General features: G+C 45.4%; 5 protein-coding genes and 2 long non-coding RNA genes across 16 annotated transcripts; 5 read left to right on the plus strand and 2 right to left on the minus strand.

Moving 5' to 3' along the window:
- Positions 1–9,398: 9,398 nt before the first annotated feature.
- On the plus strand, positions 9,399–279,395 carry SH3PXD2A (SH3 and PX domains 2A). 7 transcript variants are annotated; one of them, XM_075757988.1, is made up of 15 exons: positions 9,566–9,770; positions 55,162–55,242; positions 87,415–87,490; positions 119,440–119,516; positions 129,091–129,182; positions 180,509–180,537; positions 195,052–195,099; positions 204,143–204,274; positions 239,506–239,619; positions 244,098–244,181; positions 256,353–256,470; positions 261,980–262,314; positions 263,188–263,237; positions 265,373–265,492; positions 265,625–279,395. In XM_075757988.1, the coding sequence occupies exons 1-15, from the start codon at positions 9,699–9,701 to the stop codon at positions 267,518–267,520; spliced, it is 3,324 nt and encodes a 1,107-aa protein (XP_075614103.1). In that variant the 5' UTR covers positions 9,566–9,698; the 3' UTR covers positions 267,521–279,395. The 7 variants fall into 7 exon arrangements, with proteins under 7 accessions (XP_075614105.1, XP_075614106.1, XP_075614103.1 ...); XM_075757990.1 differs by lacking the exon at positions 244,098–244,181 and having other exon boundaries at positions 9,399–9,770; XM_075757989.1 differs by lacking the exon at positions 195,052–195,099 and having other exon boundaries at positions 9,568–9,770.
- LOC142602581 (uncharacterized) lies at positions 173,774–179,858 on the minus strand. The gene is made up of 3 exons (XR_012836324.1): positions 179,366–179,858; positions 175,460–176,883; positions 173,774–174,466 (listed from the first exon to the last, which is right to left on the minus strand). It is a non-coding gene; the product is annotated as an uncharacterized LOC142602581 (long non-coding RNA).
- A 3,303-nt stretch (positions 279,396–282,698) lies between the features above and the next one.
- On the minus strand, positions 282,699–444,386 carry NEURL1 (neuralized E3 ubiquitin protein ligase 1). Of its 4 annotated transcripts, none has more exons than XM_075757997.1 (6): positions 444,083–444,386; positions 347,778–348,019; positions 342,798–343,119; positions 300,474–301,154; positions 287,125–287,271; positions 282,699–285,685 (listed from the first exon to the last, which is right to left on the minus strand). In XM_075757997.1, exons 1-6 carry the CDS (start codon positions 444,165–444,167, stop codon positions 285,444–285,446), a joined length of 1,719 nt encoding a protein of 572 aa, XP_075614112.1. In that variant the 5' UTR covers positions 444,168–444,386; the 3' UTR covers positions 282,699–285,443. The 4 variants fall into 4 exon arrangements, with proteins under 4 accessions (XP_075614112.1, XP_075614115.1, XP_075614114.1 ...); XM_075758000.1 differs by lacking the exon at positions 444,083–444,386 and adding an exon at positions 415,122–415,220; XM_075757999.1 differs by lacking the exon at positions 444,083–444,386 and adding an exon at positions 385,619–385,673.
- Positions 444,387–463,444: 19,058 nt separating this feature from the next.
- On the plus strand, positions 463,445–467,845 carry CALHM3 (calcium homeostasis modulator 3). Its single transcript, XM_010309485.2, has 3 exons — positions 463,445–464,156; positions 465,068–465,323; positions 466,300–467,845. The coding sequence occupies exons 1-3, from the start codon at positions 463,870–463,872 to the stop codon at positions 466,759–466,761; spliced, it is 1,005 nt and encodes a 334-aa protein (XP_010307787.2). The 5' UTR covers positions 463,445–463,869; the 3' UTR covers positions 466,762–467,845.
- Positions 467,846–472,223: 4,378 nt separating this feature from the next.
- CALHM1 (calcium homeostasis modulator 1) lies at positions 472,224–474,770 on the plus strand. The gene is made up of 2 exons (XM_010309487.2): positions 472,224–472,890; positions 474,303–474,770. The coding sequence occupies exons 1-2, from the start codon at positions 472,342–472,344 to the stop codon at positions 474,768–474,770; spliced, it is 1,017 nt and encodes a 338-aa protein (XP_010307789.2). The 5' UTR covers positions 472,224–472,341.
- Positions 474,771–477,971: 3,201 nt separating this feature from the next.
- LOC142602582 (uncharacterized) lies at positions 477,972–480,232 on the plus strand. The gene is made up of 3 exons (XR_012836325.1): positions 477,972–478,109; positions 479,983–480,021; positions 480,091–480,232. It is a non-coding gene; the product is annotated as an uncharacterized LOC142602582 (long non-coding RNA).
- Positions 480,233–480,281: 49 nt separating this feature from the next.
- Positions 480,282–481,604, plus strand: CALHM2 (calcium homeostasis modulator family member 2). The gene is made up of 2 exons (XM_010309483.2): positions 480,282–480,968; positions 481,052–481,604. The coding sequence occupies exons 1-2, from the start codon at positions 480,426–480,428 to the stop codon at positions 481,466–481,468; spliced, it is 960 nt and encodes a 319-aa protein (XP_010307785.2). The 5' UTR covers positions 480,282–480,425; the 3' UTR covers positions 481,469–481,604.
- The last annotated feature ends 4,150 nt before the right edge of the window (positions 481,605–485,754 follow it).

Here is a 485,754-nt window from a genome sequence, read left to right on the forward strand (position 1 = left end):
ACCTGAATTTTGATACTTCCTGTCAGTGTGGCGCTATGTTCTTTATTGCCATCTTTCAGCGTAGTCTCCAGCCCTCCTGCCCCAACCCTACTGGCTAGCAACAAACAAAAGTTCAGCCGCAAAGATAAAGAATAGTTATAATAATTGGTTACCATCCTCCATGAGCCCCAGCATTACAGACACATTTTTGTGGATGGTTTTGGCAGCAGGGAAATGCTGAGCCAGGGATCTTGGGTTTCATTCCCGCAATATGCCCTATCAGGCACAGAGGCTTTTCCCCCTAATTTTTTCATCTATTTCTGCTCTTCACTGTCTCCTCTAACTGCAATTTCTCAGGCCCTTCACTTCATTCACAGTCTCATGGTTCATCTCTGCACACAGATCCTGGTCAAACCTCCTTCCTCTCTACTTTGTTCCCTTTTTCTTTCCTAACTCAAATATCCATGTCAGCATCTGGCAATTGGAAGTTTTAGTATAACCCCCTTGCCTAACTGACCTGGCCTGTTCACAGCCCATTCCATTCCAGCAGGCTGTGCTTTGCTCCTTTTCTAGGCACCAGAAGAGGCAGATATCATCCTCTTAGCTCTTGAGCTTTCTTCCCATGTAGTTTGCAGCAGGAAAGAGCTGCAATTTCAGGAAAACAACACTTTTCCACCCCACCCTCCCAAAGGACCCAGTGGCACCCTTAAAGATTCTAGTGGTGGTTTTCTTGCAGGTGTTCACTACAAATAAATGTAATTAAAAAAATAAAACACTTCTGTCTTGCCCAAACCTGAGCAAGCCCAAGTCATGCCCTTGACAGAAGCTATCTGCCTCTCCCTGCTGCTTTCACATCCTTGTAGATTTCATTGCAGACATGATCTGTAAAGTTGATGTGAACTTTTAGTTTGTGTGTCTACTGGCTAGTGTGTCTCCTTTTAGCCTGTTTTTTCTGAGAAAGTGTGATTATACTCTGATGTGAATATACTGTGTGTCTGGGCATTTGTCAGCTTCTGACTTTGGCTAGTTAAGAGGGGTGAAGGACCCTGAGCTGTTACGGTCTTACATGTTTTTAGAAAATGGATGCACTGATAGAAGAGGGAAGCCCAAATTAGTGCCTCCATTAAGGGGAAGGAAGAAACTCAGTCATACAACACTAGAGAAACCACACATGAGACAGTCCCAAGGAACCCGTTTTTCTAACTTGAGCTGCCACAAAAAGTACTTGTTCTGGAATGCTCTTTTAAGAAATGACTGGACTGTTTTTCCTGAAGTTTCCTTGTAGAGATCACCCCAAGGCAGACATTTGTGATGGGAAACTGCAAATCAAAGCGTTGAAATCTGGTAAAGTTACAGCATCTACATCAGGGTACAAAGTTGAGTAACTGTTAGGGATGCCACCAGCCCATTCCCACCAGTATCTTTTAAATGTGCAATGGAGGCTATACTAATCTAGTCACAGTAATTTACAAGTTGAAACCAGCCCAGATTAACAAGACTGCCTGAGCATAACATAACCAGGGATTTGCCAGTGAAAGAAATAACCTAAAGGAACAATTTTCAGCAAGTGTTGAACCACTGAACAGTGCGGTGCCAATTAACCTGGCACAACATGTTTTACAGTTCTTGTTTTAGCTTGCTTTTTGTTATTGATTGGAAGAATGAACACTCCTTCCCTACCAGCTAGAACTGGAGCTGTCTGCCACCTTAGCCCATGATGAACAATCTGTGAATCTACAAGCGTGTAAAGGCCAAAACATCTGCTCGTTTTGCTTGAAAATTGGAGGAGAGGCTGCAGCTAAGCCACTACTTTCATAGGAGATTTAGACTGAGACACCTAGTTTGTTCTTCTTTTGAATTTCCCCAAGTTAAAAGTAAAGCAGACACGAAAGTCATCCCACCTCTGCTGTGAACAAGGTAAGAGAAATCGCAAACGTGCATTGTTGCGTAACAGCCAATGTGATTAAATGAAGCATGTGCCAAGTCTGCTACTGACCAGGAAAGTTCATGGTTCCTCCCAGGAGTGCAGACCTCATCCAAATATTACAGAAATATTTGAAAATTGGAGGGAGGAATCCATTCCCACAAATGTCTTCCCCAACAATAGAGTCGTGCGAGCCCTGCAGGCCTACCTGATTCTAACGTGTGCTTTTCTTGGCCAGGTATGAAGGTGGTAGGGAAATGAAAAAGGTGCTTGGAGTTGGGTTTTTCTCCTATTGCCAAAATTTAAATCATGCATTGAGAGCGTAGGAGTTGTCTTTGTCTGCAGGTAAAACTGTTCTTTGCTGTAACGTCCACAAAAAGCCCCAGAGCTGTAACAAGCCAGCTGGTGTTCTGAAACTACTGCCTACACTGCCGACTAATACTGTCTCATTGTTTTCCTCCCTCACCTTGCCTTTTTTCCCCCCAATGAAATCTCTTGAACTTAATTCCTGGTTCAAAGTGCTTATAGTCTCTTTGTCCTTCTGTGAGTACAGTGATCCAGGACAAACATAACAGGAGCAAACTGATACAGAGAGGAGTTTTTGTTGGAACTTTGAACGTAGGAAAGGATGAGAAATACAGAGGAAGCTGAGGGAGGAGGATTTAGCAGTAGGATGTTTGAAATTAGTCCCACTGAAAAAGGCTAAAGAAATAATTGCCTAATGATGCTTTAGACATCTGTTTCAGGACAGGCAGCAGGTGTTGCATGTAATGAAAGCAAGGACTTGTACTATTTTATTTTCTGCAATTAGAAAGCAGGGGAGGAAATGAGTGCAGGAAAAAATGGAGTAAGAGAACATTTATCATAAACAGCTGGACAAATTTATATAGAGCACAGTAATATTTATATGGTCTTCCTCTGCCTTCCTTGTACCACCCTTTAACAGTTCCTCTGTTCTGCAGGTATTTTGTCCTTTCTAAAAGACCAATGCCTTGGCTGCTCAAAGTGAGATGCTAAAGTAAGAGCTGGACACCAAAATGCCTTTGAGGATCAAAATGTTCAGGACAATGTAATGGTCACTTACACAGATGCTGCTGCTAACTGATGGAAGCTGCCCTTCTCATAGGTGGTCTCTGGGTGCCTCAGTCACTAGACTGGTGGCTGAAAAAGACTCCTGTTAGTGAAATCGTCTTTAGGGTTGCATCCCTGGTGCTGCATGGCCATAGTTTTACGCATGCCTGGATCCAGATAGATGCCTGGAATTATGTGGATGGTGTGTCCACTGCTCCAAATTGAGAAGCACACCTACACCAGGCCCTGAACTAAAGAAACTATAGCTCCACTTTCCACAAGATATTTGCTGGTTTGGGATGATATCATTCCTTGTTGCCAAGCAATAAACATTCTACAGGGCATTTGGTTTTCCAAGCATCTCTACGAGTGCCATACAAAGTCTAACCTGGGAATGACTGGGGGGAAGAAAATACTGTTTATATCTACCCATGGGCTGATGTTGCTGCTAAGGAGGTCCAAAAGTATTCTTCCTAAAGAAGTCTCTCTACTGGGAAAACCACTTCACTTTTGCATGAAGGTAACTTAAAAAAAAATCAATGCACTCCACTGCTGAATGGTAGAGGTTGCATGTTACAAGTTTCTCCTTACAGTGTCAAGCTTGTGCTATTATCATCTATGATCTAACTGCAGTTCCATGACTAACTTTTTGTAAGGTTTTATTGATACATTTGTATAATTCACAGTCCATCAGTCAAATGTTTTCTGGTTTGGATACTGGCAGACAAACTCTTCTACTTTCTCTAGGGGATGTTTGGCTACATAAAATTAGGGTTTGTTTCAGAAGAGGTTGAGTGAGTAAAAATAGTGAACAAGGAAATGCAAGTTTTAAAAGGGCTTGGTGGAAATCTTAAATCTGTTAATATAGAGGACTTGGTGTCCATGTACATGGGAAGAAAATGCGAAGAAAGACTACTTCTTAGACTGACTTTATTTGTAACAAGCCTGCATTTTCAATAATGGATTGTCAAGTTTTTTTGCAGAGGATGAAGCAGAAGCCAGTCTCAAAATGTGCTATTTTGAGAACAGCAAGAGCCACTGGAGTCAGGGATAGCATCCAGGAAGAAACCTGGGGAATCCCAATCCAAACCTGTGATCAGTTTGATAGATTTCAGCTGTCTCAAATGTAAGCCTGACATGTATATAATACATCAAGAAAAATGTGGTTTGGGCTTGCTTTATTTTTTTTAACCATGTCAACAGATATCTATAAAGCCTTCATAACAATGGAAAAGTACAAGGTGTATGTGGATGAAAAACATTCTGCAATTTGCTCCTACTACCCTAAGCAGACTGTGCAATGCATATATTGCCGTTGGAAATCCTTCATCCACAACTGCTAAGAGAGGACTGAAAAATAATGTTAGTCATGAAAGGGTTAAATTGTAAGATAGCTGCTTCAAGAAAAGGATAATCTATAATTTAAGTCAAGATGGTAAAGCAGCTCTTTCATAATGTAAGTAAAAGCTGTTATGCCGTTGGGAAAGCATGTACACAGCTAGCAGGGGGAATGATTATTTTGTTTTTTCCAGTATACTAGATTGCATGCAGGGGCTGATAAAGTAGCACTCTGGTGAGGAGGCTGGGAGGGGAAGGGGCACACTACTGTGCTCGGGGGGCTGCTCTGCCAGGACTGCAGCTGGTTTCTTTGGCTCCCTTCTACCACATTAGCTGGGCCTATTAAACTCCAGAGTGAATTTCATTTAAAGAGCAGTAATCTCCCAAGAAGATGAAATGCAATTGGCTTTTAAAAATTAGGGAAAAAAAATCGCATTGTGCTTTGTGTTTCAGAGTTTGAGATTTGAATGCCAGACAGGCTCTACTATTCTTGTCGCTCCTGTCAAAAGATGTGTATGTTGAAACCCTGAAGTGGAAGGACTGCATGGAAAGCAACCCTTTTAAGAAGCTGAGGTTTTGTAAGTACAGAAGCTGAGATGGGAGTGTAACAAAGGCTCTGTGTTGTGCTGTTGCACATCAGAGCCAAATAAAACCCTGAGGGGCACGTCTCTTGTACCATGTCTAGCAGATTATGCATGCAACTCTAGTTGCCAGTAATGAGTTGTGTGGCTAATCTGTCATGCACAGCAGTGCAATTCTCCCCTTCCCCCAAGGGGCTGACCTCACAGGGTGCTTTGCTTCCCTCCAGGGACCTGAGCCCCCTGAGAGCCTCCCCTAGTTAGTGGGACAGGAAAACACTGTTCGACCTGGCTGCCCAGCCAGAAAACAGAAAAGCAAAATCAAGAGGGAAAAGTTGCCTTTAACAACAACTCCAGCCACAACAGACAGGGCTGTTAGAGCATAGTATGGTTAATATTTCAGAGGGGTGTACTTATCTATGGTGATATGCCATGAATTAATGAGGCATTAGAAATGGCCCTAATGGAGCACAGAAAAGCCTGTCCCTTGTTTTATTTTCTCACTGATTTCACGATCCAAGTGTTTTCAATTTACAACTCAAATGCTTACTTACAAAAAACTTGTGAGCATGACAAAATCGTCTTGAAATATGAAATACGAAAACTCAAGTCATGCTCCAGCTCTGAGACCATCACACACACGTTCTGTCACGCGTCAGCTTTTGCTGTAATTGGAGCAGAGTCTAGGTTGCCAGGCTGTAGCTGTATTAGATCTGAGGCTAACATGATTACCTGTTTGCTCAAAAAAATAATAAAAAAAAATCTTTGCCCAAATACCCACCTAGCAAATGAGTAGAAAAAAGCTTTTAAAATAGCTCATTTATCTCAGTCTTCAGAAGTCTGAATTTCCCAGGGCATTCCTCAGGTGAATTTTATTGGAAGCATGAGTCTGTAAAGGTGAATTATTAAATCAACTGTTGATATTATTAATATGTGTATTAAAATTGTTGATAATAGCAATATTCCCATGTAATGGTAGGACTTCAGTAATGGAGACTTTAAGAAAAAAATATAAACACTAGGAGATTTAGAATTCAAATCTCTAGAGTTAGTTATTATTTCCCTACAACTTCGCCGTGCCTCAGAATGTATATTCACGGTCCTAGGCTCTTTAGCACGTGGGGCTGGTCATCCAATGAACCTGCCGTGCTCTTCGCTGCATACACAGTCTTTCTCTTGTTCAGTTGCAGCAGCCAGAGCCTGGCTCTCCAGCACAACGCTGGGAAGTGCAGTCAACTTCATTTTCTCAGCTGCTGCCTAAGAGAGGAGCAGATTTTCCCAAGCCTGCAGCATAATAAGGGGTTTCAGTATTCTGCCAGTCTTGCAATAGCCTGGGATCGGACTCCCACTAGACTGGGTGTTGTACATATTTTAAAAGAACAATCCATGCCCCTAGCAACATGTATTTTTCCTATGTAGATGGAGGGATGCAGCAAAGAAACAAGGAGAGCAGAAGGTGGCGGTGAACACAAAAGCAGCAGACAGAGGAGGGGAGCCAGATCTGTACAAGGGCTGGGCAGGCTTTGCAGCTGGAGAAGGTTGTCGACAGTGGTGGAGAATCAAGTTGTCTTGCATAGAGGAAAGGTGAATGGTGGACCAGATGCCATGAAAGTATGGGGTAGACACCAAGGGAGCACAAACCTCAAAGCACCATTCTCAGGTTGGACCAAAAATAGCAGCTCCTTCCTTACAAGTGCAGATGAGAAGAATACCAGTAAAAAGATGCCAGTTAGTAAGAATGTCAGGAAGGATGGGGCAGAATGTTTGGAGAATGATGTATTTTGTCTCTTTGCCTCACAATGAAATGTTTTGAAAGCTGATTTAAAACAAATCCTGAGTGTTTTTAACAATGGGGGTGACCTTTCAATATTTTTTTCATATAATCACAGAACGGTTTGGGTTGGGAGGGACCTTAAAGACCATCTAGTTCCAAACCCCTGCCATGGGCAGGGACACCCTCTGCTGGACCAGGTTGCCCAAAGCCCCATCCAACCTGGCCTTGAACACTTCCAGGGACGGGGCACCCACAGCTTCTCTGGGCAACCTCTTTCAGTGCCTCACCACCCTTGTAGAGAAGAATTTCTTAATGAGGTTCGCACAGGCCCACCTCTCAATCCTGTCAAGGACCCTCTGGATGGCATACCTTGCCTCCAGCATGTCGACCGCACCACGCAGCTCGGTGTCGTCAGCAAACTTGCTGACCATGCACTCAATCCCACTGTCCATGTCACTGACAAAGATGTTAAGCAGCACCAGTCCCAATACCAACCCCTGAGGAACGCCACTCCTCACTGATCTCCACTTGGACATCGAGCCAATGACCATAACTCTTTGAGTGCGATCATCCAGCCAGTTCCTTATCCACGAAGTGGTCCATCCATCAAATCCATGTCTCTCTAATTTAGAGACAGGGATGTGCAGGACAGTATCAAATGCTTTGCACAAGTCCCAGGAGGTGGTATCAGTTGCTCCTCCCTTAACTGCCAGCGCTGTAACCCCATCATAGAAGGCCATCAAATTTGTTAGGCACGATTTGCCCTTGGTGAAGTCATGTTGGCTGTCAGTGATAACCTCCTTAATTTCCATGTGCCTGAGCATAGTTTCCAGGAGGATCTGCTCCATGATCTTGCCAGGCACCGAGGTGAGACTGTCCGGCCTGTAGTTCCCTGGGTCTTTCTTTTTTTTCCCTTTTTAAAAATGGGCATTATGTTTCCCTTTTTCCAGTCAGTGGGAACTTCACTCGACTGTCATGACTTCTCACATATGATGGACAATGGCTTTTGGACAGGGTGAAATGTGTGATATATATTGATAATGGCCCACAGGAAAGAGGCATCCAAGACCCAAAAGATTGGCTGTGCCAGGCATATTTTTATCAATGGGTTATTTGAGTATTTACATTTTCAGGGAAGAATTTTCTTTGTTTGCTCTGCACACCAGGGACTTCTTGGCCAGTCTAAACAGTAAAGGTTTCTAATGTAAATAATTGCTCTGCTGCCTTGTGTCATGTGTGAGGATTAGAGGTGGGAAGTCCTTCAAAGAAGAGGAGGGAAGAGGGTGCACTGGAGGAGAAAAGACAAGCCTGAAAAATGACAACAGAGCTAGGCACAACTTTTCATCTCCATCACCCTCCTTGTTACCAAAAGCTGGTCTCACGTATGCCTGCACACACCCTCAGGTGGGACACCAGGATTTTAGCATTTTAGGTCAGTTGGCTAGTTTTGGTAAGATGTGTAGTAGCCTAGGAGGGAGGAGAAGGCTGGCTCAGAGCATACTTCCCTGGCATTATGCAGCAGATACCACCTGGCAGCAGTTGGTAGCTGTGTGCTGCTCCTGGTTTTCCTTCTTTTTTTAAGCTGCTCGTGGAAACCAGCTATGGTTTGAAACCAACCACTTTCAAACATCAGCCTTCAGGCTCAACTATCTATGGCTTTGTGACTCTGGTTTCTCTCTCATGATCATTGTTGCAGGGCTAAGAACGCTTTTAAAAGTTGTGATTCAGAAACTGTGCCTATAGCGCGTATAATGAAATCACGTTGAGATTGACCATCTCACTGTAAATATGGGGCTTTTTTGCCAGGAGCTGGGACCTTTCTGCGCTCCTACGCTTGCAGGTCTGGAGATGTCAGTGACGCTCTGGAAGCTTACTGGAAAATCTGCATGGGCTTCTGTTGAAGAGGCTTCAGAGGAATGAGAGATCTTAGTGACTTAATTTGGTGAACAGCTAATGAATGTCATGAAACAAGCTGAGGGTTGGAAGATCACACATCAGTTCCCATTTCTGATGTAAGTTGCAAATAATCATATGCAAAGTAATGATGCATTACTGAAAAAAAAAAAAACCACCACTGCCACCCAAACCTGAAATTTCTAGGGCAAAGTCTTCTTGAAGTGTGACAGGGGGAGATGATGCTCATTTATCTCTGTATGTATATACAAAGAGCTGAAATGGGTTTATTGCTCTAAAAGCCCGGATGACAAAGAGTATGTGCAGCCTTCCTCCAGCTTTGATCCTCCTGCGGCCCTGCAGGCCGGGGCAGTGTGGACCTCCTGAAGCGGTGGCCGGCCTTGAGCTGCCAGCTGGAGGCGGGTAGGCTGCAGGCTCGGCCCCGCTTGCTGGAGGGTTTCTGGTGTGACCTTCGCCGGCCGCTCCGGGAGGATGTTGCGGACACTTTATGCAGGGATGGAAGCCCCCGAAGGCATGCCGCCCTTCCTCTGCCCCGGGACGGTAGGGCAACCTCCCTTCCCCCAGGGTCTCCTCGAGTCCGGGCCGCTCTCAGCAACCCCGGACCGAGGCGAAGGGTGAGGACCCCGCCAGGGTCGGGTGCGGCTCCGGGAGGGAGAGGGCCCCCGCCAAGGCCTTCGCCCCCACCCGCGCGGGGTGTAAGGGGGCACCCAGAGAGAGGTGGCGAGCGGCCGCCATCTCAAGGCAGGCCGCGCCCCCCGCCACACGGGGGCGGTGGCTCCCGGTCCCCTCCCGTCCCGTTCCGCCGGCGCCCCCCGGGGCCGTCCGGGGGCGGGGCCGGCGGCTGGGCCCTGCCCCTCCTGCCGCAGCCGCTGCACTGGCCGTGCAGCCTGAGGCAGCGGGCAGGGCGCGGAGTCGGGCTGCCGCCGCCGCGAAGGGGTGAGCCGCTGCCGCGGCACGGGGCGGAGCCGACACCGGGGCATCCTCCCTCCCTCCCTCCCTCCCGCTCGCTCGCCCTCCCCGTTCGCCGCGCCGGCCGGCATCGCCGCGGCGGGTGCTGCCAGCGCCGGGTGCTGCCAGCGCCGGGAGGGAGCGGCGGAGCCCCGCCGCGGCGTGCGCGAAGATGCTGTCCTACAGCGTGCTGGACGCCAACGTGGTGGACGTGGAGAAGCGGAGGAACCCCTCGAAGCACTACGTGAGTGGCGGTGGAGCCCGGCCGAGCCCTCAGTCCGCTGCCGGGTGGGCTGCTTGCCCGCGGGGGGCGGCGCACGTGTGCGGGCGGCGGGACGGGACGGGGCCCGGAGCGGTGCCCGAAGCGCGCCCCGCCGGAGCCGGCGGCGCTGCCTCGGGGAGCCGTCCCCCGGCTGACCTTGGGCAAGGCACCCGCCCCCGGGCAGCCCTGGCTGCCGGCGCGCCCTCCCCGTTTGCCCTGAGGGACGCAGGTGAGGAGCCCGCGAGGCTGCGGGCGGCCGGGGGCACCGCGGACCCGCTCGGCGTACGGAAAGGTAGCTTGCAATGGAAACGCAGCTCTTCTTTCTCACCCTTTCTCATCCCTTTTTTCTACTGGCTTTTTTTTAATGTTATCATTTTGAAGTTTCCTTCCCTTCCAAAGGTGGATCTTCCTTTCTTTCCCGGCAAGATCCAGGACAGGATGGGACGGATCTCTCGGCTCCTCGGTTTGTTTCCATACTGACCGTGGCACTACAGAGTACCCAGTGGGGAGCTCAGCAAGCCTCTGCTGCTTGTAGGGTCAGTGAGCCAGAGGTGCTGAATGCATCTTTACTAGTTTTCTCCCCTAAGTTACATTATGACTTTTTTTGAGGGGGTAGCTGGTTTGCGTGGTTATCAAGGCAGACTCAGCAGTTGGGATCTCTTTCATCTCTCTTTTGCCTTCCTCCTTTCACACCTTACTGCCAAAAGAGCAGCATCAGAGGAGATTTTTAACAGCCTTCCCAGACTTCAGTATTGCAGGGTGTTATGTAGAAGCGTCTTTGCCTGCAGGAGTTTGCAGCATACAGTGGAGTAGCTTTTGCCCATCCACATAAGTAGAAAAGACATCTTTTCGTCCCTCTCTGGCTGTTTCTGGCTTTTAGTTGCAACAAATCCTTTAACTCTTTCCTCAGAATACAACCTGTATTTTAATACACAAGAGGTTGATTTTGTATATAGAGAAGGTAAATCATCCAGCTTTGGTAAGGAAAAGCCTGAGGGGGTGTTGTGTCTGGTGTGAAATCACTCTGAGTATACTGTGTTTCCTGGCACTGCATGTCTGCTGGATTTCTTCAGAGCTGGTCAACATTTGAATGGGTTGCCTGAAACGTAAGGCCAAGGGTTGGACATGAACCTTTGTGATAGTATTTCATATTGACGAGCTTTTTTCTCTAAGGCTTAAACCATAACCCAGCTTAAAGCTAGAGGGCACTATGTTGCTGAGAGATGCTGATTTGTAGATGTAAAGCTGAAGCTCTCATCTACTATGGTATTAAGCATCTTGTGCCCAATTTATAGGAGTGGAAGTTTTAGGTCTCGTGTCCTCTCAGGTTGCCAGTTGGACCTGTGTATTCAGTCTATTAGTCATTCACAGCTTCCAGGCGGGAAAGGCTTCTTTAGCTTTTGCAAGCTGCTGCTGTGAATTGTGGCTGACACAGCTGCAGGCTGTTACATCACCTGAAAGGTGGCGGCAATTCAGCATCAGAGAAGTACATCTGCCACATACAAAGATATACAAAAGATCTACCTTCCTGATTGCCAAGAGAAATTGACATTGTTAATTTCTTATTTGTTAGAAAATAACCAGAAAACAAGGATTTAAATCCTGTATTTAGTTTTGAAAGAAAATATTTCCTGTGTTTTCCTGCAGAAACATACATCTGTATTTCCTTGATGATCATTGCCATTGCATTTTAATAATAGTAACCTAAACTGTTCCAAGAAGTTCTCTTTAATGCTTCTAGTGGTAAATCTATTTCTTCCCCTTCGTCCTTCTCTCCATACACCTTTTCTAATATTGTCCTCTGCACAACAGTTCCATGTCCCTGTGTGTCCAGTTTTTGGCCAAAAAAAAAAATCACAAACTAAATGGTTTGTTGGGTGACTAATGTTGTGTCTGCCTTTTGTCCACTTAATCTCTGCCTGTACAGTATTCAGCATAATAGGGTCTTGGTTCACAAACAAGCATTGGAGTAATTCAGTTAACAATAGTAGCCACCCATTTTAGCCCACAGGTCCAAAAGTCTTGGACTCTTCTTCATTTCCTAAATTGCAGTTTGCTGCAGATGCATGTGCTGCAGCCTTTCATCTGGCTTTGGCTGGAGTGAACCCACACTGTCAAAGAATTTAATTCCCTGGGTCTGATCCATTGATCGCTTGTTAGTTTGGTTCTGTGCTCTTTTTTTCAACATGAAACAACTATTTTCTTCTGAAATGAATATAAACGTGACTTGGGATTTAGCTTTCTCCGTTGCTTGTGAATAGTTTAGAGAGTACAAAGCTTGGTGCTCTCTGCCTTACGTGGCTCTGTAATATTAAAAAGCCTTTCTACCTCTAACATCCCTAAACACCTTCAGACCATGCCTTAAGGCCATATGACATGTACCTTGGCATCGTATTAATGATGTGTTTCTCTGGTGGATGGTGACACAGGTATTGCAGGCATTTTAACGTGTATCCTTTTCCTTTTAATTGTGATTTTTCAGGGCCACGGTGGAGCCTGGAGAGATGAAGGCAAGTCTTAGGCATTGTGGGCATGTGGAGAGGGCTAAATGTGAGTAGCACATAAGCCCTCGCACTGCTTGGCCTAGATGCTAGGAATCATTCCCTGGAGCTGATGTCTTTCATGATATGAGCATAGCTTTTGTGGCCCTGACTCAACAAAGTACAAGAAAGAACGCAGCTTTGCATATCCTCCTATGATCCCTATGTGTGAAACGTCTGAAGAGATTAATACCTCACTGGAAGATTTGTAGGGCTCTGCACTTGGGAAGAGATTAAAATCTTGGATCCAGTGCTATTTGATAGGAACCCAGCCAGCTCTGTCCTCCCCTTGGAAATCGCTACTAGGGAAGGAATCTGCAGTGCATCCTTATCAGCCACTGGGCAGTGCAACACCACCCAGTTGACTGGGGGCCCTGGGTGGCAGCATGTGAAAGGATAAATAAAAGGTTGAATCAATAATCACATGCCCCTTGTATGTTATATCCCTGATAAAAGCTAAAGCTGCTCTTACAGCTTCTGACTTTCCAAATTAATTTCCTATTCTTTCTCGATACTGATGGTCTTTTAAAAATTGATCTGCGCTTGATAATACTTCAAAAATGTTAAATCTCCTTGCTTTCCCCCTTCCCTTTTCTTTTCAAAAGAACAACATCAGGAAGGTCAAGTCTGGGTTTGTTGGAAACACCCTTGATGCAACAGGGGTCACACATTGGCTGAGCAGTGCTGTGGTGAGGCTGGGTGGATTAGGACATTGCAGTTAATGGTTGAAGGTGTCAGTTAATCATTCTGAAGAGAAAAAGCTGGTAACAAAATCCAAATCCCTTTTCTGGCCCCTGCTAAGTTTTAAACAGTCTGAAAGTCTCAGTTGTTGAAGTTTAATCTGTTTATGGGGTAGCTTCTCTGGCTTTTAGTCTGAAATTGCGATTGAATTAAACATGAAATGATCCCAAACCAGAAATGCATTCTCTATTTAAAAAGACCCACTGTTGATGCTTACCTGTTTTAACCATCCATCGAGGAGCTTAAACAAGACATCCTCCCCTCTCCCTGTTTCCGGGTTATCTTTAGGCAGATAGCTTACCCAAATGTCTGACTCCTTGAGAAGCCCTGCAGGGAGCCTCTGCCTACCAGATGTGCTTGATCCTGCTCTCAGAGAGGAGAGAGGAGATTAGCACCTTCACCTGTTCACAGCTTTGCAGGACCTGGGTGATGGCAAACATTCATTAGAAGCCAAATGAATGGGATCCCCCACCCCCCTCCCTTACTACTTGCTCTTCCGCAGACGACTGATTAGTTACTGATGTGCATTGTCTCACTAGACCTTTATATGCTTGAGGTAATTTCTGAGGTCTCTAAGTGTGCCTGTGTTATCCCAAGGACAGGGATAGATACATCAGTAGAGATTTCCTCTCCCAGCAGTACTCTACTCCTGTTGCAGTTGGTCTTTGTGTGTTTTTCAGCTTTGTACAGCTTGGAGGGAAGGTAAAATGTTTTTGCTTTACAAGTGGCTGCCCTGTCTCTTTCCATTTAGTGTGAGGTGCATTACTGATTTTAGTCATCTGAGATGAAATCTGCATAATGTCCTGATTCCTCCTTGGGGTAATTATGTCTTAATGCCATCTCTGAATGTGTCAAGATTGCTCTTGTAGGAACCTCTCTGTTGCATGGATGTGGTTGCTAACCTCTTCAGAGCACTGGCATTGCTGATTTGTAAGGGATTGAGTCCTGCTGGGTTGGGTTTCAGCACTGCTCCCAGGGGACTGTGAGTGTGCTTGTCACAAGTGACCTGTTATAAAAAGTCAGCATGCTTTGAAGAAAATACTTGTACTGCTAGGGTCAAGCTCTCTTCCTTGTGTCTTAGCTGCTCCTGCTTACTCAAGAGCAACTCAGATGCGATCAGGCATCTTCATGGCTTTATTTCTCTTTGTTGCAAGCTGCTGGTTATACAAAGGCTGGCTCTGATGAGGAGGGTCTGGACGTGTCATGGGTATAGTGGCAAGGATCTTTGTTCCTGTGTTGGTCCCTCATTGCTACCATAGGAGAAGCAGCTGGATTTCCCCTGCTTGGGTCATCAGTGTGGCCCTGCCTGCAGGTCTGCATTGAGGTGCTCCATGTGCCACTCGTGCTAGGAGTACCAGCAGCTCATGGGTAAGAAAGGCTCAGCCTGGCTTTTTTTTTTTTTTTTTTGACCCTTTTAATTAGCAGATCTGGAGATTGTGAGCCAGATGTCATCCAGAGCAAACAGGATGTGAAATACCTGGAGCTCACGTGGCTGGTGGCCTGCAGGTAGAGCGCAGTGAGCCACTTGATGTGAATCAGAAGGCAGTCAGTGTTAGATGAGTAGATGGAGTACCTATTTAGGACTTAGGATCCATTTTCTGCTCTCCCCATCAAGACACTCCATGTGGCCATACTTCCAGGGGTCATGATGCAGCTTGACTCACTGGTCTGAATTATTATTATTACTATTATATTTGCCTGGGGTGCCAGGAGAGAGCCAGAAAATTAGCAGGTAGCTCCGTGACTTCATCTTTCCTCAGAACTGAACTTCCATGCATTGGCAAGGGCTATGTCAAAGGTGGCTGTGATCCCCTGTGTGCAGAGTAGAGGAGAGCTCAGGAGAAAGCAAACTGGGGTAAAACATTGTCTCTTCTGTGCAGTGGCTTTCTCTGCAAGTAGACCACCACCCTGCTGGGGTAAACGTATGTCTGTTAAGGATCATTTCCACTGTTCTGCCTGTTGTAGTTGCAGATCTTACGATTTTTGCAGGCTACAAAATTTTGATTGTTTTCTAGTGTCTGATGAAACGTGACAGGAAGTAGTCAGTATTTCCAGATATTTTAGAAATACCTAGAAATATTTAAAGCTGTGGATAGACAGTTCTCTGCAGGTTGGTTCAACCAAATGGCCAGAGGAGCAGGGATAGCAGGAGAGAGAGATCAAACCTTGCTGGTCCAAAGCTGTATGTACCCACTAGTGCTCAGAGGGCTTCTCTCTTCCTTATTACTGCAACTAGTTGTTGATGGAAGTGAAATTCTTCCGTAACAGCAGAGGGTTTAGTTTCCATGTCCTGTTGTTTTTTTTTACTTCTTAGGCACCATTGTTTTATGAGGCCAATGTAATGTACAGGTTTTTCTTATTCACTGCCTTGAAAGATTCACTAATTTCCTTTTCTCAGCATCCTCTTAGCCTTCACGTGCCATACCTGTGTGTAATTGTCTTTCTTGGAGGTCTTTTCTATATTACCTTATCTTACAAAGTGCCCACATGAGGCACAGTCCTTTGAGCTTGTTCAGAGGAGGATGGCTCAGATGCTTTTGTCATCTACCTGCTTTTCATCATGCACTGTCTGGCAGTTATTGCCTCTATAATTCAAGGCTTCTTCAGCATGCAGTAGGGTAGCCCAGCAGATCAAGGAGCACTCACAGTCCCTTCTTCCAGCAGAGCTGTCTGTTGGTAACATTCAGCCAAGAGACGGTAGTATCTAAATTCAGCAGTTTGCAAAGTAAATGGCTGTCCCCAGCCTTAGGAATAGATTAAAAACCAATAGAGAGACAAGGTAATTGTCCTAATTTGTTGTGGTCAGGGCAGAATGAAATAACACAGGAGGCGGTAAATCCCAACAGGCTGCCTGTCCTGGCTGTCCTGTGGTTGAGCCTGCAGCATCCTGGGCGGGCAGCCAAAGGGAAGCTCAGAGAAAAAGCTTTTAGCAAGCCCATGAGCTGGGGGCAAGAGCTCCAAAAGCCTCCAAGTTACATTTTAGAAGTGACTGAGATGCCACTACTGGCTTTCACTGGGACTTGTTTACCAGGGAGATGTTGACCTAAGAGACAGCACAAATGCTTTCAGCTGCTGCAAGCTGCAGGTGACCTCTGGCTTCATGAGAGAGACCTCTGAGTAGTGCATTGATGGGTGCTGCACCCCACTTGTGCAACACAGCTTGATGGGTTATAGTCAAAATTATGCCAGCTCGCTGCTTTGAGCTAAGAGAGAGAGGAATGGAGAGACCAAATCATGCCCTTTTCCCAGAAGGGGTGACTGGAGAGATGAACAGGCATCCTAAGGAAGCAAGTAGTGGTATAGGAAATGGAGCCCAGACTTCCTGCATCCCAGAGCAGCCCATCTGTTCCTCCCACATGCTCACCCAGCCCTCAGAGAGATGGGCAGCTCAAAGGTATTGCCCTCCTCCCATCCCTACAAGATAGGGTGTATGCCAGTATCCTCACTGGGAAGATGAGGCAAGGAGAGGTTAAGTGGTTGGCCCAAGGCCACCCATGAAGCGTATGGCAGCTTTTTCTATTCTTTTTTTTTGGCTTCCAAAGCAGTCTTGAATTTATCTAATAAAAGTACACAGCCTGAAAAAATACTACCCTCATATTCTGTCATTGTCTTCCTCAAAACCCATTTCCCATTTTATATGGATTAAACAGGAAGAGGGATTCAATGTGACCCTACCTGAGGCAGGAGGTGACGTACATGCACTCTAATTTAGTCATTTGGGAGGAAACAGCTGGACCTTCTAATGTGAGATTTTTTTAATCTTCCTTTTTCATGCTGTGTCCTCTTAATCCATGCTGGCTCGCGCGGAGGGAACTGATCCCCAGTAACCACAGAGAAGAGCAGGATCATTAGAAGGGGCTGTCAGCGCCGTATGTTGTTTGGTATTGTGAAGCTGAATGCTTTCTTGTAGCTAGAGCTGACACCTTCTCGCCTGGAGCGTGCTGTGTAAATATTGTATGAAGAAGGCAGAGAGCTGCACAGTAGCATACTGTTTGGAATTGGTGGTGTCTGCTGCTTAATCAGGTAGTGTCAAACCAAATACAGTCGAGTCAACGGAAAAAAACCTCCTAGTAGCTTCCCTAGGCCTTGGCTCACACCTTTAAAGAGAGGCTTTATTGAAAGTTTTAAGGAGAACCTTGTAATTACTATGGTTTTTAATGTAGTAGATCTCCCTTTGTCTTTACTATAAAAACAAAATATATTCTCCAGGATCTCTTTGTTATCCTCTTCTAGGCAGGGACATCACCACATTGGGGACTGGGGGCGCACAAGAGAACTAGGTGAATTTCTTTGCCTGAAAGGATTTTAGAGTGGAAAATCTCACAACCTAGTTAGAACTTTCTCACTTTAGCTTGCTCACTTTTTGCACCACCTTCTAGGTGAATATATAATAATAATCTAGTCAGTCTTTCAAATGTGCATTCACTAAATGCCAGTAATACAGTATACTTATTGTATGTATTTATAAATATGGGGGGTTTTGGAATGCATAAGAGCCTTTATTACAAAGCAAGGATGCTTTTGCACTAAAACTTGTGCAGACAGACCTGAAAGATGGTCTCTGTGCTGGGCTATTAAGACAAGTGATGACACACAGATACAGGCAGGTGGGGGCAGTGAGACAACATCAACTAGCTAAGCAGGTAATCCTCTCAACATAAGAGTAACCCAAGCTACTGTCTGGCATCATTTAGTCATCATTGCAAAGAACGGGCATGAAGAAGGATAACATAACGCTTTAAATTGCCCTGGGATGAAGGTAGACCAGAGATATATTCTATTCATTGTAGTACCTGTAAGTGCTTGAACGTGGTGGTGTCAACTGGTGCTCTCATGCTTAGGGTGGCCGTTGTGACAGTCATAAAGATTCTTCTCTTGATTTTATTAAGCATTGACTTTGGCAAAGCTACTCTTTATTCCAGTTTTTGGAAGAGGAACTCAATGTGTAGGTAATGAACCAAGGCCTTAGACTGGGAGCATTCTGCTTCTGTGGGCAGAATATATCCCCAAATCTGTCTTCATCACATATTGCACTACTACGCTGCAGTGTATTCTTAATTGGTCTTAATAGTCCTGACTGCTCTAGCCCATGATCTGGGTGTACCATGGCTCCACAATAAGGCTGTAATGCTGGATAGTAACATTCATTATTATAATGCAACTTCTTTAGTTTGTGATGGTTGACTCGTTGGATGGAATAAAATATTCATAGGCTTTAAGTGTCCATAAATATGTGTGTGATCCCATATGTATTGTGTTTGAAACCTAACTAGCAATAATTATGTTTTGATATGTTGCTGGCACTGTTTCTCTGACCAATAGGGTGTGTTTTATTTTTCCTATAAACCATGCTAACTAAATGCAGTGATGCACTAGGCTGCTATGCTCTCAGCAGTCAGTAGCATGATTTTTATAGGCTTGATGCAAACTTGTTCGCAAGGAAAACATCCCTATCTGCTTTCATCAGGAGAAACATGCCAAACCACTGCTAACCATAGCTGTGTTTAAAGAAGAACTCCACACTGCCATTCTGTCTCCTTTACAGAAGTCTTCCATAGCTGCCCCTGAAATACTGGAAACATGGTTTTCCACTGTCCAGGACATTCCTATAAGTGCAGACTTTAATGTATAAAGTTCACAAATCATCCAGAAAGGTTTGAACTAATGTCCAGTGTGATACACTCAAGACATTGTGCAGTGTTGTAGAAGAGCTTGCATGTCCTCTTTACTGGTGGTATGGCCTTGGATTGTTTGTTTAACCGCTCTGGATCTCAGTGTGCTCTGCTGCAAAGCTAACAGGATTTACGTACCTTTTATTGAGTGAAAAGATGTGTGTATTACCTAAGGGCTGACTGCTAGCACAGGCTTTGCAACCCCTGAGTTTGGGTCCTATTCCTCTACCATCAAGTACACCCCTGGGAGCAGCGATTGCAGAATGGCAAGGTCGTGTCGTTATCCGGAAATGGGAATCAGACTGTTGCTTCCCTAACAGCATTCAGCAGACAACAGTAATGAATGGGATGATATAAAAGCTACGTTCCCCTCTGAGGAAATGTACGTTTAGGATGCCAGCCATGCTTGCTGGCTGTAAACCTCTTCCTCTAGGGCATTCCTTCCCATCTTGGAGTCCCAGGGTCTGTGGAGGTATTCAACGTGAAGCATGGAGTATGGTCTTTCTTGTAGCAAGGCCGTGGCTGTAGGCTACTAGCTGCTGCTGTCAGATATCTCTGGTGTCTCTGTATTCCCTGTCAGGAAAGCTCACTGTCGGAGGCGAAATCTTCTTGCCAGGCTTTTGTGCACCCTCGGGGGGTTGATGCAACAGAGAGCATCTGAATTACCATTTTCTCTGTGAAGATGAGATTTCTAATTGCCCCCTTGGCATGCCCAGAGATTTTCCTACTCTGGCTCAAGCTGTTCTGTTATTGTTTATAAGTTAACCCACACATGTATTTTTTGTGGGTAGGTTATTCCTGATTTTCCCCTGTGCAGCAGGTGCAAGCTGACACTAGACCCTTGTGACTCCAAGCAAAATACTCTGAAAATCAGTTTAAAATGTTTTTTCCATTCCCCTGCCCTGCTAGTGCTTTGCTGCACTGTCTCTAAGCTCAGTATATTTCCTTTGCCTGAAAATTTGGCACTCTGACACCTGCTTCATCTCGAGTAGCCTGAACTGAGGGACAGTTATTTGTGGGATAGATTCTACAAGAGGCAGCAGAGCTCCTGGTCTTCAGCAGAAGCAGGGCAGCTGGCACAGCCCCTGCTAGCGTGGAAGTGGGAAGCTTGCAGTTTCCCAGGGCTGTCACTCCAGCAACTTTTACCAGTATTAAAACCACTTAGAATTTAAAAACAAACAAATAAGGATATGTGAAGTATTTTCCTGGAAGAAAGCCACGGAGAGCAGATTAAGTGCATCTCCCTCCTCCCATCTCCCAAGCATGTCACAGGAAGAAAGACTGGAGTTCAGCATTTTCCTAAGTGGGATTAAAACAGGCTCTGGAGCTGGCTTCTGGGATGGGACAGAGGAAAGCCAGGAGTAGGAGGAAAGCTCTGTGCATACGTGTGTGTGTTTTATGTATCAGGTGAAACTGTCAGAATCCCTGAACCAGCATTGTGGTAATATCCCTTTATTAACAAAGGGCTGCTTATTTTCTGTTAATAATAAGATATTAGAGCTGTTGGCTGAAGTAGAGAATAAAAAGTGACTGATTCTAGAGGAACTTCCATGCTGGTTTTCCACGTACCAAGGGGTAACAGTCCTGTATCTTCTGCATTTTACAAACCTTGGACGTCCTTAACAAGTTCTTTCTCTTCCCTGAATCCAGGCAAGTTTTCCCTCAAATGCTTCAGCAGAAGGTGTCTTACAAAGACAACACAGGATGCTTTACTCAAAATCAATCTAGTGCAGTAGCCAGCCTCTGAAATACTCTCACTTGAGGCATACAGAGGAGTCTTCTGGCTGTTACTGCTCAAGAGATTTTCTGTTTAATCTTTTGCTGCTGTATTTGTGATTGTAACAGTCTGTGTCAAAACTCTGAACTGTTTTGGGGAAGCAGCTTTCCACCTGTTTCTGAGCTGGGCAGCTGTAACTTGCATTTCTTCCTTTAATACAGACATACCTGATTTGTAAAGATAAGTATAAATATTTCAGTTTAAAAATATTTTAAATGAATTTGTCATGGCTAACAACTCTGGGAGAGTGCAGTAGTCATGATCTGGGCAGGAGAGTCCGTCAGTCTGTCTTTAAACCTCCATCTGTCCTCTTGGCGTAAGGACCAGTGGCTTTTTGTACAGCGGTGGCAATTTGGTAGTGGTGCCGGAGAGCGATGGTGTGTACTGGTGTGCAAGAGGCACCACCATCTTGGAGGAGTCTCCTTTTTCTGAAAGAACTGAGGCTCCGGCCCAAGTGAGCAGGATCTGAGGATGTACAGCCTGGGGATGGGAGCAAGGCATTGGTGCTCAGACCGTTGGCGCTCAGACCGTTGGCATCACCGCTGAAGGTGTTGGTTGAATTGCTTGGCTGTGGCAGTGTTGGGTCTTCTACTGGTCCTTCCAGCTGTGAGTAACACTGTATATCTGTGTGCCCTGTTGTTGGCCAGGATGAACATTGGGATTGCTGTTTTACATAATTCTTCTCTTGTATTTGTGGTAGGAATTAGAGTTTTGATGTGACACTTTGTGTGTGCATGTGTTTTGCTTCTGTTTTAACTTCTGTGCTGCTCTGTGTTTAAGCAAGAAGAGGGCATGGTTAAGGAAATGGAATGGAAAGCAGAGGTTTGCAAAGGTCGCATTGGAGCTGATTTCACAGTCCTGGCCAGACCCTCAGAATACTCTTTTATTCTTTCATTTTTCCCCCTTCTTCTGAAAAGCTATAATCTTGCCCACAGCATGGGGTTATTTCCCATTGTCCTAATTCTGGAGTTCTAGGTGACCTTCCAAGTATGGTAGGGCTGGACTGAAGAATATCTTGTGGACAAGCACCAGTGCCTTCCATTAGGTTTTGAGGGTCTGTAGAAGGACTGAGAGTATAGCACTGATGTGCTTACTGCAGCCTTTGTGCCTGAGGAGAGGTGACAGAGAGCTTTCCCTGTGTGCTGAGGGCTTTGTGGGGCTCTGCTCACCACATTATCATATAGTGTTGCTAAGCCATCAGGGCTGTAGCTTATCTGGTGAGTAGAGCAAGACTGTTCTCTACCAGGTGTTTGCATTTATGGGAGTCCAGGTGTCCTTGTGTTGGGATCTTGTTGGTGAGGAGCTGAAACCTCTTGGCCATTGTCTTGCTGCATGTGAGAGGTGTTGGCTTGGTTATGATGACGACCTTAACTTGGACCAAGTCGAGGGTGCAACTGGCACGTGATTTGGATCGCAGGGGACTTGAAAACATCCTAAGGAGTCAAATGAGGAAATGATGTATGCGGTTTCTGTTTGTAGAAAGGTAGAGACTGTAGTTAGTACTAACACAGGACTGACAGTCCAAACCTGATTGAATATGCATTTTATCTGCCAGCACCACATCCTGCCTGGTCCTTTATCAATCTTCTGCATCTGGTTAATGTGAGCTGTAGCAGTTCTGAGTCAAACCCCTATTGCCGAAAGGCCAACGTGTTGTCTTTACTGCATGTCATGACAGAAAGGGTTAAACAGAAGGTGATGGTGGCTAATAGCTTGCTTTAGGCAGTAATGCAGCAGTGAATGCTGAAATGACATGGGAACGCTCTTTAGCTGACGTCCTTGTGAGCCTCTTGGTGACATCAAACTCCTGGACCTTTTCCAGCTGAGTTTGGCCTTGCCCCAGTGACAATAGATGTTAATCTGTTGGCTTGTCAAAAAACTGTGTTAGTGGTTTTTTTACAGACCCATTTCCAACCCTCATATTTCCCCGCTAGTAAACAGCATTATGTCATTGTTTTACTAGGAGCCAAGCACGAAAGCCAACTTTACAGTGCTGTCGTCAGCAAAGGTCCATTCACTTTGGGTCTTTATCTGAGTTCCCAGGCTCTTTCTTCCCACTGTTGCCTGTGTTCTGGTCTCTGTGTCCGTCAAAAGCCTACAGATGCTTTATGGGAAACATGTAGGGTCTAGCAGTTGCGGCTAACACTTTCCAACCTATTTGTCTTAGATGTCCTGTATCTGTTTAGCAAAGATGTCTTGGTTTGTAAAGCTTCATCTTAAGGTGACTTTAGCCAAGACAAACTCTTGGATTCATGAGTTCCTGCATGCAAAACAAGGTAAAGGGATTTGCAGCCCAGCCTTGTTCCTAATTGATAAAATAATAGTCAAGTCATAGCCAGGGGCAATACCCCGCCCATGCTAGCTCCTGTTTGTTTCAAAACACAATAGCTGAGTTCCTATTAAAAAAAACTAGTTGTCAAATTGCTAACGTTATAAACTAACTTCCTTAGCTTTCAGACACAACACTCACCACAGATGAAATAAAGCCATTTATAACATTCTTGTAACTATTGTTCCTTGTTTTGCTTCTAGACTTATTTCCAGCTGTCTGTGTGAAGGATATGAAAGTAAAGATTTATAAAGTTACCTTCAGTGGATGGGAGCTAATCTGCTTAAAACAAACAAACCTCCCATCCCTAATCTCTAGATGGTCTTTCTGAGTCTGGCAACAGTCCAATTCTTCTCATACTAAGACCTGTCTGAAATGATATCCCAAATCAGCTGAAGTAGTCTAAAAGCAGAGGAAAGAGGAGAGATGCTCATTTGAATGCAGATCCTGAGTTGTTCTGCTACAGGTACAGATAGATGATGGAGAGGAATGGGTTCAGCCTTTTGGCAGTGGTGCAGGAATGACAACATTCTTGGGTACGAGGTGGAATAAAATTAAATGTTTTTCTCCACTGTGTAATTAAGCTGTGCAACACCTTGCTGAAAAGTGATATGAAGCATGAAAGTACAAGTGGTTCAAAAAATTAATTGGCAAATTTCTGGGGACAAGACTGACTGCTACTAAACACTGCAGTCAAGGCAAGTGATTGGGTCAGAAAGTCTGTAATCTACCGATTGCTAAAGACTAAGCACACTGTGTTCTCTATGTTGCTATTAAGCATTTACCAACCAGCTTCATTAAAAACAGTGCGCTGAGCTTTGATGGAACTTGATTTTGGCTCAGCCTGGGTCTTCTGATGGTCTCCCACAACTCCCTTAACAGTATGGCACTAGCTCAGGCTTCTGAGGCTTGTGGCATATTGCTAATATTAGTGAGAGCTGTTGAGTCTTGACCAGATGAAGTTAGGAAGCACAGTGCATGCCGTGAGGAAGTGAGCCTCCTGTCATCACTTCCAGCTCCCTCCTCTGCTCTGTATGCTTTTTTTTTTTTTTTTGATCCCATCACGTATTTATGGGTTAGTGTCATGCACCTGGGCTTTGGCAGATTGCTTTCTGCTTCTCAGCCTGAGGTCAAGTAGCAATTTATTTTTGTGGACATATCATGTGTGGTATTACTAGTAATATATTCAGGCTTTGTACTTATCTAATGCCTTTCATCCAAGGATCCCCCAATATTCTGTGCATCAGCACCTCTTCACAAGGTAGGCAGATCAGACAGGGAGAGCATTGTGTTTGCAGCAATGTATCTCCTGGCAGAAGTGCCTTCTCAGAGCTGTCACAAGACTAGCAGATAATTTGGGCTGATGGAAAAAAGTATTTGCATTTATGACTAAAAGTACTGTGAGTGGGTCGTGGGACTGTAGAACATAGACCTGGGACAGACCTAGGTCATTAATAGTGTGAAAGCATATTGCATTCCCACATATGAACCTTCAGGGTGGTTGGGTTGGCTTGATTGGAAACTTCAGACTTCTGATGGTTATTGACTTCCAGTGTACACTTTTTTTTATTCACAAGCATCTTGTTTGTTCTCGCACCAGTATTGTCCTTTTGCATAAATAGGTCTCTTCACTCTCAGTTTGGTTTGACCTCCTGTCCCACTTCTATTTTGTGGAGAGTGATGGTGTCCCTTCTTAGCCTTCATTCTGCTGAGCTGCTCTAGCCTCCTCTTGTAGAAAAGGCTACCCTCAAAGGTGCGTAGCAGACAAGTTTCTCTGCCCCACATTTCTCACAGTTGTTGCAGACTGAGTACAAGCGAGCTGCTTAGCTCAGACACTGACAATAATTTGGTCTAGGCAACTTCAGGCATATCAGGGGTTAATTTGCACTGCTGGGTACAGCCTTGTCCATGTTGGCAGGGACTGGATGCAGCCACCTGGGAATAAGTTTGACCTCAATGGGGTGATTTGCCAGATGTAGTCAGATGTGATTTGGAGACAGGCTCCTGGGTCTGTCCTGTGCCTGAGCTGTGCGCTGTGTCAGCACAAGGAGGGTGCTTGTTGGAGAGTAACTTGTGGTTCTTCCACGGTTTCATTTTCTTCCCTTCAGGGAGTTTCAGAGCTAGTCCCAAAACCTTGCAAGTGACACTCCACTTGCAAAAGCAGAGAAGAGAAAATATGGTTGATTAAGTTCCCATGTTAGCTTTAATGAGGGTAATTTTAAGCAGATGGTGTCTATTTAATGTTCTGGAAACAGAGATAAACTAGTTTTCAGCAGGTCTCGGGAGCAGAGCAGAAGAGATGAAGAGTGTTGTTTCAGCGGGCAGCAACTTGCCCAATGAGATGCTTGGCAGGGTTGATAGAGCACTTGGGTGAAGCCCTCTCGTTTGGGCAACCTCTGCTTGTCCCTCTTGGGTGAGAGGAGAGGTGGCCTGTGGTTTCTGTCTGAGCTTCAACAACAGTAAATAATTCCAGATTGATGTTGTGGAAGCATGCTGTTTTTGTGAAGGGAGAACAAGAGGGGAGCCAAACATAACAAGAGTTTCTCAGAGCTTGGGGAAGAGAGCCAGGGTCACATTTGGAGCTTGTAGTGTTGGCAGGCACAGAAATGACGTGCCACATCACACGTGTGTAAGTGGAGATAGCTGGGGTGATTATCAGCAAGCTTCTTTGTAGGTTGGTTTGTGATGCTGATGATCCGAAACTGATGCTGGGATGTTTCTGACAAACACTCACTCTTTTCAGCTTCCATATCTGCACTTTTAAAATGTTTTTGGCATTTGTCTTTGGGGTAAGGAAAAGGCCATTACAACCCCTGGGATTTCAGTCCCCATGAGTCCAAGTTGTGCGGTTATAGATCTGCTGCCATTAAAATCACCATCGCTTGAAGTTGTCCCCTTTACAAAGCTGGGTGCTGACTCTGCTCCAAAGTACTGAGTTCCTTGTCCAAAGCCATCCTTGACCCTGGCTGTTTGGCCAGCTATCCTCCTGGCTGGTGTCTCTCTATCTCCCTTTGCTGGGGAACATTTCCAGGACCTGACATGAAGATTGTTCAGTGTGTTCACTAGCATGCTCAGTGCCAGTTTTTACACATCTTGTAGGATTAATTTGTTATCAATGAACTTGGAAGGCTTTGGGATGGCCACAGCTTACTTCATCAAAGTGCTCTGAGACTTGTTTGCCCTTCAGATGCTTAAGTCCGTCTTAGAGGCTGATTTCTTTGGGAGATCCAAGAGGGGAGCAACGCAGTGCCTTATGTTTCAAGGCAGTAGTTTTCACACTGAGACTTGTGGCCTGTTTTAGAAGTGCTGGTAAAAGTAACAACTGGCAGTAGGTTTGCCTTTCTTAGGCTTAAATTTCCTGTTCAGTGAATGAAAAATGTGCAGACACCACTTCTCCACAAGTGTCAGTGAAACTACAGAAGCATCTTGGAGCATGTACGTACCCTGAAAATGTCAGCAGTAGGTAGCAGGGTGTGACATCATGAGGCACATCCTTACAAGTCTTTATTGTAATTTGCTAAAGCTAAAACCAGAAGGTTGCAAGCCATCTTTCTGGAGGGAGCAAGACATTTGTGCTGGGATAGTGATGGTTGTTCAGTGGCAGCTCCTTTGTAAAGCTTCCATGTAAAGGGTTCACGTGTAGAGAGGCTAAAAGATGTGTGGCGGGGAGGAACCAGGGCTGGCTACTAGTGAGAACACAGGGATGCTTTGTGCTTCCAGCTCACTGCTTCTCCGAGGCTCCTGAGAACCTCATACACAGCTGGTGAAACCTCTGTGCAGCCCTGCAGGGAAAGTGGTACAGATCTGTCATAGCGGTTTTTTTGCCTGCAAGATGGGTGACCTGGTACGATGTGTCTGTTGTCACTAAGCAGATGAGTGGTGAAATTAGGAAAGAGTGGCCCTGAGAAAGTGGATTTGGGGTTGGTTTGTTTTCTTGGGAGGTGGTGAGTATTTGTGTGTTGGAAACTGGACTGTTCCTGGGATATTTTGAGCTGCCCACCCTGACATCCCTTTTGCTAGTCTTGGGCAGTATCAGGTGTGACCCTGGTTATCCACCCTTGCTCTAACTGCCCAAATAGGTTATTGCTGAACACATTAAGGAGCACATCATTTTAGCTGCTAGCCTATGGGACTGGGGTCAGCACTCTTGACTGACCATCAGGAGACAAGACAAGACATCTCCTGGGCAGTTGCATGGTTGGGACCTTGCAGTGTAAAATGAGCTGTGTGAAATCAGATGCGATAACAAGCACCTGGGTCAACTGATGCCTGGCTCCCTCTCCAGCCACCCAGAGATGTTGTGCCCATGGAGGCATGGAAACAGTGTAAAGTGCTAAGGCAGGACAGCATTAATGATCACGTGCCCGAGATACTGGGCCCATTTCCTGAGGCCATGTTAACCCGCTGGCAGATGGGGATTAGCAGGAGGAGCTGGGTTGGAGGGATTGCCAACAGCTGTCACTTACTTTAGAAAAAGAGAGGCTAACATTCAGCAGTGTAACTGGCTATAAAATACTTTCTAGGCTTGTTGTTACTGTAATACTTAAAGATTATACAAAGGGGATTAAGCTCAAGAACATTTATTGCAAAACTGTTCCCTCTGCAGTCTTTGGCTCCCAGGTGATTTTTCAATAATTGGTTAGTTGAAGTTGAATAATTGGAGTGCACAGCTGAGGAAAAAACTTGATTGACTATCGCCAATTAACTCTGTTGCAGCTGGATTCCTGCTTGTGTCCATGGGGGTTTGCTGGGCAGAGGAATTGAGGTTCCTCATGCTAGAGCAGTGAGCTGTAACAGTGACTTTGACTCCACACGATCAGGACTGATCTTGCAAAGAGATGCTATTGCCAAAATTACAGGGGCTGGATTTGGTCTCCCTTTGATCTCAGTTTAAATTGCACAGGCAATTTACTGCAATTTAATAAGTAACAGTGCATGAGTAGTGGGGCGCTAACTCTGCCTGCAAACTCATAGTCTGCTTGAATCCATGGTATAGTGAACTTGCTAAACTGAGTCAAATTGTCTTGCAATGCAAATCAAGGTTTATGCAAAGTTGCCATGAATTAACTAATGCATGTAATACAGTAAATCATAGCACTTTGGTAATGTGGCTGATCAATCTGTTGCATGATTTGGTGAGCTGTCTGAAATGGCTTCAGGGATTGGGAGCTTCTGGTTGCATTTCTTCAGTGTGGTTTGGTGGTTGTTCAACATGAAATGATTCATGTGGCGAATTGAGAGTGAATCAAAGGTCTCTTTTGCAACTCCCACTGCTTCACTGGGTTTCCTTGGGAAGATCTTTCAAATCTGTGCCCTGGTTTAATTGATCTTTGTAAAGAAACATGCTAATGATGATTCTGGCCATGGAGTGCTATGGATTTGCCAGCAGAAAGAGTTTGTTATCACAACTTGAGATGCCTCCCTCTCTCAAATTACAGCTCCTAATTTGATGTATTTTGAGCATGTTTGTATTTCAACAATGAGTGATTTTATTATCCTGTGCTTATTGCTGTCCTCTTAGACTGTAAGAGCTTTCCTTCATGCTGGAAGAAGGAGGAACAGGATATAAATACTGTTATCATTACTGTTGCTGAAAATCAGCCAAATTTCCAATGCACCAAGTGTCTCTTTCAGTTTTATTTAGAGATATAGTAATTGTAACATTGGATGCCCTAAAACTCCTCTTTCTAGTGAAATATATTGTCAGCTCACTAGGAATGTATTTTTCTAATAAACATGATTTTTTAAATAGAATTCAGCTGCATGCTTAGCATTGCCCAGGTAGCACAAACTGATGCTGATAAAAATGACATGGGCTGTCCAGAGCTGGGGGAGAGATGTACGTGTAAGGGGTGAGAAACTTAAGTCGTTGGAGGAACTGTTCCACAAGATTTTGCAGAATGCACTGGCTCGGTTTCTCCCAGGCTCTCAGCTGGTCTTGCAGCTGCGATGGCTCCTTTGGCACATCCCGGCTCCTTGGCAACTCAGCTGTCAGGGGACAGCACCGAGGCAGAGAAAAGCCCCTTGCTGGCTCTGTGAGTGTTAGGGGGCTGTCCCAGCACCTAAAATTCAGTCTATTTTTATTTTTGGAAGCTGGCTGGATAGAGTTCTGCTAAATTAGAGGATGAAATTGTGGCTGAGGGGCATGTGTGTCTGTCTCTTCTGCTCCCTGTGAGGAAGACTGCAGAGGGTGGTGGCCTTTCCTTCCCACCGTTCCTCTATGGACAGGATGAGTGTTGCTTACACCCAGGCAGTACCTTTCCCTGCCTCCCGCAGGCTCAGCTGGCATGTGTTTATGCTGGTCCCAGCCTTTGTCCACTCTTTGTTGCTCACTGGAGAAGGGATGAGTAGAGCATGGGGAGGCTGGTGTCACCAGAGCAGGTGGCTTTTGGGCTGCCCCCAGTCTGGGTCTGTCTCTGCAGCATCCTTAAGTGGGATAGAAAAGGTTTTTTTGAAGATTAAAGCAAGCAAGTTTTGGAAGCTGCTCTGCAGTGAGGCAAATAGCAGGGCAGGGAAGAAGGTATCAAATGAATGTGGGTAGAAATGGGGCTAAAATTCTGCTGGGGGGTGCTACAGACAGCTACAGTCTTAGCCATCTTTAGTCATGTCCAAAGCTTGCTGGTTGCTAACAGAGCTCAGGTCGGCTGGTGGACAGAGTGCAGGAGAGAGGATCTTGGTGTGAGCTGCAAAGCCATGTCAGCCCTGCCCCTCTGTAGGGCAGTAATGCACCCAGCAAGGGCTGTGAAGGACCTCCTTTGCAGTTTCATGGGTGTTGGGGGCAGTTTCCTTTGTCTCTCTCTTCCCTGACTTGTTTCAGACATGTCTCTGATCTGGGGAGGATTGCTTCAAGGGTCCTGACTCTAGCTGCGTTGCTGCTGATGCACGTTGACCTCTTAATTTTGTTGTTCTAGTTCAATCTCAATTAAACTTAGATCTCTTGAGAGCAGGGGTGCTTGTGAGGGTGTATGTCCCTGTCCTTTCACATGTGTTGCTGGTATGAGTGGCTTCAGGTTGTTGCAGTGTATCTAGGAGCACGGTATATGTCCCTTTTCTGATATCCCATGCAGCTCCTGCCAGAGGACCAGGCAGGTCCCAGAGCCAGTTAGGCTCCTGCTATCTAGCATGACAGTGCCGCTGAGCCAGGAGTAGCTGCCACTGAAAGCAGCCCTGGTCGTCTTCCCTGCAGCCGCTTTGTCTTGGCATTTCTCTGAGACTGTGGTTGGCCAATGCAGGGAGAAAAAAAAGCCCCAAATTATTTCCTTTTTTGGAAGAGAAGCTTTTCTGTCCGTCAGTGGAAGCCTGGGGCTGTGCTCAGGGATGCTGTCCTGTGCTGGGGTAAAGTGTCATCGCTTCCAGCTACTCCTGGCCAGAGGTCACATCCTCCTGCAGATCCGATCCCCGGTGCTCTCCCTTCTCCCAAATCAGCAGGGATTAACTACAGCCCGTTTCCTAGTAGGATTTTTCTCATCTAGATTTTCAAGGGACGGCACACCTGGTCCTTCTGGCAGATGTGAGGTGGTGGTAACTGCTGGAGGGAAGGGGCAGCGATGGGCGGTGGTGAGCGGTGGCCAGCTGCCTCCTACATCTGCTCAGCTGCAGCTCTAAGCATGTCTGACCTCAGCTGGGCAGCGGTTGCTCCCCTGACTCGCCAGTCTCCATGACACACACGATGTTCAAAGAGCCTTTGCATATAGGAAGTAGTTTAATCATGGTTTTGTTCCCTGTTTCAGCAAATCCAAGCAGAGTCTGCATTGTTAAGTGTAAATGTCACACACCCCAATATAATAACATCTGGTTTAAAGTGAAAAGAGTGAGGAAATGGGTGTTATAGTTAAAATAAAGTCTGCATCCTGAAGTCACTCCTCTGCAGCTAGGTTTTGTTTAGATAGACTCAATGTAACCTGTAATATCAAAACTCAGCTTGTATGTGGAGAACTGGAGTGTTGGCCACAGCCCTAAACTTTGTGCCTAGGCCATAAACATTTTGGAGACATTTTTCCTGTCTCTGAACATCCTTTTAGCAAGTTCTCCTCCACAATTCTCTACCCCTTACTCTGGTGCACAGCCTGATGGGGATATCCTCATTGACTTCAGATTACAATTTACACTGTTCTGATAAATTGCATTGCAGCCCATCTTGAATGGGACCCGTTTATCAAGAAAAGAGCTCCTAACTGCAGGCAGCTGTAGAGAGCTGCCATTCCAGCATGCCTGGCCAGCTGCCTCCCCAGGAATTTGGTGCTGTGTACGTGTAGCTGGGTTGCCCTCCTGCTGTTCCTGTTACTGTAGCGTAGTGCAAAGGGGCATACAAGTACATTTTCTATAGATTGCTGCAATTCTCACAAAACCCAATTCTGTTATTGGCAGCTTTCAAAGCTGTGTGCTTGCTCCAGATTTTTGGCCGTCCCTGGTGTCTGTGGGAAGTGGAGAGAGTTTTTCATTTTGTATGTTGTACAACAGTAGATCTGTTGTGCTGTGCAAAGGTTTAACAATTTTCATACGGCCTAGAAATTTTAACTTTTAAAACTAAAATGGGAAACAAGTGAACTTCCTTTTTATGCCTTTAGGATAAGCAAGTTTTGAGTGCTTGTATCTTTCTTATTAGAAACCTTTTGATATCACTTTAAAGGATGCCAGACACATACACTGGTTGCATATTTATCATTTAGATAGAAGTCTTGCACTACCCTGCAGGCCTCCTTTAAGCTCAGAGTTAGCTTGAAAACACAATATATGAAGCCCTATCAAGGCAACCTATCAGGATAACTAAATATTATGCATGGAGCAAAATATTTCCCTTTCATTATGAAAATAAGTCTTCTCCGTAGTGTTAAGCTTCAAGCGTGTTGTTCAAAAGATACGATCAAGACATCAAAGAGAGAAAAATTAAGATGATAGGAACTGAACCAGCTGACTTTCCTTTGGTAATTAAGACAATCTCATGCATTGCGCTGCTGAAAGTGCAAACTTTCTTTTTTTTCCCCTGAGAGCTGTGTTCTGAAGTGGGAGTCATTTTACCACTTTTTAAATAACCTGTTTAATTTTACAGTCATAATAAGACTTAGCAAGAGGCAATAGTCAACTTCATCACTGCGCTGTGGCGCAGTGGCTCGTTAGTCCTCAGAACAATGTAAAGGGTCAATACTATTTTCTCATCTGTTTTGGATAGGAGAAGGCGACAAGTTGATGGATGTCCTTGGTCTGTCTGACCTGGCTGAGGTGTGCACATTGGATAGTCTGAGGGAAGGTTTCCCTAGTGCCAAAAATATGATTGCAGATCTTGGAATCTTTAAGGTTGGAAAAGACCTCTAAGATCATCAAGTCCAACCGTCAATCTTACACGGGCATCCTCGCAAGCTCCCTGGTTGGGAGAGGCGACAGCAGTCAGAGGCTCTGGCCTGTTCCATGGTGGTGCTCAGCATAGAGTGCAAAGGTGTCTGTCCAGGAGCCACTGGTTTATAAATTGGCATCTTCTGAGTTGCTCCTGCTATGTGCTCTAGAGCCACGGTCCAAGAGATGAGATGGGAAAGTAAACGCAAGCCCTGCATGGGCAGTAATTCAGTGCATCTCTCAAATTTGAGGGACCCTGCCTTGGCACACCTCTGGGCTGACCTGAAGCAGCTCTTTAGACTCTCTCTCACACATCTGACTTCACAAATGCTGAGCATTAAAAACCATCACTGACTTCTGAGAAAAGACCAACAGCTTTCATCTTTGTTCTCGCAAATAAAGCGGCTCTTGGCTGTGACAGCACTTTGTGTAGGTGTGTCTGAGCTAGCTGTAGCCCTGGGTTTGTGTAGCTGAGACTGCACAGACCTTGGTTTATTTATTTTATATCTCACCTGGATGTTGTGGTTTGCACTGAGTATCTACTCTGCCCTTTTGAGGCCAGCTTGGGCCTGTCTCTGAGCTGTGCCAGGGCTGCCTATCCCCATGCTATGCCATTAAGATGTTATGGTCCTCCTGTCTCTGGGATTCAGAGGGTAGTTCACAGAAGCAAACTTCTGTGCTGAAAGCCTGTAGTTGGACAGGTAACCCAAAATACATTGGCTTTTCCTTTTCCAGTGTTTGATCTGCCATGGGCACATGCAACTGGCTCAAAACCAGTCTCTTTGGTTTGTTAATGTCACCTTTTAAGATAGAAGCAGTGCCATCTCCTCCAGGCAGCAAGAACAACAACCTAAGGATGAGTTTGCACTGAAGGGTTCATCTCCTTTGAAATTTCATCCCCTTGAAGTGAGGGATATTTGAACTGGGGCTTCAATGAGAGCAGTTTCTGAGGGGAAAACGCTATGGTGAAACATCTCTCATAGTGACTCGGGTGTAAGGAGGCATGGCTTCTGTCCTCATCCTTGCCGCAGACTGCCGTGTGACTGTTGGCAAATCACTCGTGGTCTGATTTTTTTTTCTTTCTTTTCTTTTTTTTTTGCTGCTTTCTTTTTCTTTTTTTTCTACTTTCTTTGTTAAATCAGAGTTGCAAAGTTACCTTAACGAAGGCCATAGTGACCACTGGTGTTCATTAGCTTGATACAAGCTACTGCCTTTTCCATGTCTTCTCCTTCAGTTTTGGGGGATATGGTGGTGTTTTTCCATTTTTGTCAGATGCTTTCAGTTTAGTGAACGGAAGATGCCTTCATAGAGTTGTACGAGTGATGTGTGCAGTCACAAGGAGACAGTACTTGTGGGTTTAGATTTGATCCCTGCCCAACTGTCCTTGACTGGGGATGTAACAGCAGTGAGACTGGGTTTCTGGACCCACGTGTTACAGCAGCCTTGGGATTTACTAGATATAAAGTATATTCTGAGGGAAGGCTACACCTCCTCTTTGCAGTGTGGTCAGACCTGTGCTCTTCCTGCTGATGTCAGCTGAAGTTTCAAATAAGGGAAAAAATCAAAACTACCCTGTAAAAACTACTTTTTTTTAATTGCTTCATCAGACAAGCTGTAGCTGGAAACAGAGACACTATTGCATATGTTGTTTGTGGCAGGTTGTTAATTTATTCCTGGAAAAGTTCCTCTTTATGTTTTCTTCCCCAAAATTGCTTTCTGCATTTATGCATAGGCACAGTCTGGCCCCATCATCTCTCACAGAGACACATTACATCAGAGGTGGCATAATATTGTATGATGTGCTTCAAGTCTAGCCCCGGCCAAGCCCTGTGGGTCAGGTGATGTCAGGAAGGTGAGAAGATGACACTGTTAGCTGTTTAAAAATCTGACTAAGGGGGACGGATCAAAAAAAAAAATTCAAGTGGGAGCTCCTTGGGGGAACTAGAAATTTTGCTTCTTTAATCAAAATTACAGCTTGCTCCGGGCAGAGTCTAGAAGTGAGGTTTGGTGCCATCTCACTGTGTTTTTGGGGCTGAGCTGCAGCCTCAAATCCACCAAGCCTTGATGATGGAGAGAGCTGTGTGGGAGTGGAGTGTGCTCAGCACTTTGAAGGATGAAAGCTCTTTGGCAGCTTGTGTGAAATAAGGTCAGAGCTTAGAGACGTGAGTGATGGGTGGTGGACAGCTTGAACAAGGGGGACAAAGCTCTTCTCTTTCTGTTCACAGCCATTCCCTCCCTCAGTGCCTTTTTCCAATTGTAATTTTGTTGTTACGTGCAAACAGGTCACAGTGGCATCTACTTATCAAAAGCCTCCATTGTGCCTAACATAGTCCCCAAACTGTCCTTAATTCCTGTTGTGAGAATTCCTGTCTGCAGTTAAAACCACCGTGGCTAAAAAAATGTGCATTTTTAACTTTTTTTTAGTGAAATAACACAAACTGAAGAATTATCATTGCAGTTCATGTTCAATGAATGCTAATACCTTAAAAAAGGACATTTTTCCTGCTGAAAGATAGGTGGAAAAAGGCTTTTATTTGAATTTACATCATCTGGAATAAAACACTGCATCTTGTGCAGAAACTTAAAGCACTGTTGAAAAATACTGAATGCAACAAATAAGTCATTTTATTTAGTTAAAAAATATTTTGGAAGGAAATCACTCCCAGTTTTGATCAGCCTTGCCATAGAAAAGAAGAAATTCTCTCTATATGTAACATAAAAGGGAGCTTAACCAATGGCCAAAATAACCAAGCCAAGGGAACATCCAGTGTTTAAAACAAACAACCGGAGCTTTAAGCTTCTCTCTGTTCTCTTCCATTAAAATTCACTCTTGGACACTATTCGATAGGGAAGCCTCCTGTCTCCTTGGATAAAAGAGAAATTTAGCTGAAAGTAAGGTTTGTGTTGGACGCCCTGGCTCTGCGGCCATGAGAAGGGGACTGCAATGGCAGGAGGTGGCACCGTGTCCTGCCAGGCTGCAGGGGACACGCCACCACCCACTAGTGTCCCCATCCCTCTCCCCAGCTCGCGTGCCTGTCATTGCTGCCTCCTGCCTTGTAAGCACGAAGGCGACAGAGGCACAAAGTGCTGATACCCACAGAGTGAGAAGGTGTCTCTGATGGTTTCTAATTCCAGGCGTTTCAGCTTGGAGCAGCTGCAAACCTTTTGTGCTCTGGGCTGCAGCAGTGGCAGCAAGTCCCAGTTGTGTAACCACCTAGTAACCCTGCAGTGAGCATGCTGGCTTTTGGGAAACCAGCCACAGTCTGAGCAGGGCTCCCAAGTGGCTCGCTCAGGGTGTCTCCACTGCCAGCGGTCACTGAGGCAGTTTCTGTGGGCGATGCTGGGGTTGGGATCTCCTGTCTGCAATGGATGCCCTTTCTCAACAGTTTCTGAAGTAGCATGAAATGACCCCTTGGTTTTTCTTAATCTGTGATGATGCTGCATCTGCTAAATTCCTTGGCACAAGCTGGCTGATTCCTTATACCGAATAAATTAAAAATAGCTGCCTCTAGCCCTCTTGGTAAGAACCTGAAGTCTACTCAGAAGGGAACCCTTCTCTTCTGGTGCTTGCAGGCTCCAACCTGCAAACTTGTCATACCCTGGATACTGCCTAAAGCAGGGAAATACTCTGCTGTGGGGAGCAGCCCTGGCAGGGGCAGCGTCTGCAGTAGGGGACTGAAATAATGACGAGGGAAGGGTTTGGACAGTGTGCTCCTTGGGGTGATGTACGTGACTTGAGACAGCTGCAGACTCTGTGGAGAGGGTTTAGAGATTTTGCACAAAGCCCTCCCCACCTGAATGGGCAGAAGGAGGAATCTGGCACACGGATTTCAGGCGTGACTGCTGTCTGTGTTAAAAAAAAACAACAAACAAATGTGTTTTAGTGCCTGTGATCAGAGGATCCTGTTCAGACCTGGTATCATGCTATTCACTTCAGCCTGGTTGCTAATCCTGGCACTGAGTTTGACCCTTAAGCTTTTTGTTTTTATCATGTGCTTTGATACGGTCATAAAAATACTGACTGGCTGGCAGAGCTCCAGGGCTTGGCTTTATATTCTAGCAACTGCGAAACGAGTGTGCTTAAAGTGGTTTTATGCTTCAGGATATTGGCCTTTTTTCCCCCCAGAAGATTATTTTAAAGCTCACGTTCCCTGTTCTGGGGACATCTCTGTTGTCCTCTGCACGTTGTGCAGAGCGGGTTTGTCCCAGGATTGCCTTTGCCCTGGGCCTCAAACCTGGGCATATGGAATCACAGGACTTTACTGGAAATACTGCCTTAGGCTCCATGGGAGAGGAGATGGAGCAGGAGGTGGGTCAGCATGTAGGAGGCCATCTTTCCCCTGCAATGCTGAAGCCTGTGCTGCTCTCCCCCTCAGACGTGACTAGCGTTTGAACTTTCTGAAGCATTTGATACTGGGATATCTCATCCCCGCTGGGCTGGGAGACTGTGTGTGTCTGTATGCCTGCACACAGAGGAAGATGAGAAGTGTTTTAAGAGGAGATCCCTGTGCAAGGTTGAGTTGCTGTGCCCCCCTGCCAGGCAACTCAATGGGCTTTTTATATCCCATAGGATTTGGGTGTGCCACAAAGAGGCTCCATTGAGTTTCTTCTGCTGCTTGGAGGGGCAGCTTTGGTTGAGTGGGGGGCACTGCTATGCTGCAGCTGCATTTCAGCAACATGCCCTCTCAATATTGATCTGTATTAGTTTTATTTCAGTGTTATCTGAAAGGTAGTTAGTTTAAGTATAAATGTACCATTGATACTTGCTTCACAAAGCTGTTCATCCTTCATTTTTGTGAATAACTGTCCTCTGACTGCTGAATTTCAATTTCTGCTCTAAGGCATCTCTAGAATGGGTTTTATCTGGGTTTAACTAGACCTAGCCTTATGGTGCTGCTTCCATAACGGCTGGCGAGCAGTTCAGTCTCCTGGATACTGCATCCAGATTATGCCTCCAGTTGCTGCTAGAGAAATGCAGGAAACGTACTTTCTGTTTGCTTTGTATAGGTGAAATTACAGCTACTGCTCTGCCTTATTGCTGCCAAAGGGCAACTTCTTCATTGCACCCCGTAAGAGCATACTTGCTTATGTTGAAGTGAGTAGACAGGACTTGCTGCTCTTTGAAGGCAAGTACCCAAGGAGAACATCTTTTCTAGGCCAAGGTAGGACATAGAAGTTGAGTCAGATGTTATTAACCTTGGGAATGCATCGTGCCCTAGAGCAGGCAGCTCCCCAGCATGCTTCCAGTAGTCTTCTGCTTGTTCTGCTGCCCAGCCTCAGCACAAGGAGCTGAGCTGGAGACCTCAGTCATTGTCCTTCACAGGACGGTATAAACAGCTGCTGGGCAGGGACCGAACCCTGTTGGATTCTGCCTGTGGTTTCTAATTTATTCCAAGTGCTGCTAATTATTAGGCAAATAAAATGATTAGTTAGAAGAGGAATTCAGTTTATTGGGAGCGTGTTCCAGGAGGGTTTTAGAGCTCTGAAATAGTATCTTGCCAATCAAGTAAATACTGCAGAGCGAAGAGGAACACAGTAGCCAGCTTGGCAGTCAGTAGGAGAGCACTGCCTGCAGCCCAAGGCTGAAAATAAACTTGATAGGAAAATGCACTGTTTTATAGCCATGTTGCACCCTTTTCCTGAAAAAAAAAAAAAAAAATGTTGCCTCCAAAACATTTTTTCTTCTGTTTTGTGCCTAGCACTATCAAGTTTACCTGTCCCAGCTGTGTGTGCTGATGCTGGTGTTCCTGAGGGATGTTTGCTTGTGAATTCCCTCTGCATTTCACCTCCTTGTTTCATAGGTCTTTAAGACCTAAGCGCAAACTTTTCCTACAGTGGTTTTTCTTCCCTTCTTGGAAAAGCCTCTCCCACCCTCCTCACCTCCAGATGCCATCCCCTTGGCTTTGAGCCAGTCACATGGTTGTATTGGTTCTTGGAGTGGAGCTTCCAAATGTGTTTGGAGCAGTGACTCCGTTTCAGTGGTGTAGCTTCAATTCAGTTTTTCTCTGGAAATGCTATGGTTCTCTTTAAGGCCATGTTCTCATGTTTAGGAAAGAACTCTGTAATGTTTCACCGTTATAGTTCAGATTGGGCTTCTCAGGGTTTCCATCTTCACACCCATCCCACTGGCATCAATGGCCCTTGACCCTGTGCTCACTTGAAGGTAGGAGTTAAAGTCTAGATGCTGTTTGGGTTGGTCTGAGTCCTACCTGGTTTTGCGGTGAGGAATTTGGTAAGGTTGCTGGAGCTGTCATAGATATCCAAGCCTATTTCCACAGTTCCTTCTGGGGAAGAGATGGTTTCTTAGCAGCTGGAAAAATCACAAGAACACAAAGTTGGAAGAGAATTTCAGCTTGTGTCAACCTGAAAACCGGGATTGGTGCTTTACTGGCGTGGTCTTGAAATTGCATTTCTAAAGGGGTCACGAAGGTACATGCAAGAACATGGACATGGAGGAAGCTGTGCTTGAGCTGGATTTAGAAACAGGTCTACAGACTATTTCCATAGCTAGATGTGTCCAGACTGAGACACTTGTTCCTGGAGAGTTCTTGTATGTGAGGTGAGAGAGATGCCTTTACCTTTCTAAAGGAGGTCGTGGGTGCACTGCAGTCTGCCACTGTCAGCTGCTAATTTTGGAGCAGCAGTGACAGGAATGACATTTCCTTCCCTTCCCAGCTACAGGCTGATTGTAGCAACTGTATTTCTCCATGGGAGAGAGGAGAAGAGAAGGGGATGGGAGTCCAGCTGGTTGGAAAAATGTTAGGAGCCATGCATGAACAGAGACCCTTGGAAAATGTTGCTGCTGGTTTCCCTGGGATGAGGGAAAACCCAAGCGTTGCATGCCAGATGTCCTTTCAAGGGGAAAAAGAATAAAGTGACATGGTTGAGATATTATTTGGATTGTTTTTTAATGTCACACCTCAATGGAGTCTGAGGTTATTAACTGGGGGATTGACTCTCAATACTGTGGCCAGATGCAGGAGTTGGCTGAGCTCCCTAGCTTCAGAGCTCACTTTTAAATCATGCTTCAATAATTTACCCTGCCAAGGAGATTTGCAGTTCAGTGTTGTTCTGGAGTCAGTTTTTGAGCTAAGGAGGGCTCCCATGTCAGCAAGAAGGCAGTTGTGTCTCCAGTCGGCCTGGCAGGTGTTTCCAAGTGGACTGGTGGACCTGTTGAGTGGCCAGGTCTGCAGATGGGAATTGGTGCCCCTCTCCCATAGATGGGATTTCATTGAACTCCTGAAAAAAACCTTCAGCCTCTTTCTCCTATCCCACTCCTTAAATCCATGGGACAGAAATGGGGCTAGTCAGCTAGAAGAGGTGTGACGTTTTTCTGTTTTCTGTATCTTTGTATGTGTGATTTCTCACTGTGATAGTAATTTGCTGACTTGGAGAGTTGGTGACGTGCTTGCTGGCTGTGGCTCTTTCTGGTTGCAAGTCAAGAGGTAGTGCGGTTGACAGACCAAAGCCACGTGGCAGCTTCTCCAAGGAGTTCTGGTTGCTGAGTGACTGCAGTCATGACCTGGCTTTTTTGTCACTGTGGAGGGGCTGCTTCAGAGCCCTCCCCAGGCTGAATGACTGGCAGTGCGGCATCCACAGCTAGGGTGGTTTAGCAATGGTTGGAAATGTGTGTGGAGTGCTGCAGCTGTGGCAAGAAGTGAACCAATCTGGAGAGGATTCAGTCATTTCCAGATGAAAGTTGGAAGGATGTGCGAAATGAGGGTATTGGAGCAATTAATGTGTGCTGCAGTTGGGGAGATGTTGGGCTGGAGGGTTCCTACTAAACTGTGCAAGACTGGAAGAGCATCATCATACTTGGTCAAGGTTGTAGACTGACTGCATGGGCCTGTTTTTGGGAAAGCCCAAAATTATGGTGGAAGGATGGATAGTCACCAAGAGTTAGGATTTTCAACAGAGCCTACAAATCAACAGTTGTACAAGTCCAGGGGCTGTAATTTGTCACTACTTTGGGCAAAGTGGCAAAGAGGAAGACCTTGACAGTAGCAGGCTGCAAGTCAACAAGAGTTAAGCATAGGCTTAAATCTCATTGAAATCTTGGGAATTTAGGCCCTTTCTTGAAGTGTAGCATATTCTTCAGTGCCTTGGCAAGCTGACCCTCCAAGGGATCACTGTTGTGATCTCTGCAGACTGTTTAGTCTCTGCCCTATACTTTTCAGGCAGATTTCCCCTCCTGAGGAGATGACATTTTTCCACGGGACCAAAGCAAAACACTCATCATCTCAGTGTTTAGAAAAAGGGAGATCTTTTTTGTGACCATGAAGAACTGGAAACATCAGGTCGCCATCTCACCATCAGGTGAGACTTGCCTCTGTGTTGACAAGCCATGAGGAACTTTTCAGCTGTCTTTGTGTTACTGGTGCAGAAATCGCTTTTCTCTGGAGCACAGACAACGTGGATCCCAGGCGTGCAGGCCCAGGTTTTGGTCTTGCCTATCCCATCCAGGGCAGTCCTGGGCTTGCTGAGACACTCCTGGAGAATGCTGATGGGAGCAGTGGTTTTGCCCTGTGGTCAGCTGTGTCTCAGGGCTGGTGGTTATCCCCCATTAAAACTACTGGTCAGTTCTCCAACTGGCCTCCTTCACTTATCCTCAAGAGCAATTTGGATGGTTAACACAGAGGAGAGACTGTGGGAGCCTAATAATGTGTCTTTGGCACCCGAGCCTGTGGTTTTCTCATCTGGAAGAGCTGCCTTCACTTTGTCTGACTTTGTCCTCAAATGAGAGTAGCCATGGTGGCTGCGTCAGACAGGGTTTGGTGTGTCTTGTGGGAGACTTCCTCCCTACTTGCTGCTTCCAGTGGGATTTGGTTGACCCGGGAGCAGATATTTTATTTTTTTAACCTTGGAAGCTATCCTGCTGGCCTCCAGAGTGATGAATCGCCCCATATCGCCCCATCACTGTGCCCAGGGAATATCCAGGATGTCCATTCCTTCTACCTGAGGCACACCAGTGCAAATCTTGGAGCCATGGGCCTGGTGGCATTGCTGAGGGCAACCCCTCTCATTTAACAGTCTGCATCTGCTGGTGCATGATCAAGGGTTTATTTTTACCTGAGGACCTCCTGGTGGAGAGCCAGCTCCCATCAGTGGGCTGCAAACAGAGTTGGGCACACGGAGTTTGTGGGGCTAGAACCTGGAGATCTTCCTTTGCATCTCGCCTCAATTTACCTGGCAGCCCACCTGCTCCTGGTGCAGAGCAGTGCATGGAGGTGGATGGAAAGGGAAGCACTCTTCTAGAGCACGGGGTGCTGTGGCATTTACCAGAGGCTGCTGATAGCACTTGTCTGTGGATTGGGTGATTTTGCATCTGTCTTTGTGTTATTCCAAGGCAACGAGTGGTTGATATTTGAATAGTATTAATTTAATGTTATTGAAGCCTTAAGAAAAGGCACAGTGGGCCAAGCCCTGCTAGTTTTGCTCACGTTTCACAGGGCTGAGGAGGGTGAGATTTGATCCTCTTTGGATGTATCTCTACCCAAAGGGTGGTTGCGGGGGAGAGAAAAGAGGCAGGGGAATTACAGCACTCAAAAAAAATTCTAGCTCTGCCCTGAGCTGTTTTGCAATAAGACACTTCAGGGCGTGAATTATGATGCTGTAATTCACACCTCATACATTTTGTGGCATTCAGCCGACTGCTTCGTGCCCCGCACATGTAGCGTGAATGATTTCTGCTCAGCTTGCCCTCTGGCCAGCTCAGCCCTGAAGCAGAGATGGCTGCAGGGCTTGGCTCTCCCTCTGCGGCTTTTTATTCCATCTTTCCCTTTGGCAGCCAAGGCTGTGGCTGTTTGGGGCAGGCCTTGCATCTCCTAATCCAAGCTGACTTTGGTGTATCCTTACCTGTAAGCAGATCCCCGGTCATAGCAAAAAAACCAAGGACACACGAGGTACTATAGAAGCTGCATTTCGCTCTGTTGTGTCTGCTCTTGTTACCTGCTGGAAACATTTGGGGCACTAAGCGTTGGTGCCTGGGAGCAGCAAGCAAAGTTTGAAATCTGAAACAGGTCATGAAGTTGTTGAGCACATCCATCTTTATCTCAGTCTTCTGCTTCAACTCCGCTCTGTAAGAGCGAACACTTAGGGAAAGGATTTTCAAATCAGATCATTATTAACAAAAGGCTTGGCAGGAGATGCATTCATTCTGCAGCTCACTTCAGGGATGGAGTAACCTATTTGCTGCCCATGGATGGGATAAAAGTTGTTGCTTGTCTGTCTCTCAAGTCACCTGTGGGGTGGCAGAACATTTCTGTGCCCTTTGGCCAAACTGACTGTCCAACCCATCAGCCTTATCTATCATACACCTGTTTCTGGGGGTGTATTGACAAAGTAGCTGCACATTGAGAGCGCTGCTCTGAAACTGGCAGCCAAGCCAAATCAAAGAGGAAGCATCCCCTAAAAAATGCCTGCCCTCTTCCCAGGCTCCACAAGCCCAAGTTGCTGCCTGGCCATGGTCACTAAATGCACGAGCTGACTTTGGTCCATGCTGTGCCTGCGTGGGCCATTGGTGCGCTGGCCTGCTGTCAGGATTATTATCTTTGCATATCTACTTCATCGTAAATTATAGTGGTGCCTCCAGTTCCTTCCTGTGTTAGCACTTCATAAATTGGAATTTAAAATCACTCTGGGGACCCAGGTTAAAAACTTTGAATCCTCTGAGTGAGGATTGGAGTCAAATACTCATTTTTAAAAGGATCTGGCACTTGGAAGCATTACATTGCTAGCAGTTGGACCCAGTGGCTATGGCTGAGGTGTGCAGTGGGGCTGGTTCAGAGGTTCCATCAAGCAGAGCAGCCGCATCCCAGTGATGTGCTGGGGCTACCGTGCCTTGCTAAGATGTGGGGCTGTTGAGTGTGAGTGGGACTGACCCAGCCACGCTGCTTCGTGGACCACTATGAACTGGCGGTACTGCATTGTGGAGGAGACACAGGTGAGTGTCGATTTGAGCATCTCTGCACCATGTATACTTTTCCTTACTGTACATCTACCTTAACTTCAGCCTCATAGACATTAGATGTCTGTTTAATATAGGATCCCTCTGCAGACAGAGGAAGAGTCAACTCCAGATTTGGATGTCTACCCTAGCCACATACCTAGAGAAGGATCTGAGATGAGTAGCTTTGACTAGTTTGAGGTCCCAATTTTGGGATGCATAAAACTAGGACTTCTTCCCAAAATCCTGCCTAGTGAATTCCTGCTGTCTCCAGATGCTGTATGTGTCGAGTGCAGCTGTATTAGTTCTTGAAAGCCTGCTGTTACAGACAGTAATTTTGCTGGACTTTGGGTGGTCACTTAAGCAGATTTAATAGAGTTTCTCTGTGGAACATTAATAATTCCCTTTAAGTGGCTATGAATGGGAGAATATTCAGGCTTGGGGATTTAAAGGAAGAGGTTTGTTTATTGTTCCAAGGCACTGTAAACCCTGAATTTGACAGAAATGTAAATGCATACAGTCATTTTGCTGATTCATCTTTTATTACTGGTTTTGATAGAACACATAATATAGGCATGGCCCTAAAAGGCTTATTTCTAAGGTGACACATGCTGACTTGCAGCTGCATGCTCTCCTTCCAAAAATGAGTAACTCCCGGGGTATGTGTGGCTTGTGGCTGGGTTGTGATAGGTAAATGAGAAGGAATTAGTGTGGTCGCCATCACTGCCACCCCTGGCAGCTCTGACAGAAAGCGCATTACCAAATGGCAGCATGTGTCTCCAGAGGAGACGTGGAATGTGTTCTGGAGAGAAGCTGTGTGAGTAACAAAGCCCAGGCCAGGGTGACTGAAAATCCCTTGGGGATGATGTTCTCCCCTGCACTGAAAGGGTCCAGGCTTATGGCAGGGAGCTAAGGTGATGGCTTGTGCCAGCGGCAGTGGCAGTGAAGGAGCCACGCTTGGGGGCTGATTTGGTGATCGCATCCTTTGGCAGTATGGTTACAACTACTGAGGATACCCACATCCCCGAATTTAACATCCTTTTAGAGGCCTGTTTCCTTTGCACCTTCTGTGTAGGGTCTGGGGAGAAGCAGGCTGGTTTGGGGACTTTCTCCTCTGGCTGCAGTACAGTCTGGAGACTCATCTCCCAAGTCCTCAGCTGGGGACACAAAGTTAGACAGTGTCCCTGTCTTGTGCAGCAGCTATCCCTGTGCCCAGCAGTTAAATATATTTTCCTACTGTAGGATCCTTGTATTTGCGGGCTTTAAAGGGGGAGCAATGTTTTAGGCAGAAATACACAAAGCACAGTATTGCTCTAGGCTGCAAAAGCATCTCTTCTGTATCACTGTATCCCAGGAAGGCAGAGCAAAGCTCGCCCATCTGCAGAACCGGCAGCCTGGTGTGCCAAATAAATGCGATCTGGAAACCGGTGAGGATGGCTGCATGTGCCTCTGCCTGTGTGTGGCCCAGGCTGCAAATTGCAGAGTTGGAGAAGGGTGGGTTTATGCTGTCCATGATAGTCCTGCGTGTCCAGGGTGGGAGAGGGTGTTCATGCAAGTGGAAAGGCAGGAAGCCAAGCGTGGGAAAAGGAGGATGATTGTGAGAAGAGTGGGAGGGAAGGAAAGGGCAGAGACAATAGTTCAACTTAGCAAAGAGGCAGTGATTGAGGGTGCAAAGATTTGGCAAAGTATCTTCCTGAAAACCCTGAAGTTCCACAGGAAGAAGGTAATTTTGTGTTTAACTCAGTGCTGTGCCGTGACAGGGAAAAATCTGTCCCGCACAGGACTCTTGCATCAGTTTTCCTGTCTTGGCCAGAAGCACTGGGGAGAATAAGGAGGGCTCTCCAGGTTTGCCGCCTCTTTGGCATTTCGCAGTGAAATTCAGGCGTTCTTTGCAAGACTAAGACAAAAAAAACATTTTCTACTTTCACTCTTCTCCCCACAAGAAACTTGGATTTCTCCTAAGCCTGAAATCAAAGGTCACTTCAGTGAAAGACATTTTTCCAGTGACTTCAGCATTGCATCTTTCTGGGGTTGTGGAGGTTTGTTCCCTTCTTTCCTAAAGTTGGTTTCACATTGTTAGTATTGTCCTGTAGAGAACAAGTACATTCAGTTTTATGTATGTATGGTCATGCAGACAGTATAATCAAAGATCTGCATGCATTGCATGCTTGTTGAACAGTGTTTACACTTTGAGGATAAGTCCATTTTTCAGTCAGTCTTCTAGAATTTTGCAATTAAAATGCAAATACTCATCTGTCAGCATGCTATGCTGGCAGTTCTGTGATGCTTTGCTGGTTGATTCAGTTGATATCACCTCAAGTTTTATCCTTCAGTCGTGCACGAAAAATGTATTTAAACAAACTTTATAGATATTAGAAGAGGTTTTGAGTGGTCTTCTTTTGTAAGGGATTGTAGATCACACAAAGACTGTACCCCTCAGATCTGGCTTTGTGAATCAGAGAGTCTCTTGGTTTACACAAACTTTTTGTTTCCCTCACTCGAGAAGGAAAAAAAATAATCCCACCATTCTATGGCAAAATCCCAGGAGAATTTCCATTATTTGGACTAGGAGTGTCCCAGAGCTTTGTCATTGTTCTGGAAAGGCCTGGAGGAGTTTTGCTCCTTTTCCCAGGCCCTTGCTTTGCTTTTCCAACACTGCATCTGGGGGTCATATGTAAGGTTACAAATCAAAGCTGGTTGCATGCTAATATAAACTACATGCAAGTGTTGGTGCAGAGCTGGAATCCCTAACATGAGAAGCTGAAAGGGAGGTTGGGTTTTACAATGCCTCTTTGCAATTATGAGGCAGGCTGCGCAGGGAGTTTTTGTCATTTCTGTAAGTAAAGCTATGTACCTACAGAATGCAATAATCTGCTTTGTGCCCGTACATAAAACAGGGTCAGCAATGCCACGGTGTGCTCTGTCTTTGCGTGGCCACAGGCTGTGTGTGCTCTAAGCCCTGTATACGTGCCCCATAGCTGGGAAAACACGTTGCTACAGCCGACGGGCCCTCGTTCTCAGAGCAGAAAGGTACTTGGAGAGTTCTTCCCCAGGCATAAATAACTGCAAAGATGTGTGAGATTTGGTGTTAACTGCAAAACAGCGATTTCCAGGTCATATTTTCTCTCCCTATGTCTTGTCAATCTTGATGCATTTAACACAGTAGCAAGCAGGTTCTTGTTAGTTCTCATTTGACCTAGCTATCCCTGTATCCCTGGCCCCCGGGCACTCGATGGCAAACATCCCTTTGCCTTAAATATGAGCAGAGCTCTACTCATCCTATTTTGAACATCCCCCACATCAATTCCTCTTGTGCCAGAATCAGTTCAGATGCTTCTCTCTTAAGTGTCTCTGATTTGGCAGCATCCTTCTGATATTTTAGCAATTACACTTTCGTGTGAGGTTTAATCCAGCACTGTGAAGGGAATGAAACTCTTCTTATTGGCTTCCATGGATCTGATGACTCCGTAATGGCAGTCAAAACCAGATGCGGGTTGCACCCATTTGGACCGGGGCTGGATTTAATTCACAGATATTGCTCTCATCTGAGTGGTGCCAGCACTGGCCGAACAGCAGACTGATCTCTTATAGCTGAAGCCAGAAAAATGTATTATAAACTAAGGAGAGATTTTAAAGGAGCTCATAGCTGGCCTCAACACTTTCCTATTAAAATTAATTTCAGTGGAAGCAGGATGAAGCCAGTTTTGAGTCAGTTTTTAAGATCTGTTCCTGTGAAGAGAATGTGGGCAGGGGAATGAAATTATCTTCATTTGCAAAAATAATATTTAAAAAGTGACATTTCTGCTTTGTGTCTGTCCTTTACCCTGCAGCCAACACAATGGCTGTAAGAGATGTGTGACATCCACCTCACCTCCACATCAAGCGCTGGCACTGGGGACTTCTGTGTTGAGCTGTACCCTTGCGGGGCGATACCTTTCTTTTCAGAACAACTACAAATCAGTTTCTAAAACCAATTTAGTGAAATTGATGGAATTTTCCTATTAAATCTTTCAGTGAAACTTAATTGAAGGACTTGAAATTCAAATATGAGAGGGCCTATTTTGTCTGTTGATTGTTGCTTTTCCCCGTCCTTTCCTGTTTTTGAAAGGAGCTTCTCTTCTTTCACGAGGACGTTCTCATATTTTGAGGTCTTTATGAAACACCAACCATTTGCTGGGGAGAAAGACACAAGCACTGAGTTAAAATAGTTTATAATTCAGGTGGGATCCAGGTTTAAGAGGCAATAAGATGAAAACTTTTTACCTTCAAGTGCAGCTGGATTATTTTCATTTGCTTGCCATAGACAACCTCTTTCAGACCCAGGTGGGGCATATGAGAAGGCCATGAGGGAGCCAGGTTTCACAGAGAGCCTGTATGTTCTTACTTCCATTTTACATTTGTCACTCTGCTATTCTAATACTCTGTGGGCTTAGATGATGTGTTTTCTAATCGTCTGTCAGCTCTTAAATGGCAGAAATTCAGTCATGTAGTTATTCTGCTTCACAAATAGTTTCATCACACATGGAAAGTAAATGCAGGTGGATAGGAACAGATTGGAAACTGAAATACAAGTCCACGATGTACTCTACAGAGATGCTTTCCCTCTCGTGTACACATGTAAATCTAATGGGTAGATGTTGTCCGCTTCCCTTGTCTGCTCTTTCTTTGCAGGGAGGCTGCTATTCTGCTTCCTGAAGAAGGGAGGCAGTAGCAGGGAAGCGACCAGTCTTTACTAGTCCTGTTTCTTTTTTTTTTCTGTGAGCTCCAGTTATTGGATATGTTGGAGATAAGATAGGAGCCTTGACAAGTCTTTGACACGACCCAGGGTATCAGTTTAAAAACAAACAAAGCCCTGCTAATGCAACACAGATATTGCATGTCTGCAAGAGTTAGACACGTCGTATTCTGCTCGCACACCCCTAAGAATGAAGTTAAATGAAGTAATCAAACAAGCCCGGCAAGAGGCTTGGAAGCAGTTTGTAACCAAGCTGCAGGGCTCCCAGCCGTTCCAGTTCTGCAGCTCTCTCAAGTTACTGTCACAAATCATGGGTGCAAACTCCACTTTTTACCTTTTTATGCCTCTCATGGCCATGCAAATGGCCATGCAAAAAAAAAAGCAGCGAAGAGGTTTTTCCCTTTTGGCTTATTGCTCTGATTGTGTGGGACTTGTTAGCATCTTTTTAGCAGGAAGGTGCTGCAAGGGCCTGAAGTCAGTACTTAAAAACTCAAGTTGGCAAACGCCAAAAGCCTTGAGGGGTGAAGATGAGACTAAATAGAAATTTGAACCATGGACTTTGAAACCTCATCAATGTATGAGAAAAATATGGGAGGCTAAGTATTGTCTTACTCTGCCTGTGTAAGCACAATGAGCTGGATTAGTCATTCAGACGCAACCCTGTTACTTGTCTGGTCTGTATCCCTGAAGCTAGGAAACCAGCAAAAACCTCTAGCCAGGTGCCTCCATACTCAAATGAGCTCCTCTTCCTGTGTTCCCAGGGATGTCTGCTGGCTGGCTCGAGGTAGTTGTTTGCTATCCTCATTATTAGGATTGAGGAAAGAGAAATGGATTTTATCCTGGCTAGTTCTCCACTGGGAGGAAGGTCTGTGCCCGTATAAGATGCAGTAGTGGTGAGATTCTCTAAACTAGAAAGGACTCAGCTTGAGTCCTTGAGTATAACTTGGTTCAGAGCTAGACATGGGTTTATTTTTCTTCTACACAGAACAGATTTGATGTGATGTGGCTGAAGAGAGAAGCAGTATTAATCTAGCATTAATCCTCTTGCATTGCCATTCAGAGGTGAAACAAGATCCACAAAAGAAAACAAGGAAGGAAGGAAGGAAGGAAAACTCACCTATCCTTTTCTTTTTCCTCCCCTCTCTCTGTATGTTTCGCTAGACTGTAAACTAGCTTGCAAATTGTGACGCAAACTGGGATTGCTGTGTCCTGCTTAAATTGCCTGTGTGGTGGCTGCTCACAGATGAGAACTGGCAAATGCTGGGGCTGTCCAATTCGTTCCCTCCCAGCATACTGTAACTCTGCTTTGCTTCCAAAACTGAGATACATGCAACGTTGGTCCATGAGACCTGTGCAATGCTTTGGCTTTTTCTCAGTTACATTTCCCCCATTGGTAATGGAAATGCAAGCCGGGTAGAGGGAAGTCTGTGAAACCACATCTGCTTCATGAAAAAGCCAGATATTCCACACCTTTGTGCAGCCTGTGTCAGCCCCTGTGCTCAGGACCCTGCCATAACAGCAGCCACCCTGTGAGAAGCTCTCCTGTCTGGGGCTGCTTGGGTTTCATGTTTCTTCCCAACCTCATCCCTGTTTCTCAGCTCAGATTCTTGGGGCGACAACAGCTCTGGACTGGGGTTGAAAATAGCTCTTCCTTGGCCCTGCCCTGGCTGAGTTGTGGTCCCTTCGAGGCCGTCGTGCTGAAAAGTGATATCATTACATGGCACTGGTGGTGGACTCGCCACGGGCTTGGGGCTGAGGGTCTGACTTCATGGCTGTAGGAACTTCCCAGGTCTCACAGTGCTTTTCAGGGCCTTTTGGATGCTGGTGAGCTGGGCAAGGAGCCCACGCTGCGCTCTTTGGATCCAGAGTCGAATGCAAACTTTCCGAAAGTCTGAATGCGATCCAAGGCAAGGGAAGGCACAGGTGATGTGTGCGTGAAGAGGGGTTGCATTCTTTGTGCTTATTCCTGGGGCATTTTATTCTCCCTGCTGCCATGCTGGCGCTTATGTATAAGGTGGGAATTGAGGACACCAGGGGCTCTCACCCCACATATCCAGGTGGGGAAACCCTGGCTACTGGTGCCAGTGTCTTGTGGGGTGCAAGAAGGTACCTAAAAATCAACCATGCTACTTCTGAAAGGTGAGCAGCTTTGCTGCTTCAGCCTCATGGATACTGAAAGTGCTGTCCCTAGGGTGTTATCACTCTAAATCTGGGTCTGGGCCAGCACTGATTTGTACTCATCAGAGCATCTGTGACATTAAAGCATTATGCAAACAGTAAGTTGGTACAGCGCCTGTACTCCAGTAATTTAGGACATGGATGTATGTTGACGTTGTGGAGGGCTGCTGCAGTTTGAGCTGTTTTAATGTAAACTCAGCTAAATGAACCAGCTGAAATTGCTGGAAGCCTTGCGGGATTCGGGCTGACTTTGCAGGGAAGCAGACCAGGGAGCGTTTGCATGCTGAGCTGTGCTGGTGGAAAGTTCCCAGCTCACAGGCAGTGACAGCATCTGAATATGGGGAAAAGGAGTGTCTTTTCCAACTCAGTCGTGATTCACTGGAGGACAAACATCCAACACTTTAATACAAGACTTTGAAGAAGCTGACATTTTCCAGGATAAAATGGGCTATCGTGATGGTACCTGAATACAAATTGCACCATAGTGTTGTTTTTTGCGTTCATAAAACTTTCCTAGTAGCTGGTATTTACTGTAATTACTTATTAAAGGTTAACAGCACTCTCTCTCATGTGTGCAGGGATATTTCTAGTGTCTACTTTTCAATCTTGTCTTTGCCAATAGCTCATGTATTTGTGAATGTTCTTATCTTGGTCTCATCAAACTGCTTGTTTCAGGCATTTATCTTCCACTCCAGCTCATCTGGCCATAGAAAAGAAAACATTAGGCTCTAAAAAGCCAGTTGAAAAATCAGTCATATGAGAATAACCTCAATTCTTTACCTCTGGGTTTTGTGCCAGCTGGAACTGGGTATTTTGCATTGAAAACAAGAGGTTCAATGACAAAGTCATGCCCATTGGAGTGAATGCTTTTTGTAGTAGGAAGTCATCTCTCCTCATCACTTGGTGTAGGCAGTAAAGGGAGAGCAATAACTACAGTTTGCAATACATTTTACATTTTCTGCTCTGTGATGGGTAAAATGGAAGTTTCCCAGCTAGAATTAAACAATAATTAGCAGCTGATAAAATCCCCCTGACATTCTGCACCTTCTTTTATGCAGCATGAATATTAAGAGCTGCTTATCAAGCTCAGTTCCTGATTAATATTCTTCAGTTTGTACAGACCTGCTTCTTGTTTCTCTGAAGAAGGATTTACTTTAAAAATGCACAGTAGACTAAAAAAAGACTGGATTTGTGAAATTAAATATTGAACATTCTTAGTGGCTGGAGTATCCAGTGATTGTGCACTAAGTTGTTTGTAATTGGTACTTCAATTATTATTTATTGTGAAGAACTTTTTTTGTTAAGGATTTTTAAGGTGAGGCATTTGCAGCTGCATTTTGACTTCTGTAAGGTCATAAACGTAGCAGATACGTAAAGCAGGTCTTTTAACCTTCATTAATTATTGTAGTAATTAGTAATTTGCAGTCATGATTAAAGTTTAGTTCTGTGCATGTAGGGACTGTAGTAAAACACTGTACTTACATAGAAGAGCTTGTTCCAAGACATGTCAGATGCTTTGATTTTATCTTCTTTTATCAAGCAGCAGCGTGCTGCAGGCCTGGGACTCTCCCATGGGCAGGACCAGCTGTGTGCTGGAGTGGTGGCTTGCATGGCTCGGTTTTGGGGAGCCATCAGGTGCCACAGAAAGCCCTCCCTTGGCTCTGCAAGCAGCTCGTGAGGGTGATGCTGGGCCTGCCGGGCATTTGAGCGTGGGACTGCTCTCCATATTTATCTGACATTTCCTGCTGCCTCCTTGTCCTGTTGCGTTTGCGTGACCTCGGGCACCCCCAGGACTGCTTTTCTCATTCTCCCCAGGGATATTGTTGATCGCTTTCACAGCGACCTGTTTTAAGATCTGAGCAAAAAAAAATGATGAGGTAAGCTGATGTAATGTTTGCTGCTCATGAAAAGGATATGGGTCCAGCTAAGGCAGCAGAAGCGAATAATCACCAAACTCTGATCTCTGAGGGAGAGAAATGTGATATTTAAGGCTTTTGAAACCTCTAAACCTTGCTTTTAAAATCTGGTATTTTACAGATCTTTTCTGAGTTCAAGCAAACAGTTATTCCCCATTATATTAAATGGTGGCCTTCAAGAAGCAATTTGATTTACACAAATAAGCAAAGAAAATCAATAGCCATTTCAGATTTTGCACCTGCGTCCCACCACACAGATTTTGATCCCATTTGTTTCTCGCTTCACAGAGCTCCAGGTTATGACTGAAGGCTTTTCTGGCTCCTGCTATGATCTTCCCATGAAATAGAAGTCAGTGCATCTGCACACTGCCCGATTCATCGCTTGCTGAGCTTGAAGAGACCTAAGGCTCAGAAAGATTTAATTGCTGTTTTAAATGCGCAGCAAAACCCTGGCTTGACTGAAGTCAGTGGCAGGGTCATTCTGCAGAGCCAGGATTTCAGACATGGGACCGTATCCGCACCATGCAGTGGGGTCCTGCTCCTACACCCGTTCCCTGCACCAAACACATCCAACCTCTTGCCCAGAATATCTCTTCACACCCAGCTCAGCCCCATCTCGTGTGATGGGGGTGTTGTGCCACTTACTGCACCACTGAACAGAGCAGCGTTACCTCCTGTCTGGACTGGATTTCAATCAAGCAGACTTGCAGGCTGTTAAAAATTTCAGGGACACGCAGTTTTTGTGGGTTCTGAAGAGAAACATGGGGAAGCCTGAAGTGCCATGAAATTCAAAAAGCCTGGATGTCTGCGGCATATGTATTTTCTTCTAGTTTATGGAGAAAAGATGCATAATTAAAGAAAAACTATAATCTTTATTTGCACGTACAATATGTTTCTCCTATTCCTGTCTCATCCCCTTTGTGAGAACCCAGGGCCAGAATTACAGTATCTGAAGTTGCTTTTGGATCCCAATCAGCTCCCATCTGTCATGATCTGTTTTTAATTGAATGGGTTTTCCATCTGAAAGTAGCTGTTGGATAGAGAATGAGTAGAAATATTTGTGTTGTGAATTAGCTCAGAGTGAAGCTACAAACTTCCCCCCCCCCCCCCCCCAAACACATGGAAAAATATTCTTCAGTGTAGCGTGGCTGGCCTGAAAATTTGCAACAGCAGCTTCCTTCCCAGCCTCTGACTTCTCTGGCTTGTTTGCATGGCTAAGATCTTTAAAGGGGACATGAAATCTTCATGTTATGCAGTCTTATCCCCCCTTCATGAGGCAGGGCAGTGCTCGTGTCACCCTTGTGCTTATGGGTACTGCAGGAGGGAGGTTGCGTGGCTTGATTTTCCAGGAGAGATAGAGGAATAACTCAACAGAGGAATAACCTGGACTTGCTGAGACTCGTGCTCTCGTCCCTGGACAGTCTTTCCTTTGCCAGCCGCGATGATCTCTGCTCCCGTGGGAGCAGCAGATAGGTTTAATACAGTAACTGAGTCAAATTCAGGCTCTTGGTCCTTGCCCTCAGTGTTCTAGGAAAGGCCCCAGATCTCCTTAACAGTCTGTGCTCAGTGTGCCTAGTTCTCAAATACCATGAAACTGGGCTGCAGGAGACAGGGAGAAAACTGCCTTGGGGACTGAACAAGGTCATAACAAGCAGAAAGGAAAATGAGGCCACAGGACGTCCATGGTTTTCAGGACATCAGATGACACCTCTCTCCTACCAGGAAAGAAGGGAAAAATCCTTTAGTAGTCTTTGGAGAAGCATTGTTGACTGTTCTTCAACGTCCCTCCAGGGGTTTTCATGCAGTACCTTTTATCATTAAAAACACAGAAGCAACTACCCTGCATCAGCACCTTAGAAGATGGGCTAGTGTCCTGGGGGAGGTGGGGAAGAGGGTGATGTTTATCTGTCCCCCATCACTGCAGACAGTGAGCTTCACTTCTGCATCCATGGCAAAAGGGAAAGCTCCTGCTGCAGCACTGGGGCTGAGGGAGGAGGGATGCTTTCCTGTTTCCTCTGCCAGATCCTTATCTCACTCCATATGTGAAGCCTGGAAATTGCTTTAAAGGCCCAGGAGCTGGTCTCGCTGTGATTTCCATTACATTGGCATTGCGTAGTCACCCTCAGTGGTCGTCCTTGATGGCTCCAGCCTGTGTTTGCTGAAGTCTTGTTGTGTATCTGTCAAAGCAGCAGAACCAACATTTGGCTTGAAGGCTAGTGTATGAGGGAGCAGAATCTGGTTTGTTTTTTCATTTAAAAAAAAAAAAATGTTTTGGAGGTAGTAGGGTCAAAAGGAAACATTTGTGTGTTAGATGTAAGTGTGTGCATGCATGTGTGAATCTTTTTTTTTTTTTTTTTTTTTAATTGCAACTTCCGGCAAAACAGCGTTTCTGTAAAATGGTTGTTTTGTGGCTGGACTAGGGCTGAACAAGGGAAATCCTGGGCTTGTTCTGGGCTTGTGTTGCTGTTTCCACCACTGTAAGAAAACAGCGTCACTCTTGCTGACCTGCTTTACATCACCTTTGAATGAGTTCAATAGGTGCCAGAGGTGCTGAGTGGCATGGCGTGACTCAGCAAGGGCTGCATGCTGTAGGGTTGAGCTGTTGTCATGCAGGTAGGGCTGTGTGTAAGTAGCTGTGTTGCACGGCTGTAATCCTACAACCCCCCTGGAGCTGAGTTCCTTTTGAATTTCCTTTTTGAACTAGAGCCACATCTCACCTGGGAAGGGCCACAGTCACAGCTCTATGTACAAGGAAAACCTGGAGCATGGGGTTGGAGCAGCCAACCATGGGGTTGATCAGCAGCCCACGATGGGCTGTTGTTTCAGGGGTGGAATAGGTCTCCCAGCTGTGCCTGCAACAGGCCCTGGGACCCTCTGAACAGGCAGAAGTAGAAGGCAAAGTGTACTACCATGGACCACAAAATGCACCATCATTTGATTAAAGTTCTCATCCCAGGGAGAGCAAAATCAGTAGGAGCTGGTGATGGGGATGGGTGGGAGAACACTGGGTGCTCTCCTGAGACCTCTGCTAAAGGCTGCAATGGGGTAGTGGCTTTAATTTAGGCTAGTCCTGCACCCAGGGTTATATTCCTCACTGTGAGCAAGAGCGGCCAGTGAGATGTGGAATTTACCTGTACTGGCTGTTCAGCCTGTAGAGATACCCTGTGCTTCAGAGCCCACCTTAATTTGTGTTTTCTTTTCCCTGATCAGGTCTATATCATCAACGTAACGTGGTCCGACCTGACTTCCCAGATCATCTACCGGAGATACAGCAAGTTCTTTGACCTGCAGGTAAGTCTATCTTGTCTAACACAAAATATTATTTCTACTCACACTTCTAGTCATGTTCCTAGCTGGGTTAATCGTACCTTTAAATAGGTCTTTGTGCTTGTTTGGTCTGTTACATGTCATGATCTTGAAACTTTTCAGACTCTGTCCTTGTAGGGTATAAGATAAGTGGGTGGTATGCTCACAGTGAGTAATTTGCACTGTAAAGACATTTAAAGCTGACATTTTCATGAATGGGTCCTATTGAGGAAGGGATCTAATTTTAAATACTTCAGATGCACTTAGAACAGAGAGCAAGCTACGTTTTGGGTCCCCAGAAACTACTTACCCAAATAACTGAAAACAACAGAGCTTTTGCACACTCCTACAGCAGTTCAGTAATGGAGATGGTAGTGGAAACCTTCCAGTCCCTTCTCCTAACCATCTACCCAGCCAGCCAGTGTCCTGGCTCCTGTTGTATTTAGATTTCATCGAAAGCTTTCTTGCTGGCTGAAGTTTGAAGCCAGGAAACTAGAAATGTTCAAATTACAAAGTTTCAGCGTGGCCATCAGCTACTTCATTTCTGGTGCTGCTCCATGGCACCTGCGTGGGTAGGGAGAGCTTTCTGGCTCTTATCCTATTTATCAATAATCCAGATTCATTAATACCTTTGTATCCGTGTACCTTTGTAGACAGCAAAACTGTAATTGCTTGGGGCTTTGAAATCTCTGTTTGGAGACAGGTGAAAACAAAAGCTGTGCTTTGGACTCCTGAACTTTGGGGGAAGTGTCGATTTTGAGGTGGAGCTTGTGGTTGGAGCTGGGCTGTAGTTAGAATGTCAAATGAGTCCTCATAGCCAGTGTTAAGGGTGTACACATCTGGCTGAGCTGTGTCCTGGGAAATAACACTGAACCTTTTGTCATGATAAATTAGGAAGAAAAAAAAAAAAAAGGTTCCTTCTGCGGGTACCCGATCTGAGATACCTTGGAGAGTCCTGGTTTCATCATTGCTCCCCCTTTATGTGTCATTTCTGATACTTGGACATCTGAAGTCTCTAGCCTGTTTTGCAAGCTGTTATCAATTATGGCCTCCTACCTTTTCTGGTGGAAGACCATTTCTGTGGCCATCCTGATTTCTGATTTCTGAGTTTGCTGTGCAGCTGGAGACAAAAGGGATGTTCTTAAGCATCCTCTTGTGCCCTTCTCCACTTCTTATTGGTCTGAAGCAGCAGGCCTGCCAGTCCCACTGCTGTGAAGAGTATGTCAGTGGTTTCTTTGTGTCTGATGTACCTGCTAAAGATGCACAGCTCCGTAATCACAAACATTTGTTGTCAGCGTGCAGACTGTGGCCCAAAATGGTTTCTTTCTCTCTCTGTCCTTTTTTTTTTTTTTTTTTTTTTTGCCCCAGTTCTGTTTTCGTGTATGTGTTCTTCTGGGTCTCCTGGCCTTTCCTGGTAGGTTTGAAAAGTTCCCATCAAGTGTGGAGTTATCAATGGGGTTAGTGTGTTGGACAGGAAATGATGTCTCAATCAGGGAGTGAGTCCTGAAAGGTCCCATTGATAAGTGCAAGGGGGCCTAGCGCCAGTGGAAAACTCCTGCTTGCACAACGCTTCTCCCCCCACGAGAAAATACGACAAGAAAGTAACAAAATTCCCTTCCTTAACCCTTTTCCCTCCCAGGAATCTCTGTCAGGGCCACCACAGCGTGAGCAGTGACAGCCCTCTGCAACAGCCTCTTTAGCTCTTGTAGCATGAGGTGTACAGTTACCGAAACTGAGGTCTTCGCTGGTGTTTCCACGATCTTGTCATGTCTCTGTAAGCATGTCACTGTGGCGATCTGTGCCTCAGTTTCCAAGCTGTAAGATGGAGACAAGGCCCTGCGTGTTCAGGCATGTCATAAGGTGTTTTTAGACTCCCAGAGGTGATTCTTTTTGGGGGGTTTTTTGCTATTATTTTTTTCTGGGCTCTTGATGCTGCCAGAGCATCTCCTTGATGAGCCAGGGGAAATAGGCTTTCTGTCTTGAATTGCAGCTTGTACTTGCAACTAATGAAGCTAGCAAAGGGAGCTGGAAAAGCAACTGAAAGGTTTAGGGCACTTTGGGAAACCCTTGTGTTTTAGGAAACTTATGGTTTGACATGCAGTGATTCTTGCTCACCAGCAAATGCTGGTTTACCACAGCACGTGGGTAAGCAGGCATGGAAAGCTTCATGTAGAAGCTCTGCAGCCCCTTTTCCATCTGCTTGCAATTGCTCAGTCATAATACTTGGTTAATAGCTCCCTGTATCTGGTGGACCTGCTTTTAATATCTCTAGCTTCAGGCATCTGCAACAAGGAGACCTTCGTAGCATTTATAGGAAAATACAACTATTGTAAAGCAGCTGTTTCAGGGTTTAGCAGTGGAGGATTCCCCATGTTTGCTGTCTGAACCATGACTGGCCTGTAATGGGGCTCTCGGCTGCACTGTATCTTGCCTTGCAGACAGCAATTCCCAGTCATGTTAAGATTTCCTGAATGGAAGAGTGATGTTTCCAATGGAAAGCCCAGAGCAGAGCCTTTCGTGGTGAAAGTTGGAGAGCAACATGGGGGTGCCAGTCCACATTCCCCAAACCCTTGAAGGGCTGAACCTGGCTTTTGGTTGTGTACCACACAGCAGGTGTTGGGGGTGCCATCTGCTTGTTGAGGATCAAGGTCTTCTCCTTAGATCCTCCTCGCTTTGCTTCAGATAAGATGATGACCTGTGGTTTCCAAATTTGTGGTGGAAGCTCGAACTTCTGAGCTAGCACTGGTTGGACCTGCATTTTGCAACCTGATACCGTGCATGGTGGCCTTAGCTTAATCAATATACTTTGGTAATGTCCCTGCTTGTCCCATGTGGCCCTTCCAGCAGATAATCAAGCAAATGCTCAGTGAGTAAAGCTCACTGATTTGTGGGCACCGCTCCTGTCCAAAACAGCTGGAGTCTGCAGGTCTCTGACAGCTCCACTCATCCTACTGTGTCCACAACAGAGCTGTGCTTTCGGGCTTGCTAAGCCTGCGTGTGTCTCCTTTGCCTTTGACTGGAAGTGGGGGAACAAGGGCTGACTTGTAATGACTTAAGCAGGGCTGCAATGCCTGTTTTTGACAGTGACACCGGATAGGACCCATGGAGAAACCTGGGGAGCTGCCTAGGGGCAAGGAGGGAGTCATACAGATAATGAATTTCACTACTGCAATTTCAAGTTTCTTTAAAAAAAGAGCCCATCCTTCCTTGAATGGCTGTCTCTGTGGGACATGGCTCAGTGGTTTTGAGAGTCTGTGCGTTACTAGATACTGGGATTTTTGAAACACTTCCTAGCAAATCCTCTTACGCACTGCAGGCAGTAAGAGGCTGCTCCGTCCCAAGGATTCAAACCCTAGAAGTGTTTGGTCATGCTATTTCAGCAGCGCATATGCTTGAATTGGGAGTCAGGCTGTTTTCAAGATGAGTAATAGGGCAGCGAGACTGGACATACCATGGGATTTGGAAGCTGGAGTTTGCCTCTTGAAGGTGTGAGAAGTAAGGCAAACAAAACCCAATGCAACAAGCCAAGCGTTAGCCTTGTGCTGCTTCATTAAGGGCTAGAGAGCTGCAAATGTGGGCTTAAATTAAATCAGGGTGTTGCTGCATCATTTAATTGTGCAACCAAGTCACACCTGCTGCTGAGCGTGGTCAAATGATGGTAGCAGAATACATGTGGGTGCCAACATTTCAGTAAATAGGATTGAAAGTATTGAATTAACTCTGCATAGATGAAAGCATTAGGATAAATTGCTTGTCAAGTCCAATTATCTGTTGTCTTTCAACCTGGGGAGGCATTTGCACCTGAGCACCACATGGGGTCAAAGCCACCTCCTAATGTAATATTTGAAGTGCTGCTTTCTCATGCACTCTGCACGTGGGTGCTTGGCTCTTGTCTGCAATGCAGAATGGGGGAGCATGAGGTGCCCATCACTGGGAGAGATGGTGATGTGAACATCGCTTGTAGCTAGCGCTGACCCTCACAGCAGGCTGGTGGCTTATTCAGGTACCTTCCCTGGATACTGTTCATGCTCTCCCACTATCGCTGATGGATTTGCTAGTGGTGGTAGCAGAAGCCTCTCCTGAGTTGGTAGTTCAGGCTGGCAATGCTCCTGTTGTCCCCAAAGATGCTGAGAAAGGACACTGTTTTATTGGGATAGCAGGGATAACTCCTGGCATTTCCACTGTGCAGTAAAAGACATCTACAGATGTAAGACTCATGTTTTTCTTGCTGGAAGGTGCTTTTGGAGTCTGTTAGCAGGATGGGGATTTGCAGCTGAGTGTGTGCATAAGTAATTACCCAAAGCATAAGGTGAAGCGTAGGGATGCAGCCAGCTTACCCTCCCAGTCACCATGCTGGGCTGGGAAGCAACGACAGTGTTTGCAGCTGGCAAGTACGAAGGATGGTTCTTACCCCACTCCCCACCTCACCCTGCCAGTTGCTTAGTACCACCTTGGGCTTTTTATAGATGTTATGACCCCAGTTGGGTCATAACCCCCTCCCCAGCAAAGCGAGCAGGGAAAATGTGACCATGCTTCAGTGCCTGGTATCTTAGCTTCAGTCACCAGCAGCTCATATTCTTCATTTTATCCAGTGACTCCAAATGTTCTAGTCTGATTTCATACCTGTCTTACTCGGTGCCTGGAGTCAGAGTATGAACAGGACCAGAGCCTCGGCAGAGGGATCAAACCCTATGTTCAGGTAGTGGCCTCTCCATTGCTCCCGTGAGGACAGCTGGGTCTCCGTGCGCGGAACATCCTTTCTCACAATAGCAAAATGCAGCTTTCTCCAAGGCAAAACACAGCAGCTGGCTTTAGCGGCATGCCAGAATCCCAAGTTGTGTTTCTGGCTGTGTGAGAGGCGAGCAATGTCCTCACTGGAGCTGCGGCAGGAATGTTAGGTAGGCAGATCGCCGTCTCTCCACACAATGACCCACACAGATGTTTTGGCTGCAAGGAGACATCTGAAATGTCACAATTTTGAAAAGGCAAATAAACAAGGCTCTGTTCAAGCATTGGCTTTGTGTATCAGTTAGCAAAAAATTATCTGCCTGATGCGGTCTGCTGATCTAAGCAGGTTTTCTTCAAAGTGGCACAGAAAGAGGAACTCACTAGCAGCCAATTAGAACATTAAAAAAATAAAGAATATCAAGAATTTTATTAGGGAGCGGAAAGAGATATAAGTTGTTTCCAGGCTGACGATAAAACATCAAGAGCTTCATTTGTTATTGCTAGGGTCATCCTGATTGTTTATAGTGCTGTAATGGAGTAACTGAGCATTGAAGAGCACATTAAACAAAAATGGTACTATAAAAAAAACAGTAATTGCTTTTCTTACTTGGGCTGGAGTTCATCCGAATACTGTTGCTATTGATCGTTCTTCCATTACGTGCTCTTCTGTACAGACTTCCCTTTCTCTGTTACCCCAAGCTGTATCAAACGTTGTAATATCCACTCTTGTTTCCAGCTTGGTGTTTGTAACTGTGCCACATGCCTGAGCACCCTGCGTTTCACCAGGTTACTGTGACTGAAAACAGGACCCGTCAGCTTTGGGGTGCAGGCTTTCTGGGGCAGAGCAAAGGGAGAGTCGGTGCAGGGTAATGACTGTTTTTGATGGACCTATGATCTTTCGTATTGTAACGTTCATGCTTTTAGCTCTGCAGGAGCGGTGAATGGACAAGCTCAAGCATGTGCTAAATTTATTAGTGTTGAAGAGCATAGGTAAGAATACAGTGGGTCAAGTGTGTTCCTGCTTTTGCAGATGCTGACTCCTAACCCTCAACCTGTTGGGCCTTTGTAGCAGGATGAGTAGAGTCACCCACCTGGTCTTCTCAGCCATCCACAACAGCAGGGTCACTCTGCAATGAGTGATGCTCTGTTCCATAGGTGCCACCCTGCACATAGCTCCTGGCAGCGTGGGAAGGGAAGGAGGGCTGTTGATGTGGCTCTGCGCATGATGCAGCTTGCCCCTCTCGCAGCGTGGGAGGTTTGCGTTAAAAAGATTCCCAGCCTCTGACGAGCTTGGGGAGTGTTTCTGTTGGGCTACGTGTGTGCGTCTGAGGGTGCGTATGGAAACAGGCAGGAAAGCTGGAGGAGAAGGTGGGGTCGAATAGGGCAGGGGAGGAGGTGGGGAAGAACAGCATGGCAGAGGGTTATTGCATCAGTGTGGTGCAAGTACACAGTGAAACATAAGGCAAAGAGAGAGAAGGGGAAGATTTTACTTGCTGGCATTGCTCCCGCTGTGCTGTGTTGACAGTAGGGGATCTGGGCTCTGCAGTCAATGCATGTGCCTTCCTCTGCTCTGGGCTATGCTGGCCAGGATGGTCTGGATTGCAAGGATCAAATTTCTCCTGCTCCCGTTCCCTTGGTGTGGGATGCTGGCCCTCAGCATCCTGGCCCTGCTGCAGACATTGAGAGCTGCTGCGAAATCCTCCTCCAGACCAGGGGATGGCTTCACGGCCATCCCTGATAGTCACGGGGCTGTGGGGATGGAGTTACTCCAGCAGTTGGGATGTAGGGTTTGGTTTGAAAACAGCTTCCTTAAGAGCAGGATTGAAACTGAAACAAGCCTGGGAAAATTCAGAGGAAATCTGAACGTGGCTCTGTCAACATGTCTGTTCCCAAAGGTCAGCACCAGCTCCTTGGGGAGAAATGGCATGTCCTTTCTTTCAAGTAAACACGGGCCAGTTTGCTGCTGCTGCTATCCCGGACAGTGTGTGGAGAGGCCAACAGTGGCAAGGTTTGCAGGTGATGCAGAAAACCAAATTTCCAGGAGGAGCCCTGGGCTGCTGACTGTGCCTGCTGCATTTTGGCAGCTGTGCTGGAGCTCCCGGTGCAGCCACGCTTGCAAGACTTGGCTCTTAGCAGCGGCAACCCCCTGATACCTGCCCTCAGGAAAATAGCCCAGCAGAATGCTTGCCAGTAACAGGGCTTGCTGGGGGAATTGAGGTGCCCCTGGAAAAAAATGAATAGCTGATATAGTTATTGAGCTGGGAATGGTTGTCTCAGCTGATTTAAAGGCTATTTAAATACCATTTTTCCTTCTAGTGCTCAGTCAGTGCCTTAGGATACCAGCTGGCTTGCGGGGCAGTATCTTTGTCTTCAATGAATAAATGGAATTGTTTATAATTCTTATTTCCATCATTATTTAAATGTTTGCTTGGCAAAACAATCTGTTCAGCTTCCAGTATTTGTTTCTAAAGAAACTTTACACGTCAAACAAAGACGAGGGCTCTGATGGGGAAATGGCAAAGTGCCTGCCAAGCTACAATAGAGGCCATGTTCAATGTCCACTGCGAATAACCTGCAGTTGAGAAAGTGACCCAACCTATGGGAGCCTTCCCCTTCATACTTCTGCACTTGGGTGCTGTTGAGGCATAGACCTGACGCTTGAATATTGCCCGTACACTGCACTGTAGGAATCTTCTACATGACGGCTATGGAGCAATATTTGCTGCTCATCACCAATTTAATATACTCCCCTGCCTGCCACATGCACAGGTGTGGCCAGGAGAATGGGTGAGCTTAGAAAGTGAGGTGGTGGCTTAGCCAGCTCCTCAGGGTGTGATGGCAGCAAGGCAAGACCAGAGGTGATACCCACACTACCCTGTCTGAGTTGTCAGTAGCGATGCCCCTCTATAATGACAGGGAATGGATTTTGCTATCAAAGGATTAAGGCTTTCATTTTGTCTGGGGGCTTCCGTGGGTCAGAGGTGAGTATCCCAATGGTGCCATCTGAACCTCTCACTGTGCACAAAAGGTATTGCAATACCAGGAATCATAGAATCATAAATGGTTTGGGTTGGAAGGGACCTCAAAGATCATCTAGTTCCAACCCACCTTGCCACGGGCAGGGACACCCTCCACTAGACCAGGTTGCCCAAAGCCTCATCCAACCTGGTCTTAAACACTTCCAGGCATGGGGCATCCACAAACACCCACAGGAGTCTTATACCTTCTGGACAAGGTGGCAGTGAGGTTTTGGGGCTTTGGTTGGGTGGTTGTCCTGACCCCACTGTCGGACGGGAATCTCTGGAAGCTGCATCTCTGAAAGTTTTGTCCTCAATTCCCTCGTTGCACAAGACCAGGGTCCTTAGCATCAGTGACTGCGATGGATGCTGTTTGGGGTCATTGCACCATGTGAACATTGTTCCATACAATGCTGATATTCTCCTGGATGTTGACAAGTCCTTATTCCCTGGTGTTCATGTCCTTTGTGTGGAGTCAGTAGTATTGAAACATTTCATCACACCATCAAGAAGCTTTCACCTTATCTGACCCAGATTAAATGCTAATTAACTTCTAAGGTCTTACAGGAGCATGACATCAAGTGGCAGGCTGCTCTGAAAATTAGTTTTTCCCCATCTATCCTTGCGATCTCTTCGTGTGCTGTGACAACCTAAGCTGCTCCAGAGGGGCTGTGCAATTAGTGATCTGCTCTGATTACTGAAGGAAATTCACTGTCGCTGCTCATTTCCTGTCTTTTGCAGCCTCTGAGTTCAACACTGGCAGATCTTTGTTAACATTCAATTTGTAGCTCTTCTTTAGGCATGATCCTGATGCTAGAAGTAGAACAAAGTTTAATTCGGCTACAGGCTCTATATGTAGTTAGATAAATGAGTAGGGTTTTTTTGAAAGATTGGCAGTGTCACAAAGAGGTTGTTGACTTCTTTGCTGTATCCTTTTAACTATACATGGTCTCCTACTGCTGTTCCTCAACCTTCTTAGAAAGCATCTTCCATCATCACTCTAGGGAGAGTGTGTGTGTATGTATGCACACAGACTTATCCCTGATCCCTGCTGGAATAAATCAGAATTGCTCAACTGTGTGCTTTTGGCCAGCAGATAAATTTTATTTGGCAAGAGAAGAGCCTGTGCCCCTGGGGCCAAGGGGACTGTGATGTGTGATCTGAGGTGGGTAATGCTTTGGAAATTGCTGCCTCTGACGATGCTACGGTTTGGGTTTTGCTCCGCATGATTTCACGAGACCTGGATGCATTGAGTGCCCTGTTAATCTCATCAGCCAGGAGAGAGTGTGAAGTCCATCTTTGAGGTGTGTGGTCATGCTGGCATGGCGATGACTGCCAGCTCTGCTTCATGGAGGAAGGCCTTGGGGGGATTCAGAGGGGAGTGTGGAGTTACAAAGTGGCTCCGATTTCAGCTGGAGAGTGAGAGCTCATAAAATAGAGTTCCCCCAGAGACCCGATCTCTGGAATAGCAGCTATGGGAAGTGTCCTGGTTAGGAGGTCCAGCAAGAGTGCTGAGCCCAAGCAGCTGGACCAGAGCTTCCCCTGGCTGCAGAGTTACAGGTACAGTCAGGGAAATCTTAGAAATTAAATGAGTGGCAGAGCTCAGCAGTGATGGATTGTCACTGCTTAAGAGCCCACTGGGGTGGGCTTTTTAGAGCGTGTGTGGACCTTGAGTATGAGAGAGAAGCCTGCACTGAAGGCTCTTGACCTAAAGCTGTGTAAGCTTTGGGAGAGATTTGGGAAAGTTTAGCTGTGATGCCAGTTTCTGGTTCAGCTTCTCTCTCCAGTTCAGATCTGACAGATGTGAAATAATGCCACATTACCAGATGCTCACATATTCATGGGATAGTATTTTTAGAACAGGACAAAGACTGGAAAAGTGTCTGTGGATATTACTTGGAACCTATCAACAAATTGCTTTACCTGCTTTTTGTGTGCGTGCATTTTTTATGAATTATCTAGAAATAGTTTAACTCAAGCAGGTTTGTCCAAGCCAAGAATCTCAAGGGAGCGCTGCAGAACTGTTATGGATAGCAGATTTCCCAGTGGATTAATTCACATTGTCTGGAGTGGGAACCCGACTTATAAAGGATTAAAGCCACTCTGCTGGGGAACAGGAAGGTGGGTTTACATCGTACTGTCAGATAACTCTGCATCCACCATTTGAACCACACAAGTTTGTTACCTCCAAAGATCCTTCAAGGAATACCTGAAGAATATCAAACTCCACTTATGGGCCTGTAGCAAGCACAGAAAGCAGTGAAATTAGTCAAAAGAGTTATTTGATGGGAATTATTCCCTTGCTTTCTAGAGGTTTGGTTTGCGTAAGTTGTTCTTGCTATCAGTACCTGCATCCACACCTATAGCTGACTGTGAGGATGGTGGAAACCCTTGAATGTGGGAAGGGCTCTCCTGGATACAGCCATAGAGGAAGAGCAGCAAGTTCTCCTAAATGAACTGGGTTGACTTAGATCAGCTGAGGAGGATTCAGACCTATTTCATAGCCATTCGTTGCTTTTCATGTTAAAAAAATCAAATGCAGCAGGATGCATGAGTCCCTGCGAAGTTTAGAAAAACATGCCTGAAATTGCCAAAAATTCTGAACCATGATGGAACACTTTGGTATTGGGCCCGTGCCTCCTGGTTTTGTTCCTGGATGATATGTTGTACAAGGGATTATGCAGAATCGTGGTAAACTGGGCTGAAAGTCTTTCTTCAGCAGAGCATGTCAAGGCTTAGTGTATACCTCCCACGTTATCCTACCTCCATCTCCATTATTCTGGTGTTGGAAGGTCTCGTCATAGCCCATTAGGTCTCCACAGCAGGATTTTGGGAGGAACCCACTTGTTTGTTAACCTTGTTCCAGGTTTTGTTTGCTGGAACAATAAAACACAGGAGAGCAGTTCGGCTGTGGGACCAGCCCCAGCCGAAGCTACAACTCTGGGGCTGCTCTCACAGAGGCAGTGAATTCTCCGAGTACCGCGTTATTAGCGTATTTCCTCTTTTACCACAGATCAAGATCAGCCTTTTTTTTTTTTTTTTTTTCCCTGGAATCTCTGTGTGAAAATTAAATTCCTCTGCAGGATTTTTTCTGTGGCCTTTCTTCCCTGGAGTACCCAAGCCCAGAAAGTTCAGGCATGACAATTCCACCCCCTCCACCACTTCGCGGCTCTCCCCTAATCGTACTCAACTTTCAATTATTTATACTGCCGGAAAATCGCGCCGAGTTCACACCCCCAGCCCTGAAACACAATTCCGCTTTTGTGCAGGGAATACAATCCTTCACTTTCATTAAGTGTGCGGAGACCGAGATGAGAAGTGCCTGTTGTGTTCGCATCCCTTGGCTCGCGATGAGAGGAGCTGGTTGTTTTTGCAAACGTCCTAAATAGCCCTGTAAGGGTTACGGCGAGTTTATTTACATTATTACATTTAAGTGCAAATAGAAAATTGCCCAGCCATAATGGAAAGGTTATGCAGGGCTCTGTCAGGGCTCTTTTCCCTGCCACCTCACCCCTCCCAGCTTTCTGCTCTTACAGGCTCAGACATGGGAAGGCTGTGTCTGGAAGGAGCTGTAGCTCTTGGTCCTGTAACACCAGAGTTTGCTTACCAGACAAACAAAAGTGTCAACTGGCGTTTCTTCCACTGCAGACTGCATGTAGTCCTGCCTGCCATAGGAAAGGCTCCTGATCAGACTCACCCCAGCCTGATTTATGAGCGTTGGGTGCTATTTACTTCTTCCCCGTAGCACCTGAATAACTGACCTTTTCTGCAGAAGCAGGCTATAGAGTATGAAGTTGGGAGTATGTTTTCTGCCTTATTCCCTTCCTGCTTGCCTAGAGTCATGCCGTGCTTCTCCTTTTCTGCAGCCAGAGCAGTTTCATGTCTCGTGCAAACACAAGTATTCCCACTGCAGAACTGTCTTTTGCAATTTCCTCTTTCCCTCCTTCAGGGGAAGCATTGATGAGTCTCCAGTGGAGTGAGCAGTCATGGCAGCAAAACCCACAGAGAAGCCACACTGCTGAGCAGATGATGCAAAGTCATGCAGAAAGCAAGAGTCCTCCTGCTCTGGGACAGCAGCTTTGTGCACCCTCCTTCCTGGGTGCCCTGTTTGAACAACACCCAGCCAAGCTGGGGGCTTTGCTCTCCACCTTTTGCTTTTCATTTAAAAGGAGAGATCTGGTCTATAGGATCCATGGAGGAAAGGGAGGACTTGAGCTCTTACAGCATGTCAGATCCTTTCGCACTGCCTGTAGTTTTCTGAAGCTACACCATTTAACTGTTGGGTTAGCATTCGCTCTTCCATGCCCAGGAGAAGCACGCTGGGTATATGTGGAAGATGAAGGTGTCCTAGGAGCATGCCAAGGGTGTGTTACTGATCCATGGCATTCCCAGGTCCAAACCCTGAGAGCTTAATTCTGGGTGGGATCTGCAGGTCTGTAGCAGCGGGTCACACTGTTCAGGCCTGCAGCTGCAGCAGGGCTGGCGTGAGCTGCAGCTGTCCCTAACGGTGTGCGGGTCCTTGCACATGGGACTCATTTGAGCACAGCTGGGACCCTTTGAGGGTGCAAAGCCAGCAGAGCAGAGTGGGGAGTTGCAGTCCAGGAAGGAGGTCCACGCTTTGGAGCAGAGTGAGTTGCTGACAAATTCTTGATCGGCAGATATGAACAAGCTCACAAAGAACTAAGCAGAGACTCCTAAAAGCATCTCTGTGTTTAAGATAATTTCTAAACCTGCAGTGCAAGCAGGGCTCTGTACTGAAGCTGTTGGTGAGGCATCAGTGTCGATGCAGAGATCTTTCTGATTCACCAGGCGCAGTCAAGGGCAGATCCTAATCAATTTAGCACGTTTTTGCAAACTGAGTTAACATTGGAGCCATGTGCCTGGATCTTGATGCATTTGGGTTTTTTAAGGGTGTGTTAAGAAAACCAGTGGGACTTGCTGACCTACTATCTTCAGCCAGGTGTTTTGAGAGAGGTGAAGGATGACCACGGAAACACTGTGTGAGGGAGAGAGAGAGGAAAATGCCAAATGGGAAAGAATTAGAAAGTGAACCAGAAAAGGACGAAGTAAAATGACAACAGGGAAAAAATTCCACTGGAGGACTAAGGTGAGTTTAACGATTGAAGTTTTGTCTTATAGTATAGAGTATATCTTATCCATCTGGAGCAAAAATGATTTCACAGGCTTTTCTTTTTATCTGACTAATCTCTGGCTTTTGGCAGCCCAATGAGGTGGGACATTTTGGCCTCTCGGTGGTCTGGGGAGCTTTGAAATCCAAATCTAGGCTTGTCCTGATCACTACAGTGATGTGCTGCAGCTGCCTGAGCAAAACTGGTTTGTGTGTCTTCCTGGTGAGGAAAATATATTGTGGGATGGTATGTGGTGAACACCTGCGTCCCTGTACCAAGTCCAGATTGTCTTGTAGTTTTTGGTGTGTTGGTGGCTTAGCAAAAACCTGTGTAGTTGTCTGTGATGCCTGTGTGTTACCGTGCTGAAGGTTAGAGGGTGCCGATTCTGACCCATCTCACTTGTACATAAGGGTAGGATTTAGTATTTGGTGTTTCAGGAGGTGGCAGAGATTCAATTACCATTGGGATCTGGGAATAAGGCAGATGGAGAAGTAAAGGGTGGTGTGCTCCACAAAGGTGGTCCCTGGCTATCCTTAAGCAAAAGGAGAAGTTTGCAAAAAACATTCCCAAGGTGGAGAGAAGCCCTGCAAAGCTTTGGGTTTGTTCTGGCTGTGGGACAGCCCTGGATTACACGGCTGGGCAGGGGTGTGCTGTGGGCTGCAGGAGCAATAGGACTGTAGGTTCCTGCCTGTTGCTGTTAAGAAACCTCATGTCGAATCCTGTTCCGCTCTTAGGTCAAAATATATTTCATCGCCTTAGTTTTTTATGTAATTAGGAGCCAGGAGTCTGTGGTGTGGAACAAGGAGTGGGGAACTGCTGGTGTGGCAGGAAGGTTATCTGGAAATATCCACCCATAAAAAGGGGGCTATAATCAGCCCTCCTGGAGAAAGTTTATTCATTAATGTTTGTAAAATGCTTTGAAGTCTTCGGCTGGGAGTCTTTTTAACAGAGCCAAATGTTAGTTGTATTACAGTAGCTAAGCCAGACCTTAATGACCATGTTCTCTCTCCTCTTCCCGAGCCCCCAGCCATTTCTAACAGGTTTTGGTGAAGAAGTGAAATGTCAGCAGAGTGACCAGAGAGAAGAGAACTGCTCAGGAGAAATGTGAATAGTGCTTTTCTTTCTTGTGATTATATCCTAGTCCCATGGACTTTTGCTGCCAGGAGTGGAATTTATAGAAGGGATGAGTTTATTTCCAGGCTTGTACCATGTTATCCCAGTTGGTAACTGGTTTAGGGTCCCATTGCATTAGTATTCACCGGTGGCCTTTGGGCGATTAAAGTCATCCCAGCTTGTCTTGGTGGGAAGTCACTGTAGCAAAGCTGGCACGCTGGGATGGGAGGGAACCATGGCTGTCGATGGGGTGCATGGTGAGCAGGCAAAAGACTTGGCTGGGGTGAAACAAGGAGGCCCCAGGGCAGGATGCAGGGGAAAGCTGGTTTGATGGGGTTCTCAGCTCTGGCTGCCCATAAGTGCCCTGCCTCCATGCCTATCCGTTTCCTACAGCATTGCCTATTTCCTATCCGTAACAGAATAGTATTTGCTTTTTGATTTGCTTGATTTCTGGTGGCAGGAGGTGGGGCTTGGTGATGCCATTGGTGGCAGCAAGGGCCATTTTCTGTCATATGAAGGAAATGGGGTGGGTTCAGTCCATGCTGTGTTCCCAGAGTACCTGTGGATGGGGTCACAGCATGGAGGTGAGCAGGTAACCGGGTGCACCAGGACACATCCCAAAGAGTGAGCTGCTGTTACAAAACTAATCTCTGGACTTGCACCCATTTGCTCTGGGTGGCAACCAGGAACATCTCCTTAGTGTGGCCTGATGTGTCATGTGTTCAGACATGGCCAATAACCTTCCCGGCCAGCTCTGATACCCCGGTTCATTGTGCATCAGTTCCCTGGCCTTGCCCAGGGTTAGGCTGGGATGGCTCCTGCCTCGAGGACTGCGTTTGCTGATCATTGCCTGAAGATTTGAGTTGCCTACACATGCCTTGGTGTGGGTAAGGCTGCTTTGCGTTGGGATGATGGGTCTCAACTGGGTGAGAAAGGAGATGTCTCCAGCCCAAAGGCAGACCACGCTATGTGCCATGCACCCCATAGCAAGGATGCTGGAAAGGTGCCTTGGAAAAACAGAGAGGACCTAGCGTCTTCCCCAGAAACCTGACATTTCTAGTGACCCTTCCTTTGAAATCACCCTCTGATCATGGAGCTCGCAGCCAAAGACCGACCCAGCCCTTGCCTCTAATCTCATCTTTCCTCTTCGAGTCCCGTCCCTGGAAAGATGCAGCTCTCCAAGAAGACATTCCAGGGGGGTTTAATCACTGTTGCTCACTGCAGCCCTGCTGTGCTTGTGGTCTAAGCACCTGCTGTTTCATTTAATTAGCAACAAATGGGAGGCGTGGGTTGGGGGGAACAGAGAGCAGCACCCTGGTGAAGTATTTGCTGCAATGTGATGTATTTTATTTTGGGTTCGGAACGGAGGCCATGAGGAACATTTTCCAGAGGGCTCCATAAACCACCTCCGTTCACAGAGTGATTATTTGAGGAGGGAGGGGGGTGTGGATTTAAATCGGTGCCGCTAATTTCTGCAAACAACCACATTATTTTTAATTCATACTCCAGGCTCCCTCCACCCATGGCTTGATGTTAGGAGCTGTGAATTTTCCACGTCATAACAAAGTCCCTCTATAAAAGAGAGCCCTTTAAATATATTTTTAAAAATTGATTTCAGATACGTCAGGCGCTCAAGTCAGTTTTCAGAATGGAAAAATAACTCTTTCCTTCCCTCGTGGTGACCTGTTAATTTATTTGTATTTCAGTAGCGCATACCAGCTCTGAGCAGAGGTAGGTCTCTCTGGTGTTAGAGGCTGGAAAATGCATGAGAAGCCACAAGCCCTGATGAATATTTTGAAAGAAATAATCCCTTTGTTCTCCATGATTAGTTAAGCTCGGGAGCTCTCTGTTAAGATAAAAGCATTACACTGCTAGCAGCGTTTTACCAATATAGGCAAAGGAGATGGGGACAACTGGGGTGAGACTTCGGGATAGAGCCACTTGTACTGGACATCGACTGTGCCCCTGTCCTCAGGAGATCAGCAGCCAGAGCTTTGTGCAGTGCAGCTTCCATGTGCCCACCAGCACTAGGGGCTGTTTTTCTCCATGGGGGTGGCAAGTTTAATGGTGGTCTCTCATACTTTTGGTGCAAACCAGAATTCATAATATAAATACATATAAAGTGTATGGCCTTCTGTCTTCCTTTCTTAGGATGATTAAAGCACCACAAGGCCTGCAAGGAAGAACACTGTACTTTTTCTTTTTTTTTTTTTCCTTCCCCTGCCCTTTTTGCCCTCAGCAGAAAAGTTGAGTTTAAGAGATCTGGCTTTTGGTTTCTCCATTCTGTAAAAGCTTTCATCTCCCATGGATTTTGAGAAGATAAGTTCATTCATGGCCATCAAGTGCCTAGATACAGCGGTGACTGGGGTTGTGATGAAAATTTGGACTGATCATTTTGTTCACGTGCAGAGTTTTAAACTTAGTCCCGAATATTGGGTTCTGGTCCAATGACATTAAAAGTTCACAGAAAATTCTCATTTTGTGAGATTGTCATCATCTTCAACACCAGAAATACGGAAATCCTTGCTCTGTGTCCATCCTACAGGCCTTCAGTATTAGAATAGAATAGACTATTTCAGTTGGAAGGGACCTACAGTGATTATCTAGTCCAACTGCCTGACCACTTCAGGGCTGACCAAAAGTGAAAGCATGTTATTAAGGACATTGTCCAAATGCCTCTTAAGCACTGACAGGCTTGGGGCATTGACCACCTCTCTAGGAAGCCTATTCCAGTGTTTGACCACCCTCTTCGTAAAGAATATAAGCCAGTTTGTAGTTATCCATTGCCAACACAATCAGTGGCACCGTAATAGCCCTGGAGACTTTGCAGCTGGGAAGGCAAATGTAAGAGAGGTTTCCCTGGGAAGAGAATTTGGTGGTACCTGAAAATCCAGTGGCGTCGTGGAAGGAAGAATCACCTTTGCATGATGTGCCTTAAGCATGGAAAAGTGGTCCTTCTTCAACCTAGAAATCATTGATTTTGCAGAAATCAGCTCTTCCTCTTGCTTTTCTGAGTAGGTTCATTGTTTTTTCATCTGCTTGCAAACATGCAGCGCTTATCTCCTGGGCCTGGCGACTCCTACGAGTCAGCATTATGCAGAGAATCAACTCCATAACCCCCTGGCACTACCTCTTCCTCCTCTTAGTTTTTCCTCCTTTCTCCATATTCCTCTCTGATGTTAGAAATAGGTTCTTTCAGTGTGGATCAGATCTGGAAGCAATACCTTGAGGGACACATTCAGATTCGGGATATAAAGTTTGGAGTTCTTTTTCCACCTTCTTTGACATTTGAGAGATGCTTTTAAGTAGACGAGATACTATTACAGTGTCAGCCTGTCTGTCATTGGTAGCATTGATGTTTGAATCATGTTCTGCTCGGTTTTAACAGAAATGCAAGAGAAGCTGTCTGGCTGTTTCCCTTGTTGCAAATTTGTTTCTGTTTTCAAGCCTCTGTTGTATCTGTGCTGGTCAGTGCTGGTCAGTCCTGCATCCAGGCAGAGGATTGCCTGCCCAGGCTGCTCTTGCTGCCTGTAATGGAGAACAGCCCCTTTGCTTGCCCCTTCACCTGCTGGTGCTTGCTTTCGAAACATGAGAATCTTCCTCCAGCTTCAAATCCTTCTCCACGTTGATACTAATCTGCAAGGTTCAAAGCAGGGGTGAGATTTCAAAGCTTCCTTAACCATGTTAGATCTGCAGTTTGACACTCAGGCCGTGTTGAAAGCCCTGGTCTGAAGCACTTATAATCACATCTCTGCACCTGTTGGAGCAGGGAAAATTTCTTCTGAGTTTTGTTTCTGTTTTTCTTAAGTTGCTCTCAGATTTTCCTCCGTTCCTGGCCAGTGTGACGTTCTCTGGCATCTGACCTCATGGAGAGACGTGCACCAGCCTCAGATGAAGGACTAGAAACAATTGTCTGCACCTGGCTGAGCAAAATAGGTTATTTGTGTGTATGCGTGTGTGTCTGGTAGTGTAATTTATTTGTTCAGTTACTTTAGCCAAGGTTTCCCCCCCAAGGAAGCCCTAATTAAGCGAGATAACTTTGCATCTGGGTTGCTGGCAAAGAGCAGGTTGCTGCGCTCGCCTGTGTGCTGGCCACAGGTGTGTAGTTCCTGCCCTCCTGTGCCCTTTTCTATCCCTGTTTGATAATGAAGGGAGGTTAGCAATAGCTGGGAATGGATGAGGCTGTTGTCTTGCTTTCTGATGGAAAACAGGACATTCTGTGCTCCAAAATAGCATATCTTACCCTCAGCAGGGTACATACGTGGAATCTAATTTTCGAAGTTGCTTGTGTTCTGGTAGAAAGCAGTTGGTGTGTCATTTCTCTTCCCACCTCCTCCCTGCTCTACTTCTTTTTTGGGATCCTTTTTTTAAAGAAAATTGAAGTTTTAGGGCTAGGTTCTGCAGATGGCTGAAGAGGCAGTTCCCTCGAGAAGCTGTACCCTGATCTGTTACAGCCATAATGCTGAGGTACTAAAGGCTGACCAAATAAATACCCTATGGAGCACACAAGGATCACACGGGCTCACAGCTTCAGCAGCCAGGTCTAGATACCGCAGTGCCGTCATACAGCTTGGCTGTATTACAGGGAATTACAGGGCCTGGACGTGGCCAGAATCTCACTGATGCAAATTAACTGTGTCCCTGGATACTTTCTGTGACAAAGCATCATCAAGGCTGAGCCAGGGCCTGGGGCAGCAGAGACGTGTATGGTACCTGCAGCTTGTTGGTTAGACTTGGACTTTCCAACACATCTGTGGGGATATTTCCACAGTTTTGGCATCCTTCTGATGTCTCTTTATTGTGGATTTGTGTGATGGGGAGGAGGACAGGATAGACGAGTGCAAACCCACAGGGAGGATGAGAAATATCCCTGGATGCCTGCACAGTGCCCAGCAGGGTCAATGCAAGATGACTGTTATGCTCATCTGGCCTGCCTGTCTGTCCTGTCCAGCTTCTAAAGCTGGTCACACAATGTGGAAAGGCATAGAAATCTGCATCCTCACTGGTCTTGTCCTGGTTGGACGTCAGCCTAGCCACCAAAGCAACCCATAGGTCACCACCTTCCCTTCAGAAAGCTCCTCAGAAATGTTTGGGAAGGAGCTGCTGGATGGGATGAGTTGTGAGCTGCCTATTCCTGGCATCTTGGTCTCCCCAGGACCCTTTCCTTGCATCACCCAAGCATAATTAGTGTATCCTTCACCTGGGCAGAGTGGATTGCATGTGTGACCAGACAGGCTGGACACAGCTCTGGCTTTCAAGGCAGTGCTGTGCTGCCCGCAGCAGATAGCAGCATACTGGGTACCTGCTGCGCCTGGTCCTGCTGGCCACGGTCCCACCACTGGGTCTCACAAAGCTACCAGGGAGGGATACAGTCTGGAAACCTCCTGATGGGAGGATGGAGCTGGAAGCAGTCCCTCTCCTCCCGGATGCAGGCACCAGCCTCTGTGTGCAGTTTGTCCCTCACAACTTGTAACAGTTTTATCATCTGCAAATTTGGAAAAGTCACAGCCCTGACAGTATTTCTTGACGATATGCCTGCACCACTTAAAAGCTACTGAGACTAAAAAAGACCAAAGAAACCCTCACCGTTGTCAAAGACCTCCATCGGTGCTTTTAATACCCTGCCAAATATTACATGTGATTAATTGGTATAATACACAGAATGCCATCTGGTCTGCAAGTGGCGCGCCCGGGGATGGATGATGATTATCTGAATGAAAATCCTGGAGTACCACGCGAGGCCCTGTAAACACTTGCTGTGCCCACCCTGCTCCGAGCCATGCACACGCAGCCACCGTGGCTGCCGTCCAAGCCCATCTACTTTCCCAGGGTTTGCTTTCATTCTTAATTAAATTAACAAACCTCCTCAGGCAGACTTGTACTTACAAAAATAAGGGTTAAGGCCCAGCCTCCCTTCTCAGGGGGCTGGGTCAGATTTATCCTGCGGGATGTGTTGTCACTCCTTCCAGTGCAGTATTGTGTCACGGTCTGGTCCATCTGCAAGGTCCTTCGGGATGGCTGCGCAGGTCCCCTGGCATCCTCCTTCTTGGCGTGGGCTTTAAGGACTCAGTTGTTACCCAAATCCCTCAGAGAGAGAAGAGTGTCTATGCTGTGCATTGGGGCAGCAATTGGAAGGAGCTGGTATGGGTTTGAGTGTCCAGCTAAGGTGCCGGTGTTGTGCAGTTGTGCTAGCAATGGGAGGTCTTTTTGAAACAGCTTTTCTGATACCTGTGGACTTTGTCTCCCCTGCCCAGAAGTAAATCTGCAGAGAAACCCATCCATGAGATGCCATTGCAACAGGCACTGGTAAGAAGGACAGACTTGTAAGCCAAGGTTTGTTCTTGTATTCCAGCCCCTAAATTCTTCCCTCCCTCCACTGCAACCCCAAGCGGGAAACCCCAGCTTGAAGTCTGTCCTTCCTGTGCATGGGACACCTTCGCTGTCCCTACGTGCCAGATAAGCACCCTGGGGAGATGCCAGCACCCGGGCCAGGCAGTGCCCGAGCTTGAAGGGTCCACGCTGGGACTGGGAGCGTAAAGGCTGGCAGCTGGCTCTGAACTGTTCGAAACCGCCTGTCCTGCTGGCTGCTTGCTTACCTCCCTCGAGGCCCGGAGCAAGGTATCTGTTACACGTGCAGCTCCGTTTGCCTGCATAGGCGATGGGATTTGTTGTCTGTTCTCCTTTCTAAATCCCCCCAAAGATGGGAGACACATGTGTTTGGAACCAGATACGCAGGCAAAACATCTTGGGGTTCAGAGGTAAGGAGAGGGGAGAAAAGACGACAAAGGAGTTTCTTCCCAGCGTGGAGTTAAAACCTGTGGTTATGTTTTGCTTGGCACGGTTTCTTCATTGTACTGAGCTGGGCGGTCGCTCTCCCCCGTCTCCCCAGAGCTACAAGTAGTGTCCTATGGAGATGAGTAGATACTATTTCAGATGGAGTTTCTGAAGTAAAATGTGCCATTGTGTTCAGAGCTATTGTTTCTGTTTTCAATATTGAAGTTACTTGTGGTTTCCAAGGGACAATATATTAAGCAGAGCTAACAGGCTGTAGAGAAGATGTAGATTATGAAAACAGAGGGATTAAGTTTCATACATTTGGAGCTAAAGTCTCATCTCTCTCATAGTAGCATAAGTAGGGGAGTAGTCTTGCAGGCTCACAGAACTCTACCAATTTAACTAAGGGTGTGTTTTAAAGTAGGTTTAGTTAAAACCGTGGCCACCACTGTGTGAGCAGCAGAAGTCTCTGTAACGATGGATTCTGTGGGTGAAAGATCAATGACCATCCAATGTATAAATCAGGTTTCAGAGCATTCCTGCGCCTGGCTTTGCACCGGTTCAAACAAAATCGGTTTGCAGACATGGAGTGGGTAGGCTGGGTAGCTCCTGCATAAAACACTGATGAAATCAGCAGTTATACCTGTATGACAGAGGGGTAAGGAAGGGTAGAAGAGGGCATTGCTTACCAGATGTGATTCTCCAGCCCCTGACACCCGTAGTGCTTTGGGGGACCAGCTGGACCTAGGAGGGCATGTGAGGGGGCCCTTAAATGAAGAACCAGCCCCCCGCCCCTGCAAGATGCCATCCTAAATCTGTGACCTTGCAGAGCAGGCCAGCAGTTTTGTTCTCTGGATAATCTGACAGTGCTGGACAAAACCCAATCAGCCTGCAAATCTTGCTGACCTTAATATTTGGTGTGTGATTTGTGCTAACAGCAAGTATGTAATTAATAGCAGTGTTCTGCTGATGGCTCTGCATTGCTTTTAGGATGCGCCCTCCAGAACCTTGCTTGCAGCTGCAATGCAGCATTAGCCAGTGCTGCCAGGGGTTTCCCAAGGACTAGAGGGCTTGAAGCCCTGCAGCCTCCCACCGACCTGTCCAGCCTTTGCACTGGGCAGAGCTGCTCCTGCCTGCACAAACAGGCTCTCCTGGGCAGGATTTAGGCACTTGCATTTTTTACATTGTGAGGTCTTTGGAGTGGATCAGTAAGGTTGATGCACCAATAAACCCATAAAGCTCAGTGGGACTATGCTGTATTTCAGTGGTTGGCTTGAAAGGCTTGAAATTTAAAGAAGGATGGTAGGCAAATATTTTTTTAAATTCCCAGGTGATGTAGGAAGCAGTGATTAATGGAGGTGACCTGGGTGCTTTGCCTCCTTTCAGTGAAGCTCTTAGAGTTGCCATCGTATTTAAAAAATGGGACCTTTGCTCTGACAGTGCTGTCAGATGTAGTTCTGCTGCTGCCTGGAGGCCAATGTTATGGAAGAGCTTGGTCCTGCTCCCCTCAATGTCCAAGGGCAATTGTCACCATTGCTATAGTGTCTGTCACCGGAGCACGTTGGTCTCTTGCCACTTATGTGCAGTCTGAAGGGACGCTTCAAGGCCTGTGATTTTTGTAAGGGTAAAAAGTTGCAGGAGGTGAGGAAGGATGCTCTAGAGTTGAGGTCAGCTCTTCTCCCCAGCCAGGATTTTCACTGTGACCTGCAGTGAGCCTTTTAGGATGTGCCCAGGTTGAACAGCCTGAGTACCTGGGCTGGCTCTGGATATGCTACGTCCAGGAAAAATGCAAAACGCTTGCACCCCCTCCCAACATTATGAGCCTTCCTCAGAAGCTTGGCTAATTGATCTGATGGGGCATGGCATCGGTGTGGCTCTGACATCTCTGCACGACCCTGCTGTGCCACATAACTGCAGCATTCATCTCTCCACACCTCTCTCAAACAGGCATTATTGTATGGCCTTATTTTCCGGGATGCTGTTGGGACAAATCCACTGTAGATACCGGAGTAACAAGGGATGTATAATCATCACAGAGAGATGGAAAAGTATGAAGTAGCCTTTGTCCAAGCATCTTCCAGTGTGGTTAAGTCAGATGAGGCCAGTCTAATTTAGCACTGGGGAAAGAAAATGCTTCTGGCAGCAGACATCAATAGCTGCTCTGTGAAAGGACAGTGTGGGCTTTCTGAGCTCTTCAGAGATGCACCAAGTGCCTCTGTCATCCCAAACCAGCACCTCTGAATATTTTGCCAGTCTGCGTTAACCACAAACACTGGGCTTGTTTTGCGGAGCCTTTAGAGAAAGCTGCATTTCTGTATGAAAAATACCAAATGTCTCAGCTGGGAAACAGCATTCCCTCTTTTGATGGATCGTGTTGGGGAAAGACCCCCAGTCTCTGCTCCCCTCCTTCTCCTCTCCTGGCTGTTTTAGTTGGATACTGAGAGGTTTGTAAGATTTCCAAGATTTCTTGTGGAAATTTTCAGACCTGAGAGAGGCATTTTCCCTTTGGGGATTATACCATGCAGTAAATGTCTGTTCTCTTTATTTTATATGCGTTTTCCTGCTTTTGTTTGACTTTCTCACGAATTGCACTATATTTAATTCAGAACATATCCTATAATGCTGTAATTGTCAGGCATGTCAGCCTGTTGTTCGGATGGTTTTTGTTTCAGGGTTTTTTTTTTCTTTCAAAATAAAAGGAAATCCAGTTGCTGCTGCTTCTCAGGGATTGAATTAGTGCACTTCTCTTGCATGCTGCGGCATCATGTAACACCAGGAGAGAGCCAGTGTCACTGGCTGCCTGATAGAATTATTCCTGCCGCACTGTGGAACCGGTTACTGCTTTAGGAAGAGATGGAGTTTCACCTCCTTCTGCTGCATAAGATGTCAGTTATACATGTGAGCAGCTGACAAATGGGCTGTGCTGTGCTCAGTCTGTTTCATGTTCTCACCCAGAGATTTCCAAATCTTTTGCAAACTTTTGCTAATTGATATTATTCTCGTGAACAGCTCTGTTTTGGCTAATTTGAAGGGTTGGGAGTTAGGCAGGCCTCCTGCTGTCTGTGCAAGCAAACTGGTTTGTTGTTCCTGTGAGAGGGTGAAGCAGAGGAGGAATAAAAAAGAAGCTCAATGCAACCCACATCCAGGGGAAATCCTCCAACAGCTGTATCCTGCAAGAGGGATCTGCCCTAAGGGCAGCGGTTTTGTTCCCCATTGTGCATGAGCTTCTGTCATTGGTCTCAGCAGGTACAGTCCTGGGCCGGAGTAAATCAGGTCCTTCCATAAGTCAGTGTCCACTTATGTCATGGACACTCTGCTGATTAGCTGTAGCAGCAAATCTGTTCTGAAATCAAACCATTGAGGAAGTGATCTTCTCTGAACAGACATATAAAAGGTGAATCTGTAGAGACAGGCCGTCATGTTCTCTACTCTCTTGCTTGTTCTCATCTCCTGGCATTTAAATGCTGATGTGTTACCTAATAGCATGAGATCTGTTTGCTGGAAATGGTGGCTGACCATCTTCCTTAAGTGAAAGACCCCCTTGGATGCTCTGGTTAACCAGGATTTGGAATATGGTACGTTCGACAAGCCCACAAATGGGAGGATAAGTATATCTGAAACCCACCGAAAATACTTTTCCATTTGCTTCTGTCCTGCTGATTTTAGAAGAGTACAGTTCCTCTGGCTTCTGCTCGGCAGCATAAGGCTTGGAGCGTTTGTTGGCTTTTGATAAAATCTCATGCCACCTTCCTGAGATCTGTCTTGCATCTTGCAGATGCAAAAGCAGAGACAAGGCCAGAGAGGATTATCCATGGGGAAGCTCTGGCAGGCGACAGAATTCAATCTGATTCCAGCATTTTCCTTTCTTGCAGATCACACCATTTATAACTCAAAATATAGTTGATGATGTTGTAACCATCAGTCATGTCAGTGAGTAGCACAGCTGGTTTTCAGATTCAAAATGAAAGGAAGTTGCTGCTGCTCGTCAGGGTTTTAATTAATAACCCTTCTTCTATTCTGGTATCTTACCTCCCCTTCTCATCTAAGGTTTCGTTATCTACATCAGGGACTTTCAATCTTTTCTGATTTGCAGATGCCATGAACCCTTCCTGCTGAGGGTGTGAGTTCCATCATCACCAGTTTCAGATCCCTGGTAGCACCTTTGCTTTTCTTCCACTTTCTTCGGCAGCCCTCTCTTATTAGAAGTGTGTACACAACCACGTACACGTACAGATGTCTCCTCTCCTCTGCCCCACTTCTTTGGCTGCTCACGGCTTGGATGGGCGTACGCTTTGCTGGGTAAAAAACTGGCTGGATGGCTGGGCCCAAAGAGTTGTGGTGAATGGAGTTAAATCCAGTTAGCAGCCAGTCACAAGTGGTGTTCCCCAGGGCTCAGTACTGGAGCCAGTTCTCTTTAATATCTTCATCAATTATCTGGACAAGGGGATCGAGTGCACCCTCAGTTTGCAGACAACACCAAATTGGGCAGGAGTGTTGATCTGCTTGAGGGTAGGAAGGCTTTACAGAGGGATCTGGACAGGCTGGATCCATGGACAGAGGCCAATTGTATGAGATTCAACAAGGCTCAGTGCCGGGTCCTGCACTTGGGTCACAACAACCCCATGCAACACTACAGGCTTAGGGAAGAGTGGCTGGAAAGCTGCCCAGCAGAAAAGGACCTGGAGGCACTGGTTGACAGCTGGCTGAACATGAGCCAGCAATGTGCCCAGGTGGCCAAGAAGGCCAACAGCATCCTGGCTTGTATCAGAAATAGTGTGGCCAGCAGGACTAGGGAAGCGATCATCCCCCTGTACTCAGCACTGGTGAGGCTGCACCTCGAGTACTGTGTTCAGTTTTGGGCCCCTCACTGCCATAAAGACACTGAGGTGCTGGAGCATGTCCAAAGAAGGGCAACAAAGCTGGTGAAGGGTCTAGAGCACAAGTCCTGTGAGGAGCAGCAGAGGGAACTGGGGTTGCTTAGCCTGGAGAAAAGGAGGCTGAGGGGAGACCTTATAGCTCTCTACAACTACCTGAAAGGAGGTTGTAGCCAGGTGGGTGTCGGTCTCTTCTCCCACGCAACAAGTGATAGGACAAAAGGAAACAGCCTCAAGTTGCACCAGAGGAGGTTTAGATTGGATATTAGGAAAAATTTCTTCACAGAAAAGGTTGTCAATGATTGGAACAGTCTGCCCAGGGAAGTGGTTGAGTCACCGTCCCTGCAGGTATTTAGAAGATGTGTAGATGTGGTGCTTATGGATGTGGTTTAGTGGTGGACTTGGCAGTGCTAGGTTAACAGTTGGACTTGATGATCTTAAAGGTCCTTTCCAACCTAAATGATTCTATGATTCAGTTGGCTGTAGTCTCTTTCCACCTTGGGACTCTGGGCTCAGATCAGCCTCATGAGAAGGGATCACTGAGAGCTGGGATCACCATGTGCCTGGTGCCTAACTGTCCTCATGTACTTTACCTTTCAAGTCCAGCAGTGGCTAAATTAAAGTTATTGTTGGCTTGCCTCATTTTTAATGAAAAATCCATTTTCTAATGAGCACTTGGAAAATGAGAAGCTAATATGCCTCTTGGCATTCGTGTAGGAAGAGTTGTAGCCTTGGGACCACTTGAGTGACCAAGAGTAAGGTGGCAAACTCGGTGGGGTTTTTGGGGGCACCTTGCCAAAAATCTGCTGCTCATGGTCTCTTGGTCGTGGTTTGATTTTCATCCAGTATTTCTCTGGGACAGAAGTAAATTAGACGCCCTGTGGAGGGGGAGCAAGGCCCCATCTGTCTCTGTAAAAGGTCGGAGTCCGGTGTCCCTTTGCAGCCGTGGATGTTGTTTCGCTTGCCAAAGTAAGGGGTTTAAATGAAAGTCATCCTCAGGGTCTTTGTGTATTAAAATAAATCTCCCATGATTGTAGTGCTGACCTCCTGCTGGGCTTTGATTTTATCTGTGCACTTGGCAAACCTACATCCATTTGAAAAGGAACCAGCAAGATATGCATGCTGATAAGAGATTATGTGAGTGTCCTAATTTGCTCATTTTAAGGGGTGTGGAGAACTTCACTCTTCTGACTGGGGGAGAGTTAAAACTGCTGCAAGGAAGGAAGAGGAGGAATTAACAGCCCAGCTGGAAACTCCAGCTAGGGTCTGGTGTGAGGCATAAGTGGAGGTCAGGTAACTGTCTTAGTGGATTAATTTCAGGGAGTTAGATTTGGTTACAGACTTCCAAAATCTCGAGACCAAATCAGGAGCAAAGTTCCCACTGGCAAATGCCACAGGATCAGGCCATTGAACAGTTTCATGTCTCTTGCTGAGTAAAAGCCTCTCTTGCAAAAGTCACTCCTTAGTCTCATGTGCTGTAAGTCCTTATATCTACAACAGAAAGAAATGTTGGTTTATGAAAGTCTAACTAAGATAAATAAAATGTAGTAAGTAAATAATTATCAGGAAGATGCTTGGCTTCTTGTCCTCAGACATGCTACTTGTAACATCTTAAGCGGCACTTGTTTTCCTTTGTTAAGATTTTTATTCAGGTGGTACCATTGCAAGACAGACAGGGCCTGAATCTTATTTTCACAGCAGAACTCATGTGAAGTGACCACACATGCCATCAGCTGGTGATTGCTGAGCCCGTATGGTCCTTGTGTGCAGGAACATCTCTCTTCACAGCATATTCGACTTCTTAGGTAAAGGTGGCCTGAAGCAGAAGAGATGAGAAGTAACAGCTTAGCTGTAAGTGAGGACACTGGCTACACCTGTTATTTCTCATTTACGTGTGTGAGCAGCTTCCAGAGCTCCCTATTTTAGATCAAAAGCGTGCAGACTAAGTTATTTGCCTTTCAGTTTCTGGACATTTAATGATGAATTTGGGCCATGTTTGCAAATTTATGCTTTGCACCTTAAATTCTAGAGTAGTTTTCATTTAGTTGGTTCTCACAGTGAATGCTAATTCTCAGACAGTTGCTCGCTTCCAGGAGCTGGGACTTCAACAAAAAGGCCAGTTATGAGAACGAATATCACTGAAATCTTCCTATTCCATTCTTGCAAGTCAGGTGATTTTGTGGTTATATGCAAGTAGTAAGGAATGGACCAGTGCTCTGAGCCTGCTCTCATTTTAATGAGCAGCAACTCACATGAGTAATTCCCTTGATTATTAATGGGATAAATTGCATGGTTATTTGCTGACCACTATAAGAAAGTCATAATCTGGACCACAGGGTTTATAGCAGATCTTCTAAATGAGTTTAGCACAGAAGCAAGAAGGAAGCTGCTCGGAGCGGAAGGCAGAACTCCATGTAGGACTTATGTAGGAAATCTGTTGGCAAACCCAGAGCAGTTTGGAGAGAAGAGCCTGGTGTGTTGAGTTATTTGTAGATATGCATCTGTTGTGCCAAAAGCAGGAGGAGGATGTGTTTGTTCAGCCTGACCCCAGATGCACTGCCCAAATGGGTGGGAAGCTCACTTTCCAACTTCCATATACCCTCCCTGTTTCCAAACAGATCCCCCACCCTGTGACACAGTGACAGGCTAACAGATTTCTTTCTGCTCATCAAACTGGTCGTCCAGTTGGAGGCTCCCCCATGGTAGGATTCATGTACTACCACTTGTAAGCAGATGAACTGAGTATGGGCTACTCTAGGTTTGCCAAAATGCATTGCCCACTTGTGTTTTCTTATCTGCCCAAAGATTCCATCCTTTGGGACTCCTCATCCAGCCTGCTCTTCTTTTCCCACATGTTGGGATGATTTTACTCCAGGTGACAGGGAATGACTGTCATTCAGCAAATCTTGTCCCTAAATTAAATGTCATCTATCAAAGATGAGAGTGGCAATTTGTGGAGACCGTCCATGTCTGAGCAGAATAACTGGGGCATTAAGTGAAGGATTTTTATGCCCCAGCATATGTATATTTGCAATAACAACAATAAATGTTTCTCCATGAAAGGAAATTATTATTACAGACTAAAGAGTTTTCAACTTTCAGATGCACTGTAGACATCTGATTAAGTAAACTGAAAATCTGTGTATTTGTCTTTGGCTGTTAATCATCTGCATGGGGAAAGTGCTGTGACTACCAGGAGGAGTTTCTGTGGTGCAGCCCTTAGCTCCCTCTGTTCCCAGCTGCTCCATTTATCTCCACAGTTAGTGCCTCCTCTTACCACAGCCAGGCTGAGCCAGGGTGTTAGGCATTGACTCAGGGTATCCCATCCCCTCTGGGAAATTTGGGATGTTTCATTCAGGCCCATTGCTGTTTTTTTTCCCCCTGCATACGTCTCTTCCTCATTTTCTGCTTTGCCCCCTTCTCTGTGGGTGAGAGGATACAGGATCCTGCTTTTCTAGGATTTTAGATCTAACTTGTGCTGTCTTTGAATGGCATAACTGGGTGCAGGGAAGTGCCAAGGAAGGCTCCATGCTTCTGCTCATCTTTGTTTGGCTTTAACATCCTGAAGGGTTTCCTGTGTGGCAGAGCTGAACAGCAGTCATTACCTTCCACTCTGTGTTGCAGGTTCTCCCATTAATACTCATCCGTACAGACATAGTCATTCTGGAAGTGCTTTTTTAGGCATAAATGAGAATAGCCGGGCATAGTGGCAGGGGCATAGCTGCTGGGCTGCAGTTATGTGCTTGCTTAGATCCTTTTTAGGTGTGCTGGGTTTCCCATGTTATCTTGAGATTCAGCCAGTAGTTTCCTCCTGAACCTCCTGTATAGCTGCCCAGCACCAGCCTGTCTCTATTGCTGGGACAGCACAAATGCCGGACCCAACTTGTTGGTCCAGGGGCCAATGCACAAGTCAGTGGCAAATATCTTCTGGGGTCAGGGCTTGGAGAGGGACTGTTACACTCCTCCGTAGGTGCCCAACCTTGTACAGCCTCTTGAGAAGCAGCAACTACACTCCTTGTCTTCAGTTTCACACAAACGTGTGCATGTTGCCCATTGGGATTTTGTATCATATATCAAAGGTGAGAAATCTTCCATGTTTCCTGGAGAGTTTGCACTGGGACAGGCTGTGTCCCCATGAATTGCATCGATGGCCTCCCGAGTGCCTCTGCCTCCCTGCAGCTCCCTGCCATCCAGACCCTCCCAGCAGAGGCGAGAGCCGTGGCAGAAAGTGTAGTCTAGGAAATCTTAGCCAAACTCTTCTAGCTGCAGTTTATTGTATCTATTTTGCCGATATCCACCCCTTAGATAAATAGCATTAAGTTATACACGTTGTGACTCTCTTGATGTGGTTAAAAAGGCTTGTATTAGCCAAGCTAATCTAACTCCAAGAATAACCATGGGAATTTGACTGTATCGCTTCCAGCTTGAATCAGTCACTGTGTAGTAAAGTAAGAATCGCATTCCTGGCTAAAAGTGTAGCAACAGGAAAACTTCAAGTCAATCAGTGGGGATTCCCCCCCCCTCTTTTTTTTTTTTCTTTGAACAAAACTCCTGCCCATGGCTGACCTCAGAGCTCTACCTACAAGAAAACAAAATTTACCATTTTCAATAAAAAACATGTCTCCTTAGGCAGAAAAGTGAGTTAGCTAACAATCTGCAAAGCTATGGTGTATTTATTTACCAGGCTGACTCCCTGATGGGGAAACATGTGGGATCTTTTAACTTTTTCTCCTGCACAGATGTTCCTTCTACTCCTAGGTTTCCTCTTGATCTTTGGTTTGCCGTACCATATGGTGAAAATGCTGGAGATGTTTGATGCGGTGGAAGAGGAGAAGGATTCCATGTGCTGAAAACAAAACCAGCAAAAAATTATTTTTTTCCCCATGTTAGCAAAACAAAAAATTAAATTTTAAAGAAAGTCTTGTTGAGCTAGCAAAACTGCTAACTCACACACCCTCACTGTCAGACACATAGCATTGATGAGATTAAATGCTGATTGATGAGCCTCCCCCCTGCAGCTTTTGCTGCCACTTTAGGTATTTGTATTGAGCTGTAGATACAGTTCAGGTGAGGAGGTAATGGTATGCAAGGTCAAGTAACAGGACTGCTTGCTTTCCTTCCTTACCTTCCTCAGAGGCCACAGGTCCTGTGAACTGTGGGTTGAGACACATCTCTCTTGGTCTGTTGGAAACGAGTCACTGGGCTAGCAGGAGCTTTGGTGTTCCCACAGCCCAAGGGAGCTGAGGCTTCTGTGTAGGATCAACAGGGAAATAGAGCATTGCATTGTACATCTGAAACATGGGAAGAAATTAAATAGAATATGAAGATTTGGGTATTTATCTTGATAGCACCACGGGCTGAATGACAGCGAAAGGGTGCAGAGAGGGTGAGTGGGAGGGGTGAGAGACTCTGGCAGTTTTCAGGGCTGGGGACAGTCTCTCTTGGGCAGGTCCATGAAGGTGCCACTGGAGCAGGTGCTTCTTGCCTTTCTGGCTGAGGTTGTGCATGGCCAGTGTTCATCTTCAGTGGCACTGGTCCATCCAGGCTCATCACCCAAAGAGAAATTGTAGGGCTCATTCAGGAACATCAGGTCAATGTACTGCTTTCTTAGGCTTGCTTCCATAGAAAGTCACTGGTGGTCAGCAGTCTGCTCCACCATGCAAGCTGGTCATAGCGATCAATACCCCTTTGAGCTCCGCAGGTTGAAGGCTGGTCAGCCCTTAGGGGTGTGTTAGAAACAGGTGGTTGTGGTGGGCAGGGTTTAGGAGCTGGTGGGGCAAGATCTTAGCTGACATGGGTGAAACTCTAGCTCAGGTGATCCATAACCATGTGCTAAAGATTGCTTGTTAAGGGCTGAGAGCACACCTACTACGAGCTGTGCCTTCTGGCCATTTGTGGTGGTGATGTCCTCTGGGATGCTCTGCTCTCTGAGGCCTCTGTCCCTGCTGCCCTTTCTTTGCTGCTGCCCTCCATGTAGGGACTGCAGTGGAAGATATTCCCCCCAAACCCATCTCTCCCTCCCTGGGAAAGCATGAGTGCTCTCACTGCACCTGGGCAGTGGGCCATGCCTTGCCAGCAAGAAGGCAGAGTGGGTGTTTTATTAAATAACTTTTAATCCGGTTGCTTGAACAGCATTTTTAGCCAGGTGGGTGGCCTGTCGCAGGGATAGGTAAAACCTGTGTCTCCACCAACATAGCAGGTTGTGGATTAGGGCCGAAGCGTGTATTTTGTAACCAAGGATGAGAGCCTAATTTTAGAACGGTGGCAAGGCCAGGCTCAGAATTCTGCCTGGGCCTCGTCCCAGCTCCTCTGCGCTGCCAGAAACTTGCCCTCCCTTTCTTGGAGTGAACTGTATCATACCTTTTTATGCACAGACTCCCCTGCAACAAGGCGGAGGGGTTCCTGCAGTTGCTTTGCTTTGCTAATCCTCTTTTAAACCACACGCAGACCAAGAGATCCCCTGGTCTCTGTGCAGCCAGTCCATGTTTTTCCCCTAAGGCGTTTGTTCTGTTTCCTTTGCAGATGCAGCTTCTGGACAAATTCCCTATTGAAGGAGGCCAGAAAGACCCCAAGCAAAGAATCATCCCTTTTCTACCAGGTAATGCAGTGGGGAAAGCCCAGAATAAGACGGTTAAGAGCAGTTGAGGACTTCAGTTCCCCAGCCACCCTTTCTAGTACTTTTTGTGACCTGTCTTAACAAATGCCATTTCCCTGGGAGCTCGTGCATGCAGCCTTGTGATACCAGACCTCCACCTCCTCCTAAAATAACTGGCATGGTGTTTAGGGCTCCCAGGGGATCCTGCATCAGCTGTTCAGGTTCAGGTTGGCTCGTGCCCTGCTGCACAAAGGAATTTGATGGCTTCTGTGGGGTGCAACCAGACAGCCTGAGCTTGGGCCGCCAAGTAAGGGGCCACCAGAGGCCAGAGACACTGTTTTCTCCATTTGTGGATGCCGTTGCTCTGCAAACACTGTTACTGTACAATAAGGAATGAATAATTAGAGTTGCTACTGAGATATAAAGGAAACTGAAAGAAGGTTAAAAGCAAAAAGGGATTTCTGCAAGGCTAGCCAAAAAGATAAGTAAATATCTCTTTGGCCTCAGCCACTGTCCCTCTGACAGCTTTCAGAGAGGGGCTGGACGTGATGGATATCCTCTTCTCAAGGTAACGGCACACGCTTTCACACAGCTTCTCCCAGCAGCAACTGCAGGGATGGCAAGGAGAGATGAGCCAGACCGCAGCATGCTCTTGGAAATGCACGCTTGGGCCAGCTCTCTATTGTCTGACTGCATGATTCTGGCTGTGGGTTTAAAGTTTGGCTCGCTGCACTGCCTGCCAGGATAAATGGAGTGTTTTCAGCCTGTTAAAAGGTCCATTCTGTCTTTAACTATAAAAAGGAGATCCCAGATCTTCCCCAAAGGTCTGTAAAGAAAAGTTGGGTTGGGAGCACGCTGCGGTCCCCAACACTGTATGCAGGCAGAGCCGCTGCTCCAGATGTGTGGTGAGCACAGCTCCAGGGCAAGTGGGGAAGCAGGGACTTGGAAACCAGCAGTGCAAATATCTGACACAGGCATCAGAGCTGCAGCAGGGCAGCACGGCAGCCTCCGTGGGCCTTCTGGAAGGCAGCCCCAGGATTGGACTTTGCTCTCTGCAGTGCTCTGTGCTGCATCCAGCCCCTCTGCAGCCAGGGGGAGGTGGTGTTGCCTTCCATTTCCAACCTGGGATGAGGACAGGAGTCCAAATGTGGGCTCTGTTTCCAGCTGTGCCACCAACAAACTCATAGACAAGTCACTTTGTGAAACTTCTGTACAATGAGGATGGATACTGCTGGCCTGCCTTTCTTGCTGGAAAGCATTGTGAGATCCTTGAAAAGCACTGTACAGGAGTGCAAATGGCTTTAGGTGAGGTGCTGTAGGAAAATCTGTCTGCAGGTAACAGTTGTTCCTCCTGTATTGACCATCACTGACCCATTTCTTTTACTTTGTCCTAGAAAAATATTGGCCAAATGCAGGTGACTGATGCTCAGCCTGTGTGTGGTTCTTAGGGATGGATGTCCCGATACATGAGTGGGTGATACTGGCGGAGGATGAGATGCATCCCATGTGCCCACTTCCTACCCTTCCCACTGTCCAAGAACATGATGGAGATGGTACTGCTGCATGTCCTTGAGGGGAAGAGTTATATCTGGAAAACATTTGGGTTGACTTAGTGTCCCAAAGAGAGAAGGTGCCAGAATAGAATAGACCTCAGCTGTATTTAATTTAAAATTTCTATGATATATGTTCTACTTTTGATATTGAATCTCTGCCTCTTTCTTGTTGAACTGCTGAAAAGCCCCTGTTGCTTTACCCGGGAACAAGGTGACTCAGCTAAACGTCAAACAATGTCAAACTCTGTTAAATAAACTAGCTGCCGTAATTAGAATACGCATGGCATTTCTGCAGCTGGAGAATGCTCAGCTATAAACTGTCTTAATGAAAAAACAGCAGGGCAGATGTTTGTACTTAAATCCTACTTTTATGAAGATGTTGTGATCTTGTTTGCTTATTATGGACCTGATTCAGCCGAGCTGGAATGACTCTGTGTGCTGGGTTCTGAGTGCCCTGGGTTTGCCCATGCTGCTTGCAGGCTTGGGTGACTTCCCTCCCCTCCATCATGTCCAGTTTAGAAAGTCAATGTGTGCCAGCCTGTGACGCCCGCTTCAGCAATGCTGTAGCGCTCTCCTGAAATAAAAGCATGATCTGAGCCTGGGAATTGAGGAGCCACCTTTGCAGGCTGCTTTGCCAGGGCAGAGAGTGCATCCAGGACTGGCTGGCAGGTCACCCGTAGCATGGTGGAGCCACAGCAGCTGCCCATGCAGCCACTGATCCATAGGCAGAAGTGGGTGATGGTGGTACCTGAATCTCCTGCTGCAGCCAAGGGCTGGAAGGGAAGAACTGAGGGATGGGCACAGCAGGTTGGGCCAAAGGGCCCCCCAGCCCTGGTGGTGGCCTGTTGTGGGTCCTGAAGGAATGTAACGTCTCCCTTTCTACACCCCAACTGTTCAGCAGTCGCAGCAGGGGTTGGGGGATCCAGGACACTGGGTCTGTTTCTGGCATGAAGAGGGAGAAGAGATGTCTAAACCAAGAGATGAATGGCCTTTGGGACACCCTCCTGGTCTATTTGTGATCATTTGGATGCCAGATAGCGCATGCAGAGGGTCTCATTGGGTGAAAGCAAGCTCCTGCATCTCCTTCCCACAGGGAAGTATGTGGACTAGTATGTGCTCAGCTGTCACCCCGGTCGGATCAGGAGCACCGGTTGGCTATGCATCTGGAGCAAGAGGCTGGATAGTACAGGTCCTGTTGCTTGGACATAGTCATGCTATGTCTCAGCTTACCCCACACAAAGCACGGATGGTGGTGCATGATCCGATTTATGAGGAAAGCAAAAGGTATCTACTGCCCTGTTCAGGTCCCAGCTGTACGTCTCTCTCCCTTGCACTGTCTGCATAGATTGCAAATTCCCTGGGTACTAGAAAGAGTTGCGCTGCAGGTTTCATCCCCACCTGAGTGCAGATGGCCACTGCTTTGCTAACCTGTTATGTGTTGGCTGTGATTTTTTGCTTTACCACGGATGATAGCCCCCTCTGCACTCACCGCTGCTAGTTTGGGGTGGTTATATGGTTGCAAATTACTGAGCAAGGTGCCTCCCTGTTGGGGCCATCAAACTTTAGCATTTGACTATGCTGGAAGCCTTTTACTTGTAAAACCCCAGGAAAGTGTGAGAGAGTTCAGAGCCTTTCCCTCCAAGGAGAGACCATACTGGGTTCAACAGCAGGAAAGTGCAGTTTTTCTTTCCTCTAGACACCTTTATTGTATTTTTATCAATTTCTTTCTTCATATATATTTTTTCCCTACTTCCCTCTTACACAAGTAAGGACACTGTGGCTTTCAGTGCCATGAAGAGGAGCAAGGAAATAATAAGCAGTGTCAGGTAGTCCTGTAAAAAGATGTTCTGTGGATAATTTTGTAGTTTTGTTTTACTTTTTGAGAGTCACTCCCCTGCCTTCATACCTTTTTACTGTTGGAAAAGTCTGCATCAGGGGAGGTGAGGCAGAAGAAAACCACATAAGAAACCCTGCTTCTGGGGTGGCCAGAGAGCATTTTTGTAGTTGGTGGTATGAAATTTTTGTTTGGGAGGGACAGAGGGAAACTGTTGAAGAGTTAGAATAAAATTTGCTGTAAAATCCCCTTTCTAGACCAAAGATGGTTTGTCACTCTAAGAAGACACAGATGAAAAGTGTGGTTTGGCTGTACCAGTGTGGCTGTTGGTTGAACCCATTTGCAGTGCACTGATTACTCCATCACCTCTCCTGCTGCATGTCTGAAGAGCGATCTTTGGAGTGTGGACTCAAAGCTTTGCTTGCTCCCTCCCTCTCAGATACTTTTATATCTGCATCAGCAGAGAGAAGAGGTTGTGGATTTGGGCTCCCTTATTTCAGGGATCTTGAGGTAATTAATAAAGGAACTTCAGCTGGAAGGTGAAGACTGGTCTGCTGAGCTTCTGGAGAACACAGTGGCAAATACAAATGGCAGAGAAGGGGCAATGCAACTCTGGGATTAACAGTTTTGCAGTGGTTGACCCAAGACTCCAGAGCTTGCATTGGTTTTTGTTTCTCTTGGCACTAAGTTGAAGAGCCATCTGGAGACAAAGCTGAAGTTAGAGGGATGTCAGCTCCTCTTGCTCCACCATGTCTTCCAAAGTGTGGTCTTGAGGAAAACGTACTGCATGGCATGAAATCATCCCATCATGCTGGCTACTGGGCTGCAGATCCATGCCGTGGAGAGAGGCTTGGGCTTTCCACGGCACAGAGATCTGGGCACTGACGTTGGCAGCCCCTTGCACTTTCTGCCCAGATTCCAGCTTGGTCCCTGCCTGGACTTAAAACCAGTTTTGAGCTCTGCTGAAAAAAACAGCATTTTTTTGCATAGGCTGTGCTGGAAAGGGAAAATCCTCATGGGGTGCCTGCTCTGCAGCTTCCTTGCTGCCTGGAGAGGGAGACATCCCACTCCAGGAGACTGCTTTATGTGCCTGATTTTCCTTACCCTTGGCAAGCCAGGTCCTATCCCAGGGGACCAGGGGGGTCGGTGCAGGCTGCCCTACCAGCTCAGTCAGAGAGCTGAGGAAGCAACGTAAGGGTCTGGCTCCAGTCCCTGCTTCCAGCACTTGAGAGCCTCTGCCAGAGAGGCACCTTCTCTCTTCCATTCTTTCCTACTCGGATTTTCCTCCTGCCTTGATTAGGGCAAGGAAAGAGGAAACCAACCTTTTTGGGGTGTGTGCTGCCAGCAGAGCTTGATGGCTACGTTCTGGGGCACCAGGAGGGACGCCGGCATGGTGGATGAGATGTTGCCACCCATCATTTGGCCCTGCTATGCACTGATGACCTGCTTCCCCCCAAGAAACACCACAGCACTATCTCAAAGGGGTCTCTGGGGCTTTTTCCTTCCTCAGTCCCAAGGCAGCGGGAGCACGCAGTGTGCCTGCTGAGCCATTTTAAGGAGAGGCAGCAAATACAGTGCGGCAGGAAGATCCCTGCAGGTAGTGCAGGTTTGGCCCCATTTTTTTTTGCTTCTGAGCTGCAATGTGTGGCTCATGCCAGCGATTGAGGGTGGGGAGCAAGGTGAGCTGCTCCGCATCAGGAGGGCTTTGCCCAACTGCTTAATCTCTGGGCAAGGCTCCCAATTCCCCTGAGGAACCCCAGAGCCTCTCCTCCTCCGGGTTTGCTGGGGGCCATTCCCCAAGCAAAGTGGGAGCTGGAGGCATGAGCCCAGCCCCACGCATGAGTCAGGAGGGCTGTGGGAAGGGAGAGGTGCAGTCGCACAAAGCGCAGGAGGCCATCCCAGCACCGCCCAGATACCTGGGGCTGGCGAGGGGTGCCGGCAGGCGGGGAGCACGGGCGGGAGCCTCCCCATTTTGCACAATGCAGGAGGACGGGGAATAACCACTCGCCAACGCTGGCTGGGACCTTTTCGCCTCTGTTTCTGCCGCTCGTGGGCTGCAGTGGGGAAGGAGATCTCCTGCCGATGAACTGCATCCCAGGTGGATATATCTGCTTTTCAGTTTCGGTTTGGTTCGTTGGGTTGGGTTTTTTTTCACCTCCCTTTTCCAATGCTGCCTTTGGGGAAGAGGAAGCCAAGGAGAAAGGCTCGAACAGGTTTGCAGCAGCAGGATTTCATCTGTGGCAATGACAGCAGCTTTTTTCCCTCTCAATTATGTATATGTATTCCAGCTTTGCTCCTTTTGTTTTTCTCCGGACTGGAGGAGAAGCAACATTTTTTCAGCAACCTTGGGTGGTTATTCTTGTTCTGAAGCAGAGATGATGGGCTCATCCTAACAATCCTAACTGCAGTCACCTTTGGTTCATGTCCTACCTGTGTAAATCGAGATGAGGACCAGTGAATTTAGGATGTGGCCATGTGTAACTTTGCATTTCAGTGGTGGTCAGTGCGTACGAGGCATTTTCAACGTTTATTTTGCCCACCTCAGTAGGCAGAGGGCACGGTGACTGTGGGGAGCACACTGCCTGCACAGTACCCATAGAAATCTCAGATATTCTTATCAGAGGCTCTTTACTCCTTTGGAGAGGTGGTTGCTAGGTGGAAATTTAAAAGGAAATACATTCCTTGTCCTAATACTTACTCGGATTTTGTGAGCAGAAATATATTAATTTGATTTCAGGTTTGTTTTCTGTTTTTTATTATCTTCTCCTGGAGAGCTCTGGGCTCCAAAGGCACCTGGGCAACAAGGTGCTAGTAAGTGATTTTAACTTTTCTTTGGACTCATTTTGAGTTCCTTACCTGCATGGAAAGGTGTTGCAGCAGTGCAGAGCTAGTCAAAAAGTAGCATAAAGGTTACAAGAAGAAGAGAGGAGAGATCAGATAAAATTCTCTTTATCTTAGACCTAGTCGTATCTTACTTTTTAGCTTAAAATATGAATTAAATCATCTTGAATGGTGTTTCTTTAATACACAGGGGGTGGTCTCTGCAGGCGTGATAGGCACACACAGAGAAGAGTCTCAGACGTCTGGTTTGCTGAGCCTTACCTGCTTAACACAAATAACTGAGATATTCTGCCATGCTCTCCTGCGTATGAGGCAGCAAACTTTTTCTGATGGAGAAAGAGGGGCTCTGGCCCCTCCACCCCCTCCCACCCACCTGCAGTAACTCAGCATCGCAGTCCCCTGCCAGGGAGCTGCCAGGGGCTGGGGAGGTGACCCACGGAGCTGCAGCGTGGGATGCGGGGGGCTTGAGCGAATATGGGAGAGCCTTTTGGGGCTGCTCCATAATGCAATATAATTTCCTTTTAATATATGTATTTTCAGTTTTCCTGCCTGTTCTTTGAAAGGGGAGAGTGCCTCCAGGTTTAAGATGAACTTATATTTGATGCAGGGTAGTGTGTTAGCAAGACAGCTAACAGGTCCTTGGCTTGTTTCCACTCCAGCTTTTTTAGGACTTGGGTGATGCCGAGCTTCTGGTGAGCTGCTCTTCAGGAGCTCCTATTGTTTGGGAAAGTGGTTTCTATTGTTTCTTTCTATTTTCTGCCTTGCTAGGAGAGCTATTGCGGAAAATTCATCTCCTGTCTCTCACAAGAGGAGAATGGATATCCTGTCGGCTCTGGGCTTGAAGGGAAAGCAGGGGCTGCCGGGAGGAAGCGGCTGTTCCTCAGCCGGGCGGCGGGAGGATTGATGATTTTGAGGGGGGCAGGCAGGCGTATTATTTTCTTCAGTCTCTGTGGAGATATTTTTAGGGTTTAAGTCTTTTCTGGTTGGAAGACGGACTCGTCAAGTGTGTGGTCATAGGATGCCCTCAGGCTGCTTCCTATTGAAGAAGCTGTGGAAAAGGCAACGGCCAGCTACCACCAGCTTTCAGAGCTGCCTGACAAGGAAGGGGCTGTATGAGCCCCACGTAATGGAGTGCAGGGGGGGCTTTTCCCTTTGCATGCTGAGCCTTGTTTCACAGGCGTTGTCAGACCTTCTGGAAGTCTGTGGGCATTAATAGGGCTTGAATCAAAGGCCTGGTTTTATTAAAAAAGAAAGAAAAGGGAAAAAAAGAAAAAGAAGCTGGCATCTGCCCAAGTACCTGGTGCTCTTTCGTCTCTCAGTCTCTTCTGAGTCCTTTCTCAGTGTACAGATCCAAAATTCACTGGATGGCAGCTGAAATGAGGGATTGGAATAGGAAAAAGCTACAGATATTTTTCTGGGGCTTGTACCTGTTCCTCTCACACAGGTTAAGAGCCAGTATTTTGCTCAACCAGAAACCACCTCTGGGCAGAAATCAGCATATGCAGAACATGATGTGCTGCTCATTAGACCATTTGAGTCTCCTGATGAGAGTTTTGTAATGATCAAGCCACAGTTTCAAGGGAAAACAAAGAATGGAAAGGGATTTTGGCTTGAGTTTGCTTGAAGCCAGAGCTAATGGGAATTATTTATATTTTTTTTTAAGCTGGATGCTAGACCAAAAAGGCCAGGGCAGGCTTTCAGTGCAGTATAGCTGCTTGGACTCCTTGGGGAAATATATAGACGTTTTTACTCAGAAATTAGTTGGATTTTGATTCTTGTTTTTAAAGGCAATAAATAAACACGATTATAAACTTGAAAAGCAGTTTGAGCTGCACTGGGCTCGTCGTTTCCTCAGGCAGCCGTTCCAGATGAGTGTGCCCTCTACTACTACTATAATTACTTTTTAAAAATAACTCTGCAAGTCTGTAATCTAAAGTGGGTGGTATGTAGCAAGTCTGAGAGCATTCTGCATTCAACCCACAGGCTGGGGAGAGGGTGGATTTATATAAGGGTTTGCTTGTCTTCATCTCTGGGTTGAAATCTGACTTTTTCCCACAATCCGTCAACAAATGGCCCATATAATGAAAGTGCTTTTTAACATGGGAGTCAGGCTTGCCAGGGACTCAGATGGCTTTGCAGCCCCACAGGCTCTAGATATTCCCTCTGGATGTTACTTTTCTGCCTGATCTTGTCTCTGTTGTATTCAGATTTAAGCCGCCTGGGCAATAGAGGAGAGCAGAGCCCAGCTGAGATTCACAGCTAAGTAATAGTCTAGGCCTCTGAATCTGGTTTCAGCCTACTTTGCCTTTTGGCTGGGCCAGCTGATTTATTTATATACTTACATGCTTAAAATAGGTTGTGATTATTTTTTTCCTGTGGACTGGAAACAATGAACCTGGGAATTTTCTGCTTGATCACAAGTGATTTCTCCTACTTTATTTTCTCTATCTATTAAGCTTTTTGGGTGCTGATGTTCTTAAGTGTGGTGTGTTTGCAGACCTCCCTGATCCACAATGCAGCTATTTTCAGGCTCTCGTGAACACACTTGTCCTTACTCATAAGAGGATCTTTATACTCCTGAACAGAGTGAGGGGATACTGCGGGCAGGGATTTGCCAAACTGAATCTCTTTCCACTATAATGAAATAACCCATGCCAGTGTGTGCCCCCCCTGTGATTTACTATTTTTTTTAGAGTTGTAGTCCTGCTTAATGGGAAAGCTGAGGTGAAGGGAGGGAAATAACGTGGGAATTAGTAAGAGGAAACCAAGGGTAGGTAGATGAGGAAAAGAAAGTAAGTCCTAGAAGTGGGAAATCAATCCTCTTGAGCTTCTCCCATTCAGAGAAGTGCTAATACAAGCCCCAGGCTTGTACTCAGGATGGAGGTAATTAATGTTTGCTCTCAAATTTCCTTGGGTCTGAAGTTAAGCACTTTCACCATATCATTTTCTATCAGGGTCTTGCCACCTCTAAATAAAGAGCAGAAAATTATATTCCTTCTGCTTTTACATCCTAAGCATCAGCAAGTTCAGACTTGCAGGTTCCCTCTCATTTTCAGGGCTCTGAACAGCACAGCGTTGACCCGGAATAAGCAAAGCATTTGCAATCTGCTTTGGCCCTTGATGGAGTTTTATTGGAGATGTTTGGGCTGGTGGGCAGACTTAACTTTTTCACTGAGTGCACTTTAGATGTGGTTCCCACCAAATTCTTCCAACTCTTTTTCCAACTCTTCCTACCAAACACAGGATAGCTTGATACCGTCTCAGGCAAGCAGTAAAACCATCAGACCGGAGTACGGGATAAAGGCGCTTCTGCCTATTCCCACTAGGCAATGCCGTCACCAATAGTCTATTTAAATCAGTAGATGCGGAGAACAGAAGGGAAAATATTTGTGTCTTAATCCCAGCTCCTACGAAACAGAGCAAATGCAGAATTGTGTGTTTAGCAGATTTCCTCTTGGGAAGAGAAGTCTCCTATAGATAATAATCCTTTTAGCAACATCTCCAGTGAACGAGGCTTTGTCCAAAGAACAAAGAAAAGGTCGCAAGCTTGAAATATGCCTGAATTTCCTGAGTGTGCTTGCCGCTGTGTGCAGGCAGGAAGCTGTGTTAGTCTGGTTTGGATGTTTGCTCTGAAGTGGCATAAACAGAGTGTCGGGTCTCCCGGGATCCTGATCTGACCTGTGGACCAGGGGATAGGGGTTCCTCTAAGCTGCAGCTACGAGAAGGACTGCCATAGTCATGCAGCTCTGTGCCTGTGTCCCTGACTGTCTCGTCTCCCCTCTGGCCAAATCCACCCTCTGAAGATCCCAGGTGGATGCAGGAGCCAGCAGCAGAGATGAGTGGTGCAGCCACAGTAGACCCAGCCCAGGCGGGTGTTAAGCTGCCAGCCAGCAGGGAACTCATTTCCTGCACAATTATGAAAACAGCTGATCTGTGACATTTTAAGAAGGGGGAGAAAATACAGGGCAGGGGAAGGAAGGCCCTGGCTACATAAATATTTATTTTTGCACAATGTCCCAGCCACCCCCTTCTCCTACGAGCTGGGAGAAGAAGGGGTTGCTTGCTGCTGGCTCTGGTACATGGTGACAGGGGACAGGAGAGCCACCAGTAGGCTGTCCACAGCTGGAAGGAGCACACTCTCTGCCAAGCAGAAGCTGCTCTGCTGGAGTGTGATACTGCCCTGCATGACCACCCCCCCCACACTCCGTGCTGCATCTCGAAGCCAGGGATGTGCTGCTGGACCACCAAGAGCTTGCTTGAACCACCTGCCTGGGCCTCTCTTCCTGTTCCTTGGTCTTGCTCTAACAAAGCCAAGTTGGTGAGGTATCCCTGCTAGTGAGGTATATCCCTGCTCCTTCCCAGACAGCAGCCTTGGGAAGGGGGTTGGGGAAATGAAGGCACAAAGCTTTCAGGGTAGTGCTGCTGCAGGCAGATGAGGTGTCCAGGATCTGGGGACTACAGCATCTCGTGTGATGCCACCATCACATCACATGCCCACTGCCAGCCCGGTCTGGAGCAGACGTGAGCAATGTTGTGTGCAGAGGAAGCACTTGCTAGACCTGATTGAAAAAGACCCTCAGACACAGGTCAGAAAAAGACCCTCAGAGATGAGGAAAAGATTTTCTTTTGATCATGGCATTGTTCAACTTGATATAATCATGGTTTTCAATTTCTTTCCTTCACTCTAGACAAAAATGTTATTTTTTTCCAGCCTTGTCAAAAAGAGAGTGAATTGACACTGTCTGGTCTATAAATGCTGCTAAGTTGTCCTTTCATTAGCCCTCCTCGACTGGGATGGCTGGTGCAGTGCCATACAGATTTGACACAGTAGCTGACCACCGGGGCAGCTCCAAAGTCCCTCCCGTGTGTACTCAGTGGGTGGAGGGAAGGCTATAGCGTGCTTTGCCTGAGGTCCAATTAGTCTGTGTTTGTAGCCAGGCTTGCACCATCTAAGCCACGTTTCTGCAGTATGGTAGGCTGTGATGGTTGTGTCAACGTGGCAGGGACGTGTAAGTAAGGAGATTCAGTGAGTCCCAGTAATAGTGACACCGATCTACTGGTGGGTCTTGGTGTATTCTGCTCTCCCAGTGGTGTCTATGAAACCAGAAGAGTTGGAATAGGTGGGATTCAGGGATTTGTTTCATGGAAGTGGTTGATGTGGTAACAGAGGTACCTCCAGCCTGTTCCCCTCCACCCCTTTCATCAAGGAAATATTAGCTAAGCTCACTCCCCAGGATACATACCATCACTCAGTGAATAAACACAAGGGATTTGTGTTGTGGGTTAATTCTGCTGCTGGACGTCAAACCCCATCCATGGTCAGATGACATCTTTTTTCTTGGAAAGGGACCAAGGTTAAGAAGACAAGGAAGGCAGGTTAGTTAAAATATGTCAAAGTCTCTTGGGTGTAAGTAAAGACTATAAATAAAAGCCTTTTAACTTGGAAAAGAACTTTAGAGTGATATGATCAGGTTCAATTTAGTCCAAATATTGCTTTATGCCATTAAGCTGTTATCAAGTTTTGGTTCAATTGCAATGGTTTTATGGCTTCGGTGCAGTGGGAACAGTTGTAGCCTTTATGCAAGTAAAGCGTTTCCCCTGAAACATTTGCAGTGAAGACTGCTGTATTGTGCAGGAACCTGGAAGGGAGACTGCCTGGAAACGAATAGCTGGGGAGGTGACCTTCTCTAGCTCTTTTCTTTCTCCATTCCAGAGTAACTACACAATCTAAGGATTTATATCATGAACAATGAAGGGATTTAAATGAGGTTTAGTTTTACATTCTCGTTAATGAATCCTCAAACTTAGTAATAAAAGCGAAACATTTTTCTCTGTTTCCTCTTAAGCTGCAAGCATGTCTGATTCAGCAATGTCTTGAGATGATTTGTCAGGATGAGAAAATAAGTCACATCCCTCTTCCTCTTGGGATTAATAGGGAACTAGAATAATCCTGTACCCATAATATTATTTCAGTTGGGTTTGCATAATAGCCTGGAAACAGTTATACTCGATGCAAAGCTTTGTAATGATGATGTTTCATCCTTTGAAGTTAGATTAATTCATGTCACAGAGTCAGATCCGCACAAATAATAAAACACTTTTTTTTTTTTTTTTCCAGTTTTTCTTAACTAGCCCTCATTTTCTGATCCAAGTTTTACTGTGGTCAATTAGAAGTGAGTGGATTTTAATGCTGTTTCTGCAGATATCCAGCACCATCACAGGCAGGAAAGTCCCTTCTCACATTTGGTGTATTTACATGTCAGTGTGGCTGTGGGTTTAGGAAGATCCTGGTCTTCCTAAGGAGTCTTGCTGCGTGCATGCCTGTGCTCTGCAGAGCAGGAGTAATTCCACCAAAATCACTGTAGCTGACCCTCTCTGTGAGCCAAGGTTTTCCACACGCATCTGGACCGTTATTCCTGGCTTACATTAGAGAAAGTGAGAGAAATCAGGCCCCCCATAATTACTTACAAGCTGTGAGCTAGGCACATATGTAAATATTTTCAGGGTCACAACTTAGTTCTTTATTTTTAATATACTTTGTTATTAGTAATCATTTTTGAAGAAATTGAAAATCCCACCCGTAAGTTTCTATAGCATCAAGCCTACTCAGCTTTGACCTCTGCTCCCGGTGGTATCATTGGATTTACTGTTGACTTCAGCAGGAGCAGTCGCAGCGAGTCTGAGTGCTTTTGAAAACCCTTTCCCTGTGTTTTTCTGTATAAAGCCCATTGCTGTAGCTGCCAGATCATATGACACTAGGGTTTAAATCAACTTAAGAATGAAATCAAACTGATAAGAAGGGTAAGATGTAATAAAGCTAAGCAAAGTAAATTTGCTTTAGTTCTAAGACAAAGTGACTTTCACAAGGTTTTAATTTTCTCTAGCCCAAGTGGAAAAACAATCAGGTTTGGTTCATTCTGTGCGTGCACGCTGGGCATGTGTCAATTCTGGTTCTGTGAAGCCCCTGAGATGTCATCCCACGCCCATCACCACGCGTGGGCTCACCCTGGGCATGTGAGAGCAGGTGAGGATGGCTGGTGGGGCTGGAGCCCACTGCGGGGGCTTGGTTTCAGTTTCTCTTTGCCCCCAACCATAGAGTATGATCTTGGGAATCATCAATTAAGCCTACGCTTAGTCATTAATTCCACCCAAGACTTGTCCCTAGTCTCCCACTGCCAGAGGTGCTTTACAAATAGGAAACAGAAGATCTGGGGACTCATGTGGGATATAGGGGGTTCCGATCTATGTCTGTGCTTCTTTTATTGGGGGAAAAAAAGAGACAAACTAGAATTACCATATCTCCCCGTGGTGTTAAAAGAATAAATCCATGAAGCATTGTGTAGCACTCAAATACTGCAGCACTGAAGTCCCTCTGTAATTACCTATACCCAACTGGTGCCTTTCTTGCTGTGTTTAAGGCCTCCGTGCTCGCATCTGTTTGCAGATGTCCTCTAGAGCAGGGTGGTCTCTTGCTGTAACAGTGATGATGCATACTTTGCTCTTATGGATTAGATTATTCTTCACCAAGTTGTTCTCTGTTTCACTGGAGGTCAGCTATACTCATCATCTGTTAGGATTTTTCTCCCCGTAGGCCCCCCCCCCCCCTTTTTTTTTTTTTGAAATTAAACCAGATCTTTTGTTCTGCGGTGTCAGCAGATAGAAGTGTTCCTCCAGGCAGTCATGAAGACAAAAACGTGCGGGCAAGGGTGTTGCCTCTCTCTGTGGCTTTCTGCTCCTCTTCTCCCAGCGCCAGCTCCCTGCTCTTGACACTCGCTCCGAGAGGTGGTTCTGTCCTCTCCATACCGTCCACTCCCCAGTTCATCTCCCCTTGAAAAAAGAGTCCAGATGTTATAATCCTCTGGTAAACCCTAAAACTAGCAGGGTTTTTGCATTTGTTTCCCTCCTCCTGTTTTATTTTCATAAGCCTATAGATTGACTTTATTTCTCTTAAAGGTTTCTAGGCTAGGAAACTGCTATTCATCCGCCTTTAATTAAAGCAATATAGGGAATTAGGACTTTCACAGGGGTGGTTCTGGTGATGGCTATGAGTGTTTTTGTTAGTTTTCCTCCATTCTGAGCAAATGCTTGGAAGTGTGAGTTGGAGCTTAAGCTTTTTAATTACTGGGGAGTAAATTTACTACATTATGGTGAAGTGGTTTCTTTGCAAAGGAAAAAAATGGTTCTCGGCTGCTGCTGTGTGTGATAGCATAACTAAGAGAGGACAGTTCACCACTGCATCCTCAGAGGACAGGAGGGTGGCGGGTGCAAGGAAAGAATATGAATTTGGGCATCAAAGGGCTGAGGCAGTTGGTGGAGTGAGGGATGCAGGGTGGTCTGTGGCTTTTGCAGTATGGTATGAAGGAGGGGAGATGGTGGGAGCCTGGTCCCTCCTCCTGGCAGTGCCTGAGTGTTTCCAGCAAGAACCTGCTTTAGATTAGGCTGCCCAAAGCACAGTTTCTCTTGACATTGGTACCGCAACTGAAAGAGCATGGGTATAGGCTGAGAGCAGCACCAGAGAGTGAAGTACTGCTCTTCCCAGGTGATTTACAATCTCACTCCCATTTTGTTGTCCTTCAAAGCAGTGCTGTCAGACTCATAAAACACAGCCTTGTGGAAACAGAGGCTGGTACAGACAGGGTATAGGATCCTCCCATTGGCATATGGGGATCACAAACTGGGCTTTTTCTAGGTATTGGGGAAGGCAGTGAAAGCCTCCTTCCCAAGAATGTGATTATTTTGGGTGAGCAAACGAAGGATCTCAAGAGCAGGTCTCAGGCTGACTTAGGGAAGCAGCTGGCTTTTCCTTCTGGAGCGTTCAAATTATTTCAGGATAGTTCTACAGTGTGACAGGCTCCAGCAGGAAATTTTCAGAAGAGTCCAAGTGTCATCTGACCCCAGCTCCTGTTTTCTAAAGTGTCGGTGTGTTCCCGGTGTGTGTGTGTGTGTTTTTGGAAATTTGACTTCTGTTTGAAATGGGTTAGCTATTTTAATACAATGGAAGGAAAGCTATTACCCTGAGTGTCAAGAGCATCAGTATGCTTGCAGGAAAACCTGTATTTACCCGTGAGTCCTTGGGGAGAGGGGATAATCCTTTTCAGTCTCATTAACTGCTGTCTCTTGCTTCTGTCCTTCTTGCACGTTGCTTGTTTCCGGCACAAGGATGCAGCTTCTCTTGGCTTCCTCAGCCCCATGAGCCACACGCAGTTCCTAGAGGTTCTGCAGAGTAGCTACCATGGGTGTTTGTGTCCCTTTCTGAAGTCCTTTTGGTCCATCTCAATGCCAGCACGTGATGAAGGGGCTGTCCCCCATGCACTCCTCGCTTTTCTTCTCTCATCCGTAGCCTGGAATGGTTTGCTGTCCCCCAGGGGCTCACTGATGCTGCATATGTTTCTAATCTTGTGGCTTAGCCGGGCTCGGTTCTCACTCATAGCAATGATATGTCAGCTCTGATGTCACTCAGTTTGGTTCTGATCGGTGCTAGTCCTGGGGCCAGACTCAGCTCTCATTAATGGCTTTTTCATTCGGAAATGCGCTCTTCCTTTTCTGCAGCGTTTCCCTATTGCAATGCCTAGAAAGGGCCAAGAAAGAGTTTTTCTTTTCAGTATTTGTGATGCCTGGGATTCCTCCGGGGCTCTGGGTTTATTCTGTGGTTTGTTACTAATGCAGATTTCCTGGGGGTTATAAGATGATCTAAAGCAACCTGACTTGTTGAGCTGACTCAGAAGTGACCCTCCTGAATCACTCCCAGGCAGCTGAGCTATCTGAAGAGTTGACTGCAGGAGACTGATCTGCTTGTCATTAAAAACAAAGTGTTCCGTATGCCTTCAAAAATATCAGAAATAAGTTAGATTCTTTGTTTAGTGAATATTTTCAAGAAGGTCATTTCAGTGCCCTCTTTTTCAAGTAATAGTTATTTAATTAAACTCCAATGCAATATCTGAAATGCACCTGTCTTGCTCTCTTGGCACATGAACAAAAATTAATAAAATGGCAGTTAAAATAAACAATGTGGAAAACAGTGTCATCCAAAGAAAAACTAAAAAAACCCAAAACCCAAACAACTGTTGAGCTACAAAAGAAACGCCTGTGAAAAAGACTCATCTGGTACTTTTTCTGGGTAAATAACATGTAAAAGAAGGTACTTTAAACAGGATTTTTGTATTGACTCAGAGTGATTTAAGGGCCTGCTTGGGATTCAGGTGGCTCTCCTTTCAGAGAAGGGAAAATAAGATGACTGGAAAGTGCATACTTGAGAAAATGCTCAAGATGTGTGTGCAAGCTAAGGCTTGACACAGCCTCAGTAAGTGAATGGAAAAAGTCCTTTATATTCCCCTGCGCTCTGGATAAGGTCTTTAACAAGTGATCAGGCTCATTCTGCATAGTTCTTTGCCCCCTGTTGGTGTTCTCCTCATTGTGTCCCTTCCTTATCATGTCAGGTTCACCTTGGAGATCAAACTCATTGGAAGTGGTCATTACTTGAGTGTGTGCTAAGGCATATTTACTGAAACCATGGGCTTAGACCAGGCTAAAGGGGGAAACACAGTGCTGGATCAGACAAACTTTTATTCGTGTCCTAAAATTACAGTGTGTGCATCCTCCTTACTTCTTGTAGTGCGTTGGGGGCATGATTTTGGATTTGGACTGCCAAGAGGAGATGAAGAGTGTCTGTCTTTGGAGGTCTAGAAGTACAAGATAAACAGACTTCTTCAGTAGTGCCTTAAGTAGAGTTGATTGTGCCATAAATCAGGGTAATGGATTTGCTGGTCTCTTGAGCTGCCTTTCAGTGTTGTATTTCTTTGATTTGGTTATTTGGAGCCACACTGTGAAAAGATTGTGATGAAGATTAATTCAGAGTGTGTAGCATTTGGACACGAAGTGTCAGTAGTTTGTGGTTGTAAGATCTTGGCCTCAAAAAGAATTTTAGTATACCCAGTAGTAGAAACTTCTCAAGATCTGATGTTTTCCTAAACTACTCCAGGTTTTTAATCCAAATGCTATGATTTCTGGACAACATCCCTCTGATTTGTAAGTGGCACTAGTATAATTCTTGTCACCACAACACCAGTCCCTCAGTTAAATGTGCTCTTTGAAGTGTACACATATGAATATTGCATTCAGAAGGTCTCATGTCACAGAGCATTCATTGTAGTAGTTAGAAGAAATACTTTTTTATTTCGTCCTCCTTCTCTTCTCTGTCTATAAGGAAAAAGCCCAATCTTTCAAATCCATTTGCAACAACATAGGTTTACGCAACACAACAGGTAATACTCTTGCACATCTTGCAAACGAGTGCAGTGGAAGGCTCTGCTGCGTGGTGTGGGCTGTTGGGTGGCTGATGAATTTCTCTGCTGGGCTCCACTGATCCCGCTTCCCTTCTCTCCCCATCCCTCCACACACTGGATCTTACTAATAGCTGAGTCTTACCCAGTGTTGCTGTGGCAAGTGCAGCATCACCAAGCTGCTGGACAGGCAGCCTTTAATGCTGTGTATTTCTTGCAGTCGAGTAGTTTTGAGGTATGGCCTGGATTTTGTTTTGCACAGGTGTCCAGTGTTAATTCAGGTGCTCAGCACCTCTCTGCTATGTATTAACTTGTTCAAAAGCCACAGTGGAAATGAGCATTTTGATTGTGAACAAATTAATCTCAGGAACTGTCTTGTGTTTGTACAATCTCTGGGATGGTGGGTGGGTTTCTGCTCTGGGAATATATTTTTTGGAAAATATCTTTAGGTTACTTGCAGAAGGACCACTCTTCTCCACCCATCTCCCCCTGCCCCACTGGTTGGGAAGAGACATTTCCATTGTGCTGATCCCAAGAAGGGACCCACTCTTATCCTGCCCAGGGAAAAAGTGAGGGCTCGTTCTGCTCAAATCAGCATGGAAAAATGTTGTGCGGGGTGAGGCTGAATTCCGTCCAAACATAAATAGAGTAGCATGCCCCAGAATATCTTTTCGGTCTAAATCCCGCTCAGCAGTCGAAAGTCCCAAGTACCAATAAAGTCACTGACTAATGAACATTACTCAGTTCCTTTGGGTGCTTGGCTAAGGGGCACTCATAGTTTCCAGTCATACGATTACTCCTTTTTACTTTAAGCCATCCTGTTTTCCTTTAGTCTTTCAGCCTTAAAGAAACATTGAGTAACTTTGTGTTCTGCTTCTTAATGGCAAAGTCAAGGGATCCCAGAGACATGGATCTTTTTGGCTTCCTTTCCTGCTACCTGGAAACACCATTTTTATCTCTGGTGCCAGCTGAAGTGTTAGTTTTCTGGTTTATTTTCCCTCACCCTTTCTGAGTCTCTTTTTTCTTGCCCCTTTTCCAGTGGAACTGAAAACAAGAATCAGGATTTTCCAAGCAGAAGTGTGTCTCTGAGATACACAGTGGAGATGAATCGGCACCAGGACATTTGCTCTGCACACTGGGTATTTGATGGGGAGAGAGGAAAGGATTACAATCTGAACCTGATCTGAAATTTTGCAAATTTATCTCAGTAAAAACCTTAGGGAAGGTCAGCTCCAATTTCTGGATAGTTTAGTCTTGAGTGGCCGTGGAGATAGAAAGAACATCCAGGTTCCAAATGAGTCACTAGCCTGGCACATGGAGGACCCCGTATTAAATTCCTTGTGATGTTCTGCAGGAGTTTACCTGTAGGAAACATCTATGTTGTACACCTGAATGAGACCTGTAAGTCCTTGAGCTGTCATTGATACCTTGTCCTGTGTCATTCAGAACTGCAGTATGGCCCCAGTGTTTAGTGACCTTCAGTATCCAGTCGCGTCTCCGGGGACCTCATCCCAGCTGGTGCACCTCTGGATGGGTAGCAGCTCTGCTGATAGGTCTTGCGCTCCTGTACCAAGTAGAGCTGCTGGTGGTGTGATTTCAACTATGCAACCCATTGCCTTAGCTAAATTTACTCCTGTTGTACCACTGAGATACAGGTACACATCAAATGGAGGACCATGGATGTTTTAGGTCGTTGTGCAATCCATAACTTGTTTTGCACCTTCAAATCAGAAGGCGGGTCCATGAAATGGTGGCGTGAGCTGTTTCACCCAGTGTGGTCCCGAGCAAAGCCAGATCAGCCATTTCATCCAAATCCGGCTGCAGGAGATCTGCATAGGTGCACTGGCAGGGAGACATGTTATGGTGCCAGCTTCCTAACTCTGGCCTGAGTATTTCTTTTTCACAGAAGTAACATCAAAATACTCTTGGACTATACAGAGTCTGTAAATGAAATTTACTGGGAGGGAGTTTCTGCAATAAATATCTACAATACTTGACGTGTGCCACAATCCAATTTTGTGGCTATGCCATGCTGGTATATTTGACCCATGCTGGTATATTTGACTTATTTCATTGTGGGCATTGCATAAAAGTATCACCCATCAGTGAAATATCTCCATCTTTGGAGTGTAACACAGTGAATTTTGGATGGCAACACTATACCTCAGATTATAAGTAGGGATAAAGAAGAATCCCACATCCAATTGACCATGGCAAATCCAATTCAAACTGCAAGGGGATATTTTTCCTCCCATTAGGCAGAATGTGATTAATTTCCCATGTGGAAAATTGTTCAAGACAGACGTGCTCGTAAATTATGGCATAAGAGATCCTATTACTACAAGCTCCATCGAAATCTACTGTGCCTCCCAAAATAGCAATAACAAGATAATTATATTAACAGCCTTTCGTCTTATTTGATGTATGATTGACATAGGCCGTAAACTTATTTTCTGCCAGATTGGAGCCTTCATTTAAGAATGGATGCTTTGGCATTTGTGGACATTAACGGTAATACTTGGCTTCTGACATTTGAAATTAAAAATGTTACAGGAAAGTTTTAAAAATAGGGGATTGAAAGCCAATAGGTACAAATGAGCCCACAATTTGAAATGATGCATCCTCTGGGGATGAAGACTTAAAAACTTCATATCCAAAAAAGACACATGGTTTTACCATCAAGGATTCTTGAAAGATCTGTTGTAAGATCTGTGTTGTTCAACCCAGAATCTGCAAAAAGAGGGTGTTAGTGATATAACCAACTTAGCTGATCATTAAATTACTTAGGATATTCAAATTTGGAGCTGACTGCAAAAAGTTGGAGGAGGATCGTGATATCGATGATAAAAAGGCAGTTCAGTGTTGGTAAGTACAAAGCAGCACTATGGAAGGAACAAAGGATCATTGCAATCCAGGAAGGATATTTCAGTAGTTCTGAGGATGTTTCCATGAAAAGTACAGCTCAGCAGTCAGCAGCAGTCAGAAAGCCAAAGGTGGTGTTAGAAAGAATTAGGCAAAGAATGGGGAACAAAACCCAGAGCTTCAGCTGCGGAAATCCATCTTTTCCCCACATCGTGAATACCACGTGCAGTCCTGGTCATTGCCTCTCAAAAAGGGTGTAATAAAGTAAGGTGCTGAGAAAGATGACAAAGGTGATTTCAGAGGTGAATTGGTTTCTGTGTGAGGAGAATAAATAGACTAAAAGTCTTCAGTCTGGAACAGAGGTGATGGGTGGAATAGAGAAGTTTGCGAAATCATGAAGAATTTGAGAGTGAGGAGGACGTGATTATTTTTATTTCTCAGAATGCAAAAACCAGGTGCAGCCTGTGAAATTTGGAAAGCAAACTTGAAGTGAACAAAAGGAAGTATGTAATCACATGCTGTGTGATTAAATTATGAAATTCATTTCCAGAGGACTCTATAGGGACCACAATATCTGTGGGTTCAAAAATGTACTAGAACAATTTCTGTAGGATGGAGCCAACACTGGTTGTTAAAAATTATTTTCTAGTTCAGAAAAAAAATCTAACCACTGATGTGCAGGAATGTAGAGTTTCTATCAGGAGAAGGATCCTATTACACATGTCCTGTTCCTTGAATTTCTTCCTTATCTTTTACTGGCCACTCTTGTAGACAGGGAGCTGGACTCCAGCGAGCTTTGACCCAATGGAATGCAGCACTCTTACATTGCTGCAACAAAGCGGACTACATTTTCTGTCCTTTGTCAGTATAACTACCAGTGAAGCTGCTTTCTTGTATTGTAGCAGCTAAACACATGGATGGTGATTCTCCATCTAGAAATGGAGGAGATGGCATCTGTCCATTCTTGACCTTCTTGGAGACCACAAGTCTGCAGGCTGGACCACCTCACAGGGGTTATCTGAGGTATCCAATAGTGGGACTTTGTACATCTGGCCAGCCCTGTGTAGCACTGCACACCAGGACACAAAGGCAAACAGCATTTGGGGAGCTGCCATTCCATGTGGTGGCAGAGGGAGAGAAAGACCAGTTTGTTTGGTGGTGTGGATTTTGTTAGCAGCCCATCCCTTTTGGCTGCTCAGTGTCTCTAGGGCTTCAAATGCCATTAATCAGGGACCAAAAGGGTAATTATCAGCTCACATTGCTAATTCAGATTTCTGTGCCTATTCGTGTTACTGTTTTTTCTTAAATTTAGCAGTAAAGTTGGGGTATTTTTTATGGTTTATGCTGCTGGCCCAGTGATCCTTATTAAAAACAAAAAGTAACAAAACATTAGTTTCCAGTCCACCTCTTTTCCTTCTCCCTGGGAAATGTAAAGGCCATATTAACCGTGAAAGGGAAACAAAAGCGTGCGTAGTCCTAGGGTCCTGCTGTCACCTTGGCTGAAGGCATTTTTAAGGGGCAAGTAATTGCCTAGAGCATTAATCCCTGAAAGAGGCTTTTTATTCTGCAGTGGGCGAAGCTGTTGACATCCGACAGTGCCGTTTCCTCCTCCACCCAGGAGAAGATGTCCCTAGAAAGCCGGGGATGCGCAGCACCCTCCACCCTGAGCAGCAGCTCTGTCCTCTGGGTTGGTCTTGCACCTTTAACGCTGTGTTTACTCACACGTGGAGGAGCCGAGAGGAGTTTTTCAGGGAGATTGTCCTCAGCTGTTTTCTGGTGTCAGCTGGCACTGCTGATGCCAAGTCACACGTGAGTGTAGTTTGAATTAAGTGGCCTGAGCTGGAAATGGCTAAAGTGCTCACACACGGAGGAGCCAGGTGTGAAGGAGGCTGGTTATCTGATAAATAATTATAAAATCATTTCCCTGTTCCTGTGCATTGACTGAGCCACGGTAATTGTTGGGGTGAGTGCTTTTAGTCATGCTCCAATGTGGAGCAATCTGACTGAGCTTTGCTGTCCCTGAGATTCTGGGTGACTGGACGCTTGCTTGTGTTGGTGCAGGCTACATGTGCCCACATGGATCACCATGTCCACTGCCTACCAGAGGAGCGGGCTAGCTGTCTATCCATCAGCTGGGAAAGGGCAATAAGGTGGCTTCATGGTCAAGAGTTAAAGAGGAGGTGCTACTGGGTGGCCTGGCCACAGATGTGACCCAAAGGCTGTTTTGTTAGATGTGGCCAAATCATGTGTCCCAGCTGCAGGCTCAGAGGAGGTGGGGGCAGGGGTACAGGTCTGGCTTCAGAGTCAGTGCTGGGAGGTGCAGGCGGACTGCACTCATGAGCTTTTGAAATCAACAGTAGCTTTACCAGGGATCAGAGCAGGCAGAGAGGAAATCCCTTACAGAGATTGTTATAAAGACACAAAAAGATAAGACATACTAAAAAGACGTGTCTGGAACCAAACCTGTGGTTTGAGATGGTGTCCTTGTCAGCAGATGAGCTTCCTGTCTTGGAGACCAGCCAGCTTTGGTCTGGTTTTTATTCAACGGCTTGCTCCTGGGCCTGTTGTTGTCTACTGAAAATTCAGCTTAAAACTAGTCAGAGGTTTTGCTTGGAGGACTCCAGGAGAGCGCTTCCATTTGGAAAAAGAGAACGGTGCTCTGTTTTGCAAAGCACAGGGGATTTAATTTCTGAATACTGCGCTCTCAAACCCTGGCTGGTGAGTTCCAGCCTCTGACAAGCACAGAGTTATGTTTGCTGCCACGTTGTTTGTTTGTTTAATTTCTGTGTTAATTGGTGCCTTCCAAATACCACAGCTGCTCTGAGGAGCGCTGTCCCTGCCAATCTGACTGCTGAATTTCACCTCCTGTAATGTGGGACGTTGTACCTGGCAGCTGACTTAATCAAGGTCTTCCACTGGACAGAATTTTGCCTTATTTGTGGCAGAAATCAAGGATTTGTTTTTGATTAGAATAAATGTTTGAACAGAAAGATTTTCTGGCCCCAGATGCCAAGGTAGACCTATTTTCATTCTGCATACTATCAGCAGAGGGATCTAGGGACTAGCTTTATTGCTTTCATTAGTGTGTGCTCATGTTGTGACCTTGGGAAGCCACCTTCGCATCTCTACCCCTCAATTTCTCCCTGCAATGTTCCTGTAAGAGTATATGCTGTAGCACCGCGTTATTGTGTGACCTACCTCCTCGTAATAATAACTTTGATCTACGTGGTGTGAGTGCAAATATTATTTTATTCACAGCTCCAGTTCTCAACCAGCTTAAGGGTGGAGTCTTCCAAGCAGTGTTATTGTCAGTCACACCAAAGGATGTGGCTAGGACCTTACTGAGCTTTTCCAGTGTAGTTTGGCAAGGATGCGGTGCAAATCCATCTCCCTCCAGTGACCTTGCTACAAGGTCTTCAACCCCAGTGGATGTAGCTCAAAGGCTGCCTGTTGGCGAGGCTGGCGCTGGCCCAGTGTCTGTGAGGTAGTGTCTTGGGCTTAGTGTCACACCAGCACATGCAGTAATGATAAGTCTCATAAGACCTTATAAGACAGTGCAAATGTTTTAATAGGTTCAGTGTGTTAAGGCTTCTGCTTTAAAAGATTGAGGTGGACCATATGGTCCTTCCCTGATGGTCCATACCACTGAGTGTCAGTAGAGACTCCTATTGACTTCAGCAGACCCCAGTGAGCAAGGTTGATTTTTTTTTTTTTTTTTTTTGAAAGAGCAGAGGTGGAGTTTAGTTAGTGTAGCTACAGGGACATGGTCTTGCCCTCCACAAAGAACGTTTTTCATGGTTAAGGTGAGGCATTTGAGAGACTCTTGCCTTTTCCCACTCTGGGGTCAGGAGCTGCAGTAGTTCAGATGATACGAGCACGTTCACCTGCAAATACGTAATACGAACAGAGGCTGCTGGTTACCAAACTTGTTGGATCAACATACAGTGATCCACGTCATTCCCACGCTGTCCAGGGAGTGAAAGTTACTTTTGAATATAGTTCTGCAGACTGTCCGTAGACCCCCCCATGATTCGGAGATCACAGGTTAGGAGCCACTAACTACCTGGGTGAAAGCAGGATGCTGGCATCAGCTGATACAGGGGATAAACTGAGTGCTTCAGCGCAAGCAATGAGATGTAGTGGTTGGTATTTCTCTGATAAGTTTGGGATAGCGTCTAGATAGTTTGATTGTTGTTAAGCTCTGATGTTTCTGCATGTTAGATTACTTGGTCCGGGAAATTTGGAAACGGACCTTTTTAGAGGATGTTCAACAAAACTCTGGGTGCAGTGGATGTATAAGCATGCAGATTCTTATCTCAGGGGAGAAGTATGTATAGGCAGGGGACATGCTTTAGATCTGCATAGGCTTTCCTGTTTTTCTGTGCCTTTTGCTCCCAGTGCAGCAAAGACTCTATGCAAAGAGGGAGACACTCCTGCATGCTCAGTGTGAGGAAGCCGTGCTGTTTCCTAAGGCAGTGTTTCTCGGATGTTTTGAAAATGTGACCCTCTTTTGGCTTCTTGTCTCTGTGGGATTCATAATTTTCATCAGGTCAGTTCCTCTGGGTGAGGGTGTGCCAGCTGCCGGTGTTGCTTGCTGCAGGTATAAATACCATTTTCCCTCTCCCCTCAGACAAACTGACTGCTATCTGCAATTGAAAGCAGTTGGCTGTTTGCTGGCTAATCTAACACTTGCAACCAGTAATTACAAACGAGTTCACTTTCCACCTGGGGGAAGCTGAGCTGTGTAGTTTGAGGAGGCACTGATTTCACTGCAGAAATTGAAGATTTTACTCACCAAATCAACACTCCCAACATTTTTCAAACACACACTGGGAAGTTCAATTTTAAGGGATCTGGGGACTTATGCTCAAGCTACCATCCTCTTGTGTGTGATAGATGCTTAACTTGGATGTACTCTGGCAGTAAAGTTGGTTTAAGCAAGGTGATGGATCTCCTTGGATTTGCGGGTGCATACAGACCAATGCACAGAGAGCCGCCCCACAGTAAGAAACTTGAAAGGATAACTTTGTACCACTTTTGTCTGCCCATTCCAGACCAAAGGCTGCATAATTTGACTGCACCATGATTCCTGCCTTGCTTTGGAGAGGTGGGAGATTTGCAGCTGGGGCAGCTGAAAAGGAGGTTACAGGAGCAGTGGGTTGTTTGGGTGATAGCAGCAGGACACAGAGCAACATGAAGTAGCTCTTGGCTTATGCAAAACACTGTACAAACAGTAACAGAGCTGTTAGCTTGAGATTTGCACCCCGTGGCCCCCATCTGTCACTCCTGAATTCAGCATCAGTGCTCATGGCTTTTCTCCTTCTTCCAGCTGTGCCTGGTGCTTGAAGTTCCCAATTCTGTACTAGTAAAGCTGTTCTAGAGCTGATGCTGTTGTCCCTGGAGGATTGTAGCCACCCCTACAGACAGTGGAAAGCAGCCAGGTTCAGAGGCAGGACATCTTTGCAGGTGGGGAATCCAGCCCCACCTCTTGCCTGTCTTTGGTTTGCCCTTGTAATTATTCGCACAAGGACATATTCTGCCGTATCACTTCTAATGGAGGAAGATTTCTCTTTCTGGCAATATTATTTTATAATAAAGCCATGTAATTTCCCATGCTTTATTGCTTCTCCGTGATTTTCTTTAACATTGCAGCTTGTGCATATTAAAAACAGGATCCAAGTGCAGAAGGACACCCTCCCCACAATCCCCCGTATCTCAGGGCAATATTGTTATTGCTTGTGTTGGCTTTCCTGGCTGCCCCATCTGTCTCCATCACCTCTTGTCACCTTCCATAGTAATTCCTGCTGATTAGCAAAGGCCTTTATCAACTGAGGCTCTTTGGCAGCCAAGTTCAGCCAGCAGTTCTGACTCTGTCACGAGTTTCTACTTATTAAAAAAGTCCTTCCCCCTCCCACTGATGGAAACTGTATGAATCATTTCCCTCCCCTTTCTTTGTCAGGAGCAAATGCCATCAATGTTAGGACCCTGGCACTGGCTTTCTGACTTCAGGAAATCATGGATGAAACAATCCATGGAAACTGAGATCCCCATGTAAAATTAAGACATTATTTTGTAAGGAACACAACTCTTTTTTTGGCCATTATCAGATTACCATCTGTTGACAATCACACATCCTCCATGAGAAACATAAAATTAATCTGTCCCGTAGTGCTGTGCTGTTGAGTTATATATTTTACATTGCAAGGTGGCAGTGCGTATTTAAATGCTCCATTTAGGACTTACATTGTGTGACAGGTGCCTGAGAGTTTTCTTGCAGGACCCTGGGCTGGATGTCACAGCTTAAACGGATTGAGGGAAATTTGTGTCATATCTGATTGCAAATCTGTGCTTCTTCAGCATATAAAAATAACAGCAGCTATGTGTAAGGAGTAGAAGCCATCATAAAAATACTTGAGGACCAAAATGGTTTTAGTTACACTAAAGCTGCTTAGCCCAAAAGGAGAACCTCTAACTGCGTGAGGGCTAAATTCTTTAGTCTTTTCTACTGATGCAACCCCAGTATAATTGTAAAAAGAGTCTGACCTCGTCTCATAAGCAGATGCTGTCTCTGAGAAGTTGATCTTAGGTTGAACACATTGCTTAGTAATATATATACAGACCTGGTACTTCCCAGGTTCTCGGGTAAAAAGAGGAGAGAACCAACAGCACAGTAACAGGAACAACGTGAAGAGGCAAAAACAGGAGCTCTTCCCTGCTCCTTGGAGACAGCTGACTGACAGAGTCTCCACAGCTGGAGCTTCTGTAGTCAGAGGCAGCACATGTCTCTTTTAAACATAAATCAGATGAGATGTTACAGTATTTTTAGTGTGCCTATTAGTATTCAGGCTGTCTGCTGTTGAATATTTATCCTATGGCTTGCTGCATGTACTGCCCTCTGAAGTGTGGTGACAGTACTTGAAGTAGAAGATTAAATGTGAATATGCATTAGTCCATCGTCTCTTTGACAGTGCGTTTGGGCTCTTCCTAACCTCTGACAGAGGCGCTCCTTGTATGAAACAACCGGTGTCCTTAGATTAATCCATCACCCAGATGTCCCTTGAAAGGATACTCAAGCTCGGCGATTGGAGAGTAAGAGCAAGAGATGGATCTGATCTCTGGTAGATTTGGAAAGGAGCTAAACAGCAATTTCCCTGCCTCTCTGTTGCCCCTGCCACAGCTCCCAACAGCAGCAAAGCTGGCAGAGCTGCCTCTCCTTGGCAGTGAAAGGTGTGATTAGGAGATTTTTTTTTAGAGGCTGTCTTAGAGCTTACGAATCAACCAGTCTATGACAATAGCTGCTATGACAGCTGGCATCTGCTGTGATTGTAGGGGCTGTATAGCATATGTCCCCCTCTCTTGAAGAGGAAAGACTGGATTCTCCTGCTCAGCATCCCTTTGGGGATTTCTAGTGCTTCTCTGCCTAGTGATGCCTGGTGCTGTCCTGCCTCCAGACCGTGCTCCACAGTGTCGACAGGCCCACCAGGAGCTGGGCTTTTTCCCTGCACAAACCACATCTGTGACCATCACAAAGCATTAGGCTACGGACCCCTGTGGTGTGTTCAGCACAGACCTGTAGGCTAATGGGAGGACCCAAGCGCTGGGATGCTTTTTAAGCCTGTTTGTTCTTGGGGTCCATCGTACTTGTTAAAATCTGTGCTACTCAAAGTATGAGGTTGTGCAGGAATAAAGTGATATTCAGAGGATACCTTTAAGCTTAAGAATCAGCAGCTGCCAGATAGACAGTCCCCTGCATAGCTTTATTCTTCCCACTTTGTGCACCCGCTGTGTATACAGGAGGAAACTGAGGTCTTGTGGGAGAAGAGGTGTGTGGTCGCAGAATTAAAGACTACATCTATATATATACAGAGAGATGAAGGGATGACTTAAGATGTCCCCTACAATGCTAAACCTGATACTTTGCCTCTTATCCACATTAATTTCCTAGGAATAATATTTTCTTTAAGGAAAAAAGGATAAAAATAAATATTGTTATCCTGCATTAGCAGCAGGGCTGGAGCCCTGTGTCTTCCCCACATCTCTCTTTCCCAGTGCTGCAGTCCTCGGAGTCTTTCCCAACATGTGCCAGACCTCCTAACGTGTGCACGAGGCAGCGCCGTGCCACCTAGCCTATAGCTTCCCATCTGAGTCTGAGACTGACTTCCCGTTCACTACCTAGCTGGGCACAGCATGGTTGAAGTGTCGCTCGTCCTTCTATAAAATGGGGGTGTGGTGCCTGAGGAGGCTTAAAAGAGCTGCAGTAAAATTCAGGAGAGAGGAAGCAGCGCTGTATGTACTCGCCTAGAAGTAGATGTGGAAGCTACCCAGAGGAAAAGCGAAGCGGCACGTAAACCACTACTCCACCCTCTCAAGGAAATTGCCTGGGCTGTTCTGCATTTGCCAGCCACCCCAGGACTTCCCCATTTCACGTAAGCGCTGCGTGAAATGTTCCTTTCCACTGCCGTCCTGAGGGCTCCTTGCTGGCTCTTACGTGTGCCCCCACTGCTCGGCTGTCTGCCTACTCTTTGGCTCTTTATGACGACCCTAATGGGGTCTGTGTCCAGTGCACCCACCTGGAGAGCGTAAAGAGCCTACAGCGTGGGTGTCTCAGGTTAGCTTCCTTTTCCAGCCCCATGGGACCTCCCCTGCTTTCAGAGGAAGATCAGTAGAAATGGGGGAGCTGGAGAAAGCAGTAGTAACTTGTACCAGGTCTGCAGTGGTTCCTGTTAGTTGATTGTGGAAGATTCATATGAGGTTCTGTCAGTACAGTCTGTCTTCCCAGAAAAGGGGAGAAGCTGGGAATTTGGGAAGTTATCCTTCCTTAGAGGTGCTTCAGTACCCCTGGAAATGAGGCTTCTCTGCCTGAGGACCCCCAGGATTTGGGAGGTCAGGGTTCCTCCTTGCTGCCCACCAGAACTGGATGTGGTTGCAGAGCATCCTCCTTTTAATTCTTGTTTTTTTCCTTGTTGACTGCTACTCCGTGGTGCTCTAAATTACTTGACCTTCTCCAGATCTCAGTTTTGAATATCCTACTGGACTGGGCAGCCAGAGATCTTCCCCACAGCCCTCACTGAGCCTTTTCCAGCTTCCAACAGCAGAGTGAAAATCTTCCTTTTTCTGAAGGGATAAAAATGGAAGCACCTTCTGGGCTTTGCTTCATCCTAACACCACAGTGATCCTGATATTTTCCATCTCCATTTAAGGACTGAATTAAGACTCATCATATCCTGGGGTCTTTTTTGTACTCTGTGTTTAATATAACGTTCTCTATTATATTTATCTTGTTTCTTATGTTTGAGTCTTTCATTTATTACATTACTTTGAAGACTGGGCCTCCCTGTAAACTGTCTGTTTAGGAAAGCTGAATTGCATTTACAGGAGATCTTTAATGTGTTTAAGTCTTGGGTTCCTTTATGTTTTTTATGTGGTCACCACTTTGACTTTTGACACGTGGCTTGAACTGAAAACAGGAAAGCCAGAAAGTGATAATGTTTCCAAAATGTTGCTTTCTCTTTGCAGTATATTTATAAAAGTTGCAAAGAAATGCCAAGATCTCCCATACCAGCATTGCTGGAGCACTGAGAAAGGAACCAGTCTTTTCTCTACAGCTACCCCCACACCTCTGTCCCCTAAAAAAGTGGCTTACTGCAGCTGTGCAGTACAAATACTATGTGATCCAGGAGGCTATCGGAAATAATAAAAAATATTTTGGAAGTGCAGGTAGTTCTCCCCATTTACTGGGCAGAGAAGCAGGAAAGCAGTAAGGTTTTGGTGTGTCCAAAGTTGGTCGGTGCAGGAAGATGGAAGTGCCACCTTCCTTCTTCAGCAGTCTTTGCCTAAATCCCTCAAGCTCCAACAAACACCTCGGACACCTATTGAAGATTTCCCCTGTGCTCTGTGACCACGTGGCATCACATCCTACAGGAATGGCTCACCTTTGTAATGAGATAACCACAGGGAACCCAGAGAGATAAATTTATGGCACTAGGAAATGGCTTTACCTCACAAGGACAAACTGTTTTGCTGACAGAATTGGGGACAGAGATAAACCACTTTCTCCTGTCTGAAGCAAAAGACTGTAACGCCTTCCAGATTAGCAGCTACGGAGGAAAAGGCAACCAAAAGGAGCTGAGTCTGGGAGGGTTTAGAGCCTCTGCTACTGGCCTGTTAAAGGCTGTCATTTCATTAACCTCTCAGCTTGTGTAATCATGACAAAATCAAAGCCATACACTCAGATTTTGGATCTGATTTCATTTCCGAGTCCATTTTCTTATCCCATGATCTATGGATGAGTGTCTTACTTGCCTATTGGCAGAAGTTTGGAGCAGGGGGTGGTATGTCTGTCAGTGGGTTTTTTACGTAGACATTTCGTGACCTAAATAATGCTGGCAGATACTGTTTTCTTCCACCACAAGGAGAACATATAATTTATTCTTGTCTCATTACATTAAAAGAAATACAGCACAAAAGAAAAAGGGAGGAAAACCACCAAAAAAGGATATGAAGATATAATCCCTTCTAGCCAAAAAAATACCAACTCTATGACATCCTTGTCTGTGGGGAAACTCAGCTCCTAGATTATTTTGATAAACTTTGTTACAATCAGTTTCACACAAAACCCAGCAGTTTATTTAATCTTAACTGCTTGCAGAAATGTCATCCAATAAGGACACTGAGGTTGTTATTTTTCTTTCAAAAAAAGAAAGTTTGTTTATTTTTCTTCTATTATTTGGTTTCCTTCTGTAGATTTATAAGGGCTCTGTCACCAACAGCCTCGTATTTGCTCGTGAGCTGGCTGTGTGGTTTGTCTGCCTGCAAGGGCAGGAGCATCTGCAGTGGGAAGCAGCTGAGTGGGCAGGCATGAGGTGTAGTTGGAGCTCACATCCCACCCCAGTGATGCTCCCTGTGCTGCCAGCACGGACGTGCCAATGCAGTCCCAAAGTAAAAGGGAGTCATAACACAGTGTTGGTCCATTCCACGATAATGCAATCGCTAAAAGGGAACCAAAACCCTTTGTGTTATCTACAGGATGATATCAGAAAAACTCCCTCAGCCCTGCGAGTCACTGTGGTTCCCTTCCAGCGGCTTACGCAAGCAGGACTTCAGTGGTAATTGACAGGGTTTCACAGAGCTGCTGTGCCTGTGGTAGTTGTTGGTCATGTCCTGCATCTCCTGTGCAAACTTAAGACCAGCATCGTCTAGCTGTGAGAGGTGCTGTGCGTGCTCCTGTAATAGCTATTGCCCCAGATCCCTCCATTGCCTGCCCCGCAGTGTGTTTCTGTGCGGTTTGCTCCGAGGGCAGGAGCGGATCTGCGGCTCACACCTCCTCCGAGTGTGCCATCTTGTAGTGACGGGGGGGCCGCAGTCACACAAAGCTGCTGCTTTGCGAACCACACCAGGAGTACCGGGACTCCTCCGTCACAGGGCGTAACGAGGTTGCAGAGCTCAGCCACCGGCACTGCCGATGGCCATGGTTGGAGCCAGGGATGAAACCCCATCTGCTGACCTTTCTCCTCGGTGCTGTTGCACTATTCCACATGGCAGGCGATGTCCCTAACCCTCCCCTTTCATCTGTTCTCTCCGTAGGTAAGATCCTGTTCCGGAGGAGCCATGTCCGAGACGTAGCTGTGAAGAGGCTGAAGCCCATCGACGAGTACTGCAGGGTAAGAGCTCCGGGGGGGGCGTCTGGCAGCTCTGCCAGGTGGGGGCTCACGGCCACCACCAGCGCTGGGCTTTCCCTGCTGGATACTGCTAGGAACCTCATCTGTGTCGAGTCCATCACAAGGAAGGGTGGTCCTTCCCAAACGCCACCAGGACTAACAGGGCAGGTTCAAACAGAGGCCACTGTTTGCTCCCAGGGTCCTCATAGCATTTGCCCCTACAAACTTTATGCACCAGGTTAGCGCCTCATTTACTCAGTAAAGGCCGTAAGCCTCATCTGCCCTAAACAGGGATTTTATTTCTACTTCACTCCGTGAGTGCAGGAGTTGAGCAGGCAGAGAGGCACAACTAAGATGGTGTTTTCTTCTGTTCCCTGCCCGTCTGTCCCCCAGTGCCACGTGAGGGACGGTGCTGGCTGGCACAGCACTGGGGGTGGACCAGCAGCTTCCAGGAGTGCTTCTCCTGATGAGTGAAAGCCTGGAAATTTATTGCAGGGCAGAAAAGCATGGCTGTGTTGAGAAGAAGGTTAAGTCACCTAATCTTTCCTCTCTAGCTTAGAGTTTATGATTTGATGATAATTAATCCTCTGACAGTAGATTAAAAGTCATCCCTAAGTAAGGCGGATACCCAGTTTTTGTAGAGGTATTGAGTGTGTCAGCACATAATTTAAACCCCAGACTTCCTCTCTTATTTCCCGTGGGGTTTTCTTTCTGTTTTTAGAAAGCTAGAGGAGCAGGTGGAGGGGAAAAAATACATTCCCAAGAACTTCTCCAGTCAGACATTTGCTCATCCCAAATTAGGAGCAGATCGCCGAAGTGCCTGAGGCGTGCTGGAGGGGGGCAGTGAAACCCATGCCATCTGCACCCCCCGGGCGAGGAAGCTGCGATTAAAGCCTTATCTCATGAGATCAGGCTTTCTTGTGTGACAATTAGCGCACTGTCTTCCTGCCTGCGGCTGAACGGCTCTCTTTAAAATATGTTGGGTCTTACTGCATCCCCAGCTGCCCTCCTTCAGACAGGAACTGCCCGCGACAGGAGTGGTGAGGGCTGATGTCAGGGTTCACCCAGCAGATGCATGGTGGGGAAAGCAGTGACTTACGCCGGGGGGCAGCTGCTTCTCTGGGACCCCATTGTCTACGCCCCAGACAGACCCGACCTGACCCAGCCAGGCCCGCTGGCGCCCCGCTGGTCTCGACCAAGGGATATGTTGTGGCGTCGACCGCTGGCACGTTCGTTGACACCGCGGCGCTGTGATTGCTGCCATCCTCCTCACTTCCTTTTTTCTCCTGGAGAAGTCTGGCTCAGTTTGCTCTGGTTCAGATGATACCGTGCAGATCTGCTGCTGCTGCCCAGCTTGGAGACATGGCCGGATGCTTCCCCAAAGCCGAGCTGTTTACTTAACCTACTTATTAATAGGTGCTGCTTTTATGAGCGTAGTCCCAGCCGTGTTGGATTAGCCCAGTTTCACCCCGCTCAGTGCTTCCCGTCTCCAGCAGCAGCCATAGAGGTGCCCAGCAATGAGTATGACAAACTTTCTCCAGAATATTATCCCAGCATCCAGTGATCTCTGGCTCAGAAGTTTCTTGTGCCTCATGTGGTGTCTTTTTATTTCATTTGCAGTATTCTGTAATTTGTATTTAATTTGCCTCAGTAGATGATGTTTAAATCTGGATGTCATTGGAGAGCAAGGCTTGTAGTCACTGAATAACTTGAGCAGGCGTTGCATCTCATGTCTGTGTGAGCTTCAAGATGGCTGCATCCTCCATAGTGTCTTTCTGCATGGGGTGTCAGGCCTTTAAGGAAAGAAGGCCTTGGCTAACTCATCCACCCCCCTGGGATGTATCTTGTTGGAGCATCTATGACTGTGGTTGTCCCTGAACAGTCTGGGCTGCAGGTAGGTGGGAGTTTCGGCGAGTGCTGGGAAGTAAAGCAATGCCAAGCTTTTTTTTTTCCATCCCCTGCATTTGACTACAAACCCATGCCCAGACATTAATTTGTGTCCAGCGTGGATGGTAGACAAGCTTGTGCCCACTCTTTGAAAACAGTAAAGAAGAAACTAGGATGTCCTGCCTGTGATCAGATCCAGTTATGGGCTGATTTCTTCACCTTCTGCTACAGCTTCCTCCTAATTACAGAGAGTAAATGAAGATGGTAGTTGGTCACGCCATTGCCCTGGCACAGGACGTACCCAGTCATTCTTAAATCCCACAGCAGACAGTTGGCAACCTGTGTAAATAAACAGAGGGACCTGAGTTGCAACTCATACCTCTCCCAGTCTTTCTAAGTCTGCACATTTTATGAGAGTAAGTTTTTGTTTTGAACATTTATGGTTCATCCAATTTACATTTATTCAAAGAATGATTGTTCTGTGTTATTGCTGTTCCAAACCTGGTCCAGCACATGAAAGTCCACAAGACTGAAAATAATGATGAAAATCAGGCACTGAACTTCAAAGGTACAAAAAATTTAGGGAAACAGCGTATAAGAGAGCTTCTTAGTACAGTGAAGTCAGTGGTAGTTCTGTTACTGACCTTCAGCAGGAACAGGACTTCATCTCTGCAGCTTATCAGAGGCTTAAAATTCAGAAATGCTTTCTTGCTACCTTCACTGAAGGTCACCACTTAGAAGGTTTCTGGGAACATGACCTTCATAACCTTATTATAATCTTTCCATCTCAATATGAAGTTAACAGGAATGACAGAAAGCTGTGAACTGGGAAGAGAAAATTAAGTGATGAGTCTGAACCAGAGTGGCCTCACTTCACCAGCCTAAACCAGACACAGGGTCTCTCTCCATTAAGCTGTAATTACAGAGTGGCTCACTTAGCTCTGATGCTAACTTGTAGAAAGATGAAGTGAAATGCAATGAATCCCCTCTTGGTGTAAAAAGGGAAATTTTTTTTATTTTTAAATTTTTTTTGCTGATATAATAATATTACTCACTACTGCTTCTTACCCTGTAGTAGCTACTGGTGCATGTGCGTGACTTGAGAGTGGGATCATGCCCACCTTTTTGGAAGTGTTAGCTGCTTCTGCATTTCTTCCCCTGTCCAGTGGATGTTTTGACTCTTTAGAGAATTGTATGGAACTGTAGAGCAAGAGCATCATTTTGACAAGCTCAGCCCTGCTTCTACAAAAGAAGAGTGCAAAGCTTATGGCCCATGCTAGTCCTAAAATGGGTAGGCAGACAACATGCTTTATTTTGAAAAATGTAGAGAATTATGCTGGAATGATGTGGGTGAAGTTGATGGAGAAAATCTGACATGGAATAATTAAATGAATAAATGAGACAATAGACCTTTGTCTGCTGGAATCTGTGAGGAAGCAGAGGAGGGAGGCAGGTTCAGATGCAAAGTTGGTGGTAATTTTTTTGCCAGATGAGGGTTCTCCATCCATTTCACTTGCCCTGGAAAGTTGAAGCACAGATGGGCCCTGGCAAATGAGCAGTGCAAATGTTTGACCATTTGTTGTTTTGTTTTTTCAGACTGTCTCTGACAGAGTGTGGTGATTTGCATGGCTGAGAAGCAGGTCTGACTTCTGCTGTTTGGATGTGTTGTGATTCCTGTGCCAAGCACAGGGGCAGTGACAGTCCGGCAGAGGCTGTCTGAGAGTTTGTGGGGAGACTTGGCAGTAAGGGGAGGTCTGCAAAATGTTCTGTATCGGGGCATGAGCCCTCTGCACCCTACAGCCATAGGCTTCCTGACCCCTCATGTCTGGGCGATTCTTCATTGAGTTATACCAGCTTAGAGAAATGCCATCACAGAGATAACAGGGCAGTGTTTTTGCTAAGGATGCAAGAAGCTTTGCAGTTGCAATGAAAAACAGAGGAGTGGGACACACAGGGGAAGATATCCAGGAGTTTTCTCATCTGGAAACATGAAAGTGCAGGGTCTGGATGTCCTTACTGGTAACCTGAGTTACCAGACAAATAGTGTTTTGCCAGTAAATGTGTGCTGCCCACTGGAATTGGTATCTCTGGATGATTTCCCTCTTAACTGTAGGCTTGGAATTAATTTAGTGTGATTTAAGGTCTTTTGGGCTTATTGGGCCTGGTTTTTCTTAATTTGTTTAGGAGTTTTTGCCAATGTGAAAGAAAGAGCAACTTCATAGCCTTGCCTTGCCAGGGGCATTTTATTTATTAAGCTTTTGATCTCCCAAACACACCTCTGGTGTGTGCTTGTCCAGTATGAACCACCCTGTGTTCAGAAAGGACCTCTCGGGTCAGCGTTTCACAAAACCACCTCTCTATCCTTACAGAGTCCTCTGGGAAGACTTGGGCAAGCATTTGCAGACTTGCATCTTTGTGCGTCTTCGTCCTAATTGAGGGAAACGTCTTTGTGCAGGGGAGCTCTTAAGATTTGAATAATGTGTCATTGTCATAAACACTTACCTGAATTTGTCATACACCTTCATGTTATCCCAACTGGAGGTGGATTTAAGTAGAAGCTTGTGGGCTTTTCTATAGTAAGGCTTGAGTACCCAAATGCATGGCACATAAATAAAAATTATATGAGCAAGTCATGTCAGTGCCAGGACTATTGGTCATTCTTTTATTAATATTAACAATTTGAGAGACAATACTTCAAAACCATAATTACCTCCCTCTTGGTCTCTCAGTCCTGCCTCTCTTTCAAGGTTTAATCCTTGAACCTGTCAAGACAGATACACAGACGTTTCTGTCTCTATCCATTGTACAACTACGTGCTGATTGAAGATGGAATAATAGTTCATCCTGGTCAAAAATGAAAGAGTTTAAGTGAGAAACTTTCAAACTTTATCTGTCATTTTTAAATCTACTTTTCAGAACCCTGATGCGTTTAGACCAGCTGCAGTAATGAGTTAATTATTTGTGACATTTCTCTGAGCACCTGGAGTAGACCCTCGCTTTCCATTGCCTTATGGTCCTCCCATGCCAGAGGCCCAGAACTATGTCCCAGTTACTTCCAAAACTCTGCACCCTCTTTTCCTCTTTCCCACAACCTTTTATTTATTCTTACATCTACCCCCCTGGTCCAGTCTGAGTCACTACCATGCACTCTTCATCCACCTCTCCGTCTGAGCATCAGCATTTGCCGTCATCCAACCTCCACACTTCAGTGCTTTGGGTGCAAGCTTGGAGTTACTTGAGGCTCTCAACAAAACAGAAACAGAAAGTGTTTTCATGGAGGTGAAACAATTTATTTCTCTGTTCTGAGAAATGAACTGGTTTACTTGCACCTTCCCCTCTTGCTGAACTCAGGGCCATTCCCAAACATCTGGCACTAATGATTAACGATAATTAAAGGATACTTAATATGAAAAGTCAAGGAGTCATAACCATGTGGTACAGCTGGCTCTTTGTATTTGTGTGCAGAGCTGGGATTGACCCCACTGAACATTAGGGATCTAGAAGCTATGTATCTGAACTGCCTCAACGGGCTGCAGGGAGAGACAGTCAATGATTCACCCCACCCAGAGCTAGATGTCCATGATGAGTTAGACAGAACAGCCCCTGAAGGTCCTGGTCTTTCTCTAGCGATGATACAAGTTGATAGACAAGTGCAACCAGTCTCCCATTTTAGACATATAAATTTCAGTGGGGTGAATATCATTCTGTGCATATATACGCACATGCCTACACAAGCGCTGTATATCTCTACGTATACGTGTCTGCACGTGGGTTTTTTATAAATATATCTGCATAAATGCAACACACAGCACTCTGCATCCTTACAAGTACCTGCATGGTTTTACACCCATGCACATGTATTTTGTGAAACCTTCTAGCTGTAACATAGTCCCACAGAGCTGTTTGCAGTTCACATAACCTTAAGTGATGAATCCCTGCCTGTGCCTGGTGCCCTGCTCTGCTTCAAATGCCATGTGCGGCGTGCAGCAGCCTGCCTGCAGATGAGCTGGCGCTCTGTGGAGAGCCGGCCATCCCCAGCACCAAGGGCTCCTTGCTCAACGCCCTGCCTGGCGCTACAGCTTTTCAATAGCCTTTCGGATCATCCACTCTGCGAGACTGTCTGCAACCTGTAATATAGAGAGGCAGACATCGTTAAAGGCTAAAATAACACACAAAAGCCTATCTCCTAAGGAGCATGTGAAGCCTAGCAGTGCACGTCCGCCTTTGCATGCCAAGCAAAGGAAACATGCTATTACTGATAATACTCAGTGATTGTGCAAGGCTGAATTCTGCTCGCTGGCACTTTTTATCTCTCACTTTTCCTGTGCAAATTCCTTACTGTTTCTGGATACTTCCTAGTTGGAGCTGTGTGCATTTACCTCTGGTTTCCACATCCCAGGAAGAATGTCACTTCCCTGTCCTTTCCATCCTTTCACCATCTGTTTTTCTCTTTTTCTTTACCCTTCTTTCCTTGACCCCACAGTGCTTCCTTCAGGCTGTTGCAGCTCTGCCTTGGAACTGTCTTTCTGGAAATCCCAGAAACTTGCATTTTCTGCTTGCAGAGCGACAGCAGTGTCCCTCATCTCCTCAATGCACTTTTTGTTCGCTCACTGGAATTGCGTTGGACTTGGCTTGCTCCCAGGTGGATGTTGTATGTTTGCTGAAGAGACGTTTGTTTCTCAAAACAGCATTGCTGCTCCCTGCCACTGTCCAAAATCAATAGACCAACTCTGCCCGGTTTTACACCCTCGTTTGCACTTCCTTGCCCTTTATTAGTGTTTCTTATGGCTTCTTAGGGTTTTGTTCCTTAACAAAAACAAGTAAAAATTGACTGGCTGCAGACTTTATACCCGAGCTCAACGATGAACGTGCAATGGCAAGTTACTACCGGGTGGATTTCATTCCACCTCTATGCACAGAGCTGAAAATTGCAGCACTTTGGGAGGTGAGTCAGAAGCAGGAGAGCCAGCCCTGCCCCAGAGCTGCCATGTCCGTGGGGCGGGAATGTGGATGGCTGGGTGCGGAAATGGCTTCGGCTGATTTTTATCCACTGCCTGTGAAATCCTGGAGTCACTGAGGTGCTTTTCAATTATCCCCCTTTGGCCCGGCAGGACCACAGTGCTCCTAGAGATTTCCAGGCAGGGGACCACTGATTCAGGGGGGTCAGATTTCCTAAAGCGTCCTGTGAGTTAGAAACACAAATCTCCATGGCAACTTGGTAGGGTTTGTGCTCCTCCATCATTGAAAACCCACTCTGTGCTCCAGCTCAGTATTGACATCTGTAGCCTGGTTTTTGGGAAGGGTGAACACCGGTGACCTGTAAGGAAGTGGTGACTCTTTGAGAAGGTGTCTGATGTCCAGGACCCCCTGCAATATGTATAACTTGGGTATTTGTGTTTCTCTAGTAATGATACGTATCATTTGCAGTGCTTGCTCTTGCCCCATTGACTGCACAAGATCAAGCCCTTTGAGATTTCAAACCACACTGTAGATATTAAATATCTGAGCCTCATAACCTTTCTGCAGATTAGGTAAGTGTTATTGCTCGGCATTTCAAATGGGTAACTGAAGATATATCCCTGCTGAATTTGATGGAAAGAGGTTAAGTATCCTGCCCGAACCAAGAAGGGTGTTAGTAATAGAGCCATCACTAAATCTCAGCCCCATCCACTGTTGGTTAGACAGCATTGCTCCTCTGCATAAGTCTGTCTCCTGCTTGAGGTGCAAGTGAATAAAACATGCTTTAATGTTGTCTGTGTCCTTGTTAGCCTGTGCTGGCAAGGCATTTCTCTTTCAACATGCCATAATTATTACTGTTCCTGGGCAGTTTCTGACTTCCCCGTGTTAGTCTTGATTTACCAGCTGGATGCATTCATTTATACACACTAGGAATAAGGGCAGAGAGCTCGCACCTTTGTTACTTTTTAGGCAAGATGGCAAGATTGAGTGGATAGTGGTGGGGACTAGGGCATCATTCATTCAAATTAAAGCACTTGAGTTTTCTTCCTGCATTGATGCAGCAACCAGCAGCGCTCTGTATGCATGCCCCGGCACTTGGATCCACCAGGCTGTTGCCAGGCTTCGGTATCTGATGCTGCTTCTTACTGCAAGGTCTTTTTCTGGTCTATAGTGCAGATGATGGGCCAGTGCCTCATTCTTCACAGGCCTGCTGAGATCCCGTGGATATTCCTTGTGCTTTTGTAACATCCCTCAAACAGAGAAAGGAGAGCTATAGGTCTGAAAACACTTGGCTTTGAATTTCAGGCCACCTCAAAACAAGACCCCATCATCTAATACTGGAGACCTGCAGTTTCAGAGCAGGATTTTTTCATTTTTCATCTGTTTTCCTTCACATCCCCAAGCAGGAGTAGTCTTGGAAACAAATCTGGCCACTTCTAAAGCGCAGTTAAAAACAGCCATGAAGGGTAACCAACTGCCCTGTCCTGCCTTTGTGCTTTGGCTGGGCTTTCTGGTTTGTCTGACCAAGATCAATCAGATGTCTCATGGGTTAGTATAACCAGTTTACCCTAATACACTTTCGTTTAGCTCTGGTGCAGTTTTTCATCTGTCTTTCAACATTGTTTGTCCTACTTTCAACTACCAGAAGAGCCAGACCATCTCATTTTGTGAAACAGGTTTACAGCACCTCTAAGAAGCTTGGTCTATATTTAACTTGTAGCTTATTCTCAGTGTTACTTAGCACAGGAGGAGGTGAACTCCAGCCTCTTTTCTGTTCCTGCTGGTCATTTCTAGAGGCGATTTCAGAGTTGTGTCAGTTGGAGCTGCTCTCCCATCTCTGTGGACTGGGGACGGATCTTTGGCCTCTTTTGGCACCATCAAGCTCAAGAGTCTGAACAGCGAATTCATAGCACTTTTCTGCCTTGCATGCTTGTCTTATTGATTTGAAGTCTTGCTTTCCAGTACACTTCAACATTATGTGGTTGCTTCCCAAATTGTATTGTGTAGTTCCCAAACTATTGCTGAATGCAACAAGCGCTGTGTGCCTGTGCCTTGCAGAGTGCATGGATGTTGTTACCCAGGATGTGCTGCAAAGCCTTCTTCATGCAGAAACAGCCTCTCTGCCTTTTTTTTTTTTTTTTCCAGAAAGTTAATCAAACTTCCTTTCCTGTTCATTTAGGAGTAAATTGTTGTTTGGTTTGTTGGGTTTGGTTTTTTTTAGCAAACTCTGCTTTTGCTATTGACAGTGCTTAATGGAAAGCTTTATGGAGCACATTAATCTGTTGTATTAGTGGATGTTGAGTCTGTAGATTTTCACTGCTTGAACTTGTGTGCATTGACATAGAGCCCACAAGCCCTAACTGCATTGTTTGAGGTGCTGTGCAAACACGTCACGGAGACTGTCCCAGCCACAGAGCACTTATCTTCTCAGCCTTATGGTTTTACACACATGGACCAAATTCTGCTCTTGTACACATGGCAAAAAAATTACATTGGCTGACTCTAAGAACCATTGCTTGTCTCAATTCACTGCATTCTACTTACATTTGCAGTCAAGATATGCTATTTCCTTTCTTCTCAGGTAAGTAGCCAGGCACGATGCTTTCCATTTGTATTCCCTTCTCCCTGCCAGGACTGTTTTGCCTGCTCTTGCTTGGTAGTTTAGACGTTTGAAGCCATGTTTTGAACTTGACTTTTCTAAGTGCTTCCCCCTCCCTGTTTTGTTTTGCAGGCACTGGTTCGGCTTCCTCCTCACATTTCACAGTGTGATGAAGTCTTCAGGTTCTTCGAGGCTCGCCCAGAAGACCTTAACCCTCCGAAAGAGTAAGTGCTGTGATGACTTTCCAGTGCCGCTTGGTTCTTTTTGATTAGCTGGAAGGAAAAGGTCATTTGGTTTTATTACTGCCGTAGGTGTGGGAACAAATTTTGTACCTTTCAAGCACTACTTAGAAAATGCCCAGCAATTTATGTACAACCAAGTCTGATGTGCATAGGACAAGGGAGTCAAGCAACCCTCACACACAATTTTCAGCCATCCTCCGCCCACCTTTGCATTGTTTCTTGCTGATGGTTCTAATGAGGGAACCTCCCGTGGCTTGTGGGTTTTACCTGATAATTATCACCAAAGAGTCATTTAGCTCCCAAAAGCATTGGCTCAGCAGCAAGGGGAAATCCTGCCAGTAAGCACTTGGCTCATAATTACCAGCTGCTTCTTTAAATGTACTCCTGCTCAGAGATACTTAGTTATCTGAAGGGAGCAAGATTGTGGTCTAGATCCAAAATTGTCTCTGGAGAGTCTATTCTTTCTAAACAGGAAGCCAAGAAAAGGTTGGGAAAAGAGTTCCCATTGAACACGAAACAGAATGGTAGCCTTTACCTTGGAGCCGACAGGCTGATTCATGCTGATGCCGTCAGGGTTCAGAGGACTAATTTATCCAGGGAAAGCATTGGCAGGAGGGTATTTACAAGCAGTTGTGCTGCCTTGCCTGATATTTCCTTTTCTCCTTCATACCAAACAGGATATATTTTATTATGCTCCACAATAAGATTTTGACTTGGTCCCATTGTGTTTTGTGCTGCTTTGTTGCATGATTTGAAACTTGATTGCGGGTTGTGTTACTGTAATTTGCTTTCTACAGTGTTCGTGCAGCCCATTGGGTAAGGGGAAATGGATATAAAGCTTTTGGGGTTTGGGCACTTCAGCACATGCAAACCTGTAGTTAGCAGAAAGATTTGTATCGTATTGGCCTCAGCTGTCTGTTCCCATGCTGGTGTAGAGGAGAGGACCTTTGCAGTTTGATTTCCCAAACTTCATCTCTTGCACATACGTGGTTTTAGACAAGGGGACAAACTAACATTTTCTTCTAAAGAAAACGCTGCTAGTGTAGCTGAGAATTAAGTCTTTTTTGTTTTTGGAATGAGAAAAAGAGCAGTTTTGAAATCAAAGGTCTGGAAGAAGAACTTGGGGCTTTTTTGCCTTTTTTTTTTTTTTCCCCTAGCCAACCTTTTTGTTTGGGGGTGAATACATACAGTTGCATGTTCATTGTTAAACACATATTGCAAAGTTAGAACCCATTGCGGCAGGATATGCCTGCACTCTGAGACCTGCTGACCAGTTTACACTCAAGGCCTGAAGAAGGTTTGCAAAGGTTGCTTGATCCCACAAGATCCCCCTGATGCAAGGAGACATCCCCATGTCCCAGGCAGAAACAGACACTCAGAAGAGGAGTGAGGTCCCCAGGGTTTTAGAAGAGTTCACCTGGAGTATTTGAAATGGACCTCAGCAGTCTGCTTTAAATGCTGTTTAACACTCCTGCCTGCTTTCTGTACAGATACGGAGCATACAGCATTAGGCCTGAGTAAAACAGAGTCAGGATTGTACCTCCACAAGGCAGGGAATGGGAACTGAGGTCCACTTCTGGGCTTCTAGCCATTATGGCTTGCTTTCTCTTTTCCCTCCTACAAATTGTTGGGGGCCTTTTGCTGAGCTCCCTGTTCAACAGCCTGCAACAATTTTCAAGTTACTGTTTGTTCCCCCCAGGAAAAACAAAAAGGATGAAATTTTCTCAGCCCAAGCCTTGCATCTTATTCCAACCTAGTAATAAGTGTGGTTTATTTCCCTGGAAAATGTAGAGCAATAACCTGATTAAATCTCACTTCACTAATGTCTGCAAGACATTAATCTAGCTGGGTTTAAACAAATCCTACCTCGTCTTCTGTAATCAAACAGATCTCAGGGAAGGTGTCTAAAGTTTCTGCTGGGAGCGCTTCACAAAAGATGTATTGTTGAACCTGAAGATTAGTCTCTACAAAAAGATGATGTAAAAGCCAACGGAAACATCTTAGTGTTTTTCTTCTGTGAACTGGGGGGGAAGGGAGGACGTCTGGCACTTGCTGGACCACTGTGTAGGGTCTGGGGGAGGGACACCTCCAGGGCAATTCTCAGCCGCAGCAGTCACTGCAGGAAGGAGCATGATCAGCCAGAGAAATCCTTTATTTAGTCCCTTGTTTTGCTACTCTGCCAAGCCCCTCCAGAAACAGTGAGCCAGTGGTATACAACTCTATGAATTCAGTCTTCCCTGGACCTCGTGGTCCATCATCCATCTCAATGGAGGTGGCAGGAAGGTAGCCTGGGGGCAGCATCTAGACTACACTAATTATTTTCTTTATTTCTTCAGCTACTTCTTTTAGCCTTCAGTGCAGAGGTGATTCGTATATTGATTCATCAGCATAGACATGGCATTCAACTGGCTCGGTTAAAGAGCAAATATTGCTGAGTGAAGGACTCAGCCAAGGGGTGGCAGAATGGAGTTGCTTGTGCCACCTTCATGTCTTCTCTCTGTGCACGAGGCGGTATTTAGTTTCATGATCACCTGCTCTATTTTTTCTGCAGCAGCTCAGCCTCATAAGACAAAGCTTGACCTAGAGTTTAACTAACTAATTTTCAGGAGTGTAGCCTTAATCCCATGGGCATTCGGTTTATTGACCCAGAGAGTCCATTGAGTTATTGCACGTCCGCAGATCAGCGATGAGCATGTGCTCCTTGCCAGAAAAATGTGGAAGCTTAAACTTCAAGGGAGGAGGCACAAAAAAGCCTGGTTTACCTCACAGCTGGAATGTGCAGAGAGGTATCCGTGCCCTTAATTGCTCAGCTATGACTCACGATGATGCACATGCAGTAATTTATGTATTACTGCAGTAATTCAGCTGCAAAGCTGTGTCCTTCACTTCTGTTCCTATTGTCCTAAAAGAAACCAACATTTCCCTGTAGTCCCTTAGGCACTTTTACAAATGTGTTCCCGGCTTCTTCCTTGTAACTCTTCATCTGCCCTACCCTTGCCTCCTCCCTACTTCTGCATACTGTCCTCTCTGGGTTATGCTGTGTTTGGCTTGCAGGCTGCTCCCCACAGGGTCATTTCCTACTGCTGCTGTGCTCCAATTGCCCGCAGTGCTGAGCAGCACGCAGTCCAGCTACAATAAAAGATGGGCTTTCCCAACACTGTAATAATCTGGCCAATTTGTTCGGTTGGATTCACAGCTTAGATTTTGTTTCCTGTTTTGGTGATGGTCCAGGCTTTTGAGTCCTCTGACAATAGGCAGAAGGTATTCCATTCAGGCCCATTAAACCTCTTCCGTATACAGCAGCTTACAGGCAGATAGCTGGAGAGATGTCACAAGAAATCACAGCGTTTGAACCGTCTGTCAGCCTCCTCTGAGTCTGCTCCTGCCAGTGGAGCTAGCTTCAGGTCAGATAGCTCCCAACAGCAGGTTTCCTTCATGCTGCATGGAACAGACCGTGGGAGGACACTAAATCCCTCCATGGGATAGTGAGGGAGCTCTCTTGGACCCTTTCACATGGTGAAAGCATGTCCTTTGTCAGGGAGCCGGCACGCATTGTGAACACTAATGTGCAAGAAGGGTTTGGAGCTCCAGTACCCCTGTTCCCAGGGCAGCCGCTTCTGCTGCTCTCGCTCTGCTCCACTGATTAGCTGCGGAGAAGGCAAGCTTCAAACCATCAACTCTGGTACAGGAGGAGCAGTTTTCAACTGCTTAGGCTTGTAATATGTGGAATTTCAGTGTCTGAGCAAATGCATATGTTTACAGGCAAATGGCTGGGCTTGTGTCTTGTACCATGCCCATGTAAGGACCAGATCCTGCATTGCTATGGGAAAAGATACTGTAAAGTAAGAAGGAAGTGCATTTTTATTTATCCATTACTTTAAGTTAAAATATCATGTCACTGAAAGCCATTCATTTACTGGATACTTGTGTTAATAATTACAATTACTGATAACTAAGCCAGCAGTAGATTAATTTCAGACTTCTACTGGGGATTTGAATTCCAGGCTGAGGTCAGGCCAGGGCTCATAGTCAACAAACAAAATCTCAGAAACCATTTTTTAATGATTCTTTTTTACTAGAAATAACAGAAATACCCAAAGAGTAGGATTAATCAATTAGACATTGCATATGGTCCACTGCTTCTAGGGCTTTTTTTGTAGTTTCGTTCAAAGTATCACAGCCAGACCGTTCATGTGAGAGTTCACTTTTTCTTTCTGAGTCTGGATCTAGTCTAAAAACTAGACCAAGAGCCAAGGATTCAGTTCTCCAATACCCCCCCTGCAGAAATGCATGCAGGCTTAAATGAGATTTCTATTTAAACCACCACTAACAATATTAACAACTGAATTTAAAGCAATTTTCAGTATCTGAGAATATTTTTCCTGTAAGAATCATAAAGTGATTTTCAAACAATATGCCAATCCAGGAAAACTAGGGAATTTATTAGGTATATGACATAATATTATGAGGACTGGTACAGAAAATGGACTTAATGCTGAAGTTGCCTTTACGGAAGAACAGAAATGCTTTATTGTGGTCTGTAGCCATGAGCTTTACTGATCATATCTCTATCACGTAAGTATTGATGTAACACTCCAATACCTGGATGCCAGGCAGTCACTGTAAAATGCAACCTGGATTCTCCCTTTATTCTTCACGTATTACAAATTTCTGATGAGGAATCTGGAAGGAAGTTGCTAGGGTAATGCAGTGGCCATGTAAAGAACGCATGTTTTATTTTGTCTACCAGTGCTAAGCACAGTTCTCTGATACACTTTTTTCTATCCATAAACATGATTGTGTTTACATACGATTACTTCTGTTTACCAAATGTACTCTGATTCACCCTGTAATAGCAATTCAATTATTTATTGGTAAAGGAGAGAAGTTTTTAATCTGTAAAATATCTATCTTTATTTTGATTTGATACTATGCAAATATTTGTTCTTCTGTTTCATCCCTTATATTTCATCCCTTTAGAATTGTGTTTCCCAACACATTTGATAGTCAAATCTGTGAGCAGATGTGGTATGAGGAAAGCTGTCATTCTTTGTTTGTGGTTGCTCCTTCTTACAGGACAGATAATTTTCACATCGTTTAGGAATGTAGTCAACACCATTTTATGACAATCGGTGTTACAGTCTGCACTTGGCAGTGGTATTGTGACTGCTCGATGCACAGGTTTTATTAGGGAAATTAATTCCACTTGAGAGATGCAGAATGGAAATTAATTTCCCTAAGAAATGCAAAATCAGAAAAAGATGGAAGTTTTATTTTTAAATTATTTATCAGCTAGGAAGTGAATTGTAATATAAAGAGCAGGAAAAGCTCTCATAAAAGATGGTGGCAGGATAAGGCAGTGAAGACCCACTGTTCTGAAGGGAAGAAAAAGCTAATATTTTCAAAAAATTACTTAATCACCTTCACTGAGATTTAGGTAGCTAAGGATGCAATGACCTGGTAGGACTGAGTTTGCCAAGAGCCTTCCTTGGCTACTCCTAATTAGTCATCCAGCTCTCACTGATTTCAGTGGGAATTAGGTACCACAACTCTTTAGGCATCCAAGCACCTGTGTTTAGTTTTTCAACGTGCCTGTTTTAGGACTGTATTTACTAGAAATATTTGGCCTCAGCACCTAAATTTGTCGTGAAAATGTTTTTTCAGCTTCTAAATCTCAGAAGTGGTTTCCAGCATCCTGCCCATAGTGTGGGACCATAATAAATCTGTTGCCGGGAGGTCAGGCAGCCTTGTGACCCAGAAATACAGGAGTGAAGTGTGGCTGATTCCCAGTTGTGCCCCCTTGGACCTGGGGAGCAGGAGCTCAGTTTCTGGAACCCGGCCGTTGTCAAAAGGGGCCCTAGATACGCTGAGTGTGTACGCTGCCTTTCATCAGTGCGTGTCACTGTGATCGTTGGGAAGGTCTCACTTGGAGATTGTTATCTTAAATAAACTAAGCCAATGCAGGGATGGAGGAGTCTCTAGGAATGGGAAAAAAGGAAGTAATAGATGGGTTACTTGTCCTCTTCTTTAGTTTCATATGGGACTTTCCCTTTTCCTTGCAACGTTTGGGCTGGAATATCAAATGGAGGATACTGAAATTTGCTACTGGATGCAGCATCGGTGATACCAGCAAATAATGCAGCCTTCTTGAGAGAAGATTTGAATCTTTTTGCTAATCATCCAGAAAATGAAAAAAGAAATTATAAGTAGATAAATATCAAACAATAAACCTGGGGGAAAACAGAAAACACGTTAAATGAAATAGGGTCAGCAACCATGGGCTGACAAAAAAAAAAGGACGATTGGCAGTTGGGACAACATATGTTACTGCTCTTACAGTACAGCAAGAGCTTTTATTCCTTGCCTTGAATATCACGTTTGGTTTGCTCGTGCTTTGTAGGTCTGACTGTGAAAGGGCACAGGGCTGAGAGGAGCAAAGATAGTTTAATGTACTGACACTTGGCACTGGCAGCCAAGTGTACAGAAATAGCTTTTGCCTGGATTGGTTAGGAGCATGCTGCAGGGTTTAAAAGTGGCGTGCTGTCATAGGCACAGGATGGATTAAGAATAACCAGACCTATCCAAAATCCATCAGAATGTGACTGAGATCAGAGCCTTGCCAACGTGCTGCTGCTTCAGCAGTGGCACCAGACACTGCCTTGCTGGGACCAAACACGACGGTAGTGTCAGTGCTAGTAAAAGTCTACAGTTTATGAGCACAAATTCAAGATACTTTTTTTTTTTTTCTTTCTCTGTAGAAGAGTTGGGACCGAAGAGGTATTGTGAAATGTGGAGACATTGCCTTTAGAAGTAAATGCCAGGCCTGTTGGCTTGAGGGCCTTTTTCCTGTCCAGTGATTTTTGTTCATATCCTAAAGGAACAACCACTGCTGGTAATTTGCCAAAGCCTATTTTGTAAATTAGAAAGTAATAGTTTGCTTAATGTTTAACTTAACCCATAAAATTCTTTCCTTCCGGAGACGAGAAGTTTAGTGGTTAATGCAAGGGATTGGGAAATTTGCTCTTTTTTGTCTCATTGATTTATTTTGTCATGTTGGAAAGGCCTCTCAGCTCCTGGCTGTATCTGCAGTATTAATGCAGATGTACAGTTTCAGAGATTTGCTAAGAGCATTTGATTCTGGTAAAGAAACCCTGTTCCTTCCATAGTATAATTCTAGAAATGACCAGTTACAAAAATAATTTGTTTTTAAAATCATCAGTCAACATTGGAAGAAACATTACTTCTAAAACCAGTCAGGACAGCTTGTTCTACTGCTGCATCTATATGCTAAACCAGTTAGGAAGCCAAAAGAACAAATTTGTTCATCTGTCAGTGGGGGAAACCTCAGCTAATGAGGCAGGCTTGGAGCAGAACCAAAATAACTGGATTCAGAGGTTATCAAGCTTGTTGTGAAGGATTTGGGGCACCCATTGTCCTTGAACCCTCACTTCTAGAAATGTTTAATTCAGTGTCACAGGATCTTCTGAAAGTCTCCAGTTAAAGACTGGTGATGGTTGGTTTGACACCCCAGAACAGGGGCAGCCCATAGGGTTGAGTCACCCATGCTGATAAACACAAAAGAGATCTTTAGGTCAATGCAGAAGAGAAGCATCCGGTCTGGCTGTGCTTTGTGGATAAGCCTGGAACTGAGGAGAGGAAGAGGGATGGGGACTTCCTCTTCTTATCTGGATGTCTTGTTCTGGTGAGCCCCTGCTAGCAGGTTAATTGCAGGCACTGGGGTATCTGTCACCGTTGACTCATGACCTGCCAGGCGGGAGGAGATCGGGTGGAGTTTTCTTTTCACTAACGTGACAGAATTGAATATAGCCTGTCTTGTCCTCTGTGTGTCACGTCTCTGAAAAACAAGAAAAGGCAGCTTATGTTACAAATATAATTATATCATGGAGAAGAATCCAGCTTGTCATTGCCATGTCTATATTTAATATGGTCGCAGTATTGTTTAATGAAGATCTTTTTCCACTCTGAAGAGGAGGGCGCTGGGGCAGACGTGCTCAATGGGGTGTTTGCTGCCAGGGTGATAAATTATCCCCCAGTGGCGCCTGGGGTCACATGGGACTTTTCAGTGCTCTGCGCTTCCTATTGTTACTCGCTATGTAATTCTGACATTGCTTATCTGGAGAGTTCCTTTATTTATAATGCTGTTGAGGATCAGTAGCCTCACTGGTTATAAAACCAGCATTTTTCTCATGTACACGTGCGTAGTGCAACCCTATGTGCAATTCTGAACTGGTTGGGGGCAATGTAAGTCATCCCATTACATTTGATAGGGTTTTATCAGGCTGTATTATATGTTACAAGGGAAGGCATTGCCTAAAATGTGTTTTAATGCTGTTGACTACAGGCTAGGTGGAGTTGACATCTCACATTTATTTAAGGTGCATTTCTGTCTAAACATTGGGAAGTGGAGGTGATGTTCCTCAGGAAACAGGACTTTGAGAGTCTCTGGTAGTACACTTAGCATCCAGTAGTTGCCACTGAAGAGACAGGAGGAAGCATTAGCAATCAAAGAGTGCTGAACAACAGGTAAAGCAAGTCAGGTCTCTCTGGAGAGCCACCACCTCCTGCTTTGAGTTAGGAAGAGAGCTGTGCTTCCTTTCTGGCTTGGCTGTATCATAACAGTGCATTAGACAATTTTCCTTTGGTGCACCTGGTTTCACCTGTTCACCCCATGCCACCAAAGGATTTGCACTGGAAATCCATTTCATCGCATACAGAGGGCTTGGCGTTTCGCGTCCATAGAGTTTTGCATTAAGGTCCCAATGCTGTTGCTGTTTAAAACCTTGCTTGTAGCAAGTCTGGAAAGAAAAAACATTTGTGGCGGTAGGGAACATCCCCTGGAGTGCTGCACGCGTCCAAAATGATCTGTTTTGCTCTGTCCTTCTGTCTCTTGAGGAATGGGGTGCCTTCTTTAGGACTTAGGATGTATAAAAAATACCAGACTTCCAGTGGCTCTGGCTGCAGGAGACACAGTGATCTATTGGTAGATTCATTTCCACCCTTTCCATCTTCTTGACTGGTCTGCAGCTGACTGTCTTTCATGTGTGCTGTTCCCAGAAACACAAGCAGAGGATCAAATAACATGTTTTGACTCCAAACTCTGGAGTGACTTATCATGTTATCAAAGCTTTTGATTTAATTGAAATTTCACAGATAACCCTAGACCTGCTTTTAAGTGCAGACTCAAGTGCCAGTGGGAATTCAATTAAGCCCCCCACCCCCCTTTGAATGCTTGCATTTTGTTTGGGAGGTTTATGGAAGGGATTTGCTACTGCTTATCTCTAGCTCGAGCTGTGTGTCTGGGTTCAAAGATACTCTTTGTCTTTGGGCCACTTTCTTTTTCCAGTTATGCCAGAATTTGATTGAAACGGCCCTGCTGACAGTAATGGACTATTCGAGATTTACGCTGATGTAAGGATTGCAGAATTTGTTGTGTTAAAAGGAGAATTCTTTCCTTGTTTCCATTCACAGCTCTTAAAACAATTGGCCTAAGCTCAGGAAAGATGTTCGTTTAAACAGACCTCAGATATATTCTGAATAGAGGATTGACTGTGGCTTTGCAATACTTTAGTCTAATCTAATAAATGCTGGTTATTTGCTGGATTCTTGCAAGCTGTATTTGCTTCCCAGCTCCAAGGAGTTTTAATAGCCACTCCAGTAATGCTGACTGCAGTGTACTGTGGTGAACCTCAGAACATTGTATATGTCTGATTACATTCGCTTTCAATTACAGTCTTGTGGGTTTGAAAAATCAGAGCAGTTCAGGCTCGTTTGGGAATCACCGCAAAAAATCACCAGTAACCAGAGATACCTAGTGCTTCCAAATACAAAAGAAGAAGAAAATGTTGAAAGTTGGGGGCCAAAAAATGTCTTATTTTGCTTTATGAGAAGACACCCATTGCAACAATTGTGGGGTTAGGACGGCAGGGCAGAAGGGGCACCATATCTAACAGATAAACCTTTTCCTTTCCCATCCAAGCATGCTGGGAATGAAGTGTGAAAAACTCATGCCAGAGACAGGGTTCATAACAGACTTGAAGCTGTCCTGGTTCACTAGTGAATTAGCAGTGTTGCCACCTTTGCTGCTCCCTGTTGGATAGGTTGCTGCTCTCAGTCCTTTGTCTAATGATTAGAACCTCACTAACGTTTTCCTTTCTTGCCAGGGGAGCTGTAGGTTTCTTGAGGATGTTAAATTAATCTTATTTCCATGAAAATGCAGTATTTTGTGGAGATGTTGATTATTCTCTAAGTTTGGCTAAAAGAGGACCTTGCTTTTTCATGAAAATATTTTACCGAAAATGAACCTCTCAGTTCCTGTTGAAACATGGTCCCCAAACCCAGAATTTGGATAGTTTTCATCAGCCCTGCTGAGCAGCACAACAGCTATAGCGTGAGCAGACATGTACAGAGACATCAGGCAGACAGCTTTGCAGGTGACCCCTTCTGCAATGGCGTTCAGGTCTCTGGGTGCTGAGTGGTTGGGACTTGATCTGCCATTCACGGTGCTGCGGCATGTCTGGTCCTGACTAATTAATGCCTTGCTCTTCCAGCAGGCAGCTCTATCGGTCCCGTGGCTGATCCCTTTCTCCCCTGCTAGCATCTGGTGAGCAAAGAAAGAGCTCATGAACACATTAAAGAGCAAGCCCTGGTGCAAAACTTGTTTGGGGCATTATGAATATTTGCTAAATAAAAGAAGAGCAGGGAGGGTTTCACTGCAAAAAAGCCCAGCCACAGCACTGTGACATCAGGAATGGCACAGGGAATTTTTACCCCAGGTGAGGAGAATGATTTCAGCTATTCTGAACTTAGGACCAGAAGGTAGGATGTAAGGCTGTCATCAAAACCCTGAAAATATGGGCAAATGCAAACAAGGTATGCGGACTGAGTAACTGGGGTAGCTTTTACTCTGTAGTAGGGACCAGTGCATGTTGCCAATGTTCTGCCTTTCTTCCTACAGGATAGGACTTTTTAGCAATACAGCTCCCAAATCTGGGGAAGCATGTGGTTAACAAAACTAAGCTCTTTCCTTTCTGTGGTCCCAATAAGGTTCTTCAGCTTGCACATAACCTCTGCAGTCGCTGTAGCCAGTAACCTGGGTGCTGAGGCATCTTGCTGGATCTGGATTAGTCCCTTCACCTCCATACATATCTTTATAGTGAAGCTCAGGGCCAGGGGCAACTAGAGAAAGCTGCAAGAGTCGTTCACATCCCTGCAAACAGCTTTAAACTCTTCCAGCAAGAGGTCAGTGGAAAAGTATCTTATTGTTTGCTGGGCCGTCTCAATGCACAAAGCAGGGCTCTGTTGGATGCACACTAACAATGTTATTAATGTTCATGATGCATCAGTGTCATCCCCTGGGGGGAGGAGGAACCCCCGGCAGCTGAATTGCACAGGCCATACCAGCTAATGAGATGCTCTTCTTGCCAGGCCTGACAAATAAACTTCTGTTAATCTTCATTGCTATCATTTTCATGCTCACCTGTGTGTTCAGGCAAGGAGGTTTTTTACAGAGGTTTGGCTGAGGGATGGCAGGGTGACTCACACTGGCTAGCGAGAGGGCTCCGAAGGTGAGCTGGGACTTTAAGAAGAGGCAGACATTCAGCAGATGAGGAGAAAGCCTTGAATCCCTTCAATAAAGTAGTATGTTGGAGTGAGTGGTTGCAAGAAGTAGTAGTTCTGCAGAGGACAGAGATAAAAGGAGGCTTTCAGGCAGGAGAGAGGATTCTTGCCTTTTCCAGATGTAGCATTTGCATTTGGAGAAGGAGGACTGCCAAAAGGCCAGGCTGATGAAGGATGCTTTGTGGTGCTTCCAGCCTATGAAAAATGCAGTACTTTGAAAGTTAGGTGCTTTTGAATTACTAGGCACGGGACGAAATAGGCATCGTAAGAGGAGTCCCTTTTGCCTTCTCCTTATGGAAGGCCGGTCTCCAGTGCATTATATAATTACTACCTTTTCTTCTTCCTTTTTTGTCTGCTTTCTCTTAAGGCTTTTTTTTAAAATACATTCTTGCCTCAATCATTCAGCATCCTCATAAATCAGAAAACTTTGGCCATGCAGATTTATAACAAGTGTTTTATATTTAATTTTTTTGTTGACAGGCATATAAACTACTGAGCCCTGGTTTACTGCCCAATAAGTCCTGATCCCTGGCAGGATAAATAGTGTTTGTGAGAGAAGATTGAATTAATGTCAGCAAACAGAATTTTTGGCTTTAACAAACAATATTGCTTTCTGCCCTGATTTTGTCTATCCTAATATGTGCTCAGAAAATCTCCAATCTTCTCTCCATTTCAGCTACGTTCAGTTCACCTATACTCACGTGCCAGGGAACTGTATAAGTAGAAGATATGATTATCAGTTTAAGAGGGCATTGACCCAAAATAGAGCATTTAACAGCTTGGGGCTCTAACGGTCCTTTGCAAGTTTCCTGAAGAAGTTTTGCCAGTCATGTTTGCCGCTTCTTTTAAGGCTTTATTTTTGAAACATCAAAGCAAATTCCAGATTTTGAATGAAGTAGGACACAGCCCTACAGAGACGCATGTCAAAAGCATTTCACCTCCAGAGTAATGCAGCTAGATAACATTAAACTTGCTGTCAGCCTCATCCCAAGAGTGGTCCTCCTCCTCCTCCAAACATTTATCCATGTGGGTATTTTTCTACACAGTGAATAACTGTATTGAATTCAACCGGAGCACACGTGCACCCAAAGTTATTTGTGTGTGTATTCACGTGTATGTTTGTTTGATGGGAATGAAAAATTCTGGAGAGGGCTGGAATGTAAAGGAGGTTCATTCATCAGTAACCCCCTCTGCAAATCCTGTTAACTCTTCTCTCTTGTCTGGAGATGGACATCTGTGGAGAACGCACACACAGGCTTTGGGGCCAACAGAACAAATTTAATTCGAATTAAGTCACCAGCTTTCAAGGGATGAGGGCAGGTGACATTTATTCTCAGAGACTCCTAAACACAGACGTCACACAGCAAAACCAGCAAAGAGGCTCAACTGGCCTGAACGTTTAGCTGAATTCTCTTTTAATGAATTTATGTTTACTAATATTTCATAAAGAAAACACAAAAGGGCTTGAAAGCAATTAGGTGTGTATCTTCATCTGTATCTTTGAGTGGACCTTTTGACTGCATAGCTGTAAAATCGAGGGAGCACCAATACAGTCTCCATAAGGGAATGCAGCTGCTTTGAGACAAAGCAATAAGCACAAGACTATGCAGAATACCTTTCTGTGGCTGTACTTCTTGTAAAATCCTGTCAGATACCATTTTCACTGTGGTTTGTTTGCTTCAGCTAGTGCCTGTTCCACGATCAGAGGGAATTCAGCCGTCAAACAGGGTTTGGCAGGTCTCAGTCCAGTATAAAGGACTAGGTCATTGCAAGCTGTCTAGTGGGTGTTGTAGGCAATTGACTTATTGTCTCCTATTTCGCATACATACATAAATCTTTTACTGGACATTTTTAAATTGTGCTTTGTTTTTATCTCTTGCTTTCTTTTTGCTTTCTTACCATCCCCTACTGCATCTGCTTCTCAGCCTCATATTGAGATATCTTTTCTTGTGTCATTTTTAACTGTCTCTGGGTTTTTTTCATTATTTTTACACCCTTTGGATATTGTTTTCTTCCTTCTTAATATGTTCTGTCCTGCTTCCCCCAGCATTGCTACACTCATTTCTATTTGTCTCACTGGTACTCTGTATGTTTGGTTCATTTGCTCTCTGATGTATTTCTTCCATTACTTTCTCTCTTTCCCGTATTTTTTCATCCCCAATCCCACATAAGAGATAACAGAGGGATGATAGGAGTGTCCTGGACACAGGCGGGATACTGAGGATAAGTGTGCCCTCACTGCCTTGCAGAAGTTGCCTGATTGCTGGATTTGCTGCTAGCATAGGCTACAGCCAGGACAAGCCAGTCTGGGGCCATAAGAGAAACTGGGAGTAAACCCCGTGCCACACGCATCCTGCTCGGGACGAGGGTCTACCCTCACCTGTGTTAGTGGCGCTGATAAGTAACCCTCAGCAGTACGGGGAAACCTGCTCTTTTGCCCCACTAAAGGCAACTTCTTTCAGGAGACGTGATGGAAACCTAATTTGGAAGAAATAAAATCATCAAGGTCTTGTGCTGGTTTGTAACCTGTAATTTTTGTAGAAGTTGTCTCTGTGGTCTGCCAAATAGAAATTCGTCATCTCTGGCCTGAAATTACTGGGTAATTAATCTTCCATGGTGGATAAGACAGGCTGGGTTTTTGGTCTGCAGGCATGGAGAGCTATGAGCTAACCCACAGCACCGCTGAACCTTTTCTCTCTCCTCTACTTCTTCATTTTCCCATGACCTTAGGAAAAAAAAAAATCCACACTTCATAGGTCTGTTTTTTTAAATCACACTTTATGGAACACAGTTTTAATACTGTACGGTGCGTGTTTAATGATGTCCATATGGGTTTGTGGGTACAGGAATTAAATACATAACGGTTCACGATGACATAACACGGAAATGCAACTCCCGCAGTGCTGGTGTGTAGGCTGTAAAGGGTTATTAATAAAAATGAAGGTTTTAAATAGAAAACAAGCTTAGCAGCACCGTTTTGGCCTCAGGCCCATCTCTGAGTGATGGAAAAAAAAAAGAGGCTGGAATATATGGTCTTTCCTCAATACATGAAAATAAATACATTTTACCACTATCCCCTGCTAAATGTTTCAAGAGAAAGCTGCAGGCCTGAAGCATGGCATCTCTCTTCAATCAGAGCCTGAGCTCAGGGAGGTCTGGAGGGGATATTTCAGCAGGGTGCAGAACACATCAAACAAATACTAAGGGGGAGATTGATGCCTTAGATTATTAAAATGGGGTAAGGCCACAGTGTTTTGATTGGCAAAACCTTTCAACAGTCGGACATTAGTGTTTCAGAAGAGCAAACCACTGTGTTTGTGGGTGAGCCAGGAAAATAACAACTCACACAGTTTGGGGGAATGACCTCAAGGAAATCCCATCTCATCTTGTAACCAGAGTTGCTGCATCCATCAGTAAGCCAAGGAAATTACATAATGCGCCTGTTAATATTATAGACAAACAAATGCAAGTTTACTCTTCTGTGTTCAGCCTTGTCCTGTCTGCAGTTGCCCCAAACCTTTTGTTTTAAGTCTTCAGAATAAATGAGAGCAGTGGATGACGTCCTCAGCATCTGTCTCTGAAGATGCTGTGTCTGAGACATCTCTCACTGGTTTCCCACCAGTTGTTAGTGACAGTAACTGCATGGGCAGCACCAGCACAAATTGCATGTGGTCCTACTCTCCGCTGGTTCTTTACCCAATGTTTTTGCTGGAGTTCAAGATGGTCCCAGAGCAAAACACGTAGATCTAAACACACTCAAACTAACTCTAGAGTCTGCAGCTTGGGATTTTCCATGTTGCGGGCATGTCTAAATTACCTCCAGGGTGTCCAGGACAAAGTTAATGCTTCACGGCAGTTGCATGAGGGTCACGGTGTGTCAGAACCAAAAGTGATCCTGCCCTTGGTTTCCATGTTGTGAAATCCCAGTACTCCCAGCTGCGTCCCTCAGCTCCTCCTGCAGTCCCTGCTCTGTCTGCTCACGTCCTTCAGCTCCAGCACTCACCTCAGCCCATCCTCGCACCTCTGGATCCCCACAGACAGTTTTCCCCGGCAGATGGCCACGGAGGATGCAGTGGGAATGCAGGAGGAATAAGACTTTCCTGCTTTATCCAGTGCTGTCTGGGGCAAATTCCCACCGACTGCCAGTTCCTTGGTGCCTCCAAGTGTTGTTCGTTGCAAGAGACAGATGTTGTTAGCTCAGTGGCTTCTGTCCACCACAAGATACTTCAGCAGAGGAGAACTTGGCCCATTATATGGAATTGCAGTTATGCTGAATACATGGCATCATGTTTATTCCCACCTGACCATACCCAGGACAGTGAACAGAAATGTGAGAACATGGGACAAAATACTCTCCCTGTGCGATCAGTCTTGGGCTGCTGTGTTCACCCTTCAACCTCCTGGCTCAAAACCAAGATCCTCCTCTAAAGCTTGGTTAGAAAAACTACTCCCTTCTCGTGTTCTGCTGGAGGGATGGCTGGGCTCTGTCACACAGGGCATGCTTCCACTCCAGCTCCCATACCCTGGGTCATCTCAGGCACACCTGAAGCTTTTGGAGAATGACATTATGTCTATTTTTCCAAATTTCTTTGTGCTGACAGATGTCAGTTGTTTGTCTTCTGAGACTGGTCTTTTCAAAAATAGGTATTGTGTCCCTTTAAATAGCACAAAACACATGGGAATAAGATTATTTTTGTTCCTAGCTGCCTATAATCTATTTTTTTTTCCTTTTTTTAGTAAAACCAAAATCTTCCCAGGGATTGTTCCTAAGAATAATACTGAAAGGAAAGTGTCATGTGAATCATGCAGTAGTAGTAATGGCAATAGTACTGCATTGCCCTTCTATAGAGCTACCTCACCATAGGCCTTGAGGTACAGCCCAAACATGAACTCACTCTCTCAGCTTGCCTGTGAAATACAGGTTTTACAGGAAGCAAAAGTACAAAAGTGGTTTTGAAAGGTCACCAAGGCTGGAAAAGGAGCCAGAAGGTCTGAATTTTAGCTCATGTTGTGACTCTCAGCATACTTTCCATTATTTGCCTTTGCGAACATTGCTAGCACACCAACAGTTTGCCTTGCTGATACACAACTCCCCAGATCTGCAGGAGTGGATCAACTTCCATATCAGTTTTTGGAAAATGTTATATTTGAGCAAAATGGGGCAAAGAAACATTGAAGTAGTTTGCCCTAGGTTACAGCAGGACTAGGATTCAGGGTGCCCTTAAATTCTCTGCTTCAGCTGCTGGCCCCCTGGTCCTCCAAGCAAACACACGCTCATCTCTTGTAAGCACGGGAAGGGGATCTTTAGCTCATGATTGACTTCACCCTGTTATCTTCCTACCCCAAACTGTGGTGAATTACCTCATCTAAAGTCACTCTCCTGAGATGAACAGCAGATACCTGTGGAGAAGAGACACAAAGACCAGTCCACGCGGCTTCATACACCGGGACAGCACGGAGAGCAGGGTGGGCTGTAGCTGTGATGTGGATGAAGCAGCCACTTCCGTGCACAGACTGTGCCCCATGGCAGCTCTGGAAAGGATCAGTGTGAGTGCGGAGGAAGGGAGGAAGGCTGATGGTTTCTTGGGCTTCCCTCTTCTTCCTCAACCGAATCTCTGTAAGTACTGGGAGCAGTATCTGCTGGAAAAGGATAGATTGCTCGGGAGCCTACACTCTATTTCAGCTCCCGGCGCATCAGTCCATTTGGGGCTGCAGTCAGCCCTGGGTGTCTCTTGATGTCCTCTGCTCTCTGTTTCAGCTGCCTCCTCCACCATTTGGCCCCCGTGTCCCTTACTGATGGTAGCTTGTGTTGGAGATGCCCCCAGCCCCACAGGGCTGTCTGTGCAGGGAGGTTTGGCTGGGGCCGTTCGAGCAGTCAGGCAGCTGAGCAGAAGTTTCTTAGTTTGAGTTACCTTCCCAAGCAGGTGGAAGAAGAATGTGTCAAAAGTGCATTGCCCTTCCCACTGGCTTTGTTCTCTCCCTGCCTGTCCTGTCCTGCGTTTCCCATCCCTAACTCTTGTGCCTGTTGTCTTGTGAACTAACACAAGCACATCTGCCTCAGATAGACCTTTAGCTGCCTGACTTCCCCCTCAGGAGCCGCAAAGGCTTTCCATTGGTGTGTGCTCCGTTACCCACGCCATCCTGGCCCTTCCTTCAGTGCATCTTTTCCTCCCACAGGACCCTTTACTACTCTGTGCCTCCTCGCTAGCTTTTGCGGTCACCAAATGTGTGGCCTTTCCAGCAATTCATACCATGCAGCAACCTGACTGGAGGCCCCCATGCCCTGTTGCCACTGGTGCTGGAGATAGACCTTGTCCTACGCAAAGCTGTCCCTGAGCGTGCCCGTGCCAGTGGGTGAGAGAATGTGCCTTTGCATGTAGCTTTTGTTCTCAGTGCACAATCCACTTCCCGGAGTGGCAGATAACACAAACAGCCTTTCTGTGTGGTTTAATAAGCAAAGCGGACCAGTGCTTCTGAGCCTGTTCTTTAACAGCGAGGGCATCTTCACGTCCCGAGCCTCATGTAAGTAAATCTGTCGTCACGCTTTAGTCTTTCTTTTGTATAACGTTATGTAGCAACTTGTCTTAAACTTGTAAAAACATTTTCTGGGAAGTTACGCGTGGAAGGTGGGCAATTCCTTCCATGTTTTGCCAACTAATCCCTAATACTCTCCTTTATCATAACAAATGAGGCAGGTTTCTCAAAAGCGGTATCTTGTGCTGTTCTTTCCTTTTGCTTGAAGCCTGGTTCTGCCCTGGATGTATTTTAGAGCACAAAAAGCAGAGCCAGGACTCCTGGCTTCTCCGTCTTGAGCACTGGATGCTCATAGCTACTTGTGCAGTATCTCTGAGCTGAAAGAGGCTATAGGTATGCAAAATACTGGGTTTAGCCATAAATGTTATTTAATGTAGAGGAAAAAAAAAAGGGGGGGGCCACAAAATGCCCAAGAAACCAGGAAAGTGGAACTCTTTCAACTGTTCTTCACCTTGGAACTTTTACATCCCGCTGGTGCCTTGTTCTCCCACTATCCCAAAGTACTTTGTACAAATGAAAGTTCAAGTTTTTTGCAGATTCTTGGGACAAAATGTTTTGCACCCCCTGGGATCCGTTATCACTTCACACCTCTTCCCTTCTGTTGAGCCGTCATCCCCCCGCTCCTCCAGACTGGTAGGTGGCACAGGAGATAGCACATCATCCCTGTGGAGGAATATCAGCATTAAAATATCTTGGAATTTGGCAAAGCACAGCTCTATTTCTGCAGCAGGGCTCATCTCCCCTTTAATGGAAATTAAGTGTCTAAATCTTTTCGTCTTTCCCTCTTTCTCAGTTTTACTGTGTGCTCTGGGGTAAAGTTTTGTTGTGCTACATTTATTTCTCCTTGCCAAGACCTTCTTTATGGCCTTGATTTAAACTAATTCCAATCAGACACAGTAGAAGGCCATCATATTCCAGTGCTGGGGACGGGCTTTGGGAGCTGTTTATCTTTTTTCCAAGGATAACAGCACATTCATGTGTGTGTTGTATGTATGTCTTGGGCTTACACAAAAACTTAAGGATCTGATTCTGGTGGGTCATGCTGGCAGGTATCCAACCCTGTAAATCTGGTCACTGTGCTTTTCCAAATGTTTATTGTGCTGTTTAAGCTTTTATGGGCTCTTGCGCGTATTACATATGGTCTGAATAAATGTAACGCAGTATTACTATGCTTAGCTGAGATGCAGAAGAGCCTCCATGGGGATCATTAGAGCTGGGGCAGCCGTTGCTGGCGTTTGGAGATGAGTTTCTTGGTTCAGCTTTCCAGGGTTGGTGGCTTCAGCCCCGTTCTGTTGGTTTTTAAATGCCACTTGATCTGAGGTCACAGGGGTGGAAATAAGAAGCAAAGTTGCAATTTCTCGGATTCAGTCCAGGATTCTTGCAGCAAATATCCCCTTTCTGAAGCTCTAATAAAAAGGGACAGAGTTTTGCATGTATGTGTTGCATTTCCCCTGTGCTGCTGCTCTGGCAAGATCTGCTAAGATGCCAGTGGGACTCGGGAGAAGCCTTTAAGGAATCAGTGGGTGCATAGCAGGGCAAAAGCCATCTGCACTGCTGTAAGTGAGGAAACACCTACAGACTCCAGCTAAGAGCCAAGGCCGTGTTGCTCCTTCAGACAGACGGCAAAGAGGATATTCCCTGCCCCTCCAAGCCTACAGCTCCTCTTTGATCCTGGAGATCAAACATGAGCCAGCCAGACTGAGCCAGCCAGACTCCAGCTGGTGGGAGCAGAGGCAGAAACAGGTTCATACAGGACTTGTGTTTGAGGGACAGTGGTGTGAAAGTGGTACCCAGCCCAGACACCTCTCCCTCTCGCACTGGTTGTAGCCCTGGCAGCATGCAGGGAGCATGCGTGCCGCTGGGAGAGTGCCACGGTCCTGCTGCTTTGCACCCTTACTCTCTTCTGTCCCGACCGAATTGAGGAAATAAATAGCAGAGAAAAACCAGCCAGGCTCTAGCCAGCCCTAACAGTTGTAAAGCAGCCAAGCCAAGACCTTGGGACGTTCAGAGAACATCCTGCAGTTCAGCCGCGGGCTTTCCTTCACTTGGCCAGTTGGCTTTTTGCTCCAACCTCTCCTTTTGGCGCTGTCACTTCACTTCTATCACTAACTGCCCCAGAAAAATACAGACTTTCTGTTGAACTTGCAGCCAGCACTGGGTTTGTTCAGCTTGGGCTTTCTACTCCCTCGCCCCTTCCCTGTCTGGCTGTTCAGATTGCAAGTTTTGGGGCAGAAACAAGCAGGTTTGTGTATCTGCAGCAGACATATAGGCCATTAGGGCTGACATAATGTATACGATCAATAATTGCTGTCTGCTGGGGGACATGCTGAAATAATGGAGACTTCACAGAGGCACGGGAGAGGGATGGAGGAACAGATGGATATGGGACCGGGAGGAAAGGGGGAAGGGCCAGAAGCACTAGGAATCCGAGGCGATCCTTTGCCTCTGGAGAGCTGAATTTGACACTGCAAAATCTGTTCTGATTGCTTTTTATTTCTTAGGGTTTTTTTTTCGAGACTAAAATTCAGATATCCTCTGTGTTGGCTCAAATGTTGCACCAGTGGAAAAACAGCTAAAAAAGAAAGTGGAGAAAATGTGTGATTGCAACCAGAGCTAGTGTGCTACTGGCTGTAAAATTGGATGGTTTTCTCTTCCTTCCCAGTTGTTTCAGGCTGAGGATTAAAATGTGGGTTACAGCTGGCTATGCTGAGATAGGAGCGAAACCTCAGGTAACTACTGTGACTACATTTAGAGAATTCTTTTTGCTCAGTACCCAGTGCTGGATGCTGCATGCGGAGAGAAGGAGTAATAGCACATACTGCAACCCATTTGGGTGTGGAAGTGTTAATGTTTTAGACCCTGATCCTCAGGAGCATGGGGACACTGAACAATATTGCAGTGTTTTGACACCTGAAAGAAGTAGGGGAAGGAAAGAGGGCATCTGTTGGGCTTGACAGAACCCTTTGAAACTCGTTTTCTCTGGATAGAGGTTTTTCCTATGACCTCTAAAACATGAATGCATTTGGTGCAAGGTCATTTATGGAAGAAATCCCTTGTGCTGCACTCTCCTCTCTTCAACCTTGAGGCTATTAACATCTCTTGGGTCAAACAAACAGAGACATGGGAAGGATAAATGTAAACAATGGGTAGCACTAGCACTCCGGGTGTGATGGGCTACAGCTTGCATGATACTGACAGCTTCACTTTGCACTGGCTGGTTGAATTGGGGAAAAATAATAGGAAATAATAATTCTGGCATGCAAATAGCCTGCCAAATCCAATGCGCACCTGAACTTTTCCCTGTGCCATGCTGCGAGTAGTTCCCTCAAACTGCATTAAGGGAGAGGCTGTGAACTGCCCCCCCGCAGGGCGCCAGCAAAGTCCAGCACTCGGGGAAGATCCTGCAACAAATTCTTGGTTCTTGCTGCAAGGGCAGCCCCATGGTGTTTGGCACAGTGAGCAACCTCGTCGAGTTGTATAACGTTACAGGGCAGGCACCATGTGCGGTAACGCTGTTGATGTCAGCTGAGTTACCCTGGGGATACATCAGTCCCTAGGTTTTTTTTGAGGTATGAGGTGGGGCTGTTTATTACTCAGCTTTGCAGCATGCTGTGGCACGCATCCTGCTTTCTGCCGCTGAGCTTCTGTTGGTGATGGTGCTACTTTGACCTGCAGGAAGGGTTTGAACCTGCCGGTGCAGAGCTCACGGGAACAGAGGCGTTGCAAAGTGCTGGCTTGGCAGCTCAGAAACCTTCTCCCTCCCCTTGCTAAGCCCAATGACTCCTCGGCAAGTTGTTCCCATTAAAAGCTATGACGCTTCTTCCACCTCCACGTGCAGCTGCTCCCCAAAACCTGTTGGTGACCCTGCCTTTTTCTGGAAGGGAAAAAATAATGGTGACCATGGGCAGAGAGACCGAGGTGAACATTATCTGAATCTGAGGTGGACTCAGCAGCATGTTTTGCCACTAGAGCTGATGTTTGAAGACAGGTTTTAGGGTGACCCATTTATTGGATTGAATGTTCCCAGGTTTGGAAAGTCAGTAGTTTTGAAATGGAGAGCAAACCCCGGAGTGTCCTGGAATATTGCAGCCCCGTGATCAACTACTATAGGAAGGCATTTAAAGTTGCATTGCTGATGGGAATTCTACCCAGGGTTTCTTCGCTTCAGAATGTGAGACCTGAATAGAGCCCAGGGGGTGTGACAGCACGTAGAACTGGAGGACACTTTGAACAAATTCGGTATTTTAAGCATCTGTAAAATTAACAGAATAGGCTAAATTCATCTAACTTGCCTAAAAATAATGTTCTTTACTGGGAGCCCACCTGGCTATTTGGCTCCCTCAGGGCTTGGAGGTTCTGGCAGGGCAAGTGCCAAATGCATGGAAAGTGCCATTATTGTCACAGAGTTTGTTAGCAGCTTCCTTTCGCCTGCAATATCTGTCTGCACCGATCACCATTGCTGCTGAGTAGGCACTGTACTTATTTCTTGAGTGTGTCTGAGAGCAAGGGACTAGATGGAGGAGAAGTGGCACAGAGACGGCTTTTTGCTGGAATAACCCACTGGCTTCCCTTTCTCTGCCCCTCGGTCAAACAGCCTCAGTGTATGAAGCTGAAACCTGAAGCCGGGAGGGACATGCTGCTGTTTCAGTCACTCAGGCTCCCATCAGTCCTGAGTGAAGGCAGGAGTGAGGGCAAGCATGCAATGTGTCCCTAGAAGCCGTTTCCAGTTGCTTTTGGGCTGCTTAAAGCCATTTATTCTTTTATTATCATTGGAAGAGGTTCATCCCTAGCCACTCATTTCTGCCTGCTTCTTCCTTCTCCCCCGGGTGCCCATGTGAGAAGTAATGGCAATGTTAATTTCCTGCTCTGCAGGGCAGAGAGGACAGGAGGGAGCATCAGGGGATGCAGGGGATCCACTTTGTGGGGAGATGTGCCTGGAGAGGAGCTCTCAAAGTGGAGAGAAGCTGGTTTTGCCAGCAGAGTCCTTCTGTGTCAAGCGCAGGCAGCTCCGGGGCTCCCAGCTCTTCCCCTCTCACTCTGAATGTTGAATCAGCTGTTTGTGCAGCCCCGCGCAGTGCAAGGGACAAACCTTCTGGCAGAAGGGTGGGGAAAGGGAACAAATAAAGGATTTATAGCGGGGTTGGTTGGTTTGTTTGCAAGCAGCCTGCTGTAGGCTTGTGCTCATAAGGCAAACCAAACCACTGGAGCAGCTCTTTGGTTTTCCTCCCTGTCAGCGCTTTGCTGGCAAGTCCCACCACAGGCGTCGGGGGCCAGCTAGGAAGAGGGTGGCAGGGGCAGCCTGCTCCTGTGTGCCTCCTTCCTCTGCACGTCCCAGGGCTGCAACCTCCCGAACTTCCAGGGAGAGGGGAGGAAGGTGGGAAATGGGGTGACAAGAACAAACTTCCTGCAGCAGAGCTGAGCGTGAGGCACGGTTATCACAAGAGAACAGCCTTGATGGAGGCAGCTGGAGGGGAGCCCGTCCTGCTTTCCCGAACCCCTGCCCAGCTTGCCTTGCAGCTCACCTGCAGCACAGGAGCCTCACCGACTCCGGGCATGTGGCCATGCCAGCTTTGCCTGCAGATGCCCACACACCCCAGAAAGACAAGGGATCATGGCTTGGCAACACTGAGGGAAACAGTGTCCAAGCCACATGAGAGCAAGAGGCAAGTTAGCACCAGGCTGCCTGGGAGCATGGCTGCCCACGGAGCAGGTCCTGCTGCTGCAGGTATTGTGTTGGGAAAGCTGAGCTGTGCCTGCTGGGGAGCTTGTCAGGCCGTGTGGGCTATGGCAGCAGCTTCGCCTCCTGCCTGGGTTCTGTCTGCCACACACCAGCCATGTTTCAGCTCACAGCCGTGTCTTCGGCAGGACCTCGCTCACTGGAGGCCAACGCATAGGGTTGCCTCTATGCAAATTTCATCTCAACACACTTAACTCTTCATTCATGTCTCCAGGTTGAAGTGGAAGGAGATGGGGAGTGTAAGCACGTGTCCCATTGTCTCCCCTGACTGAGGGGCAGGTTACGTGGGAGCTGGGAAGCAAACTTTGTGAGGCTGGAAGTTCCCACCGAAGGCAGAGCAGTCCCTTCATCACACGGTCCCGTGTCTCTAGTCTAGGGTTGGACTCCCAAAAGCTGCCTTAGCTCAAAACGTGGAGCACAGTGTGGCAGCAATCTCAGCATAAGAGTGGCAGTGCCTGGGCCACCTGGGCACAGGGGAGGTGGCATTGCCTGCCCTCCACTGCTCCCCAAGCCTGCAGAGCTATGGATTGTCCATAAATCCTCTCCTCTGAACCTTGCTGGCTGAAGATGGCTCTTGAATGTGAGGGCTGTAGTGGTTACTGAACTAACACCACTTGAAAGCAAATGCCGTGATATCTAGCGTGACTCGACTGCTGCCATTGGGTCCCCCCTTGTCTCTTACTGCCTTTTTTTGATTGTCCTCTCTTTCCAACTGCTATTCTTATCATTGGTGACAAAACCCGTTTGGTCTTCTCGCAGATCCAGTGTAGGGCCACCCATGGCACCGCTTGTCAGCCTTGGGTGGGCCAAGGTGTCTTCCAGTGTCAGGAGAGGGCTGATCTCATGAATGCTGCTGCTGGGAGGACTCGTGAGGAGGGCAGCATGCAGTTCAAGAGGGTGATGGCTGTGTTCTTGCAGATGAAGTGGATCTTTTATGCCAGCAGGAGGACTCACTAGCAGGGAGAGAGCAGTATCCTTTCCCAGCCTTGCACAAGCTCTTTCAGTGTCCTGTCCTTTGTCCTTGCAGACCGCATTGAGACTGCGGTGAAATCAAGTTGGCGTCTGGTGTCTCCTTCCCATCACTGGTGTCTGTTTTACAAAGAGCTTCCCCTGGGAGAGGCCACTTGACTCCCACATCCCGTTCCTCACTAGCAATGGCTGTCACAGCAGACCAAGCTCCCAGCGGGCCAGGCAGGGCTTCACCTGCCCAGTGTCCTTCCTCTCCCGGAAAGCCAGGAGAAGGACTTCTCAGCACTCTTCATCGTGCTGGAGGGTAGCCAGGGACGTTAACAGGCACAGCTACCCCAGTCCATAAAATGCTCTGTGTTCCACATTGCCCCAGAGAGCAGATTTCTGGCTGGGTTTCACACAAAACTTATCCGAAAGTCCATTACATGTCAAAAACTACTTGATGCAGGGAATAGTATTTTGCTCTTGTGTGCATGTGTATATACATATAGATGTGTACATTCCTTCTACCACAGCTGTAGCTCACCATCCCTATGTCTGACTTTCTATTTAAAAATGAATGGCAATACTTTAACTTCAAGGGCAACCTGCAGATCAGTCGGGCCAAAAAACCTTGCTAACGAGACATGCAAACTTAAAGTTTTTAAGGTTTGCCCTTGGTGGTTTTTGCAGAACTCTCCTACCCTCTCGCAAAGCCGTGTTTGCTGCACAGCTTGTTGCAGCCTTTATAAATAGCTCCACTTGATGACAAGGGGTCGGGTATGGGAAGGCCCTGTGTTACGGGCTCTGCAGGCAGCTACTGCCACGTCGTGGGGAGATGATGCTTTACATGCATTTACTGTGCAGCAAAAGGCACAAGCTGAGCTGGAAAAAAATGCCTTTGGCTTGTGTGGATGTTGGATGCGGCGGCGTGTGCATTCTGCTCTCTGGGGAGGTGCCCTGCCTCACCCCCTTGCCATGCTTGTCTGGCGAAGCTGACTTTCTCTTGGCTCTTGCATCTCAGAGAGCAGGAATTCCTCTAGACAACAGTGGGAAAGCTGTGACATGTTGCTATGAACAGATATGAAATAGCTTTTCCACCTGGCTTCTTATTAGGTGTTACAGCCCTATCTTTTTCCATTGGTCTTATGATAGTCATTTTTTTGTATTTAATTATGTTGCATCTAAGACTTGACGAGGGAATGGGAAAGAAGCAGACTTGCAGTCTTGGACATTAAGACTAAGAAGTCCAGAACCACACCTGGACCAGACATTTGTAAGCATATGGAAGAGATTGAAGATTATCTAATTGTCTCTTTAATACTCCATACTGGACTGAATCATCTCCCCAGGCCCGCGAAGCTGTGCTGATCACCAGGCTCTCCTTGCTCCAGCTCCGCTGAGCTAGAAAGCTGACTTGGAAAAGGAAACCTTTCTCACCCCCAGCTTTGGCTGTGCCGGGGCAATCGGCTGGGTTTCAGTGTGGAAGGTGTCACTGGCTTGCTTGCGTTTTTGGCTGTGAAAGTTGGAGTGACAGCTCTTCTTATGGCCAAATTTCTTGCGTGATCCTGTTAGGGGAGTTGTCAGCACCTAATCTGCATGTTTGCTGTCATCCAGATAGTATTGCCAGTGCATTGCATGTGCAGCCTGACACACTGTATTTTAATCCAGGTTCTGGCTTGCTTGCTTGACCCAGGAAGGATTAAACCCCACCCCACATCTGCTGGGGCTCCCTTGGGCTGCTGCTTTTCACACTGATGCTCCTCAGCAAAGCTCAGAGAAGGTCTTTCGCTCCACAGCTTCCCAGGCACAACTCTTCACTAGGTGGCAGAGACTGTCCCTGCTTGCCCTGTATGCTTCCCACCCCTCCCTCCCTCCGAGTCCTTACGGGATCTGGCAGCCAGCAGCTGATCACCTCCTAGCCGGGCTGGTATTCCCTGCCAGGCCCGGCTCCTGCCCTGCGATGATCAACAGCTCTCCAAGGTGCTCCCTTTAACCCAGAGCAGGGAGCAGGTTGGAACCGCAAAGCCTTTCAAAAATGATGGAACAAGGACAAATTTCCAATCAAAGCCCTCCAAGTGGTGCTCTGAAGGAAAATAGCTCTTCATTTGCAGGAGAAATGGGAGGCTCAGGGAAAGGGAGGAGTGGTGCAGAATAGAGATTTAAATGATCAAGTAAAGGAAAGAATGACTGCTCCCCGGGGGAAGGGGAGAGGGGCCTGGGACCTCTTTAACCTGATTCAATCAAGCAGCTTCTGATGTTTTACAATTGCATGTGACTGACTGACCCAGAGCTGGGCAATTTGCAAGCCACAGAGTTATGAACTGTTGGTAAAATGGTCTTAAGAGGAAAATACATTTGCAATTATGAACTGAAAAACCTGAGCAACAGCTCTTGAGGTTTTAGAGCCATGTCCAGCTGCTGTTGGGAGACGCATGGTCTCTGCCCTTCTCATGGCCTCCCACCGGTCAGCAGCACCCAGAGCAGTTCCTGGCCGAGCCCCCTTGGGCAGCGGCTGCCTTGGCCACTTGTGCCTCCTCACAGAAGAGAAGCTGGGGCTCCAAGTCCTGGGCAGAGTGCATCCTTACTCTACACAGGTGGGTCAGTGACTTGGGAAGGGAGGAGAAGCTGGGAAGAGCCCCCAGTGATGGAGATGCTGACCCAGCCTTTGATGCTATGGGCTCTGATTTGAGCCAGCTGCCTGCAGTCCCCCACGCCTAGGAAGAGAAATTTCCTCAAAGCTTCTGAGAAGAGGCACCAGTCTCAGTCCAGTTACTTGAATCCATTAAATTTGTACTAACTAACTGGTTTGTTCTCAGAAGAGCCGAGCATTCCCAGCTGTGGCAGGGACTCTCCTTGTTGCTGTGCCAGCTTCGAACAGGATGTGCTTGGGCTAATTGTTTCTCAATTTGGCCAAGTGGAGTTTTCTTCCTCTTCTGGGAAACTGCCTGCTTTTGTGCCCGTGGTATTTGCTGAGTGCTTGACAAAACCCCCTTCCTTCACAATACTGCCTCCCTGCTTAAGGTGCTGTTCACTGGAGATGCGCTTTTCCCCTTTAAAGGCGTTTGATGTATTTTCCCATGTTAGAAAATTCAGAAAGGCAGCATGTGAAGCTGGCTGGGGCCAGCGAGTGTTGCTGGGGGCGGCAGCTTTGATCCTTGGTGGGAGTTTTGCAGTAAACTTGATCATGCATTTTTCATCATTTGCTCTGTGTGCACGTGTGTGTGTGCACATGCCTTGCAGGGGGTACAGGCACTAATCCTGAAGCTGCACTCAGCACCAGGGTAAAACCCACTTGTAGTTCACAGCTGATCCAAATCCTTCGCATCCCCAGGGTAACTCTGCCTTGAGTTACCCTACATGAAATTTGACCCTGCCATCTAATAGCAAGGGAGCTGCTCCTGTCTTTAATCTTTTTGACAGTGCCTAGTCAGGGCTTTTTGAAGAATTTGTTGGTCTTTTTTTCCATATAAGCAGTAGTTTTCTTTATGTGGAGTTTTGTACTGCTATCTGACCCATTTACTTGCAAGCCTACAAGGAGGGCCTGAGTTGGAAGAGAGCTGGGTTTCTGATCCAGGTATGAGTCTTTCACTGTTAATTGTATTAGCATTCATAATTGTATGCACATTTCTAGACTGTCATGATTGCCACATCCTTTTAAAACATGGAGCAGGACATCAAAAGGGTTATGCCTACTCAGAGATTGGCAGCGAAGCAAGAAATTAAATTGCCTGATACCTTAAAAACCGTGATGTGAGTTGTTTTGCCCCCATTATATCAAAAGTGACATAGGAAAAATAAGTCTCATTAGCCTTCAAGATGTAATTAGCAGGAAACAGGCTGTTTAATGGAGGTTTGAGGTGCCCCGCACCTGCCATCACTGTTGGATGGGCAGGGGCTCTGCGTGGCCAGCACAGTGGGAGCCTTGTCGGAGGAGGCTGCAGCAGGACTCATGGTATGAGTGGGCAGAAAGGAACAAGAAGTCCGGTATTCAGATTCTCTCTCTGCTTCAGATTTGCTTTACAGGAGCTCTTCACTTCCTTGTGCATAGCTTAATCTGTATTTTAGCTCTCAGGTCACCTCCTGGTAGAGGATACCTTTGGCTGATGGGTAACACAGCAATTCCGTGCTTTCTGATTCAGACTTGCCAAAATCTGACTTTCCAAACATGACAGGGTAACGTCCTCAAGTCTGTGCTTTGGAAATGCGTATTTTACTGTCACGAAATACATAGAGATACCTGCATGCTCCATCCCTGGTCCTGCCAGCTGGATATATCTATATACATTTCTATTTTCAGGTATTGCCAATTTTGCCATGACATGATCAAGCATATCGGGCCAAATACGTTTCACCAACAGACCTTTTGGAAGATAGGTGATTTTGGCAGTTACAGAGCCCTGTTTGTCCAGGGATATTGGCAAAAGAGGTTGTCAGGGCAAGGGAAATGAAAGTGTCGCCTGTAATAGAACTGCAAACCTTTTGGTTCCCAGAGTGCTTCCCACCCACTGAACCCAACATGCCTTGTGCACGCTTTGTGCACAGTGATGGATCACATCTCACGGAGGTGACAGCAGGAACTTCTCAGTTCCAGCTGGAGAGTGTTTCTTCACAGCCCTATGCCATACCATGTAGACCTCATCTTTCACATAGGTGCTGTTGCTTTTATTCTTTATCTGTGTAAATCCTGGCAGAGTGGGTCACACTTCACAGAGCGAGAAGCATCACCTCCAAGAGCTCCAGGAGGATGCTGGGCCCAGCGGATGCAGCCGGCAGAGGGAGTGCGGACCATTGCACACTGTCTGCTTGTCTCCTGTTAAATGCAGTGCCCTGCAAACCGGCCTCTTTCTTCCCTTCTCTCAGCAGACCGCTAAGTGGGAACACAGGAACGCGATAACGGATTGTTTATTATGGAAACATGCCACTTTTAGTAGATTTACAAGCAGCTTTGTGGAGCTCCTGCTCTCTCTGTATTTTTGTATTTAGTCCGTTACTCATCCTGGTACATTGTTGGTATATGTCTGACCATGGCTATAAAAGATGCTAGCGGGGACGTGATGGGGCCAAAGCATGGGAGATAGAAAGCAGCTGTCAGGCGGCATTTCTCCCAGGGTTTTGAGGAGTAGCAGCAGGCTGTGTCAGCTCGGCAGTGACTGTTTCTCAGCGCCTGACTTTACAGTCAGACTATTTTGTAGTTCCTTCAAGGCCCCGTGGTTTAGTGGCTGCACAGATTGCGTTTAGAGCAAAGTGAAATAACACTAGTTCCTCCCATCCTCTGCTGTCTTACCCTGAGAAATTAGCAGCCTCTTTTGGGAGCTACTAGTCAAAATCCCAGATCTGAACACCTCCGGACTTTCAGCAAAGTTTGAAACCAGTTCAGGAGCTGAATTTCAAGTCTGCTTTTCCTGTGCCAAAACCCCCAGAGCTGAATACCTGGGAACTATGGAGGTGGGTTAACTCATGGACCAAATACACTCTGAGCTTTTCATTGTCTACCTCTAATACATCAGCTCTCCCAAAATAATATGTCTAGCATGGTTCATACCACAATCGCTGCTGTAATCACAACTGAAACCTGGATAGGTTAGAAATCCATATGTGGATCTGCATCTGGGTAAGTTTGGCAGACAAAAAGCAGTTCTTAAAAGGCAATTTCTTTCTATCAAATCATCTGCCAATTTTAACAGTTTTGATTTATGCTTTTGAAGGTGACTGCGCTCTTTGCTGAAAGGGTTGAAGGCCATCTCCACTGGCGCTGTTATTGAATGAGCCATCTCAGGAGCAAGACTGGCTTCCAGATAACAGCATAGCTGGGAGCTTATATCTTTTACATGTGAGGTTTCTCTGCCTGTCTCGTTGGTCTCCTGCACTTCTTTAGCTCAAACAAGTGCTTCCAATTACAGAAAAGTATATGTGACATACATCAGTCATGGTCAAGTTTTGTGCACTGTCGTTTTAAGTGTGTGCCTGGGGGGGTGTGTTTAAAATTGTTGCATTTGTACTTGCTCGTTTCCCCGCTGCTGCAACCTCTGGTAGAAAAGAAATTTGCCATTTCTCTAATGAAACTTTGCTTTTGTGGTTGGGTTGTTTTTTTCTTTTATTTGCCCCTGAGAGAGGAAATTAATTAGGCCAATTGGAAGTATATGAGGGCTGTTTTGCACGGGGAAAATTAGAGCAGGTGAGCCATTCTTGGAGTTGCTTGGACAGAGTAAGAGATGGATGAGAGGGTAGTTAGATTAGTTAGAAAGACTGGCTGACCGGAGCATAAGCTGAATGTAGCAGTCTGGAAAGTAGATCATCTTTCCAAAAGGCACAAAGAAGAAAAATAATGGCTCCAGATTCATCCCCTGTGTAATTCTTTTGAAGTTGGTGGCTTGGACCAGGATGATTTAACCCCATTAATTTTAATGGGTCACTGCAGTGTCCCAAGAGTTGCTTTTTGCTCTGCTCTGTTCTAGGGCAGAGATAAAGCAGAGCCTCAGCGTCTGGGCTTGAACCCAAGCGTGGTGTCCCCATAGGGCTGGCTTGGGCCCATCCATGTTGTGGCTGACTCCAGTTGGAGAGGGAAAAGGAGGCAGGAGATGATGATGCGTCTGAGCCCCCATCCCATGACAGCTGGGTGCTGCCAGGACTTTGTCATGAGCCATAACCTGCCTGAAAAGCGATATCTGGTCTGAAAACCAAGAGCAGCCAGGGTAAGAGCGCTCACTGGAGTTAACACCAACTCTTGCCTTGCTGTGGGTCTGCTGATCCAAAGCGATTAACATGTGGAGACAAGGAGGTGTGGAGCAGTGTGTCAAAGAAAGGAGCCTGAAATCGAGCAGAAACCATCACCAGATGAGCCCCAGTGGGACTCAGTGGGCAGAGAGCGAAGGTCAGTGCCCTCCATGCACGACAGGGACTCAGGGGCCATTGCCGGGGACAGGAATAAAGCACGTTTACCGCCTATCGATCAAAGCAAGCCGGTCATAGCAGGAGTCAGCAACACATAGTTAAAAAGCCCATGTATCACAGCAGGGAAAATTCAATCTACTGCCAGGAGCGGGGATGCGTGTTTGTCACCGGTTGTCAAACAGCTGAAAACGTGGCAGCAAACACAGCTGTGGTGCTCGGGCAGAAATAGCGATTGTGCCCCAACATCGTCAGGCAGCAGCGTGTCATGTGCTGTGCTCAGCCCCTGCTCCTCGGGGACCTCAGAGCCCACCGTGTGCCTCAGCTCTCCATTTCCTGCATGCCTCTCCTCGTGTGCCTTGCTCCTCAGGGACATTTGTAGGAAAATAGGATTACTGTCCTGTTTTGAGGGTTGCACAGCTTTCACCTGACTCCCTGTCCTCTCGTTTTGCAATCGTTTGCAAGTCATGTTGAAGTATTTACCAGACAATGGGAAATGAGCCACAAGGAGCAGATGGACTATAATGAAATGAAGTGCTAAATCTTCATGCAAATGTTCTTAATAATAGGGAGGAGAGGGAAGCCCAGTTTAATGAAGGTTGGGTGTAAAGTCAGCCCTAAGCAGCCTGCTTTTGTCAAGGCATCAGCTTCTCTTTAGCATCGTGCAGAAGGGAACAAGGGAAGACATCCAGAAGGAAGGGAAGACAAGCATCACTGTGGCTCTGGACATTTATCTCTTGACAGACTTGACAGGACTGTGCAGTGGGTCCAGGGAGAGGGTGCAGATGTGGATCCCGGTAGGGAAGGACATACCATGTGTTGCAATAAAAGTTGTTCAGTAAATTCAGTGGCTTAACTTCTTCTGGTACCTTCATCTAATCTCGTTGGTCTATAGTCTTCTCCTAATCCCATATTGTATGGCAAACTCTGCTAATCACTTCATAGCTAAAGCAGATCAGAAAATCCATCTGGATTGGCAAACTGATCTGTAAAATAATTTATGAAATAGAGATGCATCTGGCCTTGAATTATATCTTCTGCAAAAGCAGAAGGGAGGGGAGCTTAGCTCTGAATAGAAGAGGTTTTTCTTGCAAGCATGTGGGCTCTCAAAAGACCATGTCTGCTGGTACCCAACATATCACAGTGCAACATTTACATGTGAATGCACCCTATGCATGTCTCTCGGAGGGAGAAGCGTCAAATCCAGAGGGTGAAGCTCACTTCACTGAAGCCCAAGATATGGCTGCAATTCACCCCAAGGGCTGGAACAAGTGCTGCTGCTGCTCTGCAGTGCCCAGGGAGGAATTTTGACCATGACCATGCAAAGACAGGTGGAAGAGTCCCAGCAAAACCTCATTTCTCTGTCAGGTTATTTTAAGTAACCACAGCAATTCCCTTCACATATCACAGGGCTGTCTGCATGGTCCTTGTGCAGCCTCTTCAAGGGTAGCATGGTCTGGCGGTGTGAGGGAGTCCAAGTGCTGCAGGATTCTCCAGGAAATGAAGCCTTTTCCGTAGCGAATGAAGTGACTGAAAAGTGCAGGTGCTGCTGAAATCCTGCCTGCGTGTCCTGATCTATGAGCAGTGTCACCAGCTGCAATGTGTTAGTATGGTTCGCTACCACACCTCTGAGCTCCTGTGATCGCATCCTCAGAGCATCCTACCTATGGATAATCCAGCATAATTTCCCCAGATGATGTAGCTAATAATTTTAAGTAATGAGACACTCTGAAAAAATTGTAAACTTTATTTAACAAAGGACATACTAAATATGCTGAGAAAAGTATTCATTACCACTCACACTCTGCTCAACGTTAAATGTGAACAGACCACAGCAGGTGTGAAGGGATGTGATACAGGCTTGGAAACCCTGGAGCGAGCCGAGGGAAGGCCTGTGAGAAGAAGAGGAAAATGCAGCATGATGATGAAATGCAAATATTTCTGCGACTGTGTTTAAGTGCAGGATCGGGGGCCATCCAGCTGTCCATTGGCTGCTTTCAGCCAAAAGACAACAGAAGGCAATGGATGATCTCACCCTGCTCCTCTTAAATTGACAAATCTTCTCCACAGTTGCTTAACTATCAGTTTTTCTAAGGTTATTCTTCGCCAGCTGTTTGGCAAAGCCTGATGTGGGCTGAACATTCTCTTCTCTCCTCTCGCTGCTTCCTCATATCGCAGGAAACCACTCGGGTGGTTCAGATGACCGTGGATGGGAGGTAGGACAGCCCAGACATATTTCAGAGGTTTAAAGTGTGTCGGCAGAAAAACCCTCAGCATGAGGCCAGCTTTTGGGAGGATAGTGCTGACGTACAGCTTGCGGGGATCAAAGCCCAGGAGAAGCTCAAACAGGGCTGTCTTTGAAACACTGGATCCTGCAGATATAATGTGGTGGTTTTATCTGACCTGTGAACATCTCTGACAAGGCATCAGGTCATTAGTCTTGTGCTTGTTATTGTAACATTTGCTGGAATGAAACACTGGCATTTTTAAATCACAGCTATCAAAGCGTATCATAAATTGTAAGCAGTTTCTTTTCCTTTGTTTGAGTATATCCCCGTGCCAAATCATTTGGTGCTCATTATCTTCTAAATTGGGCATGACATTACCAGTGAAAAGCTGTGACTGAGCATAAAATAATTATTTTTCTAAAAAACAGAGCTGCAAAAAAATGTCTGTTTCCTAAAAAAGTGAATAGAAAGTGACCCCTACCTCTTTAAACAGTTCTGCTTCCAGCCTCTGATAATAACTGTGTGTTCGACTCCTGAAGTGCTTTTTGTAAAGTGGAATTTAAAAGACTGTCGCTCAAAAGTGTGTGTGTGTGTGTATATATATATATATATACTGTGCAGTTACTCCCACCCACAACCTGATTTTCTTGCTTCTAAGAGCAGTGACACATTTTTAAGAGGACCGGTGTATTTTTAAACTCATGCTAAGATATGAGATGAAGGTCAGCCCAACTGAGTGTGAGTCTTTGAGGGACTAAGAAATTAAACCCCAGCCTCCACTCTTCCTTTGTGACTTTGGGTCAGGAGCTCTTTGCTCAGCTTTCTTCTTGTGAAATGCTGTGGCAGCTTGTCCCTGTCTCTGAGGAGAGAGATCCACCCAAGTTTCTGGGTGCTTAGCCATGAAGATAACATGGCCACGGTTGCACTAGCAACTGGATGCTCTGAGGTCCTTCAGGTAGGGTCTGTTCCCAGCCTGAACTGCAGTTTTCCTCCTGAGATGTTCCTGACTTTAAGCATTGAGCAAAATTGCACCTGGACACACATTTGCAGCTCTCTTGTCATCGTTGCTGTTATTTTTTCAAGTCGTCTTTGGGAGACGGACTTTGTTGGGAGCTGGTGGTGAGCCGTGGCCCTGGGACATGCACTCAGTGGGGACCATCTCTGTGCATGTCCCCGTGCCATGTGCTCCAGGAGGTCGGCTGCTTTCATGGCTGCCTTGCCTGCCCTCTGAAGACCCTCTAGGCAGGCGAAGGAGGGATCAGGGACAGGGTATAATGTTTGCATTTTGGACTGTTTCTCCACTGGTTAGAGCAGTTCTGGGGTTTCTGGGGCATGAGGTGGCCTGCAGACTCTGGGGGAGCAAGGGCAGACAGGTGGCCAAAAATCACTGGCCTTCATTCTCCTTCCGTCAGATTTGTTTTGATACACACAGGGCTCTAAGATTTTCACGACATTGTTCTAACAGTGTTTCTTCTTGGTTAAAACCAGGACACTTTACCTTTTCTGTGTCTTTACTGAGAAGAAGGTCTTGATATCATTGTCACAGCAAACAAATGAAGCAACTTACTCCGTACCACAAAGCCTTGCATTCTTCAGCATAAAACAAAGACACATAAATAACCAGCACAGGGGATGTGCCCGGCCTCTAATGTATGTGGAGTTCACTCTTCCAGACCCTTGGTTTCTTCTGAACGGTGATTTAGAAGGAAAAGCTTTTATCTAATCATGAGGTAGGTCTCTGCACAGCTCCCCAGGCGCCGCTAATGGATGGGATGTACAGCAGAGCTTGAAGGTTTTTTATTCTAGCTGGGTAAGAAGGAGAGCTGAGTCTCTGGCGTTGCACACACTATTGCTAGGTAGGGCAGGGTTGGGTTTTGTGCAGGGCCTGGGTTGTTCGTGTAGTGATCAGAGTGATTTTGCATTGCAGCGAGGTGTGTGTTATAAGGAGGAGAAGGAAGCAATCAGCCACAGAGGGGACGGCAGGACGAGACCAGAAGCGGCGAGGCGAGGACAGGCACGTAGCTGGTGGCAGAGAGGCAGCAGATGCAAAGCAGAAGGTTCCAGGAATTAGCTTCGGTCTCAGAGGATGACTAGGGAAGAAATCATTAATAAGTAGGTTATTGGCAGCAGGACACTCTATTTCGCGTTCAGATTCATAATCCCTACTGCTGCATCTTGTGGCTGGTGGGCCCAGATCCTAGTTTTGAATCTTGCAGTATTTTACAGCAGTCAGAGATTATTCAAAATAGCCCTGAATTAAAACTCAGTCAGTACTGGGAGCTAAGAGCAATGCAGACCTTTGCATTTCACATTTACAGTTGTTTTTATGCAGCATGATTGTAGTATAGTATGATATCCGGTGTATCTGCTTGGCTGGACACCGCAGTGTGGACTTCAGGATACACAAATCTCCCCAAAACCTCAGGGATGCTCTGGTCATCCTGTGGTACATACAGCTCCGTGGGGATGAGCTCACCACCAGGCATAGCACGGCATGCCACTGATAGGAAAGGCAATGTTCCTGCTGAGACTGTGGATTCTTATTGTCCAGCTTCTGGCATTTTAGGTAACAAAGGAAGAAAATAGTGCACAAAAGCAGATTGCAGGGCACGACATTTGCAGAACCTCGTTGATATTCTGCACTTGTGAATTGCTGAGTGAGTGAGATCAACAGCCTAAAAGGAGGGGGTGTAATTCCTGACAATTGATTACATTCTCCCTTCGCCCACATCTGATATCTATATATCAGATAATGTGAACAGTTACAGCAGCAATAAGCTGCCAATGGCCATTTAGCTTTGCAAACATAGAGATCCTTCATGTTGCAGACCAGAAATACCCCCTGAATCAGTGTTCATTTTGAAGGAACCAGTAATTTCTCTTTTAGCGGAATTAAAAGGTCTTCTTCTATAACCAGCTGAATGGATGGAAATAATTAAATTCATTCATTATGCTTCTTCACTTTTATGAACCTAGAACGTGGAAAAAGATAGTGGAAGTACCACACCCACACACACCCTTTAGAGATGTAAGAGGTGAATTAAAAGTTAATGTCTGGATTGAGAATTGGACAGGAGTTACATAAAAGGAACAAGGAGAAATTTACTGTTTTCTGCAGGAGCAGGTCTGAAAAACATCCAAATTTGTATCTGTACTGGACTTTTGGTCCATTCTGACATTGCACTGTTTCATGGTGTGTGATGGCATTTCTGTGCCATCATGTCTACGATCTGTATACTTTTTAAATGCATATATGTATATATGATATTTTCTTATATTTTCCAGAGTTAATATTTAATGCTAGTCACCTTAGAAAGTCAGATGATTTGAAGTGTTTTGGGGCAAGTATATAGGCATATATTTGAGGTCAACATGATTTTTTTTATTTGCCCTTTTAATTAAGTAAGGCTCAAAAGGAAGTATTAGTATGGATCCGTACGTGTACTAGCAAAAACATCTTCTGCCTCTGCAAAGTGAGTTTTAAGTTCAGTATTATAATCTGTAAGTGTGTGATCAAGTACCAAGCGAGCAAAATTTACTAGAAGTTTTGATAATTTTGAGTATGGGTCTATAAAACAGGATATATCTGTCCATCTCTAGTCTCAGGAATCTTATACTGGTTCAGTCTGAAATAGCTGTGCTATTTTCTTTGTTTCCTTCCCAAAATGAACTGGGCACTGAGACTGAAACAATCTCTTACATCATCTTGACGTATAGGGCTTTTTTTAAATTATTATTTCATACCCACAGTATGAAAAATAGCATCGCCATTCATGCATGGGGTGCTCAATAAATCCTTGTTCAGTGGGTCTGGTACTTCCAAGGATGGAGTACTCAGGAAACTTTGTGATACTTCTTCACAAATGCAACGTAATTTAGCTCTTTAATCTTTTGGGGAGCAGAGAAGAATGGGAGCTGTTATCAGAGATGGGCATTTGAAAGGGGTTATGGTCCTTACCTTGAAAAGTAACCCTAGTGTTTGAAAGGTTTTATCTTTGGGAAGTTGTCTCTATTTTTCTTGCTTAATTGGTGCCTGTCAGTGATAATTTGGAATCATATAATGAATCCCAACAGTTATATTGGGCAAGACAAGCTCAAGACTTCTTTTTTCTTTTATGTTTTATTGTAAAAATCACAGAGGATATTTTAAGACTGCCTGATGCTAGTAGGTAATCAGGGAAGACAAGTCTGCTTTTAGTAGTTGCCAATCCAGCAACTACTGGATTTACTAGATGCATTTATTTACTAGATATGTTTTGGAGTTTTACAGTTCCTGAAAAAGCTCGGTTCAAAGGACAATGATTAGAAAAATTTCCGAGAGTTCATGAACTCACAGTAGATCTTACATGCAGTGATTTATGTCTCTGACTAGTAGAGAACCCGATGACTTGAAAGATATATCCATGTGCCGCTTTGTAGAAACAGGCAGGAAACAATTCCAAGGTATATAAAATTGGTGTCTTATAGAGAACAACATTACTTTTTAGTATGCTGAAAAGACATTGGATGTTGCAAGACAGTTAACTGAGGACATGCTGCTGAGGCAGACTTGGGAAGCGGCAGTGTTTTAATCTTGCTGTTCTATCTGAAGGAAACGTAATGAGGAAAGGAAAGACTACAGTCACCAGACGAAGAAGTGGGAGTTCATACTGTGGGCTTGATCTTGTCTTCCCACGTGCATCGTAAGTTTTTTCCTCTCCTGGAAAAAATATTTACCATTTTTAGGGCCATATGCACAACAGATGATTTTAGAAAGTTGGGAGAGAGATCTACCACTAAAAGGGGATGTAAAACTAGCTAGGGCAATGGGGTATTTAGCAGTGCAAAGTAAGTACAGATGCAATAGCCATCTGCTGTCTATGTACACTGCGGTCTTAATCTTTCAGGTCCTACTGCCCTTGGACGTGTAGCAGGAGCAGCAAGACAGAGAGGGCCAAGCAGCATGTTGCTAAAAAGCCAGATGAGTACGCAGAAGTGTTAGACACCATAAGAACAGCACCAGAAAGGAATGCAAAATTGTAAAATACCAAGTGTCTGGCACGATCTCCTTTATATTGGGAACTCGGAGATCTAGCAGGGCCCAGGCCATGTCTGGGAATGCCTGTAACTCATTTCTTACGTTGCTAATTTAGAGCCTTTAAAATGTCAAAAATGCCAGTGGCAACCTAGGAATCCCCTGTGCAAGCCTCTGCCGTGTGGGCTGGTGCCAACACTTGTGCCATGTGCTGGGATAGGCTGCAGGGAATCGCGAGCAGCAACGCTGAGATCCGGTGCTCGTCGTGGGGTGATTTTGAGGCTGGTACAGGGCAAAGGAGAGCGTTTGGGGGGAGGCTGTGAGTGGGTATCCTCGCAGCTTGGGCAGTCAAAAGGAGAAGGGCAGGCAGGAGGCTCTTCTTTGCCTTCCTGGTGGGCTCCCTCCAGGGTCCCATTCCTGTGGACCTCCCCAGGGCTCAGTGTCACTAGCCGCTGCAGATTTGCCACGGGGAAACTGTGCTCCCAGGTGGGACGCAGTTGACAAGGGTACGTGAGTCAGAAGGGATTGCTTGTGCCAAGGGCTTTCCCGCAAGCAGGAGGGGAGAGCAGGAGCAAGGCGGCCCAGACTGCTGTCATGTGGGTCACTGCTCCTTTCTCGGGTCCCTCTGCCCCTAGATGAGGAGTGAGAAAAAATGGGATAAAAAATAGTTGGGTATTTTTGTTGTGCTTCTGTTACTTGTTTGGAAAAGGGGAAGTAAAGGGGTGATCTAAAGCAACCTACAGCTTCTTGAATGGCAGTTACAAAGATGGTGGAGTCAAACTCTTGCTGGTAGTGGCAAACAATGCAAACAGGAGCAATGGCCACAAACTGGTGTGGGAGATTCAAACGGGACAATAAAAGAAACTTCACAGAAAATAGTTCCTTATTTCCCTAGTAGTTACCCTCATTATTTTCTCTAGCAAATGGAAATGTTGCTAGAGTTGAAGAAGAGTTGATGTGCTCTTTGAGATCCTTTACTTCAGGGATTCATCAATTTTGGGGTGTTTCTTTGCTCAGCAACACCATAAGCAAAGCAGCAGCAGTGGTTGTAGCACTTACGATGGCTGGCAATACCCCTCCCGGCCATAGGCACTTTGCAGTGGTTCCTGTCCTTCTACAGGCATCAGCCCCTGCTGTGAAGAGACCTTCTCTAACCTGTGCCTGGGGTTGGCTGGATGGCGCTGGCAGGTCAGGTCAGGCCATCAAAACTTTTGGGTTGCTGTTGCACCCCTGGCTTACTGCGTGAGCTTGCTTAGTCACCACTGCTACATCCCTCATCTCTAAACTTGTGATGAGGTGACTCACTCTCATTGAATGCATGCTCGATTTTATTAGATAGTCATCAACATGTTTCATATGCTCTCTATTAAAGAATTGCATGTTTCTTTCCTTGAACATCTTCTGGAAACAGCTTAGATAAACAGCTTAGACAGGGGAAGCTCAGTACCCTTTACCAAAAAACATATCCTATAGGTTGTGTCTTGTCAAGTACTGGATGCAGCATATGGAAGAATTGGGAATGATGAAGTATTTACTCAAATTGCCAGTTTCCGCTGCATTCAAGTCAGAGACACTGAAGGCACTGCAGCATTTATAACTGATTTCCTGAACAGTGTAGCAAATTGAGATGAGAGCCCTTTTCTTGTAACTCACATGTGCAACAGAAATCACTTAGCTGACATAAATCAGGGCTGAATTGCTTTTAAAGGCTCACAAAACATTTCTGAAAGAGACAGGATGAGGAAACCATTTTGCCACAGCAGAGTGTGTCCCCATGATGAGTCCTATTAAAGCTTGATCAAAGAGCCTTATTGGCTTTTCATTAAAGCCTGGTTATGTATAGTTGAAATTCAGCAGTTGTTTCAACAGAACAGGCACAGAAATATGCGCAGGAGGTAAATTTAAGCAGGAATCTAGACCATCAAAGTATGTGATTAAGGACAATTTAATGTGCTGAGTAATGCAGCACGATTTGGGTGTAATTTACCCTAATCCAGTCTGATCTTTTACAGGATAATATATTATAAGGCCATAATTAGGTGAGACCAGGGCCCCATCTGGCCTCCTGTCTCCAACAGTGGCTTACAGCCAATACAAGAAACAAAGCAAATACAGAGTGAGCTTCCCTTGTGTATCCTCTCTGCTTCTGGCATTCAGCAGTTGTGGGACTTTTTGGGTCAAAGCATCCAGAGCATGGAGTACAATAGCCACCATTTATACTTGCTTCATGAATTTATCTCATTGATTTTTGAATTCATGCCTAGTTTTGGTGATTACAACGTCTAACACCAGTGAGTACCATGATTCAACTGTGTTGCATGCAGAAGCTCTTCTCTTAGTTTGATTTAAACTGTTGTGCTCCAACTATTCTTCCCGGTGCAGTAATTCAGTGGCAAAAGCCTTTTCGGACACGCTATGTCTGAACCTGGGGTTGAGGCTTGGAAATGTGTAACTTGCAAGTTTTCTCCTCTTCCCTCTCTCTCTTGTTTTCCAAGGACTCTCTGGGATGAGAATTTTGGGGGTGACACTGTTGGTCTTTGGTGGAGGTGGTGGTATCCTGCCTCCTGTGAACAGGCACAACTTGGTGCGCAGTGGGTGATGTCTCCTTTTGGGGAGGTTATCTGTGGGGGGGCACTGCCACCGTGGGATGGAGGAGACAGCGGCAGCACCATGCATGTAGCTTCGATCAAGTCAGTGTGAAACAGCAGAAGGAACATGTCCCTGGAAGGGGACAGCAAAGGGACTCTGCCTTTTCTTCTAATCATCATTTGGGCTGCAATTTAAAAATCCAGATGGACCATGTAGTTGTCAATCAGAGGTTGGACCCAAATCTCCTGTGGAAACTAGAATTTGAGGGGCCCACCCTCAAATCAGGAAGGGCTCAAAAGAAAATGAAGTAAAGATTCAAAGCCTGTGCTGCGTTCTTAAGCTCTTAATCACATTCGTATGATATACATGCAAGCTCATTAGCCCAACTAGTTTATAAGGTACATTTAAATTTACAATTCTGACACTCAATTCTTAATTTGTAACTATGATTAGATGCATCTTTTAAACATATATTGTGTCTATGTGTAGATGTGTGTAATAAAATGCAAAAGTGAAGAGCACAACTGGAAAAGCTGCACATGAAAATGATTAATTTTTATTACCTTGTTTTTATCACTCAGCATTTATGCTATAAAGGCTATAATAAAGTGACACATGCCTGGTCATTGTAAGACAGAGATAAATTGGCCTCCCCACAAGGGACAAGCAAGGTCAGGTTCGAAGGGGTGAAGAGCACCTCCACTCAGAGTTCTTGCTAAGGTAAATACATTTTTCTGTCCTGTGGAGAAATTTGCCATCTGAAGGAATAAACAGGGTAAAACAAAAACAGATGAGGTTGTGACTCTTAGGCAAGATCTTGTTTTTATACTTCTTTCCAGGAAAAAGCTTGCTATAAACATTCACGTTGTCTTTTTCAAGGCTGCTGAAGCCTCACAGTAGAGGATCACATGGCATTAGCTCATTGCCCCAGTGTCCTGCAGCTTCCAGGTTGGGTTGAGCCGTCTCTCCCTGGTGCCGGAGAGACCAGGCTTTGCTGTCAGATCGCCCTGCCCCATATCTCACAGCCTGGTGAAATGCTGAATGTGTGATTCCAAAGCCCTGTCTTCCTCCAGGAGGATAATTTAATCATAAAAATATAATTGTGAAAAATTCAAGAGGGCAATTCTGCATTTCTTCAGCCTGAGCCAAATACTGAAGTTGCACTCCAGAGCTAAGTGATCAACTTCACTGTTGAGGAATCTTGGGACAGAAATTTGTGACATTCCCCAATCATTTATGGAAGGGGTGGGATGCCTTGAACCCATTTCTCATCCTTCCATACCTCTTTATAAAAAAAAAGAAAAAAAAAAAAAAAAGAAATGGTAACAGCTGCCCCCAACCACTGTGGGTCTGCATGAGTCTGAGGTGGTCCATGGGGATGGCATTTGTCTCAGAGCGGTTTGCAGTCCCTGCACCTCGGAACTGGTGGCAGAAGTCAAGGTATGCTGTGCGGGGCTAATCTCAAGGCTTCTCTGAATGCAGAGGAGAGGACACCAGCTTTCCTTGTCCTGCAGCTCCCCTTCAGGATACAAATCCATGGATTCAGGTGCAGGGAGCATTGCTGGAGAGGAGGTAGTGTCCATCTCCTTTCAACCTTGGCTTTTCTGTGCGAGCTATGGTTACTGGTCTAGGGGAGAGCTCTTCTGCACATATAATAGAGTTTCCAGTGTTGTGCTTGGGAGTTTCTCAGAGAGAACTTGAGTTGACTTTTACTTTGTTGGGTTCAAGGGAGCTGTCAGATAACTAAGGACCTCTAGCTAGGTCCTGGTGAGCCAAAGTGGGCCATCAGTTGTTACGTGATGCAGGGAAAATCACTGCAGCCTCACCAGAAGTTAAAAAGCTCTGCTGTTTGTTCTGTGCCAGCATTACAACCACGCTGTGAAGACAACAGAAAGGTAGCAGGAAGGCAAAATTCTCTCTTTTGTGTTGTCTCCTTTCGCTTAAGGAGCTGGTTGCCCAACAGTGGCTTACCCTTCTTAGCAGCAAGCAGAGACTGCTTCCAGCCAGCAAGAAGTGCTTGGGTTTGAAGTGAGGTCGCCGGATTTTCTTCTTGCCCCTTGAGTCCCTTTTGCTCGTGGCAAGGAATTCTGGAGTGTCAGGACCGCCACAATGGGGCCCTTTCTGACACGGCTGGAAAGCTCGACCTCTGCTCAGAAAGGACAGATTCATGTTCAAGAGGGTTCCACAATGCAACGATTTATATCAGGAAATAAGCAGAATATTTTCTAAAAAAAAAAAAAAAAAAAAAGGAAAAAAGCCTTCATCTGTTTATTTGGCTCGGGAAAGAGATCAGCTGTGCTTTTATGATTTTAGAGGATGGAATGCTGGAGGGGGAAAACATAGAGCTGTATGTATCCAAGTGTTTGAGTTTGTGTTCCTGATGTATAGCATATAGAGTTAATTTTGCTTAATTACGTGTCATATGGGTCTCAGAGCTCAGTGGGAATGGAGATGTGGGAATGGTTAAACTTTTGCACTTTGCGTACCATGATTGCGAATTTTAACCCTGCACTCTCCATATAGCTCCCGTGTGTTCGTATAGTATTAAGGTGTTTGGGTGCTCCTCCAGCCATAGGCCTTGGTGACAGGTAGGCATCTAGTGACAGTTCTCGATCACACTTGATTTCGTGCCTTGTCTCAAATAGAAAATGGCAGTCTCACTGTTGAGGAAAATCAGTTAGGAGAGTTTCAAGATGCAAATATATTCTCAAGGCTCGGGTTTCTGTACGTGTAAAGAGCAGTAGCAAAGTATTTTTGTATTGGTTTTCTTTAAAAACAGTCACAGAATCTGATAGCGATGCTAAGAAAAATAGTTTGTGAAAAGCGGTCTTCGTTAGGGACTGCAAACCATATGAGCGTTGGGAAGGAGGGAGTGGACTTTCTTGTTAAAACATTTCTGTGCTTTTAATCTGCCTGGCAAATCATTGGCGATCAAATGATAATCCGAGTTGTTTGTTTGAAATGTCATATATCTCCACTGCAGCCTGCCCACACCACTAGAGACTTTTAGGAATTAAGGAGCATGGGAACATAAACACCTACAATGTATTTAAACATGAATTAGCAAAAGCCAACAAATACAGAACAATTTTAATTTATGTATTAAAATACTCTAGAGGATACAGATTAACCTTAACATTACTCAGAGTTTGTCACTGTCTCATCTCCTTTGGACAGCAAACACTGAGAAACAGACGGAAAGATGATTTATTCTCCCTTTAGCTTCTGTCTCGTCTGATGAAATGTCTGCGGTGCGGCTCCCCTGGCCGTGCTCCTCCGTGGGTCTGACAGCTCCTCAGGCTTTGCAGGCACTGTTTTCTCTCACGGCTGAAACTCACGGTTGTCTGAAATCTTTGCTAAATGAGCTGAAGCCGAGCCTTGCTTTACTGACAGGCAGAGGCCCCAGGCTAAAAGGTGACAGATCTGGAAAAGGAGGAGTCCCACAGAGTGAGCTTGCTGGGTCTGCTGTCCCGTGGCAAAGGGGAGAAGCTTTTAAAAGAGCCTTTGCATCGCAGGTACCGCAGGGATGAGGTCCCCTGACTGAATACATCACCTCAGAGGGGAAGCGGGAGCCAAGTTGCAGCCTTGCAACGCAGCAGTTGATGCAGTGTTGCTCTGCAAACTTTGCTAGTTCTGGCAGGTTTCTGCTCACTTGCTGGATCTCCATGGAGGATGCAGGAGAAACACTCTGGGCCAAATACAAATCAAATAGAATTAGAATTACAGCTAAAGAGATAGGCAGTCCATCACAGACACGCCTAGTCACCTCCAGTATTCTCCTCCTCTTGGAACATTTCCTAGCCTTTACTGAGCAAATGTGAGGATACTCCTCATTTATTAAACAACTTTCCAATTGTGCCACTGCTTGTTTGTGCATAACTGTATTTAGATGAAAACACACACGCACACTTCAATGTTTATTAACTCTAACTTAATACAGCTGCAAAGTCAGTCCTAAAAAAAGGCTGTGCCATAAAACTTTTCCATAACATTGTTAATATAACCTTTGTAATTAAGTTAGATTGCAAGTGACATATAAATTCAATGACATAAGGTATTTTTACCTTTTACAAATTTCCAGACTGACTGTGGATAGCTTAATGTGCTAACAGAGCAATCAGCTTTATAGCAATGCTCGTGGTCTTCCTTTCACATTCATTGCTAGAAGTCAAATGAGTAACACTATCCTGGTGTAATACTGATGAGAAAGAAGATCCAGCCTCCCTCTCCTTTGTCAGCAAAGCAAGAAGAGTGTGTCCAGCTTGTGTGACGTGCTTGGCACCAGTGATATTTTAATATTGTTAGCAGCAGGAAATACTTTCCTCGCCAGTACTGAGGTTCAGTGTTAGCTAAAGGTGGTGCCCCACAGGAAGACTTTAGACAAAATTGCTATCTTTTTATACAAAAAAGTCTAGAAATACGCTATTTTTGTGAAAGGCGTTTGTTCATGTATGGAGTGATCCTGGCTAATGAAGAAGGGACCTGCCAGAGCTATTCTTAGTTGCACCTGCTGGTTTCATTGCTATTCTTGTAGCTACGGCTGGAAGGGAAATTAGGATGGTGGTGTCTGTTCTTATATCAAAATGCAAGAAGAATGGAAATGTGTATAAAGATAAAAAGAGCAAGAGCTGAAGAGAAAGTGAGCTTCCCTGTGTAGCTGCAGACATGACATTCATCATACCTTTCCTTGGAAGGGTTTTTCTTCTGCAAGGCCAGGTTTCTTTTCTGATTTAAGGGCTAGCAGTGTGCCAGGTGCAGTTTGTATTGCAGGAGAAGATCAGAGTTTCTACTTGGAAGTTGTTACAGTAAGAGAAACCATTAAATAATTTCCTTTATTATCTTGGAGACATAATCCAATACTTCAGCCTCACACTAAAGCTCCTCTGAAAATAGTGAGGCAAAGAAGTATTCACCTTATAGATCATCACTTGGGGGGGAGGGGAAAGACATCACTGAATCATATGTGAAATAATAGGACATAAAAAATAAATATGGGGTCAGGCAGGGCTCCTTGCTGCTGCTCTTGCAAAGCAGCAGCACTGGCTTTCTTCATGAGCAGAAGAGAGAAGAGTGTGCATACAAAGCGCACTTTACCGAGCCAGAGAGATTATTTGCTATACCTTCTTTGTCTTCTATTTCAGCAGTGATTTTTTTTTCCCATCCTCGCTGGGAGGAACAAGTTTTGTCTTTCAGAGTTTCACTGGGGAAATGAGGATTTTATTTCAAGCTCCATTTTATTTGATACTGCTATGTCCTGATTTTATGAGTTAAATGTGGGTGTACAAAAAAGTGACAAGACAGGGAGATATGGGGTACTTGGGGTACCTGGGCTTCAGGAACTCCAAAATCAGAACCCGATAAAACTTGACTTTAAAACTTACAGAAAGAATAAATGAAAAGATGAAAATGTGCCCAACAGATTGATTGTTGGCTTTTTTTTTTGAGCGAGCCTCATGAGTTGGGAGGTGGTGATCACTCACATATTTTGTAATGATGGTTTAATTTCTTCTATAGGATGACCTTGTGCTTAAGACTAGAAACTAAGACCAGAAGTTGTAGGTTCAATTGCCTTCAAGAGTTTGAATACACTCTGGATCCTCTGATGATGCTCTTTACCCTCCTGATGTCAAAGGGACATTGCTGAGAGCTACTTGCTGCTTCATCCTCTTGTAGCTGATGCTAAATTGCTCAGCTGTGCGCTTTGCAGTGACAGTGAGGGCTTTTTCCCTCTTCAGACTAACCTAAAGGTTTGTTTTCACCACGCACAAGCCACGAGAGAAGCGATGATGGGGTTCGCTGGACCAGAGCTCCTGGCCTACATGAACGGTTACCGCCTCTGTTGGCACCATGTTTGCCGTTGACCAGAAAGGTGGCTTGGCACATCATATAGAGGACAGTGCTCTGTGCTTGCATTAGTGTTGTGATGTGAAGCATGTCTGGCCACCACAGGGCTTGTAGGAGGAAACTTAATGGCAGGTACACTTCCATAAATTATATGCTTCTGATGTGGAAGAAGTGCCAGCCAGATGAGGAACTGAACAGAAAGAAAAAAAAAAAAAAGTGAAAAAATTCTTTATGGAGTTATATCTCTTGTCATCCCATGATCTGCATGTAGAAAGAAAAAAACAGTTTCAAAATTTTGCTTTTTTTTTAATCTCTACCTTCTTTAAATTGCATGGATGAGTCATGTTTTAAAATTAAAGAACAAGCCTCATTAAAACCTTACTGCAGTCACTCACACAAGCCCTAAAACCAGCTGGAGATTGGACTGAAAGATGTGGGAGAGCATCCAGGATGGGGGTTTGAATTCTGAGCTTTTTGTGGTGTTTGCCACTGTTGTGCAGCGACAGCACAGCTAAATCACCTTCTACTGTACTTGCCAAACTTGGGTACCAACTTTCGCCTGATCTGATGGGCAAACACATTCAGCAACATCTTTATCCATTTTTGGTTGCTTATTAACCATATCAATCCATCAATACACCCATTTCTAATCATGTAAATTGGGTGGGTTTTTTAAAGTGGCAAAAAGGAGTTTGGTTTTCTTTTGCAACTTCAATCAGGCTGAAGGCTCTTTTGCCTGTGTCTAATCTTGCTTGTCTTCACCATTTTGGGTGTGCTTTGTTCACCTACGACCTCTCTTAGGATGCTTGTGGGGTGTCCCCAGTATGTCTGGCTGGCAGGAGATTGCCCTGGAAATGTGTGCTGAGGGCTTCCTGGCAAAGGCTGGAAGGATGGCTGTGTTTCTTTTGTAGGGATTGTGCATAGCTGCACCGTCCTCCCAGGGTCCTCATGGATGCTAACATTTGCAAGAGCTGGGCGCAGCCTTTTTGCACGACACAGAGGGAGGTAGGGAGGCAGCGTGCTGCAGAGGGAAGTGCCAGCTGAACCCAGCTCCAAGCTGCAGCTCTGAGAAGTCCAGGAGCTTCGCTGCAGAAAGCCGGGACAGGCGGAAGGGATTGAAGTGATCATCAAGCATGTGCACAATGGATATATTAAGTTAAAGCAAATTGCACGCGTGGATCTCAGCAGGGTTTCACCTTCTCGCCATTTAGCACTGCCAGAAGAGAGGCAGCTCAGGGCAGGACCAAACACAGAATTTCACATGCCAAGACAGCTGTACTGACAGCAACTGCAAAGCTCCAGGCTGGCATGGGAGTGGAGCCAGCGCAGAGGACTACATTTTGGGGATTGTGCCCTCCCTGGCCCATTCTGAGGGATCTCTGTTTTGGGCACCATATAGCAGGCATTATATTTGCATATGATACCACTTCTGTAGAAGCAGCAGCCTATTCATTAGCAGTATCATCTTCACATCAAATACAATTGCAGACATGGCTGAGAAAACAACCATTGAATTTAAGTAGAAATGACACTGGAAAATTCGAAGAGGGTGCATGTGTTGGTTTTGCGTGGCAAGGTTTTGGTAGCGGGGGGGCGGGGGGGGGCTACAGGGGTGGCTTCTGTGAGAAGCTGCTAGAAGCTACCCTGAGTCTGATAGAGCCAATGCCGCCACTGGCCAAGGCCAAGCCAATCAGCACCTCTGTGATAACATATTTAAGAAAGAGAAAAAACAGTTAGAGAGCGCTTTTGCAGCGGGAGAGAGGAGTGAGAAGATGTAAGAACATCTGCAGACACCAAGGTCAGTGCAGAAGGAGGGGGAGGAGGTGCTCCAGGCGCCGGAGCAAGATTCCCCTGCAGCCCGTGGTGAAGACCATGGTGAGGCAGGCTGTCCCCCTGCAGCCCATGGAGGAAGGATGAGGGGGTGTAGTGATTCCACCTGCAGCCTGTGGAGGACCCCATGCCAGAGCAGGTGGAGGCACCTGAAGGAGGCTGTGACCCTGTGGGAAGCCCGCGCTGGAGCAAGCTCCTGGCAGGACCTGTGGACCCGTGCAGAGAGGAGCCCACGCCAGAGCAGGTTTGCTGACAGGACTTGTGACCCCGTGGGGGACCCACGCTGGAGCAGTTTGCTCCTGAAGGTCTGCACCCCGTGGGAGAGACCCACGTTGGAGAAGGTCGTGAAGGACTGTCTCCCGTGAGAGGGACCCCACGCTGGAGCAGGGGAACGATGAGAGGAGGCCTCCCCCTGAGGATGAAGAAGCGGCAGAAACAACGTGTGATGAACTGACCATAACCCCCACTCCCCGTCCCCCTGTGCCGCTGGGGGGGGCAGAGGTTGAAGCTGGGAGTGAAGTTGAGCCTGGGAAGATGGGAGGGGTGGGGGGAGGTGTTTTAAGATTTGGTTTTATTTCTCATTCCTCTACTCTGTTTCGCTTGGTAATAAATAAGATGAATTCCCTCTCTAAGTTCGGTCTGTTTTGCTTGTGATGATAATTAGAGAATGATCTCTCCCTGTCCTTATCTCGACCCATAAGTTTTTTTTTAGTTATACCTTTTCTCCCCTGTCTAGAGAAGGAGGGGAGTGATAGAGCGGCTCTGGTGGGCACCTGGCTCCCAGCCAGGGTAGACCCACTACAGTGCAAAAAACTCCCAAGTAGTTATTACTCAGTGGAAGCAAATCCTAGATATGTAAGGCATGGGGTACACGCAAAGCGCTGGCAGAAACAGAATTTGTTGGTAGACATACCTCTGCCCTCAAGACATGTGTCGTTTCTTCAGATGATCCCCCAAACTCTCTTGAGATTAAAAACATGGTTTGGGACAATCCTTCTCTGATTCCTCCAGTGTACGCAGCATGCTGCAAGCGACAAAACACCCACTCCTGGCAGCCTGCCCCCCAAAAATTTAGAGGTTGCTGCCTGCTCCTCCGGTGGAATTCCTGCAAACACAACCTGCCTCTGCCGTGGGTTCAGCTGGTGATTTTCCCAACGTTAATGCCGCCGGGTGCAGCGTGTGACCGTGCTGCGGGTGCTGTGCCTGCACAGAGATGCCGTCTCTGCCCCATCTGTCATTGCCCGGGCCCCTGCCTGTGCAGACCATTTCAGAGCTGGGTCTGAGAGGCTCCGGGGAGCGCCAGGAGGAAGCACAGCCGTAGCGAAGTATTTCTGTCCTTGGTTCTGCTTATCCCGAATCAGTTCTCACAGCTCCCTTCTGTAATTTCTTCCCCCTTCTGTAGCAGCTGTCTGCGCTTTCAGCTGTTCTGCCACGACCAAAGGTGCCAGCACCCTTTAAATAACTACAGAAAAGTAAGGGTGCATTCCCCGTCCTGGTAGAAAGAAGAAATTTGGGGGTTTGGGTTTTTTTTTTTTGCCTTGCGGAAGACAAGTGCTTGTCAGAGATAACTAGGAGGGGTCTGGAGGTTATTCACAAATTAATTAGCCTCTGAAAGGAGAGGAGTGCAAGCAATGCCAGATAAGGCTGTAGCAGCCACACCCCTGCAGCAAACAGTTAATATTCTCTTTCTTCTCCAGGGGAATGTCAGGGGTTAATTCAGTAGCTGTGCATTTAATAGCTCGATTTAAAGGGGAAAAAATGACACCCTTCTCCCCTGCCTTGCTGGTTGTGGATGGTTTGCTCTGTCTCGTTGATCACATGCTCCCCGAGCCCCTGGTGCTGCAGAAACCCCAGCTGCTGCTGCTGATGAGCTGGTGCTGCTCAGGATCCGTCCCGGCCGCTGCCTGTCAATGCCTTGCAGTCCTGACCTCCTCTTTAAAGGAGGGAGCACGCAGAATGCACCCTTGAGCATATGGGTGGAAATTTGGGAGGCACTCATTCTCTCACCACCGTTTTCAGCTCTAACCATGTCTATTTGTTGTTGTCTTTTTTTCAGGGACTATGGATCTTCAAAGCGAAAATCAGGTAAGATACCAGGCTTTTTATGTATTGCATGACTACCCACGCACTCCCAAACCTTCCCTTTGCCTTGTGTTGCATGAGATTGTATTGCAGTTTAACTTTTTATTGCTGAAGCCTCCTGGAGGCAGGCATTGGTTTCTTTGCGCTGGAGAGGAGAAGAAACCCACCTTATATAGTATTGCATTTAAAATGATTGCTTTCCTCTGACTGCATTTATACAGCTCCCTCTCTAATCTGAGAGGATAATTGTATTATTTTTTTCTCTTTTTTTTTTTTTTTTTTTTTCCTTAAGTCTATCTCTACCTGAGCAAGTAGTCAAAATGCAGCCTGAGAGTTGGGGTCCCTTTTCTGGAGGCAAAGGGAATGCTTTTCTGTTCTGTCTGAATTTTTATTTTATCCCCTTCCCCCCCTTCCAAAAAGCTCTGTTGAGGCTTCTGATGCAAAATGTTCTCAGTGCCTGTGTCTGGGTTTGGGCTGCCTCAAAGGCTCAGTGTTTTGTTTTTAAGATCCTAGCTTCAAATGTCCTATAAAACCCTGATCTGGAACTATATAAATCTAATTTTTCTCCTCCCCTTATAGCTCTTAGTGATTTTTACAGATGTGTTTTCAATAGGGACATGTAATTATAGGCCTCTGGGTTTGGCTGCTCTGAGCTGGATGCGTCAGGGCTTTCCTTTTTTATTTATTATTTTATTTTTTTTCCCCAAGCAGCACTGAGCACCTGCAACTCTCATTGACTTTGTTTGGAGTCTTGGGTGCTCCAGATTGCATTCAGGGCATCCAAAGACAGGCCTTTCAAACCAATAGTAACTCCTGGAAAACTCTGGCCTGTGTGTAGGGGAGGGAAGAACTTTTTCTTACTGTTTTTTAAGATGATGAAGAAACACTGCAATGGCTTAGTCCCTGGGAAGGAAGGGAAGATGCATGTAACATGCCGGACTCCAATGAATGTCACTGCCAGGACTGACTTGTGGTTAATTATGAGAGCTTTTAAGCTGCAGTCCTACATAGTAGTAAACACTGGGGGCTTTTGGGCTTGGAAAGACCAGTGAAAAACGTTGCTCAAGTCTCTGGGGAAACCTGATTTAGCACTGACCTAGAACAGCATTAGGAAACTGGGAGAGCTTTGGGCTCAGTGCACCAGTTGACATGCACAGGAGTTCCAATACTCTTGCAAGAGACGTGAGGAATTGCTTTGAGAGTGTGAGAAACCACTCCTCGTCCATTCCTGTGGCTCTGGGGGAAAGTTGGAGCTGATCTGCCATGATACTGGGGGAAGAGGGATTAAGTTGAGTCAGTGTAGCTGAGATGCCAGTTGTGGCTGCTGCCCTGCTGGGCTATCTGTTGGCCTCCTGCCCTCAGCATCCTGAATGACATGCCCTTCCATCCCTGTGAGGGATGGATGCTCAGGTCGGGCTCTCTCCCTTGGCTGTCCCACCTCCACATGCTGCCGGGTCACCTTTTGGGACTGTTTCCTCTTCTCTGTTCCTGGGTGCTTGGCTGCTCGCACAGCTAGGGCTTGGAAACAGCGGGGTTCAGGGATGCTCTTTCTCCACTTACCCTGTAGGAAGAGGAATGTGAAGCAGCTCTCTGACCAAAGTAAGCTGCATAAAGGGACTCTGTTCTCAGCCATCTTCTTGCCTGATTTTAGAGTGGCGGAGGAATGCTTTCTTCTGTTTGGAGCTGGATGTTGTGGGAGTGCGCGCACAACGAGCGAAGGAATATGCCAAGGGAGTTGGTATTACAGCCTGTAACAAAGACCAGCTTTATGGTGCTTGAAGAAATGATGGGTAAATAAGCACAGATTTCCAGGATGTGCTGTGAGAGTCCTTTAAGATAACAAATCGCTTTGAAATGCATTTTCCTGCATAGGTGCAGACGCTACTGTGTCTTTAAACAAGAGACAAGTCGGCACTTTTAAATGCAAGCACCTCCCAACAAATCAGACCTGCGAACACATCTTCTATCTTGACTGAAGATGTGCTGGGAGGAGGCTCTTGGGTGTGAGCACGGCTGTCCTGCACTGTCCAGCAGGAATCCCACAGCTGCTGCAGCTCAGGCATGTGCAGGCACAGCACAAGCGTGGCTGATGGCAGAAACGTTTGGGGAATGCCTCTGACAGGCAACCTCACCTCTACCCTGACCTCTGCCTTGCCAGAGTGTGTGTCTAGCTGGTCCTGCGCTTGCCCCTTAGAGCAGGGAGAAATTGGATAAGTTGAGAGTTTAATAGGTGTTATGGAAACATTTATGGCTGCAGCTGATATTGTTTGTAAACATTTGAGACCTTCTGAACCAAATGCAATAGCGTGGCACATCCTTAGCTAAACAGAAGGGAGTCTTGCACCTATCTGGGGCATCTCTGCATGCCAGCCCTGAGCCAGGCTTCCTCTTGTGCAAAGTGCTGTATAAACACACAGCCCTTTACTTGGCTGCGATCTAATTATAAATGCTTTAACCTGCAGTCAGCTCTGAGACCTGGGTCTTCACTGAAGCAACTAAGGCTCTGCGTAGGCATGGGCGTTTGCTGTGGCCTGAACTGCCACATGTGCTGTTCACTTGGATTTGTGGGGCTTTACTTGACATGCTGCAGAGCAGCTTCAGAAAGCTGCCTTCATATTTCCAGGCAATTGAATTGTTGCTCTATGACCATCTGTCAGTGCCGAAGAGACCTCAGTACAACTGCAAGGACTCGTTACTGTGGGCATATTCTGTACACTCGCAACAAATGGTCTCGTCTAGGTCTCTCCAAAGACCCTCTGTAGCAAAAAGGGAAGGAATTACTTTTCAGACTCTGATTTGTCGATTGCATTAACCAAATGAACAGCAACTCATTTGTCACCGAAACAGGCATTACTTCTATGCAAGCATCTATTCTGTGTTTTTTCTCTCCTCAAATCAAAATAAGAATTGCTGCAGGTCTAGTAATGGATATTTGCGTGGTACATTACAAACCACAAATTAGGTTAATCCACTCTGCAAACCCTACCAGCTACCATCTGTGCATGGTGAACTAATTAACCCTTGAGACATCTGCTAATTCTGATGTGGCTCGTAAAGCCAGTTGGAGTTTTTCTTCCCAAAGATATGTCCCACACGCCACCACCCTCCCCCCCATCCCTTGCTGGCTAGAGCAAGTTTCAGATTCCTGGAGTAAGATAATCATGCCCTCTTCCCTTGCTGAAAATCTTTCTTGGCTGGTTTCATGCTGAAGTTGTTGTCAGATCCCCAGTCATGAAGCTGAAGCAAGCATCTGGGACCTGGTATTTGGTGTCAATAGGGAGTTGGTATGGGCTCCACAGCTTTTCCATGCTGAGTCTCAGTGGTCCTCAATTACTGAGAGGGCTGTCCTTGCTAACAGTGAGGTCAGAAGAGATGTGATTTCACCTTTGCTTTCAAAGCTAAGGCATGGATTTCTGTCACCTGCCTTGTAGGCAGCTAAGCCCTTTTGCTTACTGCTTTTGATGGGCACTAGCAGGAGCACTGCTGGCCTCACTCTTCTGAAATCATAACAAAAAATCCCACTGTTTGCTTACTCCCACTGCTCTGACTGTCCTGTTAGCTGCTGAGGGCACAGCTGGCTTCACGCTACTGCTCAGCAGCTTTCTCTGGCACCTTGTTGCTATGCTGTAGGATGCCCCTCCAAGTGAGGGGGAATAAACTTTAAAAAAAAAAAAGTTATGGCTCCATCAGTATTGCAGCATCTCCTTTCTGTAGTTGATCAGATCCTGCCTGCATCAAGCTGGCTGTGCTTTGGCTGAGTCTGCCAGCTGAAGCCCTTAAATAGCCCTTGTAACTGAGCACTTAGAATATTAATTTAACTTTGGTCCAAGCCAGTGTTGCCTCAGTGAGGATGCTGATGAGGCTTGGCTTCCTCAGCAGAGAGCGCTGTCCTTCAGCTTGGTTCCCACATCCAATTTTTGGACTAGCAGAATATGGTAGCACCCAGACAACAATCTGTGCTTCCTTGCCCTCCTGTAATCTAAAACTAGGAAGGATGTATCCACTGGCAGGTAAATAAAAACTTCAGAGTTCACTGGAAGCTTCTTCTCAAACTTTTTATAGAAACATCTGTAATGCTCTCTCTTCCCTTAACAAGGAAATTAAGTAGAGTTGAGAGTTGCAACAATGATGGAAATGGGGCCTCCAAGTGAAAAACAAGCAGGTGATTGTAACAACACCAAGGGCCTGCATGACCGATCATTTTGTGGGATTGCTGCCTTGGGCTTATGGGTGGAGCTGACAGCAAGAGTTTTTTCTTTAGCCTAATTCTTCATTAGTTGGGAAGCCCTCACTCTTGCACACTGGGGATGTGTGCTCTGTCAGCTTCAAGGAGAGGCCTTAATTGCTGTTTCTTTGAGTTATCAGGGATAGGGTTTTTTCTGCTTCCTTTGTAATTACAAAGGAAAATGGTTTAACTTCTGGCTTTTTCTGTCTTTATAGCTAGAGCTATGCTCATCACTTCAGAGCTTAACCTTTCTGGTCCTGTCACACTGCACGTGTCTTGCCTCCACTTACAGCTCCATTACATGTCTCACATTTTTTATTTTTATAAATGAGCCTTATTTTCTTAACTTCAGTTTGAACTGCCTCCTTTGAGGCGCTATGGAGAAAATGAATGGTGTGTGCTAGCCCTTCTGCGCTTAATCATTCAATGGGGTCACAAATGTGTGAGCCATTAGCTGGACCAGCAAGGCTGTGAGTGTGGAGCCCTCTGCCAGCTTCCTAGCTCTGCAGCAGGCTTTTAGGAGAGGAGGGAACATATGGATCTGCAGCCCTGGCATGTATTTTATGATATCTGTGGGAGATGGCTGCAGTGGAGGGAGAAGGAAGGATGTCTCTGAGAGGCATGGTGCTGCCTTTCCTTTGCCTTAAAGTTGTTGCAGTATTGATGGGATGTCATCTGAAGTGGTGGATGCCCTTTTAATATTAGAAGAGCTGTGGACACAACTGGTAGCATGCTGTGGGCATGCCTTAACTTACTCAGTTGAGTGTTAAATCTGCCTCTATTTTCCCCTCTCCAATTGACTAACATGGTGAATCCCAGCAAGAGGCAATGCATCTTCTGTCAGGGTGATGGCTGCAGCAGACATCTTGGGGCTACCTGCATTGTGTGCATGAGTAACGAAGCAGGCAGTTGGTTATTCCTTAGTGAATCTGAGCCCAAGTGATAGCAGCAAAGCTGCAATGTGTTTTTTAATTAAAATGTTAGTTTGAGTCATTCTACTCTTGTGGTGTTTGTCTCTGAAGTCTGTCTCCCTATACTCCATCTGAAAGGAAAGCTTCAGCTTTGAAGGTTAATTTTTTAAAATATTTTTTTAAGGTGGTGGATGGAGATCTAAGTTTGTCCAAGCCCATGGCAGGGTCCCAGAAACATCTTAAACCACGTAGCTTGGGCTTGGTGTCTTAATCCTTGTAAGAAATCTGTGGTACGACATGGTCCCTGCAGATTGAGGCACGTGCTGTTGTTTGCGTCCTGATGAATCACACGTGCGTGCTGCATTCCTTTGTACTGTTTTCCACAATTAGTGCAGAAACAGCGACAGCAGACTGGCTCCTTGGTGCCGTTTGGCCTGTTGATGAGGATGGCTGGACTAGGTAGCTTGCCAGCTGCTGTTTTGTAACTTCACAAACATGTACTGACAGGATTGCTTTTGATCAGAAATCAGGATCTGTTCTCTCATCATACGATTAACCTTCTTGGCTGTATGTACTAATTACTGCATGGAATTTAAAAACAGCAGATTCTGGCAGAACATTTTGGTTCTCACATAGCTTTTTTTCTTTTTAAACAGGAGGATAAAGGATTTAGTAATAAAAGAAGGATAGAGTAGGCAGAAGTATAGTAACCAAGGACCAAAAAAATCTTAGCATATAATTACTGGGGATGTACACCTTGGGCCTGGTTCTGGAAGGAGTTAGTTGTTAATGATCTTAATGTGCATCCTCAGTTGAGTCCTTGATGACCGAGCTTCCTCTTTTCACGATGGAGAATTTTGTCCTCAACTAGTGAATCTACTAAACTCTAACTTCTGTTCAGCTTTTGCCTGATGCAGTATTTCCCAAACCAGCTCATTCTTTCCTGATTTTTTTTTAACAAGTCTGTGAGTCCCCCTTTTTTCTTCTTAACAAATCCTTCATATAATTGAAGGAACATCCACTCTGTGTCTTTCCCAAAGCTGGGCTATTGCTCTGTGCTCAGGTGCACTGGCACAGAGCAGGATTTGAGGAAGAGCTTCAGCTAAGTCAGACACACTTCATCTCTTGCAGCGTGTGTGTGACCCAATTCTGCATCTTCAGTCAGGATGTGAATCTGTCCACTCCAATCTCACACTCCAAATCCAGCCTGTGGTATTCTGGCAGGAGGAAACTGATCTCACGCTTCTCCTTGTACACCATATTTTTAAAGTCACTGCTTAAACTGAAATGCTTTGGATTTTTGCCTGAGGCTGCTGAAGAGAAGAGCAGATAGGAGAGTTTATTCTGCACTGCTTCAATTTTCTGCTGATGAGACATGTGGCCTGTTAGATGTATAGGATCACTGTCGTCTTCTGGGTGGCCCATATGCTGGGGTGGGAGGAAGACAGGATAAGAGAGGAAGAGTTGTTTGTGTGTCGTGTGGGTTTTTTGTTTTGCTCCTTGGCTTTTAAACTGAAGTGTGGGGACAGGGTACAGGATTAGGGAAAGGAATGTGTTTGTGCTCTCCGCTGTTCCCGGTTCAGCATCAACACTGCACAGAGCTGTTGTCAGGGAGAGAGGGCAGGGAGGCTGGACAGGCAGGGAAGGACTGCAAGTATGAGGTGTGGCTCGAGCACAGCCATGGCAGAACGGCACGCACCCTTGCAAATGCCTCGGAGAGCCTTCATTTGAGTGCTGAGAAAGCAGTTGGTACCTTAGGGGATGTAATGACATTTCTTGTGCTTTTAAGGTTCTCTATTCTCCATCTGCTGCTGTTCTGCCTTCCTCCTTGGTCTCTTGGTGGCAGATGGTATTGACGCTGCCTGTGTGGGTTTTTCCTCTCTTGCATGGAGAGAACTGTGTGGTATCGGATTTGATTTTGGCATGTTAGATAAGGCAGGTGAGAAATGCACTTGGGAGCTGGAGCGGAGGGTGGTGATCCTCAGCCTTTGCAGGAATCTGTATGTGGCTCAGATAGGTCTGTCTGGCTGAGAGGAGCAGACCTCTTACCTGGATGTTTTAGATAACTTAGTCTGGTGAGCACCTGAAACTTGAATCTCTCTCGTGAGAAGGAAACCTGGATGGCAGAGTTTGTGTCCTTAGGCTATTGAGAGCACTCACCCCTAAAATAGCACTCCCTAAGTGCCTCCAGCTTTGTGCATGGTTTTATACCTGTCACATTCTGGCTGGCCTGCATCCAAGCTGTGTGACAGGTAAAATCCTCACCAGTCTGCTCTGGCTGGAGTGGCTCATCTAAGCAGAGGTGGCTAGAAGCATTACTTATAGAGGTGTTCAGCAGGAGTTATAATGTATGCGTCAATCAGCCAGCTCAGTCTGCTGCCAGTTAAAACAGACTGCCTGGACACGCTGATACTGTGGTACATTTTCTATGCTTGGCACCATGACTTCTTCACAGTCAGGATTTAACTCTTGCTTTTTTTTTGGTAGCTGTTCACGAATCCTGGTGTGCATATATACCTGTGACTTTCCACGTGCAACGGCTAGGGGTTCTCTGCCCTCCTCCTCGGCAGTGTTAGAGTCTGGGTTTTTTTCCCTCAGAGGGGTGATACTCTCAGTTTGTACAGCTGTAGATGTGGATTAGCGTTCAGATATTCTAGGCACTTCCCAGCAAAACTGGGAACGGCTACAAAACTCTGTGTGCAGGGGCTGTACCACAGCGGTCATGTGGGAAGCAGTGCTTGCTTGCCATGTGGAAAGAGTTAATGTGAGCTATGGCTGCCAGAACAAAAACTAAACAGTCCTGGGTACTTCTGGGTCTGCAAAGGGATTAGGACGGGCTTTTGCAGAAGTAAACAGAGTAGAAAATTGGGACTAAGTTTTCTTTACGTTTGTACTCTTAGAAAGGATGAGGGACTGTGTGAGGCTGCAGAAATGCAGCTGGTGAGCATGGCGCTGTGCAGTTTGCTGAGCACACCATCCTCTCTTCCCGCTGCTCCGTTCTGACTCAGGAAAGGGCTCTCTGGTTGTGGATTTCTCCCCTGCAGGAGTGAGTTATCCAGATGATGAATTTCTGAGGCACGCTCAAGTCACGTGAAAGCCAGATGTGAAGATTTTCCAAGCAGTGTGTGTGGGTCTAGCGTACGCCAGGCAGCTCTGCTTACGTGGCAAGTGGAAATGGTCTGAGATTGGTTTGCAGCGTGGTGCTGGGGAGGTGAGCAGCTCTTGGGGCGGCCACTGCTGCAGAGCAGAGGAACGTGCTCACTGGGCTCATCGCTGTGGCTCAGCACACTGCCCCCCACCTCCTGCACAAATGCAGCACCTCTTTTCGAGTACAAGCCCTGCACAGGCTGTTCATGATGGGGCTGAACTCAGTGAAGGGGACTAAAATTAAAGGCCTTATTTAATGCCTAGTGCTAATCCTCTTAGTCATGCTGGATTTGCATGTTTGATAATCTACTAGTCAAATATCTTTTTCAAGATGTAGCTCTTCAACATACTACCTCTTGAACAGATGGCATGGGGAGTGGAGGTAATGTTCTGCTTCAAGTATACAGAAGAGGAGATATCTGCAGGAGTGAAAGGTTTACTTTAAAATGCAGACTCCCAGTGGGAAAAAAATTGAATATATGTCTGTATTCCTTCAGGGATTATCTTAAAACACTTTAAACATGACACATCAGTATGCCACAGGCATAAGAGCAAGGCAAGCTTATTTAGGCTGCTCTGGTGAGGGACATGGGTGGCTGCTGCTTGCCCAGCAATCACAGTAGCAAATAAATCTGTCATTGTGGTACCCAAGACGTGTAATGGCTAACCAGGCCCACGCGGGGTCTTGCACTGGGCACAAATGTTGTTTTTGTTCAGGTCCCTTGGGAGCCTGGAGGGACAAGTGTCAATGGTGCAGTTCAACAGGGTGCCTTGGGCAGTAGTGCTTGAAATAGATCAAAACACTTGTAACCTTTCTGTGCCATCCTCCTATTTCTCTGGCTATCTGTTGTTCTCTGCCAAATTGAATGAACTAATTGTGTGAGCAAGGAATGTGTGAAAATTATTCTAGTTCAGATTAAGGCTCATCTGCATTTTTCCTCTTTCCAAGCTGTTTTACAGCCATATTGTAGAACTCCATGTAGACACTGTATCAGAGTAATTCTCTGTTAAAAATAACTACTTCTGTTCCTGGGGGAGGTTAGAAACACCCAGTATTTCTTTCTCCCTCCCCTAATCTAATACTGTTGCATCTTCTTGCCTTCCCATTTAACCAAAGCGTCAAGCCCCAGCTGAAGAGGAAGGTGGCTAGAGGAGAGAAACGTGGAGACAGGCTGACAAAGGATGGTCAGTGGGTCTGGGGGATGAAGGGTTTGGAGATGGCTCACAAGGGTAGGAGGGAACATTGAACATGGTGCTCTGTCTGCAGATGGGAGCAGAAACAAGCCTCACAGTTCTGGGGTTCCTCATTGAGCTTCCTGCTCCTGGTTATATGGGTGGGCTGCCTCACCTTGTCAGGAGGAGGAGGTTCCTCAGCTTGTCTGAAGAGGGTAGAAAGGATCGGGGAGAAGTAGAAGCAAAATTCCACAAGAAACTCTGGAGGAGCCAGAGGAGGGATTGGGTAGACTAAGCCTGGCTCCCTGGGGTTCCTTACCTGCTCTGGGCAGTGAGGTGGCCCACCTGAGTGCCCAGAACAACAACATGGCACTTCATTTATACCAACTCCTTGGCAGGCTTGACCTCCAAAATCTGGCTTGAAAAAAAGGTTTAATTTCCATTTTCTGTTCTGCCATATGTGATGAACATTACAGTGAACAAGGTTCTAGGCCACTTCTAAGAAATGGACACTTCTAAGGAACAGCCTGGTCAGCCCACTTCCTGCTGACTTATCACATACCACTGTTGGGATGAGAACACTCCCATTCTTCTTTTAATGCCTTTTATTTGAACGGTGATGAGTAGAAGCAGCTTTTACTTCCCCCAGCTTGAGTCTGAGGAATCATTGCCAGTTACTGGACCACCAGTGAAGTTCTCTGAAGTGGAGTGGAGCACTGATCGTTGACTTCCCAGGAAGCCAGTATAGTTTCAGTTTACTCTAAGAGTGTAGTGCTTAGTCTCTTTTCACCCTTCCAATTAAGACAGGAAGGATGTATGTCTGGAAAACAAATCTGCAAAATGCTCAGCTGCACTCAGCACTGTGGTCCTTGAATAACTGAGCTAGTAGTACCTCCTCGTGGAGAGGACTAATGACCTACAGAATTGATTGCTGTTAGAAAGGGGCAGTCTCTTTCAGATGTTAGCATCTCTTCAGCATGGCCACTTGTTCTTAGAATCTTTAACAGCTGCAGGGAGATTTCAGTATTCCCAGATGATGTTTAAGGTAGGGCTTCATGAGAACAAGAGAGTTTTATTAATTAAATGGATCTAGAACTGTTATCTCCTTTGGAAGGCAACGTCCATAAACAGGTTATGCCTGTCTAATTAAACTCTTTTTACCCTCCAAAGCAAGGTAGCTACATCCAAATAACTTCTTGGGACTTGTCTTTGGCCCATGCTACCTTCTCAGCTGTGTGCAGTAATCCTTTGGGGCAAGGGCCACATGGCCAGAACTACAGCCATGCTGAGACCCATGACCAGTATGAGTCAATTCCATAGAATTACTGCAGGAATATTGTTGGGAAATATCTAGCTTAATAAGCTAGACGGCTATACAGACGCTATTTTAAAAAAAAAAAAGAAGGTTGTTTTAAAGGTCCCTGATAGCCCTGGTGATAAGCAACCTGTGAATCTTTAGGAGGGTGTTCCTTCTGGCCTTTACAGCTGTATTAAATAATGGGTGCTGGACTGAACATTTTAAGCAATGTTACTGAGAAGAAGAAACCTTTATCAGTAGCTACTGCTAAAATGCCTGTGGAGGAGGAGTTTCTTTGCACCTGCTGGACCAGGACCCAGCTGGGTGTGCAGTACTGATGTGAACCATGAATGTGGCGTCTCCTGGATTTTGGTAGCGTTGAGCTCATGATTTGACTCTAGACTGACTCTAGCTTTTGTAGGTTTTCCTTGAAGCTCGCTCTGCTCTAACTGCACACAAGACAAATAGTCTGCTGCTAAAATGAGATGAGTGGGGCTGTATCGCAAGTGTAAAGCATTGGTCCCCAGCAGTCTGGCGCCTGTTCTCTTGCCAGTGGTGGGAGGAGCAGCAAACAAACCAGTCTCACTGGCAGCAGAAAAGCTTCTGGTGAAATCTAAAATAATCTGTTTCATGTGCTTTGTTAAGCACAGCAACCAGCTTAATTATGTCTTTAAAGCCTTTCCCCCCCCCCCCCCCCCCCCAACTCCTTCCTTTCCTTCCCACCTGAGGAGCCCAGCTGACCCATCTGGGGGTTGCCCACCTCTGTGGTGGCAGCTTGGATGGGATGAGGTTCAGCAGCTGCTTCCAGCGACACGCCTGCTCCGCTGCTATTTCTGTGCAGTGTGGCTCTGATGGGGAGCCTCCTCTGTGCTGTTCACAACCACCTCGGCCCCGTGGCTTAGCTGTAATTTATGGACCTGTGTTTCTTTTGAGCTTTTAAAAATCATTCCGATCGGAGGGGGTTGTTCTGGCTCCAGCTGAAGCCAACAGCAAGGGCTGTGGGGGTTGGTGTTAGGAGCAGAATAGGGATGTCATTGCCTTAGGAGTGGCTTGCTTTGAGCAAGCAACTTTAATTTCCCTTCCAAATACTGAGATTTTCCCCCCCCACCTCCAAGTCATCTGAGATCAGCCGGCACTCAGCCGTGCAGCAATGGGGGAGAGGAGGGGCAGGAAGCGAGGGTTTGTTCGTTTACCGTTACCAATCCCATTGGAAACCGGCTCCAAGCCCCATGCAGAATTCCAGTAAAGCTCTGTCCTAAAGGGGAAACCCAGGGCCGTTCAAAGCTTGTGTTTTGTTGGCTCGGGCACAGTGTGCTTCTGGGGCCTTTGACCTCCTCCCCGTACCCTGGCTCCCTCCGCGGCTCTTCGTTTGAGCTCTCTGAAGTGGAATCCATCACTAATGTCTGATATTTTTATTATTTGTAGGGGGAACTCTTAGAAGCTGGTAGCAATTAGAGCTTAAACGTCTTGGAATAAAAAAAAAAATATCCCCAAGAAGGAAGTTTAATGCTAAGCAGATGTGCAGGAGCAGCTGAAATATGCTAGCTGTCTTCTGCTTCAGAAGCAACCTCATCCACATCTAGCTGCTGTCAGGCTGGGGCAGCTGAGGAGTGCTGCTCCTTTTATGCAGCTTCTTGGGCCAGGGAGCCCACATTGGGGACCTGTGGGAGTATTTACCAGTTAATACTTAGATTGCCCTTTTATTCTGGCTTAGAGCAATGGCTTTTGAGAAGGAGAAAAAATACTTTCTTTAAAAAGAAATTAAAAAAATAGCAGCTAACAGAATTGGTTTTTATGATGAGTTTGGTTCCTTGAGATCTCACATGGGGTGTTTGTAGATATGTTTACTGCAGAACTAGGCTTAAACTCCCTCCCTTCTTGGGTAGGGTAGCCCTAAGCTTGTGTTAAGTGCAACTTTTTCCCTCTATCTTTAATTATTGGCTGTTTCAGCCCTTTGCTGCCAGCTTAGATTGGGGCAAACTGAAATCTTCCCAGTTGCTCCTATAATAACATCTTCTGCTTTATTTATCACTGCCATATTCAGGTTCTTCTGTCTGGAAAAAGATCTGACAGCTGACTGAAGTTCATAATCCTGTTCTTGAAGGCAGTGGAAGTCTAGTCAAAAGCTAATAGACAAGTTGCTGACAACAAATCCTTCACACCCTTTCCCGTGCGTGCCCCGAGTCTGTAATAGAAACATGCTATATATTCCTTCCATAAGTTGGACCACAAGTTACTCTGCCAGATGATTTCCTGTTGTACTCTACCAATGCAGAGCCTTTTTCTTTTTTCTTAAGTCATAATACAAAGTAAATTATTGTGACTTATGACAGTGTATTTTTTACTGTATTGTGACAGTGCAGTGCATGGGTTTGAGACTTAGATGGTTGGAAGACTTCAGGTTTTTTCTCCAAACTGCCACTATTGAGAACTTACTGAAAAGTAGTGAAAACGCCAAATCCTTCTGAATTCCAGTTTTGCTCTAACGCAATGAAAATTGTATGCCTGATCTAAAGAAAGGATTTCAAAACCTCACCATTCCCTTAGTGTTGAAGAAACACAACATTGTGTTTCTTGGACCTCTGGTTTCCAGTGGGACAGTTTGAAAGCTTTTTCTTATGCTTTGTATCATGCTAGTAATTTCTCAGTTACGTATGTACTAGGAATCTATTACTGATTTTTGGCTGCCTTGATGATATTCTGCAGGTCAGAAGACAATAACAAGTCAAATAGACAAGGCCACCAGTATAGCTTGCCCCTCTCTCCATGTGATTGAAGGGTGAATCTTTGCTGTTAAACTGATGGGTCCAGACCTAGGTTCCACATTGCAAATGAGTTTTTAAAATTGCATTTTGGAATTGTTTGTCCGAATTTTAGGAAATTCTTAGCTTATCATATAAACATCTCTCCTCATCTCTTCTCCTAGGTAATGTGAGAGTAACAGCTGTGCTTCTGCTTCCTCATCCCACAGAAGGGGAATGTTTGCTGGTTCTTATTTTGAAATGAGGGCAAACCTGCTAACTTTTAAAACATGCTTCCAGTGTATTCAAAGGAAAAAAACCAAACACTTAACATTTGAAGATTATTCCCAGAATCCCAAGCCAAGTATTTACACTTCATTTCATGGAGGGGGAGGGGAAATCTTTTGACCTTATTGGTAGCAACTCTATAAGCTTTCTCCTTAGCCAGGTTCCTACCTCATATGCATTGGCTAAAAAATGGTATTTCTTGTTATACTTTGAATGTACCTTTATTGGAGCTTTGTGTTCTTTTCTGTGGAGCATTATTTGTCTATTGTTACTTTCCTTAATGCTATTCTAGAGTAACAAAATGCTTGTAGAAACTTGTGTGTGTCTGCTAAGCTCAATCTGAGTTGCCTGTTGGTCTTCTGGGGATCATTAACAGCTGCAAAGCTAAATACTTTTGCAGGTCTGAGGCTTAATGAGTCAAACTGTCTCTTGGTATGCATTCCCTATCCTATTGGGTATAAGCTCAGAGCATATCTTATTCTGAGATCTCAAAATTGGATAACTACTGATCAGTTTCATAGGTTCTGCAAGTCTCCTAAACCACAAAAATTAACTGGGTAGTTCTTATGACTTAACTTTTAATGGAGTCCCCATCATGCCAACACCACTCTTAAAAAAAACTTAACATTTCTTTGAAAGCTGTCTTGACTGACTTTAAAACTTTCTGATATGACTGTTATCTTGTTTCTCTAATTACTTTCTCTTTGCATGGCTGCCCTCTTCTTGGATTTCAAGTTTGGATGTCCAGTTTGTCTGAGACTCCAAAAAAGAGTGTTGCTCCAGGTAAATTCTTCTGTCTTGGTGTTCTGCATGCTATTAAAAAATAGAGAAGTCTGTAGTTCAAACTGCATGTGGTTTTGGAGTTGTCTTGAATGTGAGTCTCTGACAGTGGATATCCAGGATCTGTTGTCTACTTGTGTATTGTTTTTTTCACGATGCATGATTTCTGACAAAGAGCTTTGCTTTTCTGACTGCTGCCTCACCTTGATGTTGCTGCTAGCAGTGGATAGTAGTTTGCTGTGTTGTATCTTCTTTGCCCATCTCAAAGCCACAATCCAAAGCAGCTTCCCCTCTTGTGGTGGGTTGACCCTGGCTGCTGCAAAGTACCTGCACAACTGCTCTCTCACTATCCCATGTGGGATGGAGGAGAGAAGAAGAGGAGCAGAAGTGAGAAATCTTGTGGGTTGAGATAAAGAATGTGTTCCTTGTTCTGAAAAGCTCTTTTGCTTTTCCACAGTGAGTAGAAAGGGGTTTATATGGAAAATATGGCACTCTGAGAAAGATGCACAATTCTTATGGGAGCATCAGGCTCCTTATCACAAGGACTTAGGAAGGAGGAGGGAGTAGGGAAACAACCTCTAGGTGAGGTGTCAGGGTCTAGGGATAAGTAGTCCAATACAAGGCAGAAACTAAGCTTTATAGTATAAGGAATCAGGACTTCTCCTGAGTAACTAGTGGATTTCTTCTGCAAACATTTGTCACCTGACATGGAATACCAGAGAAGAGGTGTTTTCTTCCTTCAGACTTAGTAAAAATGATCATGAGCCATAGACCCTGTGTCTGTGCAGAACACTGGCCTGGTCACCCAGGAGGTTAGGGCCACGCATAGGTCTCAAGGCAAGGAAAGGTGGAAACAGTCCTGCTGCTTTCCATACCTGACTTGGTAAATATGCAAGTTCATGCCCTCTTCAAAGTATGTGAACAAAATCCTACCATCCTCAGTGGATGAATGCTTGCTTTTCTGAGCTTTTTAGTAAGCAAGACTGCTGTGACTTCAGAAATGCTATCCTTGACAGAAGTTGAATATATCCCGGGGGGACTTCTGCTTGATCTTAGCAGAGTAGGTCTAATTTCAGGGTGGTAGTTGGATATAAAAGTACAGAAACATCTGAAGTATTTAGTCACAGGAGCCTGGTTGTTGATAGGTCACCAGGGAGTTCAGAGAGAGAAACAAAATGAGACTGAGCAGGAGGGAAGCATGTTGAAGAGGAGACAGAAGAGGTGGTGTTGCTTGGGAAGAATGACAAGAACCCCTTCAATTACCTGGCTGAGGGGTGAGGTTGGGTTTCTCTGACTCTACATCTGTCAGGACTGTTTTCATGTTGCTATATGTGAGATGACAAATTGAATGCTAAGGCTTTCATCCTTGAAGGGCAAGGAAGTGAAATCTTTAATAGATACAAATTTCTTCCCTTCTGTTGACTGCTTTGTTAAATGCATGTCACTACTTTGGCTTCAAAAATCTGTGCATGATAATAGGGCAAACAGAAGTGATTAATAGGATTGCATAGTGCTCAAGAAGGTGAATGTTGATACATAGTCCTGCTCAGATGTCTTCTGGTACATCTGGCAGGTTCTTAGCTCCCCATGTTGTTGCAGTTCATGTAGCCTTTCAGCTTATCCAAATGAATCCCTAGTTTCCAGCACAGCTACTCTTTGTTCCAGACCTGCTGTGGGCCCTATCATAATGTGGCAGGCTGACAGAACAGACTTGAATTTGAATGGGATCTTTACCCACATGGTACATACCTAGGGTGGGGTTTGGAGACTAGAACAGAAGCTGTTTTGGTGCTGCCTGAGCTCCAGCCGGGGGCATGAACCTGCTCTACAAAGTGGAGTCTCTAACAAGGGGTTGCAAGTCATTTAATTTCCTACTTTGGATTAAGATGGATGCCATACAGCCAGATCCTGAGGGATGCTGTAGTGGGGCACTACTTTGGGGCACCCCAACTGCCATTAAATTCCTTGGCTAGTCTGCTTCATGCCATGTGGAGTAATGCAAATGCATTGCACTCCTGAGCAGGACTAGGGCAAATGCCAGTGTATATAGGTGATTTCAGCCTGGTGGAAGACCCTGTCTAGCAGCTGTGTGAAATCCTCCAAGCAGTTTAACAGATTTGTGTGCAAAATACTTTTCTTAACTGTTGCTACCTGTAACCTAGTTGGTTGGAATCGCTGTTCAGAGAGCCAACTTTCCAAGAAGGAATGGAAAGAGGACTCAACTTTTTTTTCCTTCCACCCTCCTGCCTCTAATTTTTCTTGGCTTTGTCTTAAAACCTAGCAGATCAAAACTAAAAAAAAAATCCTGAGACTAACAAGCTCCACTTGGCAAAGGTCAGCACTGAATTTCTCCATTTGTCAGGATTTTGTTGGAAATGCTGTTGAGGACTCTAAAGAAAGAAGAACTGAATTGGAGTGCTCACTTGAGAGAGTGCTGGTCGTTACAGTAGGCCAAGCTCATTCCTGATGTGCCACTCCTCGTAGGGGCTGATATTTTGCTGCTGGTTTTAGCTGTGCATCAGACACGTACTCCAGTGCTGGAAGCCACAGTCTACCTTAAAGCTGCCATTTGTCCCAAACTCTTGAAAGCTTATCCAGATCTTGGTTCTTAGAAGTACTAGAAAATACTGTGTACACCTTATGCTGGGGAATAAATCTAGGAGTCAGGTTAACTCTCTGCTGCTGTGATGGCTAGCCATATTCCCTTCTTGGTGGCAATGCATACTGTTGACTTGTGTTTCCTGTAGCTGTTTGTAGCAGCAACCCAAGGGGGCCAAGGAGGGAGTTAATGCAGGTCATGGAGTTACCATCTATACCGGACTTTGGCATGTATAGCCAGGAAGAAAACAAGAAAGACTAGGCTTTTAGCTACTCTACAAGGAAGCCCCATATACTGAAAGGCTTGCAGAGCATGAGTGCTGTGAAGTTGAGGAAGGTGTATGTATGGATGATCACTTATGGAGAAATTTCTTGTACATGAATCATGGCTGCTAACCTGAGGTGAGAGGGTTTGCATGCTGACCTGGCCATCACAGGGTGGATGGTATGCAATTTTGTCTTATTCTTGGGCATTCTTTGGGATTTGGACAAGGTTTTAGGCCAAACTTCTCTTGCTTTGAGTCTTCCGAATCATTTAAATGGTCAGATCCAAATGCTTCCCTTTCTGCTTTTAATCCTATCTCTGCCTCTAGCAGAGTGTCACCTGCTTCTGAAGCTTTTCTGAAAATGTAACGCAATTGCTTTGTCCTTAGTAAAAGAGCTGCCTGTCTGAGCTCAGGAAGGAACCACAGAAATTATAGTGTATTAATAACCCATTTGATAGACTTATCCAAATATATATTTTCATCTGTAATGAGGCAAAGAGATTTTTGCCAGTACTGTTTTATTGCTAAGACCTGGAGACTGGACTTGTACTGAATTCCTGTAGTTATTAATGGTGGTGCTGAACTTCTGCTTCTGTCCCTAAAGCTTTTTGTTTCAGGACTGTTACACCAAGAGCTGTTGATCTCCGAAGTTAAATACTGCTAGCATTGGGGAGATTACTGTCTGGCAGAAGGGATGGAGATGAATCTACTTTCCTATTGCCATAAGCCATGAGTGGCCTCTTACCTCTGAGAATAATTGATGTGCAAATATAGCCTGAATTTTGGTAAGTGGAAAGGGGGCTGAAGAGTGACAAGCTGGGGTGCAGGAGTATCAAGGAGATGAGTCAAAGGCCTGATTGATTGCTTAGGGCTCATTAAGAACAAAACACCAAACCAAAAAAACCCCCCACTGACTAGGAGGAGAGATCCTAGGCTTAGAAACATGGTTTTGATCTGAATCGGTACTGTCCCCAAGGAGATTTGTAGGATGCTTCATCAGTCTCATCCCTCTGCTTACTCTAGGAACTGGTTATTTTAGGAAGTGCTTTTCTAAGACCCCTGTGAGATCGTGAGCTCTTGTGTAATCTCATGTGCTTTGCATGATAAAGTCTGTTTTTTATCTTGTGTGCAGTAGACACTTAACCCAATTTTCAGGCAGACCTAAGCTTTCTATCTTAAAATACTTGGGGATAGATCACTGGTAGAAGGCTCAAAACATGCAGATTTAACACATTTATTTATCACTGTGACATGGTGCTTCTGATAAGAAAGGAGAGATTTTAGGGGAAGAAAATCCCTGTGTTTAGACCTGGGCATATGATTGTTGTGAGGCAACAGACTGAATTGAGGATTTTTAAGTAGGCTTGCTGCTATTCTGGGTATTCTTTTTTCTTTTTTTTTTTCCTTCTCCTTCCCCAAAAGGAGTTTTCCAGAGATACATAAAGAATTATCCTTGAAGAATTGGCTTTAACAACAAACCACAGCTCTAGATCCAACCTACCACAGTTACACCTCCCTATGCACAGAAAAGTGGAAGCTCTGACTATATTGTATGGAGAGCCGTGACACTTGGGGATGCTTTCTGCCAAACTTGTGTGCAGACCCTGCATGTGTCCGCAGCAGTTGTACCCAGGTCGGAAGAGCTGGACTACCTGCCAGTTGGTGGTTCAGCTGTGAATCATCCTTATGGCGTTCACTGACCGTTTCTGTGGTTTTGGCTGCCTCTGCAAAACTTCCACTGACCAGCTCGGTACTAATTCATTTAGTCTGAATCTGTAAACACTTGATTGATAATCATAAAAGGTCAATATAAAAGCCTGTGCGCTGTACGGATTAAAAGAGCAGACATGTTTATAGCCTGATAACAGCTGAGTACTCTGGCAAAAATCAGGAGTCTCAGATTTCCATATCCAGATGATTTTATTTTTGGAGTCCAGTTGGTGGTTTTTAATTTTTGGCTATTGCAAAACCATTGTAGGTCTTAGCTGTTGCAACACAGGAGGAGGAGGAGGAAGAAGACGTTGCTTGGAACGGGTGCTCTGCGCTCTTATTTAGGAGGCTTTCACAGTAGTTGCTGGTCTCTGAGTACCACGGGAGGAATGATGCTCCCTCCTCGCTGCCTGGTGAGGGGGACAGAGTGCAACTGTGTCACTTAATAGTGCCAGCTGTGAGGGGCATGGACAAGCTCCGATGACATTTCTGCCCAGCCCCAGGAAGGGAATTGCTGAGGTGAGGAGCGGGCGGATTGTAAAGTGGAGCCCTATGGAGAGGAGGAGGGGTATCCTCAAGACTTTAACCAGGAAACGGACTCGAGGCAAAAATAAACGGAGAGGCAAGCAAACTCTTATTTCAGCCAGCAATCTATTGCGCGCTCTGCTCTGGGGAGGGCTTGCAAGTTGGAGCTAAACCAAAACATAAATTCTGCTTTTTTTGGGGCAGAGAAGGTGGGATCTTTACCTGGTACATCAGCCTTATCCCATCCTCTGCTCTCTGTTTCTCCTGCCTGGGCTGAAGAGGCTTTTAAAAAAAGTGGGGCTGTAATGTCAGGGGGGCACTGCAGCATGCATGTGAGCTTGCTGGGAAACTCGTGCCGCTCTGCATCCCTCTTCTCTGGCGTGCTTCGCACTGAGCAGGCTGTTAAGCTTCAATGTGATGCTGTGTCCTATGTTACAAATTAGACCTGAACTAATTGGCAGGGATGCGGAAGCGCCCACGGCAGCGGGTGTAATTGGCGCTGTGCTCTCTGCAGTGTTGCCTGTCTTGTTCTTTTGAATTTCCTTTGGGGGGAAAACCTGCAGTCTGACATAATGTAGCAGCAATGTTGTGGGCATCCTCAGTGTCACTGAGGAGTAATTAATCTAAAGATGCTTGTGGGGGATGGAAGGCTGAAAAGGGCTAAAATTTTTGGTTTAGGGTTGTGGGGTTTTTTACCCTACTGACTGTGCCTACCAGGGACTGTAGTAACAACCTAAACCAGGCTACCCAGAAAATATTTAAGGCTTCTGATTACAGGAGCTGTTTTTCTGTTTTCTTTCTTCCTCTCCTTTCTTCTTTCTTTCTTCTTTTACTGTTACTGAAGTCTTCCCTGCAGTGCAGTGCTTAATCCTGGACTAGCATCACTCCAGGAGCCACAGGCACCCCACCTCCCAAAAGGGGTATCATCTAGGCATGATCTGTTGTAGCTGCAAATGAACAAGTTTATTTGACCTTGGTTACTTCCTAGACCAAGGAATTTATCACCCTATTTTTTTTGTATTAATAGGAACCCTGTAACACTTATACAAGCTTCTGTTAAAACAGTCTCTTAATTGTGTATGTTGCACCAACCACTGTAGTGAGAAAGAAGTCCTCCTACAGTGAGTATTTATTCAAGGCAGGACAGTAAATGGCATCAAAATCCTGCTGGGTTTTGGATACGTGAGTGCAGATATAACCCATCTTGCAAACCCCCTTTCTTTGGAGCCAGAGGTGCAGAGGTGGGTTTTAAATGGTGCTTCTCCGGGTCTCCTAGCAAGGGCGCTCCCCTGGCACATGGTCCCTGGCTCGGTGGCTGATGGCGGGGTGTTTGCCAGCCTGGTCCTCTCTTTGTTCCCAGCAGTACATGTGCATCATATGAGCACTGCTCCTGACACCAAGCCAGTGCTGTGGGTTTGGGGTTTTTTCCTTACTCTATTCCCATGCAAACTGTCAAGGAGATTAGAGGAAAGACGACCTTTGGGGTGTCTGTTTAGCAAGTAGTTTCCTCTGTGTTCTTTGTTCCCTTTGCCACTGTTTGGTCCCTCCTTTTGCCTTTCCACGCACTGAATTCTCTGCTGATGCACATGCATAAAGATACTGCCACAATGGCTTTTGTTTCGGGTTAGGGAACTGATATTTATTTTAAGACTAAAATGAAGTAGGGGTTGCAGGTGTTATTTGCATAAATAGGTTGAAGGAAGATGATAATGCTGTCCTGTTCCAGACTGGAGAAGGGACTGTGTGGGAAGGGAAGCCATATGAAACAGGGAAAGGCATCTCATCACACGCTAGTTTAAACCAGAACACACAAGTCAAGTTGATTAATCATGAGCAGAAACATGATGCTTATTTGGAATGAACAGCTATGGTGAAAATTTTTATAATAAATTTCAATGTTGTCAGCTCATGGTCTTCTCCCCTATTCCTGCTATTGGCTAGGGTTCAAATATCTGTAGAAAAGCTAAATCTCTTAAACACAAACTTCTAGAGGAGATGACTTCTCTTTAAAGAAAATTAACCTATGTAACCTGAGGAGAGTCAGGGGCACGCTTAGGGAGTGAGGAAGCCTTCTAATTCTCTGGATTTCTTCAATCTGGTCCAAAGGGAGGCATTGTGATAGTGTTTCCTTTCAGGAAATGGTTGAACTAATTGCTTTTTGTTCTAGGATTTTCATTTCACAGGATGCTGTTTTAATGGCTGATGCACTCTTTACCTCTCTCTTGGCAGGGATGCTAATTATTTGTCTGTAGAATCACTTTGCATCTTCGGCCCAAACACATATGAACATGCTGCTATTGGAAATACAGTGCTGAGCATCCTGTGCTTGGCTGTCAGTCCCCTGACTTGTACAGTGGACAACTTCAGACCATGCTGCTTCCTTCCTGTCTCTTGTAGCCAATTTGTCATCAGAGATTCAGGAGACCTGGAGCCTGCTCCTGGCTCTGTACCCATCACGTGAAATGGGACTTGCTGCAAGTCATACATCTGCTGCTCTCTCCCCTTTCCATCTGTGTCTCGATCTAGAGAGACAGGAACTGCCTCTTACTATGTAAAATGTATAATAATGCTGTTGGCCCAAACCACTCTGCCTTAATACATGTTGCTGTAATTCAGAATACCCGTGAAATAATTTTGCATTAAGGCACGTGTCTGGTGGCTCTTAAACAGAAATTGTTAGTACTTTTTGCTCTGATTTGGCACTTTGAGGAGTGTATAAGTGAGGGCAAATCAAGAAACTCTGATGTCCTAAAAGTTTTCAAGACTCATCGAGGTGGTTTCCAGGCAGAGCATATTCAGTCTGCGCCTGGGCTTGGAGGTGCAGAGGCCCCGGCTGTGCTGCTTGTGTTGCACCGGAGAGCCGAGATGTGTCTCATACAGTGAGCGGCAGCGCAAGGAGTTTCCCCTCTGGGTCTGGCATGGTGGTGTGCCTGCCTTGCAGCTCCACCCCAAAATGCATGATTTCAGTTTGAGGGTGGAAAAGTCAGAAATTGAAAAAACCCAAGAAACTACTCCAGGAGTGTGGGGGAAGGGAGGAGAATGGTTATTTTGTGCCTTTTTTCATCCCTGTTTGTGTGAGAGCCTACACTCATTCATAAATGGCTGTGACAGCCGAAAGCCCTCAGTACGAACAGAAACCGAACCACTGGAGAGGTTGGCTCCAAGGGCTCCAAAAAGTCACTGAAAGGCAATGGAGAGGGGGAACCGAAGTGTGCTGTGCCTCTGTCCCACTCGGGGCCGCTCTGCCGCGGGGAATGCGGAACTGTGGAGCCGGCGGGGGGTGGCTGTGTTTGAGCAAGGATCTGGCGCTAGAACTTTTTTTTCTTCTTCTGTTTCAAGTAAACACACTTCCCCGCCCTCCCCTCTCTCCCTCCACCCCACCTCCCTCTCTTTCAATCCCGCTCATGTGTTTCTATTTAAGGGCTGCAGTGCAGACGAATATGATTGGCATCTACAGCCCCCTCTTGACTTTCAGCTCAAGCCTTTAGAGTGGAGAAGGAGCTGAGCCGCCAAGGGGAGAGCTGTTTTTTTCTTTGGGTTTGCTGGGGGGATGGCTCAGCTGTGGATTTATGCTGCTTCTGCCCAGGATTTTTCTCTCTGAATGGGAGCAAGGATTGTGGAAACCATGTTGGGAAGAGGTTTATTTTCAGAATCCATCATGAAACTTTGCAACTAATTCACTGTTTTAGGCTCCTTTTCATATTTTTTTTCCCCTCCCCTTTTTTCTTTTTCTTCTCTCCAATGTCCCTCTGTGCTGCTGGGTTGTGGGCCAGAGGAGGCTGTTTCTATATGGCCAGCCATTTGGGGATATGCTGCGAGCCAAGGTTGTTTGCTGATTCGCTTGGCTCTGGTGACAAGTTGGCCTGTCGTGAATCGGATGGACGGAGGTCGCTCTCGAGGAGCCATGGCTGGAAGCTGGCTTACGGCTTGCTTTTTCCCTTCCCCAGGTGCTGATGCTAGCTCTGAACCCATGATCCTGGAGCAATATGTGGTGGTGTCCAACTATGAGAAGCAGGAGAACTCTGAGATCAGCCTCCAGGCTGGAGAGGTTGTGGATGTCATAGAGAAAAATGAAAGTGGTAAGACACGTTTGCTGTTTTTTTCCCTCTTCCAATGATCTGATTTTTTTGCATGTGTTCCTCTTCTTTCGGTTTCTTCATCACTACTTGTAGTTGTACTTTAGCTCCATCTGGTACAGTTACTATGTCTGGCTGAGGATGTTGAAGTTTCTCAATGTTGATTTGGGCTTGGGGCCAAATGTTGCCTTCTACTGTAAGAATGTTTCATAGGTTTTGTGCATTAATTAGCCAAAGTACGCTAATGGAAAATGAAGGTGAAAGAGAGAAGGATCTGCAGCTAATGAAGCTGATGTATAGCAGACTGATATAGTTGCCCTGCTGTTTCTTCATGTGTCTGTCAGCATTTCCATTACTAACTCCCTTTTCAGAGGATTTATAGGATGTTTAAAAATTGCTTGGGATGAAACTTGGCTTGACAACTTAGCCCATGGTGCAGAGCTTGGTAGAGAGGAGAAAGAATGTGCATAGATAAATATGCCATGCCATGCACAGTTTCAAAACTTCTTGCAGAAGTATTAATTGGGGAATTTTGAGGCAAGGAGGCAGAGCCTGTCATGTAAAAGCAAGATGAAATCCCTTCTCCTGCTATTCCTGGAATAAGCAGCTTCCACTCGGAAAATGAGATTTTTTGGCAAGTGTTTGCGTAGATGTCTTTTGTGTGCTTTAACTCCTGCATGTCTGGTAGCTTTGAGTCAGGCAGAACAAATGCAGGAGACTGTGCACACGTGAGTGGTTGGAGCGAGTTGGCAGCTGGTTTGAATAACTGCCTGTCTTCAGCAGCTCCCCCTCCTCCCCTCCAGTGCTCCTTGTGTATTAATCCAGAGCTGTTGTGTCCAGGACTGATTTCCAGCCCACTCGTGACTTGTGTGTTCCTCATCCAGAGAAACTGCTGCTATTTGGAGCCGTTCAAGCGAAGGCTGATGTTGTGGTAGCCCCACACGCAGGGCTCTCACAACTGGCTGGCTCTGGAGCATGCTGGGCATGCCAGAGCTTGGGGGAACCAGGGCACCCTGATCTGGGACTCAAATCCGTCTTCCAGACCTCTGAGTCAGGTTATCCACAATGATGACCACGCATTGTATGTTTTTATTTATTTATTTTTCTTTTAATGGAGTGGTCATTTCTCTGCTGTATGAAAGCCTAGTGCTTGTTTGTCTCAAAGTAATGCAGTCAGTTGCTGGCCAGTGATTTAGTGTGGTGTCTGAAAGGATGGTGTGTGGAAATGAACTGGCTAGTGTGACCAGAAATGCCTGTCTCCTGGGTACTGACTGTATCATTTGCAAAACTAGTAGAGGCCAAAATGCTTATCTGCCCCATGTTAAAGCAATAGCTATGATTGAAGGGGGCAAAAAATGTCTCAGCTTCTTAAACGGTCTCTGGGCTGGTGGACAACCATCCTTCCTTCCAAGCCTGAGGGCTCCTCGCTGTCAATAATGGGTGTTATTGCTGTCAGAACAAGCCCGGTTATTGTGGCAACTTCCATTCATATCCATGATATCCCTGTCTTAGAAAATTACTTAGGGAGCTAAGGGTATTGGGCTGTTAAATAATGCAAGAAGTGTCTGAATTGCAAATTACAATTCCTTTGTGTGTTCTTTTAATGTGGCCTCTCTGCCTTGCACAGTTCACATCATATTGTATTGAACCACATGGTGTGTGGAGATATAAATGGAGATTGTAAGGGTTTGAATTTAATTAGTGGGTCCAGAAATGTGACTCTTCTAAGGAAATAGCCTCCAACGTGGATTACAGTTCTCAAGACCATATTCTGATGCTTAGCAGCCAGATTTCTTGTTGTCCATATAAACAAGAAAGGAAATCTGAAGCTCTGAACTCCATGCTATGATCTTGTCCTTTATATATAGATAAAATACTGATACATATTTTAAAAAAACCAAAAACTCACAGATTGGTGATGGAGAGAGCATCATTTGCTTTGGATGCTTGTCTGAACTGTTCTGGCAGGGAATTCCTGTTTTAGTTGTTCCAAGAACAGGACTCCAAGCATATACTCTCACTCTCTCCTAGGTTAGGGATACCACAGGAATGACTTTAATACTATGACTTCTTGTCTCCTCACCTAAAGCTGAACCTATAAATGGCATGTAATGAAACTAGCAAAAGTTTCTCAAGTGTCAACTCTTTAAACTCTTCAGTTATTGTTTGAATTGGGTATCTGTTTAGTGTAGGCAAGCATGCCTAGAAGATGTGGTTATGACTTCTAAGAACATGGGGATACAGTTTTTAAGAAAATAAGATTGTTGGACTAAGCACATGTGTGGTAATGCATCTGACTGCATGGTTATGTTGGCTTGAGTGTTACGAAACTATAGCTGTGACTGTATAAACCAGACTTGTTCTGATCCAGACAGGCAAAGGTGATGTAAAGTGTTATGGATGTCATCTGCAGCAGGGACAGTTTCTTCAATGACAGAAAGGAAGTGTGGCTAGATGGCTTGTCAGCTCTGTGGCTAAGAAGTCCCATCAGACTGGACAGTGGGCATTGGGCGTGCTGCTGGGCCAATAGCTCAAATCTCCTTGTGTGTATGCATGCATGTTGTATGTCTGGGTTTGGGTTTTTTAACTGTACTTTGGGGCAGCTAGATATGTATGAATGTATATACTGGATAGTATGGATGACTGCTTGATTTTAAAAGCCTTGTTTGAATAGGGTTGCATGTTGATGCCTAGGGACACTTAAATGTTTTTGTGTTTCTCCAGAGTGGGAGAAACATTAACTTGGCTCTGGTGCATGGCTTTGTAGGGAAGCAACACCTTCACTTTACTGGTCAGATGGCCCTATAAGTTTTTACACAGGGAGGCTCAAAAGCTGTTTCCAAATGATGGTGCCTGTTTCATGTCCTGCTGGATGGTTTCTTCTGAACACTTCTAGGACCTGGGCTAGAGTTACCATCTCCTCTGTTTGCCTCCAAATTGTGTATTCCCGTGGAAGGAAGTAAGCTCTGCTTTCAAAGGCCAGCGCATAGAGCGGAGATAGAAGGGGAGAAAAATCTGGCATTTGATTTATTGAAGTCTTATCTGGTTATTGTCAAGCTATGTTAACTTCATCTTAAGTAACACTGTGTTGCATTTACTATATAGTAAAATCCAGTGTTACTTTTCCCATATCAGAGATGGGATTTAAGGCATGTTGCAGTCAGACATGTGCAAACCCAGTTGGTAGGGCCTTGTCTCATACTTAGCTTTCTCTTTCACTAAAAGAGTTGGATAAGGTTGTCTTCATTATTAGGACAGGGAAAGTTATGACTTGGACATCACCTTCAAGTTGCAACTTCTGTTCAGTCTTACGACTTAAAAGCAAGGTCAGTGTAGCATATGTGTGAATTATTTCTGAAACCCTTTATCTCAGTTATGAAGCCCACAGGTCACTGTAACCTGACTGTTGCAGTTGCCACAGAAGCAAATCTTGCTAGACTGAAAGAAATCTGTAGGAATTCTATACTTCAGAAGAAATTTAGTAATGTACCAGCTCTCAGACTTTGACACTTTGTTTTTTGCAGCAAATACCTATAGTGGCTCAACAAAAATTGACCTTCAGACCTTCTTCTGAATTCTGGTTACGTTAGCAGAAGACCACAGTGTGCCTGATGTATCTGATAGATATTCTCCTTCTTTTTTTCCTCAACTGAGGAGGAAAATCTGCATGTAGGAATGGTCATAAATGCATCAGGAGAAAAAGAGGTTTATAGTGTCCCCAGATGGTGTCTGGGAATAGGCTGTAGTTAGCAATGGTTGTGTTCCTTGTTGGAAGTGAGTGTGATTTGTTTAAATGCGCTGTGTAACCAACCTGCGCCGTCCAACGCTATCTAAACATCTCTGAGCTGTTTCAGAATAACAATATGAATAGCTGACTCAAGTCTTGCCTGTCAAATACATAGGCTTCTTGTAAATCTTAATCAAAAAAGCCTTGTGGAATGACTTAAAAACTTATTTCTGCTACAGAAATGAAATGTTGTGACTTTTAAAGCAGGAATCTGACACAGATTTCTTTAAGGTAGAAGGGGGAGGGACTGGACCAGAGCAGCTCCATCTCTGCCAAGTTTTGTGTGGATGTGGCTTGAAACGGTCAAGCTATAAACTGTGGTGGCAGTGTTTGCAATGGAAAACCTGACAGACAGTGAAGTATAAGCATACTCCCGAGCACCTCTGCCTCCGCAGCTGCTCTGCTCACAGGCAGGACGGGGGCTCTTCCCTTGCAGCCTCCGGGAGCCGTGTCTGCGGTGTAGGCATCGTGAAATGGTGTTTTCAGCTGGGCTGAGCAGGACCATAGCCATTTCCTTTGCAATTACATAACTGCAGACCAATTTCCACTATTTTATTACATGCAATACGTAAAACAAAGCTATTATGGCTAGCGTAACTTTATCGGGACCCAAAGGGATGTCTGGGAAGGAAGGCTGCTCTTCTGTCCTTGGCTGGGATGTGGGACATGGCACTGAAGTATCAACATAAAGAAGGTCTCTGCTTGTCTCAGTGCCCTGGCTTAGGGGTCTTGGGACTTGCTGATCTCCCAACGTTGTGTGTACAGCTAGTCTGTGTCTGGCAATGTGCTCTGCATCACCATTTGGTTTCACTTGTGTTGCTCACTGGCTGCAGTTATGATTTAGGAGAGGGACATAGGCCACAGCTCTCTTGTGACTCTGACTCCTGGGGATACACTGGCTTCCCTATTGCAAACTCCATCCTCTTAGATTGAAAGCTTTTTGAGTTTGGCTTCTGCCTCTTTATGAGAAACACAGCACGCTTTATTTGAAGGTGTTGCTTTCTACGGTTAAGTAACTGGTTTTACTTTGGTTTTACCAAATTGGACCAAGTTTACTTTCTTAATTAATTACAGCATCTTGGCTAAAGGGGCACCATTAAAGTGGTCCAGATAGAAACAGAGAAGGTGGGGGGTTTTGCATTTTATGGATCATCTTTCATCCCTGTATCCCCTCTGCCATGCCTGCTTTTGCAAGTAGCATTGATTTTTTTTTTTTTGTCTTTAGTGTAGTGGGATTTTTTTTTTTCTTTTAAATTCTGTGAAGACAACTATTCCTGTCTTGTATCAGCTTCTGCTGCTTTACTCCTTTCTCTAGGATGTTGTCTTCATGATTCCCTCCCCCCTTTGTACACAAGGGGAGCATGGCACTGTGAGCACTGCTAGCAAATGTTTCACGGCATTAGCATTATCATCTTGCAAAAGCTGACCGTAACCCAGTGTGCTTCTGTTTATTCTAACAGATAAGTGATATGCTAGCAGGTTTCTAGGGTTCGAATGTGGATGCAGCTCTATACCAAATTGCAAATGCAGTTACCATGTTTGCTTATGAAATGTAAGTAGCTGTGCATCCACTGGTTGGATAGTATGTCTAATTGCCAACATCATGCTTTATTTCAGGTGCAATTGTGCTTGCTGGCTTTCCCTGGAAAGCTATTTTTCTCCTTACAAAGCATTTCAAGAGAGCGTGGTCCATCAGATGGGATTCAGGACTTGATTATTTTATTTTTTTTTTTGTTCATACATCCTGCCCTGCCCTGCTGTTTGCTCTGAGAAAGCTACTTCACTTTTTTGCATGTCCGTTTCTTCCCAGTGTGGTTGTGTCTCTGAATTTTAAACCTTGTAAGAGACCACAGTCATGATATGAAAAGTAAATACTCCCTCATACAACAGACCTTTCTCTTCATCAGTCCTTAAGCTGTGCCTGGAATTTGAGTAGGAGAAACAAATACCTATGTAGATCAAACATCTTTCCTCTAGCACCAGTGGCTTCATCCCAGAGGATGGGTTTAGGTGAGTGGCCACCACTAAATACGTGGGATAGCTTGTGTAACTACTCCTGTATGTACCAGTGTTTATAACTCTCCTAACAAGCAGAACTGAGTTCAAGGAAGGACCACCCCAAACCTGTTCTTCAAAAACAAAGGTCTGTGGACTCCAGTGCCCTATTCTGAGCGTAGTGCTGCCGTGCTCTGCGTCCTGCCTTCCTGGGCCTGTAACCAGCCCTGCAGCAGAGGATACTTGATCCCCTTAGGAATCAGTTCCTGTCCTGCTGCAGCTTTCTGCCCAGTATATGTACTAAGGCAGACAAACACAGGCATTTGAAGAGGCAGGGTGGGTGATGAGGAATTCTTGGCTAGGAGTTACTGGAAAGTTGTTTAATGTCCTAGAAAACAGTATTTGTAGAAATTTTCCCTCCAAACAGGGACAATGCTGGCAAAGTAGAAACGCTTTTCTCTTTCAAACGCTTGCAGCTCAGGAGCCAGAGAAGTGCTTCTCTGTGCAGGCAGAGTTTGAGCCATCCATGGTGGGGGTAAGGATGCTCAATGGCACGTGCTTGTCTCTCTGCAGCAGTGTCTTTGACTCTAATCACTGTCTCCAAAAAGCCTGAAGATCAGGTTAGTTGTTCTCTTGCTTTGTTTTGCAGTGGTATAAGCAAAGCATCCTGTTGATGCGTCTGCTTGCAGAGGGTGGAATTGACTTAAACTGCTGTCTGGAAGCTGGCGTCTGTGCGGACAGCCTGGATGCCTTGTTTTAAAGTAGACAATGGAATGGGGTCAATGGAGTATTGGTAGGATGGATAGGAACACTTAAACTAATCCAGGCTCTGTGCTGGCTCCAGGGGAAGCCAGAGACAAGCTTAGTGCGGAGAGGTAAAACTGGGTGCAATGACTTGCTCTAGCCAAGTGCTCACTGAATATCAGCTCCTTTCTGGGAACAGAGTGCCTGACCAACCCTGCAAATACTGCAAACAGGCACTCCCTCTTCCAGTGGCCTGTTTGCAAAATGTTGAATGGACGGAGAGAACTTACACTCACACCAGAAACAGCCGGATCAGCAGGAGATGAGGAGGAGCCCTCCTTCCTGTGCTCTTGCCCCTGGGAGCCCAAGGGTGGGGTGACACTGTCTAATGATTTTAGCAGCTGTACTAATCTGGAAGCAGCCCTTGACAGCCTATCCTGACCTCTCTGGTGACTATGTAAGCTATTTTCTAACCCCTTTTTTCTTGCCTTTTTTTTTTCTCCTAAACTGGTTGGATTTTTAAACGTGCACCTCCGCGAGGATAAGGAGGTGGTGGCTGCTTTCTTTTTCTGATTATTCAACTTTCAGTAGGTAAAGGATGTTGGTATGGCTGAAGCCCTCATTTAAGTTTCAAGAATTTAACTTATATTTACTGTGCACAGAAAGGAGGCATATCACAAGATTTCTGAAGCGGTTACATCTAAGCTGCAGTTCAAGGCTGCCCCATACCTAGGCTTCAACAATAAGCTATTTGGGACTGATGTTTCTAGCCCTGTGTATTGCTTGAATGTTGCCATACCGCCACCTCTGCTGAGGTTGGGAGGTTGCTGCATAAAACAAAATGCTTGAATTATGAATGTGTTGTAATATTCATGCTGCTATCTTGTGGTGTCTAAATGGTTTTCCTTTCCCCTGCTTAGTAACTTATGTGACAAGTGACGTTTGTTTCTGTATTTAAGAGCTTGCAAGGTAATTATCTATGCTGGAACCAAAGCAGGATTGTAAATACACTGGTGTTTGTAGTTGTCCTTTTGTCACTGTGGAAAATGACGTTGTTCTCCATTTGCCACCTCCGAAATACCTGCAGTTTTGTGGCTGCGCAAAGAGATTGAGTGGGCTCCTGCTTTTCAGCTGGGAATACTCATTCCAGCCCTGTGACAAGGCAAGATTGTCCCTTTAATTTTGCTTTGACATTTCCATCTCTTCTGGGAAGCCTCTGCATTTCATAGATGTTGTTGCTCAGTTTTCCTTTGCCCAGCTTTGAACTGCTGTGCGTACTTGCTCTAACTTCTTGGTGACAAGCTCATTATGAACACTTGAAATATGGCTGTCTGGTGACACTATGCCCTTTGCTATGCCTAATTCTGCTGAAGCTTTCCTGGGACACCTCCAGACTGCTCTGGAGCCCTATTACTAGGGAGGTTTTGCTTGTTGGGGTGGAGGACTGGATTGATGGCTTGTATTATTTGGGTCTCCCTTGAGTGTCGGAGCAGCTGAATGTCATGTGGAAGTGACCTTCAGTGCGTTCATAAAGTCTTGCTATAGTTAACTAGTAGTGCTGTTCCCTTGGGTTCATCATGGAAGTTTTCAGTGTAGTAAGAAACTGACAACTATTTTCCAAGTGATGCTGCCTCGTTTCATTGTCCTATAGAGGGAAAAGAATGATTAACAATAGGGACACGACATGTCATGGGGTTATATTCCTCTAAAGCATTCTCCTCTTTAATTGTGCCTATCACATCCCCTCTACGTAGAGTTTGCCTTTAGATTGTGTTAAAGGAACATCTCTCCAGGTAGACAATAAAACTGAACTTCCAATTTGAAATCATCCCTCTAGAGCATATTTTCTTAAATGCTTTGGGCTGTAGCGTGTGGTTTATATTCATTTTTAGTCCCATTCCCATTGTTTGTCTTAATCTTAGGCAACTGGTATTCTGACAGGGCTAGTTCAGTTACGTGTGGGGTTTTTTCTTTTTTATGGAAACATCTGAAGTCTGACCACTTTGACTTTTGCATTCGTTTGCCTTTTCTTTAGCTGATGTCATGTGCTTGTGGGACCACTCTCCTCCACCCCTAGATTTCTCGAAGCTAGGGGGAAGGGTTATTGCTGTGACTAGGAAGTATCTAAATATATTAAATATTCATCTCCAGGGCTGGGTTTTTCCCATCTGCTGTCTTCTAAGTATCCCACTGAAGTAAACAGGTTCCCTTTTTAAACTTCCCTCCACCTGGCTTGATGTGGAACAAAATACTGCCAGTTTAGTTCTTCTGTTCTCTAATCTCTGAAGAAATGGGAATGGGAGCCCAGAGGAAGGAATTCCCCTGCCCTGCAAGGCCACTTGCTAGGGCAAACCCTTCACGCAGGCAGGACTGAAAGAGGTCCCACACAGTTGCCAGGTAAGTATGTGTGGAGACTTTTTTCTTGTCTCCAAACCACAAGTGTAGCTCAAAGGGGGAAAAACTCAATGTCAGCCCTTGTAAAGATTGTTTCTTATCTGCAGCTGGTTTGACTTGCCCATATCCGAGGGGCTGAGACCTCTTGAAGAGTAGGAGAGGGAATAAGCCTGTCTGGACTTCATGTTTGGGGGCTGTGGGCATGAAATCTGTTCCAGGACTTCTAAGACTGCCCTGTTAGTCTGGCTGCTGGGGAGGGAGTGGGATGTGACCACTGAAGCCACAGACTTGAAGACTGAGTTGTCTATAAAGGCAAATTAGCCTCAGAAGATCAGGGCGCATCAGTAAGTGTGGAGAAGCCAAGATGCAAGCAATACTCCCTTTGTTTGCCATACAACATAGCCAGGTACTCCTGAACAGTAGACTTTCCACCAGGCCTCCAAAAACTTCAGTTCTGAAATTTCTAGCTGCCTGCAAGTTCCCTCCTCTTTCGCTTCTCATCTAATCCTGCTGTGCTGAGACTTTATACTCAGGCAGATAGTTAAATTCTCTGTTTCTGCTGCATACCCTGTTTGGAGCCCAGGATGGCAGGCTGAAAAGGAAAAAATTTTACGCAGCATCCCTGGCTAGAGCCTTTACTCATTACCTCCTCTGTTTATGCAGTCACTGCCAGTTTCAGGACCCTGAAACCTGCCCCAAGAAAATGTTTCCAAGGAAAATCTGCTTTTCATATTAGAATACATAAACTTTCTAATGATTGGGTTTCCTATATCAGCCAAATAGGTCACCAGCTCAGCACTGCTGCAAGAAACTACCTGGGGCCAAGAAGATAAAGGATATTACTGAGGCCTTCCAATGAGTCCCGTAGTTACCTTGTGGGCTCTGTTCCTTGGGATGTGACTGCCTTGAAAAGAAATAAAATCTAAAAAAGCAATTATTTCATAGGTTTTCACTGTATCAAAGTTTCTTTTAAGAAGGCGGGTCACTGAAATGGTTTTAAATAAGCCCTGAAAATACTAAACTTAATGCACTGTGACTGACATTTTCTGCCCTTTGTTCTAGTTAATGAAGAAAGCAATTATACATAAAGATTTTGGCTCTTGTGGTGACTTTCAAGCCCATTTTTCAAAGTAAGCAAAAGACTAATGGTGCATTTTTTTGTTGTGTCAGATGAGGACAAGATTAATAAAGGATGGAAGAGATGTTTTTTTTTTTTCCCCAAGCTGCACAGCAAATAAGCAGTTCTAATAATACTTTGGCAGTAAAATGGAAGCTGTAATCATTAGCAGACGCATTTCAGTTACGACCAGCAACATAACTCCTTACTTTTGGTTTTCATATTAAAAAGAGTTCAGTTTCTCCACAAAACAATTTCTTGTCCATCTTCAGATTAATCAAAACCTATAGAAGTAATTGCCTTCCTTAGGAGTTTCATAATACGATCAGGTTTAGGGGGTGGCTTGACAGAGGGGTGTATGTCAGCTCTTCCCATCTGCCCCTCAGGCTGGGACATCAGACTTTCCAGCATTCGTGACGGAGACTTTAATTATTTTTGTGGTAGAAAGATGTTGGCTCACGGCTGGATTAACTGAAGCAGTTCTGGAAGACACAGGGGATGAGATGGGCTCTCTTGGATCTCTGTTTTACTGGCTGGCTTCTCTTTCCTATTTTTATTGGCCAGTTCAGGTTTTTTGTATCTTGATACTGTGTGACTTCATCTGAAAGTTTCACATGCAATGGGACATCACTTTATTTCAAATGAAACTGGACTGCAGTTATATTGGCAACATAGTCAAACTTCGACTTGATGATAATGTCAAGTATTTCCCAGGCCTCACTTGAGTCCATATCTCCAGTTTCTCACTGCAATGCAAACGTGTGCTGGAAAGCCCTAGCCTGTTGCTTTGAAAAGCTGTTTTAATTCTGTTCACAGAACTGCCTCCTGCTGATCTCTTCCTCTCTCCCATCGTGCGCACACACCCTTTCTGGTAAGCGTGCTGGTGGGATGAACTTTAATGCAAGCATACCTCCCAGAGGTTGGAGGGCAAGGGCAGTGCTGGGTGCAATCATGCTGCAGACCTAGCTTCGCTTTGCTCCTATATTAATACAGCTGCCATATGTTTGCTTAAGAATCCCAGATTGGTTTGATACTTGGATAAAAGAGAAAATAAGTTGTTTCTCTTTCATGATTAGCAGCAGCTTGACTAGCTAGACTAACGCTGTCAGGCACATGTCTGCTGTCTGACAAGTGTAAGATAACACCTTCATGATTTGATGTCCAGGTCTTAAGGCACTGTGCTGACTTTGAAACAGTGACTATATGTGCAGGTGAAATGTATCCTTCTGAAAGGACAATGGCTCTTAAGGAATCTAGGTGACTGCATAGAGAACCTGGCAATTGGAATAGCAAATTTCAGTGTGCTGAAACTGAAACAAAGTTCAGGAAGCCCTGAACACGGTCCCTACTCAGACATGATGGAGGTGATGGGGGGGCGCAGGCTAAATCTTCATGCAGTGGTGACCCTAGGATTGGAAGAATAGCATCTAATATTAAACCTGAATCATTGGCTTGAACACTGATAAGTTCATAAACAGCACTTTAATCTCCCCCATGGGATTTTATAGCATTTGGATGTTACTGGAGGCCTCTTGCATGAGGAAAACCTGAGCTGCTTGGAGAGACTTGGCCCATTTATCTTAACTGAGTATAGCTGGAGATTCAGGTTGGATAATGTGAACCTGGGAAGATCCATGACTGAGCATTTGAAACCCTAGGATTAAACTCAAGGTCAATTTATTCACTGCCCTGGAAACCACTTTGAAGAATGTGCATTTCTAGGTGTGGGCAGGAAGGCTGCACACGCTGACTCACCAGAGAGAAGGTGAAGCTTGCTTCTTTGCCTGAAAACAGGATCAGGAATCTGCGACAGTCTCTCTGAGGCTTTGGTCTTAATAGTGACTTAAAGTCCTTATTGTTACTAAGAAGGAAACTCTCTGCAGAGTAACGAAAAATTATGGGATAGCTGTATGCTGAGGGTGAGCTTGCAAATTATTCCCTTGCTTCAAGTAGACCGTCTGTGACCAAAATGTTCTTGAATAAAAGTAGAATGACCAGAAATGGGATGTTATTTCCATCAACGGGCAAATGGGATAACCAAGCCCTATATAAAATGCTTCTCTTGCTCCTCCTGAGCACAGCAAGCAGAACTGGTTCCTGTACCAGCTACAAGTTAAATTACACACTTGGTCATTCCAGACGTCTTTGGTGTATTTTTGGAGCTGACTATACACTTCCTGGGCTGTTAGCCTGTTGGTTTTAAAATAAGAAATGAGCCTCCGCGAGCTGGCGTGTGAACCCTTCCACTCAACTGAACTGGGAAGTTTAAGTATCTCTTTTGCAGAAGTATCCAGGTTGGAGAGCCAGCCACATGAAAGGGTGTTGCTTTCCCTACGCCACCCCAGAGTCTCCTTGGCAATCAATCTTGTACAGAAACCAGCATCCCCCAACGAGGATGCTGTCCGCAGAATGTGCGTGTGGGAACTCAGACTGAATTATTCTGGGGATGGCTTGCAAGATGCTTGCTGACTCTACTTTAAATTTGGCTCAGTCTACCAGGAATTGTTGTGTAGTGGCATTTGAGGGAAAATGCTGGGGGTTTCAGGGAAATTTCCATTAGAGATGAGATGTAGCCACCCTTTGCAATGCTGTGACAGATGCCAGTGTTGAGACCTCCTTGCATGATGCTCTTGAGCTGCACGAGGGCCTTTTTTCCACCCATTATGTGTACATGCGGCAGACATTGAGTGCCTGGGTGTGCGCTTGCCCTTGGCAATTGTGTCTTGGTGGGGTCAATGCAGTGACAGGAATAGAAACAGTAACTGGGCCAAATTCATCTGAGCCTTAGCAAAGGCTGCAGGCTGCCAGGTGAGCTACTCTGGCTTCTGTAAAATAATGCCAGGTCCTTGGTACAGCAGGAGCACCATCTGCTTCAGCTGAAACTTGCCTAACTAGTAATTCTTCCCTATATCCCCAAATCCTATAATCCTTCCTCTATTTCTTCTTTGCCTCTTGTTTAAGCAGATGCCCAAGTGGACCATCTGACATGCCCCAGGTAAATTTGGTAGAAACTTAAGTGAGTGCAGGAGGGGAGGCCTGAAATGAGGATAACTGAGTGCAGGTGGAGATTAGCGACTTCCTTCCTGGGTATCATTTGTTCTACTGTGGTTTTTGTTCCTTTCCACTGATTTCGTATACCTTCTGCAAAGAATCTCATGTGATTAATGCTTTCTGATCTTTTGTGATAGCTAAATCCTCTGCTAATTTCACCTATCAGAAGGACATTCTGATCTAAGGAAATGTAACACAGCATGTTCCTCAGAGTAAGGAAATCAAAATCCAATGTTTCTGTGGGACTGAAGCTTTGCCTTAACCTCAACAGTGTGATGCTGAGGCATTTTTCTGTAGCTGTCTGAGCTGTGCCTTCATCAGATCTTGGTGGATGGACTAGAATTGCACTTATAAGGTAGAGCTCTGGAGTCAGACCATCCATTGGTACTTAGTGTTTTTCTTGCAAGTGAGTTGGCAGGACTGAGCGTCGATGGCTGTAGTTGAGCCTGACCTAGATTGGTAAAAGCAGTCATCACTTAAGAAAGCAAATTTCACAACTGTAGTTGCCCCTGTACAACTGGAGTCACAACAGAGGTCAGAACTGCTTATCTTTGATTTCTGAAGCTAAACAGTAATTCTTTCTGGGAGAAAATGGACTTGTAAAGGCTAGTTCCTGGAAATAACAGAGTTCCACTGAATGCTTACCTATGGCCAACTCGCTTCAGGCAGAGCGCTCGCATCAGTGATACAATAAATAACTGTAGAAAGAACGGCAAAAGACAGTACCGCTAACAATGTGAAGTAACTTCCATGCTTTTATTTCAGTGGTATATACTCCTCTGGAGTATATCTGTAGCCTCAGCAATATCCAGTTTTTAACAAGTTGTTTGCATGTTTTTGGAGAGCAGAGAGAGAGAATCTGTTATGAGCAAGCCACTGTTTTCTTCCTTCTGAGATTTTAATGTGGGATAAAAAAAGATATAGGAATGATTCATCCCATAGGCTGTACTGTTAATCCCATGAAGTTTGTGAGCAGTATGTGGCCAGCATCCCTGAAAATGCTCCAGGTGCATTAGTTATGGTAGGTGCCTTTAGCCTGAAAGGCAAAGGAACGTTAAAACTGGCTTCTTTCTTGACGTCTGCTACTCAAATGTATCCCTCTGTCATGCACCCCTTTCTCTGTTACTTAATTTTTGCCTCTTGTGCTCTGTGGTGTCTGGGCTAGCTCCTAGTATAGAGGAGGGAACTGAGTTGTGTAACTGGTCATGTTTTTCCATCCATCTTTCTTTGCTTTTTTTTGCTGCTTTACATTCAGGGATGCCAACACTGAGGCAGTGAATGACTGAACTTGTACAGTTTTGCTAGTGAATGGGCGTGAATAACAACTTTGCTCAAGTCAGCAAAAAGTTCCTGATCATCCTAATTCTTATAACTGGGTGCCCAACTGGGCTTGATATTTGTTTTGCTGGATGTGTACAGCTTCAAGCCATGCAGTTCAAAACCAGTGGGCACATAGTTAGACCTAGCTCTGTTTGCTGACAGCTCATGAAATTCATATTGCAGCCGTAGCCAGGAAGCTCCTGAGTGCGTAGGATACTGACCACTGTTACGCAGCTATCCTGTTTTGTTCCTCTGCTATCCAGGGCTGGAGAACTTGGAAGTGGATGCTGGCAGACATGAAACCTTCTCACAAGACTCTTACTCTGTGCTTGGGAGAACTGAAGTCACGTTGTGAAGTCTAAATCCATAGTGGAATTTGATGACGTTGATTTAAGGGGTCCAAGAACCATAGTAGAAGTACATTTTTAAAAATAAAAATGTAAGGTGTTGACTAGTCAAGAACTGTTGAGACACTAGTGGAGTCTTTTGAGCAAGTGCTTTCAATTTGTATTTGGATGTTTGTCTGTCCTCTTCTGTTTCAAAGCCAGTAGTATCTTGTAGGTGGAATTTTGCTCGAAAGTGTTCAGAAATTACTGTTTGAAGGCTGCTAGAAGGGGGAATTGGGGTAGAGGACTTTATGGTGTGACCAAGTAGGGGCTGAAGAACTGGCAGCAGTGCAAACTTGCCACTTCTGCTCAAGACTGGTTTCTGAATAGGTGGCAGAGACTCTGGAAAATCCAAGTGCAGGTTTTCATGGAAATGAGGAGCAGGCTCGGGGTGAAATGGGAGCTGAGTGCCCAGCCTCCCTTCAGAGAATGAGTTTTCAAGCTCTTAGCTTGTCACTAAATTGCCTTTTCTCAACACATCTCTTCGGTGCAGCAGAATGTCCTTGATGGGCAGCAGTGGTATGAGTATGATCAGTGTTTGCTCCAGTTTATTCTGTGTTGCATTTTGTAGTACATTTTGCTGATGATTCTCACTCTTTTATTAGTTTTCTATAGTGTTCGCAGGAATAAGCTGTAGAAGTCATATGGCTCCTGAACTACGCTTAAACAGCTACACATGGGTTCAAGATGAGAAATTAGGTTTCCAATCCAGACTTTCCCAAAATAGGAGGAATGTGCATTGTGTTCTGTCTAGCGTTTTTGTTTTGGATAGGAGGCTTTTGGTTAATGTCAGTCTTGGAGGAGGGGAAAGCTGTCAGATGCCACAGGATCCCAAATGCTCTTTGTACAGTGGCTACAGCCAAAGACACTGGAGTGTCGGGTTTCTGCTGAATTAGTGAGTGACTTCTTAATCATGTGACAGCAGCATCAGGATTTCCTGGCAAAAAAAGTGGCGAGTAAGCAACAACCAGTGCATTCTAATAGGAATCTGCAGAAACAAATAACGCTTCCTAAGGTGCATGCAGATATCAAAAAGTTAACTTGTGGCTGTCTTTCTGCTTCCAGCCTCCAAATCCCTACTGAAAACTTTACTTTCTCTTGGAGTTGTAGGGATACAACCGTCCTTTCCCATTAATTCCTTCTCCCTTCTGCTTTTTGCAGGGTTTCTACTGCTTTAGCCCATAGTAATCTACCTTGAACATCATCATGGCTTTGATGCCTTCCTGTGGAATCTGACAACAGGCTCACTTGTGTCCTTAGTTGCTCAGGTTGGGCAGGAGCAGTTTGTTCATGTACAGATCAGGTCTCCCTATAGCAAAGGGGAGTAGTCCCTTCTCTGTGAAGCAGAGTGATCTGAAGTGTGTCCCCTCATGGACGGGAGCTTACTATGAAGTGGCTTCCTTTTACTGTGGCATGTATCCAAGCCATCGTGGAAAATCCAGGCATTTCTACTGATGGCTTTGGCATGCCAAGAGCAAAATTCTTGGAGCTCAGGATCTTCCTCTTCCTCCTTCTCCACTTCAAAGCCTGCAAAACAAACAAACAAAAAAAACCCCAAACCCCTGAACTGTGAGTGGGATAGGCATTATTGCTGGCTTCTTTCCTGTAACTAGGATATACAGTATCCTGAAAACAAAATAGAGGCATTCCCCTACCCAGCCCATACGATGCCTTTCTACCCCTCAGAAACTCAAATGTTTGACATAACAGCTTCTGGCTGAAATTTCCCTTGTAAGACAAGCTGGGCTCAAGCTGTTCTTCTATGATGCCCTTTTTGGAGCTCCCCAGAAAAGGGTGAGTAGCTGTGTGCCGGCATGCCTCCTCACAGCGGTGCGGCTGAAGCCAGGGAGCGGATGGGCACAACCTCAGCCGGATAGCCTGCTCACAGCAAGTATTGCTCAAGCAGAAGCCTCCCATCTCCACCCTCACGGGGGCTGTGGCTATGCTGTTGGGCTGCACAGCCAGAGAAAAATCAAGATCCTAATGGAAAACTTTTTGGAAGACTGAAACTATTCCTGTACATCTGTCCTCCTTTGGAAAAGGTATTACGTGCTGAAGTTATGAAATGTTGTCGGAGGGGGAAGTGCTCTCTGCTCTCCAAAGATCCAAGAACATCTGAGTGAACGTACATGGGTCAGCAGCGAATCACAGGGTTTGAAGAGCCAAATACTGTATTCTCCAACTATGCAGAGAACACGAGCACGACTTTGCCAAAGACAGTAAGTTGATACCTGCTGGCCAGGAGTTGATATCACTGCCCGGCCTCATCTAATTTCATATTAATGTGAAAACCAAAGATTTGCTCAGACTCAGTGTGACCGGCCTCACAGAATGAAGTGGTACGTGAAGATGTTCAGAGAATGGTTTTCTGTAGTCCAGGTTTCTGTGCACTTTCAATTAATTTGTTGTTGTAGATGTTATGTACCCATTTGAAATCCCCCTCTGTTCATATTTAAAATTTGATTGTATTGTTAAAGCACTGAGAACGTCAGGGGTTTTGGGGAGGGTTTTTGTACTGACTAGCCTAACTTTGATGTACTTGCCAAACATCTGTGTGCTTTCTATATATTTTCCCCTTGCCTTCAGAAAAAGGATGGTTGCGTTTATTTGTGGATGAAATACTTTGCTAGGAATGGCTGTAAATCTGAAGAGCTGAAAATTGTCAAGTGAACTCACAGACAATAGTAACAGAATAAGGAATTAAGCTTGGTATGCAGTCTGGAAAAATTAAAATTCTTCAGAACCTTTTTTGCACTGGCATGGGGATATCTAGAAATTGGAAATCCAGCAAAGCTTCTGATTTGGAAACTTGAAACCAGTGCAAAGTGTGAATGTTGTGGTGAGACTAGCACAAGGAGGACTGGAAGGTTCTCGTTGGCCCAGGCTGTGCTGCATGGGCAAGAGCTCACCACTGGTAGAGATGTCTGTTCTCTTCCTAAATCTTCTGGTGCCCCATCAAATAACCTCTGATTGACATAAGCAGTGATGTTACTAGTACTTACTAATGTTAAACTGAACATTCATGTTATACAGTTGAAAGTTTTATTGCTAAATCCATGAAAAAGACATAGCATATAAATCTAAAAGAGAGCCTGGTGCACTTGGTTTGGTTTTGGCCCTTAACCTCTGATTCAATGTAAATTTTCATACTTTTTTGATGGGCCATTTATAAAGTGGCTAAAAGAGTGCTGGTATTTAATGAAATGGATAATAAGGGAACTCCATATGCTATTTTTTAATTTCCTCATTAGATGATACCATCACTGTAATGGCAGTTTCTAATATTTCTGTTGCCTTTTAAAAAACTTTAAAAAAGAAATTTAAAACGAACAAACCCCAACCACAACCTAAAACCCCAACCAAACAACAAAATTTGAGAAATGGGACTGTTGGCAGCTTTGGCTCTGGAGGGTACAAACTCTCTAGAGAAGGTACCGTGTCTCGAGTGGCAACAGCTTGATTCCAGATGCACAACATGACTGAAGTTTGGGACTTTGAGGTAGGAGTTTGACTTGGACATACAGTTGTATCTGTAGATCTGAGCAGACTTGTGACACTGATGCTTGTGACACTGATGACCAAGAGCTGCCTTTGCTTGCAGCTAGCTTTCTGTAAATCCAGCCTCTTACTGAGTATTTTGTTGTGATTTAGAGTAAGGATGCTTTTGGCATGTTTTTCATGTTGGGATTTAGATAATCGGAGTGAGAATATCAACCCCTCAGAGGTGTTTCACAAGTCTCAATCCCAGGGATCTCCATCTGCCAGCTTGGGGAGCTGCTGGAAGTGCTGTATCAGTGCTCCAGACATGAGCATCACCAATGCCTGCAGCGGTGCTCAACAAGCATCGGCTCAGCCAAGGAATGTGCCCTTAATATAGCTGGGGTGCCCCAGATGTATTTCATGTATCGGTACAAAGAAGAGCTGTCTAATCTGCCACGAGTCTCTCCAGCCACGCGTGTGTTTGGCTTGGACGCAGTCATCCCCGCTCTCGGAGCTGGAGTGTGTGTTGGCAGCAGGGAATCGTCGTTGCAGAGTAATTCCGAGCACAGAGGAGTCAAACCAAAGTTCATTTTGTTCTTTTTCTTCAAACTTAGAGCTTGCTTGAGCGGGCAGGGGGTACGTCAGCTGCTTTTCTTTTTGGTGTTTTTTTTAATCAATACCTCATCTCTGTCGTAAGAAGTCTTTTATTCTAGCTGAATGAAATGTCATGCTCCCTGATACTTCTGGCTTTGGTTAAAGACTGGCATCTTGCTAGCAAAGTAGGGCTTTCTGTTGATCACATTTTAAATGGTATAGTTACAGGCACAGAAACAATGATCTAGGGTCACACTTTGCTTACTCTTCTGTATATTTATTTCTGTTTCAGAAATAAATAAAAATCACTAAAGTAGTCTGCCCTAGCAATGCTTCTCAGAAGCTAAAGACCAAAATAGTATTAAGACTCAGTGCAACTTAATTGTGCAGTTATAAGCTATAAACCCTAAGGTATGCTAGCAGTGCTTGAAGGCAGGGCTGTTGATATCCTTTATTCTTGACTTCTATTGCTGCTTGCTAACTTTGCAACTGGATAGGATCGCCAGCATTTCATCAAAGGAACAGAATCTTTAAGCGGCAGATGAGAAATCTCCTGAACTCCAACCTGAAACCAGTCCCTGACCTTAGCGCAATGTTTGGGGTAGGTAAGCTGCATTTTGAATTTCTTTATATATTTGAGCTGGAAGTGGGTTTTGTAACTTCTTTCCCAGTCATAAAGGCTTCATCTTGCCTTTATTTTTTCCTACTTGCTATGCAATACCTGTGCCCCTTGCACACCCTTGTTTAGTTTGGAGAGGAAGGAAATGCACCATTATTTCGCTGTATTGAAAACTCTGTAGCTAATTTCTAGGACCTCATCTAGAGAAGCCGCTCTGCTTTGCTGGCTCTGGCTCAGGATTTGAAAACTAAGTTGCGAATAAGTAAGCATAGACTCGTCCAAAGGCTTGAGACATAGTTGGAAGGAAAAAGCGAGCGAGGCTGGAAGTGACAGCACAGAGCTGTGACGAGTTAAAGGCCTACTGGGACCGCGGTACAGGGATGACCCTCAGAAAGGGAACAAGTGGCTCCTCGCAGATGGGGTTTTTATCTCTTAAAGATGTTGCTCACTCCTTGGCTCTGCTCTTCAACTCAGTAAAGTGCTTAAGCCTACACTTGACTAGAACATGTGGTTTGAGGGCATTTCACTATTTTTCTGCTAAATACCTTCACTGAAGATGAGACTACAGCCTACTTAGATAATCCATGTAAAAAAAAAAAGCTTCCTACTTTTATAAATAAACTGTAGCGTGAATCTTTTTGCAATTGTAAAAATAGAGGTGGAAATGGCATTCTTTTGTGGTTGGGGGGGGGGGCGGTAAGCAGTGCTGCCTCTCCACAAATGGAGAGATGGCGTCTACTCTGCTTGGAGATAGATTCAGCCTCCTCCTGACTCCTGTGTTGTAGGGGGCTGCCCAGCTGAGGGAGAGGTAAAAGCGATAAGAAAGAGAAGTCAACTGGCTAATGGCTTTGCCCATCCTATTTTCTATGGAAAAGAGATGCCAGGAAGAAAAAAATGGGGGTGTGTGGCTTCTGCATTTCCTGGGAGAAGGAGAGGGAGAGAGGCAGCTCCTGGAAGTAGGTCATAGCCATGCTGGCATCTGTAAGTCACATCAGCAAATGTGTCAAATGTCGTATCAAACTCTAAGGTTACTTTAATGAGTATTATCTTCTCTTTAGAGATCAGAACTTAAAAGAAACAAATGTGAGCAAAACTGACTAATTGCTTCTTGCAGTAGGAAGGTGGAGAGGTGTTCCTGAGATCCTCTCCCTCTGTCATACCTCATTCGTTGCATCCAAGTAGAAGCAGATCACATCTTCTCATGGGGTTAGATATTCTCAGGCTTTAGGAGGTGCAACATGAAAATACTTATTTGCATTTTGCTCAATCTATAAAATTGTCATGAAGTCAAACCATGCTCTGAAACTTCAAGGGTTGTGATGCTCAAGGCTATGGCTTGGTCCATCTGGCTTTGCTGATGTGATAAGCTGACAGAAATATCTGAGACTTTGGATCATCCTCGAGTTTTTCTGGGACTCCTGGAAGGTGTTGCCAAGGTAAATGCAGAAGCTGAAGTGCCAGGGAAAATTGGAAAAACAAAATTAAAATCTAACTAGATAAAAGTTGTAAGATTGAATCTTTCCGCCTTCCTGTCACCTAAATCTTCACCAAGCATCTTGGGAAGCAGGTTAGATGTCTGTATGATAATTCCTTATATATTGGTGGCCAGTGCCTGTGTTTCTGGAATAGCCTCCATACTGTAACTTCAGGTATGGAAAAAAGCCCTGTTCCTTAGAATGCATAGTCTGGTAAAGGTTATTAGGCACAGTGTTGGTGAGCTAGGTGAGGTGGCACTATTGGCCTGTAAGATACAAGAGGGCAGAGCAGATGTTAAATCTCCTTTGAATCTTTTTCCTTCAGCTTCAAGTGTGGACTAGCAAGTAGGGGCATAGCTTAGAGTTGAGAGAGTACATGCTGGCAGAGGACCAACAAATCTAACCTTTTGTAGGACAGAGAATTAAGCCCTTAATTTTAGCACCATGCCCAGCTGACTTCCAAACTTTATTAAACCAGTTCCAATTATTGTTTGGCAGGGCAGACTGGAAAGACTTGTTTTAAGAAATAAGATTAACAAGGTAATACTGCGTAATTAATACTAACTAATAATTACCATGAACTACTGCAAGTATAGTGTGAGCATTACCTAAATAAGTATGGCAAAAAGCTTGTTTTGTGCTCCCAAACCATACCATGTGTGTTGGTACCAGGCAACCCTACTGACTTTTATATTAGCAACTGGTAACAAATATGTCAGGCGAGGATAGCATGATTTTCATGAAAATGGCTTGTATAAGCACAAAAGAGCTGTGCTATATCTTATTGTGGGGCGGAAGAACATCAGGAGGCAGTTTTGAGCATTCAAGAGGTGTTGGTTACTAGCCAGAACCTTGACCAAGAAATTCATCGGGGACTGGTATGCCTTGGAGGTGGCTTCCCTCATGCCTGGTGTTGAGGGTCTCTGCATAACTTAGGGGAGTTGGAAGTGATGTCTGTCCTTCCAAAGGAACGTGTGGTCTCGGTTGCTTTCTGCAGACTGCACTGCATGATGTGTTGCTGAGCTGGAGTCTGAGAATTTAGTGGGTGTTGAATGAACCCATGCAAACAGGGAATGTGGGGAGTAGATCTCTCTGAAATGTAACAGGAAATGCCCTTCCCCAGTAGGGATTTAGCAGCTACAGGACTATGTACTTTCTACCCAGGTTGGGCTCTTTCCACTCTGTAATCCTGGCCTGCAGCCCTTGTGAGGGAAGCGTGCCGAGGAAACTTCAATTTGCTAGTCATCCTGAAATGTGCTAGTAGTCCAGTTGATCTTGCTGGAGGTGCACTGTTGGATATACTTCACGTTAGTATTGCAGTGAACTCTAACTTCTCCTGAGAATTGTGCACGCATAGTCACTAAAAGGGATGTTTTGGGGGAAAAAAAACTCAGGCCACGTAAGCTTTTGTTAAACCATAGCATTCCAACATCATAATTAATATGGCAGCTAACAGACCTATCCAAAGACTTATTTACTATTGGGGCTGTTTTATATTGCAAGAACCATACTTTTGTGATTTCTGTTTTTTATGGCAGTGCCTAAGGCCCAGCTGAGACCGGGGTCCTGTTGTGCTAGACATTTAGGCCTTGTCTCCAGAGAATGGAAGTCTACATAAGGGACAGACAAAGGAAACACTGTTCAAATTTGGGTGGTGGAGGAGGGGAAGGGAAGTAACTAAGACTTGGAAATGGGGGAGAGAAAAACTTCTCCATGAAAAGAACTGGTCTGGTTCTCAGTTCTCTTGCAGAGAACTCCCCAAAGCTAGGCCAGCTCCCCAGCAGCCACACCATCCTCTTTCTCAGTGTGCAGTGCACATGCAGCCTCTGTGCTGAAACACACAGATCTTTCCCAAAATAAGAAGGGTAAATAAATGCTTTTTGGGGGGAAGGAGAAGAAGAATAATGAAAGGCCATCAATCTGCCAAGAGTGAGATCCTGAAAAGTACGAGGTTGCAAAATACCTGAACTCAAGGTTTTCTATGATCAGAGTGATTAGGGAATAGCAGTTGCTTGTGCAAAGAAAGGAGGAGATACATGGAAAGTGCAGCACTTGCAGCAGTCTGGCTGGGGGTAGTCACAGGCAGTCCAGCATGTCTTCTTTGGGTAGCCTTGTACTGGGGAGGGGGGAACGGTTTAATCTTGCATGCACTCATAGGGTAAGCTTAAGTGACTCCTTGTTGAAAAGATAAACACTATGCCTCTCTATCATCTGTCTAACAGGTTTAGGTAATCTGTTACTGTGCTGCTTATTTTAAATGGTGCTGTATTGTGTAATGCATGTGTGTTTGTAATGGAGGGTCTGCAAATCTCAGCTTTTTCACCCAAGGACAGCATTACTCTTGCCCTTGTTTCATGGTTGATTTATTCCTAGTGGAAAGGAATAAACCTTACAATGATACATTTGTCTTGTCTCACCTCTGAAGTGCGTGGAGATTGACAGCTCTTCTTTATCTCACATCGTTAATTTGCTTTGCTAACCTTTATTTAGCATCAGAAGATCAGCCTCACTGATTATTGCCAGTGCCTGATCTGGCTTTGTTTGATTAAGCTTGAAGAGACAGAAAGGAGAGTCAGAAAATGAAAATATTTAAATATTGGGACTTATTGCACATTTAACGGTGCCTTCCTGGAGGCAGATTAGCAACTGATGCTGCTGGCAACCCAGCCTTTCTCTATGAAGGTGTTAACAGGAATGTTGCTGTTGATGTTCCCATAGTGCAAGACTTACTAAGTGAGGTGTTTCTAGTCTCTCAAGGCAGAGCAGTTCTTTGCTCTGAGTCTAGGCTGTGTTTCCAGTCTGTAAGGAGCCCCAAAGGCTAAATATCAGTCTCTAAAGTCAGCATCCCAGGTGAGACAACCAAGCAAGCTGCAGGGAAATCACATGCTTACCTACCATGTGGCAAAAGCCTTGCAAAGATGCAAAGTGTGGAGCCTTCTTATCCAGAGGCTAAGCCAGAACAAGTAGAAACAAATGTTTTGTTACATGACTGTGTGCAGAGTATTTTCTGTAATACAAGAGGAGTGCTTTTTTTTAACTGGGGGGGGGGGGGGGGAATAGGCATCTTACCAGAAGTTTTTGCCACAGTAGCTCTCCTATATTCACCTTCTAATGCTGCTGATGCACCATTTTGTTAGAGCTGATGGAACCAGATACCCCAGTAATTCCTGCCTGCTTTTTTGAAGTCTATGTGGATGAGCTCAGTTATCCCCTTCCTAAAGGTGAATGTCCCCTTCTGTTTCCACCTCATTGTCTGGGTCTTCATGACAGATAAAAGAAATGGGGAAAGAGATTTGCCTTTTATCTTTTCTTCTTTCAATTTTCCGTAATCTGCTCAAAATGGGGCCAGTTCAGCTTCCTGCTGAACAAAATACAGCAACAAGTCTAAGTTTCTAAATTTTAGAGAAGCCTGGAAAAACCGCTCAAAAAAATACTGAATTGGGTTTGTCATATCTTCTGGGGAGTGCCAGTGGTACTACTTGCCCATGTATGTCCTTGTTCAATACAATGTAGTTTATTAATTGGCAGCCTGCTAATGCACCGGCTGCTCTTGTAGCCCGCTATTCATCACTTTGGTACTCATTTCCGAAGCTGTCATTTCCTGCAGCCTTGTGCAGGCAGCTCTGAGGCTGAGCTCCTGGGGTCACTGCAGAAACATGGCTTGAATGGAGCTCAGGAGAAAGGCAATGAAGCAGTGTCAGAGGGGAGAGCAGAGCGTTCAGTTTGGCTTATACTAGTATTCATGATAACGTACCACCTGGGCTATGATCTTGCCAGATCAAGCTAATAAATAGAACTGGACAGAAGTGGTATGTGGACAGCAGAGCTTCAAGGAACAGCCAGGATATGGAAATGGCAATTTGTGAGGTGGTTATCTGAGCGCAGCAGAGTGGTGCTGTTCTGCACACTGTGCTGGGCACCAGCAAACCGAGGTGCCTCGATTCCTTTAGCAGGAGTACTGAAGTTCAGGAGGATCCCATGAAAGGTTTTTGTACAAAGCAGTGTTTTTAATCTGGTAACTCAACTGTGTTTCAGACTGAACCAATATCATTGTTTGGTTGCTTTGTCCTCTGATTTCTGCTGTATATAGTATAGCTTTTGTTCCTTGCTTCAAGCTCTTGTCCAGTGTTGCTCTGTTCTGCCCTGAGATAACCAAAGTCTGCCTCAGAGGGGGCAGATGTATTTTCAACTGAAATGGGATTCCTTTATGATTTTGACTCTAGCACCTGGAATGCTGTTTGGTACTCTGTTAGGATCATTCCTTGTCCACAGAGTCTCTTTTTCCTGATTCTGCATGGTTTTGAGGATTTCCCAGTAAGCAACTGACACCACATTCTCTACAGACTTCAGAATAAGAAATTAAAACAAAAGTGACTTTTGTCAATCTGTGCAGGAAGTAAATACTGGCTGTTCTCTGCTGCCTGTGAAGCTGTTTCCTATCAGCTGGGGCTGGGGGTCTGTAACTTTTTTAAACCACTAGGAAGTAATTTGTAATCTTTGGACAAGATTACTGTGAGGCCCATTTGAAAGCTTATTCATGTTTTCCTAAAGAAAGCTTGGACACAAAATGTGTTTGCTTTAAGATTAAGTCCTGTGAATGTAAAGGAAATTACTTGTGAGCTTGACTGTTGCACCCTGTTGGCTGACCACAGAAAACACACAACCCCACAACTGGTAATGACTAATGGAGAGTCTCCGTTGGCTCCTGGGGCTCAGCTCCTCACGCCCCATGGGGCGGAAAGCCATCTGTTTGCATGCCTTTGCTGTAATCAGTTGTTCATGGCTCTGGAAAATCTTCTGCAGGAGCTGGCTGTGCTGGCAGTTTTCTGAAGGCAGTGGGCCACTTGTCTGCTGCCACGGGCTGGGTTTGCCCACCAGATTTCTGTATGTTCTGTGCTGTGTGCTGGAGTCTTCCTCTATCCATGCCCCAGCAAACCCAGTTGTGGTTGGGAGCTCTTGTAAATTATTGATTTATTTAAACATGGTGTTACCGTATCACTTCGGCAGGTTCATTAAAACCTCAGAGCTATAGATTTCAACCTTTACATGATGGACTGCTGGAGAGGAGATGGGGGACAGGCTTTAAGGAGAGTGGGAAATGGATTTATTGCTTAACTTTTCTACTTGGGCTACATCTTCCTAACAGTAGAAACACCAAAGGAGATATAGGACAAAAGTCCTTTTGGAAGTAGAAGATGAAAGACCATGTGCTGTAATTGAGCATGGAGGAAGGAAAGTGCCCCATGAACTTAGATAATCAGGGAAGCAGTACTGAAAGACAGCAGCAGCAGTCAATATCTCACTGGTCAACTTCTGGGACCTACTGAAGTAAAGAAACCTTTGGGGAAAGAGAAAGAAGAAAGGAAGTACTACTTGCTGCTAATAGACACTTAATGCAGAGCTCTTTATACTGGCTGTTAAGTCTGAGTGCCCTCTAGCAATCTTACCTTGCCTTGTGGTTACTAAAATCACAAAGACTTTGTCTTTGAAGGGTGCATGTAAATCTACCACTTTTCAAGAGGAAAAAAACATTGCACTGAAAGTGAAAATTCGTATGTAGTGTGAGGGGAACTTGAGGTCAGACAGGAAATCCTGTTTCCAAGCAGATCAGATCAGAAAAGGAAAATCTGTGATCAGTAAACAGGTATTTTCTATAATAACTGAGTTGGTACTGTGGGTTAGATGGCAGGACCACATTGGCCAGTATACCAGTACAAGTCAGTAACCTCTTGAAAGCCTGGGGCTATGGATGGACCTTGTTTAATTCCAGTTACTGTACAGTACTTGGCATTCACAGGCTAGCAGCTGCAGCCAGGCTGCTTGCACAGTACAGTATGCCCACCTAAAGATAGCTTTGTTCCTTGTCATGATTGATGAGATATTTCCTCTGAGTAAAGCACTCCGTTACTTTCTTTTGTTCCTATACTGAACAAAGACCATAAGCTGCAAATGCATAGGGCTATGTGGAATGCAGCTCACATTGCACAGACTGTTTCACCATTAGGTGTTCTTGAAATGAAGTAAAGCAGGAAGGGAAAAATTATTTTAATTTTATTTTTAGAAGACATTAGGATGTTTGAGCCTTGGCAAACCCTTTTTTTGCAACTTCTCGGGTGCTGACTGGCCTGTAGAACTGGCTGACTTCATTGCTTTGTGGGTCACCTAATTTCAGTGGTCTGGGGATGCTGGCCAACACCTTCAACACCTTGGCTGTGGGTGTTCTGGAGGTGGCCATGGGCAGGCTTAGGAAGTGGTGCTTTGCTGCTGTCTTGGGGAGCCCAGGGTACTTGACAGCTTAAGAGAAGCTGGTGGTCTGGAGTGTGATGGGACTTAATCTGGGATTTACAGGCAATGTCCAAGACTTTTCCATAGCTGTTAATATAATAGGTAGTGCTTTTACTCCCTTGCTTTAAGGACACAACTTGTGTAATTTGTACTGGATTATATGGTGGCTTTGTGGATGTGTGTGCCAATTCTTGAAAAACGTGTTTTGCAGATTCTTTCATTCCAGCTGTGTCAATACACAAATTTGAGGGGTGTTTTTTTTATTTTGTTTTCAAACAGGGAGGGGAAGCCCCTGGGTAACAATTCAGCCACAGCAAATAACTGCAGATAAAGCACTTGGAGTTTGTAACTATTGGTTTATATTATCAGAACCCAAAGATAAACTGTGTGCTTTACTTAACTCCCCACACACACATATACAGATATACACAAGAAGTCACAACTGTAATAAGAGATAAAGATATAAGTATTTTGTGAAATGTGCACCTCTGGAACGCTTGTCACCTACTAGCTTATAAGATTTGAACAAATGCAGTAATGTGCTATTTTCTAGTTGTCTAATACTCTGAATATCCATCGTCTCTACTAGTGATGTAACCGATAAAGTATTAGAGCTGAGTTGTATATTATCCAGTTTTCTCTTTTCCCATGAACTTTTCCCATGTTCTGAACACTTCTACTTTTTCCACAAGTACAAGGAGTCATGGTTCCAATCCCAGAAGAAGACTAGGGTAATACGTATTTGAATGCAGAGGTCAGGGTGTGAATTTCCACATATATACGTGTGTGTTTATGCATATAATGTGATGTGAAACCAATCCAAGCAAGCTAGATGTTTAAGCCAGAATCTGAGACGCGCTTTGGGACTCTGTATTGAGCACTTATGTACGCACCTAGTCAGCTGCTTTTGGTCCAGGAAAAACCTGTGTGGGCAGCAATAAGTAGGGTATTTATTCACATGTAGTATGCCCTCCATGCCAGCCAGCTCTGCAAGCATAGGAACTGGAGTACAGCAGCAGAGGGGGATGTTAACAGCACAGATGAGAAGTCTCCATCTACTAATGCCACAAGATTAGTAGTAGAGGTGGAAGAAGACAGACTGGAAGGATTTAGGATAGCAAATCCATAACCATATAGACTTGAAACAACTGGTTACTTTAATAGCCATTCATTGCAGGAAAGAACTCTATTGTCTCCCTGATATGCTACAGCACCCAAACTCTGGGATTCACTTCTATTTTCCTTGAACTTAGTAACACCTAGAGCAGTGCAAGGATTGCAATTTCCTGTGCTGCTGCTGAGTCCTAAGCATTTGCAGTTACTAGCAAATATTGGTGGAGAACAGCAAACCGTGGTCTCAACTCTTGGCCTTTTGTTTGAACTTTTAGCTCCATAAGACAAAGTGCTGTTCTGTTAATAGCCAAAAAAATTACATCGAGTCCAGCCTTCTGGAAGTCCCCACCTTCTGCTCCCCATCTTCTCCCTCACCTCAGGAAGGCCTCAATTGTTATTTCCATCACCAAAATAAGCAAAAACTGCTGCAGCCTGTACTCTGAGAACACAACTCAGCTTTCAGACCCTCCCTAAGGAGGGAGAGAAAAGTGTTTCTAGGGGTAGTCCATGTGTGCTTTGGCTTGTCAGGATTCTTAAGTGATGCTCTTAAGGTCAGGTTTCTATTGTGTTTTTTGTAGGGACTCCTGTAGATATTAGTTGAATGCTGGAGCAAGGCACAGGAGTGTGCAGCCTCTCTTCCTTCCTCCTTCTATGTGTTCTCTCTTCACTAAATAATAAAACTATTACTGTTTCAAACATTGAGGGTAGCTTGCTGGGCAGAATGTAGCCTGTGGCTGTGTGACTGCTGTTGAACAGCAGTCAGGTGTGTGGTTTCTAATGTATGTTCTGTCAGATGTTGTGGCACATTTGGTACCAGGAGGAAAGTGTTTGCTTATTACATTTCAAATCTTAATTATTTTCTTTGAGAAGAGAAGTTCATGTTCTTTAAAAAAAAACAAAAAAAACCAAACACAAACTGTTTTTATGTTTGTACTGTTTTGTTCAGCTTTTAGTGCTATGGTAAAAAACCTGTTTCATAACGCATATAGAAGCTCCAATTTCCTATGCTGGGCTACCAGGGAAGGAGTGACAGGTGTGATACTTTTTCCTGTCGTCTTTGACATGAGAAAGCTAACAACTCTGCCCCATCAGTGCTGTGGGGCTCTTGAGGTATTGCATCAGCAAATTTAAAAACCTCTTGGAGTTAAGCAGTAACTTAGGGTGTTTAAGTTTTATTCCTGAATTGCTAAAGCAGTACTTGGTACCATGAGTGCAGCCACAGTAGCTGCAAGCAAGATAACAATCTTCACTCTTGACTGCGAGAGCAGTCAGGCACAGGTATTTGGGGTTGCAACATTTTGGAAAATGAGGCTCCTGTGAAAAGTGGGGTTGCCCATGTGAACCATGCTCCTAGCCTGTAGCTCTAGTATGTGAACTGGCTGGAGGAATCATGACACGTGGTTGAGCTGGAATCCGAATGTGTGGCCCAATCTCCTTTGGGTATTGCACATAAAGGGCTGTCAACCTGTGCTGTGGATCTTAATCACGTTCAGGTAGGATGTCTGCCACAAGCACATCTTTCTTCCTTGAGCATGTCTTTAAACCCCACTTCCATCTTTAAAATGAAATAAACATTGCTTTGTGGTTAAATGGTGGCTGTAGTGAAGTCTGCAGTGCATGCAGGCTGGGAAACATTATGTGTTTAAAGATGAAAGCTGCCTTTAATATTTCACTAACTTTAATAATTCATCCTGAGAGGACAGCCTTAGTCTGCTGTGCAGTGAATCACGCACAGACTTCTGTACCCCAAACTATAGTCAACTCCATGCGAGGAAGACCTCTTCATGTATCTCCATATTTAAAAGAAAGATGCCCCTTCTGTGAATTGTAAGGGCAGAACACTCAGAAATTGGACACTGGCATTCATGCAAATTCAATGCTTTCAACCCAGAGCCTTTGCCAAGTGTGTGGGACTGAAGGAGCCTTTTACAGAGAGCAGAGCCAGCATGTACAGTGATAGCCTCTAACAGCCTACAGATACTGTAGTGAACTTTCAGGAAGTTGGTGTGAGAATATGTTTACTGCAGAAAATCTCTCTTGCATAATGCTACTTCTAGTACCTTTGTATTTCTGCTTCTGCATGGTCTTTGGAGGTCTGCCTGAGCCAATTACGACTGACGTTTGTATCAAATATACACGTAGTGTGTGGGAAGAGCTCTAGAGGGGTGGAAAAAGCAAGCACCTTCATCTGCACGGCAATACTCTTGCCTTAGCTGTTTTTTAAAGCGGCAGATCACATCTCTGAAGGAAAGTAATTAGCTGTTGGCACAAAAAAGGTCTGTGTGCCAGGTCTGGAAGTGACCTGATTGTATCTGGTACTGCTTTGTGGGACAGTTTAAGTTGTTGGATCAAAAAAACCCTCAAGAGATGGTTCCAAGGCAGGACTTAAAAGGGAGCAGTTCTCTGAAGCCCAAAGAGCACATGTCAAATGTACCAGACTGCTGCTTGAGTGGGATTTTTCCAAGGCTCTTGAGAGGTAGAGTGTTATTTAAGTATTTGTTTAGAAGAATGTGTAGTCCACTCATGCAGGAGAGATTCCCATTCCCTTTTATAGCATTGCTGTCCTTCTTGTTTACTTTAGTTAAGCTCATAAATTGACAATTAAAGTCCTATAAAGAAATTAATGGCTGAGGGGAGAATTAGAAACCAATGTTCAGCATGATCCTTCATTATTTTATTTTTCTAAAGTGATTTGTATCATCTTATGATTAGGCAGACTTCAAGAAGAATAACTAATTTTCCTGTTGGTGTGGAGAAAGGGACAATATTGAAACATGGATGTTTAACTATATTCCAGTAGTTTCCCATTGTGTGGGTTGTGGAAAATGCTTAATTGTTTTGCTTTTTTTAAATCCTTTTGGGGAAAGGATTGGGAATACAATTTAAAAGCAGGAACATGATTTTTAGAATCAAAGTATTTCTGTCATTTCATCACTCTCCAGTGTGACCAATCTCTTTTGCAATCATCGTCTTGCCATGGAACCTTTCATCTCTTGGTAAGTGTTCTAGCTCCATGCTGATGAGTGAGAGTTATCAGAGCCTTGCTGGACTATGTGAGTGTAGAGACATCTTTGCTGTTGCAGCTAGGGATGTTGACAGATGCCAACCAAGGGGTCAACATATGTGGGGAGAAAATTGCAATCCTGCCTTAAAAATTAAGGCAGGTTTTGGAGTAATGCAGTAAAGCTTGAGCTGAGCTTGGTCTGGGCGCAGTGACTACAACGCCCTGTGTGCCTTCTGTGAGGCTCAGACTCCGTTTGAGTCCTTATCAGGTAAGAGGGCTGATGAATCTCAGTCTAGACATCCATGCTACATCAGCTTTAGAGTTGCATTTTGATGCCTGAGAGATAGGGACATCTGTAAGGGTTAACTCAAGCTGTAAAACACTACCTAATTTTTACAGATGGTGTGAGTGCAAGAGCAAACCTCAGACTGGCTTGGCAGTGCACAGAGATAACTTTACATAATTCCCTGCAGATGTTGCTGCAGAATGGTTTTAATAATGAATTGTGAAGTGGAGTTCAACTCCAGCATAGAGGGAAAACTGAAAATAAATGCAGTGTTTTGTTCTGTGTTTCAAAAGCAAGATTTCTAACAATGTTTCTGTGATGCTCTGGGTTGGGAAAGATGGCAGGGGAGGGGACGAGATATTTTGCACCATTAAAGCCCTGACTTTCCGCAAATAGGTGCCAATCTGGCTAATTTGTCTGCAAACCATGAACCCCCATGAACCTAGAGGTGGGGGAAGGGTAGTGGGACCAAATGGCAGCTGCCCTAATGATTCTAATGAGGTGATGGTGCAGAGCAAGTACTTCATAATCAGCTGGGCAGAGTTGTGCAGTTTGTGGCTGTCATGCATGGACTGCATTACAGAACTTGTCTGCGCTTCGGCCGTTTTCTGCTAGGAGTTTGTCAATTCTTGCACTGTGCTGTAATTTCCTTTTTGTAGAGTTACAGCTCAGATGTGCCATCATAATTCAGATTTTCGCCTCGTAAGGAGTGAGCTGCCTATGCAATGTCTGCTAGGCCACTCTAAGCCCTTGCAAGTCTTGCTTGTGAGCATCCATTTTTGACTTCTCTGCTGCTGGGGGATGCTGCTGGAAGTTTCTCAGGCCTCTCAGTTGTTCAAGCTGCTTAAGTAAAACATACTTCTTTTTTTTTCTGTGACATGTTATTCCAAAGAGCTCCATTAAAACCTTTCTTTTGTCCTTCGGAGAAGCAAGCTTGAACTGGGAGAAAGGAATTTCAGAGTGGGGGCTGGCTTTCTCTGAACCTGGACAGATGCTACTGAGTTCTCAGTAGTTGTGGAGGTTTCTTGTTTATACTTTACCCTTGCACATAGTTTATAAAGGAAATCTTTAGAAAGAAATTATAACTTTAATGAGCTCTTTAATCCTAGTGATGGCTTGAAGAATCAAAGCAGCTTAAAACCTCGCTTAGATTGTTACATGCTCTGTCTGTACATTGCAAAGGATTTGGTTGAGTTACTTGACTGTAATGTACCTCAAATGTGACTTGACCTCCAGCTGGTATGTGGGAGCCTGTTCTTAAGGTCAGTGGAGTCGTGAGGTTTCCCTGCCGAGGCCTTTAAGGAGCTGGGAATGGCAGTAGGGAGGCATGGAGATATGAGGGAGGCACATGTTTTTGTGCCCAGGCACAGGGGTGAGGGGTTGCCTTTTAGCAGGGAGCCCTGTTTGGATGGATGGATGGAGGCTCAGCCAGACTATGGCCCCAGACACAAGACCTTAAACTCGGCTCGAGGCTGCAATGCAGCTCAGTGAGCCAAACTAGAGAAGCCATATTGCGAAATGGGCTAGCACTGGGTCTGCGTCAAGGCCGTGTGATCCAGCCCTCCAAAGACAGTTTCACTATGGTTTGAATTTGGCCCAAGCACACATTTTTAAGTGTAGGCAAGTCCTTTTTGTGCAATTGTTTAATTTCTTTCTGAGGAAGAGTTTACATAAACTATTCCAGTCTAATTGATATCAGCTGAAAGCCAGCTTCTGACATTTTGTGCCTAATTATAAGTGTATGTTAAACTGTGTTTGCTACCCATGTTGATACGTTACTAGTAAAATAAGGAACAACCACGAAGATGTGTTTTTTGAAATGGTCTGGCAGATTCTGCATGTTCACTGCTGTGGGCTTCGTGGCAGGAGAATCTACTTCCTGCTGAGGGGGGATAACTAAATTTAAACTTTCCAACCATGAGCCTTGTGAAGCAAAGTTTCCAAACCTCTGTTAAGCCAGAAAATGGAAAGCCGTGTCTGAGTTTTGAGAGTAAATAAATAGAGCTACCTAGCAGCTCTGGGGTGGCAAGTGAGGGGTTTGCTTGGGGCACATTGTCTCCTAGCCACAAGCCCCAGGGAGGAAGATGAGGGTTTGTAACTACTGTCTTCTGGTAAAATCTTCTGTGACAGGATTTGGAGTGAGCTTGGGTGACTTTTAGCATGAGTACTGGAGCATTGTTTCAGCTGGCTGCTTTTTATTTTTTTCTTTAAAGAAAGTTGCATGGTGGCAGAGCCCAGTGAACCTCCCATCCCCTTGCCAGGCCCAGGGCTGCGGCCTCCCAACTCTGGGAGGGCTGTGTGGCTGTCGCAAAACTCGGGGCTTTGCCCCACCATAAATTAATTAGTTTTTGTGCCCTGTTTATTTACAGACTAAGCTGGCTTGTCCCTGCATTTGCTCATCACAGACAGGCTTGGGAGTCTCCTGTGAAATTTATTTGGTTTATGACAGCCGTTAAAGTCTGTAAACTGTTTTGAGGCACATGTACAGAAATAGCTATTTTCTCAACTCCCTTTGGGGAAGCTGAAAGACTGGTGTTGAACAATAGTTTGCATTGTCCTGACAAAGTGACTTGCATTTTTGGGGAGACTGTAGAAAACAACAGAAATTGTTTACCTGCTTAGCTTTTTATTGTTCTATATCTTAACCCTGACCTCACCTGAATGGAGCAGAATCTATTTGTGCTCATATCTGAGAGCAGCAAGCTCTGGGTGAGCTCATCAAAACCAGTGGAGGATTCAGTAAATCAATGTAGCCAAGCAAGAAAAGAGGCAAGGATAGTTATGATTGGGATACATTTAACCTAAAGATGGCTCACCTATAACTTTATTCATCCATCCATGGATGTGACCTAAAGGTTAGACCCATATAGTTGGTGAATAATTAACATTTTTGTAGATAATGGTAGAAACTTGGATGTTGAGGTGGGAAGGCAAATAACTAGTGCTTATGGCCTGAAGTAACATTTCAGTAAGCTTTTCTCTTACTTCTGTTCTGTGCAGTCCTTTCCAGTTTCCAAGGGCATTGAATTCAGGTCATGTTTGTTAAACACTGGCTGTGGTGAAGAGTGCTCTAGAAGTGCTTAATACTTTGTATCATGTTCTGAAATCTGTGCCCTTCTACTAAAATCTTTCCTATTTCCATCTTTTGACTTGTGATATCCCATACTAAGATTTGGGAAATGTTTGTGCTATTTCACATACATTCATGAACACATAAATGCACATATGCATATATACACATATGAAGTGTTTTGATACTGTAGATGTACGTGTTGCAAGACTTGCTTTGGGAGAGTGAATTGGAGAACTCAAATCAGAGTTGTCATGAATAGACTTCAGGTTTCTTAAAATAAACTGTTCCATTGCAACCTTTTTTACATGAGGCCTGCCCGCACGCTTGTTTACTACAGTGAGAGTATCAGATAGAAATGGTATAATAGGACTAAACCCCCTCTCCTTCTAGGAGGCTGCAGAATAAGTCAAACCTGCACTGAAACTGCTGCCTCTGTGCTGCCACCTCAGTATTTCGCTATTCTTGTTCCTCTTAATGCTGACTGAGCAGCTTCTTTTACTTCTTTTTGTAGGTTGGTGGTTTGTGAGCACAGCAGAGGAGCAGGGCTGGGTCCCTGCTACATACCTGGAATCCCAAAGTGGAACCAGAGATGACTCTGACATCAACACATCCAAACTTGGGGAAGGTATGGAAACCTTTTTGTTATCAAAGGGAAACTGGTATTTACTTGCTTTGTGCTTTTCTCCCCTTAGGAAAACTTTGAAAACTCTTGCTGCCACATGTGGCTGTTAATCCTGTGCAGTAACCTCTTCTCCCCTCTTGTATCAGTAAATTGTTGCAGAAGAAATTAGAGTGTAGTCCCTTTGTGACCAGCTTGAGCTGTCAGTGTGACAAAGGGTTCAAAAGCTGAAATGATGCTCATTTTAATAACCTTAAAAAGCATGCAAACAACTTATGTGCAAGCCCAAGCAGTACAATTTGGTAGAGGTTTTGGACTCTTTATGTCCACAGAAGGAGAGAACTTACGTGGCTTGTTTGCAGAAATTATACAAGTGAGAGCTTTTAATTGGAGGAAGATGCTTGTTATAGCCACAGGCTACTAAAAGGAGTGAGATTTAACTTTAATACTTCTTCTCATTACAATTTGCTTCTCATTACAATTTGTTTTAATTAATCCGTGAAACTAGTTTCACTGCTGTTTGTGGTCTGTGATTGTGTGGAAAGGTAATTTTATTTGGTGTGGTCTCATTCTGTTAAAACTGAGATGCCATTTGTCATATATATATATGTATTCAGCTGTGCTGTTTTTTGGCTAAAGATGCTTAATTCAGGTTCCAGAAACAGAATAGTACAATCTCACATGTTCCTCTGTTCCATTATGAAAGACTAACCACATCTTAATGGACTTCTCATGTAGCAACTGTGTACAAAGGACACTTTTATTATGATTTGCTCCATTCTAATGAATCTCTTGCTAAATTTCTAGGTGCTCTTGGCGTGACACTTATGTAAAACGCATGTGGAAACTCAGCTGACCTTTCCTTAGCAGGCAGGAGGCTTAGAGATGTGTTGGGGTGACCATCTGCCCATTAAGACAGCACACAGGCAAAACATAACTTGTGCTGGGCCCCAAGGGTGACATCTGTGGCTTATTGAAGTCTTTGGCTCTGTAATGCATTTTTCCCTGCTCAAAGCTACCCATATCCTGGGTCACTTAGGGTTTAGAGACAGACTGGCTGTAGACTGGTAGGCCAGGAACCAGTCTGGTATGATGCAACATATTAGCAGATGCAAAAGCAGTTAGTAAAGTTTCCCTGTTAGTAAAGAACAAAAACTTACTGCTTTTTTTCTGAGAGTTAAAGAATGCCTTGTCTGTTGGTCTGTAGCTTACTCCCTTTTCCTGACTTTTAAATATAGTGCATGCTTGACAGCCTTATTGCTTAAACTGCTTTTACTTCAAGCTCTCCTCCACCTTTCATGTTGCCCTCTGGAGTATATTCTGCACAGGGCTGTTGCCACACAGCAGTCTTTCCTGGGTAATGGAAAATCCATCAGATGTTTCTTATCTCTTTCCTCTTGGTCTGCTTTAATCTATTACACTGCTCTCCTCAGCTATGGTCAGCAGTCATGCTCCCTGACTTACTCCAAATCCAGATATGCTGAAACCTGAGACTGTTCTTCCCTTTCTGTTCAGTTCCATCTTGGTGACAAATCTAATTGCATTACCTCTGCAGCTGCTATGATGTACTCCAGCTTTCACTTGCTTTTCAGTAACTTTGTTTTATGTTATTAACCACAGAAGCCGAGACTTTTGTTCTTTGTTTCCCCCCTGCTCCAGTTCTTCCTTTACTTGGGCTATTCTTCTAATAGTTATTCCATAAGAGAGAAAAGAACAATTTGGATTCACTTTCTTAAAGAAAAGTGTATAAAAGTGAACATACTTACACAGAAAACTTGCTAACTCTCTCAGGCAGGAGAAAGCAGCTCCAGTGTAACTGAGGAGGAAGACACTTTAAGTGGAGTAAGTGCCCTAGGCCCTGGATTTAGAGTTCACACAAGTTTGAGTGACTTCTGGAGATGTTGACTTCCTGCAACTGAGCGATCTGTGCTCTGCCTACTTTGAAAGGGTGGAAACAGTAATGTCGTGAGCTTTCTGTATCAGCCTCTTGGCCCGCTCCATTTGCAGCAGGCCTGGAACAAGTCCACAAGCCAGGCAGACCCAGAGGTCTGCTCTGTTCTGGCAGGCATAAGATAAGGAGGTGCTGAATGCAACTTAGTAATAATGCTGCCTCTACATAGCAGTAATATTTCCATGTGTCTCTGTTTAAATAGTCTGTTCCCTGAGAAAGACAAAAGTGTTTCCTCCCTGCGTCTGAGCCTGCACAACATCTTTTGTCAGGATGAGGGCAGACAGTCGACTGCTACCTGGGCCTGTGTTTAGACCAACACCATCTTACAAGGCTTGGAAAACATTCAGAAAGCAATCTAAAGAAACATTCGCAGCCACAGGAGCTGTTAAAGTAAACATCTTAAAATGGTTGCTGGAAAGGTTTAGACACTTATTGATAAATAACCTTTCTGGTGAATAACTGTGGCATGACCAGCCAAGTCCAAGTCTGGCATCAAATAGCAAGATTCATTATTGTTGAGGAAAAAGCACCTGACTCATAAAAGCATCGTTGTGATATAAAAGGTCTATCACTGGGGCAGTCATATGTTGAGGAGGATATGGTGTGGTGGATCTGTGTGACCCACTGTTTTCAAAGGCTATTCCGGGATGGTTGAATCCTCCAAACTCCTGGTGTGAGCAGGGAGCTGTGGGTGACTGCTCTGTGTTGACACCTGTAGCAAATTCCTACCCCTTCCACATGCTTCCTTCCTGGAAGCCTTTAAGTTCAACATCTTTCACTTCCTTTCTTTCATATAGAAACCTCCTAATGCAGGTAGTCTTACTGTGGATTTAGTTTTAGCTTCTCTCTCTGCTATAATCTGTACGTGAGGTGTCCTGTGTTGCCCCTTGTGTAGCATGTGTGTAACTGGCAGTCTAATGTCCAGTTGATTTGGAGAAAGCCACCAGGTTAAACCAATTGGTAAGAAAAACACTACCAGTAAGGAGTGAAGACAGCTCGTCTTCTGTGATACTGTGGGCTTCCAATAGGATCACTGATTTCCGTTAGCCAAAAACATGGTGATCTATAAACTTGAGATCCAGCTCCTCTGACAGTTGGTTCTTTGAGCCACATGGGATCAAAGGGGGAAGTACAGAGTATCAAAAGCTAGACATTGTGTCTGTTCAATGCCACTCGCCACACCTCCACTTGGAGTGACTAGGGAAGGTTTAGGCATCACAGCAAAGGAGGAATTGAGGAGAGTGAGCTGGTGGCAGAATTCTAGTCTAAGCTCCTGACAGATGTAAAGGGCAAAAAGGCAAAAGCCACTTTTGGGGGAAGTTATTAATTTTTTTACTTGTTCAGCGAATCATTCCCCAATCAAATAATTTTGCTGTACCTGATTGTCTACAGAACATAGTTCTAGAAGACAGTGGCATCTGCTGTCATGAGTATAAGGGTATATTCCCCAAATGAGTACACATAAGCAGAATTGAGTGATTTTTTAATGTGATATCAGAGTTTATGAATGCTTCCCAGCATCACTAACAAAATGGTTGTGTTTGCACCCTAGTGATAGCTGAATGTAATATTTTGTACTGCTTTATTGCAGCACCAAACACCCTTGCAGTAGTTGCCAAAATGGCGTGGAAGCCCTTGAATGGAAAAAGTGTTTGTCTGTGTTTCTGTGCCAGTCTAATGGTTCTTGTGTCATTCACACTTTCACAAGCAAAAGGAACTGAGTACAGTTCTATGTTTGCAATCCAGAAAACAAGTGGTGTCCTCTGTGCGCAGCTGCTCTCATAATGCCATTTCCATAGGTGTCTTGCCTTTGTTTATATTTTAAGCATAACTTATTGTTTCAGTGTGTAACTAATTCTCAGTTCTGGCTTGTTAGCTTCTTGAGCTTGCTCAATAATTACAAGGTTAGGTTTTTCCTTATAATCAGTATATTAGAAGTTTGGATCATGAGAATTAGCTGTGGCAGTGATTGGGAGTCACATGTTGCAAGCAAGGAGACATCACTTTTCACTTGGGTTCTGTTCCTGAATACTGCTGTTACAAGTGAACTCATGTAATAGAAGCTGCCTCTTTTTCTTTTTTTTTTCTTCCTTCTGGAATTTGTTTATAGTGTGATAACTTGCTTAGAGAGGGTTAGAGCCCTATTGGGTTTGATATCATATGCAATAGACTGAATTCTCCAATGATCATGCAGCCTAACTAGGAGATGTAACAGCAATGATGTTGATCTGTCCTGCCACTGCAGCCTCCTTGGACAAGTTGTCTTCAGTTGTGCAACTTGTTTTGGGGTGTGTGTATATTTTTTTATTGGGTTTAAGGAAAGCCAATGGCAATTTGTGACAGTTCTAGGTGGTTCATATTGCTCAGGCTCAAGAAGCTAATTTGTTCCACTGTACTATATAAACTAAAACAAAATTTCTGCATCCCACCTAACCCATTCCTGCTAACAAGACCAGTGCTTGTAAATGCCATGTTTTGTTTTTGTTCCTCACCCTCCCATCATTTTTTTTTTTCCATCCATGTTCCAAACTAGTTTCTAAGCGACGCAAGGCTCACCTGAGACGCCTGGACCGGCGATGGACGCTGGGCGGGATAGTCAACAGGCAGCAGAGTCGAGGTGAATTAATAGCTTCCTATGGCACCAGCCTCTAAGGGTGCACCAAAAGCCACATTGCAGCTTCGGCTGTTGTATGCCGGGGTCTGCATCTTCATTACTCTGATAGAGAGAGGCTGAAGCTCCCAAGTTCAGATGATAATTTTGTGCATGACTGCTTGAGGGTGCTTTGGAGCCAGGGTTAGGCACCCCAAGAGCCGGAGACTAATAACTAAGGGTAACTCTGTAGTCTGACTCCTCGTGCTGCTTAGGGAAGCTCACATCTGTTGTGTTTTAACTTTGGGCATATTCATGCTCGTTCTTTCCTACCTCAATAAGGACAAGTGATACTTTTAGGGCTGTTAAGATGAGGAGAATGCCAAAAAGCCATGGTCAGAGTTGTGCGCACTGGAAAAGTGCTTGGTGTGGAAAGATGAGAATCGTTCCAGTTTCAATCCCCTCTCCTTCTTGCAAGTAGTGCTTGGTACTAAAGACAGACTTCTTGAGAACTTTTGGGAGCTTTTAGTGTCAGTCCTAGATGTTTAAAATGCCATTAGTAGCAGCATTTATTTTTTTTTACCTTTGCCGCTCTGACAGGGAGCGTGGGGGGTGAGGGACAGGGAACACCTTGTTCTGAAGCTGCATTTGGGTAAAGTCTGAGGAATCTTCCAAACCAAGCATTTCTCCAGTGCATGTGAATCATCTTTCCCAGAGTAAAGGTACTTTCTGTCCTCTTTTCCCCTTTTTTTGCAAGATTGTTCAGATATGGTATTCATTGCGCTTTATAAAGGGCTGGGGGGGAGCGCCATTTGCACCTCTCTGTAACTTTCAGACAACCTTACTGAGGGGATGGAACCAAATGTAAGCACAAGAGAAGCTTCCCAGTTAAGGACAAGGTGCCTTTTCCTACTAAGGAGAGAACGTACTTCTAAAGTAGCAAATTTATCTCCTCCTGGCTTTGGCAGTTTTGTATGCAGATTCACGTGTGTTTCAAGCACATACAACTTTTCAGTGACCTTTCACATTTGCCTCAAAGTATTGTTGAGGAAACTAAACTAACAAAAGGGGTGTTCTTCCTACTGTAGCTTGACCCTGCAGCAACTGGAACTACCCTCAGAAGATAAGGTCTTGCTTCTCAGCCACCAATTACACCCTGAAGGCACTAAAAATAACTCCCATAAGCATGCGTACTGGCTTGTGAAAAAGAACTTGTGCTTATTTCTATACTCCAAGAGTTTAGGAGCTACTTATTTTGTATTGTCAAATTCTGCCAGATAGTTCCTGGTAATTTAACTGGGAGAATTTCTGGCAATCAGTTTTCTAAACAATTTGTTTAATAACAAATGTATTCTTTCATATTCATACAATATTGCAAACAAAGCTCCATAAAATATTAAGACTGCATGATTGGTCCCTTAGCATAGTTGACTGGTAAGACTCAAGGACCTATGTTGCATTCCCAGGTTTTTCCCGCATGCACTCTTATGCCTACCATCTGTGTGCAGTTTCTCCAGACCTGCCCTCTGACCAGTGTCACAGTGTCTTCCCTGGCAGTCTTCCCCACCACAGGCTCCCCTAGTCTCTTCCATCCCTGCCTTTCTTGCTCTATAACGGTTTCTTCCCGATTAGGCCCAAGCAATGCTGGGTTTGTGTTGGAGAATATGTGCTTTATCTCAAACTAAATCTCAGCACTTGAACTTCCATGGCTGAGCTGAATTATCCAATTGCATTCTCCAATGCATTTCAGCCACAGCTAGCCAGGCTGACTGAAAATAAGTTGTTTAATGTCATCTGAAATGGTAGGTTAGGGAGCTCTTACAAGAGCAGGTTCACTGGAAGTAAAGAAAGTGATTTGAATACTTGGGGACAGGTTGGAGGCAGTGGCTTCATCGTCTGGCATAGCTGCAGCCTGTACAGACATCTAGCCCTTCCAAACTGCAGTTGTTGAAAGTATGAGTCTCTCTGGGTGTCCGGATCACTGCACTCTAACAGATGACAGTTTATGTGAGGTCAGGAGAGATTCTTTCTCCCTTCTTTCCCTCCACCCCAGCCCAGAAGACTTCTAACAAGGCCAAATTTGGGTGGGTTTGCACAGAAATGACAGAATGCATGAAGTGTACACATGCAACCCTTGCCAACTTTCAAGTCTCTGCTCCAAAGCACAGAAGGACTGAGCTGCTCAAACAGGAGATGTTCAGAGTTGTTCAACAGAGGCAGAACAGCTTCCCCTCCCCCACATGGCCTCGTTCTTGGAAATAAATTCAATTAAACATTTTGGCTGAAATTCTTTCCACCCAGTGATACTCTGCTTGAGATAGTCCCTGCTGTTGGAAAGGTTAGCTCCAAGAGTTCACTGGAGTTTAAAAGCAAGCTGTAAAGGATGCTTCCCTTTATATTTATGCTTGGGTACCACTAACAAGCATTTTTTACCAACTAGGTCTATGATAGAATCACTTAAAAGCCAGAACTGAAGGAATTAAGCGTTGTTTCTGAAGGCCAGGATTTTCTAAGTGACTTGGATATTAAAAATACTGGAAAAGCCTGAGTGCACAAGGGAAGGATGTTTCCTTCCCTGTTACAAACTGCCTAATGGGGGGAGGAATTATTAGGGGTAACATGTGGCTTATTTCTACCCTTTCCAAAGCCATTTGAAGAAGCTACGCATCCCTGAACTTCAGATATTTGGGAGAAATGTTACCAGATCTATGAATAAGAAAGATGAAAGACAAATTATTGAACATCATGGTAGTGCTTCTTTTTTAAAGCTGAAAAAAAAATCGGCAAAGAGAACAGCTGTAGTCTGTTTTTACAAAGAGAAACAGATGACGTTTGTTGCTGAACTACTCTTTAAAATGGTCCATGGTGTGCCCAGATCTAAGAGATTATGTTGGTTTATGTTTCTTATGTAGCTGCAGAGCTTGTTTTTTTAAATGTTAAATGTTTTTAAATGTGGTACACTTTCTAAACTTTTGTCTGTACATTACAAAACTCCAATAATACAAATATGGATTGTGAGGAGAAGGCTGAATGTTTGTGGTTTTCCTCAGTCCTGGCACTTGTTAGATCAGCAGGCTGTAGATTTCATATTCTCTGGTAGTGGGTAAAATGCTAATTCTACACATGCATCTATTTGGAACTTCGATTGGAAGAGGACTTAGGATTGTTTACAGGCTAATTTCATGAGAAGTCATTTGTGCTATTACAGTTTGATTGGGAAAAGTGGGGGTTTATATGCCAGATATTTGACAGAAGTTATTGCTGCTTTGGTTGTGTGCCCAACATTTTCAACTGGAGCCCTTACAACGCAGGAAAGTACTGCGTTATTCATATCAACAATACAGTGACACATGGCTGAATTTCTGCCAAATAAGCCTATTATTTAAGAGTAGCTGCTAGCACAAAAAACAAGCTATTCAATGAAAGAGTTAAGTTAGAACTTGGAAACTATAGGTCTTTCTACTGCTTCCCTAACTTATGGAGAGAGGGAGCTTGATGGGAAGAGATGGATGGGACATAAAGAGAAGGCAGCCATGTAACCCAGAGGTCGTGATACTTGAACCCCATCTTGAGTTGGTCATGATACTTGAAGCCCATCTACTAGCCTGGGTAGGTCATTCTGCAGCCAGTTTTCTAGGTGTGGAAGGAGCCCTTGATTGGTACTAGTAATTCAGCCTGTCTGGTGTGCTCATGCACTCTTACCCTTTCCAGCATCCCACCAGAGCCACTTTGCCCTCTTCAGCAGCCCCTTTACTACCTACGAGACTTCTCTCTTTGTTTTCACTTTTTCCCTGCTTGCCCTTGATGCTGGTGAAATGTTTGTCGCTCACAGCACAAGGCTGCTTTGCCATGCTAAATCAAACCAGCACAGAGCAACTTCAGAGTTTGTTAGGTTTGGGGTTCCCCCCCCCCCCCCCCCCCCCGTGCTCCAAGGAAAGTTGTAAATGTTTATTGCCTGTTGCTGGTTGAAGAAAGAGCATGTGCAATACAGAACTGTTTAGAAGAAATGTCATTATTGTTCTTTTCTACCTGTTTGCATGAGGTTTTCTGTTACTTAAAAAAAAAAGTGAGGGGCGAGGGGACACAACACATGGGACAGACGAAGGCTGAAGAGCTCCTGTCTGCCAATGAACGCACTTGATAACTGTGGACAGTTATTTTCTCTGCTGAATATTTACACAAGTAAAACAAAGTCCATGTTGAATTAATGCATTGCTTTCTGGAACAGCGAGACTTTTTCCAGAAGCAGGTCTGACAAAAGGGGGTGGTGGAGCGGAGGAGTGGGGGAGGGCGAGCGCAGACTGCTGACTGAAGGGAAAGTATTTTGAAAGAAAATTCTTCTGTGGTTTGGAAGATGTAGCGTTGGGGCTGTTGCATTTTGCTGAGAAACTGTTAATTGGCTAATTTCTAGCTTAATTCCCCCCTATCCCTACTGGCATATCAAACAAGGATGGGGTCACAAAGTTGGGGGCATGTATGCCAGCTGAGCAAAAGGAAATTACTCCCTTAACTTGGTTGGCTCCTGAAGTGCTGCAGATAACTTCCACACTTATTTATCGAGCCAGAAAAGAGCAAACTTATAAAATATAGGTGAAAGAGGTATGCAAAACTGGGTGCTCAGAACGTGGAAGCAGAGATGTATGTGCACTGGCCACTTGCTTGGGAGAGGTGAGACTGATTATGCAGGGCTGGAAAAGTGCATGGTATTTTAGCAGCTCAAAGGCAAGGTTCCTGTCCTAAATAGTTTACAGCCTAAACAAAGAGAATGAGATCTGTGCATCAAAGGAGCCCAGGCAAGCGGCAATTTGGCATGCATCTTATTATGACCAAAAGGTTTTTCACAGTGGAAAGTGATATTTATTTGGTACTTTTAAAAGCTTTTGGAGAAGGACTAAGACTAAGCTCGTTTGGCAAGGCAGGAAGTCAGGGTAGGTAAGGCTTATGTTAGGAAGGATTTGAAAGTTTCAGGTTATTTGATACCACAGAGGAGGGAGCCTACTCAGGTAGATGAGGCATCATAAGAAAAGCATGGGCTGAGTGGGAAAAGATGAAAGCATTTGGAGGAGTGGGAAATACAAAGGCAGCAGAACATGTGAGAGTGTAGTAGGATATGAGAGACAAGGCACAGCACACAGGCTTGAAAATTCAAGATGGGACAACTGAATTGGGTGTAGACTTGGTAGGACTCTGGCAGAAGTACCAGAGCACTGCTGTGCCAAGAGCAGTGTGCTGAGAGACTGGGAAAGGGGCAAAGAAGGCAGGAGGTGGCTGTAGCGACTGTGCAAAAGAAGTTGAAGGGCCAGATCAGAGCTCTAGTAGTGAGGAGCAGCAGTGATAGAGGATTTTGAAGATGTTGGGGAAAGGAACTGTTACCTTGGTGATAGACTAGAAGGAATCTGAAGTAACTAGTGCCAAGGGAATCAGGAAGATTGAATAAGAAAGACTTGGAAAGCACTACTGAAGCTCTACGTTACAACTTGAGCAGTAAAATCGTAGGTCTGCTTTCCTTGACCTGATGGTAAGTATAAATCCAGACAGCTAGAGGAGGGACCAAGTTGCCTTCTCAAGACACCTCATAACTTTAATGTGTAGTATGTGTGTGCGCAAGTGCACGTGTAGAATCTGAAATTCTGGTTTGACAGATGGGCTTGGAGGAGCCTCACAGGCTGTTGAGTTCTGTCTCTTGCTCTGTCAGACAATTAGGTATGGGTTCTTCAGGAGAGAATGGAGCTTCATCTTAGCTGTTCAGAGTTGTTTAGGTTTTTTCCTGTGGAAGAGGTGTCTTAACAGGTCACCTGATATGGAAAATGCCATGCCCAATGCCTAAAAAGTCTTTACTAGTAGACAGAAATACAGCAGGTGAAACAAAAGAAAACCTATTTGAGTCTATGCTGTTTAAAGGGTGTGTGATGGAATAGACTCATCTGCTGGCTCTTTAATTATAAGCTATAATCCTACACAAAGGGAAGAAACACAAAGCACTGTTGTCATGGTCTGCCATTACCTAAAAGTAACTGTCATTGACATTGTCCTCCTAAAATTTAACAAGTTAATGTAACATCCCTAGTTCTTCTGCAGTGAGTATGTTGTATTATAGCCATTGAATAGGCTGGCCAAAACAGAAGAAATATTTCAGTCCCCACTACACTGTGGCTGCAAAGGTGATCTTTTACTACTTGATGAGCATTGCCAAGGTGCTTATAGGTCATCTTGCGCTACTGTAAATCATGTCATGGTTTAAGAGCTGTACTATAAATCTTGTTTATGCAAAAAGTTGCACTTTATTAAATTGCATCTTAAAATGGGTAGGAGAAGATGTGTGGGTACTCTTAAATTATCCTAGCCTGGTTTTAGATCAAGTTTCATATGGGTTTACTTGACTGCTTCCAGCAGCCTCAGAAGTAGGCCTTTTTCCTCAAAATTAAATGAAGCTGCACTGCGACTGGCTTGGCTTAGTACAGAGAAGAGTTTTGCACAGAGCTTGTGGTGCCACCGCTAAAAGAACCAGTCTCACTTTTCCCAACATCTTCCCTTCTCCTTTATGGTCCTGCAGATCTGCAATGAACCAAACCAGACTTAGGGTCATACTGACTTTTCCTTCAGAAGGTTGGCTGCAGGTCTATCTCATGGCAAAGTTATTAACTATGCAAGGAGAGGTGGTGGGTGTGAAACAGGATGAAGGAAGGAAAAGGGAATGGTCTCAGCTGCTGCAATGCTAGGCATGCATTCAAAAACTGATTTTAAAGCAGCTTTTTAGTTTCAAAGCTATTGCTATTTGTGTATAGGAAAGGCCTCACTTTGGCAGAGTGTGGTTATGTTGCTGGAGGAACACAAAATGGTTGTGTTGTTGGTTTGGTTTGGGTGGGGTTTTTTTGTTGGGTTTGTTCCCCTGCCTTCTAACAGCCATGGAAGGGCATTAGATGTCTGTGGCTTGTGAAGGAGCAACCCATAACTCTCCAATACCACTGGCTTCCTCGTACCAGGTCTGTTGAAAATAGCATGATTGTCTTGCCTCTGTACATAGCTGTAATGCAGGGCATTGTACAGCTCAGATGCTTTGTCCTGTATACACGCACACCTTGCAGCTGGACTGCAACAACCTGTGCTGCACTTGCCAGTGGGAAATCTCAGTTGCTAGAAAAAGCTCTTTCTGTAGTGTGGGCTGTTACAAGGACATGGGAACTGTCCTCTGCTGTCCGCAGTTTTCCCAGTGATCCACCAGGATCTGTCTCTCTGTTTTGACCTGAAGCCTCTACTGTCTTTTTTCAGGAGACTTGAGGTAGAACCAGCGTAAAAGACAAGCCTGCCTTTCTTTGGGGAGGAGTAAAGGGAGGAGGAGAAAGGTTGTAGGGAAGCGAGGCTTTGGAATAACTAATGGACTGAGTGCTGGGCTGCCAGGGCATCTGGGAGGGCTGGGCAGAGCACAGCTACAAGTGGGTGGTATGAGTTGGGTAGTCCAAACAGTGTAGAAATTCTTGTTCGTGTTTTAAATAGTGTCTGTGTCCAGGGAGAGGGAAGAATGACACATACTAATCGTTGTCTTCCAAGCTAAGTGGGTTGCAGTTGGATAGTGCATGATGTGACAGACTTGTATCGTAGCTCTGCCAAACAGGCTTTGCTTCTTCATACATGCCTTGTTCAGATTTACTAGTGCAGCTGAATTTCCAGTAGAGGCACCTCTTTCGGTTCAGCTGGGGAAGATACCTTTGACCTGCAAACTAGAAGTAAAGAAATATAAGTGAAGTTGGCTAATTGACTATTGTGGTGGGTTGACCCTGGCTGGAGGCTAGGTGCCCACCAGAGCTGCTCTATCACTCCCCCTCCTTAACTAGACAGGGGAGAAAAGGTATAATGAACAGTTTGTGGGTTGAGATTAAAGACAGGGAGAGATCACTCACTAATTATCGTCATGGGCAAAACAGACTGAACTTAGAGAGGAAATTCATCTAATTTATGACCAAGCAAAACAGAGTAGAGCAATGAGAAATAAAACCAAATCTTAAAACACCTCTCCCCACCCCTCCCATTTTCCCAAGCTTAACTTCACTCCTGGCTTCAACCTCCTCCAGTGGCACAGGGGGACAGGGAAAGGGGGTTGCAGTCAGTTGATCTCACGTTGTTTCTGCTGCTTCTTCATCCTCAGGGGGAGGACTCCTCTCATCGTTCCCCTGCTCCAGCATGGGGTCCCTCTCACAGGGGCAGACCTTTGCAAACTGCTCCAACGTGGGTCTCTCCCACGGGGTGCAGGCCTTCAGGAGCAGACTGCTCCAGCATGGGTCCTCCACAGAGTCAGAAGTCTTGCCAGCAAACCTGCTCTGATGTGGGCTCCTCTCTGCATGAGTCCACAGGTGCTGCCAGGAGCTTGCTCCAGCATGGGCTTCCCACAGGGTCACAGCTTCCTTCAGGTATCTCCACCTGCTCTGGTGTGGGGTCCTCCACAGGCTGCAGGTGGAATCTCTACACCCCCTCATCCTTCCTCCATGGGCTGCAGGGGGACAGCCTGCCTCACCATGGGCTGCTGGGGGATCTCTGCTCTGGTGCCTGGAGCACCTCCTTCCCCTCCTTCTGCACTGACCTTGGTGTCTGCAGAGTTTCTTACATCTTCTCACTCCTCTCTCTGGCTGCAAAAGCTCCCTCTAACTTGTTTTTTTCCCTTCTTAAATGTGTTATCACAGAGGTGCTGATTGGCTTGACCTTGGCCAGTAGCAGGTCTGTCTTGGAGCCGGCTGGCTTTGGCTCTATCAGACACAGGGGAAGCTTCTAGCAGCTTCTCACAGAAGCCACCCTTGTAGCCCCCTGCTACCAAAACTTTGCCACGCAAACCCAATACACCTATTAACAGATCTCTGGGCGTCACATTAAGAACAGAAGTTTCTTTACGCAGTTTTCAGCAGATGTTGAAGGGGAGTAGGACTCTCATCCCATTAGTTCCAAAATGCAGCCTTTTAGCTGATGCACGTGATTTGTTAGCACGTAGTAAAGTTTATTCTGCCCACTTGACCTCAATGGTGAAGTTGATGTAATGGAAGCTGCAGCTGGAGGATACAAATTATACTTTTGTTTGCTTTTTTTTTTTGGCTGGTAATTGTTAAGTCAAAACTTAATGAATCAAAATTAAACACTTTTTGCATTCTCTGTAGATCTGGGCATACAACTTTGATGGTAGGTCTAGGTTGGTTCACTGATGTGTGTTTTATATGATTGCTTGTCATAATATCTGAAGAAAACCAGCATGATATTTCAGATTTTTCAGTGTAGTTCAGAGCACTGTCTTTCTACTGGCTGATGCTCTGCTGATTCTCTCATGAAGCCATTTATCTGTATTAATCCTTTCCAGTAACTCTATGTATCAGTCATGAAGTGTCAATTATCTTCTCTTAAAGACTTTTAAATGGTAATCTGATGTGTCGAATGCTACATCAATCCTCTTAAGTGATGCGTCTACTGAAAGCTCTGCTGTTCCCTTCAGCAAATCTTGGTTTATACAAAACATCCACTGGCTAGAGATAGTCTTTGAAAAGCAAAACAGAATTACACTTTGGTTGCAAGGGGGCCCATATCTCCAGAATACTGTTTAAGTTAAAACTTCATGTATGTTTGTGGTATCCCCTGCACCCACTGTGAGAAACCAAACGTGTGTAATCTTGGAAATGGCTGTGATTTTTGCTGTGAAAGCACTTTGCAAGGGGAAATTGTAATAGTGGCTTCCTGGTTTTGATCTGTAGGCTTAAAAATAGAACTGCTGAACAAAAACATTGTAGGACCCTCTTTTCTAAGTGAATTTTTAACACTCTTTTGGTTGTCTTGCTTCATGGAAGAACTTCTTTTTCTCCTGTCTTCCCTTCCTACTTTCATTCAGTCCTTTTTCCCCCTCTGTGAAAGCTGTGTTGAAATCCAGGAGTGAGCACTTCACTTCTGGCCTCCTACCCTGTCCTCTACAGGAGGGAGGTCACATCCCTGAAAAGTGAGACCACTCTGCCCAGCAAGAGGAGCTGAATAACTGCAACAGGGGCTGCTGTTTACGTGGAGGAAAAATAAGACAGAGAAATTTCAGTTGTAGCTGTAGTGGCAAGGGTGAACTCTGATAGCCCGGGTTGTAAAGTGGCTTTGGTATGGGGGAGAGACAAAGTAGGGCCTTCTTCCAACAGCTCAGCAAACACATGGCTTAACTCTTTATTACTGTCTTAGAAACATCCCTGGAAGTGCCTGAATGTGTATATGGGCAGTGCTTATCAGCACCTGGCCTTTCCCTTGGCGCTTTCCTCTCAGGCATGACCTCTAGCTGCCCAGGCATCTTCTGCAGTTCAGTTTAGTGCTTGAGGCTTTGCATGCAGTGGAAACTGGACACATAACTCCTTCAGCAACAGTCACTAGAAATAGAGGAAAAATGAGTCTGCCTTTACCATGCAGAACAGAAACCCAGCTAGGAAAGCTGTCCTGTGACTTTGAAGCTGGATTTCATTAACTGGGTTTCATTTGCCCCGTCTTGCAGTAGAATATTTCTGTGGGGAAGGTGTCATATCCTGATGTTGCTAATTACAAACTAGCTGGAATTCCTTAACAGTGATAAAACAGTAAAGCAGCCTTCATAGGGGAGAGCAGGAGAGAGTATTTTCTTCTTGGAGGCAAAGGGTTTACCCCATCAGAATTAGAAGGATCCAAATGCAACCCATCGAGGAAAGAGATGTAGCTTTGCCGAATTTTCTGCTATCAGATGCTCTGCCAACATTCCCCCCTCCTTCTGAGGTATTATTTGTTACTTTGTAAGGGTTGGTTGGGGTTTTTTTAAAAGTTTCCATGCTTCACCCAGCAACAAAATGCTGTTGAGCCACAATACCACACAGATGGTTGGGCCTGCTTCGTTCTCTCCAAAAAAGCATTTGCCTCAAGCTGCTGCAACCTTTCCATAGCTTCTTTGTTTTGCAATGATCAGGAGCTCTGGATTCACTTACTTCCTGCCAATTCCTGTGCACTGACAACCCTGTATTTATTCCTGGCCGTGCCTTGTTGCAACTGCCAGTAGAAAGTGCTAGGAAGGCCGGTTGGGGTGCGCTTTATTGCTTACTTGCCTCTGCTTTGGATCCAGCTACAGAAACTCATGCTGTTACATGCATTGTAACTTGGGCTCAGGAGAGGGGTTTGGTAACACTTTCTGTATCTGCTGCTGCAGAGCAAGGCCGGTAGCTCGCGTTTTCAACATCAGTTGTAATTTTCGAAGGTAATGGAGGAAAAATTTGACCTTGAGTGTGTTGGAAATCCTGCAGTAAATGACTCCTGGTGGGTGGAGGAAGATGCTGTGAAAGTGTCTGTTCTGTTCTATGCATTGCCTTGCTCTCAGTAAGCCTGTTCACCTCTGCCCAGCTGGGAAGGGGATAGCTGCTGGAGATGAATAGGGATGCTAAGTTTTTGGCTCAATCACTGTACTTGAAATGTAGCCTGTGCTTTTGAAGTATGTAGCTTAGTTCTGGCCCTCCTTTACCACTGCCACCCGTGTATCTCTCTGGCGGGAGGTCTAGCAAAAGTATGTTTGCAAAACACTTCACAACCCATGAATGCAAGATGCTGCATAGTCTCCTGTCAAATGCAAACCCCTTAATTCTTTTGTCATTTTTTAATACTGTTTCAAGCTTGTTGCTGTAGTCCTGTACTGCTCAAGAGGTACAAAGGAGAGCAGCGGGATGGGCCAGCCCCTCTGAGTTGTGAGGATCTGTCCCTCTTGGGATGCAGGGCTCGAGTTTCAGTAACACAATGCTTTGTACGGCCATGTGCACATTCAGAAGAGCCAACTGGCTGGAGCTCCCGTGGTGACGCTTGGCTGATTTGGCAGCTGGGTTCATTCTGTCAAGTTACAGTATGAGAGTTAAGTCCAGCTTCAAATCTTCTCCCTTACCCACTCGAGGAACTTGGGGGGGGGGGGGGGGGGGGGGCGGGGCGGGGGAAGAAGGGGGGAAGCTCTCTGGGGACTTTGTGTCATTATTGGCATGGAAACACTTTGAGATTATCAGCAGCAGGGTAGTGGCAAGAGGCTGATTATCTATCATGTCGTCAGCATAAATAATCAGTGGGCCCCTGAGCAGGGCTCCGCCTTTTGTAATGGCTCCACGTAATCACTGCATAACAGTTTAAAAGCAAGCAGAACAGAAAAACAGCTGGACTAATTCTGACCCTAACTGATGTTGCCTTTTCTTCCTTCACTAGAAGAGAAATATGTCACCATTCAGCCGTACGCCAGCCAGGGGAAGGATGAGATTGGGTTTGAAAAAGGGGTCACCGTGGAGGTCATCCAAAAGAACCTGGAAGGATGGTGGTACATAAGGTAAAGAAGTTGTGCAGCCAGATTGCTGCAGAACCTGTGACAATGAACTTTTCTGATTATTCACTTAATGTTAGTATTTAAATAATTCTGTAGCTGGGCAAAAAAGCCCAAATTGTTCATAATGCTTCTTGAAGAAATGTAAAGAAAAGGCTAAGATGATACGATGGTGATTAAAGTAACAGTGTCTGCAAAAGCTGTGGACTATTCCAGTGGGAGAATTCCTGAACTTGTAGATTATTGTTTTTTTCTTCCTTCAAGTTAAAAGCCCATATCTGACTTAAGATCAGTAAGACCTAACAAAGCTTTCTGTTGTGTGTAATTTTAATGTGTTTCCAGTATCAGAGTTATTCTGCAACACAGTTAAATCTATTTATAGCGATACTGAAAGTCTGATTGTGGTCTCTTGAGCTGTTTGGGTCAGGTGGTGCTATTTTCAGGGATATAAGAGATCAGTTTGGCTATAGCCCTTTTCCAAACTTATCAATGGTTTCAACTGATCTGCCTGATTTCTGCCTGTCCATGTTAGATATTCCTAATGTAGAGGGACTGGATTCCAAGGGCAGGCAAAGTTATCATCATGTATCAAACTTTGTTATATATTTGAAACAACGGTCATAGAGGAGACTTGTGACTTAAGAATCCCCTTTTTTAAAAGCTTGTGGGGAGAATGGAGGTTAGATATGTCTCACATAATGATAGAAGGTGTCAGGATAAGTACTTAATGAGAGCTTCCTCCATCTAAGTTCATACAGCACTTAGGTTTTAGTGGTCTGTCATGATTCTGTCCCTTGTTTTGTATCTATGAATCTGGCAGTGCTGTAACATCCTATTTCTCTTTAAACAAGCTGTGATACAACAGGTAGCTTAAAAACGAAGTTTTATCTGTCGAGCAGTGCAAAACATCTCATCTAGTTATCTTTTTCCATTCAGCCTGTAATTATAGTGATTATTTTTTCCCCTTTCCCTCCCCAAGCCATAACTTGCTTTTGTTTGAATTCTGCTTGATTTATTAGCTATGAATGAGGACTATGAAAATGCTGACTGAGGCAATGTTGTTTTTCTTGATGTCCCTTACTTAGAAAACTGTTGTTTCTGGTTTTTTCTTTTCTTTTCTCTAGTGCCCCTATAGAGGGAATAGGCTAATAAAGATAGCAGTGGAGCCAGGAAGGCACTCTAGATAGGAGGAACTCAGAAATGCCTGGATTTGATCAGGTCACATTTTTTTCTCCTTTAATCATTCCCACAAGTGGAATCCAAAGTTGCAGATAGAGGAATCAAGAGCATGTAGGTTTTCTGAGTGGAGAAACATTGCAAGACATCTTTACTTTATTTTGGTATTCTCCTTCTGAAATGCAGACGTATTACTACTGTAGGTTCCAAATTAATAGTTCTACAATAAGCAGTTTCTTTCTTTCTTTTCCCCTTTTCCTCGCATGCTCCTTTGGGCCAACCCAAAGTACACATTTTTCTATATAGCAGAAGTGCATTCTGGTGACAGTGATGCTTGCTGCAGTGGCTTAAGTGGCTCCTTCATGGTGGCCTTCTGGAAGGAGAGTGGATGTCCTAGCTGCTCGTGGTAGCTGGAGAATGCACCATGCCCTTGGGTTTTTCTAAGAGGCATTTTGAGTTGAGCAACCCTTCTTATTGAAAGGTGGTTTAGGTGCTCCCCATATGTATGTGACAAGTGTGTTAGCTATCAGCTATTATCCTCTCTGCTGCTCTGGAGCACTATGCTGGAGGATTAAACTGTTCTTAGAAACAGGTTTTTATCCCATGGACAAAACTTTTGGAAAGGTTGATGCAGTGATCCATCCCTGCAGCCTGGGTGGCTGACCTCCAGCTTTTTGTGCTGTTTCAACTGCTCTGAATACTGTTAGGTACCACCCAGAAAAGGATTCCTTTTCTGCAGTAATATGCTTTTCTGAGTATTGAGTGCCTTAAAAGGAGCAACTCCTCATGCAGTGAGTGTGAGGGGAGAGGGAGCATGAAGATACAGCAGCTGAATCCTGCTTCCTTGTCTGCTGGGCTGGGTAATGGAGACCAAACACACACATCAATGTGTAGAAATAAAAACAAATCCAGAAGCTTGCAAATGGAATCCACCTTAAAGACATTAGCTTGTTCCACCTTAAATATGTAATTTCCCCAAATTCCTGGCCATGTGCTGATCCTCATTTCCTGTCCTTCTTTTTCTTTTTTCCTTTTTTTTTTCCCCCTAGTTTGCTTCCCTCTGGAGTAATTCCAGTGCTCTGGAGCTGGAAAGCAGATGTGACTGTCAGACTCGCAGAGGCACTTCTGACTCTTTTTTTTTTTTCTTTTTGAACATTCCTATGGTTTGAATCCATTTTTTCCTTCATGTAATATAAACAGAGAGGGTTTTGGAATTACCCAGGAACCAAATTACTGCACCTAATTCTGCAACCCTCCTAATTCAATGCTGTAGAAGCTAGAGGCAATATTGGTGTCTTCCTTTATTTTGCCCTGTATGCATTATGACTTTTTTTAAAAAAATCATAGGTACTCTAGAGAAGCAAAAGGAACATTCGGACCTGGGATCCTTCTTACTTTTCTGCTGAGTTCAGTGGATTTGTCTGCTTCCCATTATGATCATAGCTGTCATTACATCCATTATTTAGATCTTGCTTTGTGTCAGTTACTGTCACCTCCAGGTGACAGTAGCCAAGTGGATTGCAGGCCAAGTGAGGAGCAATATGTTAAGTAAAGCTTTTGTTCTTTGCCAGCATCTTCATTTTGTGGTTTGTTTTGAGCCTCAGCCCATGTGAATAAAATGCAATTGGGTGTGATAGTGGCACTGAAATGAGGAGGAATCTTGGATGGGGTTTGAAATGTCTCCAGTAGGTTGTGAATATAATGAAGGAAGAATACTTGTGATTCAGCTCTTAGATGTGAAATGAAGACCATTACTGGTTCAGGACTTCTCTGAAGCTAATTAGCAGTTTCCTTAGTTTTTTCACCTATAAAATGGGGAGATCAAGTAGCCTTCTAAGGTGATGCTTACAAAGGGCTTTGAGATTCCTGAGTTCAAGAACTAAGGTGAAAAATGTAAGCCTATTTGACTTACATTATGAAGTTGCACAAATAAAATGGCAGTTGCTGGCAGCTACTGCTCAGCATGAACTTAGGTTGAATTTACTAACTCACAGGAAGAAATAACCAGCAACAGCCTCTCTGCTGAGGGTATGTTGCCCAGAGTTATTAACTGTCCAGCTATTGCCTCCACTATTCATTGGGAGAAACTATGTGAGATCAGAGGTATCTGAAGCAGCGGGTTTATATGGGCTGATCCAGATACGTACAGTTGGCAGGAGAACTAACAACCCAGTACAGAACCTGCCTGTGGCTGCCTTTCTGATCTTAAACATATTAAGTCTCCCACAAACTAAGATGGATGTAAACTGTTTTTTCCTGCTGATTTTGCACAATCAAGCTCTGTTGAAAGTAACTTTTGGAACTGGAGCGCTCAGTGCATTGGCCAATGTGGCTTTCTCACAGATGAAAACCTTTACGTCTCCAGATCATGTAAAGTTATAAATATCCTTTTTAAAAAAAAAAAAAAACCCACCAAAAAAACCCCACCACACCAAAAACAACCTTCCCTGATGCATAGGCAGCAGAAAGTATTGGTCATAGCTCTGCAAAAGGGTTGTCTGCTGCAAAAGGGGATGAAGCCAAAAGTCGTCAGGGCTTGAAAAATGGCACTGAGAGATGTCTTGCCACAACAGGGGATGTGGCACATATAGAGGCCTTTTTTCTTTTCTTTTTTTTGACTTGGTTTGAGGCTTATCAGAAAAGCCTCAAAGGGGACAGAATTGCATAGATCTAAATTGCACCTTGGTATCAATGGCTGGATGCTATGTATCTGTTGGAAGTCAAATCAAGTCATTACCGTTTTGCTATTTCTTGTTAGTCTCCATGCGGCAAACAGAGCCTAGAGCTGTTCGGATGCTTTCCTTTGACACCAGAATCTTTGGAAAAACTTGTCGCTAAACACTCTGAGTGGAGTAGATTCTATATCTTTGCCTTCGTGTGTGACAGAAGGCAGGTACGTAGGGAGAGGCAGCATCTCTAGTGTCCTGGCTGATCTAGGTGATAGGGGAGGAAAAGCCGGGATTTCAGACAGAAAGGTCCTTGTGGTCACTGCTAGAAGTACAGCAATTGTATTTGCTTTTGTATAGGAAGACTAATGGAGAAGTCCAGGGAAGTAAACCTACTCTGCATTTTCCTGTTCTCCCCATAAAGTCCCAGCGCCACTCTTGAGTGTTTGGATGTGGTGAATGGGCCCAGGGTGTGCCCTGGTGCAGAAATCTCACTGCAAATCTCAGAATCCAAGTACTGGCATGACACACTCATCTGCCAGGGAATGATTTGCTGATATTTCTGCGCCCCCACCCCGCCCAGCTCCTTCCTCTGCTGTCTAATGAGTCTCCATTTTCATTAAAGAGCTTTAGAGTCCTACTGTTTTAACCTTTGTATTTCCTGCAGATTTCCTGAGCACCAGGGTTTTAATGGTGCCTGCTTTCCCACTTACCCTAAACAGGTGCTTGATCTGTATCTTGAGGGAGTAAAGAGAGAAGGGTTTCAGTGACTCACTCTGTAGCAAGTTAGGGTTTCGTTAGGGAAAGCAGAGTTCATCCACGTGGTCCTCCCTGGAGTCTGACTGTAATCTGAAATCCCTGCTGAGGTGTTAGGAATGGCAGGAGTTAGAAAAACCATCTTCCCAAAAGCCCAGTTGTGGAAGAATGACTTTAGTTTGAAGTGTAGCATGAGCAGCTCAGGCTGGTGTTCCAGGAACACATACTGGATTCAAGTGTCTGTTCAGATTTCCCAGTTTATTCAAATAGCTCCTAGGTTGTTCAGGAAAAGCCATTTTTCTTCAGACAAATTGCTTTTCGATCTCATAGTGCTAGAGGAAGCTGCAGTGGTTTAAGAGTCCCATATTCTCCATAAGAGAAGCTGATCATACAGGACTGGCAGTTATGGGAGGAGGGATGGTGTTTGTTATTACAATTGCAAGAGGGGAGGCTTGCACAAGAGCCTTATAAACTGCAGATGTAGGGGCTCTGTACGCTCTTACTTTAGTCCTTTTCCATTTTGAGTTGCCACTAGGAAGTGTTAAAACTATTAAAATATTTTACTTGCTAGTTTGCTTTTTTGCTGTAGGGGAAAATACTGAGTTTGCCTAGTACTGTCTGAACATGGCATAAAACAAACTGGTGAAGCCCTTTCCCTTGTGGGTAACTATTTCTTACCCAGAGAAACTCCTTCCTTAGGATGAGAAGTGGCTTGTAACAGCAGTCCACAGGTCACTGCTAGCTCAGCTGACTGAGATGTCTAATTAATAGGTAATAAACTAATAGACACCACAAAACCTTATCTGAGAACCATAAATTTTGTTTTATGTTATCATCCATCACTTTTGCCTTAGCTGCCATACCTGAAACGCGTGAGAAGACTGTGTTTGTGATGATGTTTCCTTTTGCATCTGCAGGTATCTAGGCAAAGAGGGCTGGGCCCCAGCTTCGTATCTGAAGAAGGCAAAAGATGATCTTCCATCTAGGAAAAAGAACTTAACTGGGCCAGTGGAAATCATAGGAAACATCATGGAGATCAGTAACCTGCTGAACAAGAAATCATCCACTGACAAGGAAACTCAAGCAGAAAATGAGACTGCAGAAACTCATATCACCAAGAAGGAAATCAGTTTGCCCATCCTGTGCAATGACTCTAATGGCAATGCCATGATGACGCCAGACAAGCAGGCTTCCAAACTGGCGCAGGGATCCCCAGCCGTAGCAAGGATAGCACCTCAAAGAGCTCAAATAAGTAAGGCAGTAAAGTAGTCTGGGTTTCCACTGGCTTGCAATAAATTCTTGTTTTCTACCTTTCAGGGTTGACACTGCCTGTCAGCTAAGGTCCCATGTGTCTTGGTCTTATAACTGAGTCCACATGAGCAGATCTTTGCATTGTCTGTAGATCTGCAGGGATTCCAAGACGTGATCCTTCATTAGTAGTGATAAAATTTAACTTCACTTTATACAAGAGCTGTCTGGTTCTTCTTTATCTTAGCCAGTATGCTTTTACTTTTTTCTTTTGCCCAGAGAAGATTTTTTTTTTTTCCTTTATAAAACTCTAAAATGTGCCCCCCAGCCCCAGTAATGTAGATGATGTGGTGGTGTGTTAAAGTCAAGGAGACCACCTATGTCTTTTTTCTTGCATTCATTCTGCTGTTTTCCTGGGGGCAAGTTGCTATGTTGTTTTTACTACTTCATCTGCAAAATGCAGATGCTAACACTAGTCTGTGCAAGGAATAGCAAGATACTACGATAGAGGACAGTGTGAGTGTTATTAATTTAGCGGATTATTTTTACTGCTGGGGGAAAACTAGATATTAGGCCAATTCTTTGCTGGCCAATCTCCAACGGAGCTGGTCAGTTCCAGCAGAAGATACAATCCACTACTTTCTGGCAGTGATTTCCTCTTAAATTTGCTGGCTTAGCTGAGATGCATAGCTAAGCTACCTTGGTATTTCTAATATACCCTCATAGTTTCCTATCTTGCTTCATAGAGATGCCTGAAATATTGCAGATACTGACTTCTAATATTCTCAAACTGTGTAGTAGTGGAGAGCTGCTGAAGAATGTGTTTAGCAGTACTTACAAAATTAAGTAAATTCTTGCCTCTTCTTTCCCTGTTCAGGTTCTCCAAATCTAAGAACAAGGCCACCCCCACGAAGAGAATCCAGTCTGGTTTGTATTGTTTTATGGTATATGTTAACAGTGGGGTAGGTGTGCAAGTGCTTTATGAGATGTCCTGCAGCTGTACAAAGTGCAGGGGTATCTGAGAGATCCTTTATTTCCATGGCTCTTCATTTTATTGTTGAAGTATTGAGCAATCCTCTGGCCATCCTAATGTTAATTAGGGATTTCTGTTTTTCAAAATGTTGCCCCAACTAAGAAGGTATTAAACTGAAGGGAGAACATCCTGAAGCTACTGTGTTCCATGCATTGAGCATTAAAGCCCATTTGGCTGACTCAGAAGGTTTAAAGTTCCTCTGTGTCTGTAGCCCAGTCTGGAGCTTTTGTACTTCTCTTATCTTTAACAACTGGGAACACTTCCCCTCCTGCCATTGCTACCATTTTGAGGTGGCTAAGCTTCACTCTTGTATATGTTTAAAGTGACTTGGGATCTTATGGAAGGATGTGTACTACAGGACTGAGACAGCCTATGATTGTTTATCCTCAAAGCTAGAATTCTGGAAGTTTGGACCAACTTGAGATTAGGAATGTCATCTTCAGATGGGAGCTACTCAGTAATCTATTTGCATAAAAATCATGCTAATAATGTGTTTATAACTAGGCAATACATAGTGTTTAATCTTTGTTGTGCCCTTTATGACTAGTATGTGACTTGTAATTTTTCTGTGTCATCTGAGATGCCTCTTAACAAACGAGATGAGTACATACTAGCATTTTCTTCCTATTTCTCTTTGTGTCTCTTTCAATTAGACTTTGTTCTGGCAAGGCTACTACACTTAATCACGTGCTAAAAATAACAATGATAATATATGTGAAACCCTGAACATATCTGCTGTTTCCAATTATCTTCATTTAATCCAAACCATCCTATTATCTGAAGGCATTTTATTATGCTGCACTTCTGCTGTATTTCAGCATTTATAGTGCAGAAACATCCAATTATAACATTGTTAGACACGGTTCCTAAGGTACAGTGATACATTCTCTGTGAAATGCCACATGCTGTGCGTGATGAAACATGGGTTGTTAGTTACAACAGGATATCTTGAGAAATGGGGGACCGTGTGAATAAAGCACAGTATGCCATTTGCCATATGCACATTAACGGCTTAGGATCATTTTGTGTCTTTAGTTGTTCTGTGTCTATCTGTGGCAGGTCTGACCCGTGTTCAAGAGATCCTGACATACTGCAGTTCTTGTGTTAGAACCACAAGCAGTGAAGTGCAGAAGCTGTGAAGCTTTACCATGATTTAGTCATTCTATAGATGAGCAATGTGCTAATCTGAAAAGCTTTTGATATTGAAATTATTGAAGGGACTCTTATCCCATTTATCACTTTTAAAATAACTGTAACAAACTCTAAAATGTGACAGCTTAATGTAAAGGTACTTAGCTTTTAGAGGAGTCTGGTATGCTACCAGAATGGCTGTAAATAGCAGTGTCCTGCTCCTCATGGAGCCTCTGTGCAATTTAAATGCAGGTTGTGTTGGGATTGAGTAGAGATTCTGGACCTCTGTTACTGGGAGGAACTAGAATCTTTTGATCCTATAGTGAAGTCCTTCCTTTCTTCTTTCACTTTAGCTGAGCAAAACTCTTCATAGGGGTCTATGATATTTTCCTTGTTTCCTTGTCTCATATCACTGACTATTTCAGATTGTTTAAAAATCCAGCAGCAGATTAAGAGCAATAATTCATTAGGATTACATTTAAGATAGTATATTTGATGATAGGCAGAATCTATTATGGGCCTGTTGCAATGCAATTTTCTGCAATTGTGGCAAGCCATCCAGGATTGAGTCTTTCTGGACAAAATCTCAGAGTAAATGGGCTGTTGTTACTATGACTGGAATGGCAGCTCACGCTTTATGGCCTATCAGTAAAATGTTTTACTGTTCAAGTAAAGATTATCGCAGTTTTAATAGCTGGTGAAGGCAGCATGAACAGTGAGTGTTGTGAAAGGCTTCTCTTTTGTGGCCCATCTCAATACATCAGCTTCCACTCTGGAGAACTGGGAAGTTATCACTAGGAAGAAGAGTTTTAGTGAATAAAGGCAAATATTTTTTCATACTGCTATTCAGCCCACTACTACTTTGGTTTAATTGAACCAAGCTTCCTATTTGCCGTAGGGTTTTCAGTTGCCCAAACCACCAGAGCCACCCTCTGTGGAAGTGGAATACTACACCATTGCAGAGTTCCAGTCGTGTATCTCTGATGGCATAAGCTTTCGTGGCGGACAAAAAGCAGAGGTGAGCCTTAATAGTGCAGCTGGAAAGTTGTAATATTTGGCTGTTGCAGGGGACTGACTGGATTGAAAGGGGAGGAGTGAAAACCAATTAGTTGATTTTTGTCTAAGTAACATGTTCCTTGTCATCTCTTAGGTTATAGAAAAGAATTCTGGCGGCTGGTGGTATGTGCAGATTGGAGAGAAGGAAGGATGGGCTCCAGCGTCTTACATTGACAAGAGGAAGAAGCCGAATTTAAACAGAAGAACCAGTACTTTAACCCGTCCAAAAGTTCCTCCCCCAGCACCTCCCAGTAAACCAAAAGACTCTGAAGAGGGAACAGCTCCTGGAACGATGTCTTCAGGAGATACTCAGGACTCTCCTCACAAGCTCAAATATGAAGAACCTGAGTATGATGTGCCTGCCTTTGGCTTCGACTCGGAGTGTGAAGTGAGTGAAAGTCATCGTGAAGAAGGCACTCCTGAAAAACGACTGTTTCAGCCCCTCAAGCCTTCTCCCGTGTCATCACTTCAGAAAGCAAAGTTCAAGGTAGGAGAGTCTTCAGAAGATGTTACTCACGAAGAAGAGACCATCTATGAGAATGAGGGATTCAGGCGTTATGTGGAAGATGCTTTGTCCAATAAGGAATGTAGTGGAGACTCTGATTCTCAGAAAAGCTCCTCTGTGTCCTTGATCAGAAGGAATTCTCCATGTTCTAGCTCTCCTAAATCATCACTTGTGAAGCTCAAGACAGACAAAAACATCCAGCCCGATCTTGGAAAATGTCATTATTCCAGGAGTGAGGAGACAAAACCAAGGTCAGCTTCAGATGTTGGCTTACGTAGCGTGCCGAGGACAGGCATGAAGAAGGAACCTGGCCAGAGTCCTTCCATTCGAGCAAAGCCAATCGTTAGGCCCAAACCCTTCCTGAACAAGGCAGATTCTCAGAGCCAGGAAAAGATGGATATTAGCACTTTAAGGCGTCAGCTGCGGCCAACCGGGCAACTCAGAGGTGGACTTAAAGGTTCAAGAAGTGAAGAGTCCGAGAGCCCCCCAAACACAGCTTCTGACAACCAAGATGATCCTGTTAGGAGGAGCTCAGCTGATCTCATTACAGCTCCTTCTCATGGCATTTTCTGCTCTAGCCATCCAGCCAAAACTGAGCAAGAAAATGACTCCAGATGTTTCTATGTGACCACTGACTCATACCAAAAGGTACAGGATTCTGAAATTTGCTTCCCAGCAGGAGTAGAAGTGGAAGTGCTGGAAAAGCAAGCCAGTGGGTGGTGGTACCTGAAATACGGAGACATGGAAGGCTGGGCTCCTTCCCATTATTTGGCTCTTCCTGATAACCAGCGAGAAACCACATCAGCAGAGACTGATGCCTCATTTGCCAGGAACAGGAAAAATGAAAACAAGTCAAACAGTTTAGAGAAGATAGAGAAGAGGGTTCAGGCTTTGAACACCATCAACCAGAGCAAACGTGCAACGCCACCCATCCCAAGCAAACCTCCTGGTGGTTTTTCAAAAACGTCAGGGCCAGTCAAAATGAGGAATGGTGTGAGGCAAATTGCTGTCCGGCCACAGTCAGTGTTTGTGTCTCCACCACCAAAGGATAACAACCTGTCATGCTCCTTGCGCAGAAATGAGTCTTTAACAACTACAGATCATCTTAGGACCGTCCGTCGGAATTCCTCCTTCAGCAATGCACGGTCGCAGCCTGGTGACACAAAGGGAAAGCAGCCTGAGCGGTCGGGTACGGAGGGCTTGGAGACCACCTCCAACCTCCCCACCCAGAGGAATGGGATTCCTGTATCCACAGTCAGGCCGAAGCCCATTGAGAAATCCCAGTTCATCCACAACAATCTCAAGGACATCTATGTTTCCATTGCAGACTATGAAGGGGATGAGGAGACTGCAGGGTTTCAGGAAGGTGTCTGCATGGAGGTCCTCGAAAGGAACCCAAATGGCTGGTGGTACTGCCAGATCATGAATGGTGTGAAGCCATTCAAAGGCTGGGTCCCCTCAAATTACTTAGAGAAAAAGAACTAATATTGCAATATCTTTAACCTCCCTAATTTATACTGTTCCTGCTGTGTACATGTGGAAAAAACAATTACTACACAAAAAGATGTTTCCCTGTGCTCCAGTTTGTACAAAGGGACAAAGGAGTCTATGCTGAGGACAAATCTGCCATGTTCTGAAGAGGTTTGTGGGGTTAACGTGTCGTAAGGAACTATGAGGAAGATGCAGCATAGTCAAATGCCTTTTTGTGAAGTTGTTAATAATCTTGTATGTGTAACAGGGTATGACATCCCATCTTTCCCATTATTGATAGGAAACCAAATGCGTGCCTTTTGTGAGAGAGAAATACACGTGCATCTACTTGAGGAGTTTTGTGCCAAACTGTTTTACAATCTTGGCTCCCTTTCTCCTAATTCTTGTCTGTATGTGGAATACCCAAGAGTTTTGGATGCGTTTCCACAACTTACAGTGAGAAGTGAATGGGAGTTTCTGAAACACAGAGGGACTCTGATCCTTTGGAGATGTTCGTTCACTTTTTTACTGTTCTCAACAGTTGGTTGATCCAGAGTTGGAGCCTTTTCATTGCGGAGGGATTTGGTCTCTGACTTCAGCTGTGTTTTCTTGTTACTGCTAACTCACCGGAAAAGGCAATCAGGTGGTGTCAGTTGGGGTTTTTTTGTTTCCTTTTGTTCTGTCTTGTTCTTTGAGTTGGGATTTCAGGTGTTCTAGGGCAGTGATGCCTGCTGGTGCTTGTGAAAACAAACCTACAAACCCCATGCTTAAGCACGTTGAATACTTTGTAGGCTCTGTATTTGGTTCTGTGCCTGACTCCTGCCAGGCAATCCTGGTTGATTCTCTTCCCAGAATTGGCTTTCTCAAAATTTGTCATAATATCAAAATGTACAAAAGTCCCTTAAGACACTGAAGACAAAGCTGTCTAATGTGTTACTTCCGTTTTTGCGATCTGGTCCGAATCTAAGTGTGCTGACTGCTGGCCGGGCCCACCAAGGTATTAGTTAGAAATAGCCGTAACCTTCTGCAACATCAGTGTTTACAATGGGGGGGAAGCCATCAAACTCAGTCTGCACATCCTTAATTTGTATATTTTTGGGGAATTGTTTTTTCTGTGTTTTTGTTTTTTTGTCTCTTCTGTGCATTCTGGGTTTACTTTTTTGTCTTATTTTACCAGAAGAGACTTAAAACTGAAGTAAGAGCCAAATATGTGTTTCTGTTCCCACTTGAATCCAAAAAGTACATTTGTACTGGAGAGTGTGCCTGGGCTTCTCAGGCTCAGAGATTTAATATCAAAGCAGTTAGAATGCATCTAACCGGGAAGCTGCCTCTTCTAGTTCCATTTCTGTTTGACTTTCTTCACTCGTGCTTTGAAATGTTGCACACGGTGGGGTAGTGTGATGGGAAACGGAAGAAGCATCTATTGGAATAGGCTTGGAATATGGAGTTACTGTTGAGGTAGCCAACTCTTGTACTGTAAACATCCTTGGCTAAATCCCTACGGTACTTGAGAAAGTCATACTTTTTTTTTTTTTAAATGGCCTTGTTAATCACTCAAGATCCATATCTAGTTCCTTTAAATAGTAGGCAGCATGGTAAATCTGTTTTAAGGGGGAAGGGGCAGACCATTTCACTACTGGCTTACACAAAATGATACATGCCCTTTTTACTGCTAGAGCTTCATAGTGATTTGGCTTGGAAGGTAAAGATTATACAGACTTTAAAATACCTGGGATCAAGGGGCTGAGTAAAATAGTACAAGAATATCATATGTTACTGGGCATGTTTGTCAAAAAAAACCTACACAATTTGTATATCGTTCTTGTCTTTGTTTTTGTGGTTTGGGGTTTTTCTTAATTTCCATGGTAACACTGAGAGAGTTGCCTACAGCTAACCTGACTGATGTCCTTTTGGTAACTAAAACAATATCCAGGTGCCACAACTGGCTACCAACAGCGCTGTGGTTTGAGCAGCTCTCTGTATCCAAGTGGGGAGGGAGGGTGTTTTGGTTGGGATCCCTTTCAGTTGTGGTGGCAGGAGAAGGAGGTGTATCTGCACAACAGCTCGTGCCACAGTGTGCAGGGTCCTCTTTGTACCTTAATGTCTTGCCATATAATATATGTGTATATATCCAGTTAGCTACATCTTACTGGATGTGTATCTGAGGCATTGTGGCCCTGTCTCTCATACTTCTCCCCATTTTTACTTGTACTAATATGGTAGCAGCCATAAAAGACTGCTGGAGCTGTTGTGAGATTATAATAGAAGTATTATATTCTTCTGCTGGACAGTATTAAATAGAGCAATACATAGAGTTATCTGCTAGACTGCAGTACTAATAGTAGTGACTTAGTGACTCGTATTAATGTTGTTATGATTTATTTTAACAATAATGATGCGGAAGTGGTTCATTATTTTGAATTAATGCACTTTAACAATAAAAGAAACCAAAATGGAAGCCAATGCAGAGAACTAAGTGCATTATTTAAAGGTGCAGTATATAATTATCATTTTCTTGAAGCACATATTTATTAAGAATTAACTTATTATTTAAAATATTCTAAAGTTTTGTTTAAAGACATTCCCACTAGGCCATCTCTTTGGGGGGATGTAAAAGCACAGCTCCCAGACATTCTGCATTGAGCCACTGAATTCTCTGAGTACGGTGCAGCGTGACGGGAGTCTCTACCCAGGGAGAGGAAAGCAGCATGCAGATGGGAGAGTCTGGACTACTATAAATAATCACACTTGCATCCAGCAAAGCCAAGCCAAGAGCACCTCTGAAATGCAGGAGGCCTTGCAGGGTTTGGGGTGACAAAGCCATTTTTGGCAGACGATTGTGGTGCCTGGCTGCTGCGTGCCTTGCATGAGGCTGGTGCCCAGTGGATGCAGGATTGCTGCAAGGCTCTAGTTAGTGTGAGGGCTTCAGGATCTGCCTGTGAAACATGGACCAGCTCTGTATCAGAGGTCAGTCTCTTCCACAGCTCCCTTTCCACCTCACTGGCTCACTTCTCCAGCTCTGGCTTTTGGAGAGAGGTGGTTTGCCAAGCTCCAGGTGGTGCAGGGGATGACACTGGGCCAGGGTGCCTGCAGTACTGCCAGGGTTTTCTCAAGCAGCAGCCCAGTACCCGTGGCTCAGTTGCTCCTTTATCCCACCTCAAAGGCTCCACGGCCCCCTGAGGAGAGGCCAGAACTGGTAGATGGGCTACAAAGCCACACTCGTGGCCTCCTTCCTCCCTCTGCCCCTACCTGTGCCAGCAAAAAGGATGGGGTGCAGATGACCTACTTGATGCTAGAAATGAATGTGGGCCACTGCCTGGCACGCCGGACTTTGTGCCTGGTGGGAAAGCTTCAATTTGATCTTACACTTACTGGGTGGCTAGTTTGACTGCTTGTGCTTAAAAGGGCACTTCTAAAGCAAATTCCCCCCCAATGCAGTTTTTCCCCTTCACACCTTACCATTGTCACAGCATCTCTCACTGATCTCTTTTTTTGATTCTTTCAACTGAGATACAAGGAAAAGAATTATTTTTTCCATCAGCGAGCAGCTAGTTTTGGTCAGCTCCACTGATGCCCAAAATAGCAAGTTCTTTCCACTGTTAGCTGTGAAACAGAGTGAAAGGCCTTAAGCTAAATCAGAAAAGCTGACTGCAGGGCAGGAAAACCTGGCAGGGTGCCTCAGAAGACAATGTAGTGCTAGAAATGTTTTAGCTCTTTTCTAAAATGTTAATGTCGCCTTAAGCTTTATTTACTAAATTTGTCAAAACTGACACTGGATCAAGAACAATATTTAAATGTAACGTACACCTCAGTGAACACTCAATGCAGAAATCAATTGTACTGTCTAAATTTCTCTTTTTCTGGTTTATTCTTGAACCAGATTGTTAAGAGGAAGAGCTCTGCAGGGCTTGGGCAAAGCCATTTGCAGCTGAAGGGGGCCCTCCTCCGGGGGAAGAGGCCGCTGCTGTCACGGCGTTGCTCTCACCCGCTGTCCGTGCTTTCCAAAAAGTCTTGAATTTGGACCAGCAGAAAATCCAAACTCCAACGCCAGAGAACAAAATTTAAGAATGTGAAAATTGTATCTTGCTGTATACTGCAACTTTAATAATAATGAGCACTTCTGAGTTCGTTATTGAGGTTTATATAATGCCTGAAAAGTTTAATTGCTGGTTTCCCTTGTCTCCCCTTTCAAAACACTTTCTCATAACAGCAAGAGTAATATGTTTTTGTTAGCAGCCGTTCTCTGTGGGAGGCAATTCCTGTTAATTGTTTTCGCACTCACACCTTGCAATGGGTGGGTGTAGTCATATGTACCAGTCCTTTGCAAGCCTAACTTTTCAAGATATAAAAGATACCATGGGCGTGTGTCGGGATACTTAACTGATGTGTCGACAGGAAGTTTTTAAATCGATATGTACAGTAATAGCAAATACACAATAATGAAGGATTGAAATTGGCTCACAGTTAGACTCTTAAAAATGGAATTTCACATCTGCGCGGGTATAACTAAAAATGGATTTGGCCCTTGTGGATACGCACCCCAAAGACTCCTTCCGTTATGATGCTATAAAGTTTGACGAAGGCATTATATAATTGTTTTCATCACTTTTCAGATCTTAACGAATCGTATTTTATTGTAATATATATCCATTGCTTTCCTCAGTTAAAAAGAAAGTTACTGCTTTTATCTTATATGAAAACCAAGGGAATTTGATAAAGCATTCATTATTTTCATATTACTAGTATTAACAGAATAGAACTAGTACTATTTAATTTTAGATCTTCATAGCTAGCTTGTTAATAACTCATATTTTCCTGTGTTGTATCCTACTATTTGTTTTTATTTTTTCCCAAATACTCTGCATTCTTGAGAAAAAAACAAATCCAATGAGTGGATAAGTGCAATATTCATAGAATAAACAGGCCCCTCATCCAGGACTTGGAGTGGAACGTGCAGTGTGAAATGTTTGCAATTCTCTATTAATGCACTCTTAGGGGAAAGGGGAAATGCAGGGGAGGGGGCAGCTGGACAAAAACAGGACCCTTGAGTAGGTAGGGACTGATAGCTGGGGTGGCTTGGGGTGGGAACGGCTGCTTTTCATAAAAAAGCATCACCTGTCACTGAAAATACAAGGATTATGCAGCATGTTGCCAGGATTATGTATAGAATGTGTATTAACATCCTTATCAACACAGGACTTCTGAGCTGTGCTTGAAACACTCTGTCATCCATGCATGATACTGTCTTCTGGTATGTCTCTGCTGGTTATGTCCTCTGCTGTGCTTCAGAATCCATGATAACTTCAGAAGGGAAAATAATCCTGCTGGTGCAGTCCCAAGTTTTGATACTGTATTGTTACTTGTATTTATTGCAAGAGCTATGGGAATATTTTTACAAGTCCTTATTTCTTTTCTTTCTTTACTGTTAACCTAAGAAAAAAAGTCCCCATTTTATCTGGGTTAGTTCACAGCTGATTTGGGTATTGATTTCATATTTCTTGGCTTGCAAAGGCTGATCTCTCAGGTCCAAAATAAAGCTGGGCAGAAACTTGGCTCCTCAAAAGAGTTTTTGTCTTAAATTCTATTTGAATGAAAGGAGAATTTCCATCTGTCCAAAATAATGTGACTTTCCAGGTAGCAGCAAAATCTACTACCTTTGAAAAACTGGACTGTTTTCATAAGATGCCAGAGAAATGTGAAAGCCAGAGCATTTGAGCTCTGAGCTCTGGGAAGTACATCTCCTGTGGCTCTAGTTCATGTCCCTGGAGAGGGGGTGTACCTCAGCTTTCTGCTTAATTTTTGTCCTGCTGTTCTTAAGTTTGTCAAAAAGCCTTAATATTACCAGAGCCCTTTGCACTCAAACAAAAACTGAGTTCTGCAGCTGTACTGAAATAGTATCAATTACATGATTTTGGAAAACCTCTAATACTTTACAAATGAATCTGGTTTTAAGGAGCCAACTTAATTCTTCCATGTGCTCTTGTCTAAACTGGCAAGAAGTCCATGAGCATCAGTAGAGTTATGCTGACAGAAGACCTGCAGTGGAGCAAAGCGCCTTGCGGGCGCTCAGCATGGACTGTTCTCAGCAAAAGCAAGCACTGTGCCCTTGGTTCCTACACCTCCAAAGGGTGCACAGGACAGCTGGGCCTTGGTGCTGCCATGCCATGATCCACTTCCCTGCAGGTCTTGCAGCTTTTTAAAACCAACTGGAGCTTTGCTGCTATTTGCTGGTGGCTTCCCATCACTGGCGGCTCCTTCTCTGGCAACTTCAGATGCTCTTTAGCCACGTAGCAAAGCGCTGTGTATAAATGCAGTGTTTGATAGCTGCCAACAGTACCAAATTGATGATCTGAGAGCAAATGTTTGTGTAAGTTATTTTATTTTCACTTGCTTTTAGTTGCTTGATAGAAGCAGGGACCACCAATGCAGCGGTGCATGGGGAATGTGTCTGCACACTTGAACTGTTTGATGGCCTCTGCTAGCTCTGCCCCATGCTTGTATTTCTCTTTTTCTCCCTCTGTGCTGCTCAGTAGTCATGTCTGTTGTGTGTGTATAATTTTCAATAAAGTACTGTATGTAGGGCTGGATCCAAAAGCCCCCACAGTCAGTTGACTTTGGGTTGGGATGTAGGTTGCTATTGCTGCTTTTCGTCCTCCATCTTGGACTCAACTTGGAGCAAAACACAGATGTCTGTAAAAAGTCACCCATAACTCTACTTTGGGGTGTCAGTTTTGTGGGGTGTGTGTGAATTGCCAAGGGTGGAACAAGGGAATCTTTTTTTTCTTGGGTGCCCTCACATCAGGGCTAGGGCTCCACTGCTATTCCTGGAGCAAAAGCCGCACCGCGTGCGGACCTGACTGGCGTAGGCAGAACAAATTAGTTTCTCCCATTTTATAATACCAGGGCTGGGCTGGTCCCATTAACAATGTGCTTCATTTGTTCTTGCATCAAGGTAGCATTGATTCTAGTTGGAGAGTGCAATTTTTTTTTTGTTTTATGTTTGTTTTTTAATAAATAAATTTGGTTTAAAGATTCACACTGGCGTTTTACAGACCTGTTCTTGTCAGCATAAGCCACTACTGTCCTGAGTTGAGACTCCTGTTTGTTACTGAATCAAAATAATGGGAACTATGTTGATAATTTGGAAAGAAATGAAAGATAACTATATTGGCAGGGGAGAGATAAAATATGAGGAAAAAGATGTTTCTAAGGCAGCCATAAATTATTGGGTCTGACACTGCAGGTGTTTTCTCTGTATAGATGGTTTCAATACAACACTGCTCTGTGTTAGGATTTTTCATTATTGAGAAAAGTTGAGTTTTTTCACTCCGTGATATACTGTAACAATCTGTATCCTGAAGCTAATGGTCCACCAAAGGAAGACAAACATGGGTTACGTGTTTGTTGTAGTTGAGGCAGTTTGTGTCTGAGAGTTTGCATATACCAAGGTTCGGCTGATGAAGCGGGCAAGAGTGGCTGTTTCAGGTCTGCCCGTATTGGCCCTCTGTGAAACAACCCTGTGCTAGTGGTACTTCTGGAAAAATGTTGGGTTTAGTGATGTTTTCCTTTTGCTCAGGGTTATTTGGTTACAATGGTACCTGTCTGTCTTGGTCCCTGCTTGGTGGAGGAGAAAAACAGAGGGGAGGGAGAATCACTTGGCACTGTAGGAAAATTTTCAAAGCATAACATTTACTATTAAAATAAATATTTCGAGCTTCTCCAGATATTCCCCTTCAAAGCTGTACTAGTGACTCTGTATTTGATGTCTGAAATCAAGCAACACAGCAGCTTTCTTTGTGCAAACAGTTCTTCTGTTGTTTGAGGGCTTGTTCTTGAACTGCTTCTGGGTCACCAGGGAAGTAGTAATAAATAAACAAAATCCCATCATCACTTTTGGGGTTTAGATTGGGGGAGCATCAAATTCTGTTCTGAATCTAGGTCCCCCTGAGCATCCAAATTCAGTTTGTTTCTGTCCCCTAGAAGCGGAACAGAAGAGAATAGTGCAGTCACTGGAACTTAGCCTGTAACAATTAGTAAACTGGAAAAAATAAAAAGTGAATTAAAAATAAACATTTTAAAAAATGAAATATTTTGGTGAATAGCTGACTTAGCAATTTCCTGTCTTGGATTTTCGTAGAGGAGAAGGGGAGAAGTTATAATTGTTTCCAGTCTCTAGGAACAATTTTTCTGCAGCATGCCGAATAGGCTTGCTGAAAAGACTTGCTCATGGTGAGTTCAAACCTGGAGTATTACAAAAGCAAAGTGCATGTAGCATTACAATGACTTTTCTGTACTGAGGATCCAAACTGAGTATTTGCAGAGTCAATAGTTTACAGAGTAGGTGTGTTTCTGCTGTCTGGCTAATGTGACATTACATCAGTGCTGTTCCTTTATTGCAGATTTAATTGCAGACAGCAGTGCTTGTTACTCTACTGGCAGTGTTTGGGGAGAATCAAACAGATGAGCCTCCTCAGTTAAGACTCAATATCAAATTTCCTGCCAGGAGAAGTCTTGCCAGCAGTTTGATTGCTGCTTAAGCTAAAGTTCAGATGCAGATAACTCAAGGTGGGTGTTGAAAGCAGCTCACCTGGACGTGTACATCCATAGCTGTTTCCAGAGCTATTAATTAGCCCTAATTGACTCTGGAAATGGTGGGTAGTCAGTTATTGGGAGCCTAAGCCTGTTGTTGAATGAAGACTGAAATCTGTTTGAGCAGTTGTGCTTATCTCCATTAGCAGAGCAATTGCACATGTCTGGACTGGAAGTGCCTGTGGGTTTTGCTGACCCAAGTTTGTATTTGACCAAAAAAAAAAAAAAAAATCTATCTAGGCTTGGTCTAAGTGAGGTTTTGCAGTTGATTTCCTGGCTGATTGATGTTCTTAATGTGACCTTGGATATTAGATTCTGTTGTCATTTCTGTGTTGGTGTAGTGCTCCATTTTCTAGTGGTTAGCTGGTGGGAATGTACCTGGTGGGAGCTTGGGAGAGTATGTCGGTGACCAGAGATAGAGAAATGTGTGGCTGGTCTTAGTGTGTGTGGTCAAGTTGGTGACACTTTTTTGTCTTTGTTTGTTTGTTTGTTTTCTTTTTAACATGGGAACCATTCTGTCTGTTCTGCTTGGGAAAAGGTCTAGAAGTTGGTGTGGTTTCTGATGCAGTATAATATGAGAAGGAATAAGTGAGAGCTTTTTTTTAATTATTATTATTTTTAAGAGAGTTTATGGGCAGGAGTCCATTCAGTTTGTTTTGGGTTGCAAGTTAAGCCAAGAGAGGAATAAAATGAGTCTGGGGAAACCCTTTTTTGTGGTAACAGCTTTGGACCATATTTTGTTATGGCCTCTCATCCAGCTCCACTGAAGGTAGTGGAGTGAATATTGTTTATCATGCAGATGTTAAAGCTTTTGGCTAAGTATTGATTCTTTCAGAGCTGACAAGTATTTTGACATTGACAGCATCACTCCTTAATGTACCTATAGCAAATGTGAGCTAGAGACAGAAATAGTAACTGCAGCCTCATGCATTGTCCAGTTTTTGTTTAATGAACTCAAAATGGTGACCAGCTGGATAAAACTGTTTGTACAGTGAACAGCTCCTGCAAGGGTCCAGTTGTGCTTGGGTCTCTGAGATGTTTTCCTAGAAAAGGAAATCATGTGCACGACAGGCAAAATTTTGTCTTTCTCAATCATCCCAGTAAAATTGAAACCCAGAAAAATGACCTTTTTTTTTTTTTTTTTTTTGCACTTAATAGTACTTTCTGTCATTGATGGCAAGAGTCATTGTTAATGAGGGGTCAGATGCCCAAATCTGTGTGAACCATCACACAACAGAAGACCTTTTTGTGACTGGTCCTTGAGTCTGCATGTAACCGTGGTAGATTTGATACAGATTAGAGTACTAGTTAACAAAGATGAGTAACTTCTCTACAGGCCAAGACAAAAGATGCATTATCAATGGGGAAAACATAGCTTTCCTTTTTGCCAAATGATGCTGTAGAAATGTCCTTCAAGCTTCAGCACAGAACACCTGGGGACCTGTGACTATTTAGCTGATACATACGGTACTGTGGGCCTGGTTCTGTGACTGGGACAGTAGAAGTGCATTTCTGTCCCCATGAGAATTAATGAAATGATCCTAGCACAATGTTTTCATTGCTCTAGATCTGTCAGCAGTGGTGGGGAAACAGTTGTGCAAAGCACCTTCCCTCTAATCCAGACTTTGCAGACTTTACTTGACTTTAGTGCCCTGTCCAGAATGTTTTCAGTGCTCATAGTTACGTCATAGGCCAAGTGCAGTAAAATGGGCGTTGAATATCAGCAGATCAGCCTGTGTCTGCTCATCTCACAGGCACGGGTGACTGGGTCAGGGTTTTGCTGCCCTGTGTGGGAGAGGGGCTGCACACACGGGGCTCCCTTCTCCACGACTGCTAAACAGCCACATGCCGTGCCCAAGTGCTTGCTCGGAGAACTGCAAAACAATGTAAAGCAATTGAGGTTTGGGGGATTTCACTAAAGCAGCACATTCTGAAGCAGTGAAGTTAAACAAATGTTTGCTTGGGGATTTTAATCATGTCTGTGCCTATAAAGGTGAAAACTCTGCATGGGTCATTCAACAGGAAGTGAGAAACACAAATTGTCTCAGGCAATTGTGCATGTGAAGATGCAGAGCAAAAACTTCACATTGCTGTGCCTAAAAGTAGATCTTGGCATTTCTCTTTAAGCATTTATTAGAGCTGGTGGTATCTTGGAATTGAACAGCATTTAATAATGGTTAATTAAGGCTGCTCAAAAACTCCTGGAGGAAAAGACAAATTGAGGTTCTGGACATTTGTAGAGGAGGGAGTTGCAATAAATGTAAAATATTGCCAGGTGCTTTATGAACTTAATTTTTTTCCTAGGATTGTCACAGATCCTTGTGACTGTGCCCTGGCCCACGCTAGTGCTGTGGCACAGCAACTGGGTATAGACACCTCTCTGCAAAAATTCATAGCCATGCATCTGTGACAGGCATGTGTGTATTGGAAAAGATGAGCCTAAAAAGGACTTGGGGTAAATTATGCTCAATAAAAGAGCTCCTGATTTTTGTGTTCCAGATATGCTGAAATAAATTGCATTTGGGTAACTTCAGCTCCTTCCAGACATCAGCACGCAGGTGCTGCAGTCTGCTGGGCTTTGGAGGGTGGAAAGGGAAATTCAGGATGCACACTGTCACTGCCCTTCCTGTTCTCCAGCCGTGCCCCAAGTCAGAGCTCTGCCGGGCTGAAGCAGGATCAGGCCCTTTGCACAGTGTTTGCTGCATCCCACAGGGCCGAGCTCAGCTCTGCCAGGTGCTTTGAGTGCTGTTTGCTGGCAGTGTGTGCTGCTGCACAACGATGATGCTCTCCTCCCCGTGTGTGCAGGACCAGGGGAGGTTATGAGGGACTGCCAGAGTCTGAGGGCTGTTTTCTCAGAGTTACTACAAGTTCTTGCAATGTGAACCTTTAATGTTTTCAAAGACTCAGGCAGAAAGGACTTGCTAAACAGACTGTACCTGTCATCTCCCAGTTCATTGATTGCTTGGACCAAAGGTGGTGCTAAATCTGATCCTTGTCTGTAATATTTATATTTTGTTGGACTTTTTTTTTTAATTGTTTGATAAAACAGATGCAGTGTCCTCCTTACATGAGAAATTTAGTCCTGGCTTGGGACATGGCAAAACTCACTGGATCTTCAGGGTCTGGAATTGTTGCTTGTTAACATTTGAGCAGGCTTGCAGTGTTCTGGGGGGAGGTGGGAAAAGGGTACTCTATCTTCAAATGCTTGCAGACTGTAAGAATTGACTTGTGCTATTTTGTTTGTATTTTGTTTACACTGCCTCTTACGCCCTAAGGAAAAATAAATTTTTGACCTTTTTAATTGTGATCCAGTTGGTTTATTTTTTCAGTTTTTTCAGTACTGTTTTAATTCCACCTGTGTCTGTCAAACCACTGAATTTAGCTTTCCCAGAATAACTTAGAACTTACAGGTACATGGAACTGCAAATTTCGGCTTAGGCTTAACTGGATAAAGGAGCTTCTCTTGTCCCCTGGTCCTGAGGTGTGGTTGTTGTATGCTGTATTTTTTGTGTCTCTGCTAATCCGCAAAGTTTTATGGACTGCTCACCTCTGCCCTCAAACATGAAGGCCTTTTGTCTGTGTTGAGCAAGGTCTTAAAGTACTTCATCAGGACGTTTTTTGGAGAGGGTTGTAGCATCGGATCCAAAATAAGAAAAGCATCCTTTTACGTGAGTGTCCCTTTGGTTTTGTGATTAAAGGGTTCCTCTGCAAGTTGGGATGAGCCCTTAACACCCTTGCGTGCAGGCTTGCACACAGGATATTAAGGTCTGATCCTGCAAAGTTGCTGGGCCCTGCTGACTCCTCTTAACTGACTTTGAAGGTTGGAGGCCCCAAACGTCTCAACACGTAGTTCTTCACTGTGCGAAGCAGCAGACAGGTAAAACTGAAGAGTTTCTCCTAATGAATCCCTATTCCTTATGTGGGACATCTTTCGGGGATGCGAAGGGCAGTGGATTAGGGGATACAATTGGGGAGCTGGTTGTAATAGGGGATGTAATAGTGAAGATGAAGTAAGTTTTTTTTCTAGCACTTCAATACCCAACTCAGCTATAGGAGCCCTTTATGAAGTGTTGTCCGCTTCCTCATTGTCCTTTAGCAGTTTGCAAATCTGTAGGTAAAAGGGATCATACCTAGTGCCTGGTTTCCACCTTGGAAAGCAGGACTGCAGGGGACAGTTGGCCCTCCCCAACTTTTTGTTCCTGCAGCAGAGAATGACCTCGCGTGAATGCATCCCTCATTTTAGCATGGGGCTATGCCTTCACCATGTGCTGTGGCTCTTCACAAACATCCTGCAGAGAGAAATGAGTCTCACCCAGACCCCGAGATGACCTAGCTCTCATCAGAGGCATGGTGTTTGCTAACAGCACCTATGAGATGTTTCTGCACACGGGCAGGTGATGCAGGAGGAGCCCTGTTTGGGCACCTCAGCTCTCTGAAGGATGCCAGGAATTAGAGCTGAGGCAGCATGCAGTCCCAGGCATTTTAAGGCACAAACTTAGTGACTAGTGTGCCTGGAAGCTGTGCCCACTCTTCCTCTGTGTGTAGAGTGAGCCAGCCAGCTTCGGGTTGAAAGGGCTTTTCTGGTGCAATCACCATGTACTAATGTATCCCCATGTATACTGTAACCTGCTGTTCATCGCTCCCTTTGTACTACCCCCCACCCCCGTTTCTCCAAGCACCACCGCCAGACCTGTGCTGCACTCAGACTAATTTTCTCTGGTCCTGCTTATGTGTATTTATAGTACTTGTGAAAAGGAGTAAAATCAACCTTGAGGGGGGAGGGAGGAGAAAGAAAGAAGAAGAAGAAATACCAAAAAAGGCCGCTATAGGCTGTGTGCCGTGCTGGGTACGCAGCACCAGGTGGCGATGCTGGACCAACTCTGCTGCTCCTGGACCACTTTCGGAGCATCCTCCCTCCGAAGGGCGGGGGCCTTTCTTCCTCCAGCTCCTCGTCCCCCCACAGCGCGGTCCGTGGGCTCGGGCCCCGTGGGCTGTGTCACCGCCGGCCGGGGAAACCTTGGGGATGGCTCAGCTTGAATCAGCAGGAGGGCTGTGGTAGTGGGATGCCTTATTACTGGGGAAGGTCTGTGCTGCGCCCTTCTTGGTCTAGGTGGAGCATAGCTTGGGAGTGATGGTGAAATCGTGGGTCTGGTTTGGATTTGGTGAGCTAATGGTGATGGCCTAGGGAGGGAGGTCAGGGCAGGGTGACCCCAGCAATGGTCAGCAGACAAGGATGTACAGCTGATGCCAGGGGAGGATCTGAGTTTGGCCCAGAGCGTTAGCACTTTGCTTCTCCTAGTATGTGGCAGTGCTTGGGCTCAACACATCTGGCAGATGCTGTCTGACAGGTCAGTGTCCCTGGTTTCTAGGGACAGTCTGCATTTTGCAGGTCTCCCCCTCGCTCCTGAGGGGACGAGGAGGCTTGCCATGAATGGGCTGTGGCCAGAAGGAGCTTTCCAAACTCACTAGAGGTTCTCCTGTCCCTGGGAAAGCTGGAGCTGGGCACAGCTCTTGGAGTGCAGCACAGGCATGCACAGATTTGCCCTGTCCCAACAGCCAAGAGCTACTCAGGGTGGTGTTGGAGAAAGCTGGGGTGCAGAAGTGGCTTTGCTTTACCTAGCATGGGAAGTTTTAGGCCACTATGGAGCTGTTAGGAGGGAATAGCTTCAGCTGGAGAGGCTGAGGACACCTCTCTTGGGAAGTCCCTTGGCAGATGGCATCTTCTTCCTTGTGTGTGCTCTAACTTAAATATGTCCTGTGACAGGAAAGAGCAATACAGACAGTCTCTCATCTGCTGAATAGTTGAACAAAAGGATGGGGAGGAAATCTCCATGACTGTGTTATAGGTGTGCTCCTGAGCAGATCCCTGCAGCAGGAGCTATTGGATTTTGGGGGACATGGCATCACTCTTGGGAATTCAAACCCCCTTTGGGTCCCTGTGTCCCTTGCTACATGCTGAGAAAGCACCTGCATCTTGCTTTAGTATCTCCCTTGGCCAGATTTGTCAGTGGGCCCTGTCAACATGTTGCTCAGTTCGGGGCTGGGATCCTCCTGCTGAGTGTTGGACTGTCGTGTGTCTGCAAAGCTGGGGTGGGCACAGCTGGCTATATTGCTACTGCTCTGCCTAATCTTCAGCCCCTTCCTTACCTGGCCTCTACCAGGCTAAACAGCATGGTCCTGCGGTTCCTCACAGTACGCTTTCTCCTTCTTGTGCTGGTGAGGGCTTTTTTTTTTTTTTTTTTTGTGGTCGTAGGCACTCAGGGGACTGTACAAACAAGGCCATGAGAGGAAAGCAACTGTGGCTTCAGTCTGGGGAGGGTGTGAAGAGGCTCAGGAACATGGGGCTTAAGCTGCAGGAATGTCGTTAGTCCTTGCTTTACTTTTTGTGGCTTCCTTTATTCCTTATGTGTGTATGGGGTCCATTGGGGACCAGCTGTCAATACCCCCTCATCCTCAAGGACTGAAGGAAAGCCTGAGCTCTCTCCACCCAGCTCCCCCCAAAGGAAGAGGCTTTCATGGCACCAGTGCTCTTACCTCTCACCATGGCACTGCTCGTTGTCTTTTGCCATGCTTGGGGAAATGGTAAATACTCAGCTGCTCATGCTGCTGCAGAATACCTAAATCAACTTTATTCACAATCACAGTTATCCAATTTTTCACAATGAGTTATTCTTCTTTTTAAACAGAACACAAAACATCTTAAAGTAAAGCAATGAAATGCAAATGACACAAGAACACGGAGGTACCTGGGAACCTACACCAATCAAACAAAACAAAAGGTTAGGATTGTTGTTACTGTTTCTGCTTTTGCTGTTTTTGTTTGGGTTTTGTTTTTGTTGGTTTTTTTTTCTCCCTGGAGAGAGCCTTGCTCCCTTCTTCCCTGCTCACAACCAGAGGCCAGCTGATGCTGGGAGCAGGACTTAACCCCAATTTTTGAGCTTGGATGCTGGCGGATGCTTTCAGCTTCTGCTAACTCCTAGAGTTTGGTCCACAGTAAAACAAACACAGTTATATATTAAAACACTCTGAATGTGAAAGGTGAAAAGGGAATTCACACCACTGCACTGGTACCCATGGATGGAGTTTTTTGAAAAATAAAATGTAACCCTTGGCTTGCCCTGCATGGAGGGGAACCAGTCCCACTGGCGTGGTGAAGGCTTGGGAGGCTGCTTATTGCACATTTCCCCACATCCACTATTTTGTCAACACCTTCCTACCCCTTAGGTTCCTTCTCTCCTGCAACAGGCTTCCTGTGTCTGCTGGTCACAGCTCTGTCCTCAGGCAAGCTGGAGGCTGGCTGCATGGCTGCAGACCAGCTGTGTTCCTGGCATGGCTGCTGTGGCCTCCCCAACTTGTGCCAACCTGGCTTCCTCCCACCCGTCAGCCAGGGTGTCTGGGCACTGGAGCCATGGTGCCCTGGGGCTTTTGACAGCCGACCTGGAGTGCAGGGCAGGGTTAGGGCTGTACGTGAGAGGTATGCAAAGAAATAACGTAAATCCCTGTAACCAGAATATCAGTGTTCAAGTTAGTACTGCCTGCCGGAGCAGGCTGGGGATGGCTGCAGACCCCCGTAGTAGGCTGCAGTGATGGCGGCACCTTTAGAGAAAGGCTCTACATGCACTCTCCAGCTAGTAGCTTTTCTTATTTCCTCCAGAGGACAGGGCAAGGACCTATTTTCCAGGCATTCTCAGGAACAGTCTCTGTGAGTGCTCCTTCACCCACCAGCTGCCTGGAGAGGACGTGATGCCTCCTTGCAGCAGCTGGCCACGTATATTAAATGCTTTTATTTCTATGCTACACTGTCCCCCTCTGTCCTGTCAGCAGCCATATGCTGAGGTGCAGGAAAAGGCTTAGCAGGAGGGATGTAACTCCATGGCCTTCCCAGCCCAGCCTGACGGGCAACATGGCAGGGCAAACACTGCTGCACCCTGGCCCTGCTCACCATCTCTTCCTCCCACATGGCCCTGGAAGGCAGCAGGATGGGGCTGGAGGGGAGACAGGCAGCTCCTGCTGCTGCAGAGCCATCCTGCCTGGGGCCAAGGGCTGGCAGCCCTGGGCCAGGCCAGTGGCCATGGTGGAGTGGCGCTTGTCACAGCAACTATGGGGGCTGCCATTGCAGGCACCCTCCATGAGGACAGTGGGGTTCCCAACAGGGGCAGGAAGGAAGGGGATTTATTTAAATAAACCAAAGCAAACCAAACCCCTCAAGCTAATTTTTTTTGTTCTTTCCTCTCTTCCTAATGTGTAAGGACAGCCATGTCCTGCCGGCGGGCTGGCTGTGAAGGGCTGAGTGCCACCTGGCTGGTTTTGTCTTAAAGCACAGTGATAAAGTTACCAGTAAATGAAACCCGCAGACACGTGGGTTTATACATTCTTCCCCAGTGGGGTTGGGGTTTTTGTTTCTTTTTTTTTTTTCTTTTATTTTCTCCCTCACAAGTGCTGTCTGGATGGTAGGAGGAGGAAAGGCAAGGGAGACACAACTCCTGTAGGCCCATAGGGGCAGAGATGCTGCCGAATCCCTCGTGCTGCGTGGAGACCATTCAGGACAAGCCACAGCAGATCGATGGTGGTAGGGTTTGAGAGCCACTCGTCATGCAATGGGATGGCAACAGGAGGTGGCTGGATGCTGCTGGGAGGGAGCAAGGCCAGTGCTAGTGTTGGCTGCCAAACCTGCCAGGGAACAGCGAGGGAGCAGCAGAGGACAGCCCTCGAGGGGCTGCTATGGGGCTGCTCTTCTGCCTGCGGGCACGGGGTGGGTTTTGCTTCACAAATCCTGGGTCCTTTTCTGCACTGGCCCCAGTCTTTCCGCTGTGAATGTGCTCACTGCACCTTGTTCGCTGGGTCAAAGCTTGCCTCGCTCCATCCTTTCTAAGGGGCTTCCTACAGTCAGGCTGGTTATACACGGAAACGTGTTGCTTGTTTCTCCTCTTCTGCTAAGCTGTCCTCTGCACGCGGGGTGTCTCTGGAAGGAGATGTGTAATGCTGAACCTTTTACCACTTGCTGCTCCTGCTAAGCATTGAAGACTTCCTCTGCTGTGCATGGTGTAGAAAAGGGATGATTGCACCAGCTGTTTGGTTAGGGTTTTTTTGAGATAAAGTTTAAAATCCACGAGGGAGAGTAGTCCATCACAACTTCCCTGACACACTGGAGTTCAGTCCCAGGGCTTTCTTGGAGGGTAGGAGAGCAGCGCCTAAGCTTGTCTCATCTCTTGTCCGTGGAAAAGAGGATCAGGGGGGTGGTGGGTGATGGTTTTCAAATCTTCTGGATGATGAATAGAGGCCAAGACCTGTGTTGTTTCAAAGCCTCCTTCCCACCTGCACAGTCCCCACCACAGCATCTTCTGTTGCTCTAAGTGCTGCGGTATGTTTTGATGATATCTTTGATGGCCCGTCTGCAAATGGGGCAGCAAGCATTGGCCATCTTCTTGAGCTTCAGCCCACATGAATAGCAGAGACACATGTGTCCACAGGAGTAAATGACCGTGTCTACCATGTTCTCATAGCAGATGGTGCATTCATCTCCCCAGGGCCCTGAGACGGATGGGGAGATGGGTGACTCAGGCAAGCTGATTGGAGAGTTGGGAGCTGTGCCTGAAACACAAACAACAGGGTCACTCATGCTGCTTAAAAGGCTTCTTGACATCCTAGAGTAATTTCTGCCCTGAAGCCAGCTACAGAAGAAGGAACCATGCCCTAGCAGAGTCAGGGGTCCTTCCTGTGACCTACTGTCCCACTCACTGAGCCCTGGTTCACATGCCAAGGCTCAGGACAGCTGAAAGGCAGCATTTGCTGGGATCTGCTGCCCATGTAGAGCAAACCAAGAGACAGCTGTTCCCATGCAGCAGGGACAAAGAGCAGTTTCATGTTTTCAAACCACTGTCTAAACAGTAACAAAGGAGGAAAAATCAGGAGGGGCAGATCAAGCCATCTGCTTTGAAAAGGGAGAGGCCAGGTGGCACATGGCAGCAGCAGTTCCCAAGACAAGTGGTGCTTCATCTCTAGGGCTTATCTAGGGATGTAGGACCACAATGGCTAGAAATCACTATGTGTGGATCCTTCAGGACAGGGCTGGGGTGATACCTGCATGGATCGCATGTAGCTCATAGTGGGTCATTGCTTCGAGAGCTATGAGGGGCTACAGTAACATTTAGGTTGGAAAAGACCTTTAAGATCATCAAGCGCTGCCAAGTTCCCCACTAAACCATGTCCCTAAGCACCATATCTACACTACATGCTCACAGCACATCCATAATGAGGGCTCGTCAATGAAACCAGATGAGGTAGCAATATAATGAGAAAATTTATATTTTTTTCCCCCAAAACCCATTAAAAATCTGAATGGTTGCTGTCACCAGTTATTAGACTCAAGTCTGGTAGGTACTTTCAGTGAAAAACACTCTTGGTTTGGACAACAATGACAATGATTTGGTAAGTTATATATCCCACCAGCAATGCCTTGGGATCATGCAGGTGCCTGGGGTTTTAAAAATGCTGCAGAACAGCCTGTCATTTTTTTACTGCATGTACATTTATCTAAGTCTTACTGGAATTTATTGACATATTAGAAATATCAATACTGCCTTTTTCTGAAGAGTTTAAAGAAGGCATGTGGAGAGGGAAAGGGGGGGGATGTAGGCATACCCGTAGCTCCAGTCTAAGCTAGCATGCAACATGTCACTGCCACGCAGCAATCCAGAAGGAGCTGTGCATCACAGGGCCATGCACGTAACAAAAACTCTGCTGCCTCCCTTGGGACCTTTCATGATGAAAAGGGTTGGAGAAATATTGCTGTCTAGGCATCTAAGCGGCTTCCACATAACACAGACTGAAAATAGACTCTGCTGAGGCTCTCCTTTCCTCGCTGGGGGAGCTGACGGGAGACTCTGTTGATCATTGTGGTTTTAGAGTCTTTCTGGGAGACAAGTGTGAGACTGTGAAGGGAGGCAGTGCAGGAGAGGGCAGGGAATGGGAAAGGCAGCGGGGGATCCCACCACACTTACCACTGATACGAGGGATCCCACCACACTTACCACTGATAGAGCTGCAGAGGGGGCCAGAGCCACATGTAGACAATATGGGGTCAGAGATGCCGCTGCAGAGGACAGTGGGGGAATTGGGTGTCGATGTGGGTGAGCTTGGTGTGGACAGCCCCAGCCGCTCGGCTAATATGGTGGAACCTGTACCACGAGAAAAGAAACTGACAGTTACTTTTAAAATTCGGGGCTGACGAGGCACTGGGGATATGTGGCAGGGGATGCAGGTCTCAAGGCTTGTCCGGATTTGTGTCTCATCAGCATGAAATCTAGGGAAGAGATAAAGGAAAAAAAACCCAAACTCATACATCTTTGTAAAAGCTAGCAGCTGGCCCTGACTAGACATTGAGCTCCCACAGCGCCTGAAATTTGCTGGAGCCCGTTTAGCCATTATAACCCTTTGTTTCTGCCCTTAAATGTGTCTCAAGTCATTAAGTGCACTTACTTTCCTTATGGTTTCATGCTTATATATGCCTTCAGCACTATATCCAGCGATGGGCTTGTAGCCAGTAGAGGGAGGACACAGCCTGCAGTAGGGTGGGCTGGACACCAGCACAAGAACAGATCACCTCATCAAAGCACCCTTTGCTAACACAGCGCAAACCTGCATCATTCCAGGCTCCAACAAATTTGTGCAAAGTCCCTCAAGACTTCCCAGAGATAAATGTGAGGCTTTCGCAATCAGGAAAAAGCTCTGCTCACTGCTCTGCCTCTTTTGTAGGATGGCTTCTGTCAGAGGCAGGGATGTCACCAAAATGCATTTGGCTCTGGGATGAACAAGGACACCTCTCTTCTGTTCAGGAACATTTTCTCCACTCCCTGCATGCCTGGGTGTGATGGATCAAGACTGCAGTGCCTCTAAGTCCATTCTAGGTGTCCCCAGCTCCATTACCTCCTGCTCTCACTGCCTACCATCACATTTGTGTTAGTGTGCTAGAAAAGCCAGCTCTGCCCCAGAGCCTGCTGGGCATGCTCCCTCCATCTCAGCCTCTTTCTTCTGCTGTTATAATAACAAGTATATTAAAGCCCCTTCCAGAAGGGGAAAAAAATGGAAATGCTTAAAACTATAGCCGTTGCAAAGGTTTTGCAGGGGAATTTCATTGTTGATGATGCAGCCTGGTCTTCAGTTAAGACGGTGGTGAGACAGTGGTATACACGTGCATGAACTAAGGTATGGTCTCTTGGTAGTAAGAGCTAGTTTGCCTATGGCTTTAAAGTTAAAGTTTCTAGTTCGCCAGCTGAGAAGACAATCAGGATAACTCTGAATCAGAACTAAAATCCAAAGACTTCTTCATGTTACCATATAAGGAGCCGAGAGACACAGAGGGTTTGGATCTGCAGTGTCCTTGATGAGTCGGAGCTACTCCCCAGAGAAAAAGCAGCAGTAGGAGGCCAGGAACACCCCGTGCGCCAGAAAGGTCCTCCAGTTGCTGTTTGCAGGGAGGCTGCTGAGCGAAGGAGGACAAAACCTGGGAAGCGGGGACTCCAAGTGCCAATTGTGGATTGTGCAAAAAAAAAAAAAAAAGCACAGCAGCAGCCGATGCCAGATTCTCCTGCCCTTTTTAGCAGAACAAGACTGAGCAGCTTAAGTGTAGCACAGGGACTAAGGGTGGTCATGTTTGGGTTGAAATCTGTTCTGAGGACCGCGTACGGGACAATAAGCAATTCACTTCAGCCTTCAGTCCCTCAGCTTTACCCCCCTTCAAATGAGAAGCGCTTTGCTCACAGGCCAAATCTGAAGTTGAATTAGCCTCTCTAAAGGGCTTTGGGGCTCTCACACTTGAGATGCTGTAGAGAGGCACCTCCTTTATCACGCAGATGGGAGCTGAGGCTGGAGTTTAGCTCAGTAAATATGTGAAGAGAATGATGCAGCGTCTAATGACAACCACTAGCAACAGCCATTCCCCTCCAGTCTGACAGATGACCGTAGCAGAAAACTTGCCCTGTGGGTAACGCACACTGTAAACAGGCCCAGCAGGGGCAAAGATTTCAGCTCGTTCACTGCACACAGAACAAATATGAACACTGAGCAGCTGAACAAGTTTTTCAAGCCTTCCCTCTCCTCCCTGCAGCCTGCAGACATTTCTTCCATTCGGCTGACACACAGCGCATTGCATGTCTAACACCAACCTGCTCATTTCACTAAATGCAAAATAAAGACTATTAAGAACAATTTTTTTCCAGGCTAACAGGAGATTTTGAAGGTGGCCCAAGTGTCACAGAGTATGAGCTGATGAAGCATGCTGGCAGCAGCGCAAACGGCCTTTCCGCAGTGCAAGGAGAGCTCGTCAGTGCAGAAACCACAATTGTCTGGTTGTGGCCGGTCTGAGTCCCAACATGGCCTTAACCCAAGACCCAAGAGCTAGTGCACACCTTCCCAATTCTTTCTCCTAACACAAGGTGCAGCTCTTGACTTTTCTCCAGCATAAGTGTAGAGCTTTGTTTAAGAATATCTGAGTTCCCTACCAGAGAAGACACACTTCTCCCTTGGTGACAGAATAATCAACATAAGACACATTACTCACACTGTTGATGTATTGCTGGATGGTGTGCAGATACCATGACAAGGAGCATGGAATGAGATCACGTGCAGGGTGGAATGAGTGTGGCCAGCTTGGCTTAACTAAAACCAGATACATGTGCTCAAGGCCAAACATGCTCATTGTGTGCACGGAGCTCCCACCAGGAGTTAGCTTTCAAACCATGATTTTAAAACATTAAATAAGTCTAAATAAATCAATTTAAATAATGATATAGAAACATTCTTCCTCTCTGTAAAGCCCAGAGATAAATTGCCTCCACTGCTAACTTGTCTCATGCTTGATCTCAAACACACTGGAATCACCTTTAAATGGATTTTGAATAAATTCCTGCTGCTGTTTTATCTTTGCAAAGTCCAGTTATTAGCAAAATCCAATGCTGATGATTGACTCTTTCTCTGTACTTCTGTCATCACTCTGGGTGAGGTGCAAATAAACAAACCTGTATGTCCACCCACAAAAGGAAAGCGTCTTATACGTTCAGTAGAAGAGGGTATTACCATGCAACGTACAGACAACATCAGGCCAGGAAAGGCCACTAATATGCTAAAGGTTTGTAATTCAAAATGGTCTTGCCAAACTGGAAATAGGATCAAAAATAAATGGGATGGTATTCAATACGATCAAATACAAAATGCAGCACTTAAGCAGAGATAATCACCTACCCAAATACAGGACAAGGAATTAGTCCACTCAAATACAAATACAGCTGTCTTACAGAAAAAGGTCTGGGGATTGCTGGAGGTCACCAGATGATCATAAATCAACAACGCTGTCCTGTTATGAAAAGGTTGTGCCAATCCAGGGTCATATGAGGCGGGAGGTTAAGGACGGGAGCAGGAGCCTGGAGGCACTGTGGTATCTCTGTCCCTGAAAATACTCAAAACTCGACTGGACATGGTCTTGTGCTTAGTTAAGCTAAGTTAGCCCTGCTTTGAGCAGGAGGTTGGATTAGGTAATTCCCAGGAGTCCCTTCCGACCTAAAATGTTGTATGATTCTATGATTTTAATATGGCAACATATTTCACAGGCTGCTAAAAAGAGAGAAGAAAGCAATCTGTTCTTCGTGAAAGTTCTGGATAAAACAGGAAATCATGGGTTCAGGCTCCTAAAGCAATCAGGTTAGACATGTAGACAGTGAAGCACTGTAAAGCAATCAGACTTCCTAGAGAGACTATGACATCTCCATCGTCAGTGCTCTTTAAGACCAGGAAGGTGAAGCAGGTAGTCTCTTGGGATCCCACCCAGCATTTATGATTTTTATGAGAGTAGTTACCTGTATGCATAATTGCCCTTTTATAGGACATCCTAACTGTGCCCAAAAGACAGCAGCTGTGGCCCTCACAATGTTTCCATCAGAGCACTGGGACTGTGCTTGTGGAAGTCTCACAGAAACCAGGCTACACAGGCTGAAAATTGCTGCTTTGATGTGTAAATGGTGTATTGCATGGTCTGGAGACTTCACTTTTAAGGAAGAAAAGAAAAAAATGAGCATTACTCAGTGTTTGCTGGCTGCAAACAGGAATGATATCATGACTTCTGCCCCTAGAATGCTTTCTGGCAATATCAAACACCATCTCAGGTGGTTCACTCACCCCCTGCTATTTGCATTACCTGTCTAGGCTCTTAATGCCAATTTCACAAGCATTATAAAAAGAATGTATAACCACATTATTTGATCATCGTCACCTTTTTAATGGCCTTTCCTTACCCATACCCATCTTAAGGACTATGCCAGGATCTTAACTCAACATTGTACCTAAAAGACAAAATATGGGAGCCTCCTGCCACAGTTTCTAAGGAAGATAAAGTCTTATGCAACATACTGACTTGCCCATATGCCGAGTATCATGTGGAGCACATTGACAGCCCCTTCTCTTTTTGTAATGCATTTGCTGCATAAATAGGACAGCTAATAAAGATCAGGTAATTACCAATAGTATTGATAGATTTTTTTCAATGTTGTTCCATCCATTCACAGGTCCCAGAGCTTCCAGCACACAGTGGAAAAGATCAGAACAGCTGCTGAAACCTGGCTGCAGCCTTCAACTGGCATATTTAAGGGTGCTCAAGAGAGCTGTGCACTTCTCATACATTTTAGTCCAGTGAGCACTGGGCACCTGACAGTCATAGTCATTTAGATGCCTTCCAAAACTCTCAACTTGATTTCCCTTTGTTAGGAGCCAGATTTTTAAGCCTGTTTTAGCTAAAATAATTCCCCTATCTCCAAAACTGCTCAATATCCAGTTTCACATTTAACACCCTCAACGTATCAGGGCCATTGATTTTGTTATCTAAATAGGATCGAGGTTCTTCCAAAAATCTGGCACAATTGTGGCTACTGAGCTCACGTGAACATCTGCCTATGGAGGTCTGTCCCAAACACATGGGCTGCTGCAGTGTGAGTGAGCCGTGACGTTACTGAGACTGGATACTAGAGCAACTTAACCCTGTAAAGAGTTGCGTCTTTGCTTAATCTTTGGCTTTATGGGGACCACTAGTATGTGAATGCCCTTGATAAATAACCAGGTGCAAGACTGGTAGGACTGGGACCTCAATTTTGGTCCTTACTATTATTTTACTGGAAAATCTCCTACATACGTCTTTTTTTTTTTCTGGACATGAGTGTAGCTTGTGTAGAACTTTCCCACTTTATTTTTTCTTCTACTCATTCTCTCATTTCAGAAAAAGGTAGAGAGATAGTTTAGACTATTAGAGAATGTAGACTGGTGGCATTACACAGCTATTTTGCATATCACAAGAGCAGAAGCCCATACTGAAGATGCAGTGGGGAACCTGGAACGTGAACCTTCTGAACCTTCTTTTGACCTTGCAACCTGGTGGCCAAACACAATGTACTCAGATCTCCTGGGTACTTTGTCTTCTCCCAGAAAGAAAGATGAAGTTTCTTTCTTTGGATGTTCCCCAGGCAGATGTCCCTTCACACTGATACTACAAACCTTGGTATTCCATAAGTGGCACATCCACTAAAAGGTGAGTTTATCAAGACAAGCTTTGCAAGAGCTAAATGCTTCCACGTTTTATTTCAGTAACTGTTTTTCACTAATGCAAATGTTCCATCAGCTCTAGAGAGAGCTGCAAATACCAAACCTGGTTTCAGCAAGACGGTCTCAATACTAAAATAACAGGCCTACCCACAGCATGTTCTCTGCTCCAAAGAGCAGAAATCTACATTTCTGCACATTACCACATTTTCTTGCCTCCAGCCAAGGCTGCAGGAGAGCTATTCTGTTCCCCAAGGCCACTCAGGTCTTGCCCAACAGGGACTTTTGAATCCATCATGCTAAAACAAAGGAACAAAGCACCTGTTGCTGCCTGGGCACATGGTAGTTAAAGATCAACAATAATGTTAGGGAAGGATGTAAGCATATCCATCACTTCTGAATGCTCTAAAATACATGTATTTACACAGCCATTTGTTATGTTCCCACAGTGATGGGAACAATACTTCATTGATCAGAAACCAGAGCTTCCTTCCCCTTGGGCTCAATGTTTTTTTGGCCAACTATGCTCTCAGAGCCCAGTCTCTATGCTGCAACTCATCTCTGCCTCTCAGGTGACCGACATCAGTTGATGATCTATGGGGTTTTTTTTTGCATTCAAGTATTTCCTGGGGGATTTAAAAACTGTTCTGTAGAGAACAATATTACATTTTGTTCTTTACAAGCCCATGAAAACAAAAGGGATTTTGCATTATGCTACAGAAATGTCCGGAAATAGGTCAAAAAAGCAGCCTGGCAGATTTTGCATGCAAAACCATAAAGCTTGTATTGGCAGATGGGTGTCAGACAACCACTGATTGGAGAAGCAGAAGTTAGATCCAACCCACAAGGAGAACAACAGTTCAGACTTCCACGTGGATCAGAAAAGGAGTGTACTGTATGGCTTCACTGGAGCATTGCTGTCTGTGTCCAGAAGGCCAGCAGGGCACCAGCACATCTATTACTCTCCTGCAGTCATATGCACACTCCAGTTAAGCAGGAGAAATGCGAAAGCTCCAGACACCACAGAAGTTTTTGATCCAGCAGCTCTCATGGCCCAAGCCCGATGTGCTGTCTGACAGCAAAGAGCACGCAAAGATACCTGACGAGGTATCTTTCCTGACCTGACAGGTGAAGTTCAACGGCTACTCAGCACTTCATCTTGCAAAATCCTGACGGCATGGATACCATGCAATGAACATCTAGCTGAACTAAAAGGAAAGAGCCTCTAACAGGGCTCCATCTCTCAACCTGAGAAATACTAGACCAACAAAGCACCCAGACAGATAAATGGGAGGTAAAAAAAAAAAAAAGCAGCCTGGATTGAGTAGCTGAACCGCATGAAAAATGAGAGTTGGAGCTTTCGTCTTGTTTAAGAAAAACAAACCAAAGAGCCCTCTAAAAGATCACAGATATTAATTACCCTGACCAAAAATGCTTCTGGTCATAGCAGCACCTTTTTCAGCTCCATCTCAAAAAGGCTGTTTGGCTCAGAGTATCTCGGAGACCACAGCAAAAGTGGTCCTGTGAGCAAAAAGAAAACTGCTGCCTAGCCCAGCGCCTCCAAGCTCTGTGCATCTCCAAGAGAGACATGTATAAATAGGGTGGCAGATACACACAGGAAACAAATACTTTCACTTCTGTTGGCCAGCACTGCCCTGAATTTCTGTGGGACACTCTGCTGGACGAAAAGGCATCTGACAAAGAAGGAAAAGAAAGAGTTTAGTCTGCTGTGTCACTCTCACGACAGCCAGAATAAGTCATGCCAGTGTTAGCTCAAAGAATAGGCAGATTTTATCTGTCCTGACAGACAAGTTGCAATTCAAAGAGGCTGGTATATGATCCCATATCCTCTATATTCACTGTAGGCAGGCAAAACATTATGAGATAAGGGAAATCTATACATCACTTACTATGAACATCTCACTGCAGCCAGGGATAGCTTATTATCCTAGTGATGATAATCATTTCTGCTCTTGTGGAGGAGAGCGTGCAGAGGACAAGACATTTGCAAGCCCTGTGGCTTTTGCTTAGAGGAGATCCGCTTGCTTTACCCAGCCTTTGCCCTGCTGGTGGCTGATACCTCAGTGCACAGGGTAATGCTCCCTGACTTGCCTGTGGCCAGTATGGGTTAATTATGTGTCACATGTGATGAGATCTTTAGCTAGATGTTACAAAGGTGCCAGAAGCAGGTATTAACTCTGACATTGCTGACACTGACCACAAGGGACAAGCGTTTGACTGTATCCAATTCTCCGTGACTGTGCAGTTCTCCAAGGCACAAGTTGTTAAGCAACCTGCCCTCTCTAACACAACAGCTTTCCTTTGTGCTAATTCTCCTTTAAAACAATGAATATAAACCAAGACATGAATGGAGAGCCCAGTGCAGTGCTAGAATCAAGCCCAGAAGTTACGGACACTGTAATGCTCTTGTGCAGCTCTTACAACTTAACATCAGGAATGTGTACTTCACTTGCAATGAAAGATAAAACCATGCATGATAGGAGGGTTTATGAAGAGGCATCAATTAGTACAAGTGGATTTCTTTCCAAGAGGGACTGAATATTAACTGTCTTCCTTCCCCCCTAATCCCATAAAATACCATGTACCCTGCAGTGCATAGGAACTCCAGGCAGTTAAGTGCCACACAACACAGGCCTGTTAGATCCCAATCAGCTTAATGAGTCAATTTTCCATACAAGTGGAAAATGGTTCCAAAATAAAAAAAAAGCAACATGGGCAATAAAACTCTGGGGCACTTCCAGCTGAGCACTTGTTAAAGGAAGCAATTCATTATATGCATTTCTGTGCAACAATGATATGCATTTATCAGGTTTCTCTTGTGCTGTATTTAACTCGGCAATTTCCACATCACTGAAACGAAGCGAGGTGGAGAAGGTTCAAGTTCCCAAACAGGTAACCTATTGGCCACCTCTGAGATCAGAAATAAGGGTGTGTGATTTACTACTGCAAAGAACTAGTCAGCTTCTCTCAGACAGGAGAAGCTTATAAATTTGGATCTGGAGAACCAAAAATCCCGGATTCTCCCTGCCTGTGTGAGGGACTTTTCTACAATCTGTACCTGCTGCCTGCACCATAGGCAGTGTGTGTAACAACTGTACACACCAACGATCATTTAGATGTTTTGCCTGCTTGCTGCAGTTAATTCTAAGTGCAAAGTAAGTATATAACTGCACCCAGAGCGGAGAACTGTTTTGGAAGAGACAGTTGCTCTGCCGTGGGATGCTGGAGTCCTGGGCCAGTTAGGAAGCAACTGGCCAGCTCTTCCTTCCTCGCCTCCCCAGTTTTGAGCCCTTTGACCAATTTCAAGAAAGTCTAAAAGAAGGGTGGAAACCTCAGCAACAATTGCTTTATAAATATCTTGCAATGGGCAGCTAAGTAGGAGCCGCAACTCAATACTCATGGTAAAGAGGGCAGGAGAGCTTAGCCCACACACCCTCTGCATTTATTCAGCATGGATGTGAATATGGACTTACCCACACCAAATGCTGTGGCTCTTGGGGTGTTTTCTTCAGATCTAATGCAGACTCTTGGCCAGCATTAGGAGACATCCAGAGAGCTGCAATATTGTGCAGCTGTTCTGGTGGGGCTGGAGTTATTGAAGTGCATGGATAGAAAGGACACATATAAGTTGGCAACTCAGCTTCATTAGTATGATTGTTGATGGAACATGTTATTTCATTGCCCAAAAGAAAACTGGAACAGATGAAATTCACAAGGGAAACCACACCAAAAAAAAAAAAAAAAAAAAACAAAAACCAACCCCAAAACAAAATTAAGGAGACAAAGGAAGATGTTTTACATGCGGGTGATTCACTCTGAAACAAAAGAAAATGAAAGAATATCCCCAACCATTTGGATCCCCAAATACTAAATATATAAACTTATTGCTGTGATAGCTCCTCCAGACATGAGTCATACATTTTAAAACCTTATGGAGTCGATCAATTTTACTTCATAAATGAATTACACCACCAAAACCAGACCAAAACCAGACCAATGTATCCAGACTGACTCATTTCAACCTTTCAGAGCTGTCAATAAAACTGTGTGTGAGCTGAAATGCTTACCAGCAAAAGCTGAAAGCAGTAAATCAAATTTAATAGGTTGGTTTTGTCAACTGTACAGGAATGATGCCTGAAAAAACCCAACCCAAGCCTGAACTAATGGAATTCCTAAAGGATATGCAAAGACTGTTTCATTTCTACATGCCTAATATTCTGGGTTTCTGTTTGGTTGTCCTATGTGCATAACCCACAGAATTTCTGAATTAAGACCAGCACTTTACATACAAAATGTTTAGAAAGGCTTCCAACCCTGACAAAAAGATCTATTGCCTCCCTCAATTGCTGGTTCCTGTAGTTAATTACCCTCACTTATGTTTAATTTAAATTTGTGTCCCTTCATTTTCCAGCAGCCTGATATTTTTTATGCTCTTATCTGCTACATTAAAGTGCCCTCCTCCTTCATTTATCTTCCTTCCATGTGGTCAAGTTGCCTTTTAACCTTTTCTTTGCAACAAACTGACATCCTTCTACCTCCCACTACAGATGACTGTGGTCTCTATAGGCTACAGAGGTACATGAGTTTCATTTATTTTCCTTTTGCTGGGGTGACATAAAGAAAAATAGTGTTTCCAACCTCATCTTTATTTTCTACTTTTTTTTATTTCTTCTACAGCAAATATATTGCCAGTATATGATGCCAGATTGACAAGATGGAAACAGAAGTCAGAATTCTTTACTATCAAACCCTGCCCTCCACTCTTACAGAGTTCTGTAAGACCATCAGCTGGGGTAGAGATGGTCTCCCCTGACATTTAGATTAGGAAATAAATGTTGTAACCCCAACACTGTCGAGTAACTGCGGTCAGCAAATGTCAGCTTCTGTGGTAAAACCACAAGCCAGGAGAGACCTGAGCTTGGTCCCGCTCTCGGTCAGGACCAAATAACTAATCGTAGTATCCAGTGATCAATACCCTGAGCTGTCTTGTTCTCTGAGTCAAAAATAAACCTTCTTTAGGTGCAAGAGTGGCATTGCTGCTCTCCACCTTCTCCATCCTCCAAACGAAACAGAAAACATGAAGAGGAAGCAAAACCAGCAACTTGCATTTCATTTTATAGTTGGCTGTAGTGCTGATGTTCCCTTAACACTGCATAACATTGCTTTGATTAATCTAATAATGATATACCCCCAGAAATAGAATGACATCTGCTGTTTAAGATAGGTTTGGTACAATTATGCCTCTTGCAGTATTTGTGTCTCATTTCTTTCAAGGATATGGAACTTCACTTTTTCCATTAAAACTAGAAAAAATGACTATAAACATGTCTTCTCCTGTGATATAAAGCTCAAACTACAAAAGATAGATCACATAAAATTACTCTTGTTTGCATTTTGAAGACAGAGCTTGTCATTAGAAAGATGAACACTTCATATTCTTCTTACATTTTCTAATATTATAATGACAGATATTATGGCAAGCACCATAATCTGTTCCACTGCAGTGCAAACAGTGCACATCACCTCCCTAATAATGTTGCAAAGGCTAGAGATAGGAGTTCATTCTTTTCTTTGCCTTCTGTTGGAATATTGCTGATCCATATAATTACTGCAGTTGCAGAGATGTGCAGTGTTGGGATAGCTCAGCACTCTTCTCTGGGCAGCTGCACTGTACTGATACTGGGACTGTACCGCACCCAGCATTGTTATACTGGAAACACAGGTCTGAAAAGCTCTATTTGTATTTTAATACCTGTTAAAGACTATAGGCGAGCTCCAATTTCATAGCTTTTAGCAGGGAGATAGCAGCTTGCTGCCCAAGCTGATGTGGATAAAGCTGTACGCTCAGCAGGGTCCTACCCTTTCCTTGAGAGAGGCAAGGTCAGCAAGTCCAGTTCTTTTCACTTACATCTCACTGAAGAACAAAAGCCCATTTTTAGCTTCTCCTCCAGTGACTGAGGCCAGAAAAGTCTGTTATGTGGTCACAAATACAGGTAGCGAGGAGTTTCCAAACTCAGCAGATTTCATTGTATGGATCCAAACACAGATTTATATAAAACATGCCCTGAGAGTATACTGGTTAGGGCTGAACTTGTGAGCAGGTAGAGAGGACATACATGGGTTCTAGGAAATTATTTGCTTATTTGTTTGCCCAGGATGCAAAAGACCTGTGTTCAAGTCCACGTTCTGTTGAATTCTGTCCCTCTGGTGAGACACATCCTCTCTGCCCTGTTTCAGGACCTACTGCAGACTATTCACTTTGTGCAAAAACTGCCAGAATGAGTGATCTCATATAAAAGGAAACACTGGACAATGACTTAGTTTTACCAGCAGCTCAATGACCTGAGGATGTTTTCCTTCTAACATATACAGGGGCATTTAATCTCTTACTTTACTGGGATCTGTTTGACTTCACCTACCATTATCACAATGACATGTCGGTGGAGAGCAGAGCTGGCCATGGATTATGTACAGTACACACAACAAATGTAATCAGGCTGAATTATCAGGGATTGAGTCTTGGGCTCCTGGAAATAAATTGCAGTATTACATTTGTCATCTGTAAGCCTTTAACAGCCACAAAACACTTACAGCATAGGCCTATGGTCAACTTTAAGCAAATTATATAGGGCATTTCATACTGTGATTAAGGTGAACTGGATCCTGCAGACAGATGTGTGTGTTCACCATGTTTTATCTTCAAAGACTGTCTATAAATCCTAAAAAAAGGAGGTGTTGGTTGGCTTTTGGATTTGGCATTTTTTTTCTGTTGGGTAAGAAAGAGGGGCATTTTAATAGTGAGGATTTGAAGCGAAAAGGAATATAAGTAAATTTAAAGTTATATGAATAGAACAGTATAAACATGAAAGGAGAATTTTAAAATCATCTCCAATTAGAGGAATACCAGGAATTACATCATGTTCTCAGAATCCATCATTTACTTTCTGACACTGACACCAGCATAACCACGATATGGTCCAAATTCATGGCCAAACACATCCTAAACTTGTGTCCAATGTACACACACATACAAAAGTAAATTTGATCCTGAGAAAATGCTATTTCCATGTTTTTCCCTCCACAGCTTCAAAGCATGACTTTCAGCATTTAAATGAAGTATTTCCATTAACAGAGCTTAAAACCAGAACAAAAATATCAAGAGAAAGAGGTCAGCTCTTCAGAGGTCCATTACTCTGTATGAGCTACACCGCCTTGAGCAGGGCTGGAGGACCAGGAAACCCCTCTCCTGCTGTGCTGGTCCGTGCCCCGCTGCGATCACGAGGCACAGGGTTTCCTCTCTGCTCGCTAGCCTGCCTCTCACATACGAGCCTGGGGAAAGCAAGGGGACTGCTCTTTTGGGGAATCAGTCACGCCAGAGAGCTTACACACAGCGAAGGCAATCGGATCTCATTTTTCCTGCTGCCCTACATTAGCTCAGCTCAAAGCACCTCTCCTCCCCCTTCCTTGCTTCTCCTAGGTCAGTGGTGACTCATCTGTACTTAATGGAGGTCTCTGAGGCTTAATTCATTATCTGAAAAGAGCTTTGAGACCATCAAGTGAAGGACGCTAGAGAAGTGCAAAGAGGTAAATCTTATAACTCATATCCATCTGCCACGTATGTGACTTTGTGGGTTGTTTTTTCTCCTTTTATAAAAAACAAAATTTGCACCTGATCCTAGAGCAAGGAGGGAGTCATTCATTCCCTCCACCCTTCCCCTACGATGTATCCCCCCCCTTGCTGTCTCATGTGTAAGGGTTGGAAAAAGGAGGTCTGACATACCTAACAATCGAATTTGTATGACTGCGCCGTGTAAAACGAAGAACATCCAGAGGGGCTGGGAACAGTCCACGCAGACCTGCATGCCAGTGCCGGCACCATTGTGACTCAAGTGCAGCTCACCATCTGAATTCACCGTAAATCCCAGGATGTCTCCGCTCTGGAGGGGCACCACGACTCGGCAGATGGCCCAGAACTCCTTTCGGTCAACCAAGGACTCGGGGTTATAGGGGAGGTCGCTGGGACGCAAGGTGCTGGGGTCGCAGGACGTCACCCCGTAGGACAGCGTCCCCGTGCGCACAGCATTGGACTTGTTGATTTTGACAAAAATGGTTTCATTGATCCGAAGGGGTCTGCTGGTGAAAACCAAAGTCCTCTCCTCCCGGGCGTGCTCCAGACGGGCCACGGTTTGGTCATCAAGGATTTTGACATGGGGTCCCCGGAGGTGGTGGAAGCGGAGGTCGCTCTCCAGCTGGGAGGGGAGGAGGTGGGAGTGCTGGGAGTTGAGGGAGTTCTGTGGGATGGGGCACGTGGTGGCCGTCACGTGGAAGTTCTCCTCCTGCAGGTTGAGGTCGCACAGGCTGACTGAGAGGCGCGTGTCCTCCGTCTCCCGCCGCAGCGAGGGCCGGCGGATGGCGGTGAAGGAGCGGGGCCGCAGGCAGTCGGGAGGAATGATTTCACTGTCTGCAGGGAGAGAGCAAACAAAAGAGGGGTCACTTCAGAGGAAATGGAAACGTCCAGGGGTTTGCAAATCGCTATAGGTTTGATTGATATGTTTAAAAGGGAAAAATCAGAGACCTGCTGCCATTAATAAATTTTCCCCTTTAAAATATGGAAGCAGAGTATCATAAAATGTATTTGCGATCGATTGCTGTTCTTGTACTTTTCCCACCAGCATCACCATTTTCAGCTTCTGAGCAGGCAGACTCAAAATCAATGGAAAGAATTGACCAGGGGAGGATCTCCTTGGAGAGGGGAAGCAGAGGGTAAATATCTGAAATACACCCTGAACATACCAATCAATATCTATACAGGCTCTCAGATTTCATGCCCTCTTTATTGTCTACAGTAATTCCCATACATTTAGGAAATAAATATCAAACTACACTTTTTTTTATTTTAAAACAAATGCTATGTTCAGTTCTAATTTATTTATCATCATATGAAATTTAATTAATATTCTCAAATACAATTCATCATTAGTGTTCTGGTGCTCACTGCAAACCAGTACAGATACAGATTTCATAGTGCAGAACTTGGGAATATGCAGATTTCTATAAATAACATGTAATCATTTATTATCTCCAAGCCAAATAATTAAAAATTAAATCCACGGATATGTAACGTAGAAAGATGATGCTTACACATTCAAATCCACCAGTGGAAACAGAACTGCACCTTATCCTCTTTGCTAGTCTCACCTGCTGTTTCAAGAGCTAATCATCAATTTAACTGATTCTTTTTCTAAGAATCACCTCCCTTTAATGCCTAAATTACTTTTATTTAACATATCCTTAGCTATGCTGTTGCCATAGAAATTTTAAAGAGCAATATACTGAGAAAAAAACATTATTTAAACAGATTATAAAAGTAAGCTGAGATAAGTCAAAGATTTATACTTATGCCTGACTTTCTGAACTCTGAGGAGCCCATGGCATCAAGAGACAATTCGCTGTGAGAAAATTGAGCATGTGGGTAGTTCTCTGCAAATGCTGTAACACACTGTGACGCATATTGACGGTTCCTCTGTGGGAGCTATGCCTGAAGACTGTTGTTGCTTCCAGCCTGGGTCCAAACGACATGAGGTGGGACCACCCTGTACAACCCAATCCCCCGCAGGTGGCACAAAACATGCCCGCCAGCCCCCAGCCCGGCACCGGCCGCAAACACGGCACAAGGTGGAACGACAAGAAGAGGCAGAGGAGCAGAGACTCATTCCTAACCCACCCGCTAGGACCTAGGTGGGCACCTCTTCCAGCCACGTATCCTCAGGGTTTGCTTTTACAACAACAAAAGAGCAGGAACTCAGGTTATCTGAGGATTTTCCCAATGGGGTGCACCCTCTCCCAGTACACCAGAGCAGTGACTCTGTACCGGTGTGCCAAGGAAAAATGCCAGCTACTGAATAACCAACATCTCCTGCAATATCTGAGGTCTGACTAACAGACTTTCCTGCCCTCCTCTTCTGGGAGCCCTGACAAGAGCACACCCACACACAGTTTGGCTTCAGTAGAGCTCTTTGCTTTGCTTAAACTGGATTATTCCAGGCTCCTCTTTAAATAAACTGCTATTACAAGGGAAGCAGAGTCTCAAAATAAAAATGGGCTCTGTTTCTCATATTTGATTTTTCCCATACTGATATTTCAGCTTCTCTTCACAGAAGTTAATTAAAGAAAAGGAGGAATAAATAAAATCAGAAATTACCCCGAGTAATTTAGAAGTGGGTCGCATTAATGCTTTGTAATATATGGGCTAGCATTTGCATTGCAAGTGCTCCTGCTGGATAGAATTCAACTTATATTACCCTCCTTTGGCTGGAAACCCACACAGGAGAACAAATTAATACTGGCAGCTGACGACGATCTTTTGGTATAGGTGAATGGGTAGAGACCTTTTGGAATAGGAACAGAAGGTCCTTTCTATTTTATTCCCTGTAACTATGCATGTGCAGCCTGGATGACAACTGTGATGTGTGGGTAGCTTGCAGCCAGGGTTTTGAAACAGCTTGTTTTCCACCAGGATGCTTGCATTTCCCTTTGGCTGCTGGACAAAATATCTTTTTCCATCTGAAAAGAGGTTAAGAGAGATGGAGTTCTTCTGCAGACAAGACACATGGCAGTGATAGCAAACCAAGGTTACACATCCAACTGTTTTACTTAAATTCATTGGTAGCTCAGATGCCTAGCCACATAAGGGATAAGATGTCTCAAACATATGGGATTGACTGTGATACTTAGTTCATTAATGTTTGCAAATACCCATGGAAGAAAGGATTGCGGTTTACTGGTATCTGAAGTGGGTTTGCGAAAATTTAGAGAGATGAGTCTCTAAGAGATGCTGGTCTGCTCCAGGGCTATATGTTTTTATAAATCACAAAATACCCAGCCAAAGAAGAAAAAAAAAAAAAAAAATCCCATTGAATATAAAGTAAAACAAAAGCTAGATTCATCTTTTAAGGTGATAGGTAAGTTGGAAGAGGTATGGAATGTCATTTATCCAAAATAACTGATAAGGGCCAAGGACTAGGAAAGAAAAATTCTAGTGAAATGTGAAACAAATGAGTTGATTTTGAGCAGCTGCTTTCATCAGAAGATACCCAGGAACAAGTTATTTTCTTCCACTAAAGCTCCAGTTGTCACTTTATAAACACAGACCAAGCTGTTCATGCTGGAGTGGCCCTTAACACAGCCATGCTCCTGCAGAACATTCACAACTGACCTTTAATGCCTACAAAGGGGGGACTCTCCAGGTAGGAGTATTCAGGCACATTTATGTTTGCAGACAAACCTGGAGCACACATCAAAAAGACGAAATGGCTTTATGTGATGAGACTATAAAATACAAAATGGATCCAACGACCCATTACTGAGGAGATCTGCCAGCTTCAGCATGAAGACTTTGGAAATCATCCCTTCTTATTAAATATTCAAGGTTTTAAAATTTCCTGTGTAAGGCAGTTGGCAGTGTTTCTTTGGGAAAAGTCACCTGGTGAGAGCCCTCCCTGGGTGCGAATAGATGGACTTGTGAGTGAAGACCATAGCTCTCACTGAGTCACCAGAGCAAACTTTAACCCAGCTGGTTGGGGTACCACCAGCAAACTGGCCACGACCACGGCAGCTCGATGCAGGCTGGCTGCCCAGGTTGCCTTCCAGGGAGGTTTTGCTGAGCTCTGCATCAGTGCACTTATGGTGCCAATGCCAGATTTAGAGACTTAAACTTTCTGGTAGCAATATAGAAACAGCTAAAGTGGAAAGGATTGCTAATACAAATTTTCTGCTCCTCAGTTGGAGAATCTGAGACACTGCATTTTTGTACAAGATGTCGAACTTCACATATCCATTTGTATCTTTTTCTGGCTTTGTTCAAGAAAAAATGAACAAGGGTAGCAAAGTAGAACTGAAGGGCACTTGACCAGTTCAGCCATCTTCTGTTTTCTCCTCCTCTTTAGTATGGTTTATCTGCAAAATTTAGATTCTCAGCAGCTGATGCCTTACACAGAAAATTAACTTGAAGTATGTTCCTCAAACCAGAGGCTTCAAAGCTCTGTTTTCCTGCTCAGAGAGCATGGAAGAGCCTCCTGCTTCATGCAGGCTCAATGAAACTGCAGTAACACTTTACAATAGCACTTACAAGGAGCTGGTGAGCAGGCAGATACAGCTGTAAGTCGCTGCATCCAGATCAGAAGTATTTCACCACCACCTTTTTTTTTGAACCACTGCCAAATGTTGTCTTCTTAAAATCATCTATTTCCTTAAACATGTATAGTATGTATAATACTTGTTGTAGATATCACACACATGCACATTTCATATAGCTACATGCACATCCAAACACAAACATTTCTAACCACCAGCATGCAGAGATCATCTCAGCCCCACACAAACCCGAAGGGGATGTGTTGCTGTCAGACTGTCAAATCATTATTTCCTTCCTCTTTTTCTTTTTCAGTACTGTCTGTCACCGCTTGAAGGCTTGACTTTCCAAGGTCATGAGCAGCCAGTATTGACACACCTGTACAGAATCGGGGAAAGCAGAGCAAACTCAGCACACATGCACACACATGCTGGACACTTGCAGAGTCCAGTATTTAACTGCAAGCTCTAGCGACACAGATCTCCTCCTCTCCATGAGTTTTCTCAGATTGGTGTAATCCTATGGCCTCACATGAACTGTATTTCTTCAGAGTATGAGGGCTGCAACCTCTCTGCAGAATGAGCTATGGAAAACCTAGTCTAAATAAATCAAACTTGAGACTTATTACTACCAGAAAAAACCCTTAAAATTTGGGGACTCAGACTGATAACCTAAGAATCTATCCCCTTTCTAATGATATTACAGCCCAGGAGAGAGAAATGCTGAGAAAACAAGGAACAACTCAGTCATTCCTTGCATCTGGAGAACATTTCTGTCCTCAGCTACTCAGAAAAGAGAAAAAAAATTGGTAAGGTCAGAAACGTGCTGGCATATCCCTTCCCTTCCCGTGCACAGCCCCATGTTCTTTCATTCCTTCTGTTCTTTGCTTTATTTCTTCACAAATGCATTTTTCTTCTCTTAATCCCTTACTTCACTGGATAGTAGTATTTTTAGTGAGCACTGGTGCTCATTGTATAATTTCCATGACCAAGGAACCTCAGAGGTGCTAAGCTACCAAAAAGACATCTTGAAGTCAGTGGCCCTACAAGAACATTCTATATAAGTATACAACTGCAAAAGGATGTATACTGTATTATTCCCACCACACTGGAGGGGCTCCATTCCTACTCAGGAACACAGATGAAGGCTCCTTTTCCCACCATCAGCACTACCTGTCACGTGGGGTTTTGCAGGGAGAACAGCTGGCTTTCCAACACCTGGAATCTTGCGCCATCTCCTCCATGGTCTACAGCAGACTTATGCAGCTAACAGTCCATTTGGCAAGACTTTGACATTGCAGGGAGACGTGTTTGAAATATGAGGCAGATGTACCACGCCGTAAAATAACATTGCACTCAAAGGCAATTGGGAAAAGCAACCAGTCATAAGACAAGAAATGAACCTGTGTTTCTGGAAACCTTCTGTCACTCACAGCCTCATACTCCCCATCATGGGAGTGCAGGTATTAATCCCAGCTCAGCTGCCTGTCTTGTGAACTCTGCTCGTGTCGTGCTGTGGCAATCTTTGCTCCCTTGCTGACTCAGTCCGATCAAACTGATGTATACTGCTGGGGAACTGCCATGCTTCAGCGCAGAAGTAACCAGAGCAATTTCTGTATGTTGTTTATAGCTCAATTTATTATGTACTTTAAGGTGATTGAGGAGCGAAAATTATATTCTCATTTATCCCTCCTAAAAGAAGGATGAAGATCATTGTGACTGGGGGCAAGGAGCAGTAGCCGTTCACAAACCCTTTTGGTTACCAGCTTGCCCAATGTGTGTATGGCACCCAGTCCACAGCACCACCTCCACTGGTAAGAAGAAGAGCGGCCGTGGCTGGGTCTGGAGGACCACTGAGTGGCCCTGGGTTCAAAATCCACCCAAACTAAAGGGCAACTGGAAGGAGACCTTCATGCAGCCTGCTGTACTCATGGTGTTTGAGACATCCTCACCACCGTGAGCAGCTCTAAACCAGGGTCTCTCAAGTTCTGTCACATGTATCGTAACGGTTTTATTGTACCAGGAGAAGCTAAGCAAACAGGAAAGTGAAAATCACCCTTACTTAAAATAAACACAGGAGACAAACTGAGAAGTGAAGAAAGCTGAGGCCACACTTAAAGTCATTAAGAGGCAAAGCTCCACTTACAGATCACATCCAAAGTGCTCTCGCCTGCTGGCGATGTGTCTGAGCAGACACTCATAAAACTATTTGTTTTTCTGCAAACTTGTACTCTCCGTGTGAGGTCCGGAGAGGAGGCTGGGCTCTGCCACGCTCAGCATAACGCTGCAGAGACCCACGCTCCCAGGTGGGTGCTTCTGCTGTGATGCTCCCCTCCCTGCTTGTTACTGTTAAATCCTGAATTTATATGATCCGAGACCACTCCATTGTGTTTATTTCTCATGAACCATCAGGTGTCAGAATGCAGCTTCTCAGATCATGCCCAATGAAGCCACTTTCAGAGTGTTATTGTAGCATGTGGGAGGCAAATGTTTAAAATCCCTCAAAGGAATGATTCAGACTAAAAAACTCCTTTGCCATATACTTAGGAATTCACTTCTATAAAGTACATTTCCCTTTATGAACAACCAAGAAATCAAACTGCCTGAGTTATTGCCTCATATCAACCATTCCCTCTCCTTGAAAACACCCACATCAAATCAAGGATGTCAGTTAAGTAAACACCTACTTATACAATACCTGCATATGTGCATGTCTCTATTTCATTGACTGTATAAATATCTCATCTAAAACAAAGCTGCTTCCTTCTGCTCTCACTGCTCTGGCTCTCTTTTAGCACACACTTACTGGAATATATGCAAAACTACAGCCAACAGACAATTTCACTTGTACCAGCTATATATGTAAGATGCTCAGGCTGCTCTTTAAGAGACAGTAAAATCTGCTCTGGAGCAAACAGCATCTGAGATCTGGCTCAGCTGCTGGGCTCTGCAGCAGAAGACACTCCTCACCATGTAAACAGAAAGGATATATAAATGGTGAGTGGGAGGCAGGAAGAATTAATGTTCTTATTTTATAGACTGGAAACCGTGGGATGGAGTAAGCTGTTCAAGGTGATAGATGACTCCTCTGGCAGAGCTCTTAAGTGAAACCTCTTGGGGTTTAACCCAGTGCACGACAAGAACACCCCATTTTCCACGGTACACCCTCTCATTTCCTAACTCTCCGTTCAATGCCTTATTCTCTACCTGCTTCCATGTGCAGATTGCTCCTCTCACCTCAAAACTCAACCTACTTGGGACTCCTCATCCATTATGGGATCCCAATGGTCAGTATGGAAACCACCAGCTTGGTATCACCACACAGTCAATGGAGGGAAAACATACGTTTTGCCTGCATTCCCATGGTTAAAGCAGGAGTTAGTGGCTACATGCAAATTTTGGCTTCCTGCTCATTGCAATCTGAAAGGCAAGATCATGGAGCAGATCCTCCTGGAAACTGTGCTAAGGCACATGGAAAATAAGTAGGAGATTGGTGACAGCCAACATGGCTTCACTAAAGGCAAATCGTGCCTGAAATTTGGTGGCCTTCTATGATGGGGTTACAGCGTTGGTGGATAAGGGAAGAGCAACTGATGGCATCTACCTGAACTTGTACAAAGCATGTGACACTATCCTGAACAACATTCTTTTCTCTAAATTGGAGAGGCATGGATTTGATGGATGAACCACTCCATGGATAAGAAATTGGCTGGTTGGTCACACTCAGAGAGTTGCAGTCAACAGCTCAATGTCCAAGTGGGGACCAATAACAAGTGGTGCTCCTCAGGGGTCAGTATTGGAACTGGTGCTGTTTAATATCTTTGTCAGCAACATGGACAGCCGGATCGAGTGCACCCTCAGCAAATTTGCCAACGACACCAAGCTGTGTGTGGTGTGGTTGACACGCTGGAGGGAAGGGATGCCATCCAGAGGGACCTTGACAGGCTTAAGAGATGGGCCTGTGCAAACCTCATGAAGTTCTACAAGGCAAGTGCAAGGTCCTGCACATGGGTCGGGGCAAGAGTGGATTGGGTGGAGAATGGATTGAGAGCAGCCCTAAGGAGAAGGACTTGGGGATGCTGGTGGATGAGAAACTCAACATAACCCGGCAATGTACGCTTGCAGCCCAGAAAGCCAAAAGCCAACCATATCCTGGGCTGCATCAAAATAAGCATGACCAGCTGGTCGAGGGAGGTGATTCTCCCCCTCTACTCCATTCTCATGAGACCCCACCTGGAGTACTGCATCCAGCTCTGGGGTGTCCAGTACAAGAAAGACATGGAGCTGTTGGAGCAAGTCCAGAGGAGGCCACAGATATGATCAGAGGGCTGGAGCACCACGGCAGCGGGATTGGAACTAGATGATCTTTAAGGTCCCTTCCAACCCAAACCATTCTATGATTCTATGATTCTATGATAAATATCCTCCCTTGGCTTACTGGGATTATCATGGATTTCTTGTCATGGGCTGTCAATGCTGTACCACTAATACAGATAAAATATCACAGCAAAACAAATTATAAATAAACAAACAAAAAATCCAGATTCTAAAAGAATGTGAACTCATGTACTGCCAGCATGAAGTTGAAATATTCAGAAAGAAAAAATACAAACCCCTGAGCTTTAGGGAATTGCAGCTGTTTTTAAGCCAGAATGAATAATTGTGGTTTCCAGGCCAGCTTAGTAATTGAATTGATCATCTGCATATTCTTCAATAAAATCTGAGGAATGAAAGCATACGATTTCATACATGAGTAAGTCTATAGCTGAAGGTGCAAAGGTTGAGAACTGACCGATAAACTGTAGTTTTGGGACATGTGCTATCTAATAAAGTGCTCTGAACCAGCCTGGTTCATAACAAACATTCATACAATTCTGCATAACATCTGTAAGCATGTCAAATGGATATGAACATATGAGACAGCACAAAGAGCATAACTAGCCTCATAAAATTAGAATAAATTACTGTTTTCCTTAGCAAATATGAATGTTTTGAAAGAGCCTGACCGTAGATTGTGAAGAACAAACTTCCATACGCATGCTATGGGTGTGGATTTGTTTTCTTTTCCACAAAAGCTGATGCTCGGAGAGAGTCTGCAGGGTTCTGGCAACATCTGTGTTACAAACAACACGTTTTGGGTTTCGTTCAGGAAGGCTCATTCAGGATATACGCAGCCTCCCCAGTCAGCTGTCCTGAAGACTGACAGATGTCCTTCAGGTTGAAGATGTGCTTAACTACTGCCACAGCCACCTCTGAATGTTGGCACTTCCATGTCTGATTCCCTTTATTATTTATGCTCATGAGTTTTCCATTTGATGACTCCTAACTCCCCGTGAAGTCAGAGAAATATGGTTTGAGCAGAAATCAAATGCCTTGGGATTTGTGGAGACCACCTAAACCCCATTATTCACTCCCTAATCTGTCTCACACACATGAAGTCTCTGAATTTTACTCCCACCCTGGTGCAATGATATCCACTTCCATTGCCCCATGCCTACAAGCCTCAATGTTCAGCTATTATTATCCTGTTTGAAAACCACAATAAAATGATCATCACTTTTAGGATTATGCCTACATTATTTTAATCTCCGTTTTGCCTCTCCCTGTAGAGTGCTCCACCTTTTCTTTCCATTTCCTCTTATTCTTTCTGCAGCTGGAAAATCTTTTATTACTTGTTTTAATTACCTCTGTAAGACTAATTCTTCCCGGAGACTGCCAATTGTCACTTTATCTGATGAATCCTGATCTTTAAGATGTAAATTTCTCTGTAGAAATGTTCTTTTTTAATTCTTCTTCATGGGAAATTAAGGCAATAATTGCAATTCCTGGTTGTCTAATAACTTTATACAGCCCTCTTCTCATAGGCAGTGACTCCTGGCACTATCATCCCTTTTACTCTCCTTTTCTTCTAGAAATTTTGACCCTCTTATCTCACCTATTCAGGTAAGACAGTAGTCCACCATTGCATGCAGTGCTAGCCCCACAACTTCACTTTCATGTACCGTGCGGCAGATTGCCATGGGCCCTCCAACAACTCTATTTCCAATCCTTCTTACGTTACTGTGCGAATGTTTCCATAGCATCTCAGTGCTCACAGCCAATTCCCAAGCTACAGCAGACACATCCCTTCATCCCCTGAATAATCTGACAGCAATTTTCTTCAAAACAAGTACTTTCTTCCTCCTTCCCATCCATCATCCTCCCTCCCGTGGTATTTATGTATCCTGCATTTATCCTTTTTCACTTACTTTCATTTACCCCTGAGCCTTCATGCAGGCATGGAGATGATGACTCCTTCCCCAGCTTCTTCCCACATTTCCCAGAGAAAGGCTCCTACCATCGCTGACAGTTTTACAGCCAGCTGCTCAGGGAGAACTCAACACACCAACAACCACGTCGTCCCTGCCATGGTCTCCCCAAGGTGCAGCATCTTACCCAGCACCATTGCTTATTGACCCGAATGAACACCATTGGGTCTTCTCTCCTTTCCTTAGGAAACCCAGAAACGCTGCTGCCGATCACCATCCTGGGCTCACTGCAGTCCTGTTCGGTCTGGCAGTGCAAAATGATAAATTGCCTGGATATCACAAGGATTTTGCTGCCCCACATCACTAACCAGAGCAAAGAGCACAACATTTTCTAGTGAAGACGCAACCTGTGAAGGGCAGTGATAATATGTAGTATTTCAGTCAACTGCCTGAAGAAAAAATAAAATAAATTGGAAAGATACAGTATTTCAGGCTAACCTGAAACAAAGTGCTCAGTTTATCTTACTTCCTTTTATAAAAGCAAATGAATACTGGACTGAGAGCTTCTCTAGTTGATTTCTGGGGCTTGTTTGGAAATCGTTGTTGCATTTTTCAAGATTAAAATGAAATTTCAAGATTCAAAGTTGAAATATATAATTTTGAAAATAGTGAAAGAAAACAGCTAAAGTTTGCCAAAAGTGTTTCAATTTTTCAGCCATGACTAACTAAGTTTACAAATCATCTCTCCTCCTCCAAGCTGGATCCCCACCTAAAGATTCAACCACTATATTTCTGCAAGAATATGCATAATGTTATTTGTCCAGAATATTTTCTTTGTTTTAATTCCTAATGTATCTTTCTTGGAGAATTTCCACCCCAGAATTCCATATGAAAAAGCTCTCAAAAAATTCCTGACTTATTTTCCACATGTACAAAATGACAGTGCAGCCATTACCCCCCATCTGCCCCACTCCTGTTCCCGAGCTGGTGCAGTCTGCAAGATGCACTGTCCCAATTATGCACAGAAACAGTAAATCAAGGCTTTGTTTGATGAGCTTGTTTTAAACCAGCACATTTATTGTGGTCTGCACCAATTCAGAACACAGCATGTGTTTAGGTCTGTTCCATTTCATGACAGCACTTAAACATCCACTTCATCTAAATAAGTTTTTGTATCTCATCAAAGGCAATGGGACGCACACACGAGCATATCAGCAGTCCCAAATCAGGGGCACAGGGTAAGGTTTTAAAACTACATTTCGTGTCAAAAAGTTCCTGTGCCACACTCGCTCTCCATCACTGCCCCACTGCATCCTGCCAGTGGAGTGAACAGCAGAGGAGATGATATTACCTCAAACAGTAACCCTAAATCAGTCACTCCAGCTGTCACGGCTGGACAAAATTAGCGGGGAATCAAAGAGAGAGTCAATGCCCGCTTCTGCCAAGGCACGTAATTGAAAGTTCATCTCTTCAATAAATTCTTCATATATTCTGTCACAGCAAATGCCCATTAGGCTTGTGATTTCTTTATGAATTATTTTGTTACCCTGAACTAAAGGAACTAAAGAGCTGAATCTTGCTACCAGAGCCTCAGCTAACTCCTTAACAAGCAAAAAGACAAATTCCACTCTCACTTATCCCAGGGAAAGCTTCAACACCTTGGCTATCAGTAAAGCTAATTTAAATGCACAGATCATAGGATGTGGCCTCAAAAGGTTTAGACAGAAAGACAGGAGGCTTTTCTGAAGCTGCAAATTCAAAGTATAAACAAGAATCAGCCGGAGGGCCACAGCGTGGCTGCCAGTCAGGGCAGGGTAACCTTGCTGAAGCCACGGAATTTGCATGGAGAACAAGGTCCAGCATACGCTGCCGGATGCTAAATGCAGCTGCAGCCCCAGAAGCCAAATCTTCCTCAGCCCCCTGAGGAAGGGGACCCGAGGCTTCAGTTCCCAAAGGTTCCTGCTGTCCCACCCTCCCACAGCACTGCTTTTCTTCCTCTTCTTTCTCCCTTCCCAACCTGACACTCTTAAGCACAAACAAGCTCAGTCCTGCTGGGATCCTGGGGATGAGATGGAGGATGGTCTTTCAGGGAAACTGGATCCTAAAATTGAGACCCAGCCCCTGCGGTGGACCAGGCTGGACTGTCTGATGGGAGCCAAGCATTGACCTAGGGGGGGAAAACCCTCCTGCAACCATCTCACTGCTTCCCCAGCAGCACCACTGAAGGGCCAGCTATAAGCACGGTACTGGAGAGACGCCTGACTTTTTGCAACCGGTTTGTGCTATTACTGGTCCCTGAGATCTTTCAAGGAGGGGTCAGGAGGCGAGTAAGACACAAGCACCTAAAAATGCAGTGAGATTTTTGGCTCTCTTCCCTTTTCACAGGGTGATTTTCCTTTTTTTCTTTGACATCTCATTAAACTCCTGTGACAGACGTCTGCCGTTTCTCAGCAGCTTCCTTTTGCCACATGATGCCTTGTTGCACTGTCCATGCATTTTTACTAGGAGTTAACATTTCAGCTTATGCTGAAGGTCACTCTCTCTGACTGACACACACTCTAAATCTCTTCCTTACCTGTTCGTAATGTATCGGTTTTACACCAGTTTGGCTAGGAATGGGTACCAGTGTTCATTGATCCGCTTGTCCAGTTTCAATCTGTTAGACTGCCATGCCTTTATTTTTACCCTCTGTTTCTGTTAGCCCATGATCCTTCTCTGGTTTGGGAAACAGCTAATCAACCCCCTTCTTTGTGATGGTTTGTAAACAATAAAGTTTAGCTCTAGAATGTCATGAACAAGCTTAGTTTTGGAGATTAGACTGAACTGGGAATGATCAGCAATAAAAAGAGCAACATTATACGCTGACACCTCTCTTGCTGAGACCTGTATGGACTAGAGAGATGGTAACCAATATAGGGGTGACTCTCCCAAACTCAAGGATTTCTCATCCCATTAATATATTCATTTCTCTTCAGCTTCTGCCTCCTTCAACATCAAAGCTGAAAGCAATATTTGTTGGCAACGTTATTGTGACCCTTTCTGCACATACTCTGAACTGTCATAGGGAACTATCAAACCCTTGCTACATAATAATAAAAATTGCTGGCCTTACATCAGCTGAAACGTCATTACCAGCACCGGTGATGTTTTGCTCAGTCTAAGGAATCTGGGACCAATCCCAGGTCTGTCTGGGACCTAGTTATCAGGGAAAAATGGTCCCTCTTTCTGCACTGCTCAGTATGGTCCCACCATTTCTGGTACTATAACAGCTTTGACTTTAAAAATGTATGCTTTATTTTTTCATTTACAACTGGGAAAATATTCTTTGTCTCCAAGCGGAGATGTAGTCCAGTCATCAGAGCAAAAACCAGGATAATTCACATTTGCATTCATTCTTGCCTGCCACAGGATGGTACTAGGAAGGTGCATAGCCAAAACCCATGCATTTCTGAAAGCCAGATGAGAAGAAAAAGCAGATTATGTGCTCAAATCTAACATTATCCTAAAAAAGAGAAGAAAGGGTTACTACTGGTTGTATTTCTGTTCTGTAACTCTTCTTCATATCACAGTAACCAAGGGAAAAAAAAAAAATCCCACAGGAGTGTAAATGACTTATGTTCAGGAGGAAGCCAGTGGATACGTGCAGAAAGGGCCCCACGAAGCCGTACATGCTCTGCTCCAGCCCGAGCTGAAGCCACGTTACCAGCCCCTTTCGCTCTGTGTCCATAGGAGACACAAAGCACCCAGACAGCTGTTGCCATAGCCACCCCTTTACATCCCAGGGTCAAGTTTCCCTCTGCACAGAAATATTATTTATAAGGTGGCTTAGGTGTGCCTGGCGCCTGGCAGTTAAAAACAGCAAGTCCCATCCCAGGGAGCTTACAGCCCAAATTAGACATAACACAGCAAGAGGGTATGATAAACACAGGGAAGAGAGGGTCAGGGTGAGATGGTGAGATGCTGCGTATATGCCCTGTCAGCTCTTTTATTCTTCCTGTTAAACACTGTAAGGGCTCTGCATCCCCATGCATTTTTGCAAGCGTCCTGCTGGTCTATAATGCTGCAGCCACTCGGTGACGACAGACTCGTGTTGGACGGGTTCCACAGCCTCTCCAGGCAAGCTGAACCCTCAGCACTGGAGCTAAACAGCTCTTCTGAGAAGCCGCCGATGCTGCCAGGCCCATGACATCCCCCGGCCAAGCGTCGTTCCCTCCACTAGGTCGCAGTGGTGCACAGGCACCGTCCCGCTGCCGCAAGGGACGCGGGCTGCTCCCGGCTGAGCCACCATTTCCAACAGGGCCTGGCATCTAGGGGGATGTGGGGGCAACTTTTAGACCCTGGACTGGCATGGAGAAATCATAGGGCTCATAAGGACTGCTGGAGTAGGCACGAACTTGTCCTGCGAGCAATAGGATTTAACAGCGAAGAGAAACCTGAGTTATGTAGAGCCCAAGTTGTTACAGCCTCCTCCCCAAATCCAATGCACCGGCACAAACTGTATTAGCAGCGGGGCCAGACTGACAGCACTGAGGGCAGAAATTGTCTCCGTCTGCCATCTTGTCAACAGCCAGCACGGTGCAGCCCGAACCCCTGCATCCCACCACGGAGAGGTGAGGGTCACCCAACCCACGCTGCTGGCTCTGCCACATCGGCTCTGCCATGACGGCTACCTCGCAGCTGGGAGAGCTGCCCACAGCAGAAAAACTGCCCCATCTGCAGAGAAATGAACAGAGCTTGCCATGGTGGCACGAATCTGCAGGAACAGTGATAAATGACAGCTTTGTTATCCACTGTATTTCACTGCTTCGTCCTGCCAGAAGCATTTCACTCAGGTCTGTTAAAGCTGCCTCGGTCGCCCATGCTCTCCCAGGCTCAGGCGATGCAAATTCCTTCCAGAGTGAAGTCTGCAGCACTTTGAAAATTCACATTTATGGGCAACATGAAGCAAACAGAATTTAATAAGGAAACAAATAACAGGATGGCTGCTGGGTTCACTTTTACATCTACTACAATCAAAACATCTACAGGGTTAGCAGATTTTTAACTGTAGGTTAAGCTGCTGCAGAGCTGAGGGTGCCAGTTCATTGCTGCATGGCAGCTTTGCCTGGAGCCCAGCCAGCTGCAGCACCTATGGGTGCAAGTCAGAGGGACAGTGTGGCTCATGTGCCTGCTTCAGGCTGTCCACTGCTATGTTAACCCTGTGAGAAGTTCCCCAAAGGCTGTTGATTAGAAGGCATCATCCTCCAGCTCTGTCCCCAGGAAGACATGGTCACCTCTACACTCATGTCCTCCTGCCCAGTTTTGGGAGTTGAGTCCCAGCTGCAACAGGGTGTCAGGATGGCCCTTCCCAGAGGCACCACTGCTAGGACAGGGTTTACAGTCCATTTGAAATCAGCCATCCCAAGTAACCTCAGGAGTCTACTTTATCCACCTCTCAGCCCTCCAGGAAACCTTCTTCTACCCAGATATTTGACATTTCTTAATCTCAGCTTGTTTTCCAGGTCAGCAGTCTCGCTCCCCAGCACTCCGAGTCGTTCAGCACAGACCTATCAAACGCTGTCACTGCCTCTGTGCCTTTGCCATCCTGCCGAGCATGCCTGCTCCATGGGTGGCTAAAGGCAGAGCTGCAGGAGCCGGCTCCTTCAACAGCAGCTACGCACTTACTTGGAGGATGCTCTACCACTGCTGTGCCTGCCAAACCACCTCAAAGCCATCACCAGCGCACACACACACCGGTCCCAGAAATTGGCAGGAGGGGAATGATTCAAGGGACAGACAGAAGCAGGCCATCATGGCCAGGATTAGCCACTGAGCCCTGCAGACTCCTTCCCTTTACCTCCCTGGCCTTCTCGGCGCTGTGCCCGTGGCCAGGCATTGCCCGCCTGTCTGCGCTGCACAGCCGCCTCTGCTTCGCTGGACCTTGCAACCCCTGCAGCTAAATTCAAGGCCAGGCAATCCAGCACCATCAAGGAAGAGGATCAGGATGGTGCCAGGCAACACTTGCTGCAAAATTGACACTGCTGCAATGAGAGTACCCAAATATCAGCCTGCCAGATCTGGGGCAGGGTCGCACTGGGATTCACTGCTATCTCAAAACTGCAAAAAAAGTTATTTTGCCCTAAATTAATTGTAGTTAGCACTGGCACTATTAGCCTGGGCAAACTTTATTGTGTCAAGCCATCTAACTCTGCCCTGCTGGAGACACAAGGCAGCCTCGTGTGCCCAAAACAAAGCGCTTCTTGGCGGACTTCTCGGGTAATACAAAAAGGGTCATTTTTTTCCTCAAAAAGAACAAGGCACCTGTGAGCCCATGCGCCTAAGCACCTCCCATCATCAAACTGCATTTCAACTCCATACCAAGAGATCAGCTTAGGCTGCAGTTTAAAGCTAGGACCATTTCTGCCACGCAGCAGCTCAGCATCAGCATCAGCTTTCCTCTGTGCACATGGAGTGTAAATACTCATAAGTATTCAGCTGGTTCTGTGGTTTTACATTGAAAATATGTTGCTATGGAGAGCGCAGCACGGGAACGTGCAGTCACCACAACGCACCACGGCAGAAGCAGCCCACAGCTTCTGCTGATATTTGCAGGCCCATCCACGCAAAGGCTGAAAATAGACCTAAAGCTCAAATGAAGCATCTGTAATACTTCATTTCTGCCCATTCCTCCCCAAGGCACTGAGACTTTTCACAAAAATCATACCAAGCATCCCACATACGCTCTGACGTCACCTCACCAATTTCTAACTCCTCACTGCCCACATGCCTTGAAAAGGAAATTCCTTCCAGCCCCATTTTCATTCTGTGTCCTATTTTTGTCTGGGAAGCAGGTTTCCCTCCAGAGCCACCCTTCTGCTGGTACCCACAGGTGCTGCTCACTCATGGTTACCTTTTAGCCCCAACATAAAGCTGCTCTTGTGCTGCTCCACCTCGCTGCCCTGCTGACTGTGAAGGATCTGATTTCTGTCATTAAAAACTGATCTTAGCAAAAGTCATTCAGCAAGCAACAAAGTGATCTCTAAATACATATTCAGTGCAGGGGAAACTGTCTGTACCATTTGCAGTCTCCAAAATGCATGGGCTGGGTCCTGAAGGATGCTGAGCATTTTCTGATCTCACTGACTCAATGAGACTTGGGAGAGCTCAGCCAAAGCAACGCAGACTTGAGCCCACAGCACTGCGAATGAAGAACACCTTTGGGGTTTTTCTTTCCTATGAATTTTTAAAATATCTGAAATACTGTTCATTTTATTTCTCATATTCTGGAGGAATTGATAAATCCTCAACTGTGCCACAAACATGCAGACATCAGCCCTTGATTTCTAAAAATGTATTTGTATTAAGCTATGAAATTATTTACAGTGGCCATAAACATCCCCCCAGCATCTGGCAGCTGGGAGAGGGCCTTGAAACTCACTAATTTACTTACATTGTAAACCACTTTCTAATAAATAAATAAGCTCTTAATATCTCACCCACAAAAAGCAGCACATTGCGTACAATACTATATTTAGGGGTCCTTTGGAGGTCAAGGATTCAGCAGCTGAATTTCTCTGAGGATCTTTCTTTGGTGAGTGTATGTTTATGCCCAAATGAATTGTGAACTGAAAGTCTTTATTTTGAAATCGGTTTAAAACCCTCGCATTGCTTTGAATGCTGAGGAAACGGCTGCTCGGTTCTTGTTTTGCCTGAACTGGGGTCAAATTCTGACCTAGGAGGCAGCAAGGGACACTTTAAGAAGCCAAGTAAATGCTTGGTGATCCTTTAGTCCTGGGCCTGGCTCACAGCGTGGGGATGCTCTCCAGGGCAGGAGGATGCCCAGTGCCAGAGCCCATGGAGAAACGAGAAGGTCACGTACAATTGCAAAGAGGTGCAAAATGCCGTGCTGTGCTGGCACTGCCTCCCTCGTTTTACTGCAGAGGAGCAGTCAGGACATCCTCCCTCCTGGCTCAGCATCCACAGCCCAGCCACTGCCTGCCAGGCGGTACAGAGCAGGGAGAAGGGAAAACAAGCATCCCATGTGTCCCGCCGGCTGCTGTGCAAGGGATGAGCCGTGTGAGGGCCCATAATGGATGCTGAGAGTATTTGAACTGAAGGACACGTGATTTTCAACTTCCGTGAAATCCAGCACGGTGCCCTTGAGGGCAAAGGAGGATGAGTGGCCAGTTCAAACCCATCTTGGATTGAAAACAATATTGTCGGATCAAACCTGGTCCAAAATTTGTGTTTTGCAAAAAATAGCAATAGCCTTTTACAAAACCTAAGGTAAACAAGGACTGTTTTCACATAGTGCTTCGCTATTCTAAAAATAAAAATCAAACTCTCCTCTAATTTCAACCAATGCTCGTTAAATAAAAAGGTTAACTAGCAAACAGGGAAAAATGTTTCATCCATTCTCCCTGCCCCAGATATGGGAGAGAAGGAGCAATGAAGCAATTATTAAAATCAGTTTTGTTCTAATCATATGAGTTTATACTCACAGACAGCTAGAGATCTGAATGAAGTATTTTAAAATAGGAGCCCCAATGTCTTACTGCATCACCAGTGCTCTGCGGACAGCCTCCATGTGAAGGTTTATTTACCCCAATTATCTACAGCTGGAAATGGCTTCAGAGTGAAAAAGCTCCCTCTCCTCTCCCTGCAGCCCCCATCTGATCCCTTGGGAAAGATGAAGCTGCACCAACACACACACACACCCGCAGAGTCCCCCTGTGCCTGGCGTGGGTGCTTGGCACCCTTCCTTGGTGGTGGCACAGCCAACCCCCCTGGGTGCCCTGAAGAACCTGTCCTGCAGCACGACCATCGTGGGCTCCGATGTCTTCCCAGGCATCCAGGGGAGAAGGGACCGGGTCACAAGGGTGCTGATAGCAACCCCAGTTGGCCGTAAAAACATAACCAGAATGCAAAACAGTTTCTCCCCAGGTGAGTTGTCTTCCCAGCGTGTTCCACCAGTCAGTCAGTGTAGAAGCTCTGCAGAAACCTTTCTCAAACATGGTGAGCTACGTCCTGCTACATTTTTTTATAGCTAGTAATTTCCAGCCAGCAAGGGACTATTCCAGTAAAACTAGGCAGAATCCGCTGTTTTCTTAAGAAAGATAAACAAAAGGCAAATGCAATGGGATCACTGCTGGTTTTCAGCAGAAAACCATGTGATTTTGCATGTCGTTAGTGCAATATTTGAAGCAGCACAGACTGCTTGCTGTTGATCAGACAGATCTGGGGGGAGGTTGAATGAAAGAGCTGTTCTGTGCCTTCAGGAGCAATGGTCTAAGTTCACCCCTGTTGTAACACTGCTCCACTCACCCCAAACAGGAACTTAGCCTTACAGTTTTGAAACTACGCATGGACAGCATGAATAAATCTCATCGCCGAGGCTTTCCTGCCATTCCTGCTGAATATCCAGTCCTATTAGTCAATGTCAGGCTCTGGGCAACATGAAAAATTGCAGAAATCCATCCTGGCTGTCACTGGAAATCAAAGGTCAATCTCAAAAACTGAGAGACTCCTTCCAGCTTTGGAAGGCATTCACATTTCAAGACTACAAATGCAATTGTCAGAGCTCTGCACGTTCATATGAAACAGGAAGGAAAAATAAGACCCCGGACAATGGGACCCTGGAGGAGTGGTGGAGGAATCGGGCTTTTCCCAGAAAGCCATTTGCCAAAGTGTTAAAATAGAATCTATTTACACAATAGATTGGAAAATGTTAACAGCCAAAAACGCGTTAGACAACAGGATTTCAGATTAGAAACACTGGGTGGGTTGTCCCGTGAGCATGCTCTAAAACAACATGGACTCTCCAAACGGAGCAAAATGAGTATTTTTTTTGATGACCCTTTTGGTGGGGTTTCTACCTCTGCTTTCACCATTAAGGTTCCCACCTCTCCATACCCCCAACCATCTGCCTCCATCTCATCCCATTCTCCTGTCTCTGCTCCCACTCCTGCCCAAAGCGTCCCTCCCACCGCTCTCCCACCACATCTGTAGTCACCCACTGTACCATGTGAACAGGCTGGGCTTTAACCGTGCTTGAGAATAAGAGGCAGAAAGTCAGGTTCCTCAGTTTCTATTCCTGTCCCTCGTCCTCCCCACCGAGCCTTCGGGAGGCCATTTCATCTCTGTGATCGCTGACTTGAGTCCTCCTCCCACGAGCAGCTTCCGCTGCTCTGAATACCCCCCCGGGGGGGGGAATGAGGTCCTGGAGCCCTCAGTGACAGATCCTACACTTGGCTTGCTAAGTGTTGAAATGTTTTAGGTGTTAAAAGGGAGAAAGGGGCCTTTTAAGCGTTTCTCTGGGGAGCAGATGGCCAGCAGCTGAACTTCTCCTGGAAATCTGTGCCATAAAATCTTCAGGGACTTCATGCCTGATGACTCAAACGCTCAGACCTGAATCTCTGCGTTTAGTAGGCACACACTGTGGTATCTCCTGGCTCCCCAAAGAGAAACATAAAGCACTGGCTTAAACACATTGCTGCTCAGTTAAGATGATGCTGACAGACAGACAGACAGAGAGGAGACACTTGGCATAGCTTTTAAGTGCTTCTTCACTGAGGGCAGCTACCATCCTATACTGCAATGCTGCAAATGTACTTCCCAACATGAGGGTCTACCCTGCTCACACTTGAATGTTCTCCTGGTAGATCATTTTGCAATGGACTTCGTGCTGATAGGCAGAGTTATGGTGCTGAATCTTCTGCCCATGTTAAAAATAAAACAGAGTAGCTATGATCTACAAAACTCTGGGATGCCTAAAATTCAAACACATCACATCCCACTCTGATTTTTACTCCCTGCATTCCATGTGTTCACCTGAAAATTCAGGTTTCATCTCATGCCTGAAGGTGAGCAGGGTGAAGAGAGGACATACTCTGAAAGACAACATTTATCTTTACACTTGCTCCTGCCGTAAGAGTCACCGTGGTGGGATAGCCTGAATATTTCAGCATGGCTCTAGCTCTGCCCAAGCTCACCTGGCAGTGCTGCATGTCTCGGTGCCACTGCGTGTCCAACTAGAGGAATCAAGAGGTATTTAAGTGTTCGAGGGAACTGCCACACTTCCCCCTACACAGAAGTTGCATCTTGTGCTTGTTGTGCAACGCAGGAAGCACAGGGCCAGAAGAACAGTCCCATGACAACAGAAGCAACAACAAATTCACTCTTCTCCTTTTTTCAGATCCTTAAATTATTGTGAATACATAACCTGTAAGAGCTAAACTTCTCTCTTCACAGTTTTACTTTACTTTCAACATGGGTAATTCTCTGTTTTTCAGAGAATCAGAGACAAGGTCCATTCTCCTGCATCATTTGTATTTTCTGGATGTGCTGAAGGTCCCAGCTGAACTCTTCCTCCGTCCCATGGACACGGTGCCAAGGCTGGCACCGAGCGGTAGGGACAGCTGACAGCCACTTTCAGCTGCAGCACCTCTTCCGAGACATACCGCCCAGGTGGACAGCTTGCTCTCACCGTTCTCCAAAGCTTTTCAACAATTCCTCCCTGCTATCTGCATGGGATCTGCAGTCCTAAGTGAATTCCCTTTTCAGCTAGACATACTGTGTTATTTCAGTATAGCACTGTCTAGACAATTGAAAAAAGTGTGAACAATTTAATGTATTACTTTTCCCTTGCTTTTCATGAAAATGGTGAAAGTCTGGAAGATTTCTGGTCTCTTTGCGGTGTTTGTTTCGGGGTTTGTTTGTTTCGGGGTTTGTTTGTTTCTATATCTACATGTATATCCAGATCTGTAAATATTTATATAGAGAGCTTAAAAAAACCCCAACATTATTTTCAGTTCTCACCATCAAGATTTCTACAAGATTCAGTAATTTATCTTTATTCAGACGATTCTGTGAATAAAATGGTTGCTGTCCTACCGGATAGAAAGCAGATACTATCCTGCCTCCCCTTGGAAAGCAACCGACACGCCTCAGAAACAAGCAGCAGCAGTTATTAAAGGCAAGAGAACCGTCCCTTTCACCCCGCTGAACTCCATCCAGCCTCAACATTTCCTAAAACTGAAAAAAAAGATGACACTGCAAAATGTCTTACATAAATTTTGCTGTCCCAGGAGCCTCCACAGCCAATCCAAAGGGTCAAAGTACTTAAAGAAACCAGATTCTTATGGGATTTCCAGCTCCCACTTCCAGATCCCGGCGATTACACGGAAGGCAGCCAGCATCACCCTTGACAGGTCCCCACCACTGCGGCAATTAAATGTCCAAATCTGTTTGGGCGCTTGAGCCTCCTGCAGGAATCATCCAACCTTTTCCAGTGAAGTCTGGAGAGGGAAAAGGCAGCCAGCAGCGACAGCATGAAAACAACCGTAATCTATTCAACTTCTATCAGTTCTTTTTTTAAAAAAAAAAGAACATTTTCTAGCATTTTCCCACTAAATACTAGAGATTAAGTAAACAAAACTTCTTGATGTCTGCATGAAGATACATGGACAAGAGAGGAAACCCATGTGCATCCCCAAGTCTTGAAGCCACCACTGTCTCCAGCATCAATGTCAAATCCGGCTCAGCGCTGGCTGCCCGGGGACTTTCAGTTCAGCACTGGCCACTCCAAGAAACATTTAAGGTGGAATGAGGACTTTTTCCCTCAATGCTTGGCAGAACAGTGTACTAGCTATCTAAACTTAGAGAATAAATACAGAACAAATTAACTTTCCCCGCTCAAATCCCAGAGGTGTTTTTGGGAGGCCGCTGTGCTCCGTGCTGGGGCACGCAGGGATGCACACAGGGAGCGATGGGCAGAGGCGCTGCTGCCGGGGGGCAGGGGGGGCAGCTGGGTGAGCGCCCAAATATGCTGATGCTTTTATCCTCAGCATCCACGTCAACTCAGGGGTGGAGGCTCCAAAAGCGCATGCTTTCTGCTGGTATTTCTGCTTCTCCCTGTTTCCACTGAGGCCAGGAATAACAGGAGAGTGGGCTCTCCCCCAGCCCCTCCTCTCCTGGTCCTGGACATAGCGAGCGCCATGAAGAGTGGGGGCTGAGGAACATGTTTGAGTTACTGCAGCAAATGTTTTTTTGGTGGCTCTGGATGTTCCAAGTTAAGCTGGGACCACACTGCACTTAGCTTGCATGTTATCCAAACTAGTCCAGCAGGGCCTAATCCTGATGAATAGCTGGGCAGCTATTAAAATTGTTTTCCTTGAACAACTAAATGGAAATGTGAGGGCTTGACGCTTGAGCTAGCATTTAGAATGGGCTCAGGTAATCAAAACACCAGATCAGAGAGCACAAGGGGTTTTGGGGGAGCTGAGATTCGATTCAGTTTTGATCCTTTAATTTATTATAGCAAACAATTCCCACCTCCAATAAATGAAACTAGCCCCAGCTCCTTATGGAGACTGGCTGGACCTGACCACACGGGTTCACGCTAGCTGCTTATAGCTTTCTGGCCAGCAGCGCTTCTTGTGCAACCTAACACCATCTGCCTGTCATTCTGTCGTGTCACCTCGGCATGCCACTTGGGAAGAAACACGTCACTGGTCAGCTCTCGCTGAAGACATCGGAGATGCCAGCATCCTGGATCGCAGCCTTCTCTCCATCCAGGCAGCGAACACCCAGTACAAATTTAGAGCAACAAACAGCGTGAAGGTAATTCTGGTACCTGCAAATTGTTTTCCTGCATACCCGGCCAAGCTACAAAGCATTATCAGAGAACGCCTGGTAAATATTACATTCTGTGTCAGTGAGATAGATAGCTTTTAACTGTCACACACAAGCAGCGCAGATACACAGCAGAGTGGTGGATAAACAGGTTAAATGTATGAAACTTTCCTGCTGTGCCAACTTGCTCCAGGCACTCTGGTGTGCATGAAGGTGAGAAAATCAGTGAAGAGCTGCTGAGGAAGTGACAAGATGCTGATAAAGTAACTGGTGTAAGAATCAGTGTGCAGGAGGAGTTGGCCTGAGGATGGAAAGCCCCTGGGTCCTGCATGCTGCTTTCGTTCCCATCCCCAACCACTCTGATATGGGCGTACGTGAGGACAGGCCCATAAAGATGGAGCTCCCAACCATACAAAGTGGGAGGACGAATGGAGGGAAGGTGGCCTCAGGGCAGGTTGTTTCCCGAGCATGGCAGAGCTGTGCGGCTCCCCAGGCAGAGCATCTCCCCAAGCACCGCCATGTTGGACTGGTAGGTGGGAGCCACTGAGCAGGCACCGGAGCCACGTGCCTGTGCACGCTTCTGTCGAGGAACACCACCACCAGAAAAACCGGCTTGCTACCTCCAAGCAGATGAATATTTCATGAAGAACAGAAACACAATTTGGGCGTTTCAAGCAAGTAAACTGGACTGTATATTCATGTGCACGCAGGCGGGCGTGCTGCATGAAGAAAGCCATGAGATACTGAGCCTCACTGACCTGGTTTCCTGAGTGGGCTGAGAGCAAGCTGTAAAGGACTCCTCTCCAAGCCACATCCCTACAAGGAAGCTTACATTAAAAAAAAAAAAAAAAAAGAAGAAGAAGAAACCACGTTCTGAGCTCAGCCAATGCTATGCACACTTCACTAATTGCAGCTATTCTGAAAAACGCTACCATGGGCTCAGCCTGGCCGCAGAGGCAGCGGACCAGCAGTGCTCCTTTGTGGCAGCCCTGGGTGGCTGGGGGGGGGGACACGCACGCTAACTCCTGTCCGAACTGGACTGGGGGAAGGCTTGCTTCCATAACCATAGTCATGTAAAACAATTTGGTACCAAGCCTGTCCCCTGCTAACAGTCTAATTTTCACACTTTCTATAAAATCTAATAAAATAACAGCAATTTTCAATGCCCAGAACACATACATTTCAGACAACCTGCTGTTGTGTAACACGAGGAAAGCAGCAGCACTGTAGGGGCTGGACAACAGACGATCCGGGAATTAACTGAGAGCAAAGGGATAAAAGCCCCAGGAAGAATGTCAATAACATTTGCATAGATCTGATATATGGAGTAAGAGCTGTGACTCAGACTTCACCAAGGGACCAAAGATGATGCAAAGATGCGTTAAATGCTTCTCATTTCTCCTTATTTAACCTTCACTGGCTGCATCAGGACAGAGCACACCAGCGAAGGGTGTTCTGCATGCCCAGGGGAAGCAAAGCCCAAGCACTGCATGGGGCTCCCCAGGATGCATTAGGAAATTTGGAGGTATGTAGCATATCCCGTTAGGTTGTAGAGCATCATGCAGAGGCCTTTGGTACCCAATGCCACCTCTCTTTCCAGCCATGGATGGCATGAGACACTCCACATCTTTGGGAGAGGGCCCAAAACTCACAGGGGCCCCTCCCATGATAAGCCACAGGTCAGCTGTAGCAAGGAGAAGAGGAGTTTTTCAGTGCTCTCTGCTCCGATTACTCTCAGACAAGCTGCAGGGGCAACCCCACATCAAAGCCCATCACCCCTGCAGCCTCTCGAGGGATGTGCTGAGTGCCTGCATCCAGCACGGCAGCTCCTCAGGCGGCAGCGGAGCCATCCAGCTGCGCAGCACACATCTTCGACGTGCCGTAGCTGGGGGGAGCATACGGTGCAAGCCAGTTCTGGAGCCTGACGTTCAATGAGACTTGACAGGTCCCACTGAGGTCTGCATGCAGAGAAAGAGCCCGGGGCCCCCAAGCCAGCGACAGCGCCTCGACACTGCCCAGCCCCAGCACGCCCAGGGCGTGCGGGATTCAGCATTTGGATCATCTCACAGCAGGCTGGCAGGGACCCAACGGCGCGAGCATCATCCCGTCTGCAAGAGCGCGGGGCTGGCTCGCAATGCACTTTTACCCTTGGCGTGGGGGTAGGAGGGGGGGATGCATGTGTGGGGACATTCTTCACTTGTCACCCCCAGGCTTAGGCTGTTTCTTTCTCTGCAATCACCTAAAGGTGAGGAGGAGTTGAAAAACTACACTGACAGTGCTGTCGGAGCTGCGGATATAGAGCCTTCCGCTCCACGCGAAGCAAACCCTCTGGAATGGTTTGGACACGATAGGTAAACAGTGTCGGGCTTGCTCAGCAGGGAGACATTTGTATTTAGATGTTATAGATAAGTGGTGCATATTTGAGACATCTGAAAGTTATTATTCCAGGCAGTTTCTAAACAGAGAATCGCAGTTGCACAGCCCCTTAACTCCGAGCTGACAGGCAGGATAATGATTTAAATTATTGTTAAACATAGGCTCTGTTTTAAGTGGATGGAATTCAACATCATGGTAGGTTTAGGGGAATGGGGGTGTATTGCAAAACACAACATTTCCAATTGCTGGAGCTCTAATCCATGGGAGCTTCTCTGCCAACACCAAGCATCGCTATTCACACTATGAAAATGGCAGCTGTACAGATCCTCAAAAAGGCAACATCACTCAACTATCTTCTGGATCATTACCGCTCCCTCTAATTGCAACAACTTTGATTAAGAGAAATGCCTTTTTGAAAGTAAAATATAAGAAGTTTTCACAGACCGTAAAACAGAGTTCAGCAGTGAATCATAATTATTTTTATAATGCTTTTGAATTACAAGTGATTTATGCTTCCTTGAGTTCAATAAGGTTATGTTTATTATGCTATCACTCTGTTTTTAACGAAGCGTGTACTGATTCGTTCTTCATTATAAGTCACTTGAAGCACAACTATTAGGTTGTACTAAATCAGAGTACTACATTTCTTTCATCTGTGAGGAGTTGTTTGTTTTAACGTAGGGCTGGTGCCCCTGCCTTCTGCTCCCCCCAGAGCCCCTCTGCCCTGCAGGCACATTCAGCAGATACCACCATCAGAGAAGGCTTTCTGTCCCCACCATCATCCGCTTTCTGACATGCCAAAGGTGAAGTGTGACAGCACACACTGGCTCCATACTGCAGCCTTGACGCAGGCAAAGCTCCAGCAAAAACAAACCCGTCTCTTATGTGGAAAGGAGAAAGGGGAAGAAGAATTAATTTCTTGCTTATTCAGCACCTGATTGTCTCTCTGTGTCACGAGCGAGCTCCCAGGCAGTATCTCCAACCTACAGCATCCTCATTTCCCAAATTGGTAATTCACAATAATGCAGGTGAGAGGGTCTCATCTCTGCTCGTAGCATGAAGATGCAATTGAGCCTATAAAAAAGCAATCGCACCTTGTCACTTAAGGGAAATTACGTGGCTGATTAATAATGGATGAGGCTCACAAAGGCCACCCATTCTGCTCAGCGTACCAGCATTTTATCCTAATTATCCTCACCAATAATACCTAGAATCATTTGGAAATTTTAGGGAAAATTGAGTTCACTCACCTAAGCTTTAATAATGGTTGTGTCTACCAGGGTAGCAGCATCACAGCAGAGCCTTTGGTATATGGAACACAGTATAAAATTGAATCATGAAACAGTAACTCATGTCTCTGCCAGAAACACACTCACAAGGCACAGAAGTCAAACAAAGGTAGGACACTTCTGTTGGACCACTAGCTTGGCTTGCCCACTTCAGCACATGAGGAATCCAATAACTCAGAGGGGACCACAGTCCCCTCTCAGGAAGAAAAGCAGTATCCCCACCTGCAGAAAGCAGACACTTGTGTGATTTGTCCCAGGAAGATGAGAAATCTGAGCCTGAATTGGGAGCTAATCCTTTACCGCTAAAATTAAGGATGGCTTTTTGTCCCTTCCTGTTAACCATTAGTTATTGATCTGATGTATTCATATCAGTGTGCAAAGGCCTTCCCCTGCAGGCAAGGCTCAGTTGCTTTTCCTGCACAATTAAATCCTAATAAATATTCTTCCCTCATAAAAATAATGGACCAAACTCTATCTGGGCATTTTTTTCTCTTTTAATGTGATAAAAAGTATTCCTAGAGCTTGGCAGGAAGCAAACAAGCAAGCAAAAAACCCAAGTGAGTATTAAAGCTACTACTGCCCTATTTGAAGGACCCAAGAGAACCACAAAGGGAAACTGCAGCAATCAGTAGAAAACATGGAAATGGTTCCTTAGTCCTCAAACTGGGCATTGAATTTGTGCAATGACAAACCCCCTGGGGCAGGCTCAGGGACCTCCTCTGCCTCCTGCGACCTGCAAGAAGCAATGCCTGCTCCTTCCTGCAGCCCCTTCAGCTGGGGCTCAGCCGACAGCACATCCTTCAGAATAAGGAGAGGTACAATGGTGAGTGGAAGCAGGATTTCCTCCTGTGTTTGCTTCCAGAGCCAGAGGCTCTCTGTAAGGAAAGGGAAGCCTCCTTGTGCCTTCAAACCTCTCCTGGCCACAGCACAGCCCAACACAGAAGAACAGACTGACGGCACTCCGCTCTTTCAATGGGCAGCCAACGTGGTCCTGCCCTCCAGACATAAAATTTGAGAGAGAAATATGTATTGGAGAGAATAAATTAATGGTTAACTGCCTCAAAGAGAGTATTTCCCACCTATTTTTCATTCTGGTCTACTTTTAGTTACTCCAGATAAGCTACTCATTTAACCAGTTGAACCCAAAAGGATTCAAAACCTATCTATATCTGAAACATTTCAGGACAGTCCATTTTGGCAGAAGATCTCAGCACAATACAGCTAGTTTGAAAACCTGTCATTACTAAATTCTCATGTCCTGGCACAAGCTGATAAAGCCACTGTGTTCCCTCTTCACCCGTGACCCAAGATTTCTTAGTCTCCAGAGAAATAAATCCTGCTTGTTTCAGTAGGCATCTTCATGCTGTAGAGCCAGCATGGACTCAACCACTTGACGATGGGCAACTGCAACACTAAAACTGGTCTGGGATATTCTTTGGTGTCATCTTCTTTTCCACTTGTGGCATCAAATGACAAAACAGCAGACAGGTCTCCAAACAAAATCACTGCAGCCTCGGCTGCTTGGCTTCACCACAGTCAGGAAAAGGATATTAAATATGGAGACAGGGTTGCAATCAGCCTTTTGGAGGAAATAATAACCTGGGAAATTCTGACTCATGCTGATTTGTGATCAAGGACTGTGACTGAGATACCAAAAAAAGGAATTGAATCAGATTTTCATGGCTGTGTCAGAATGAATTAATTCTCATCATATAACTGGAAAAGATTTAACATCACAGAAGCATTTTTAGAATGACAGCAGGATATGCAGGCTGTAGTAAAGAAGAAAACATGATTATTGGGCTGGAGAGACTGACAATGAGGAAAGATAAAAAAGAACTAAATATACCATAAAATAATAGCTTGGTCAAACAGCTGCCAATAAGAACATCCTGAGGAGGGGACAGCAGCAGTGAGCATCTGGGACTGCTGGCTGCAAATATGCCCCGGGTGACGCTTATGCCAGAATAACGCCAACAGTGAAACATCTCCAGGAGCGATGGTGAAGTTCTCTTTGAGTCTACCCAGAACAGTTGGAGAAGCTGCTATCATCCACCGCTGGGTTTCACCCTTCTGCTGAAGCCAGGAAGAGATGTCTGCCTGGGCTTGTGCAGTGGCCACCATTTACCCCAGTACTCATCTCAGAGAGGGGCTAAGATTTTTTTTTTTTTTCCTCACTTTTGTGATTGCCAGTAAAGCTCTCAAGGTAAATCAAATGTCAGCTGAACTCACTATAATTCTAGCTAAACCAAAGTCAGGCTATTTCAATTCTAAATGCTTGCCTGTAGAAATGATTCAGGTTAGCATAACTAGTCCTTTTAAAGCCACATTTACAAGTAATTTGCATTAATTTTCTAGGTTTTCCGTTGTAACTAAACCCTCTGTAGGAAAATACTACACTCAGTACATATTTTAGAGAGTTTTTTTCCTCAACAAGCAAGCTAGAGATGTGCAACTCAATAGACAGGAGCTCATCTGGCAGCAAATTCCACAGACACAGACTGAGGAGTGTGAAATCCCCACCGCAAAGCACTGACAAACAAAAAAGTATCTACTCTCTCCTCACACAGCCTGCTCACCCTCACCCGAAACACCCCTTTGATAGATCTGTCAATGTTTGTTATTAGCAGGTTTCTATAATAAATTAACTAGTTGGACTTTATGATCTTAAAGATCTTTTCCAAGTTAAACGATTCTATGATTCTAACTATATGATGAAACGAGCCGTTGCACAAAGAGGAATAGGTGCTACCAAGAGCAGAACAAAAAGCCACCAATCTAATTTAGGATGCAAGAAACACATCTGACTCAGATATTTCCCCGTGTGTCATTTTTCTCCTGTATCTTCATGATCCCTTTGATAGAGTGTCAGTAGGATGTACTTGACCTGATAAAAAAGCTCACTTATCTTCAAGGAACATGCCAGGCATTCACAGTGACCCATGCAAAACAGTTCAAACACATCTAACACCCTGTGCTGTCCAGATAAGGGGAGGGGGGAAAAAAGCCAAACAACAAAACAAAACCAAAAACCAAAGCCTTTGGGTTACGAATTATCAACACAAAGTCAAAATAAGCCAGTGATTTACAAGTGTAAATTGAACCTTGTATGAGTGAACAAACCAGGCAAGAAAGGGATGGTATCTTGGTCACTGGGTTGTTCTTGCCTTCCCAATGAACACAACCTGATCTCTTTTTGCCAAACTTGTCCTTCTTCCATCACTTTCAGACCGCAGTTCACCCTGTTTCCATGCTTTTGTCTTCCTGCTCCCCTCATGCTTCTGGATCCCTTCTTAAACCTTCCTGCACAGAAACTAGCCATGTTTTCCAAGAAAAGCAAGCATTGCTGGGAGAAAAGCAGTGCATTCCAGCCTCCCCTGCTCACACTGATCTTTCTCCTCCTCCTTCTAAAAGTCTTTACTTCTCAGAAAAACTATTAAGCACAGAGCCTGATCCCTGCATAACCATCAATTACTGATTAACCACAGACCACTGGTTTTGACCTAGCAAGCCCTGCCCAGAACCCAGTAACAAGCAGATGGCAAAGAAAAATATCCAGCAAAGCACTTAAGCACATGGCTATTTTTAGGAATGTGAATTAACAGACTTACTCAAGCATATACCTGATTTCTGGCACACCAGATACAACTACATATGTGCAAGAGGTGGGTAAGCAGTTAACCATCCTGTTGAATTCAGGCCCTGCAGTCTACGCAGTCGTCTTTTCTGAGCAACTGAGAATGGGTAAACCGTCCAGTTGGGAACTACACACCTTTAAAAAAATGGTATTTCACTTCCCGCTTGAGTATCTCCTCCATCAGTTTTCATCCGTTAGCCTGCCAACGTAGAGCACCCTCTGCCTCACCATTAGATTGTTACTTAGACTCTTTGGAGCTTATCTGCTTTTTAGGGAGCATTGGTCTTTTAGATCTCACATCCAAACCTGAAATTATCATACAAATAGTCATAATAGTGATTGTGGCCTAAGACCACATTATTTATGTATTTCTCTTGAGTGAGCCAATTAGGCTGAGCTGAAATTGCCAGTCCCTGCAGCTCCGCAGTGAAATTCTCCATCAGCTCAGTTTTCTTTTCAACTGTTTCTAGCAGTGACCTTCAGTATGAGGCCAATTTCCTTCCACCTGCCCGAGCACCGTTACAGTTGAGATCTACAGACTCTACCATGTTAGGAATAAAGTAATAAAAAGTGTTTTGACAAACGCAGGCAATGTCAAGGCTCATCTGAAACACGAGTGTACTCCAGCGTACAGAGTCATTGAATCAGATCCAGCTAGAACCAACCAGGCTTTAGAAACAGGAGCAGAAACCAACAGGATTGGTGGTTTTGTCCAAAAGATGCTTTCACACAAGCCAAGCTGGGATAACAGAGCGGTCTGCTGATACCTATGAAAGGCTCAGGAGGGTGATGGCTGCTGCCTACAGACACCAAAGAGGGCAAAGAAAATCAACCAGGGAAACACCACTGCAGAATAAGGAGGAAATGTAAATGTCAATGGAAACACGTTGATCAAATTGTCACCAGTCTCCTGGTTCAAGTAAACACTTAGACAGCCCTGAGGTGCTGGAGTCCTCCAGATTCACTTGTGGAGAGAATGAGGGAACACTCTGCATTAAAGATTTTGGAGGCTTCAGATCTTTCCATGCAAGTGGTGCAGTATTTATTGGCACGGTACCAGCGCAGGAATAGGATTATTGGATTCTAAAGGCTTTTTCCCTGGAGTGGTCTTTATCCTCTTAAAAGAAGATAGAGCAATTAAAGTTTTGTTTTTTTTTCTTGAAGAGAACTAATTATCTGTGAAGGGTCACACCGGTGGCCAGATGCATCACAAGAGATTTTCGTCTTCTTAAACACACCAGCCATAGCCAGTGGCACAAGATTTGATTCAGTGGCCAGAAATCTGATTTATCGGTCTTTTATCCCTAGCTACAGATTACAAATTTACCAATCCCAAATAAGTTTAGTTTCAAAAAATGTAATAGGAACAGATAGAATAGAAATTTCTTTTAAAATATTTCTGTAAAGGCCTTTAACATCAAAATGATGCTAATGCATGAAAATCAAAACTTGTGACTGGACATACTGTTCTAGCCTATATACATGGAAATGCTTTTTATAAATTTTGCAAAGTTCTGCCAACAGTACCCTGCTGCAATTCCCATGACAATAGGAAGAAGCACTCACCTAGTGCATGTCAGTACAAGGGATGATATTTTCACTAAATGCTACAACTTAGGGGAAACATGTAATACTGTCAGAAGAACATATTATGAAAATGTGATTAAAAGAGTGTGATAGAAGAATGCAAGATCCAGATTTCCCTAAATGTCTGAGCAGGAGAGAAGAGCCCAGCATCTCACTGAGCACCAGCACCTTGCAGGATCAGCTGCATCATAAGCAGAGCTGATGTAACCTCTGCATCAAAATCAGGAGTTGATTCAACGCAGGTAGTATATCTTGGAGAACAGAAGTAGCATAGCAGCTCAAGATGACTAAAGACGAAAGGCAGGAGAAAATTACACCTGCACTTGCAGAAATTTTTTCCAAGGAGGACCTAGAGATGCTGGTCGTTGTCAGAGACTGGACACTGGATTCAGCAGACCTACAGTGACCCAGTGTGCTGGTCCCAAGCTAAGGCCAGGACTAGGAACAAGACTGCAGCATGCTGAGGACAGACGAAGAGTGGCACAAGACCAAGGACCCACTCAGCTTCAGGCTCTCCTCCAGCACGGAGCAAAGCCGATTTGCAGGGAAAGAACACACACACGTGGGGCAGCGCAGAGATCCCTCCTCCATGCACGCTCCCAGCCTCCCCAACCCCTGCCCCAGAGCACAATGACACCTTTGCGTTTGCCTGCCCTGCAAGCAACACTGAAAGCTTTACTTTTTAAGAATTTTTTTTCATTTGACTCAATATGTCCTCTACCTAGACAACCCCAAAGTTGCACTGTACTGTTTGTACAGACACAGTCATACGAATTGCATTTCGCGCACGTCAGAAAAGAGTCACGTACAGCTGATGAACAGAGAGGCTCTTTCTGCCTAGGAAATCCTAACTAATTAATATCTTTGGCAGAAACGAAATCCTAACTAATTAGTATCTTTGGCAGAAAGGAACGAACGGTTCATTCTAGCCCATGTATTAGCATCACGATTTAGTGTGAAACTTGGTGTCTAAGGTTACTGGTAGCAGGTACACTCTTATGCATCACATATGGACAATAACTTTTTGATGCAAGAATGTACCATAATTTAGCAACAGTTATACTGCCAGCACAGTTTGGTGAGGATTTAACGCTGCGGCAGGCAGCACGGCATGCCTGACTGGGCTGGGCATTGCAGCACCAATCCATCAGTGCTGGGAAAGCAGCTTTAGTGACTGCAGACCCGAGTCACTAACGAAAGATCTTCTGAGTCTGCACAAGCAGATGACACCACCTGCATTTTTGCCAGCTTTCAGCCACGTGTGAGCAGTTACACTAACACAGACCCCAAAAGGCTCATTTCTCCTGACAGGAGTACATGGAAGGAGAGGTCCTGGCTTGGATCGGCACAGGTTCCCTCTGTCAAAATGCTTTGGTTTCTTCGGGACAAGCCAGGCAAGGTCTGGAGGCACTTCTGCTCAGTGTTTGGCCAAAGAAAAGTGATGAATGAGCAAAAACCCATTCTGCTCACAGTGTAAAACCAGAGTGACTCCACAGGTGTCTCCAAGTTTAGGCTGGTAAAACCAAGAGTAGGGTAGGACTATAGGTAAGGATTTCCAGACTGAGTCCAACTACAACAGTTCTGCTTATACTGCTTGGAAAAACAGATGGAGACTTCAGAGTACAAAGCAATCCTGGTTTTAGCTCAGTTGCTGATATGGATGGAAAAGCCAATTTAATTTTATTAAAGGTGTCAAACTTTTTTAATAACCCAGACCCCTACAGGGATAACAAAATCGTATCCTCTATACAGTAAATTGCATATTCAGCAGCTGTGATACCAATTAGACGTTGAAATGACAAAGTGCTATCTCATGCCAGCAGAGACATACTGTACAGAGCCGGTGTTTAGTTTTATCATATAAGCAATGTTTAGCCGTCATCTGTCATACAGGCTTAGGGGAAAGGGCCTCCACAGCTGGAACAGCTGGAATTGCAAGATTACCACAATAAATTGTTATACTTTTACCAGATGATCTACATCCAAAACTTACCTCCAGCTCCAACTGTCTTACATTGGAGTAAACTTATTTTTTGTCAACCTATAGCGTTACGAATGAAGAGGAATTAGCTTTCAGCATTACAGCCCAAGGTTTGTACAGTTTAAGTTATTTTGCTGAATATTTCGGAGACGAGTATTAAGAAAGCTGCAAAGGTTAATTCCCTGTATCAACATATTCTCTCCAACTTTCTTAAAAAGACACCTATTACTTACAAAATTATAATAGGAAGCACATTAGACAAACTAAGAAAAATACAATTGTATGCGACATTATCAGTTAAGAGAATATATTGTTCTAAAAAACAACGTAGATACCTTATCCTAAAGGTTTAAATCAAAACGCCACAATCTTTGCTAACATAAGGAACCCTTTGAAATCTTTCTCAGAAAAAATACCCTGCTCCATTAGTGGTGTGTTATTATTCTCTAAAGCCCTGTCTATACTAGAAACTCCTGTAACTGACTATAACTGTGTAATGAATTCAGTACATATTCAATTATTCTAGTAGTTTATACCTTTAACAGAAGTAAAATAAGGTCAAAGCCCTTTTAAATGGAATCACTGTTTCCAGACTACAGGTTCCACGCTTCTGCTAAAAAAATAACACCACTTAGCAAAGGCAAGATAAACTTCTTAGTGTAAACCAGCAATATTTACCTCCTTAAAGCACACATCACTCATCAGAACAGATATTTAATGTGAAGGCATCATTTTTTTTAACACAGGGGCCTACCTTTGCAATGTCAGCATCTGAACTACAGCGTACACACACCCGTAACGTAAACACCACTTACAAATGTCAGTTTTCAAATTTCGTTGTGCTTTTACAGGTAACATGGAAAATATTATTATATAGCCCTTCCTGCCTGTGTTAGGAACAATATTTCAGCTCACCAGAACTAAAGGAACTTTATAAAGCACAGAATTTATTTTTCCACTGGTCATTCTGTCTTGTTACAGTCTTCATTTTTCTCAGTCTGGGCAATAATAGCCAGACTAATCCCTCTCAAGTTGATTCCTACCCAGGTTCACTTGCAGGCCCTCCAATGCTGATGCAATTTTGGATCACGTACATATCCCTGATAGCACATTACGTGCCAGATTTTGTCCTTTCTGTTCACCTGCAGTAATGCTTTAGCTCTGTGAGCAGTCCTGCTAAAGCAAAGGTGGTTCAGGTCAAAGCCACAGGCACACCAACGAGCAACGCTGATAAAATACACATAACGCACACAGCATGTGTGCAATTTCATAATTCAACACCTCATTGAGACCCGGTGAATCTGAAATGTTGATTCCTTGGAGATCTTATTTTACGTGGCATCTGGCTGCTCTGACTTCCTCGGTGTTTGCCATTCATGTGCACAGCCTGAGACCCCCAGCGCTGCCGTGGCAGGCAGCGGGAGGCAGGGCAGGGCTGGGGAGATGCTGCCTTCCCTCCCCGGCTCAGGTAGGGCTGGGGAGATGCTGCCTTCCCTCTCCGGCTCAGGTAGGGCTGGGGAGATGCTGCCTTCCCTCCCCGGCTCAGGCAGGGCTGGGGAGATGCTGCCTTCCCTCCCCGGCTCAGGCAGGGCTGGGGAGATGCTGCCTTCCCTCCCCGGCTCAGGCAGGGCTGGGGGCAGATGCCTGCCCAGGCTCGCAGGCACAAATTCTCTGTTGTTTACAATCAACTGCAAAGAGAAGGGAAAAAAAAGCCACTGCGTTCACGAGGCCAAGATGAACTCTGGCTTGCTTGAAAGTGCTGCTGCCTCCGGCAGCCTTATCATAAGCAAGACAGACAGACCTGGAGGACAGACAGATCTTCAGGCACAAGGAGCTGCCTTTGGGCTGTGGGCTAACTTGCGGATACCTACGGCACCAGGAAAAACATGTCCCTCCAGAGGTGCTATGGCAAAGCAGGGATTAAAACGGCAAGAGATTAGTTATTTATTAAACTGTTTTCACATTTTTAGCTGTGTTAGAGACCTTCCTGCAGCTGCCATAGAGACAACAGCTACAGACAATAAAACTTTATGAGCAATTGAAATTCTCTCTCCCCTTAGGAGATGCGGAAAAACAATGACAACTGACTGTTTGCAGGTCGTGTATATCTTGCCTTCATTAAGTAGGACTCTGTTTAAACACATATTATTCTTTTCCATCCAGACTTCCACAGAGAGTGTAAATAGTTTATAGCTTCCACTTTCAACAATACACTATAAAAATACACTGCAGTCATATTTGATTATCCCATTTTGTTTAGTGCGAAGCACTCTCAGCAGATCAGTCTGCTTATTTGCATGTGTCAGAATAGCAACAGAAATGGATTCCCATGGGCAATGGAAAATAAGTTTCGCACTTGGAAAATAAAATAGTAATAACCACATGGTAAAATTGCAGAGGCATGTGATAAATTGGATTTATCATCAGTCTTATACCATTCACACCTGAAATTTGCCCATAAATCCACCTCGTTTGAGGCTTATTTAATGTTTCTTCTAAAGGTGCCCTGGAGCTAGAGATTCAATTTACCTAAGAACTGACAGGGGTAAAGAAAGAAAAACATGTTTCCTTCCTTTCCTACAAAATGTGCAACTTCCCTGTCAAATATACACTAGCTTGAGTCCCGAGATGGGTACGTTTCCATCCATGATCAGTTCATATTTTGACTTTTGATACTTTGCAAACATGAAGCAAGAAGAAGCTAGGAAGGGGAGCTGGAGAAAGAAAATATTTCTCTAGTATCTAATATAATATATAGCACTGCCAGTCAATTCTACTAGAATCTGTATATGTACTCATAACTGAAGTATACATTTACACTGTTTCTACTTCAGATGAACTTAATACATGTACATTTAATACATCTGCATTTAAGATTTTTCCCAGTTCGCAAGGTCTCACTAGTTTTTCACATATTTTATCTTTCCAAGAGGTGGTGAAGCTTTACTTTCAACAGGTGCCTCTCAGTGTGCCAATCTAAATACAAGTATCCTTGGTTTTCCAAGTCTGTGCTGGTAAAAGACTAAGACTACTTTGAAATACTGCATGAATGAAAATACAGATGAATGGGAGAAGAGCGTGAATGGAGTAATAAAGGGGTCTGGTAACAAATGAGACTAAGGAAAATGAACAGATCATTCCTCACATTACCCCACTGGAAATACAGGGCAGGGGCGGTATGCTGAAATCATAATTTCTTTGCAGTCCCATTTTTCCATACTGTTAGAGCATGTCTGTCACGCTTTGAAAGAAAAGATACTAGATGCTTGGACTAGATGATCTTCATAGTCTTTTCCAATATCTCAACCATTCTGTGGTCCTGCACTACAATATCATTACCCAAAAAAGCGGAACAATCTGCAAAAAGGCACCATACAGTGGGTAAACCTGAAATTCCCCACCGAAAGATACAGGAAAATGCTGAAGACAGGCGTTATGCTTTAACTTACACATCACTGAGAAAAGCTGCCACCCTTGCTGTCCAGCAGTGAGTCCACAGAAAGCGTACATGAACATTTCTTAAGTCTACGCCAGGCTCACTAGCCAAGTGCTTGAAAGAAGCAGGCTAATGTGACAGCGCCATTTGGTTCCCATGAGCTGCCATCCTTCCTCCAGGGCTCTGAAGACCCCAGGATTTAAACAGCTGCTCCTTTCCTTTCCTTTTTTGATGCTTTATTATAGCAGCAAGGCAGCAGATTGCTTATATTCCATTTTTCTCGGACTCTTTTTAAAGTGTGAATGAGCATGTGTGTATGTTGAAGTGATAACATAAGGCTAAGCCACATTTCTAGTAAATATTACTTTAAATTATCCCAGAATGTAAAAGTGCACTTGTGCAAAACTAGCTGCCCAAAAAGGGCAGCAGAGCTGTAAACCATCCTGCCTGCAAGTTGAGCATGTCGGCAAGGGAGTCACTGTATAAGGGCATGTTTAGAGGTCACATAAGCCTGCATCCACGCTGAAACTCATGCCCTAAAACACAGAACATGCATGCACTCAACTGCAACAACCTCCCCTATGCGGGCCTTTACACTGTGGCAGGAAACCAGCTGAGACCTTGTGGTCAGAGGAGTCCAGATTCCTGGCCTTTTCATCTCTATAACATGGGTAGAGGCGAGGAGAGCAAGGAGTAGCCTCTCACCTGTGACTGAGCACGTGAGCACTGTGTACCTCACTGCTGACGCCACCTTCCAGGTGGATTTAAGCCAGTCTCTCGTTTTGACTCGCTCGAGCAGTGACAGGCAAGACATGGTCCAAACTCAGTTCCCGACCTCCCCTCGGCTGAGATGCAGTGGCCCAGGCAAGTCTCTTTTACCTGTTTCAGAACAAAATCAAGCAGGCGAAGAAGCTGCTCAAAGGGCTCTGCTTCTGAACACACAGCAAGGGCAGCCAGACCCAGGAAGATCTGCAACAGCTACATAAACCTGTGCATTGACAGCAGTAATGCCAGGTGGGCAATTGCCGGTAAGGCTGACACTATGGGTAAAGCCATAAGCAGACGGAAATGAAAAATTAAGATACAAATCAGTTGTTTCTCTTTCATCCACAGGTACAATTTAGCGATGCAAGAGTATTGTGCAATGCCTTGCCATGCTGATAGAGAAGGAGGCAAGACTGCGCTGGGCAACAAGGCTGACAGCATCCCTGAATTGGGTGACACTGCTGTATAACCTCTGGCAAATCATTTCACTCTCCCAAGCTTTGGGCCCCCTTTTGTTTAAATCTCTCTATTAAATCCATAAGACAGGAACAGTGTCACTAGACTTGGTCATTGCCCTCCTTAACTTATTTGGCTGGAACTGCTACTGTAATGCAGATAAGTGAAACAAAAATGTGATGTTTTGGAAGTTGTGACTTTTGAGGACATAAATGCACACTGTGCATTCTCCTGCAGACCTGGGATCTTGCAGTGACACAACACTTACTGCTGCATGTCTTTCTTTTGGGCAAGTCTGATTTTGGAAGTGAAGTTACACTATTGGGAGTGGGAAGGGAATAATTCTGTGATAAACAGAAAGACAGCCACCAGAAATGGTAAAGCTTTTGGTCAGATTCTTGTATGAAATACACATAAAAGCAAATGGAGGCAGTGCAGAGGCGCAGTACGACCCTACAGTCACTGGGAAAATAGTGAGTATCAAGAACAAGGAACGTGTTTGGGGTTGGGGGGGAACAAATCACTGAACTGGAATCTGAAATGCTAGACTCTTCTGTTCAACATACCACTCCAGCATCCCCAGCCTCCATCAGATGCCCTGCATGCCATACCAGGCTGAATTCAACCATATGTTTGTAGCTAAGCTATGAAATTCATTTGTCAAGTCCCAGGAGTTTTTGGCAAGTTGTCCTGTACTGTATGTGTGGTCTGCTACACTAAAACAGGCGTGCAGAGCATTGCAGTGGGTATGTCTATAGGATCCAGAGGCAACACAGCCAACAGTTTCCCTGCTCTGACTTTTGGTGCTGTGTAATAATGAAACGAAGACATTTCAGCACAGTTGCTAGGCTTAAAGCCTGCTGAAGGCTGCTGGAACAAGCTATAAATACGTATGTGAGCTCCACGCCAACTGTGTAAACTCAGAAGCTGCTTCATTCAGGGACTTTATACCCACCAGAGAGTCTGCAGCCTGTTAGACTAGAGGCAAGTCAGTGGCTGGCAAGAGTCACATTTTCCTTGTGAAAGGGGACGTGGAAGATGCTAGGACAATGCAGGGGCGGATGATGGATAGGAAATTATTTCTTGGGTGTTTTGAAAGCAAACACATAATCCAGAGTTACAGGCCCTCATTAATCAGGCAGAGGAGTCCCAAGGTGCCAAATGTCACAAGAACAGCCAGAGGACTTGCAGTCATTCGTAAACTCTTCCTAACTGAACCCTTGGCATGACATTTGCCCAAATTCTAGATCCCAATTCAAATATCAACACCTTGGCCTATGAACAGTTGCCTAGTGGCTCTGATTCAAGCTGATTCACAACAAAAGATAAATCTTTCTGCTCCTAAAAGAAAGCAAAAAGCTGCCAAGAAATTCTTTAATTCCTCTGCCTTGTGCGATCTTGGGCCAGTAGTTTTTGCAGCAAGAAGAGGTCGGTCCCATTTCTTCACCTCCTGAACCCACATCCCTCTTCCCTGCAGTGTAGATTGCTATGGGCAGTCCCACCACCATAATTTTTAATACAGCAAGCAGTGCAGAGAGGAAGCAAAGCTGTCAGAAAGAGACTTTATCAAAGTTTTTGATATATAGCATGAAGATGTCATTTTAACAGAGATCATCAGCTGCACAACAGGGAAAAGCCAGGATCTCTCTCAGCCTAGCAAGATCATCTCATCTTCAGAAGGAACTTCAGCTCATGAAGGTCAGCAGGTACCATCTAACCTTTACCAAGGTGACAACAAGACCCATGAAACTACTGTTACACAGAGAAGGGCTGTGATTTTCCCCCCAGCAACAATGCAAAGCCACCTCCAAGGCTGCATGCTGACACCTCTGGTTCCCCAGCAACCTAGCCACCTCTTAAATTGGGTCCTTGGAGACTCTTTTCAGTTCTTCTAAGATGTATAAACTCAAATAGCCCAAACCTTGTCAGCCTGCACATTTGGGGCTAGATTGAGTCCTCATGAATGCCAAACTACCTCCATTTGAGCTGAGAATGGCAGAAGACACAGGCACTCAGCACTCCTCGTCCTCCAACCCCAACTGTATATCCAACCTTCAGGGTATAGAGGACAAATCAAACTCCTCTGTGAAAGCAACATCCTGGCAAAACTAACCACAGCTTCTCCCAGGTAATTTGGAAGATACTCACGTTTCAAATCTGCCCACTAAACCAGCCAGAAAATTATAATAGTGCCATCCAGGAAGGATTTATCCATAACATGTAAAATGCATTTCCCCACAGCAGCATGGGGAAAGCAGCAGATGAGATAAAAAGTTTTACAATGTATATGCCACACTTCAGACTATGCTCTGATAGAGCAACACCTCTGAGCACAAATCCAGTTATTTAGAGATGGCCTCTAGTCCTATACTGTGGCAGTTGTTTCCCACCTCCCACTCATGTAATATTTACATGCTAAGTTTGAAACACCCACTGATGCAGGCTGAGGTCATGAGATGCTCTGGGAAGGAACAACAGCTGTTTCCCTGTGCCTGTCCCAGCACAGTGAGGGGGACAGGTAGCGTCAGGCTGGCCCTTCGCCGGGAACAGCTCGGCATCATCCCTGCGCCTTCGGACCCAGGTACTCACCTAAGAGCTGCACTCCGCGGGTCAGTCCGTAGACGTCGATCAAAGCCCAGAGGGGCTCTGCCGTCCTCACCCCGCTGAAGAAGAGCATCGCAGCCGAGTCGTTCACCCGATAGAAAACCCGACCTTTCTTGTCCACCCAGAAGGCTATGATGTTTCCCTCGTTCGCAAACTCTTCTGGCAGAGCCTTGGCCCAAAAACCGCTCTGGGAAACCAAGTCAGGGCAGGCGTACTTTGGCAGAGTGTCAGGGTTAATCCTCGATGGATCCTTGGAAGTAAACCCGAGTCGAAGAGCCCCACTCCAGCAACACTGCTTTTTAGTGATCTGCAAAGATAACAGCAGCAATAACAGCATTTGCCACGTGAACATTGACTTACATGCTACAGGCTCTATGCTATCAAGCACCAACAGCCACCATGCAGATAAGCCCACTAGATTTAGGAAACATTTTACCCACCAAACACTGCTGTAGCTTTTTCAGTTGCAATCAGCAATGCACAGTTAGTGTACAATGCACATATTTAAAAAAAAAAAAATCAAATTGAATCTATGCAGAGAGGTGAAATGTAATTACAGCTGCACGATGACTCACTTTTATTTGTAGGGTAATTCCTTTTGGCCTAAGAATCATCCTCTCAAAAAATGTGCCAAAAAATGGCAATAAAAGCTTTTATCTCAGCACCTGCAGCGACAGAGCTCTTCCCCCCGTGGTGCTCAGATGATGGGGTCTCTCACGACCTGAGGGAAAAGCACCCGCTCCAGAATCACAGTCACCACCATAGGGTTTTCTGAGTTTCCCAGCCAAGTAAAAGACAATCTTACCCCTGTTTGGCTTGTCAGACTGGATGAAATCACAGCCTTGCAGCACAGAACTTGTGTGTGGGAAAGCACAATTTAAAGTATTTAACTGTATTAAAAACACAATTAGGAGGCAACAATAGATGTTGTCTTATGATTGGGGAAAACCTATATATTTCAGCTGTGAGTGGTGTTTTCCAAGATACGTTGTGCACATCTACATCCCACCTGTCAGTATGTGGTTAGTGTGTCTGGGGTCAGGAACATCTGCTATAGTTTTTGGGATGGTGCATGTGTCATATCCACCCTTCTGCACCTGAGAGACAGCAGGACAAATGACCACAGATGCCTCTAGAGTCATCGGCTTCTTCTCACATGAACTGAGCCTTGGACTGAAGGGGATCTGAGGAGAGCAGGCAGCAGGTCATGAACACATGCAACACATCCAAAACACCACCCAAGTACAAAGTCTCCTTCTTCCTCTTCCAGGGTTAGGACGGTCCCCAGATGGAGTTGATGCCCTTGGAGAATTTTTTCTCTCATTTTGTTGTTTGAGTATGACCTGCTGGAAATTGTTCCTCTCAAATGGATTCAGCCTGTCAGGATCCAGACTATGAAATGAAAGACCTAAGGATGCTGGATCCAATCCTGATATGGAGCCAGGACAGTTCCTGCATGCCAGTTGACACATAATTGCTGTTTCTGTTCATGCACTGAACCTGCAGCAAACATGAGAGCACTTGAGATAGCCCTCTTCCATCAAAGCCTTGGCAGCCTCAAACAGTTTCACTTGGCTGCAGCACAAGGGCACAAACATGGATAGGTACCACAGATCAGATGTCACACAAAACTTGCTACCTTACTGTAATTTCTCTCTCTGTCAAAGTGCTAACGGCTCAAATGAGTGGCAATGCCAAAGACCGAATGTCCAGGACTGCAGGACTTCATTCTCAAAAGCCTGGTAGCAGCTCCTCATGGCCCAACTAGAGAACCAACAGCACAGGATTTTCACCAAGGGATTCTCCAAGACATTTGCTTTGGACCTGTGAATTCTCTTCTAATCACATTTGTAAATATTGCATTTTTATTTCACATGTTCCTCTCCAAGTCAAATCCGGAACGTGTGCCCTTGGGGGCACAACAATCTCACAACAAAGATATTTTTCAAAGCCTAAAGATTTTTGATTTATAATTAAAGTATGAGATAAAATAACGCTTCAGAAAGAAAGGTTATCAACAGAGAGTTCCTCACTTGAGTGCGCCTCTTTATCCCTACTCAGTCCAGTCAAACACCTAAACTGTTGACACGAAACACTTGAGCACTGACCTCAGTCCCGGGAACCATTGGAAGCTCCCACCTGTGGGATGGACAATGGTTTGGCACTGAAAAGGACTGAAGCAAACTTCGTATTTTATATGCCTGGCCAGGATGGGACAGGATCATGCATGTCGCCAGCAGAAGGGGGCTGGAAGGAACATGCATGGGCCAAAACGGGGAATATACGCACCCTCCAAGAAGAAGCCTGGATTATTTATTGCAGCAAATTTACTGCAAGTCCTAAAAGCTTTTGGGTCTGAGATAAATATGGCCTCATTGTTATTTGTACAATTTTTTCTTTCACAGTCTCTTGCCAATACTTCACAGAAATTGCAGGCCACATGAAGTAAATATTCATATGGTAATCAAGGCTGCACATGTTCCATGTACTAATCAGCACCTATAAACAGTTCTCAATACAGTCTGACCACAGGCAAACTAATATCCAAATTAAAATCTAGTATAAAACCTGCCAAGAATTAGACACAGCTGGACAAAGGGTACACAGTTTTGCCAAAAAAGGCAATGGTTAATGATGGACCAAATTCTCTCTTTAGCAGTCACTGCTAGCAGAAAAGCTTGGGAAGTGCACTGGGTACCAGAAGGAGAGGAAAACATACAATCTGCATCCAAATTGCTAAGCTATGGCTGTTTCCAGGGATTCAGGCTCCTGCTCTTGTGCCACCTTTGACAACCTCACCCCACTCCCTAGCAGTATCATGAGTTACACAGAAGAAACCATACTGGGACATATATCTCAGAGGCAAAGAAAGAGGAAATTTTCCCAAATCCCACACAGCTCTGGCTGCCCAATGACATTCCCAAAGATACAAAGAAATTTCAGAATAAAACCCAAGATACACCACCTTAGAATGATATCTCATGACTTCTTTCTTCTAGTTTTTCAAAGGGAGTTTAGACATTATAGGACCTGAATGATTCGGTTCATAGTTAGTCTTTAGCTGGCAAGAAGGTTTAAGAGACCGTTTTCCACAGGCACAGGCAATAACAAGGCAACTGCAGGATGGACTTATCACAGAAGCAAAGATGTTTTCACATTTTCATCCATCCCTAGAGTGTTGAAGCCTGTTGATTACTCCCACGAGACCTTCTCATTAGACTCAGCAGGAGCTCTGCTCGTAAATCCCTTGTGCAGAGATGAAAGATTTACATGTGTATTTTTCACATGTTATGCAAGCTAAAATCCAAAAATATACAGTGATAAACAAGTGTGAATTTCCTGAGATAGCTACATTGTTTCAGAATGAGGAAGGAATAACCCAGACCCTTTGCCTAAACCACTAAATCCACTCAAATCTTTGATGGTGTTTTCAAAACTGAAATGCTGCTTTCATCTCCTCCCAAATCTTTTTTTCGCAGTTGTTTGTCCAAATGGCTGGCCAACATGGAAAATATCCCATTAGGCAACATGAGGGAGTCCTGCTGGGCTCCCAGCCTGAATGGAAGCAGTAAGGGCTCCACAAGAAACATCACAGACCTGTAGGATGGATTTTCTACCTATGGGCCTGAGCCTGAAATCTCTCTATATTTTCAGAAGGAGGCATATTCCTCGTCTCTTGCTCCTTTGCTGGCTGTGAGGGGAAAAGGCAGGGAAAGCTGATACGCTGCTGGAGGTCCCAGCACTCTGGGACCTCTAGCAATGGGCAACAATTCAGACTCAGTAGCTATACGTAGATAAGCCTGGAAAACTCCCTGTGCATAAATGAAAGGATTTGCAGGCGGATCTTTCATGTGTGCCATGAACATGTCTGCCAGAGATGATGACCTACTTTGTGCCAATGAAATGCACAGAATCCGCTAAGAACAGAAAAAACGCAGTCCCACAAACTAAAGGGCATAAAAATTGGAAAATAGCTGTGGATGAAGTGCAAGGGGCCCCAAGCTCCTTCAGGGTGCTGAGAGCCTAAGTGCTTCAGTTCCTAAGGGGACTGATGAATTGCTTCATCGGGAAGCAGCTCCCGGTGCACATGGAGGCATGCTGTCTTAGAGGAGCTGAACTTCCCACGCCAGCTGCAGCACAAGGGATACCAGCTCATCTTCCTGGCCGCCACAGACACAAAGGAAGTGAAATCAGCTTCTGCCAGCGAGAAAAATGTGATGCCTGCAATGTTCTCTCCTCTGACCTTAATGCTATCAGGTGACTGATTCAGCAAAGCAGTCAGCAGACCGCCAGAAAGATCCTTTTCTCAGACGGCAGCTGTGACCGCTCTAACTGCTCCTTTCAACCTCTCAGCAAAACCCTTTTGTCTTCCCTGCCAAGCACACGAGCAGGCACCTTCACTTCCAGGTCCTTTTCATCTCTTCGCTGTTGGCTGTGGAGAGGCTGACTCCCACCTCCATGAGACCAGCCCTCACTGCTGCCTTGTCTATGGGACAAAAAGGGCTTGTTTTGGAACTGAACACCTTAACTAACCCCTCACCCTCCCTCAGCCCACCCAGTAAAAGTCCTTTGCAGGATGCACGCAAAGCCTAGAGGACATGTTGGCTAGAGAGATGCTCAGGCTGCTGCCTTTCAGGCTGACCAGTACAGCCCTTTTTTGTTGTTGTTTTCCAAGCAGTCTCAACTTAATCTGTTGTTCCTTGTCTAACACCCAGACAAGCTCTTTTGGAGCATGGATTTCCCTTTTCTTCTCAGTTTCTTCAGTGGTCTGTACTGACAGTTCCAAGAATTACGAAGACAAAAGCAGAAGTACCAACAAAGACTGCAGATCTTTAAGGGCAAGATCTGACTACTATGCTTTTCAATGAAGGGCTGAAGATCCGGTGCAAGCACCAAAGCCTGGTACACCCTGACATTCATTCATAGCAGCTCACATGGCAATAAGGGAAAGTATCATTTACTCACCTTAAGCCTGACTTGTTCATAAATAACGATGGGCCTGTTGCTGAAGGTAATGGCATTGCAGAAGCTAGCCTGGCGCTTCACTGCCTTCTGTGTTGTGTCCATGATGATCTGGGATCCCTTCGTGTGGGGATGGAAAAGCAGAGGGCTGATGGACAGAGCTCCACACTGTGGGATGGGGAGACAGTGCTTCTGCTTGTGGTGGCATCGGTGGGAGGAAGCTGAAAATGACCCACCTATGGAATCTGAAAGCAGAATGGGGAAAAAAAAGGTTTCAAATCTGCTGTGAGTAATAAGCAAAAAACTTTCAATTAAAAAAAAAAAAAGCAGAGGTACTTCAGAGGGGAACTATAGATCAAAATAAAAATTATTCAAATCTCCACTCTGTAAGTCACTAAGGGTTTCTAGAGCATCATGAACAATAAAAGGCTACAAGGATATTGAGGACTCTGAACAGTCTGATAGTACAGAGCACGATATGGAGACCACAGCTCATCACTGTAATCACAGGCCATCTTGAGGCCACACATCAGAAGAGAAGGCAAGAATTGGTTCCAAAACTGGAGCAAAGCATGTGTGAGGTTACTACATCAAAGCTGTCACACTTAGGGGAAAATCTTCCACTTCCAGAGGACTCCCACACAACTTGACCATTTCTCTCACTCCTTTGCAACAGCAACTCCATCGATCCTTGCCTCCATGTGTCTTTGGATGCCATCCTATCCACCCGTGCTAAGTGCCAGCTCGGACACATGCATTGCTAATTTATATTCAAGCACCATTCAGCAATAACCCATCTGGATTCCTCCACCAACCACCATCCATTCTCCTCTCTCCTCCACTGATGGGAACCTCAGCTGAGATCCCACTTGTCACGAAGGTATTGATCAGCACGCTATGATTATGGTGAGGAAAGTGAAGAGGGAGAAAGGCTATGAAGCAGGGAGGAGATCACGTCTTTCTCTAACCAAGGCCCTACACAAAGAGTCAATGCACCATCAACACAGTCACGACAGCAGCTTTGTTCATGAACGAATGGACGCGTGAGGTTCTTTTCAACAGGGAGCCTGCAGCAGTTCAAGCACAAAACAATCATTATACTGAACACAAGTCATCTGCTTCCTTTTCCTTGTGTGCACATACACACTACATTACGCACATATGTTTGGGAGGAGATACTGGTAGATTTGGAAACAGAGTATCAACAGAATAAAGGATTATTCCGTGATAGACTCAGGGATGCAACAAAAGCAAATATGACCTTAACAATGTGCCAGTTTGCGCTTTAAAGATGAATGACTAAACAGTATGGTTAAAAACTCTATTCCTCAAACACGCAAACTATAGAAACTAATTATATACATTCTTCAAGCAAATTAATTGCTCACAGTTGTGCCTTTATATAGCTACTATAAAATAATACTTACACCTCTAATGTAATTCTTGGCTTCGTAATAAAAAGTCTGGCCCCTATTCCTTCCAGCCTTTGGAGCAGTTTTAGCTTGAAGCTACATGAAGTTGTAATGGCACGTCATCAGGGCGAGCTTGAATAACTACCAACAGAACTTAAAATCCTGGTTTCAGATGAGAACGTTTTAATTCAACTCCAGCCTTATCCTCTCATCTCCTTGCTGGTTTTTCCTTGAATTTTCCAGCACAGTGCTATCCCTTCAGAACAGAGCAGGGATGCCAGACAAACAGGACTTTAAAAACTTTCATTAATGCTTTAAGGGAGAGATGAACCAACTGGGAGTTATTTGATGCTAAAAATTATGTGGCATATAAGTCATCTTCCTTCTCCTCTTCCTCACATGTGGAGGAAGAGAAATAAGGTGCAGAGTACCAAGAAAAAGTAGAGGTTGACCTGAGCAGGCAAGTTGGAGAGGGAAACCTTCAGGAGGAACAGACTGCATGGAAGGGGCAGCTTGACATGGGGAAGGTCAGGATGCAGCGGCTCACATGAGCCTGACCTTTTCTTGGGCACACTACTGACCCGGGGCAGTGCACCCTGCCTCTCCCACAGCCCAGACTGGGTGGTCAGAAGACAACACGAGCTGCAGCAACCCTGTAGAGAGAACCTTCTGAGGTTACATCCTAAGACCTGTTTAATTAGAGGCTCTCTTATGTCCCAAAGAACAGAAGGTTGCATCCCTTCCAGTATCACTAACTTTTTCCAAACCAGATACATTCTCTATTACCACCCCTCTGGAAAGCTGTTAAGCCCTCAATTTTAGTGATACCTTGCTGATGATCCTCAGGCTTAATGGTATGTTGCAAACAAGTATTTCCTTTATGACCGTGAACACGATGCTATTTACCATCACAAATGGTTATGAGCCAGAGCCAGCAAAAGTGGCCAGCTTAACCTTGCTCCACTCCACCTCCGCAGGTGGGTCATGCTGGTCTGTAGGACAAGACCGTTGACAGATGGTCACAGCAAATCATCCAAGCCTCTCCTCTGGCAGAAATTTTTCAGGCCACTGAATTTCTCCATTGCTTATCTCTTAGCTGTGTCTCTGGTTTTGCTATATCCCTTTTTTACAGGTAGACTGACTAAAAGTAAGCAATCCTGCCTCTCCCACAGCCCAATGTAAAAACTTCCACTTCTAGCTTTTCCAGCTTCTCTAAAATACATATGAAGTCAGAGTCATTTCTGAAACAAGACACATATTGAGGGATATAATCAATCATTAGAGATAATATAAACTCAAAGGATCCACAGAAAAATAGGAAAAACACTTTTTCTGGTCATTTTGAGTCTTGTTTTTTTCAACACTTCTTTGATACTTTCTAACGGGGCATATATGTGAAAGAGAACCTACTACCGATAAATATACATTCAATTCATGCCACCTTTGCATCCAGATCTGAATTTTGTAGCTCAAAATTTTGCTAGCAGTCACTCACCAAAAAGAAACTTGTGCAGCACAAAGGCACACACATTTCAATTAGTTTGACTTAATATTTCAATGCTCTAATTTTACTGGATAATTTAGCCGTGATTATAACAACTGCTGCACTTCTCCGTAGGACATTGCATCCTTTTAAAATGCAGTAATGGAGTCACCAAAACTGCCCACAGCTTTCCAAACAGGCTCTGATAACAATACGCATATGTCCAGAACATCTGCTGGAGCAGCGTTATGGAGCTGTAGGGTCATGTCTGACCCCACAGGAAGGATGTCAGGGAAATGCTTATTTGCTGTCAACAGTCCGGCACAGCTACGTGAGAATGGGTCAAACCCATGCCAGACCAACATCTGCAGGACAAGTGCCCGCCATGCACACAGCTGAAACGAAGGGCAACCATGATCTATGGGAATGGAGGAAACCACCCCAGGACCAGCTTCCACAGGTGAATAATGCAAATGTGGAGGAGACCCCCTTCTTGCTCCCAAATGACTCCTGCATGATGAACACGGTCTCTGGTTAGGACCAGAAAAGGTCTTAATTTTTAAAAAGTGCAACTATTTAATAATGGGGTTTTGCATCCTATAAAGGCTTAGAGAAGTTACAAAGCAGTGGGCCAAATACAAACACCTTTGCTCACTTCTTCAGGGCAGCACGCCCACTCCAAAAGGAGGAGACACCAGGCAACTTCAGATGGCAACACAAGCAACTCAGATTGGACTTAGACAAGGAAAGGGACACTTTAGAAACATAAGCTGGTGAGATACATCACTGTCCTTGTTTGGCCGGCTAAAAATAAAATAAATCATCTGCTTAAAGTTTTTGTTCACACTGGGCTTGACCTGGAGTCCAGCCTTCACCCATTGCCTTGTTTAAACTACTACACGTTTTGACATCCTCTGCCTTTGCTACCAGCAATACTGGTACAATACAGCTGAGGCCCTTGAAGTAGGTTTCAATATTGTTTTTCTTTATAAAAAAGAATTGAGTGAAACTCACAAGCTCAGAGTTTCAGTTGGCAAAATAAGCAAAAGTCCTCCTGATTTCACAGCAATCGTGCAAGGCTCCATTAACTGAGAGTCTGTCCCAGACTCCTCCTCTCCCACAACCTGGCTTATCAGTCACTTACAAAGGTGAAGCTTGAAATAAAAATTGCAAACAAATAAGTATTTGAAATAAGGCTGATATCTGAGAGCATGTTCAAGGGCATCGCAGGTTTCCCACTCCACAACATAACACAAGTTCCTCCTGACAAGCAGCAGTTGTAACATCATGCCAGGACCACGCAAACTGGTATCTTGTGACAAAAATCATGAGAGCGGAATCATGCCTGTCTGAAAACAGCCTCTGTGCCAAAGGGCTGCAAATCTAGAGAAGCACCATGGACCCCCGTACAGCTTTCCAGTTTTCACGTTGGGGGTCACAAAGAACAGCATCTGCTCACTCTTACAGTTTTAAAGATTAAAGACTTCAGTTTTCAATTCATGTCCAGTAACAGACGCTGATTGAACCATTTCATTCAGTACTGGGTTTGAACCCTGAATGCAGCCTGCCCCTAATACCATGACTCCCGCCAAAGGAGCAGCAGAAGTGGTGACGTACCACTTGCTCCCCTGAGCCACAAGTACATGGCACGGATCGTCTGAAACCTTTAGTAAGCCAAGGTGAAGGAGACATTACTCAAACCGCAATGTGAAGCACTCTGAACCACTCTGCCTTCAGGTGTGCCACTCCTAAGCGCATCCTTTTCGGAGACCTGTTTGAGAAAACAGAACATTGCCGCAAAGGTGGCACACTTCTCCCTCCATGTGCGTTGGATGTCCCTGGTCCCCTGGATCTCAAGGCCTGAGCAGCATCCATACGCTATATAAAAGCCAGTACAGGATGTTCTCAGCTTAGCAAAATGCATCCCAAAGCCTGTTAGGGGTTTTCACCAGAAGTGTTCATGCTCTGCAAATATTAGGCATAATCTTAAAGGCTCGGGATTTCTTAAATGGTGCAAGAAATGGCTGGATTTAATTTTTTAAAATACATTTTTTCCAGTTGAAAAAAAAATCTCAATAGGCACCTATCAGAATACTGTCAAAACTCATTTCACACTGAAAACTAACTGAAAGGTATTTAAGATAAACTTCTTAGAGCATGTGAAATAAGGGTATTCAGAATTGAAAGAAAGAGAAAAGACGACTTCAAACCAGAGCCCAGGGACTGACGTGCAGTAGCAAGTGGGAACAACACATCCCCGTCCACCTGAAGAGGAGGAGAGGAGAGGTCTGGGGTTGGTGACACAGGTACCTGTCCTGCAGGTTAATGACAGTGAAAAGAGTGGACAGGGCAAAACACCACACTATGACAGGAGAGAAGGGTTTCAAAATTGTTACATTATCAAAAGAGGCTAAGAGAGAGTGCTTTATTTGGCAGGTGGCCTTACCGTATATGCATTTGAAAGGAAGGATTCTGAGAAGAAGAGAAGGAAACCATGTGCGGGTGTGGGGAACGCACACATGGTGCAGTGGGAAGGCCCTAGACCTGAAATAGTACCTGCACAGCCTTTCCAAAGCTGCATCGTTACTAGCAGCACAGGGAGAAAAAAACAACTATGAGGTGAACGATCATAAGCCTTATTGCTTTTTGATGTGTTTCCATCCTTTGGGGAATTATGACAGTGGAATACAACGTAACTAGTTACACTCATCCTTCACATTTGCTAATAAAGTTCAAAAGGAGAAAATCACAATTAATTCATTGTGGTAGGCTTTGCAAATGGATTCTTAAAAGCACACTTCATGATACAGTTTACTAAAAATAAATATTAGCTTAACACCAGCAGAAACTGAAAAGAGGTTGCAAACCTTGTTTTCTCACACACGCAGCCCGACCCAGAGCATGTGCACAGAAGAGAGGGAACCATAAATTAATGCAAATGAAAAACAAGGGTTTCTTCAGTGCCTTTAAAAACATGTTTGCTGCTCTTGAAGGAATAAGTAATCACGTATCTCCAGTCTACATTCAACTCTCCCTGTGCCTGTTACAATGATAACGACCCTATCAGATTGCTCTCACCACGGTGAACTACTCATCGTGGCATTACAAGATGACCTGGAAACAAAGCTTTGCTCTTCCACAACGACAGATGACAGCTTTCCAGATGTTGGGGCATTCAATGATAGAACTGTAAAGGGTTAATTCTGGAGCATGAAATCCAGAACACCTGAAACTATGGAGCATCTTGGGTTAAACTTTAGCGAATTAGGGACATATCTACAAGGTGGATAGGAGCCAGCAGGTCAGATCTAGCACTCCTATCCAAGACTCCAAAATAAGTCAAAGCCAAAACGTAACTTATTTTCATCTGTACTATTTTAGCAGTGACGACATGTATCAAGAGAGTAGGTTCACACATAGTGTAAGATTTTCCATTTAAATTGCAAACTCCAAGACAAGAGGCAGGTGCAGACAGACCACATGCACATGAAAGGAGATAATACCAGTCAGGGAGGGGCCTGGACTTGTGCTTTTTTTTTTTTTTTTTGAGACCAAAAACCAAAGCTGTTTTTAAAGTAACAGATCTGAAAGACAAGGGTGGTTTTACAGACCCTTGAGAAGGCCCCCCATATAAAAAAATGGACAATAGGAGCCAGAGTTGATTGCAGGATGATCCACAACGGATCCACCTTTCAAACCTGGCTGATGGGTGATAGGGAGTGGTTAGTTTGTGAGGAACCTTCAGAGTGAAGAAGCTGATTTTTAATTTCATAGAAAAAAATAAAACTAGTGAGAGATGCAAAAAGCGACAGTAAGGACAGAGGGCAGGAAAACAGGTATAACAGGAGAAATTTGGAATAAATACAACTGTAGCAAGACTTTGTCAATGGCAGAAAAGAGAAGAGTGAGGCTTGCAGAAAGGAAAGGAAAGGGGAAAGGCTGCATCCTGAAGATGAGAGATGCAGGCAGAATCTGCAAAACCCAGGACATTGCTGTGTTTGAGCGGATTTAGGAGGATGGGCTGAAACAGAGACTATCATTTCCTGTGCCTCTCTGCTCTGCTGGGGACATGCATTTGCCCTCCATCGCATGCAGTGCAGCACCTGAGGAGCAGAGATGTGTCCTGTTCTACAGCCACTCCTGGTGCGGAGACAATAACCTCTGCAGGAGTGCCAGGCAATTACCTGGGTGTGGGGCGTTTTTAGCAACATCAGCTGAGCCCATCAACTTACAAGTCCCTGGTTACAACTCAGATGTGAGGCTTTACGTCTTCTTTATTGAAGATGATGCTGAGACTACGAGCATTAGTAGGAGGCAGGAGGGTGGCAATTTTTATAAAGGTTGAAAAAAGAAGGTAAAAGAGCTGAGGAGCGACAGGAGAATAAGAGCTCTGCTTCCCTTATATTAAGCCTGAGTTGTTTGTAATATTTTATGAAAAAAAGCAAAAAAAACCCCAGAGCAAAAATTTAGGTTGGCCAAAGGAGACAAGTACTACAGAGGAGAGGTGAATCTGTTAATCGACTGTAGGAAGGATATGGCTGAACTAATGTTTGTGGCTGAAAATACCCAGAGGAAGATGAGAAGATGCTCCTGGACAGAGCCTAGAGGAGCCTCTGCCAGACATGGGAAAGAAGATGAGGAAGACCTTTGAAATGCAGGAGACAGGCAGGAAGAGAAGACAGCAGGGCAGGACTGAGCTGAGGAGGCAAACCCTCACGCACACCATCTCCAGGACGAACAATCCAGCTGACGGCACTGCAAGCATTTAAAAATATCAAGCACCACAAAGGTGGCTGATTATGCTCCTTTATTTGTGAAGACGGTATCGGAAGAGAGGTGTGTGAATATATAAGTATTTCTATATGCACATAAGGCTGTCTAGAAGAAACCCCTTCCCCTTATAAATTAATTTTTAAAGTTCACATCTTCAGTAATGATTCCATGTAATCATTAACAATCTCCTGATCCCTAATTAGGCACTGTTTACTCAGCATGTCTCACAGTCATTCCCAGCAATTCAGCCACTTGCAGTAATTCAGTCACTGAGGTGGCACACCACGGAGGGCAGCTGCCAGACCTCCAGCACCGCTCTGCTTCCCGTGGACGCAGCTCACCCTTTGCAGGCTCCCTCCTCGCCCTCTCCCCCTGCAAATCCCCCCCCAAGACCCCACGAACCATAAGTCCACTAAGCACATAAGAACAGCAAGAGCATAAGTAAGCAGCCATATGCTCCTGTCTGCCGTGTAAGCAGAGAGGGGGTGAGCAGTCCCCCTGGAAAGATGCTGGGCAGCAGCAGGATGAATTGCCTCAGGAGCCATGTCCCCCAGGCTCCAGCCAGGTCCATGGAAAGGAAACCGAGATCCCTCCAACAGCAGCAGCCACTTCTCCTCACACTATCTTCTAACAGCTCCTCTGATCCACAGCAGGAGCGACTTGCATGGGCCATATAATTAATTATTTTTGAGAACAGCAAGGCACTTCTGACCTTATTCTCTTTGAATTTTGGTAATTATTTGTTATTATTATTTCTAAGGCATCATAAGTTAAACGTTGTGAGTAGGAAATGAGAAGATCAAAGTAAAAAAATGGTGCTCTGGAAGCATCCAAGATCTTTTTTCTTAATCTAGACCATTTTTGTTCTGCTGTGATCAGGTCAGGTCTGTCAGCAGTCTAATGAGAGATGTAAAAATGTACTTATGTCTTCTAACCAAAGAAAGCAAGATTAAGGCCAGTTCGGTTTAAGATTTAGGGATGTTTTAAAAATTCTGTTTTTCCTCCTCTTGCAGATGCACAGTTTAAGAATCTTCTCCTTTGCTAGTATTTGATGCTTCATGAGGAGGAGGAACAAGTTGCCCAGGTGATGGCTGATCTGTCCTTACTGCAGATGGTGGGACAGAGGGAAGAAAAGACCCCTAAAACGTTCCATGCTACCTCCTCTCAATAATCCTTATCTTCTCAAAGATAAGCAGATACACTGTTGGCCATAAGATTACGTATACTTTGTACAATGAGTTCTCTTTGCTTCTCTGACCCACTATTATAAAGCAGTTAACTGCCCCAGCTCCTTTTCCAGGAATTGTCCACCTGGGAAATCCAGTGAACTCTCCCATTTCCTGTAAATCTAGTTATTCATCTTCTTAGTATAGATCAGAACTACGCACAGAACATTTTACACCTGTATAACCGTTGCAGAGTTCCTTCTAAGTTACAATCATGTAAACTAAGATTAAATAGATGTTGTAGACATTTAATAATGGTGCTGCTGAGATCAGGGCCAACAGCACTTCTGCCCCTCTCTCTAACCTTGTATGAGCACACAGAGAGGGCAAGTTCAGCTTCTGCTCTCACCCATGTCCTCCTGCGGGTCTGCCAGGAAGCCAAGCGTGCGTTCTCCCCAAACAGCACATCCCCTCACCGCTGCCAGAGGCGGCACCTGGACTAGACCGGTCCCAGGGTTCAATACAAGAACAAACCTTGCATTGGCTTTGAAACCAAAGGCTCATCCTCACAAACCTAGTATTTCCAGTGTACTACTAACTGCACGCCACTTTTTCCCTTCCCTCGTGCAACACCGGGCACAGCTGTGATGAACAGCTAAACTGCTGCCCCAGAGGTAGCTGTGTTTCACTGCACAGCCCACAGTCAACAGAGCAGCCACTCTCAGAGGGTTCAGGACAGTTCACGCTGCAAAAAAGTAGCTACATAAAAGCAGAGCCTGACTGCAAATATTTTATGGCTACGTCGTATTTCCATGCACTACAAATCAATGTAAAAGATGTTTTCTTCAAGGGGCCTCATATAGACTGTGTTTTTAAAATGCATTCCCTCTGCTAAATATAAATCAGTAAGAGTTTTTGTTCTTCCAAAAGATTAACAAGCCTCAGTATTTTGGGATCTAATTCTGGAATACTTGTAGATGTGCCAGCATTCTCTTCCAATTTAAATACAGTTTAATGGAAAGTCTATCCTGGGCACATTTTCCATGTACGGTGGTAATAGCTTGGAAGTCTGAATATTGAGAGGTCACCAGAAACAGAAGTAACCTGTCAAGGTTAAACTTTAGATATTTGCCAGGACGAGGAGGAAGGTGGGAGCAATGGAGAGCAAGGAAAAAAGCAAACGTAAGAGTGGTAGAGACAAGCAAATGGACCCATAGAACCAAAATCCAAGTGATGGTAGAAAATGGTGTAACCTGCATGCAAAGCCATGCAAAGAAAATGCAACTTCAAGAAGCTATTGCCCTGAATTCAAGCCCTTGAGTCAGCTTTGAATCATACCTATGTAAAATAAAAGAAGATGTACCTCTGGACTCAAGATGCTGAATTGGGCCCACGGCAGACTACTCACACTGCATATTTACAATATAATGAGCTAAATTAGGATGCTGTACTTTATACTCCCTCTATCACCAGTGGAAAGAGATCAGGTCTTAAGAAGGTAATGAAGAGCATCTCATCTGGATCATCAGCTAGAGGACACTCTCCCACTGCTCTACCATTCATCCCAGTGCATGAGACTATACATTAGGGATGCAGTGGCCAAAAATCTCCTGTTGTTTCTGACCTTCCATATCCTAAGTGTCTCGTTTAGCACAATCAGAGACCATTTCTGACCAAGACAGACAAGAGGATCAGACTGGAGACACCATCCTAACCTTCCTCTCTCCAAAAAATTTGGTTCTGCCTAGTGTTGCTGGAATAAGGCAAGTGAACAATAAGACCTTGTAATAGCACTGACTCCCCAACACAGGACAGAAAATTAATATCTCTACAGAGACGACATTTGCAGGAAGGTGGTATGGGTGCTGGGCTCGTATTTGTAACTCTGGGGCAGAGAATAGAGACTGCTAGAGGGATGCCTCTAGAAAGAGCCCGGAAAATGCTCCAAGACAGGGACAGCATCATTCATCTCTCAGCAAACTCTAGCGTTGCATTACCCCTGACACAGCTTTCCTCAAGAGCTCATGGGCTCTGCCATGCTGGGGATTCAGGATCTGCACATCCCTTGTGCCTTCCCAAACACCTATTTCTGTGCACAGCACAGGAACGCCCAGCACAGCCCTGATGTGCTCCTGCCTTTCAGCAGAGCACGTTAGTGAGGCATTGTATTCCTTTCAGATCAGGAACATTGTAGTCAACTTTGGACCGCAGTTGTGAAATCTCCAGTGGCTTCATTGCCTCTTCTGCATTTTGCTGCTTGAGTTTATAGCATGCGTCACGTGTGTATAATTAATTAAGCATCTGGATGGGTCAGGATATATATCCCAGAGCCTGTTCTTCTATTTCTCTTACCCAGCTGGACAGTGTAGATTATGTTTATCATTCAGTACCACATACCATGAAGTTTTAAGTCATAGTGCCATTTCTAAAGAATCTCAGCAGGAAGCAGTTTTTCTTCTATCAATACATGATATTTACATTTGGAGTGCGCCTTTTTTTCCTAATATAAACCATCCATTTAAAGTCACTTTGAGGTACTGTAAAACTGGGTCATTTCGTGTGTAGTCTTGTTTAAAAACGCAGTGCTCAAGTCATATTTGTTTCACGCACTTCCTCCTAAAGTTCCCTGCCGTTGTTCTTTGCAGGGTCTCTTGAGAGCATGCCTGCCTGAAGCAGCTCCTTACCCCAGCTGTATTTAAAGCTTAACAAGCAATTCCAAGATGATGTGATTATTTTTCTGGAGCCCAAGCAGCGCTTTGCTCAAAGGTTCCCGTTCCCTCCTTTCAGCGGTTTAAGCGTGCCTCCTCCACTAATGTCTGCCTGCAAGCGCCTGTGAAACAGCCTGTCTCCAAACCTAAGAGCCAGCACTCTGCTTCCCATGGAGCAGCCAGAAGACACCCCGAGGTGACAGCATGGATGAAGGACAGTGTCCAGCTACTGAGGCTTCCTGTGACAAAGATCTTCCACTCTGCAGTGGAGACACCAAGTAGCTGCAGCCCACTGTGGTGTCCATTCTGCAGCTGCATTGCCCTGGTCAACCAGGGCTGAGGGCCAGCCCGCGGGACCCCAGGAGCTGGCTGAGCGAGCACTTAGTCCTGTCTAAGGAATCAAAAGATACTGATTCCAGTGGCCTTCTTCCTATGTTTGGCAGCAAATAAATCCTTAAAGTATGGGGTTATTACAGCTAGCAACTTATCAGGCAGGTGAAAAGAAATTATTTCCTTTACTATTCGGCCACGCTTAACATCCTCTTAAATGTTTCAGCCTTACAGGTACTTTCTTGAGTTCCTCTTCCACCATTTCTCTATTCAAATCCTTCTTTCCTCTCTCTCACCTCTCCCTCTGCCTATTTCTCCTTGAGGAAAACTCACAGAACACGCAACCTTCCCCTCTACTTGTTTTACCATCCCTTCCTCTCCAAAACATCTTCCTCCTCCTCCGCTGCCTCCCTTGTCACAAGTATTAAAGTTGCCCAACTACTTCCCTCTTTCAAGTCTTCCACTTCCTTCACTGGCCTCACCTCATGCACCACATTTCTCTCTCACCAAAAACCCACCCCTCTCCTAAAAACATAACAGGTCCCAGCAATTAACCAAGGCTCCCCAATCTCACAAAGTTATAAACAGATTTATTTAGGCAGTACTCACTAGTTAATCTGTAATGTATTCCTGCAAAGTAACTTGCACTGGGTACTAAGTGAGGTTACAAAGTTTGTTATCAAAATGGCATTTTTTCAGGTGCATTGCTGGGATTAAAGCACGGGAGGTCCACGCCGGACTCCCACCACCGAGTTGTTAAACTTCCAGCCTACCTGGCAGAGCTGGCACAGGACTAAAGCTGCCAACCCAGCGCAGGACACCAGCCCTGCTTTCCAGCAACTTCTCACTGCACAAATAGAAATTATAACCAAGAGGTTTTGCACAGACCAGAGAGGTCTCCAGTAGCACTAGAAGTGTTAACTACTACATGATTAAAAATATTATTTTTCCAGGCAAATAATCTAAGTACTGCTGAGGCAAAACCAGGAGAAAGGGCAACATTTCTCTCTTTACGCAAGAATTTGGCCATCCACGTGCACATTCCTTCATTAATCTGCACTTTCTGTACCATAGTCACAACTGGAATCTAAATTACTGACTTTCCCACTCTCATCTGGCTCTGCAGCACATTACTTACACCAGTTTAAACACCCTGTACCAGTAATTAACCCTGTTTCTTTAGCAGACCAGCATCTGAACCCGGACCATTGAATTAAAACATGAAACTTCAACAGCCAGTCAGGGCATAAAGTTACAGTTTATTTTAACAAAGTTAAACAGCATCCCTGGCACTTATTCCAAAGAAAAAGCATGAATACTATTCCATCATCCTTCCTAGCAATTCCCATGCCAGACCCATGAAGTTATTACTTAACGTTTTGCTATAAATAGCTGCTGGAGTAGTCCATACAGGAACTTGTTTTCCTCAGCATCTGCTGCAACAGGTCAGCCAGTAAATGACCACGGGTGTCGAATCCTTACTGCCTGAGGACAAGAGCATGTAGAGATGTTTTATTTTTTTAAAAGTGATCCTACCTGCTAGCCACCCCCTCATGCTGAATCTCACAAAGATAGAAAGAAGAGATGGGTCTTGCCCCAAACTGTTTACACAGTGCATATAAAAAAAGAAACAGCAATTAAATGAGAGTAAGAGAATAGTACATTTTATCTTCATTTCAGTTGATTTGAGTGAATCTGTCAGCACATGTGCTGTTCAATATCCATGGCTGATGTGATTCCCTGTACCAGAGGACAACGGGAGATGACTCCAGACCACTCCTGTCACCGTAACAGCACATGAAAGAGCTCTGGTCCTCTCTGATTCGCATAGGCAAAAATACACTTCAAACTAGAAGCTCAAAGCTCTTTCATTATAAGCCCTCACAGAAGTCCCATAAACTTTCATGGTATTTTCTTATGACTTGGGTAACAGCGTCGACCTCTCAAGTCACTTTATAGAGGAGGCTACCCAATATTTCTTGTGAGAGGAGTCAAGGAAGCTTCACCACCCCTAGCTTGGAAATTGTGCTAACATCAATGTGTGCAGAAGAAAACTTCCCAATGATTCAGTCTTCAGCAACTTTCTACTGCTCCAGACTTACTCACATGACCTTTCCCAACTCAGATTACCAGTTACCATTTACTGAAGTTGGGTAACACATAGCAGGTTTCTTGGAAGGAACATCATTAAGATAAAAACATGACTACATTTCTAAATAGCTGAAGGAAGAGAGATACGCTAGAAAAGCAAGCCAGCTTGGAACAGGAACAAAACACTTTTTCTTTTTTTTTTAATTCATGCAAAAGGGCATTTTTACATATTGGGGTATTGATAAGAGTGGAAAGAGGAAGAAACAATTCAGAGCATTGTTCCTGATGTAGCCACATTCATGGCGTGACTGCCTTGAAGGTCATGTGCAAATAGGAAATAAGCCTAAAGGGCTCAGGGGGCTTTATTCTCTTGGTGGAAAGACACCTCCACTATTTCAGAAGAGCAAGAAGCAATTAAGTGTGCAGGCCAATTCATTCATCCATTTTCCTTGCTCTTTGTAGCTTGAAAAATTGTGGAAAATACTTTAGTCTTTGTCCAGCTAAGGGGCATTTCTTCTGATAATAAAGACCATTGGATTTTTTTTTTTTTTTTAGTATATAATTGCACCTGTTTTTCTAAACCACAGTTCTAAATTATAATTTAATAAGGACCACACTGCATCCCTGACAGATGCTCCTTCCTGCCAGCACAGAGAAATGCAGCTGTTGAACTGAAGTCTACAAATCCAGACCTCTGGGCCATGCAGCATTTCCCTGATTAGTTTTCTGCACCCAAAAACAGATCTCAATGCATAATCTGAACCTACTGTTGTAAATACAATACAGAGAGGAAAAACACAAATGCTATCAATCTTTATTTTTTTTCCCAGAGGGTGGACTATAAAATCACTTCTCTGGAGTACTGAAGTTATTTAAGGTAACTTGCACATATTTACACTTTATTACAGCTGCCCACATAATACTACACACCTCTCCTCCTGCATCAACTGAGCCAGCAGCACCAGGCACGTACGTGTCAAAAAACTGCTGCTTCTGCCACACACTAAAGACAAAATGGATAAAGTCTGTCCACGTGGGTTCGAGCACAGACTTCCCAAAGCACAGGAATAAGAGAAGATGGAAAGTGTGTATTGTCATGTGTATATAGGCAACAAATCACAAAAGATTCCAGTTACCATACGCTAAAGAACTTCTCACTCTCTCTCAAGCAATTGCCTGTACACTGGTCAGTCTGAAGCTGCAATCAGCTTGGGATGAGGCATGACCCGGAGCCTCCAGTGAGAGCTTTGCTGTATGAGGGTTCAGAGCAGAAAGGTCTCTATGGGATAACTCACAAGTGGGTAAAAGAAAGCTCAGGCAGCCACTTTACACATAATGGGATAGCAACATCTTCCAGAAAAATGGCTGAGGTTACAGATCTCTGGTGAAGAGCATTGTAAGAACCGCAGTCATCTCTTGCAAATACATTGAATGACTTCACTCTTTCAAATCTATTTGTAGAACATTTGAAGGATATTTCTCTGCCTTTTATCCTTTCTACCATGGGAACAGATATCCTGAATGTTTTATCCTTTGTATGATAAATACCATTGCACATCTGTCTAGGAAGGATACAGGGAGCTGTAATCACTGCATCTCAATTTCAGGGATTAATTTCTAACATGATGCAAGCTCTTCTACAACATCCCAAAGACAACCTTGCCCACTTTCCCACTTAAACCTGACTGCTACAAGCCATGCACAGAATGGCAGAGGCCAAGGAGAGTAAGATGATTTTACAGTCTGTAACCATCCAAAATCCAAGTGATGAGATACAGAGGCACGGAATCTAGATATTGAATCACCCACCCTTGCTCAAGCAATAGAGCCTTGGGCTGGACAGAAAGGAGACAGGTTGTCCAGGAACCTTGTCACAGCCATGCTGTTTGACCAAGGTCTCTTCAGCCAATTTTGCAAAGCCACTGATGGACAGAGGGATTAAGAGAAGGACAGCAACTCCTACCATGCTGCAGCTCCAGCTCCATGTGAGATGGACCAGCACCCATCAGGGCTCCCAAACCTGCATTCCTTCTAAATACATAGCTTCACTCACAATCGGAAAATAAGAAGGCAGCACGAGTGATGGTCTCTTTCCCTTTGGAGATGAAAAATCAGAGGGTGGCATTGAACTAGTTTAGGATAACCAGAAAATAAATTGAGCAATTTTCCTTTTCCAAGTTGCATGAAATTCACAGCATCAATAATGCCTTTGTAAAAGGAATTAGATTCTTAAGGCTCTATTTTATATTTGATAATCTGATTCTATTTGGTGTGCAAAGACAGAAGTCATTTTGATCTGGGATGCTTCAGCACATTATAGGCACCCATATATTTCTATCTTCCAGAGGCGTCTCTCTTTTAACTTTTTTTTAATCTCAGTCTCTTTGTAAGCTGCTATTTTTTAACCTTTGAAAAATACCAATTCTTAACAATCCTTACGTCTCCAGTCAGTGTCCCAACAGCCCTAGAGAAAAGTAAGGTTTTATTTAAAGTAGTTTTAGTTGAGTCAGTGAATATTAGACAGATCAGAGCTGAAGTTGTAGCTTCCAAAACTCTCCCCCCAAAAGCACTTTCCCTTCTCTCTCCTCCTCCCAAAAGCTAAAGCCAATGAAACATTTCTGTCTGCCTTCTGACCAAAAGCCTGATCTGTGCAACAGAAACTAAAATGCAGGATTTATTTAATTCCAAAAACGTATCCCCAATACCCTTGCCACCAAGTTGCTATTTGTCCAGTTTTCTAACATTTAGCTTTTCCAAGCAAGAAAAAGTAAAATCATGGAGACATTTCCTTAAGCAAAAGATGTTTACCGGAAATCTTCTTTACTTTAAAGCAGCAACCAACCCACAGCATGTATCGCATTTACGCCAGAGCTGTGACGAATGCCTTTTGAGCTGCAGTACTTAAACCACTTGCATTTTAAACAGCAGTTTGTCAAGTGATGTTAATTATTTGGGAGGTCTCTGCTCCTAGAAACATAAACATTTCTTTTTATACTGATCACATTTTCTTTTCCATGTGGTGCTTCCAGCAGAGACTGAAATTAAAATGGCTTCTTTGTGTGCCACGGTGTGGTTTATGGCTCAACTCCCCCTCTATGCTTGCAGGCGGGGGGTAGCATCGCACCAGGGCTCTGCACAGCACCTTCCCCGTCGTTGCTTTGCAGGTGGAAACCTCCCACCTGCGGAGAGGAGAGCTCTCCCAGGCTCAAACCCATCCACTCCTCCTTGAGTGTCCCTCTGGCTGGTAGCACACCTCTGGGACTTGGAGTAGCCTGAGGATCACTTGAACTTCGTAAAGCAAGCAAAGGGCTCAGTTGCTAGGAAGCACCGCAGGGAACAGAAGAACAGGCTCTTGCAGGAGTCTGATTCAAAAAAACCCAAACAACTTCCAGGCCTGCCAAGGTGCAACTCAAACACATGCTTCCTTCAAACCGCCCCCTGGTTCAACAGGCGCTGCTTTTGAGGTTGCAGCCTGGATGCCTAAGCTCTGCTTAAGCCAGGCCACAAGCCTCACAGTTCCTTGAAAACCACATTTTCAGTCCTGCTCTGGTATCTCACAGCAGGTCTTGCTTTTGCTGACAAGGCTATTGGCCAAAAGTTTCCGATGTTCCACATGGCTGCACAGCAAGGTCTATCACAGAGAACATATGGCTGTGTCAGCCAGAGAAAGTTTCATGAAATCACAGCAAGCAACTCAAAGACTTCACCTGCAGAAAGACTAAACCTGTGTTCTCAGAGCCAAACTGAGCCACTCACAAGTCACTTGTGGGCACCTTCTTGTTAGGGCTCTGTGTGCTTCGATCCATAAGGATCTCTTCTCCAAAGGTAGTCAAAGGCAGGAACAGCCTCTGCTATCCAGGGGAATTTTATAGACAGATCACTGCACATCCAGTGCAGTCCCTGCTTGGGACAAGTGTTGGGTCCTTCTCTGTTCTCCAGACTTCACGGACAAAGCCTGCTGTGAGCAACTTCTCCAGCCCTGAGGACTAAACCAGGGTGTCTGGGTAGGTCACTCCACACGGACCAGGCTCGCATGGCCCCTGTGCAGAACCACCGTATTAGGTACAACGTGACGGGGCAAATTCAAACCATGGGTACCTAGTGTTACTCGACCCACCATGCTTCCCCTCTGTATTGGGATGCATTTACTAGTCTAGGCAGAAAGGGGGTAAACTAAAAGGAGCTGATTTTCATAGCAAGGGGCCTTGGTTTAACACAAAAGCGTCTCATAAAAAAGTGTCTTTAACTCGATGGAGAGGGTAAGAACTCCAGATTTCTGCTGATGCTGACTGCTGCAGGGGCAGGCAACCAGGAGCATACTTTTTACATTCTGTATCATATTCATTAATGTATATGGCTTTTATTATATCCCCTTTTTACTATTTTCCCTTTTTCTTTAAAATGAAAGTGCTATTAACATGTCTAGTGGGAAAAATATGTTCATGCATCTGATCAATTATCATGGTTCTCTCTGAGCCCAACCCCTTTGCTGTGCTGTCAGACCCACAGTAAATCTCAGATAAACCAAAAGACTCCTGTCCCCAGCCCCGTCAACTGCCGTAATTGTGAATATTATTTTTAATGCCAACAAATTACAGCATCCCTTCAAGAAACAATCAAGGACAGAGTCAAGGAACAGAAATACCAGTGAGAGTAACTCAACAAGAGCTACAGACAAGGCAGCTCTGACTCATTTTGGACCAGCTTCACTCAGATAAATATGTTTTCAAAGGAAAACATTGATTTAGAGGGCGATAGACAGGGAGAAAAATGAACAGACAACAATGCTAATAGGGATCAACCCTGGAGCAAAGCAGAGCGATACGCAGGGCTGCAGCATATGCTCTGACCGCGGGCACTCGTACCGTGAGGCTTGCGGCTGGCAGCCACGCTCTTATTTAGCCTCAGGGAGGCAAGATCTCTCCTGACCTCCAGCTTGGTACCCTGCTGTGCCATCAGTAATCCCTGCCGATTCCCGAGGGCAATCAATAGGAATCAATTATTTACTTTGCTTTCACTTTCCAGGAAACTCCCTTTCCTTTAGGATTAATCTTTTTTATATTGATCTCATTGCAACCCTCTGCACGTATGGATATCATTAACGTAAAATTCTTTAATAAAAAGAAAGCAGGCCTATCAATTCTGAGATTATATGTCTAGAGACTGCCTCTTCTTGATTCCTGCTACATGTCAGCAATGGTAATTATATTTGTTTTGCAAATTTATTTTATACTATTAGCAATATGAATCTTCTGGCTGCGGGAGTACTTATTTTGATTAAGCCTGCAAATGATTCCCTAGGACATGTCAGGAGAGCCTACAAACCTTCCTGAAGAGATACCAACTACCTCTAAATTGATTGAATGATAGCTAAACATATCACCCATAATTCTTAAGAAAACAAGAGTTAAGTAAGGAAGAGGTGAAGAAGGATCAGAGGTAAGAACAATTCCACATCAAGGAGGGAGAGGATCACTCAAAGAGGAGACAAAATAAGACAACAAAATCTGACAAACAACATTCAGTCCCTAGGTCCCACCAGAATAGGGCATCAAGTTGACACAGAAAAACTAACAGGAAAATGCCATGAAAGCAAAGAACAAAATGAGAACAAGGATGCTCTTTGCTCTCACCACTTGTAACCAGACCCCTACAGTCAAATAGTGCCACAACTAATGAAAAACTCATTTGCCTTTCACAATAAATAGAATAGGTTTCAAGTACAAACGTGGTTACCCATAAAATATATATAGAGAGAGAGATACTATGCACTTAATTTTCAGAAGCGTTGTCAGCAGTCAATACGCTTTATCAGTCAGCTTGGGACATTGGCAGGTGACCCACAGGTCAGAGGAACGAACCGAAATAATCTCTGGGAGTCCCACTTTCAGCAAATGCCAACACTGCTTTGGCACCCTGCCCAGGGTCTTCTGCACCAGTTAATCCAACCCTGAGCAGGATTAATTTCTCATACACACACACACTCATTCACTCTCAGGACTATACACCAATCGTGCTGAAAGCAGAGTGAGTTTAGAAAGAGCCTTTTCTCCCCAGTCCCATATTGCTTTTCCACGAGCAACTATCTGCAGAATATGGGAGATGTTAACTCCCTAGTCAGGTTGATCCCATCACCAGTCACTCCGTCAAATGAGAAGTTACCCCAAAATCTAGACAATAACTTAGATATGATAAGAATACAAAGTAATACCAATTTGCAAAGAAATCTCACTAACATGAGATAAATGTTGTCAGGTCTTCATCTTTTTTCACTGATGTTGTTTCTTATTTCTTCTGGGATATCAGCAGTTTTAATTAGGTATAAGAAGTTGGAAATTATTAACTTGAAGGTGTGTACAGCAGTGTGCACTGGAGGACAATTCTGGTTAGTGATATTAACTGCAAGGGTGAAATGCAGTATTTGGAATAATTATTGCAGTATAGGCAATGAACATACAGAGTGAGAAACAAAGCATGGGGACGATTTCAGCACTTGCATATAGACATACCATTCAGTACGCTACAAGAAATTAAAAGAAAGCTAAAAATAGAGCTCTATTGTGCAAAGTAAGAATAAATGAAGCTGCATACAGCAGCTATTTTACACTAGGGAAATGGCCTCCACCCTCTGCTGTTCCCCAAAGCCCCACAGCAGCAGTTCTCGCTGTGGCTGAGGGCTTCCACGCTGCACCCGAATATCCCGTACCTCCTGCCAACACGTGTGGGCAAGACCCAGAAATTGTTCTCCAGGAGAACAAAACTCAGAGGAAGGACAATGCCAGTGCTTCGCACCTCTTTTGGACAGGAGTAAATGACCAGCCAGGTGCAGGAAAGTCTATGGAAAATAGATGAAATGGGAAATTACTCCAGACAACCACCCAAAAGCCAATGGGCTCCTGCTGCACCGTAACTCCTGCTTCCTTCTCCCTTTTTGTGGCACAAGCACACAACTGTGGTTGCATTGCTCACCAGGCCTATACACACTTGGTAAGGGGAGAGTCCAGCCATGCATAATACTTACGTGGGTCTCTATATACACCACACAAAGACACACGAGCCATTATTTATAGTGTATCCACAACTGATAGAGCATCATCTGCAAGCAGCTTAAAAACTCAGCCGTTCAAACTGAAAACCACATCTGTCAATCAGTACTGCTTCCCAGGCTAAAAAGCTGATGCGCTCTCACTAGGGACCTCTTTGCAATTACATTGATGCCATACAATTACAGCTTGGAAAATGTGGCACAAGATACCCTTCTTCCCTGCTCCTTGTAAAAATTATTCCACCACAAAACACTGATGAATGCCTGTGACATGTAATTAAAACAAAAATGAAACAAAGCCCTGCAATAAGGGACTCATTAGTAATTATGACTTGTAGGAGCAAAGGTTACTGAGCAAATGTGCAGGTATGCACAGACTCACATATCCCCTGCACATGAATTAATCCATTGCGTGTGCTCTAGGTAATCAAAAGCCCTCTGAAGAGATGTGTACATGTTAATCACTAAACTCCGCACATCTATATACACTGAATCCCTCTCCCAGCACAGTGCAGCAGCTTCCTTGGCTAAACCATCGCTTTGTGTTAGTTTGGTTCTGAGTGAAAGAGAAATAAAAACTACTCGGGTGGTGGGGTTTTTTCTCAGACAAACTCCTGGATTTGGCCCCCTAAAATTAAGAATAGGATCTTCTGCAAATAGCACCTCACTCATAGCCATAAGGAAGAATTAAAAACTACTGCAGCAGGTGACAGTTGAATCAAACACATAACAAGAACATATATGATATCTGCATCTATTAGAAATATGTTTCAAGCATGATTAGCTAGCAAGTAGTTTAATATAAATATTTAGTAAACTCTGCCTATGTTATAGGAATAGCATAGTATACAGTCGTTCTAAAGAAACCAACCTCACGTGAACAACAAGCAACCATATAAACATTTCCTGTTATAAAGATTGTTAAAGTAAACACCGCATGTATAGATATCACTTTTTAAACAGCAAGTAAACATCCTGTCCATCAAGGTTGTGTTACCTTTGAACTTCCTATTTCGATTCTGCTTCTCATTGCATAGAGAGCTCTGGAAAGCACCCCAGGACTTCTGTGGATAGTGGTGGGAAAGGGAGAGGGAATGGGGAAGAGGAGCAGAGGCTGTCATGGTGCCAAGCACAGGGACATGGATGGAGACTGCATGGGGACACTTGGGCAGTGCATGTCATTTTACAGGGAAGAATGACCAGCTCCCATGTCCCAACATGCAAAGTCATCAAATGTCTCCTTTCAAAAATAAAGGTGCTGCCTTTCATGGCACAAGCCCATTGGGGTTTGTTTGCTAGCAAGGAATTAGTCCAGGTGTGTCTCTCCCAGGAAGCTCAGGCAACTGATGCTTCAGTTCCCTTGGTTCAAAGCTTATTTTTCCTCCCAGTCCCATCAAGTGGGAAACTTTCCTTCAGGTGACTCAGGGCCCATTCAGCACCCACCAACTCCATCATCAGCACAGACTAGCACAGCTCTCCTGCGCTGCCACCGTATCAATGGGAAAGCAGTGTTTTCACTCAAGAAGATGCCTGCCCATGCAAGCATGCGTGTACCTCACCAGATGGCTCAGACAGGATCGACACAGCACCAGCTTGCAGGGCTTCACACAACAGACCCAAGCAGCAGTGCAGGTCCAGGGACATCCAGCATCACCACCACCACTGACCACACATCCCCGGGCATGACGCTTTGCCCACCCGTGGCTTTCCCCTTGCCAAAGGATGCTGAGATTCCTCTGCCCTGCAGGAACGCTGTGGGGCTTTGCTTTGCTGCTTGAAAGCAGATTTGTGGGTGCCAGGTGTTCCTCATCATGACAGTCTGCGTACGGTTGCACTTTACTATAAACCTCTGTCCCTACGTTAGGGCACCCACAGATTTTAAACATCACAACCCCGACTTTATGATTTTTTTGAAAGGGTACCTCCCTCCTGATCCACTTCAGGAGCTTTTATCTCAATTTATTTTTCCAACCCCACCAAGGTCAGGGTGGGCCCCTGAGGAGGCAGGGACCCGGCACACCGCTCTGGGAAGCCGGCTGTGTCCCCAGGACCAGCTCAGCAGAGCCACAAGCAGCCAGCCCGTGCAGTATCTCCCCATCTGAGGTGATTTTCAGCAAGGCTAAATTACTAAGGTGCTTGTGAAAATCCCAGCCCATTCTTGCAACACAGAGAGGTTACCAGAAATGTCTGGAGGACATGAATTTATGTTTTACCTGTGCTTTCTAAAAACAAAGGATGTCACCCCCCAGGGCTGTCAATACAAGTCATTTCTGTATAGTTACATTCATTTTCAATTACCCTTCAGAGAAATGGATAAGGTTTCAGTTTCTTTCCCCAGCTATTTTGAGACACATCTGAAACAGAAACATTCAACACAAGGATGGAACTGGAGGAACAGTAGCCACAGACAAACCACAAGTGCAGATGTAATCTATTTTTATTAAATGTGCTTTGTTGCATGACTTTTTATTATTTATTTTTTTAAATATAATGCACTTTTTTTTTTTAAAGCATCGCTGTGCTAAACGCAGCAGTGCATCACCTCTGAACATAACACAGCCTGTAGCCCCTCTGTATGAAGAGGGAAATTTGATTTAATCACCAACATCTCCTCATTAGTCTCTCTCTCCCAACAAAATCAAAATTAAAGAGAAGCACACTCGCTGGAGTAGAATCGCTGAAAGGCAGAAGTTGCAGGATTACTGGGCAGTATGCTGCCGGCTGCAGGCAGGAGAAAGCCCCAGCAGGAATGCCAAGTCCCTGGCACACACAGGAAACATATATAGCTATTATTCTTTCCCAGCCAGTTTTTTTTTAAATTCATTCAAATAACACTTCAAAGAGGAAAAGGCCCTTACAACCACAAGACGACAGCCAGAGCTCTTTTTTCACGTTGACCTGACAGTGCTGTTATTCTGCATATTGCATATACATCATAAGATTAGGGAAGAAATAAGGTCAGGCCATGGAAACTTCAGACCACAAATGATGACCAAAAAAAATCTCTATTGAGGCATGCTTGCTAAACATCTTTAGGGAGAAAGTCATCTACTCCCTAACTACGTTCATTTGTTCCTTAAACTATAGGGTTTGGACTCGGTGGAAAATATGAGAAGAATCAGGACTGTAACATGAATATTCACAGCTTAAGTGCATATACCTCATACATCTCTATTCAAAGAAAGGATGCAAGACACACCAAGCCCACGCCATGCTTTACCTACATCTTTCATACTCATATTTACTATTGTAACAAGGAAGTATCTCTGAAAATACATTAACACTGCACTAAATATGCAGCACATTTACTACATCCACAGTTAAACAGAACATTTCAGAGCAATAGGCAAGTTTAATATTAAGGAGTGCAATATTCTCACAGAAGTATTTATGGCATGAGATTTGCGCAGACAGGGACATGGCTAGTATCGCACGTTGTCTATAGATTGAAATTCTGGTTTAATGTTGGCCTATGCAGGACATTCCAGCCCCTTTCCAGCTCCCCCCTCTCCCTCGCTTTACATTACCCAGCGAAGACAGACAGCGTGCTGCACTTAACAGCCTTAGCTTCGTCTAAAATCCGTCAATTCAAACCAGCGTTCATTCCAAACCGTAAAATTTCAAGTGAAATAAACCAGAGTTTATTAAGAAGAAACTGCTGGTAGAAAGGAAAAATAAGGTGACTGTTTTGAGAGCTTACTACGCTGCCTCGCAGTAACCTTTGCCATCGCTTTGCTATGTTTCCCCGGTGGGAGCTGTCAGACAGTGCACACACGCACCCCCCGCTACTTTCTTTTCGCCCCCGACACCTCTCCGCACACCCGTCAGCGCTGCACAGCCAGATATTTGTCCCTTATCCCCGGCAATACAGAGAGACGAGCACACCTCCGGCCCGGGCTTCCCCTTCGGCCAGCCCCGCTCCGGGAGCGGGATGCTCCGGGAGGCCGAGCCGTGCGGAGCCCGCATCCCCCCCGCCCCCGCTGCGCCCGCCTCACCTTTCCCAGCCGCCTCCCGCTCCCACCCCCCAACACCCCCCCCACACCCCGCGGAGGGGTGGCGGCGGGTCGGCCCTTACCGTAGAGCAGGCTCCTCGTCACCTGCCCCCCCATGGCCGCGCTGCCCGGCGGGGGCACGGCCGGCTCCGCTCCGCGCCAGCAGCCCACGGCCCACGCGGGAGCCGGCTGCCCCGCGCCGGCAGCTTCCACCCACTCCCGCGCCTCCTGCCGCGGCACCGGCGCTAGGAGCTGTCATGTTTATTTACATAAGAAGGAGGAGACTTCGTGGCTTCCTGAAATAGCTGCCAGCGCTTCATCGATGCAGCGTGTGTCCCCCCCCCCCCCACACACACACCCCCCCACGCACACGGTGCAGAACGCAGCGGGCAAAGGCATCCACGCGCGATGCTACCGGAGGTGGGGGGGGGGGGCTAAGAGGGGGCTGCTGGCCGGGCTGAAAACCCGGCGGTACCCGGCTCCCCGGCAACGCTAAGAACAAAGCAGGAGGCACTGCCAACTCCGCTGAAAAAAAATTTCAGAACTCGTTTATAAAAAAATAAAATAAAATAAAATAAAATAAAATAAAATAAAATAAAATAAAATAAAATAAAATAAAATAAAATAAAATAAAATAAAATAAAATAAAATAAAATAAAATAAAAAAATAATAAAAAAAATCAAACAACTTTGGCCATATGAAACTTTCGCTACCCAGTGGTTTAATATCCTAGCACAAAGCCCTGGAATAAATTAGAATGAAAAAAAAATAGTTAAAAAAATTATTACCAGACATCACCACACCAGAGTCTTCAAACGGCTTCTGCTGGTTAATTATTAATTATTTAATAGCAAAGAAGTGCTTGAAATGCAGAATGGCTCGCCACGGACTGTAATAATAAAACATTACCCCCCGTAAACTCTTTTGTGTGAGGCTTGCATGCTCAGCCCAGATACAATGCTTCCTACTCTCCAGCTCGTTACCTCTGCTGATGGGTAATGGCCAGCGTTACTAAAAGCAGGGGGATGCCGAGGGTGGTGCAGGGAGGTGTGCAGGGTACCGCAGCCAGGGCTGGTCCCTCGGTTGCTCTCTGCACCCCACAGTTTGTGCGGGAGCTTGCTCGTTCCCTACTCTCCATCTCCAGCACCGCACGCCCCTGCCCACACGCGCGTCTCCCTGCATCTCTCCTGTCCACTGGTCTAAGGGTAAATTAACACAGCAGGTGTCGAGCTGCCACAGCCGGCCATGGCATATCTCAGCTGGCTCGTCCAAAACTAGTTCATGCATCTTTATGCTATGCTGCAGTCGCTCTTCGCTCTGCAAAAGAGCAGGAGTCAAACTTAGGCAGCCTTGAGTGCAGCTCTGCCTCCCAACTCTTACCATGGTGCTGGGCAAATCCTGCCATCCCACTGCCTTGACTCTGCCACCGGAAAAAACGGGAAATAAGATTTTTCTCTTGCCCGTGTTGTAAGGATTATTGCTTAGGATGGCTGGGTGCTGAGGTCTCAGCACTTCTGGGAAAAAAAAAAAAAGCAGTGCAAAAAAAAAAGCCCAAGCCAGAAAGCACAGTCAGGGTGTTTGCACTAATGCTGCATGCGTGAGGAAAGCTGTGCCCAGCATTTCCAACCTGCGAGAGGAGCCTCTCCTGAGCCCCCCAGCAGCAGCCAGGCACCACCACCAGCTCACCCACTGGCTCCCGCCTGCCCAGCCAAAGAGACTCGCGCCTGTACCCCAGAGCCACGCAGCAGCTCTTTGCTAGCTGAGTAGCGCGCAGGCAGCGCTCCGCTCCTCCCTGCCCAAAGTCACACTCTGCAGAGCTTACGGCAGCTTCTTGGCAGAAGACTCTTCCTTTTTTTTTTTTTCCCCTTCTATTTTTTTTTTCCTCCCCTCCCAGACTATGCTGCATTTACGGCAGCAGCGGTGCAGGGTGAGGACGCATCCCCAGGACCACCGCAGCATGGCCTCTGATGGGTGCAGGACATCTCTTGGGTCACGCCATCCCATCACAGCACCCCACTCTGCTCCCACAAGGACATCACTGGTTTCATCTCCTGGCGGGCAGCCCCCCTGTTTGGGCTGACAGCAAAGGGCCTGGGCGCTTACGCCATTAACTACCATGTTTCACTTAGAGGAATGAAGATTGACTTGGACGTTCAACCCCAAATTTTCTCCCTCAGTTTCTCATTTCAGCTCTGCTTTCCATCCTTACCTTAATCTTGCTCTGTGAATAATTGACTTCTTGGTTCACTGCCTCAACCAAGAGATTGCTAGGAAAAAAATATCATTTCACGTTGGCCCAAAACTGAATGCTTTGTGCGTCTTGCTGAACAAAATGTTTCTTTAACTCAAAATGAAGCATTTTATTTTTGGAGTTATTTTTACCTCATTTTTTCAAGTTATGGTCATTGAATCCAGCTCTGAAATGATGTCTTAAAAAAAAAACATTAAGCCCTTTGTTTTGAATATACCAAAAGGAAAATTTTGAATTGTTATCTTTTCAGATTATTTTATTTTTTGCAACTTATTGGCTTTGTTTGTTTGTCTGAGGGGGGGAGGGTGGAGAGGGCAGACTGCCAGAATGAGTCATCCCGTTTGGCAGAAAATGATAAACAATTTCAATTAATTTAAAAATTGCATTTTTTTCAGAAAAAATCCAGCACCCCTCTCTCCTGAACTTCCCCCGGTGCTGTGGAGCGGCTGCTGGGGGACGCAGCCCCACAGAGCCATCCACGGTAGCCAAACGGCCTCTCCACCCTGCTCTGTGATAATTCCTCAAGGATTATTTGCCAGGTGACAAATCTTTCCTTCACAGCCATGTTGCGCTGGAACTTATTCCTGATTTGTTCTTGTCACCTCCAGGTCCATTTCAGACCTTGCCCTTTTCCAAATTCCTCTTTGGTCTTTCACGTTTCTGATTTTTCTCTAGACAGAGAAAACCTATCTGCAACCCTGTTCCTACTTCACAGTTCCCTATGCCGATACCCTCTAGGTACCCTTGGGGTCTTTGTTTGCCCTTGCCAATACGGACACTGCCTCCTATTTTGGCATCAAGTATAAAAATCATTATCATCACCATTTGTGCTCCCTTCTAAATCACCAACAAAGTTATTAGGGCTGGACCCAACGGAAACCCGGCCCCTAAAGCCATTCCCATTCGTGAACAGCGTCCAGCAAACTCCAGCCAGGCAGCAGCACTGCTGTCCGAGCCGGGAGGAATCTGCTGCAGGAGTATTTTGAGGCAACGTCCAGTCTTGCTAAATATACTTATTAACCACAAGAATAGGATGCTGAGGCTGCAGAGGGCTTCTGTAGATAGATTCACAGTCATCAGGCTGTGTATTAGACTAAAACCTTGGATCTTTCCAAGCAGCCCTGAGCAGAAAATAGGGCACCTCTCCAACCCCTCCCAGGATAAAACCCCCAGCCCTGGGCATTGGGCAGTGGGTTCAGGTATGAAGTCGAGGGGTCTTGAGCATCTGCATTACTTCCCTGGTGTCCTGGTCAGAAGGCAGCAAGGAAGATGATGGAGACCCACCACGGCCTGGGAAAACACATCCCAACGTGGCTGCACAGCCCCTTACACCCCAACTGACGGAAAGCAGCAGTTACCTGCAGGGAACCACAGAGGGGAAAGTCAGCTCTGCAGAGACCTGCCTTGTGCAGGAGGAGACACAGAAAAAGCTACAAAGAGATAGGGAAGGAGGAGAGGACGAAAAATCTGCCTCATGGAGATCAAGGATAAGATTATACATATGCGCAAGCCAGGACAGGAAAATGAAATTCCAGTTCGTGTGAGCCTCATGCAGCTAAAACTCTTTTGGGACTGGATTTAGCTCTATGGAGAACTGGAGTTTACTCTTTGTAAGCCAGACAAAACAAGCAATAAAACATCTCTTGATGGGGGTTTCACCCAATCTAATGGTGCTGCAGGTAGAGATTACCCATCAAGAAACACGCCAAAACGTTTCCCTGAATATCAGTATGGGGGAAAGGAGGGAACTGTGGAAATCTGATATTTTCCAGGGACAGGGAATCTTCTTTTAATGATTTTTATGTTGAAAAAGTTTCATAATTTCTCTATTACCACCTGCACTTGACTTCATGGTAACAAATAGATTGACTAGAAATTGTCCTTTTTCACGCAATATAGTAGCTCTCAGCACACAGCTGGAGATCATCTAGGAAGATGGGAGAACTTAGGGGAACACATTCTCGAGCCTTTTTTCAGCATGAGTCTCTGACTGCTATTAGGGGGAAAACTTCACCTGTACAGAAAACAGATTTCCTTCAGGAACCTCTGCCACTGTAACGCCAGAGGAAAAACGATGTTCGCAACAGGAAATCATCCAAGAGAAAATGTCTCACCAGCATGTGCTAGTGTGCAAGAAACAGGGACCAGAGCTAGGAAATCTTACATTCTATGTATCCTTTTAACATTAATTAATTGCCATTAATGGATGGGGCTTAGACCAAAGACATGTCTGTGCTTTCAATTCTTTATCTGTAATGCAAAAATACAGACACTGCCCTAGCAAAAGGTATGCTGATTAGTTGACGTTTATGCAGCCATTTGAGAATATAACGAGTTACGTCATTATTAAGCATTATTATAAAGCTTCAGCTAATTCAGCAAATCTCAAAGTGTAAAGCAAAGGAAATTCAAAATCCTGGCTGAAAAATTCTTAAAATCAAAATCACCACTCGTACCTACAAATTCCAGCACTGCGACCACTAACCCAGGCGCTCATTATCCTGGCACAGTTCTCTGCAGGCACAGCAGGATGGGGAATTTAAGGACAGGGAAAATCTTTAGGCTGAATATCCACCCCACATTTGCACTCAGCATAAATGAGACATCAGTTGCGTTTGCTTCAGTGACAGGAGTCGCAGCAGCGCAGCAGTAAAGGCTGCTTCTCACAGGGCAATGAAGACATCAGAGAGGTGTTGTAATGGATGTCCAGGATGCAAGACTGATTTGGCGAAAGAGACACGATGATAGGAGAGCCCAAGGTCTCATGTCACTGCTCGGGGATTGTGACCCCTGCTCAGGCAGTCGAAGCTGCCACAGACATCCCAGCCCTAACTCTGACCCTGCCAGCACTCAGCATGTTATCATAACCTCCCTGTGCGACCGTCCGCAGGAGTGGAAGAGGGGAACGGCAGTGCTGGAGAGGCACATGAGCCTGAGCGACGAGAAGGATTTCCAAGGCGAGGAACTGAACTAACCCCAGGCCAAGTTGCACAACGTTTTTCCATCAGCATGCAAACGCTCTTGCAAGACCCCCGTGATGCTGGGTTTATCTTCAAAGACAGTGACTCCGTGCATGGAGGTGTCAGGAAAGAAATTAATGCCCCAAAAGCCAAGAGTGCCTCTTCCTCCTTGAATACTTCTGGGATAATACATTGAGAAAACCCTGTGGGACAGAACAAGGTAGCAGAGACTGGAAAGGACAGAATTCAGTGTAAGATGTGCCTTCCAGTAAAGCATTGCATGGGGCTAACCAGTGTTTCTGAAAAGCAGATTTTAGATGATACAGAAAACCCATGCCTGCTTTGGGGCTGTATCACCCATAATCTGCCAAAAGCCCATTCCCGAGGGAAAGTATCATGCTGTGCATGATACCGACTGCACCTTCGAATGCCTCCAGTCCTCACCTTCATTCATATGCTAAATTAATAGCTTAGCATCTCTCTGCCATTTCAGACTAAGTCTTCAAGCACAACACACTTCAAAAGAATCTTGGGCCTATCCAAATGTAATGGAAAATGAAGATAGAGGCATCTCACTAGAAGAAACATTCTAATTTTAAAAAAAAAAAACCAAAGAAACGCTGATTTGTAACACCTACTGAAGCTGACTTTTGCTTTCAGAACAAGCCTAAGAAAGAGAAAGAAGACTAAAGTTTCTATGTTCCAGCAAAGATTTTTCTTAAGTCTCATGTGAATATCCTCATTTTGACTCTGAGCGGAGGCACAGCACAATGGCAGCACGTCGGGACTGAGAAATTTGTTATTTCAAGCCCTGTTCTGTGGCCATTAAATGTCTGGAAACTCCGAACAATATTATCCCATGTGATACGGCACTATGACAGCCTTCAGCGACAAAAGCATAGTATTTTTCCAAACAGACCTTCAGGGAACTCTCTATATTATGTAAAAGTATATATATTGTACAAGTAGCTTGTTCATACTTTGTCATAAGCAATATCCAAACTCTGCACTGAAAAATGAAATTAGCAGCTGAAGTCATCAGCATTTTTATGCTATTTTCCCTTTAATATGTGACTGTTGAGCAAACACCACATTTGTCTTCACAATATTCCTGTAGGAAGAGGTGGTGCATCTCTCTGCCTGAGCTAGAGAAGCATATTTTGATTTTTGCAAAAAATTAAACAGGGATCTTACAAGCAACAGGTTAATTCACTCTACCAATCTTCATTCAGTGCCCTCTGGAAAGAGCGTGGGCAGGAGCTCTGTGAAACCAAAGAGGTAAATAAGATAATCAGAAAGCACCGGCACCAGGGTACAAATGAAGGTTAGATAGACAACTGCCACCCTGGCATGTCTGAGCTTTTGAGAACTTGACTTTGTAATCTTAATAATGTTCCCTCGGCGTAGAGGTGTAATTTCTAAAGATTTTTCTTAGCCAATACAGTGAGAAGAGAAAACAACCTCTGTGTTTCCTGTCCCACCCTTTTGAGAAAAGCCTCTCACTTGCACGCACTGATGTTTGTAACCAAGCAAAGGCACTGTGTGTTTGTGATGTAAATATTAGCCCAGCAGAGAAATACCTTTTTATTACCCTGTTGAAAGTCCTTCAGAGAGGGCGGTGAAGGGCATTGGGGTCCAAAAGAGACCTTCTGGGCTGGTGAGACAGGCAAGACCATGTCGCACGTCCACGAGACAACGTCCTCCACTGCACAAAGTTTCAGCCTGGGCTTGGAAAGGGTCCTGGGGTCACAGAGGAAAGTCCCCGATCCTCTCGCAGGACTGGCTCCCTGTGCACCCCTTCTCACCCCAAAGCTTCCCTGCCTCCTGCTGCAGGGCTGTCCTATAGGAAGTGGGATTTATTTGCAAAACTTGCTGTTACCAGGCTGCTTTCACAAACTCTTTTACATTACACTTCCAGGAACCAAAGGAGCTGGAGGTCAAATACTCCAAGGGCAAAATGCACCGCAGGGGTGAATTTTCCAGCCCAGGCAAGATGAATCTTGCAGGTATAAACACAAAACAAATCATGTAATGCCCATTACATGCCTTGCCCTTTCCCATTCCCTCTGTTCATCCATTGCTCACCTCTTCTTCAGTCTCCTGCTCTCCCTCACCAGATACTGCTGTCCTCTATACCTACCCATCCTAGTCTCTTTCTGGCTTTTCAAGTTTTATCTGAAATATACCCTTCCTCCCTTGCTATATCTTTTAACTCCTTTCTTCTGTTACTCAAATCAAAAGACATTTTGCATGTAACTGAGTCTCACAAAAGTATTATGAAAGATCACGAGCCAGATGCAGTAGACTGGGGGCAGCTATTATTGGGATGAGAAATGACTTTTGGTTCTTCAGCTCAGGAAAACAGGATTTAATCAGGACAAAAATCAGACCTTTACCTTCACAAAATGCCACTTGTTTTGGACCTGCTTTATCAAAGCACAAAGCAGATGAACACAAAATGGAAATACTGTACTAAGTACAGTCATGTTCCCCTCCAGCCAACATTCCCATTTCCAGTAGGAGGGGTCAGAGTTCAGTGGGACACAAATTTCATACAATTACCAAATGCAGAAGAATGTCTGTATGCCCATAATCTAAACCAGACTAATATATTCACCACCACAGCATCTAGACTGTCTCTGACCTATCATAGCTTCTTCTGACCTGCTGCAAACTTTTGCAAACCAAAACAACACTGCCTCTGCCATTGCCTTCTCTTCCCCCCATACGCCATGGTTCCAATCCAAAGGTCTTTTTCACTTCTTTTTCCTCCCTCCCCCATTCTTTGTCTGAGCATCCTCTTCTGTGCCGCCCACACACTTGGAGAGCAGGGAGCAGACCAATCTGGCAGGCTCAAATAAGAACAAAAAAAAGGAAAGAAAAAGAAAAAAGAAGTTGTTTTTAAGCCTAGAAGTCTCGTCTGTATTTTTATCTGGAGGGAGCAATCAAATCTCTTTTCCTTTCAACCAGAAACCAAAGAGAATGGTGATGGCTCCCAAAGTCACACGTTCTTACAAATCAACTCTGACAAAAACGAGGGGGAAAGGCTGGCATTTCTTCCCGACACACAGGCACCTTTGGATAGGAACGTTAAGCTTATTTTTAATCCTGCCTTCTTCCAGCACCAAGCACCAGTTAAAAAATACCCATTTGGGGTTCAATTAGCCAGTTTTCTTGTTTGCTTTTCTTAAAAAGGGCTGAGGACAAACTCAGCTGCCTGGAGGCTGGTTAACCAGCCAGGCAGCTATCGGCACGTCAGGGACTGCCGGGCTGGCTGGGCAGGCGCCCACACCTGCAGCACAAGATGGGGGTTCGGAAGGGCACGGACCCCCACGTGCAGCACGCACCCCCACGGTGCTGACACGGCCCTGGCAGCGTTTAGCCATCAAGGTCCCAATCCTGCGATCACATCAGCATATGCAAAAAATCCACTCTGGCATAAAGCATCTAATGACATTAATGGCACACAGCACAGCGATACGGTCCAGGCATGTGGAAATAATCACAGGCCCAGAACCCAGGATGACTGATTTTTTTCCCATTCAACATATGTTTTACTTAGATGTCTGCTTCTTTCCACCCTTCTTTCTCTCAGTCTCCCAAACTATTATTTGGTTATGGTGGAACACAGGAAAATGCCTTTAATACAGGAATATTATAGGTCAAACCACACCTACCTGAGAAACAATAAATGGTTAACTTAGATATAAACAAGAGATTTTATTAAATTCACATATTCCTAATAATAGGCAGAATCTCACCCCAGCACAACTACCCACTGAGCAGATAAAACATATCTGAACTCTGTTCAGCATGAAGGTCTAAAAATGTTTGTGATTCCTACACAGAATTAGAACCAAAGAAGTTGAGTTTCAATGAGGTATAAAATTTGTTTTTTAGACCCAAGGTATATGTTCCACAGGATGACTCAAACTCTAAGATATTCCGTGCAGCTATTTGCTTTCTTAAGGTGACCTGCGAGCCATACCCCAAGCTGGTAAAAATCAGCAATAACATAATTTACAACATCAGCCCAAACAGAGCATCACTCCCTCCCTATCAGGTCATCTTCACTCAGTTGTTCTTATGTCCTGGAGATGTTTTATCTGCACAAAAGCATTTTTACCTGTGCAGCTACGTGTCAACTACAATAACTTTTCTCACTTTACCTTTTTGTAGCCACACAGACAAAATGCCCATTTTCAATGGCTTTATGTACACAGTTGTGGCAACAGAGACTTCATAATGTAGATATGGTCTTTAACCAGGCTTACACCAAGTATGCAGCTAAACTGCTCTGTTGAAAGCAAATTTTCATGCGTCTCGAAGTGAATTAGCCACCACACTCTTTGCCTGTCAGGGCAAAAGTGGACATTGTCCCACATCTCCTCCTGCCTTGAAACTTCAGGAGCCAGTACCTGGTGGCAGCAGCGTGTCCTTGCCCATAGGAGACTGTAGCTCTTCCCAGGGGGATCCCCACTTGACTCTCACCCAGCCTTCACCTCCAAGGAGAAAACACAGTTGATGTGCAGTGCTCCCCAATTTCAACCAGATCTTCATCAAATTGCACTGTGACTCACTTCTAACTCACATACAGTATACTAAGTCCACTGACATTTCCAAGATATCATTCAAGGTCTGACCATGGTCTCACTCCCACTTCAGAGACTATATTTCCCCTGCAGCTGCAGAGTATGTTTGGAGGACAGGAGAGAAGAATGTTTTTCATTAATATAGAGTAGCTTAGAAGTATAAATCATTTTCTGTCCATCTAGATTAAGATAGGAACATTAGACATAGGCATGAAAAGATTAATATCTCTGCATGTTCAGTGTTAGCAGGACAGGTCTGTACATTACATGGACATGACGTTATTTCAGATGATGGTCCTTTTAACAGTTAGGAGTCTATTCAGGATCCATGTCTTGGGAGTTTGTGATCTTCCCAGACAAAAGTTTTTGCTTCAAGACAAACCCCAGTACGACCCATCAAAGCACAGGTTTATTTAAGAGAATGTGTATGAGATGTGGGCCAACGATACCGCAGTGACCCTAGCAACTCCCCTGTGAATCAGCTGCTCTTGCTGAGGAGGACGGGGAGCCGTCTGTCCATGGATACTCACACACCAGAGCTTCCTTGCTCGTCATTCCTTCTGGGTATTGTTCAGGCAAACCTAAAGATCAGTAGCTTGTCCTTCTTTCTCCACAACCTACTGTTTATTGCTAATACCATTTAGCCTTCTAGCAAACAGAAGCAGTGTCTCTATCACACAGCTGGGATGGACATTTATCTGGGTGAGACCACAGTCTGAGCCAATACTTTGTGGGATTTAGACAACTTGAGCTGAGGAAGGAGACTTGGAAGACACTGAAATTTGAGTGGGAGAGTTGTGTAAAGACGCACAGAAATATTTAAAGGAGATGGGCACAATAAAGAGGAGAGACATTTTTGCTGGCTCATGAAAATGAAACATATGCAGGGTTTAATCTGCCACCGCTGAAATCAATAAGAATTTTGCCAGTGAAGCAAAACAAAAGCAGAAATGGAAACAACATCTGACATTTGCTATGTTAGACTCATACAAATTGCTGTATTTAATAGCCTATGAGATGGAGAAATAATATACATAGGCAGTGGATGATTTTAAACTTCCACTTTCACAGTATGAGCGTACTATAATCTGGAGAGTTTGGAAGCTTGTAAAGGCTGCTTATGCTGAGTCATATTTAGAGAGAGATTTTCCATTTAGATAGTCATGCTAAATCTATAAAGACACCAAACAAAAGAACACATGAGAGGAAAAAAGATAAAATTACACCATAGAGATTAAGATGCATTCTCAAGAATAGAAAAGAATTTGGATAAAATTTGTTGTAAATAATTTCTTGTTGAGGTAGCCCTCAAAGTTCTTGGAATGTAAAAGGCAAAATATTTCTGTAAATTATTAATGTTTGGGAACTGCTAATACAAGCCTTAGAGGCCAATTCCTTATCTAGTATAAATGAAAGCATCTGGCCTTATATCTTTAAGATCATAATGAGATGGCCGCTGAGCAGTCACTATGGAAAGCACGGTATTTAGACATTAATATTTCTCTGGGCACAGAACATATAATGAAGATAACAAGGCAGAACAGAGAAACAGGACTTGGACTATCACATCAAAACCCAGGGATACTCAGCGGATTAGTCATGCAGGCAATAGACCTGCACTGGGACACAGCAGAAGAATGGCGTGAGGAACTGGAGAGAAACCTACACAACAGCCCAAAAGCAAGAAGAGGAACAAGATATAAAAGAAGAATTAAAGGGGGTGGGAGGGATGATATGTTTCAGAAAGCTCTCAGCTCTCACAAAGTTGGCAAACAAGGAGGTCATATTTTATAAAGAGCTCAGCAAGAGGGGCACCAATCTTCTTCCCAGCCAGACTCACAAATATTAAATCCGTGACAGCATGGCAGATGCTTGGAAATGTGGCCCTCCATGTCCCACTCCCACCACTTTAAAAAGTGAAGATTTTGCTCAATGTATTTTAGGCACACAGATTCCTACTGAGCAAAGCTTTGCAAATTTTTATTTTAAAACAGCCTGAGAGTGAGCTAGTCTATACCTCATGTGGGTTTTTCCAGCCTTTCACATCTTGTGGCCGGCAACAATGGTGGTCTGTCTGGCACATGCACAGACCAGGCTCCAGGACACAGAAAGTGTCAGATGCATCACTCCAAGGGCTGCAGTTTTGCAGATGCACTGGAAACACCTAATGACTGCATAAGGAAAGCACCTGTAGAAATCTTTCTCTCTCTCATCATTGGGTATTTTAGCAGCCCCCAGAGACAGAGCCAAGAAGATACTCAGCAATGCGCTAGTCATTATACATACCTATTTTTTCAGTATTCATAGATTGATGTAGAAGCATTTCAAAACTGAGAATTGCAAGGCCGTATATTGGTTGACATACTTTAAAATTATTTGCTATATCTTTGCTGATATTTCACTTACCACGGCGGTTAGCTGAAGAAAGAGGCCAAACAGGCTCCACTTGCACTTAGGATGGAGGCTGACCCAGACATTATCACATCAAGATAACCTCATGGCAAAAGGCCACACTGCTGAGATGTGAAGAAATCATCCTGTGCCCAGCACAAACCCAGCGTATCACCATCAGTAATGAACATCGGTAAAGGAAGCTCCAGTCTCAGCCAGGAGCATGGGGTTTGCCCTGCGGCTCCTCTCCAGGGCACCTGCAGGAGGGAGGCACCTGCCGCCCAGTCTCTGCTGATGGCAGGGACAACCGATCCCCCAGCCAGGAGGAGGAAGACAAGCTTCAAAACAAAGAAAATATTTTCCAAGATTGCTATAGTAAAGACAAATATTGACAGATCAGGATAGTAGGAGAGATGTGTCACCTCCCCCCCCCAAAAAAAGTCACTTGTTCAGATGCTGCCAGTAAAATGCCACTGGAGGGCCTTTTTCCATATGGCGGTTACACCATCACAGCTCCATCACAGCAGAGTCCCTACAGAGCCATCAAGATTGAATGGACCACGAAAACCTAAATACATAATTAAATTGCTAATTTACCTACAACTGAATGATTAAAATTCCTGTGTGACATACCCATACTGCTACTCACACACTGTCCTTGCAGGTGCCTCTAACATATAGATTGGCCAAGGTCTTCAAGGCTGCAGGTTCTTCAGCTGGACCATCTCTCACTAACTCCAAATGATTAAACTTTAGATAAGTAGCAGAGCGTTATCAAGCCACCACAACTAGACCTATGTCTAGCATTTCAGGGCAGTCAAATCTGGGGTTAGGTCCTGTTCTGCGAACTGTGTTTGTTAGAGACATTTCCACAATTTACAGCCCTTGGAATGCAACAGGCTCAGATATCATCATTTTCTAAATACTATCTACACAGCAGATATTTTGTGTGTGCACACTGTCCCTCAAGCCTCTGCCATCTGTTTACCTAATAAGTCAGGTGTTCATGTTTTTTAGTCAAAAGAATTAAATTTGGAGGTTGTCTTCAAAAGAAGAAAATGTGGTCATTCTTCAGTTATTGCAAAACCTTGTTAGAAATTTCTGAAAAAATTTTGGAGCACTAAGTGGAATGATTCCCCTTCTGTCACATATGAAAATTTACAGAGTAGGGTTGTAAGAGGGTGAATTGGCAGCACGCAGAATGGAGCCTGACACCACCTGGCTTTCTTCCCCCTTTTTAAATAAGCAAAGAGTAATATGAAGAGGCACCACAGCCACAGAGAGCTCTGACACCAGGCAAGGTGTGGAGGAGGAAGAGTAATGCTGGATGAATACTGATACCTAAACATGGCCACCAAGAGCCAGGGATGTCACAGATGGGTCAGATCCTGACTCCTTTAAGGACCTCAGACTGCCATCCCTGAGCAGCAGCGGGTCAGACCCCAGACGAGATGGGAGAGACAACCAGTGCCAGATGCACAGAACCAGGACTACAGTGCTCGAGAGCTGCTCACTCCTCTGCCCCTCTTCCCACAAGGGATGCAAGCCAAGCGGCAAAAAACATTTTAATGGACCGTCACTGGTGATGGACCAGCTGTGACACTTGGCGAGTTCCTCATTACCAGCCCCAAAGAAATGTCAATAATTGCAAATCTCATGTGGTTTAAGTTCAGCGTCTTTTCTGATTACTGTTTGTGTAGAGGAAGGTTCCCTGCTGGAGCAAATCCTTTTGCTATTTCTTCATATTCAAATAGCATTTATAGCATTAAATAAAAAAAAAAATGCTTTAAACCTACTTTGAAGTTAAAAGATGCAAAAATCAAACACCATGAATGCCTCTCTTCATTGCCCAAGCCTTACAACACGGCCATGATATTACAGTTTTCCCTCAACTGGACCGTAGACATTTGCAATGCTCTGAAACACTAATGGTAAATATAAACCCACCATACGTGGAAATAAGTTGTATTCACCACTGATAAATATGCAGACAAGAAAAACTGTGCTAATAGGAATGTTTGGAGAAAGTATATTTCCAGGCAGCTACAATCCCCCAACTGGTAAGTAAAGGTACTATCATTAAGAGATCTGTGATGTGCCAGGAAGGTGAGCAGTGAATGAAAACTCATTATTAACAGGTCAGAAGCAATTAATTGTTCAATCAGGAACAGACAAACTTTAGATACCAAGCACACACGTAAACATCTCAGATTTACCGAAGGCACTTAAGGAACAAGGAATGGGACAACGCAAACTGTTCACTGCACACAGTGCACCCAGTCTGAGGTGCCGTTGCAGCCCACAGGGACCCTTCCCGCAGTTCCCAGGCCACCTTCTATGGGTAACCTTCTGCGCAGCCACCGCCATCCTGGGCTTCTCTGCTCACGCTCTCAGCAAAGCAGCAATTTCAAGGGCAATCTTTCTCACCTGTGATGTGAAAAATGAAACTGGATCAAAAGCAAAAGCTCTTTTCCCAGAAGTCACCCACACAGCACTTTTAGTCAGCACATGCTATTTTCAGCATCCAGAGGGACTTTGGAGGATGACTGACTGTCAACAGTAATGAAATCTTGAAAAAAAAAATAAATACAGCTGTAACCCTTAATAAGAGGTACAGGGTTTGCTCCGTGCCCAGTCCACAGAAGATAACATGTCCATAGTACCCTCTTAAACTGCAGCTCACTCATTTCCCTGTGTTTACACCATCAGCTGTTGGCAAACCATAATTAATGCACTTTCTTGCTTTGAGGCTTAAGAACAAACTGTCTGACTGGACAGACCCTGCTCTGGTGGTTGCCACAGCCAGACCAAGGCTGTGGATGGAGACCGGGACCTCACCGGTCATTCATCGCTCCTCTCTCCATGTGGAGCAGAGTCCCCCTCACGTGCCCACCTTCCTTCCGTCCCCAAATCAGCCTTTGCTCACCCCTCTGTAGCTCTAAGGGTGGGATGGAGATGCACAAGGTCATCCCTATCACTGGTCTATCCAAATGGAAGCCAAGGATAAGCCATGGAGAGAAGGGTTTTCTCCTCCAAACATGAGGATGGGTGGCAGTGGGGCAGCAACCACCACCACAGCACTTGCTGCTCCTTACACATTCCCTCTTCTGAGTGGACTGCCTTTTCCCATTTATGGAACAGAGCACTGTTTGCTAAGTCATATAGAAAAGAGACAATGAAACTAAACGCACCTCTAAATTGTTTTATTATCCAGAGTGGGTGTGAGTTGCATTGCTCAATGCCACAGTCCACTCTGTGCTTGTAGGCAGCACTCTGCCATGGCTCGATAAATAAATAATAGCAAAACAGATCCCTCGTTCAGCTGCCCATCAGTAGACGGAGATTGCTGTAAACTGCACCAGAGCATCTCCCAAGGGCCCATGCCTGTCAAAGAGGCTTGGAAGGACAACACGTAGATAAAAGTTTTCCTGGCTCAAAATGGTGAGAAGAGGAAGTTATTCTGCTCAGATCACAAGCAATCAGTTTGCTCTCTTTGAGCACAACAACTTTGCAACACCCTGCTGGATCCCTTGCAAAATGCAAGGAAGTCTTCCAGACGCCACGAGGCAGAAAGCTATCGATTTGGGGCGGGGGAGGGGGGGGCATGATCATTTGGGAAAAGAAAAAAAAAAAAAACAAAATCAGAAGAAAAAAAAAGAGGCAAAAGACATCTGTTTGCATCCAAGATATAGCTGCTGCTTCTGTAATTACAGGCAGATGAAATGAGAGGTAGTGGTGGCCAAGACAATTCTTCATCTCACTTCTGTCACCCATCTCTAGAATGTTTATAGGAAAATCACAAGTTACATGACTTCTCCCACTGAGAAGGAAAAGGGGCCACACAAACCATTGACTTGTGGGAAGTGGCACGTGGGATACGCAGAGCCCTGAGCAAGGAGAAGAAAGGTAACGTTGTTCAGAAGCCCTCATAATCCTTGTGGTAAACCAGGGATGCAGGGAGCTTCCACAACACAGGATGAAAGGGTGGGATCTTTATGGGAAGAATATAGAGACATAAATAACTGCTGTATATGCAATGCACTTGGTCTACAGGTGCAAAATGTGCAACCCTCTGGTATGTAAACATAAAGATTGAATAGTTATTAGCATGATTAACACTCTTCCTTTCACTGTTAGCATTGCCGCAATGACACCTCAGACCTTTGGAAGGAGCCTGAGAGACAGCAAGCTTCACCGTGCAGCCTGCCAAGCACCTCTGCTTGCAAGCAGAGCATTTGCATGCAGAGACCGCAGGAAATATCCAGTTGCCAAAGTGGAGGATGGATGCAGGAAGTCCAACACGATGGTGTCTCCTATCCTCAGCACTGCCCAGCCCAGCGATACTCTGTGTAGCTTGAACATCTCTCCCATGGTCTAGTTCAGGCTTCCTAAATACACACCAGCGTAAAGCCACAAGAGTAATTCTTGTTTTGAACAGCCCCTGGATGACACTGTAAGGCACCAACACACCACACTGAGCCTGCTTCCAGATGCACACTCCAGGCTTGGGTCCTTTCTCCCTGCAAACAGGGTTTAGTGATAATATTCATAAACAGATCTGCCCCGAGGCGATGCAAACACATAAGCTGGGCACAGCCTTTCCTTCCTTCTATTGCCTGTAAGAGGTGGTCGTGCTGCCAGCGGCAGTTACATGGGGGGACACTAAGTAACTACAGAAATAGCATGGGAAGGCTTGGGGTCAACAGGAGGCTGTAGCGTGATACCCTGGCATGTCCAGGAGCCCAGCCTCTCCTTGTGCATCAAATCCTGTGGGTGCTGAATCCTACTGAGCAGTGCATTTAGAAGAGAGACCTTTAAAAGCTCATCAAAAAAAAAAAAAAAAACCCAACCAAAACCACAACCAAAACCAACACACCAAAACAAAATACAAAGAGCATTTTTACTTTGCTTTTAAGGTGAGTGAGTTTAGTGGCTGGTCTCAAGGATATTACTCCCTGTGCCTCTGCAGTGGGTACCTCCATCACAGAAAGCCCCAGAGCCTCTAGTCCAGGAGCTTCCTTTGGGAAATGAGTAGTGAGAAGTTAGAGAGGCAGAACAGAGAGATAGGGCACTGATGGGAAACACCTGCTCTGTTTCTACAACTTGAATAGACCTAGGCCATCCTCTGAACGACAAGCTATTTCTCACACTTTCATGCAACTGAGAAGAACATGTGCCAGAGAAAGAGAGCCATGTGTTTTGTTAAATCCCACGGGTGCTAAATGTTTTACAGCTTAAGATACCAAGGTACCCAGTACCTTACAAATATATACATGCTTCTGCAGTTGGAAGTAATTAAGGCAAAAACCTAGTTACAGCACCAAGTGCAAAGCTTTGGTTTAGCTTCATCCTGAATTTGTTCACTATTGCTTACAGCATCTACCTTGTGACAAGCAGGGCTGCAGAAGAAAAACTAAATATAAATATACAAGAAGCTATCGGATCCAGCCCAAGCGGAATGTGATTTTTCCTATGTTGTATCAGTCCTTCAAAGCCTGCACATCTATCAGGTGAGCTGAGACCCTGAGCAATAAACTTCTTCAAAGAGATTCTACTGATAAGTTGTAAAAACTCACTAAAGGTGGGACCATGAACAGCATCAGTTCTTGATCATCCTAAAGGCTTTTAACAGTCTGGACAATACAGAATGGCTTCCTTTGGTGTCCAGCTTGGTTTGAGCTTTAAGATAGGAGCATGAAATCTGGCCATTGCTGGTTGAGCTGCTGGAATGACCCCGACAATCACCAGGCCTGTTTGTAATGAGGATAATCAAAGGGAATTCAAGAAGCGTTTAGTCAGGAAACTAAACCGCCCATTGGATTTTGGACTTAAGTGGGTATTAATCAAAGAAAGTTTCAAAGCATTCTGCTTAAAAATCCATTATCCCATCAGATCGAGATTTCATTTTTACTCTTACTGTGTCCTGTATCAGTACCTTTCATGAGCAAGCAAAACGGAAAGAAAAAGTCAGGGAAAAAAAATCCCCAAACTTATAAAAACCCAACAGAACCCAAAAGAAAAACTTTTAGGTTACATGCCATAAAACAGAAAAGACAGCACAAAAGGATGGCCAGCCCTTCTGCAAACTGTCTTTAACACAACAATTCTGCTGGGACATCTTGCAGCAAAGCACAGCAGACACCTTCACTTTGCTTTAGACTAAAAGACCTTTCAGGAATTTTTATCACCTCATTTCAGCAGCAGCTTGCACAAATGTTCTTCAGCATTCAATTAGTTCCCATTTCAGAATTAGAAAATTATATTCCCAGAGCTGTCACAGAGAAAAAGCAAGAGGTAGGCTCTGACTCCCATCCCCTCTTAGAGGGGCTGGATGCACCACTTCCCTGATGTACCTTCAAGCCAAGGATTTTTAAAGTTGCCTATTATGTCAATGTGACACAGGAGCATTTTGTTGTATCATTCCATAAAAACAAAACCCACCATCTCCAATCAGATCAAGGTGCCCTCCATTTCAGGGATGTCTTAATAAAGCGATCCCATTAAGCTGCTGTCCCCAAGCCCACCAGACTACATGCTGGGGTGAATGTGGAGGAGGCGGCAGTGAACACTATCCCTTTGTGCCATTATACAAATGTCTGGTAACAACAATGGCTAAAAAGGCTGAGAATTTAAATGACTTAGCATCTAAGTGAATTCACTGGAAATACTTTCAATTTTTTTTCCTAGTTGATAGCCTGAAGATATGCAGAGACTGGAAAGTGCATTCAAGATGCTGAATCTGATGTTCTGTCTATTTACGTCAGTACAATTTCCGAATCAAAATACTAAAGCAAATGGTCTTCCCCAGGGAGCAGATGTTTGAATGTAGTGACGGGGATCAATTTAAGAACACAGATACAATTGAAATGTTTTCATTATGTTGAGGCTCCAGTCAGCTCTAGCAGAGATGAGTTGTGATTCACAGAAAGGAGATGACTCCACCAGAGACAAGGATGAAAAATTAATTCCCTTTTCTCCAATAGTGGACTGGTGGATTTTAGGAGAGTGTCTTTCCCAGGGAGCTGCTCCCTCACACAGCAAGCCAGCATCTGGTATTTTTAAAAGCAGCAGCAATGTTCTCCAAGCCAGCTGCATACAGAAGAGAAAGTCTCTGCAGCTCTTCTACACAAAAAACTATTTTTCTCTTGTACTTGGTTCCAAATTAGGTTTGCAAGTGCGTCTCTTCTTCCTAACAGTGAGTGAAACAGTATGACTCAAGGAAGCAAGAAAACATAGCAGGATGGATGCTGCAACACATGAGGATTTTCCATTTGCTTCTTACAAGTTCACTGCCTTTGCATCTAAAAATATATTATTATACTATTTACATTTCAGCAACATCTTGGATCAAAGCAGGATGAAGGCATATTTTGCCAGGCTCTGTACATAGTTACGGGTGGACAATCCCCCTTCCTTTGGATCCAGCTCTGTAGCTGAAGCTGCACTAGAGGACAACGCTGGCCCACACAACCCGACCCTGCCCAGAGCGTGCATGGGCACTCCTAAGCTGTGCAGTGGTTTACTGCCACTGCACGTAAAGCAATGTTTTGGGTTACCCTGTGCAAACAGCTTTATATTGTTATATTGCATGGGTAAACAAGAGATCGTGGCAGCCTAGCAACTTAACCGAAACAGAAGATAGGTTCACACGTAAATTAATAATTGTGGTTTGAAGAACTGTTTTCCTTTTCCCCACTTGCGATCTAGTTTTTAGAAAGATCAGAAACCATGACTCAAAAGGGCTGGGTTCCATTTCCAGTGCTGGCAATGGTTTTCTGACCTTGAGTGTCTGTGTTTCTAGTTTCTAAATTTACAAAATAGAGATGATAAATTTCCTCCACTTTGTACAGATTTGGAGATCTTCAAATGACAAGTGCTATATAAAAGAGTATGTTTCTGCCAGCGTACTACTAAATAGATGGCCTCTTAGATAACAAAGCAGCAGGCAGAGTAAGCGATGCCTAAGGAAGTCATATGCCCTCTTCAACCAAGAACAAAAGAGAACTTATCTTTAGATGAAGTCAAAGAGCCCTGGGCAAGAGGAAAAAAACTTCTTTATCTATTCCAGCCTTTCTTACCCCAAAGTTTTGACAAGTAGGGATCCATTAGTAAATATTTTGTTGAGGGGCATCAATTGCTACTATGTTATCACTGATGCTCTGGCTCAGCACAGCCCTCATATTTTCTCCGCTGTCATTCCGAAATTAAGAAAGCGACTGGTTTGTCACTAAGTTGTCTCTGCAACCAAGTCTTCATCACTTTTCAACACTTGATTTAACTGCTGTATCTACAGCAGAACAAAGTCTGTGCTTGTGCCATAAATGACAAGGGGCTGTAAACTGAAACTGGACATAAGGCTTTAAATTACACGTAAATTCTCACCAAGGTTATAAAAGGGCCACTTGAATATGAAACAGAGATAGTGAACAAATCCTGGAATAAGCTTTTAAAGAGAGAGGAATCCAGGCCAAATGGAAACACACTACGTATAATTTATAATGAGCAACGTGTAAAAAGCTATCCAAATCATGGAGCTCAAAATGAGAATAAACAGTGATCTTCCAATAGGGACAAGTACAGATAAGCTAAGTATCTGCTAAAAGGCTGAACTCTGAGTAACCCCTGTTGAATCAGTTGGTGACACCCAAAGTCATCACTATGTTTCACTAATGGCCAAAAAGGACTGTAGCAAAAATAGTGCATACTTCAACATGGCTAACCTGGAATTCAGTACCTGTCATCATGTACAACAGAAAACAATTGTTGCTGTGCAGTAAATTATGTAAAAAACCCCAAAGAGACATGCAATCCACTTCTGCCTACTATAAGCACAGCTGATCCTGCAAGATAACCGATTTGCCTGACAAGATGGAACAATGCCTGCAGCCACCGAACTACTGCCATAAAGAACAACCAAATGAACAAAAAAAGCTGAGCCTCACTCTGAGCACACGTCATGTATTCATCCTCATCGCGCTCTGCACAGGCATCAGCGGAGGTCAGCACCATCTCTTTGAAATGTCAAATGCATTGGGTGTAAACACCCGGAAGAGTGCTGCCCACAACAGAAAACAATAGAGAATGCCTCTTTAAAGTATTTTTACATACTTCAAAGTGTTTTCACAGTTGTTAAGGCTCTTTGACAGACCACTTCATCACTAACTGGTGGAAATAAAAATCAAGTGCAGAGCGAAGCTATTCAGGTATCGCAAGGAGGAGTGCAAGGAGGCTCTCGGAGCACTGCTAGACAGCAGTGGAGAGAGCAGCCTGGGTGGCTGGAGAAAGGCAGTCCCCAGGTGGAGTTGGGAGCCTCCAGGTAGGGCGTAAATTGTTCTGCCATCATGTTTATTTTCAGAGTGATGACTGCCATTCAGTAGTTATTTGGTTTCAGAGGACAAGTCCCCTGTCCTTAGCCTAGGACAGGTTTACTTCTTAACTAGATAGACTCTTAAAATATAGTCATAAAGTGACATCTTTAATATGGAAACCTTTCCTCCTGCCCCAGTCTTCTCCAGACGTCTGGGAACAGGAACCATCATCCAGCATTTTATACCTTCCCTGAGGCGAGTCAAACATTCACTGAGCATTGATGGCAACATCTGACCAGCAAGCAGTTATCATCCTCACCACGGGAATGAGGAAATGTGCAAACACACTAGAAATATGACCATGTGTCATGCTGGCATCAATCACCTCTCACCAAAGAGAGCAGTCAGCACTGCAGAGAATAAACCATCCAGGACAACAGGGTTCTTGCTGTGGTCTGTAATTCCACGTTGCTTTTTCCCAAGCCTTCTAGCAGAAAACAAAAGGTGAACGCTAGACAGTCGAAGACACATAAGGTCACGCAACTGCCCATTGCAATCACTAAGCATAGCAGCAGAATTTGGCCAGCTCAACAAGTATCTCAAGTGTCTCTTGCCAGGTACTTGAGTTTCCAGCAGAGATGCTGCAGTTTCTTCCAAAAATGTTGCCTTCTTAAACAAACTGGACAGATTGTTGTGGAGATGCTAAGAGAATGTCAATCTGCTAAATGTCAGAAAGATTTTTACTAAACTAGGAAGAAAAATAGTCAGGAATTGCAGCTACATAATTAGTAACAAATCTTCAATTCTACATGTTTGGATAGCAAGGCTGATTTAGAATCAATTGCTGAAGTAGAGCAGCCAAGAGGACAGATTCAGATCATCTTTACATCAGTGGAAATGCAGAGTAGCTCCACTGAAGCCAAAAAAAGTATGCAATGCTGCAACAGTTCCATGCCTTATAGCTTGTTAAAAGCTAATTTGATGCAAACACTGCCTTAATTTTTTTCTTAATCATCTTTTTTACCTATTCATGAAATGCACCCAAGCCCAGGAAGACTGAAGCTTCTCAAAGACAGGGGTTGAGTCAGGAACAGGTCCTGGGGTGACCAAACTGCAAGTCAACTGCTTGTTTCAACATCTGAAAGCTCAGATCCCAGAATCCTTTCCTTCATGTAGTCTCTTTTTGTAAACAGTAGTTTCATTGATGAAAGATACTGAACAGAGAAAAATACCTTCAGAGGGCAGCTTGTTCATTTGAAAGATTGAACCATGGAGCTGGACTTCCACGGCAGACACTGGACTTCCAGCAGGCTGTTAGGACACCGTTAAGAAGGAAGCTCTTCTGAAATGTGCAAGTTTCTTTAAACTCACAAAAAAGCAAGCAAATCACAATCTGTATCTGAAAGTTGTTTTGTGAACTGACACATCTTACATTTTACACACTATTCATCTACAATCTGTAGAAGAGAGTCAGTAGTTGACCGACAGCAAGATGTTGAACATCTTCCAGTGTCCCAGCTGCTTTATCAATGAATCTTGAGTCACAAGGACTAAGTGAGGGTGGTGCATACCACCACAGAAAAGCTGCTGTGTTAAATTGGACTAAAATATTATCTTAAAGTTGTTACTACCAGCAACGCTAGACCCTGCCATCACCAACTCCTAAAAAGGAAGCAAGGCCAGAAGTTTTTGCCTCCTCTGTCATGTCAGTTTTACAACAGATGAGCAAGAGTGGTGAAAGAATTAAAAATAAACCCGAAAACATGAAAATAAAGCTAATACATTTTTTGCGTGTCCAAAGCAATTGTTATTACAGGAATATACTGCATACAGTCTCAGACCCTTTCATAATCTCCTCTTGATGGCTTTAACACGGTAGTCTTGGATGAGTCAGTGGGAGATTTGCCCAAGTAAAAACCTCAGGATTGCACCCTCCAAAATTATCTTCACCAAAATCCAGAGAACTTAGCAGCCTTGACATGCTTCCACAATGCATGTTGTGTCATTCCAAAGATGAATTTTGGTAAGCCAAAATTTGGCTAGTTAAAACAAGGACAAAAATAGTGGTGTCTACCAAACTGAAAGGAAAAGAATAATTTCAAAGCCATTTATCTTTACAGCAATTTCAGTGTGATGCTACAAATATGAAGATGGCATATGGCATTCATACATGGCCTTCATCACTCCTTGTAGCAGTTAGTAAGACAGGCTTGGAAGGAATGTTTAAAGATGCCGATTTTGGTGGTTGAGTATGGTGCAAGGAGATGGGGGAGGGAAGAGGGTAACTGAAGGGCAGTGAAGAAGGAAAGCAACGGGATAGAGCTTGGGGTTTGACTTCTGATGAAGGTATGTTTTATTAAACACGAAACAATGAACAATAACACTTTCTAAAGGGTTACTACTGGCTTGTACAAGGAATATCAACTAAGGCAAGTGGGGGAAATGTCCCAGTTTCCAAGTCCTTGTTTCAGACTGTTTACAGCGTTGGGGTACATTCCATGTTCCAGGATGAAATATTTTGTCCAAGGTCACAGAAATTCTAGGACAGAGCTGGAAAGTGATGGCAGGTGTCAGACCACCATCCCACCTCCTGACCACTCTCCTTCACCATGCTATTCACAATCCAACCATGTGGAAAAACCTTCTTCTGCAACTGCACAGGCCAGACACATCAGTGAAAGAAGTGGTTTTCCCTGGAGAAAAGCAGAGGGAGCTACAAAATATTCCTTGTGCCAGGTCAGCTTACACCATTAAGCTTTTCCCATAATACCTCATCCATCCCTCACCTCACACTGCCAGCCTTCTTTATTTTTGCCTACTCTTTTACTCCTCTCTTACACACGTTACTGCCAGGAACATTTCCGTAACACCCACAGACTCTGAGGACCCAAAACCACACAGGACTGCTTAGCTGTACTCAGCAGAAGGTCTCGCTGTACCACGATGGTGGCTGTTACCCAGGGCTCTTCCCGCACACCCGGCAGCTCGGCTGCTTTTACCATGGCTTTTCAACAGCAGCACGGAGAGTTTCTCAGAGCAAAGCAGCTCACAAAGCTGGTGACAGAAGCTGAGGCCACCTGGCCCAGAGCTGCGCCTAGTGTCACAAAGGGGATTTTACCCAGGCTGTCCTTAAGAGGATTAGGGAATCATCTACTTGCACAAAACAACAGTCGCATCTGCTGCTCCAGCGCAAGTTGCTCTTATCTGCTCTCACAAAGCTCATTTCTGCTCAAGTCCTGACTTCTCATATTACGGGATCCTGCAACGTAATGCAGATGCTCAAAAAAACCAAGGGGCTGGATACAGGTGGAGGGTGAGCACCAGATCAGGTGTATTCAGAGTGCTCGGCAATTAGCTTCATCCATCATGCAGTACTTTAAATGGCACCACTCAGAGCAAATAAACAAATAGGCAAACAAATAAACAAATTTTCAGAGGCTGGATATTCATAGCAGGCTGGATATCACTGAGCAGTCAAACTCTTGAGGCTTCAGAGAGAATTTAAAAGGAGGGCACTGTGTTCAAAACTTGCAAAAATTCGACCAATTATTTAGCAGTTTAGCTCAGCTCTCAAGTGATATCCCAAATATAGTTCCTATATCAGAGACAGAAAAATCTTCATTGTGTCAGGCATACAGAGGTATAAAATGGTACACCTAAAAGGAGGAGGAAAGGAATACAAATTCACTAAGGCAAGACCTAAAACCTGCCTACTTTTCTTAGCTTCTTGAACACTTAGATACGTGCAGACCAGCCACCTTGATTTTTCCTCCTTTCCATTGGCAAGAGATAAGATCAGCAAGGTGTCTATAAATTACTTTTATGGATTTTACAGATAGGGGCTTTTTCAGTTTTTAGATTTTATAACTAGAGTTGCAATTTAGATTTAAGCTATGGGTTCATAAAAGAAATCCAGGATTGCCCATTTGACCCTTAAGCAAATCAATCCTAATCCTATAATATAATACTCTTCCACAGGACTGAGCACCCTTTCACCCCTGAGGTGGTCCCACTAGGGGGATTAAACTACTATACTCTTGCTCATCCCAGTAGTGCCACTGCTGTATACCTGTTGCATGGATTAGCAATGGACTTTCTCTGCCAGGACTTAGGCTGCCTCTGCCAGTGGGACTGGCCTGGATGTACAGTGCGTGTGGGGACGGACGCGAGGAAGCAGGGACAGAGCGAGCTGCGGCACATACAGGGCACCGGCACGGTGGGGAGCTGGACCTGGTGAATGCTGTCTGACTTGTTACCAAAACCTCCCTCAAAACAGGTTTCTCCTGTCGTAACCATTCCCAGCGCTTATCTACCCTAACCTCTAGAAGGTTTTTCCAAAATATTTGGCTAAAATACTCCACCGAAGGGGTTGTCCCTTCCCTGCTGCTGAAGGACCGGGGATTGCTCTGCGCTTTCTCACAGCCTTCTCCAAGGAAGAGTTTACCTCCCTTCACCTCCTCAAAGGAAATTAATCCACTTCTTTCTATAACTTTCTCATTGGAAACAGCTCCCACTGCCTCACTGTTCTTGTCCATCTCCTCTGGGTTCTATTAAGCATTTCCACAGCCTTCTTGAAGCATGCTGGCCAAAACTGGACATGTTATCCCAGCTCAGTCCCCATCACTCAGAGAAGCGACTGCCCCAGCCCAGCTCTGGGGCTTCTGCCAAATCCCTTGAGAATAAAATTTCATTCTTTGCAGCAGGATTACACCACTTCGCACTGAGTTTGCCTCTCAGATCCCCATCGCACTACCAGTTATCTGCACCCACAAATTCTTCTTTCCAAGAACACCATTATGCTGTTGTCTCTATTGAGTTGCATTTGCCAATTCCGAATTACTTCTCAAATTTTATCATTAATATCATTTTGAGTTTCTAGCAAGTAAAGTGCTTGCAGGTCTGGTCCGCTGGTATAACAGATACCATACTTTCTGCAGATTTCACTCAAATGATATGACTCTCTTCAAACAACAGTATGAACTTAAGGTCAGACATTAAGCCACTAAAAAAACCCACACAGGCAAGCATTTTTCAGATAATCTTCTTTCCAAATATAGCTATTGATACCGTTGTTAATTATCAGTTGTTAAGGTCACTTAAAAAAAAAAAAATAGTTTCCAAAAAAATAATATCTCACTGAAATCTCCAGCAGTGATACCTCGTATCTTTGGTTTAGAGCTCAGCAGTTCAGGGCGAGATCAATATCACAGGCAGAAGGGTGCTGCAGGCATTTGATCGATTGAGAGATTTTTCTCGGGCCAATTCATTGCCTTTAAAATGATTTATTGCACCTAAAATAAGAACAAATATTCCTTTAACGTCACTCTTGACACCAATTCTAAAGGCTGGTCTTAGCTGCTTTCCTAGATAACCCTAATGAAAAAGCAGCAGCATCTTGGACTGGATGGAGTCCAGGATCTGAGCAAAGTTTCATAAAGTAATTAGGAATTGCTGTGCTAGGTTAAGTCATTGATCCAGTTAAAGGATTGAATACATGGGCACATAACCAGTTACTTAACTAATTACCCCCCAGCAAGTGAGCCACACTAATCGGCGATGTCCAAGCTCTCAGCCTGCTGAAACATGCAGTAAAATGCTGTAGCTTCCCTCATCACGGAGGTGAATCTATTCCTGAGGGAAGGTTTGTTAGCAATATTCATTTCAGAGGAAACACCACATCAAGAGCCTGCCCTAAGTGGCATCTTAATTATCACACAAAGGATAATCAATACAGAGAGATCATGACAAGTAGGCTACTTCAAATAACTCAAAATATTTTAAGACTCTCCAGAAGAGGCAAAACATAAAGGAGCTTACTGGCTATTTCTTCATATCAGCTATTTCAGAGCTACCCTGATGCTGTCAGATGCAGCACTGCGGGTTTTGCACTCCCGGTGCAGCAGCGAGGAAAGCACAAGCCCAGTGCTTGGCTCCTCAAATCCACAGTGAGGATCTCGGGTGCTGTCAGCTTGGAAAGTCATCTGGGGAGAAGACAGAGCAAATACTTTTGCAGGAGAGGTTCCAGCAAGGACAAGAGGGAGGGTCCCACTGGGGATGGATGTCTGGCTGGCAGCTGTTTCGGGAACGCAAAGCCGTAGCAGCGAGCACCTGACCCAGCAATGCCATCAGCAACGAGCTCCTATCCACGTCTCGTAAGACCCAAGTGTTTAATTGAAGCTAAGCTGTAATTTGAATGTTCACCTTCCAAGATCTCCAGTAAGGGCAGAAATGCGACATCAGATCTCATCTTCACACGGAAAGAGGAGTTAAAGAATAAAAATAGTAGCAGCCAGGTGCTCCAGTTCCTCAACTTGATTGCATTTGGCATATGAAATATAGTAAGTTCAAAACAGTAATTACAGAATAATGCATATGATAAAAAGACCCAACTCACAAAAATGAAAGCAATTACAGGCAAAATTAGCTGAGAAAGAATTAATGGAAAAATATGACTGATGATGGAGATATTTTACCAGATGTCAGAAAAGTGACAATTAAAGAAAAAAGCCTGCACAGAAAAAAAAGAGACTTGTTTCATAAAATAAATGAAATCAGCTAAAATCCAAAATTATATGAAAAAGTGGGTGAAAGGAATTTGATAGAATTATTAAATAAATTAATAGTCAGGAATTGTTTTAAAAGCTGACAGAGAATAGTGCCCATTCCATCAGTCAGGTCCATTAATAGATTTAAGTGGTTGAGCTGGCAGGAAGAAACCAGCAGCCACAAGGACATTCACAGTATTTTCCAGTAATTACACTCTACGGAACAGACACCTCTGCGTTTGGGAGGAAGTTAGCCGAGGTATCCATAGGATCACTTGATGGACAGTTGCATGTCCAGTCACATCCCCCTAAGAAGGCCACAAGGCATTAAGTGAAATGGGAGAACACTAATTAGGAAATGTAATCACTAGAAAGAATTAATAAATAAGCAAGAGGTGCTGGGAAAGCTGGCAGAAGACAGCAGAGGGAGAGCAGACTCCAAGGATACAAACTTGGTGTATCCTGAAGAAAATACCCCTAATAAATAAATTCCATGGAGAAGGGAAACCTGCCCATTTGAAAAATAGTAACAAGTAGTAGTAAAAAGTAAATTTGATATAGGTGTGAAAGAGACCAGCATGAAAAGCTGAGTAATTGGAGAGGACTGGGATGATTACATGATGATTTGGATGACTGCAGTCTCTGTGACCATGTATGACATATGATGAGTACACCTGAAATACTATATGCCCAATACAGCAATTCCCAGTTCAGTCCATTCTTATGAGTGGAAGATCTGTCAGAATATTTATTAAGTAGAACTATTTCTGAAGTCAACTGAGGCAAGCTAAACCTATATCATCCAGCTAACAATCTCCCACACAAGACAAAGTCCTGTTGGGTCATACATCATATTTCACATTCCACAGACCTGGGATTAAAGATGGGTATTTTCCAACATAGTGAATATTTTAGCTTTTCACTGGTCTTTGCTTCTTGAAAATTACATAAACACTTGTTAGAAAGCAGCATTGCTACAGTTTGAATTCACAAGCCATTAAGCTGAAGAGCTGTTCTCTGGCTGCACTCTAATTGCCATGAAGAAAACATTTCAGGGTGCAGATTTAAACATTAACAGCCTTTTAAAGTGTATTTGAACAGTAAAATGTTTACAAGCAAGCAATGATTTTAACGTGTATTACACAACACTAAAAGACAAAATCCAGAGCCCTGTTGGAGAGAGGTGCCTGTCGCAGGGGAAGACCCAGCTTTAGGTAGCGAGCAGTAACTTTGTGTTATCTCCTCTTTAAGGTTTAATGTAATGAACACAGGGCCAAGCAATGTGCCATGTTAACTGAGCAACACCTACTATTCACAAATCTGCTTAACACTTATCCGCTTTGAATGCGGATAAACTGAGATACCCAAAAGCTCTTCTCCACAATATCTGTACAAACTTCCCACTATTCACCCACCCTGTATGACCACCCTTGAGCAAAAGAGAAGACCTCTGGGACGAAACATTAACGGATCACTTCTCTGCCTCTGAAATGAAGACCTGCTATCCTGAACCCACAACACAGCTTGAGGTCACCTGGGTGAACTCCAGAGACATATCCACTAGGAAGCTGTTGAGAACTCAAACTCCTTTCACAGGCTGTGCATTCTCCACGTGGTCACGACAGAGTTCTGTGTTAAGCACTGACTACATCTCGGCATCTGCCATTATTCTGAAGAATAGGCAGCAAATGAGAACAAGTGACGATGGCTACTTGTATGCTTAATTTTCAGTGAAAATAACAGCAATTACTGTGTGTTAACTCAAAAGGATAAAAATAGGTATAAGAACGGGAACCGACTGCAGATAGTCAGACCACTGCCTGCTGCAGCCATCAGATAATCATAGAAGTAGGAAATGAGACGGAAGAAAAAAGCTTATAGCAAAGCCATACGAGTCGCTGAAGACAGAAAAGTACTGCAAAATACCTGTATTAGACAGGAATCAACAGAAGTAATTCCTCTGTCAGAAAGGCATCATATTTCTGTTGGGAAGCAAGCACACTGAGCTTACAATACATGTAATTTAGGAGAAAGTTTCTTCCCCACTAATTTTTGGTTGGGAAAGATATCCAGTGGAGTTTATGGCCCAGATGTCCAATAATTATGCAGACAAAAAAACAAAGCCAGGCAGCACACACCCACATTCCATAAAGTATCTATAATTAATTAGGACAGCACTCATTTTCCTTATATTTAGTGGAATGCAGGAATGAAACATTTCGATCTGATTACAAAAATTAGTTATGTCTACCCAACAAATCCCTTCTTCCCTGCAAAGAAGGATCTTCACAGCTGAGCCCTGTCCTGGCTGAATTCCGTGGCAAGATTTCCACTGATTTGTACGAGACCAGGAGTGGATCTTCCCACACCGTGGGTCTAGGACAGAGAAGCCCAACCAGAGCATGGACTGCTCTTTCAACAAAGCACAAGCAACACAACTTTAGCAAAAGCCCCCCAGTGCATCCACAGCATTGGCATGAACAATATTTCTAGAGGGACCTTGGAGTTTTGTATCTCCCGAGCAATGCAACAGCTGTTAGATTTGGCACTGCTGAGTTTTGCTATTACACAACAGCAGTGCTGTGTGCTGAACTTGGGTGACCAAGAAGAGGTCACGACAGCTTGCACAGGTTGGGAAAAAGAGAGAAACCTGCAAGTGTGGTCAGCAGGGACCGCGGAAGGAGAACATCCCACAGGAACAGGAACGACTGATGGGTTACAAGGGCAGCTGAACGCAGCAGCCAGCAAGACCTGGGGACAGCAGACAGACAGCATCCAGTCATCCTTCCCTGCAGCACTCTGCATTTATTTTCTTTATAAATTCCCCACGCAGCTTTCAAGGCTTTTAAGATTTATTAGCCCATCCAGAACTGGCACTGAACTTCCTGAGCTTCCTGCAAACCTGTTGTAGCTGGTGAGGAGTCTGCACTAACCCCTGCAACGAGACTGCCTGCGGATGCAGCATGTACCCAGGGGAAAGGGGGTATCCCTACACTTGCAATTCACACTTACACACTGGATGCTCTGTACCCACAGCACAATGCTTTCTGCACACCAATGAAGCAGTTATCCGTGTGTCCAAAAAAAAGTGTGTTCTGTCTTCTTTTACCTTCCACTTTCTCCTCCCCTTGTCTTCAGCCTGGTTGTCTCATCGTTAAAGAATACCTTAACAACCACACAACCGTGTATCAGCACCACCACAGAGCACACATCCTACATCTCGCTGTGTGCTCCTCTCGTGCCACTCAATGAGCTTGTTAGGTAAACATAAACCAGGAGTACACATCATAATTTTTCTTCTGCTTTATGAACTCCAACCAGTTTAAGTACAATTCCAGTGACTCGGATTATTCTTGTTTATACTGTGCTGGCCTGTCCCAGCACAGAAATTAAACAATTAATGATAAAACAAATGAAGCCGGTCCTAGCCAGGGAACAAACACCTTTTGGGTGCTGATCAAAACCACAGTATTTGTGCACCTAAAACCCATGTCCCTGACTGTTAAACATGCTGTGACTGTGCAGCTCCCATTCCCTTTCAGCAGAGGACCAAGAGCTCAGGACCCCTGACAGTCAGGTCTCCAGTCACCCCCTTGGCTGTCCAACTTCAGTACCTACAACATTTAAGATTTCCAGACAGAATGAACAATGTATTTCACTTGCAATCTCAAAACCTGTGTGCTGCGGCCCTATTTCAATCTTGTTTACGCAAAACCAAATCAGGACTGCTCCACTAAAGTTAATAGCATTTTAGGCAGGTGCGGTGGATTGACGCTGGCTGAATGCCACTCCTCAGCCAGACAGGGGAGAGAAAAATATAACAAAAGGCTCATAGGTTGAGGTAAAGACAGGGAGAGATCATTCACCAGTTACCATCATGGGCAAAACAGACTCAACTTGGGAAAATTAATTTATTACCAATCAAATCAGAGTTGAGTAATGAGAAATAAAACCAAATCTTAAAAACACCTTCCCCCACCCTTCCCTTCTTCCCAGGCTCAATTCGACTCCCAATTTCTCTACCTCCCACTCCCACAGCACAGGGGGATGGGGAATGGGGGTTGCGGTCAGTTCATCATCACACGTTGTTTCTGCCGCTCCTTCCTCCTCAGGGGAGGACTCCTGTCATTCTTCCCCTGCTCCAGCATAGGGTCCCTCTCATGGGAGACAGTCCTCCACGAACTTCTCCAATGTGAGTCCTTCCCACAGGCTGCAGTTCTTCACAAACTGCTCCAGCGTGGGTCCCTTCCATGGGGTGCAGACCTTCAGGAGCAGACTGCTCTAGTGTGGGTCCCCCACAGGGTCACAAGTTCTGCCAGCAAACCTGCTCCAGCCTGGGCTCCTCTCTCCATGGAGCCACAGGTCCTGCCAGGGGCCTGCTCCAGCATGGGCTTCCCACAGGGTCACAGCCTCCTTTGGGCATCCACCTGCTCTGGCATGGAGTCCTCCACAGGCTGCAGGTGGGTATCTGCTCCACCATCCTCCCTCCATGGGCTGCAGGGGGACAGCCTGCCTCACCATGGTCATCTCCACAGGCTGTAGGGGAATCTCTGCTCCAGCACCTGGAGCACCTCATCCCCCTCCTCCTTCTCTGACCTTGGTGTCTGCAGATGTTCTTACATTTTCTCACTCCTCTCTCCGGCTGCAACAGCTCTCTCTAACTGTTTTTCTCTTTCTTAAATATGTTATCACAGAGGTGCTGATTGGCTTGGCCTTGGCCAGCAGCAGGTCTGTCTTGGAGCCGGCTGGCATTGGTTTTGTCGGACATGTAGGAAGCTTCTAGCAGCTTCTCACAGAAGCCACCCGCTACCAAAATCTTGCCACACAAACCCAATACAGCAGCGGACAGTCAGGCACCCACTGAGCAAGGGGGTTTCAAGAAATGAAGACAGCCCAGGAGAATGCCACTGCCCCGCTGCTTGGCTTACACAAGGCAGAATAACACAAGTTACACTCCAGGTCACAGCAGGAGACGAAAAGCAGGCAGCATGACGGGCCGTATGCAAGCAAGGTGCAGAGCAGCTCCCAAGTGATTCCTATTTCAGTGAGCAGCAGCAGCAAGAAACATCACTCCCCCCGCAGTGCACAGCACTGCGCTGGGCTGATGCCGGGTGCTTCAGGGTCAGTCTGCTCCAGCTCTCCTCTCACCTCCACAACCTCCTCATCGGCCCCATCTGCTCCAGTGAGTTGACAAGATCCTTTACAGTAGCACAGCACAAAACCCAACACCTCCAAGTCTTCAGCTGTTGGAGTTTGCATAAAGAGAACGCCAGGATGCCCAGCTCTGCACTGCAGGTGGAATTTGCGTGTCTGAGGATCTCATCAACAGATAGTGTTACATCTGAGCACGGTTTGGTGGACATGTATCAAGCATTTCTACAACTGAGGAAACACTTGGGAGGACAAGCAGTGGTGCACACATACATCCATTTTGTGAATGCAAATACCTCTTTTTTTTATGTATGTGCAATTTGCTTTCCTGCATACACTAACAGGGAGAACAAGGATGGAGAGCACAGCAGGCATGAGGGAGCCTGAAACCCTAGCAAGTGGGCAGCATCAAATATTTAGGAGGGTACCTTCTGAACTGAGAAGCAAGAAGTCTGCCTGCAACCTTGACCTGCGTGAGATGCTGATATCCAGACTGTGTCTTCCAGTAAATAACAGAGGTATCTGCAGGATGTTCAAAGTCCTAACAGTAGACTAGGAGCTTTATATATAATACTGAAAAGCCTTCATTTGTTGAATTGTGGGAAGGAAGTGATTCTTTTTGTGAGGCTTCAGTCTCATGATAGTGTCAGTGTTTCAAAAAAATATTCTTTCTTTTGGCAGAGGAGATATAAACCCAAAGATACTTGGAGCAGGATAGGTCCTTCAGCTTTCCTGCAGGAGAGATGACAGCCTAGGAACCTGCACAGCCTGACTCTGTGCGCCATTCACTTGGGGGATGCTGCATACCCCTACCCGCAGTGCTGCTGCTGCACACCACTCCGGCAGCAGTACTACACTTGGGAGGAATACAAAGTGAAATATTTTTGCAAATATGTGAAATCTACTGAGGCTTCTAATGAAGGAAGATTTGGAAATCTGTTAAACACTGATAAAAATGATGAAATAGTTCATAATACCTTATTATCTCCTGCCAAAAAAATATGGTTTGTTACTCTACTGAAAAAAAGAAAAAAGCTTGTATTAGCACTCCAATAGGCAGTGTTACAGATAACACCACAGCACTCAAGTCACCCAATTGCAGGCTTTACAATGAAAACATGCCCTGAAGGATAACAGTAATTGCGCTTGCTAGAATCATAAAATCTGTCAGCTAAGCCATCGTATGATAAACTGGAAATAAAAGCATTATTCAGGCAAAGCTGGGTTCATTTACTGTTTATACAATATAGCTTCCCATTTGCACTGGGCTATTTAAAAGTGGCTGTCCAGCCACAGCTCAACAGTTCACACGACAGCTACGCCGACTCCCTGCCACTCACTTAGGGCTGGATTGCAAAACCTTCTGTCATGATGTTTACACGATTCGGCACGTTAACGTGATGGGTGCAGCTTGCTGCACAGATACAGAATACACCATTTAATGAGCTGTACACAATCTGGCCCTCATGGCTATATGCTCAGTTCTTGATAGCAATGCAACTCCCCGAATACTCTGGAAAGCGACACCACAACGCACCCTCCCCTGTGGAAGCAGTAGTACTCTTGGAGGATCAGAAGCCTTGAAAGGACTCTGAAGGAAGAAGGCTGGAAATTATATTAAAAGCATTTAACCCTTGCCACCACATACTGAAGATCCACACTGTTCCCTGACTGGGGAATGCTTATGCTCTTCACGCCCCAGCAATGCCATTTTTAATAGATCCAAGATGCTCAGGAGGTGTTTATTATCTATCCAGTCACTACCCATACTGTCTCTTCATGGGGAAAGCAAAAGATCATGGCCAGAAACACATTTTACTCTCCTGGACCCAAATAGGGCACTCGCTCCTGGGTACCTGGATCCAGCAGAGCAGGGAACATGCAACACAGCTCCATCAAACACAAAACCAGCCTTTTGCAACTGAGACCTTGCACACCAAACAAGATGAAGGCTACAGACAGTAACATGGAAAGCTGCATCCTAACCCGAGCAGCTGCGAAACACTATCTGATTCAGTTCAGATTTGCCTCCTGAGGGCCCCCAGGGCTCCTGGGAGATAACACATCTCACGGAAGGGTAACACTAGAGAGCTCAGCTCTGCACATCGATGCATTGCTAACTCCCTGAGCACTATATATATGGTAGATATCACACTCAATATCATGCTTTGAGAATGTATCCTCACTGCAGCGCTGGCTGTTTTCTGGTCAGAGTTGCTTTTCTGAAGTCCCTCTTACATACCAAAACCATTTTTTGTGTATGATTCAGAAACATGCTATAGTAATAGAAGGGAGACAGGGAGTCTGCCCAGCTCTGTTCAGTTTTATCTCTACCAGCTGCTGTACAAAGCACAAGCAATTCAGGAATCATGGCAAAAACATTTTTCTAAATGGTCCTATGGCCTATTGAGAGGGATGGAAGTTTATTACCATCAGTGACTCATTCCCCGCTGAAGCTTTTTCCTGGATGAACTGCATTCTGCGCTATTATGTTCCAGTAACAATAAATTAATAATAGGCGAGGGAATTCATCGTTTGCCTCACAAAAATGTAACCAAAGCAAGGAAAATATGGAATATGCTATAGAGATCAAGTGAAATATTTCATTCCTCCCCCTCCAATGTGCCTTGTAGCCCTTCATAACAAATCTCAGTCTGTCTTTGTCACAAGACATGCACGAACACAAAATATTCAAAAGGAATTGTGTTTATACCAAATGTAACAAAAGAACCCACTTTTTCCTCTGTCAGTTCCTGTAGTAAGTGCAGAAAACTTGCTTCCCCCAACACAGTTGAAAAGTCAGAAGAGATCTTAGGATACCTGGGATCAGTTCCTGCACCTGCTAACCCTCCTCTGTGATCCCTGACAAATCATTTCACCTCCCTTCGCCTCTTCCCCAACCTGTACATTAGGAACAACACTTCCACCTCAGAAAGATGTGAAAATATCCTCTGTTAATGATTTTTATGGCCTCTTTTAGTTATGAGGAGGCAGGAAATGCCATCTTAAATGCAACAACCCCAATTTGCAAGATTGCTATGTGGAGTAAGAAGTTGACTTCACCTTTGTGTTAAAAACCAGGTTCATTCTCCTGGTTCCTAGGCCATAGGCTGTCTTTGAAGTTCACGCTATACATATAGGATTTCTGCACCATCATGCTAGAAGCTTTTGGTTTTTTCAACTATATAGCAATGTGTGGAGCTCTGCAGAGTATCTCCCAATTTGTAAAAATAAAACCTACTTTAACACCTGGTTCATACTGGAAACTCTTAGAGAGTTTCATACTACGCTAGCAAGTAACTTCTGTTCACAGAAAAAAAAAAAAAGAAAAGCTTTTAAATCAGGAAAAGATACTTTGAGCTTCATGCCCATCCACACCTAAGTCTATCAAAACAAGGCTTCCCCCAAAACTGACTCAATCCGAAACTCTAACAGTATTTTGTCTCTTCCATCTATAGTGTTTATCCATCTTATGATCCATTCCTACCAGCATCCCAACACCAGTGTAGTCATCAACACGCGTACAACCTCCCACTCTTGTGGAAACAGTCCCTGTTTCACAGGTTCAGCCCTGGGGGTATCAGCCCTCCAGCCTGTGACCACCGTAGGGTTGCCTGGAAGAGTATCTCCTCTTCAGTCTGTGCAGGAAGAGATATATCTATTTACTGCCATTAAAGTATGAAGTATGACACACATGCAGCCTCTTTACAGGAACAATCAAGATTCAATAAAGTAACTTCAAAATATGCCAGATGTCAGGCTCTGTGTTTACAGAAAGAGCAAGCAATCTGAAGGCATCTGTAATTATCGCTCGCTTTGGAAGTGGGAGTTTTGAAGGCAAAGGTGGGTGGAAAGGGGGAATAAATTCTTGTGGTTCTGACTGTCAATTAAGAGCAAGTGTTCGTAATGGGAAAATTAAAAAAGGAGCAAATTTACAAAAGCTCATCTCACCCATCTGGGTAAGCAAGCAAAAGTAAAAGAGCTTGGCTGCTCCAAAATGGTGTGGGACCATGCAGTCTGAACAGGACCAGGGAGCTCCTAGAAACACCTCACTGCCCCTGTCCCCAAAGCCAGGACAGCTACCACATTGCTCCATCCTCCAAACACAGAACATGAGCTAATGGCAGCAATTCTGACAAAACTCACTGATTTAAAAAATGCTGAACAGTGTCTCAGATGAGCTCTGGCTCTCCTCATCCCATCTTAAATCACTCCGGAAGAAATCGTGAAGTTGCAATGTGGCTGAAACCCTGGACAGGCAGCTGTAGCACTCTCAGTAATGCCTCAAGATCCCCTAGTTAGTTCAAAAGTCAGGGAGCAGGTTCTTCTGGGTCTTCTCTTGTTCCCAACATATGAACTTAGAGTCATTCTCTTGTAGCAGGTATAATTCAAATATGCACTTCAATGCTTTGTTAAATAGGGATGGATTGCTGAACTCAATCCAGAATTTATAAAGTACCTTGAGCAGGAATACAAGTTAGTATAGTGACTCCTTAAAAGAAAAATGCTCTGCGAAAAAGAAACATTTCTTTGTAGCAATGCAGATTTCCATTGTCTTACAATCATCATTAGGATGTGAAAATGGTCTGTGAAACATTGCAGATGGCATGGAAATAATTTAGACAGTGCTTAAAACTCCATTTATGGAAATTTGGTTAGAAGACTATGAAATGATAAATATCTACCTATAGAAGCAAATTTACCTTCTAAATTTATGAACAAATTTAATAAAGACAGCTGCATTAAAACCAAGTTTATTGATACTGCAAAAGCTCTTGGGAGGACACAGAATTTGTTTGCAATCTGAACTTGTCATTAGTGCTTTACTGAACAAATAAAAAAATAGACTCTTTCAGTGATGAATGCATACCCAAGCATCATCATATTCTAAGTGTGCTTAGCATCTGCCATACAATATTAGCGTGCAATGCAATTCCAACAAAGAGAACAAATGAAAGTATTTTAACAGTGGAAGACATGGAAGAAAGAAAGAGCAAGCTCACCAGCAGCAACTGAGCAGAAGGCTCTTACACTACCAATGAGGGGAGAAAGACAGCATTAGAGGAGAGTGTAAAAAATAGTTCAGCATAAAGGACAATAATTTAACTTAAAAGTCATATATAGAAATGAAATGTACATGTTTAAATTTTTTTCTGCTTTTGCCAAAGGTAAATAGTAACCAGACCTCAAACACACAGAAAATGCCACAGTTCAAGCGGAGCCCTAATTCCTAATTCCTAATTCCCAGCACACCTTCAGCAGGAGCTCAGAGAACTCATTCCCCCTTTTGCCGAGGATGGAGGGATGTCATTTCAGACCAGGGAAAGCCGTAAATTTGAAAGACTTACAAGGTCACACCATTATTAGCAAGTTACTGAAAATCTGACGCTAGTAAAGAAAAGGAGATCACATCAAGGACAATACAATATGCACAAGGGCCGTTCTGTGCTCTTTCCTGCAGGATCAAGATCACCATAAGCAGCAGGGTGAGGACGGCTACGGAAGGGAGGAGGCAGGAGGGCAGCAATAGGGAGGTGCTGGGCAGGCCCGCAGCCACGCAGCCACTGCACAAGGATCCTGCAAAGGTGGTGTGCCCACAAGTACCTGACTGGCAAGGGACCGCAGCTCTTCCTGGAGGAGCTTGTAGGATGGCATTATGGCCTACAGAAGGAAAACAGTAAAATGACAGCCATGGAACTTACATGAAAAAGTTTGACTCCACACAAATTTTACATTTCACCTTTCCAGGCCCCATTCACATCACAACCTGCTCCTACAAACTAGGTGCAACCCAGAGCTCAGGACAGAATCCAGCCTGTCGTGCTGCCTCAGACGTGTCCATCACCACCGCCGCTCCCCCAGCATGGCCCTGCGATGCATCGCAAGACCAGCCTGACCCCCACCGGGGTGGGAGAGTCCCACGGCTGCCACGTTTACAACAGCGACTGTTATTCCAAATAAGGGAACTTGTTGCAAACTCCCCTCAAGCTGCCTTGTTCTGGCTGGTTTATGTTAGGGAGACAAGACTAAACAGACCTTCATATTTTCAGAATTAACCACTAAAAATGAAAAATTGGTTGTTTGTTTCCAGAGTGCAGATGAAGGAGAGTCCTGCGGCCAGCGGCCTCTTTTGGAAACCGCGCCACAGCAAACCCGGCACCGGGTTATCTCCTTTTCCTTAAGAGTCTTTGGGACGGATTCAGTGAGTAAACACGTGCAAGCCCCGAGTCACACTTCAGTGCAACCACACCATCTCCCTCCGGTTTCTCCTGATGCGGACCAGACTTAATGTGTGGCCCCACAGCAGTTTTTCATTTGTATTCCCCATTTTTGCCAGTGCGGAAGTCAGATTGTTTGGTCTTTTAGTTTGGTTTTTTTTAAGCTTATCTATTAAATGTCAGATCAGGGGAAGTTTCACTGCTTTGCAGCAAACTTACACCACATAGTCTGTATCTTTTAACTGCTGTCATGAACGTAAATAGAAGCAGGCCCCTTAATTTCCTTCGTTATTTAAACTGTTTTAAGTTGTCTTTCTAACTATCAGAACTGCTATTTAGCACAGCAAGGCTTGAATTAGGTATTTTCAGGCTGCACTCCTCGAGCAGATGCAGCCTTACTCTGTCCACTCAGCCACATGGAAGCTGCATTACCACTTTGTGCAGTGCTGAGCTCAACCTAATATTACCACCTCTCAGCAGAGTTTATTTACTCAGGTTCAGCCTAGGTAAACTAAATTCACCTCTGTCTGACACATGGGCATATGCTCACATCCCAGTTGGCAGTATCTGGGTATCACCTGGTTAACCCTTCCTTTGCTTTTCCCCATCTATGCACAACCACAGGCTGTTTACTCAAACCTGATAAACAAGGTAAGCCTCAACATGGCAAGGAAATACAGAAAAAAGCCAAATACTGCCTGGGATGTGACATATATTCAGCAACAGAATTTTAATGCAGTGCTTGTGGTTAAACAAAGAGGGAGAGAGACAGAAGAGAAACAAGGGAAGGTCCTGTGAGTCAATGAGGACACAAACCTCATTCACCAACACTTAGAAGAAACCCATCCCCAGCTCATCTTGCATAAATCAAGACTAAGTCACATCAGTCCCATGAATACATTATTTCCCCATAATTAAGCTATTGAGAAGCCTTGTTCTTCCCAAAGCCCAGTGCAGCGGGCTGCCAGCTCCCCACCCTACGTGGGAAACACCAGGGCTGCAGCAGGCAGAGGAGTGTTGAAGCCAGAAAAGCAAGGAAGCATCCCAGATAAGGACTGACTCCTGTGTTACCGCTGTACAGGGAGCATGACCACTAGCCTGTGCTACTGCCAGCTCCCTGGACATCCAGGCAGAAGTTGCCACATCAGCAGAAAGCAATTAAAAATAGTCTGGAGGAGCACTGAGTGGCAGCACCCAGCTGCAGGCAGGAGAGGCAACAACAGAGCTCAGAAAGGACCAAACTCCTTATCAGCCTCCTTCCACATCCCCAAGTCCAACGATGTTTTCAAAGCACACACTAGGACACTTAATTTCTGATTGTGTTTATTTGAACTGCACATGCAAATACCTTAGAGAAACAAATGGCCTTTTTGATCATAACTCGCCTCCTTTGCATTCCCAAGCCCATGGTACAGACACAGCGACGTGGATGGCGCAGGTACGGCTGTGAGCACAGCTACTCACCTGGCTGCAAACCAGCCCGCTGCGCTGCCAAATTAAAAGCAGAAATGCAGATTGGAAAGATGCCTTTTTCCCTCCCTAGCTGCACAGCCACCTAGCACAGAAGGGGTCCAACTGACATGGTAGCTCGGATGCAGAAGAAACCCATTTTAAACTCCACCAAGCTCTTCCCGGGAGACTCCCCACGCAGCTCTGGCTGTGCATGGCCACATGTTCCCACAAATTCTTCCCCTTTGTAGTCAGAGCTTCTAATCTGGTCAGGACTTGAGAAAACTATTGAAAAACATCAATTTGCTTCCCTTAATGCTCAGCTTCAAGAAAGACAACCACCAAGAAAGCATAGGTTTGAAAGGAGACAACAGCAAGTGCGTGAGCACGAGGCAGGGGCTGGGATTATCCTTCTGTCTCTGCCAGGAGCTCACTTTCTCCTCTGAATTATGTTTGTATGAGGCAGGATCTAATCCAAATGGAGAAAAGTGTGTAGATTGGTGCTTGCTTTTACCAGAATTAAATTTTAAAGGTCAGATGCTGCTCTTTGATGCAAGTCTAGAACAGCTTCGCTGAGGGGATGGCATGACTTCCAGTTTACATCTGTATCTCTCACAGCAGAATCTGGATCAGTAAGTATCAGAACCTCAAATCCAGAACAAGGTTACATGTGAAACACTGTGGTGGGGTTTTTCACTGCTGCATGATCTCCACAAAGTACATCAATAGTTAATTCAAGTAACACTATGCTGACTCAGTCCTCTCAAGTATCAAGTTCTGGGATATCTAAACGCAAACAAAACTTGTTTACAATATAGGTATATAGTCTCTTAAACCATAGGGTGAATGTCATCCTGATTTCAGACAACTTTTGTCTTAGGTTGATGAGTAACAATTGAACTTTGTATTTGTCAGCTCAGACAGTAAAAGTGCAATACCTTGAAGAGATGCTAACTGCTTCTACAAGTAGTTTTAGAGTAGCCCTCAGCAAGCACACACAGGAATGTCTCCATCTCCGAGCTGTTTCCCACTGGGGAGGTAAAATTCTATCTCCTTCACTTTACAAGCACAAGCAGTTCTCATTAATTCAACTAAACCAGGAAAATTCACACAGAATACGATGTAGAAGTTGAGTGCCTATGCACACAGAGATAGGTATGTGGATATCCATTTGAGTGTACGCACACTGCCAAAGCCTGCCAGATCCTGCTGTGACCACTACTCCTAATTTACTATTACTTCCCTCCCCCCCACTCAGTTTTACAAACCATTGTTTAATCAGAGAAGCTGTTTGAGGGAGTTTTAGTTCTCTAACAACCCTTCAAAAAAAAACCCAAACCTCTAGAACAGTTACACCCAAAAGTGGGGAAATGTGTACACACTACAATTATCTCCGGAGCTCTTACAGAGCCTTTTAATAGGCAATAAAGTTGCAGCTTCAGGAACAGGTTGTTAAGATGAGGCTAAATACTCTCACTTACACTGTGGATGAGCCAAACATCCTCAGTCTTTTGGGGCAGCAAACATCATCTTACACGTGTCGTTGTGTCTATCCACGGGGCCCCGGTCCAGCCTGGAGGGGTGTCAGTGTTGAAAGGCTCAGCTGTAAATCACAGCCACAAAACGCACCGGCCACCCCGAGTGTGTGCAGCAACAGTGACAGCTGGCGGACACGGGAGGAAGGCCCCGCACATCCTCCTCCTCCTCCTCCTCTGCTTCGGCTGAATCAAAACCCACAAGCCTTGGAGTGAGGAGCCACAGAACATTCACTGCGTGCACAGGGTCCTGCACCCTTTGAGCAGCAAGCACCCAGGACTGAGCCCTCACGACCTGCTGGTGCAAGCAGCACTCTCACCCCAGTATTTTTATCACCAGGGCTGTACGCCCTCCCTCTGATAAGATTTTGGATGGTTACAGTCTTATGCAGCAACAACCAGGCATTTGAAAGAGTTATTAGCATAGCCAGGGCATGATTTACTGCCTTGCAGTTTGCATGCCACCCCCTCCCGCTGCCTGTGGCACTCGCCTGCATTTACACATCATTTTCTGTGGGGAAGAAAACAGGCTGCTGAAGGCACAAAGTCCAGCTCTTCATAAATTTTAAGTTACTGGCAACGGCCTCATATTATAGAGGAGAAAGTGAGCAACAAGTGGTGGGGAGACATGCCCAAGGTCACACCAAGAAAGCCACCAGCAGTGTGGGACAGAGGTTTGGAAAAACCCACAAGGCAACGAGCACCTCTAGGTGCAGTCAGCCCAGGGACCAGCAGCACCACAGTGCCAGGAGGGGTGGCAGCCATCCACCCCAAGATGCTTAAGAGTCTAAAACCTGATTATTCTTCTTCTTCTGGGGAGAAAATAGCTTTTTGAAACTGTCCATTATTTCCCCTCTCACACCAAGCAGGGAACAGACTGTACTTTTTGATTCTGATTCACAAATATTAAATCCCTTCTTCCCACTATTGGTGACTCATGGAAGTGACTCATTCACCTCCAGATAGCTTTATTTCCCCATATTTGAAATTTTAAAAAAATATATCCCCCACATTGGCCTCTTGGACCAAAAAAAAAAAAAAAAAAAAAAAGCCTTTTCTTTACTCATCAGCCTTTTCTTACAACACAGATTAAAAGAGTTCATCTCAGACTCCAGACACTAACTCACTCCTCTGGCTGGTCTACAAAGTCAGTAGAGTTACGGTACAGGAGGAATCCTGCCCCGGCTTTAGCCATATTACTCTCCCCGCTAGAGGCTGCTGAAGCAAAAGCAACATCACAGCTCTGCTCCGTGCAGGTGGCCCTGGGCTTCCCAACCCTCCTGCAAGCAAAGCCAGAGCCCCAGAAATAAAATTAGGAAAATGGTGGAAAAGAAAGATTGTTTTGCAGGTTGGTTTTATGGTTGTTTGGGGGTCTTTTGTTTTGGTTTTGTTTGTTGTTTTTTTTTTAAACTATGAAAGGCTCTGCAGTGAGTCACGGATTCACAGGGGCTGTAGCCCAACCAGGCAGCTGGGTGATGAAGGGTGGGAAAAGAGGGCACTGACACCCTTGTACACATGCAAGGAGGGAGGGAGAGGGGGAGAAGACAACAGTGCTGTGCATCAGGAGGTTAGGATGTTTCCTGCTGCGCAAAGCAATTTCATTGCCCCATTGACACAAAGGGCAGAGAAAGGGGTTCAAGCTGAAAGCACTGAAAGCAAAGCAAGATGGTTAGGCAAGAGCTCAGCAAAAAGGACAAGCAACATTAAATCCTTGTGAAAATCCCATGAGGATCAACATCTGAAGACCTGGTCTTCCCAGCTGTCTATCTGTTGAGGCTGGGAACACAAAAGAGCATGAAAAGAGGTGCCACACCATGTTCCACATCAGCAACAACCAAGAAAGTTGTTTGTAACAGAGCAACGGGGAACATGCTAAAGGTAGGGCAGCACACATCAACCTCCTTAGATAATTATACAGTGCTTTTGTGCCACAGATCTCAGAGCTTGTTGCCCCACTATCCAGGAAAAGCCACCTCCCTGCAAGGCAGCATTGGTCCCCTGGCTGCACAGCATCACTGAGCACTCAGGGTGGACAAGACTTACTGTAGCAGGGACCAGATCAGAATCTGATCAGGATCAGAATACCTCCTACAGGCCAAAATCTATTAAATTTCTCAACTAGAGAAGGATTGTTCCTAGACTGAATTTATTACCCGAGCTGAATCAGAAAGTCTGATGTTACAAAGCTTGTGGCTTCTATAGCACAGCAATGTCTCAGAGTTTACCTGCTAATCACAGCAAGTCTTCCCCTTTCATTTCATCTTTAGTGTATCCAGTGAGGACTTTAAACGAGTCTTCCTCATGTTTGCACCCAACAAGTACAGTAAAAACATATCTACCTATTTCGTCTTTACTTGACAAAGCTACTCATATTCAGCTCCTTTAATCTTTGCTCTTAAAAATCAATCTTTTTTAGTCCAATTGATAACTGTATACTTATTTTTTTCTGAATTTCTTGTTACTCCTTCCAAAAACCTGGTGTTCTGAATTGATGCAAGAGACTAAATGCAGTCAATTGCAAAATAGCATCAAATCACTGTGTTAGAAACAAAGGATATGCGGAGGACCCAAGCCATGTGCCAGAGAGCTGAAACAGTTGGGGGATAATGAACATGAGAAAGCAGAATGCACGTCCCTGAACCACTGCATGCATGACTGACTTGCCAAGCCAGCCTTTGTGCCTTCATCCTCCTCTCCAGAGTCACACATCCAGCTCTCCTTAACATAAAATATTTGTGCAAAGTGAGAAAAGGATCTATTTTTTTTTTTTTTTTTTTTTGAAGGTACAGCATGCCCTCAAGGGGTGCTTCTGTTGAACGTTTATCATTGTGAGTTACGATAACAAAGAGTTAAAAAAAAGAAATTACACTGCCTGCAGCAGAAAGGTAAAGAAACTGGTTCTTAGGAGAATCAGAGAGATACCTTGTAGCTAAAGACAGCTGTAAAATTGCCAGCTCTTAGTGTCCTTAGCAAAGCAATTCTTCGGGTCACACATCACACTGAAGACAACAGGAGCCACAGCCCCAGACACAAAGCTCCAGCACAATTATACAGTTCTCATTCAAGGATCTCATTTCACTGCTAAGTGAAAAACCCAACACCCTCAGGGCTAACATCAACCATTGTTATTTCCAAAGCATAGGTTATACTTGGGGTTTTATTATTCCAACATCCTTCTAAGTTGTAGATCTTCCCTCCAGTCAAGCATCAGAATGCCAAATATCAACAAGCTTATGTATAGTAATACTCTTGCAGTGTGATAAGCGTTGGGTGGGCAAGTCTTTATGCAATAAGGGAAAGAGACATACAAAAAATAAATGTGTTTCCAGCAACACATATTTCTGATTAATAACAGCTCAGAGGTGGGGCAATCTATTTCCCCACTGAATAACAGCTACCACTTTCTTCGGTATACTAGATTTAGAAACCAATTTTTATCACCCGAGACAGTATGATTTATTAGCAGAGTTGGTACAGTTGGTACCCAACACTCAGCCAGTTGGCACTCCAGGAAAACTCAAGAGCTAGGTCCAAACTCAGAGGCTGAGCCTCATCTCTGCTTACAAACTTGGATGAAGTCCCAGCTGAAGAGACAATATAGCAGCAGGCATCAGCAGAGAAGCTCCAAGAAAACTTACACACAGGAATTGGCCATCAGAGAGACTTAGTGAGGTTTACCCTGCGTTACCATATGAAAGCCCTCATTGCAGGGCTTGGGGAAAGAGGAAGAACAATGTAATATTGAAATATCATTAAAATTAAGTGTGACCAGCTGCTTTCTCCTCCATGAGCTTGAGTAGTAAGTCTGAGAGATTCATGATTTCTGATTAAATGAAGATGTAAGAAGTCTGTGATATAGAGTTGGTTACTACCTTTTAGCTTCCAGACTCCAAAAGAGCTGCCAGAGAGCATTATTTTTAATGCATTCTCACACAAGGATAGAGTTTCCAAGGAAGCTGCCAAATCCAGCAAAGGTTTGCACTTTTCCTAACACTTTCTTAGAAAGCCGGAAATAACATTACCTTACTTAAGTGGCCATTTTAATTAATTTAGTTTTGCTTTAAAAACAACAACCAAAGACAAAGAAGAATGAAGCTGAACTTCTGGGCACTTAAAACTGCTTCTTTTGACACAGAGCTAACTAAAGCTTGACAGGGAAGTCATACAGATCTATAGGAGACCATTTTAAGAAGGGTGCACATTCTCCAAGGCAGAGCCTGCATATTTCTTACTGCATCAGAGCACATGGACGATAATCCTAGATGGGGCTTCTGGCTTACTGTAAGATAAACTTCAACAACACTGGTTATTACCATTTTGAAAGGCAGAGCCTGTTCCCATCCAAGTAAATGAGAGCAGGGTTAGCCTATATGTTCTATTCTTTGTCCTAAGAAGCTTTACTTAAATGAAAACACAGCTGACAATTCATCTGGGCTACAGATTAGGCACTGCACACTTGTAGTTAAAAGCAGAGCTCCCAACGTCTCCTCATTGCTCAAAGCAGACTTCTCCCGAGCTAGTCACACAAGAACATCAGTGTCTATCCAAGAAAGAAGGATGTAGGGTAGGTACCTTGGCTGCAACCAGAAGAGGCAAATGCAAAGCAAACATGTCAGTGGAAGGCAGCATTGCCCAGCTGAGGGGAGCCAGGACTCAGAGCTTCACCACCCACCTCTGCCACACAGATACTGCCAGGCAGCCTTCTCATCCCTCTGCTTTCAGACTGGAGGGGAAAGAAAGAAGGGTGTGAGGTGGTATTAATATGCGGATTGGAGGCGATGACTCAGCAGCCCATTCCAATTAATTCCAATTAACACCATCCAAAGCAAAATAATTCCAAGCTTTTGATGCCATAGGGTATGCCTGGGGAAGCACAGGAAGGCACAGCAATGAACCTGTCATTTCCCACCTGGTCAGATGCAAACCCTTTCATTCAGCACTTGATGTTTAGCCAAGTTTATCACCTATCTCTGGCTCCTCTTGGTCATTAAATAAGAAAAACACACAACCCATACTGCTGCCCAGGGCTGCAGAGGTCTCTTAACACTAGCAAATGCTATTAACGTAGTAAAAGAAAAACAGATTGCCTGGGTTGCTATCTGATTCTTTCCTGCCTGTTAGAGAGCAGCGATCCTCACATTAAATGTGGGAAGGAGGCTGCTGTTTTCCATACAGTGGGTGAAATGCATTAAGCACAAAGGTTCAGGATATAGAAACAGGGTATTTTTAAAAGGCTTAAAACAGATCCAAAGGTGTGTGTGTGTGCTGGTCCCTTGCATGGGCCTGAATGTCACCCAATGACATCCGTACACCTGACAAATGGCAGAAAGGAACTTTCTGTGCTATTGCATTTTTCTCTTCAAGATAGATACTATCACTATATTAGTCAAGCTAGAGCTGAACTGTCACAGCTCTTTTATTATTATTTACCAAAACGGTTATCAGCCAGATTTGTACTATTACATTTCTGTATCATAGAATTACTCTGACACCCAGGAAATGCAGTATGATGGAAGTGCTGTTATTCCCCAGCTTGGTTTTGCTTATCTCTTTTACAAGGCTGCTTCTGTGCTGACTGCCCTGCAGGAGACTACAGAAGTCAAGCTGTATCGGGGGGTCTCACCCTGCAGGCTTGGGGGGCTGCTGGTTCTCACAGCACTGTTCTCCTGAATAAACAAATTTATTTTCTGAACCTAAATAATTCAATGCAGAACTATTTTTTTTTTTTTTTTTAAAAAAAAGCTTAATTTTTCCAGCAGCCATTTTGTTTCCTACAATAGCTCACACACACCAGTCTTTTGAGCTGACTCAATGAAGAAAGCACTCCAGTTTTCTTTGCAGAATACTAATATGGTCTTTGGAAGCAAGTTCCTTGACTGAAGCTTACAGAAGCGGCACAATCAGGCCTCTGTAGTGAGATGATGAAGAGGCCAATGTACTATGTCTTGCAAGAGGCCCACTTTTCCACAAACTGAGCAGTCTTGCCTGACCTCTGTGCAGGACAGGAGATCGGTTCCTGTGGTGGAGATACATGGATGAAAGCAGTATGACAAGGCTGCCTCGTTGGCTTCATCTGCTGAATTCGTGATGTACAGTTGGACTCTTGGTTCACAAAAACATGAAAATCACAGCCCTGGAAAACTGGCCTTCAGGAGGTTGCAAATCAGTGCACATAGAGTCGTCTCCAGGAAGGTCCTGCTTGGACAGCGGTGTCACAGAGAGCAGAAGAGGTGTCAGCAGGAGGAGAATCTCCCCTAAATTGCACAAAAGCTCATCAAATCAAGGCAACAAGCTCGTCAAATAACAAACCACACCCTGAGTTCAAACATGCCTTCAGTCTTCAGTACAATCCCTCCAATGAAGTTTAATTTTCAGCAAAGCCACAGGAGACGATCTTTCCACAGGGATGACTTGGCCTCTCTCCCTGGCCAGACCATCCCACCCCACGTCTAGCCTCAGGACACATCGTGTGGCACAGCAAGCCTGTCTGGGGAGCTGACCCAGCCAAAAACTAATCCTTCGAAGTGGGGAGAAGAGGAATTGCTTCTTGGCCAAAAGAGATGGATTCTCTCGTGTGGCCACCAGTTGCAGGGGAAGAAATGGGGGCCTGCAGCAGACCCACTGATGTGCTCAAACCTCCTTTGAACTCACACTGAGTCACTAATTTGGGTCTAAATGATGGCAGCAGGAACCAAGAACTGTCGGCTCTTTCCTGCCACTCAGTTCTGGTTAGAATTAGACCACAACAACAATAATGCAACTCTAAGTCTCTCCTTCATTTATCCCTGTGCATAGGCGCTGTGAGGCACAGAGAGGTGAAACACCTTGGTATCTGCGTGGGAGAGCTGGGAACATCAAGTAGAGGGATTTATCTCCACTAAGCACTGCTGTGACTAGTAGACCATGTTGTCTTACATTAACAAACAGATTTCCGCAGTGTTCAGATTCTGTTCACCTGCAGAGAATTGCTGCAAAGGAGATGATGGGGATGGAAAAGGCCTCATACTCTTTAGGACTGCCCCACTATCACACACATGTCCAAATCAAGAGTAAGAAACAGTGAGCTGGTTCCTGCGTCTCTGCACTTCACCTGATTGCAGTGGTCCTAGCTCCTCACGAAACCGGATAAAAGCAGCAAGAAAACTGCCTGGGACCCCACTTTTCTGGCAGTAAGGGCACAGCCATTCACCAAAAGGACTGCTGCATTTCATAGCCACTGGAGGTTTCCCGAGGTTAGATGCTGGTTAATCAAACCACTGGGCAGCCATTCAGCACCTGCCCCACAAAGTTTAAAAGCCATCTTAAAAAAAAAAAAAAAAAAAAAAAAAAAAAAAAGGCAACTTCTACCAAAGCAATACTGCAAATTATGCTTCCAACACAATTTCCCATGCTTCTCTTTTTTTCTCCTTCTGGCACATCACCACCCACATGAAATCCAAAAAGAGACTGTAGTACCTGGTTACACAAGGGTAGCCCATCACTGTAGCAATTCCAAAGCTTATTCCATAATCCAGCAAATTTTTTTAATCCAGAAGTCTCATTATAGCTTGATTGACACATCTACCCATCCCAAAAGCCCACCATCCACTACAGCAGCAACTTCATCAAGTTCACTGAGAAGAACGTCACTGTTGTATGTCCGTGGTGCATTACCTGGAGTTATTACATCCAGCTGCACAGCATAAAGCTACAGGAAACAATTTCATTAGGGTCCTATTAGGCTTAGACAGGTTGGTCTTTTTACATGCAAGAGTATAGCAGGGAATAGCTATGAGCAATAATTTGAATGCATTGCTAAAACCATTAGCTAAAGTACAGATTCGTATTTGCAGGCACAGGCTTCCACCCATCTCACAGCAGCCCACACCAGCAGTTTGGTGTCTGGTATTTAGAGCATGGTGGTACTGGCAGCAACACTCCTCCCGGTTCCTCCAGGAGCTTTAGGAACCATGGGGACACGAGGGTCGTTCCCACTAGCTCACTACTTTCTGAATAATCTCTGGAAGCTGCCACTAGGCAAGACTCCAAGAGCTGCCACAGAAGGACTCAAAGAGATAACATCTTCTGCTAGAAAATCAGCCTTGCTTTGCTTGGTGCTTTGCAATTTGCCTCCTGCGTTAACTGCTGGCCCACCCTGACCCAGCCAGAAAACTTAAAGGCCACCGCACAAGATCCTTATTATGTTGATTTAGGGTAACCCTGTATGGAATATGGCACAAGCCTAATGATCCAACCGCAAGAGATTTTGATTTTTTAAAAGAATAATTCAGTGTTCAGCTAAACAGAAAGCCCTGTGTCATAATAAAGCTGTCATGATGTTCTGGAAATACAGTCTCACTGGAGGAACACATTGTAATTTTATATCCAGCTATTTAAGAAGATGAGGCCAAGCCCTGAGTGACAGACACTTTGATGAAACAACACATGAATTAAACATAATTATACTAGAAAAACAGTAAAACAGAACTAATCATCGAGGCCCCCGTGTTGTACTGCGAGCAGTGACATTTGCATTGGCACAGGGCATTCCCATCCAGAGAGCTCCAAATCCTCCATAAATATCAGTAATTAAATAGTCTGCCGCGCAGCCGGAGGGAGGCAAGTTTTGCTGCTCCCAGTTTTGCAGAAAGCGACGTCGTCATCCCGCCACGACCCGCAGGAGCCCTGGCTGCCTGCACGGCCCCACGTGCTCTGTCCTGCCTGCGCGGGCAGGGGGCTTCTCCACCTCCTCTTTGCTCTTTGAAACGGCCATCGCGCCCTTCGCTTTATTAGGCTTTTTGCACTGGTAAAGACGCTGCCTGCTCCAGCTAGATTCCTCCTAAAATTCAGACCTAGGATCTGCAGTCGCAGCCTCACTAGGGAAGACTTGATGTATTTCCTCTCATAAAATTCAGATGTAATTTTACATGGGCCTGCCTGCTATAAACCTGTCTCCATATGCAACGTTCTCCCTATCCGTATTTGATCTAGAAAAGAGAATATAACTGGGTTCAGGAAACATGCTTTTTTCTAGGTTTCCATGCAAGCTGGATCTCAAAACCCTCCTTTATGTCAACAGCAGACAACTGTTTCATAGACTTCATCTAGCAGGGTTGGTAACTAACCTAAAAATGGCAGATGGAAGCATTAAATATTTATTGGACTGGAGTGCATTGATTTCGGAAATTAACACTTTGCAAATTACTTCTGTGTAAACAGTAATTAAACAGTCAGGCACAGTCCAGTCCAGGTTCTGAGTAAGCTGCAACTCTTTTTGTAAAACATATGTATACATAAAAAATACTAAAGCATGATGAACTAACACTTCTCTACTGATTTCCATCTGCACACACCAAATTGCTCTGCGATCATGAATTAAAACTAATTAAAACTTTGGAATGGTTTTCCACAGAAAGTTGGAACGGTGGGAGCCCTTGTTGCAGGCACTCAGGCATCATGCCAGTTAAGCTTGCAGGGAGCAGGAGTAGATGATACATTGCTTTAAAATACCAAGGACTCCATGACTCCTTGTTCCTAGTGCTACTAATGCTGGGATTGAACTGGTGCTACCAGTGGGACTGAACTGGTAATAGGGGAAAACCATGAGAAAAATGCAACTTATACAGCCAGGTCCCTTGCAGACTCCACATGAGTTCCAGGAGTGCAATTGTAAATAGCATAAAGCTGCTATTTGCTTTTGAGCTCCCCCATTCATGTGGGAATAGATTTGCTCAAGAGAGATTGCAATTTTATTCGCTTAAGCAGAATATTAATCTCCCACTTGTGCTATTACACTAGCAGTAGACTCACGCAGTCTTTTCTTGAATAGAACCTTTTTAAAATAAAATGTATTTTAACTCTGCTTTGAAAGTAGCTTCCTTTTCCAAAACTACAGGTCTTCATTTCAAACACTGTTCAATATCCTTTCCATACCTCTTTTCCCATTCACTGTACCTACACAGTCAGGATCTCATGAAGGTAAGCATTCATTAAGACAATAGCTGAAGCCTCATTAAAGTTAATGGTTGATTGTATATTAGTGAATTGGAAGCTTTGGGTACCATTGTGCAACCTTCCCTTCTTCAGCACAGACTGCTATACACTATAGTTTGTTACTGTAGCAGGATTTTTTCCATGCTCTGAGTGCATCACTGCTTTTTTACTTTCTCCCCTCCCCCAAAACATATGTACTTAAAAACCCACCAGAAATGAACAAACCCACCTACACGGGGACCGTGAGTGTGTAAATCGGACTCTGAGCTCTTCTTGCGGCTGTTGGTGACAAAAGGGCAGAGGCTCCCCACAGACTGCGCGCAGGAACAATCAGCTTATTCTCATTTTACAGGCAATGCTGGGCTTTGCCGCGGTGGTCAGGGGGCATGGAGAGGAGCGATCCTGACCCCGCCGGGCAGCCCATCCCCAGGTACCACCCACCTGCAGCAGCGGGCAGGAAACGCGGAGGTGGCTCTGCAGCAGCACCAGCACCCGCAGCACGAACCCCGACCGAGGCACTGGGCGAAGGAGAAGTCAGGGGGCTCCTCTGGCTTAGCCCAGCCAGGGGAGGACAGGGTGCTGGCAAGAGCGTAGGAGAGGGGTCTAAGGTGCAGGGGGGTGGTGATACTCTGCACAGACGTAATTAGGGGCTCGGATGGGATGCGGATGTGCTGGCAGGGCTATGTTCATTTTATTGCGTGCACACGCAGGCAGGCTTCTGTTTGCTTTCTCCCTTTCTCTCCCATTGCAAGGTGCAGATTGGTTTCACGTCCCCAAGAGCGCCTAGGAGCTTGTGAGCGAGTTTGCAGAAGAAGATGAAGAGAACAAGGCTGCCAGGGGACTTTAATAAGAGCTACTTCTATTCTCATGGTGCAGTTAAGAGTCACATAATGAAACAGAGGCTGGTTTGTTTGTTTTTTAATGAGATCTATTTATATTTGACTTTAACTATCCTCATTCATTTTCTCTGAATCAAACCTCTACTGCTGAAATCTTGTGCATCAGAGTTAATAAAGGGCAGCTATAATCTGATTTACTGCATAGTTCCAAACACAAATGTACTCGCAGGAGGGACTGATAGTTTACAGCAGCAACGTTTAAAGCAGAAAAATTGACAGCAAAATTGAACATAACTTCTCAGCTGCCTCGCAGAAAGCTGAAATAATCCCGCAGAGTTGTCTGGAGGCATTTTTCTTCCATGTTGTTGTAACACCGAGAGGTTAAGGCTGCTGTAAAAGTGAGTTTTATGGGTCGCAAACTGGAAGCTGGTGAAAACCAGGTGCCTTATCCGACAGATTTCATCTGGCTGTTAGGGACACCTGAGTTTCAAAACCAGCGGAGCCGCATGTGAACCAACCCAAGGAATGGAAGATCCTCAAGCTTTTTACCTTCAATAATGCAGAAAAAAACCCACCAAAATAAATCAAAGGGATTTGTGGCTCACTCCCTATGTAAAGGATTAAAACAAAAATCAGCAGTACTATTTCCTTGACTTCTTCCCCTCCTGAAAATGGAGAAGCCACTGTTTACAACATAGCTAGAAATCTGAAATGGAGGTTTTCTCCTTGGAGGAAGAAATTTTGCCCCTATCTCCATATTTAAGCTTTTAAACAAACACAGCCTCATTCTAGAGGAGCAGCTGTGTAATTAAGCCAATTTTGAGATGAACAGTGTGATTTGAGAGCCAAATACTATCTTAATTATATACATTAATATTCTGCTAAGAAGATGCTTATAAAAAAAAAAAAAAAAGATAATTCATGTTATTGCATAAGGAAGGTCACTAAAAATATAAAAATAACAGAGAGGGGTGCCAGTCCGAGACATGGCAGATGACTCTACGGGCGTGAAAGCGGCTCCCAGCTGCAGAGGAAGCGCCCAGCGAGCGATAGATAACAACCACATCTGAGCAAGAAGAGAGTGGCCAAAAGTCATCTGTTGTCAGAGGTGATACTGAATGAGGGACTTCTGTGTCAAAGGGAGAGTCGCCCCGCGGCTGCCCCAGCTGCTTGGGAAGGATTTTTGGCTGTGATGTCTTCTATTTTTCTATGAAGAAATGCAAAAAGGAGCGTATTCTCAAAAAGAGGCAGCAAAGGGAGAACCGGAGGTCAGGATGGGGTGGGGGGTTAGAGAGAGGAGTTTCATTTGCTGGATTGGGCACGGGGATGCCCTCCTGTTGCGGGGAGACACTTCAGTCCCCATCTACAGCCCGCCCTGACTGCTGGGAGGTGGGCGAGGGGCATGTCTGGCCCTGGGTGGCTGGCAGGGAGAGCCTGGCTGGCAGACACGGAGTAGCCAGGGTGGGTCAGGAGCTGGGGAGCATCGTCTGTCACTGCCCCAGACGGGACGTCAGAGCCGTGGTGCAATCCCACGCTGCTCTCCCGCCACTAACGGAGGCTGCTTTGCAGCATCAACTGATTAAGAGAGGAAATAAGGGATTTCCTTGTGGGTTAGGAAGCTACAGTGGGGTGTGAAACACCTGATTCCTGCAATGGACAACACAAAATATCACAAGGTCTCAGAAAAGCCAGAGCTGCCTTGCTTGTATTGAAAATACTGATTTAAAGGGAGTTTGCAAGTGCACAACAGCAAGAGCCCTCTGGTCTCAGGTGTGCGAGGTGAGGTTGGGGGGATTTCAACCGCGGGGCCCTGCGCTCCCGTCAGCCCTGAGAAGCGGGGCTGGCCCCATGTGTGAACAGGAGATCTCCAAGGAAAACCCAGGTGCTGCAGGAAGCAGGGCTGGGAATACAAAAGCATTGCTCTTTTTGCTGAATGGGCAACGAACCGGCATCGTGCAGAGGTGCTATTCAGGATGAATCTGTGGTGCAAGTGCAGAAATGGCTGAGCTGGCTCAGGTCAAGGCTGCAGCATGGCTGCATCGACCACCCCAGGGAGTGGGCAGGGCCAGTGTACCCCCCTGAGATCCCCACAGGTGAAAAAAGGACCGCACAAATTCAGATGAGCTGGCATGGTCCTACCTGTCATGGAAACTGAGTCTCAGGCTGAACTCCACCCTGGGCTGTGACAAGAAAGTCTGCTAACATTACATATGACATGATTTGCATTTTATGGTGTTTGTGGGAACAAAATGACAGCCAGCTCTTCAGCCAGACCGAGTCAAAATCAGGTCTAAATCATCCTGGATGGTTTCGCATTTGGTTTTGCAAAGTTAGAGCTCAGTGAAGAGCCACAGAGACATGCGTGTTAAGCAATGATGCGGAGAGGTGGCACCAGGGCATTCCATGGGACTTGAGGGTTTCCGACATGTCCAGCAGTAGTGTCCATACACGTGGCCACAGCACCACCTGCTCCCAGACAAGAGTCACAAGTCCTTAATCGCAAGACTGTGATGTAGGTCTCAGTTCTTGCCCCCTATACATTTTTACTTGGAGACCCCAAAGAAACCTCACTTACCCCTCCTGCCCTTTGATTTTCCTCAGAAAGCATGAGCTTCACCACATCTCTTTGCAGCAGAAACATGCCAGTAACATCAGGGAGAAAGATCATTTTCTTATCCCAAGCTGGTTTAAAAAATGATACCTACAAATGTTTAAGAACTCAGTATCCAAATGACATGTAGCAGAAACACAGCGACGTGGCTGTCCTGGAGGGAAACGCTCTATTCTACATACAGCAGAGGAAAGAGCAGGCTGAGGGCTGAGCACCCAGTTAGCAGAGTCATTTGTCCATATTCCCATGTTCTACTAAGCCATGGGCAATAGTGGTGAGAAAAACCTGCTCAGTCCCTCTACTGCAGAACAATTTGGATTCAGAGACAAACTTCACCTTCAAACCAACCCCAAGACCCCTTTCACTGCATGAAAGCTGTTATGCTGCACAGGGAAGGCAGCAACATTTTGCCTTAAGGCTGGAACGGCATCCTGGGGTCCAACGACCCCCGTGTCTCCTTCACAAAGCAGAAAACTCACCAGTGCCTTCCAGCGAAATCCCAGGAGCCCAGCACAGGGATGGGATGGTGGCAATTCAGTAAGGGGACCCCAGAATTTCCATTTTAATCTCTAAAAATTTTAGGAAACACTTCTGCCACCCAGCTCAGGAGAGCTTCACCTGCATGCTTTCCACACTACAGGGGCAGAGTGGTGTTTCAGGCTTTGCCTCTGGCAGCTTGTCATGCACAAGGCTAACAGCCCCAGTGCCTTCCCTGGGAAGGGGAGATGTAAGGGCACCCATCTCACAAACAAACGTTGGATTGTTACTCATCTTAACTACGCAGAGGGCCAAGGTCTCATTAATTAGGACTGACATTTACAACGGACGCCACGAGATATGAGCGATATGAAGATGGATGAATTCCAAGAAGATCTGGGAGCAATAAAGGGCTGTGGGGGATGGTTGTTTTTTGTGGGGTTTGTTTTTTTTTTAATTCTGAGTTCTCCTTGTGAAGAAGGACTTTGAATTTGAATTCCCTTTTGCATTAGAACAGGAAAAATTGCAGTCAGTCTTTTGCCATGTATCTAAATTGCAAGGTGCTGCAGACTGCTGAAATAAAAAAGGGACCCTTGGACTGGCCAGTCTGCAGTCATTGGACTTGTGTGGGGACCTGAAGGTCACAGATCAGGAGGTGTTTGGCTGCAAGGGTGTTTGGCTGCTTAGCTTTCGTTCAGGGATTTCCAAAAAAAAAAAATAATGCAAAAGTCCATCAATTGTCTGCCTCTCCTGAAGCAGGGTCAAGCTCATGATAAAATAAAACCATCTGCTCTTTCAGACTTTGATCCCAAATCAGAATAAACCTATTTTGATGCTCTTATAGATTTGGCTCCTTCTGCTTTCATGTGCTCCAGTTGACATTATCAGGTATTCAGATTCCTTGGATGAGATCCTCAGGCATTGATCAGTGGGATTAAAATAAAGATCAGTTGAAAACAAAAGCATTGCTGGTTCTTTTGTACGCATTCTGATTTTGAGCCATTAGGTCATATTCTTTTTATACTTTGCAGCTTTTCTCTGTAACAGAGAAGTATATAAAATTGAGGGAGGTTTAAACAAAAGCTAGGATTCTCATGTAATCCCTTCAGTCCAGCAGCTGAGGCTTTAGGAAAAAAAAAAAAAAATTCGTTATCATGAGAGCTAGAAAAGCTGCCTCAATTCATGACTTTTTTCTATATGACAATTCCAACAGCAGAAACAACTGCACCAAGTAACCTCATTTCTCACCTTCATCCCTACTGTGTTGCTGATCTCTAGCAAAGAGTCTTCAGAATTCAACAGAGAAACCCAAACCTGGTTCTGGAGAGGTAATTGGCTGGCAGCGATACTGGGGCAGGGGAAGCTCAGCAGAAGGGCAGCAGACCCTAGCCCAGAAGCAGATCCTTCACCACCACCTCAACCTCCACATCCTCTCCAGGGCGAAGACAGCCAGGTCACGGCTCATGCTGACCTCTGGGGTCTCCTTCCCTTTCCCTTTCCTAATCTGTAGATTCAAAACTCACCGAGACATGAGTGTGCCATTGGCACAGAGAGAAGTGTTAACATCTGCAATCTGCACCCCCCGGAGAGGTGGGAGGACACTTAGTGTATGTCTCTGACAAGTGCCATCAGTGGGCAGGGACAACACCCTCCCTTTATTTAAAACCTTAATTAAACCAAGTCAGAAAACCCCATCACTCATGGTGCGGTTTTCCAAAGCACAACATATAAAATGTTAACAAGCGCTACGATCCTCAAAACAGCTTCCCTCTCTCCTTTTGCCATCCTGCTAATCGTGATGTCTGGGGCTATAAAAAGGCACAGCACAAGAGCATGTCTCTCATTCTGATCTGCTTCCGTGTTTATAACCATCGCTTATCTAATGACACTTAGGAAGTGTTACCAAGGAGACTATTTGCATCCTGCACGATGTTGCTAAAGCAACACTGCTAAATTAGATGCAGCGCTCTTAGCCTTCACCTACCGTATTTGCATTGCTATTAAAATGAAATAGTCACAGACTTAAACTGTATTTGGGTCATTCGCTCATCCAAACACCTGAAAATAGTCCAATGGCAGCAGCAACAGAGTTCCCCCTTAAATCTAGCACATCTAGGTCTCCATCTCTTACACGTATTTCTAGCTTGCCTTTCACTGTGACCTGCAGACAAAGCAAGCCATCTTTTCTTTCATACTATAACTTTCCTCCACAGGACTTGTTTTCCCTGTATGTTGGGCTTTTATTTGAATACTTCAGGATATTTTAACTGTCATAAATAATTAGAGCATCTTAGTATTTGGTGGAGCACGGCAGAAGGCAATTTGTAAGCAGCATTAATTTTTGAGGCACAAGATGGCTCAGAGGCACTGGAAATGCGACAACTTGCCTGAAGTTTATGGGTCAGCTGTTCATCCTCACCCTGAGTTTTGGTTCAGCTGTAAAGAGTCACCATTCAAGGGCTTCAAGATGGCCCATGGAAAGACTAAAAGGCTAAATAATGACTAATGGGGTAAAATACTCATTAAGGAGGTGATAAGATAATAAAATCAAAAGAATTTAAAACTATTAAGAACTTTAAACAAGCTATAAACAAAAATAAAGGCCAGGGACTATTTTGGGTGAATCATAGAATGGTTTGGGTTGGAAGGGACCTTAAAGATCACCTCGTTCCAACCCCCCTGCTGCAGAATAAATTAAACAAAGAAGCACAAAAGGCTACTGGTAGGATGGAGAGTGAGCAAAAGGAACCAAGAGGTGTGTTTGCAATGGTTTCCAAGGCAAGTAACAGCTCCTCTAGAGTTTGGGCATTTGTCAATATGCTAAAAAATATACTTAAAATAACCCCCCATCTTAATGTAGAAATACAGACAACTGTCAGGAACTTTACAGCAACTATTACAATTGCATAATATATTATATTATATGCAATATATTATATGCAGTTGTATATATACAATAAACATAATTGTATTCTTCATTATATCAGGCAATGTCACAAGCAAAGACACTGGGCTCTCTGAACTAAACTCAAGCATTCTGGTGCAAATCTAGAGCAGTGTATTATCCCCACAGCTTTCCGTTCTGATGGTCTCAGCTGTGTACTTCGGAGAACCACACATAATAATAAAATACCATCCTACCAATACCTAGCTGGACCTCTCCATCACTATTTAATACGTTTATTCCAAAAATAACTCCTGCTTTTAACACTTTCAAATTTAACAGATAAACTCAGGCAAGGACATAAATACTTGGCATCTGTCACTGAACTCAATCAGCTCTCTGAATCAGAGCAAAAGCACCCTGTTCCAGCTCTGCTTCAGTGCATAATATGGTTTGGGTGCCTCTTATTAATAATTCCTTGCTTTAGCCCAGGAACGCTACTAAAAAGCACACCTGGGAGCATTTTACTATATATAAAACCTCTGTTCCAACAGCAAATTTGATCTGCCTGCAGAATCTAATCATGAGAAGGCAACGCTCCTTCCTGCTGAATAGGCTACAGCATGAGAAAGCCCATGTCCAGAAAGCATTTCACCTGCCAGCGCTTGGAATTGCTTATTCCTGGGAATTTAAGCTGAAATACCAGAATCTGGGCTGGTAAAGAATTTTCTAGTAGTATTCAGCCCCAGTTCAGCCAGGCTGTGTCAGGGATGTCCTTTGGGTCTTCTGCTTTTAACAATATTTAAGGATGCTTTTTCAGATGGCTACGAAAGAGAAGTACCCAACTGCGTGAGACAGTGGTAGCTGAACACCATCGCCTCCTCTCAGAAGGATGTTGCTCATGCTTTGCCGAACGCGGAGAGGGTGACATGGGTAGATGGAGGTGAACGCCTGCTCAGCTATGTCGATGAACTGGGAATACAAGGGAAAGCGCTCAAGTCCCAGTATTTCCCTAGGAGGCAAAACTGGATCCCAAGCCTGGATCACATGAACGCTATGGGAATTGATGGATGTGAGACTGCTGTGTTCAACAGATGAACTGAGTCTTCCTCCTGCTGAATCGTTGTGAAAAATATAAATAAATCATTTTACCTCCCTAGACATCAGCCTATTTTACAACAAGGGAATGCGTCAAATTCTCTTTCCTGCCTCCTCGCAACAGCTGTGGTGAGGCTCAATTCCTCACGTTTTGTCATTGTTTTAGCTCCTCCATGGGAAGGTGTGATAGAGGCACACAGGAAGATTTCTGTAGCTGGCCGTGGCTGGAGAGCATCTGTGTGACCACCACCACCTCGCTCCACTGAGCTGCCTGGACATGATGCCAGTGGAGACCCTCCTCCAAGCCCTGTGGCGGGGAAGCCACCCCACAGTGGGCAAGCAGTGCTGGGGTTTGAATAAATACTCAAAGTCTTCCTAACTCCCCCTATATAGAAAAAAGAGGATGGCTCAAGTCTCGTGGGGTTTCAGATCTACAACAGCTGTACTCCCTCATGCCTCCTCCCATGGCTGCCACAAGAAAACTTCATGAGGGTTCAGAAGGCAATCTGCAGTCCTCTGTGGGAAAGGGTTGTTCACGTCCACGCACAAAGGCTGCAGAAGGTTGTTTTTAGCTGCTCTTGCTCAAGGGGAGCTTTCCCAGCCCTCCTTGTTGACTTCAGGTGCCCTATGTGAAATGGGCCGGGGAGGGCTCCAAGGAAGGGTCAGAAACGAGGATTTGCATCACTGGCGAGGCAGAGAGAGGGGAGGAGAGGAGGTATCATCCTCACCATCAGCCAACTCCTTCTTCTCCCATGGGAAATAAGATCAAAAGGAAAAAGAGGTTTACTCTGTGCTAGCTATGTCTCTGTGAAATTTCATAGGAACTTTCTGTTGGTTTTGGATCAGATCCTAGAGCCATGCGGACAGAGCCCATGCTGCATGATGTATCATCTGGGTTATTCATTAGCAAAAGGGTTCCCTCTGCAATCAAACATGTAGAGCACCTTATTAAAACATGTTCTGCTCTGTATATGACCCAATGGAGTTGGCATCAAGAAGTTCTCACCACACCCTGAGAAATGCTGCTGGACTGCGAATTATCATTACTTCCCTCATCTCAGTTCCTACATGGCCTTATCTAAACCATGTCATAAATCTTCTGGCTTTTATCTGAACTCTCCTTCTCCTAGTGACATTCTGTACTTCTGAATAATGTTGTCTCCTTATGAATTACAAGGGGCAGAGCAATAATGCTCCAGCAGAAGCAAGGGAAGCAGTGGGAAAACAGCTAAAAGCTACACTGAACTAGTTGTTTTCCTACTTGTAATCTGCTGTCATATTCTGAGTTGGAAGATTAGATAACGAGACTATTTATAGCGGCATTTCTGGGTGTGTATCACAAAACCTTTATTGTAAGACCACGGCAAGTATGAAATTTTAATTTTGCCTGCCACTTCCTTGTCACAGCTTCATTTGCAGCAAAGCATTTTTTCTTTCATAGTGGGGCTATTAATAATGGATGTAGCATTAACATTTCCAAATTGGGAGTTTACCCTCAGTCTCTATTCCCACCCATCACTCCGTAATTTTTCCTCTTGGGCTTTGTGTTGGACTGACAATATCTGCTCAGCCACCAAACACACAGAGCGAGGGCAAGAGCAACCAGAGCTCGCTCCGTTCACTGCTACAGGTCCCACCTGCAGGACTGAAACCTGGTTGAAACCTCAAGCTGCTTTTTAGTCTCTCTGCTAAGTCCTCCAGCGCATGCCAAGAGGGTCTGAGAACAACTGTCCAAAGGAAGTGCACTGAGCACCAGATAACCTCCACAGGCCATGAGGCATCCAGCAGATGGTGAGAACTTTCTGCCACGGCTAATGCAGGGCAGATTTCAAGTGGAGGAGCAAAGCTCCTGGCTGTCAGTACTTATCGCTTGGCATCTCAACTCTAAACCTTTCAAAACAAAAGGTATTCATGGATTTAAGTAGGGAGAACTTTTTGCACCTTTATTTTATTTTATTTTATTTTATTTTATTTTATTTTATTTTATTTTATTTTATTTTATTTTATTTTATTTTATTTCATGCCTGTTAAGGGATATAACTGTTGAAGGGTTGTATTGTTAAAACGGGTGTACTAAATGATATAAGATGGGAATGGGAATGTAGAAATCCGGTACTAACATCAGAGGTTACCCAGGTGCCTTATAATGTGTTCACTGTGTTTTTTAATAAAAAAGTAAATTATTTCAGCTACTTCTCCTTTTTCTGTATTTGCTGAAATGCTGCAGCATAATCAATTAATGCGACACATTTTCTATCATCACATCTATTCAAGTGACTCACTCAGTCACGTAATACACAGATTCTGTTTGCAACATTTACGGTTATTTGTATCCTGTCTTCTACAGTGACTCAATATTTCTATGGGAAACCATCTCTTCCCTTCCTAGCTAGTGAATACTTTTAAGTACAAAAAACTGGCATTCATCATGGACAAAAATGATCCCACAAGATAGATGGATGGATGGATAGATAGACAGATAGATATTTAAAGGCACAATGGCACCAGTTGCTCAAATCAAAGAAATCCTGAGTAATACCAATAGAATTAAATGCTATATTAAACAGGTATCACTTAAGAAGGAGATTTGAACTAACCTTCTGATGGAGAGTTGGAATCTGGATGGTAGGTAAGCTCTGGATCCACGGCTGCTTTGGCTTACCTGGCAAAAGCCTGTGCAGAAGCCAGTTAAGACTCTAACACTAATCTTTACATTAGATGGTGTTGATGAGCAGCAGAGCACAAAGCACAGTCACGTCTCCATCCAAGTAGCAGTTAAAGGGAAATCAAGCAGAGCTTATGCCTAACAGAGGATAAAAGATGATCAGTGGGGTTTTTAAATCATATGTTGACATATGGGAAGTCAATGTAAATTGATTGATTATGGTTCTTCTGACTGGGTCAGGGTTAGAGCTACAGCTTTCAAGTAGGGTGAAGCCAGAAGGATGTCCTGCCCGGAGCAGCTCACAGAGATTTTCATGCTCCCATTCAGCTCCCCAAATAAGAAACCAATACCCCAAAAGTGCCCCTCACTAATTCCACTGGTACAAAGGATTTCCAGCTTTGCTCAACATCCCATGGTCCCTTGTCTCTGCAGAAGCCAGGCTCCTTTGCTACCCCACTGGCTTGTTACTGACACTGGCACTGGCTAGTTACAGAGCTCCCCAGCCATTGCTTTGCTGAAAGGACTGTAATGCTATTGGAAAGTAACTTGGGACCTACCGATCTTCTCAAGTCCTGATGTTAGACATAGGGTGTATTCTGGCCATATCATAAAAATTATGAGAGCAACAGCCAATAAGGAATCCCAGCATATGCCCCTGCACGTGTGTGTAAGCCATGCAGGAACATCTGGAAGCGTCAGTGTTACCAGCATGAAACCCGAATATTGAATATGAAGGAACAAAGAGAGGAAGGAGACTCTGCAAGTGATGCCGGTACTTTAGAATTTATTTTGTCTAAAATCTTATTACTGGGTTTCAAAAAAATGTTTACATTTACTGCATTAAGTGGGTTTTTTAAAATACCTGCATGGTATTTTATCTCTGAGGCTGACTGAGAACTATTAATATTTACTTTTCAGAGTTTTGCATAAAATAGCCCTGAGGCTTAACCTGACAGTTTTCTGAGAGCTGAGAATCCTTCCCCACGCTTCAGCAAAGAGTTGAACCAAGGTGGACTAATGGAGAATTGTGTAAACATAACACCACCATGGCATCCTCTGGCCTATAATTTTAAAACGCAATCCTATTTTAATCCTGTAACTGGAAGGCCAAATAACCAGTAGGATAAACATGAACTAGATTCTTACATACAGCATGCTTTTATCAGCTCAAGATCCCCAAGAACGAATGGAAATGAAAATCCACCCCACCTCAATTTTAACCACATAGTTGCATCAACCCAGACTTTAGTATGGGGAAGTATCCAAGTGCCTGCCCCCCTCCCCAGCTAACCAGGTAGCAATACCCTAGTTAGCTAGGTTAAAAGGTAGCTCAGGCTCACGTATACATGGCACAGTCACAGCAGAAACTTTAACCATTGCCAGACCCTAAGCTACAGTTAAAATTCAGCTCTTGTCCCCAATACTTCGGGATTTGTCAATTTGTGGCACAGATCTGAGCACCTGCACAGTGCTGTGATTAAAGTAAGAAACTACTTTGGGATTTGGCAGTTTGCAGCGCAGTGCTGAGCACCTGCACAGTGCTGTGATTAAGGTTAATCTTAGATCAACCATTTCTGGGTAGAGACAATACAGAAACACAGGCGTTGCAGACCCCACTCCTCAGAACAGTTTAGAATTGGATTGCTCGGATGTTCTAAAATTTCAAGACAGACCAAGTCAGAGCACACGTGGATCCCCAGTTTGAAATAAGTAGCCATCATGAAGGTATGCACCGTAAGTAAAACAACATGTACTTATGTACTTGCCACGGGCAACAATTTCAGCGATGCACAAGTAGCTGATTCCTGCAATTATCCTAGCAGCAGTAGGTAAGAACAGCTGCCAAATCCGAAATCTTCCAAGCCTCTGTATTAGGAACCTTCCCAGATACAGGGATATCCACAAAAGCTGCTGCTTCAATAGTCTAAGAAACAAAATTAAGTGGGGGCTACTGAGGCCCCCATCACTCAGGAGGTCAATGTAAGCAAAGAGAACCTGCTTTCTTTTACTCCAGAAGAGCCCACAAATGCAAAACCACCTTTATTTATCAAAGGTGCAGCAGACACAGCCTCATCCAAGAAAGTTGTGATGGGAGTTTGCACAGGGACCTCATCACAATCCCTGCTGCTCCCAGCTAAAGCCTAGATGTTCTGTGTGTGACTTCGATGCTGCCATGGCAATGAACCACTCTGTAAACACCCAGGCAGGGACATTGATGAAGAAGAGGATGGATCCAGCTAAAGTCCAGCCAACATCAGAGCAGGCTCTGTCCTTCCATCCATCACTGCAATGTCTGAACAACCCAGCTCCACCTGTCACTGGTGTGGAGAAGTTTAAGTTCTCATTTCAGTGTTATTCACTGAACATGTGTAACCTTAGGACGACCCCCTTGGGAAGTCCATATGAGCAGAGTGAGTGTGTGGTCATACAAAGCATGTAACTTCAAAGGATTTCTCCTTCATGACCTCCTCCAATCTCCCATAAAACTGGAGGCATTTTAGCATCCATAACATCCACTGTTAATGAGGTTTACAGAACTACTAGCCACTGCAGATGGCTACAACCTCCTTTTGTTCAAAAGGAGCTGGAATCTATCAACTTCATTTGATGTCCTCCTAATTCTTGTGCAGGAAGATATAGTTAAGAGTGGAGCTCTGCCCCTTCTCTACATGCCAGTCATTTCCCACCCCAGTTGTCCTTTTCTCCAGAGGCAGGAGTCCTACTTTATTCAATCGTTCCTTATATGAAATTAATCCAGACTTTTGACTGTCCCTGTTGCTCTCCTCTGAACCTTTTCCAGTTCTCCTGTATCTTTTTTAAGATGACAGAAGGGGAAGAACCAGAACTACACACAATATTCAGATTTATACAACAATCTAATCATGGCCTCTATTATCTTCTGTTTGGCTTCCCTTATGACTTCTAGTATTTCATTTGCTTTTTTTTTTTTTCCCCGCACTGCTACTGAGCCTTGGACTAACATTTTCAGCTCAATCACCCCACTGATGTTTAGATTCCTACTGGTTTTCAAAACTAGCCTTTCTTGCCCTTGAGAAATACAGAGCATCACCTGTTGGCAAAGCACCACACGATTTCCTGGGAAATTTCTGACAAGCTGCAGCATTACCCGCTCCACCAAGAGGCTTCAGTACCTTAGGAAAAGGATGATGGGAAAGGAAAAGTAAGATCGATAAATTGCTGTGTTTGGAGCACTGGGCAATTTTAGGCAGTTTAAATGCAATAAATCAAAGTTCAGTAGCTTGGGAAAAAATCTAGTGCTATGGAGAAGGTCATATAAACCTGAGAACCTCAGGCAAGAAAAACTTTATATCTACAACCCAGACACACTGAGAGGTCAGAGGGAAACAAGCACGATTCAGGACAGAATGAAAGCAGAAGGGCAGGAAGCAGGAGGCATCCTTCAAAGCCTTCATCCTTCAAAGATGAAACTTCTGACTCTCTGAGGCTGGAAGAAAATGAAACAGTACTTCAAAGAAGAAGCAATTATGACAGCAATGGGAGCTGAGGTTATCTCACAGCATCACTATTGACATCCTCCCCGGTGCACTGCTTGCACCCCAACTTCTAATCCCCATGATCATCAGCTGCTGACGTCCTTTTGCCCCCCGCTTAGTTTTATCTAGCAAGTGCACAAAATGGAGCTGGCAGCAGAATAGTCTTTCCTATCAACAATGTACAATTATTGAAATGCCTACCCCAGCCAGATTACTATCTTCTGCATGTATTTCAGAAGCTCACAAAATACCAGTGAAAGGAGAAAAAAAGTCCGATGTGTTTATGGGTCAGTGGGATATAAAGTTTGGAACAGTAACTGCAAAAATGCAAGCAAAGACTGTATAATTATGACTGGTATCCCCCACGCACCAGGAAAAGCAGCAAATCCTCTGCCTCCTTGGTAAAGTGCTGCACAACAGGCTGTGTTTCTGGGGGGCTTGCAGCCAGAAAGGCAGAGTCACACCCTTCAGCAAACCACTGCTGACTCTGCCTTCAGGTTTCCTAGGAAAAGAAAGGACTAAGAACTGTCCTGCAAAGGCACCAGCCTGCTTCATGTGATACTCTGGAGATATAAACCCCAAATCATCCCACAGAGATCACCCAGACACGTGAGCAAGAGCTATCTGTATGAATGAGCAGTAAGTACAGGGGACTATGGAAGCACCCAGCACAACATGACTCAGATCTCGACGGGAGCCTCCAGATGCCACTGTGAAACAAATAATACAGAATAACCCATGAGTAATCAGCCACTGCTGAAAAGAGGATTTCTGACTAGTTCAGGCTGTCTCTGTAATATAGCGCATGCATTCTTTTGCATAAATATCATAGGTGCATTAACCCATGAGAAAAACAAGAGGAAGAAATCCTGCTCGCTGTCACTCACTGTGGAGATCTACCTTCCAAGGCAAGATGGGGCTCAGGAAAGAGCAGCAAACCTGAGTAGGAGGCTGGAGGAAAGGATTTAAGAGAGGAGACAGTAATACTTCTTAGCTTTTACAATGTAATATTGATCTGCTATCCACAGAAATGGCTAAGCCCTCTTGAAGCTGAGAACACGGAGACAAGTGAGGATAAAGAGCCACTTGCCCACGGAGCACAGGAGATGGCATTCAGGTCCTGTGCCTCACCTTTGGCCCAAGGGCTAGCAAAAACTTCATTTCTAGCATTCTGGACCAGCAAATCTGGGAACTACACAACTCCCCTAACAGGGTACACAGCCCACACAGCACGGCAGGAAGAGTTAAACACATCCAGCAAGGCTGAGCAGTAGCTAAGGAAGGAACACAACAGCCACAGAGATATGGAAGATGTAACACTAGGCAAGGAGGGTAACTTAGAGAGGAGGTTGAATAGACTGTCTTGGAAGAACCCTGGGGCAGGGAGATGGGTTGAACTGGGGAGGTACGTCTTGAGAAATAATAGAAGTCTTCTTGGTTGGAATAGTTCAAGCCAGACTGCCCTGGCACTAGTAAATAAACAGTACACAGAGCCACTGATGCAAAGGTTGATCTTTTTCATCTCAGAATCCAGGAGATTAGATATGGCTTGAGTTTTCCCACTTGATTCCACTCCAAACAACCATATGCACCTTGTCCAATACTTATTGCAAACCATTTTTCAGAAAGGGTGGACAGCAAAAATTTCCTGGAGTTTATCTGGCTGCATCGTTAAGGAGATTGTTACCAGATAATCATAATCTTTTGCTCAACGTTAGGAAAGTACACAATGGATCACCTTCCGTCACCCCTGAGAAGCAGCCACATCTGGGTTATGGGAAGGGAAATACTCACAGGAGTGCTGAAAATAATCTCACCTCAACCTCCCCATCATGATATCACCAAGTGATGAACTCCTTCCAACCACTGGCCATGACTTCAAGATTAACAGCCACAACAGGACTGTGGCATCTATCAGCTGCAGTCCTGGAGGACTTCTGTTTCCACTGACTTGACTTTTCACTGTCTCCAAACCAGCCAAAGCCTGCAAGCACAACTGTGACACCAAAATCCAGCTTAACAATCCAGGCATGACCTACTGCTTTGGAATAACTAATTCCAAAGTGCTAGCGTCTAGCAGTTTCTCGTGAACAGCAATGTGAAGTCCTTTTATAAAGGGCTGGACATACCAGATTTTAAAGTGCTGTCCTACTCTGAAAGCAACTCTAAAATCATCAGCCTGGGGTTCCAGCTTTACTGTTGCAGGCACCTTCAGTAAAACCTGCCTATTTCAGCTACCTGGTTTTAAAACTGCAGCTGAAGTCGGAGAATCAGGTTGGGTGCTTTCCTTCTTATGCACAACCATCAAAAGCAAAGCAAGTATTCTGCCAGCCATGCCAGTCTTCAATGATACTTCTGTGCTATGCCTTCGATACCACCAAAAGCATCACAGAAGATTTAGTAAATTTAGTAAAATTTAGTAAATTTTCAGACAATTTACTTAACTAAAGGTGATCATTTTTAGCAGGACTAACAGAAGGGTATAAAAATTTTCAGTACATGTGGGCAACAGCTCTATTATGTATGAAGGTCTTATTTCTTACATAGCAGAGATGAACTCGTAAGGTTCAGGGACTGACTTCAGAGCCCCCAGACCACCTTGGGAAATTGAATGCAATCATAGCTTCTTCTTTAGCAAGAATGAGCCTAAATCACCCCTGGCACCAGGTTAGGAAGAGGTTGACGCAGAAGGGAAGTACTAGATGGTGGCCAAATTACCAAAGTTCAGTATCCCTAACACTGAGCCAGACACTGAGGGAAGAACAACTGGGGACCTTCAATTAAAACACACTTTACAAAATGTTAAATGGCAGATATGTAACAAAACTGTGTGACATTCATACTTTCACTGCTATGCCTCCAGACCATTTTACAGGAACCTGTCAGATGCAATCAGACTTGTTTATTCTGCATTTAAATGTAGGACCTGAGGCAGTCCGGTTTCAAAAAAGACAGAAAAGGCACATATTGTCCCTGGCAGTTGCTTGGGTTTTACAACAAAGGCAATGCCTTGTTAACTCTTTAAATCAAAATTATTTCAGGGCTCTGCTACAGTACAGTCTTGAGAACATTTCTGCTTGCTGCCTCAGCACAGGTAGAAATTTAATTAAAATGGAAATTAAAGGAAGAAAGAAAGTGGCATTAACACACACTGCACACACACCCCAAAATCAGGTGATTCATACAGAGCATCATCAAAATCTCGCATAAGCCACAGATAATGGATTAAGCGGCAGTGTCCCTTCTGGCTCCAGTTTATAAATTCTTATCTGCTTAAGGTTGCTCCAGAAAGATTTCCAGCTGACAGCATGATTCTTAAGAGACAAATCCTCCCTGGCAGTTTACAATTGCATACCAACTACTACAGCATCGTGTGTGCCTTCATGTTTGCATTGATAGAAGATGATGGTTCACCATTTAGGGTTCAGCATTCCCCTCCTTGCAAGTCTAATTTTAAGCACAGCCATTGTCTGGGCTGAGTTTCTGACTGACTTTGTCCATGACAGAGCAGTAAGCATTCATAGTCTCCTTGCATGGCCATTAAAAAGGCCACGATAAAATCACCTTCAGTTCACACAACTGTTCCGAATCACCAAAGTACAGAGGAAGGGTACAGAGAGGTGTAACGAAAGGATAATGCAAGTATCAGAAAATCCTTCAGTATAACCACCAGTTGTCCAGCTCATCGTTAACCATCTCCACTCCCCTTGATTGTGCCAAAGAAGTAGCCAAAAGCTCAATAAAAATGAGGGTGAACAGCAGCATCCCTGTTTTCCGTGCTGGTGGCTGCAAATTCTGCAACACACTGGGGAAGCTGCAACAAGTTTTGATCATCTGAAATGTCTGTGGGAGCAGCACCTTCCCTCATTGCCTGCTTACAGAGAGATGTCTGACATCCTCTACCTCCATCATTCAGTGTCTTTGGCAGTGAAAATGTGCTTAGTGAAGAGGTACCTGGGTAGCACTGAACACATACGGTGTGTACTGCTGCCCAAGGAAACCCCTTTCAAGAATGACAGGTTATTTTCTGCAACCACCCTCCCAGCTTACAGCAAAAGGGAGCTAAAAAGGGCAGGGACAGAGGAGACCTTGGGCAGTCACTCCTGCTCGCCTTACAGAAGTCATCCCCATCCAATTTGCTCCCAACAGTGTCCCAGGATTTCAAAAAAGGGATTTCATCCTTATGAGGAACAGAATAACCATGTAAGCTGGACAAGGAGCCCCAAACACCCCCTGCCCTCCTCCAAACAGGACTGACAGTCCCATGCACACAGACACATTCCTGGAGCACCCAGAAAAGACACCAAAGCAAAGCTTTTGTTCACTGAGAAACACCTGGGGACTCTTTGGTGGTCCAACTCCTCTGACATGTTGTCCCTTGCCTTCCCGGGGTGCCACTGCCTGGAGAGACCTGTGCACCGATCATAGGGCACTGCTGGGAAAGAAGCGGAAGGGCTGGGAGTAGGGCAGGGGGACCCACACTGCCAGAGAGCATGGGGTGCCAAGCACGGAGCCATCCCACCCCGGGGTGCCCAGGGAGCCCAACCTGCCCGGAGTGCTCAGGGAGCCCAGCCTGTCCCAAGGTGCCCGGGATGCCTGTCTGGCGTGGGGTGCTCGGGGTGCTATGAGTGCCTAGGGATCTCATCCCAATTTGGAGTCCCTGGGCTGCCCAGGTTTTGTGTCCTGCCTGGATGCCCATCCCACCTCGGGGTGCCCAGAGCACCCATCCCGCTCCAGGCTGCATGGGTGCTTCGGGTGCCCCGGGGTACCGCGAGTCCCCGTCCTGCCGGGGATGCCCGGGGTGCTCGGGATGCCCGTCCTGCCGGGGCTGCCGGCCGAGCCGTACCTTTGAGGTGGTGGTGGCGGGCGCGGTGCAGGCGGCCCTGGCCGCCGCGGGGCAGCGCAGGGATGCTGGAGAAGCGGCTCCCCATGGCGGCATCCGAGCCGGGTCGGGCGGCACCGCACAAGGTCTCTCCCCGGGGGCTATGGCGGTGGCAGCGGCAGGGAGGGCAGCGCTCCGCCGGCGTCTCCCGCGCTCACTCCGACGCCGAAAGCCCCGCTCCTGCCCGCCGCCCGCCGGGCCCCATGCCCGCGGTGCCGTCGCCCTCCGCGGGGCCGCGCCGGCTCCGCTCGGCTCCGCCGCGGCTCGGTACAGCAGGGCGGGGCGGCGGCACCACGGCCCCCCCGCTGCGCCCCGTCGCCATGGAGACAGTTGTTCCGCCCCGGGGGGGGGGGGGGGGGGCGCTGCTCACCGCCCAGATGTGCCACCGCTGGCGCGACAGGTGGGGGCACGCGGAACCCGACCCCGACCGACCCCCCCCCAGCCCGGTGCCGGGCACAGGGACTGGGGCACGGCGGGGAGGGCGGCGGCACCGCCCCGTCCCAGCTCCCCGGGGTCCCGGCAGCAAACACGGCCAGGCTTCCCCCCAGAGCACCGTGCGGCTCAGGCTTCCCCTCAAATCACAAGGACGCCCAGGACGAGACACGCCGAGGGGCAGCCGCGGGATCAGGGACATTATTCCCTTCCCTAGGCCACGAGGAAAGCACCTGGTGGAATGGCGTGCCTCCACTTCCCAGCCACGACGCTAGGCTGGACCTCCCTCACACCTGCTGGCCCTAAACCCCCTCCCCAGGGCCAGCCCTGCACCCTCCCAGCAAGGAAATTTGCGGCTGACCCCAGAATCCGGTCCCCTCAAAGAAGCTGCATCATGCATGAATGTCCAGCCAAGCAGACGTGCTGTGCTGGGATGCAGCTCTCCTACACCAACTAGGATTCTCAGGGATGCAAATATGTCAGAGCAGCACTCAGGGAAAGGCAAGGAAGATAGGCAAGCAGCTCCTTCTCCAGCCCTGGGGCAGGTGGACAAGAAGGCAGATAGAGGGGCGAGTAGGTCCCTTACAGGTCCCCAGCCTACCCAGCAAGATGGGCGGATGCCTGGCCCACTGCTTTACTCGCCTGGTGGCTCAAAGCAGTGAGGAGCTCCAGCCAAGCTCAGGGAAGTGGGGTAGGGTAGAAATGGGGTGAAGGGAAATACTTCACTGGCAGGTCCCCTATGAAAGGTCAGGAGCTCGTACTGGTGAAGTGCTAGCATGGGGCACTGCCTGTACGTGTGGCTTCTGAAAGCTGCTGCAATGCAAACACACCCCACATAACCTGGGACTGCCCTGCGTGGTTGGAGCCCTCTGTGCAGAGATGAACCTCTGCACAGCTGCATGTTCATGAGCGCCTGTGCTGCAGACACAAACTCGCTCATACCTGCACAAGCCATGCCCACATGGCTCTCTCCCTTGCCGTGAGAGAGAAGGTCCTGTGTTAATACCATGCCTGTCCACCACCAGACATGGGGCTCCTCTCCGCCTCTTCCTTCCACTCTGGAACCACCCAGGCCAGTGAGTTGCTCCACAAAAGCAGCCACAACCATACCGGGTGGTGAGGTTCCCCTTGTCCTTACCCCAGCAGCACCTCGGCGTACAGGGATTTCTGCTGTGATGAGCACAACCGAGAACCTGGAGGAGTTCAGTTGGTACCACATTAAGATAAATCCACAGCTGATGCTAGTCTAGTGCATATTTACATTACCTTTTTCTTTAGAGAGGACTGTAGGCTCTGGAGACACACATGTTTGCAAGCTTCATCCTAAGTTTCAGCAAATGCTGAAGACTGAGGGCGGCTTCAGTTCAGCTATGTCAGGATGCAAAATGTCTTTTTCCTTCCTTCTGTTGAACAAAAATTTAATGTTCAGCTTCCTTCCAAAAGGTGATTTGGTCCGTCCATCCATCCACCTCCACCCTCCCCTCTCCCTCCTCTTAGTAAATGTAAGAAAAGCACTTCCTGCTCAGGGACCACAGTGAACTTTTTCACCTTGAAAACAGTTACTGCCACGATTTCCCCACCCGGAGAGCCAGTAGACTTACTGTTCTCTGAAACCACTCAAGAACATAACTTTCAAAGGAGAAGGGGAAGCCTTCTGAGGTTAAATAATAAGAGTTGATAAGAAACATGGAAAATCTCAACCAAAATCTGATGCTGACATCAGGATGAGGATTTCTTTTGGTGTGTGTGATGCAGGAGGCCAGGCTGAGGAATCATTACTGTCCTACCTAGCCTTAGATTGCAATATGGGTGAGATGCACATCATATTTTTTAATCCTTTCTCATTCAGAAGCAGAAAAGGGATGACCATGCCAGTCAGAGTGCTGCCAAGGCAGTGCAGGGCTTGAACTCCTGCTCAAGCACAAGCCTCTCAGTCTTTGGTGCTGCCAGTATATAGGTTCCTGCTCTGGCCCCATGATAAGTCCACCAGCTGCCTTCACAGGCAGGAAGCTCATGAGCAGAGGTGGGACAGAGATTAAGTGAGACTGAGTCACATCTTTATTTATATCCTTTGTGAACATTGTATTTCCAGCCAGCTCATTACAGTGAGCCCACAAAGAAACACGGGACTGGAATGATCCTTAGATGGGCAACTCCAGCTCCTCATGATACAATACCTTCTGTCCTGCTGAACCTAATTGTCTACAACCAACCAAAAAAAAAATCCTTGTTCTTTCTCAACTCCTTTTCTCTAATCTCTCTCTGTGCCTGTCCTTGAATTGTAAGAGGTCTTGAGTAAGGACTGTCACTTTTCTGGGAAGCTTCATGGTTTATGTGGCAGAAAGAGGTGCCAGCATAAGGCAAATTATAATGGAGAGAGGCATCTTTCCATTGTATAAAAGAGATCTTCAAAAAGGAAAAGTACCAGAGTTTTGGACTGGAGGCATAGGGGACATCCATATAATAGCTCAGGGAATATTTCTGTGCAGTCATCCGTTAAATTACAGGCACTCACGCATGCATCATGCACGCTGCTAACTATGCCTTATGTGATAGCTCACCATGTGGTAGACCCCACTCCCAGAAGGACCCCGTGCTTTCTGCTTCCACCAAATCCACTCTGAGTTTTAGACACCAGGCACCAATTTAATCTTGGTACCACAGTGCAAATATTAATCTATCAGCCACGTGGGGTGTAGTTTATGCGCTCAACCAGCTCCCTTTTCACCTTGGAGAACCGAGGTGAAGCATAATTACATCAGTGAAAGGAGGAAGCCATATAGATCTGCCTTAGCAACATGTTCAGCTTCTGTGAGGGATGGGCTTTGCTTTGCCTGACACCACAGCCTACAGTTAACAGCATGGGGAGGAATGCAAAACAGCACCAAGATTTTGCTCTGATTGTATCTTGGTTCACTTTATCAAAGTGTCTTTGAATTTGCTCCTGACACTGGTTGGAGAAGGAGTGAGAAGGAGGGGCTGCTTGCCGTCCTTGCCAACTTATGTCAGCTCTTCCTGCAGAAAATGTTGAGCAGGGTGAGAAATATGCTCTGTGATCACAGGGGCCCTTGACAGACAAAACAGGATCACACTGATTCTGGGTTTTTGCCTTTTTTCTGAGCTGCAGCAACAGGGAGCATTGAAACAGCTTGCCAAAACTGCACGGCTTTCACGCCAGTAAGTCAGGACATTCCCTGTTTCTTAGTATTAGTGATATCAATTGAATTGGCTAATTAGGGACGTGCAATTTCTTGGTATCAATCCTGTCAGGTAGTGGGGGTCTGGTGGAGAGAGCGTGCTGTGTGATAAAGCAGGATGAGTTTGCACTGCATTGTAATTCCTCTCCACCTTCTGTGTTTGTGCGTGGGCAGGTGACCACCAATTTGTAATTTGTGCTTAGAAGTCAATGGAGACAATGCAGTCAGTCCACAAACTTCATCTGAAAGGAGCTCCAGGAGAGGTGCTAAGATCACAATTATCATTATGAGCAAGGACTGCACGGTCACATCTGCTCATGGAACAACGTCTACTGCCTTAAGTCACGACACCACCCGTGAATTTTCTACCCGAAAGCTGGGTGCAAGGATGAGCTCCCGCTGTTCAGCTCAGGCATATGTGAAAGAGGAGAGAGACGGGATGTGGAGGAGGATTTGTGAGACGGCTGGAGAGTAGCATCTACACACAAAAAGAGCTCGCTGGAGAAGGACAACCGGACAGCCTGCTGGATTTGGTAGACAGGGATGCTTTCAGACTGTGAAGGGGGCAAGATGAGATGAACACATTTGCATCTAAGGGCTCTGGGTATTTTGCAAAGATCTCTAACTCTGAAGTGCTGTGCAGCAATGAAGCAAATGTAGTTAAAAATTCCCTTTGCAAAGCCTGCGTTTGTGCCTTCTAGGCACATCATGCCTCAAGGGGTTGCACAAGAAACCAGGCAACCACAAACAAGGCATAATTATGAAGAATCACAAGAACAGGAGTACACAAGAAGCCTGAGCCACTGTTGCCATAGACTTGGGAAAACACATGTCAGAATTTACACCCTGAGAGGATGCTCAGAGTAGGAGGCGTGACCCAGGGAATGAGTGTCACAGAATAAAACCCAGAGCAGCAAGTGGATGCTGCCCAGGTCCTTTTGGCTTTGAAATTCATGGGGTCCAGCCACTCAGACGACTCACTGGCACACGCGTGACGGAGGGTGCTAAGAAATTGGACATACAATGGCTTGACTACCTTTTAGACACATTGGAAACATTAATCTCAACAATAATCCAAAGGAGTGAATGCCTTCCTCATTCTTCCTGTTTTCCTCCATGTCCAGATGGAGAAACTGAGGCAACAAGATGATTTAGCAGATGTGGCACTTAAAGCAGCAAAGGGGCTGAGAATGGGAATATGCTGTATGTCCCTTCCAGACGAAGGTTTGATCCACTGGGCCCTGCTGATTTCACAAACCCATTAATCTAATTCTTTGCCTTATATCTTGAAAAAGGATCTGCCAAAGAAATCAGCTGTTGCTTGATTTGCTGTAATTAAATGCCTGGCATTTAATGTGGAAGAAAAAGCCACACCTATCTGTCCATGAAATGTACAGATCTGCATGCTGCAAGGAGAAAAGATCATTTGGAGGATATTCACTGCATCTAATTGTTGGGCTAATCTCCTAATTGACATATTTTAAATTGCCTGAATGACAGCTGGCCAATGGCATTCTTGATGTGGCATGCATCACCCCAAAATGACGTGCCCTGCAGCCGCCACCTCAGGAAAGCTTCCCCCATTGCTGTCACCTCTGAAACCGGTGCAGGGCTGGATGTAAGACTCAGATGGGACAGAAGCAAATCCAGCATTATGAATTAAAATAGGACAGGACGGCAAAAGTCTGCTCTCAGTCACAGGTGAACAACATCTTGTTCTGTGTCTAACAGGGCAACAGATTTCACAGCAGCAGCCAGCACAGTCTGTGAGGATACTTCTAGAAATATTAGCTTAAAATGAAGAGGGGGAACAGATCTGTAGATGCAGAGCCTCATCAACATTTATAAAAAGCTCAGTCTCAGACAGCAGTCAACAAGAAGTCATCATGGCAGGTGATCATCCAATGTGGTGTTCTTTCCCTGAGAAAGCTAAATCCTATGTCACCTCTTTTGTAAGAAATCTAGATACTTGTTTTCTACAAGTAGGATAGGAAAGAAGTGTCCATCTTTCCTGACACACTGGCTCTACAGTGTGCAGACTGGGAAAACATGTTTTGTACAGCCAGCTTGATGCTTGAGATTAATTCTGTTTATCTTCTGACCTTTACATTAGCAGTTTTCCCGTTCATCAGCACAGGATCTGCACAAGAGCAGAAGCTGCTGCCTGACCTTCAAGGCAGAACCACGGTAGCACATACATGACACTTTGGTGCCTCATAAATACACAGATATCCATCCTGGAGGCTGCTGGAAAAATCGTTCTCCTAGACTGATGCTTGTGCAGCCCAGCAGGTTCCTCCTCCTGATGGCATCAAGCTACTAGCCTTGCTTTTCTAAGCTTTTCAGAGTCCCAGCTCCATCCTGCAGGACAACAGGGTTGACTCCTATCTTTAGTCTGCCAGCATCCATCAGCCTGTCATTGTGCCCCCTTCTCCTTTTCTGTGGAAATTAGCCCCTGCTCACATACACACTCCATCCAGCCCACTCATATACCCTGAACCTCTGGCCTATTTCCAACCCTACAAATTCATACTCTTTCTTGCCCCTCAAGCTCTGGCAAAGCCTGTCCTAGCCCTGCTTGGCTCTCATCTCCATTGATTATTCAAAGTCAACATTTTATTTCACATTTCCCAGAAAGGGAAAACTTTCAGAAGAGGGAAAAAAGGCACAGAGAGACTGCATGGACTTTTCTTAGGGTTTCTTATTCCTCTAGTCCTCCTACATTAGGTTTAGATCTCTTATCCTGTATCAACCACTTATTTAATTTTCCATCAAGCATCTTCATGGAGGACAGCTCTTCCATGCTGCCCTTCCTGTTTAGAAGACACTATCCATAAAAGCAAGCAAAGCTATTTCATTTATGTGCCTTAAAAACTAACAAACTCCTCTGCTGCAGTACCCTGCAAGCCTTCCTCAGCAGTCAGAGTGGCTGTGCTGGCACCGCTGGCCACAATATCCGACATCCCAACAGCATCTCGCTCTGGTGCAACAGGGGGCACAAAATTCCACCCCCGTGATTCCTGCCACCACAGGAACAATTCAGGACTCATCCACTGCAGCATTTTCAGGAAGATGTGCACCTCGACTTGAAAGCACCGTGCAATAGCAGAGATGTCACACTCAAGAGAACTTAATGCAACAACAGTTGACCTCACCATTAAAAATGTGTGCATACTGTCCCGCTGTAAGTTTGCTAACTCAAACTTCCAAACCTTGTAGCGTGTAATGTCTTCACCTGACAGATGAAAGAGTCCTATCCTTTCACAGGTTTTCCAGAACCAGATCCAGCTGTAGACATGTCTTTATATTATTACCTTCTGACTTTCTTTCACTTGGGTGCTACATTCTCTCTGAAGCTGCTGCTGTGAAATACATACAGATCCAATAACTGCTCTATATGAAAGAGCAAGAAAAACAGCAAAAAGCAAGAGAATCACTTCCTTTGGATAATTGATTCCTTTGGGAAGTTCCATTTTAATGAACAAAGTCGGTCTGTTTATGCAACAGAGGTCATAGAAAGGGTCTGACCCCTGTACTAACAACCAGAAGCTGGAGAGTTTTTACATTTTTTAGCAGCCATTTTACAAAATGCTACTTAGTATTAGTTATGAACTATGCTTAAAGTCAATAATATGAAGACAATCATTAACAGGGGACAATAAATAGGATGGTTGGAAAATATTAATTTCTCCCACACATACTGGTCACATTTGTTGAGCTCTGATATAAAAATATATCGGCTGTACTCTTGCAATACTTAGGTAAGGAGCGTTTAAGTCCCTTTTAATCCAAGCCTATCATGCTCCCCACACTGGGGAACTTGGTGGGGGCTGCTGAGCCCCAAGTGTATGTTAAAGCAACCCCAAGGCTGCTTTCTTCCACAGCAGAAAGCTTCAATGGGCACATTTGTGCCACATCCCAGAGGCCCAGATCTCACCACTAAGCTGGGGCTTACGGGAAAGGCCAGTGCTGAGCAGAGGATATTTCCAGGGGAATCAGCTCCTCCCTATTTAAAGGGTCCTTTGATCTACAAGAGAAATCTAACAGGAATTTAGCACAGCTAATAGTCAAGCCTTTGATCTTCCCTTTAGAGTTGCACTGTGTGTCAGCCAGCCTGAACCCCTACTTCCAGCAGTACGGGCCAGAGATTCCTCCCTAGCACATTGCAGTGAATATACCAGCTCCATTGACTGACCAGTGTTGCAAGGGGGTTTTGCTCTCATTCACTTTACTTTTGGATAATTTCTCCCTTGAAACATTTCTTGGATGACAGACCTTCCCTTCAGTCTCACTTTCACATCTCTGTCAAGGTGGTGGATATTTCTACTGGGGTGGCAGGCAGACCATTGTGGCAGAACATCGAGTCTGAGGGATATTTGCATTCTTCAGAACATCCTGTGTTCTTTGCAGGTCTAAATGGGTTTCTGCTAAAGCAGAGACAAATCAAGTCTTTGATGACAGATGCCAGTGCCAACTTCATATCCTATTTCTGCATCCAAATATTTGCTTTTAATTAAATTTACTGCCCAAATTAACAGTGGAGGTGCCCAGATTTCTAATTGGGTCATCACAAGCCAAATTTACATCATGCTGAGAAGTCAGCATCCTCAAGGAATGTTGGGAAAAAACCATCATTTTACTAAATGTGCTCAGTTAGAGAAAGGGGAACTGTGTTAAGGGCTGTTCGTCTGTACCTCTGAATGTGCTTGACATCCTTAATACTTAAAATTGTGGTTTAGATTATCAAAGGGAAGGCACCCAACAGCTTTGGTATGCTAGTCAGTAGTAACAATAACCCCCTCTTCCCAGTCTGCAGAGCCCAGCTGGTGGCACTGGACATGCAGCCTGTTGGTAGCATCCGAAGTCACCATTTCTCCTCTTTGCGCTGTGACTCAAATGGTGGGAGCCAGCCAGAAACTCAGAAATGTCAAGTTTGGTATCATAAAACCCCATTGATTCTCAAAGACAATTTGTAGTGCATTCATGATGGGAAGCACTTCTCACCAGGAGGATAACAGGGACCACTGAATTCAGCTGAACAGGTGCAACTATTTCTTTTTCTGAGGGTACAGTCCTGTCCCAGCAGTGAGGACTAACCTCACAGGCAAATATCAGTCTTAATTTTGGCTTGACAGCCAGGAACAGCTAGCATGTATTTCAAAACTGTAATCTTGAAATGTGCAACTAAACCAGGGAGGAACAGAGGAGAACACAAGTCCCCAACAGGGCTTATTTGAATAATCTTGCTGACAGATCTGTTCCTTTCTCACAATTTCCAGGCTGCACAACAGATCACAATATGAAATCAGATACTGTCACTGGGTACTGATAAATGTGAACATAAGGACTAAACACTCCCTTCCCATCTGAATAAACACTCCAATTTGAACTGCACCACTTGTATTGTTCGTGCTGTCACTGAAATCCTGCAGGCGGCATTAGAGCCTAGGAACTGAGAATCACCCATCATTACTTCACGAACAGATATAGATTTTCAGCTCTCATTTACTGACGAACATATTCCTGACATTATTGTCTCTTCTAAAAGCCTCTGCATGAGTTATGCCTACTGGATTCAAAAGAAAATTTTGCTTCACTGCCTATGAATTAATGATGAGATTTTTCAGTGTCTCTGAGACATTTAGAAAACAAATTCCCCTTTAATTTTAAAACTGCAAGTAAATGAGAAGCTACTACACTATTAGGCTAATTTTTTGCAATGTTTAAATGGGTGTTTGTTAAAAAACTTGTAACTCCTTTCCAGTCTGAATTTGCTGAGCTGCAAGTTCCATGCTCATTAGATGTTTTTCTGTTTGATCCAGTAGGCAAAGTAGACACTTAGGAATTGTGGTTCCATCATTCAACCTTCTTTTCCACAAATTGAACAGGTCAAGGCCCTAGTTATGGCCTTACTAGTATTTAAGGCCAATTGCCAAGGCAGGGTTTTTGCTTTTATATAGTCCTTACAGTTCTTATTTTTACCCTCTCCATCTTTGTGGTAGTCAAAACCCTTTAGGGTAGAATCTAGCATCATTTTGGGCAGGAATTCAATAGCAAGAGCTCAGTTTGCAGTGCTTCTGTCTGCTTCCAGGGCGTTCTTCTAGCTAGAAGAGGACACAGGCAATAAAACCATGATTATGCCAGATGCAGAGATTGAGAATCTGATAATCTGAAATAACCCAAAATACAATCCCTGCCTTGCACTTATATGGTTTAATCATTCTGCTCCACTGCTCAGGTCAGAAAGCCACGGCTGGAAGCCAGCAAACATCTGAGTGAAGTCAGCTCCAGGCACTGCTTGTAATCAGCAGCAGCGAAGCCAGTTTGTGGTTGTTTTGTGACCACTGCTGCTGGCTTGGTTCCCCCCAAAATCAGCTTCAATTACACAGAGATGGCTTACTCCTAATGAGCAAGGGTGGTTCTTGGCAACAAATGCAGGGAGGCCAGACAAAAAGAGGGCTGGGAAAGCGGAGGTGAACGCAGAGGCACTGAGCAGGCCGAGCTGAAGGTGCTGCTTCATGGCTGGGAAATCAGCTGCAAGAAACCTGCTCAGCCATTAACTGCTGAGGGACCCGGGCTGCAACCAAGCAGGGGAGGGATCAGTTCTCCTGACCCTCCTCACTCACCTAGGCTGTCAATCCATTGTTGTTTCTGACATGGACTTCAAATATTTACTGTAGTGCCCCTCAGAGTCACTGCAGCATGGTATTTTACAGAGATGGACAGCTAAAGAAAAGGGAAAATTTAATGAGGTTTAGAGACAAAAAATGGCTGAAAAAGACATGTTCCCATTATAGAGAAGGGAGGGGAAGAGGTGGGGGGACAACAAGGGGGTATGGCTATGAAAGGTCTTGATGAAGGGACAGGGATTAATTTACAACAGCACATTTAATGCTGCGTGTGGTACCAAAGCCAAGACGCCGAGTGCCCTGGGAGGTTTAACACGGAACAGCTCAGGGGCATTCAGAGCTCTTGCAAAAGGCCCATACCCACAGCATTACTGCAGATAAAACCTGAAGGAGCAGAGGGGTGGCTATTACGCCGCCACAGGATCCTATCATCCCACACGATGTGACTCTAGCTATTTGCTTCAGAAAGGCAGGAATGATTAGACAGAGACAGGATGTTACCAAAGGCAGAGTGAGAAGATGATTACCCTCTGCAGGACACAAGGCACAGCAGGTAATTACTGCCTGTGGGACCGCAAGGATTTAGCTTGGGACAGAGAATATGGAAAATTGCAATGTGCCTTAAAAGATCATTTCTGCTGAGCCCATGATTGTTAGTATTCAGTACAGTTATAAATTGCAGTACATAATCTTGTCTTCCAAAGGTATTTTGTGCTCTGCACTGAGGACCAGGACTGAGAGGGCAGAGTTTGTTTTGTGAAGAACGATCTGTCTCCGATGATGGCATGTTTTTGTCCTTAACAGTCTACAAGAGCTTGTTCAGGGGCTGGGATAGTTGGCTGGTTTTACCATATAGTTTCTATAACATTACCTGCTGCTTTGGATGAAGTTTATTGCTTTCTTGGGATTGCCTATTCTAAAAAAATGCATTAATTACTCCTTGTGATTTTTTACCTGGGGACAGTAAGCAGGAACATGCCAGAGACCAGCAATGCAGCAGTAAATCCACAGCAACCTGCGGCCACCTCTTCCTCCCACCTTCCCTCTCGTAAGATATTAAAGGTCAAGCTCTGAAGCCTTTAAGCTCAGAGACAAACTCCAAAGTCAGAGCATGGGAGAGAGAAGAAATAAGTTGGGAAGAGGAAGGAAAACTGTACCTTCAAGTCTGAACATCTCGAGATTCCTAGGATTTGTTAGTTTCACATTTATCATGGCCAAGCATAGAAAAAATCTGCCACAGGGCTCATTCACAAGTCACTTGTCATCACAGAGGATATCTGCTGCTGGTGAAAGGAAGAGACCCCCTGAGAAGTTTAAGGCAGGCTGGTATTTTCCTGGGAGAAAAACACAATTGCCACAATCAAGATAATGTGTTCACAGCATTCTGAAACACCCAGCACTACATAAATACCATAAATATACACAGAGAAGATTAACAATATGTGAGAAGGTGGGTTATATACACAGATAAAATCAAGAGCTAGATGACAAGACAACCTTGTGAAACAGGACTCTAATTTTGCTGGAAGATGAATTGCAGCTACTGTGAAGCACCAGTTTTAAATGCTTCAGTGATGCGTGTTTTAGCTCAGGTGGCCCTAGCATCAGTAGGTGAATGAAACAGTATTTTTATATCAGAACACGGATTTTACTTTGGATCAGAAGTCACTTATTACGCTGCAGAGGAACTGATGACCAGACAGCAGTGTGTGTGTATACACATACGCTGGGTAACAAGCTCTCACAACTTTCATATTACTTAAGCTGTTACCTGATCCCCAGATACCTGGAAAAGCTCCTCCTTTGCAGCAGATGGGGAGAAGAACTAGGAGAGAAAATTTTGGTATTTGCCTGGATGATTAAGATGCCTTTTTCACAGTTTCTAAACAATCCTGTCCTCGCTACTCCTGAACGAACCACCTAAAAAGGCAGCTGCTCGCCAGCTGAGCTACTCTGAACCAGAGGAGTCCGTAAGACAAGATAGATTTTTATCTGCAAGAAAAGGCTTTTAGAAAAGCAGCAGTAGCTAGGGGTAGAGGGATGTCAGAGCTGCTCAGTCCTTCCCGTGCAGGCTCCATCCCGGGTGACAGCAGCTGCAGCTGCTGCCCGTGCGGGGCCACGTCTGCTCGGATGAGGAGCGGCTGAGGCTTCATCCCCGTGACTGTGCCGCCAGGGGCCGGGGTGGTTGGCAAAGGGGGCTGTCAAAGGATGTGACTAAAGGCTTCTGATGAGAAAGAGCCACTGATTATTATTTTTTTTTTCTCTGCAGAGAAATGCCACTATGAGCTGACTTTTCTGTCTGTGACTCACTCTGAGGCAACTTTGGAGTCAGCATTAGTGCCTGAAGGAAACCTGAGACAAACCCAAACCCCAGCTGGATTAAATACTGCTATATGTGACAGGTTACACCTTTGCAAAGCAGACATCATGCATCACTGCATTCAAATCCTCATCTCACAGAGGCAGGGTTTTTTAACCATCACTGTATATGAGAGTAAATAACTACAGCTTCGTAACTTCACAGCACCAAGGAACGTGGAGACAGATGATTTTTTAACCCCTGTGGAGAGAGACTGGGTTTTCTTGTAAAAAGAAAATGTCTGTAGTGTTTTGGTTATGACGTCTAGATGCATACCTCACTTTTCTTGGGAAACTGCTTCATGGTTTACAGCACAGCAGACCATTACCACCACCCAGCCCTACCAGTGGGATTGCTTCACTCCCAGTTACCAGTACAACCTCTGCAGTGCATAAGAAAGAACTAACATTGCTCTACCACACTTTTAGCCCAGAAAATGCCTGATGTCTCTTCAAGCTTAATAAAGATTTGTAGTTGAGATACATACATGAGATGAGCCCAAGCGTCCTGACTGACAACCACGCTTGTCCTTCAACCTCCAGCATCACATCGATGCTGCAGAAGTCCTGACAACTGTATCACTGAGCAGCACCACAGCAGGGCTGGCAGTGCTGATCTGCCCAGCACCACTTCCAGGGACGCTCAGCACTCCTGAAAAATCTCCCTCTTACCTCTGAGTAAGATCGGACAGACCGAGGGACCGACAGCCCTTCCAGCGCGCAGCAGCGCAAGGAGAAGCGGCTGCGAGCGGGCAGGACTGCAGGAGCCGCAGCACCGCTCCGTGGTAACGGGTCCCTCTGCAAGTTAAGCGCAAGGATGCAAGCTTATTCCTTTCAAAGGTGCTATTTAAGACCAGTGCATCACTGTGTTGCACCAAGAAAAGGTGTTTCCACACCATTTAGAGGCTTTGCTCTGCTCCTCCTCAAGCTCTAGTCCCTCTGGGTGCAAACAGCCCTAGTTTCCCATTTTTAAAGCCCCTGCTCTACTACACCAGAGCATGGAGCAGTGACACTGGGATGCTTCTTCATAACTCTATGCCTGACTCAAAAACACAGACAGTTTTGCCAAAGGTCTGAAGTAAAAAAAAAAAAAAGTTTCTGGGGGAAAAAAATTGTGAAATTTCCTAATAAATTTCTCTTTCTATCTTTACAAACTTCTTCCATTCCTGACATGTAAATTAGAGAAATATAGGATCACTCCTTACAAAAGATCTGTGACATTAATCAGTTTGTATCTAGAGGACTCATACATCATCATTTGTGCATCCAAGAGTACTAAATTCAACCACAATCACAGTGCAGGTAGATTCATGTTACAACAACATATCTGTAGCCACAGGAATGTTTTAAGAAATCTATGCTACAGATTACATCTTGAAAATTCAAGAGTCCTTATCTAGTACCCCTAATGGTTACTGCCTGCATTGCTGGTAAGAAAGCTGATCCTGTATATGGTATGTGTTCTTGACTGTCAACATGGAACAACTTGTAATGAGCTATGGAAACATAATCAGGAGGTTATTTTATAAAGCTATATTCCCTATTGTTATATTAAACAAGGTTTTATTATCTTACAGTCGTTTCAACATAACAGCCAGGAGAAGAGTGGCAGTAAACCAACCTGTGCATGGGATTTGAGCACTGGCAGCAAATGTCTGCAAGTCGAGTGCTCATGTACCTGAGCATGCTAACCAAGAGCATCTCTGGACAGTGGCAAAAAGTAGGTGGCAGAATCAGCTTTTAGCTGTGACTTACCTGAGGGTCTTTGGTGAATTAAAAACACAGTACAGGCAGAAGTTTTGGCTTAAAAGCCATGAATCCAGCTATCGAAGGACTTGGTCTGCTTACTGGAGTAGTCACACTGGACAAGGACTGTGTCAGTCCCAAACCAACAGCTGCAGAGGCCCAGGGTCACAGCACTGAGATGTGTTTCATCACCCAACCTCCATTTCCTTTTAAACACCTAAATAGTTTCTATGACATCTCTGCAAACTGAAAACAAACTGGTATCTCAAGAAGAGTTTGTTATCAGTGGTTTTCAGCCTGTAAACTGTAGACTCCCCAAGACTGGAGCTCATTTTTAAGAGTCTGAGAAAAATAACAAAAAAAGGTAGTTAAATGTCAGCAGCCTTAAATCTGCTACCTGGGGCCTGCACCTCTGTTGGAAGATACACGAGCGTTAGAGAATCAGAAAAAGTCTGAAAAATCACTGAGCCAGGATATTAAGAGATCAGCCTGATTCCCTAATTCTCCGCCTTATTCCCTAATTCACTCTTGAGATGAGAAGAGACTCCATCTCAAATGATCTTGCTGCAGCATCAGCTCCAACCCAAGCAGATAAATGGCCTTGCAAAAAGTGCTCTCAGTCAGAAATGGTGTGAATTAGGTCAAAGTTGGGATAATGCAGAGATCAGGAAACAGGGCTTCCACGTAAGCCAAAAAGCTAAGTGCTAATGGCCAGGAGAGCAATATATAATGAGCTCTTAAGAAGAACAACACATAACTAAGCCATGTATTTCCTCACTGGCAGTCAGCTGCGTGTTGGCGCTTTAATGAAGTTACAAGGCAGAACACAGGGGTATCTAATCTCCAGAGAACATTATTAGTGAAGACAAACTACATTTCACAATATTGCCATTATTTTTGCTAGCATCTCATTAATCATTTAATGGTCATTACTCATTATTTGCTTAGCCTGGGCAGAGTACTCAGCTGTGCAAAAATACTCAGGTCCAGGTGGTCCCTGTCCCATGGAGCCAACAATGCTTTAATTTGTCTCTGCTGCCAGTGGCCATCAGGAGTTTGCATAGTGTTTGGAGGGAGGAAATATTGCCTATGTCCTTCTTCATGGTCAATTGAAATGGAAGGTGACTTCTGCTATGATAAATTGAAGATGCTGAAAGATTTCCAGGTAGCGAGGGGTAAAATCCTCTGCCAGCTTTGGGGAGAAAGAAGGCAATGATGCTGCTCCGCTGTCCTCAGATACCAGTGGGAAACTGGTACCCAAACTGTCTGAAAAAGGTAATAGAAAATAAAACTCAGTTGCAACCTGCTGGTCAAGTATAGACAGGCTCTTAGGGGTGTCTACCTGTTGCCCAAGGGTTAGCAACAGCCCTACCTGAACTACAGAGAAACAAGATACTGGTCTGCAGGCACTGTTGCTGGTAAAGGTGATTTATGGTGTTAATGGCCTGCACTTAAACACAAGATGACGTATTTCCTCTAAGCCTTGAAAAAGCATTAACCCTTGTCCTCTGAATAAACACAGCCAGGTGGAAGGAGTTTTGCAATTCACCAGCTGAGAGGTGTCAACAGAGACCGGACCACAGTCCTCTCGCGGTGACCTAGGAGAACGTAGCTGCTCACTGTTTCACCTGTGACTTACTCATCCTCTGAGCACACGGTGTGGGGGTCCATGTGGATCCAAACTTAACCCAGTAAAGGGAAACTGAGGCAAGGAACACACGTTGTTCGGTACCTGGTCCTTGTGGCCATACAGTCCTCATTTTAACCAAACACTGTGTGGAGGTGGCATCCCCGTGTGGCAATTAATGAGCCAAGAAATTAGGAAGGAAGAGACAATCAGAGCTAAATTAATTTCATAGCTGTCTCCTGCAGTCTGGGAATGTGCTGGGCCAGTTCTGCATCCTGGTTTGTCCCAGGGTAACTCCACAGATGGTAACAGAGGCACAAAAAGGAGCGGGGCGATAACTCAGCCTCCTGCAGCGCTGACTGCAGCATCCACTCAAGCAGCGCAGTCACCGCTGTGCCCTCGAGGCGGGTCAGAGTTGCTGTGCCTTTGCAGATCAATTGCACAACCCCTTGTTTTTAACAGGGGAAAAGAAGTCTTTTTTTTTTTTTTTTGTGCCCTTACACCATCTCAGGAGCAGCTGACCAACCCATGTAACAGTTTTCTAAAAATATTTTGCCTGAGGCAGATGTTCAGAACAGAAAAAATTCAGTTCAGGTAATTAAATAATTTGTCAAAATTATAAACATCTGCAAAGGGCTCCTAATGAGGTAACCCATCATCTCCCATGCCACGGGTCAGGAGTGCTCCTACCGGAGCCCTGGGGGCCCTTCCCCACTGCGGGGACAAGTGCTCGTGGCAATGGCCTATTTCCACCAGAGCAAGCTTCGGGACAGGTGAAATGTCTGCTCCTGGACACCGGCTTTCCTGGGGAAAGAGGGTCCAGACCCAGCACAGAAAAGGGAGACCAAAGTGTGACAAAGCAACCTGTGTCCCCAGCAGCTCGCTCATTGCTGGGCTTTGGGGGAGGCCAGGCAGCAAGCGGGGTTACTGGCACACCACAGTGCTCCTGCCTCCGTCCTTCAGGGACCGACCCAACCGTGAGCGTGGAGCTGGTGGCACAGAGCAGCCCCAGACACGCTGGACCTGTGCTGCTGGCTCTCTGCTCCCCACCTAAATATATGTATAAGGGCTTGCTCTGGATACGCACGCACCCCGAAGGCACCACGCTGCGCGCACAGTGTCAGTGCTGCTCCAGCATCGCAGGCTCGTGCACAAAACTGACCATACCACTCTGCTGAATTTGTCCTATCTTTAATGACCAACTCAAATTTTGGTAATGAAATCGTCCTTTTCCCCAAAGCGAGAGGGACTGATGGCTGTGCTGCACCAAAAGGGCTCTCACCTATAGAGTGAGGGTTTCACACACCTGTACCAACCACCCTCTCCATCACCCGAGGCAAAAAGCCCACGGCTGGTATTTTACTCCCATAAAGGAGCAGGAAAGGGTCTCCCCCTCCCTCTCCCCGTGTTCTGCAGTGCTGAGGCAAAGGCAAACGCTTGTCCAATGTGGACATCCAAAAGATGCGCTGAGGAACAACAGTTTCCAGCACAGCTTTGGAGATTTGCTGCCGAGGAGCAGCTGCCTTCCTCTGAGGATGGTGCCCCGCTCCAAGAGCCCCGGAGAGCTGCAGGCAGCCGCACAGCAGGCTCAGAAGGGTGACACAGCTGGGGACATGGGGCAGGAGGAGAGGAGATAGAGGATGTCAGTCCTCTTTGTTTCCCCCTAAGATGTGAGTAATCAAATGTGCTTAGTTTTGAGAATAATTTTGAACATTTGCCCATGTCTAGCAATTTACTTATTTCAAGTGTCCTTTCTTTCTCTCCCCAGGAAACTACCTGCTGCGGATTAAGGAATATTAAGGAATATTCCCTGTCTTCTATGATTCAACAGCTCTGTGTCTCAGCTCTGAGTTACTGATGAGATTCCAGATCACAACAGAGTGCAGTAATTACCCTGAGGCATCCTTTACAGACCTCTAACATCCAGGCCAGGCAATTGCATTTGGGAGAAGTAAAATTCCCTCGTAGCTTGTGTTGTCCAGAGGATGCTTCCTACTCTTTTTACATATTTTCCCAAGCTGTGAGGAACTATTTAGATTTTACTATGTTTTTACCCAGGAGAGCTAGAAAGGCAAAATGATTTCTCTAAAGTAATTGTTCTACAGAGAGTGCACAACACTTTCTGAACCTGAGTCAGCATGTAAATGCAAGCCGTTAAATGAGAAACTCAATGAGCATTAAAGCAGTTGGGAACCGAGACAGGCTGCATCCTGGCTAAAAATCACCCGTGGAGTTCAGCCAGGGCTCCTGATGCCCTATACCAGCAAGATGGAGGGGTCCTGATGTCCTATAATGGCAAAATGGAAACATTAGCTGTTTAGGCATGGGGTTTTATTGATGATGGATGAACATTAACAACCATTTCCACTTGCAGGTAAAGCAGAACACAAATATTATGGTTGGTGCAATTGTATTTCATTAAAGAAATTGCACGAGTTGCTGTTTAGATTGGAGGAGATGACATTGTGGCCCTGTGAATCACCGTGTCTCACACCCGCTCTATGTGCCCTGTGAGTAACTATAGGTACCCCACCTTGCTGCTGCTTTTCGGCGTGATCCCATCAAGGCAACCAGCCCTGCAATGGGATCTGGCGTAGGCAGAAACCTCAGTGCTGGCAGGGAGTGTGCTTCAGTGGAGACAGCTCCTCTTTTTTTTAACAAAATAGGTAAATGTAACACCCTTTTTTTCCCCTTTTCTGAACGGATATGGAAACCTGAGCTGAGAAGAAATCTGAAAATGTTTTCAGATGAAAGCTGGGGAGAGGAAAATGATGTTGAACATGTCAGGAAAAAAAATAGCTTCCTTGTGTGGCAATGAGCTGTATTTATCTGTAAAATAAACTTTTGAGAGGAAAACAGGAATTGCCTCTGAGATATTTAACATGGACGGAAGATGATAATCCAGTCCCAGGGGACAAATGAACCAGCTGCTCTGATTGCACCATGCCCTCTGATGGGGAGCAAGAAGGACCCCCAGTGCAAGGGCCTTGCACGTGGATGTAGGTATGGCACAAATGTCACAGTACGTGTGTGATGTGTGGCCGAAAGCAGCCTTTTCCCCGAAGGGTTGTTCCAAGCTTTGAAAGCTATCAGTTCTGCACAGCCTCCTGACTGAGGGGTTGGTCCTTTCAGCCCATTTTCCTAGGGAAATCAGAGCTCATGGTGATGTGGCATACTCAGAGCCAGGTGTGTGCTCCCTGCCTCCCCCCCTGCCCTGCTCAGGGCTGGGGATCTGCGTCACCGAAAAGAAACGGGGCAGCAGCAGTAACACAGATGAGCTCATTTGATTCGTCTGGTTTCTCCTGGGTGATGAATCGCTCAACAGCCCTCAGTCAGCAGAGAGGGCAGCTCACAGGCATCTACCGATGGCTCTCCACTGAGACTTAGCATCTCCGGGAGGGAGGGACGAAGCTCCAGGAGGTTGGCACCTAGAACAGCCCTGAAAATGAAAAATGAAGTGGAAAAACCAGCTGCTGGAGGCTGTATCCATTTACTCACCTAAAAAAGCTACCAACTGCCTCGGAAGGAGAGCACTGGGTGACAGACAGACCTGTGAAAGCCGTGTGCCGGTGGGGAAGCCCCAGCACAGGGTTTTCCCCCTGCCACAGCAGCTCTCTTCTATCCCCATCCTCCTGCCCAACCGACTGCGGGCTGAGCTGCGTCCCTCGCCCCGTGGCAGCAGAAGGAGGGGCAAAGGGAGACAGTCTGTGCCGGGCAGCCCAGGGATTTACCAGGGGGAGCACCCCTGGCCAAAAGAACACGATGGACCGTTTCCGGATGATCTTCCAGTACTTCCAGTCCAACTCAGAGTCTGTAATGAATGGGATCTGTGGGCTGTTAGCCCTGGCTAGCGTAAAGATGTATACCTGCTTTGACTTCAGCTGCCCCTGTCTGCCCCGGTACAACATGGCATACGGCTTGGGGATCATGTTTGTACCCCCCATCGCCCTCTTCCTCTGCGGCCTCATCCTCAACAGACAGTCCCTGGTGATGCTGGAGGAGTGGAGGCGACCGCAGGGGCACAGAAAGAAGAATCTAGCTGTCATCAGGTGGGGTTTGCACCGGGAGCGGCATCCCTCCTTTCACCTCCCGCTTAGCTGTCTTGCTTCCATAGCTTTGGTCCTCCTCGTAATTAATTCTCTTCTAAGCTCAGCTCCCAAGACCTTTGCCCATGAGCCTGGAGGGGCAGGGGCATGGTAGATGCATTTACAACAGCAGAAATGAAGGCAGAGCCTCATCCCATCCCAGCAAAGGCAGGCAGGAGTGCCTTGACACCAATGGCTAGATTTATGCTGTCACCTGGGGAAACTGCATTGCTGCCTGCCCTGTTGTGCACGCACAGAGTTTCTCCTGGGGATTACATGTGCAAAAAGATGAGGTGTTTCCACTTAAATGTGCAGAAAGAGTGGCATTTCCATCACAATCATTTTTTAACAATAGCCTTGTGGTTTCCCTCCCTTCAGTTGAGTTTTTACTGACTTACACTGGTGGAAGGGAGAGGAGAACCACGTTCAATCTGTTGCATACAAAGTTTTGCCCGGTGCACAGATCGGCACAGGGTGGGGCCAGAAAGGCTGCAGGGAAAGGTGATTTTCCAGGTAGAAACTGAGCTGATGAGAAAAGAAAGAGTGAAGAAGAGAAGGGAGAGCTGACAAGTATTTGTGCACGGGAGACATAATTATACAGCTGGGACAAGCACATGATGAGAGGACTGTGCACTGCACTGAATGCAGGAAGCACGCAGAGCACTGCCGCACAGGTTTCATTGGGAGGCAGCACCTACAAAGAGATCCCAGAGCAGAAGAGGCATTAGCTGGAACAATGCTGGGGACAGTCCTGGGAGTCAGCTCCTCTGCTCCAAGAGGACAGCTTGGCATAGGGCAGCCTGCACCCATCAAGGCTCTGAATGAGGAGAAAGCTCCCAGCATTTACCTACTCACTTGTCTCTCTCCTGCCCCAGGTACATGTGTTCCTCCATCATGCAGCGAGCCATGGTTGCCCCTGTCGTCTGGATCGTAGTCACCCTCCTGGATGGCAAATGCCTGATCTGCGCTTTCAGCAGTTCCGTGGATCCTGAGAAGTTTGTGGGCTTTGCCAACGCCAGCCCGGTGCAGGTGCAGCAGCTGCTGGCCAAGGTGCCCTGCAAGGACGATGAGCTCATGAGGAACAACACGTCCCGCAAGGCAGTGTCCAGGTACCTGCGCTGCTGGTCCCAGGTAGGTCACTGCTGGCTGAGCCCCCTGTGTCGGTGAGGTGCCCAGGGAATGCATCATCTGCTCCTGCTCTTCCTTGATTTGTCATAACTTCACCGCAGTCAGGCTGGGATCAAGACTGCTCTTTGCTTCTTTATGCCCTCAAATGTCACCTTCAGTGATAATCTCCAGAGTCACTCAGGTAGGGAAAAGGAAGGAAACAAAGGATAGTTTAATTAACAGAACTTTGTTTCTAAAAGAACCAGCAACTTCTAAATAATAAAAATAAATAAAATTAAAAAATTAAAATAATAAAAAGCAGGTTGCAAGGAATATAGGTGTCTCCTAAGGCCCTGTCCAGTGTCAGATGACCTTTCTAACTGCTAACCTCACAGATAGGACCCACTGTTTTAAGGACAGTGCAAGCTGAGACAGAGGAAAGCAGCTTGCTCAGGAATGATAGGAGGACAGGACATGATGGGGAGCATAGCCCTGGCCAGCCCCGCTCTTGGTACAGGAGTGTCAGCTCAGGGATGAGGACTGGTGGGAAGGCACTGAAAACAAGCCCTTCCTTCCTACCAAAGGGAGCCCTGTAGTCTGGGCTCTCTTGACCCTGCTGCCGGCACTCCTGGGCCCTGGAGCCAGTGTAGGTGGCAGATGAAGATCTCAGTGGAGGCCAAAGGAGAGCACTGAAGTGCCCTTCCTCTGGGGCACTCCTGTGCCAAAGCAAATGCCTTGCTGCTCCAGGCTAACTTTGCAAGCAGTTATCCTACTGAACTACTGATGTGCAGATAAATGTCCTATATTCACTGGGAGGAGACCCTCTGAGTGCAGTTTAGGGGTGCTGGACTTCAGGGACAGATCAAGGATGGGAATCCAGATATGCCACATCTCCCCTCCAGCCACACAAATTCCCTGTCTCAGTGATACAGGCAAAGAGCTGGTGCCTGTTCTTGTGCCTGTCTTGCTGCCGTTCCACTGCTTATTTCTTATCACCCAGGCACTCGGCTGGAGCATTTTGTTGATCCTTATCGTAGCAGCTTTCCTCGCCCGCTGGCTCAGACCTTGCTTCAACCAGGCCACCCTCCTGCAGGCACGTCACTGGAGCAACTACATTGACATCGAGCAAAAGATTTTTGAGGAAACCTGCTGTGAGCACAGCCGCCTCTTTGCTCACAAATGCATCCTCCACTTCTTTGAAAGCATGCGGCAAGAGATCAAGCTGCACAGCTTCAGCTTGTCTCGGGAGGGAGAGGGGGCTGAAGGAGAGGAATATCTTCTCCGATGCATCACAGATCAGGACCAGGTGAATAAACTTCTGAAAATGTGGTACTATGAGAAACCTCCCCTGGATGTCAGCCAGGTGACCCAGAGGCATCCCCTGGGGCGAGAGAGATCCCCTCTGCCGTGGGCAGACAGCCCCGGTACCCAGTGCAAATTGCCCCAGCACACCGAGGTGTAAAGGGGGCCTTGTCCTGCAGACACCGAAGGGCCACTGCCCATACCTTTGCACAAAGCCAGGACTAGCGGACAGGTGACAGTAGTGCTCACATCTTCCTCCAAAACCCCATCCCCAAAGGCTCTGCTCCAGGAGCAAAACCTCCAAAATAAACTAGCTCTGAAGATCCAAAGGTCCCAGACTCAATCACTGTTAATGACATTTCTCAACCAAGGGCTCTGCGTAGCACTTTTGTCATATTAAATAGTTTGTAGCTCCTTACAGTTGTGATAAACCCCATCTGGCTTGAGGAAGGATTTAACCAAGACAGCAACATCTAGCTGCGTATGCAAACCAACTGGAGAGGCACCTTCACAGAGGTGTGAGGAGCTCCTGCCCGTTTCAGTGAAACCTGGGTTCAGGGAGTTAGCAGTGCTGACACTGAAATGATTTAATTGGCAACTCTTTTAGTACCACACCAACATGTTTACTCAAAAAGGCAAAACCACCTCCTACGTCTTCCCATCTGCTGAGAGTTCTGGCTGCCCCCAGCCCAGCTGCCAAACTGTTCAGCCTCCCTCTAACAGCCCGTCAATACTTCCATGCATTTTCAAAACAAAATATAGCAACACACTGAAATTCATGGAGCAGCATAAATTTAATTGAAGATGCCTCTGGGTAAGTGTCCCTGGATTGGGTTGGATTTGCAGAAGGACAAGGACATGGAGGCTTGGCTTAACATACCCAGAGCCATGGAACTGTGCTGGGGTTCAGGTGGCTGCTCAAAGCACTGGCATTGGGCCACGGAAAGGACATGCTGACTCTGCCTGAGAAGTCTGAACACAAATTTTAAACAGTCCCCTGCTAGATTTTAGTACAAACCCATCTATCCAAAGGATCATCTTTACATCACCTAGTTGGGTACTTCCATCCTTGGTTTCAAAACTGTTTGAATATAACCTTATCTCTGAACCTCTAATGCTAACTACTTTCTTACCTGCCTTCTTCCAGCCCCTGTTGTAGATGGTGCCACCCATGGTGCCAGTTTGACTGATATGTCTGTCTAGCATTGCTGCTTGGATGCATTAAACTCTTTACTGCAAACTAACCCCGTGTAGACACATATATTCCTCCAGGCTGAGGCTCACACTGATGCTCACTTTGTCCCTGGGAGTGAGGGATGCAAGACAGAGGGACTGTGAGGAGGGGTGGTGAAGAACATCTCCTTGGCCATGCATGGATAGAGGGGGCAAGCAGGGCCTCCAGGAGGAAAGAAGAGGATGGGAAAGGGGCAGAGAAACTTGCCACCACCTTGTGACTAAACCCAGAATGAGGGGTGGAATTGAAAACACATATTAATCTTACAAATTAACTTGTTGAGCTGCCTGGGTCACCTCATCCCCAGGGTGTTTGTGTGCATGGGGTTGGGGTGGGAGGAGATGCTTGGAAAAACACAAGGAGGCAAAATAACTCCATGACCCACCCATGGGCAGCTGCACCCCTCTGTCAGCCGAGGCCCAGCCAGGAGCCGCGGGGTAGAGAGGGATGGGCTGCAGAGCTTTTCTTATTTGCATAGCAAAACCAGCTCTGGCTGAATCCCTGAGCTCCCCTGGATGTGGTCAGAGGGGGCACAAAGCCAGCTGTGGCCCATACTGGTTGGGAGTAACACAGCAGTCTTCCCACCAGGAGCTCTTTAGGTCCAGGGAGCTTCTGAGCTCTCTTTTGAAATCAGCATTGCACTTTAAATTTCGTCTCTGGTTTACTTTTATCAGACACGACATCACAAATCTCAGGCTGAGACTGTTTGGACTCACCACTCCAGGCTAGTCAAATCGGCTATTTTCCTAAACAGCTCAGAGCAGAGGTCCGCAGCTCCTCTTTGCATGCTGCTTTCCATGTTCTCAGGTTTTAAGTCATCCCAGAGTGGCCACAAAATATGAAATGCAAAAAAGGGAAAGAGGAACAGCTTTGTTATCTGTATCAGGAGGGAGAAAAACCACAGGATTTAAGGGCGCTGCCATAGACAGCAGCAGGTCTACAAAGGCTCACACGCTGCTGGGAGGGTCAGTCTGCTCAGGGAGTAGCTCCAGTTGGACGGGGCCATGGGTGTTAATCCCTCCCAACCTCCCCAAGTCCCGTGCTGTGTTCCCCTTTGAAGCCAGAGAACCCTTCTCCATTGTGGAAAATGGTATCTGGCACCCCATGACGGGACAAGAGGCAACAGATGCAAACCCAAAATGCAGGAAATTCCATTTAACAGAAGAAAACACTTATTTACTTTGAGGGTGATGGAACAGGCTGCCCAGAGAGATTGTGGCACCTCCATCCATGGAGATATTCGCAACTCTATTAGATGTGTCTCTGAGTGTGCTTTGAGCAGGGGGGGTGGAGCAGACAATCTCCAGAGGTCCCTTCCCACCAGCTCTGCTAGGAGTGTGTATCCTCCTGTGGAAGTGGGAGCAGAGAGGGTTGTTCACAAACTGACTGCAAAGACAACTTCCCCAATCTCTTCCCAAATTCTCCTGATGGGAATTGTGACCATTTTCATTGTCCCCCCTCTCTATCCTACAGGGACACACAAAGCCCTACCCAACTCCCTGGCTTGGTGTCTGTCTTGGCATTCAGGTACAGGACCCCACACTGGGAGGGACCATCTCCCCCAGGACCTGGTATCCAAAGCATGAGCAGGTTGGGATCGTGGGAGGAAGCACCAGCTCTGCCTTCTCTTGCAAATCGGTTGGAGTGAACTTTCTGTTGGTGAGCTCACAAAAACAAGGTCCTTCCTAACAGGGCAACATGAAAGAAAGACCCAGGCATTGGCTTCTATGGGCTGTTTTGAATCCCACTGACTTATTGTTGGCTTCGATGAGAACTGCCAGTGCTGTACACCAAGCAGTCTCTGACCCCTTATTCATGTTTAATGAAAGGCAGAGTTTTCCTGGAGATCAAAAAGCTTTCTGCTTTTTACAAGGTTGATTCATGCTGGCTTTGATGTGAACTGCCCTTCCGAAAGCCACTCACCAGGTGAACAAGGAAGCCAGCCTGAGCTCTTAGCTAGCAATACAATAAGCCTCATTTATATTCATGCAGCCAAATCTCTTCCCATTATGAGATCATGCAATTAACCTCTTCACAGCAGGTGAAGCTAAGACTGCCCAAGTGTTACCCACGTGCTTTGTGCTCACCTCTGTGGTGGCATCTCAGGGTGAACTTGGCATTATCAACTGAGCCCCAGTTGATATCTCCTGCATGCCACCCACCTACGTCCAGCGTGCCTTGGTGAGGTGTCTCACAGCCACCAATGCAGCCGCGCTGGTGCTCAGATAATCAGATGTATCTTGATACTCAGGTCAACAGCACAGGTGGTGCCTGGACCAGAGGGACTGAATGCCTTGCAGGTAGTCAATACTGCAACCACCTGTTTTATGGCCACTTCTAGACCCAAGATTCCCCCATTTTTTGGCCAGCTAGAGGGAGCAATCTAGTATGTCAAAGCTGCTTTGTGAACTGGGAATAGAGATGGAGGAAAGCACCAGCAATACAATCCACTTTTTTTAGGTTTGTGCTGTAGGAGCTAAGTCTGGCCCAAATGTAGCTATCACATCTCATTATTGCTTGTCTCAGTTCTGGCAAGCTGGAGAAGAGTCTGTCTGGTTGGCTCTGCGCTGGCAAATGTGCACAGGATCTCTGCACAGGAAAGCCCCTGGGTCTGCAGAGCTGACAGCAACGAGCTGAACTGTGCTGTACCTTTGTGGAACGGGAGAGGGATGGAAGTGATGTGGAAACTTTGCACCCCAATATCAACATGTGGCACACATCCACCACAGACCCGCGCTGGCTCTGCCCAGGCTGGTCCTGGTGCACAAAGAGCAGAGAGGACAATGCAGGTATTCGGGTCTGCTTGGGCCCAGATCGCCTGGTGTTGCTACTGAATTAATAAGCCCAGGTAAAGCGGCACGGCTAAACTTCCAGCAATCCCGTGCTGTACAGACCAGCCAGCCCAGCACCCAGCTAGCTCACTGCACTGGTTGCATGGGAAACATGCCCTTAGACACCTTAGCCTCAGGTCAAGGCATATGGCCAAATCCCAGCCCCAGCCCTCTTGCTAAATGGATGCACATTGCTGGCTCAGGTAATCCTTGCTCTGCCCTTCCTGGCAGGATTTGAGTGATCTTCAGAGGAGTAGCAGCTCCACAGCACCCTCAGCCTCCAGAGCTGCTGGTACCCACTGGCCTGACGGGCTGGAAGCGTTCTGCACAGTCCATGCCTGCAGGTGGTCTGGTACCGCTGGGAAACACGGTCCCTCGGGGGACAGCCACTGCCCTTGGGCCAGGGAGGTCACTGGCTTCACTGGATTTATACATCCTCCTTGTATTCCCAATTCCTGTACATCCCAAATTTATCAAGGGGCTGGGATTATACCCACAAGACGTGGCTGTAAGAAAATCATTTGGCCTCCATTGCTGCCATTCAGAGCAAAGTGCACTCAAGCCCTTCAGAAATGCTCATTGTAAGTGGGCAAAAAGAAGAAATCTCAGGGGAAAACTTGAATCTCAGAGCTCTGCTGGACAGGGAGCATCTCCTGAGAAAGCAGAGGTACCCAGGGCTCAGATGCTCTCAGTAGGACCCATCTGCAGAGCAGGGTGCATCCTCTGCACCCCTGTTCCTGCAGCCCTCTCTCCTTTCTATGCCTGTTTTTCTCCAGCCCGAAAGCCCAGAAAAGCACTATGTGCCTCTGGATGTTGCCAGACTATGCGAACCAGGGGTTGAAGGATATTTTAGCAAGCCCTGAGGGCACAGTGCTGTGAAAACCAAGGAGCTACAAGTGTCATCTTGTAAGTCTGGCTGAAATGTGGATGTTTGCAGGATGGAGGGGAGCTACTAACAGGGGGCAATACAGATACAACATCCCAGAGCACCAAGAGCTTTATCCCTTCTTCCTCTGCCTTTCCTTTTCTCTTCCCTCTGCAGAATAAAACAGAAAAGGCATTTCCCAGTGAAGCAGGTACAGAGGATGGGGCTGGCAGACCTGAGAGGTGCTTGCATTAGACACTGCTGGGGCAATGCAGACATGGAGGGAGGGGGGAAGCTCTGGCATCCCGCTTTTCCATGCGTGCCGGCACCGCAGAGGTGAGGCGTCCCATTCGGTCCTGGGAGGAGTACCCACCTCCTGCATTTGCAAACAGGTTCACAGAGGCCGACCAGCCAACTCCGCTTTCTGCCCAGGGCACAGATTGCTGTGGGGAGGGCAGAGCCATGGTAACACCTGCACTCTCCAACCAAGGGGACCAGCGGCTGGGAGACTGCAGAAATGGGGATGTGGAGAAGAACAAAGCCAGGTTTAGCAAACCAGAAAAAACCCAGGTCCAACAGACCCAAAGAAGAGCAGAAGGAAGCAAACTCTGATCTTTTGCAAGCCACAAAATCAGCAGAAAAAAATGTTTTCATTTTCTGCGTTAAATATTTGGGCTGTAACAGTGCATGAATGAAGCAGAAGCACAGAGACTTGTTGATGCCCATCTTTGCAGAGGAGGGCTGAAAGAATGAAGTAAACCGAGGCCACAGCTTGGACCCTGGTGGGGGGAGGAATCATATCAAGGAAAGATGGACAAGTTTCGGATGATCTTCCAGTTCCTGCAGTCCAACCAGGAGTCCTTCATGAATGGCATCTGTGGGATCATGGCCCTTGCCAGCGCCCAGCTGTACTCAGCCTTTGATTTCAACTGCCCCTGCCTGCCACGCTACAACCTGGCCTATGGGCTGGGCATTCTCCTGGTGCCCCCCTTCATCTTGTTCCTGCTGGGCTTCGTGCTGAACAACAATGTCTCCATGCTGGCGGAGGAGTGGAGGCGGCCCCGGGGCCAGCGAGGGAAGGACCCGGCCGTCCTGCGCTACATGTTCTGCTCCATGGCGCAGCGGGCCATGATCGCCCCGGTGGTCTGGGTCTCGGTGACGCTGCTGGACGGCAAGTGCATCACCTGCGCCTTCTGCACCTCGGTGCCTGTGGAGACCCTGGGCAACACCAGCCACCCCAGCCTCTCCCAAGGGGACATGAAGCGGGTCCTCGCCCGCATTCCCTGCAAGGAGATCTACGATGGACAGGAGCTCATTGCCAACGAAGTGGCCGTCAGGTACCTGCGCTGCATCTCGCAGGTAAGAGGCATCATGACTGTGTCCTTGCTGGTGACTTGGGGTGAGGCACTGCCAGCCTTAGATCTTCCCTCAAGGGAATCTCCTTGTTGAAATCCTGCAGGAGGAGAGACTGGTGATTTCGCAGGGGTACCAGGTGTGTTCAGGCTCAGCTCTGGGGAGTTATGCCTCCAGTGTGGTGCAGAAACTCAAGCTGTAGGTTGTCCTGATAATTTGGTCCCCCCTCCTGCCTGGGCAGCCTGGGGCTGCAGGGCAGTGATACACGGCCAAGCTGTATGCAGAGATTCATTTAGAGCAAGTTCAGAAGGGGCTGACATGGATGTTATTGCCTGGCTGGTCCCCCTCCCGTAACCCACCAGTTGCTCATGGTTGCTCTTGCTGCTTATTATAACAAGTGCAAGTGATGGGCTGATAACCATCTATGCCGCTTGCCTCTGCCGCTTGCATGGAAACAGCCAGAATGTGTTTATTAACCATCCCAGGGAAACACAAATGAAGACATGCCACTAACCGCTTGTCCTGTGCTTGATTCCTCTCAAGCCCTCTGCTTCTAGCCACCTTGGAGACAGGATGGTCTGACCCACTCTGGTCACTCATGAACTCCTGTTTAAAAGCAGCTCCTCTCCCTGACCTCCTTAGAGCAGACAGGATTATCCCCCATTTATCAAGAGAAATGGAGCTGCAGAGACTTCTCCAAAGACACAAAGCAGACTTTCCTGAGTAGACCCCAATTCCCAGCTGCCGGGAAGCACTGGGAGCTGCAAAACAAGAGGTGCCACCCAGATACCCCCCTCCCAGGTGCACTTTTATGGGGCTGCATTTAGAGCGGGGTTCACCCTCATGAGGTCTGCCTGCGCAGCCTGGCAGCAGCCTGAGCTGAGGCTGATGGTGAACAAGACAGACCGGTCCTGGCTCTGCCCTCATCTCACCCTTCCTGTCAGACCCCGTTAACAGGGGAGCCTGTCACCACTGCTCACCCACGATAGATGTTACTAAGTCAAACAGCTCGGGAAAAGGGTTAGACAGCTGCATAAACCCAGGGAGTATCTGAAATGACGTTAGCTGCGAGTCAGAGGACACAGACAGACACAGACTATCCTAGACCCAGGTGAGGTGCAGTCGTATCGGTGGCGGGACCGAGGGCTGGGTGCAGGATTCAATCTGGTGTTATTTGTGGTCACTGCCTGCTGATGCTGTATAAGGTGAGAAGTGGAGAGGTGCCATGCAGATGCACTGACATGGCAGATAGGGTCTCCTTGCCCAGCTTTGCAATGTAAATGCAGCCAAATGTCAAACAGCCCAAAGTGGAGCCAGGCTCATTCACAACCCCGGGGGGCTCCTGCTAGCTGGTGGGAAGTGCCAGGCATGTGCTCTACCTACCTGTGACAAGTCCGGTTCCCCTCTTGTTCCTGCAGGCTCTGGGCTGGTGCTTTGTGCTGCTGATGACCACACTGGCTTTCTTGGTCAGATCCCTCCGGCCCTGCTTCACCCAAGCCGCTTTCCTGAAGAGCAGGTACTGGTCCCACTACATCGACATTGAGCGCAAGCTGTTCGACGAGACGTGTGCGGAGCACGCCAGGAGCTTTGCCAAGGTCTGCATCCAGCAGTTCTTCGAGGGCATGAGCACGGACCTGGCGGCCGCTCGCTGCCACCCACCCAGGAAAGCCCCTGCAGATGCGGGGGAAGCTGCTGAGAAGCTCCTGGGCATCACCGACCAGGGCACCATGAACACGGCGCTGAAGAGCTGGCACAGATGCAAGCCCCCGCTGCACCTCCACCCACCCGCCCACCACAGTGGCAATGGCTGGGCAGGGGAACAGCAGCCTCCTGCGCACCCCTCTGTGCCCCGAAAGGAGACGGCTGCCTACTACAGCCGGGTGTGAGGGGTGCAGAGCTATGCAGAAGCAGAGCTGCACTTTTGGGAGAGGAACTACAGAGAGGGTGGACAGGCAGGCATCTGAGCTGGGCAGAGGCCAGGGCCAGCGCCACAGGGGCTGTGGGGGAACAGGCACCCAAAGGGCTCGGTGGTGCCAGTGCGATCCCATCCATTGCCACATGCAATCCTATAGCATCAGTAATTCAGGCAACAAGTTCTGTGCCAAGCAGGACGGCTACTCAAGGTCATGATGGACAAGCTTTGGGGATGCTGAAGGGTGTGATGTGGCAGCCGGACAGACGTGCTGTGTGTCCCACACCACCAAGCACCAGGTTTGTGCTGCGGCGGTTGCCAAGGCAGACACTACCACGTGTGCAAAACTTCCTTTCTTTTTCTACACGCTCAGTGCTGGGCAGCACTGGGTTTAGGCAGTATTAAAAATCTCCTGGTGGGGAAACAAGCTGGGGGTGCCCCTTTCTCACACCAAGCTATGAAACCTCAAAAATCTCCCCGTTACCCCTCCACACACTACATTCCCACAGACACACACAGCTTCCAGGCCAAGAAAAGCTTTAAAATAAATTTGATCCAAGCAACAAGCTAGTGAAGGGACATCCCATATTGCTTTACATGTGACAGGAACGGCGTGGTTGGTGTCACAGGTACTATTCAGTGAGGAGTCCACAGAGATCCTCCTTGAAGAGCCTGTCCAGACAAGGAGAGCAGCTACGATGTAGCAGCATGGAGGGTGGGGGCCAGGCCAACCCCCTGCCACAAATTTGCTGCAGGACAGTTCTTGCAATTTTACCTGGATTCCTCCCTGACACAAAGACTGCTGTTAAAAACCCACCTGGGTGTTTGTTTAAGGAGCCAAATAAATAATTCAGACTTACTGTTCAAGCTCTGTGCTCAGGCAAAAGGATTTATAAAAGTTATTTACAAAAGCTGTTGGTGTTTCTTTATTTGAATGCAATGAAAAGGACTGGGGGGGCCCTGGGCCAAGCCCGGGGCGCTGAGGCCACATGAATCAGGGCGTTTTGCCGGTGCACGGTGGCCAGCAGCGAGGCAGCCCTGGCCCTTGGAGGAGAAGCCGGGGAGGCACCGCTGACCCTACACAATACCAGGTGGCTGCCCATTTCCACAGGAACTGAGGATGATGGGATACAGGCCCTCGAGGTGACTATGGAAATCACAGCCTGGAAGAGTGTTCCCCGGTGGCCCTGATTTTATTACCAGTATGCTGAAGGAAAACCCTTTTTGAAAGACAAGTTTTACCCCCACTGCATCCCTTCTGAAATGTTCATCCCCTTGAAATTTCTGCTGCCGCGTTCTTCTTCGAACCAACTTATTACCGCTGCTGGTAACTGAGATGACTGTCGTTTGCATAAACCTTAATTATTGGTGTGTAACTCCACAGAGGCTGTGGGGAGAGGAGAACAAAGGACCAAAATGATGAGGAAATTCTCCAAGCTGCTGTGAGAGCGCCTTAGCAAGCCCATAGTCAAGGGCAGGCTGAATCTGGCTGACTCCCAGGAGAAAGGAGTGTGACACAGATTTATCATTAATCTTCACACCCCAAACTTTAATTAAGGCACCTGCCCAGAAATTAATAGGCACAAAACCTGATTTACAAAGCAAAGGAGATTAAAAGATAAAGGTGGTTTCCACTCCTATTATTTGCAGTTCAGTGCTGTTAATGGCTCACCGGGAAAGGTGCACTCGGAGTCCCCACAGCGGGCTGGCAGGCTCCACAGCAGAGCCATTAAGATACTAAAAAACCAGCGTGCATTTGCAAAGAGAAGCTTTTGGACTTTTAATTTAGATTTTTAGGATCAGAGCTCTGCCCCCATGCAGCAATTCCAGCAGCAGCAGAGAGTCCTCGCAGAGCAGGCAGGGTGTTCTCTCTTTCCTGGATCTTGGGGACACTGTTCATGGCCTTCAGGAGGAGACCTCTCATTAGGGAACCCGACACAGCCCCTGGGATTTCAGCTGGGCTGTGTTCCCGGCGCTGAGGTGGGTTAGCAGCAGCACCCCACGCACGGAGAGAGCCCCAGGGCCCCCAGCCAGGCACTGGGCGGGAGGGGAGTCAGCCCCGGGCAGGCACGGAGCTGTGGGAGTGCCGAGGGATGTGCCGCAACCAAGCACCTGGGAGCTGCAAAAACCCGTCCAGGGAGCCCAGATCTGGGGGTAAGAAGGAGGACTCGGTCCAAAATTCCCATCTGAACTGCTGACGCTGGGCTGAGCTCAGCTTTGCTCTGGGCAGAGGGGAACGTGGGTGTTGCTGAAGATTTGCCTGTGCCGAAGACATCCTCTGGGGAAAGCTGAGTTTAAGCCCAGGGACATGGTGATGAGGAGACTGGAGAAGGAGGACGGGGGCATCCAGCCTCTGCAGCAGGCTGGGCAGGAGGGAGAAATGGCAGAAAGAAGGGAGCAACGCAAGGGGAAAGTAAGGCGTCCTTGGCTGCCTTGCAGGCATTGCTCCGCAGAGGAAGCACCGAGCGGAAAAGCCGAGCTGGGCAGGAATGCACTGCGTTTGCCAAATTGTGGGCTGCGCCCAGCCCCACACGCATGGCTCCCCCGGCCCCACTCAGCCCCCACCACCCCTTGCAGCAGCCTCGCCACTCGTTCGCGGGAGGCGGGAAGCGAAACCTGGCCGCCCCGCAGAGCTTGTGATGGTGGGTTCCTGCTTCTCTAAAAAACCCAGCCAGGCTGGTATCTTCCCCGCTGGCTCAGCTGGCTCCCATGCACAAAAGCAGCAGTTCCTGCCCCTTTGCGCGGGACCAAGGGCTTCTCCCATGCACGACTGCATCCCCTGGGGACCACGTGGGCTGCATCCACACCTCAGGCTGGGGGCTCCGGCATTTCCCCTTGCGTCCCAGCAAGGCGCCCCATTGCTCCCATCCTCCAGGCAAACCCTGTGCTGTCCCAGCCAGCCTTTGCACAGCTGCATCGCAGATCTGAAAAAAAGACGATGTGCTTTTTCCAGTGACTCATTCTCAGCCTTTCCTTTCCTTTTTTTTTCTTTTTAAAGGCACAACCTCAGCTTTGCACCCAGCAGAAGCCAAGTGCCTGCTCTTTGCCCCACCCAAGCACAGGGCCCGAGAACAACCTCCTCCCTCCTCCCAAAAGCTGACAGCTGAGGGTACACTGCAGACTGAAAAAGGAAGCTGCCAAACTCTTAACGTCGTTTTCATCAGCTTTTGCTCTGCCCATCAGGCCAGCCTCAGCCGCATCCCCAATTCTGCACGGCCCTGCGTGCTACCGGGAACCCGCCACAGCTGGAGCCCAGGCAAAAACCACTCAAGGAGCCGAGAAGGCTCCAGAACTAGTTTCAACTACTTTTCAAGTAAGTGACTTCGTTTTTTCTTGCTTTCATACATGCTTTAGGGAAAGACTTTAACAGAATCTGCTAAAAAAAAATGATCTGCTGCAAACAACTTTTCCCCTACCCTTCTACCCACCCTTCTCTCTCCCAGGTAGGCACCATAACCACCAAACAGAGGAAGAGTAACCGCCCCCCCCCCCCCCCAAAATGGCATAGTCCCCTTTGCCAGCTCCTCTTATTTTTGCTTTGCTGGTTGTCAGGCACTGTCAGGAAGGTCAGAGGGTCTTGTTTATCAGAGCTATTTGCTGGTAACTCTAACAACAGAGTTTTGAACGCCATGCACTAGAACAAGTTTGCAGGTTTAGCGTCTGGCTGCAAACGTGGTGTACCACAAAGCACGGCAGTCGGAGCTGGAAGCCTGGTCCCCGTCACGTGGCTGTAGTTTTCAGCTGGTCTGTCTCCTTTGCCAAGGGAGTTTTGCATATGGAAAACTGGGAAGATGCAAGAAGATGTCAAGGGCTGCTTGTGTTTGAACTCAGTGATATCACAGTGTGACTGTAAAGGGAGTGCCATGGGTTAGACACAGCAGGGAACCGAAGCCAAATTTCTGCCCCCGTTCCCCTCCGCTGCACTATGGAGGTAGAGGGTAAAACAGGATTTGGTGGGGTAGCAGCTGAGTTGAATCACAGCAGTGATTTACAGCACAGTGCATGAGCAAGCCTTGTACAAGAGACTGTAAGCGTTAAGGTGCCTTTGTGTCCTCTGCATGAAGGTCCCCGTAGCCTTTTCCCCACAGCTGGGGCTGGTCCAGGGAAGTCTTGCTCTGTGCACGCTGGCTGGGAGATGCCAGTATCAAGGCAGATTTTGGAGCAGCCCTGCTGTGGGTCAGGCTCCCCGGGAGCCCCGGATGTGCACCGATGCTGCCGGCACCGTGCAAGCTGCCAGAGACGGTTAGTTGGGTGCCCAGGTCCTTCCTGTCTCCAGCAAACCCCAGTGACAGCAGTTCCCCTGAGGCCAGCGGGTTTTGTCACACGGGTGAGGGTTCCTAGAGCTAGCAAGGTGCTTGGGGCTTCCCAAGATGAAACCTTGTGGGGGTGCAGCGCAGATGGAAAGTCAACTAAGAAATTAATTAAATGTGGCTTGCAAATGGCATGGGGGAATGGGTATCACTGCATATGCAGCGGTCCTGAGTGCCTACAGTCCACACAGCCCAGCCCTGTCAGTGGGATGGGCATCCCAGTATAACCAGTGTCGTACTGGGAGAAGGAGCTGGAGGAAGCTGCACAGACAAAGTGCAGTGAAGTGCCTGTCTGGCACCAAGGTGTGCACGTCGAGGGGCTCAGTTTCAGGCCAGCAGTTAGAGGCTGAGCCAGGACTGCAGGCCAGGACAGGGAGTGTGGTTATGTCAACCCACTGTGGGGGAGAAGGAGATCATCCTGCCACACCTAATCCTAGCAAAAACGCCTACAAAATCACTGACCCAGCTCTATTGGCATTTGGTGTTTGTATCCTGAGTCATAAAGATAAGCTCTGCTTTCCCAGAAAGTAACTTCTCTTGCTGGTAGCAACAGCCCCTGAGCATCCCCTCACCCCTGGCAGTGGAGGCTGCTCCTACCTGGCCCTCTCCATCTCCCTGCCCCCAAACCTTCCGGGGCATCTCGCAGCACCTTTTGCTGCCTCCCTGACGTAGTTTGCCTGTTACTAAACATTAACTCATCAGGTCTAAAGAGGGAGGTAAAAGCCACACACACCACCTTCAAGGCAGCGCAGCATCAGCACGCACATGCCACGTGCGCCTGGGCTAGCGTGAGTCAGCGGTAGGGCTGGGGACGCATCCCAATGCCAGTGGTCCGGTCCAGTTTCCCCAGTAATGCGGCGTCCTCCTTCTTTGCAGGCTTGGGAGATCATCGAGTGTCCAGCAGTAATGCCGACAGTAATCGCCTCTGCGGGAGGTGACTAAAACCGAAGAGAAGTAAAGACAATGAACATGCAAACGACAGAGGCAGAAACAGCTGTCCCGTTGTAATCTTCACTGCAGAAGCACTTTTGGAGGGTTTAGTGGGAAACTGAAACGACCAAGATTTCCCTCGCTGCTTAGGCTGAATCCCTCTTTGGCCCCTTTTGAAGTATCCCTGGTATCAGCAACCTGCTCCAGAGGCTGGGACACCAGGCAGGAGGAAGGGACAGCAGTGAAGGTGTCGTGCTCCTGGAGCAACCCCTTGCACATCAGCCAGCCTAAGGCCATTTCACCCCCCATCGGTGTGTCCCTTGGTGTTGGGAGGTGGGCCAGCACGGCCCCCCGCTGCGGTACACGCTGCCTCTTGCTTTCGGGACAAGATGGCTGCCCTCATTGCTGAGAACTTCCGCTTCCTCTCCTTGTTCTTCAAGAGCAAAGATGTGATGATCTTCAATGGTTTGGTGGCCCTAGGCACGGTGGGCAGCGAGGAGCTCTTCTCAGTCGTTGCCTTCAACTGTCCCTGCTCCCCTGCCCGCAACTACATCTACGGGCTGGCCGCCATCGGCGTCCCGGCCCTGGCCCTCTTCCTCATAGGCGTCATCTGGAACAACCATACCTGGAACCTGGTGGCTGAGTGCCACAAGCGTGGCACCAAGAACTTCTCTACTGCTGCCACCTTCCTCCTCTTCGGCTCCATCATGGGCCGCGCAGCCGTGGCGCCTGTTACCTGGTCAGTCATCTCACTGCTGCGCGGGGAGGCTTACATCTGCGCCCTCAGTGAGTTTGTCAGGCCCTCCTCCCTGGACAAGTTCCCAGCCGAGTATGGGGCTGAGGTGCTGGCCAGGTTCCCCTGTAAAGATGTGCCAGCAAACCTCACCAAGTTCAGGGACGAGGTGACACGGAGGCTGAGATACGAGTCCCAGGTAGGCACGCCGGGGAGAAAGCCACACGGAGTGGGTGAGACCACCTTGCCGAGTCCTAACGCAGCCTCTCTCTTCTCTCTCAGCTCTTCGGCTGGCTGCTCATCGGCATTGTCGCGGTCCTGGTTTTCCTCACCAAGTGCCTGAAGCACTGCTGCTCGCCTCTGAGCTACCGGCAGGAGGCTTACTGGGCTCAGTACCGCTCCAACGAGGACAAGCTCTTCCGACGCACGGCCGAGGTCCACTCCAGGATCCTGGCAGCCAAGAATGTGAAGCAATTCTTTGGCTTCGTGGCGCTGGACAAGGAGGAGAAGGAGCTGGTGCAGGAGTTCCCGGTGGAGGGTGTCCAGCCAAGCCCCCAGTGGAACGCCATCACAGGCGTCTACATCTACCGGGAGAACAAGGGCTTCCCCCTCTACAGCCGGCTCCATAAATGGGCCAAAGGGGTGGAAGGGAATGGGCCAAGTCCAGAAGGCCACGAAATGCTCTTTTTGGCTTCCTAAGACAGCCACTGGCAGCAGTTCCCCAGACTGCCTGGCAGGCCTACCAGTATCGGTGCGCGGCTGAGGGATTCACTGGGAATATTCCTCCTAGCAGGATTTCGTCTCTCAGTGGGTAAACGGGGATCAACAGCCTCAAGGTAAGAGACTGATAAGCAATACACTGAGCTGGGGAACCCCTCCCTCCGAGACAACCATCTCGTTGCTGCTCCCAGAGACACCAGGGGAGCAAAGAGCAGATGCACACCTTACCTCCGGGCTGCCCATGCACCCTGCTGTCTAATGCGCCAGCAGAAACCTCGGGGAGCGAGAGGTGGGCATGACATTTCTAACCGTGATTCCTGCAGTCCCACTGGTCTCCCCCATGGCAGGGTTAGCCCCAGCCATCCTGCACACCTACTTATTTTATTGACATTGGTATCTTCTTACGCAGTCGCGCGGTGCCTGTTATGCAGGCAGGTCCCGGAGCACTTTACAGACTTTACAGCGCAGGGAAGAGGGAAGCAGTGGGTACATTCCTGTGGCAACAGGGATGCAATAGCACCTGGAAAGGAATGGGTCAGTAATAAAGCAGCACACCAAATAACTGAGAGACTAAGGCAGGAGGAATCACCAATATTCCCGGTATCCAGAAAGACACTGTAATTAACAAGTTGGAATTTGGGCAGGACACCAAACTCCCTTTGTTCTTACTGAAGTGCCTGGCAATCTCTAATGAGCCCAAATGGTCACAACCATGAGTTTATAAACCCAGAAGATGGCACCATCGGCAGAATAGCTTTCAGGCGAGGTGGCGGAGGCTGAGAGGAAGCAGTACCAGCAGTGAGCCACACCACTGCCTGCAGCTCATCGCATTTCTCATCCAACCATTGATGAGTCCCGCTTGTTTGGGTTTCGAGTTGCAGCAAGACCTCAACCAGAATACAACTGTTTTACATATATGTATATATACACATAATGTGTGTATATATATATATATAGTGTATATACTATGTAACTGTAGTTAGTAAGCTGTATTAATGGAGCATCTGTCTTTGAGGGAAAGGAGACAAAGCTACCAGCCAAAACATCTGCTGCACTGAGACTGCAGCCCTGGAGTGATGAGGGACAGCAGGAACGGGCTGGGACGAGCAGCCCTGTCTCTACCCTTCTGCCACTGAATTTTCTTAAACTCCTTCCACTGCCTTAAATGTCCCTGCAGCAGAAGGTCTCTTTTATGGACTCGGCCATCCTCTGAGAAAGGAAAGCCAGAAAGGTGTAAAATTCCTGCCCTCACCATGATGCTGTGCTGACTATGGCTTCAAGGCCACTCCACAGTCCCTTTTGTTCTGAGGGTCAGCCCTACATACCCAACACTGTTTCGAGAGTTGGCAGGAAAATGAATTTTATTTTTGCTACTTGTACTGTTTCTTTATAGGTACAACTTCCTTTTACACCACACTGTTTACCAAAAAAATGACTCAAACCCACAGAATTCAGATGGGCTTACACACAAGGAGATTTGAAATAAATTTTTAAATGAGAGTTATTTTTCATTGCCTTCTGACTTTTTTTTCAGGGGGGGCACAAAAGGTATAATTTAGCATTCTCTTTGAACTCAAGGACTGGGAACTTATTTTTTCTTTCTATTAAACATTCAGATTCTCTCCTATCTAGATGACCACAGAATGTGAAGTTTTAAACTATTACCACATATTACAAGTTAGTAACACTGCTTTTTAGTTATTCTTGCAATGAGTAGCACAGATCTTGTACATCAGGATACAAAATTGCACCAAAGGATAAAAAACATGTTTATAAACCTTTTTACAAGTATGTTCCCTTGCAAGAAAGAGCTGGAGGGTATTCCCTTGCATAAAAGAGGCTGGAACACTGCTTAATAGGCGAGGCATCCCAGGATCCCTATTCAGTTTCCCTACAGATTTGCCTTGCATTTGTGGGAAGGCTTGGCTCACCATCAACTAATCTACAGGAATGATCAGATGCAAGTTAAATGAAATTGCATTAACTTGAGATGAAAGAGTCAATTTGCATTTCTTCTCCTTGGCCCTTGAGTGTGAACACGCAGACATGCATGCCACCCCCACACTCAGGTCAGCAGATGCAAGGTAACTTGCTGAAACAAAGCTAGTTTTTACTTCCCTTGCCTTCCTCCTTGATAGTCCCAGTTGTTCCTTTGAACAACCTCCACTCCAGTTCCTTCTCCTCCCCTTCCCTCCTTTGAAGGAAAGGGGCAAGACATGTAATGCTTGGGAATGGATTTCTTTATTCTAAGAATAAACCATGAGCACAAAACAGCTTGTGCTCTGTTTACCTCCCTTCTCCATTAACTCCAGCCACCTGCCATGTGCCAGGATGGCCTAGGGGCTTGTCCAGCTTGTCCATTTTCCTTCCCTCTTGCTGGAGAGGCATGTTTGAGTGGACAGCTGACAGTGAGGAGTGGAGCAAGACACCGCACTGAGAAATACTTGTTTGCAATTGTAGGGATTTTTTTTTTTTCTCCTCTCCTCTGCCACCCTGAGCACGGCCCCAGCTGAGACAGCCCTGGGCTTCTGGCCCCCCATAGCCCATCAGCACCCTCACAAATATTCCTGCTGTCCCATGTCCCCCAGGGACAATGCTGAGGTGAGGGACATTAACCCACATGGCTTTTCGCAGCCACACAAGCAACCAGGCTAGCCGCCTCACCAAAATGCCAAGAGGAAAATTCAGCTGCCTGTCTTCCTGGCATGCTGGATCACGCAGGCTGCAAGCTCACATTATCTCCGCTTTTCCTCCAGAGGCCAAAAACAACCCCATAGCAGAACAGCCTACAGGTTACCAGTTAGGGCACACTTCCCAGCAGAGCAAGATGGGTTCAAACCAGGCTCCTCCAGTATGGAGAATTACACACAGGTCTTTCATTTTCCCTGCTAACTACTGTAGAGACTATAATAGCCCCAGTAGTCAAGAAGAAACAATACCTCAAAGGGATCTTGGTTTCTATTGCAACGCTTATTTACGTATTCTATTATGTAACTAATTAATCAAAAGAAAAAGCCACCATCGTTGCAGCTGTGTTCTTAAAAAAAGCAGCAGCTGCTACTCAATGTTGCAAGCAGCCTCCTCCTCCAGAAGAGCATTAAGCAAAATCTGAGTACAGTATCCTGCTCTCCCTGGGGGAAAGCAGTGAAATGGCTTGTTTCTGGATCCCAACAGAATTGGGAATGTACTAAAAGCTGAATCATTCAGTCTTGCCAACACTGGGCATTCAGAGACAGAAAAGCTGGGTCCTGCAGAGCTCTGGTTTTGAGTTCAGAGCACCTACAATGAGTAAGACTCTTCAAGTTTGGTATTTCAAAACTGGGCACCCACTCGCTAGTGTCTACATTGGATAATCATACCTGTTTGCATACCCTCTTTTCCCCTTGTCTTCTCTTCTTCATCTCTAAAACATGTGGATGATCACATCCACATCTTACTGGAGAGTTACAAGAATGTGGATCGTAAGGCACCGACACCTGTGATACAGCCTTTGTAAATACCCAAGATACCTGGCTTTTTCCAAGCAGGTTAGATTGGGATGAGGTTTTCTTCAGCACAGAAAAAACACTTTTTTCTTTGACTTCACTGATTTCTCTTAAGAGACAACAACTACTGAAAATCACTATTTTTTCTGTCATCAATCCCAGGCAACTTGTTACAAGAGATGGTTGCAATTAGGGATCAATCACAACTGGACAGTGTGGGCTTCTAAGGCCCTTTCCACTGAGGAGGACAAGAGCATCCTGGGCTGCATGAGGAAAAGCATTACCAGCAGGTTGAGGGAGGTCATCCTTCCCCTCTACTCTGCACTGGTGAGACATCTGGGGTGATGTGTGAAGTACTGGGCTCCCCAGTACAGGAGAGATATGGGCTTACTGGAGCAAGTCCAGCAGAGGGACAGGAAAATGATTATGGGACTGGAGAGAGGCTGAGAGAGCTGTGGCTGCTCAGCCTGGGGAGAAAGCTCAAGATAGATCTTATATACATGTATAAATAGCTGACATGAGGAGTAAAAAAGGTGGAACCAGACTCTTCTTAGTGGTACTCAGTGACAGAACAAGAGGAAATAGGCACAAATTGAAATACAAGAAACTACATTTAAATGTAAGAAAACACATTTTTTACTGTGAACGTGGTCAAACACTGAACAGGTTGCCCAGAGAGGTTGTGGAGTCTCTGTCCTTGGAGAAATCAAAACCGAACTGGACATGGTCCTGAGCAACCTAGTCTAGCTGACCTCTGTACAAAGCAGGGGTTTGAACCAG

The sequence above is a fragment of the Balearica regulorum genome, chromosome 7 (genome assembly GCF_011004875.1).
Source record: "Balearica regulorum gibbericeps isolate bBalReg1 chromosome 7, bBalReg1.pri, whole genome shotgun sequence".
Lineage (NCBI taxonomy): Eukaryota > Metazoa > Chordata > Aves > Gruiformes > Gruidae > Balearica > Balearica regulorum.

Bases quoted from the DNA above. Each gene is read 5' to 3' on its own strand.
- SH3PXD2A (XM_075757988.1), top strand. From the start codon at position 9,699: ATGCTGTCCTACAGCGTGCTGGACGCCAACGTGGTGGACGTGGAGAAG. The intron at 204,275-239,505 runs GTAAGACACGTT...TTCTTTTTGTAG, and splicing joins CATAGAGAAAAATGAAAGTG to GTTGGTGGTTTGTGAGCACA. The intron at 239,620-244,097 runs GTATGGAAACCT...GTTCCAAACTAG, and splicing joins CACATCCAAACTTGGGGAAG to TTTCTAAGCGACGCAAGGCT.
- NEURL1 (XM_075757997.1), bottom strand. From the start codon at position 444,167: ATGGGGAGCCGCTTCTCCAGCATCCCTGCGCTGCCCCGCGGCGGCCAG. The intron at 301,155-342,797 runs GTGAGTACCTGG...CTCTCCCTGCAG, and splicing joins CCGCGGAGTGCAGCTCTTAG to ACAGTGAAATCATTCCTCCC. The intron at 285,686-287,124 runs GTAAGTGTGGTG...TTTGTGTTTCAG, and splicing joins CCTCTGCAGCTCTATCAGTG to GCACAGCTCCCAACTCTCCA.
- CALHM3 (XM_010309485.2), top strand. From the start codon at position 463,870: ATGGACCGTTTCCGGATGATCTTCCAGTACTTCCAGTCCAACTCAGAG. The intron at 464,157-465,067 runs GTGGGGTTTGCA...CTCCTGCCCCAG, and splicing joins AAGAATCTAGCTGTCATCAG to GTACATGTGTTCCTCCATCA. The intron at 465,324-466,299 runs GTAGGTCACTGC...CTTATCACCCAG, and splicing joins ACCTGCGCTGCTGGTCCCAG to GCACTCGGCTGGAGCATTTT.
- CALHM1 (XM_010309487.2), top strand. From the start codon at position 472,342: ATGGACAAGTTTCGGATGATCTTCCAGTTCCTGCAGTCCAACCAGGAG. The intron at 472,891-474,302 runs GTAAGAGGCATC...TTGTTCCTGCAG, and splicing joins ACCTGCGCTGCATCTCGCAG to GCTCTGGGCTGGTGCTTTGT.
- CALHM2 (XM_010309483.2), top strand. From the start codon at position 480,426: ATGGCTGCCCTCATTGCTGAGAACTTCCGCTTCCTCTCCTTGTTCTTC. The intron at 480,969-481,051 runs GTAGGCACGCCG...CTTCTCTCTCAG, and splicing joins GGCTGAGATACGAGTCCCAG to CTCTTCGGCTGGCTGCTCAT.